Source organism: Lissotriton helveticus, chromosome 6 (genome assembly GCF_964261635.1).
Source record: "Lissotriton helveticus chromosome 6, aLisHel1.1, whole genome shotgun sequence".
Taxonomy (NCBI): Eukaryota; Metazoa; Chordata; class Amphibia; order Caudata; family Salamandridae; genus Lissotriton; species Lissotriton helveticus.
In genome coordinates this window covers 1,086,774,529-1,087,351,244 of record NC_136067.1, presented here as the reverse complement: position 1 = coordinate 1,087,351,244, position 576,716 = coordinate 1,086,774,529, and the positions used below count along the sequence as shown (strand labels likewise).

General features: G+C 46.9%; 2 protein-coding genes and 62 non-coding genes across 64 annotated transcripts; 32 read left to right on the top strand and 32 right to left on the bottom strand.

The window, feature by feature from the left end:
• Positions 1 to 81: 81 nt before the first annotated feature.
• On the bottom strand, positions 82 to 188 carry LOC144764793 (U6 spliceosomal RNA). The gene has a single exon (XR_013596823.1). It is a non-coding gene; the product is annotated as a U6 spliceosomal RNA (small nuclear RNA).
• A 717-nt stretch (positions 189 to 905) lies between these two features.
• Positions 906 to 978, top strand: TRNAR-ACG (transfer RNA arginine (anticodon ACG)). Its single transcript has one exon. It is a non-coding gene; the product is annotated as a tRNA-Arg (tRNA).
• Positions 979 to 1,993: 1,015 nt separating this feature from the next.
• On the bottom strand, positions 1,994 to 2,100 carry LOC144764588 (U6 spliceosomal RNA). Its single transcript, XR_013596640.1, has one exon. It is a non-coding gene; the product is annotated as a U6 spliceosomal RNA (small nuclear RNA).
• A 730-nt stretch (positions 2,101 to 2,830) lies between these two features.
• TRNAR-ACG (transfer RNA arginine (anticodon ACG)) lies at positions 2,831 to 2,903 on the top strand. Its single transcript has one exon. It is a non-coding gene; the product is annotated as a tRNA-Arg (tRNA).
• A 1,013-nt stretch (positions 2,904 to 3,916) lies between these two features.
• Positions 3,917 to 4,023, bottom strand: LOC144765192 (U6 spliceosomal RNA). The gene has a single exon (XR_013597200.1). It is a non-coding gene; the product is annotated as a U6 spliceosomal RNA (small nuclear RNA).
• Positions 4,024 to 4,759: 736 nt separating this feature from the next.
• Positions 4,760 to 4,832, top strand: TRNAH-AUG (transfer RNA histidin (anticodon AUG)). Its single transcript has one exon. It is a non-coding gene; the product is annotated as a tRNA-His (tRNA).
• A 1,023-nt stretch (positions 4,833 to 5,855) lies between these two features.
• Positions 5,856 to 5,962, bottom strand: LOC144764883 (U6 spliceosomal RNA). Its single transcript, XR_013596909.1, has one exon. It is a non-coding gene; the product is annotated as a U6 spliceosomal RNA (small nuclear RNA).
• A 718-nt stretch (positions 5,963 to 6,680) lies between these two features.
• Positions 6,681 to 6,753, top strand: TRNAR-ACG (transfer RNA arginine (anticodon ACG)). Its single transcript has one exon. It is a non-coding gene; the product is annotated as a tRNA-Arg (tRNA).
• Positions 6,754 to 7,765: 1,012 nt separating this feature from the next.
• LOC144764587 (U6 spliceosomal RNA) lies at positions 7,766 to 7,872 on the bottom strand. The gene has a single exon (XR_013596639.1). It is a non-coding gene; the product is annotated as a U6 spliceosomal RNA (small nuclear RNA).
• Positions 7,873 to 8,580: 708 nt separating this feature from the next.
• Positions 8,581 to 8,653, top strand: TRNAR-ACG (transfer RNA arginine (anticodon ACG)). Its single transcript has one exon. It is a non-coding gene; the product is annotated as a tRNA-Arg (tRNA).
• Positions 8,654 to 9,666: 1,013 nt separating this feature from the next.
• On the bottom strand, positions 9,667 to 9,773 carry LOC144765250 (U6 spliceosomal RNA). The gene has a single exon (XR_013597254.1). It is a non-coding gene; the product is annotated as a U6 spliceosomal RNA (small nuclear RNA).
• A 726-nt stretch (positions 9,774 to 10,499) lies between these two features.
• Positions 10,500 to 10,572, top strand: TRNAR-ACG (transfer RNA arginine (anticodon ACG)). The gene has a single exon. It is a non-coding gene; the product is annotated as a tRNA-Arg (tRNA).
• A 1,022-nt stretch (positions 10,573 to 11,594) lies between these two features.
• Positions 11,595 to 11,701, bottom strand: LOC144764882 (U6 spliceosomal RNA). The gene has a single exon (XR_013596908.1). It is a non-coding gene; the product is annotated as a U6 spliceosomal RNA (small nuclear RNA).
• Positions 11,702 to 12,419: 718 nt separating this feature from the next.
• On the top strand, positions 12,420 to 12,492 carry TRNAR-ACG (transfer RNA arginine (anticodon ACG)). The gene has a single exon. It is a non-coding gene; the product is annotated as a tRNA-Arg (tRNA).
• A 1,012-nt stretch (positions 12,493 to 13,504) lies between these two features.
• On the bottom strand, positions 13,505 to 13,611 carry LOC144764586 (U6 spliceosomal RNA). Its single transcript, XR_013596638.1, has one exon. It is a non-coding gene; the product is annotated as a U6 spliceosomal RNA (small nuclear RNA).
• A 708-nt stretch (positions 13,612 to 14,319) lies between these two features.
• TRNAR-ACG (transfer RNA arginine (anticodon ACG)) lies at positions 14,320 to 14,392 on the top strand. Its single transcript has one exon. It is a non-coding gene; the product is annotated as a tRNA-Arg (tRNA).
• Positions 14,393 to 15,405: 1,013 nt separating this feature from the next.
• Positions 15,406 to 15,512, bottom strand: LOC144765248 (U6 spliceosomal RNA). The gene has a single exon (XR_013597253.1). It is a non-coding gene; the product is annotated as a U6 spliceosomal RNA (small nuclear RNA).
• Positions 15,513 to 16,242: 730 nt separating this feature from the next.
• Positions 16,243 to 16,315, top strand: TRNAR-ACG (transfer RNA arginine (anticodon ACG)). Its single transcript has one exon. It is a non-coding gene; the product is annotated as a tRNA-Arg (tRNA).
• Positions 16,316 to 17,337: 1,022 nt separating this feature from the next.
• On the bottom strand, positions 17,338 to 17,444 carry LOC144764892 (U6 spliceosomal RNA). Its single transcript, XR_013596918.1, has one exon. It is a non-coding gene; the product is annotated as a U6 spliceosomal RNA (small nuclear RNA).
• Positions 17,445 to 18,164: 720 nt separating this feature from the next.
• On the top strand, positions 18,165 to 18,237 carry TRNAR-ACG (transfer RNA arginine (anticodon ACG)). The gene has a single exon. It is a non-coding gene; the product is annotated as a tRNA-Arg (tRNA).
• A 1,013-nt stretch (positions 18,238 to 19,250) lies between these two features.
• Positions 19,251 to 19,357, bottom strand: LOC144764585 (U6 spliceosomal RNA). The gene has a single exon (XR_013596637.1). It is a non-coding gene; the product is annotated as a U6 spliceosomal RNA (small nuclear RNA).
• A 708-nt stretch (positions 19,358 to 20,065) lies between these two features.
• Positions 20,066 to 20,138, top strand: TRNAR-ACG (transfer RNA arginine (anticodon ACG)). Its single transcript has one exon. It is a non-coding gene; the product is annotated as a tRNA-Arg (tRNA).
• A 1,013-nt stretch (positions 20,139 to 21,151) lies between these two features.
• On the bottom strand, positions 21,152 to 21,258 carry LOC144765191 (U6 spliceosomal RNA). Its single transcript, XR_013597199.1, has one exon. It is a non-coding gene; the product is annotated as a U6 spliceosomal RNA (small nuclear RNA).
• Positions 21,259 to 21,990: 732 nt separating this feature from the next.
• Positions 21,991 to 22,063, top strand: TRNAR-ACG (transfer RNA arginine (anticodon ACG)). The gene has a single exon. It is a non-coding gene; the product is annotated as a tRNA-Arg (tRNA).
• A 1,023-nt stretch (positions 22,064 to 23,086) lies between these two features.
• Positions 23,087 to 23,193, bottom strand: LOC144764890 (U6 spliceosomal RNA). The gene has a single exon (XR_013596916.1). It is a non-coding gene; the product is annotated as a U6 spliceosomal RNA (small nuclear RNA).
• Positions 23,194 to 23,913: 720 nt separating this feature from the next.
• On the top strand, positions 23,914 to 23,986 carry TRNAR-ACG (transfer RNA arginine (anticodon ACG)). Its single transcript has one exon. It is a non-coding gene; the product is annotated as a tRNA-Arg (tRNA).
• A 1,023-nt stretch (positions 23,987 to 25,009) lies between these two features.
• Positions 25,010 to 25,116, bottom strand: LOC144764787 (U6 spliceosomal RNA). Its single transcript, XR_013596817.1, has one exon. It is a non-coding gene; the product is annotated as a U6 spliceosomal RNA (small nuclear RNA).
• A 731-nt stretch (positions 25,117 to 25,847) lies between these two features.
• TRNAR-ACG (transfer RNA arginine (anticodon ACG)) lies at positions 25,848 to 25,920 on the top strand. Its single transcript has one exon. It is a non-coding gene; the product is annotated as a tRNA-Arg (tRNA).
• Positions 25,921 to 26,943: 1,023 nt separating this feature from the next.
• Positions 26,944 to 27,050, bottom strand: LOC144764881 (U6 spliceosomal RNA). The gene has a single exon (XR_013596907.1). It is a non-coding gene; the product is annotated as a U6 spliceosomal RNA (small nuclear RNA).
• A 720-nt stretch (positions 27,051 to 27,770) lies between these two features.
• TRNAR-ACG (transfer RNA arginine (anticodon ACG)) lies at positions 27,771 to 27,843 on the top strand. The gene has a single exon. It is a non-coding gene; the product is annotated as a tRNA-Arg (tRNA).
• A 1,012-nt stretch (positions 27,844 to 28,855) lies between these two features.
• LOC144764584 (U6 spliceosomal RNA) lies at positions 28,856 to 28,962 on the bottom strand. The gene has a single exon (XR_013596636.1). It is a non-coding gene; the product is annotated as a U6 spliceosomal RNA (small nuclear RNA).
• Positions 28,963 to 29,670: 708 nt separating this feature from the next.
• Positions 29,671 to 29,743, top strand: TRNAR-ACG (transfer RNA arginine (anticodon ACG)). Its single transcript has one exon. It is a non-coding gene; the product is annotated as a tRNA-Arg (tRNA).
• Positions 29,744 to 30,756: 1,013 nt separating this feature from the next.
• Positions 30,757 to 30,863, bottom strand: LOC144765247 (U6 spliceosomal RNA). Its single transcript, XR_013597252.1, has one exon. It is a non-coding gene; the product is annotated as a U6 spliceosomal RNA (small nuclear RNA).
• A 726-nt stretch (positions 30,864 to 31,589) lies between these two features.
• TRNAC-ACA (transfer RNA cysteine (anticodon ACA)) lies at positions 31,590 to 31,662 on the top strand. Its single transcript has one exon. It is a non-coding gene; the product is annotated as a tRNA-Cys (tRNA).
• A 1,022-nt stretch (positions 31,663 to 32,684) lies between these two features.
• Positions 32,685 to 32,791, bottom strand: LOC144764889 (U6 spliceosomal RNA). Its single transcript, XR_013596915.1, has one exon. It is a non-coding gene; the product is annotated as a U6 spliceosomal RNA (small nuclear RNA).
• Positions 32,792 to 33,509: 718 nt separating this feature from the next.
• TRNAR-ACG (transfer RNA arginine (anticodon ACG)) lies at positions 33,510 to 33,582 on the top strand. Its single transcript has one exon. It is a non-coding gene; the product is annotated as a tRNA-Arg (tRNA).
• Positions 33,583 to 34,595: 1,013 nt separating this feature from the next.
• LOC144764583 (U6 spliceosomal RNA) lies at positions 34,596 to 34,702 on the bottom strand. Its single transcript, XR_013596635.1, has one exon. It is a non-coding gene; the product is annotated as a U6 spliceosomal RNA (small nuclear RNA).
• Positions 34,703 to 35,410: 708 nt separating this feature from the next.
• Positions 35,411 to 35,483, top strand: TRNAR-ACG (transfer RNA arginine (anticodon ACG)). The gene has a single exon. It is a non-coding gene; the product is annotated as a tRNA-Arg (tRNA).
• Positions 35,484 to 36,496: 1,013 nt separating this feature from the next.
• Positions 36,497 to 36,603, bottom strand: LOC144765190 (U6 spliceosomal RNA). Its single transcript, XR_013597198.1, has one exon. It is a non-coding gene; the product is annotated as a U6 spliceosomal RNA (small nuclear RNA).
• A 732-nt stretch (positions 36,604 to 37,335) lies between these two features.
• TRNAR-ACG (transfer RNA arginine (anticodon ACG)) lies at positions 37,336 to 37,408 on the top strand. Its single transcript has one exon. It is a non-coding gene; the product is annotated as a tRNA-Arg (tRNA).
• Positions 37,409 to 38,431: 1,023 nt separating this feature from the next.
• Positions 38,432 to 38,538, bottom strand: LOC144764888 (U6 spliceosomal RNA). The gene has a single exon (XR_013596914.1). It is a non-coding gene; the product is annotated as a U6 spliceosomal RNA (small nuclear RNA).
• A 718-nt stretch (positions 38,539 to 39,256) lies between these two features.
• On the top strand, positions 39,257 to 39,329 carry TRNAC-ACA (transfer RNA cysteine (anticodon ACA)). Its single transcript has one exon. It is a non-coding gene; the product is annotated as a tRNA-Cys (tRNA).
• A 1,012-nt stretch (positions 39,330 to 40,341) lies between these two features.
• On the bottom strand, positions 40,342 to 40,448 carry LOC144764582 (U6 spliceosomal RNA). The gene has a single exon (XR_013596634.1). It is a non-coding gene; the product is annotated as a U6 spliceosomal RNA (small nuclear RNA).
• Positions 40,449 to 41,179: 731 nt separating this feature from the next.
• TRNAR-ACG (transfer RNA arginine (anticodon ACG)) lies at positions 41,180 to 41,252 on the top strand. Its single transcript has one exon. It is a non-coding gene; the product is annotated as a tRNA-Arg (tRNA).
• A 1,022-nt stretch (positions 41,253 to 42,274) lies between these two features.
• Positions 42,275 to 42,381, bottom strand: LOC144765189 (U6 spliceosomal RNA). Its single transcript, XR_013597197.1, has one exon. It is a non-coding gene; the product is annotated as a U6 spliceosomal RNA (small nuclear RNA).
• A 718-nt stretch (positions 42,382 to 43,099) lies between these two features.
• Positions 43,100 to 43,172, top strand: TRNAR-ACG (transfer RNA arginine (anticodon ACG)). Its single transcript has one exon. It is a non-coding gene; the product is annotated as a tRNA-Arg (tRNA).
• A 5,347-nt stretch (positions 43,173 to 48,519) lies between these two features.
• On the bottom strand, positions 48,520 to 48,626 carry LOC144764581 (U6 spliceosomal RNA). The gene has a single exon (XR_013596633.1). It is a non-coding gene; the product is annotated as a U6 spliceosomal RNA (small nuclear RNA).
• Positions 48,627 to 49,356: 730 nt separating this feature from the next.
• Positions 49,357 to 49,429, top strand: TRNAH-AUG (transfer RNA histidin (anticodon AUG)). The gene has a single exon. It is a non-coding gene; the product is annotated as a tRNA-His (tRNA).
• A 1,015-nt stretch (positions 49,430 to 50,444) lies between these two features.
• Positions 50,445 to 50,551, bottom strand: LOC144764879 (U6 spliceosomal RNA). Its single transcript, XR_013596905.1, has one exon. It is a non-coding gene; the product is annotated as a U6 spliceosomal RNA (small nuclear RNA).
• Positions 50,552 to 51,275: 724 nt separating this feature from the next.
• Positions 51,276 to 51,348, top strand: TRNAH-AUG (transfer RNA histidin (anticodon AUG)). The gene has a single exon. It is a non-coding gene; the product is annotated as a tRNA-His (tRNA).
• A 1,013-nt stretch (positions 51,349 to 52,361) lies between these two features.
• LOC144764878 (U6 spliceosomal RNA) lies at positions 52,362 to 52,468 on the bottom strand. Its single transcript, XR_013596904.1, has one exon. It is a non-coding gene; the product is annotated as a U6 spliceosomal RNA (small nuclear RNA).
• Positions 52,469 to 53,186: 718 nt separating this feature from the next.
• On the top strand, positions 53,187 to 53,259 carry TRNAR-ACG (transfer RNA arginine (anticodon ACG)). Its single transcript has one exon. It is a non-coding gene; the product is annotated as a tRNA-Arg (tRNA).
• Positions 53,260 to 54,272: 1,013 nt separating this feature from the next.
• LOC144764580 (U6 spliceosomal RNA) lies at positions 54,273 to 54,379 on the bottom strand. Its single transcript, XR_013596632.1, has one exon. It is a non-coding gene; the product is annotated as a U6 spliceosomal RNA (small nuclear RNA).
• Positions 54,380 to 55,113: 734 nt separating this feature from the next.
• On the top strand, positions 55,114 to 55,186 carry TRNAR-ACG (transfer RNA arginine (anticodon ACG)). Its single transcript has one exon. It is a non-coding gene; the product is annotated as a tRNA-Arg (tRNA).
• Positions 55,187 to 56,209: 1,023 nt separating this feature from the next.
• Positions 56,210 to 56,316, bottom strand: LOC144764877 (U6 spliceosomal RNA). The gene has a single exon (XR_013596903.1). It is a non-coding gene; the product is annotated as a U6 spliceosomal RNA (small nuclear RNA).
• A 736-nt stretch (positions 56,317 to 57,052) lies between these two features.
• TRNAR-ACG (transfer RNA arginine (anticodon ACG)) lies at positions 57,053 to 57,125 on the top strand. The gene has a single exon. It is a non-coding gene; the product is annotated as a tRNA-Arg (tRNA).
• Positions 57,126 to 58,148: 1,023 nt separating this feature from the next.
• On the bottom strand, positions 58,149 to 58,255 carry LOC144764876 (U6 spliceosomal RNA). Its single transcript, XR_013596902.1, has one exon. It is a non-coding gene; the product is annotated as a U6 spliceosomal RNA (small nuclear RNA).
• Positions 58,256 to 58,967: 712 nt separating this feature from the next.
• Positions 58,968 to 59,040, top strand: TRNAR-ACG (transfer RNA arginine (anticodon ACG)). Its single transcript has one exon. It is a non-coding gene; the product is annotated as a tRNA-Arg (tRNA).
• Positions 59,041 to 60,053: 1,013 nt separating this feature from the next.
• LOC144764875 (U6 spliceosomal RNA) lies at positions 60,054 to 60,160 on the bottom strand. The gene has a single exon (XR_013596901.1). It is a non-coding gene; the product is annotated as a U6 spliceosomal RNA (small nuclear RNA).
• Positions 60,161 to 60,882: 722 nt separating this feature from the next.
• Positions 60,883 to 60,955, top strand: TRNAR-ACG (transfer RNA arginine (anticodon ACG)). The gene has a single exon. It is a non-coding gene; the product is annotated as a tRNA-Arg (tRNA).
• A 1,013-nt stretch (positions 60,956 to 61,968) lies between these two features.
• LOC144764786 (U6 spliceosomal RNA) lies at positions 61,969 to 62,075 on the bottom strand. Its single transcript, XR_013596816.1, has one exon. It is a non-coding gene; the product is annotated as a U6 spliceosomal RNA (small nuclear RNA).
• A 722-nt stretch (positions 62,076 to 62,797) lies between these two features.
• On the top strand, positions 62,798 to 62,870 carry TRNAH-AUG (transfer RNA histidin (anticodon AUG)). The gene has a single exon. It is a non-coding gene; the product is annotated as a tRNA-His (tRNA).
• A 40,067-nt stretch (positions 62,871 to 102,937) lies between these two features.
• On the bottom strand, positions 102,938 to 108,313 carry EXOC8 (exocyst complex component 8). Its single transcript, XM_078648741.1, has one exon. It carries the CDS (start codon positions 108,114 to 108,116, stop codon positions 106,038 to 106,040), a length of 2,079 nt encoding a protein of 692 aa, XP_078504867.1. The 5' UTR covers positions 108,117 to 108,313; the 3' UTR covers positions 102,938 to 106,037.
• Positions 108,314 to 108,572: 259 nt separating this feature from the next.
• Positions 108,573 to 428,806, top strand: SPRTN (SprT-like N-terminal domain). The gene is made up of 5 exons (XM_078648742.1): positions 108,573 to 108,976; positions 273,085 to 273,184; positions 332,184 to 332,312; positions 405,888 to 406,206; positions 426,134 to 428,806. Exons 1-5 carry the CDS (start codon positions 108,690 to 108,692, stop codon positions 427,108 to 427,110), a joined length of 1,812 nt encoding a protein of 603 aa, XP_078504868.1. The 5' UTR covers positions 108,573 to 108,689; the 3' UTR covers positions 427,111 to 428,806.
• Positions 428,807 to 576,716: the final 147,910 nt, after the last annotated feature.

The window sequence follows — 576,716 nt, the reverse complement described above, 5'->3', positions numbered from 1 at the left end:
TTACATGACACAGGACTGGAACCTGCTTTAATATTTCAATTAGTCTTGAAAACAAAGAAGATTTCTCTCCTAAAAGCTGTTAAAAATATGGAACGCTTCACAAATTTGCGTGTCATCCTTGCGCAGGGGCCATGCTAATCTTCTCTGTATCGTTTCAATTTTAGTATATGTGCTGCCGAAGCGAGCACACTTTATTGATGAACTGACACGTTTATAAACTCTCTAAATCTACAGTCTCTAGACATAGGGTGGCCTGGCAGAGATGCTCAGATGGCCAGTAAGCATTCAAATCTGAGCCAATGGGCAAAAATGTATGAAGAGTAGCATTCCATTATTCTTCACTGCATTCGTGGTCCAAGACTTCACACACCGTAAGTATGTAGATCATGCCAGGGTTGCAAAGGCTCATGGTTTGGGCTACAGACAAGGAGCATTGTGACATCACGCTGCCTGTGGAACTTTGATATTAAAGGCGAAACAGCTGCACAGTAGGTTAGGTGAAGTGCTCTGAGTGTGGAAAGGCAGCATGCTTGGGTCCCTGGACAAGGTGAGCCTACGACAAGGTGTCTGAATTTTAACCCGTATTGTAATATTAAACTCCTTTTTGTTGTACCGGCCTACTTACTAAGGAGTTCACAAGCTCAGCCCCACACAGACCTGGAGCTGATTATGTTAACGCAGACTATTTAAGAAACTGAGCGTGATCTAAAAGATTTTCTTGGATCTAGGACCATTTTGCCTAACTTTTAGGTCCTTCCTTCTCCTAAAGTCCTTTGTACAACTTAGGAAAACCTCACAGAACAGACTTTCAGGAGGTCAGATGGGTTTCCTTGTGCCTTCACACACACACACACACACACACTTTCTAGCCCTCTTAAGGACAAAAAGATGGGTGTGAATACATAGGGCCAGTGGCGCAATGGATAACGCGTCTGACTACGGACCAGAAGATTGTAGGTTCGACTCCTATCTGGCTCGGAAGGGTTGTAAGTCTCTTTTTCATTATGTTCCTGTGGTATTCTTATTTACCTCAGACTTGTTGTAGGTTCAATATTCTCCAGCAGGGCTCATCCAGCAGTTGTTCCACGGTAGAGCTGCAGTATTAGGACCACGGCTAGTTAAACGTTTCCCATTTGCTGCTGGACTCTACGTGACGGCCGTCACGTGGTGTGCTGCTTTTGTATTTCAACTTGGGTCCCTGATTCTCTTAACTACATAAAAAAGCTTGTTGACAAAAGTGTGTGTGCGCGCGAGGGTCTGTGGACGCAGGCAGCTTTGTGCAATTGAATGCTTACCCATTTACATTTGTGAGAGGGACAAACCAACTCCTTGTGGGTTGCAGGCTTACAACTGGTAGCCCCAGTAGCCAGGCAGAACCACAGTTAAGGAGAGAGAGAAAGTTGGTCCATTATTAGAGAAGAACCATGAGCATCTTGCCCTGCTACCTTCTTCCCCTCTCAGCCACGATCGGCCACGATCTCTCTATTAGGGTGGAGGGTGAACATTTCTTGGACCTCAGAAACTGAGGGATGTAGACCCAATATGTCCTCCAAGCGCCTAGACACCTGGTGACCAATCTGGCATGGTGTTTTTCAGCATACCTGACCAATCTGGTTGCAAGGCAGATTTTAACAGTACTGCTGAAAAGGGACTCCCAGGCATCCCTGAGGCCATCATTTGCATAGGCCCTGCCCTTCTCTTTATCCTGCTTCCCACAAAGCAACTCATCACTGGCAGCAGTATAGATTTGGAGGTGGTGAAGAATAATGACAGGGAGGCTGAAAAAGAGAAAGAAAAGTCCCAGAAGTCCTGCAGGCTTCCTTGCTAAATGCTGCTGGACATAGAGCGCACCTTCTTTACTGCAAGGCAAATACATTAAAAATGTTCAGGAGAGACAATTTAAAAATACATATTACATGACACAGGACTGGAACCTGCTTTATTATTTCAATTAGTCTTGAAAACAAAGAAGATTTCTCTCCTAAAAGCTGTTAAAAATATGGAACGCTTCACGAATTTGCGTGTCATCCTTGCGCAGGGGCCATGCTAATCTTCTCTGTATCGTTCCAATTTTAGTATATGTGCTGCCGAAGCGAGCACACTTTATTGATGAACTGACAATGTTTATAAACTCTCTAAATCTACAGTCTCTAGACATAGGGTGGCCTGGCAGAGATGCTCAGGTGGCCAGTAAGCATTCAAATCTGAGCCAATGGGCAAAAATGTATGAAGAGTAGCAATCCATTATTCTTCACTGCATTCGTGGTCCAAGACTTCACACACCGTAAGTATGTAGATTATGCCAGGGTTGCAAAGGCTCATGGTTTGGGCTACAGACAAGGAGCACTGTGACATCACGCTGCCTGTGGAACTTTGATAATAAAGGCGAAACAGCTGCACAGTAGGTTAGGTGAAGTGCTCTGAGTGTGGAAAGGCAGCATGCTTGGGTCCCTGGACAAGGTGAGCCTACGACAAGGTGTCAGAATTTTAACCCGTATTGTAATATTAAACTCCTTTTTGTTGTACCCGCCTACTTACTAAGGAGTTCACAAGCTCAGCCCCACACAGACCTGGAGCTGATTATGTTAACGCAGACTATTTAAGAAACTGAGCCTGATCTAAAAGATTTTCTTGGATCTAGGACCATTTTGCCTAGCTTTTAGGTCCTTCCTTCTCCTAAAGTCCTTTGTACAACTTAGGAAAACCTCACAGAACAGACTTTCAGGAGGTCAGATGGGTTTCCTTGTGCCTTCACACACACACACACACACACACACACACACACGCTTTCTAGCCTTCTTAAGGACAAAAAGATGGGTGTGAACACATAGGGCCAGTGGCGCAATGGATAACGCGTCTGACTACGGATCAGAAGATTGTAGGTTCGACTCCTATCTGGCTCGGAAGGGTTGTGGGTCTCTTTTTCATTATGTTCCTGTGGTATTCTTATTTACCTCAGACTTGTTATAGGTTCAATATTCTCCAGCAGGGCTCATCCAGCAGTTGTTCCACGGTAGAGCTGCAGTATTAGGACCACGGCTAGTTAAACGTTTCCCATTTGCTGCTTGACTCTACGTGACGGCCGTCACGTGGTGTGCTGCTTTTGTATTTCAACATGGGTCCCTGATTCTCTTAACTACATAAAAAAGCTTGTTGACAAAAGTGTGTGTGCGCGAGGGTCTGTGGACGCAGGCAGGTGTGTGCAATTGAATGCTTACCCATTTACATTTGTGAGAGGGACAAACCAACTCCTTGTGGGCTGCAGGCTTACAACTGGTAGCCCCAGTAGCCAGGCAGAACCACAGTTAAGGAGAGAGAGGAAGTTGGTCCATTATTAGAGAAGAACCATGAGCATCTTGCCCTGCTACCTTCTTCCCCTCTCAGCCACGATCGGCCAAGACCTCTCTATTAGGGTGGAGGGTGAACATTTCTTGGACATCAGAAACTGAGGGATGTAGACCCAATATGTCCTCCAAGCGCCTAGAGACCTGGTGACCAATCTGGCATGATGTTTTTCAGCATACCTGACCAATCTGGTTGCAAGGCAGATTTTAACAGTACTGCTGAAAAGGGACTCCCAGGCATCCCTGAGGCCATCATTTGCATAGGCCCTGCCCTTCTCTTTATCCTGCTTCCCACAAAGCAACTCATCACTGGCAGCAGTATAGATTTGGAGGTGGTGAAGAATAATGACAGGGAGGCTGAAAAAGAGAAAGAAAAGTCCCAGAAGTCCTGCAGGCTTCCTTGCTAAATGCTGCTGGACATAGAGCGCACCTTCTTTACTGCAAGGCAAATACATTAAAAATGTTGAGGAGAGACAATTTAAAAATACATATTACATGACACAGGACTGGAACCTGCTTTAATATTTCAATTAGTCTTGAAAACAAAGAAGATTTCTCTCCTAAAAGCTGTTAAAAATATGGAACGCTTCACGAATTTGCGTGTCATCCTTGCGCAGGGGCCATGATAATCTTCTCTGTATCGTTCCAATTTTAGTATATGTGCTGCCGAAGCGAGCACACTTTATTGATGAACTGACAATGTTTATAAACTCTCTAAATCTACAGTCTCTAGACATAGGGTGGCCTGGCAGAGATGCTCAGATGGCCAGTAAGCATTCAAATCTGAGCCAATGGGCAAAAATGTATGAAGAGTAGCAATCCATTATTCTTCACTGCATTCGTGGTCCAAGACTTCACACACCGTAAGTATGTAGATTATGCCAGGGTTGCAAAGGCTCATGGTTTGGGCTACAGACAAGGAGCATTGTGACATCACGCTGCCTGTGGAACTTTGATATTAAAGGCGAAACAGCTGCACAGTAGGTTAGGTGAAGTGCTCTGAGTGTGGAAAGGCAGCATGCTTGGGTCCCTGGACAAGGTGAGCCTACGACAAGGTGTCTGAATTTTAACCCGGATTGTAATATTAAACTCCTTTTTGTTGTACCCGCCTACTTACTAAGGAGTTCACAAGCTCAGCCCCACACAGACCTGGAGCTGATTATGTTAACGCAGACTATTTAAGAAACTGAGCCTGATCTAAAAGATTTTCTTGGATCTAGGACCATTTTGCCTAGCTTTTAGGTCCTTCCTTCTCCTAAAGTCCTTTGTACAACTTAGGAAAACCTCACAGAACAGACTTTCAGGAGGTCAGATGGGTTTCCTTGTGCCTTCACACACACACACACACACACACACACACACACACACACGCTTTCTAGCCTTCTTAAGGACAAAAAGATGGGTGTGAACACATAGGGCCAGTGGCGCAATGGATAACGCGTCTGACTATGGATCAGAAGATTGTAGGTTCGACTCCTATCTGGCTCGGAAGGGTTGTAGGTCTCTTTTTCATTATGTTCCTGTGGTATTCTTATTTACCTCAGACTTGTTGTAGGTTCAATATTCTCCAGCAGGGCTCATCCAGCAGTTGTTCCACGGTAGAGCTGCAGTATTAGGACCACGGCTAGTTAAACGTTTCCCATTTGCTGCTGGACTCTACGTGACGGCCGTCACGTGGTGTGCTGCTTTTGTATTTCAACATGGGTCCCTGATTCTCTTAACTACATAAAAAAGCTTGTTGACAAAAGTGTGTGTGCGCGAGGGTCTGTGGACGCAGGCAGCTTTGTGCAATTGAATGCTTACCCATTTACATTTGTGAGAGGGACAAACCAACTCCTTGTGGGTTGCAGGCTTACAACTGGTAGCCCCAGTAGCCAGGCAGAACCACAGTTAAGGAGAGAGAGGAAGTTGGTCCATTATTAGAGAAGAACCATGAGCATCTTGCCCTGCTACCTTCTTCCCCTCTCAGCCACGATCGGCCACGATCGGCCAAGACCTCTCTATTAGGGTGGAGGGTGAACATTTCTTGGACCTCAGAAACTGAGGGATGTAGACCCAATATGTCCTCCAAGCGCCTAGAGACCTGGTGACCAAGCTGGCATGGTGTTTTTCAGTATACCCGACCAATCTGGTTGCAAGGCAGATTTTAACAGTACTGCTGAAAAGGGACTCCCAGGCATCCCTGAGGCCATCATTTGCATAGGCCCTGCCCTTCTCTTTATCCTGCTTCCTACAAAGCAACTCATCACTGGCAGCAGTATAGATTTGGAGGTGGTGAAGAATAATGACAGGGAGGCTGAAAAAGAGAAAGAAAAGTCCCAGAAGTCCTGCAGGCTTCCTTGCTAAATGCTGCTGGACATAGAGCGCACCTTCTTTACTGCAAGGCAAATACATTAAAAATGTTGAGGAGAGACAATTTAAAAATACATATTACATGACACAGGACTGGAACCTGCTTTATTATTTCAATTAGTCTTGAAAACAAAGAAGATTTCTCTCCTAAAAGCTGTTAAAAATATGGAACGCTTCACGAATTTGCGTGTCATCCTTGCGCAGGGGCCATGCTAATCTTCTCTGTATCGTTCCAATTTTAGTATATGTGCTGCAGAAGCGAGCACACTTTATTGATGAACTGACAATGTTTATAAACTCTCTAAATCTACAGTCTCTAGACATAGGGTGGCCTGGCAGAGATGCTCAGATGGCCAGTAAGCATTCAAATCTGGGCCAATGGGCAAAAATGTATGAAGAGTAGCAATCCATTATTCTTCACTGCATTCGTGGTCCAAGACTTCACACACCGTAAGTATGTAGATTATGCCAGGGTTGCAAAGGCTCATGGTTTGGGCTACAGACAAGGAGCATTGTGACATCACGCTGCCTGTGGAACTTTGATATTAAAGGCGAAACAGCTGCACAGTAGGTTAGGTGAAGTGCTCTGAGTGTGGAAAGGCAGCATGCTTGGGACCCTGGACAAGGTGAGCCTACGACAAGGTGTCTGAATTTTAACCCGTATTGTAATATTAAACTCCTTTTTGTTGTACCCGCCTACTTACTAAGGAGTTCACAAGCTCAGCCCCACACAGACCTGGAGCTTATTATGTTAACGCAGACTATTTAAGAAACTGAGCGTGATCTAAAAGATTTTCTTGGATCTAGGACCATTTTGCCTAACTTTTAGGTCCTTCCTTCTCCTAAAGTCCTTTGTACAACTTAGGAAAACCTCACAGAACAGACTTTCAGGAGGTCAGATGGGTTTCCTTGTGCCTTCACACACACACACACACACACACTTTCTAGCCCTCTTAAGGACAAAAAGATGGGTGTGAATACATAGGGCCAGTGGCGCAATGGATAACGCGTCTGACTACGGATCAGAAGATTGTAGGTTCGACTCCTATCTGGCTCGGAAGGGTTGTAAGTCTCTTTTTCATTATGTTCCTGTGGTATTCTTATTTACCTCAGACTTGTTGTAGGTTCAATATTCTCCAGCAGGGCTCATCCAGCAGTTGTTCCACGGTAGAGCTGCAGTATTAGGACCACGGCTAGTTAAACGTTTCCCATTTGCTGCTGGACTCTACGTGACGGCCGTCACGTGGTGTGCTGCTTTTGTATTTCAACATGGGTCCCTGATTCTCTTAACTACATAAAAAAGCTTGTTGACAAAAGTGTGTGCGCGCGAGGGTCTGTGGACGCAGGCAGCTTTGTGCAATTGAATGCTTACCCATTTACATTTGTGAGAGGGACAAACCAACTCCTTGTGGGTTGCAGGCTTACAACTGGTAGCCCCAGTAGCCAGGCAGAACCACAGTTAAGGAGAGAGAGGAAGTTGGTCCATTATTAGAGAAGAACCATGAGCATCTTGCCCTGCTACCTTCTTCCCCTCTCAGCCACGATCGGCCACGATCTCTCTATTAGGGTGGAGGGTGAACATTTCTTGGACCTCAGAAACTGAGGGATGTAGACCCAATATGTCCTCCAAGCGCCTAGACACCTGGTGACCAATCTGGCATGGTGTTTTCAGCATACCTGACCAATCTGGTTGCAAGGCAGATTTTAACAGTACTGCTGAAAAGGGACTCCCAGGCATCCCTGAGGCCATCATTTGCATAGGCCCTGCCCTTCTCTTTATCCTGCTTCCCACAAAGCAACTCATCACTGGCAGCAGTATAGATTTGGAGGTGGTGAAGAATAATGACAGGGAGGCTGAAAAAGAGAAAGAAAAGTCCCAGAAGTCCTGCAGGCTTCCTTGCTAAATGCTGCTGGACATAGAGCGCACCTTCTTTACTGCAAGGCAAATACATTAAAAATGTTGAGGAGAGACAATTTAAAAATACATATTACATGACACAGGACTAGAACCTGCTTTATTATTTCAATTAGTCTTGAAAACAAAGAAGATTTCTCTCCTAAAAGCTGTTAAAAATATGGAACGCTTCACGAATTTGCGTGTCATCCTTGCGCAGGGGCCATGCTAATCTTCTCTGTATCGTTCCAATTTTAGTATATGTGCTGCCGAAGCGAGCACACTTTATTGATGAACTGACAATGTTTATAAACTCTCTAAATCTACAGTCTCTAGACATAGGGTGGCCTGGCAGAGATGCTCAGGTGGCCAGTAAGCATTCAAATCTGAGCCAATGGGCAAAAATGTATGAAGAGTAGCAATCCATTATTCTTCACTGCATTCGTGGTCCAAGACTTCACACACCGTAAGTATGTAGATTATGCCAGGGTTGCAAAGGCTCATGGTTTGGGCTACAGACAAGGAGCACTGTGACATCACGCTGCCTGTGGAACTTTGATAATAAAGGCGAAACAGCTGCACAGTAGGTTAGGTGAAGTGCTCTGAGTGTGGAAAGGCAGCATGCTTGGGTCCCTGGACAAGGTGAGCCTACGACAAGGTGTCAGAATTTTAACCCGTATTGTAATATTAAACTCCTTTTTGTTGTACCCGCCTACTTACTAAGGAGTTCACAAGCTCAGCCCCACACAGACCTGGAGCTGATTATGTTAACGCAGACTATTTAAGAAACTGAGCCTGATCTAAAAGATTTTCTTGGATCTAGGACCATTTTGCCTAGCTTTTAGGTCCTTCCTTCTCCTAAAGTCCTTTGTACAACTTAGGAAAACCTCACAGAACAGACTTTCAGGAGGTCAGATGGGTTTCCTTGTGCCTTCACACACACACGCTTTCTAGCCTTCTTAAGGACAAAAAGATGGGTGTGAATACATAGGGCCAGTGGCGCAATGGATAACGCGTCTGACTACGGATCAGAAGATTGTAGGTTCGACTCCTATCTGGCTCGGAAGGGTTGTGGGTCTCTTTTTCATTATGTTCCTGTGGTATTCTTATTTACCTCAGACTTGTTATAGGTTCAATATTCTCCAGCAGGGCTCATCCAGCAGTTGTTCCACGGTAGAGCTGCAGTATTAGGACCACGGCTAGTTAAACGTTTCCCATTTGCTGCTTGACTCTACGTGACGGCCGTCACGTGGTGTGCTGCTTTTGTATTTCAACATGGGTCCCTGATTCTCTTAACTACATAAAAAAGCTTGTTGACAAAAGTGTGTGTGCGCGAGGGTCTGTGGACGCAGGCAGGTGTGTGCAATTGAATGCTTACCCATTTACATTTGTGAGAGGGACAAACCAACTCCTTGTGGGCTGCAGGCTTACAACTGGTAGCCCCAGTAGCCAGGCAGAACCACAGTTAAGGAGAGAGAGGAAGTTGGTCCATTATTAGAGAAGAACCATGAGCATCTTGCCCTGCTACCTTTTTCCCCTCTCAGCCACGATCGGCCAAGACCTCTCTATTAGGGTGGAGGGTGAACATTTCTTGGACATCAGAAACTGAGGGATGTAGACCCAATATGTCCTCCAAGCGCCTAGAGACCTGGTGACCAATCTGGCATGATGTTTTTCAGCATACCTGACCAATCTGGTTGCAAGGCAGATTTTAACAGTACTGCTGAAAAGGGACTCCCAGGCATCCCTGAGGCCATCATTTGCATAGGCCCTGCCCTTCTCTTTATCCTGCTTCCCACAAAGCAACTCATCACTGGCAGCAGTATAGATTTGGAGGTGGTGAAGAATAATGACAGGGAGGCTGAAAAAGAGAAAGAAAAGTCCCAGAAGTCCTGCAGGCTTCCTTGCTAAATGCTGCTGGACATAGAGCGCACCTTCTTTACTGCAAGGCAAATACATTAAAAATGTTGAGGAGAGACAATTTAAAAATACATATTACATGACACAGGACTGGAACCTGCTTTAATATTTCAATTAGTCTTGAAAACAAAGAAGATTTCTCTCCTAAAAGCTGTTAAAAATATGGAACGCTTCACGAATTTGCATGTCATCCTTGCGCAGGGGCCATGATAATCTTCTCTGTATCGTTCCAATTTTAGTATATGTGCTGCCGAAGCGAGCACACTTTATTGATGAACTGACAATGTTTATAAACTCTCTAAATCTACAGTCTCTAGACATAGGGTGGCCTGGCAGAGATGCTCAGATGGCCAGTAAGCATTCAAATCTGAGCCAATGGGCAAAAATGTATGAAGAGTAGCAATCCATTATTCTTCACTGCATTCGTGGTCCAAGACTTCACACACCGTAAGTATGTAGATTATGCCAGGGTTGCAAAGGCTCATGGTTTGGGCTACAGACAAGGAGCATTGTGACATCACGCTGCCTGTGGAACTTTGATATTAAAGGCGAAACAGCTGCACAGTAGGTTAGGTGAAGTGCTCTGAGTGTGGAAAGGCAGCATGCTTGGGTCCCTGGACAAGGTGAGCCTACGACAAGGTGTCTGAATTTTAACCCGGATTGTAATATTAAACTCCTTTTTGTTGTACCCGCCTACTTACTAAGGAGTTCACAAGCTCAGCCCCACACAGACCTGGAGCTGATTATGTTAACGCAGACTATTTAAGAAACTGAGCCTGATCTAAAAGATTTTCTTGGATCTAGGACCATTTTGCCTAGCTTTTAGGTCCTTCCTTCTCCTAAAGTCCTTTGTACAACTTAGGAAAACCTCATAGAACAGACTTTCAGGTGGTCAGATGGGTTTCCTTGTGCCTTCACACACACACACACACACACACACACACGCTTTCTAGCCTTCTTAAGGACAAAAAGATGGGTGTGAACACATAGGGCCAGTGGCGCAATGGATAACGTGTCTGACTACGGATCAGAAGATTGTAGGTTCGACTCCTATCTGGCTCGGAAGGGTTGTAGGTCTCTTTTTCATTATGTTCCTGTGGTATTCTTATTTACCTCAGACTTGTTGTAGGTTCAATATTCTCCAGCAGGGCTCATCCAGCAGTTGTTCCACGGTAGAGCTGCAGTATTAGGACCACGGCTAGTTAAACGTTTCCCATTTGCTGCTGGACTCTACGTGACGGCCGTCACGTGGTGTGCTGCTTTTGTATTTCAACATGGGTCCCTGATTCTCTTAACTACATAAAAAAGCTTGTTGACAAAACTGTGTGTGCGCGAGGGTCTGTGGACGCAGGCAGGTGTGTGCAATTGAATGCTTACCCATTTGCATTTGTGAGAGGGACAAACCAACTCCTTGTGGGCTGCAGGCTTACAACTGGTAGCCCCCGTAGCCAGGCAGAACCACAGTTAAGGAGAGAGAGGAAGTTGGTCCATTATTAGAGAAGAACCATGAGCATCTTGCCCTGCTACCTTTTTCCCTCTCAGCCACGATCGGCCACGATCGGCCAAGACCTCTCTATTAGGGTGGAGGGTGAACATTTCTTGGACCTCAGAAACTGAGGGATGTAGACCCAATATGTCCTCCAAGCGCCTAGAGACCTGGTGACCAAGCTGGCATGGTGTTTTTCAGTATACCCGACCAATCTGGTTGCAAGGCAGATTTTAACAGTACTGCTGAAAAGGGACTCCCAGGCATCCCTGAGGCCATCATTTGCATAGGCCCTGCCCTTCTCTTTATCCTGCTTCCTACAAAGCAACTCATCACTGGCAGCAGTATAGATTTGGAGGTGGTGAAGAATAATGACAGGGAGGCTGAAAAAGAGAAAGAAAAGTCCCAGAAGTCCTGCAGGCTTCCTTGCTAAATGCTGCTGGACATAGAGCGCACCTTCTTTACTGCAAGGCAAATACATTAAAAATGTTGAGGAGAGACAATTTAAAAATACATATTACATGACACAGGACTGGAACCTGCTTTATTATTTCAATTAGTCTTGAAAACAAAGAAGATTTCTCTCCTAAAAGCTGTTAAAAATATGGAACGCTTCACGAATTTGCGTGTCATCCTTGCGCAGGGGCCATGCTAATCTTCTCTGTATCGTTCCAATTTTAGTATATGTGCTGCAGAAGCGAGCACACTTTATTGATGAACTGACAATGTTTATAAACTCTCTAAATCTACAGTCTCTAGACATAGGGTGGCCTGGCAGAGATGCTCAGATGGCCAGTAAGCATTCAAATCTGGGCCAATGGGCAAAAATGTATGAAGAGTAGCAATCCATTATTCTTCACTGCATTCGTGGTCCAAGACTTCACACACCGTAAGTATGTAGATTATGCCAGGGTTGCAAAGGCTCATGGTTTGGGCTTCAGACAAGGAGCATTGTGACATCACGCTGCCTGTGGAACTTTGATATTAAAGGCGAAACAGCTGCACAGTAGGTTAGGTGAAGTGCTCTGAGTGTGGAAAGGCAGCATGCTTGGGACCCTGGACAAGGTGAGCCTACGACAAGGTGTCTGAATTTTAACCCGTATTGTAATATTAAACTCCTTTTTGTTGTACCCGCCTACTTACTAAGGAGTTCACAAGCTCAGCCCCACACAGACCTGGAGCTTATTATGTTAACGCAGACTATTTAAGAAACTGAGCGTGATCTAAAAGATTTTCTTGGATCTAGGACCATTTTGCCTAACTTTTAGGTCCTTCCTTCTCCTAAAGTCCTTTGTACAACTTAGGAAAACCTCACAGAACAGACTTTCAGGAGGTCAGATGGGTTTCCTTGTGCCTTCACACACACACACACACACACACTTTCTAGCCCTCTTAAGGACAAAAAGATGGGTGTGAATACATAGGGCCAGTGGCGCAATGGATAACGCGTCTGACTACGGATCAGAAGATTGTAGGTTCGACTCCTATCTGGCTCGGAAGGGTTGTAAGTCTCTTTTTCATTATGTTCCTGTGGTATTCTTATTTACCTCAGACTTGTTGTAGGTTCAATATTCTCCAGCAGGGCTCATCCAGCAGTTGTTCCACGGTAGAGCTGCAGTATTAGGACCACGGCTAGTTAAACGTTTCCCATTTGCTGCTGGACTCTACGTGACGGCCGTCACGTGGTGTGCTGCTTTTGTATTTCAACATGGGTCCCTGATTCTCTTAACTACATAAAAAAGCTTGTTGACAAAAGTGTGTGCGCGCGAGGGTCTGTGGACGCAGGCAGCTTTGTGCAATTGAATGCTTACCCATTTACATTTGTGAGAGGGACAAACCAACTCCTTGTGGGTTGCAGGCTTACAACTGGTAGCCCCAGTAGCCAGGCAGAACCACAGTTAAGGAGAGAGAGGAAGTTGGTCCATTATTAGAGAAGAACCATGAGCATCTTGCCCTGCTACCTTCTTCCCCTCTCAGCCACGATCGGCCACGATCTCTCTATTAGGGTGGAGGGTGAACATTTCTTGGACCTCAGAAACTGAGGGATGTAGACCCAATATGTCCTCCAAGCGCCTAGACACCTGGTGACCAATCTGGCATGGTGTTTTCAGCATACCTGACCAATCTGGTTGCAAGGCAGATTTTAACAGTACTGCTGAAAAGGGACTCCCAGGCATCCCTGAGGCCATCATTTGCATAGGCCCTGCCCTTCTCTTTATCCTGCTTCCCACAAAGCAACTCATCACTGGCAGCAGTATAGATTTGGAGGTGGTGAAGAATAATGACAGGGAGGCTGAAAAAGAGAAAGAAAAGTCCCAGAAGTCCTGCAGGCTTCCTTGCTAAATGCTGCTGGACATAGAGCGCACCTTCTTTACTGCAAGGCAAATACATTAAAAATGTTGAGGAGAGACAATTTAAAAATACATATTACATGACACAGGACTAGAACCTGCTTTATTATTTCAATTAGTCTTGAAAACAAAGAAGATTTCTCTCCTAAAAGCTGTTAAAAATATGGAACGCTTCACGAATTTGCGTGTCATCCTTGCGCAGGGGCCATGCTAATCTTCTCTGTATCGTTCCAATTTTAGTATATGTGCTGCCGAAGCGAGCACACTTTATTGATGAACTGACAATGTTTATAAACTCTCTAAATCTACAGTCTCTAGACATAGGGTGGCCTGGCAGAGATGCTCAGGTGGCCAGTAAGCATTCAAATCTGAGCCAATGGGCAAAAATGTATGAAGAGTAGCAATCCATTATTCTTCACTGCATTCGTGGTCCAAGACTTCACACACCGTAAGTATGTAGATTATGCCAGGGTTGCAAAGGCTCATGGTTTGGGCTACAGACAAGGAGCACTGTGACATCACGCTGCCTGTGGAACTTTGATAATAAAGGCGAAACAGCTGCACAGTAGGTTAGGTGAAGTGCTCTGAGTGTGGAAAGGCAGCATGCTTGGGTCCCTGGACAAGGTGAGCCTACGACAAGGTGTCAGAATTTTAACCCGTATTGTAATATTAAACTCCTTTTTGTTGTACCCGCCTACTTACTAAGGAGTTCACAAGCTCAGCCCCACACAGACCTGGAGCTGATTATGTTAACGCAGACTATTTAAGAAACTGAGCCTGATCTAAAAGATTTTCTTGGATCTAGGACCATTTTGCCTAGCTTTTAGGTCCTTCCTTCTCCTAAAGTCCTTTGTACAACTTAGGAAAACCTCACAGAACAGACTTTCAGGAGGTCAGATGGGTTTCCTTGTGCCTTCACACACACACGCTTTCTAGCCTTCTTAAGGACAAAAAGATGGGTGTGAACACATAGGGCCAGTGGCGCAATGGATAACGCGTCTGACTACGGATCAGAAGATTGTAGGTTCGACTCCTATCTGGCTCGGAAGGGTTGTGGGTCTCTTTTTCATTATGTTCCTGTGGTATTCTTATTTACCTCAGACTTGTTATAGGTTCAATATTCTCCAGCAGGGCTCATCCAGCAGTTGTTCCACGGTAGAGCTGCAGTATTAGGACCACGGCTAGTTAAACGTTTCCCATTTGCTGCTTGACTCTACGTGACGGCCGTCACGTGGTGTGCTGCTTTTGTATTTCAACATGGGTCCCTGATTCTCTTAACTACATAAAAAAGCTTGTTGACAAAAGTGTGTGTGCGCGAGGGTCTGTGGACGCAGGCAGGTGTGTGCAATTGAATGCTTACCCATTTACATTTGTGAGAGGGACAAACCAACTCCTTGTGGGCTGCAGGCTTACAACTGGTAGCCCCAGTAGCCAGGCAGAACCACAGTTAAGGAGAGAGAGGAAGTTGGTCCATTATTAGAGAAGAACCATGAGCATCTTGCCCTGCTACCTTTTTCCCCTCTCAGCCACGATCGGCCAAGACCTCTCTATTAGGGTGGAGGGTGAACATTTCTTGGACATCAGAAACTGAGGGATGTAGACCCAATATGTCCTCCAAGCGCCTAGAGACCTGGTGACCAATCTGGCATGATGTTTTTCAGCATACCTGACCAATCTGGTTGCAAGGCAGATTTTAACAGTACTGCTGAAAAGGGACTCCCAGGCATCCCTGAGGCCATCATTTGCATAGGCCCTGCCCTTCTCTTTATCCTGCTTCCCACAAAGCAACTCATCACTGGCAGCAGTATAGATTTGGAGGTGGTGAAGAATAATGACAGGGAGGCTGAAAAAGAGAAAGAAAAGTCCCAGAAGTCCTGCAGGCTTCCTTGCTAAATGCTGCTGGACATAGAGCGCACCTTCTTTACTGCAAGGCAAATACATTAAAAATGTTGAGGAGAGACAATTTAAAAATACATATTACATGACACAGGACTGGAACCTGCTTTAATATTTCAATTAGTCTTGAAAACAAAGAAGATTTCTCTCCTAAAAGCTGTTAAAAATATGGAACGCTTCACGAATTTGCATGTCATCCTTGCGCAGGGGCCATGATAATCTTCTCTGTATCGTTCCAATTTTAGTATATGTGCTGCCGAAGCGAGCACACTTTATTGATGAACTGACAATGTTTATAAACTCTCTAAATCTACAGTCTCTAGACATAGGGTGGCCTGGCAGAGATGCTCAGATGGCCAGTAAGCATTCAAATCTGAGCCAATGGGCAAAAATGTATGAAGAGTAGCAATCCATTATTCTTCACTGCATTCGTGGTCCAAGACTTCACACACCGTAAGTATGTAGATTATGCCAGGGTTGCAAAGGCTCATGGTTTGGGCTACAGACAAGGAGCATTGTGACATCACGCTGCCTGTGGAACTTTGATATTAAAGGCGAAACAGCTGCACAGTAGGTTAGGTGAAGTGCTCTGAGTGTGGAAAGGCAGCATGCTTGGGTCCCTGGACAAGGTGAGCCTACGACAAGGTGTCTGAATTTTAACCCGGATTGTAATATTAAACTCCTTTTTGTTGTACCCGCCTACTTACTAAGGAGTTCACAAGCTCAGCCCCACACAGACCTGGAGCTGATTATGTTAACGCAGACTATTTAAGAAACTGAGCCTGATCTAAAAGATTTTCTTGGATCTAGGACCATTTTGCCTAGCTTTTAGGTCCTTCCTTCTCCTAAAGTCCTTTGTACAACTTAGGAAAACCTCATAGAACAGACTTTCAGGTGGTCAGATGGGTTTCCTTGTGCCTTCACACACACACACACACACACACACACACACACGCTTTCTAGCCTTCTTAAGGACAAAAAGATGGGTGTGAACACATAGGGCCAGTGGCGCAATGGATAACGTGTCTGACTACGTATCAGAAGATTGTAGGTTCGACTCCTATCTGGCTCGGAAGGGTTGTAGGTCTCTTTTTCATTATGTTCCTGTGGTATTCTTATTTACCTCAGACTTGTTGTAGGTTCAATATTCTCCAGCAGGGCTCATCCAGCAGTTGTTCCACGGTAGAGCTGCAGTATTAGGACCACGGCTAGTTAAACGTTTCCCATTTGCTGCTGGACTCTACGTGACGGCCGTCACGTGGTGTGCTGCTTTTGTATTTCAACATGGGTCCCTGATTCTCTTAACTACATAAAAAAGCTTGTTGACAAAACTGTGTGTGCGCGAGGGTCTGTGGACGCAGGCAGGTGTGTGCAATTGAATGCTTACCCATTTGCATTTGTGAGAGGGACAAACCAACTCCTTGTGGGCTGCAGGCTTACAACTGGTAGCCCCCGTAGCCAGGCAGAACCACAGTTAAGGAGAGAGAGGAAGTTGGTCCATTATTAGAGAAGAACCATGAGCATCTTGCCCTGCTACCTTTTTCCCTCTCAGCCACGATCGGCCACGATCGGCCAAGACCTCTCTATTAGGGTGGAGGGTGAACATTTCTTGGACCTCAGAAACTGAGGGATGTAGACCCAATATGTCCTCCAAGCGCCTAGAGACCTGGTGACCAAGCTGGCATGGTGTTTTTCAGTATACCCGACCAATCTGGTTGCAAGGCAGATTTTAACAGTACTGCTGAAAAGGGACTCCCAGGCATCCCTGAGGCCATCATTTGCATAGGCCCTGCCCTTCTCTTTATCCTGCTTCCTACAAAGCAACTCATCACTGGCAGCAGTATAGATTTGGAGGTGGTGAAGAATAATGACAGGGAGGCTGAAAAAGAGAAAGAAAAGTCCCAGAATTCCTGCAGGCTTCCTTGCTAAATGCTGCTGGACATAGAGCGCACCTTCTTTACTGCAAGGCAAATACATTAAAAATGTTGAGGAGAGACAATTTAAAAATACATATTACATGACACAGGACTGGAACCTGCTTTATTATTTCAATTAGTCTTGAAAACAAAGAAGATTTCTCTCCTAAAAGCTGTTAAAAATATGGAACGCTTCACAAATTTGCGTGTCATCCTTGCGCAGGGGCCATGCTAATCTTCTCTGTATCGTTCCAATTTTAGTATATGTGCTGCAGAAGCGAGCACACTTTATTGATGAACTGACAATGTTTATAAACTCTCTAAATCTACAGTCTCTAGACATAGGGTGGCCTGGCAGAGATGCTCAGATGGCCAGTAAGCATTCAAATCTGGGCCAATGGGCAAAAATGTATGAAGAGTAGCAATCCATTATTCTTCACTGCATTCGTGGTCCAAGACTTCACACACCGTAAGTATGTAGATTATGCCAGGGTTGCAAAGGCTCATGGTTTGGGCTACAGACAAGGAGCATTGTGACATCACGCTGCCTGTGGAACTTTGATATTAAAGGCGAAACAGCTGCACAGTAGGTTAGGTGAAGTGCTCTGAGTGTGGAAAGGCAGCATGCTTGGGACCCTGGACAAGGTGAGCCTACGACAAGGTGTCTGAATTTTAACCCGTATTGTAATATTAAACTCCTTTTTGTTGTACCCGCCTACTTACTAAGGAGTTCACAAGCTCAGCCCCACACAGACCTGGAGCTTATTATGTTAACGCAGACTATTTAAGAAACTGAGCGTGATCTAAAAGATTTTCTTGGATCTAGGACCATTTTGCCTAACTTTTAGGTCCTTCCTTCTCCTAAAGTCCTTTGTACAACTTAGGAAAACCTCACAGAACAGACTTTCAGGAGGTCAGATGGGTTTCCTTGTGCCTTCACACACACACACACACACACACACTTTCTAGCCCTCTTAAGGACAAAAAGATGGGTGTGAATACATAGGGCCAGTGGCGCAATGGATAACGCGTCTGACTACGGATCAGAAGATTGTAGGTTCGACTCCTATCTGGCTCGGAAGGGTTGTAAGTCTCTTTTTCATTATGTTCCTGTGGTATTCTTATTTACCTCAGACTTGTTGTAGGTTCAATATTCTCCAGCAGGGCTCATCCAGCAGTTGTTCCACGGTAGAGCTGCAGTATTAGGACCACGGCTAGTTAAACGTTTCCCATTTGCTGCTGGACTCTACGTGACGGCCGTCACGTGGTGTGCTGCTTTTGTATTTCAACATGGGTCCCTGATTCTCTTAACTACATAAAAAAGCTTGTTGACAAAAGTGTGTGCGCGCGAGGGTCTGTGGACGCAGGCAGCTTTGTGCAATTGAATGCTTACCCATTTACATTTGTGAGAGGGACAAACCAACTCCTTGTGGGTTGCAGGCTTACAACTGGTAGCCCCAGTAGCCAGGCAGAACCACAGTTAAGGAGAGAGAGGAAGTTGGTCCATTATTAGAGAAGAACCATGAGCATCTTGCCCTGCTACCTTCTTCCCCTCTCAGCCACGATCGGCCACGATCTCTCTATTAGGGTGGAGGGTGAACATTTCTTGGACCTCAGAAACTGAGGGATGTAGACCCAATATGTCCTCCAAGCGCCTAGACACCTGGTGACCAATCTGGCATGGTGTTTTTCAGCATACCTGACCAATCTGGTTGCAAGGCAGATTTTAACAGTACTGCTGAAAAGGGACTCCCAGGCATCCCTGAGGCCATCATTTGCATAGGCCCTGCCCTTCTCTTTATCCTGCTTCCCACAAAGCAACTCATCACTGGCAGCAGTATAGATTTGGAGGTGGTGAAGAATAATGACAGGGAGGCTGAAAAAGAGAAAGAAAAGTCCCAGAAGTCCTGCAGGCTTCCTTGCTAAATGCTGCTGGACATAGAGCGCACCTTCTTTACTGCAAGGCAAATACATTAAAAATGTTGAGGAGAGACAATTTAAAAATACATATTACATGACACAGGACTAGAACCTGCTTTATTATTTCAATTAGTCTTGAAAACAAAGAAGATTTCTCTCCTAAAAGCTGTTAAAAATATGGAACGCTTCACGAATTTGCGTGTCATCCTTGCGCAGGGGCCATGCTAATCTTCTCTGTATCGTTCCAATTTTAGTATATGTGCTGCCGAAGCGAGCACACTTTATTGATGAACTGACAATGTTTATAAACTCTCTAAATCTACAGTCTCTAGACATAGGGTGGCCTGGCAGAGATGCTCAGGTGGCCAGTAAGCATTCAAATCTGAGCCAATGGGCAAAAATGTATGAAGAGTAGCAATCCATTATTCTTCACTGCATTCGTGGTCCAAGACTTCACACACCGTAAGTATGTAGATTATGCCAGGGTTGCAAAGGCTCATGGTTTGGGCTACAGACAAGGAGCACTGTGACATCACGCTGCCTGTGGAACTTTGATAATAAAGGCGAAACAGCTGCACAGTAGGTTAGGTGAAGTGCTCTGAGTGTGGAAAGGCAGCATGCTTGGGTCCCTGGACAAGGTGAGCCTACGACAAGGTGTCAGAATTTTAACCCGTATTGTAATATTAAACTCCTTTTTGTTGTACCCGCCTACTTACTAAGGAGTTCACAAGCTCAGCCCCACACAGACCTGGAGCTGATTATGTTAACGCAGACTATTTAAGAAACTGAGCCTGATCTAAAAGATTTTCTTGGATCTAGGACCATTTTGCCTAGCTTTTAGGTCCTTCCTTCTCCTAAAGTCCTTTGTACAACTTAGGAAAACCTCACAGAACAGACTTTCAGGAGGTCAGATGGGTTTCCTTGTGCCTTCACACACACACGCTTTCTAGCCTTCTTAAGGACAAAAAGATGGGTGTGAACACATAGGGCCAGTGGCGCAATGGATAACGCGTCTGACTACGGATCAGAAGATTGTAGGTTCGACTCCTATCTGGCTCGGAAGGGTTGTGGGTCTCTTTTTCATTATGTTCCTGTGGTATTCTTATTTACCTCAGACTTGTTATAGGTTCAATATTCTCCAGCAGGGCTCATCCAGCAGTTGTTCCACGGTAGAGCTGCAGTATTAGGACCACGGCTAGTTAAACGTTTCCCATTTGCTGCTTGACTCTACGTGACGGCCGTCACGTGGTGTGCTGCTTTTGTATTTCAACATGGGTCCCTGATTCTCTTAACTACATAAAAAAGCTTGTTGACAAAAGTGTGTGTGCGCGAGGGTCTGTGGACGCAGGCAGGTGTGTGCAATTGAATGCTTACCCATTTACATTTGTGAGAGGGACAAACCAACTCCTTGTGGGCTGCAGGCTTACAACTGGTAGCCCCAGTATCCAGGCAGAACCACAGTTAAGGAGAGAGAGGAAGTTGGTCCATTATTAGAGAAGAACCATGAGCATCTTGCCCTGCTACCTTCTTCCCCTCTCAGCCACGATCGGCCAAGACCTCTCTATTAGGGTGGAGGGTGAACATTTCTTGGACATCAGAAACTGAGGGATGTAGACCCAATATGTCCTCCAAGCGCCTAGAGACCTGGTGACCAATCTGGCATGATGTTTTTCAGCATACCTGACCAATCTGGTTGCAAGGCAGATTTTAACAGTACTGCTGAAAAGGGACTCCCAGGCATCCCTGAGGCCATCATTTGCATAGGCCCTGCCCTTCTCTTTATCCTGCTTCCCACAAAGCAACTCATCACTGGCAGCAGTATAGATTTGGAGGTGGTGAAGAATAATGACAGGGAGGCTGAAAAAGAGAAAGAAAAGTCCCAGAAGTCCTGCAGGCTTCTTTGCTAAATGCTGCTGGACATAGAGCGCACCTTCTTTACTGCAAGGCAAATACATAAAAAATGTTGAGGAGAGACAATTTAAAAATACATATTACATGACACAGGACTGGAACCTGCTTTAATATTTCAATTAGTCTTGAAAACAAAGAAGATTTCTCTCCTAAAAGCTGTTAAAAATATGGAACGCTTCACGAATTTGCGTGTCATCCTTGCGCAGGGGCCATGATAATCTTCTCTGTATCGTTCCAATTTTAGTATATGTGCTGCCGAAGCGAGCACACTTTATTGATGAACTGACAATGTTTATAAACTCTCTAAATCTACAGTCTCTAGACATAGGGTGGCCTGGCAGAGATGCTCAGATGGCCAGTAAGCATTCAAATCTGAGCCAATGGGCAAAAATGTATGAAGAGTAGCAATCCATTATTCTTCACTGCATTCGTGGTCCAAGACTTCACACACCGTAAGTATGTAGATTATGCCAGGGTTGCAAAGGCTCATGGTTTGGGCTACAGACAAGGAGCATTGTGACATCACGCTGCCTGTGGAACTTTGATATTAAAGGCGAAACAGCTGCACAGTAGGTTAGGTGAAGTGCTCTGAGTGTGGAAAGGCAGCATGCTTGGGTCCCTGGACAAGGTGAGCCTACGACAAGGTGTCTGAATTTTAACCCGTATTGTAATATTAAACTCCTTTTTGTTGTACCCGCCTACTTACTAAGGAGTTCACAAGCTCAGCCCCACACAGACCTGGAGCTGATTATGTTAACGCAGACTATTTAAGAAACTGAGCCTGATCTAAAAGATTTTCTTGGATCTAGGACCATTTTGCCTAGCTTTTAGGTCCTTCCTTCTCCTAAAGTCCTTTGTACAACTTAGGAAAACCTCACAGAACAGACTTTCAGGAGGTCAGATGGGTTTCCTTGTGCCTTCACACACACACACACACACACACACACACACACACGCTTTCTAGCCTTCTTAAGGACAAAAAGATGGGTGTGAACACATAGGGCCAGTGGCGCAATGGATAACGCGTCTGACTACGGATCAGAAGATTGTAGGTTCGACTCCTATCTGGCTCGGAAGGGTTGTAGGTCTCTTTTTCATTATGTTCCTGTGGTATTCTTATTTACCTCAGACTTGTTGTAGGTTCAATATTCTCCAGCAGGGCTCATCCAGCAGTTGTTCCACGGTAGAGCTGCAGTATTAGGACCACGGCTAGTTAAACGTTTCCCATTTGCTGCTGGACTCTACGTGACGGCCGTCACGTGGTGTGCTGCTTTTGTATTTCAACATGGGTCCCTGATTCTCTTAACTACATAAAAAAGCTTGTTGACAAAACTGTGTGTGCGCGAGGGTCTGTGGACGCAGGCAGGTGTGTGCAATTGAATGCTTACCCATTTGCATTTGTGAGAGGGACAAACCAACTCCTTGTGGGCTGCAGGCTTACAACTGGTAGCCCCCGTAGCCAGGCAGAACCACAGTTAAGGAGAGAGAGGAAGTTGGTCCATTATTAGAGAAGAACCATGAGCATCTTGCCCTGCTACCTTCTTCCCCTCTCAGCCACGATCGGCCACGATCGGCCAAGACCTCTCTATTAGGGTGGAGGGTGAACATTTCTTGGACCTCAGAAACTGAGGGATGTAGACCCAATATGTCCTCCAAGCGCCTAGAGACCTGGTGACCAAGCTGGCATGGTGTTTTTCAGTATACCCGACCAATCTGGTTGCAAGGCAGATTTTAACAGTACTGCTGAAAAGGGACTCCCAGGCATCCCTGAGGCCATCATTTGCATAGGCCCTGCCCTTCTCTTTATCCTGCTTCCTACAAAGCAACTCATCACTGGCAGCAGTATAGATTTGGAGGTGGTGAAGAATAATGACAGGGAGGCTGAAAAAGAGAAAGAAAAGTCCCAGAATTCCTGCAGGCTTCCTTGCTAAATGCTGCTGGACATAGAGCGCACCTTCTTTACTGCAAGGCAAATACATTAAAAATGTTGAGGAGAGACAATTTAAAAATACATATTACATGACACAGGACTGGAACCTGCTTTATTATTTCAATTAGTCTTGAAAACAAAGAAGATTTCTCTCCTAAAAGCTGTTAAAAATATGGAACGCTTCACAAATTTGCGTGTCATCCTTGCGCAGGGGCCATGCTAATCTTCTCTGTATCGTTCCAATTTTAGTATATGTGCTGCAGAAGCGAGCACACTTTATTGATGAACTGACAATGTTTATAAACTCTCTAAATCTACAGTCTCTAGACATAGGGTGGCCTGGCAGAGATGCTCAGATGGCCAGTAAGCATTCAAATCTGGGCCAATGGGCAAAAATGTATGAAGAGTAGCAATCCATTATTCTTCACTGCATTCGTGGTCCAAGACTTCACACACCGTAAGTATGTAGATTATGCCAGGGTTGCAAAGGCTCATGGTTTGGGCTACAGACAAGGAGCATTGTGACATCACGCTGCCTGTGGAACTTTGATATTAAAGGCGAAACAGCTGCACAGTAGGTTAGGTGAAGTGCTCTGAGTGTGGAAAGGCAGCATGCTTGGGACCCTGGACAAGGTGAGCCTACGACAAGGTGTCTGAATTTTAACCCGTATTGTAATATTAAACTCCTTTTTGTTGTACCCGCCTACTTACTAAGGAGTTCACAAGCTCAGCCCCACACAGACCTGGAGCTTATTATGTTAACGCAGACTATTTAAGAAACTGAGCGTGATCTAAAAGATTTTCTTGGATCTAGGACCATTTTGCCTAACTTTTAGGTCCTTCCTTCTCCTAAAGTCCTTTGTACAACTTAGGAAAACCTCACAGAACAGACTTTCAGGAGGTCAGATGGGTTTCCTTGTGCCTTCACACACACACACACACACACACACTTTCTAGCCCTCTTAAGGACAAAAAGATGGGTGTGAATACATAGGGCCAGTGGCGCAATGGATAACGCGTCTGACTACGGATCAGAAGATTGTAGGTTCGACTCCTATCTGGCTCGGAAGGGTTGTAAGTCTCTTTTTCATTATGTTCCTGTGGTATTCTTATTTACCTCAGACTTGTTGTAGGTTCAATATTCTCCAGCAGGGCTCATCCAGCAGTTGTTCCACGGTAGAGCTGCAGTATTAGGACCACGGCTAGTTAAACGTTTCCCATTTGCTGCTGGACTCTACGTGACGGCCGTCACGTGGTGTGCTGCTTTTGTATTTCAACATGGGTCCCTGATTCTCTTAACTACATAAAAAAGCTTGTTGACAAAAGTGTGTGTGCGCGAGGGTCTGTGGACGCAGGCAGCTTTGTGCAATTGAATGCTTACCCATTTACATTTGTGAGAGGGACAAACCAACTCCTTGTGGGTTGCAGGCTTACAACTGGTAGCCCCAGTAGCCAGGCAGAACCACAGTTAAGGAGAGAGAGGAAGTTGGTCCATTATTAGAGAAGAACCATGAGCATCTTGCCCTGCTACCTTCTTCCCCTCTCAGCCACGATCGGCCACGATCGGCCAAGACCTCTCTATTAGGGTGGAGGGTGAACATTTCTTGGACATCAGAAACTGAGGGATGTAGACCCAATATGTCCTCCAAGCGCCTAGAGACCTGGTGACCAATCTGGCATGATGTTTTTCAGCATACCTGACCAATCTGGTTGCAAGGCAGATTTTAACAGTACTGCTGAAAAGGGACTCCCAGGCATCCCTGAGGCCATCATTTGCATAGGCCCTGCCCTTCTCTTTATCCTGCTTCCCACAAAGCAACTGATCACTGGCAGCAGTATAGATTTGGAGGTGGTGAAGAATAATGACAGGGAGGCTGAAAAAGAGAAAGAAAAGTCCCAGAAGTCCTGCAGGCTTCCTTGCTAAATGCTGCTGGACATAGAGCGCACCTTCTTTACTGCAAGGCAAATACATTAAAAATGTTGAGGAGAGACAATTTAAAAATACATATTACATGACACAGGACTGGAACCTGCTTTAATATTTCAATTAGTCTTGAAAACAAAGAAGATTTCTCTCCTAAAAGCTGTTAAAAATATGGAACGCTTCACAAATTTGCGTGTCATCCTTGCGCAGGGGCCATGCTAATCTTCTCTGTATCGTTCCAATTTTAGTATATGTGCTGCCGAAGCGAGCACACTTTATTGATGAACTGACACGTTTATAAACTCTCTAAATCTACAGTCTCTAGACATAGGGTGGCCTGGCAGAGATGCTCAGATGGCCAGTAAGCATTCAAATCTGAGCCAATGGGCAAAAATGTATGAAGAGTAGCAATCCATTATTCTTCACTGCATTCGTGGTCCAAGACTTCACACACCGTAAGTATGTAGATCATGCCAGGGTTGCAAAGGCTCATGGTTTGGGCTACAGACAAGGAGCATTGTGACATCACGCTGCCTGTGGAACTTTGATATTAAAGGCGAAACAGCTGCACAGTAGGTTAGGTGAAGTGCTCTGAGTGTGGAAAGGCAGCATGCTTGGGTCCCTGGACAAGGTGAGCCTACGACAAGGTGTCTGAATTTTAACCCGTATTGTAATATTAAACTCCTTTTTGTTGTACCGGCCTACTTACTAAGGAGTTCACAAGCTCAGCCCCACACAGACCTGGAGCTGATTATGTTAACGCAGACTATTTAAGAAACTGAGCCTGATCTAAAAGATTTTCTTGGATCTAGGACCATTTTGCCTAGCTTTTAGGTCCTTCCTTCTCCTAAAGTCCTTTGTACAACTTAGGAAAACCTCACAGAACAGACTTTCAGGAGGTCAGATGGGTTTCCTTGTGCCTTCACACACACACACACACACACACACACACACACACGCTTTCTAGCCTTCTTAAGGACAAAAAGATGGGTGTGAACACATAGGGCCAGTGGCGCAATGGATAACGCGTCTGACTACGGATCAGAAGATTGTAGGTTTGACTCCTATCTGGCTCGGAAGGGTTGTAGGTCTCTTTTTCATTATGTTCCTGTGGTATTCTTATTTACCTCAGACTTGTTGTAGGTTCAATATTCTCCAGCAGGGCTCATCCAGCAGTTGTTCCATGGTAGAGCTGCAGTATTAGGACCACGGCTAGGTAAACGTTTCCCATTTGCTGCTGGACTCTACGTGACGGCCGTCACGTGGTGTGCTGCTTTTGTATTTCAACATGGGTCCCTGATTCTCTTAACTACATAAAAAAGCTTGTTGACAAAACTGTGTGTGCGCGAGGGTCTGTGGACGCAGGCAGGTGTGTGCAATTGAATGCTTACCCATTTGCATTTGTGAGAGGGACAAACCAACTCCTTGTGGGCTGCAGGCTTACAACTGGTAGCCCCCGTAGCCAGGCAGAACCACAGTTAAGGAGAGAGAGGAAGTTGGTCCATTATTAGAGAAGAACCATGAGCATCTTGCCCTGCTACCTTCTTCCCCTCTCAGCCACGATCGGCCACGATCGGCCAAGACCTCTCTATTAGGGTGGAGGGTGAACATTTCTTGGACCTCAGAAACTGAGGGATGTAGACCCAATATGTCCTCCAAGCGCCTAGAGACCTGGTGACCAATCTGGCATGGTGTTTTTCAGTATACCCGACCAATCTGGTTGCAAGGCAGATTTTAACAGTACTGCTGAAAAGGGACTCCCAGGCATCCCTGAGGCCATCATTTGCATAGGCCCTGCCCTTCTCTTTATCCTGCTTCCTACAAAGCAACTCATCACTGGCAGCAGTATAGATTTGGAGGTGGTGAAGAATAATGACAGGGAGGCTGAAAAAGAGAAAGAAAAGTCCCAGAAGTCCTGCAGGCTTCCTTGCTAAATGCTGCTGGACATAGAGCGCACCTTCTTTACTGCAAGGCAAATACATTAAAAATGTTGAGGAGAGACAATTTAAAAATACATATTACATGACACAGGACTGGAACCTGCTTTATTATTTCAATTAGTCTTGAAAACAAAGAAGATTTCTCTCCTAAAAGCTGTTAAAAATATGGAACGCTTCACGAATTTGCGTGTCATCCTTGCGCAGGGGCCATGCTAATCTTCTCTGTATCGTTCCAATTTTAGTATATGTGCTGCAGAAGCGAGCACACTTTATTGATGAACTGACAATGTTTATAAACTCTCTAAATCTACAGTCTCTAGACATAGGGTGGCCTGGCAGAGATGCTCAGATGGCCAGTAAGCATTCAAATCTGGGCCAATGGGCAAAAATGTATGAAGAGTAGCAATCCATTATTCTTCACTGCATTCGTGGTCCAAGACTTCACACACCGTAAGTATGTAGATTATGCCAGGGTTGCAAAGGCTCATGGTTTGGGCTACAGACAAGGAGCATTGTGACATCACGCTGCCTGTGGAACTTTGATATTAAAGGCGAAACAGCTGCACAGTAGGTTAGGTGAAGTGCTCTGAGTGTGGAAAGGCAGCATGCTTGGGACCCTGGACAAGGTGAGCCTACGACAAGGTGTCTGAATTTTAACCCGTATTGTAATATTAAACTCCTTTTTGTTGTACCCGCCTACTTACTAAGGAGTTCACAAGCTCAGCCCCACACAGACCTGGAGCTTATTATGTTAACGCAGACTATTTAAGAAACTGAGCGTGATCTAAAAGATTTTCTTGGATCTAGGACCATTTTGCCTAACTTTTAGGTCCTTCCTTCTCCTAAAGTCCTTTGTACAACTTAGGAAAACCTCACAGAACAGACTTTCAGGAGGTCAGATGGGTTTCCTTGTGCCTTCACACACACACACACACACACACACTTTCTAGCCCTCTTAAGGACAAAAAGATGGGTGTGAATACATAGGGCCAGTGGCGCAATGGATAACGCGTCTGACTACGGATCAGAAGATTGTAGGTTCGACTCCTATCTGGCTCGGAAGGGTTGTAAGTCTCTTTTTCATTATGTTCCTGTGGTATTCTTATTTACCTCAGACTTGTTGTAGGTTCAATATTCTCCAGCAGGGCTCATCCAGCAGTTGTTCCACGGTAGAGCTGCAGTATTAGGACCACGGCTAGTTAAACGTTTCCCATTTGCTGCTGGACTCTACGTGACGGCCGTCACGTGGTGTGCTGCTTTTGTATTTCAACATGGGTCCCTGATTCTCTTAACTACATAAAAAAGCTTGTTGACAAAAGTGTGTGCGCGCGAGGGTCTGTGGACGCAGGCAGCTTTGTGCAATTGAATGCTTACCCATTTACATTTGTGAGAGGGACAAACCAACTCCTTGTGGGTTGCAGGCTTACAACTGGTAGCCCCAGTAGCCAGGCAGAACCACAGTTAAGGAGAGAGAGGAAGTTGGTCCATTATTAGAGAAGAACCATGAGCATCTTGCCCTGCTACCTTCTTCCCCTCTCAGCCACGATCGGCCACGATCTCTCTATTAGGGTGGAGGGTGAACATTTCTTGGACCTCAGAAACTGAGGGATGTAGACCCAATATGTCCTCCAAGCGCCTAGACACCTGGTGACCAATCTGGCATGGTGTTTTCAGCATACCTGACCAATCTGGTTGCAAGGCAGATTTTAACAGTACTGCTGAAAAGGGACTCCCAGGCATCCCTGAGGCCATCATTTGCATAGGCCCTGCCCTTCTCTTTATCCTGCTTCCCACAAAGCAACTCATCACTGGCAGCAGTATAGATTTGGAGGTGGTGAAGAATAATGACAGGGAGGCTGAAAAAGAGAAAGAAAAGTCCCAGAAGTCCTGCAGGCTTCCTTGCTAAATGCTGCTGGACATAGAGCGCACCTTCTTTACTGCAAGGCAAATACATTAAAAATGTTGAGGAGAGACAATTTAAAAATACATATTACATGACACAGGACTAGAACCTGCTTTATTATTTCAATTAGTCTTGAAAACAAAGAAGATTTCTCTCCTAAAAGCTGTTAAAAATATGGAACGCTTCACGAATTTGCGTGTCATCCTTGCGCAGGGGCCATGCTAATCTTCTCTGTATCGTTCCAATTTTAGTATATGTGCTGCCGAAGCGAGCACACTTTATTGATGAACTGACAATGTTTATAAACTCTCTAAATCTACAGTCTCTAGACATAGGGTGGCCTGGCAGAGATGCTCAGGTGGCCAGTAAGCATTCAAATCTGAGCCAATGGGCAAAAATGTATGAAGAGTAGCAATCCATTATTCTTCACTGCATTCGTGGTCCAAGACTTCACACACCGTAAGTATGTAGATTATGCCAGGGTTGCAAAGGCTCATGGTTTGGGCTACAGACAAGGAGCACTGTGACATCACGCTGCCTGTGGAACTTTGATAATAAAGGCGAAACAGCTGCACAGTAGGTTAGGTGAAGTGCTCTGAGTGTGGAAAGGCAGCATGCTTGGGTCCCTGGACAAGGTGAGCCTACGACAAGGTGTCAGAATTTTAACCCGTATTGTAATATTAAACTCCTTTTTGTTGTACCCGCCTACTTACTAAGGAGTTCACAAGCTCAGCCCCACACAGACCTGGAGCTGATTATGTTAACGCAGACTATTTAAGAAACTGAGCCTGATCTAAAAGATTTTCTTGGATCTAGGACCATTTTGCCTAGCTTTTAGGTCCTTCCTTCTCCTAAAGTCCTTTGTACAACTTAGGAAAACCTCACAGAACAGACTTTCAGGAGGTCAGATGGGTTTCCTTGTGCCTTCACACACACACGCTTTCTAGCCTTCTTAAGGACAAAAAGATGGGTGTGAACACATAGGGCCAGTGGCGCAATGGATAACGCGTCTGACTACGGATCAGAAGATTGTAGGTTCGACTCCTATCTGGCTCGGAAGGGTTGTGGGTCTCTTTTTCATTATGTTCCTGTGGTATTCTTATTTACCTCAGACTTGTTATAGGTTCAATATTCTCCAGCAGGGCTCATCCAGCAGTTGTTCCACGGTAGAGCTGCAGTATTAGGACCACGGCTAGTTAAACGTTTCCCATTTGCTGCTTGACTCTACGTGACGGCCGTCACGTGGTGTGCTGCTTTTGTATTTCAACATGGGTCCCTGATTCTCTTAACTACATAAAAAAGCTTGTTGACAAAAGTGTGTGTGCGCGAGGGTCTGTGGACGCAGGCAGGTGTGTGCAATTGAATGCTTACCCATTTACATTTGTGAGAGGGACAAACCAACTCCTTGTGGGCTGCAGGCTTACAACTGGTAGCCCCAGTAGCCAGGCAGAACCACAGTTAAGGAGAGAGAGGAAGTTGGTCCATTATTAGAGAAGAACCATGAGCATCTTGCCCTGCTACCTTCTTCCCCTCTCAGCCACAATCGGCCAAGACCTCTCTATTAGGGTGGAGGGTGAACATTTCTTGGACATCAGAAACTGAGGGATGTAGACCCAATATGTCCTCCAAGCGCCTAGAGACCTGGTGACCAATCTGGCATGATGTTTTTCAGCATACCTGACCAATCTGGTTGCAAGGCAGATTTTAACAGTACTGCTGAAAAGGGACTCCCAGGCATCCCTGAGGCCATCATTTGCATAGGCCCTGCCCTTCTCTTTATCCTGCTTCCCACAAAGCAACTCATCACTGGCAGCAGTATAGATTTGGAGGTGGTGAAGAATAATGACAGGGAGGCTGAAAAAGAGAAAGAAAAGTCCCAGAAGTCCTGCAGGCTTCCTTGCTAAATGCTGCTGGACATAGAGCGCACCTTCTTTACTGCAAGGCAAATACATTAAAAATGTTGAGGAGAGACAATTTAAAAATACATATTACATGACACAGGACTGGAACCTGCTTTAATATTTCAATTAGTCTTGAAAACAAAGAAGATTTCTCTCCTAAAAGCTGTTAAAAATATGGAACGCTTCACGAATTTGCATGTCATCCTTGCGCAGGGGCCATGATAATCTTCTCTGTATCGTTCCAATTTTAGTATATGTGCTGCCGAAGCGAGCACACTTTATTGATGAACTGACAATGTTTATAAACTCTCTAAATCTACAGTCTCTAGACATAGGGTGGCCTGGCAGAGATGCTCAGATGGCCAGTAAGCATTCAAATCTGAGCCAATGGGCAAAAATGTATGAAGAGTAGCAATCCATTATTCTTCACTGCATTCGTGGTCCAAGACTTCACACACCGTAAGTATGTAGATTATGCCAGGGTTGCAAAGGCTCATGGTTTGGGCTACAGACAAGGAGCATTGTGACATCACGCTGCCTGTGGAACTTTGATATTAAAGGCGAAACAGCTGCACAGTAGGTTAGGTGAAGTGCTCTGAGTGTGGAAAGGCAGCATGCTTGGGTCCCTGGACAAGGTGAGCCTACGACAAGGTGTCTGAATTTTAACCCGTATTGTAATATTAAACTCCTTTTTGTTGTACCCGCCTACTTACTAAGGAGTTCACAAGCTCAGCCCCACACAGACCTGGAGCTGATTATGTTAACGCAGACTATTTAAGAAACTGAGCCTGATCTAAAAGATTTTCTTGGATCTAGGACCATTTTGCCTAGCTTTTAGGTCCTTCCTTCTCCTAAAGTCCTTTGTACAACTTAGGAAAACCTCATAGAACAGACTTTCAGGTGGTCAGATGGGTTTCCTTGTGCCTTCACACACACACACACACACACACACACACGCTTTCTAGCCTTCTTAAGGACAAAAAGATGGGTGTGAACACATAGGGCCAGTGGCGCAATGGATAACGCGTCTGACTACAGATCAGAAGATTGTAGGTTCGACTCCTATCTGGCTCGGAAGGGTTGTAGGTCTCTTTTTCATTATGTTCCTGTGGTATTCTTATTTACCTCAGACTTGTTGTAGGTTCAATATTCTCCAGCAGGGCTCATCCAGCAGTTGTTCCACGGTAGAGCTGCAGTATTAGGACCACGGCTAGTTAAACGTTTCCCATTTGCTGCTGGACTCTACGTGACGGCCGTCACGTGGTGTGCTGCTTTTGTATTTCAACATGGGTCCCTGATTCTCTTAACTACATAAAAAAGCTTGTTGACAAAACTGTGTGTGCGCGAGGGTCTGTGGACGCAGGCAGGTGTGTGCAATTGAATGCTTACCCATTTGCATTTGTGAGAGGGACAAACCAACTCCTTGTGGGCTGCAGGCTTACAACTGGTAGCCCCCGTAGCCAGGCAGAACCACAGTTAAGGAGAGAGAGGAAGTTGGTCCATTATTAGAGAAGAACCATGAGCATCTTGCCCTGCTACCTTTTTCCCTCTCAGCCACGATCGGCCACGATCGGCCAAGACCTCTCTATTAGGGTGGAGGGTGAACATTTCTTGGACCTCAGAAACTGAGGGATGTAGACCCAATATGTCCTCCAAGCGCCTAGAGACCTGGTGACCAAGCTGGCATGGTGTTTTTCAGTATACCCGACCAATCTGGTTGCAAGGCAGATTTTAACAGTACTGCTGAAAAGGGACTCCCAGGCATCCCTGAGGCCATCATTTGCATAGGCCCTGCCCTTCTCTTTATCCTGCTTCCTACAAAGCAACTCATCACTGGCAGCAGTATAGATTTGGAGGTGGTGAAGAATAATGACAGGGAGGCTGAAAAAGAGAAAGAAAAGTCCCAGAATTCCTGCAGGCTTCCTTGCTAAATGCTGCTGGACATAGAGCGCACCTTCTTTACTGCAAGGCAAATACATTAAAAATGTTGAGGAGAGACAATTTAAAAATACATATTACATGACACAGGACTGGAACCTGCTTTATTATTTCAATTAGTCTTGAAAACAAAGAAGATTTCTCTCCTAAAAGCTGTTAAAAATATGGAACGCTTCACAAATTTGCGTGTCATCCTTGCGCAGGGGCCATGCTAATCTTCTCTGTATCGTTCCAATTTTAGTATATGTGCTGCAGAAGCGAGCACACTTTATTGATGAACTGACAATGTTTATAAACTCTCTAAATCTACAGTCTCTAGACATAGGGTGGCCTGGCAGAGATGCTCAGATGGCCAGTAAGCATTCAAATCTGGGCCAATGGGCAAAAATGTATGAAGAGTAGCAATCCATTATTCTTCACTGCATTCGTGGTCCAAGACTTCACACACCGTAAGTATGTAGATTATGCCAGGGTTGCAAAGGCTCATGGTTTGGGCTACAGACAAGGAGCATTGTGACATCACGCTGCCTGTGGAACTTTGATATTAAAGGCGAAACAGCTGCACAGTAGGTTAGGTGAAGTGCTCTGAGTGTGGAAAGGCAGCATGCTTGGGACCCTGGACAAGGTGAGCCTACGACAAGGTGTCTGAATTTTAACCCGTATTGTAATATTAAACTCCTTTTTGTTGTACCCGCCTACTTACTAAGGAGTTCACAAGCTCAGCCCCACACAGACCTGGAGCTTATTATGTTAACGCAGACTATTTAAGAAACTGAGCGTGATCTAAAAGATTTTCTTGGATCTAGGACCATTTTGCCTAACTTTTAGGTCCTTCCTTCTCCTAAAGTCCTTTGTACAACTTAGGAAAACCTCACAGAACAGACTTTCAGGAGGTCAGATGGGTTTCCTTGTGCCTTCACACACACACACACACACACACTTTCTAGCCCTCTTAAGGACAAAAAGATGGGTGTGAATACATAGGGCCAGTGGCGCAATGGATAACGCATCTGACTACGGATCAGAAGATTGTAGGTTCGACTCCTATCTGGCTCGGAAGGGTTGTAAGTCTCTTTTTCATTATGTTCCTGTGGTATTCTTATTTACCTCAGACTTGTTGTAGGTTCAATATTCTCCAGCAGGGCTCATCCAGCAGTTGTTCCACGGTAGAGCTGCAGTATTAGGACCACGGCTAGTTAAACGTTTCCCATTTGCTGCTGGACTCTACGTGACGGCCGTCACGTGGTGTGCTGCTTTTGTATTTCAACATGGGTCCCTGATTCTCTTAACTACATAAAAAAGCTTGTTGACAAAAGTGTGTGCGCGCGAGGGTCTGTGGACGCAGGCAGCTTTGTGCAATTGAATGCTTACCCATTTACATTTGTGAGAGGGACAAACCAACTCCTTGTGGGTTGCAGGCTTACAACTGGTAGCCCCAGTAGCCAGGCAGAACCACAGTTAAGGAGAGAGAGGAAGTTGGTCCATTATTAGAGAAGAACCATGAGCATCTTGCCCTGCTACCTTCTTCCCCTCTCAGCCACGATCGGCCACGATCTCTCTATTAGGGTGGAGGGTGAACATTTCTTGGACCTCAGAAACTGAGGGATGTAGACCCAATATGTCCTCCAAGCGCCTAGACACCTGGTGACCAATCTGGCATGGTGTTTTTCAGCATACCTGACCAATCTGGTTGCAAGGCAGATTTTAACAGTACTGCTGAAAAGGGACTCCCAGGCATCCCTGAGGCCATCATTTGCATAGGCCCTGCCCTTCTCTTTATCCTGCTTCCCACAAAGCAACTCATCACTGGCAGCAGTATAGATTTGGAGGTGGTGAAGAATAATGACAGGGAGGCTGAAAAAGAGAAAGAAAAGTCCCAGAAGTCCTGCAGGCTTCCTTGCTAAATGCTGCTGGACATAGAGCGCACCTTCTTTACTGCAAGGCAAATACATTAAAAATGTTGAGGAGAGACAATTTAAAAATACATATTACATGACACAGGACTAGAACCTGCTTTATTATTTCAATTAGTCTTGAAAACAAAGAAGATTTCTCTCCTAAAAGCTGTTAAAAATATGGAACGCTTCACGAATTTGCGTGTCATCCTTGCGCAGGGGCCATGCTAATCTTCTCTGTATCGTTCCAATTTTAGTATATGTGCTGCCGAAGCGAGCACACTTTATTGATGAACTGACAATGTTTATAAACTCTCTAAATCTACAGTCTCTAGACATAGGGTGGCCTGGCAGAGATGCTCAGGTGGCCAGTAAGCATTCAAATCTGAGCCAATGGGCAAAAATGTATGAAGAGTAGCAATCCATTATTCTTCACTGCATTCGTGGTCCAAGACTTCACACACCGTAAGTATGTAGATTATGCCAGGGTTGCAAAGGCTCATGGTTTGGGCTACAGACAAGGAGCACTGTGACATCACGCTGCCTGTGGAACTTTGATAATAAAGGCGAAACAGCTGCACAGTAGGTTAGGTGAAGTGCTCTGAGTGTGGAAAGGCAGCATGCTTGGGTCCCTGGACAAGGTGAGCCTAAGACAAGGTGTCAGAATTTTAACCCGTATTGTAATATTAAACTCCTTTTTGTTGTACCCGCCTACTTACTAAGGAGTTCACAAGCTCAGCCCCACACAGACCTGGAGCTGATTATGTTAACGCAGACTATTTAAGAAACTGAGCCTGATCTAAGAGATTTTCTTGGATCTAGGACCATTTTGCCTAGCTTTTAGGTCCTTCCTTCTCCTAAAGTCCTTTGTACAACTTAGGAAAACCTCACAGAACAGACTTTCAGGAGGTCAGATGGGTTTCCTTGTGCCTTCACACACACACGCTTTCTAGCCTTCTTAAGGACAAAAAGATGGGTGTGAACACATAGGGCCAGTGGTGCAATGGATAACGCGTCTGACTACGGATCAGAAGATTGTAGGTTCGACTCCTATCTGGCTCGGAAGGGTTGTGGGTCTCTTTTTCATTATGTTCCTGTGGTATTCTTATTTACCTCAGACTTGTTATAGGTTCAATATTCTCCAGCAGGGCTCATCCAGCAGTTGTTCCACGGTAGAGCTGCAGTATTAGGACCACGGCTAGTTAAACGTTTCCCATTTGCTGCTTGACTCTACGTGACGGCCGTCACGTGGTGTGCTGCTTTTGTATTTCAACATGGGTCCCTGATTCTCTTAACTACATAAAAAAGCTTGTTGACAAAAGTGTGTGTGCGCGAGGGTCTGTGGACGCAGGCAGGTGTGTGCAATTGAATGCTTACCCATTTACATTTGTGAGAGGGACAAACCAACTCCTTGTGGGCTGCAGGCTTACAACTGGTAGCCCCAGTATCCAGGCAGAACCACAGTTAAGGAGAGAGAGGAAGTTGGTCCATTATTAGAGAAGAACCATGAGCATCTTGCCCTGCTACCTTCTTCCCCTCTCAGCCACGATCGGCCAAGACCTCTCTATTAGGGTGGAGGGTGAACATTTCTTGGACATCAGAAACTGAGGGATGTAGACCCAATATGTCCTCCAAGCGCCTAGAGACCTGGTGACCAATCTGGCATGATGTTTTTCAGCATACCTGACCAATCTGGTTGCAAGGCAGATTTTAACAGTACTGCTGAAAAGGGACTCCCAGGCATCCCTGAGGCCATCATTTGCATAGGCCCTGCCCTTCTCTTTATCCTGCTTCCCACAAAGCAACTCATCACTGGCAGCAGTATAGATTTGGAGGTGGTGAAGAATAATGACAGGGAGGCTGAAAAAGAGAAAGAAAAGTCCCAGAAGTCCTGCAGGCTTCCTTGCTAAATGCTGCTGGACATAGAGCGCACCTTCTTTACTGCAAGGCAAATACATAAAAAATGTTGAGGAGAGACAATTTAAAAATACATATTACATGACACAGGACTGGAACCTGCTTTAATATTTCAATTAGTCTTGAAAACAAAGAAGATTTCTCTCCTAAAAGCTGTTAAAAATATGGAACGCTTCACGAATTTGCGTGTCATCCTTGCGCAGGGGCCATGATAATCTTCTCTGTATCGTTCCAATTTTAGTATATGTGCTGCCGAAGCGAGCACACTTTATTGATGAACTGACAATGTTTATAAACTCTCTAAATCTACAGTCTCTAGACATAGGGTGGCCTGGCAGAGATGCTCAGATGGCCAGTAAGCATTCAAATCTGAGCCAATGGGCAAAAATGTATGAAGAGTAGCAATCCATTATTCTTCACTGCATTCGTGGTCCAAGACTTCACACACCGTAAGTATGTAGATTATGCCAGGGTTGCAAAGGCTCATGGTTTGGGCTACAGACAAGGAGCATTGTGACATCACGCTGCCTGTGGAACTTTGATATTAAAGGCGAAACAGCTGCACAGTAGGTTAGGTGAAGTGCTCTGAGTGTGGAAAGGCAGCATGCTTGGGTCCCTGGACAAGGTGAGCCTACGACAAGGTGTCTGAATTTTAACCCGTATTGTAATATTAAACTCCTTTTTGTTGTACCCGCCTACTTACTAAGGAGTTCACAAGCTCAGCCCCACACAGACCTGGAGCTGATTATGTTAACGCAGACTATTTAAGAAACTGAGCCTGATCTAAAAGATTTTCTTGGATCTAGGACCATTTTGCCTAGCTTTTAGGTCCTTCCTTCTCCTAAAGTCCTTTGTACAACTTAGGAAAACCTCACAGAACAGACTTTCAGGAGGTCAGATGGGTTTCCTTGTGCCTTCACACACACACACACACACACACACACACACACACGCTTTCTAGCCTTCTTAAGGACAAAAAGATGGGTGTGAACACATAGGGCCAGTGGCGCAATGGATAACGCGTCTGACTACGGATCAGAAGATTGTAGGTTCGACTCCTATCTGGCTCGGAAGGGTTGTAGGTCTCTTTTTCATTATGTTCCTGTGGTATTCTTATTTACCTCAGACTTGTTGTAGGTTCAATATTCTCCAGCAGGGCTCATCCAGCAGTTGTTCCACGGTAGAGCTGCAGTATTAGGACCACGGCTAGTTAAACGTTTCCCATTTGCTGCTGGACTCTACGTGACGGCCGTCACGTGGTGTGCTGCTTTTGTATTTCAACATGGGTCCCTGATTCTCTTAACTACATAAAAAAGCTTGTTGACAAAACTGTGTGTGCGCGAGGGTCTGTGGACGCAGGCAGGTGTGTGCAATTGAATGCTTACCCATTTGCATTTGTGAGAGGGACAAACCAACTCCTTGTGGGCTGCAGGCTTACAACTGGTAGCCCCCGTAGCCAGGCAGAACCACAGTTAAGGAGAGAGAGGAAGTTGGTCCATTATTAGAGAAGAACCATGAGCATCTTGCCCTGCTACCTTCTTCCCCTCTCAGCCACGATCGGCCACGATCGGCCAAGACCTCTCTATTAGGGTGGAGGGTGAACATTTCTTGGACCTCAGAAACTGAGGGATGTAGACCCAATATGTCCTCCAAGCGCCTAGAGACCTGGTGACCAAGCTGGCATGGTGTTTTTCAGTATACCCGACCAATCTGGTTGCAAGGCAGATTTTAACAGTACTGCTGAAAAGGGACTCCCAGGCATCCCTGAGGCCATCATTTGCATAGGCCCTGCCCTTCTCTTTATCCTGCTTCCTACAAAGCAACTCATCACTGGCAGCAGTATAGATTTGGAGGTGGTGAAGAATAATGACAGGGAGGCTGAAAAAGAGAAAGAAAAGTCCCAGAATTCCCGCAGGCTTCCTTGCTAAATGCTGCTGGACATAGAGCGCACCTTCTTTACTGCAAGGCAAATACATTCAAAATGTTGAGGAGAGACAATTTAAAAATACATATTACATGACACAGGACTGGAACCTGCTTTATTATTTCAATTAGTCTTGAAAACAAAGAAGATTTCTCTCCTAAAAGCTGTTAAAAATATGGAACGCTTCACAAATTTGCGTGTCATCCTTGCGCAGGGGCCATGCTAATCTTCTCTGTATCGTTCCAATTTTAGTATATGTGCTGCAGAAGCGAGCACACTTTATTGATGAACTGACAATGTTTATAAACTCTCTAAATCTACAGTCTCTAGACATAGGGTGGCCTGGCAGAGATGCTCAGATGGCCAGTAAGCATTCAAATCTGGGCCAATGGGCAAAAATGTATGAAGAGTAGCAATCCATTATTCTTCACTGCATTCGTGGTCCAAGACTTCACACACCGTAAGTATGTAGATTATGCCAGGGTTGCAAAGGCTCATGGTTTGGGCTACAGACAAGGAGCATTGTGACATCACGCTGCCTGTGGAACTTTGATATTAAAGGCGAAACAGCTGCACAGTAGGTTAGGTGAAGTGCTCTGAGTGTGGAAAGGCAGCATGCTTGGGACCCTGGACAAGGTGAGCCTACGACAAGGTGTCTGAATTTTAACCCGTATTGTAATATTAAACTCCTTTTTGTTGTACCCGCCTACTTACTAAGGAGTTCACAAGCTCAGCCCCACACAGACCTGGAGCTTATTATGTTAACGCAGACTATTTAAGAAACTGAGCGTGATCTAAAAGATTTTCTTGGATCTAGGACCATTTTGCCTAACTTTTAGGTCCTTCCTTCTCCTAAAGTCCTTTGTACAACTTAGGAAAACCTCACAGAACAGACTTTCAGGAGGTCAGATGGGTTTCCTTGTGCCTTCACACACACACACACACACACACTTTCTAGCCCTCTTAAGGACAAAAAGATGGGTGTGAATACATAGGGCCAGTGGCGCAATGGATAACGCGTCTGACTACAGATCAGAAGATTGTAGGTTCGACTCCTATCTGGCTCGGAAGGGTTGTAAGTCTCTTTTTCATTATGTTCCTGTGGTATTCTTATTTACCTCAGACTTGTTGTAGGTTCAATATTCTCCAGCAGGGCTCATCCAGCAGTTGTTCCACGGTAGAGCTGCAGTATTAGGACCACGGCTAGTTAAACGTTTCCCATTTGCTGCTGGACTCTACGTGACGGCCGTCACGTGGTGTGCTGCTTTTGTATTTCAACATGGGTCCCTGATTCTCTTAACTACATAAAAAAGCTTGTTGACAAAAGTGTGTGTGCGCGAGGGTCTGTGGACGCAGGCAGCTTTGTGCAATTGAATGCTTACCCATTTACATTTGTGAGAGGGACAAACCAACTCCTTGTGGGTTGCAGGCTTACAACTGGTAGCCCCAGTAGCCAGGCAGAACCACAGTTAAGGAGAGAGAGGAAGTTGGTCCATTATTAGAGAAGAACCATGAGCATCTTGCCCTGCTACCTTCTTCCCCTCTCAGCCACGATCGGCCACGATCTCTCTATTAGGGTGGAGGGTGAACATTTCTTGGATCTCAGAAACTGAGGGATGTAGACCCAATATGTCCTCCAAGCGCCTAGACACCTGGTGACCAATCTGGCATGGTGTTTTTCAGCATACCTGACCAATCTGGTTGCAAGGCAGATTTTAACAGTACTGCTGAAAAGGGACTCCCAGGCATCCCTGAGGCCATCATTTGCATAGGCCCTGCCCTTCTCTTTATCCTGCTTCCCACAAAGCAACTCATCACTGGCAGCAGTATAGATTTGGAGGTGGTGAAGAATAATGACAGGGAGGCTGAAAAAGAGAAAGAAAAGTCCCAGAAGTCCTGCAGGCTTCCTTGCTAAATGCTGCTGGACATAGAGCGCACCTTCTTACTGCAAGGCAAATACATTAAAAATGTTGAGGAGAGACAATTTAAAAATACATATTACATGACACAGGACTGGAACCTGCTTTATTATTTCAATTAGTCTTGAAAACAAAGAAGATTTCTCTCCTAAAAGCTGTTAAAAATATGGAACGCTTCACGAATTTGCGTGTCATCCTTGCGCAGGGGCCATGCTAATCTTCTCTGTATCGTTCCAATTTTAGTATATGTGCTGCCGAAGCGAGCACACTTTATTGATGAACTGACAATGTTTATAAACTCTCTAAATCTACAGTCTCTAGACATAGGGTGGCCTGGCAGAGATGCTCAGATGGCCAGTAAGCATTCAAATCTGAGCCAATGGGCAAAAATGTATGAAGAGTAGCAATCCATTATTCTTCACTGCATTCGTGGTCCAAGACTTCACACACCGTAAGTATGTAGATTATGCCAGGGTTGCAAAGGCTCATGGTTTGGGCTACAGACAAGGAGCATTGTGACATCACGCTGCCTGTGGAACTTTGATATTAAAGGCGAAACAGCTGCACAGTAGGTTAGGTGAAGTGCTCTGAGTGTGGAAAGGCAGCATGTTGGGTCCCTGGACAAGGTGAGCCTACGACAAGGTGTCTGAATTTTAACCCCTATTGTAATATTAAACTCCCTTTTGTTGTACCCGCCTACTTACTAAGGAGTTCACAAGCTCAGCCCCACACAGACCTGGAGCTGATTATGTTAACGCAGACTATTTAAGAAACTGAGCCTGATCTAAAAGATTTTCTTGGATCTAGGACCATTTTGCCTAGCTTTTAGGTCCTTCCTTCTCCTAAAGTCCTTTGTACAACTTAGGAAAACCTCACAGAACAGACTTTCAGGAGGTCAGATGGGTTTCCTTGTGCCTTCACACACACACACACACACACACACACACACACACGCTTTCTAGCCTTCTTAAGGACAAAAAGATGGGTGTGAACACATAGGGCCAGTGGTGCAATGGATAACGCGTCTGACTACGGATCAGAAGATTGTAGGTTCGACTCCTATCTGGCTCGGAAGGGTTGTAGGTCTCTTTTTCATTATGTTCCTGTGGTATTCTTATTTACCTCAGACTTGTTGTAGGTTCAATATTCTCCAGCAGGGCTCATCCAGCAGTTGTTCCACGGTAGAGCTGCAGTATTAGGACCACGGCTAGTTAAACGTTTCCCATTTGCTGCTGGACTCTACGTGACGGCCGTCACGTGGTGTGCTGCTTTTGTATTTCAACATGGGTCCCTGATTCTCTTAACTACATAAAAAAGCTTGTTGACAAAACTGTGTGTGCGCGAGGGTCTGTGGACGCAGGCAGGTGTGTGCAATTGAATGCTTACCCATTTGCATTTGTGAGAGGGACAAACCAACTCCTTGTGGGCTGCAGGCTTACAACTGGTAGCCCCCGTAGCCAGGCAGAACCACAGTTAAGGAGAGAGAGGAAGTTGGTCCATTATTAAAGAAGAACCATGAGCATCTTGCCCTGCTACCTTCTTCCCCTCTCAGCCACGATCGGCCACGATCGGCCAAGACCTCACTATTAGGGTGGAGGGTGAACATTTCTTGGACCTCAGAAACTGAGGGATGTAGACCCAATATGTCCTCCAAGCACCTAGAGACCTGGTGACCAATCTGGCATGGTGTTTTTCAGTATACCCGACCAATCTGGTTGCAAGGCAGATTTTAACAGTACTGCTGAAAAGGGACTCCCAGGCATCCCTGAGGCCATCATTTGCATAGGCCCTGCCCTTCTCTTTATCCTGCTTCCTACAAAGCAACTCATCACTGGCAGCAGTATAGATTTGGAGGTGGTGAAGAATAATGACAGGGAGGCTGAAAAAGAGAAAGAAAAGTCCCAGAAGTCCTGCAGGCTTCCTTGCTAAATGCTGCTGGACATAGAGCGCACCTTCTTTACTGCAAGGCAAATACATTCAAAATGTTGAGGAGAGACAATTTAAAAATACATATTACATGACACAGGACTGGAACCTGCTTTATTATTTCAATTAGTCTTGAAAACAAAGAAGATTTCTCTCCTAAAGCTGTTAAAAATATGGAACGCTTCACGAATTTGCGTGTCATCCTTGCGCAGGGGCCATGCTAATCTTCACTGTATCGTTCCAATTTTAGTATATGTGCTGCAGAAGCGAGCACACTTTATTGATGAACTGACAATGTTTATAAACTCTCTAAATCTACAGTCTCTAGACATAGGGTGGCCTGGCAGAGATGCTCAGATGGCCAGTAAGCATTCAAATCTGGGCCAATGGGCAAAAATGTATGAAGAGTAGCAATCCATTATTCTTCACTGCATTCGTGGTCCAAGACTTCACACACCGTAAGTATGTAGATTATGCCAGGGTTGCAAAGGCTCATGGTTTGGGCTACAGACAAGGAGCATTGTGACATCACGCTGCCTGTGGAACTTTGATATTAAAGGCGAAACAGCTGCACAGTAGGTTAGGTGAAGTGCTCTGAGTGTGGAAAGGCAGCATGCTTGGGACCCTGGACAAGGTGAGCCTACGACAAGGTGTCTGAATTTTAACCCGTATTGTAATATTAAACTCCTTTTTGTTGTACCCGCCTACTTACTAAGGAGTTCACAAGCTCAGCCCCACACAGACCTGGAGCTTATTATGTTAACGCAGACTATTTAAGAAACTGAGCGTGATCTAAAAGATTTTCTTGGATCTAGGACCATTTTGCCTAACTTTTAGGTCCTTCCTTCTCCTAAAGTCCTTTGTACAACTTAGGAAAACCTCACAGAACAGACTTTCAGGAGGTCAGATGGGTTTCCTTGTGCCTTCACACACACACACACACACACACTTTCTAGCCCTCTTAAGGACAAAAAGATGGGTGTGAATACATAGGGCCAGTGGCGCAATGGATAACGCGTCTGACTACGGATCAGAAGATTGTAGGTTCGACTCCTATCTGGCTCGGAAGGGTTGTAAGTCTCTTTTTCATTATGTTCCTGTGGTATTCTTATTTACCAAACAACAAAAGAAGAGAGGTCCGGTCATGCACAAAGCTACCAGATATTGGAGCAAAGAGATAAGTGGGTAATTTTGATCACAGTCACTCTATTTGAGTAGGAAAGCCCTCACACACCGACCTGGTCTGTGTCATGCTTCATCATCGGGCCCCACCGAAGAGACCGAGTGTCTCTTCGGTGTGCTGCAACGCCAGAAAGACTGCGGAGCTGGTCGTGTGGGGAGGATGTGTTGTGAAAATTGTAAAATTAAAAGTGACTAAGGGTATCAAAAAAACTTTTAATGAGTGATCCCTAAGACACGTGTAAGTGGTATATGTGTCTGAATTTAAAGGCCAAGGTTTTTAGGATTTTGATTAAATTCAGCTAAATACCACGAGTTTTAAAATTATCAGTCAACATGTTTCTGCCTTACTTGTGGTATATATTCACCATGGCATTCTTCAGGACTATACCCCGGCGGTATGGACACTCTAATAGTCCACCCTGACCTGGGGACGTGTGGGTGAAAAAGGAAAAGTGAAAAAAGTGCTTAAAAATTAGAAGAGCAAATTGCTCATTCCAAAAAAAAACCAATTTCAGGGGTGTATCAGCACCTGTAAGAGAAAATACACAGACAAACAGATATGGACATACATACGATTAGTATATGCCAGCGTAGACTTATCATAGTGCTCCTAAGATGGTGGCAAACCTTTGTGTGCACACACAATAACTAATATCTTATGCACCATCCAAGTAGCCCTTGGGGATATTGTACATGCTAAGAGGTGGAGTGCTAAGGTGGTTAAAAACTACAGTTGTAGTGATGGGGATAAAAACACAGTGTGAATTCTCCATGAGGAGGGATCAATTTGACCAAATGGTCGGTGTCCCCCTTAGATGGTAAGTATGGAGAGCATCTCACTTTTAAAACAGGGCGCTACTAGCACCATGGGTCTCGGGAGGAGGATTGGAGCGCGCTTGGCACATCCTAGGAAAAGAAGGAGTTAAATGTCAGCAGAACCCATACCGCACACAGGTACTTAGCTTATGATCATCGTAAAAGGCGTTCCGCTGGGAATGCAGACTCACGCCCTGTTGCGTCTGCTGACAGAGATCACATTCCCTGAAAACTCTATCACCCTTGTAACATTAGATGTGGAAAGCCTCTATACAAGCATTCCGCAGGATGACACAATCGAGGTCCTCAAAAAAGTACTTGATTCGACCAACTGGGAATTCCAGACACCGAAAAAGTTCATTATCGATTGTGCCACTATAGCACTGAAAGAGAACTTTTTTTCATTCAAAGACCATCTGTACCTACAATGCTCTGGGACATCCATGGGCAGCACCTTCGCGCCGAGCGTGGCGGGGCTGTATGTGGCAGATTTTGAGGCCAAACATATCCTGCCACCAAATGCCACCTTCTTTTCGTCAATGCTTTTGTGGAAACGCTACATTGACGACATCCTGATCATTTGGAACGGTAGTGATAATGATTTGGAAAATTTCCTTTCATGGATCAACACCCTGGACCCTAATCTAAGATTTACCCACACCACAAGCAGAAGAGAAATTGTGTTCTTAGATGTAGTCATCTCAATCAGTGGAACGACACTGGCCACAAAAACCCACAACAAACCGACTGCAAAGAACAATCTCCTGGAATTTAACAGCTTCCATCCGCGTCCGTTGAAGGAAAATCTTCCTTACGGGCAATACCTCAGGCTACGAAGGAACTGTAGCTCGACCACAGACTTCAAAGACCAATCAGCCAATCTAACGGAAAAATTAAAAAATAGAGGCTATCCAACTTCCACCTTGAATAAAGGATTCAAAAGAGCTAAAAATCAGCCAAGGGAGTCCCTCCTTGAAGAAAGGACTAACAATCCAGAACAGATCCCACTCACCTGTGTCACCACTTACAGTAGTCTCTCAAACATCATGAAAAAGAGCATAAACAAACATTGGAATATTGTGAAAACCTTTAAAAAGGACTGGGAAAAACCCCTTTTCTCATTCAAAAAGGGGCGCAGTCTAAGAGATGCGCTGGTCCACACACGCCCAAAAGAGAAATCACAAAACACGACACCATCAGTGACAACATCATGGGGTCTCCCTAAAATCACCGGGCACTATCCTTGCTCGGACTGTAGTGTCTGTCACTTGACACAAGCTACCAAAACTCTGACACTGGAAGAAGGGAAAGTGTGGACCCAACGGGAACATACCAATTGTAACTCAATCAATGTGATCTATTTGATCACGTGTCCCTGCCACCTCCGGTACGTGGGTATGACCACTAGAAAAGTGAAACAACGGATTTGCGAGCACCGGAGTAACATAAGGTGCAAGAAAGTAACAACGAAGTTGAGTCGCCATTTCCTAGACAAAAATCATACCACCAATGACATGAGTTGGACTGTTATTGAAGCTATAGATGGCACAAGAAACGTACAAAATAGACTGTTCGAAAAAGAACAGCGCTGGGTACACCGCTTGGGGACAAATATCAATGGCCTTAACGACGATATCCCCTGGAACACAGTCCTATCATGAACCCCATAACTTCACGCGTCTGAAACAATAGCTGATAACGTGACACACAAGCGATCTGAATAAAACATATCACCTAAATACTAAATACCAGGTGGTTTCTACACTCTGCGCAATTTTTAATATCATGTCCAAGGATTGTCCCATGTGTGCCCTAAATAAACAATATTGATTTGACAGTGTGTGCACTACTGCTCTGACACTATCTATTTACCCACCCAATGTTAGCAGCGCTTAGATCTCCAGAGTTATGGAACTCACGTTCCTGCTCTGACATTACTTACCCACTTAGTGTTAGCAGTGCATATATCCCTAGAGTGAGGGATTTCGCCCATTTAAAAATCCAATTCCTACAAATTAAAGCGACGAGCACCCTCGGTTGCCTTAACAACCATCAGCGTGCCAAAACCTCCTTCAGGCATAGCGCAGGGATAGGCTCTCTACTCCAAACCTCGTCTTGATTCGAGGCGCGCTCCGCCCGAGTGGGCGTGTGCGCTCCAAGCCTCGATCTGAGCGAGACACGCCCAACCCGGAATCGAGCGCGCAAACGGAAACAAAGCGCTCTTAAACTCATTTACCGGCCCCGCTCTCCATCGTCGGGGTCCGGTTTAGAGGAATCTTGCAGGTTGACAAGCGGGTTGTGAGCGCTGAGGGCGTGAGTCTGCATTCCCAGCGGAACGCCTTTTACGATGATCATAAGCTAAGTACCTGTGTGCGGTATGGGTTCTGCTGACATTTAACTCCTTCTTTTCCTAGGATGTGCCAAGCGCGCTCCAATCCTCCTCCCGAGACCCATGGTGCTAGTAGCGCCCTGTTTTAAAAGTGAGATGCTCTCCATACTTACCATCTAAGGGGGACACCGACCATTTGGTCAAATTGATCCCTCCTCATGGAGAATTCACACTGTGTTTTTATCCCCATCACTACAACTGTAGTTTTTAACCACCTTAGCACTCCACCTCTTAGCATGTACAATATCCCCAAGGGCTACTTGGATGGTGCATAAGATATTAGTTATTGTGTGTGCACACAAAGGTTTGCCACCATCTTAGGAGCACTATGATAAGTCTACGCTGGCATATACTAATCGTATGTATGTCCATATCTGTTTGTCTGTGTATTTTCTCTTACAGGTGCTGATACACCCCTGAAATTGGTTTTTTTTTGGAATGAGCAATTTGCTCTTCTAATTTTTAAGCACTTTTTTCACTTTTCCTTTTTCACCCACACGTCCCCAGGTCAGGGTGGACTATTAGAGTGTCCATACCGCCGGGGTATAGTCCTGAAGAATGCCATGGTGAATATATACCACAAGTAAGGCAGAAACATGTTGACTGATTAATTTTAAAACTCGTGGTATTTAGCTGAATTTAATCAAAATCCTAAAAACCTTGGCCTTTAAATTCAGACACATATACCACTTACACGTGTCTTAGGGATCACTCATTAAAAGTTTTTTTGATACCCTTAGTCACTTTTAATTTTACAATTTTCACAACACGTCCTCCCCACACGACCAGCTCCGCAGTCTTTCTGGCGTTGCAGCACACCGAAGAGACACTCGGTCTCTTCGGTGGGGCCCGATGATGAAGCATGACACTGACCAGGTCGGTGTGTGAGGGCTTTCCTACTCAAATAGAGTGACTGTGATCAAAATTACCCACTTATCTCTTTGCTCCAATATCTGGTAGCTTTGTGCATGACCGGACCTCTCTTCTTTTGTTGTTTAAAACTTAACTGGGGTGTAAGAGAGTGTCTCTGATTCTCCCTACCTCTCTCGTTGTTGATATGTATTCTTATTTACCTCAGACTTGTTGTAGGTTCAATATTCTCCAGCAGGGCTCATCCAGCAGTTGTTCCACGGTAGAGCTGCAGTATTAGGACCACGGCTAGTTAAACGTTTCCCATTTGCTGCTGGACTCTACGTGACGGCCGTCACGTGGTGTGCTGCTTTTGTATTTCAACATGGGTCCCTGATTCTCTTAACTACATAAAAAAGCTTGTTGACAAAAGTGTGTGTGCGCGAGGGTCTGTGGACGCAGGCAGCTGTGTGCAATTGAATGCTTACCCATTTACATTTGTGAGAGGGACAAACCAACTCCTTGTGGGCTGCAGGCTTACAACTGGTAGCCCCAGTAGCCAGGCAGAACCACAGTTAAGGAGAGAGAGGAAGTTGGTCCATTATTAGAGAAGAACCATGAGCATCTTGCCCTGCTACCTTCTTCCCCTCTCAGCCACGATCTCTCTATTAGGGTGGAGGGTGAACATTTCTTGGACCTCAGAAACTGAGGGATGTAGACCCAATATGTCCTCCAAGCGCCTAGACACCTGGTGACCAATCTGGCATGGTGTTTTTCAGCATACCTGACCAATCTGGTTGCAAGGCAGATTTTAACAGTACTGCTGAAAAGGGACTCCCAGGCATCCCTGAGGCCATCATTTGCATAGGCCCTGCCCTTCTCTTTATCCTGCTTCCCACAAAGCAACTCATCACTGGCAGCAGTATAGATTTGGAGGTGGTGAAGAATAATGACAGGGAGGCTGAAAAAGAGAAAGAAAAGTCCCAGAAGTCCTGCAGGCTTCCTTGCTAAATGCTGCTGGACATAGAGCGCACCTTCTTTACTGCAAGGCAAATACATTAAAAATGTTGAGGAGAGACAATTTAAAAATACATATTACATGACACAGGACTGGAACCTGCTTTATTATTTCAATTAGTCTTGAAAACAAAGAAGATTTCTCTCCTAAAAGCTGTTAAAAATATGGAACGCTTCACGAATTTGCGTGTCATCCTTGCGCAGGGGCCATGCTAATCTTCTCTGTATCGTTCCAATTTTAGTATATGTGCTGCCGAAGCGAGCACACTGTATTGATGAACTGACAATGTTTATAAACTCTCTAAATCCACAGTCTCTAGACATAGGGTGGCCTGGCAGAGATGCTCAGATGGCCAGTAAGCATTCAAATCTGAGCCAATGGGCAAAAATGTATGAAGAGTAGCAATCCATTATTCTTCACTGCATTCGTGGTCCAAGACTTCACACACCGTAAGTATGTAGATTATGCCAGGGTTGCAAAGGCTCATGGTTTGGGCTACAGACAAGGAGCATTGTGACATCACGCTGCCTGTGGAACTTTGATATTAAAGGCGAAACAGCTGCACAGTAGGTTAGGTGAAGTGCTCTGAGTGTGGAAAGGCAGCATGCTTGGGTCCCTGGACAACGTGAGCCTACGACAAGGTGTCTGAATTTTAACCCGTATTGTAATATTAAACTCCTTTTTGTTATACCCGCCTACTTACTAAGGAGTTCACAAGCTCAGCCCCACACAGACCTGGAGCTGATTATGTTAACGCAGACTATTTAAGAAACTGAGCCTGATCTAAAAGATTTTCTTGGATCTAGGACCATTTTGCCTAGCTTTTAGGTCCTTCCTTCTCCTAAAGTCCTTTGTACAACTTAGGAAAACCTCACAGAACAGACTTTCAGGAGGTCAGATGGGTTTCCTTGTGCCTTCACACACACACACACACACACACACACACACACGCTTTCTAGCCTTCTTAAGGACAAAAAGATGGGTGTGAACACATAGGGCCAGTGGTGCAATGGATAACGCGTCTGACTATGGATCAGAAGATTGTAGGTTCGACTCCTATCTGGCTCGGAAGGGTTGTAGGTCTCTTTTTCATTATGTTCCTGTGGTATTCTTATTTACCTCAGACTTGTTGTAGGTTCAATATTCTCCAGCAGGGCTCATCCAGCAGTTGTTCCACGGTAGAGCTGCAGTATTAGGACCACGGCTAGTTAAACGTTTCCCATTTGCTGCTGGACTCTACGTGACGGCCGTCACGTGGTGTGCTGCTTTTGTATTTCAACATGGGTCCCTGATTCTCTTAACTACATAAAAAAGCTTGTTGACAAAACTGTGTGTGCGCGCGAGGGTCTGTGGACGCAGGCAGGTGTGTGCAATTGAATGCTTACCCATTTGCATTTCTGAGAGGGACAAACCAACTCCTTGTGGGCTGCAGGCTTACAACTGGTAGCCCCCGTAGCCAGGCAGAACCACAGTTAAGGAGAGAGAGGAAGTTGGTCCATTATTAGAGAAGAACCATGAGCATCTTGCCCTGCTACCTTCTTCCCCTCTCAGCCACGATCGGCCTAGACCTCTCTATTAGGGTGGAGGGTGAACATTTCTTGGACCTCAGAAACTGAGGGATGTAGACCCAATATGTCCTCCAAGCGCCTAGAGACCTGGTGACCAATCTGGCATGGTGTTTTTCAGCATACCCGACCAATCTGGTTGCAAGGCAGATTTTAACAGTACTGCTGAAAAGGGACTCCCAGGCATCCCTGAGGCCATCATTTGCATAGGCCCTGCCCTTCTCTTTATCCTGCTTCCCACAAAGCAACTCATCACTGGCAGCAGTATAGATTTGGAGGTGGTGAAGAATAATGACAGGGAGGCTGAAAAAGAGAAAGAAAAGTCCCAGAAGTCCTGCAGGCTTCCTTGCTAAATGCTGCTGGACATAGAGCGCACCTTCTTTACTGCAAGGCAAATACATTCAAAATGTTGAGGAGAGACAATTTAAAAATACATATTACATGACACAGGACTGGAACCTGCTTTATTATTTCAATTAGTCTTGAAAACAAAGAAGATTTCTCTCCTAAAAGCTGTTAAAAATATGGAACGCTTCACGAATTTGCGTGTCATCCTTGCGCAGGGGCCATGCTAATCTTCTCTGTATCGTTCCAATTTTAGTATATGTGCTGCAGAAGCGAGCACACTTTATTGATGAACTGACAATGTTTATAAACTCTCTAAATCTACAGTCTCTAGACATAGGGTGGCCTGGCAGAGATGCTCAGATGGCCAGTAAGCATTCAAATCTGAGCCAATGGGCAAAAATGTATGAAGAGTAGCAATCCATTATTCTTCACTGCATTCGTGGTCCAAGACTTCACACACCGTAAGTATGTAGATTATGCCAGGGTTGCAAAGGCTCATGGTTTGGGCTACAGACAAGGAGCATTGTGACATCACGCTGCCTGTGGAACTTTGATATTAAAGGCGAAACAGCTGCACAGTAGGTTAGGTGAAGTGCTCTGAGTGTGGAAAGGCAGCATGCTTGGGTCCCTGGACAAGGTGAGCCTACGACAAGGTGTCTGAATTTTAACCCGTATTGTAATATTAAACTCCTTTTTGTTGTACCCGCCTACTTACTAAGGAGTTCACAAGCTCAGCCCCACACAGACCTGGAGCTGATTATGTTAACGCAGACTATTTAAGAAACTGAGCCTGATCTAAAAGATTTTCTTGGATCTAGGACCATTTTGCCTAGCTTTTAGGTCCTTCCTTCTCCTAAAGTCCTTTGTACAACTTAGGAAAACCTCACAGAACAGACTTTCAGGAGGTCAGATGGGTTTCCTTGTGCCTTCACACACACACACACACACACACACACGCTTTCTAACCTTCTTAAGGACAAAAAGATGGGTGTGAACACATAGGGCCAGTGGTGCAATGGATAACGCGTCTGACTATGGATCAGAAGATTGTAGGTTCGACTCCTATCTGGCTCGGAAGGGTTGTAAGTCTCTTTTTCATTTTGTTCCTGTGGTATTCTTATTTACCTCAGACTTGTTGTAGGTTCAATATTCTCCAGCAGGGCTCATCCAGCAGTTGTTCCACGGTAGAGCTGCAGTATTAGGACCACGGCTAGTTAAACGTTTCCCATTTGCTGCTGGACTCTACGTGACGGCCGTCACGTGGTGTGCTGCTTTTGTATTTCAACATGGGTCCCTGATTCTCTTAACTACATAAAAAAGCTTGTTGACAAAAGTGTGTGTGCGCGAGGGTCTGTGGACGCAGGCAGCTGTGTGCAATTGAATGCTTACCCATTTACATTTGTGAGAGGGACAAACCAACTCCTTGTGGGCTGCAGGCTTACAACTGGTAGCCCCAGTAGCCAGGCAGAACCACAGTTAAGGAGAGAGAGGAAGTTGGTCCATTATTAGAGAAGAACCATGAGCATCTTGCCCTGCTACCTTCTTCCCCTCTCAGCCACGATCGGCCACGATCTCTCTATTAGGGTGGAGGGTGAACATTTCTTGGACCTCAGAAACTGAGGGATGTAGACCCAATATGTCCTCCAAGCGCCTAGACACCTGGTGACCAATCTGGCATGGTGTTTTTCAGCATACCTGACCAATCTGGTTGCAAGGCAGATTTTAACAGTACTGCTGAAAAGGGACTCCCAGGCATCCCTGAGGCCATCATTTGCATAGGCCCTGCCCTTCTCTTTATCCTGCTTCCTACAAAGCAACTCATCACTGGCAGCAGTATAGATTTGGAGGTGGTGAAGAATAATGACAGGGAGGCTGAAAAAGAGAAAGAAAAGTCCCAGAAGTCCTGCAGGCTTCCTTGCTAAATGCTGCTGGACATAGAGCGCACCTTCTTTACTGCAAGGCAAATACATTCAAAATGTTGAGGAGAGACAATTTAAAAATACATATTACATGACACAGGACTGGAACCTGCTTTATTATTTCAATTAGTCTTGAAAACAAAGAAGATTTCTCTCCTAAAAGCTGTTAAAAATATGGAACGCTTCACGAATTTGCGTGTCATCCTTGCGCAGGGGCCATGCTAATCTTCTCTGTATCGTTCCAATTTTAGTATATGTGCTGCAGAAGCGAGCACACTTTATTGATGAACTGACAATGTTTATAAACTCTCTAAATCTACAGTCTCTAGACATAGGGTGGCCTGGCAGAGATGCTCAGATGGCCAGTAAGCATTCAAATCTGGGCCAATGGGCAAAAATGTATGAAGAGTAGCAATCCATTATTCTTCACTGCATTCGTGGTCCAAGACTTCACACACCGTAAGTATGTAGATTATGCCAGGGTTGCAAAGGCTCATGGTTTGGGCTACAGACAAGGAGCATTGTGACATCACGCTGCCTGTGGAACTTTGATATTAAAGGCGAAACAGCTGCACAGTAGGTTAGGTGAAGTGCTCTGAGTGTGGAAAGGCAGCATGCTTGGGACCCTGGACAAGGTGAGCCTACGACAAGGTGTCTGAATTTTAACCAGTATTGTAATATTAAACTCCTTTTTGTTGTACCCGCCTACTTACTAAGGAGTTCACAAGCTCAGCCCCACACAGACCTGGAGCTTATTATGTTAACGCAGACTATTTAAGAAACTGAGCGTGATCTAAAAGATTTTCTTGGATCTAGGACCATTTTGCCTAACTTTTAGGTCCTTCCTTCTCCTAAAGTCTTTTGTACAACTTAGGAAAACCTCACAGAACAGACTTTCAGGAGGTCAGATGGGTTTCCTTGTGCCTTCACACACACACACACACACACACTTTCTAGCCCTCTTAAGGACAAAAAGATGGGTGTGAATACATAGGGCCAGTGGCGCAATGGATAACGCGTCTGACTACGGATCAGAAGATTGTAGGTTCGACTCCTATCTGGCTCGGAACGGTTGTAAGTCTCTTTTTCATTATGTTCCTGTGGTATTCTTATTTACCTCAGACTTGTTGTAGGTTCAATATTCTCCAGCAGGGCTCATCCAGCAGTTGTTCCACGGTAGAGCTGCAGTATTAGGACCACGGCTAGTTAAACGTTTCCCATTTGCTGCTGGACTCTACGTGACGGCCGTCACGTGGTGTGCTGCTTTTGTATTTCAACATGGGTCCCTGATTCTCTTAACTACATAAAAAAGCTTGTTGACAAAACTGTGTGTGCGCGAGGGTCTGTGGACGCAGGCAGGTGTGTGCAATTGAATGCTTACCCATTTGCATTTGTGAGAGGGACAAACCAACTCCTTGTGGGCTGCAGGCTTACAACTGGTAGCCCCCGTAGCCAGGCAGAACCACAGTTAAGGAGAGAGAGGAAGTTGGTCCATTATTAGAGAAGAACCATGAGCATCTTGCCCTGCTACCTTCTTCCCCTCTCAGCCACGATCGGCCACGATCTCTCTATTAGGGTGGAGGGTGAACATTTCTTGGACCTCAGAAACTGAGGGATGTAGACCCAATATGTCCTCCAAGCGCCTAGAGACCTGGTGACCAATCTGGCATGGTGTTTTTCAGCATACCCGACCAATCTGGTTGCAAGGCAGATTTTAACAGTACTGCTGAAAAGGGACTCCCAGGCATCCCTGAGGCCATCATTTGCATAGGCCCTGCCCTTCTCTTTATCCTGCTTCCCACAAAGCAACTCATCACTGGCAGCAGTATAGATTTGGAGGTGGTGAAGAATAATGACAGGGAGGCTGAAAAAGAGAAAGAAAAGTCCCAGAAGTCCTGCAGGCTTCCTTGCTAAATGCTGCTGGACATAGAGCGCACCTTCTTTACTGCAAGGCAAATACATTAAAAATGTTGAGGAGAGACAATTTAAAAATACATATTACATGACACAGGACTGGAACCTGCTTTATTATTTCAATTAGTCTTGAAAACAAAGAAGATTTCTCTCCTAAAAGCTGTTAAAAATATGGAACGCTTCACGAATTTGCGTGTCATCCTTGCGCAGGGGCCATGCTAATCTTCTCTGTATCGTTCCAATTTTAGTATATGTGCTGCCGAAGCGAGCACACTTTATTGATGAACTGACAATGTTTATAAACTCTCTAAATCTACAGTCTCTAGACATAGGGTGGCCTGGCAGAGATGCTCAGATGGCCAGTAAGCATTCAAATCTGAGCCAATGGGCAAAAATGTATGAAGAGTAGCAATCCATTATTCTTCACTGCATTCGTGGTCCAAGACTTCACACACCGTAAGTATGTAGATTATGCCAGGGTTGTAAAGGCTCATGGTTTGGGCTACAGACAAGGAGCATTGTGACATCACGCTGCCTGTGGAACTTTGATATTAAAGGCGAAACAGCTGCACAGTAGGTTAGGTGAAGTGCTCTGAGTGTGGAAAGGCAGCATGCTTGGGTCCCTGGACAAGGTGAGCCTACGACAAGGTGTCTGAATTTTAACCCGTATTGTAATATTAAACTCCTTTTTGTTGTACCCGCCTACTTACTAAGGAGTTCACATGCTCAGCCCCACACAGACCTGGAGCTGATTATGTTAACGCAGACTATTTAAGAAACTGAGCCTGATCTAAAAGATTATCTTGGATCTAGGACCATTTTGCCTAGCTTTTAGGTCCTTCCTTCTCCTAAAGTCCTTTGTACAACTTAGGAAAACCTCACAGAACAGACTTTCAGGAGGTCAGATGGGTTTCCTTGTGCCTTCACACACACACACACACACACACACACACACACACACGCTTTCTAGCCTTCTTAAGGACAAAAAGATGGGTGTGAACACATAGGGCCAGTGGCGCAATGGATAACGCGTCTGACTACGGATCAGAAGATTGTAGGTTCGACTCCTATCTGGCTCGGAAGGGTTGTAGGTCTCTTTTTCATTATGTTCCTGTGGTATTCTTATTTACCTCAGACTTGTTGTAGGTTCAATATTCTCCAGCAGGGCTCATCCAGCAGTTGTTCCACGGTAGAGCTGCAGTATTAGGACCACGGCTAGTTAAACGTTTCCCATTTGCTGCTGGACTCTACGTGACGGCCGTCACGTGGTGTGCTGCTTTTGTATTTCAACATGGGTCCCTGATTCTCTTAACTACATAAAAAAGCTTGTTGACAAAAGTGTGTGTGCGCGAGGGTCTGTGGACGCAGGCAGGTGTGTGCAACTGAATGCTTACCCATTTACATTTGTGAGAGGGACAAACCAACTCCTTGTGGGCTGCAGGCTTACAACTGGTAGCCCCCGTAGCCAGGCAGAACCACAGTTAAGGAGAGAGAGGAAGTTGGTCCATTATTAGAGAAGAACCATGAGCATCTTGCCCTGCTACCTTCTTCCCCTCTCAGCCACGATCGGCCACGATCGTCCAAGACCTCTCTATTAGGGTGGAGGGTGAACATTTCTTGGACCTCAGAAACTGAGGGATGTAGACCCAATATGTCCTCCAAGCGCCTAGAGACCTGGTGACCAATCTGGCATGGTGTTTTTCAGCATACCCGACCAATCTGGTTGCAAGGCAGATTTTAACAGTACTGCTGAAAAGGGACTCCCAGGCATCCCTGAGGCCATAATTTGCATAGGCCCTGCCCTTCTCTTTATCCTGCTTCCTACAAAGCAACTCATCACTGGCAGCAGTATAGATTTGGAGGTGGTGAAGAATAATGACAGGGAGGCTGAAAAAGAGAAAGAAAAGTCCCAGAAGTCCTGCAGGCTTCCTTGCTAAATGCTGCTGGACATAGAGCGCACCTTCTTTACTGCAAGGCAAATACATTCAAAATGTTGAGGAGAGACAATTTAAAAATACATATTACATGACACAGGACTGGAACCTGCTTTATTATTTCAATTAGTCTTGAAAACAAAGAAGATTTCTCTCCTAAAAGCTGTTAAAAATATGGAACGCTTCACGAATTTGCGTGTCATCCTTGCGCAGGGGCCATGCTAATCTTCTCTGTATCGTTCCAATTTTAGTATATGTGCTGCAGAAGCGAGCACACTTTATTGATGAACTGACAATGTTTATAAACTCTCTAAATCTACAGTCTCTAGACATAGGGTGGCCTGGCAGAGATGCTCAGATGGCCAGTAAGCATTCAAATCTGGGCCAATGGGCAAAAATGTATGAAGAGTAGCAATCCATTATTCTTCACTGCATTCGTGGTCCAAGACTTCACACACCGTAAGTATGTAGATTATGCCAGGGTTGCAAAGGCTCATGGTTTGGGCTACAGACAAGGAGCATTGTGACATCACGCTGCCTGTGGAACTTTGATATTAAAGGCGAAACAGCTGCACAGTAGGTTAGGTGAAGTGCTCTGAGTGTGGAAAGGCAGCATGCTTGGGACCCTGGACAAGGTGAGCCTACGACAAGGTGTCTGAATTTTAACCCGTATTGTAATATTAAACTCCTTTTTGTTGTACCCGCCTACTTACTAAGGAGTTCACAAGCTCAGCCCCACACAGACCTGGAGCTTATTATGTTAACGCAGACTATTTAAGAAACTGAGCGTGATCTAAAAGATTTTCTTGGATCTAGGACCATTTTGCCTAACTTTTAGGTCCTTCCTTCTCCTAAAGTCTTTTGTACAACTTAGGAAAACCTCACAGAACATACTTTCAGGAGGTCAGATGGGTTTCCTTGTGCCTTCACACACACACACACACACACACACACACACACACACACGCTTTCTAGCCTTCTTAAGGACAAAAAGATGGGTGTGAACACATAGGGCCAGTGGCGCAATGGATAACGCGTCTGACTACGGATCAGAAGATTGTAGGTTCGACTCCTATCTGGCTCGGAAGGGTTGTAGGTCTCTTTTTCATTATGTTCCTGTGGTATTCTTATTTACCTCAGACTTGTTGTAGGTTCAATATTCTCCAGCAGGGCTCATCCAGCAGTTGTTCCACGGTAGAGCTGCAGTATTAGGACCACGGCTAGTTAAACGTTTCCCATTTGCTGCTGGACTCTACGTGACGGCCGTCACGTGGTGTGCTGCTTTTGTATTTCAACATGGGTCCCTGATTCTCTTAACTACATAAAAAAGCTTGTTGACAAAAGTGTGTGTGCGCGAGGGTCTGTGGACGCAGGCAGGTGTGTGCAACTGAATGCTTACCCATTTACATTTGTGAGAGGGACAAACCAACTCCTTGTGGGCTGCAGGCTTACAACTGGTAGCCCCCGTAGCCAGGCAGAACCACAGTTAAGGAGAGAGAGGAAGTTGGTCCATTATTAGAGAAGAACCATGAGCATCTTGCCCTGCTACCTTCTTCCCCTCTCAGCCACGATCGGCCACGATCGTCCAAGACCTCTCTATTAGGGTGGAGGGTGAACATTTCTTGGACCTCAGAAACTGAGGGATGTAGACCCAATATGTCCTCCAAGCGCCTAGAGACCTGGTGACCAATCTGGCATGGTGTTTTTCAGCATACCCGACCAATCTGGTTGCAAGGCAGATTTTAACAGTACTGCTGAAAAGGGACTCCCAGGCATCCCTGAGGCCATCATTTGCATAGGCCCTGCCCTTCTCTTTATCCTGCTTCCTACAAAGCAACTCATCACTGGCAGCAGTATAGATTTGGAGGTGCTGAAGAATAATGACAGGGAGGCTGAAAAAGAGAAAGAAAAGTCCCAGAAGTCCTGCAGGCTTCCTTGCTAAATGCTGCTGGACATAGAGCGCACCTTCTTTACTGCAAGGCAAATACATTCAAAATGTTGAGGAGAGACAATTTAAAAATACATATTACATGACACAGGACTGGAACCTGCTTTATTATTTCAATTAGTCTTGAAAACAAAGAAGATTTCTCTCCTAAAAGCTGTTAAAAATATGGAACGCTTCACGAATTTGCGTGTCATCCTTGCGCAGGGGCCATGCTAATCTTCTCTGTATCGTTCCAATTTTAGTATATGTGCTGCAGAAGCGAGCACACTTTATTGATGAACTGACAATGTTTATAAACTCTCTAAATCTACAGTCTCTAGACATAGGGTGGCCTGGCAGAGATGCTCAGATGGCCAGTAAGCATTCAAATCTGGGCCAATGGGCAAAAATGTATGAAGAGTAGCAATCCATTATTCTTCACTGCATTCGTGGTCCAAGACTTCACACACCGTAAGTATGTAGATTATGCCAGGGTTGCAAAGGCTCATTGTTTGGGCTACAGACAAGGAGCATTGTGACATCACGCTGCCTGTGGAACTTTGATATTAAAGGCGAAACAGCTGCACAGTAGGTTAGGTGAAGTGCTCTGAGTGTGGAAAGGCAGCATGCTTGGGACCCTGGACAAGGTGAGCCTACGACAAGGTGTCTGAATTTTAACCCGTATTGTAATATTAAACTCCTTTTTGTTGTACCCGCCTACTTACTAAGGAGTTCACAAGCTCAGCCCCACACAGACCTGGAGCTTATTATGTTAACGCAGACTATTTAAGAAACTGAGCGTGATCTAAAAGATTTTCTTGGATCTAGGACCATTTTGCCTAACTTTTAGGTCCTTCCTTCTCCTAAAGTCCTTTGTAAAACTTAGGAAAACCTCACAGAACAGACTTTCAGGAGGTCAGATGGGTTTCCTTGTGCCTTCACACACACACACACACTTTCTAGCCCTCTTAAGGACAAAAAGATGGGTGTGAACACATAGGGCCAGTGGCGCAATGGATAACGCGTCTGACTACGGATCAGAAGATTGTAGGTTCGACTCCTATCTGGCTCGGAAGGGTTGTAGGTCTCTTTTTCATTATGTTCCTGTGGTATTCTTATTTACCTCAGACTTGTTGTAGGTTCAATATTCTCCAGCAGGGCTCATCCAGCAGTTGTTCCACGGTAGAGCTGCAGTATTAGGACCACGGCTAGTTAAACGTTTCCCATTTGCTGCTGGACTCTATGTGACGGCCGTCACGTGGTGTGCTGCTTTTGTATTTCAACATGGGTCCCTGATTCTCTTAACTACATAAAAAAGCTTGTTGACAAAAGTGTGTGTGCGCGAGGGTCTGTGGACGCAGGCAGGTGTGTGCAACTGAATGCTTACCCATTTACATTTGTGAGAGGGACAAACCAACTCCTTGTGGGCTGCAGGCTTACAACTGGTAGCCCCAGTAGCCAGGCAGAACCACAGTTAAGGAGAGAGAGGAAGTTGGTCCAATATTAGAGAAGAACCATGAGCATCTTGCCCTGCTACCTTCTTCCCCTCTCAGCCACGATCGGCCACGATCTCTCTAATAGGGTGGAGGGTGAACATTTCCTGGACCTCAGAAACTGAGGGATGTAGACTCAATATGTCCTCCAAGCGCCTAGAGACCTGGTGACCAATCTGGCATGGTGTTTTTCAGCATACCCGACTAATCTGGTTGCAAGGCAGATTTTAACAGTACTACTGAAAAGGGACTCCCAGGCATCCCTGAGGCCATCATTTGCATAGGCCCTGCCCTTCTCTTTATCCTGCTTCCCACAGAGCAACTCATCACTGGCAGCAGTATAGATTTGGAGGTGGTGAAGAATAATGACAGGGAGGCTGAAAAAGAGAAAGAAAAGTCCCAGAAGTCCTGCAGGCTTCCTTGCTAAATGCTGCTGGACATAGAGCGCACCTTCTTTACTGCAAGGCAAATACATTCAAAATGTTGAGGAGAGGCAATTTAAAAATACATATTACATGACACAGGACTGGAACCTGCTTTATTATTTCAATTAGTCTTGAAAACAAAGAAGATTTCTCTCCTAAAAGCTGTTAAAAATATGGAACGCTTCACGAATTTGCGTGTCATCCTTGCGCAGGGGCCATGCTAATCTTCTCTGTATCGTTCCAATTTTAGTATATGTGCTGCAGAAGCGAGCACACTTTATTGATGAACTGACAATGTTTATAAACTCTCTAAATCTACAGTCTCTAGACATAGGGTGGCCTGGCAGAGATGCTCAGATGGCCAGTAAGCATTCAAATCTGGGCCAATGGGCAAAAATGTATGAAGAGTAGCAATCCATTATTCTTCACTGCATTCGTGGTCCAAGACTTCACACACCGTAAGTATGTAGATTATGCCAGGGTTGCAAAGGCTCATGGTTTGGGCTACAGACAAGGAGCATTGTGACATCACGCTGCCTGTGGAACTTTGATATTAAAGGCGAAACAGCTGCACAGTAGGTTAGGTGAAGTGCTCTGAGTGTGGAAAGGCAGCATGCTTGGGACCCTGGACAAGGTGAGCCTACGACAAGGTGTCTGAATTTTAACCCGTATTGTAATATTAAACTCCTTTTTGTTGTACCCGCCTACTTACTCAGGAGTTCACAAGCTCAGCCCCACACAGACCTGGAGCTTATTATGTTAACGCAGACTATTTAAGAAACTGAGCGTGATCTAAAAGATTTTCTTGGATCTAGGACCATTTTGCCTAACTTTTAGGTCCTTCCTTCTCCTAAAGTCCTTTGTACAACTTAGGAAAACCTCACAGAACAGACTTTCAGGAGGTCAGATGGGTTTCCTTGTGCCTTCACACACACACACACACACACACACACTTTCTAGCCCTCTTAAGGACAAAAAGATGGGTGTGAATACATAGGGCCAGTGGCGCAATGGATAACGCGTCTGACTACGGATCAGAAGATTGTAGGTTCGACTCCTATCTGGCTCGGAAGGGTTGTAAGTCTCTTTTTCATTATGTTCCTGTGGTATTCTTATTTACCTCAGACTTGTTGTAGGTTCAATATTCTCCAGCAGGGCTCATCCAGCAGTTGTTCCACGGTAGAGCTACAGTATTAGGACCACGGCTAGTTAAACGTTTCCCATTTGCTGCTGGACTCTACGTGACGGCCGTCACGTGGTGTGCTGCTTTTGTATTTCAACATGGGTCCCTGATTCTCTTAACTACATAAAAAAGCTTGTTGACAAAAGTGTGTGTGCGCGAGGGTCTGTGGACGCAGGCAGCTGTGTGCAATTGAATGCTTACCCATTTACATTTGTGAGAGGGACAAACCAACTCCTTGTGGGTTGCAGGCTTACAACTGGTAGCCCCAGTAGCCAGGCAGAACCACAGTTAAGGAGCGAGAGGAAGTTGGTCCATTATTAGAGAAGAACCATGAGCATCTTGCCCTGCTACCTTCTTCCCCTCTCAGCCACGATCGGCCACGATCTCTCTATTAGGGTGGAGGGTGAACATTTCTTGGACCTCAGAAACTGAGGGATGTAGACCCAATATGTCCTCCAAGCGCCTAGAGACCTGGTGACCAATTTGGCATGGTGTTTTTCAGCATACCCGACCAATCTGGTTGCAAGGCAGATTTTAACAGTACTACTGAAAAGGGACTCCCAGGCATCCCTGAGGCCATCATTTGCATAGGCCCTGCCCTTCTCTTTATCCTGCTTCCCACAAAGCAACTCATCACTGGCAGCAGTATAGATTTGGAGGTGGTGAAGAATAATGACAGGGAGGCTGAAAAAGAGAAAGAAAAGTCCCAGAAGTCCTGCAGGCTTCCTTGCTAAATGCTGCTGGACATAGAGCGCACCTTCTTTACTGCAAGGCAAATACATTCAAAATGTTGAGGAGAGACAATTTAAAAATACATATTACATGACACAGGACTGGAACCTGCTTTATTATTTCAATTAGTCTTGAAAACAAAGAAGATTTCTCTCCTAAAAGCTGTTAAAAATATGGAACGCTTCACAAATTTGCGTGTCATCCTTGCGCAGGGGCCATGCTAATCTTCTCTGTATCGTTCCAATTTTAGTATATGTGCTGCCGAAGCGAGCACACTTTATTGATGAACTGACAATGTTTATAAACTCTCTAAATCTACAGTCTCTAGACATAGGGTGGCCTGGCAGAGATGCTCAGATGGCCAGTAAGCATTCAAATCTGAGCCAATGGGCAAAAATGTATGAAGAGTAGCAATCCATTATTCTTCACTGCATTCGTGGTCCAAGACTTCACACACCGTAAGTATGTAGATTATGCCAGGGTTGCAAAGGCTCATGGTTTGGGCTACAGACAAGGAGCATTGTGACATCACGCTGCCTGTGGAACTTTGATATTAAAGGCGAAACAGCTGTACAGTAGGTTAGGTGAAGTACTCTGAGTGTGGAAAGGCAGCATGCTTGGGTCCCTGGACAAGGTGAGCCTACGACAAGGTGTCTGAATTTTAACCCGTATTGTAATATTAAACTCCTTTTTGTTGTACCCGCCTACTTACTAAGGAGTTCACAAGCTCAGCCCCACACAGACCTGGAGCTGATTATGTTAACGCAGACTATTTAAGAAACTGAGCCTGATCTAAAAGATTTTCTTGGATCTAGGACAATTTTGCCTAGCTTTTAGGTCCTTCTTTCTCCTAAAGTCCTTTGTACAACTTAGGAAAACCTCACGGAACAGACTTTCAGGAGGTCAGATGGGTTTCCTTGTGCCTTCACACACACACACACACACACACACGCTTTCTAGCACTCTTAAGGACAAAAAGATGGGTGTGAATACATAGGGCCAGTGGCGCAATGGATAACGCGTCTGACTATGGATCAGAAGATTGTAGGTTCGACTCCTATCTGGCTCGGAAGGGTTGTAGGTGTCTTTTTCATTATGTTCCTGTGGTATTCTTATTTACCTCAGACTTGTTGTAGGTTCAATATTCTCCAGCAGGACTCATCCAGCAGTTGTTCCACAGTAGAGCTGCAGTATTAGGACCACGGCTAGTTAAACGTTTCCCATTTGCTGCTGGACTCTACGTGACGGCCGTCACGTGGTGTGCTGCTTTTGTATTTCAACATGGGTCCCTGATTCTCTTAACTACATAAAAAAGCTTGTTGACAAAAGTGTGTGTGCGCGAGGGTCTGTGGACGCAGGCAGGTGTGTGCAATTGAATGCTTACCCATTTACATTTGTGAGAGGGACAAACCAACTCCTTGTGGGCTGCAGGCTTACAACTGGTAGCCCCAGTAGCCAGGCAGAACCACAGTTAAGGAGAGAGAGGAAGTTGGTCCATTATTAGAGAAGAACCATGAGCATCTTGCCCTGCTACCTTCTTCCCCTCTCAGCCACGATCGGCCACGATCTCTCTAATAGGGTGGAGGGTGAACATTTCTTGGACCTCAGAAACTGAGGGATGTAGACCCAATATGTCCTCCAAGCGCCTAGAGACCTGGTGACCAATCAGGCATGGTGTTTTTCAGCATACCTGACCAATCTGGTTGCAAGGCAGATTTTAACAGTACTGCTGAAAAGGGACTCCCAGGCATCCCTGAGGCCATCATTTGCATAGGCCCTGCCCTTCTCTTTATCCTGCTTCCCACAAAGCAACTCATCACTGGCAGCAGTATAGATTTGGAGGTGGTGAAGAATAATGACAGGGAGGCTGAAAAAGAGAAAGAAAAGTCCCAGAAGTCCTAGCCCAGAAGGATGACAGCACCCTTATGAATGCATGGAACCAAGTACAGGAAGTCGAGCCGGAGAAGGTAGGACCGTATTTTTTCATAAAAAGAGGACTGTTATACAGGGTGAGTGAGGGGCAGGGTGGCAAGACAGAACAGTTACTAGTACCAGTGGCTTTTAGAGAACAAGCATTACAGTTAGCCCACAACCAAGCGGGAGGGGGTCACTACCGACAGGAACTGACATTGAAGTATCTCTTAGAAATATTTTATTGGCCAGGAGTTTATCGAGAAACTGCCAAATTCTGTGCCGCTTGTCCCAAACGGTACAAAAGGGGGTGGTGATGGACGGAGCATCTGAATCAATCAAACACTCACACCCAGTCAAAAGATCTGGGTTTAATCCATCACCGTTCTTTAGCCCACTCTGCCACCCCAGTTCAGACATGGCTATATGCAAATCAGTCTGACCCTGTGCCTCATGGGAACAGTCCAGCCCGAACTGCCAAGCCATGTCTTCCCTGGACCGGAAACAAGCTTCCGAGGACCGGTTTCTGGCATTCCAGCCGTCTTCAGCCAGGCTTGCTTGAATCCAGTGGCAAAGTGAGCAAGGGACTCACGTCTGAGCATACCCTGCCACACTTATGGCGGCCAAAAGCGGTACAAAAGGGGGTGGTGATGGACGGAGCATCTGAATCAATCAAACACTCACACCCAGTCAAAAGATCTGGGTTTAATCCATCACCGTTCTTTAGCCCACTCTGCCACTCCAGTTCAGACTTGGCAGTTCGGGCTGGACTGTTCCAATGAGGCACAGGGTCAGACTGATTTGCATATAGCAATGTCACGAGATGTCGGTTTTTGCAGAGCACCAGACGCCGTGAGGGCCATATCCTGCCCTACGTTCTACAAAACAAGAATTTTCGCCATACTGTCCGTGAACAACACTCTGGCCCCCGGTCATCATATAGCGACTCTATCTTCAGATTGACTGTCCACATCATCTATCACCCTCATGGTTGCTCATACTACCATCATCATATATATCTTGGGGTCCTCCTTATAACTAAGAAGCATTTTTGGCTCATCGTTATCCGAAATTGAAGGACATTCTTTCCAAATATTTTAATTTATCTGTGATATTCAACTACGTTTGGAATACAAGGCTCTGACGAATTTCGTGTTTTTTAACCAGCATTTCCTCACATCTTGAGCTACCTATTGCCAAAGACGGGTCACCTGATGAAGGCTCCCAAGCAGAAACGCGCGTAGTGTTATCTACCGCTTTGCCTGCATCATGTCGTTTTTTATGCTCAATTATGTGAGTGCTATGTAACTTTTAAATATTTGCATGAGAAATTCCCAAAAATATCAATTTACTATGAAATACACTGGAATGTATTTATAAAATGCATATTTATCCGTCCAAAAAATAACAAAAAAATATATATATTTGAATAATAAAATTGAAAAAACGCACTTATGTTGTTGGTGACAGTCTGTATGTAGTGGGCTAATAGATGTATTTATCCATTTGGTTTCATTCTCTAGTTATAGACCTTTCCAAACTAGTGTACCATAGGTACCCAGGGCATAGGTGCATCCAAGGCCACTAGGGGCTCCAGCATGTAACTTTTAAATATTTGCATGAGAAATACCCAAAAATATCAATTTGCTATGAAATACACTGGAATGTATTTATAAAATGCATATTTATCCGTCCAAAAAATAACAAAAAAATATATATATTTGAATAATAAAATTGAAAAAACGCACTTATGTTGTTGGTGACAGTCTGTATGTAGTGGGCTAATAGATGTATTTATCCATTTGGTTTCATTCTCTAGTTATAGACCTTTCCAAACTAGTGTACCATAGGTACCCGGGGCATAGGTGCATCCAAGGCCTACCAGGGGCTGCAGCATGTATTATGCCACCCCTGGCTGGCCATCCAAACGGACACCACAGGCTGATCACTCAGCTTGGGTAAGGTGGTGTAATCACCCCTTACTTAGATATAGAATATCTATATCTACCTTATATATAAACACATATGCACATATAAGTCACTCCTATGGTAGGCCTCGACAATCCTGGAGGCAGAGTGCTTGGTTTTATGTGAGAGGGTGCCCTAGCATGAGCTGAGCCCCTCTGCAGCTTTCGTAACCATCTCCTTATAGCTGTTCTATGATATAGCCCTACCATATACTCTTAAGTGCATTATAATCCTCGCGGTTAATGCTAACTTTGGTTTGGCTTTATCAAAACATGTCGTATAAGGTGTCAAACACTTTGGAATACTACCCCCCGCCAATTCTGGCGGCAGGGGTAGCATTCCACCCTTCTAGAGGGAAAAGACATGTATGTTACTGCTTTTCCCGTAAAGTTAAACAGAGCCTCGGCATCACAAAATGGATGCTGCTGCCACAGACACGAGTCTGACCTCCTGCTGCTGGGAGAAACTCCAGCAAGGGAGGCCTGTACAATAGGTTTCCTGTCGAGGGAGGTGCTAGCACCTTCCCAGACAGCCTGTAGTGTACTGGGGCAGGGTGGGTTGAATGGAAAGATGGTTTTCCAGATACTGCCTGGGGCACACAAGGTGATCCCTGCACAGCCCGGTTCAAACCAGTTGCACTCCAGCCCCGCTCTGGCGCGAAACTGGACAAAGAGAAAGGGGTGTAACCACCCCGTTCCCAGGTCCACCCATAGGAGGGACCTAGCAGGTAATCCAGCCCATTTTCTTAGTATAAAGATAGGTGCTGTGTCCCCAGGACTTTAGATTATCCTGGAATAAAAACTCTGATACAAAACTCTTGGACCTTCGATGTTCTATTCTTACTAGAATACTGAAGACATCTCCCTTGTGGTCACGGAGTGACCACCCTGTGCAGACAGGCACCACCAGTAACTTGCCGGTCTGCTTTGCCGACGCTTCCGCCGGAACCCGAAGACTCAGAGACACAGGAACTGGACTCTCAGACTTCTCTGACTCCGACCCACATCCACAGCAAAGCTGAGACCCGTGGCGGACATGAGAGACGTGGGACCAGACACCCTGGACATCCTGCATTTTGCTAACAGTGCAACTACCGAGTCACCCTTGCAGTTGTGCATTGGGGTACGAGAAGCCCCAGACCCGAGCGCCATTTGCACCGAAGCTCAGCCCGCCACACTCCACGAGTGTCGCGTGGGGCCCGCTCTTGCATTTCAGCTCAACGCATCTTCCCGGTTGCTAGCCTTCTGGCTAGTGAGCCCCCTGAAGATAAACCTTTGAAACCGAACTGCTTTTCTGGTTGCTCCAGGCTTGCTCCAGCTTCCCTGCAAAGGTGAAGCTCCTCAGACCTTGCTGGTCTGCTCCGTAGCCAATCTTCACTTCCTGCGTGGATTGCGTTTGCCAAGGCTTGTTGGGTCCAGTCCGGATACCGACACAGCAGTCAACTAGATCCTTTGTGGGACAGCTTGAATCCAGCTCCTGGTTGTCGTCGACACCTCCTGGTTCTCGTGGCTGCAGAGACAAGCTTCACCTCTTCACCTGAGATCATCGCGACATCGCCTGGTTCCTTCCTGGTTCCTTCCTGGTCACTGGCTAGTGACCCAGACTCTGTCCCCTCTGCTTTCAGGTTCTTCACTTCTTCGATCCACCCTTGGATCCACCCGGACACTCTTCCACTGGCTGCCTGCAGCACTTCTTTTGCAGATCTCCATTGAAAGCATAGACGAAACCCGACACGAAAAGACACCTATGCACCCGGCTTCCCTGGGTGAGGTAACTCGAGTACTCTGGTGCTCCCGTGGGTATTGACTCTTCAAGTGTCCTAGTCTAAAGGGGTTTTGACATAGGCCATCCGGAAGTGCCCTGAAACAGTAACTTAGTAACTTCTTCGTTCTCCATTATAAGTCAATGGTAATTCGCAACTGTGTTTATACACTGCACGCGTCTCCCGTGGGTCTCCTACTTCCCAAACTTTGGTTGTTTAGTGTAGCCCCAGTGATTCCCTAGGCCTATTCACTGTTTCTGAAGTGGATCTTATACCACTTACTTAATATATGGTTAGTGAGGCCCCTAGGGCATAACTATATTTGTGCAACTTATTGTATGCTAATTGAGTAACTTGTGATGTATCTCGATCTCTGTCCTCATAAAGAGTGCAGAGGGGTTGTGTTAGAAATAAATACATATATATTTGATACATACCTTGTGTGGTGTCCTTTCATTTGGTATTCAAGGGATTATAATTGGTAAAACAGTTGGCTTCACATGCTCTCTGAAGTTTTAGCCTAAGTCTGCTGGTCCATGCTACCACTAGGATAGCTTGTCTATAAGGTTGACTTTACAACCACCATCAATAAGGGTCATTTAGACTAGTGCACGGTGCCCACTAGAATAGTGGACATCATATGCCAGGCTAAGTTCCCACATGGAAGAACTGATAGAGCGATTAGGAGAGGATAGAGTCATGTCCACGATTGACTTAACTAAAGGTTATTGGCAAATTCCTTTGACACCCTCTGCCCAGGAAAAGACAGCATTTTCAACACCCTCTGGTTTGTACCAGTTTAAAGTCATGCCATTTGGGCTTCATGGAGCTCCGGCTACTTTTGAAAGACGTATGGACATCCTCTTACAGGCACATGACAAATATGCGGTTGCATACTTGGATGGCATTGTAGTGTATAGTCCAGACTGGGAGACCCATTTGAAACACCTGAAAAACCTAGTTGAAACTTTTACACAAGCGGGGTTGACCATGAATCCAAAGAAAACCACACTGTGCACCCACAAAATAAACTATTTAGGATATACTATAAGTGAGGGAGCTCTTAAACCCCACATGAACAAGCTAGAGGCGATCCAAAGTATTCCCAGACCGACAACTAGAAAAGAGGTACGAGCCTTTTGGGGTTTGGTGGGATACTACAGAAGATGTATCCCTCAGTTATCAAAAGTGACCAGCCCCCTTACTGATTTGCTAAGAAACAAACCCTCTAGAGCTAAGATAGATTGGGGTCACCCACAAGAAAAGAGTTTTGAGACCTTAAAGACTTTACTGTGTAGTGCCCCAGTACTCACTTGTCCAGACTACAAAAAGTTGTTTGTGCTACAAACCGACGCTTCTGATAGAGGACTTGGAGCAGTGCTATCACAGCCATATTCCCAGGGTTTGCTTAAACCAGTGTTGTTCTTGAGCCGCAAGCTATTTCCTAGAGAAACAAGGTATGCCACTATTTAAAAAGAATGCCTCGCCATAAAGTGGGCTATGGAGTCGCTACAGTACTATTTGTTAGGACGTACCTTCTTTCTGGTCACAGATCATGCTCCATTGACCTGGTTGACCGCCAATAAGGACACCAATACTAAAATCTTACGATGGTTCCTAGCCTTACAGCCCTTTTCCTTTCAGACTCTACACATGCCAGGAAAATTGCAAGGAAACGTTGACTACCTATCCAGATTCCCTATATCAGAATGGTCCGATCGTCCATCCCCAGAAAAGAGGCAATATAATATATGCGAGGATGAGACCGGAGCGGCTGAGAATTCCAAGATGGCGCCCAGCGGCACGCCGTCTGACAGAGACACGAGCGGTCTAGTGGCTGAGGAAGCGGAGGATATGACGCTGAGAAAAAGGAAAGAGAGCGGCGGTTGGGACAGGTGTAGGGGAGTTGCCGGTGATTGCGAGTCGGGAGGAGAGGGTCGGAGAGGAGAGCAGAGCCCAGGGGAAGTGGAAAGCGGGTTGGAGAGTGACCGGAGCTTGGAGGGAGCCAGAGAGGAAGATGCCAGCACCACACAGAAGAGGAAGGATTCCCCAACAAACACTGTGCCAGTATCCGGAGGTCCTCTGAGGGAACAGGACGCCACGATACCAGACACCACGGTCCTGGGGGGCCGTGGCTCAAGGCAATTGTCTTGGGCAGAAGGGTGGGGGAGGAGGTTGGCATGGAAGGGCTTTATGGGGCTCTGGCACAAATAGGGCACTACAGTTGCTGAGTGATAACCCCTGCACAGAAACCTTTTCACTTTCTCCGCCCCATTAAGTTATTTCCTTCCCTACTACTCAATGTCAGTGTCTTGTGAATGATGGTGATGGGGAGCACCTTATAGAGTACTAAGACTTTGGTCCAGACAGTGACGGTAGTGTTGTGTTTCTGTTTCCTTTTGGGGAGTACGGCCCTGGTTGAGGTATTGACATCCTAAGTCAGGAATCTTCACTTACAAGATTATACTCCAGGACTGCGATATCCCTTCCTTGTGTTGACAATTTTTATGGTGCACTTAACTGTTGGACTGATAGTCTCAATAAAAGCCTCATAATGTAATAGCCCCAAGGACCACGTGCCATATCCTTAGGGATGTACCAGCTGACCCAGAGAGGAAAAACCATCACACCACACTTGGAAGGTGGATATTTAATGAACACAGCATGGTGAAAACACAAAAGAATCACGCAGGCAAAGGTGTTGATTGTATGTAGGACATGTGAAACAGGATAGGGAAAGCAATTATTTAGAATGCAAAAGTTAAATTAACAGGCAAATTAGAAATTTCAAGGCAGAAGGCGCATATATATATATATATATATATATATTCACTGAAAAAACCATAGGTTTTACAGACATTATAGTTAGGAATTAGCATTTAAAAAACCTTAGAAATTCACAAAAAAAAATAGGTTTCAGGTACATTATAGTTAGTTGAACATTTGGCTCATATAAAACCAGAGAAATTTGCCTGTTATAGTTAGTTGAGCTAACTCTAACTCGCACGCCGGCAATGCACTGGTGATGATGTCACATATTACATCACTCATGACATGGTCAGTGACATCACTGATGAAATCTCAAATGACATCACTGATGACATCATCCAGTGAATGTGTGTTTCTGGAAAGTTTAAATATTTTTCATATATAGCTATGCCAAGGTGTATTGAAGAATGAGTGGATTTACAAGTGCCTGAATGGATTATTTAGTAGGTGCGTGACTGACTGTATAAGTGAGTGATTGAACGTGTCTTACTGAATGCATGGGTTAGTGACTAAACTGAGTGAAAGTCTGTATTAGTCTCTCAGTTGGTGTGCAAGTGGCTGCATGGGTTGCTGAGTAGCTACATGAGTGTCTACAGGGGTTATTGATTTGTTGTCCGAGTATCTGTATGGGTGCCTGAGTGTCTGTGTGGGTGGGTGGAAGGGTGTGTGACTCTGTGCATAGATGTCTGAGTGGGTGATTTACTGGTTGCATGTATTCAAAAGTGCATCTGGGAAGGGCTGTATGGGTGAGTTAGTGTGTGTATGGGTGTGTTGGTGAGTGAATGAATGTCTCAGTGGTATATGTGTGAGTAACTACTTAGGTTTTAAGGCAGTATATGTGAGTGTTGGAATATATAAATGACTATACGTGAGAGTAAGTTATTGGAAGAGTGTGTGTATAAATGAGTGTGCTTGTATCAGTGATTGCATAAGACAGTAAGTATGTGTTAGTATCTGCATAAATAAGTGAGGTGGTATGTGTATAAATAACGGATATGGTGTGTATCACTGTATACAAGGGTAAATTGGTATGTGATTGATTCTTTGCCTGACTGACTAGGTGTGTGAGTAACTCTATGGATGAGTGGTGGAGTGTTACTGTATGTATAGGTGTATGAGTGCATATTATGGGACTGTATTGATGAGTAACTGCATGTATAAATGACTGGATGTGTGTATAGACCTAGGAAATAGTGGGTGGTATATAGTATCTGGCATTGTTGTGTGTATGGTTTCAAAAATAGTAGTCTGTATTTTAGAGTGCGGGTATCAAAGTTTATATTAGGGCATCAGTATATGCATCAGATTTTCATGTGGATGATGTCATCAGTGATGTCATTTGAGATGTCATCAGTGATGTCAATGACCATGTCATGAGTGATGAAATATGTGACGTCATCACCAGTGCATTGCGGGCGCACAAGTTATAGTTAGCTCTACTAACTAAAACAGGCGAATTTCTCTGGTTTTATATTAGTTAAATGTTCAACTAACTATAATATCCCCTGAAACCTATGTTTTTTTCAGTGAATTTCAAGGGTTTTTTAAATGCTCAACACTACTCCATCGATACCTTCTGCCAACAAAATCGCCACAAACCAGAGCCACAACTAACGCTAATGATATACAAACTAGGCGTTCACGTGCAAAAACAACACGAAAACACCACTTCCCTATATTTTCAACAACCAGCCAAATCTGCAATGCTACCTAAAAACAGACGATAGCCACACTTACCAGTAACAAATTAACATCAACCTTTAACTGATGTAAGGACTTCAACTATCTACTGAGTGAATTACACCCAACTCACACTCACATCTAAAGACCAACACGTGATAGAGGTACTAACCATGCAGCTCTGACACCCAACAAGGCCACAACACCCAGCGCCACCACCACCAGAACCTCCCCCCACGACCACTCCCCCGCTACTACCACCGAGGCAGCGCAAAATAGGACAATGGACCTTCCCAAAATACCATATCCTCTCAACCGCACAATAGCTGAATGTTCGGACATGTAGCAACCAACTATGTGTGAAGGTGGCAAGTCGCCCATCAACAATAATTCGCACAATTTCAAGTGTACCGGTGATGTGATTCACAGACCTCACTATGCAAAGCACAAACCTCTCCATGTGGAGATATAGTATTGATACGTGTAGTGCACAGTAGACGCAACCATATTACCTCAGACAGTGGGTAAGATCTCGATCATGTAGCTGTGTTATCCCCCCTTTGAAGCAGAAGCGGAGTGGGCTGGTCCAACGTACGCAACTCCAGCGTAAGTGTATAAATAAATAGACCACGCCCTGGGCGTGGGTCACTTGCACGAAGACAAACGAGTCTGCCAGAGCAGTGGCCCTCACCCTGGCACGTGGCTGCTGCCATGACCGCAGGCCTCCTCCTTTTCCTTTCAGACTCTACACATGCCAGGAAAATTGCAAGGAAACGTTGACTACCTATCCAGATTCCCTATATCAGAATGGTCCAATCGTCCATCCCCAGAAAAGAGGCGATGTAATATATGCGAGGATGAGACCGGAGCGGCTGAGAATTCCAAGATGGCGCCCAGCGGGACGCCGTCTGACAGAGACACGAGCGGTCTAGTGCATGAGGAAGCGGAGGATATGACGCTGAGAAAAAGGAAAGAGAGCCGCGGTTGGGACAGGTGTAGGGGAGTTGCCGGTGATTGCGAGTCGGGAGGAGAGGGTCGGAGAGGAGAGCAGAGCCCAGGGGAAGTGGAAAGCGGGTTGGAGAATGACCGGAGCTTCGAGGGAGCCAGAGAGGAAGATGCCAGCACCACACAGAAGAGGGAGGATTCCCCAACAAACACTGTGCCAGTATCCGGAGGTCCTCCGAGGGAACAGGACGCCACGATACCAGACACCACGGTCCTGGGGGGCCGTGGCTCAAGGCAATTGTCTTGGGCAGAAGGGTGGAGGAGGAGGTTGGCATGGAAGGGCTTTATGGGGCTCTGGCACAAATAGGGCACTACAGTTGCTGAGTGATAACCCCTGCACAGAAACCTTTTCACTTTCTCCGCCCCCTTTAGTTATTTCCTTCCCTACTACTCAATGTCGGTGTCCTGTGAATGATGGTGATGGGGAGCACCTTATAGAGTACTAAGACTTTGGTCCAGACAGTGACGGTAGTGTTGTGTTTCTGTTTCCTTTTGGGGAGTACGGCCCTGGTTGAGGTATTGACATCCTATGGCAGGAATCTTCACTTACAAGATTATACTCCAGGACTGCGATATCCCTTCCTTGTGTTGACAATTTTTATGGTGCACTTAACTGTTGGACTGATAGTCTCAATAAAAGACTCATATTGTAATAGCCTCAAGGACCACGTGCCATATCCTTAGGGATGTACCAGCTGACCCAGAGAGGAAAAACCATCACACCACACATGGAAGGTGGATATTTAAACCCTTCCGTGCGGCCGCGATTCCCCCCGTGTGCGGCAGCCGCACGAACAGGGCGGGGCCGCGACGAACCCCAGCCGTCATCAGCACACGAGCACCGTGGAGCGTGACGGCTGGGGTTCATCACCAGCATGGAAGGGGTTAATGAATACAGCATGGTGAAAACACAAAAGAATCACACAGGCAAAGGTGTTGATTGTATGTAGGACATGTGAAACAGGATAGGGAAAGCAACTATTTAGAATGCAAAAGTGAAATTAACAGGCAAATTAGAAACTTCAAGGAGAAGGCGCATATATATATATATATTCACTGAAAAAACCATAGGTTTTACAGACGTTATAGTTAGGAATTAGCATTTAAAAAACCTTAGAAATTCACTAAAAAAAACATAGGTTTCAGGTACATTATAGTTAGTTGAACATTTGACTCATATAAAACCAGAGAAATTTGCCTGTTGTAGTTAGTTGAGCTAACTCTAACTCGCGCGCCCGCAATGCACTGGTGATGATGTCACATATTACATCACTCATGACATGGTCAGTGACATCACTGATGACATCACTGAAGAAATCTCATGTGAGAAGTTGGCCTGATATATGATGTTTCCAATTCTGGAACCACCTTGTATCAGTCCAAGCTATCCCTTATGGTGTCTGGTTGTAAGTCAACCTTGTAGACAAGCTATCTTAATGGTAGCATAGACTAAGCAGCCTTGAAGGCTTAACTCAAGAGGTCGTGTTAAGCGAGCTGTTTTACCAATCACAGTCCTGTAATATCAAATGAAAGGACACCACACAAGTATATATTATACAAATATATGTATTTATTTCTACAAATAATCCCCAGTACTCTTTATGAACAAAGGGGCAAAAGCGTTAAATCAAAAGCACAGTATAACATACAAAGTTGCACAATTATGGATGAGGGCGGGGGGCCACTCAGACCATATACTAAGAAAGTTGTATAAGAGATACCAATCGAACAGTGGTTAGGCCTAGGGCCTAGGGAATCGCTGGGAGCAGTCGGGACAAGCAATGCTGAAGTCGGGAAAAGCCCGCGGGATTCGGGTGCAGTGCTTAAAGCACACGCATGCACCAATGCAAGTCAATGGTGCGTAAAAGTTACACAAATAGAGTTTTAGGATACTTCCGCTGAACCTAGAAGGACAAAACTTTAGACACAGACCCTAGAGGTGTGTACCAGTGTGGGAACACCGGCGTTGCAATGTTACCTCACCCACAGGAAGCGGATGCATAGGGTCGAAGTGGCGTCGGGTTTCGTCGTGCAGGTTCTGTGCGATGGAGCTGAAGATGCTGCAGGCGATGGGAAAGAGAAGTGTCCGGTGGGATCCAAGGGTGGATCCGGATAGAAAAGTACCTGAAAGCAGAGGGGACAGAGTCTGGGTCACTCAGCAGTGACCAGGGTGGAACCAGGACGGAACCAGGCAATGTCGGGCGCAATCAGGTCGTTGTCGAGGAGCTTCTCTCCGCTGCCACGTGGGCTCTGGGGCATCTGCGATGTCCAGGAGCGGGTCACGAGCTGTCCCACATAGGCTCTCACTGTCGGCGCGGTCGGCTTCAAGATTGGAGCAAACAACACTTGGCAAAAGCAATCCACGCGGAACTGGAAGATTGCTTCTCACTCTGACCAGGAGGGTCAGAGTGGGTACTCCTTTTCAGGGGGGTGGGTGCAAATCTGGAGCAACCAGAATCACAAGTCGTATTTCGGTTTTCGTCGGCACAGGGGCCACAAGCCAGCTGGCAAGTGACCGGGCCAACGCGTTGAGCCAAAAGAAGCAGAAGGGCCCCACGCAGCACTCGTCGAGTGTGGAGGGCTGAACTTCGGTGCAAGAGTGGCTCAGGGTTGGGGCTTCTCAAACCCCGGTGTACAGCTTCGAGGGTCACTCGTGGGCTGCACGGTCAGCGTCTCATGGTCTTTTCAAGATGGCGTGCCCCACGCTTCCAGTCGCCTCCACGGGTCTCAGCTCTGCAGGGACTGTGGATCAGGCTGTTATAAGGCAGGCAAGCTTGATCTCGTCGATCTCTGTCGCTCGAGTTCCGGCGGGAACTGCAACAAAGCAGACGTCGAGGTGCTGGATGGTGCCTGTTTGCACAGGGTGGTCACTCCTTGACCACAAGGGAGATTCTTCAGTCTTCTACGTTGAGTAGGATGTCGAAGGGTCCAGAGTTTCGTTTCTTATGTTTCATCAGGATAATCTGAAGTGCATTGGCACTGCTCCCATTCTTATACCAATCTAGGGGGCTGGATTACCTGCTAGGTCCCCTCCTATGGGTGGGACCCAGGAAGGGGGTGGGTACACCCCTTTCCTTTGATCCAGGCCGCGCTGGGACTGGGGCTGGTGTGCCCCAGGACCGGTTTGGCCAGATTATGCAAGGGGCAGCCTTGTGCTCCCCATGCAGTGTCTGGTTTCTTTCAAACCTCCCTGCTACAATCCACTATCTCCTGTCTGGGGTGGTGTGACACCTCCCTGCGACAGGAAACCCTTTGTCCAAGCCCCCATGGCTGAGTTTCGGTCAGCTGCAGGGGCTCAGACTCGTGTCTGTGGCAGAAGCATCCATTTTGTGGATCTGAGGCTCTTTTAAAAATCAACCGCATTTCAGTAAAGTAACATGTCTTCTCCCTCTAGATGGGTGGAATGCTATCCCCGTCGCCAGAACTGGCGAGGGGATAGTATTCCAAATCGTATGACACCTTACACGACATGTTTTGATAAAGCCAAACCAAAGTTGCTATATAACAGCGAGGATTATAATGCACTTAATAGTATATGGTATGGCATTATCCTGGAACAGCTTAGGGATTTGTTCTCGACAGCTGCAGACAGGCTCAGCTCATGCTAGAGCTCCATCTCACATTAAACCACGCACTCTGCCTCCAGAATTGATAAGGCCTTCCATAGGAGTGGCTCACAGGTTTATATGTGTCCAGATATAGGTTTAGATATAGGTATACTATATCTAAGCAAGGGGTGATTACACCATCTTGCCCCAGCTGAGTGATCAGCCAGTTGTGTCAATTTAACCCCTTCAGCGCTAATGACAAGGGTAACTCGTCATGGACTTTCCATTGATTTCAATGGAAAGTCAATGGAAGCTCATCAGGTGCCTTAGCAGCCAAGTGGTTAAGAACCAGCCAGGGGTGGCAAAAGATATGCTGCAGCCCCTGGTAGGCCTTGGTGGCACCTATGCCCTGAGCACCTATAGTGCATGGTACAGGGGCTGACAAGGAGTCCATTTCCAATTGTGGTATGTACCTATAGCACATGTATTACTAATTTAGAGAGAGAACAGCAGGCTGGGGGTCTGATCAGCAGGCCCACAGCCTCAGTAAGTCGAAAACCAGTGAAGCAAAAATTAAAAATTTGGGGTGACCATAGGATAGCAGACCCTACTCTCCTACATGACATCACTGATGACATCATCCAGTGAATGTGTGTTTCTGGAAAGTTTAAATATTTTTCATATATAGCTATGCCAAGGTGTATTGAAGAATGAGTGGATTTACAAGTGCCTGAATGGATTATTTAGTAGCTGCGTGACTGACTGTATAAGTGAGTGATTGAACGTGTCTTACTGAATGCATGGGTTAGTGACTAAACTGAGTGAAAGTCTGTATTAGTCTCTCAGTTGAACCCCCCTGCGAACCCAGCGCCACAACACCGCAGACTTATGTCTGTACTGACTACTGCGTTCGATCTACACTGCGGACAGCAGGGTTCACAACTTGAATTCAGCCTTGATTTATTAATTACACAGAGAACTGTACTCTATGTCCTCAGATTTTGTCAAGAAGAAGTCGCAAAAAGCATTCCTCAGTGTCCATGCTAACTACTGCCTTCGATCTCCACTTGCGGACAGCAGGGTTCACAACTTCAATTCAGCCTTGATTTATTAATTGCACAGAGAACTGTACTCTATGTCCTCTGATTTTCTCAATAAGTGACAAAAAGCATTCCTCAATGTCTATGCTACCTACTGCCTTCGATCTATACTGCAGACAGCAGAGCTCACAACTTGAATTCAGCCTCGAATTATTAATTGCACAGAGAACTGTACTCTATGTCCTCGGATTTTATCACGAAATGACAAGAAGCATTCCTAAATGTCTATGCTAACTATTGCTTTCGATCTACACTGCGGACAGCAGCGCTCACAATTCAGATGCAGTGGTGATTGCAGATGACGCAGTCCAGTTTGCAACACACGTTGCTCCCACTGCGGCCCACAGAGACCACCACTCATCGTAGGATGCGCACACGCTGTGTGCTTCAGGTGCTACTAACTTACTGCACCATAAGTCATTCCCACTCCGGACCTCCGAGAACACGTATCATCGCAGTGTGCACACACGCCCAGTACTTTAGGTGCCACGAACTGTGCAGCTCAAGTCAACGCCACGTGGCTGTGTGCCCATCCTGACCACTGCCTGCGCCCTAACACAGGGGATACACGGTTCACAATTCAAGATTAGTACCGACGAAAACTGTGTAAGAGACTATAATGGGTTAAGAACAAATGCTCCCAATCTGTGCAGCTCAAGTCAGCGTCACCTGCCTGTGGACCTTTGCTTACCGCTGCCTCTGGCCTGCACTGTGGAAGACCGGTGACACGTGGTGCCAACTAACCCTGTTCAACGCATCCCACATGTGTAACTGGTTCCTGAGTCCTGAATGGCAGCGACCCCCAACTTCGTGGCAGCGACCACAGCACCAGACTCCCTTTAATCAGTGAAGGATATTTGCATATGGAAGGCCAGCGACACGTGCTGCCACTGAAACTGTACTACGCAGGGTGGTGGGGCCACCAACGTATGCACATGGCTATGGGCCCTTGCTCACCGCTACCTCTGACCTACACTGTGAAAGACGGTCAACACATGATGCCACTAACAGTCTTCAACACATGCCGATCCCACATGTGTAACTGTGTCCTGAGTCCTGAATAACAGTGACCCCCAACTCTGAGACAACTACAACAGCAGACTCCCTTTAATCAGTGAGGCATATTACCATATGGAAAGCTGCCGACACGTGCTGCCACTAACTATGTTCAACACAAGCCGATCCCACATGTGTAACTGTGTCCTCAGTCCTGAACGGCAGTGACCCCAAGTACATGGCAGCGACCACAGCACCAGACTCCCTTCAATCAGGCCGGCGATACGTAGTCCCACTAACCCTCTGTAACACCAGCCGATCCCACATGTGTAACTGAGTCCTAAATGGCAGCGACCACAGCACCTCACTCCCTTCGATTAGTAAGTAGTATTAACAGATTGAAGTCTGCCGACAAGTGGTGCCACTGAACCTGCACTACACAGGCCGGTGACCCCACTAACGTATGCACAAGGCTGTAGGCCCTTCCTCATCGCTACCTCTAACCTACACTACGGTCAGTAGTCCTCACAATTCAGATACAGTCCTGAGTCCATATGAGACAGACTAGTTCGCAAGACACTTTGCTCCCAGTGCGACCCGTCCACATCAAACATCATCACTGGCTCTTACACTTTCAATGCTTCTGGTACCACTAACCCTATTTAACACAAACAAATCTCACATGTCTGTGTCCTGAGTCCTGAACAGCAGTGACCCCAACTTTGTGTCAGCAACCACAGCACCTCACTCCCTATGATTAGTGAGGAGTATTTACAGATTGAAGTCTGCCGATAAGTGGTGCCACTGAACCTGCACTATGCAGGCCGGTGGGATCACCAACGAATGCACAAGGCTGTAGGCCCTTCCTCATCGCTACCTCTGACCTACACTACGGTCAGCAGTCCTCACAATTCAGATACAGTCCCGATTCCACATGACGCAGTCCAGTAGGCAAGACACATTGCTCCCAGTGCAACCCGTCCACATGAAACATCATCACAAGCTCCTACACTCTCAATGCTTCTGTACCACTAACCCTATTTAACACAAACAAATCCCACATATCTAACTGTGTCCTGAACAGCAGTGACCCCAACTTCGTGGCAGAGACCACAGCACCAGACTCCCTTCAGTCTTATTTGTTGTTCTTTTCTTTAAATACATTTTTTATATGTAAATGTATACATGACTAAGATTCTTCTTTCTTCAACCACACAGGGATACTTCTGGGCCCAAGGAGGTTGTAGCGGGTTTGTTGGTAATTTGGAAAAAGGGTATGTTACCTCCTAATGTGGGAAGAGGGACCGTCCACGGGGGTATCACTCACAGAAAGAACGCTGATATGTTTTCACAAATGCCTCGGACAGATACCAGCTGACGGTCTGACTCACAAAATAGTTTTTGAATACTTCTGTAGTGTGAACTATGAACAGTTCGGACCCAGGCTCGCACAGCGACAGCTGCGCCAGTCCGCTCGACTCACAGACGCAGTAACTACGAGCCGTCCGCGTCATTGTGTTTTTCCCTGCCCTGTTCCGTGGTACGCCACGCCACTCTGGTTATGTTCCAACGTTGGACCCACATAGCTACCTGTCGCAGGCGTACTCGCTGTTGGTGTGCAGGTCAGTGGTCTAGTTCTCAACATCTCACGGCCACTCCCTGAGGGCAAGTTTGCACACACACCACACTCATCCGGCACATGTGGCACAGGCCATGTGACCACGCAAATATAATAGATCGACAACTTCACATCCTTTATTGCTGGTGCGGACTAGCTGGCGAACGGTCCATGGGTCTCAACCATAAAGACTCCACAAAAACTTGCACATAAGGTTAGTCGCACCCTCAACTATATGGCCGTCAGCAGCCTACCATCCCCTTGGTGCGGACTTCATATGCATAGAGTTACTGCCACCGCAAACTCATGTGGCCATCAAGAGCCAACCACCATGTGTCACAAGCTTAGCGGCACCAAGCCCTAAGGTGCTCTCCGCCATTGACGACTCAGCAACATGTGTGAGAGATGCCAGGCCACATAGAAGTTCAAGTGGTCTCCACCATATACTACTCAACAACATCTATCTGATCCGCGAAGAAGCTGATGTGGTCTCCGCCCTTCAAGACTCAACCACATCTGCAAGATGCACACACAATCTGATGTGGTGTCCGCCATTCAGGACTCAGCAACACTTCTGAGATCGGCGGGGTTTTGACAGGCACGTGCAGTCCGCCCACTGCTGCACACTCCAATAGCGCCAAGAAATTATTTGCTAATCGATGCGCAGAGGCGACAGTCTCTCTCTCTCTCTCTCTCACTTCCCTCTCTCTCTTCATTGCTTTCCTCTATCTCTCTCTCCCTTATCCCTTTCTCACTCCCTTTCTTTCCTTCCCTCTCTTTTTCTCTCTGGCTTGTTTTTCCTTTTTTTTTCTTTTATCTCTCAGTCCTTTCATATGCACATTACACAAGTCCCGATTTTGTGCTTTATTTTCCAAGCTCTGTCGTTGACATCCATGGTCCCCACAGGAATCTTCCACCTTGTTGTTTTCTATTATATTTGTTGAATTTTATCTGTTGCTTTATTTTTTATATATATATATATTAATAAAAAAATAAAATTTGAGAATAGTTTATGGTTTATGTAACTTAATAAAAAAAGAAAGTTTGACAAAAAAAAATTATAAACCTTTTCGATTTTTTTCTTAACTGCTGTGTGACTCTTTGTTCTTATTACTGTTATTTGCTGGTATCCACCATGGTGTTAAATTTTAGAGCACTTATCGCGGGAATACTATTAATCTCTCCAGTTTGCACCAACTTCTAAATACTGTATTAGATTTATCTCAACTTTAGTTGCATTAAGGTGCTAATAATGAAATGCAGAGTAGCCGTTCCTGTGCAAAAAGACAAGAGGGGCACCTTTGCGATTTATTCTAAATACTAAAATCGTGTATTGAATTGCATGGAGGCAGTCCCTGCACTTACAGTGTACACACAAAATCAATGAAGAAATCTTATTGTATTTATATTGATTAGGAATAGTGCGTCAGATGATGGATCTTGACGGGATACACTACACAGTCCATATATTGTTCTACACACAAACAAATGACATCACAACTTTCACAACTACAATACAAAAATAATTCCGGCGATAACCCACGTTACCACCAAGAATTGTACACGTGCTTTCTACTGGTGTTAAGCAGGACGACTACCTGCAGCATGAAAGGAAACACAACGAAGAGACACACCAGAACACCCACAGGTGCCATAGAGTCAATGACCAAGATACAGGGATACCCATGAGGGCCACAAGACTCACCGCAACAACCCCAGGACCACCCACGCCCCCCAAACCCAAATCTGAGCAAGTGTGTCTATGTGGTCATTGTGTTAGCATGATAAGCAAATGCCCTCAACATCACAATGTGCGGTCTTCAGCAGATGTTATCATGTCACCTCAGCGTTAGCAGTGACCCTGGACATGTAGCTACGCACGCATCCTCCTGCAAGCACAACACACGTGTGCTGGTCCGGCCTACACAAGTCAGCGCAGGGGTGTGCCTATCCGGCAAGGGAAACAGGGTGTCTCCCACATGTTCGTGTGCAGGAAGTGCGGTAAGTGTGTCTCTTTGTTATGATGTAGCCTGCCACAAGGGCTGCAGCAGACAATGTTGTAAAGTGGCATCCACTACCACCAAACGGCACTCTCATGGTGTAGTTCGAATGCCGCACGACATGCCGAAATACGCATTACAATGCTGTGCCGTACGAGTGCACGGGATACAACAGCGCACCGTACAAAAGTATGGAAGCTCGAGGGAAGGAGGAGCAGCTATTTCGCAACGTAAAACACAATGAACCCGCCCAAGTGCCACGTGCTGGACATCTCATCCATGATGACCACAGTCGCATACATCCAACAACACCCATGACCGGCCTTTGTACACATCCTATATGAATGCAGCGTGGTTTTCACTTGTATGCTCGTTCAGGGCTGCGAAGTTGCCCGGTTGTGTAACTTAAGCTCCTTGTTGGTGTGTTTCATTTTGGCCATTGTTTATCTATACCTGTGCTGTACTTCACTGTACATGTATGTCATTGTACGCATCTCCCCCATACCCCCACTCCCTGCTTCTTCCTCTTCCTGCTGCTCTTCTTTCTATAATTTTGCTCCTCCACACATAAATACCTCTAAAGAACAAATTAGAATAGTTCCTTGATTCTTTTAGGTTGCAAAACTTCTATCCATTACTGTTTTTCTAATTTTCCATACATATAAACAGTTTTTTTAATGTTCAAGTACACAAGTCATAATGCAACGTATTCTATCAACACACTTTCTAGAACATTCTACAACACGTGGAGGTTAACAGTTCATCAATTTTTTTAAACCTAACGATATTTTTTGACACATTATCTCGAACATTTAACGGCACCTGCAGGTTAAAAGTTTGCAATTGTTTTAAGTTCGAACACTGCATTCCAAATGGAAGTGTAGCAGGTGTGGTTGAGTTGAGCAAATTTGATCCTATAATATATACTCCGCGTTCAAACTGCTTTTTCTTAACCAATCACAAAGATGCTTTTCCACAAAAAGAATGTGCACCTTACTTTTTAAAAAACAATCCTTTTCATCTCCCAATCAAGTACCGTTTTGTATGTGAAAAAAAAACGAGTTCCCCATCTTTAAACATATCTCTTAATCTACGAAGGAACTGCATGAGCTACAGACATCTTTCCATACCTTCCAGCCATACCTTCAAAATGCTAGTGAGGATCGTAGGACATAGCTATGTATTCTGGTGCAAGAGGTGTGCAGAACAGAGATGCATTGACTTAGACCTAGGTTTACAAAATGTGGACATTAAATGGTTTCCACAGAGAGGATTGAAGTGGCACCAATTGTTCCCTTTGGTTAAAACCTGTTTGCATCTCCAACACCCTGACCTCATGATTGTACACTGTGGTGGAAACGACCTAGGCACATTGACTGGGGTAGGTTTGGAAATGCTTATGAAAGACACCTTTGGACAATTGATTACTTTTGCCTCAAACTGTCTTTGTATATTCCATTATTTCCCAAAAGACAAAAGTGGAAATGGTCCAAACAATTTTGTCCTCAGATTGAAAAATATTGGAAGAAAGTCAACAAAGCTGTGTTGGCATACCTCAGACACCACAAAATGGGGTCCATCTACAACAACATACGTTTTGATATGGCAGATATCTACAGAAGTAATGGAAACTGAAACCGAGTTTTCCTGAATAACTTGAAACTGTGCATCCGCACTTATATGTAGCTCCAACTAATGAACACAAGGTCTCTTTTTAGAGCCACCCTATAACTTACAACTTAGTCCCGCTATTTTAGGGCCACATAACGGCAACTCCCGGACCCTCGCCAACATTTTTTCTCCACACAGCTGTGTTGCAGCAGCCAGACCATCTCAATTTGATCCCCAGCTATACTCACCCATAGGGGTGAGTAGTTTGCGCTTTACAAATACCGTATTGATTTACCTTCGCACTCCCTATACAACACCACCTAAGCACCATATACAAGTTGGACAGGTGTGACACAGCGCCCAGAGCACATGACTTCACAGCATAGCACACACAGTTTAGGCTCACGGTTTAACCACTCTGACTCCAGCAGTAGCTCAATTTAGCAGCATGACACTCTAGGCAATACCTCACTTAATATCCGTACCCAGCACTTTCAGACCGATAGGGGTCAGTCGTTCAACAGCTTTACCCAGAGTCCGTCAGCAACTCAGTTTACTCCCCCAGCGCCATCAGACCCATAGGAATAAGAACTTAGCACTTCACAAATACCAAATTGATTTTATACGCGCACATTTACCTTCGCACTCCCTCTATAACACCCCCTAAACACCATACACAAACTACAATGTTCAAAACAAAAGTTCCTCCGAGTAGCTATAACTACATGCTGATACTACTTGGACAAATGTGGCACAGCAGCCAGAGCACATGACTTCACAGCATATGACACACAGTTTGGGCTCGCGCTTTCATCCCCGAGTCCGGCAGCAGCTCAGCTCACCACCAAGAGACCCTAGACAATACCTCACATATTTTCCGTATCCCAAGATTTTCAGACCAGTACGGGTCAGTACTTCATCCTAGTAGGTATAAACACATGCTGACACTACCTCCACAGGTGTAGTGCAGCAGACAAGGCTCATGACTTCACACCATAAGGCACATAATTTAAGCTCACACTTTGATCCCCGAGTCCCGCCCCAGGTCACCTTAGCAGCATCACACTCTACATAATACCTCATTTAATTTCCATAGCCCAGCACTTTCAGACCAGCAGATATGAGTTGTTCGCTTCGTACCCCCTGTATACCACACCCTAAACACCCCCCAGAGGTTACAGTGCTCCTACCCTCCTCTTTCCTATGTTTTTCGCCCTTTTTCCCCTCACTCGCTTCAACGAAATAACAAAATGGCGGCCAACACTTCCTAGTTCCATGAGACATAACCTCAAATATTTTCCGTACCACAGGACTTTCACACCAGTACGGGTCAGTAGTTCATCCTAGTAGGTATAAACACATGCTAACACTACTTCCACAACTGTACTGGAGCGGCCAGGACACATGACTTCACAGCATAAGACACAGTTTGGGCTCACGCTTTAATCCCCGAGTCGCGCACCAGCTCACCTTAGCAACATCACACACTAGGCAATACCTCACGTAATTTCCGTGGCCCAGCACTTTCACACCGGTAAGGGTAAATACTTCGCTTTGCACCCCTCTATAGCAGACCTTAAACACCCTACAAAGGTTACAGTACTCCTACCCTCCTCTTTCCAACTTTTTTCCCCTTACTCGCTACAACGGAATCACAAAATGGCAGCCAACACTTTCTAGTTGCAACCGCTCGCAGTCAAGCAGCAGCAAGCTGTGGCCCGTAACGCCTCAACCAATCAGATGGCAGAATTCCCAAATATCGATATCTGTAAATTTCGATATTTCTCAAAAACTACTGAACGGATTTACACCAAATAAACAAAATCGTGCTTTCTAGACCAAGAACCTTCTCCCTGCCAAATTTGGGGTAATTCCATTCACCCGTTCGACCTGTAGCCTTGTCTAAAGTTTCCTATGGAAATGAACATGGAGAAAACACGTTTTGGGACCCCCCCTTTTTTCTTTGCCCCCCCTTTAACGAATCACCCCCAAACTTTCAACATAGGAGCTGATCTCAACAAAGAATTTGTTTTGAAAATGTTAAGATTCGTCAATCAGCGCCAAAGTTATTGGGAATAGAATGTTGCCATTTCCCTATGGTAACTAGGTCCTAACTATTACTACCTACTGGCGACCGCCAGTAGGTAATACACACACACACACACACACACACACACACACACACACACACACACACACACACACACGCACAAACACACACGCACAAACACACACACGCACAAACACACACAAATAATTAACAAAAAGATGAATACGAGAAAGAAACACAAAAGTGTGTATTGGATGGTATAGAGTAGGAAACACGGGGAATTGCAAAAGGAAAGTTATGATTTACAATTTAAAAAGTTCAATGAAATAAGAGAACAGAAGTGTCAATAACGTAAAGGTTAAATAAAAAGGAGGACGCAAGGGAAGAAAAAACAGAATGTGGAAAACATGCAGCAGAAGTTGTGCTAAGGTATGGAGGAGGAAACCTCAATAGGCACCGGAAAGACTGATTAATACTGTAAATTTGCCATAGTGTTTTTACATTTAGAAACGATGTATACGGGTAATTTGTTCCTGATGAAAAGTAAGTTGTGGACACAAATGGAAAAAATGTAGAAGGAGCACAATGAAAACGAGAATGAAAGATGAATTAAAGGATGCAGGCTTGTATGGGTGAGGAAACAGTAAAAAGACACAGGTAAGGCGTATATTTACAGATGTACACAAGGGAACACTAAAGTGATGGCACTGTGTTAACACAACGTAACGGTTCAAAATATCTCAAATTGTATAGAAAGTGTATAGATAAAATGGTATAAAGGAGGACACCTGTGAAACTGAACGAGGAAGACTCTGGTTAGTAACATAGAAGGTCGATTTAACAGGAGGATACAAGCGGGGAAAAACACACACAAAGCGCGGGAAAAGAGACCTAAAACAGGCAGCTACATTTTTTGAATGGTCTGGAGGAGGAAACTAAGAGGACTGATATTTACAGCTGCAAAAAAAAAAAGAAAAAACTAAAGGGATTGCACCATGACAACGATACAGTAACACGGTGCAAAGGATTTAGAATTGTATGGAGGAGAAAGCTTGTGCAACTGCAACGTAAAAGGTTGATTTAACAGTAGGAAAAAAGCAAAATAAAGTGATGAAAATGAGGTTGACGGAGGCACCTAAACTTTTGAATGTTATGGAGAAGGAAACATTTGAGACAGGACAAGAAATGCTGCGATGTTTACCAAAAATGTTATTGCACAAAGAACCATGGCAGAGCTGCCAAATTGCGAATGCACATCCACCCACTCCGTCCGTTGTAATGTAATTTTCAGTTGCTTAGTATATTTTGGTGCTCTCCAAGCATTAAGCCTCCCTCCGCCTTAAGAAGACCAAACTGGCTCTCCAAGGAGATACAATCCCCTTTGTGGTCCACAAATGCAGAGGCACATCCAAAGTCAGTCCAAGTCTGTAGAGTAGGCATTAGCCATCGTCATGTAAAAAGAGGAAGTCCACAAGATGTTCTTTATTTCCTTTTATGTGTCTTTTATTTTCTTGACAAAATCTGTAACATAAGCAACAGGCAGCCGACACGCATTTCGTCCCTAAGGACTTTCTCAAGGCTAGCAATAAAAAAAGATTTTGTAAGGCAAGTCGTAGCTCCATGGTAGAAGAGTTTCAAGATACGATCATAAAAATGCAAGTGATAAGGAACCTGTAGTAATGGGAATCCGTTTGTGCCCGCTCCAGCTACGGTAGTTCATCAATGGCAAGCCTTGATAAGCCTGCAGTTTTGGCGACTCGGAACTCGTCAAGGTATGATACGCAGAGGCATCGTCAAACGACCCGCATTGCGAAAATGTTAATGTTTTGTTGTGGCAGTAAATAGCGATCATATGGCTTTCGGACTGTATGGAGGAGGACGTGTGAAACAAGGTGCAAAAAAAGTGCAGAGGGAGCACTGAAAAACACATGCACTCAATGGAATGCTTAAGCTACAAGAAAAAAATAATTCGGGAAAAGTCAGCAGTGGGAGGAATCCACAGAGATCGTAAACAGGCTGTGCTCCATGGGAGTGACAAAAAGATGGACAAGCCAAAAAATGGAAAGCAATTAAATAAAAAGCAAGCAAACGAGAGTGACATTAAAGCCAACCTATGCTAAGCAATGGGTGGGCTTTAAGGCCAGGTAAGCTCTTGGGAACTAGTCATCACCGTGGCTTTGTTCTAGGCTCGACCTTAAAATGAACATGCCAAATAAGATGCATTTGTGCTATCACAACTAGGCCGGACTCAAGCTCATAAGCACCTGAAACTCTCAACTTTTATTCAAAATAAGCAGCCAGGAGAATGATGACCAACTTGATTGGCTACTGAAATGGTAAAGCCTGGTTTACAGTGATTATTCAGTCAGAATGTCAAAACAAGTGTGCTAATGAGTTTGGCTATGGGCTGGGCAAGCAATATTAGCAAAGGGAAAGTGTCTTGTCACTTTTTGAGCCGACAGTCCCTCAATGGTGGGTCATAATTGCTTAGAAACGGATGCGCACCATGCCATTTTATTTTAAGTCTCAAAAAGTATAAAGTCACACAGATGTTTGTGAGTGTAACTATGTAGCATGTGATACTACTGAAAGAGAAGTCTTTTCAATTAACGGTTCTGTAGGAGAGGCGTACTCCAACTAGGAGTTGAGAGGTGCTCAAACCCTTGCAGGCATAGAGGCTGCCTTCACTGTACCATCTATTATAAACAAGCATTGGAAATACAATAGGTCTCGCATTAGGAAAGTTTGAGCTATTGGTCTTAGAAATGACATTTTTTTTATTTATGTGTTGTTTTTTAAAATAGCTAAATTAATAGCTTTGTCATTTACAATGCCAATAGTTATAACTTTCACAAATGTGACACCTATAGCATTTGTAATGCAACATGTTTTGTATTTACGTGACTAAGATGTATTGATATTACAAATAACAATGGCTTGATTTTTTTTAATAATTAATACTTAAATAATTTATTTATGTCAATAGCTTAAACTTTTGTAAATAACTTTTGTGAAGATTATGTTCAGTGTTTTTTATTGTGACGAAAATCCAAGAACAGAAGTGAAATATTAACATCTTTTTGTGATTTGTAATAAAGCTTGAAAGCTTGAAAACAGCTTGAAACATTGAAAGAACATATTTGAACCAGTGATGCTGTGGTGGTGCTGAGTGATGCTGTGGTGGTGCTGAGTGATGCTGTGGTGGTGCTGAGTGATGCTGTGGTGGTGCTGAGTGATGCTGCGGTTGCGCTGAGTGATGCTGCGGTTGCGCTGAGTGATGCTGCGGTTGCGCTGAGTGATGCTGCGGTTGCGCTGAGTGATGCTGGGTTGCGCTGAGTGATGCTGTGGTTGCGCTGAGTGATGCTGTGGTGGTGCTTAGTGATGCTGGGGTGGCGCCGAGTGATAATGTGGTGGTGCTGAGTGATAATGTGGTGGTGCTGAGTGATAATGTGGTGGTGCTGAGTGATGCTGGGGTGATGCTGGGGTGGCGCTGAGTGGTGCTGTGGTGGTGCTGTGTGATGCTTGGGTGATGCGGAGTGATGATTTGGTGATGGTGAGTGGTGCTGAGTGATGCTGGGGTGGTGCTGAGTGATGCTGGGGTGGTGCCGAGTGATGCTGTGGTGGTGCTGAGTGGTGCTGTGGTGGTGCTGAGGTGGTGCTGAGTGATGCTGTGGTGGTGCTGAGTGGGAGATGGGGAGAAGGAGAAAAAGGAGAGCAGGGAGAGGGAGAGGGTAAAGAGAGGAAGAGAGGAGGGAGAGGGTTTAGAGAGAGAGGGGGAGAGAGGAGAGACGGGGAGAGAGGAGAGGGAAAGGGAGAGAGGGAGAGGGATGTGAGGGAAAGGGAGAGAGGGTAGAGGGAGAGTAAGAAGAGAGGGGGAGGACGAGAGCGAAGGACGGAGGGGAGAGAGAGGGGAGAGAGCGAGGAGAGCAGGCAGAGGGGGAGATGGGGAGAGGGAGAAAAAGGAGAGCAGGGGGAAGGTAAAGAGAGGGAGAGAGGAGAGAGGGGAGAGAGAGAGAGAGGGAGGGGGTGAGAGAGGAGAGAAGAAAGTGAGGGAAAGGGAGAGAAGTAGACGGAGAGGGGGAGAGTGAGAGAGTGAGGGGAGGGAGAGAGAGGGAGGACGAGAGGGAAGGAGGGAGAGGAGAGGGATTGGAGTGAGAGGGGGAGAGGGGGAGAGGGAGAGAGTGAGAGAGAGAGCAGGGAGAGGGATAGAGGAGGAGAGAGTGAGAACCATGTTATCGACTCCAGCACCATGAAATACCAGGAAGGCACGTTTGGTTTAGGAGCTTGATGCATAATAAAAAAAATTACAGACGCATTACTCCACTTTAAGGAAGCAACACTTCCAACATTATGTAATTGCCCCTCTTTCAAACAGCGGACTGGAGTGAAGATGTCCCTGAAATAGGCCATACACCAAGTGAAAAAAGTGGCCTAGATAGTGAAAAAGTGGGATTCCTGGTCACTGTAGCATGTAATCGACCTCAGCAGCATGAAATCTTGAAGTGCACGTTTGTGAATGTTCGGCCAAATGGCTCCTATGTTTTTTTACAATTATGTACACCCACCACGGTTCGCTTTAAAAGTACACTCGATATCGGAAGGAAGAAAGGCTGCTTGGACTCATTATGAAAAGAAGTGTCCAAATGCTGCGGAAGCTGTAGCGAAAACAAAACTAGTTTAAAAGATCACGAGAGAAAGTTATCTGCGGACGGGGAGGCCGTGGGCAGCAACAGCAGGGGTGGGAGGGGGAGGAGAAATGCGAGTACGGCTGTGGGCGGGGAGAGAGAGGGGAGGGCGAGAGAGAGCAGGCAGAGGGGGAGATGGGGAGAGGGAGAAACAACACCTCCTTGGTGTTACAGACAGCCTTACAGGTCATATCACACGCCATAAGGACCTACGGTGCAGGCGGACCGGGGTGAAGTGAAGCTCACATTAAATGCACAGCCCATACATTCCATGAGTCACGCGACGTCAATGCCTCGAGCTGACGACGACAAGCAGAGTGGCAAACTATGTTATACGTAAGTCACAACGCATGACTATTAAAATTTAGTTGAATTGTGGTCTTACCACTCCCTTTGGAGGCCGTGGGCAGCAACAACAGGGATGGGAGGGGGAGGAGAAATGCGAGTAAGGCTGTGGGCCGGGAGGGCGAGAGGGTGAGAGAGAGGAGAGAGAGCAGGCAGAGGGGGAGATGGGGAGAGGGAGAAACAATACCTCCTTGGTGTTACAGACAGCCTTACAGGTCACATCACACGCCATAAGGACCTACGGTGCAGGCGGACCGGGGTGAAGTGAAGCTCACATTAAATGCACAGCCTATACATTCCATGAGTTACGCGACGTCAATGTTGAATTGTGTTCTTACCACTCCCTTTGTGATCACCAAAACTAGGGGAACAAGTTAAAAAAAAAAAAAGTTAAAATAAAACGCGAAACACAGCCTGCCGGCCATGAAAGTGAAAGTACGGCCGGCCGGAACGTGAATAATTAGGGGAGGAGGGAGGAGCTGGGGAACAGATGGCTGGCTTTGATGTGCCCGCGCTTTATGTCAATGCGCTTGCGCATTGAGCTTGCTTTTCACGGGCACTGGATGAAATCGCCAGTTTGGTTAACCCCTGGATAAGCCCCTATATTCTTGCAAGCGCATTGACAGGCGAGACCTAAAAAAAGCATTGGAAAAGCCAACAGTTCATCTCTTGCAGCGCCACAGTCCAAACCCACTTACATTACCAACGCTTTTTTTTTGGGTATTGATTATAGCAAATAACAATACAAAGCGGCCACCGTGCATGGACGTCTTGGGGTGGTATTTTATAAAGCATAAGTGCTTTAATGCTTCATCAAGGGAGGGAAGTGCTTTTACAAATGCAATTTCAATACAATATATAACCCTCCTGCCCACACTAATACTATAACACTCAGTGGTTGCATACATCTATCTGGAAAGAAGGTGGTGTAAGGCAGTTGCAACGAGCGCATCTGAAGTTTACGTGTCTTGACGAGCTGACGTAATCACAAGGAAGACAGTTTTCAAGGTGAAGAAATGTAGTGAGCAATTACACACAGACGTGAAAGGGCGTACATATAAGAAATGTCAAGACCAAGTTAAAATACCACTTAGCATCGCAACCAGTTTGAGAGGGTACATGTGTCACACCATTAGTGACATGCATCACAACTGGTGACTTAAAGAGAACAGATGGTCTGGCAAACACAGAAAGGCCGAACGACTTACATATAACCTATCACAGTGCCCAATGCAAAGTCTTGCTGGGTTATAGAACAAACAGACAGTTTAGCAGGTAAGTTACTAGTGTTTTAGTTTATCACAACAGGCAACAAATTTGTCACAGCGCGCAGCTTAAATGGATTTCGTGCAAGGACAACTGGCAGCGAGGATGACGTCTGCCACTTTGGTAGGCTACTCAAATGCTGTCAACTATCGCTGTTAACTCTCAACACATCGTGGTGTAAGTTGGAGAAGCTTGTATGGAAACCTCCAGCACCCGTGGCTGAGACAAGAGGTCTACACTTAGCAGTAGTGTGAACAAAGGTGTTCCAGATACCACACTCTTCTGGACCAATCCACGGCAATCAGAATGACCTGGGCTTTTTCATTCTTGATCTTTTTCTGAAATTGGGAAGAAGTGGCTGGAAGGCTGTCATTCCATTCCAGCCAGAACGAGTATCCTAACAAGAGCTCCACGGAAATGCCAACATGTAAAATTGATGACAGTGTTCCTCCTCTGTGGTGATGAACCAGCTTTGATCACTTGTCAAATATGTTCTGTGGTAGCCTGTGATGTAGGCTCTGCTAAAAAAAAGTCTCCAGATCTAGTCTGGCACATTGGAGATATTTATAAGGTGAGGAATCTATAGTAGTATCCATCAGAGCTAAATCTGTTATCTTTTTTCCCCACTCTGCTTCTTACAGACAGGCTATATAAACTGATACATACTTCCTTTGGAAACAGCAAGTATCAGCCCAATAACAATCTGTGAACGAGGATTTAGCAGTACAAATAGACAAAAAAATAGGCTGCTTACTTTCTGAACTCGTAAAACTGTTGGAGCTATGTACCTGCTTAAAAGATTCATGTTAATAAGGCTACAAGCAGACGGGCTGCAGCTTAAACTTTTATCCAAAGCCAGCAATCTGTCACTATTTAATATTAACCACAATACAAAATAAATATGGGCCATAAACTTCCAGGTCCAAGAAGCTATACAGTGACTGTATCAGAAGCCAGCAACTAGTTGAGAATGTTTTTCACTAGATAAACTGAGATGGTTTTTGATGTCTGAATAAAGATTTGTTAAGTAAAACAAGGGGTTTTCCCACTGGGAAGTATTATAACCTGTTACTAGATCAGGATTCAAACTCACAACCATCAATCACAACATTCATTTTGTGGAACTAGAACACTTACCAAGAAGGAACATATACAAACAAAAATATAAAAAAGTTGCAATTTATTAAAAAGATGTTGGTTACACAATTTATCAACAAAGATATCAGTTAAAAACATATAAAAGACAAAAATACCTCAAATCTATCCCCGCTCACAAAGAGATAATGTCCCATTTGGACAATTTCTTCGCCTTAGAAGAAATTGTTCCACTCTTGAAGATTATGCAAAACATGCCAACAATCTAAGTGAAAAACTTCAAGAGAGGGGTTACCCTAAAAAACTAATCAGGAATTCGTGTAAAAGGGCACGATTTTATGATCGCGACACAATAAGCTGAAAAATGTGATCCACTCGAGTTGGCACATTTTAAATGATGGTAAGGAAGTCAAATTGGCCAAACCCATATTTGCTTTTAGACGAAATGAGAATATCCGTCAAAATTTGGTCCATACCTACAGGGAACAGAACCTAAACAACCAACTGACATTGAATGGTAACAAAGCTGTGGGAAACCACAAATGCAGTAAGTGTTCTGTATGTGAAAACTGCATCGTAGGTAAGTCCTTGACCTACAACAACTACACCATGAATTCAAAAACCTTAAATAATTGCAGAAGCAGTAACCTGGTCTACATAATTTTGTGCCCCTGCAAACTAGCCTATGTAGGAGAAACAGGTAGGGAAATAAGACTGCGTCTGTTAGAACATAGATCTGCCCTGAAAACCAATAAAGAGAATGCTCCCTTGGTGGAGCATTTCAAACAACTGCAACATAAACACACTGAGTTCTCTTGGTTTGTCATTGAAAAAATAACTGGCTCAAAAAGAGGAGGCAATCTGGAGACAAAACGCAAAAACAGAGAGCAGTGGTATATTTCAACCCTAGATACAGTCAACCATGGACTCAATTCAAAAGAAGATTGGATGAGAATTGTAACATAGATCAATCAATAAAAGAACTTCCCCAGTCAATTCCTTAAATATCAGTATTGTCAGCCAAATCTAACATCTTAACAGTATTAGGGACGTAATCCAAAAGCTGAACAACCGGTTTATGTGACATAGTAACATAAGATTCAAACCAACCAAATTAAAATAGATAAAAAAATTGCTGATCTTTGCATTACTCAGGGAATATAAACAATAATAAAAAGACATTTCAGTCAAGTTTGACCAAAATATAGAAAGCGAAGACTTCGTGGTAAAATAATATATACATATAATCAACAAAGTTTTGTAATCCCGAACTAAAATAAAGTTTTTTTAATAAAAAACTGAGAAATTGGTGCTCGCCGGAGAATGCCCTCTCGAGTCACACGGGGCGTCATCTTAACCATGTGACCCGATGACGTAAATAACGCTAGCCCCATCGGTATAGGTACACAACAAGAACAATACAGCCTAAAGTTTTGGAAAAGAAACTTTTTTGAAAAAAACTGAGAAATTGGCGCTTTCCATACAACGCCCTCACGAGTCACATGGGGCTGTATCTCCACCATGTGACCCGATGATGCATTTTAAAAGCGACCATCCCACAGAGAGCAGTCGATACTCTCAAAACAAAAGCGGTGATCTATCAGACGCCTTTGAAGAGCAGGTCCGGGGAAACTCGCCGTGTGCGTTCAACAGGTAAGAAAGGAACCCGGGGCAACATAGGGACAGCAACAGTTTAGACTGCTCGTTAAAATCGTTCTCCTTATATTAGGATTAAAAACAGCTGACGCTAGCATATGCACCTTTTGCATTTGTTTGCAGCCACGTGTTAAAATACCCGACTGCCAAACAGAATCCCCCCTCACGGAGAGGAAACCCGTTCGTTAGGTAAGGAATCTATGAATTTAAAACTGTGTTCGTTTCAAATCAGCCCTTATGGTGTAGTCGATAAAGCCAGCAAATCGAGGATCGCCAAATAGCACTATATCTAATCATAGGCACATTTTGTATATTGTTTCAATACAGCCTCGAGTAAAACTTACCCGGCTGTAAAACAGAAACCCCACCCACGGAGACAAGACCTGTCCTTTGGGTAAGAACGAACAATGATTCTTAGACATAGGAGGTTTGATCTGGTTAGAAACATACATTTGATTTTACAATATATAAAAAATATATGTCTTGCAGTATAAAACGATTTCAAACGGAGGGGAACTGCCAAGTCAAGTACGCTGGTTGGCACAGATGAAAAGAGGTAAATGCAAATCTCGATATGAATGCATAGGAGCCTTTCCATGCAAGTGATCCCTAACGTAATAATACTAGAGGGGATAATACACTAATCTTCTTTCTGCAATTTATGCAGGTTTGTGCCGGTTCTGTCTTTGAATTATTCTCCGAACAGAGAAGTTGCTAATTAAAAAGCATTTGAAAATAAATTTAAGGTAACAAAAAAAAGAATGTGCACCAAGAAGCTAATTTAATACCATTGACATCTGGGCATGCCTCACTAAACGTTATATTCCTCCACATTCTAGATCGGAGTAAAAAAAGTTTGATGACTTCACAAGCTATAAGGAGCTACACCTTGGGTAGCCTTCTACGAGCAACAGAACCACTCTGGTCAGTGCTCAATACAAATTTATTGGTATGAATGATATTTGTGTGTGGCTATGTATGGGACAAAAACAGGTGGACAACACAACCAGAAGGTTACATTTTGAGTATTGTTGCAATAGTAAAGGTAATAGACCACTATGTTATATATAGGGCCATGTAGACATTTTTAATGTGTTGTATTGATAAACAAGTGCACTGCCAGTTTTTTTATATATATAGAAAAAAGAGAGAAACAAATGTCCAGAACATGGTTGGGCCAGGATTTATGGTTCTATTAAAAACCTCTCGCTAAGATCTAATGGCAGAGTTTGAATAAATCTTGTGGAATAGGAAACAAAACGGAAAATAAAAAAATGTAATCCATGATATACCACATGTTAGTATAACAGTTGCATTGTATTGTATATTTTTGTGCATTAGGAGTAACTCGTTCACGTTGTGGAGAATAAAAATATAAATTGGTCCTGAGGAAGGAAGCCGTTATCAAGTTGAAGCTTCCGAAACGCGTCGACGCTATAATTTAAATTCATATTCGGCGTTGCCAACAACAATCCTGGTTCAAAGGAACAACATTCCTTCCATTGTTGACAAACTAGGTGTCCGAAATGAAATGAATAAGACAGATAGTATTGTCTTTCTGATATTTCTCCACGTCCACGTTAGGTGGCTCTGATTGTATTTTTATAAATTGTATAGATTTGAGGTATTTTTGTCTTTTATATGTTTTTAACTGATATCTTTGTTGATAAATTGTGTAACCAACATCTTTTTAATAAATTGCAACTTTTTTATATTTTTGTTTGTATATGTTCCTTCTTGGTAAGTGTTCTAGTTCCACAAAATGAATGTTGTGATTGATGGTTGTGAGTTTGAATCCTGATCTAGTAACAGGTTATAATACTTCCCAGTGGGAAAACCCCTTGTTTTACTTAACAGTATATTGGCGCTCCATTTCCCTCTGGGTAACTAAGAGCCCCTCTCTTCTTGTTTATACCGTTTCGGTACAGCCCAGTGCTGGAGAGATATTTTTGATCGCTTTTTAGTGACTAAACCTATATTTACCTTGTAAAAACTTAGGATGGACCCATTTAAAACCTTTGCATTTACAGAAGACCAATTTTCCAAAATAGTTGGTTCTTCAACTAACAACACTAATAAAATCGTAGTTGTTACGGGCAATAATGATAAATGGGGTAACGTACTAAACCTCAAGAAAAAGGCAATAAGAACTGAACTCCATGCTGAGTTTTTAATACAATATGCCAGAACAGGAGTAATACCTATGGGACTGCAAGTCCGCAATGAACCAGGTCTCTTTACAGACAACATCAAGTTTCTAGAGACCTGGACCCACATTGCGAACAGATGCAGTAGAGACTGGATCCTTTTAATTATTGAGACCGCGCAAGATAGGGTAATACTGGAACGTAAGGAGATAGAAAAACTGGAACAGGCTCTGCAAGAAATGTCGGCAGTAGATGATGCAAAAAAGAGGTTGGAGGAAATAAACTTAGAGATGGATGGATACAAAGACTATTTGTTAAACAAAAAGAACATCAAACTTAAGAAAGACGTCAATAAATATAGTATAGAACTGGTATACCCATACATCAACAAAGATTACTTCCAACAACCTAGAGAGGAAAGAAACGCTGATAACCGACCAATATACAATAGAGGAGTTAAGAAAGGAGTCACGTTCTCTGAAACCTCTGGCTCAGGCAGCGAAGATGAGGGATCAATGCAGGAAACCGGTGGCTATAACAATGAACAAAATGGAGGCAACCGTTTTTTAGAGAACCGCCAGAGAAGAGGAGGGGGGAAAACATACTCATACAGGGGCCAGTTTCAAAGGAAACCGTACCAAACCACGAGAGGTGGCTACAGAACGAATTATCAGCACAACCAGGCCCCTCAGGAATATCCCAACACAAGAAGCCAACGATACCGCCAATAGGAACAAATAACTCCAACAAATTTCCAATAATTAACCTTTCAGATTATTCCCTTAATAAAGTTGAGATAGAAGTTTTAGAAAAAGGCTTTACCTTTGCTCCAACAGCAAATGTAAACAAATTCAACTTAGAAAAAGATCTTAGAGCATTTTTTCGCAAAATCCGACTAAGAGAATTCTTTGAGGAAAGAGACTATAACCCCCCTAACAATGTGTCAGGACTTAAACAGAAATCGACCTTCACACCCGCCATCACACAGGTGGGCAAAAATGTGGAAGTGTTCGAAAGAGCAGTAGAATCTAAAATAAAAAAGATCTTAGAAAATACATTTCCGGACAAGAATAACATGTCCAAGGAACACAGAATAGCAATGACAGGCTTAAAAAATAACCTACAGCTAACCATCAAACCTGCCGATAAAGGCGGGGGTGTAGTTGTGTTCAATACAGAGGACTATAATAGAAAAATGTTAGCTCTCTTAGAAGTCACAGAACACTATCAAAGAGTTCCTCTAGCCACCCTAGAATCATTGAACAAAAAAGTTTATGAAACGGTCAAAAATGCTTACGATAACAACTGGATTTGTAAATCAGAGTTTGAATTCCTATATAGCAAGGAGGCCAGAATACCAGCTATATATGGCCTCCCTAAAATTCACAAAAGTGAGGAAAATCCCCCCATGAGACCCATCGTGAGCTGTATAGGCTCACGCCTTGAACCCTTGAGCCAATACGCGGATGTTTTTTTAAAACCATTTGTACTAAGTCAGGATTCTTATGTACGAGACTCAGCACATATGATTTCAATAGTGGAAGGCCAAGTGTACAATCCTAAAACCCAAATCATGGTGACCCTCGATATAGAGGCATTGTACACAAATATCCCGCAAAATGACACCATTAATGTGGTGGAGGATATACTAAACAGTGTAGACCTCAGAGGGGCCAATATGGAGTTTATACTTCAATGCATAACTCTGGTCCTGAAAAGTAATATTTTTTTATTCCAAGATGAGCTGTTCTTACAACGCAAGGGCACCAGCATGGGAGCCACCTGTGCGCCGAGCGTGGAATGTTTATACGTTGCCAAGTTCGAAGAGAAACATGTGTTCAATGAAGCGTCGCCTTTTTTTGAAAACATCTTACTATGGCGGCGCTTCATTGATGACATCTTCTTCATTTGGGAAGGAGAGGTGGACACCCTAGAACAATTCCTTGAGTGGTTAAACCTAGGAGATCAAAACCTCCGCTTCACAGCTATGTATGATCGAGAGGCCGTAAACTTTTTAGATATCACCATAAAACATAAGGAGGACAGACTAGAAGTAGAACTTTACTCTAAGCCTACAGACAAAAACACCCTTTTACATTACAACAGTTATCATCCCCGCTCACAAAGAGATAATGTCCCATTTGGACAATTTCTTCGCCTTAGAAGAAATTGTTCCACTCTTGAAGATTATGCAAAACATGCCAACAATCTAAGTGAAAAACTTCAAGAGAGGGGTTACCCTAAAAAACTAATCAGGAATTCGTGTAAAAGGGCACGATTTTATGATCGCGACACAATGATACATCCAGATCCCGCACGAGCAAAAAAGCCACTTAATGACCAAAAATTAGTCTTTGTTAGCCAATTTTCCAACATTAGTAATAAGCTGAAAAATGTGATCCACTCGAGTTGGCACATTTTAAATGATGGTAAGGAAGTCAAATTGGCCAAACCCATATTTGCTTTTAGACGAAATGAGAATATCCGTCAAAATTTGGTCCATACCTACAGGGAACAGAACCTAAACAACCAACTGACATTGAATGGTAACAAAGCTGTGGGAAACCACAAATGCAGTAAGTGTTCTGTATGTGAAAACTGCATCGTAGGTAAGTCCTTGACCTACAACAACTACACCATGAATTCAAAAACCTTAAATAATTGCAGAAGCAGTAACCTGGTCTACATAATTTTGTGCCCCTGCAAACTAGCCTATGTAGGAGAAACAGGTAGGGAAATAAGACTGCGTCTGTTAGAACATAGATCTGCCCTGAAAACCAATAAAGAGAATGCTCCCTTGGTGGAGCATTTCAAACAACTGCAACATAAACACACTGAGTTCTCTTGGTTTGTCATTGAAAAAATAACTGGCTCAAAAAGAGGAGGCAATCTGGAGACAAAACGCAAAAACAGAGAGCAGTGGTATATTTCAACCCTAGATACAGTCAACCATGGACTCAATTCAAAAGAAGATTGGATGAGAATTGTAACATAGATCAATCAATAAAAGAACTTCCCCAGTCAATTCCTTAAATATCAGTATTGTCAGCCAAATCTAACATCTTAACAGTATTAGGGACGTAATCCAAAAGCTGAACAACCGGTTTATGTGACATAGTAACATAAGATTCAAACCAACCAAATTAAAATAGATAAAAAAATTGCTGATCTTTGCATTACTCAGGGAATATAAACAATAATAAAAAGACATTTCAGTCAAGTTTGACCAAAATATAGAAAGCGAAGACTTCGTGGTAAAATAATATATACATATAATCAACAAAGTTTTGTAATCCCGAACTAAAATAAAGTTTTTTTAATAAAAAACTGAGAAATTGGTGCTCGCCGGAGAATGCCCTCTCGAGTCACACGGGGCGTCATCTTAACCATGTGACCCGATGACGTAAATAACGCTAGCCCCATCGGTATAGGTACACAACAAGAACAATACAGCCTAAAGTTTTGGAAAAGAAACTTTTTTGAAAAAAACTGAGAAATTGGCGCTTTCCATACAACGCCCTCACGAGTCACATGGGGCTGTATCTCCACCATGTGACCCGATGATGCATTTTAAAAGCGACCATCCCACAGAGAGCAGTCGATACTCTCAAAACAAAAGCGGTGATCTATCAGACGCCTTTGAAGAGCAGGTCCGGGGAAACTCGCCGTGTGCGTTCAACAGGTAAGAAAGGAACCCGGGGCAACATAGGGACAGCAACAGTTTAGACTGCTCGTTAAAATCGTTCTCCTTATATTAGGATTAAAAACAGCTAACTGACGCTAGCATATGCACCTTTTGCATTTGTTTGCAGCCACGTGTTAAAATACCCGACTGCCAAACAGAATCCCCCCTCACGGAGAGGAAACCCGTTCGTTAGGTAAGGAATCTATGAATTTAAAACTGTGTTCGTTTCAAATCAGCCCTTATGGTGTAGTCGATAAAGCCAGCAAATCGAGGATCGCCAAATAGCACTATATCTAATCATAGGCACATTTTGTATATTGTTTCAATACAGCCTCGAGTAAAACTTACCCGGCTGTAAAACAGAAACCCCACCCACGGAGACAAGACCTGTCCTTTGGGTAAGAACGAACAATGATTCTTAGACATAGGAGGTTTGATCTGGTTAGAAACATACATTTGATTTTACAATATATAAAAAATATATGTCTTGCAGTATAAAACGATTTCAAACGGAGGGGAACTGCCAAGTCAAGTACGCTGGTTGGCACAGATGAAAAGAGGTAAATGCAAATCTCGATATGAATGCATAGGAGCCTTTCCATGCAAGTGATCCCTAACGTAATAATACTAGAGGGGATAATACACTAATCTTCTTTCTGCAATTTATGCAGGTTTGTGCCGGTTCTGTCTTTGAATTATTCTCCGAACAGAGAAGTTGCTAATTAAAAAGCATTTGAAAATAAATTTAAGGTAACAAAAAAAAGAATGTGCACCAAGAAGCTAATTTAATACCATTGACATCTGGGCATGCCTCACTAAACGTTATATTCCTCCACATTCTAGATCGGAGTAAAAAAAGTTTGATGACTTCACAAGCTATAAGGAGCTACACCTTGGGTAGCCTTCTACGAGCAACAGAACCACTCTGGTCAGTGCTCAATACAAATTTATTGGTATGAATGATATTTGTGTGTGGCTATGTATGGGACAAAAACAGGTGGACAACACAACCAGAAGGTTACATTTTGAGTATTGTTGCAATAGTAAAGGTAATAGACCACTATGTTATATATAGGGCCATGTAGACATTTTTAATGTGTTGTATTGATAAACAAGTGCACTGCCAGTTTTTTTATATATATAGAAAAAAGAGAGAAACAAATGTCCAGAACATGGTTGGGCCAGGATTTATGGTTCTATTAAAAACCTCTCGCTAAGATCTAATGGCAGAGTTTGAATAAATCTTGTAGAATAGGAAACAAAACGGAAAATAAAAAAATGTAATCCATGATATACCACATGTTAGTATAACAGTTGCATTGTATTGTATATTTTTGTGCATTAGGAGTAACTCGTTCACGTTGTGGAGAATAAAAATATAAATTGGTCCTGAGGAAGGAAGCCGTTATCAAGTTGAAGCTTCCGAAACGCGTCGACGCTATAATTTAAATTCATATTCGGCGTTGCCAACAACAATCCTGGTTCAAAGGAACAACATTCCTTCCATTGTTGACAAACTAGGTGTCCGAAATGAAATGAATAAGACAGATAGTATTGTCTTTCTGATATTTCTCCACGTCCACGTTAGGTGGCTCTGATTGTATTTTTATAAATTGTATAGATTTGAGGTATTTTTGTCTTTTATATGTTTTTAACTGATATCTTTGTTGATAAATTGTGTAACCAACATCTTTTTAATAAATTGCAACTTTTTTATATTTTTGTTTGTATATGTTCCTTCTTGGTAAGTGTTCTAGTTCCACAAAATGAATGTTGTGATTGATGGTTGTGAGTTTGAATCCTGATCTAGTAACAGGTTATAATACTTCCCAGTGGGAAAACCCCTTGTTTTACTTAACAGTATATTGGCGCTCCATTTCCCTCTGGGTAACTAAGAGCCCCTCTCTTCTTGTTTATACTGAATAAAGATTTGAACAGTCTTGTTTAAGAAGTTTTGAGCATTGTGTTGGGTGACCCGATTCTTGCAGTTTGGATTTTTTTGGCAACTAAAATCTTACCCAACATGAGGAATAGCAGTTTTATAAAGCCATAGTCGTATGATGGAGCCATGACAGTGTAAGCATACTGAACCAAACATCAGAGGTGCGTTACATTTTCTTGAAACACCATTATGTTGTACCACATGCAACTACATCAACAGTGATTTGACACACGATACTCCAAGTCTTAATAACCATGCACAAAACAACTTAATTCCAAGAGAAAGCATAAAAAAAGGTATAAGGAAATTATTTTAATCTGATTAAGCCTAAAATAATGCCCCTTCTCTTGTTTTTACTTTCCACTGATGCAGAGTATTGCAATATCAATGCATGCTGGAATAATTAATTTGATAACAAGCAAGAAATAAGGAGAACATTTCTGCACCAGAGATTTATATATATACCTTTTTGCACATATCAATTATTACACAGTACGTTTAGTTCATATTGTTACTGAAAATAAGCTAATAACCCTAAAAGGTTAGTTTTACTTTCAAACTGAAGAAAATCATGTGCTGCCTTTTATTTGCACAAAAAAAAGGGAACACAGCCAAGCAATTCAAGTAATAAAGATGTTGGTTCGGCAATATACATCTGACTAAGCAATACAGAGCATGTCAGAAAATCCAGATTAGAAGGCGGACCATTTAGTTTATTAAATGCACAGTCACTTTTGAATTAAAGTAATAGGAAAGAGTGATCACTTAAAAGTAACATAATTGATGACGTTTTTAATCAGAACAATTTAAACTGCATATTTTTAGATGCCATATTTGTACAAGGAATGTACAATAAACATTGTACAAGAGAAATAAAACATTCTCGCCAACAATAAATATTTTGATACTTTTGAGCTTATGCATACTAAACACTGCAACTTCCCATATGATGATAATGTTTTTCCAAAGAGTTTAACTGAAACACTATGAAGTGATCTTTGATATTACGTTGTATCAAATTATGTATTGGGGTTGAGCAGTGATCTATACTGCAAATGCTCCAGTATGGGAGAGACTAATTTGATTGTTCTAGACGTCCAATGTGAGGACGACCCAGGTGCTATGTAGTATATAGAAGGTAATGACAGAATAACTGAAAAAACAGCAAGTCCAAGGAATATCTTACTATTTTGAGAGCAAAGTGAACAAATTCCTGAGAGCTATGAAAAGCAATGATAAAATAAAAATGCGTACACATTTTATGTTGGGACAGGGAGTACTGCGGCCAACTTAAAAGTGCCTCTGGAGCATTTCTTAATGAAACAAGCAACTTTTCAAAAGACTTAAAGGAGTGCAAATAAGTGTACAGGGCTTAAATATTGTCGTTATATTTCAGCACAACTTGAATGTTGTTGCTAACAGTCAATAGAACAATTATAAGAACTGATAAGCCTATATAATGCATAGCCAAAAACCGACGGCAGCCTATCTGAAACAGGATTCTGAACAGATCCCATTTGGCAAGTGATCCGTACTGGCAACAAAGAGAACAGCAAATAAAAGATTCTTTTAGAACGCATTTAAAGAGAAATATTGGCCTACTATCCCATTATTTTTTGACCTGTGAACATTCTGCAAATGAGAAAGTCCTCACCATAAAGCCAGCGAAAAACAGAAAACGGCTTTAAAAGAACAGCATTATTGTTGCTTTAGTATTGAAGATCTTGTACATAGCTCCACCAGTGACCAGAAATCTAATCCCAGAAAAGACTACTTGCCTCACTGACTGAAGTAGCAAAGGCACTGACGAGGCCAGGGAACACCCTGGTCTGTGAGATGCTCAACTGAGTCCCTCAGGTTTCAAATTTTTTTTAGCATATGTTTGAGTGTATGTTTACAAAAAAATCATCAATTCATGGAACATTTCTCACTTAATCAACACCAATACTCCTTTGACTCATGCACAAAAGGAATTTATATGCAATTTTATCCGTCTGTCATATATGTTGCACATTCTGAGCAATTAAATAAACTGTACAAATCTTCAAAATTAGCAAAATCATGCTGGATACAAATCAAGAAAATATAGGAAATATTGCTTAATTAACAAAAAAGCCCAATGCATTTCGGGTCTACATAAAACCCTTCTTCAGGAGCAAAACAGAAGTTTTTGATATATAATATGTAGCATTCTCTTCACTCGACATGTTTAGGAATAATATTTTGGTTCGTCTTGCTGGCACTGTGATGTTCAAAACTCCAAGTCACTCCGATAATAGATCTCCGAGCTGTTAATTCCTGGTGCCTCCAGCCCCTAGACACGCTCACATGCAAGCACCAAATCTGCCGCTTTAAGTGTTCATGTGTCAGCGTTGATTCTCCGAATCACCAACAAAATCTTCAAATCACAAGCGTCTAGGGGCTGGAAGCACCAGGAATTAACGGCTGGGAGATCTATTATCGGAGTGACTTGGAGTTTTGAACATCTCAGTGCCAGCAAGACGAACCAAAATATTATTCCTGAACACGTCAAGTGAAGAGAACGCTACATATTATATATCAAAAACTTCTGTTTTGCTCCTGAAGAAGGGTCGTATGTAGACCCGAAATGCATTGGGCTTTTTTGTTAATTAAGCAATATTTCCCATATTTTCTTGATTTGTATGTAGCATGATTTTGCAAATTTTTAGGATTTGTAGTTTATTTAATTGCTCGGAATGTGCAACATATATGACAGACGGATAAAATTGCATATAAATTCCTTTGGTGCATGAGTCAAAGGAGTATTGGTGTTGATTAAGTGAGAAATGTTCCATGAATTATTGATGATTTTTTTGTAAACATACACTCAAACATATGCTAAAAAAAATGTTGAAACCTGAGGGACTCAGTTGAGCATCTCACAGACCAGGGTGTTCCCTGGCCTCCTTAGTGCATTTAGGTTAGGGGGTTGGGGCATTCCCCCAGTGAGTTTGCTCACTAATTTGTCACAAAAAAATCAAAGATTCGTTTTAATTGTGGTCATGGTCAGGAGTGCAGTTCTACACATACAGAGCATTTTCACATTGAAGTAGCAAAGGGACACACACTAGTAACTTGGAAGTGCTTATGTGGCAACTGGTGGCATAAACCACCCTGTCAATTTTACACTAATAAGAACTGCAGAGCTGGCCTTATGCTGCCTCGCTTCATGAAGGTCATATGGCATTGCAAGGGCTAATCCACTACGAAGCAATGCACTTTGAATGTTGCATGTTATTTGATCCTTTGCTCCATTGCCCTGTACTTTTTTTCACCAAAATAGTTTCTCTCTCTGTAAAACCACTTTTGCATTGATCCATCACTTAAAACTAAAAAATGACAATATGGTGATGTTAACATTGTTCCCAAGGTACATTCAAACCACAGACATTGTACTTTCCGGATTCACCCTTATCAACCTAGAAGCATTGCGCAGTTCATGAAGTTGCTTAGCAGGCTTGCCAACACCTTCCTCAAATCTTTTTTCCACCACTACAAGAACAGTTTCATACAAGAATAAGGCATTCTGACGTATAAAGTTTTTCTTTTCCGACTCCTGTTCACACCGCAAACTGTAATCAACATGCTGAACAGCAACAAGAATTATCTCCACCAGGCTGTCTAGAAGAACCATATGTAACTCAGGAAAATACAATTTCAGTGCTTCTTCCAAAAAGGCCATTGTTTGCTTTGTGAAGGCCACCACTGTATAGCTGAGATTCACCCAGCAATCTTCAGCAATGTACTGTTCGAAGTTGGTTATTCCACAACTTCGCAGCTCCTCCCTAAGTTTTCCAAGCGCCTCAGGCGTCATCAGATTCATTCTCCTCCACATCTCCTCAGAATTCCTATGCTTCGTGGCTTCGATAATAATATCTTTGTAACTATGGAGTGCTGCTTTAATGTCCTTGACCAAGAGGACGTGAAGGATGAACGTCAAATCCAGGCCGATCTCACTCAGCTGCTTGCAGTGCTCCTTGGCCACCTTCACACACTCAGCTGCGGTGGAGAGGCTCTCTTTGCTGTCAAACACCTGTTTGCTGAAGGCATCGACAAACATCTTCATCGCAGAACGTGACCACACTATGAAGGCTGAGTAACAACCGCTGTTGCCAGCAAAGTCCATCTCAAACTCCTTGGCCGTCTCAAGCAGACCTGTGAAGAAAACATTGCAGAGCTTGTGAATGTAGAGCAAAGTGGCACCCTCAATGCGCAGCTGGCGGATGGCCGTATGCACAGCAGTTGCCCGGTTCTTTAGGAAGAGCTCACATGCCTTGGTAGACTGGCCCAGACGAATGAGCTGGGACACAGCACGGCGAGTAGCCTTCGGACCACCACGCAATGAACGGTCTGGTGACAGCTCAAACACCAACACCTCTGTCAACTGGCGCACACGCTCCTCTACTTTGGCTTTTAGCTCCTTTACCGGCTGAGTGAGGGGTGCGCCCGCCAAGTAGCTATTAAGTTTGTCAAGAAGGTCTACAGCACCCTCGAAGTCCCTCTGGGCAATGCAGACATCCAAGTCCTCGGGCAGCTCCAAGATCCAGTCCAAGTCTAAATCCACTCTTTCTTCCTCGTTCTCGTCATCACCTTCCTCGAAGGGGTTTCCCGATACTTGTTTGCCACTGGCCTCTGGCGAACGAGGTGCTGGTGGGGCCATCGCTGCCATCTCCTCTTCCTTCCTGCGCTTCTCACTGCGGGCTCGACTCTTCTTGGCCTCGTCAAGCATCTCCAGCCACTCCTTCTTTACTTTGGCGTTCTCCGCCTGAAAGATGCGGCTCTCGGGGCGAGTTAGAATCTTGAACATGTCCTTGGCAGGCGGGTGATCTTTCACATTGACCACAGCCAGATCGTCCAGGCAGTAGCGAGCGTCAAGGCGGTAGCCTCCACGTTTGCCAGGCACAGCCACCAGCAGGCAGTCGCTCAGCAAAAAGACGTGCACCTTCTGCAGATGCGCGGTCTGGTCGGTATCGTACTCCTGCAGGTCACCGTTATACAGCAGCTGACGGCTGGGGGAATCTCGCAGTAGGTGCTCGGCACCCTCCACTTTTTCCAGTAATGTGGTGAGGCTACGCTGGGGCTGCGTCCCAGCTGCGTCCTCAGCCTCACGGAGAGGGAAGGCAGCCGCTCCGCCGGGAAGCAAATCCTCCCGGTCTGGGCGGAGGGCGGCAGGCAATGCCTCCAGGATGCCCTTCTGTTCGGTGAGAATGTGACTAAGCTGGTACATCTCACTCTCCAGGTAGGAGATCTCTCGCGCGGTACGGATAAACTGCCGGTAGTTCTGATAGACATTACGCTTCAGGCTCTGCGCCGTCTCGTCGGCCAGGGTCTGCACGCGCTGCCGGTGTTCCTGCAAGTCGCGGTCACCGTCCGACTGCTGCGACAGGCGCTGCACATAGGCCCGGGGCTCAAAGCCACCGGATTCCAGCTGTCGCCTTAATCGCGCGTCCGCCATGGCAACGGGTAAAGAACGCTAGTGCAAATTGAATCACCAGGCCCTGGGACAGTGATAGCTGGTCCTGCCGCTTACATGGGGCTGTGGCTCCAGCTCTTTCCTGTTGACGTTGACCGAAGGCACCAGGCAAGACGTCACTCTGGCAATGGGGTGATGACGTTGACTGTGAATCTCTGTTGTGTCTGGAAATACCTCCATTACATAATCAGGCAAAACTGTTATTGCTTTATGAACGTTCACCGACCAGAAAGGCTTTACGCCAGTCCTTCTGTATTATCCTCCAGCAAAAATTCCTCGTGTTATGAATAAGGTGGTGTAGTCGCTGTCATCTTTTGTGCGTTGTTGTTGCTAAACCATCTTCCATTCAAATAGCACATTCACAAGTCATGTGAGTTAGCCTGACCCTAACATGGCCGACGGATTGCGGAAGTAGTATGTAGTCTAAATACATACGTAATACTATGCGCGTGCGCACACTCGCCTTGTACATTTGTTAAGTTATTTGAATTAGAGGTATTCCAGTTTGTCGTTTGGATGTGGACTCTTGTTAAAGCTCAGTGAATTCCGGACAACATGGACCAGGATTTGTTATTGGCACTATACCTGCAGGAGGAGGAGGAGAAGGTGGTGGCGGTTGAGGTTGCGGCGGCAGAACGGAGTGCGATAGGTTCGCATTCTCCGGCGCTACACACATCCGGCATTGCTGCTACCTCTGATAAAGTGCTGTCCGTAGTGGACCCATCTTGGGAGCTGTTGGATCCCAGTCCAGACATCCGTGGCCTTTTCTTGCAGTACAACCAGCTCTTCTTCTGGGGGAAACTGGCGGGTGTCGAGGTGAAGTGGAGTCCCCGCATGACACTGTGAGTACCGCCTCCCATTGTGCTCTTGCCTCTGTTAAGTGTCTATATTATGCGCAAGTCATCGTTTTTTAAAGATGATTCAATACCTTTAACATATGGGTACGATTTGACGTTAGTGCCTACAGAGATTTATTGGACTAGTAGTAATTCATTGGGGTTCAACGCAACAAAGCCACGGTCATTTCACAGAAAAGGTGCATATGTTTTGGTTTGATAGTGGCTGCATACCACCTACTTAGTGGTTCCTCCCCAGAAGGTAGCACATTAAGGAAGGTATAGAAATCCTCCTAACTACCTGTTGGCATGGCTCTGGTTCATTCATCCTCCTATAGCTGCCCTAGTTACTTGTTTGAGATGTTTCAATAACACGGTCGTGGTCCAGGGATATCAGAGCGCTGTACAAAAAGAAATGACACATTTCCATCCGTTGTAGTTGTTATGACGAGTGCTGGTTAGTTACGCATATGCTGCAAACATAAAAGATAAAGATGTTGTGGTTTTCTGTTACTGTGCAATGAGATAATGCCTTGTAAGGCAGCGTTGGTTACTAGTCAAGTCAAAAGGCTTTATTTCGATAAAAACATATCATAAAAGCATCACATTATAAAAAAGCACATTTTACAATTAAAAACAAGAAGTAATCTATTTACACCAGGGTTTTTTTCCCCTCTTTTACATCTAACATTTGCAGATAAAAAGCACAATATAAATCAAAGATTTAAGAATCAGATTAAACAAATCATTTAAGCTTTTTGTTTCTAAGGTGCCATGCCCATGATAGAAATTTTGAGAGACTACAAGCATAGAATGGGCGTGAGTCTGACGTTAAGATGCGGAGCGCTACAATATGAGACCATGCCTAATGACCGACACAAAGGTTTGAGCCACCTAGTTCTTGGGTACATATACGCTGGACATTCGAACATAAAATGCGCTATAGTTTCTGGTCTAGTAGGGCAGGAAGGGCAAAATACTGTAGTCTGGGCCGGGGGCTTCCAGCAAGCTGTTAGGGCGCGTACTGGGAGAGCACCGACCCTAAACCTAAAGTAAAGAGCCCTGTCGAATGGCTTCAATATGATGTCCAAATAGAGTTCTCGGATCGGCAGATCCTTGAACAGCAGGAAGTCATTCGTAAACCTGCCCAAAGCATGGTCAGCGCTAGTTCTAGTCGCGACCCAGTTCCAATAGAGGCTCTTTAGAGTGGCCTTAGGGGGAGAGGACCTACCAACCCATGCCTCGCTAAGGCCCAAGTCCCCAAGCAGAGTTTTTACATTTTTTAGCCACCTTACTTTATACCAACCAGGTAAAGCCATGACTTCAGTTAGCCCTTTAGCATATTTGGCCAATTCGGGAGTTCGCCATATCCGGGCCCATAGGAGCTACGGTCGAAACTTACCCAAATCGCTAATAGGGCGGCAGCCTAAGTCGAGCAATAAAGGTGCCATTGGAGTGCTCTGGGGAAGCGACATGAGATCCCTGAAAAATTTATTTTCGGACCTTGTTAACTCAACTGTGCTAGTGGTGCCCCATAGCTCCGCCCCGTATAGAGCAGAGCTGACTCCCTTTGCTTTGTGGATGTCAATAACAGGGGCTATTGGTCTTATCGAACAGGATCCCTGTTCCCTAAGCAAAGCCCCAGCTACCCTCTTATGGGTTAAAAGCATTTTACAAAGGTGGGCGGTCCACTGCATGGTATGCGATATACGTATACCTAGGTAGTCAAACACAATGACCCTTTCCAGATGCACGGAGTTCAATATAGGTGGGCTAGCGAGTTTTTTCGGGGGGTTCATCACCAGGTACTTTGTTTTCTCGGTGTTAATTATTAAACCCCGCTGCAAGCAAAAAGCCTGAAAGTTGTTGAGAAGCTTTTGGAGGCCCATAGGGGACTTAGATATTACAAGCGTGTCATCCGCAAATAGGAGGGTAGGAATTTGCTCGCCCGCCAGAGATGGTTCGTCTGAAGGATCTTTTAACAGGTGCTCAACCACGGCATTCACGTATAATGAAAAAAGGGTGGGGGCGAGAACACATCCCTGGCGGACCCCTCTCTCTATCGGGATTCTGTTGGTTTTCTCGCCCTCTGTGCCCCATCTTATTTGGGCAAAATTCCCTTTGTGGAGCCTCACCAATATTGACAATGTATAGCGCGGGATCCCCAAATCCAAAAGCACGCTCCAAAGAGTGTCCCTGGGCACAAGGTCAAAGGCAGTCTTTAGGTCGATAAACGCGAGATAAAGACTGCCTTTGCCTATAACCACCACCTTCCAATATATTAGCATTAATCTAAACGCCTGCTCAATTGTGCCTGTGCCAACCCTGAACCCTGCTTGGTAGTCAGAGAGAATATTGTTTTCATTAATCCATTGCAATATTCTCTCCAACAACACCTTCCCTACCACCTTCTGGGTTGAATCTAACAGGCTTATGGGCCGATAGTTCGAAGGATTGTCTCTCGGGCCCTTTTTAGGTTTTGCCTAGCGAAAGCTGCGCTCTGCGCAGCTTTTCGCGCAGGCGAAATCCTGTTGAGAACTGTAGGGTGCTTTGGGTCGGCCCTCGTCATTGATTGGCTGGCTCCGTAAACGGAGCCTTGCCATTGGACGAGGGGCCTGTCCGTCAATGCCGGACCAGACACGGGGGCGTTCCTGACATTCTTTCCCTTTTGCCGACGTCACGCAACGCAGGGAACGCCCCCGAGTCTGGTCCGGCATTGCCGGCACTTCTGCGTCTCTCCACCCCCCTTTCCCGCCCCCTCCCGCTTGTTGCCTGATGCTGGCCTCGCGGCCGCGGAGAAGCCGAGGGAACAACCGCCGACGTCACCCGGGAGCCGCGCTGCCATTGCTTCAGGCTGCGGGAGGCTCGCCGGGCGACCTGCGCGGTGATTGGCTGCCTTTTTCCCCTCGGTTTGCGGTTTGTTGTAAGCTGGGCCAGGACGAGGCCGCCAAGAAGCTGCTGGGCAAAAGGTGTGCGGCCGCAGCGCTGGGAGAGGAGCCCACGGAGGAGGAGGAGGAGGCAGCTTCCCGGGACCCCCAGGAGGGAACGGAAAGAGGCAGACCTAGGGGACTGTGTGCACCGAGGTATGCCTAGGGGAGTGTGAGCGCCAAGGAGGAGGGGACGGGGGAGACAAACAAGCACGTGAGAAGCACAGGAGCGTGAACAGGTGCTTAGCAGCTAGGCTTAGCCGTCCGGGTGTGTCGCCTCGCGCTCCCCTCACTGCCTGTGGGATGTGCAAGCAGCTGGGCTGGAACTGGGACCCCTCCTTGGTGTTGGGGATTCAGCTGGAGGAGACGAGGGGTGCTGAGCAAAGGGGCGCTGCCGAACAGCCGTCTTCGTGCGCCTCTTCGAGGGTGAGACGACTTCCTCATTGTGTGTGCAGTTGCCACATAGCACCGAACCGTTAAGGTTCTCATCTCTATGTTTTCTCTCAGGGCTTCTCTTCTGTGATCTTCGGTGTCTTATGTGATATGGAACTAAAGGTGAAGTTCATAGGGACAGGCATCCCTCCCGTGATATTTTGTGACCTCCCGTTGAGTGGTCTCTTTGAGTTCTGTCTGAGCCGCCTCGTATGTGACTAAGAGGACTCCTATATGACGGCCATGGTGTGCTTTTTTTCCTTCATTACCGATGAGCTGTTTCTCGGCTCTCGCTGCTATCGATAATTCAGGTGTTTAAGTCCCGCTGTGGGACGGAGTGCAGGGAGCTTGGCCAAGTGATTCTTCTATGGTGGTGAAATCCCTCGGGCTGACTGGCCTGTTTTTTTCTCTCTCCGGTACAGAGAGATCTGAAGTTATGATCAGGAACTGAATCTCTGGCAACAGCCTTTTAACTTGGAGGGTGCTTTTCGATTTCTGCCCATGGGCTGCTTTTCTCGAGTGAGAACTTTCTTCTGAGAAGTTTATTCTCCGGATAAATATTTTGCTCATAGGCTGCTGCTCCAGCTTTAGGGACAGTCACGCAGGTGCTACATGGCTGGAGAGTAGTGCTTGCTGACGGAGGTCGCGTCTTTCGGTGGTGCGATCATATTACTAGATTCATCTCGATACAAGGAGAGGGCACACATTCCTTACCATATTTCTGTCTAGGTAAACATTCAGGTCAGTTTTAAGACTCGTTACATTTCATACTCGCCATATTTAGCAAAAGAGAAAAATATGCTGTCAAGTTGAAGGGTCCTTTCTCTTTGCACATTTAAGTTTTTTAATGCTGCTATGATGCTTCTTCATCGAAGATAACCTTCCAAATACAGGATCTGAAATCCAGAATGATCTGGAGCTCATTATTCCAATGCTTTTTCGTTAGTCTGCACAACTCAAACTGCAAATGGTCTCTATGCAAAAGACACTTTGCAGGAAACACTGATTTTGAGCCAACTTTAATTTTTTTAATGTGAAATGTTTATCCACTATTGCAGTTAAGCTTCGGACACTCTTCTGGCTCAGTTCTGTTGGGGATTATAATACCAAAGTAGGTGTCAACTAACACATGGCCTAATGTTGTTCAGTGGACTAGCAGTAGTCAATCAATCAAATCCTTTATTCGATCTTACACAGATCATAAAAGTATCATAAAAATATTTACAGTCACATTTTAGAAAAAAGACGTTATAAAAGATAGCTTAAATCCTGAGTCTTAAGAGTGCTACCATATAGATTAAGTTAAAAATCATTTAATCTATATACATAATACAGTAAAAATGTAAGTCAATTTTAAGTCGTCTTATGTGCCAACCTGCTTCCTCTTTTTAATACATGCCCATAGAAATTATGCTATCGAAAAGCACACAAACAAATTTTGCAAGGATTCCTGTTGCCTGCTTGTGCCTCCGTGTGCCCCTGTCGCCTGCTTGTGCCTCCGTGTGCCCCTGTCGCCTGCTTGTGCCTCCGTGTGCCCCTGTCGCCTGCTTGTGCCTCCGTTTTCGTGCCCCTGTCGCCTGCTTGTGCCTCCGTGTGCCCCTGTTGCCTGCTTCTGCCTCCGTGTGCCCCTGTTGCCTGCTTGTGCCTCCGTGTGCCACTGTTGCCTGCTTGTGCCTCCGTGTGCCCCTGTTGCCTGCTTGTGCCTCCGTGTGCCCCTGTTGTCTGCTTGTGCCTCCGTGTGCCCCTGTTGTCTGCTTGTGCCTCCGTGTGCCCCTGTTGCTTGCTTGTGCCTCCGTGTGCCCCTGTTGCTTGCTTGTGCCTCCGTGTGCCCCTGTTGCCTGCTTGTGCCTCCGTGTGCCCCTGTTGCCTGCTTGTGCCTCCGTTTTCGTGCCCCTATTGCTTGCTTGTGCCTCTGTGTGCCCCTGTTGCCTGCTTGTGCCTCTGTGTGCCCCTGTTGCCTGCTTGTGCCTCTGTGTGCCCCTGTTGCCTGCTTGTGCCTCTGTGTGCCCCTGTTGCCTGCTTGTGCCTCCGTGTGCCCCTGTTGCCTGCTTGTGCCTCCGTGTGCCCCTGTTGCCTGCTTGTGCTGTGTAAATGTGTGTAGAGTGCTCTGTGGGTGTGTGTGGGGTGCTTTGTGTGGCTGTGTGTGTGGGGGGCTTTGTGTGGCTGTGTGTGTGGGGGGCTCTGTGTGGCTGTGTGTGTGGGGGGCTCTGTGTGGCTGTGTGTGTGGGGGGGCTCTGTGTGGCTGTGTGTGTGGGGCGCTCTGTGTGGGTGTGTGTGTGGAAGGGCTCTGTGTGTGTGTTTGTGGGTGTCATTTGCGAGAGATAAAGCTAGTGGCATTGTAAATGACAATGCCATTTATTTATGTTAAAAAAACATAAATAAAAATAATGTCAAGAGCAATGCCAATAGCTCTAACTTTAACAAAGGCAAAACCATTGCATTGTAAATGCTTGTTGAAGATGGGCACGACTTCAGCCCCTTTCCAGGACTCAGGGATGGCAGCGCCTCTATCAATCGCAGTGAGCAAGGAGTGGATCAACTTTCCCCATTTTAATCTATCCGAGCGAAGAAGGTCCCCAGGGATGCCATCCGGGCCAGCTGCTTTTTGGGCACGATTGTACTAATGGCATACTCCACTTCCTTAGTTGTAAAGGGAAAATCATTAGGGTCACATTGCAGAAAACAAAAGCTAGATGTGGCCGAAGAGCTAATCTCGTGTTGGCAGGTGTACAATTTTGAGAAGTGGTCAAGCCATGCTTGGCTGGTGATGTTACATGTGATGAGGTCGCTATCTGGTCTATTTCTAGCTCTTATTGTATCCCAGAAGCGTCTAGCATCCTTGCTGGAACTAGCCTCTTTTAAAGTTTGCCAGTATTGATCTTCCCACTCCTTTTTTGCGTGTGTTATGGCCTGCTTATACTCTTTTCTGGCACTCTGTATCATGGGTTGTAGCTTCCCTTTTATAGCCTTAATCAAAGCTAGCTTTTTGTGTCTGCAAGTGGGAGTGAACCAATCGTGGGCGCCCTTCGGCTTCTGTAGGCCTAACATCTTACCCCCCCGTGTTTGTTTCAGAAATAGTTTCCCTACGGTTTCAATGGTGTCCTGAAAAACAATTGTGGCCCTGCCAGGGAGCGGGTAAGCTAGGATGGTATCTATCTCCCCTTGTAGAGTTGTTAATGCTGTATCTATGGCCTGTAACTTTGCTTGGTCCAGGGCTACCTTACACCACTTGAGGCGTCTCCCACAGTTTGATGGATAGAGTATGGGGGCAAATTCCGAATTACTTGGTATAGCCTCCTTTGTTTTACCTGGCCATAAGCTCTTAAGAGTCAAGGAGAGTGGGTTATGGTCACTGTCTACAGTGGGCAAGACAGCCATATCCCGAACAAACTTCCAGAGGATAAGATCAAGGAGGATGTAACCAATCCTTGACGTGTTGTTCACCCTATTGAATGTATCAGCGCCCATGGAGTCCGAATCAGTTCGGCCATTGGTAGCTCTTAACCCAAACTCCATGGTCAGTGCATTAAACTGGATCGCCCTTTGGGACCATTTTTTTATTGGTCGGATAGTTAACAGGGGTATGCCCCTCCTTAAATCATCCTTGTCTAGGCCCAGAATGTCCTCCGTCGCAAGAGGCTCATACGTACAGTTGAGGTCTCCAGCGACCAGGACTTGCATGCTATCATTACAGTGTCTAAGCTCATTTTCAAGGATGGCTACAGTTGGGGATAGTGAGCCATTTTTTGAACCTCTGGCATAAATGTTGAATAGCTCGATAGTTCGTCCCCTGTTAGGTCCCCTCAGTGAGATTCTAAGAATGTCCAAGGAGTTAGATTGTTTTTGCGTAATGTAGCAGCCCAAGGAGATGCTTACCCAGATAAGGAGCCCCCCAAAGGGCGGCCCTTCCCGGAAACTGGAGATACTGCAGGTACAAAGTAGGTGACATAGCCAGGTCTGTGGGTGGGTTCCAGACTCCAGGTCCCTGGAAGATGCAGATCTTGTGTGCCTCCACCAAGATGTTCCAGTCTGGTAAACCTAATATCCTACGAATACCTGCAATGTTCCAGCTAATAATCTTGAATCTTTCAACGGGATCTGATACTTGTGATCTGGGGGAGCTAATGCCCGTTCCAACTGGCTGAGTGGCTGGCGAGGACCTAGGGGGTGAGCCCAAATCCAAGGCATCTTCCAGATCACTTGAGTGTGCTGCTTGGGTCAGAGAAACTGTCATAAGATTCTCTACTAGGTTGGAAGGAGACGGATCGATGTGTCAATATCCTGAACCCAGGCCATAATATTCACGCCTGTTACCAAAATTTAAGGTGGGATGAATAAGATAATCATCAGAGAGCCTTCCCCAGGGGTGATACCCACGTTTCTGGTGTGGGGTCTGGGGTACTTGTTGCGGATAGAAATACCCCAAGCCAAATGTTCTTATTCCACTGATACCAGGCTCGTTGTATTGGTTACAGATAAAGTTAACGGCGCACGTATCCCGAAAATTAACTAGGATACAATCGCCTGGGACATTCTTGGCTCCTATCCCCACCCAACCAACTCTTCTAGCAAACAGGATCTTACCATCCAATTGACTCGGTAGAGGCCTGTTGTTATTAGGCAGTATGTAGTTTTGTTTTTGAGTTCAGAATATGACTCTGTTTTTCCAGGCAATAACCGAGGAACTCCTACCAAAACAACTACATAGGGCATACTTGCAGGGGGCAAGTCAATACTTGGTTGTTTACTAACTGTTTCGCCCAATTTATGTACCGAGTTTGTTCTCTCGTTTGCTACTTTGTTAGGGATGTTTATAACTTTATGGGTCTTCACGGATGCAGTGGGGCTACCACCCTCTCCTTCTGTAACTGCTGCATTGCTAGGGGTGTTTTTATCTGGTTGAGGTTGGGAGCATTCCCTGTCTCCATGTCCCTTATCCCTTTTTGTTGTCGGATGCTTGCTTGTTTTGCTCCCCTTTTTAGAGGCTGATACTGGGAGATTTTTAATACCCATTAGCCCTAGGTGACTTTTTTGTTTTGGGGAAACAGTATTGTGTGCCTGCGGTGGGTCTTGTGGCTTCTGCTCGGTAAGGCTATTTTTTGAGTGCAACTTAATAAGTGCCTTTACCGAAAAGAATTTGTCAAGAGTCCTTTGTTCAAAGCTATCTAGCCTTTTTGAAAGTACATTTACCCTCTCAAGGACTGGCAAGATTAAAGACTTCATGATCTGTTCAATGTGCACAATAAGAGGAGTGTCTATAGGAGGATTTGGTGGACTTTCTGGATTTGAGCGTTCACCGAGTGGCGGGGCTATGTTAGAATTAGAAGTTCCGCTGTTAGTTTGTACAGAGGATTTCCCCAGTAGGGCCTCCAATCTTTGCAGGAAGAGTTCGGCAGGTATTGGGCTTCCCGTTTCATCTAATGTAGTTACAGGGTCAGATACATGGCTACTATTAATTGTATCCTGTTGAGTATTGTTTTTTCCAACCCGTGTCAATTTCTTTGACCTATTGACACCTGGACTCCCCTTGGGTTTTTGGGTAAGAGACTTCTCTCTAGAAGCAAGATCAGACCTAAGCCTAGCTAGCTGGCCTCTAGCGGTTACACGCAGGCTGTTTACGTTTTGGTCTTCCTCAGAAAATGAAATCGGAATTATTGACCCATCACTGGTCTCACTGTTTTTAGAATCGTCTAGCTGGGACAAAGGAGTGGTCGGAGTCTGAGACAACCTAACATGTGGGGATAGAGGTGATGTTACACAGAGTGCATTGCTTATCGTAGGAGATAAGACTAATGCTGGCGTAACCTGGCCGATACCTGGAAGAGAAAATAAAGAGGGTGCTAGGATTGAATCTTGGGAAATGGTAGTAAACATTGATACATTAGGGGGAGGCAAAGGAGGAAGAGAACCCGCAGGCAATGACATACGACGTTCTGTACTTTCTATTACATTAGCTACTACGCCAATTGTCCTTTGTAGCATGCGATCTATCGCCGTCAAGCTAGGAAGCTGAGGATTAGCAGCTACTTTTTGCTTCAATGCGGGGACAGATCTTTGGGTGTTACGCCTTCCCATCCTCGGGCACTCAGATTACAAGTTGGAATCTAACTACTGAGTATAGATATAGCACCTGCCAAAGCCCAAAATATAGAAGGTGAAAAATAATTTGACAAACCAATATAAGACTCTACAAGCATAAGCTTCTTCCAGCTGATAATGTTTGTACACCTTCGAGCCTTAGTCAATTGTCACTCACAATTTTACAGGAAAAAACTTGCAGAAACATAAGGCTACCTGTAAAGGTCCTTTGGCATTGGGCAAGGAGACCAAGAAGGGTGGCCCAGCCCAGCCTCTTCCGGCCACAAACGGTCCCGCCCTTGTCCCGGGCTTCTCCCGGGACGCTCCCGATCGCTCCCGTGCCGCGGGGAAAGTTGGTTGATTATATCTCGCCTGAGGCAAATGGCGTGTCAGGTCTCCAGCACAGGTGTGCGAAGCGTCCTGGGACTTGCAGTCCCTCCAATCTCCCAGCACAAAGCTCCAAACGAGGAGCAAGCAGCGCCTCACTGGGTCAGGGCACAAGAGATTTCCAGGGCACAAGAGGTTTCAACAGCCTCCCACAAGTTCCTTCACCGGCGGGAAAAAGGCAAAGCAATTAGGAGCGATGATCGCACACAATCACCTCGTGCGCTGCGGCACCCGCGATAGCAGGTGCGGCGAGGTCTTTTGAGAAGCGCCTGAGGCAAAGGGCGTGTCAGGTCTCCAGCACAGGTGTGCGCAGCGAAGCGTCCTGGGACTTGCAGTCCCTCCAATCTCCCAGCACAAAGCTCCAAACAAGAGGAGTGAGCAGCGCCTCACTGGGTCAGGGCACAAGAGATTTCCAGGGCACAAGAGGTTTCAACAGCCTCCCACAAGTTCCTTCATCGGCGGGAAAAAGGCAAAGCTATTAGGAGCGATGATCGCACACAATCACCTCGTGCGCTGCGGCGAGGTCTTTTGAGAAGCGCCTGAGGCAAAGGGCGTGTCAGGTCTCCAGCAGAGGTGTGCGCAGCGAAGCGTCCTGGGACTTGCAGTCCCTCCAATCTCCCAGCACAAAGCTCCAAACAAGAGGAGCGAGCAGCGCCTCACTGGGTCAGGGCACAAGAGATTTCCAGGGCACAAGAGGTTTCAACAGCCTCCCACAAGTTCTTTCACCGGCGGGAAAAAGGCAAAGCAATTAGGAGCGATGATCGCACACAATCACCTCGTGCGCTGCGGTTGGTTACTAATTTGTGATGTAGTATTAGGCAGTGCTTTAAACGGGCCGGTACTCACCGGTACTGAGTACCGGCACTTCTTAAATTTATCGCTCTGAGTACCGGCACTTCTCTACTGCCCGAGGAGAGTACCGGTACTCCCGAAAAGGTAGGCTTAGTGGCTGTGAGTGCCGGCGCAGTGGCGAGCAGGAGTGGGACGTGTCTCTGGGAGCAAAGGCGCCGCTTTTGTCTCCGGATCTGAGCCCCTGCTGAGCTATTTAGCAGGGCTTATCTGAATAATGTCCGGGGCTCGCCGTCACGCTGTGCTGGACAGAGCAGGGTCGAGATTAGTTTTACAGTGTGCGCGTGTGATTTTCAAAGCGCAGCATGTATTGTGATGCTCGCTTCCAGTCTTCCTCATTGTTTCTCCCACTCACTACTTTATCTTGTCATCTCCTTTTATAATAAAAAAAAAGAGAGATGATGTAATGTGATGCTCAACCTGTCATCTCAGTTTCTCCTTTTCATTATTAAAAAAAAGAGAGATGATGTAATGTGATGCTCAGCCTGGTTACGTGTGTGTTGGAACGTTGGGAATTGGAATGTGAGTAAGCTTTGAGTCAGTTGGGTTAAGGGCTGAGCGACATTCAGACTACTCCTGGTGGGGTTCCTTATTTATGTACTTAATTTCCTCTAACTTCTATCTTCAATAAATCTACATGAAGTTACCAACAACGAATGAACACTTTTATTCATAATTTTACACAGCACTTCAAGTAGGGAAAGGTTCGTGCAGGGTAACACTTTATACATAGATAGACATATTATCATGAGCGGATTCTCACACTTCCGTACTGTCTCTGGATCAGAGGGTTAATGCCCAGACGATGCGATCGAAGTGGCCCCTGGAGCGCTAATGTAACTGCTTTCTGCACTGATGCACCTACCTTCCTAACGCAACATGCCTCAGTTACCCGGTCTGTGCATAGAAGGCTTTCTTATATGCCAAACAAGCTCAAAACTAGCGGCGCTAGCGCATTGTTTCCCCACATTCCTAACACTCTCCTTTAGATTTGCCTGGCTCTCATCTTGCTCTGTCACACTGTGGTTCCCGCCCATGCTGTGGCAGGGTGTTTCATTTTCTGCCTGCCAGCCGGGCCCCAGAGCACCCAGGAATTCCCCTGCTACATGGAGTTGAAGGAGGAAGCCGGTGTTCGAGAATCGATCACCTGCTCACCACCTCCGGACCTCGACATGATGGGCTATTGCTGTGCCCAGCCCAACTTCTGTCCCACACTCACCACGCCAGCCCAGTGCTACCTTTTCTCTAAACTAGCACCTTTGCTGATTTATTAGTAGTGCCAAGTGTTTAACATCCCTGCTTGACAGTGACACTACGAAGTAGCACCCTTTATTTCTCAGCATAGTTAGACTTGATAATGTGGTGATTATTGTTCCTGCTGGAGAGAGGTCAGAGTTTTCTCCACTGGCACTTTTCACTCTGACCATTAAGTAGCGTAGAGGGTTAATATGCCTCCTTCAAAAAAAGCATATTGTATTGTACTTGATTGTATGTGGATAGCTCAGTGGGTTGCTGCTTTTGTCACAGAGATCCCTTTGTTACATGTGGTTTGGCCACACCTGAAGCTGAGGTTGGGGTGGAGGGTGCTGATTTTTTAAAGAATTTGAACAGCTCCAAAAGCACCTACTGCAGAGTTTGACTTCCTTGTTGCTTAAATGAGTGTGGTTTCTGAAATTTGTCTATTTCTATTGACTTCATACCATGATTATGCTCGCAAGAAAGTGCCACTCTAAATGTTGCACATCTAGTTGTTGCCTGACTCTCGTAAATCCACTGAATCCATGAAAATGTCACACATAAGCAATCTGAAACATTAGCAGCTATACTCAAATGGATGTTTTTTCTGATATTTATATGATTCCTTCGTCTTCCTTGCTTAATTTTGCTAGCGAGAAAGAAAGTGTCACTCATAGTCGTTGAAATGGCACTCACAATTACAATGAAAATATGAAAATGTCACACATAGCAATCTGAAACCTTGGCAGCTACGGGGTCCATTCAGGCCCTGTGCTGTCAACCACATTCACACTATCCTCTGCATTTGCACAAACATAGGAATCATGGCAGTCCCCTGGTAGTGGCAATTAAAAAAGCCATGATGAAGAGTATGACATGGCTTTTAACATTCCGGTGTCTTTTGTGTGTCTGCTTATGTTTGTGTGTTTGCCTGCATTTGAATGTTTGTTTTTTGTAAGAAAAATGGGTGGCACTTTGTGTGTACATGTCAGCTTGGTGACAAAGGTTCATAAATAACATAGTAGGGAGGGTTGGTGGGTGGGTGAGTGGGTGGGTGGGTGGATAGATGAGTAAGCAAGGGTGGATGTATGAATGGATGGATGAGTGGATGGATGGGCGAAAGAGGGTGGATGATTGGATAAAAGGGTGGATTTGGGTGGATAAGTGAAAGATTGGATGGATGAATGAAAGGGAGGGGGGATGGATGAAAGGGTGGATGATGGATGAATGAAAGGAGGGATTGAGTGAAAGGGTGGATGGAATGAAAGGGTGGATGGTATAATGGAGTGAAAGGGTTGATGGATAGATGAGAGAAGGGATTGATGGATGAGTGAAAGGGTGGATAAAGAGATGGATGAGTGAAAGGATGAATGGATAGGTTTAAAGATGAATGGACAGGTTTGTATGTGAAGAGTGGACAGACGGAATGGTGAAAAACTGAATGATGGATAAAAAACTGAATAAACAACAGAATGTAAAGGGTAAATGGTGGACATCAGCAGGTAAATGGTAGGATGGTAGGATGAATGGATAGATCGATGGAAGAGACAAGAAATATCTTCTGGGGAGGGTCATGATGATTTGCTTGGAGCCATAAGAGCTTTGGTTCATAGTGGAGGTATTTTCAGTTTATTCCTACTCGTGTGCTCAAAAATATATAGTATTGTGCCAAACAACAGCAATTAACAGTATGGCATTAAGAAGGTGTAACTATTGCAAAAAAAGGAAATGTTAACATATTATCGCATTTCTCTTTCATTTTGTGTAATGTTTTTTTTAAAAAACATTTTTATTTGCATTTTGAGTAAAGCTCAACAGTACAGTCATACATTTTGCAACGTTCACCCCTCTATCCCCTGACCCTCCTCCCCACAATGATAAGCAGTTGGCATGAAGTAGCTTACATGGTTGAATAAGAAGGTTGATCGAAGAGTAAATTGTTCTCAAGTGCATTTCCCCGCCCCAACAGCAGTACCCTCTGATCCAATGAGGTAGAAAGAGATTCAGCCATCCCCCAACCCTCCATCCAGCCCATGTTATTGTCTCCATTTGGACCAAATCCTTCGGAACTTCTTAGGGCATCCCCTAGACTTGTAGGTCACCCTTTCAGCTGCCATGTACATATCTAGCCCGGTCCTCCAGTCTTGCAAGTCCGGGGGAACCGGAGACCCCCAGCGTCTCGCTATGTCTCTTTTGGCCACTACCAAGGCTAGAACCAAAAAGATCGTGAGGGGGCGCGGTAGATCCACGTCGTTAGACATTCCCAGTAAAGCTAGCTTGGGCTCCTGTGCAATTGGTACCTCCAGTATCTCTTGCAATTCTGAGAAAATGCGTGTCCAATAAGTTTGAATCACCTCACATGACCAAAAGACATGATAGAAATCACCACCCACCCTGCGACATCTAAGACATCTGTCATCCTCTATTTTCCCCATTTTATAGAGACGAACCCTGTCATAATATGTTCTGTGCAGTACATTGTATTGTATGAGGCGGATTCTGGATTTTATCGCCACATCTCTGGGGTGCATTAACACCATTTCCCAATCCAAGTCCTCAAAGACCCCTACCTCACTCTCCCATGTACTTCTAAGTTTCGCTAGGTCTCCCAGCATGTTGTTTGTTAGTGTTTTGTAGGTGAGTGAGACAGCTTTTCCCTGGATTTGTTCCTGTAAGAGTCTCCCCTCTAATGGTGCATATTCTGATATTTCTAACAGGCGTACATTTTGTGCCTTCCAGGCATGGCGGAACTGGGTATATTTAAAAAACTGTGTGTGTTGGAGTCCAAAATCAGCTCTCAGGGCCTGGAAGGATTTCAGGTCTCCATTGGCTATCACGTCGCCGACAGTAGAGATGCCGATGTCGTCCCACCTCTTGAAACCCCTCAGTTTGTGTAGTTCATGTAGCCACACACAATGCCACAGTGGTGTCTGTCGGGTGGGAGTCCTAGCCCATCCCGTTCGTTTCATGGCAGCATTCCAGGCGTGTAGCGTTATCAGGGTTGCCGGAAGAAGTGAACGATTTGCAGGACCCCCGTATAGATAGTGGTAGATATTGTGAGAGGACAGTTTATGTCGTTCCAACATGTACGTGGGATGATCCGCAGGCGAGTGTAGCCATTCATTTATTGGGGTCAAGTGTTCTGCCCAATAGTATGCCTCAAGATTCGGTAGGGAGATTCCGCCACTATACTGGTGTCTTTGCAGTGTAGTCAACGCTATCCTAGGGTGTTTTCCCAACCAGAGAAAGGACCGAAGGTCAGAATGGAGTTTACGCAGTAGTGTCACCGGGAGGGGATAATACTCGTTTTGTAGGGTGTATAAGTACTTGGGAAGGACAATCATTTTATACATGGCCGCGCGACCTAAGAGTGTGAGCGGCAAGCTTTTCCATCTTGCCATGTCTGCAGCAGTGTTTAACGAGACCCTTTCTATGTTTTTCTGTAGTGAAAGTGTCGTATCCAGGGTGATATAAATTCCTAAGTATTGAAAGCCTTCAGAAGTAGTAATTAATTGTCGTGGCAATGGTGTCCTGTGGCAGCCGCCCCTTGGGTCATAAAGAATGGATTTATTCCAGTTTATAGTGTATCCAGAGTGCTGGCCATACGTTTCCAGTTCCAGAAAGAGTTCTGGGATGGTTGTGACAGGGTTAGTGATGTACAGAAGTACGTCATCCGCATAAAGGGACAGCTTCTCCTGGGCCAAATCCGAGTCCGAAAGTTTAAATCCACTAATTACGGGGTTTTGTCGGATCCGGAACGCCAGGATTTCGATGATAAGTGTAAATAAGAGAGGCGACAGGGGGCAACCCTGGCGGGTTCCTCTCTGGATCCGGAATTCCCGAGACAGGCTACCATTCGCCCGTACTCTGACCCGTGGTGCGGTGTAGAGAAGTCAAACCCAATTTCTAAATTTAGGCCCAAATCCAAATTTTTCCAGGACCCCTTCCAAAAATGGCCAATGGACCACATCAAAGGCCTTCTTCGCGTCGAGGGAGAGAAACCAATGTGGGGATTCTCTGTCTTTTACCTCTTGCAGCCAATTCTGTGTGCGTCTAAGGTTGAATTTAGTGGCCCTGTCAGGTAGGAAGCCGGTCTGATCTAAATGTATCAGGTCTGGTATCACCGACCGTAGTCGCATTGCCAGAACTGTCGCGAGGAGTTTCAGCTCGGTGTTCAGGAGGGAAATAGGTCTGTATGACGCACAATCTTCTCGTGGCTTACCCTCCTTATAAATTGGGACGATGGTGGTCGTGGACAGATCAGTGGGGAGCTTGCCATCCTGAAATGCACGTAAGAAAAGATTTCTCAGGTGTGGAGCGAGGATATCCACTGTGCACTTGAAGAATTCTGCCGGGAAACCATTGGGTCCCGGGGTCTTTCCCGATCGCAGTCTAGAAACGGCCAAAGAGATATCTTCAACCGTGATGTCGGCCTCCAATGTCTTTATGGCCTCCGGGTCTAGCATGGGCATCTCAGTCTGGGCCATATAGAGAAGAGCAACGTCGCATGACCCCAGGTCTCTGGCGGTGTAGAAGCTCTCATAGTGGGTAGCAAAGGCGTCAGCAATGAGGGTATCGGTGTCGACGAGTTTGCCGTCTGCTGCCCTAACTTGTTCTATCCAGCGTGCCGCCCGTTCCTTTCTACTGAGCCATGCCAATAGTCTACCTGATTTATCCCCCACGTCATATAGACGATGGAGGGTGGCCAGGTTCTGAGTCTTGGCCTCGTCCGTCACTAAGTCCCTATAATGTCGCTGCGCGTCTATGAGTTTCCGCAATACAGTGGGGGATTTCGCAACTAGGTGTTCCCTTTCCAGGCCCAGTATAGTCTCTTCCACCTTTGCCACCGTGCCCTGGAGCTTCGTCCGTTCCGCGCTTAGTCTGCTCATTTTCCTGTCTCTCATGACCGGTTTCAAGGCTTCCCAGAGGGTGACTCCCGAGTCTACTGACCCATCGTTGTCGGCCAAATAGACTCGTACGTCAGCCCGGATTCCCTTCAAAACGGCGGGGGTTTTTAGGTTCCAGGCGTCGAACCGCCAAGCGGTCCCAGCCTGCGGTCGTTTTGGTCCCACTTGTACCAATAACGGCGAGTGATCCGAGATTCCTCTCGCCTTGTAGTCTGCAGTAGCGTCTGGGGTTAAGTCCTGTCTGGACATGAAGATGTAATCTAGCCGGGAGAATACCTTGTGTGAGGCTGAGTAGAAGGAGTATGCCTGTTGGTCCGGGTGTAACCACCTCCAAATATCAGTAAGGCCGATTGTGTGAATCAACTGGGCCAATGGGGTCTGAGTAGCTGTGGGAGGTGGCAACCCAGAACGGTCTTTCGCCCTATCCATGACATCGTTGAAGTCACCGCCCACCAATTGGATGGTGTCTGCCGATTCGAGGAGTATGTTGGCTAGTATTTTAAGTGCGTTAGCCTGGAGTTTGGGGGGTGCATATACTGATATGAGCGTGTACTGGCGTCTGCTCCATGTTCCCTGAACCCCTATACAGGTCCCCTGTGGATCGTCCCACGTGCGAGTAATGCAGAATGGTGAGGAGTTCTTTAAGATTATGGTCACCCCCCTGGAATCCGTAGTGTATCCCGCGTGGGCCAGTACTCTATAGCTCCCTCTGGCTAAGAAGAAGCAATGAGATCCCTTCAGGTGTGTTTCCTGTAAAAAAAATTACATCTGGTCCTATTCGTTTGAAATAAGCGTTGACCAACCCTCTTTTAATCTTGCTGCCTAGGCCGTTCACATTCCAAGACATGATGCTAAGGTTACGGTGGTCGGTAGAGTGTGTCCCTAGTGTACTTGCCATTCTGAGGTATCAGTGCAGTAGCGTGAGTGATTCCCGAGGCATGAGCGTAGAGCGGTGTGATCAAATGCATGACTGTATACAAGCAACCGTTCCCCCTCCCCCTTCCCCAACAACTTCCCCATCCAACAGTTTGAACGACCCAAAACCCCCCCACCCCCACCCCACCTTCTCCTCCCGTCCATCCCATACTCATAACCAGCAAAGCACAGGACGTCCAGGCTCACACCCTCCCAGTCAACCTAACACCAGGGCTCCAGCCGCAGTTGTCCCCGGCTTGACTGTCAACTTAACGACAGTACGGGGGAACCCGAGCCCTAAGGGCCCCTAGGGGCGATAATCAAGCAAACAAGTAACAATAACTTCAGTGTATAAGTAGAGGGTAGTGGGTGCAACTTGCGTGTCCTCAGCAACGGTGCACTGCCACCCCGGATATCCGTGCCACAGTTCGTTATGAATGGGAATCTTGCGTGTCCATGCCATGGTCATCAACACCTCCCGTCGCTCCTTGTTCCATCTCACGGATCGCGGCCACCAGTGGATGTAGCGATCCGTCCGTTGAATCTTCTAAGTCTGATAAATGCTCATTTTCAGTGTCCTCCTTCCCTCCAATAACAGGATGTGCCAGACTGTTGACTCTGGGTCCCGATGCCGTATTCCCAGATAACAGGATGTGCCAGACTGTTGACTCTGGGTCCCGATGCCGTATTCCCAGTCGAGGTCGCATGCTGGTCACTGTCGCCCCTGCGGGCCGCAGGTGGCCTCGGGTTTGTCGACGAAAGTGAGTGATGTTGCATTCTCGGAATGTGAGATCTCTGTGTTGACGGCGGGCTGTTCCGGAAGTTCGCTGCCGCCATTTCAGAACGGATCCTGCGACCCTCCTCCTCAGCTTCTCGGAGCAGCGGACGTTCCTCCAGCCACTGCCAGGCCTCCTCAGGGCGATTGAAGAAGAGTGATCTGCCTTTATACAACACCTTTAGTTTAGCTGGAAAGAGCAGCATATAGGATATATGGAGTTCACGTAGTTTCGCCTTGACTGAGTCATAGGAGCGTCTTTGTTTCTGCACATCCTGGCTATAGTCCGGAAATATCATAATAGTGGTATTGTCCAGCCTGAGCTCCCCCTTTTTTCTCGCTTCTCTCAGAATGAGATCTCTGTCCTCAAAGTTAAGGAAGCGGGCGATGATCGGTCGTGGCCGAGCCCCCTCCGGCGGTTTCATGAGCAGAGCCCTGTGTGCCCTCTCTATTATAAAACAGTTCGAAAAATGGGCCTGTGGAAATGTCGAAGTTAGCCATTCACGGAGGAAAGCTGCTACGTCAGAGTGTTCAATTCCTTCCCTAAAGCCCACGAAGCGGAGGTTGTTGCGCCTCGCCCTATTTTCGGAATCATCTACTCTCCATAGTAGTTGTCTGTGGGATGCTTGCAACTCCGCCAAATCCTTCCGGAGAACTGTGAGTGAATCTTCCGCCTCGCCAATCCTGTTCTCAGTGGTCGTCACCCTCTCCGTCAAATTCCGTAAGTCTTGACGTAGTAGAAGGACCTCCGAGCCCACCTCACCTATTTTCGTCTTAAGTGCCGTCCTGGAGCTCTGAATATCCGCCCTGGAGGCCTGGATCGCTTCCATGATGATGGCCTGTTAGACGGGGACCCTGAGGGTCGGCCGGATACCGAGGGAGAGATCCCCGAGGGGGACCGCCTCCGGCGATCGTACAGACAAGTACCCTCCCTCCCCACAAACAGGCACCACACCAAGTCGAGTTCAAGGCTTTATATAGGGTTCTTAAGGCAAGGATATCAGCGATACAGGATAGCTTGGACCCGGGGGTCCTCTCACTTCTAGTCTCTGTAGGGAAAGGGGGTAGCGGGACAGTCTTAGTACCGGATCGGTACAGGTGGTGGTAAAAGGCGAGCTCACAATCCTCGAGCTGGATGGTCTGGGGATCGGGCCGCGGCAGCGCCAGCAGGCCAAGGTGATAGTCTCATAAAGCAGAGGGCCGCGGCAGCGCCAGCAGGCCAAGTCGATGGTTTCACGAGGCAGAGGGCCGCGGCAGCGCCAGCAGGCCAAGATGGTTTCACGAGGCAGAGGGCCGCGGCAGCGCCAGCAGGCCAAGACGATGGTTTCACGAGGCAGGGGCCGCGGCAGCGCCAGCAGGCCAAGACGATGGTTTCACGAGGCAGAGGGCCGCGGCAGCGCCAGCAGGCCAAGACGATGGTTTCACGAGGCAGAGGGCCGCGGCAGCGCCAGCAGGCCAAGACGATGGTTTCACGAGGCAGAGGGCCGCGGCAGCGCCAGCAGGCCAAGTCACGGATGAGTTCTTCTCGGGTCTCTCGACTCCAGGATACAACTGCCTTCCTGGTCTGGTCCTGCCCCAGTTATAGGTCTGGTCCCCTTTGATGTCCGGACCCTCGCGCCTGGGGGCCGGGAGGTCCGGGATGAGGGAGTCCAGACACCCAGCAGGGGGGTGGAGCCAGCGCCCAGGCGGCCTGGGGTGATCGACACCTGGCGGAGGAGAGCCGTTGACGATTCCTTCTCCCATTGACTCGCCAAGTGGTCACTCTGCCTCCTGGGGGGAGGTTGGTGCCTCGATGTCGGGCCCGGCCGGGCCCAGGGTGAGGGTCGAGTTGAGGCCACGCGGCCTCGTGCTGCAGTGCCCCAAGATGGCGGCCGGGTCGATGTCGTGGGGTAGATGGTGACCCAGGCCAGCTGGGTCCGGAGCTGGTGTCTTGTAGTGGAGGGATTGCAGGGTACTTCGGGTGGTCGTTGGTGGACTCTGGCTGGGGATGCAGGGAGAGCCAGGGTCCTGGTCCCATTGCGGGGAGGGGGTACAGCTCGAACATGCGGCCTGTCCAACATGCGTCCCCCCCCAGCTGAAGGCGGGGAGAGTCAGCCATCTTCCTGGGGACTCTCCTCGCTGAGGCGGAAAAAGCGTGACAGGCCGTCGGCGTTGGCGTGGTCCTGGCCTGGACGATGTTCCACCGTGAAGTCCATCCCCTGCAGGGAGATGGACCAGCGCAACAGCTTCGGGTTCTCCCCCCGCATTTGCATCAGCCATTGCAGGGGTCGGTGGTCTGTTTGCACCCGGAAGTGGGTGCCGAAGAGGTATGGCCGGAGCTTCTTGAGTGCCCAGACCACGGCGAAGGCCTCCCTCTCAATGGTGCTCCAGCGCTGTTCTCGGGGCAAGAGGCGTCTGCTGATGAAGACCACCGGATGGTCGACCCCTTCGGCGTTGAGTTGGGAGAGGACGGCCCCCACACCATGATCGGAGGCGTCCGTCTGCACAATGAATTCCCGGCTGTAGTCGGGAGCCTGGAGCACGGGGGCCGTGCACATGGCGGTCTTTAGCCTCTCGAAGGCTGATTGGCAGCCCGGGGTCCAGTTGACGGTTTTGGGGCTCTTTTTGGAGGTGAGCTCTGTGAGGGGCCCCACGATGCTGCCATAGTCCTTCACGAACCGCCAGTAGTATCCGGTGAGCCCCAGGAAGGCCCGGACCTCCGTTTGGCTCGTAGGGGGTTGCCAGGCCTGGATGGCAGCAATCTTGAGTTGGAGAGGGGCCACCAGCCCGCTTCCCACTTGGTGTCCCAGGTAGGTCACGGACCCTTGGCCAACTTGGCACTTGCTGGCCTTGATGGTGAGCCCGGCTTGCTGGAGGGCGAGTAGAACCTCCCGCAGGTGGCGGAGGTGGTCGGTCCACTGGTGGCTGTACACAGCAATGTCGTCCAGGTAGGCGGCGCTGAAGTCTTCCAGGCCCGCCAGTACCTGGTTTACCAGCCGTTGGAACGTTGCCGGGGCGTTTTTCATGCCGAAGGGCATGACTTTAAAGTGGTAGTGCCCGTCTGGGGTAGAGAAGGCGGATCGTTCTTGGGCCCTAGGGGTGAGGCCGATCTGCCAGTAGCCCGCTGTTAAGTCGAAGATGCTCAGGTAGCGGGCGGCCCCCATCCGGTCAATTAGCTCGTCTGCCCGGGGGATGGGATGAGCGTCGGTCCGGGTAACTGCATTCAGCCCTCGATAGTCCACGCAGAACCGGAGCTCAGGGGCAACGCCCGGGGCAGCTGCCTTGGGAACCAGGACGACTGGGCTCGCCCAGGGACTGTCTGAGGGTTCGATCACTCCTAGGGTCAGCATCTTGGACACCTCGGTCTGGATGCAGGCTCGTACCCGGTCTGGTACGCGGTATGCTCGGTGTCGAATAGGAGGGCTGTCCCCGGTGTCCACATCGTGGAGGCACCAGGGGGTGACTCCGGGGGTGAGGGAGAACAGGGAGGCGAACTGCCTCAGGAGCGTTTGGCAGTCTTGGCGTTGCTCCGGGGACAGGGCCTCGGAGAGCTGGACCCCTTCCACTGAGCCATCCTGTTCGAAGGCCCTCAGTAAGTCCGGAAGGGGTTCGGAGTCTTCTTCTGTCCCAGTATCGGTAGCCATTAGGAGGCTGAGTTCGGATCGCACAAAATGGGGTTTGAGCCTGTTGGCATGGAGGACCCGTAGGGGGTTCCGGGCAGTCTCCATGTCGATTAAATAGGTGACGGGCCCCTTGCGTTCGATTACCTTGAAGGGCCCGGACCATCTGTCTTGGAGGGCACAGGGCTCAACCGGGGACATCACCCAGACCTGTTGTCCAGGTTCGAACTCAATGGAGGACGTGTGCTGATCGTACCACCTCTTCATGTCCTCCTGACTGGCCTCGAGGTTGGCTTTGGCGGTGTCTCGGAACCGCCGGGTCTGGTTGCGGAGAGCCAGGAGATACCGGTAGACGTCCGGGGGAGTTTTCTGGGGAGGCTGCTCCCAACCTTCCTTGACTAGGCTGAGGGGGCCCCGGACGGGGTGTCCGTACAGTAGTTCAAAGGGGCTGAAGCCGAGGGACTTCTGCGGGACCTCCCGATAGGCAAACAGGAGGCATGGCAGCAGTACGTCCCACTGGCGTCGAAGGGGTTCTTCTAGACCCATAATCATTCCCTTGAGGGTGCGGTTGAATCTCTCGACCAGTCCGTTTCCTTGCGGGTGATAGGGGGTCGTGAATTTGTAGGTGACCCCGCATTGCTGCCAGAGGGACTTCATATATCTGGAGATAAAGTTTGTGCCCCTGTCACTGACGACCTCCCGGGGGAACCCCACCCGGGAGAAGATCCCCATCAGGGCCCGGCCCACCACGGGGGCCGTCACAGTCCGAAGAGGGATGGCCTCGGGATAGCGGGTGGCGTGGTCTACCAGGACCAGGATGAACCGGTGTCCTTGGGCTGTTCGAGGGTCGAGGGGCCCCACAATGTCTATTCCCACTCGTTCAAACGGGGTGGTGACGACAGGAAAGGGTTGTAATGGTGCTTTGATTTTTCGGCCACTTTTTCCGCTGGCCTGGCAGGTGGGGCAGGCCTTGCAGTGGTTGGCGACATCCTTCCGCATGTGGGGCCAGAAAAAATGGGTCACCAGGCGGTCGTAGGTTTTATCCTGCCCCAGGTGTCCGGCAAGGGGGACATCGTGGGCTAAGTTCAGGAGGAAGTCTCGGAAGCGAAGGGGCACCACCAGTACCCGACTGGCCCCTAGTTCTGCAATTTTCTGCTCGCTGTAGAGCAGGTCTCGGTCCCAGTAGATCCAGTGGGCCCCCGAGGTATCTCCGGTGCTCTGGGCCAGGGCTTGCTGCCGGAGTCCTTCGAGAGAAGGACAGGTTTGTTGCTCGGCCCGGAATTGTTCCTGCGTGGGGCCTCCCTCCTGCCGCCATTGTGCCAGGTCAGGGACGTCCCGAAGCTGGTCGGGTCCTTCTTCGGTTTGGGTCAAGGGAATGGCTTCTGGGGCGGCCTCCTCTGGGATGAGCGCGGGAGGAGGTTCTGGCCACTCGGGCTCTTCTGGGCTGGGGACCGCGCGGGCGGTCATGGACCGGGTCGTGACGCAGACCCATTCGGGGAGGCCAAGCATCCCCAGGTGCTCCCTCCGTTCGACAGCTGCCCAGGGAGAGCTTTCAAGGTCGTTTCCTAGGAGGCAGTCCACGGGGGCATCATCGCGGACAGTTACTTTTAACATCCCTGTTACTCCTCCCCACTCGAAGGGGACGCAGGCCATGTGGCATAGGCTTTCGGAGTTGTCGGCTGATCGAACAGGGCAAAGAATGTTCGGCAAGATTTGGTCTGGAGTGACGAGGTGGCGTCGGACCGCCGTTACACTGGCCCCGGTGTCGCGGAGGGCTTCCGCCCGGCGGCCATTGATGTTGACCCATTGACCGTACTTCCGTGTGTTGGCGGGAAGGGGGGCCCGCGGAATCATGTCTCTCTCCCCTAAGCAGACCAGTGCCATGGCGGCGGGTGCCCATTCAGAGGGATCGGTCTCGTACTCCTCTTGGTCTTCCGGGATTATTTCTTCCCCTAGGGCCGCCGCTGCAACTTGGCGGGGAGTAGTGTTCGGGTTCTTTGGGCAGTTGGGATCACTGGCGTAGTGGCCGGGTCGCTGGCACCTGTGGCACGTAATGTTGGCCCGGAAACCGGCCCGGACGGCAGGGCTTCCCTGGCCAACCGGGGTCGAGGGGTTTCTGGGGGGTGACGAGGGGCCGGGGTCTCTCCCCCGACCCTGACTTCCTCCTCCCCCTCGGGGGCGATACGATCTGGATACTTCGCTGGGTGCGCTCCGGCCAACTCGGGTGCTTTCCCACCGGTCGGCTTCGGCGGCGAGTTGTCGAGGGTCGGTTAGCTTGCTGTCCAGGAGGTGTTGCCGGAGCTCCACGAAGCAGTTGTTCGACAGGTGTTCCCATACGATAAGGTCAAAGAGTTGGTCGTAGGTGGTTACTTTGTTGCCCTTGATCCACCCCTCGAAGGCTCGGCTAAAAAAGTTCACGTACTCCACCCAAGTTGTACCCGGAATCCGTTTGCAGTCGCGGAACCGTTGGCGGTACATCTCAGGTGTGAGCCCGTATCGAGTGAGGAGGGCGGCCTTCATGTGGTCGTAGGAGGTCATCAGCTGGTCCGGGAGTTGCAGCAGGGCGTCCCGCCCTTCGTTGACAAACCTCCCCCATAATCCGGCTCCCCAATCGCTTCGGGGAATCCGGTGGGAGGTCATTGCCACCTCATAGGCTTTAAACCACTGCTGGATATCATCGTTCTTGTGGTATTCCCGGATGACATCTTTGGGGATGTGAACCTTGGGTTCGGTCGAGGCAGACGGGGTCGGTCGTTCGGGGAGCCCGAGGTCTTTATTCTGTTTCTGAATCTCCAGTGCTTTGAGATTGCGCTCATGTTCGTATTCTAGTCTCTTTTCCTCTAGCTCCCTCTGTCTTTGCTTGTCTTCCCGCTCTTCCCTGAGTCGTAAGTGTTCCAGGGTTATTTTTTGTTCTGCCAGCTTGAGTTCCCCATCCAAGCGAAGTCGGGCAAGTTCTAATTCGTGGAGTCTGGTTTTTTCTCTTTCTCGGATCTCTTCCAGGGAGAGATCCGTTCTTTCTTTAGTTGGTGCGGGGCTCGTTTCGGTTGTTTGTGTTCGGGGTACGGCCGTACCCGTTTCTGCCCAAGCTTCTAGGGCTCGTTTGAAGTCTTCCTTTGTGCTAAGACCTGTGGTTGGAAGTCCAAGTTCTATGCAATATTGCTTCAGTTCCCGGTGGTTGTAGTCTTCCAATTTTTCCATCTGAAATTTTTCCGTTGTTCCGCTCTCTATTGACATGGTTGTTGTGTGTGGTGGGGCGAGTGACTTTCTGTATGATTATGCGTAGGTTCGGATCCCGTCGCTGGCCACCAATGTTAGACGGGGACCCTGAGGGTCGGCCGGATACCGAGGGAGAGATCCCCGAGGGGGACCGCCTCCGGCGATCGTACAGACAAGTACCCTCCCTCCCCACAAACAGGCACCACACCAAGTCGAGTTCAAGGCTTTATATAGGGTTCTTAAGGCAAGGATATCAGCGATACAGGATAGCTTGGACCCGGGGGTCCTCTCACTTCTAGTCTCTGTAGGGAAAGGGGGTAGCGGGACAGTCTTAGTACCGGATCGGTACAGGTGGTGGTAAAAGGCGAGCTCACAATCCTCGAGCTGGATGGTCTGGGGATCGGGCCGCGGCAGCGCCAGCAGGCCAAGTCGATGGTTTCACGAGGCAGAGGGCCGCGGCAGCGCCAGCAGGCCAAGATGGTTTCACGAGGCAGAGGGCCGCGGCAGCGCCAGCAGGCCAAGACGATGGTTTCACGAGGCAGGGGCCGCGGCAGCGCCAGCAGGCCAAGACGATGGTTTCACGAGGCAGAGGGCCGCGGCAGCGCCAGCAGGCCAAGACGATGGTTTCACGAGGCAGAGGGCCGCGGCAGCGCCAGCAGGCCAAGACGATGGTTTCACGAGGCAGAGGGCCGCGGCAGCGCCAGCAGGCCAAGTCACGGATGAGTTCTTCTCGGGTCTCTCGACTCCAGGATACAACTGCCTTCCTGGTCTGGTCCTGCCCCAGTTATAGGTCTGGTCCCCTTTGATGTCCGGACCCTCGCGCCTGGGGGCCGGGAGGTCCGGGATGAGGGAGTCCAGACACCCAGCAGGGGGGTGGAGCCAGCGCCCAGGCGGCCTGGGGTGATTGACACCTGGCGGAGGAGAGCCGTTGACGATTCCTTCTCCCATTGACTCGCCAAGTGGTCACTCTGCCTCCTGGGGGGAGGTTGGTGCCTCGATGTCGGGCCCGGCCGGGCCCAGGGTGAGGGTCGAGTTGAGGCCACGCGGCCTCGTGCTGCAGTGCCCCAAGATGGCGGCCGGGTCGATGTCGTGGGGTAGATGGTGACCCAGGCCAGCTGGGTCCGGAGCTGGTGTCTTGTAGTGGAGGGATTGCAGGGTACTTCGGGTGGTCGTTGGTGGACTCTGGCTGGGGATGCAGGGAGAGCCAGGGTCCTGGTCCCATTGCGGGGAGGGGGTACAGCTCGAACATGCGGCCTGTCCAACATGCGTCCCCCCCCAGCTGAAGGCGGGGAGAGTCAGCCATCTTCCTGGGGACTCTCCTCGCTGAGGCGGAAAAAGCGTGACAGGCCGTCGGCGTTGGCGTGGTCCTGGCCTGGACGATGTTCCACCGTGAAGTCCATCCCCTGCAGGGAGATGGACCAGCGCAACAGCTTCGGGTTCTCCCCCCGCATTTGCATCAGCCATTGCAGGGGTCGGTGGTCTGTTTGCACCCGGAAGTGGGTGCCGAAGAGGTATGGCCGGAGCTTCTTGAGTGCCCAGACCACGGCGAAGGCCTCCCTCTCAATGGTGCTCCAGCGCTGTTCTCGGGGCAAGAGGCGTCTGCTGATGAAGACCACCGGATGGTCGACCCCTTCGGCGTTGAGTTGGGAGAGGACGGCCCCCACACCATGATCGGAGGCGTCCGTCTGCACAATGAATTCCCGGCTGTAGTCGGGAGCCTGGAGCACGGGGGCCGTTTACATGGCGGTCTTTAGCCTCTCGAAGGCTGATTGGCAGCCCGGGGTCCAGTTGACGGTTTTGGGGCTCTTTTTGGAGGTGAGCTCTGTGAGGGGCCCCACGATGCTGCCATAGTCCTTCACGAACCGCCGGTAGTATCCGGTGAGCCCCAGGAAGGCCCGGACCTCCGTTTGGCTCGTAGGGGGTTGCCAGGCCTGGATGGCAGCAATCTTGAGTTGGAGAGGGGCCACCAGCCCGCTTCCCACTTGGTGTCCCAGGTAGGTCACGGACCCTTGGCCAACTTGGCACTTGCTGGCCTTGATGGTGAGCCCGGCTTGCTGGAGGGCGAGTAGAACCTCCCGCAGGTGGCGGAGGTGGTCGGTCCACTGGTGGCTGTACACAGCAATGTCGTCCAGGTAGGCGGCGCTGAAGTCTTCCAGGCCCGCCAGTACCTGGTTTACCAGCCGTTGGAACGTTGCCGGGGCGTTTTTCATGCCGAAGGGCATGACTTTAAAGTGGTAGTGCCCGTCTGGGGTAGAGAAGGCGGATCGTTCTTGGGCCCTAGGGGTGAGGCCGATCTGCCAGTAGCCCGCTGTTAAGTCGAAGATGCTCAGGTAGCGGGCGGCCCCCATCCGGTCAATTAGCTCGTCTGCCCGGGGGATGGGATGAGCGTCGGTCCGGGTAACTGCATTCAGCCCTCGATAGTCCACGCAGAACCGGAGCTCAGGGGCAACGCCCGGGGCAGCTGCCTTGGGAACCAGGACGACTGGGCTCGCCCAGGGACTGTCTGAGGGTTCGATCACTCCTAGGGTCAGCATCTTGGACACCTCGGTCTGGATGCAGGCTCGTACCCGGTCTGGTACGCGGTATGCTCGGTGTCGAATAGGAGGGCTGTCCCCGGTGTCCACATCGTGGAGGCACCAGGGGGTGACTCCGGGGGTGAGGGAGAACAGGGAGGCGAACTGCCTCAGGAGCGTTTGGCAGTCTTGGCGTTGCTCCGGGGACAGGGCCTCGGAGAGCTGGACCCCTTCCACTGAGCCATCCTGTTCGAAGGCCCTCAGTAAGTCCGGAAGGGGTTCGGAGTCTTCTTCTGTCCCAGTATCGGTAGCCATTAGGAGGCTGAGTTCGGATCGCACAAAATGGGGTTTGAGCCTGTTGGCATGGAGGACCCGTAGGGGGTTCCGGGCAGTCTCCATGTCGATTAAATAGGTGACGGGCCCCTTGCGTTCGATTACCTTGAAGGGCCCGGACCATCTGTCTTGGAGGGCACAGGGCTCAACCGGGGACATCACCCAGACCTGTTGTCCAGGTTCGAACTCAATGGAGGATGTGTGCTGATCGTACCACCTCTTCATGTCCTCCTGACTGGCCTCGAGGTTGGCTTTGGCGGTGTCTCGGAACCGCCGGGTCTGGTTGCGGAGAGCCAGGAGATACCGGTAGACGTCCGGGGGAGTTTTCTGGGGAGGCTGCTCCCAACCTTCCTTGACTAGGCTGAGGGGGCCCCGGACGGGGTGTCCGTACAGTAGTTCAAAGGGGCTGAAGCCGAGGGACTTCTGCGGGACCTCCCGATAGGCAAACAGGAGGCATGGCAGCAGTACGTCCCACTGGCGTCGAAGGGGTTCTTCTAGACCCATAATCATTCCCTTGAGGGTGCGGTTGAATCTCTCGACCAGTCCGTTTCCTTGCGGGTGATAGGGGGTCGTGAATTTGTAGGTGACCCCGCATTGCTGCCAGAGGGACTTCATATATCTGGAGATAAAGTTCGTGCCCCTGTCACTGACGACCTCCCGGGGGAACCCCACCCGGGAGAAGATCCCCATCAGGGCCCGGCCCACCACGGGGGCCGTCACAGTCCGAAGAGGGATGGCCTCGGGATAGCGGGTGGCGTGGTCTACCAGGACCAGGATGAACCGGTGTCCTTGGGCTGTTCGAGGGTCGAGGGGCCCCACAATGTCTATTCCCACTCGTTCAAACGGGGTGGTGACGACAGGAAAGGGTTGTAATGGTGCTTTGATTTTTCGGCCACTTTTTCCGCTGGCCTGGCAGGTGGGGCAGGCCTTGCAGTGGTTGGCGACATCCTTCCGCATGTGGGGCCAGAAAAAATGGGTCACCAGGCGGTCGTAGGTTTTATCCTGCCCCAGGTGTCCGGCAAGGGGGACATCGTGGGCTAAGTTCAGGAGGAAGTCTCGGAAGCGAAGGGGCACCACCAGTACCCGACTGGCCCCTAGTTCTGCAATTTTCTGCTCGCTGTAGAGCAGGTCTCGGTCCCAGTAGATCCAGTGGGCCCCCGAGGTATCTCCGGTGCTCTGGGCCAGGGCTTGCTGCCGGAGTCCTTCGAGAGAAGGACAGGTTTGTTGCTCGGCCCGGAATTGTTCCTGCGTGGGGCCTCCCTCCTGCCGCCATTGTGCCAGGTCAGGGACGTCCCGAAGCTGGTCGGGTCCTTCTTCGGTTTGGGTCAAGGGAATGGCTTCTGGGGCGGCCTCCTCTGGGATGAGCGCGGGAGGAGGTTCTGGCCACTCGGGCTCTTCTGGGCTGGGGACCGCGCGGGCGGTCATGGACCGGGTCGTGACGCAGACCCATTCGGGGAGGCCAAGCATCCCCAGGTGCTCCCTCCGTTCGACAGCTGCCCAGGGAGAGCTTTCAAGGTCGTTTCCTAGGAGGCAGTCCACGGGGGCATCATCGCGGACAGTTACTTTTAACATCCCTGTTACTCCTCCCCACTCGAAGGGGACGCAGGCCATGTGGCATAGGCTTTCGGAGTTGTCGGCTGATCGAACAGGGCAAAGAATGTTCGGCAAGATTTGGTCTGGAGTGACGAGGTGGCGTCGGACCGCCGTTACACTGGCCCCGGTGTCGCGGAGGGCTTCCGCCCGGCGGCCATTGATGTTGACCCATTGACCGTACTTCCGTGTGTTGGCGGGAAGGGGGGCCCGCGGAATCATGTCTCTCTCCCCTAAGCAGACCAGTGCCATGGCGGCGGGTGCCCATTCAGAGGGATCGGTCTCGTACTCCTCTTGGTCTTCCGGGATTATTTCTTCCCCTAGGGCCGCCGCTGCAACTTGGCGGGGAGTAGTGTTCGGGTTCTTTGGGCAGTTGGGATCACTGGCGTAGTGGCCGGGTCGCTGGCACCTGTGGCACGTAATGTTGGCCCGGAAACCGGCCCGGACGGCAGGGCTTCCCCGGCCAACCGGGGTCGAGGGGTTTCTGGGGGGTGACGAGGGGCCGGGGTCTCTCCCCCGACCCTGACTTCCTCCTCCCCCTCGGGGGCGATACGATCTGGATACTTCGCTGGGTGCGCTCCGGCCAACTCGGGTGCTTTCCCACCGGTCGGCTTCGGCGGCGAGTTGTCGAGGGTCGGTTAGCTTGCTGTCCAGGAGGTGTTGCCGGAGCTCCACGAAGCAGTTGTTCGACAGGTGTTCCCATACGATAAGGTCAAAGAGTTGGTCGTAGGTGGTTACTTTGTTGCCCTTGATCCACCCCTCGAAGGCTCGGCTAAAAAAGTTCACGTACTCCACCCAAGTTGTACCCGGAATCCGTTTGCAGTCGCGGAACCGTTGGCGGTACATCTCAGGTGTGAGCCCGTATCGAGTGAGGAGGGCGGCCTTCATGTGGTCGTAGGAGGTCATCAGCTGGTCCGGGAGTTGCAGCAGGGCGTCCCGCCCTTCGTTGACAAACCTCCCCCATAATCCGGCTCCCCAATCGCTTCGGGGAATCCGGTGGGAGGTCATTGCCACCTCATAGGCTTTAAACCACTGCTGGATATCATCGTTCTTGTGGTATTCCCGGATGACATCTTTGGGGATGTGAACCTTGGGTTCGGTCGAGGCAGACGGGGTCGGTCGTTCGGGGAGCCCGAGGTCTTTATTCTGTTTCTGAATCTCCAGTGCTTTGAGATTGCGCTCATGTTCGTATTCTAGTCTCTTTTCCTCTAGCTCCCTCTGTCTTTGCTTGTCTTCCCGCTCTTCCCTGAGTCGTAAGTGTTCCAGGGTTATTTTTTGTTCTGCCAGCTTGAGTTCCCCATCCAAGCGAAGTCGGGCAAGTTCTAATTCGTGGAGTCTGGTTTTTTCTCTTTCTCGGATCTCTTCCAGGGAGAGATCCGTTCTTTCTTTAGTTGGTGCGGGGCTCGTTTCGGTTGTTTGTGTTCGGGGTACGGCCGTACCCGTTTCTGCCCAAGCTTCTAGGGCTCGTTTGAAGTCTTCCTTTGTGCTAAGACCTGTGGTTGGAAGTCCAAGTTCTATGCAATATTGCTTCAGTTCCCGGTGGTTGTAGTCTTCCAATTTTTCCATCTGAAATTTTTCCGTTGTTCCGCTCTCTATTGACATGGTTGTTGTGTGTGGTGGGGCGAGTGACTTTCTGTACGATTATGCGTAGGTTCGGATCCCGTCGCTGGCCACCAATGTTAGACGGGGACCCTGAGGGTCGGCCGGATACCGAGGGAGAGATCCCCGAGGGGGACCGCCTCCGGCGATCGTACAGACAAGTACCCTCCCTCCCCACAAACAGGCACCACACCAAGTCGAGTTCAAGGCTTTATATAGGGTTCTTAAGGCAAGGATATCAGCGATACAGGATAGCTTGGACCCGGGGGTCCTCTCACTTCTAGTCTCTGTAGGGAAAGGGGGTAGCGGGACAGTCTTAGTACCGGATCGGTACAGGTGGTGGTAAAAGGCGAGCTCACAATCCTCGAGCTGGATGGTCTGGGGATCGGGCCGCGGCAGCGCCAGCAGGCCAAGGTGATAGTCTCATAAAGCAGAGGGCCGCGGCAGCGCCAGCAGGCCAAGTCGATGGTTTCACAAGGCAGAGGGCCGCGGCAGCGCCAGCAGGCCAAGATGGTTTCACGAGGCAGAGGGCCGCGGCAGCGCCAGCAGGCCAAGACGATGGTTTCACGAGGCAGGGGCCGCGGCAGCGCCAGCAGGCCAAGACGATGGTTTCACGAGGCAGAGGGCCGCGGCAGCGCCAGCAGGCCAAGACGATGGTTTCACGAGGCAGAGGGCCGCGGCAGCGCCAGCAGGCCAAGACGATGGTTTCACGAGGCAGAGGGCCGCGGCAGCGCCAGCAGGCCAAGTCACGGATGAGTTCTTCTCGGGTCTCTCGACTCCAGGATACAACTGCCTTCCTGGTCTGGTCCTGCCCCAGTTATAGGTCTGGTCCCCTTTGATGTCCGGACCCTCGCGCCTGGGGGCCGGGAGGTCCGGGATGAGGGAGTCCAGACACCCAGCAGGGGGGTGGAGCCAGCGCCCAGGCGGCCTGGGGTGATCGACACCTGGCGGAGGAGAGCCGTTGACGATTCCTTCTCCCATTGACTCGCCAAGTGGTCACTCTGCCTCCTGGGGGGAGGTTGGTGCCTCGATGTCGGGCCCGGCCGGGCCCAGGGTGAGGGTCGAGTTGAGGCCACGCGGCCTCGTGCTGCAGTGCCCCAAGATGGCGGCCGGGTCGATGTCGTGGGGTAGATGGTGACCCAGGCCAGCTGGGTCCGGAGCTGGTGTCTTGTAGTGGAGGGATTGCAGGGTACTTCGGGTGGTCGTTGGTGGACTCTGGCTGGGGATGCAGGGAGAGCCAGGGTCCTGGTCCCATTGCGGGGAGGGGGTACAGCTCGAACATGCGGCCTGTCCAACATGGCCGTGTCCATGCGTGTGTCGAGTGTCGCAGGAGGGGGCCTCTCTCTGCGACCGCGTCGTGGCATAGCTATCCATAGTTTCTTGTCTGGCCGGTCTCGGCGGGGGGTCTCTTTTTCCCATATCAAGGCTTGGTCACGGACAGGGGTCTCCGGTAGCGGTCCAAGAAGTCTTGTGGGGACCAATCCCGACTGCAGGCAGCCGGTCGTCGGCGCAATCCAGAGAGACTGACTCCACTCTCACAATGACTGCCAGGGCCCGTCCCACCCGCTCAGGCAGCCCGGGAGCCTGGGATCAGATGGTCTCCTCCGGGGTGAAAAGCAGTGGGCAATCCCCTAGATGACGGAGGTCTGGGGTTCGGGTCCTCCGGTAATGGGGCGGAAGTTATGGCGGCAGTCCGAGTGGATCGGAGCACTGTGTGCAGTATGGGCGCTCTTCCTCGCCGCGCCTCACTCAAATTTCAGGGTCACAGTATGTTCTCGGCATGGACCCACGTCCGGGTTGTATTTGCGGGTGGCGGGGGGGGGCGCAGTCACACTCACTCGCCTGCAGTGTTTCCCCCGGTGCAGTTCTCAACACCGGCCGGCCTCCTGTCTTGGTGCCGGTGCTGTCTCCCCAGGCCTGGCACGATAGAGCAAAGACTCTCGGCACCCGATGTGGGAGGAGCTTTCCCCCCCTTGTCTCCTTGGCTGTACCGGCTCTCGGCAGCCTCCCAATCCGGCAGTACCGAAGCCCTGCCCCACAGTGAGTCCCCCGGAGCTCCTCGGATTTATGCGGCGGTCTCCTCCCCTGACGGCCAGCCCCGCCGGGCGCCTCTCACCTCCGCTGCCGGGCACTGCCTGTCGTACCCCCCTCCGGAGGCCTCGCACCGAGGATGTAGCGGAGGGGGAGGGAGAGGGTGTAGGGCGTCGGAGCTCCTCGTCGTCAGGCAGGGGCGCCTCCCGATTCCGCCGGTGGAGACGCTCCGTCCGCAGCACTCCCCTGAGCCGCAGGAAGGTCAGACTCGGCCCGTCAGTGCGAGCCCGGCCACCATCTTGGGGAAGCAACCCCGCTCCGGAGCGCGATCTTCTCCCCGACAAATACTGTCCGTGGGCGCCCGAGTAGCGCAGATCCTCGGCAGCAGGGATGTCGGAGGACTTTCCCAGTATGTTTCCTGGTGGTGGGTAGGATAATTCGGCTAGGATTTATCGGCGGATCACTGCAATGCACCAGGAGCCGAGCCGATGCCCGTCTTACTCCTCCATGCTGCTGGCCACGCCCCCCCATTTTGTGTAATGTTAACCTCCTTTGTTTATATACACACATTTATCATGTGTTTTGTTGTGCGGTGCAACTGTTATAGAAGTCGTTAAGTATCATCATGTCTTACCCTTAGCCCCGCCCCTAGCCCCGCCCACTCACTACCCAGCTAGATCATGTTAATGAGTACCTGCACTTATTTTTTCCCATTTAAAGCACTGGTATTAGGGGATTCTGTGTCAGTTGCTCCAGGATCTCGGTTTGATGGGGTCTATGAAGATGATCACCTGTTAAATAAGATTGCTTTCATGGGGGCGTGGCCAAGCCGGCGACCAAGATGGCTGCACGGCATTGAAGTTCCGGCGCCCGATGCCCACCATCCAACGAAAACCACATGATCCTGCTACCCACTGAGGAATTAACGCCTCTCTCACTCCTAATAGCTTACCAGGATGGCGCACATCTGGTCACTAAGCTATATTGAGCATGCATGGCTCTGAAACAAGTGAAAGACAGGGGGGTGCAGCACCATTGGGAGGAGGACCTAGGTCATCCTCTATCTGACAAAGAGTGGACCTCCTGCCAAGAGCGAATTAAGAGGGTATGCCCTAACCACAGGCATAAGTTACTTCATTTCAAATTCATTCACCGAATATACGTCACACTGGTAGAGCTGGCAAAATACGGCCCGCCAAATCATCCCAATGCCCCAAATGCCAATTGCCCAATGCTGACTTTCTACATATGACTTGGACCTGCCCACTCATATCTACATACTGGGCCACAATATTTCAGGTGATTTCTGATGTAATCTCTACGCCGCTTGCCCCCTCCTCCAAACAGGCTTTATTGGGAATAGCAATATCCTGCTCGGCTACAGCTGATTCACCGCTATAGCAACAAGCATTTGCAATGCAATAGGTCTCGCATTAGGAAAGTTTGAGCTATTGGTCATGTAAATGACAATTTTTTTATTTATGTGTTGGTTTTGAAAATAGCTAAATTAATAGCTTTTTCATTTACAATGCCAATAGTTATAACTTTCGCAAATGTGACATCTATAACCTGGGGTTGCGCTGAGGGATGTGGTGGTGATGTGGTGGTGATGTGGTGGTGATGTGGTGGTGATGTGGTGGTGATGTGGTGGTGGTGCTGTGGTGGTGCTGTGGTGGTGCTGTGGTGGTGCTGTGGTGGTGCTGAGTGATAATGTGGTGGTGCTGAGTGATAATGTGGTGGTGCTGAGTGATAATGTGGTGGTGCTGAGTGATAATGTGGTGGTGCTGAGTGATAATGTGGTGGTGCTGAGTGATAATGTGGTGGTGCTGAGTGATAATGTGGTGGCGCTGAGTGATAATGTGGTGGTGCTGAGTGATAATGTGGTGGTGCTGAGTGATAATGTGGTGGTGCTGAGTGATAATGTGGTGGTGCTGAGTGATAATGTGGTGGTGCTGAGTGATAATGTGGTGGTGCTGAGTGATGCTGGGGTAGCGCTGAGTGGTGCTGTGGTGGTGCCGAGTGATGCTGGGGTGGCGCTGAGTGGTGCTGTGGTGGTGCTGAGTGATGCTGGGGTGGTGCTGGGGTGGTGCTGTGGTGGTGCTGTGGTGGTGCTGTGGTGGTGCTGAGTGATAATGTGGTGGTGCTGAGTGATAATGTGGTGGTGCTGGGGTGGCGCTGAGTGATGCTGGGGTGGCGCTGAGTGATGCTGGGGTGGCGCTGAGTGATGCCGGGGTGGCGCTGAGTGATGCCGGGGTGGCGCTGAGTGATGCCGGGGTGGCGCTGAGTGATGCCGGGGTGGCGCTGAGTGATGCCGGGGTGGCGCTGAGTGATGCCGGGGTGGCGCTGAGTGGTCCTGTGGTGGTGGTGCTGAGTGATGCTGGGGTAGCGCTGAGTGGTGCTGTGGTGGTGTGGAGTGATGCTGGGCTGGCGCTGAGTGATGCTGTGGTGGTGCTGAGTGATGCTGGGGTGCTGAGTGATGTATATCATTTTGTGAAATAAATAATTAACTGTGTGGAGATAGTGGTCTGTCCTTTTAACTGGGTAAGTATTTCGGATAACGTTGAAAACGTGTTCTCATTTTAGAAATGTTTTTTTACTGTTTTTTTTTGCCGCTAAAGGCTATACAAACAAATATAATAAACTTGAAACATGGAACCAACTTTAATTCGGTCTCCTCGTTTCCACCGAAGCAAGTGACTAGGAGGTGTTTATTGACCTTTTTAAGCCAGGTGAAGGATGAGAAACCTCAGAGAAGATGCACTGGCAGTAACTTAAACGACATTAAACGTCACTGTTAGTCAACACCTGGAATAGACCGCGCACTGCGATTGACCAATAAGCACATAGTAAAGGAATGTGGGATTCGGCCGCCTCCCACAGCCAGTAGGATGCCAGAGGGGGGCACAGTACGGAGATGAATCTCACTCCCCCCAGACTTTGAGGCGAAGCTGCTAGCTGGCAGAGGGGCCCTTTGTTTCGCTCCCGCACGCTGTACATGAAACGCAGCGCTCATGAAATATGGTTTCACAAATGTTTTGACAGGCTTGCCTCGCGTTCTCCGTTATATGCCGAATGGCATGTTTCCCATCACTGGCAAGGTACGCTTCACGCGCATCTTTATGGATATGCACTTGCGCTGTCACAACAACTTTAAATACAAGAAAAACGTTTTGGATTTGAAAATCTGGGCGGTTTCACTTGCGGGCTTGTAAAAAAGAAAACGCTGAAGGAAGCACGGAGAGGAATTCTATTGTTAATGTTTGTAGGCAACCAGCCTGGAGGCAGCTGGGAGATGTAGTGCCTTTAAAATGTATCGTATAAAGATTTCAATTATTTCGTATGTGGAGAAATGCAATTAACGGAGTACAATGAGCGCAGTGCTCCGAAGCTCAGGTTTTATGTTTCAAGGCACCCAGTTATGCTTTTTGTTTCTGCTCAAGTTTAGAAGCAGCAAAGGTGTCAGGTTACCTGGCATGCAAAAAGCTTCGATCAGCCTCTTATTCTAATGCGAGAGCGACCACTTCGAGAGCTGATCGCCATGGGTGAGATGCGTGAATAAAACATGAGGACAACTCTGCGGTAACTGTAAGAAAGGTGACAAAGGACAAATGTGCCCTACCTAAGCCTTCGCTAGTACCGTCAAGAAAGCAGGCAGGGCTGGGATTGCACGGCAATACAAACAAGCTCTTGGCATTGCGGTGGGGAGGGGGGGGGGGAGAAATGTGAGACACAGCCTGGCGGCCGTGAAAAGTGTGAAGCAGGGAGCGGGGGACTGGATGCCTTTGAAGTGAAGCTCTCGGAGGCAGGCGGCTTGGGAGCAAATGGTAAAAAGCGCGTATATGAGCACATGCACTCAACGTAATCCGCGATGGTTTCAGAGCTTGGATGAGCCTCTATACTCTCGTCCTATTATCGCTTGCGCGATTAATAGGACGAGACCTAAAAAGGGAAATCACATTACACTGGGGCACCAGAAAATTCCCCGCGAAGGAGGCAATGCTCGGCAGTATAACATACTGCAATTTGCAGACTGAGATATACTCCTCACTCCAACCCCCAGCCTTACGACCCAAGGATATCTGATATATATATCGCCAGTTGCAACAAGTCTCTAACGCCCCAACCGCCTTCAACAGATCAGGACAGAATATCACCCATGAACTCGCCATATTCACACTAGGAACTACCCCAATAGAGATACGTGCCTGCCTCACACTTGCCATATTTCTGTCTACACAACCTTCTCCCCTCCAGCACCACCTCAAAAGAGCTTCAGCCTTTCTGGCCCCTATAGCTGTCTATCTAGAGTGCCCATGCGGGTAGACCCCCCTCCCCGCCCTTTTTTTCCCTGCACCCTCTTTTCTCTTATTTTAACTCCTATTTGAAAACACTAAGTTCTCATTACGTAAATTGTCTTCTTTGCGGGGACCACCTATTGCCGAAACGGGCTAATATCCTCCTGTGCTTTTTGCATCCTGAACATCAATGCTTAACCCATTATTGGAAACACTTTTTCTTTGTTTTTATAAGCACCATAATTGTTCCCCTCTGCATTGATGACCCCTCTTTCCTCCCCCCCCGAAGACCATCTCATCGTAACTTCTCCCTTTTTTCACCGCTCTTTTACAGTTGATCTATGTACATTAAACAATAAAATAAAAAAGATTACTTTCCCCTTATGCCGCAGTAGGGTTCTGTTTTTGAATCTTGCGTTTGCCAACAAGTGCTGTGCCCTTTAGCAACTTCGTTGAAGATTTACTTCAAATTCAACCGCAGACACCTCAACACCACACTTGTCTTCCACAAGCATATTTATTGTGTGGACACAGGGAACAGCAGAGGAGTGCAACCTCCTTAATTGGATTTACAGCTGAGGAGTGTGACCTCTTTAATTGGATTTCACCTGGTTTTTAATTAGTTCTAGTGTGGCGTTGATATTTTTATATTTATCTAAGCAGGGACTCGAGGATATGAATGAGGGTCTTTTATTGGAATGTGTAGGACTTGGCCATTTTGGCTAAAGTTCCCCAAAACTGTTTTGCTTTCCTCCTAGACCGTTTTCATGACATAAAGTTGCCAATTTAGATGCTTTGGGTACTTTGCCACTGCTGATCAGAGACAAAGTACAAGTGATAGAGTGCGGGCTCACCTGCTCGTTTTACCATACTCACCTGGGCCCATAAAAAACATACATACTTTGAACAAGTAAACCTACGCTCAACCAGAATATTAATGAACCATTTAGGACCTATACCCTTGACTTACCAATTTCATCGGTACTTAGAGCCCTTAGGGATCAAGGGAGTTAGCATAATAGGCAGTAAATAACCACAGACTCCGGTAAGATTTAAACACTTTATCTCTGTAAATTCTTAAATGTCAGAGTCCATACCAATTCAATTCAAGCTCGTTCAATTAGGAAGAATATGATCAAAGCAAGCTGAGGTGAAAATATTACGAGACTTTCTTTAAGCATTGAAACATAGGAAGGGTAAGAAAAAGGAAACGGCACAATGACATACCCACACAAATTTATAATTATCTAGAATGGTGTGAAGACCAACCCTGGCCACAGGCTGGGATAAAGGACAGGACCCCCGATAGTTCACATGCCAACAGGACAGGACAGTTGCAGACCAGAATCAGGACAAGTACGGACCAAATTGGATCAGAACAGGACCACCGCAGGTCAGGACCGGCACCCACACACAGCTAAAGTGCAACACCAGTGTCGCACCCTCTCTGCAACTAACAGTCGGACCCCGATTGGGTTATCAAACTCCTTCTCAGAACCCAGATTGGGTTATCGATTCTTCTGACTGAGTGCTCCGCCAGCACCTCTGCTCTCGATCGCCTATTGAGTGCGTTGGGTCAGTGACAGTTCAGCTATTCGGACAATCTAACTAGCTAAGTCTACCTTATATATACCATTTTCCAGGGCAGTGTACCACCCCTCAATGTTGCAAGTTCGTGTATTCCCTCAATTTGATTGGTCAAAAGACGAGGAGAGGCCATCACACCATTCCAGTTGGTTACTTCATTCATATATTCAAATTAATGTTCCCTCCCGTGATTTTATTTTCCCATGCACTTTTATTTCACCCAACAATGGATGTTTCAATAACAAACACAATGTATAACTTTAGGTACATCCGAGCTTCCTTTGAGAGGTCGAAGGGTGAGATTCTCACTAGTTTCTCAGGCAAGTCTGTTGCTGGCACTGATTCAATGCCATAGCTTGTGGGCTCGGGAATTTCAGCACATGCGCAGTTGCGGGACCCAAGATGGAGCAACATTGTACTTGATTGGTCCAAACACCAGCTAATAGCAAAGCCAAAGAACAGTTTTAGAACACAGAATAAATGCATGCACTGTATACCACTTATCTCTACTCTATTCCCATTACTTTATTTTAACTACAGCATTAGGAATTAAGCAGAACGAACAATTTAGTGAACGTAGCAATGCAAGCGTTAGCATGTGAAAACATAGAGCAGCCATCTTTAGTTCTAGTGCGCAGAAGCAAAGATTTCCCACCGAAGCAGAGAATATGTCACCTGAGTGTGACAGACGCATGCACAGAAAAATTCCCACATTGCGACGGCCATTTTAGGACACTCGAGTTACAGTTAATAAAGGCACATAGTAAAGCTTCCCCTAGATACTAGAAATGTCGTGTGGTGCATTATTAGTAAGACAAAACATGTTTATTAGTGCATTACGTTTTATTTCGAGAGGGTTGAGTCCGAGCAAGTCTCTTTACGTGCGAAACCTTGCTCCATCAATCCCCCTCGTTGATGATATTTTATATCGTCACAAATTACAGAAACAGATGCCAACTTTTCAACATTTACTCATTTCTATTTCTTCAAACCCTCCTTTAGGTTTTTCCCCATTATTCATATGGAAAAGTTTCATCTTCTTATACAAATCCCCATTTAATTCTTCAAGCTCAATTTCACTGAAGTTTCTTTTCTTCCCTTTCTTATTTACTGTATATGTCTTTTTATGTTTGCGACATTTGCAACAAATTATTATCCCTAAAATCAGTAGAGCTACTCCCACCATTGGCATCAGTATTCTACCTACAAAACTTTTTCTTACGTTAGAGAACCAACAACCTATTGAAGAGAGACCACTAATTAGTCTCTTCCATGCACTGTCAACCTCCAGTGGTTTCAATTCTTCTCTCAAATGTGTAATGCTTCTTGCATATTTCAACACTTTTGTCCGGAATGTAAGTGCAACAATGTTGCGTTTTCAGCATTCTACAGTCTCCGCCCATTTTGCTAATAATATCTCAAGAGCAAGTCGATTTTGTAAAACCATTGATTTTACCGCAACTAGTTCCGTATTAATCATTAGAAATCCACTAGCAATGTCAGTCGATAAGCAATCCACCACTGTTGACAATTTGCAAATTCTTTGAGTGTTCAGAACCACTCCCACTGAAGATATTATTGCACTAAATAAGTCACCTACAATTTCGGCAAATGATGCTCTTTTACTACGAGTTAATCCATTAGTTTCTTCATTGCTTCCAGTGATTTTTCTCTACGTGGTACACCTTTGGGAATACTATTCCAAAATAGCAACTCCCGTACCAATGATCAGGCAATTTAAAATAGGCCTTGTTCCCACAAATGTGATACATTGCAGGGAATACTGGTTCAGTTCCATCATTGAAACCCCAACCCCCAATAACTTTAAAATTATTTTCACATTCACTGGAACCAATGAATATATTATAATAATCTGTTTTCTCTCTATGGAGTCAGAGTTTCCCTATCTTTTCGAAATCCAGCAACATAGCAGCTGGAGTCTTGCCATTAGGGTTAAACTCTTTATTTTCAGCCCATTTAGGAATCTTTCGTTTATGATCAGATGCTTTCTTATGGCAATCCTGTCTTCTTTTCTCGACAAAATCTAAAAAAAAAAATTCTTTCTCGTGTAATATGAATGTTAGATTATCTTTGTGAGCCTTCGCTATATCTATTGATCCTACTGTTAGGAAATAATCACCCATAAAGTGTGTAGAATCTCTAGTGCTAGAAATACGATTCAAATTTCTACGTAAAGGAACTTCAGAAAAGATTACATCAAAATTAGAATAATAATACTGTAATTTTCCAGTCCTATAAAACAAACTAGCTAAAATGCTACATGAAGGGGCGTGGCTTGACGGGCGAAGATGGCGGTCGCAGCGTTGTAGAGCTCCCGCCAGCCCAGACATAATCTGCTCATTTATCCTGGCCCCCGAGCCCGCTAACTGTCCTACCTGTGTGGCGATTGTTCCTGGCGGCGCTTCGATCTCTCCGGTGTGCCGCACCATCCCTCCGGCCGCTCTGGTGAGCCGAAATCGTCTGTGCCGAGGTGCGGCCTGGTGCCTGCTGACGGAGCCGGGACCTCGATTTTCAGGGTCATCGGACGGCGGCCGATGGTCGGACCGGCCGGGCGACTCCCGGATCAGTGCTTGCAGCGCCGGAGGTGGAGGAAGCCGCTGCGGTGCCCTGTGGAGTAGCCTCACACGCCGGGGTGGCCCCTGGATGACGCAGAATCGCTGCGGCCTGTGCAGACCCCGAGCAGCCGGGGCCTCGAGTTTCGCGACCCCGGGCTGGCCCGAGCCCGGACTGTGGTGAGTCGGCGCTGGGCGTCCCTGGTGTTGATGGGGCCGTGGCCGTGCCCAGAGACAATATCCGACGAGTGGAGGAGGTGCCTGGGGAGGTGATTCGCGACTGAGGCCCGTCTACACTGTGGGCTGGACTTCTCTGGTGGCGTGGGGTCCGGCGGCGCATTCCCTTTGCCGGAGTCCGGGGCTGCCTGCTACCGGGGACGAGACGACGGAGCCCCCAGACTGACTCTGCTGTGGTGGAGGAGCGACCTAGTGCCCTGAAGACGCCGGAGGGGGGCTGCGGCCTACCGGGCCTTTGAGACGCCGGGGCCTCGAGTTTGGCGATTCCCCCGCCCAGCGCAACCATCATTGGCTCTCCGACAGGGGAGCGAACGCTGTGATGCCTGGGGCGCGGGGGGGGGTCGAGTTCCCCATCAGGATTGGATCGCTGGGACTCCTACAGCTGTGCTTGTTGGGGCTTTGGATCGGTGGCGTATAGAGCGGTCCAGTGGATCCCATACCCGAGCCTAGAGGGTCGCGCCTGCTGCCCTGGTGTGGACCGGGGACTGACCCAACGGCGGTGCTCGACGGACTGTGAGTGCCTTTTCCCCCTCCCTGCTCTGGTGTGACTGCTTGTGAAGTGGAGCTCGGCCCCCCGAGTGGACTCTATTTTTGAATTACTGTGAGTGAAGGGCCTGCCGTGGGCGCGGAGTGGTCCGCCCAACTTCTCCTAACCATGACAAGAGGTGGGGGCGGCGCTGGCTCCGCCGAGCAAGGCCCGATTGACAAATTTACTGGACCCAGCGGGGGGGCCAGGGCGCGGGACCTGACAACGCGGCCCTGATGGCCGCCATCACGCAATCCAGAGACATGCTGGACGCCAAGATTGGAGCGGTGGGCGCCGACGTCATGCTGCTGCGCCAGGACCTTCGCAACGCTGTTGCTCGCATCACGGAGACCGAGACCAGGATCACAGGGGTGGAGGATGATGTGGGTGCCCTGAAAAAGAAAGTGGCAGAGATGGACAAGATCCAAAAGGGACTGGCACTCCGCGTCGAGGACGCAGAAGGGCGAGCGCGCAGGAATAATCTACGTTTCGTGGGTTTTCCGGAGGATTGCGAGAATGGGCCCATGGATGCGTTCTTGACGCAATGGCTGGAGAGCTGGCTTCCCTCAGACGTCCTGTCGCGCTGCTTTGTGGTGGAACGCGCCCATAGAGCCCTGATGCAGAAGCCGCCAGTGGGAGAACGACCGCGTCCGGTCATTGCTAAAAATCCTCAATTTCCACGATAGAGACACTATACTTCGCGAAGCAAGGGCCAAGGACACCTTGCTGTTTGACAATCACAAGATTATGATTTTCCCAGACTATACCAAGCAGGTGCAGCAGCAGCGTCGTTCCTTCCAAGATGCGAAAGCCAAACTACGAGGTCTGAAAATCCTATATTCGCTGCTATACCCGGCTCGTCTTCGAGTCGTCTTTCAGTCCAAGACTCATTTTTTTGATACCCCGGAGGCAGTGTTTGGCTGGACCGACGAGACGACCAGGCTCCGGCCGAACGCCCAGCCGGGCCTGAATCCCGGACCTTCGCGTGGATCGTCGCAGGAGAGGGGCGACTCCTCCATCAGGGGTAAAAGACACAGGAAATCTCGGTCGCGGAGAAGCTCCCGATCCGGGGGCGTCCCCCTGGATGGCGCGCAGTCCGACACCGATCAGTCCGGGAAAGGGATTTGAAGGCCGTGGGAACTCTATCTTCCCTACTTGACCTCTCTTGGTCATTGGACTATGCGAGAGGCCCGGAGCTGCTGCCGCATTGGTCGAGAGACTAACATCTGGGGTTGCGAGACCTGGACCCTGGCCTGCCTCAGGGGGGGCGATATTGGTGGGGCCTGATTGCCTCGCCCTACTCGAGCTACAGGTCAATTGTGGTTCATTGGGGCTCGGGGTACTGACCCGTGGGCGGCCTAGTCCTCTCACATTAGGGGGGCCGCCCCTAAGGGAAGGTCCCGTTAGTTGGGGGGTGTAGGGGGATCCATTGTATGGGTGGCTTTGGGCACTATATTTTGGGCCCGAAGCTCCCCATGCCGCGACAGATACTTCAGTGTTCCATGAGGTATAGGGGTGGGGGGGAGGGGTGATGGGAGTTGGGCAGTTTTTGGGGCAGTGTTAGCGGGAAGGGATGGGGGGGTAGGGGGTGTTTTGAATAGGATGCACGTGATTTTTGCTACAGTGACATACATGCTACTGGGTGCCTGGGCTGGGTCCTTGGGTTTTCAGAGACTTTCCCATCGAGACTATGGTTGATTCCACGCAGAAGGCTCTCGCTAGTGGCTCTATGCGAATCTTGAGTTGGAACGTGAGGGGGATGTTGGACAAAATTAAGCGTGGGGCAGTGTTGCGCTGGGGCAAGAGGGACTCTGCTGATGTCATGCTATTGCAGGAGACGCATATGTTGGGAACGAAGGTACTGAGCTTACAGCGCTTTGGCTATACCCAGGTGTTTCATGCAGGGTTTTCCAGGGGCTCGAGGGGGGTGGCCATCCTTATTCATCGACGACTGTCATATACCCACGAGCGTCACTGGCTCGATCCCCAAGGTCGGTATGTCTTTGTTAAAGGTATGATTGGTACGGAGCCGGTGGTATTTGGCAGTGTGTATGCCCCCCCTCCTTTACAATGGTCCCTGGCAGAGCGCCTATTTGCATTGTGGGCCGAGATCCCGGACTCCTTGGCTGTGATAGGTGGCGACTGGAACGATGTGGTGGATGTGTGCCTGGACCGAAAGAGGATGCAGGGGACCGCGGTGTCTACCTCCCCTACACGTTTGAAAGCGATGATTGATGGGCTGGGCTGGGTGGATGTCTGGAGACATTTGCATGCCAGGACGCGCGAGTACACGTATGTGTCTGCTGTGCATGGCTCCTTCTCCCGGCTGGACTGTGTGTTTGTACCAGGGGCCTTTCTCGACAGGGTGAAGCAGGCCGAGATTCAGCCTCGTGGGCTGTCTGACCACTCCCCGGTCGTAGTACGGATTGAACTGCACAAGTCGCGCTAGCCATTTCGGTGGCGGATGTCCTCGTGGCATCTCCAGCGGGCAGATTATATGAACCACATGCGTGGAGCGATTGCCCACTACTGGCAGGAGAACCTGACAGAGGGGGTTGATGGAGTAACGGTCTGGGAGGCCATGAAGCCCACGTTGCGGGGCGTCGACATAGCTTGGTGTGCTGCTGCCCGTCGAAGTCGTCGAGAGGCTGCGGTAGCGGCTTCGGCTAGAGTGGGGGTATTGGAGACTCGGTGTCGGGAGGACGGTGATGATGTAGCACTGAGACTGCTCCTACAGGCGCAGCAATCCTACGCCTCAGTCTTCCTGGACGAGGCTCGACAAGCCTGGCTGGCCACACGGAGCCGGGTTTACCAGTGGGGCGACAAGTCCTGCACCATGCTCCATAGACTGTGTCAACAAACTCTGCAGCCGATTACCCTACCGGGCCTCGTAGACGGAGAGGGGACTGCCATGACGGATCCTGCTGCCATTGCGGCGAGCTTTGCTGGTTATTATGCAGTACAATACGCCCCTCGGGACAGTCTCCCGCCGGAGGCTATTGACAAGTTCATTGCTGACCTCCCCCCCCCGTGCGATATCAGACGAAGCCAGGACAGCCCTCGACCTTCCCTTGACGGCGGAGGAACTAGGTGATGCGTTGGGACAGCTCAACACTGGTAAGGCGCCCGGACCGAGCGGATTTCCCAGTGAATTCTATAAGAAATTCCACCTACAGCTGGGGCCGCACTATAGGCGGGCGCTGGAGGCGGCACGGGAACATGGTAGCTTACCGGCGGACTGGCGTCAGGCTGAAATCGTAGTCTTCCAGAAGCCAGGCAGGCCTCCCGACAGACACGAATCGTATCGCCCCATATCCCTAATCAACTTTGAAGCCAAATTGTTGGCCAAGGCATTGGCGAACCGCCTCCTCCCGTATGTAGCGGACTTGGTCCACCCGGATCAGGCGGGCTTTATGCCGGGTAGAGCGACAAGACACAATATCAGACGTGCACAGGTGGCGGTAGATGCAATAGGAGCGACTGGAGAACAGGCGGCGCTACTACTGGCAGACATAGATAGGGCGTTCGACTCGGTCAGCTAGACTTACCTCTTCGCCCTTTTGCCGCGTCTCAACCTAGGTCCGGTCTTTGTCTCATACGTCAGGCTTTTATACACGGACATCACCGCCTCGGTGCGTATTTCGGGAGCTATATCGGAGAAGTTCCCGGTCGCTAGGGGGACCCGACAGGGATGCCCCCTCTCCCCTTATCTCTTTGCATTGGTCATGGAACCGCTGGCCGCATGGGTGCGCATTGATGCGCAGCTTCGTGGCTTTGTGTGGGGAGCGGGACTCTCGGACATGATTGCGTTGTACGCAGACGATGTCCTCTTCTTTATGACCGACCTTAACCGTTCTGGCCCTCGAATCTTGGAAATAATGCGTATTTTTGGAGAAGTGTCGGGACTCTTCCTCAACCCGCGCAAATCGACTCTATGGATAATAGGTGGACGGTCGGAGGCATTCTCTTGGGCCTCGGCCCTACAGGTGGCGGTCGGTGGTCTAAAATATCTGGGAGTCTTCCTGTCTGAGTCTGCTGTAATTGCATGGGAGCGCAACGTGCAGCCGGTTTGGGACAAGGTCCAATCGGACGTCAAAACCTGGTCTCGCATGCCTCTTAATATCTATGGCAGGTCCGCAATCTTCAAAATGGTCGCCCTCCCTAGACTCCTATACCAGCTGCAGAGCTATCCATACAAGGTCGACCCGCAATGGTTCCGTCGAGTAAATTCTGTACTAGGACATTTTCTATGGGCGGGGGGTGCCTCCAGAGTAGCGCTACGGACTTGTTTCTTGTCCACGTACTGTGGAGGTCTCGCTACCTCGGACATTCTATCCTACTATCAAGCCTCCCATTTGTTGGTTCTGAATGAGTGGTGGTACGGTGGACGCAGTGACCCGGCATACGCCCTGGAACATCTTCTGATGGGGGATGCCACGCTTCATACATTATTGTACTCGGCCGGCCAGCGGAAGAAACTGCCGCAGGCTACTCAGGTGGTCTTCATGATTTGGAGACAGGTGCTGCGCCGTATGGGCTGGTGGGGTCGACTAACGGCGGAAACTCCACTTTGGAACAATGGACAGCTCCCTGCACTCGCCTCGCTGCCGGGGTTTGGTGGCTGGGACTCCATCGGGATCTTGTCGCTTGGCCATGTTCTTACTGGGACTACCCTCAAATCCTTTCAAGCCCTCAGCGCCGAATTTGACATGCCCAAGACTCAATTTTTTAAATATCTACAACTTCGTCATGCTCTTGCACCGAGTTTGGTGGGGCTGGACCGACTTCCTGAATTTAGCCCCGTTGAGGCTAAGCTTTTCATGGGAGACCTGGGGGATAAAAAAGTCTCCAAGATTTACCAAACATTAGTCACTCACTGCTCCTCTTCCCTTCTGTCGTTGAAGGCCTCGTGGGAGATGGATGTTGGTCCCTTGGATGATGATGACTGGAGGGAGGCCCTGGAGTCCCCCCGTGGGGCAGCAATAGCTGTGAGACTCCGGTTTATACAGTTCAAATACCTGCATAGGGCCTATTACACCAGAGAGAGACTGTGGAAGGCTGGCCTCATCGCTACCCCTGAATGCCTGCGTTGTGGGACTGAGAGAGGTACACTGCTGCATACTGTGTGGTCGTGTGTGGGTTTGACCCGGTTCTGGAATGGTGTATGGCATAGCTTGTCAGAAGTGCTGGGGTGGGACCTTCCTCGCACGCCCAGACTGGGTCTCCTGCATATCCTGGATCAAGTGGGGGGTAACATTTATAAGCGTCACCTCCTTCTGCTAGGTCTAGTTGTGGCCAAACGGGATTTGGCGAGGGCGTGGAAGAGCGACCGCGCCCCCCCACTCAGCGCCTGGAGGGCGGGCTTGGATTTTCTTATGGGATTGGAATTGCCGGTGTTTGAGGCCAGGGGCTGCCCCCGCAAACATTATAAGATCTGGAAGCGGTGGGCGGATTACAGGGAGTTGACCTTGGAGCCTCCCATCGACCTGGAAGATGGACTGCCTACCAGCAGTGACCTCGGGGCCTAGGTGGCTCCAGGACGCCTATTTTGCTTTATACTGTATACTGCAGCTGATAGTGATCACGTGCACCGGGTTAGGGTGGGATGTGGGGATTTTTGGGGTTGTTGTCCGGGGGCAGGGGTGTGGGAGGGGGGATAGTTGAACGTCTAGGCTATTTATGCATTCTGTTGTATGTTTACCACTGACAGTGTCCTCCTGACTATGGAGAACTGTACGTATGATCTGCCTAAACATCTAATAAACACAGTTGTGAAAAAAAAAAAATGCTACATAAAATACCATATGTAAGGGGTTAAGTGATGATAGGTGACCCCTTCAGCTACTGATGTGGGCAACTTCATGCACACATAGAAATCCCTGATTTTCATAGCTTCTACATAATGTACTAACACATTAGCAAATACATATAAATTCGTTCTATTTCTAGCTCTTTTATAATGTAAATCTCCCTCATCTGGTGCTTCTAAACCTACTCCAGGTTGCTTAAGACTAACTGCTTTCTCATGTGTATGTGTATCTATTTTCTTACGTGAATCTACTTGCTCAGGTATATTAGTATTATTCTGCATTTATTTGCTCATTAGGTAAGGTATAGCTAATGCCAATCCTAACCATTCTATAACTACTATTAATATACTACATGTGCATATTATACAACATGTCTTTAGACATTTTCTTTTTGGTCTTTCGTTAACATTATAATCAGTCATTTCTGACTAAGGAGATTTTTATCCCCTCTTTGTAACTTTTCCACAGAATTTAACCTGCGAATTTTTCCACAAGTTGGTCTCACTTCTTCGTCAATCTGATCAACAATCAGTTCGTCATCACTCAGTTCTAGATTTTCAAAATCTTTAAGTATGGCTTACGTCCACTCAGGTCCTCTGAACTTGTTATTCAGTCTTTTCAAACGTGGACTTTTTGGTTGCTCTGTGGACGGTCCAGCTTGGCTTGATATTTCATTTACTTGCTCTGGTTTTTCATTTATTGTTTTAAGGTGAAATTTCAGTCTTTTGACAAAACCAGGCCACTTATCTCCCTTTCTGAGTCTTTTAGCTGGCACTGTGCTTCGACTTTCTTCAGATGCTCTTTTATTTTCGTTCAGTTGTGGCACTACTTGTTCTTTGTCAACTTCTGAATTCCTCTCTATCGACTTGGTCCAAGGCTTAATTTCGCTTCTTCTGCCTGGATACTAATCTGGCCTTGTTCAGGAGTTTGCTGAGTTTGATTTTGACTTTGAGTTTTATTTTGTTCGCCTTCTTCCTGAACACGTTTTTCTACACCTATCTGGTCCTGCTAAGGTCTTGGAGTTTCTTGATTGTTTTCTGCCTGAGCTTTCGCCCTAATACCTATTGTTCCCTCCTCAGACTCTGGAGTTCTGGCTGTAGTTTCAAATGTCTGAGTACATCAATCTTTCCTTATCTGGTCCTCCTCAGAATTACTATTGACTTGGATTTCTGTAATCTGAGTACATTCTTCTATTCCTGACTCATCCTCACTATCACTCTGTCTATCTAGATAGGTTTGACTTCTGGTTCTCACAAATTCTGCAGGTATGTCGACTACTGGAATCCATTCATCCTGACTGATGCTTGGTTGCTCTTCATCAACTACTTCGGGATAAACTTCTTGAGACCCCCTCAGCTGCACAACCTTCAGCTTCTACTTCATCAGGTTCTGTCACCCTCTTGGTATGCCTCACTTGGATCCAGTTAGGAATTTCCCTGCACTTTACAGCTTTGATGGTAACCAATATCACTTGATGTGGCTCTCCCCACCTTGGTGCTAGGCAAGATTCTCGAGTATGTTCTTTAATTACTACCCAGTCACATGGATTCAGGTCATGTGCTGGAGTTGATTGTCTGGCGACAGCGTCTTGCCCAACCTGGTGAGAGAGAGAACGCACTTGGTCAGCCAGTTCTTTGCAGTACTCGAGTACTAAATCATCAGATATATTTATCAGCTTGTGTCCTGGTACCCATGCCTGCCTCATTGCTCTTCCCATGAGTATCTCATGGGCACTCAAGCCTGTATTTCTATCTGGGATGCTTCTGAGTACCACCAGAACAAGAGGTAAAGCATCAGGCCACTCTAATCGGGTAAATTCATACATCTTTCCCAATCTTGACTTGATTGTGCCATTCAGTTGTTCTACCACTCCAGAATTCTCTGGGCGGTATGCACAGTGCAACCTTTGCTCAATTTGGAATGCTTCACAGATCGGATGAATTATCTCATTATTAAAATGAGACCCTCGGTCTGATTCAATTATTACTGGAAAACCGAAATGCGGTATGAGTTCCCTCAATAGTAATTTAGCTACAGTGATGCTATCATTCCTGCGGGTAGGATAGGCTTCCACCCATTTTGAAAACGGGCAGACAATGACAAGGACATACTCCAGTCCTCGGCATAGGGGTAACTGGATGAAATCAATCTTTAGTCGTATGAAGGGACCTTCTGCCTTTCCAATCTTTCCTGGCAACACTACAGTTCTCTTACCAGGATTCATTCGTTGGCATATTATGCACTTCTGGAAAAGACTCTCTGCTACATTCCTGAATCTCGCATTGAACCAACTCTGTCTAAACAATCGAATCATCGCATCCCTACCTATGTGTGAACTTCCATGATACATCCTAGCCATAAGAGCAAGCATACAATCTGGTAACACAGGTCTCCCATCAAGGTAAACAATAACACCATCCTCAGCCCTTCTCCGACATCCTATTTTCTCCCACTCTTCCCTTTCCTTTATTTCTGCCTCATTTTGCAAAACTCACTTCTTCCCATGTTTTCACTCTTTCATCAACATAAGTTGGCAGCTGTTTCCACATGCATCGATTTTCTTATTAATTGCCATATTATGTTTGGCACAGTGCTGGGCTAGTTGGTCAGCATATCGGTTACCTGCTGTCACTTTGTCATTTCCAGATTGGTGAGTAGCACACTTGGCCACAGCCACTTCTTTTGGCAATTGAATTGCTTCCAGCAAGTCTTTTACATAATGTCCATTTTTAATAGGAGTACCCGAAGAAGTCAAACTCCTTTTGCATCCAAAGTTGGCCAAAGTCATGCACAACTCCGTAACCATACTGACTATCTGTGTATATGGTCACTTTCCAATATTTCCCAAATTTGCAGGCTCTTGTCAATGCAAATAATTCAGCTACTTGTGCAGACTTGACTCCAGGTAAATAGGATGCTTCAACTGGACCCCACAAAGTACACACAGCACATGCAGCACTTAATCCTCCTTCCTCATGTCTCATGCATGAGCCATCCACAAATAGCTCATATTCTGAATTTAATAATGGCTCTTCTTTTATGTCTCGACGGGGCTTAGTACTGTATTCTGTGAGGTCAATGCAATCATGCTCGACTTCCCCTTTTACCTCCTCAAAGTGTGAATCAGGTAACAGTGTGGCTGGATCTAAGACGGTGCATCTGGCAATGGTCACATTCCCTGCACCTAGAAGGATTCGCTCATACTTAGTCTGCCGACTAGGAGTCAAATACTGAGTACGTGTTCTGGTTAACAGAATCACCACTGAATGTGGGACATACACTGTTACAGGGTATCCCATAATGATGGATTCACTTTGCTCAAGACTCATGCAGGTTGCAGGTACTGCTTTCAGACATCCTGGCAATGCAGATGCCACTGGATCTAGTGTTAATGAAAAATATGCCACAGGACGTCTCATTCATCCTTGAGTTTGGGTCAGAACAGACAATGTACAATTGTCGCGTGCATCACAGAACAATGCAAATTCTTTCGAATAATCGGGCATTCCTAAGGCTGGAGCTGAGCACAAACAGTCTCGCAGCTACAAGAAGGCAGTCATGCTTTCGTCATCCCACTCTACTGGGTCCTTTGCTCTCTTTGTTGTCATCTGTATCAGGGGTTTAGCTAGGACTGCAAATCCCACAATCCACTGCCTGCAGTAACCTACAACTCCAAGAAACATTCTGATTTCTTTCTGTGTTCGAGGTAGATTCATGTTTTTGATTCTTTTTATTCTTTTAGAGGTAACTCTTCTGACACCTCTCTCTATCTGGTGCCCCAGATATTTCACTGATGTGGTGCAGAATTGTAACTTCTCAGGTGACACTTTATGCCCTCCTTCAGCCAAATGATTTAACAATGCAATGGTATCAACAACACAGTCATTTCGAGTCTTAGACGCCACCAACAAGTCGTCTATATATTGCACCAGGACAGACTGTCCGGGCAAGACCAGAGATTCAAGAAATTTTTTCAATATCTGATTGAAGATCAATGGACTTTCTGTGTACCCCTGAGGGACACAGTTCCAAACGTAAACATGGTCGTCGAATTTGAACGAGAAAATAAATTTGCTATCTGGATGTAATGGTATGGGGGAAAATGCATGGTACAAATCGATTACCGTGAACCGTCCGGCTCCCCACGGTATCTGATACAGAATCACCGCAGGACTTGGCACAACTGGACAACATGGGACGACAATTTTATTAACCATGTGGAGGTCTTGTACGACCCTATATTTTCCGCTCGGTTTCTTTATACTAATTATAGGTGAATTACAGGGACTGCTCATGATTTCTTGTAAGATGCCTTGCTCAACCAAACGCTTTATTTCTGTTGCAACAACTGCTTTTATTTCTGGGCTCATCTTGTATTGTCGAATATTTGCGTAAACTGCACCTTCCTATACTGACACTTTTACTGGGTCAACATTTGCCATTAATCCTACATCTTTCCCACTGAAATCCCACACTTCTGGATTCACCGTATGCTGCAATTCTTTTGGGAGGTTTTCCACTAGCATCTTTTTGTTTTCAGTTTCTTGTTTATAAATTAATGTTCGCCAAACTCCATCTTCTTCTGGGGCTTGAATTTCAACACCACTTGGGGTACAAAAGATTGTGAAATTCATTTTATACAGTAAGTCCCTAACTAGGTTCACTGTACTGGAGTCGCACACCACATATTTGTGCATTTCTTTAAAATTCCCTATTCTGATTTCCATAGGTTCTGTAACAGGGGTACTCATTTGTTTATTGGAAACGCCCACTACTTGTATCGCTTCTCCCGAGAGGGGTAGGTTTGGAACATCTGCTGTTCTCACAGTAGTTTGGGTAGCGCCAGTATCCAACAAAAAGGTAACATAATTTCCCTCAATGTATGGACCTGACTGATCTTCCGGCAAGGATGCGCCAAGCACGCACTCCTCGTCCTCCCCTCTCGGGCACCGTCAGTTACTATCTTCCTTGAAAAATGCGTCTCTCAAAAGAAATTGTGATGTCACTGTCTCTCTCCTTCCACTTCCCTCCCAATTTGTGGTATCCACACTGTATTTTGCTTGGCTCCCAGAATCTGGCATAGGTGCAAGTGGTAACTTGTTCTGTATTACCTGCTGCTGTGGTTTCCTTGACACCCCATTCTGCGTCTGTGGATTCAAATTGTCATTTTGCACATTATTACTCAGTACAGCCTTACACTCGTTCCTCCAATGCCCCATTTTTCCGCACCCATGACAAGGAAACTTTTTCTTTGCCTCCTCCCTGTTCATTCTTCCTCTGGGTTTACCCCCATTTCCATCTCCTTAATTCTGATTATTTTTCAATTGATTTAACTGGAGTTCCTGTTGCTCTGCTAATTTTACCTGTGCCCACATTACCTTTTCTTCTAAATTCTTTCGTTTATTGTCAATTTCATCCCCACAATATTTTGCATATTTTAGTATCTCATCAACAGGTTTGTCCTGCCAGCAAATTTTATGATCTTTAATCATTTGAGAAATTTCTGGCTTTAACCCTGACACAAAACGATGAATAAAATGAGTCATGTCTTTGGTATCCATGCTTTCCAAACCACTGTATTGCTTGAATACCTGTAAAAGGCGTTCATAATATGCATGTACTGATTCATCCTTATTTTGGGTAGTTCTGTCTATTCTGGTCCAATCCGTTTCTTTTGGGGGTACTTTCCCTTTCAGGAAGGTTATTACTTGATGGTACTTTTTCATCACGTCATCTGCTCCTGTCTTTGGGTCTCTTGGGTACTCGTCACTAGGCCAATCAATAGTAATTTTATATTCGGTCCATAAATCTGAGGGTACTACAATATCAAACAATCCATCTAAATCTTTCAACAACACCTTTGATACTTTTACAAATCTTTCGACCTGTCTGTACCACTCTACAGGTTTCTCTCTGAGTTTTGGGAAGTCATTCGTAAATGATAAAATATCCTGTCGAGACCATGGGACATGCACATAACCTCCTCCTGGCACTTCTCTCGTTGGACACAACCGTTCTACCTTTTCTGGTTCTTTTAATAAATATTCATTTGCAGTACTTTTCGCTTAGCTTCCTCCTTTTTCTTTGCCCATCTAGCTTTCCACTTATCTACATCACCCCACTTTTGCAACAGTGACAGTAGCTCCTTTATTTGCACTTTACGTCCTGACACATTCATGTTTTCTAAATCGTTATCCGAAAATTCAGCTCGATAAGGTTTCTGCAACACTTTAGATTTTCCAATATCAATTCCCATTTCCAAAGCCAAATGTATTAATTTTTCATGGAAAATTTTTGTATTTTGAGTAATACTTCGACATATAAACAACAATTCATCTTCACTGAATGTATTTAATCGACCTAACCCCACATTTCCAGCAAGCAATTCTTCTAATTCAAATCTTAATTTAAAAATATCCAATGCTTTCGGTTGAGATTTTGGCTTTTCTATTTCTCGAGACCACCTTTTTATTTCTTCTGGGGTTACTACAGTACCACTTCTTGTACCTGAGGATGTTTCCATCCTTACCTCTCTGTGGCTTCCGGGAGTGTTTTTCCTGTTCGAACTACCTCTGGGTTCTCTTATAGGTAAATCCATTAGAGATACTACTGACTCACACTCACTTGCTTGGTCATCAATAATCACATTTTCTTTTCTAGGCTTTACTACAGGTGTGGTCAGAACAGGAGTTTTAGGACAGATTTGTTTATCTCTGTACAAGGGAACAACAGGACCTTTGGTTACCGGTATAGTCAAGGCTTCAGGACTTGTATTTAACTGGGAAATTTTCTGGATTAATTCATTTCTCTGTTTATTTATTGTCTCTTTTCTTTTTCCTGTAAGACTTTTTCTAGTGAAGGTTCATGTGCAACTTGTGGAACTAAAGGTGGTGTTAAGAACGGGGCACTAGGGTTAACTCTACTTGCTTCCCCATGGTAAGGTAGCGGATTTTTCATTCATAAATCCTCCAAATAGTCATCATCTGAACCACCACTAGTCATTACCATTTTTCCTTTTCTCTGTGCACTTGCTTCCTGAAGATTCTTCTAGAGTCAGTACAGGATATAATCCTTCCACTAACATAGACTGTCTCCATTTCTTCATTTGCTTATCTCTTGTCTCTTTTGGAAATCTGGGATAAAATTTACTCCATTTTCTGGGTCTATCTCGCTCAAAAGCCTTGGTTTCCCATTCTTCTAATGCTTCGTACTGCGTTAATCTAGGTCTGGGATCTAGTTCATTCATGTGTGTTCTTAAATTGTACAGAATTCTACCATTAAAAGTACCATGTTCTGGAAATGCCAAAACACCATCATCTTTAGTGTACTCCATCCAATTCTCGAACCACACACAAGTGTGATAGCCCCTTTCTACCATCACGTATGATGCAGGCGTATTTGGTGGTGGAATAATAATACCTTCTCTTGTTTTAATCGTTTTATCTTTCTTAAAGAAATTCTTAATTTTCTTAAAAAGCGTCATTTTTCTCTCCCCTCGTACATAATGAGGTCTTCCTCTTATGTATTGCTCTTGCGCAAAACCTAAGTACCTCCTATCGGGTCTATTTCCTATAACTGTTGGATCCAAATGCCACATATACTGAAGATTTTAATATGCAGCTACACTCAATTGTTTACTAAATACTTCACCATTACCAGCGCGTTTTTTTATTTTCAAGAACCAATCGGTGTTTAAAATTCAAATAAATTTCGACCAATAATTGCGCGGCTTTTCCTGAGAGACAAGTTCCCACGCTCCTACACTCACCCCTCCTTTACAATTATTACCTCAGCTATACACCCGCTGTCTCAACCAATACCAGCGCGGCTCTAGGTGACGTCAGCGCATCGACGCAACTGACTCCCTCTTTTGCAAGGTAATACGAGAGCTTATTTTCTTAACTTTTAAATGCAATATTCATTAATTAACAACGTAAAAACATTTGCCACTGTGCCTAAGTGTCTAATTCAAAGGATAGATGATTTGCACCTACTGCGAGTAAATCCTTTCTGCTTACTCTTCATACACTGCGAGTAGATCCCTTCCGCCTACTCTTCATACAAACATTAGAGAACCTGTTACTCCCTCTGGCTTACCCTTTCTAGGTGATATAAGGCCAAAGTTTCACCAGCGAACTCTTTTGCTGTCATTTATTCACACATTTATACAGAAAAATCCCTTATCAGTGCTTCCAGTTTTACCTAACCATGCACTTTCTTCCTTAGGCAAGTGACCTCACTTGCAGTGGCTTCCGTTTACCACCCGCTATTCTGCCCCCGGGGATTCCAAAACCAACATTGAACAATACAAACGGGTTTTGGTTAACACATAAAATCAATACAAATTCAAAATAATCAATATGCAACTAACTACCTATCTTAACTAAACCCCAACCATCCTGCTTCTACCAAAAGAATACTGATAGAGTGCGGGCTCACCTGCTCATTTTACCATACTCACCTGGGCCCATATAAAACATACACACTTTGAACAGGTAAACCTACGCTTAACCAGAATTTTAATTAACCATTTAGGACCTATACCCTTGACTTACCAATTTCAGTCATCGGTACCTAGAGTCCAAAGGGATCAAGGGAGTTACCATAATAGGCAGTAAATAACATTTACACTCCTAACTAACCACAGACTCGGGTAAGATTTAAACACTTTATCTATGTAAATTCTTAAATGTCAGAGTCCATACCAATTCAATTAAAGCTCGTTCAATTAGGAAGAATATAATCAAAGCAAGCTGAGGTGAAAATATTACGAGACTTTCTTTAAGCATTGAAACATAGTAAGGGTAAGAAAAAGGAAACAGCACAATGACATACCCACACACATTTATATTTACCTAGAATGGTGTGAAGACCAACCCTGGCCACAGGCTGGGATAAAGGACAGGACCCTCGATAGTACAGGTGCCAACAGGACAGTACAGTTGCAGACCAGAATCAGGACAAGTATGGACCAAATTGGATCAGGACAGGACCACCGCAGGTCAGGACCGGCACCCACAGCTAAAGGGCAACGCCAGCGTCACACCCTCTCTGCAACTAACAGTCGGATCCCGATTGGGTTATCGAACTCCTTCCCAGAACCCCGATTTGGGTTATCAAATCTTCTTCCCAGAACCCCGATTGGGTTATCGATTCTTCTGACTGAGTGCTCCGCCAGCACCTCTGCTCTCGATCGCCTATTGAATACGTTGGGTCAGTGACAGGTCAGCTAGTCGGACAATCTAACTAGCTAAGCCTACCTTAGATATACTATTTTGCAGGGCAGTGTACCACCCCCCAATGTTGCAAGTTTGGGTATTCCCGCAATTTGATTGGTCAAAAGACGAGGAGAGGTCATCACACCATACCAGTTATGAGGTTACTTTATTCATATATTCAAACTAATGTTCCCTCCCATGATTTTATTTTCCCAGTCGGCTATCAAAAAAGCTAAGAAAATGTACTATTTAGACAATTCAAAACGCTAAATGTGCAACGAAAGAATTCTATAAAATACTCCATGAATTTCAAAAACCAAATTGCCTAGAAGGAACTCATCCTGTTACTCAAGATTTCACAGACAAACTGGCAAATCATTACACGGACAAAGCAGACACGTTGGAATCGTACTTAAAACAGAAACAAAGCTCCAGCACTAACCCTTGTACAAAACAACAATCCAAGAATGCTCTAATCAAGCCTCTCCGTTCCTTCCAACACCTCTCACACGATGAATTTATGGACCTGGTCAAAGCAAGCAGGCCTGCTGGCAGCCCTTCTGACCCCTTTCCGCCACAAATTTTCAAGACAATTCTTTTAACAACCTTTACTGCCACTCCAGTAAGAAGAATCATCAACGATTCCTTAAGTACTGAAATATTTCCAGAAGAACTCAAAAAGTCATACATACGCCCTTTACTGAAGAAAACAAACTTGGACCCGCTGAACCCTGACAACTACAGACACGCTACAAATGGACCGTTCCTGGGCAAACTGATAGAAAGAGCAGCGTTCGCCCAGATGTCACAATTCATTGAAGAGACAGGGTTTGACAAATGTACTCGACCGCTCGCAAATGCGAGTGAATTTCTTCAAGGCGAGACAGTTTTCAGGCCTACTTGACCGGCCTGGCGAGTAAAATTTGCAGTTGCAGTGCCAGGTGCCAATTTGTGAGTCGAGTGCAAATGATGTTAGGTCGAGTAGAAAAGTCTACTTACTCGACCTACAGGTCAAGTAAGATTTTTTAGATTTGTCGAGCCCTGAGAGAATGACATACTTTCAAACAGGATTCCGTCCGGGAAGAGGCACTGAATCTGTCCTCCTTGCCATCTGGGATGACCTCAAGAATACAGTTGACCGCAACTGGGTTGCTGCGCTACTCCTCTTGGACTTCTCAGCTGCCTTTGACACGGTTGACCATGACACTCTGAAACAAAGACTCTATGAAGCCGGCATAGAGGGAACTGCTCTAGACTGAATCGCGTCCTACCTTTGAAACAGAACTAATGTCATCCATACCCCACCTTTCTCGTCCAAACCGTACTCCACAAAAGCAGTGGTCCCTTAAGGTTCTATCATCTCGCCCCTACTTTCCGTGAAATTTAGGTTTTCAAAGAAATGTTTTTTTGTGTTACTAAAGACATTGATTTTGCAGAATATTGAGGTCCTATGTACTTTATGTTTTTTAGTAAAGCATTGATTATTATGTATGTTATTTGATTTTGGTTACACAAGAGATACAAGAAGTAGATCAACTTAAATTTGTGTTTAACGATTCATAAAAGCTCAATCATGAAATTTAGAGTTAAGAATGTGAAATGTTAATACATTAATACTGCTGTGCACCCAGCAAACTAGTGGTTTTCCACCAGATGGAGATATATAAAACAATTGACCCATCTCCTGGTGCATGATTAAGGACCCAGACCCCCAGTATCAAAGGGAGAAAGGTGACACTGGGAGAGAGACACCCAGAACTGATTTAGGCAGGGGTTAGGGACTCCTGAGCACAACTAACTTCAAAGACATTTAGGGGTATTACTATGAGAGCTGAGACCCCTGAACGTTGGAATAGAAATGGATTGAGACTGAAAAGGCTTAGACCCATTTCTTGGTCAAGAGGAACCTCTGCTAAGGAAGGAACAACTGAAGAGATTGCTGGGAAGACCAACCCTTGCTTCGTGATCTGGGGCTGATCTACAGTTTGCTGTTTTAACCAAGGAAGAGGCTGTTAGGAATGTGCTTTGTGTGCTGGGTCCCCCTGCTTGAAGAAGACTGTGCTTTGTGCTGTGTCTTGTTACCCCAAGGGTCTGAGGTGAGCTGGCTCCCTGTTTGGAAACCCAGGAACATAAAAGTTTCCGGAGAAGTTTCAAGTGACGTGGTGGCACATGTTGTGGCAGCTTGAGACTCTCGGAAGGTGTGCCCTATGATCTTGGACGCACGGAGGAGAAGCGAGACTTGGACGCGCTGGGTGCATGTCGTGGTGCACAGGAGACGTGGGTGAAGAGCGCCTGGTCAACGTGTACATCGATGGTGGAGGGATTCTCGTACGCGCTGGGTGCGTCCCGTGGTGCATAGGAGGTGTTGGTGAAGAGCTGCTGATCAACGTTTGCATCGAAGGTGAAGTGAGTCTCTGACACGCTCTGTGCAGGTCGTGGTGCACCGCAAGCGTTGGTGAAGAGCGCCTGGTCAGCGTGTTCATCGGAGGTGGATTGAGTCTCGGACGCGCTGGGTGCGTGTTGGGGTGCACCAGAGGTGCTGGTGAAGAGCGCCTGTTCATCGAGTGCACTGGAGAAGAAGTGAGGCTCGGACACGGTGTGCGTGTCGGGTGTGGCCGAGGGCGTTGGTGAAGAGCCTGGAGATCAGGGCACCGAAATTGGAGTTAGTCTCAGTGAAGCAGTGTGCGTGCTTTGGTGCAACCTGGGACTGTGGAGGTGATCTGCTGACCGTGTGCACCAGAAGAAAGTGAGTCTCTTTAGCGCGCTGTGTGTGTCTTGGTGCCAACTGAGACCGCTGGAAGGAGTGCCTGGTGAACGTGCACTTGGAGTCGACGTGAAGTCCCATCAGCGTTGTGTGTGTGTGGTTTCGTGCCAGAGGAGACCCGGAGGGTGCTCTGGTGAATGTGTACGCGGAGTAACATAATCTCAGAGGCATGGGGTACGGGTGCCCTGCGGCCGCCTGAGACCTTTCATAACAGTCGCGGCCCAGACCGGCAGCCCCGGAGTTGCTGAGCTGCCAGGACGAGCCGCTGAGGCCCATTGAGAAAGTTCTGCACGGAAGGCCCAGTTCGCTGAAGGACGAGAGGAGAGTGGGGTTACACCCCCAGGTAATGTGGATCACTACCTGGGCGGGGTGCGGGCTCGGAGGGACTCTCTCTCGGCCTCTCAGTCCTTCTGGTGACATGAGCCTTTGCTTCGGCTCAGATTGGTGCCCATACTGACCAAAGGAGCGGCAGTACTGGGGTCAGAGCGAGAAGCTGTACTTTGTCATTGTTAATGTCTGTGGGGGGGCAACTGTTTTTGAAGAAGCTGACTGTCATAATACACATTGCCAATATTGCTGCTAACGAACTGCCGGACTGTCTTATGACATCTGACATTATTTCTGCATAACAAAGTACACGATTGTAGTACTACGCATTGCCTTATTTCTCCATTGCAAATAACAGGATGGTAGCGGTGCGCATTGCATTATTTCTTCATTGCAAAGTACGTGATTGGGGTGTGACGCATTGCATTATTCCTTCATTGCGCAGTATATGATTGTAGGGGTACACATTGCATTAGTTCTCCTATGGCAAGGTACCAGGGTGTATCGTTACACATTGTATTATTTCTCCAGCACAGGATTGTATTGTTATGCCTCGCACTATTGTTTGCTCATTGCAACATGAGTGATTTTATCATTACGACCAGCATAGCATTTTGAAAGCGGTGGTTGGGATTTGAATCTACCAGCCAACCTGAATGAATATTACCCTTTATTATATGTTGGCTTTTGTATCGTTGTTGTCTGATCGAATATATTTTAATATAAAGTTTATACTTGTTTTATCAAACTCGTGTGGAGTCCATTTGTGGTATCACCAGTGGGTTGCTGGGAGTGTGGTTGCACATACTGTACACTCGTGCCTTGGAGATCGGCCTGGTTGCCCATGGCAAGCTACTAAGGCGGTGAGCAGGGCTAATTCAAACGGTGTCCTTACTTGGCCTAACGTTGAGTGGGAGCTCCGGGTCTCGCATTTGGTAACAGTGGTTGCTGACCGGGACTCTGGCTTCCAACAGAATGTATATATATTCTAGAGAACGGTGTCTGCGTTCTCTTGTGCCAGTTGTTATTTCTTTTCTGTCGGCTCGACGCGTTTGCCCCTGCCTCCCTTCTTACTCAGTTGAGTCGTACTTCTCAACATACCTGGTGTGGACTCAATAATTTTGGCGACAATGGGGTAGGACGACCTAGAATCAGCGACAATGAGAATTTCTACACTCCCAACTTAACATTACACACAAGCTTATTGCGAGAAGCTATGGATAGAAGGCTCACATTTCCATTGCCTTGCGTATCCATCACTCCTAGGACATACAGTCTCTGTTGAAAAGGTCCTTCAGACACAGAATTGTCTGACTGCACGCCTGAATCGTTATGGGTCCCATAAGTCAAGAGAATGGTCGTCTTCGGTATGTAATTGTGGCCATGGACTATTTTTCTAAATGACCTGAGTTTGAGTTTGTTCATAATGCCAATACTGAAGCAGTGGTTTTGTTTTTGGATAGTGTCTTTCAGAGAGAGGGCCTTCCAAAGACAGTGATTTCAGACAAAGGATGCAGTTCAGGAGTGAGATTTTAGAGGTACTCTTAAAACGTAATGGAATAGAACCTATTAACTTCTCTTCATCATCCCATTGGAAATGGTGAAGTAGAAAGATTTAATAGCGATATAAAGGATTCCTTACGAGTTACCAGAAGTAAAAACTTAGATTGAAAAGTGAGCATTAAGAAGATGGTAAGGATGTATCGTACAACGCCTACCATTACTGGGTTAAGCCCTTGCACCGTTTTGCCTGGTAGGGTGCCTTTTATGAAAGACAGTCATGGTTGGTTAGTGGAATCGAGATCATTAAATTGGTCCCCTGAGGAGAAAAACATTGAGGCTCAATGTAAATAAAAATTGTATCAGGACTCGAAGATAGACTCTAAACATAGTTAGCTGAAAAAGGGAGATTTGGTGACAATCAAATTGCCCTTTGGGGTTTGGAAAGTACAAAGCAAATTTTCTAAACCAGTTAGTGTGGAAGAGATTTTCACAAGTACTGCAAGACTGAGTGATGGCAAGGTGTGGCATACAAGTAGGCTTTCTAAATGTTTAAAGAACAGTTTAGATGGTGGTGAAGAAAATAATTTGTGTTTGGGGTTTGTTGAGTCTGTGTTTGACATTGAGGACATCTTGTGTGAAGATGCTGTTGGTAGTAGGTAAATTGATACTGCATGTTAGAATAGAGGAGACATTTTACAACCAAAGTGGAATTTGCATTATAAAACTCATGAAGTACAGCTTAATAGCAGGTCAGGTAGAGAAATAAAACACCCTATGTACTTGCAAGACTATGTACCGTAATTCCACTTTTTATATTTTTGTTCTCTTATTTTGTTTTTCTTTTTGCTCCTTAACCCCTTCGCTGCTAGGCCCCCACCCCCCCTGTGCGAAGCCTTTTTTTGGCTATTTGGGTTAGTGCGCGCTTAAGCCCCTGTAACTTTTTGACCCCATAAGGTATCCACGCAAAATTTGCGTCCTTTTCTTCCAATATCATGGGGATTCTAAAGATACCCAGGGTTTGTGGATTCCCTTGGAGGGGTCCCAGAAATTAAGCAAAATACAGTAACATTTTTGTTTTTTTCAGAAAAATGGGAAAGACGGGCTGCAAATGAAAGCCTCTGGGTTTTCCCCTGCAAATGTTGTCAAAAAAGGGTTTGTGGGGCTGAAATCACCATTTTCCCAGCTTTTAAGGAATGACAGTCTTTTGTCAGAGAACCAACATTTTTCACAGTTTTGGCATTTTTCTGGGACATAGCCTATTTTTGCTATTTTTAGTACTTTCGACCTCCTTCCAGTTAATGGTAAAAATGAGTATGAAAGCAATAATGGATCCTGGAAAGCTATACATTTTAGAAAAGTAGAAAAAAATTCTGAATTCAGAAAGGGGTTATTTGTCTAAATCCATGAAGGTTTCTTTATAGAAACTAACAGTTAAATATTGGAAAAATTGAAAATTAGTGGAAAAAAACAGCCTTTTGTGTCAACGTTTTCACCTGTAACTTCTTGTAATTATGATAGCTCTTTGAAAGCAATATACCGTTACATCCGCTGGACCTTCCTGGTTGTGGGGATATATAGGACTTGTAGGTTCACCAAGAACCCGACGAACCCAGAGACAAAAATTGAGCAGCAACTTGCAATGGTATTTTATATTGTACCGGGTATAGAGCAAATATTCTGGGAAAATGTATACATGGAAAAATCGGTACGAAAGACACCTATGTATTTCTGAAATGGTTACAAATTATAGAGTTTAGAAACAGTACATATTTGCACATTTTCAAAATTCGGAATACTCATACTAGCATGAGAATTATTGGTCATTTTTCAAAATGACTTCTTTTTTACACAATGTCTTTTATTTGGAAGGGAGAAATGCATGAACACTCAATAGGTAATAACAGTTGATTTACAAATCTGAATTACCCTAAGTCTCCCGATAAAAACGGTACCTCACTTGTGTGGGTCGGCCTTGCGCCCACGACAGGAAACGGTGCAAAACGCAACGTGGTCACGCCTCAATCTCGCAGTGAAAAATGACCCTTTTTTGGCAAAGTGCCTAGCTGTATTTTTTTAACCCTAGCTCTGCCGGCACATAGTGAAACCTAGCTAACCTATACATTTTTGAAAACTAGACACCCAGGGGAATCCAGAATGGGGTGACTTGACTGCCTCCCACCAGGTTCTGTTACCCAGAATCCCTTGCAAATCTAAAAAATTGACAAAAATAACAAATTTTCCCCACATTTCTATGGTGCAAAGTTCTGGAATCTGCGTGTATCCACAAATTTCCTTCCACCCTGCGTTCCCCAAAGTCTTCTGAGAAAAATGGTACCCCACTTGTGTGGGTCGGCCTAGTGCCTGCGACAGGAAACAGCGCAAAACGCAACGTGGTCATACCTCAATTTCAGAGTGAACACGCATTTACAATGCAATGGTCTCGGCATTATTAAAGGTAGAGCTATTGGCATTGCTCATGACTTTTTTTTTTTTTAGGTCTCGCCTATTAATCCTGCAAGGGATAATAGGCGAGAGTATAGTGAGCAAACCAAGGTTCAAACCATCGCGGATTTCGTCCAGTTCATGTGGTGCACTGGTGCGGAACGCGCGTCCACATCAAAGCCATCAGCCTCTCTCTCACAGGCAACTGAAGCTTCCCCAGCGTGCGCTCGGCCTCAGGCATTCACCCCAGCCCACGCTCGGCCTCACTTCTCCTCCCCCCTAATTCACCCCTGCTGTTTCGCTTTCACGGCCGCGAGGCCGTGCTCTAGCTCATTCACACTTCAAAGGAATGTGCCCCCTTTTTATTTTACTGGTGGCGCACAATGACTTCATTCGGCCATCTCTCCCTCCTTTTCAATAATGCAAGGTTCAACCTTTTTTACAAAAAACGATGTGATTCATTTACTATCAATCTGCGGCACTAAACATAAACCTTGTTTTGATAGTTGATGACCTGACTATCCCACATTGTCCTGCTTCTCTGACTTAAAAAACTTGTCCCGATATTTGTCAATCTATTACATGATTCTATCGCTATTTCTCCGATGTATTTAATTTCCAATCATGAATCGCTTTACCTTTATTTGAACTAAACACGGATTGCCCTATCACCTGACATATAATCTCACTTTATCAAATAAAATCCCTACGACCTCCTTCCTATCCCACTCGCTGGCGAACTAAACACGGATTGCCCTTTCACCTGACATATAATCTCACTTTGTCATAAGAATCCCTACGACCTCCTTCCTATCCCACTCGCTGGCTCCCCCGCCCCCCCATCAGACTCTTGAAGCGCGACGCTTCGCCAGCGCTTCCCTCCCACTCGCTCACTCCCCTGCCCCCCACCTCCATCCAACTTGTTTTCCTACTGCACGTTGTGCTTTTCCTGACTGGTCCCTTGTTTCCGTCCTTGTCTCATCCTTTATCGCTTCCCTTTTACTCCTTCACTTCCTCTCTTTTTTTCCTTCTCTCTTTTTCTTAAACTCGTGCTGTCTTGGCGCCTGACACAAATCCCCATTGCGGCACTTGCAGCCCTGTCTGCTTCTAGTGTTTGAGCTTGCAGGTTTCCTACAAATCTCTGCAGCAGTGCCCGCTTCCTGTGACCGCTCTGTTAGGAAACCTCTCGTGCAGCTTCAGTGCAACCAGGCGGTTTATTTCCTGCGACCCCTTGTACCTCAGTGTTTGGAATGTGCCGGTGGGAATTAGAATGCCTGCCACTTTTGTACCCAAGAACTTGGAGCAGGTTTTAAGAAATGCGTTTTCCTTGCCACCATTCCTTCTTCTTCACCTGGTATTTACCCCATGCTTACATGACTATATTTGATAAGACACAAGAACATTTTGCTATACAAACATCAGCATTGTAGTCTTCCTCCCGGGTGAGGATCTTATACGTCAGCAGCATAGATGTCTAATCCTTAATGAGGTTTTCTAACAGAAGTGGTGAGAGTTCCTGCGGACAGCACTTGTTTATAAAAGCACCCTCTATGTATGTTGTAACATCATACTTTGTCAATTAGCTGTTCTCCTCTCTCAGCCTCACTCGCCCCTTTTCTCGCCTCTGCATTGCTTTTCTCTGCTTTTTTATTCTTCTGTCATTCTATCACTTTCTGTTTCGGTCGTCCTTCTCGCTGTGTTTTCTTTTACTCCCTCCCCCTTCTCCCCACTCCCTCATGTCTCCTCTGATAGTTTCCTTTGAATGAACCCATTTGCAGAACGTTCACCGCCCATTAAACTGCCTAGGGGTTCCTATTTCCTCTCTGTTTACATTTCCCTCCCCCTCGCGCTTTCTTTTCTCTCCCTCTCTCGGCCCTTTGATGCTTGTTATCTTATTCTTGCGGAGTGGCTCCCATTGTACTGAGGCCGATTTCAGCCACTACAGCAGACTCGTGGCGGCGGGGGCGACGTAAAGTGCCTTCATTCAAGACTTATGTATTCGCACAGCTGCTCCCGCTGCACAAAGGGGAGGGACAGGGAGAGCCGGGGCGGGTGAGCCACGCAGATAGCATAATGGCAGAACCCAGATCCTGCATAATCGCAGGTGTGCGTGAGGCTTGCATAGACGCAGGCACTGATTGCGTACTTTGTGCTCTGAGTTGTCTCGGTGACTACCATTCATCTATACATCCATCCGTGTATCCACTCACTCATCCATGCATCCATTCTTCCTACCACCCATCCATCCACTCACTGAGCCTACCATCCATCCATTCCTCCACCCACCCATCCATCTGACCGTCCATCCATCCATTTGTCCATGCATCCATCCACTCACTGATAGATCCATTCATCCAGTCAACCTTCCATCCACTGACTGATCCATCTATCCCCTTACTGATCCATCCACTCACTGATCCATCCATCCACTCACTGATCCATCCATTCATCCATCCACTCACGGATCCATCCATCCACTCACGGATCCATCCATCCACTCACGGATCCATCCATCCACTCACGGATCCATCCATCCACTCACGGATCCATCCATCCACTCACGGATCCATCCATCCACTCACGGATCCATCCATCCACTCACGGATCCATCCATCCACTCACGGATCCATCCATCCACTCACGGATCCATCCATCCACTCACGGATCCATCCATCCACTCACGGATCCATCCATCCACTCACGGATCCATCCATCCACTCACGGATCCATCCATCCACTCACGGATCCATCCATCCACTCACGGATCCATCCATCCACTCACGGATCCATCCATCCACTCACGGATCCATCCATCATCTCACGGATCCCTCCCTTGAACACCACAGAACCACTGAATGCCACAGCACCACTCGACGCCACAGCACCACTCGACGCCACAGCACCACTCGACGCCACAGCACCACTCGACGCCACAGCACCACTCGACGCCACAGCACCACTCGACGCCACTGCACCACTCGACGCCACTGCACCACTCGACGCCACTGCACCACTCGACGCCACTGCACCACTCGGCGCCACTGCACCACTCGGCGCCACTGCACCACTCGGCGCCACTGCACCACTCGGCGCCACTGCACCACTCGGCGCCACTGCACCACTCGGCGCCACTGCACCACTCGGCGCCACTGCACCACTCGGCGCCACTGCACCACTCGGCGCCACTGCACCACTCGGCGCAACTGCACCACTCGGCGCAACTGCACCACTCGGCGCAACTGCACCACTCGGCGCAACTGCACCACTCGGCGCAACTGCACCACTCGGCGCCCCAGCACCACTCGGCGCCCCAGCACCACTCGGCGCCCCAGCACCACTCGGCGCCCCAGCACCACTCGGCGCCCCAGCACCACTCGGCGCCCCAGCACCACTCACACACACAGAGTCATTCACATAGAGCCACCTACACATGGATATTAAACATTTGAAAGCCATATTCCTTCTGGAAACACCCTCATAACTGCTGGTGACGTCACACGACGAAGGGTGTAGTTAGACGGTAAGGAGTCTCAGTTGAAGACCACAAAGGCATCATTGGACACCACACAAGCAACTTTCATTTATGTTTCCTAAACCAGTGGACAGTCTTAAAATCACTGCCGAGTTTGTTTCACTGTTCGTAAGAGGAGCCAAGAGAAGCAAAATAATATTTAATTTTTAATAGTGTAAAGCGTCCCTCTATTAAATAAAGGGTTGCTGTAGAGAAAGAGGTAGCAACAGAGGAGGAAGGTAATGAGAGGAGAGTTAGGAGGAACCAACGAGGAGAAAGAAGGGAGGAGGAGAGGTGAGGCTGCGAATAAAGGTTAGACAAATTGAGAGATTACCTTGTGAGAGAGGTGGGGTACACAGATAAGAGTGAGTGACGTGAGGAAGAGAGGAATGAGATGGAGATGAAGGGGGTGGGGTGGGGAGTGAAAGAGTGGGACTAGATGGACTGGGAGAGGTGAGGTAAAGTGAGATGAAAAGAGGCGAGTTAAAGGAAAAGATGAGGTTGAGAGAGAGGTGAGGCAGTGAGATGGGAATAGTGCGGTGAGGTGCAAAGAGAACACTGACACAGTAAGGTCATGATAGTGAGTGACAGAGATCAGGTGCATAGAAGTGTACCTGCGAGAGGTGAAGGGTGCTGAAGAGATGTGAGAAAGCCAGAGGCGAGATGGGAGTGGGTACATGAAGATATAGTGGGCATGAGTTAGAAGACCTGAGGCAACCTAAGGACAGAGGTGTGAGACACAGGTCGGTGAGGCAGAGATGGGGGCTAGAGGGTGGTACAGAGAGGGGACACTCAAAGGTAGATAGAGAAGAGCTGCAATTTATTTATTGTGAGATAGAGAGATAAGGTAATACAATATCGAGAGGTAGAAAGATTCGCGAGCCAAGGTAGAGGGAGATGATGTGAAGAGTAAGTTAGTGGAGGTAGACAGAGGTAAGTAAACATTAGTGAGGGTAGGTAGAGGAAGATGGCGGAGAAAGAGGTGTGGAAAGGGGGAGATACATACGTAGGGGGTTTGGAAGAAAATGATAGAGGCGCAGAGGCAAAGGAGAGAGAGAGTGGTGAGGTAAAATAAGGATAGGTAGAAAGAGCGAGAGTCAGGGGTAGAGGTACGCAGAAAGAGGTTGAGCTAAAGTGGAAGAACCAGAGATCACTATCGGTGGTGGGAGGTTGGAAGTGGGCTCTTGGAAAATGGGAGGCCTGTGCCCAGGCTTAAAAAGCCTGTGCTTACTTCTTCCGTCTACGTGGAAAGCTGAAAAATAAACGCAAAAGATCTAGGAATGTACAAAGCTGAAGCCGACGCTGAAACAAGGCCCTGTCATAAAAGGGCAAGAGAGAGGCCTGCAGACGTCCAGTGTGGCGGAAAGGGCGCCACAATGTTGGACGTTGAAAGGCGGGGCCCCAATACTTTTGCAATAATAGTGTTCCTTTTGGAATGCCCGAAGTGCAGGTTTCCAACACGTCCTTAAGTCCCAAAAACACTTGATGCAGCGTGTCAGCAACTTCTTTAGTGTCAACAACACGGGATGCAGGGTTTTAGCTACTTTTGGCCAGGTTGGAGCAGGCTGTGCGCTTCGTAGCGCTCTGGTGCGCTTCGAACGGGAAAAACAAAGTCCCTACCGATGCTCACGCATCTCGCGGTACGGGGCGTACTGCTTGCAACGCAGGGACTCAGGAGTACGCGGCGGACAGTACAGGCGGTTCGCAGCGCACATATTCGTTCAGTCGATGCGATGCGTACAGTTCTCTGCTTTAAAATCACAGCGTACAGTTCAATGCTTTTGGTCTTAGCATACAGTTCCAATGTGCCCAGCCAGAGGGTACGTCGCGTACGTTCGCCTGGTTCTCAGGGCACAGTTCAATATTAACCTGGTGTACACAGCGTACAGAGCTAACGGGGAAATCAGTGCAGGGAGCCTACGCAGCGCACAGCTCCCAGCGTACGGTTCTTCCTGAATTAAAGAGGACAAAGCGTACCCTTCTCTTCGCGGAGCAGCAGGGGTACGATGCAGCCAGATGAAAGTACGCTGCGTGTGGGTCAGTTCGAAACTTTAGCAGTGGCACACACTCTGAGAAGCGTACCAGACGCAGGGAAGTACGGCAGGGGTACGCGGCGCACACTTGGATCCAGGCGGGGAAAACAAACGTTGCGGACCCAGAGTCCGTGGGGCAGGCTGCTGAGCCAGCAGCGCGCGGAGAGCACTACTGTCCACAAATCACTGCTCCACTGCACCACGCCATGAACACAACCACGTTTCTCACACACGGCCATTTTGGGATTCGGGTCGTGTTTTTAGGTTTGAGTGACGGATGACGTCACATATAGAAAGAACCTAAAAAAACACGCCCCCGAATCTCCAAAAGACGGGGCTTAAAGGGAGTGACGCCCCTCTCCTCCAATGGCTGGCCAGCATTTACTAGGCCAGCCAATGGAGAAGAGGGGCGGGTTCAAGCCCCCTACACTAAAACATAAAATATTCGGAGCTCCGCCCACTGCTTACGCAGTGCGACGGAGTCCTCGACCTAAAAATGACTCTTTTCTGGCAAAGTACCTAGCTGTAGTTTGTGAACCCGAGCTCTGCTGGCACCTGGGGAAACCTACCAAACCCACACATTTCTGGAAAGTAGACACCCGGGGGCTTCCAAGGAGGTATGGCTTGCGTGGATCCCCCAACGTTTCCTTACCCAGAATCCTTTGCAAACCTCAATTTTAGCTGAAAAAAATCGTTTTTTTCACACATTTTTGTGTGGGAAAGCATGGCATCACTGGGCTCACACAAATTTCCTACCACCCAGCGTTCCCCCAGGTCTCCTGATAAAAATGGTGCCTCACTTGTGTGGGAGGCCCAAGTACTCGCGACAGGCAAGGGCCCAAAACATTTTGAGGCAACATCGACATTGCCTAGGGGGTGCAGATCGGGTGCTACTGCCCCATCTGCCTCCCATGGGGGCAGAAAGGCTGTAATGGTGGCAGGGGAGTGGGGGCATTGGTGTGCCAGTTTCGGGCAGCCCCCACCCTAAATAAAAAATGGTGTAAATCCCTGGCGTTTAGTGGGCTTTCTGCCCCTCCCCTCCCCCGGGGCAGAAATACTGTAGTTTTGTGGCCAGGGGGTGGGGGCATCGGCATGCCCGTTTCGGGTAGCCCCAACCCTAAATAAAAAATGGTGCAAATCCCTGGCGTTTAGATTGGGAGCTACTGCCCCATCTGCCCCCCAGGGGGGCAGGAAGACTGTAGTTTTGTGGCCATGGGTATCGGCATGCCCGTTTGAGGCAGCCCCCACCCCTAATAAACATACTAAAAAAAATCCCTGGTGTCTAGTGTGCTTTCTACCTCCCCGGGGGGGGGCAGAAAGACTAAATTTGCCAATATTTTCATGGGGGGAGCAAATGCCTTGCCCAAGGGGCCGCTCCCCCCTCCCTGGTGCCTAGTGTGTGGATCCCTGAGGGCGATCCCCAAGCAGAAATCCCCTTTCCAACGATACCTCTCCTGAATTTCTGCGTGCTCAGGGGGCTGAGAGAGCCCCCTGAGCACGGAGAAACAGAAACTGAAATGGGCCTTTTGGCTCATTTCAGTTTCGGTTTCACTGAAATGACGTCAGCGCTATGTGCGCGCTGATCGTCATTTCAGGGAAACCGGGGGTGGGGGGGCCTCTGGAGCTGGGGAAGGTCTTCCCCTGCTCCCGAGGCTTAGGGGGAAAAAAAGGGAATCCATATGGTGCCCGCACCATTGGGATTTCCGGGGGTGGGTGTGATGACGAGCTGAGCTAGTCATCAGCACACAAGCACTGTGTGCCATGACGCGCTCAGCTCGTCAACAGCACGGAAGGGGTTAATTTTATAGGGGAAGATGTGTTATGTTTATAATCATCTAAGCTGGGGCTCGAGGGTCTGCGTTCCCTTGTGTCAGTTGGTACTGTTGTTCTGCTGACTAGACGCGTTGGCCCCTGCCTCCTTTCTTACTCAATAAAGATGTACTTAACAATCTACCTGGTGTGGACTCAAAAGGCGTTTGGATCTCGAGAGCGCAGCGCATCTCGCGAGGGCTTTAGGAATCTCCTCAACCGATACAGTTGCCAGGTGAGCACGCCCACTTTGCAGAGCGGCAGCAGGAAGACGCGTGGTGAGGGCCTCAGCACCCTCTTATGTTGATTGGTCACGTCAGGCACTCGAATCTCTCATGGAGTTGTCCGCTTGATACATGCCTGTTTCCTACTTTTCATAGCAACCCGCTTTCTTCTCCACACTGGTTGCCGGCTTGATGCAAGGAAGTGGACTACATTACTCAGCAACCCTCATTGCGCTCAACACTTAGGGTATTGAGAGGATGTGTCCGCTGCTTGGAATTTGGTGGTGTTATGCAAAGCGTTTCAGTGGTGATAAGTTCACCCTTCAGCTACTGAAGGTGCGCTGGGCACACGAGCAGGAGTTAATACGCTCGCCTTACATTTAGCAAATCGTGTCAGCAGTGATACCCTCACCCCTACGCTCTTTAGGTACTCGATCGCAGGTAGCTTGCCAGCACACCGTGATGCACACATCTGCAGGTGTTATGCAGTAATATGCTCACCTTCCAGTTTGCAAAGTGTGTCATCGGTGTATGGTCACGCCTCAGCCCTTCAGCTACTGGGTTGCATATGGTTTATCAGTGCATGGTGATGCGCACATCAGCCTTGTGTTTTTATTTTAGGGTGATTTGGCTCTGAGAGTTTGTTAAAACACCACTGAGGAGGCAATCAACGGGGGGTAGTAAAAAGGAATAAAGAGTAGCTGTTTAACGGTGACTCCTTAAAAGACGACTCCAATCTCTGCATAAGTGGTACTTCTTTATTTGAAGTGGTCATAAACAACACACCACAGAGAGGACAGCGCAGAAACCACAACATTCCGGGTCACAATTAAATCCTCTCCAATAGTCATCCTCCGATCAGCTGGCATTCTAGAATGCCAGCTGATTGCATCACAATGGAAGCGATAACCAGAAGGTACGGTCCTGTGGGCCACATACTAAAGCTGTGGTAATGGAAAAAATACCTACCAACATAACACATCTCCTTCCTATATAAAAATGATGGCGGATAAAAAAAAACACACTAAAGATAAATATTTTTTTCTTATACGTAGTGAACACCCATGTGTGGAGTCTTTCAGAGGGAATGCACCACACAAGAGAGTGTGCCATTAATACCAGCAGGGTAGAGGGGATGAACTGGGGACATGCATAAACAAAATGATAGACTCCTAATATGTAAGAGTGCTGTAACAATACAAATAAGATGCACCCTAATAATAAGGTGAGAATAAAGGATAAACCTAAATATACACATAGCTATACACACAGTTCTAACAAGCATTGGAAATGCAATAGGTCTCGCAGCATTAGAGTTAGTGCATTTAGAATTGTTTATGGGTTTTTTGTTGTAAATCTTTTGCATTTTTATTTTTTGTAGCCAATGCTAAAGAATTACAAATCAAAAAAGCAATAAACATTTGTAAAAGCTTTAACTAAAAATCCTGTGAGACCTATTGCACTGTGTGAGGGTGAGGTGTTGAGGGTGAGTGAGGGTGGGGGTGAGTGAGGAGTTGAGTGTGAGTGAGGTGTTGAGGGTGAGTGAGGTGTTGAGGGTGAGTGAGAGTGAGAGTGAGTGAGGGTGAGGGTGAGGGAGGGTTATTGTGAGTTAGGGTGAGGGGTTGAGGGTGGGTGAGGGTGAGGTGTTGAGGGTGAGTGAGGATGAGTGAGGGTGAGTGAGGGGTTGAGGGTGAGTGAGGGTGAGTGAGGGTGACTGAGTGTGAGTGAGAGTGACTGAGTGTGAGTGAGTGTGAGTGAGGGTGAGTGAGTTATGAGACGCCTCACGCCTGTATCATAGTGAGGTGCAAAAGGAGACGCACGGTGCGAGAACCTTACAAATATGAAAAGCTTGCAGCATGCCAGATGCTAGGATGCGCGGGCGTGTGTGAGATACAGGTACACGCGCGAGAAGCCCTGATGTGGAGCGGGAAATGCACAATGATGAGCATAGTTCGATATACAGAACGAGGTGGCTGTGTGTGGGTGGTACTCAGAAGTGTGGTGTTTGCGATGAACACAGCACGAGAGCCCGAGGGAGATACTTGAAAACTGTGAGAAACATTTCCAAGCGAGTACACCGCACGAGGTCACAAAAGAGCAGTGCATGAGATGCTCACAACACAAGCACAACAAACTCAAGTATGTGGGAGACAAACACATGAAGCATTTTGTATGTAATGCGTGGGGCTCCTCACACACGGGAAGGTGGAGAAGGAATAGAAACACAGAAGTGTGAGGTGGGAAAAGATCGTTTAACATGGGAAACTGGTGTGAGGTGCCAACAAACGAGCCCTGTGTGTGATTTTACCACACAGGGTAACCCTGGTGTGAGAATACGAGCGTGTACAGTGCGTGTGAACCGCTCAGAGCGCGAGAGGCTCACACACACGGGTGTGAGATAGACGCCGAGTATGGGCGAGTCTGACGCTCTCGAGACGCCTGGTGTGTGCCTGTGATGCCCCTGTAAAGCGCTCTGACACCTTGGATAATATTCGCGCTATATAAAATCGCATTAAATAAAATAAATGAAAAAAATAACATGGAAGATGCTCACAGACGCAGGAATAGTGTGAGATACTCGGAAACATAAGCGTGTTGTGTGTGACTCTCAAAAACAAAGTGTGTGAGGTGAACACCGGTACCATGCCTGTACGAGATTCAGGGTGCGTGAGATATACTCAAACACGTGGCGCCCGGTGCGTGAAATGTGTAGAGCTGCGACAAGCATTGTGTAGAGCTGCGACAAGCATAGTGCGTGCGACGCTCACAGGCAGGAGAACCGAGCTGCCCAGCCCACCCCCTCCCCCAGGTAGAGACTGAGGCCGGAGTCGTACACAGAAGCCGAATGCACGTGCGACACAACTGCAAAGACCACGAACAGTACTAGGGTCTTATGGAGAAATAACCCCCTGGGGACTGTAACTGGTAGTCAGACCGTGGGAGTTGCACCGATTTTATGGTATACGCCAAAATAATGCAGTTTAATAGGGCATTCTCGAAATCATGTACTCCTCCTGCCTAGACGTGTAGCCATATGCGATAGTTCTTGTATTGAAGGTGCAAAATGCGTTGTACGAGGCAAATAGAAAAGAATAAAAACAATAAGGTTCGGAGGTGGTAATACACGTTTAATCTCATTTCCATACAACACAAGGGCTTCTGTATAAATATGCTCAGATTCAAAAAAACATTTGTGTACGCGAAATGAGTGTCATTTCTCCCACCGAAGCCTAACAAATACTGCAGGAATAAAATATATCAAGCGTGTACAAACAGAGGAATCCGGGGTGAGGCGTTCAGGCTGGCTACTTGCATATCTCGTTCGAAGCAACAAAAGACTTGCGCTTCGTGTTGCCGCCACCCGTGGTGACTGGAAAGCCATTTTAAGTGAGCGAGAAGGAAGGCGAAAGATAATGGCCGATGCACAGGCTTCAAAGCGTGAGGCGGCTTTCTCTGCAGTGCTGACTCAGGGGAGGGGGCGGAGCGGGGCAGAGCGGCATGTGGGTGTGAAGAAGCCGGGCCTTTGAAGTGAAGCTAAGCTTCACTTCAAAGGTGTCGGAGGAATGCGGGCGGCTGTGCACGCGCTTTTAAGCTCAATGCACATGCGCATTGAGCTTAAAAGTCACGGGCACTGCAAGGAATCGCCACGATTCCTTGCAAGTTAGATAAAGAGTCGATGAGCCCCTATAGTCTCGCTTGCTCGATGCGCATGCGCATCGACAGGCGAGACCTAAAAATGGTAAATGGAACAAACATTTAAGGATTAAGGTTACATATAAAATCCATAATACAGTGAAATGAATATACACAGTTAAATGAATATAAACAATTAATCACAAACTTAGTCCTTAAACCTACATGGTTTAACAATAGCCCATCCAATCCTGCTCATACTGCTACCCTCTGACGTATCAGCTCCAGCTGTGGTATTGTCACATTTTGTGAACCATCCATTCCACAATGCAGACTACTGATACTGTGGTACTGAACCTCATCAGTCAGCTATATTCTGAGCATCATCTTCATCATCCCTTTCTCCCCAGCACTGGTCATTAACAAGGTCACTTTCACCAGGCGACCAATCAACCCTCTTTGCAGTTTTCAGCCATACAATATTATCTTTGGGCATGGGAGTTTTCCCCCCTCATCAACTGAAAAGGACTGAATACAGTAGTCTTGAAGGGGGTAATCCTGTATGACCACACCATTTTGTGTAATTCACTTCTCCAAACTAACACAGTTAAACAGTTCCACTGCTCCATTCCCAGCTGGATGGTACACAGAAGTAGTCGTGTGCACTATGCTATCTCTTTCCACATACTTTTTAAAGTTTTCCAACATGAACTGGGGTCCATTATCACTCAAAATGTATTTAGGTAACCCTTCTCTAGTTAATACCCTATCCAGGAATTTGATTTAACTGCCTGACACATAAAACCAAGCACTCTGCCTCCAGAATTGTTAAGGCCTGCCATAGGAGTGACTTATAGGTACATATGTGTCTATATATAAGGGTAGATATAGGTATACTATACCTAAGCAAGGGGTGATTACACCACCTTGCCCAGGCTGAGTGATCAGTTTGGATGGCCAACCAGTGGTGGCATAATACATGCTGCAGCCCCCTGGTAGGCCTTGGATGCACCTATGCCCTGGGTACCTATGGTACACTATACAGGGGCCACAAAGGGGACCCAATACCCAATCAGGTATGTACCTAAAGTACATGGTATCCATTTAGAGAGAAAACAGCTGGGCTGTGGGTCTGATTAGCAGGCCCACAGCCACACTAAAGTCGAAAAACCAGAAAATCACAGTAAAAAGTGGGGGTGACCATAGGAAGCAGACCATACTCTGAAACATCTTCGAGCTGTTGGGGCTCCAGGTTGCCATTAATAGTAAGTGAATGTTATTTGTATAGAATATTCCTATCTAGCTGTTTCGCCCTTTCCGCCTGCCAAGTGTTTCAGCAGAGGTAGCACGTTAGCCCGGAAGAGCCTGAGACATGCCATGTTTTCAGTTAAACCACATACATACAATAAACATAAATCAGAATAATGCACATAATTTCGGGTTTCCACTAACATTTAAAGTGTCTGGCATAAGTCAGCCCACGTGGCTTTTTCTAAACCTTCTGGCCCATTTAAGCAGCACTGACGATAATCCCGGTTACCCCTAAATCTGGCATCTTCTAGAATGCAGGGAAGCAACTGAGAGGGAGGTAGAACAGAGGTGCGTACAGTACAGCACACACAACTGAATTATTACTACTACAGCTCTACTTGCATCACGTTGTAATATCACATAGACTGCACACACCTACAAGAGGGCCAGATGCAAACCATCAGAAACAGAATGTCACCCTTAGAAGACTTACACTGAGGTAACATTAATTATTTCGAAAACATTTGATATAACATCAACTGCTTGTGAGTAGTTGAACATGCCATCTGGTTACTGCTTCTCATTTTATCTTTCCACTTTGCTTTCTTTGCACTAGCTCAACAATGGTATATAATGTAGAAAAATGTGACCCACAGATGGCCAAAGGTTACTTGGTCTTGAAGCATAGAGCTTGTAAAAGGAAAAAAAAACCTGTGTGGGTTTGTGGAGTTTTTTTTTTTTTTTAAGATGAGTGACTCACAAGACGAAATGGATTCTCAAAATCCAGCTGAAACTTCCCTAAATATATTCTGGAGCTTGAATTTATCATCAGAAAATCCACAAATATTCCAAAGAAAAATGTATGTTTGTTATACAGAGGGGAGGGGCAAGGTTGAAAATGTGGTTAATGGGAGGAATTGCAGGTGATCACTATTGCAAACTGCCCGTACCCGTGGAAGATCCAAAACAAGGAACCATTCAATAACCTAGAAAATAAAAAATATCACAATTGGCGCCCACAGCGACAGCACTGACGTAATAGTCTGCCATTCCCCCACTATGAAGAGTTGTCTTGCAATACCTGGTGTTCTCCTTGGGTGTCAGACAGTCAAGCAAATGTTTATTTAGACCATTTAGTCCTGAAACACAACCATATCAACATTTATAATTACATCAATTAATACCACTATTAAAAATATTGGTGAATTCATTTGTTACATACAAACGTATAAAAATCAGAATACTTTAAAATGTACCCTAACTTCAATTCTGCCCTGTACCATCATACTCTATAAATACATTCATCACAATTTACCTAAATCGTAAAAATCTATGTGCCCATTAAAACCTTTTCGATAGCAGCCCTAAACCTCCCTATAGCGCATGCTATATCCAAAAATCTCATTTGAGTTAAAAGTTCAATAGCTATTGCACAGTTTCTGATCCCATATTTTAAAAACATTGGGCGTAAAAACATTTTCAGTGCGGTTACTACCTTAAAAATCCAATGAAATGTACAATGTATCACATTTACAGGGCTCGAAAATGTACTCAACCGCTCGCAAATGCGAGTATATTTCTTCAAGGGCGAGCCAGTTTTCAGGCCTACTTGACCGGCCTGGCGAGTAATATCTGCCGCTTCAGTGCCAGGTGCCAATTTGTGGGTTGAGTGCAATTGAGGTCTGGTCAAGAAGAAAAGTGTACTTATTAGACCTGCAGGTCAAGTAAGATTTTTTAGATTTGTCGAGCCCTGATTTAGTACTTAAATCACATGTACAATTCGCTTTCAACACCCTCTGTTCCTATTTCATTTTTGCCTGGCCATTTTTTTTAAAAAACTGTCCGCCTCTTCTCTTCCCCTCTACGTAATGCGCCCCTTTCTCTGCCCTCTTCTTTCCTTCACATGCACCACCTGTCTCCACGCCGTGTTCGTTTAAAAAACAGTCCGCTTCTTCTATCCCCTCTACGTAATGGGCCCCTTTCTCTGCCCTCTTCTTTCCTTCGCATGCACCCCCTTGTCTCCACGCTGTGACACACCCTCTTTTCCTATTTTCTTTTAGCCTGTCCGTTTTTTTTTTTATTACTGGTATTAATGCATAATATTGGATGCTAAGTACTAGCAGGAACAAACTTACTTAATAGGTCTTCAACTACACTACTGTAAAACAGTAAACATATTTCATTTACAGGACAATTTGCAATTTATTACTTATGGACTCCTGATATACAGCAAAACTACTTTCACCTCCCAAAGAAGAGACCTATTGGTTATGCCAATGCTTGTTCTTCTTTTGCCCGCAAGGAGTCTTGAATATTTGGATTGGCATTACAACCTGGTCCTTTGTAAGTTCGTCATACAGATTTCCGAAACAGCATGTGAGAGACACAAAATTCAGCACGTACACATCATCTTCTAGAGACTTTTCTTTCCCTGGTTTCCGGTGGAAGAATTTATAGCCATCCACAGCAACACATACAGGGGGTTTGTAGTAATTGTCCAAGTCTTCTAGGGCATTAGCTTACACATCACCTTGTCCTTCCACACAAACTTTCTTATTAATTCAATTGTACATTTTTAGACCACCAGCTCCTAAACCATGCAATAATATTTTTTTCTTCTTCTCAGGCGATAACTCCTCATCTTTGTCATCAACCGTAGAAATGTAGTTTGCAAAATATTCACGTCATTCCTCCAACTTTAACTTTGGTTCACCTGCTGCAAGCAAAAACGCTTGTTGAGGAGACAGATCGTACACATTCCCTGATGCCATGAGGAAAATCAATGTACATAGGTAAATAACGGGCACATCCTATAGTACTGGAGCCTGAAGATGGTTAGAATAAAATAAGAGTATCTCACTGTTCAAAGTTGGAATCCCTTATTATTTTCCTTTTGTGTAACAGATTGCAGGTACAATGGCAGCAAGGAGTAAATGGAATGCTTCAGAGACCCCCCTCCCAACTAAACGTGCAAAACCCAAGCGCAAGATTTAAACAGAGACTACAAGTAGCACTTAGCCGGATAGCACAAAGCAGAAGATGAACAGCTGCCAGCAAGTCAAGCATACATGAAATTGAACTTGCAGCACAAAGCGCAACAGCTCCTGATTGCATAGAGAACAGTCGTCAACCGGTTTGCACACCCAAAAATACTCACAAAAACCACCAAATGTCAAAAAGATTTCGCCAATATACAATGAAGAAATTGCCGCCTCGCCGGCACTTGCACGTGAGCGGCGCACACAACCGATGAGGAGAAAAATGTTGCAAAGGATTGGAACGAGGAAAAATGAACTGCTTGGTGTGTGGAGTGTTGCACTTAGGTTCCCACTTGCTGAAAATGTGTCTGAATCCTCTCCTAGATGGCAGCGTGTACGTTGAGAAACCTTGTGTAGGGACGTGTAGACAGGCCGTAGGACAGCGCAAGAACATTCCTAAGACGGCAGTACGTTACGGCAGAGCAACACCTGTGCAGAAAGTATGCATTTCAATGATATCACTAGTTCCTCAGAGAGATCGTTGAGACGGTTGCACGTTGGTAGGTACTACATGATAACTTCACCTTTCAATGATGACATGATATCCCCCATGGCAACACAAATCTCTACTTGCCAGAAAATCGTAGAAACGAGGAAGCGTCGATGACGATACGATCATTAGAGCACGTCTTACCAGCCAGAGACATCGTTGACGATTAACACCAGAGTAGCATGTGTAGGTTCACTGGTGTGTTGGTAGCATCACCAAAATTGTAAAGACGACTCCAATCGCTGCATAAGTGGAACTACTTTATTTGAAGTCGTACATAACCAACACACAACTATGCAAGGTCTGATCAGGCCTCTATGATCAGCTGGAATCTTGCCATCTTAAACAGCCGATGGGGCCTATCTCTATGACACCTGTATCTCCGTAATCTGGGAACCATATGCAATACTTTCAGTGAAGTGCCATATCCCTGCCCATAAGATTTGGCAACAGCAACAATAGTCGCTGTGATCCGTACCCCTCAATAAGCGCTCACCGGTCTAATGTTTCTTCCTCTGTACCTCTTCTGAGGATCGCAGCCCGCGAGTAGGCATGAAGTGCTGAACACATCATGCACCCATCTATGTCCGCCCTTCTGTATATGGTCATCACTCCTGTGCAACCCTGCTTTCGCCGTACTCAATAAAGTGCAGGCGGCCATAGACCTAGCAGTTCATCAAAGGCGTAAAGAGCGATGTAGGGTGGGGTCTGATCCAATGCCGGCCCTGGTAACGCCGGCTCCCCCAACGCAACCTGCCCTGCTCGCTTAAACCATAGGCTCCCCTGCATTCAATAGCTACCGGCCTGCCATCGCTTCCCTTGACCTGCACTCACCTGATTCTCCAACCCCCAGAGGGCATGAGACCGCTATCCCATCACAAGGGGTGCGTAGGTCGGAACAAGTCTAGGCCTTCAAGGCCACATCAGAGACAAGACAGCATCTGCACATTGGCGCCGATATTGGGATCTGTGGACTGCCGGTGCAACCTGCCCAGCTCCCCTTGGGACATTTGTGACAAAACCCAGTTATTTGAATATCACCGAGAACTATTGAGCCTAGTGAAAGGAACTTATTATTATTATAGATAAAGATAAATAAGTGAGGCAACAGCTACAGAAGACTTAACAGCTTACTAATCCATTAGTCTATTGAAATCAGTCTAGTAGTCTATTAACTATTGAGTCCATTAACTATTGGGACAACACCAACAATAATAAACTTGCCTCAAGCAACCTTAACTCAGACGGTCACAGACCGCAGAGCACAAGTTCAAGTCTTAGAGCCGGCTGTACAGCGCAAAGAAAAGCACCAGTTCAAGTACAGACACCAGCACGACACAAGTATGAGTTTGAGCTGCAGGTACAATTCCATCTGCAAGATGCAGAGTTCGAACGTGTTGATTTCTGCAAAGTTGAAGTCCCAGACGGGCAAACCCAACTCTAGTAGGGCAAGATTTCACCAATGGCAGCGCACAATCCTGTTAACAACCTGCTACTTGGAATAGCCAGCCACTGAAATTAGCCTACTGCTCATCATATTATACCCAACCACCAACAAAGAGGCGTGCATTATTATCTGACCTGATACAGACTTAGCTGAACTTAAGGGCTAACACTCTGAGCACTAAGCTAACTGTGGGATAGTCACATTGGGTTACTGATACCTGTCCCGCGTGCCACAAATCGGTAAGAAAGCTGATTCGCTACCCACTCTCATCACCGCAAAAAAATCTGTGTCGATGTAACCTCCAAAAGGTTCTAAGATCTCAATAGAATGGCAGACAAAAAAGGAAACCAGAGATACGAAAGTGCACAAAGATTCTAAAGACCAGAAAGCTTCTCTAAGAAGAGCAAAGCAAGATCCTCCGGTCGTTGAGTCAGCTATCAAACGGAAACAAACCCTTGACGTCGGCCCAAAAATTAAATTGCTTCTCTGCGACCTTTCTTCCCTCTAAAAACTTGATCACGGTACCAAAGCGAACACTGAGTCCTTACAAACTGCGATCTCCGCCATGCGTGATTACCTCAACTCTATGCAAATACATACTGCAGAGAGCGAATCACAAATAAGCACACTGGAGAATGAAAACTGTAATAAGAAATCTGCCCAGGCCAGAAATAAATTAATCTACACCCTCTCCAGAACAATCACTGACCTCAATTACAGTAATAGAAGAGGGAACCAGAGAATCTTCGATTACTTGTTGGGACAGAAGACCTAGTTCCCTCCTGCATCTCTTTACTAGAACAATGGATTCCACAAATACTTGGCATCACATTCAACAGAGCATTTAAAATTGAAAGAGTGCCCACCAGACCGATCCTAGGTGCAAAAAATCCAAGACCACTTAGATGTCAGCAATCCGAATCTATATTATCACTCAATAGGAAAGCTAAAATGCTAGTATGAAACGATAACTAGTTCAGAATAGCCTAAGCCTATGCCAAAGAGATGGTCAAACTGCTTATGAACTTGAACATCAACTTATCCTTCATCGACCCAGACTGATTCAATTTTACCAACAGGGGAAAGTCCTTCATCTTAGACTATCCATCTGAACTAGAATCCTACGTCCAGAATCGGCAACAAAGAGATGTCCTCTTAAACCTTCTCCACCTAAGAACTTTGCATTGACTCTTCAAATGACCTCGTTATCTCTTTCTCCCCTGCACAGATAAAACTCAGCCTTTATTCTGTTTGTATTCATGCCTAAAATACCACAAGAATGTTGTTGCTTATCTTGAATAACACAAAAGAATGACAGAATGATATTTATTGTTGTACACCTATTCTCTCGGTATTTGAGAATGTTAGGATCTCAGCCAGGTCCAGTTTATTGCTGATGATCCTCTTACTGATACACTACTGTTGACTTTTGTTGCACATTTATTGGTCAATATTGACACTTTTGTAACTCGAAGCACCAAGTAAGTATGCATACATTCACCTCGTGCTCATCCAACACCAAACTTCTCTGAATACAGCCCAGCTAAACACATCTACTCAAAAGCTAACTACCCTGTCTCGTACCACTCCAACACCTAAACTACTTCAGTCATTTAGACATCAGTCATCCAAACCACATTCGAAAACATCTGCCTCCAACAAAACATACGGGCAACTCTACAATTTGAATTGTCTGCTCTTGGTGCTGTGCAGATTGTTAGTCTCATGCCTACACAACTTTAATGATTCCATCAACCGCTCTCACATAAACCACTTCAGCACCGGTCCTTAAAGTCGCCCAGCACTAACTCAAACTCTCCATAGTGATTGATATCTGATTGTTATCTGAACAAAACCATTGCATGTCACTTCAACACCTAAAGTGCATCATTCAATACAACACCAGTCATTCCAACCACATCTGACCACAACTCCTTCCAATCGCTCATAGGCCAATTCTACACAAAGGCAAGTCTGCTCTAGATGCTTTGTGGATTGTTGTATATGATAATAACAATTCCTTCCACAGCTCTCTGTTTTGCAATTGAAATTTTTTACTACACAATGTTGCATAATGTCAAGCACAAGACCAAAATGTCACTTGTTTTTCATGACCTGGTCACGTCTTCCAATACTGGGAATACCGCCTGCCAATGATCACATCTAGGGCAGTTAAATCGAGTCCAATATCCCGATATGATATGAAATGATATGCAAATATTCAATCGTATCTCATGGAATTCAGATAATACATGCCTTGATATATGAAGTAGGATATGTGATGCATGTAATGTAATATGTGGTAACATGGTTAATACATATGTGATGCATGGAATGAAATGTTATATATGGTTACATAGTTGATACGTGCATATAATGCATAACATACTTTTGTACTACATACAAAACTTATCATAATGAGATCTTTGTTGCATACCAGGAAATGTATTGAATCACATGCTCCTCAAGTGGGCATAACTCATTGTTCCGCCACCAAAATAAATACCACTAAAAAGTTCAAACCCCTCCTAATGTTGGTTTGCTTACCCACGATCAACTGCTGGACTGTACCTTCTCCTCTGGCTGCCACTCCGACCCACCAGCCCGTTTTGCTTACTTGCTCAGAGTTAAAATCCCATCTTGCAGCTCTGTGGCAATCACTGTCGCCACAATTTCTGTTGTTATGCCCTCAATGACATTGTTACTTTCCTTAGTTTCTATACGGTCTCCTATCTCACTCTCTAGACTCTCCTACTTTCCCTCTCAACTGCTTCCCTCCACTCCCCGCCCTAGGGGATATCCCAAACAGACAAGACCTGATCCCGTAATCAAAAACATCAAAATACGCCTCTACACTAACCCCCCACGCCCGCTCATCAAGGGACTGAAACGTAGACTGCAGTCCTCACAGTAAATGCCATGGTTAGCAACACTAAATATTATCACTTAACGTTAAAGGCCTCAATCATCCAGGTAAATGAAAAATACTAGTATGCTGTCACAAGCTAAGAGGAGATATCCTTCTGCCTCAAGAGACCAGAATAGATTAAGACATTACCCGAAATCTCCTTAACAAATGGTATTTAGAAATGGCCTGCTCATCTGACTCAGCCAAAAAGAATGATGTCATCAACGTCTTTGCCAGATCTGCTGGCATTAAAGTAACAAGCATTGACATAGCCAATAGGTCTCGGCTTCGGGACCTTATAAGTGATATGGAGTATGTGTAAGAGCGGCAGTGGAACAAATGACTGTATTAAATTGTGAAGAAGCACCATAGAAAATAAGGACAGGCGGGGGTATCTAAGGACATTTTACGAAATTAGAGATAGTAGATTGAAGGAGCAGTTCAGAGTTTTAGATTGCAGGGTTAGACAGGATCAACCAAAGAGTGGAAAGATTGCAATAGGTTGGAGGACTGGAGTATCTGTAAGAGAATGTTAGAGAACGCAGTTGAGGCCTTCGCCGTTTGTAATGAGACAACTGTTAGTGCAGTAAAATACAGCATTTATCTGGCACAGTGGGCACGTCAGGGCTCTGAACACTGCACCTTCTGCACCAATGGTAGCCATGCCCCTGGTACTTATGGGGATACAGGGCAGAGGCTGTGGTTTCGGATAGGCTGTCGGTGGGGTGTGTGGTTGGTGGACATGGGGTGTCGGGTGGGTTGCTCGGAGTCGTGGTGCTTGATTGGTAGGCTGGGTTAGTCTGAGGGATGCGTGGAGTCAGCAAGGGTCAGGGTGCATTGCAAGGGAAGTCTGATGGATTTAAAGATGGGGGAAGGAAGGTCCGTACCTGGCTGACACAATGGCCGCGTCCGGCTTTTCCCACCGTAGCCCTGGCAGCTCCCGGAGCCCCCGCCGGGAGAGAAGGAATAGCCCTGGTAAGAAGAATCCCTCCACCGCAAACACCAGCACCATGGTTGCCGCACCAGCCGGAAGGAGGCGGGGGGGCAAAGGTGAGTACTGGAGGAGGGAGTAACTGAGAGGGTGACTTGGGAGATGTAGAAGAATGGGAGCAGAGGGCTATAGGAACACAGGAGGGGAAGGAGAGAGAGGGGATAAAAAAGATTAGAGCAGAGATAGGAAGTGAGAGGGGGAAGGGAAAGGGGTGAAGGGTTTAGGGGAAAGGAAGAATGGAAATGTGCGATGAAGAGGGTTGAAAGGAAAGATAGGAATGGAGTGAGGTGAAGAGGAGAGCGGGGGGATGAGATAGAACCGAGGAGAGGGAGTCAGGAAGAATCAGATGGTGTTGCAGTCCCAGACACGGAGTGCTAGCTCTGCTGTCATGCACCCCTCGGCCCCCTGCACCTCTGCCTCCTCCTCCACCCCTCCGGATCTCGGGCACCCTCGGTCAGGAGCAGGGGGCAGGAGGAGATGTGACTTTCTTTACAGCGCCCCCGGGCCGGCGACCGCAGCAGAGAGCTGGGAAGGCATGCAAGGGTGCTGGAGACTGGGAGAAGCACCAGGCGAGGAGACGGATGCGGGAGCCGAGGAGTTGGCACTGCACGGGACCCTGGCACTGCACTGCTGTGTGCACTGCTGTCAGGCCAATGAATCCGCATGTGCACGCCGTGGTCAACCCCTCCCCTTCCGAAAAGGGTCCGTGTAATTTGTAATTTCTTTGTTAGTGAAATGAAATAAAAAGACTTGCGCATTGACAGACTGGCCATTACTACAAACAAAGGCAAATAAGACACCAGAAAGAATAGTATACTAGACTGGATACAGAACGCTAAAATTATATGCATGTGTTTCGTAACAAAGTGCAGTTATAACAGTAAATCATTTGAATCCAGGAGCCTTTCAAGCGCGGCCGATCAAACGGCGAGCGATGGATCCCCCGCCCGGTGCCGGGACACGCGGAGGCCGGTTGTGCTCGCTGGAAATTTCAGTTAACGACACTCTCCTGTTTTAGGGAACGAGGGCGCCATTAACAGGGCAAACATTCCGGCAGTGAACATACATAGCAACCGCCCAGCCTGCCGAGCATAACAATGAGATGGAAAAGTAAACGAGGCGAGTGGTGCGCGCACTGCTAAGAATGTAAAGAATGCAGCTGCCACACTGCCTGCTGTTGCTCAACGCTGCTCGCTCCCGAAAACCCTAGGCCAATGGAGTGAAAACTTAGAGGGAAGGCGGGACATGCACGCGTCTTTGGCCATTTGCGTGCTTTCATTATTGAAATCCACACGCAAAGGCCAATGGAATGTGTGGTAGGAGGCCGACCCACATGGAGAAGTCTCTTGGAAGTCTGAAGTGATTCCAAGAGGCCCTCTCCTTGAGGAGCGCATGCGTACTGCGCTAGGCGAGACCTAATAAAAATGCCAAAGACACAGAAGGTAGATGGGTCATCTCACAAATTATGAAAGACAGCCAGAAACTTTTCTTTGTTAACTTATAAGCGCCCACAGCAGATTCCCCATATTCTGGGTCAACCTGATTTAAGGGTTGCATGAAATCCCAAATGGTTCTAAAATCGTAGTGGGAGGGGACTTCAACCTTCCATTGGACTTGATACTAGACAGGCTGTCATCCTGTAAACTTAGAGCGGGTAAATCGCATAAACAAATGAAAAATATAGCCACCTCACACAACTTCCCGGACATCTAGAGGCTTTTCAACCTGACAGGCAGTGAATTCACTTTCTACCCAAATCCCCTAACTCTCACTCGAGAATAGACTATATTGTCACCAATCAAACCCTAACTCCCTTTGGCTCAAACCTGAAAATTAAGCCTATCATTATCTCTGACCATGCCTGCGTCTGTCGCTATCCTGATTTCTAAACTTTCAAAAGCTGGACAGACTCTGGCTCCTCAATGACACACTTAAAAGTGATCCCTCCTGCAGGGAAGAAATGCAATCCACAATCAGAAACTACTTAATAAAATATATATACACAACTCCAGATATATCCTCAGAAACCCTCTGTGAAGCGATGAAGGCCACTCTCAGGGGCAAACTGTTAAGTTTCATGACCAACATAAATAAAACTGCCAACAATACTCTGAAAGAACTTGAACTCAAGATTAAACTGCTTGAGCACTTCGTTATTAGAAAATACTCCATAGAAACATTAAGTAAACTCAAAAACCTAAAATACCAGTACAGTAAGCTAGATAGCATCCACACCTGGGTGAACACATACAAAGCAAAAAAGTTGTGCGAGTTTAATAAGGGCGGAAACTTTCTTGCAATCTACCGGAGAGTGAACAGCCAGACCGACTTAATTAATGCAATCAAAAACAAAGTAGTTCAGGGCTCGAAATTCCACTCGACCGCTCGCATAGTCGAGCTAAGTTTAACATGGTCGAGCTGTTTTTACGTCCTACTCGCCCTTTCTGGCGAGTAGGAAAACAAACCAACTTTTGTCCTCTGTCTGTGAAAACGGAGCAAATATGACAAGATAACAAGATTTAAAGGCATTTTTATTGCTCACAAAGTTAATGAGCAATAAAGATGCCTTTAAATCTTGTTATCTTGTCACTTTTGCTCCGCTTTCAGAGACGGAGGTCAAGTAGGTTGCAGTTAGGTCGAGGACATTTTTAAGGTACTAGTCCTGCAGGACTAGTACCAATTTTTTGATTTTTCGAGCCCTGTAGTTGAAATCCACATTGATTCCAAAAATATTGCAAGTTCCTTTGCCCATTACTACAAAGATCTATAGAGCCGGGAACAACACCCAACCCCTGCGGACTGCGAAAACTACCTTTGGAATATAAACTTCCCCAGACTAACGGGAAGTGATCAAACCTCACTAACAAACCATTAGAGACAGAAGAAATAGAAAACGTGATCAAAACACTAAATATAGCCCAAGTGGCATTTGGCTACACAAGCCAATTCTACAAAACCTCTAGGCACCTACTCACATCGCATCAAAAATCATTTTTTTAACTTCTGCACCTTAAACTGCAAAACAGGCCAAACTTCAGTGAAGCTATAATCTCTGTATTCCTCAAAGATATTAAGGATTAATTGCACCAAAAACTATTGACCAATTTCTCTACTCATCGTAGATTGTAAATTCTATGCAAAGATCCTTGTCACCAGATTGGAAAAAAATGTTCTCATCTCAAATTCGCACCACTAAAGCTGGCTTGATTAAAGGGAATTTGGCCTGTGATAACATAAAATTATTTGCACATGTTTTTAAAAAATCGCCTCTCCTAAGCTCCCCAGCCATGGCGATAGCCTTAGACGCTGAAAGGGCCTAAGATAAAATCTCCTGCCCTTTTGTAAGATCAATAATCTGGAAATTCAACATTGGAGCCACCTTTAAACAAATGGTGTTCGTACTATATGATCACCCCTCAGCCGAGGTTTGGGTCAGTGGCTGTCTTTCAGAAATGTTTTAACTCACCCAATGGATCAGGCAAGGATTTCACCACACTCTTCCTACTAGCCATATAACCTCTCCTCTTAGAAATCTGCCATAACCCTGTAATCCCAGGCATCCCCCTCTGCTCTACAAATCACAAAGTAGCAGCCTATGCGGATGACGTCCTCATTTTCTTGGAGGATGCAGAAGCAGCTATCCTGGAAATCCTCAAACAAATCAATGCCTATTCCCACGCTTCCAGAAACACACTAAACAAAGAAAAAAACAAGTCTTTTTCACTCATCCCCATATGCCCACCTTCAAATATCAATGGTGCTGACCTCCAATGTCAAAACCTCCACCAGAAATACATAGGCCTACATCTAGGCTAATCCCTCCACAAATCTCACACAAATAATAAAAACATGCTTTTGAAAAAGATCCAGGGCCTGATTGACACTTGGTCCCCAAAACACATGACTTAGTGGGGCAGACTAGAGTGCACCAAAATGCTTATCGCTCCACAAGTGAACTTTATCATTAGTATGTCCCCCTCCTACAATCAGACTCTTTCCTCAAAAGTCTAAATAAGCTCACTACTAATTCATCTGGCATATTAAAAAGCTAGAACTGCTCCCAAAATCCTATTACTTAGCCAAAAGAAGGGAGGAGTGGACCTACACAACTTCAATAAGAGGCAAATTGCTTTCCTACTTAAGCAATCCATACCCTGGTTCTGTCCAAACTCCCTACTTCAACCTCTGCGAACAGAAATTGAGGTACACCTCTTCCGTCCGTTCACCTTGCTGGCAAATATCTTGATGGACCACTTTAAATCGCAATACTCCTTGAAATATTTTTGCTATATAACATCTGGACAAGAACTACCCTATTCGAATCAAACACTCCTCAAACGCATCTATCTGGCACATGCCACTTATACAAAATTGATTATAAAGCCCTCCACTGATGTGGTGTTATCCCGCAATTAAGGCGACCAGACTTTTAAAGCCAAAAACCGAGACATTTCACCAAAATAGAAGGACTACAATTTTACTTCAAGGAAATGCAAATAATGACAGCGCTCCTCAGCGGAGAATTACAGAACGCATTAGCTTGCCTGTTAATTAAATTGCTTTCTTGAAACAACTGCCAACTATCCCTGCTTTGTAATACATAAAAAAGCACCTCTTGCCATTTTCAGACGATCCCCTTTAAAAAAAAAACAGGACATGAGCTACATTTCTTGAAATTTGCTGAGACAGCTGGGGGAAAACCAGGGCCGTCCGGGCAAATCTCGGACACCTGGTCACCCTACCCACAATATCCTATAGATCAAAAATGTGATGAACAGAGACAACCCCATCCTGTTTTTCCTTCTTCAAGCCTCCACAGGCATTCCCAGTAAGGAAATCTATAATTTCCTAAAACTCCGTGCCGATAAACAGCCACCAACACTTCAAAACCATCAGCCCCCAATTATCCTAAAGAAACCTGCCTCACTATCTGCCCATACTCACCAAGACTCAAAACTCTATAATATTCTCAAAGAATCTGCTTCTAACCCCATTCAGGAATACCAGTAGAAATGATCCGACTCCTGCTGTGTTGGTTAGTCCCACTTAACTGGAAAAAAAACTAGTCACTGATTTGGAAACATGCTACCAAGCTCAAGATATCTTTGATTGTACTTTAATCAAATATTACTTGCTATTTAGAACTTTTTGGACCCCAGCTAAGCTCTGAACATTTTGCTTTCTTAACTCACCTAAATGTTGGAACTGCTCCTCAGAAATGGGCGAGCTAGATCATATGGTCTATCACTGTCCCCTGCTTCAGTCATACTGTGAAGGCATCAGTAAAATCATTAATGACATCTTCCACTGCAGTGTTTTGCTGGATCCTGTGTTAATTTCCTTAGGTCTCTGGGCCCTCCCTAACCTCCCACCATCACTCAACACAACAAAACTACTACTATTTGACCTGTGGCAAACACTTGGTGTCAAAATGATTATTTGCGACTGCAAGGATTTCAAATCCATTTCTTACCATACTTGGTGGACCTGGGTTTGCTTCCTGAGAAGCGCAGATAACATTGTCCTCAACCAAAACGTTGATCAGGATAATTGAAGACTACTCTGGGCCAGATTAGTCTCTTGCATCCAAGAGTCCACATTATGAACCACCTTGTCAGAGTTCTGGTATACCCCACCATCCTTCTTTTAGTTCTGACCCCCTACCTCGTTCTTCTCTTTCTTTGCCCTGCTCTCTCCCCTTATTTCCCCCGCTCAAAAAGAAATAAATCTCCTCCTATCCCCAGGAAAACTAAAATCAATAGCCCAAATTGGCCAATCAGACAATTATACGGATCTCTGAACTATGCTTTACTATGGCGGGCGTGGCCAAGCAGCCAATATGGCAGACACAACTTAGAGAAGCTCTGCGACCTGACCCTTTTATCCTGACTCTTCTCCATCATGAGAAGCCTTCGATAAGTAGCGAAACTATCCGAGAATGTCGGCGTTCCTGGCAGTGAAGAGACAACGCGCCGGCGGAATTGTGAATCGGCGTAAACCGAGGGAGAACTGATGGCCTACAGCGAGCAGGAAGCTCCCCCACCGCGACGGCTAAACACTCACCAGAAACTGCTTATGGGAAGGTCGAGGGCCGAAAAACATCCGGAAATGAGCCTGCGACCATAATTGGTGAGATCCAGCCCGCAACACACCCCACGGGCAAAAATACATTACCAGGTCAAGAGTGCGACCGCTGGCAGTACGGACGGGACAGGGCCTGGTCTGCGGCCTTGGCCCTCAGCTGCCCTACCGCAGTGAGAACCCCTTGTAGCCCCGGAGGTCAGATTGTGCCTGGGCGTCAAGACATCCTGAGCTGGGCTGCTGCGGTGTGCTGCGGCTCATCCCACATCTGCACTGCGGCAGAACAGAGAATCAGTGGGTGCTGCAACTGCCCACACGTACCTGAAGGTGAGCGAAACACCTGGCCACAGAGGCAGTGAATCAGACATATAAAAACATGCGAAGTGAGGAATTGGGAAAGGACCTGCTGACCTCACAAGAACCAGAACCTGAAGCGGCTGGGGGAGATTCGGGGGCCGGTTCGGGACCAGGACTGAAGACTTTTGAGAGGTGCAGAACTCCTTGCATCGAGATACCTTGCGCTTAGAGTGCGTAATGAACCCAGCAGAGGGAAGAAGAATGTCCTGACTGGAACCCAACGCATTGCTCCAGACGCAAGCTGGGATAAATAAGCAAGAAGAGAGGCTGAGCCACCCTGCATAGCCACTGTAATAAGACAGCCCCAAGTAGTTCCTACTAAAAGCAGAGGCCGAACTTCCTTGAGGTTACTGGATAGAATTGCGGCAGTGGAGATGAGTTACCCGCGGGATGCCCAGGGCTGACATCTACGCTGAATGACCATTCCAACCCTGTCCCCATGCACTGAAGGAAGCACCCCTGTCAGTACAAGAACCCTTAGGGCACCAAGAGGAGGCTCTCACTCCGGGCCTAGAGACCCTGGCTATTACCAAACTGTTGCAGGACACTGGGCATTTGAACTAGAGGTGGGAACTGGACGCTTTGGGGGCATGGAGAGGCCCCTCCAAGAATACATAATGATATGATAGCGGCGCCAATCCTGCTACAGTGACCAAAAGAGTGGCTGCGAGAATACTGGCCGCACAATTCAGTAGTGCAAAAATTACCAGGCCGCACCCAGTGCACGCTGGAAATCTGAGGAGCTGCTCCCACATGCCTATGACCCAACAGTTAGCTATGGGTCGCCTACGGTTGATCACATTACAGACGGTATACCGCCCAGGTGCGGACAGGCTGTCCCAAACTGAAGTCGCCACAGTTCTTGAGTCCCTGCTCCCAACACTAGCCGCCAAAATGGACACATATGAAGCGCAGTTAAAAAACTTGACATAACCCTCGACCAAACGCGCACATTCTAGGAAGCCAAAATCGACAGTCACAACAGACTTCACACTTTTGCACAGACATCACTGCAAGTTAGCTGAGAAGGTGTTAACTAATGAACTTACGCTGACATAGTTGCGCCCAGCCACATTCTCGAACACCGATACGCTACAAAGACTATTAGACAAAATGAGCACCCTAGAAGAAAGGCTGGAAGATGCAGAGGGTCGATCGCTCTTTAACAATGTACTGATGTTGGGTCTGCCAGAAGGTGCAGAAGCCAGAATGCGGTGTCCTGTCACCCCCCCCCACCCACCCCCCTGTTTGTAGTAAAACATGCACATAGAGTACCGGCCTGCAAGCCACCTCCAGGTGCAAATCACAGGCAGTTCCTGATCTGTCTGTTGAACTATAGGAACGAGACACTGTCCTAAGAGAAACCCACAAGCTGTCAGACATAAAAGTACAAAAGGTGCACATCATGCTGTTTCTTGACCACACAACGCAGGTGCAGAGGCGTAGGAGCTCCTTCCAATCTGTTAAATGACTCTTACGTGATTCAGATATGCCCTACTCTCTGCTGTTCCCGGCCTGTCTCGGAGTACCGACAAAAGGCACCACCTACTTCTTTGACTCCCCGTCGGATGCTTGGGACTGGTTGAACGGTCTAGGACTGGTAGCCGGAAGCACACCACCAGATACTCCAGTGAGACCACGCTGAGACAGGCAGTCGTAGAAGGACCAAAAACTGGGGGCCGACTTAACCAACCACACCAACAGTTGTCACCGACCTGGAGCAAAAATTACACGAAACTCTACAAGTGGCGGCTACAATCCGAGACAGGATGCGCAGTTCGGACCAGGAAACAGTCAACCAAATCAATGAGCGAAGAGAACTCCGCTCGCTCATAGCACGAGTGACCTGACTCACTGACCCTGCTGGTAGTGATGCCGCAGACCTCCAATAACTTAATACAAGCAACTGCAGAACAATGATCAGGTGAAAATCTACGGACTTGGATAAAGGCCTGACTCTTGTTGGACTAGGTGCTCATACCTAACAGGCAAGGACCAGTTCATGTGACTGAGACACAATCAGGAGGGGCACCGAAGTGGGGCTGCCACCCCTACATTAGATCTAGGGGTGCCATCCATCAAACACTTGAACATGTAGGGCTCTCTCACTAAGGCACTTGGGAACTGGCACCTCCATACACACGACCCCCAACAGGCACTGACACATTCGATACTCCCCATGACACAATGTTATAGTTTGGTAGGCCCTGGTTTTAGGTCCACTCTAATGAAGTTGCACATGTTATAGTGCTGAACCCCATTAGAAGGAGGAAACCATGACCAAGCCCCATGTAAGCAATCCTCCTCGCTAGTCACGGTAGAACCAGGCCACGCATCGCCCATAAATAACACACAGATCCATGAATCTACATCATAATACATACTAGCATTATTACTTGGAACGTAAGGGGCATACACTTGCCAGCAAGATGATACTCCATATACTCCCACCTGCATCATAGGGCCACCAACATAGCACTACTGCACGAAACTCTCCTAAGTCAAGCGGAAGAAATTCACCTCCAACGGCACTGGTGAGGACAGATGTTTAGCACTAACTTCTCGTCCCAGGCAAGGGGGGCGGGGCACTGATATGGGTCAGAGCAGGGACTCCCTTTGAGTTAGAGGAGGTGACAACAGATGAGAGAGGCAGATATGTACTTGCAAAGTGTCAGCTAAATGACCAAACAATCTTGATAGTGTTCATATATGCCCCCAAAACTGAGCAGACAGCATTACTTCATCAGCTCACAGGTGTCCTAACCTCCTGGAGCAGGATCCCCTGGCTATTGGTGTGGAAAAGTATGTCTGTTATTTTGCCATTCACTCCGCCATTTTGTGCTTTACCCTTCAACCACTGACCTTCTCTCTGTATCGCGAACGCTCTGGGGCTTAACTCTTGACGCCTCATTCCTGCATGGACATACACACCCTGTTTGTGCCCTAGCATGACCACAAACTAACCAACACATGCTCAACCAGTCGGACAGGGAGTTTTTCCAGATGCTTATCGTCTTCACCTTGTGCACTATGCACTGCACCTATGCACTATTCACTACCATCTGCGGACTTATCGGATTGACCTCTATTTGTTGTATAAACATGCTTTTCGCCTACGCCCTGCAGGGACCTCACAGCTACCATCTGCGTACTTATCAGATTGACCTCTGCTTACTGTATTTTTATGGTTTTCACATATGCCCTGCAGGGGCCCAACAGCTAAACCTCCTGATTGTATCAGGCTGACCACTGCTTGTCGTGTAAATTTTTGTTTTTTGTTATTGTTCTCCTTGCACGCACAGGGTGGGGATGAAGGGTATATTGGGTGCGGAACCAAAATACTCAGCAGATTGCCTCCTCAGACATTTGGGGGTGTCTGTTGTCGATGCTCGCTCTCTCTCTCTCTCATGAGATTGCAATAAATGTCTTTTCTCTCCGTGCTCCAGTGTTGGTCTCAATTTGTATTCCGGACCCGTGGACGATAGGGTGACCCTGCACCTGTGGGTGGTCTTCCAGGAGACCCCCAAATCCACATTGGGCAGACTTTAATTCTGTACTTGACGTCAACTTGGACCGCTCATTCCCCCTTCTGACATGCACTACTGCCTCATCGAACGCTCACACACAATATACCTGGCTCATCCACTGGTCCCTAATAGATGTCTGACATGCTTGCAACTCTGATACGCACATATATTCCTTCTATTCCCACACACATGACCTGAATGTAAGATTGGATCACATTATAAGTTCACCTTCACTATTACCCCTTGTCAGGCAGATAGATTACCTGGGGCGCACGCCCTCCGATTATAACCCCCAAAACATGACTCAGCTCGGCCGTACACCCACCACCTGTCCCCATCTGGTGCCTTCAGCCAGCAGGACTAAAAGATCCAGCATTCCGTGCCTCCTTGAGAACTACCATGACGGAATATTTTGATTTTCGCACACTTCTTGAGTGGGAGGCATTTAAGGTAATCATTAGGGGACACAGCATGAGACTCGCGTAGAACATACGCAAACAACTGACTGCAGACAAAGGTAAGGTAGAGCGCAAGCTAGTAAATGAAATCAAGCTGATGTCTAGTATGGGTGATATGCGAAGATTGGACGCGGTGCGTAGCGAACATATGGAACTTCTAGAACAGTTGAGATGCCTAAACTACACCTCGCGTTCAGCATGCACACACGCGCTGTCAGATAGACCGGGGAGGCTGTTGGCGTGGCTACTGCGCCAGAAACAGCCTGACAACCCATACTTGCAGTACCCATGACAGCGGGGCACACAGTACATACGCAACATGAGATATGATGGAACACTATACCACACTCTACGAATCTACTGTCCAACGCAACCAAGCGTGCAAGGACACCTTTCTGAATGAACTCAGTGCACCTACCCGTGATCACACCGGAGCAGCGCGGATCGCTAGAAGCCCCGATTGACCCTGACGAGATCCGAGAAGCCATAGCGGCATTGGCGACAGGTAAAACTCCTGGCCTCTATGGCCTACCTGCAGAATACTACAAAGCATGTAGTGTTTCTGACCCCACGCCTACACACCCTATATACCACTGCCTTGGAGGGATCAGCTCTCCCTATGTTATTAAATGAGGCAGGTCTGGTCTCGCTCCTCAAACCCGACGGGGATCCTGCAGAGCTGGGTTCATACTAACCCTATTAAATACAGATTACAGAATATTAGCAAAACTACTAGCTGACCGGTTGACATCTCTGGTTCCATCACTAGTTCATGCTGATCAAAACAGGTTTGTACCAGTCCACAGTACCTCATTGAACTTGCTACGCTTCTTCAGTGTAGCCAAGTACTCTGTGTACCAGTTGCCCTACTCCAGCTGCCTAATACTAGACCTAGAGAAGGCATTTGACACCTTAGAGTGGAGATACCGGTTTGCTGTGTTACCATGATATGGAATTGGTGGCTCCTTTCTTAGTATGATCAAACTGTTATATAACGAGCAGATGGCTAGAGTCCAGACAGGGCCTCACATCTCGGCCTCAACTAGAGTGAAGCAAGGGACTAGACAAGGCTATTGAGCCCTTGCTGGCTATTGAGCCCTTGACGGCGCCCATTCAAATACAAGGGATGGACTGGGGAATTGCGGGTATATCGTCTCCCAACAGAATTTCACTGTACGCAGATGACCTCCTTGTATCCATCAAGGACGTACAGTCAATCCCTCTATCGCTGGCACACACTCTGGGAGAGTTTGCCGCTCTGTGAGTGTTGAAAGTGAATGCGTCAGAATTGCGTTTATGCCAGTTTGATTAAACATGCCCCAACCCATAATACACGTTTAATAATGTTTATGTAAAAAGCCAAACCGACACATTTCAATACCTTTGGGGTCAGAATCTTCCATCTGCAAGAGGACCTATTTGACGGCAACCTGGGTAAAGCACTGACATCTATTCACTCCCAGATGTCGTTCTGGGTTACGCTCCCTCTGACCGTTACAGGCTGTGTGGCCTTGATTAAAATGGTAGTTTTGCTGCAGCTTCTATGATACTTCACTAACCTGCCCTTATATATACACCACCACCATTCTTCCGAACCCTTGAGGGAGTAATGCAGGGTTTTATCTGGGGAAACTCCTGTAACAGAGTGGCTCTTCTGAAACTCTACCTACCAACAAATCAAGGAAGACTGGCACCTTCCAACCCAGAGTAGTATAATTTTGCTGCGTAACTGCAATGGGTGGCCAGGTGGCTCTTCGGGCGTCAACTACCGGTCACGGCGGCCATCTTACTGCCCTGGTCTCTTCGCGCCCTCCTCACTTTGTTTCATCCATGTAATGAGGTGAAGGCGCCACCCCCACTGCTGCTCAACATAGCATATCGCTGCTACCGCAGGTGCTCATACATCACATGGGGCAAAAAACCATGTGCGGCTACTGGGCACCCCCAGAGGTTCCACAACCATCACGTCATTGGAGCTACGTCACTGGGAAAAAGGGGAGATTCATCATATCGAAGACTTGTATCGGGACTGTGCTCTGATACCGTTTGCTTCGCTGGTTGAAGGGGCTGGACGTCAACCCGGTCAGTTCCTATTGCATCGTGCAGTCATTGCAACACTTCGCAAACACTGGGGTGACATGGCCCAGGAACCCCCAATGCACTTAATGATACAATACCTACATGTCATGGGGCAAGGCCGGCACCTCACAAAATATTTCGCCACATCCCTCAGGCATCACACAGCAACAGCACTGTCAAACTTGCAGCAGAGTTGGGAGGGGGATCTTCAGCATCCTTTTACAGATTCTGAGTGGGCCACTGTATTAGAAGTTCCTATATATGTACCGCGGAAGATGTGCTTCCATTTAATACAAGATTACATAACACAAAAGGCATCTCACCCCGGCTAAAATTATTCAATATTTCACCCCTCTGGACGCTGGGTGCCCACGATGCCATGCCATGCCATACCACACCACAGGTGCGGACCTACTACACATGCCGGGGGGCTGTCCCAGACTTGGGGAGTACTGGAGAGTAGTAACCGATGCCCTAACCCACTGCACAGAATGTACAGTACCCCTGGACTAGGAAACTTGTATCCTACACATTTATCACAGGAGCAAAGGTCAAAAGGGGACCTCTCGCTTTATCGCTCTGGGATTAGTAGTGGCGAAACAACCCCCTGAACCCCCTAAGGCGCCGGATTGTAAACGCTCCTTGCAGGTATGGGCTAAAGCAGAAAGTGTTGCACTACACCGAGAAGAGACACTAAGCCTTCATAAAATCCCAATGGCAACATACTGGAACATGATTTTGTGTGATTTGCAGAGGCAAGACGCTGACATTGATGACCTATTGGCACACATAAGCACTACACAGTGAGAATTAGACGACCGGAGTTAATATCCCATGTACGGAGTAAAGGAAACACCAGTAAAACCGCACCTAGATAGCATCAGATGTACTTACAGACTGCAACGAGGTGACGAATATGCACCTACTGAAATGGGAAACTGGAAAGGTTGCTCCAGTTAGAGTTAAAAAACAAGCATTTACAATGCAAAGGTTTCGCCTTTGGAAAAGTTAGAGCTATTGGTATTGTAAATGACAAAATGTGTATTTATGTGTTGGTTTTGAAAACAGATAAATAAATGGCATTGTCATTTACATTGCCAATAGCTTAATCTCTCGCAAATGTGAGACCTATTGTACCCTACGGACAAGCTCAGCACACAGCAATTACTACCACACACACACACACACACACACACACACACACACACCCAGAGACACACACACACCCCCAGAGCCAGCCACACACCCCCAGAGCCAGCCACACACCCCCAGAGCCAGCCACACCCCCCCAGAGCCAGCCACACCCCCCCAGAGCCAGCCACACACCCCCAGAGCCAGCCACACACCCCCAGAGCCAGCCGCACACCCCCAGAGCCAGCCACACACCCCCAGAGCCAGCCACACACCCCCAGAGCCAGCCACACACCCCCAGAGCCAGCCACACACCTCCAGAGCCAGCCACACACCTCCAGAGCCAGCCACACACCTCCAGAGCCAGCCACACACCTCCAGAGCCAGCCACACACCCCCAGAGCCAGCCACACACCCCCAGAGCCAGCCACACACCCCCAGAGCCAGCCACACACCCAGAGCCACACACACCCAGAGCCACACACACACACACACACAGAGCCCCACACACATACACACAGAGCCCCACACACATAAACACCCAGAGCAGTCACATACACACACACACACTGGAGCAGTCACACACGTGCACACACTCTGGAGCAGTCACACACGCACACACTCTGGAGCAGTCACACACGCACACACTCTGGAGCAGTCACACACGCACACACTCTGGAGCAGTCACACACACACACACACACACACACTCTGGAGCAGTCACACACACACACACTCTGGAGCAGTCACATACACACACACTCTGGAGCAGTCACATACACACACACACACTCTGGAGCAGTCACATACACACACACCCTGGAGCAGTCACATACACACACCCTGGAGCAGTCACTCGCACACAAACTCTGGAGCAGTCACTCGCACACACACACTGGAGCAGTCACACGCGCACACACACTGGAGCAGTCACACACGCACACACTCTGGAGCAGTCGCATACACACACACACTTGAGCAGTCACACACACACACACTCTGGATCAGTCACATACACACACACACTGGAGCAGTCACACACAACCAAGCAGCTAGCGTCAAATTCCACAGAGCGCCTTTTTGTTTCTTTCCTAAGATTTTGTTTTGCTTAATTAACTTCTCAACCATACTCCTTGTAAGAAGCCTCAAGGAGTGCTTACCCATACTTTTACTAAAATAACAGTTTCATCGTGCTGCTGTGCCCACTAAGAGCCAGCCCTAGTGATAATGTTGGAAAGGTCATTAGAAGGCCTGGGGTACATTTACCTCCATGAAGGTTGGTCTGAGACAGAGTTCACTACAGTACTCAGCGCAGAGAAGAACCACCGAGAATTACTTTCAGAAGAAAACAAGGGTGTTCCCGGGCCACTCTAAATATTTAAGTGCATATTAAATTTAATCCAATTTTGATTGTGTTCGAGGATCATACTATCAGCCTTCGAGGATCATACTATCAGCCTACCATCAATAAAAACATTCTAACTTTAAAGGGCATTGTAGCCAGCATGTGAATTTACTGAAAAGCTGTTCACACCTATTTTCAGACTTCTCAATTTTCCCAGGTCCAAGAATGGGCAACTCAAGGCCAGGTTTTCACTTGGTATTTTGGGACATGTAGTCCGGATTTAATAATGACATAAACTGGACTAAGATTCCTACTCTTACTACCCAAACGTCCCTGTTACAACCCTCAGCGTAGATCATACTTATGCAAAGTAGCCTCTGCATCGCAAACGAGATCAAATGTTGCTGAACCAGGTACTCCAAGGAGAACTTGAGGAGGAAGAGGCTTAAAAAGAATACTTAAACAGCATGCCGCTATCACTACAGGCGTTTAAGGAGGGGAGATGCAACTTAGAACACACGTGCGGTACAATAAATGCTGCTAAGCATGACGCTCAAATTAATATGTATACAATCAGGTCCCGGGCCGGCAGCCAATCACAACGTGGCCCGGGGAATTACGTCACAGGGGTTTCCCGGGCCGGCAGCCAATCACTGCGCGGCCCGGGGAATGACGTCACGGGGGTGTCCCGGGCCGGCAGCCAATCACAGCGCGGCCCGGGGAAGGACGTCAGGGGGTTGTCCTGGGCCGACCGGCGGTGATTTTTACACTGCAACAGATGAGGGGTGGGCTCCCTCAAAATTAATAAATAAAATGGGACTAAGCAAATTAAAAGAAGCGCTCCTCAGCGCGGACCTCGGCGAGAGAGAGGGTGTGGGGGGCGGGACTTAAAAAAAAAGAGACCGAAACGCCCACGGATCGCATCAAGCCGCGGACCTCGGCGAGAGGGAGGGTGTGGGGGCGGGACTTAAAAAAAGAGACAAACGCCCCCGAATCGCGTCGTGACGGGGGAAAGAGTAATTGACAACCATCTCTTCCAATGGCTAGCCTCCCTTTATGGAGCTAGCCAATGGAAGAGAAGGCGGGACAAAGCCCCACATTGTAGGATCATAAGATTTCCCATGCGCGCGAGCACTGCTGCGCAGTGCTACGGCCAGGCGAAACCTAAAAAGTATAATTGCCCTTGTTTTGTTTTAGTTTGCCTCCCAAACTGGCAGATTTACCCGAAGTTCACACGCTAGTACAATACTGATAAAACGCCACAATAACTGATTCCCAATTGACAGTATGGATGGGGACTAAATGAGCTACACACAGCGAGTTATAATGACAGTGTGTTTACCATGTACAATGTAATTATTATGCGCAAATTAACTCCATGTAAGAGCCGAACCTACATACAGCAAAAGAGTGGCTATAGCCTAAACAAGCGGAGAACTGTGATATAAATATCTGCTTTTATTAAAACTAATGCAACATTTTTTTTAAAACTATGCAATACTATGGCTCTCACCACCTGAACTGTAGTTGCCTCTCTATCTCATGATGGATATAAACATAACTGTACTTATTGTGATGTCCATTACTTCTTGCCTTTTCGTTATTTACTGTATGTGTTATTTTGCTGAAATAGCTCATAAAATGCATATTGATGAATTTAAGTCCGACTTAAGTATCATGCTCTGGCCTTTGCAGAATCTTAAAATATAAACAAATGCCTGGTACTTTTCTCTTGGAAAGGTGGTAGCTCTACTTGTTCGTAGGTTGTAACCAATTTTGCTCTACAATGGCAACAGTGAGGTGTGGCTTCAAAATTTGTGAAAACGCCTACCAGAGTTCCACTAAACTTGGTAATAGTGACATCTGTTGGCTTTAGTGCTTTGAACGAGAATTAGTTCAGTGTGAAGCACTCTAAAACAAAAAAATAAGTTATTATACTATGTGGGTAATTCTCAACTTTTCAAGGTACCTTCGGGGAGTAATGGTTGTACATGAGAAATCTGATCCCAAGAAGTACCATTTGTTGATACAATATTATCTAGTTATACGATTATATGTATGAATCCTGTTTCTCTGCCCATGTTCATTAGAAACCCAACAGAAATGGCATACAGCTCGGTAGCAGTGTCTTGCAAAAGATCCTGTACCTTACAGAGTGGACACCAGGTGTTCCAGGCTCTGTGGGAAGAAGAATATCTTTTTGTGGAATGTCTAAAAGAGAAAGCTACTTGTCTCCTTTGAAAAGAGAAGGTACATGTCCTCAAAAGGTACAGCCTGGTGTGGCACTATAAAACCCGACATGATTACACAGAAAACGAATACGAAAGTGATATGACTGAAGCAATCCCTGTCGGATAAAATAATCTAGGGTTGTAACTGAGGCATCTTTCAAGTGCCACTTGCTTGCATAAAAATAAGAAAGCACAGACGCAGAGCAATTTCAGATTTCCTCTCAGCAGCAGACATTTTATTTTTAAGCTATTTAAATAAATCTAACTAATGAAGGAAATCGGTGCATTACAATTTTGAGTCCACATGCACATGCATAATTGAGTCTATGGGTGACAATGTTCAAGAACCGGTTATCAGTGTTGTCAAAGCTTCCCCGTTCTTTAGGATTGCTGTTGACAAGTCAAGAGATGTAGGTGATAGGGCTGAATAGGTTAATGCATTTGGTACAAGCAATCATTCCAAAGAAAGAGCTCTGCATTTTACCATTTCACAGTCGCACAAGAGGAGAGGGTGTATTGAACAGTGTGTGAAATTTCTTCTGATCCCATCACTTGACATTCAACAATCTTGTAAGTATCACTGCAGATGTGGCACTCTCCATGGTAGTACATGTGAAGGCTTTGTAGCTCTGTTAAGAAACAAGCTTCCTTTATACACTTTCGTAGATTATCATTGCATCACACATCAAGAATCACTATGTTCAAAATGAGAACATGGCCACCTAAATGATGTTTATGAAGCAAGTGATAAAAATTGTTAGTTTTAGTCAAGCAAAAGCCCTTGACAGCATACTTTTTAGGTCGAAGCACGACCTGCATTCAATGCGTAAGCATTGATTGCAGTGCTTCGACAACTATTGCTACCCGTTTTTGGGAATGTGGACAGGAGAGGGTGCACGAGCGCAGATCTGCTCAGTTTTTACCTCGTGAGCGCGCACGGCGCCGTGCCCCTCTCCTGCCTCATTCCCTTGCGCAAACACTCTACACTCACGCATGCGCACATACACACACTGCATACACACACGCACCCTCCCTTAAACAGACACACGCGCACACAGACAGACAGACGCACGCACAGACACACTCAAACATACACACACGCGTACACCCCACCCCCACTCACCCCTCCTCTCCCTCAACACACTCACCTGTTCTGGCGGTGCTCGGCGGCGGTTCTGCCTCTTGGGCGGCGATAGCGCTTTGCGGGGCTCTCTCACCACATGAGAGCCCCGCCTTCCCCATGCGCCCGGCCGCTCTTCACCCGGTCCCCCATCTCGGGACCGGGACTGAATCCGGAGACTTCGTGGCTCTCTCTCGCTCTCTCCGCGATGGGGCGGGACTTCCGGTTGGGGCCGCGATGGGATTCGCCGGCTGCCCAACCGCTTCCGGGTCGTCGCAGGCAGCGCGGCGGCCCGGCGGGGACTTGTTCACATATTTTTCTTTTTTGTGTCTTCTCCTCGTCGTTGGCCATACAGATGGACGCAAAGCTCAGAGAAAAGGTAAGAAGGCGCCATGATGTGAAACTTACGACTTTTTGCTTCAAAGCTCGTGCTATTCAGACCAAGAGACAGAGAGTCACGTGCAGAGCTGAATGTGTCCATGTTTGCCTATCCTGGAAGTTCGTGTCTGATTTGAGCAGCTGCGCGGTACTGCTCTGGGTAACTAGAAGTGGTTTGATATTTTACTAGAGTTGGCAGTCATTCTACATGAACAGTGTATTGTCTTTCTTATCTATACCGTGAATAAACACCATACTTTCTACTGAACCTTAATTAATCAATTAATTAATTAATTTGCCACGCTCATGTAGGGTGCATTTGGTCCAGGGACCCCTTCAGGACAGCACATTTGGTGCATAATATCAATAACATCATATTGCTGGGAAATGGGTGCATTTGGAAGCAGTTTAAATGTGGGAACTGTAATGGGCAAAGGCAGAGGATATTGGGTTTTGTGCGAACAACCATGCCATTAGCCCCTTTTTACTTTTTACTGACTTCCCTGCTTGCTTTTCCTTCGGTGTACTTCAGTCTGTGAGTCCACTGTATGTTCCATCTGTTTTCTTTGACTGTCCACTGCAGAACATTATGATTTGCTGAGCAGGGGGCACTTAAAATGTACCCCTATCTATTACAGAGTGAGGCAGCTGTCACTCAAACCCAGCTATGAGGAGATTACCAGATGGTGACAGCTCGATCAATAGTTTGAGAACACAGTCTGTTTTAAGGGTAAACCTGTGAGGAGAAGGCCTACTAACGCAGGTAAAATCCACTCAGATCCCTCAAGTGGAGTCCTTCATTCCGCCTGTGAGTCTGTGGTGGGCTTTATAGTGTAACACCCTTATGTGCCTTGTGTTTGGACGCGTGTGGTGTCATGGAGTGGGGGTGTGGGTATCCACTCCCATGGTGTATTGCATGCTGAAAAAAATGGTAGTTATTTGTAATATCAATACATCTAAGTCACGTAAATACAACATATGTTGCATTACAAATGCTATAGGTGTCACATTTGCGAAAGTTATAACTATAGGCATTGTAAATGACAAAGTTATTAATTTAGCTATTTTCAAAACCAACACATAAATAAAAAAATTGTCATTTACAAGACCAATAGCTCAAACTTTCCTAATGCGAGACCTATTGCATTGCAAATGCTTGTTAAAGTATTGCTGCAGGATGCCAAAACTGAATATGCAGACCAATTGCTGCATACCAAAGTAAGGTGGGTGAGTAAAGGTAGAGCTTTGGAAAGGTTTATTATTATTTTGCTTCCAGAAATTGAGTAGTTTTGAATTACCAGAGGACAGTCCTTCCTGAATTTTATGATTTACAACTTCTCACAAGGCTCCATTTTGTGCGTGACATTGACTCACATTTCACTGCTCTCAATCTGGCAGATCAAAGCAGACAGGAATTTGTGTCCACAGTGGTGAGTACTATCCACTCTTTCTAAAAGCAAACTTTACCTGTTTAGAGAGCAGCTAAAAGATCTCACAAACTTTCCCAGGTTGCAGGCTTTAACCCAGAGGATAGAAAAAGCTCATGAAATGTTTTTGAGCTTTCACCTGTATGTGTATCTAGAGGATATTTCTCAGGATATTTAGAGGTGATTTTCTCATTTTTAGAATTATCCCCTTCGCCACCCCTCCACTTCCCCACCCCCACACACTATTGAGGCTTATAGAAAATCTTTGGATGATTAGTGCAAGGAATCTTTAAGTTGTTGAAGTTATTGGCTTGAAAAGGGAATACGCTTAGCTAGTACTAATTGATGTGCAACACAGCTCTGTTTTGGAGTCCTCTTTCTTGGGTGTGGAATTAGAAGATTTCTCTTAAGTTTGCCCTCTGAAAAATTCCTACTTTTTACCTTGGCCCAGAAAATACTAAGTGTATGTAGGTAACTGTTCCTTTCCCACAATGAATGTAAAAATAAACTTAAAAACAAACTGACTGATTACATCTGGATTACTTATTGAAACTTGCGATCTCTGAAAAGTTTCTAGAGTACAAGAAATTAATTGCGAACATGAAGTGTAAATTTAGCTACTAAACTCTGTCTTGAAAAAGGCCTTTCCTGCGTCCCTAGTACTTTTGTACTTCAGTGATCCACATTCACTAAAGAGCCTTCAAGTTCGAGTATTAGATTGCTTGTACTGCATCATGATTGAAAGACTTGCACTGCAATTCTTGCACACTAGAAAACACTCAGTTTCACTCCTTTTCCGAATCTATTCCTGTTATATGAACTTGTTATACGTCTGCTACTTTCCACGTAAATAGAAATGTTTTCAACATTGCCAGTGGTACCTAATAATCCGAAAACATTGAGTGCCTAATCTGAATCCTACTCTTATCAAAGTATAAGCCTTTTTAAAGCCTTTTTAAAGCGTTAACGTACTTTCAATTGACAGAGCTTATCATACTTACATCAATGTATCTGATTTCTGCCACGAAATGCACTATTTTGTATGAATGCATTGAACATTTTCTTTGAAAAGGTTAAATCCCAAAAGTACCCACTTGTTTTTTGCTTTTTTTAAATGCAGAATTTTCTCAATCTTTGGCAAATGTTATTTAAAGAAGTAAGCACCCAACCCCTACTTTTTAGTCTGTGAATGCCATGATTGATTTTGCGCCCTGTGGTAGAATTCTACCATCAATCCCCTCTGTGCCATGTCCCAGCCACCTTAGCTCGAAACACCCTAACCCCCCAACCCCCCAGCCAGTTGTCATCTATGTGGTACCCAGTGATACACCAGGCTGTGCATTTCTGCCCCAGAGTAAATGTTTGTGAGTACCCATGCTATATACTTTCAAATGCATACCCTTCATATGGGATGTTAAGAGGCGCAGAGACGGTGTGATTAGTAACTGGTATTAGTCAGATATGCTCTTCTTTAGTAAATTGTATTGGGAAATGTTGAGAAACATTGGGGCCACTTGTAAGAAAGACATCTAAGCTTATTGCAGATGCAGTGCTTTTGGTACTATAAAGTATTCCCTCTCTCTCGGGTGTAACTGTCTCCACATGTCTAGCATAGCATGGATTAATAACATATCCTTTAGGAGGCTTCTATCATGGCCAGACTCTCCTGACCTGTCGAGTATGGAATCTCTCGTCCTCCTTTAATCCCTACCTAATTCTATTTTGGATTTATCTCATTCAGTCAGTAACATGAAGCTATCAAGGAGGAAGTCATCCGTGGTATTATTCTAAGCTTTGACTAAACCTATTACTAATGTTCTGTCTGTATGTGAACCCTTTGGGTTGGCAAGGCAAGTCGTGCGTGTGGCTTTAGTTTTGCCACTCATTCTATTAGCCTTTGCATGTGGCTTTCAGAAAATGAAATCACGCAATTAGCTAAAGGCAGGTGCATGTCCTGCCTTCTCTCTAAACATTGACTCCCATGGCCTAGGGGTCTCGGGAGCGAGCAGCAGCGCGGGCCGGGTGCCAGCTGCATTCCTTACATTCCTGGTAGTGCGCACGTGTACCACTCATTATTATTTATGTGCTACGGGGCAGAATTTGTTAGCAGCCGCTCAAATGGGTTGTCACTGGATGTAAAAGATGCAATGAATCCACCATAGTGCCTCGTTGTCTGTGTTTTATATGTTGGCGAGCGCTGCCAATCAAGTTGTGTGCTCCTTGGGGGAATTAACCCAGCGCAGTCGCTTTCACTTTCACGACCGCTTTGGTTTCCTGTTTGTTTCCTACTAAACTGAACACGTCTTCGAACACCATGGTTTTCTCCAGACAGAGCCACATAGGTGCACTCTAGTTTCCTCTTGCTCGAATGTGTTACGAGTTTGACTCTCTTTCTATGCCTCCGAGGTTTGGGTTAATTCATTAATATTCAGTCTGTTTGATAAACCTTTGTCACTTCCGCTGCCCAGACCCAACACCTAATCTGCTTTCCCTGTGACAGGTTTGCAGCTGAACTTCCTGAATTCAAATGGCTGCCTCATGGCTTGCCTCTTTGCGCAATTAGCCATGCAGGAGAATCTCACCACATCACCCTCCCTGCCAAGTAGGTGAGAAGAAAAGCGTTGTCAATCGGAATTGTTAAATCCATTCCTCGGAAGCCACCGGCTTTAACCTTTGTTTTGTGGCGGCGTTAAGCTGATCTTGAGAGCCGCTTGCAGAATATCTATCTTCCTGCCCTCCCTCTCTGGGTGAAGGGTTTGGTGACTGCCGCTGCTCTGGTGTCCAGCAAGCCACAGACTGACAAACTGACTCATGTTTGGCCTCCGCTGAAGCGTGTTTCCAATTGTGCTTAGTCATGCCACCCTGCATACAGATGAGCACGGCACACTGATCTGTTATGCAAATGAATGTTTAACTGTGATTAAATGAATTGGGGAAGGGCTCAAATGGGCAGTGTAGCAGGGTTACAAGAATGGCCTGTCCTTTATAATACCGGTGCATTTAGTTAAATGTGTCTCATGTATTTGTTCAGCTGTCACGGTGCTTCATGCTGACATCCCCTCCTCTGTATCTGCATTCCCCATGGCCCCAGTTCACTCTCCACCCAGAGACATCTTGGCAACGAGCATGCGTGGGCCCGCCTTGGGAAAGGCGGCTTTCGATAGCCAGCGTTTTTATAACTTACAAATGCTAGTAGTGTGGAGTGATTAGAGCCCGTTTGTTTGAGTGGAAGTCTCTATGGATTGTTTAATGTGCTTTTTGGAAAGGGTTAGTGCCACAAATCGCTATCGAAAGTTTGACCTATAGAAATTTCAAATCTAGACTGTCACTGTACGTTAATGGTAGTTACCTTGACAATATAGTGTTCGATGTTGTAGATGCAATGTTTTTTTGCAAGTCTGTTGCGTTATTCTGACCCCGACCCCCCTCCCGCTGTAGAAAGACCTCAACATTTAAAAATTAATACGTTTCCCTTCCTCTCTCCCCCCGTCTTCCCCTGCTCCTTCCCCTGACCTCTCACTTGCACCCCCGCCACCCCTTCTCGTTCCCACACCCCTCTCCTACCTGCTCGCGCCTAGCAATACGCAGAGTAATTTAAAGCTGTTTGTGGCCTGTAATGCGCGCTCTCTTTTTATTAACTGCTTTTGTCTCCATGTCACTGTTTAGCATTAATCTCTGCACTAATCTCCCTTCTCCCCTTCATCTCGCCGCCCTGCTCTCTCCACTCTCACTTGTATTGCTCCATCTTTCTACATATCACTTCATCAGATCTCTTTGCTTCCCCTTCTCCACCTATTCCTCATTTACCTCCACTTCTTCCTCTCTCTCTCTGCGTTTTTCCGTCCTCCTCCTCTTTTTTTAGTATTAAATCTTTTTATTGAAAAAGCAGCTCGCACATAAACAAAAATACTCTGCAGATCAAGAATATGCAATACAACGGTAGAGGCATGAGAATGCTATGAGAGCTGCGGTTAAACAGCCCCAGAGACCTGCAAGGCCCTCCCCCTCCCGGAAGGACTATAGAGCCGAGTCTGCAACAAGAAGAAAAAACAATACCCTGACCCAGCCCCCCACCCCCATCCCCCGCCCACCCCCAACCTACCCACCCACCTCCCCCGTTCCAGGTCCAAAATCCACATACTTGCCAACATCCATGCACACCAGAGCATCCCAAGGAGTAACCTGCGACAAGCGTGGCAAACGCAGATACCGGGGACATGTCACCTCCCTGAAATCTGTAGCCAACAGGGACAGGAACGGCTGCCACAATTCTGCGTACTTAGACCCTTCCCCAGCTTTAATTAAGGACAATTTTTCCATGCCGAGCACTGACCATAGGCGAAACAACCAGCCCTGGAATGTGGGAATGTGCGTGGTGCGCCAGAAAGAAAGAACGTTTTGAACTGCAGAGCCCAGGGTGATAGCAATCAGTCTACACCTATGTGATTTCAACGGGTAGGTCAGTGCATTCGGTAGACCCAGCAGGACATAGGCAGGGAACCTTAGGATTTCTGTCTCAAAGTGTGCATCTACCTCGTCCAGAACCAGTTTCCAATATTCCTGGATCTGGGCGCATTCCCACAACAGGTGAACTAACGTACCCTTTTCGCCACAGCCCCGCCAACAGGTGGCATCCTTCATGGGGTCCATTTTGTGCAACCTCTCCGGTGTGTAATACAAGTATGTCACTAGTTTGGTAAAGGTGTCCGTTAGTCCCATGTGATAAGCTGAGTGTCTCGCTCGATAGTAGATGCCCTCCCATTCTTTGTTACTGAGCGCCCGACCTAAATCCCTCTCCCAGCAGGCCCTGCTTGGATTATACACAGGAGCGAACCGCTCCATCAACATGCAGTATAGGTCTGAGATGAGCCGTTTGTCCGTCGTCCGCATGATTAGCCAATATTTATAAGGGCTAAGCTTCCGATCCGCCTCTGTCCGTACCTGAGCATTGAGTGCCAAATGTCGCACTTGCAGATAACGGAGCCGCTCCGTCTCCGGCAGACCATACTCCCGCCGTATATGTGCTCAAAGGGAGCTACCCCTTCTCTTGTGTACAAATGGAAGAGGTATCTACACCCTGCCTGACGCCACCTGGCGATGGCCTGAGTGTCTCGTCCCGAAATCTGGGTTTTCTACCAGCGGTGTAAGTGGGGAAGGAAATGTGGTCAACTCGTGCTTCATATTAGTCTGGTCCCAGACTTCCATGGGCACCCGCGTGATAAACAAAGCGTACAAATTAGCCGGACGATGCGCCTTGCATAGGAAGGGGACTTCCTGCAGTAGTCGACCCGCCACTGCCTGGTCTTGGAAGAGCCAATGTTTTTCTGACTCCCACATGCTCCATTCCACCAAGGTCCGGAGTTGGACCACCTGATAGTAGAGCCGCAGATCTGAGAGACCCAGGCCCCCCTTTTCCGGTGGCAGCATGGCCAGTCTGAGCTTCATTCTCGGGCGTTTGCCATTCCAGATGAATTGGGGGAGCTCTGACTGTGTCTGTCTGATCCATCCCTCCGGGGGACGGAGCGGAATAGCCCGAAAGACATACAGGATCTGCGGCAAAATGGTCATTTTAACGGCGGCAACCCTGCCGAGCCAGGACAGAGGAAGATGCCTCCATCTGCTGAGCTCCGTGCGAAGCGTCAGACGCAACCTGGCATAGTTGATACGCACCGTGCCTGGCAGAGTGTCCGCCAACTCGATTCCCAAGTATGGGATAGCCTCCGACGCCCACCAGAAGGGGAAATGAGCCTGCAAGTAGGCTCGCGTCTGCCCATCGAGCGAGAGATCTAGAGCCTCCGTTTTCGACATATTAACTCGGAAGCCTGCCGCTCCAGCAAAAGCCTCCAGGATCTCCACACATGCCGGCAGTGAGGCCCTGGGGGAGCCTAGTGATAGAAGGACATCGTCCGCATATAAACTTATCGTGTGTACGAACGCGCCAAACTTAATCCCCTGTACCCTCGGGTCCGGTCTCAATGCCTGCGCCAACGGCTCCATATAGAGCGCGAACAACAGAGGCGACAGTGGACACCCCTGCCGCGTCCCCCGTTCAATGGGAAAACGCGGTGAGGAGCATCCGTTGACCCTCACCGTCGCCGTGGGGAAGGTGTAACAGTTCAGCACCCAAGTTCTGAATTTCACCCCCATTCCTGCTTTTATCAGGACTCGTTCCAAATATGGTTAGTGGACCCGGTCAAATGCTTTTTCTGCATCGATCCCGAGCATCATGTATTCCCCGTTGGTGAGTGTGGCCTTCTCTATCAGATGTAGGGCCCTCTTGGTGTTATCAACTGTTTGGCGCTCTGGGATGAATCCCGCTTTATCTGGCTCTATCAGCCCCTGCATAAGTGGAGCCAACCGTGCAGCCAGGATGCCAGTGTAAATTTTGAGATTGACATTAAGGAGAGATATAGGGCGATATGCCCCACATTGTGTGCGGTCTTTCCCCGGTTTGGGGGTGACCGAGATAGTGGCATCTAGTAGGTCCCGTGGGATCGCTCCAGGCTCCTCAAAGGAATTAAATAAAGCTGTCAGTAATGGTGCTACCTGGGGGCAGAAAGTTTTGTAGAAAATAGCCGTGAACCCGTCCGGGCCCGGGGCCTTGGCCAGCTTAAGGTGTGAGATCGCAGAAATTACCTCTTCGAGTCGAATTTTACCATCCAACTGTTCCGCTTGGTCCTTCGACGGGGCCGGGAGGGAGACCGACTCCAGAAAGGCTTCGCCATCTGCGGGATCGAGCCCTGCCCCCGCATAGAGGGAAGTATAAAAGTCGCTGAAAGCCTTCGCTATATCACCGTCATCGGTGGCACGCACCCCGTCCCTTGTGGCGATCTCCGGTACCATATGCTGTTGCTGGATTTCCCGGAGCGCTCGACCCAACAGGCGCACGCACCTGTGTCGTCCCCCCCCCCCCGGTGTAGTACATGTGCCGTGTCCGCAGCGCCGCAAATTCTGCCCTGTCCTGATCCAAGGCCACCAATTGTTGTCGTACTTGGCGGAGTTGTCTCCACACCCGAGGCGCTCCTGTCCTCTGGTGCATCTGCTCTAGCTCCCTCGTCCATGACGTCAACTCCTCGCGTTTGCACGCCCTCTGAGTTTTCCGCTGCTGAGAACGCTATAAATTCCCCGTGAAGAACCGCTTTGAGCGCCGCCCAATGTGTAGCCAGAGATGTGTCTGCAGTGTGATTATGTGATAGGTAGTCTTTGATAGCCCCACTGATTTTCTCCACATTGTCCTTACGGTGCAGCAATGTATCGCGCAGTCTACAGCAACGCGCAGCTCTAGTCACAGGTGGGAAGGAGAACACCACCGATAACGGTGCGTGGTCTGAGAGCGCCGCAGCCCCGAACTCTACCTCTGTCGCCAGTGCTCTGAGTGATGTGAAGGATAGAAAATCTAATTTCGCATAGGTTTTATGGGCATTAGAATAATAGGAATAATCCCGAGCTACCGGGTGAAAGCTGCGCCAGAGGTCAATCAAACCCACCTCCTCCAATCTAGCCAGCCCCTCTCGGGATAAGGTACCCGCCTGCGTGGTGCGCTGCCCTGACCTATCCAATAGGTTGTCAAACACTAGATTCAGGTCCCCCCTGATCAAAACATGCCTGTCTGGTGCCGCCGCTGCCTCAGTAAGTGCCTGATGAAAGAACTTCTCCTGGCCTTCTTTGGGTGCATAGACTGAACTAACAGTGAAGGAGGAGTCCCCCAGGGAAAATCTATAGGAGAGAAATCTGCCTTGTGTTTCCGCCACCTTCCTCCCAACCCTCCCCCTAAAGTGTTGGGCCACCAAACTCGCCACCCCTGCAGTCTTTTTGGGCCCCGAGGAGAAGAACTGGAGCGGGAAGCAGCGCGACTTCAACCTGAAGCAGTCCTTGGCCAGGAGGTGTGTTTCCTGAAGTAGACAAATATCGGCCTTTGAATTCTCCAGGAAAGAGAGGACTGCCCGCCGCTTCACGGGGTTGTTTAGGCCCCGGACATTCAAGATAAGCAGACGCAGTTCAGTCGCAGGCATAATCAATCAGCAACCCCGGACTCTCTGTGTCTCTGTATCGGAAAGTATGTACACTCCAGCAATCGTTCGCCACTTGCCACAGCCCGTCACGCACACTTACACTCATTCGTGGACCTGGAACCACCCATCCCCCGCCCCCAAATAACCCACCCCCAAGCACCCGCATTTTGGCAATAAGAAAATCCCTCCCAACAAAAAGGATAGAGTCAACAACATTGTCCATCATCCAGAGATGAGTGGTAGAAGGCAACATTGGGGTAGTCCGGCAGATCGAAGAGTACCCTCCACCCCGCCGACAGCATACTACATGAAACATAGAAGACCCCTCCAGAATTAACTATCCTCAAAGTCAACTGGGATGAGATGCCTCAGCACCCGATGATACTGCCTCCACCGCAGCCCCCTGGCCATCTTTGATCTCTGCTGCTGGCGGCTTCTGGATCCAACGTCTTTTGGACTGTTGTCGCCACCGCGGTCTACCATCTTCCGTCTCTGTTGTAGGCCCCTCTGCCGAAAGCATGCCGATTACCGGGTCTCGAGCTGCCAGTTGAAACAGCAGAGACCAGAGTTGATGCAGTTTGTTATCCTTTTTGAAAATCAAACGGAAGGGATGGCCCCAGCTGTAGGAGATGCTCTGCTGCTGAAGGTATATCGTGACAGGTTTAAAGCAGTGTCGTTTCTGCAGGGTAGGGGGGGACAAATCTTGGAATAGGACGGGGGACTGCCCCTGAAAAGACAGAGGGTGCTTCTGTCGTGCCTTCAACAATATCTCCTCTTTAGTGCGAAAGTCCTGCACACAAGCGAGAATGTCCGGTGGTTGCGCCGAGTTGGCGCGGTGGTTGGGCCGAGTTGGCGCGCTGGGGACCCACCCTATGTACGTGGTCAATCCTTATTTCTGTTTCTGCTGGGCATCCCAGGATATGGCGAAACAGCGCTCCTGTGAAGCCAAAGAGGTCCCTGGTGTCCTCGGTCATCGTTACACCCCGGATAAGGACATTATGGCGACGAGAGCGATTCTCCAAATCTTCCACATGTGACTGGAGATCCACTTGCTGATCATGAATCCGGACTATCTCCTGCCGGAGCGCCTCCATTTCTGTGTCCCTGGAATCGCTCTTCGTCTCCAGGTCCGCCACCCGTTCGCCTATGCCGTCTACATCTCTGCGGACGTCCTTGATTTCCTCTGCAAACTCTTTTTGCAGGGCATGTATGTCCCCCCGCAGAGTGGTAAAGAGTGACTTCAGGAACGCTTTAGTGATCGGTTCCGAGCCCTCCGTCTGTTCTGACCTTGTCGGAGCCGCAGTGGCCGCCATGTCCTTGGCCTGTTGCACTGTCTGTGCCTTAGCGAAAAGATCTTTGACTGTTTTTCCTTCCTCACCCTCGTGGTGGACATCCGCTAGGGCCGTGTTCGCCGCTCGGACCCACCAGACGCTGCGGCCCTCCTCCTGCACTCTCCCAATCGCCGTCTCTCCGAGAGATCTACAGCCACCCACCCGCAGGGGGAACTCTTCGGGTCACGCCACCGGCTGCAGAGGGGGCCAGTCCTGCTTCGCTGTAGGGGCACAAGGCCCAGGCGTTGGCTCACGCGGTGTACTGGCTAGGCCGCCCCAGAGAATCCTCTCCGTTGCCCAGCTCCTCCGGGCCTCTGCACGTGCCCTTGTAACTCCGGGCGTCAGCGCTCACTGCCGCTCTCTAATCTGCCCTTGATGCCCACCGGTGGCCTTGAACCCACTCGGCCCAGTCCAGGCGTCTGTCCCTCCCCACGAGGGTCGGGGGGATCAACCACTGCTCCCTGCCATACCGCCGGGGTATTTCCTGCGGGTCCGCGCTGCCGGTAACCCCCCAGCGGGGGAATCCAGGTATCTCTGGCTCCCCGGCCGCCGAGTCGCGTCCAGCTCCTTCCCGTGGCCCTCAGGGCTCCCCCCGCTCCTGCCGCCTGTTAGGCACTCTCCGCCACCAAGGGGCCGCGATAGGTGTCAGTCCGGGCCACCCCGCGTCTCTGCCACCCCTTCCGATGCCGAGGCCTAGCTTCGTGGAGACCTCTGCCCTGCTTCGTCGCAAAATGGCAGCTCACCTCCGTCCCACCGCTGGAGTGCCCGCTCTGCCTCGGTGTCCCCCAGCATGCTGGGCAGCTGCCGCGATCCCAGCAGGCAGGCCGCTGGATGGAGCTGTCGCCGCTGTCCCGGAGCATTCCCCGGGCCCTCTCAATTAGTGGCCTCCCGCACTCACAAGATGGCGGGCAGCCGGAGTGACGTTTCCTCCGCGGCCAAAATCTGGTGGCTGACCGCGAGCCGCCCCGCCGATCTCCACCTCGCGGTACACCGCTCTCGTCATTGCCTACGGCCCGTCACTCGGGCAGGCACCAGGTCAGGCGGCCACCGCAGCGCAGTGTCATACGTGGCTCGTGCCGGCCTCTGTCGCCATCTCACCAGCCGCCGGCCGCGTCGTTCCTCCCCCGCTCGCCAGCCACCTGTTTCCTGCTGCTCCCCGTTGCCTCGGGGGTGCACCCACTAAAACCGAGCACTGACTATCACTATTTGGGGCCCAGGGCCAGTGCTAAAGCAGGTTGTTGGTGGGAGCTCCGGCAAGGCGCGTCCGATCACGTCGCCATCTTGGCCACGCCCCCCCTTCTCTTTTTAGGTAAAGCCCCTTTATAAGCGCAAACCTTCAAGCACACATGGTTAAAATTGTCCAGCGCAACTACCACTGTTAAACAAAATGTGACTGGTTGCTGTGTGTTCTTTGTAATATTTGTAAACTCACAGCGTCTATGCTGCATGGCTAACCACTTATATGGTCCCAAAGGCGAGACCTATTGCTATGCCAATGCTTGTTTATATATGTCACAGACCATGGGTTAATGTCCCACACTTTCAAAGTGTTACACAAATGCTCTAAACTTTCCCTTTCATACTATCTTTTTAGGTCTCGCAGAGAGACCTATTGCCACCCATCCACAAAGCTGACTTTTACGATCCGGATTTGTAGAAGTGCCCGTGCTCGTGACCGCGCTTCTATCCCCCTGCCTTGCTCTTCAAAGGCTCCCCTTACCATTTGCTTGATGGCCGGGACTCTCTTCAGGCAGCTGATTGGCTGTCCTCAAGGAGGATTCCCAACCGTTCACAAGCCCGTGGACGAGCTTACCCGATCCTTCCCCCTGCCAGCAGCATTTGGCACATCAAAGGCTTCGCTGCCCCGCCCCCCGCCGTCACTTATTCACGGCCGCAGGCCGTGCCTCCCTGTGCATCACTTATTCACGGCCGCAGGCCGTGCCTCCCTTCTACTTCCCCTGCTCTCTTCCCCCCGTGTTTGTTTGGTAAATGTTCCTCTTGCTCTGGTCCTGAGTTGCGTTTATGCTGTTGTTGTTGTTGTATAGCTTTATTTCGAAATATTTCATTTCATAAAAGCGTTACAGTAAAAAATCAATATAAAAATGAGAACAATTATACAATTTAGCCATCAAGACTGGCAGATCTCAAAAAGACAATGTAAAATATACAACAAGTAAATAGCATCCATCTAAAAACATTTATACAAACACAAAATTATCATCTTTGGAAAAATAAAGAAGCGGGGACACAACAATAAGCAACGGGGCCGATAGAGTGTGAATTGGCACCCTTACTGGAGGATCATTCTCCTCGCGGCTCTTATCCTCCAAGCCCACCCCAAGAATTTTGCCAGGCCACAAGCAAGCAATGGGTGAGGGTCTGATCTTAACAGCTGTAAGGCCTCCAAGTGTGACCGAGTGCCCAGCCTCGAGCAGAGCGGTTTCAACCATCTGCGACGAGGGGCAGCATATGCTGGACATTCGAACATCAGATGGGGAATGGATTCATCCCTGTTCGTACAAAAAGGGCAAGTTTCTATGGTTTGCCAAGGTGGTTTCCACTTAGCTGTCCTTGTGCCTAATGGCAGGACCCCAACCCTGAATTTAAAATACAACGCCCTATCTGCTGGGTTCAAGATCACATCAAGGTAGGGTTCTCTAAAAGGACGGCATTTGATAACCAAAAACTCCACAGCCGATCTACACAGATTGGATTGGTTCGCTCTCTCATTGTCCACCCACATCCAGAATATTTTCTTTAACAGCTGTTTGGGTGGTGAAGATCTATTGGCCCAAGCGACATCCAGGCCTAGATCGCAAAGAAGGCGCTTTACTCCCAGGAGCCAACCGATCTTACACCAACCCGGGGTTAAGAGGAGTTCGCTTAGTGCATCCGCATAACTTGAAAGTTCAGGGACATTCCATATGCGGGCCCACAAAAGAAGGGGACGTAACTTGGCCTGGTCGGCTATGGATCGTGTTCCTGTATCAAGTAGAAGAGGTAGAGTGGGAGAGCTATGGGGGAGCCTCATTAGATCTTTGTGAAACTTGTTCTCGAGATGGAATAGAGTATCAAATTTCTGGGTACCCCATAACTCAGCCCCATACAGTGCTGCACTCACAGTTTTTGCCTTGTAGATATCAAGTATCACCCCGATAGGTTTAAGGGATGAGGCGCGATGTTCTTTTAGAAGGGCACCCGTGACCCTCCTATGTGTCAAGATGATTTTTTGATGGTGCGCCTTCCAACTCATGGAATCACAGAGTCGGATTCCTAAGTAATCAAATTCCCTAACCCTTTCTAGTGGTACTGAGTCCAGAAATGGCGGGTGAACTGTCTTCCTGGGGGGATTCAACACCAGGAACTTGGTTTTACTGATGTTGATAGCCAAGCCCCTTGCGTCACAAAAGCCTTGAAACCCCGTTAACAAGGTTTGGAGGCCCATCGGGGATTTCGAAATCAGCAGGGTATCGTCTGCGAACAGGAGTGTTGGTATCTTCCTGCCCGCCAGGGAGGGAGCGTCTGCTGGTAGTTGGAGAAGGTGCTCTACCACTCCGTTTAGATATAATGAAAACAGAGTGGGAGCAAGCACGCACCCCTGGCGGACACCCCTGTCTACAGGAATACGGGAGGTTTTTTGGCCCTGCATACCCCATCTGATTTGGGCGAAATTGCTTTCATGGAATTTGATGGTTAAGGCCAACAAATACGCGGGCATACCCATACCCTCAAGTACAGCCCACAATTGGTTACGTGGAACTAGGTCGAAGGCAGTCCGCAAATCGATAAAGGCGAGATACAGACTGCCTTTGCCCAGCTTGACCACTTTCCAATAAAGCATTAGGAAACGGAATGTCTGCTCAATCGTGCCAGTTCCGGATCTGAAACCGGCCTGAAAGTCAGACAAAACCTGCATTTCCTCGGCCCACTGCAGAATCCTCCCCAAAACTACCTTCCCCGCTACCTTCTGGGTGGAATCAAGCAGACTTATAGGTCGGTAGTTAGCAGGGTCGTCCCTGCAGCCTTTTTTAAAGATGGGGACAACTTCCGCACCCCTCCAGGAATCCGGGAAACCGCCACCCTCCAGTGCCTCGTTCAGGAGTTTAGCAATATATGAGCTCCACACCTCTACATTGCTTCGAATCAAGTCACCGGGGACTCCATCTGGGCCTGCCGCCTTATTGGGGACAATACACCTAATTGCCATTTCAACCTCCCTAGCTGAAAAAGTGGGGACAAGGTGAGGGCTATTGTCTGACACTATATAGCTCGGACCCCTACTTGGGCCCAAGGCCCCCAAAGAGTTGGAGTAGAGTTTTGAAAAATGGGCCAGCCAGACTTCCCCTGTGATGTTACATGTAAGCAGAGAATCGACAGGCCTATCCCTGCCTCTAATCAGAGCCCAGAAAGCCCTTGAATCCTTTCTGGAGCCAGCCTCCATTAAGTCGCTCCAGAAATTGGTTTCGTGCGTGTCCTTTGCCACAGCTTGGGTCTTTTTGTATTTTTTCCTAGCCAATGAAATCAAAGCCGGGTCTTTCGTGCTAACCGCCAGGATAAGCTCACCTTTTGCCAGGCGGCAAGCGGGGGAGTACCATTGGTCTCTGCCCCTAGTCTCGGTTCTCCACTTGGGCCCGCCCCTCCCCTGAGGAACCAAGAACAGATTGCTAAGCGATGCAATGGTCTCCACAAATGGCACAAGAATGGGAGTGTCGGGATCCAGCATACCAACGACACACTTTGCTTCCGTCATTATGGTCTTTACTTGAGCCATTCTTGTATCGTCAGAAGCTACCTTAGCCCATCTCAAACGCCTCCCGCAGTTAGATGGAACAACTTCATGGGATGATTTCCAAGTGGGCCGGGGTAATGCTGAAGCCCCTGTCTCCCACGGGAGAGCAAGCGAAAGGACCAAGGGATTGTGGTCACTATCTGTGGTTTGATGGACAACCATGTCGAGGGCATATTCCCACAGGTTGTAGTTTAACAATATGTAATCAATTCTGGAGGTGTGACCAACCCTGTTGAATGTGTGCACACCCTCAGTATCTGACTTGGAACGGCCGTTAGTGGCTCTAAGGGCATATTCCAAGCAGAGTGCGTTAATATCAATAGCACTCTGTGTCCATTTCTTGATGGGGTCAAGAGCAAGCAAGGGGATGCCTCTCTTAACATCATCCTCCCATGTGTCCAAAATGTCATCACTGGCCAGTGGCTCAAAACAACAATTAAAATCCCCGGCCAAGACAATGAAGGAGTCATTATTACAGCCAGTGAGCTCCTCTTCAACTCCAGTTGAGGACAAGGGGGAGGGGTTCCCCGCCCTGGCCCCCCTAAGGTACAGATTGAAAAGTTCTAGCGTCTTGCCCCCCGGACATTGAATAGTGAGTCTCAAAAGATCTGGGGATGGGGTATTTATATGTTTTACAGTGAGCCCCAAGGATATACTGACCCAGATAAGAAGGCCACCTGAAGGACGGCCTTTACTGCCTTTGGATCTGGAGGCTGGCACAGAGTAGGTCGTGAAACCGACCCTGTGCACAGGTTCCAAGCACCAGGTTTCTTGTAGGAGGCAGATCCCAAAAGGCTCCACGAAAGAATTCCAGTCTGGTTTGTCGAAATTCCGGGCAAGCCCTGCCACATTCCAGCTTAGAATCTTAAGCTGGGAAATGTCTGCCGAAATCTCACCAGACTGGAGCGCAGAAACTGGGGAAGCAACGTGGATATCACCAACCCGGAAAGACTGGAGAGAAACTACAGGTGACGAGAAATCAGGGGCTATCATACTTAAAGCTGGGGGGATATTGGTGGTGCAGTCAGTTGTAGAAAGGTGCACCAGGTCCTGTAAAAAGGAGACCTGGGTTAAAGGCTGGGTCGGAGGGGCAGTACTAGTCACGCCCAAGGTAGTTGACAGAGAAGAACTCCCAGCCTCCAGTGTGAGGCTATTAGGTTTAATTAGTGGTGCTGGTGCTGGAGGCGTTAGGAGTCAGTCGACATCCTCAAGGCTGCCAAACCTGTTTGAAGTTGTGATACCAGGCCAACCTCTATTTGGATTATGCACCATGGGAGGGTACCCCCAGCTAGACTGTTGGGGGACCGTAGACCAATTACCCCCCTGTGGGCATACAGCGCGGGGAGGATAGAAGAATGACAAGGGCCTCGGGGCAATGGAGGAGCCCCAATCTTGATTCCCCCGAGAACAGATGTAATTGGCCGTAAAGACATCATCAAAGGTTACGACTATACAGTCGCCGGGGGTTGATTTCCTTGTGGTTCCCACCCACGGAACTCTACGTACCATTGTGACTCCGCTCCTCCTACCATTGGGGATAGGTCTATAAGTATTGAGCCAATGCATAACTTTGTTATGTAGGGAATGCTGGTGTTCGCGGTGGCCATTCTCTAATTCCGGGACACCCGTCAAAACCACCACATAATCATTGGCTTCAGGAGGAAGATCAATGTATCCTCCTCGGAAATTACTCCTAATACGATGACCCCCAAAAGAACGAGTAGGAAATTTATTCTGAAAGGCCTGGGCAGGTCGGGAGCTAGAGCTATCAGAATTCTGTGCTCTCGGGGCAGGTGGCTTGGTGCGAGTGTGTGATTGTATTGTTGGAGCATTTGAGGTATTAGCCCTAGGCTGAGGGGGCGGGTTTGCAGTAATAACTCTCCTAGTGCGGGGTTTAGGAATAGGCTGGGTAGGACAAGGCACAATAGGATTAGGTGGCAAACCAGGGATGACTGTGGGAGGTGGGGTAGGAACCTGGGGGGCCATGTTACTATCTATCAAACCCTGGCGTTCAAGGCCTCTCAGGCCAAGTGTGGCCAAGGCAATAATGCTTTTCTCCATCTCGAGAAGGTTGTTCTCTATTCGAGAAAGCCTTAAATCCAGGGGAGATAGAAGATTTTTTAGAGAATCCCAAACCACTCCTATGAATTCCCTCTCCCTCCCTTCTTGGTTATTCCAACCCGGATCTATTCTCTCAGTTAGTGAGGTACTTCCAAAAACCACAGGGGCTTTCCCCTCATTATTTTCGCCACAAGCAGCCAGTGGGGAAGAATAAGACATATCAGGACTACCATCAGCTAATGGATTGTCAACAATGGACAAATTACCCCCCTGAGTTGTCATTTTTTTCCGTGGGGAGGTTAGACTGGGGGAACGCTTTCTCTTGTTTGAATTCACCGGGATATTATCAAGACCACCGTATGAAGTGGAGGCCAAGGAGGTGTCAAAGGATTGTGAAGTAGAGATGGGGGGAGCAGGAGGGCTACCCACAACAATGGGTAGACCCTCAGGCAAAGCGGGTAGGCCTAAAGGTGTGGGGGGGATGAATGAAGCTGGGATATCATGAACATCAACCAACGTTACAACTCCCTCAGGATTACGAATGCGATTAGGGGAGATAGCAGAAGCTATATGTCCAAGGGAGGATTTCTTACGGCAAGCAAATTCGAGTGACAGCTTCCTAGCCGCTTCCAAGTCCAGGGACACTCTAGTTTGTAATTTATTGATTTCATGGTCTATCGCAATGTTTGTCCGTGTGATGAAATCGTCCATAGGCCCATTTTGGGCCAACCCTCCCTTGGCCGCCCTATTACGAGTTATGCGGGTACACATGTGAGCTGCCTATAGCTAGAACCAGGGCAACAGGTATGGGCAGACACAAATCCCAAGTTACGGGAAGAGGGCGCAAGAGGGGGGGCCCAGACCAGACCGCTCAGACCTCGAACGGCCTCAAACGGCCCGCTCTTTGCCCGCTCTTTGCCCGCTCTTTGCCCGGTCTTCGCCCCGGGCTGCGTCCCGCGCTGCGGGAGTGCTTGGTCAATAAGTAGGCGACCGAGTATAATAGGGGGGGCGTGGCAGCAGGGAGAGCGGACCGGAAGTTGGAAAATGGTCTTGCAGGGACTCCTGGGCAATGGAGTCCCCTGCACGCTCGCAGCCCCGCTGACCGCACTCACCCGGTAGCCTGTTACAGTCCTTCACCCAAATGTCCCGGTGTCCAGAGGGGCGAAGCGGCACCCGCGGAGCGGGTGCGGCGAGTGATGTTTAAAAATCCTGGAAATGCCGCTGCAGTTAAAAGATGCCACCAAAGTGCCTCCGTGCTCGAAAGTGCGTCCCACAGGAGAAGTAATGGGAAGGGTTTTTAAGGCTGTGAGGGGGCGGGGGGCGGCAGCAGGGAGAGCGGACCGGAAGTTGGAAAATGGTCTTGCAGGGACTCCTGGGCAATGGAGTCCCCTGCACGCTCGCAGCCCCGCTGACCGCACTCACCCGGTAGCCTGTTACAGTCCTTCACCCAAATGTCCCGGTGTCCAGAGGGGCGAAGCGGCACCCGCGGAGCGGGTGCGGCGAGTGATGTTTAAAAATCCTGGAAATGCCGCTGCAGTTAAAAGATGCCACCAAAGTGCCTCCGTGCTCGAAAGTGCGTCCCACAGGAGAAGTAATGGGAAGGGTTTTTAAGGCTGTGAGGGGGCGGGGGGCGGCAGCAGGGAGAGCGGACCGGAAGTTGGAAAATGGTCTTGCAGGGACTCCTGGGCAATGGAGTCCCCTGCACGCTCGCAGCCCCGCTGACCGCACTCACCCGGTAGCCTGTTACAGTCCTTCACCCAAATGTCCCGGTGTCCAGAGGGGCGAAGCGGCACCCGCAGAGCGGGTGCGGCGAGTGATGTTTAAAAATCCTGGAAATGCCGCTGCAGTTAAAAGATGCCACCAAAGTGCCTCCGTGCTCGAAAGTGCGTCCCACAGGAGAAGTAATGGGAAGGGTTTTTAAGGCTGTGAGGGGGCGGGGGGCGGCAGCAGGGAGAGCGGACCGGAAGTTGGAAAATGGTCTTGCAGGGACTCCTGGGCAATGGAGTCCCCTGCACGCTCGCAGCCCCGCTGACCGCACTCACCCGGTAGCCTGTTACAGTCCTTCACCCAAATGTCCCGGTGTCCAGAGGGGCGAAGCGGCACCCGCGGAGCGGGTGCGGCGAGTGGTGTTTAAAAATCCTGGAAATGCCGCTGCAGTTAAAAGATGCCACCAAAGTGCCTCCGTGCTCGAAAGTGCGTTTATGCTCCGTCTGCTTTAAAGAATGCATGCACTCTGCGCTGCCTGTCATTAGAGATACTTGGAAACATGTCACCGCTCATTTCGGTAGATTGCCCTCGATTGAGCCAGCCAGTCCTGCTAAAATAGAGCTATGCGCTCTTTCTATTTGTTCTGGATCTTCCCAAACTCAGACTAGTGACCTTTGCTCTCCAACTAAAACGGATGTGCGTATATTGATCCCTTTACTCTTCAGCGATTACCCTGAATCGCCTTGCAGCCCGTTCTGCTCATAGCTTCTTTTGTGTGCAGATTTTATATAACGCGAACTCGACCCGCAGGTATTGGAGCACTTCACATGAGCACCAGTTATGTTACACAAGGACACTTTCATTGTGTGGTAGGCGCAGGGAGATAAAGTGATTTGATCAGAATCACAGGATGCTGAGCCCACGCCGAGGCTGCAACTCGGTTCCCCAGCAGCATTCGGCACATCAAAGGCTTCGCTGCCCCGCCCCCCGCCGTCACTTATTCACGGCCGCAGGCCTGCCCTCCTCTTGCTGTCTGTAGTTCCTTTCACCCCGCCGTCGTCCTGCTGTCCGTGGTAACTCACTCATTGCTTTTGTTGCATATGTTTAAACTTGCTGTTATATCGGCCCTTGTGTAGCACAAGCAACGGACTCAAACCTCTCATCGTGAAAATTAGTACAGAAGGAAAGATAGCTCAGAAGAGGAAGGTTGACAACAGAGAAGTGTCACAGACTCAACTCAGCCGTTCACCCTCATGAGGATGATGAAAGGAGTACCCATAGTTATTTTCATAGCTTTCAAGATGTCATGTTTTGATGCTATGCCACATACCACTCACTTGAAATCATTTGCAATTTCTGCCAGGTATTGGAGCGCTTCACATGAGCACCAGTTATGTTACACAAGGACACTTTCATTGTGTGGTAGGTGCAGGGAGATAAAGTGATTTGATCAGAATCACAGGATGCCCGCCCCCCGCCGTCACTTATTCACGGCCGCAGGCCGTGCCTCCCTTCTACTTCCCCTGCTCTCTCCCCCCAGTGCTTGTTTGGTAAATGTTCCTCTTGCTCTGGTCCTGGGTTGCGTTTATGCTTCGTCTGCTATAAAGAATGCATGCACTCTGCGATGCCTGTGATTAGAAATACTTGGAAACATGTCACCGCTCATTTTGGTAGATTGCCCTCGATTGAGCCAGCCAGCCAGTCCTGCTAAAATAGAGCTATGCGCTCTTTCTATCTGTTCTGGATCTTCCCAAACTCAGACTAGTGACCTTTGCTCTCCAACTAAAACGGATGTGCGTATATTGATCCCTTTACTCTTCAGCGATTACCCTGAATCGCCTTGCAGCCCGTTCTGCTCATAGCTTTTTTTGTGTGCAGATTTTATATAACGCGAACTCGACCCGCAGGTATTGGAGCTCTTCACATGAGCACCAGCCATCTGTTCCACAGCCTTACTCGGATTTCTCCTCCCCCTCCCCAGCCAGCTTCCCCCAGGCCGTGTTCCCTCCCACCTTTCCTCCTCTGTCCCTCTCTTGCATGTAATATATATGAGACAGGTTTGATGCTTTTGTTAATTTCAATTATTTTTTAGCTTTACTGCACGCAAACACGCTGACTACAACTTCTCTGTCAGTCAGCTGCACGTTTCTTATTCCACCCCCCCCCTCACTCTCATGGTCCGTGACTCTCATCTGTATCCGTTATTGCATGTAATATATAGGATTTATATATATTTGATGCTTTTGTTAATTTTAATTATTTAGCTTTACTGCGCGCAAACACGCCGACTACAGCTTCTCTGTCAGTCAGCTGCACGTTTTTTATTCCTTCCCCCACTCACATGGGCCGTGACTCGCATTTCTTTGTACATTCTCCCTTCTTGGTGGTCGCCTCAGTTTTTACCAGACACTCTCGCGTCACCCCCTGTCCCCCTGTTTTCCTACGGCCTCTTTCATTCCCTCTTATCCACGATTTTCTTCTCGACCACCACCAGAGCATCACTCAGCACCACTACAGCATCACTCAGCACCACCACAGCATCACTCAGCACCACCGCAGCATCACTCAGCACCACCGCAGCATCACTCAGCACCACTGCAGCATCACTCAGGGTCTCCACGGCATCACTCAGGGCCTCCACAGCATCACTCAGGGCCTCCACAGCATCACTCAGGGCCTCCACAGCATCACTCAGGGCCTCCACAGCATCACTCAGGGCCTCCACAGCATCACTCAGGGCCTCCACAGCATCACTCAGGGCCTCCACATCATCACTCAGGGCCTCCACAGCATCACTCAGGGCCTCCACAGCATCACTCAGGGCCTCCACAGCATCACTCAGGGCCTCCACAGCATCACTCAGGGCCTCCACAGCATCACTCAGGGCCTCCACAGCATCACTCAGGGCCTCCACAGCATCACTCAGGGCCTTCACAGCATCACTCGGGACCACCACTATTGGCCTCCCTCTATCTATCACCCTCCCTCTATCTATCTATCGCACTCACTCTGTCTATCGCATCACTCAGCACCACCACAGCATCAATCTGTGCAACCATTCAACAACAACTGGTTCAAATATGTTCTCTCAATGTTTCAAGCTTTATTACAAATGTCACAAAAAGATGTTAATATTTCACTTCTGTTCTTGGATTTTTGTCACAATAAAATACACTGAACATAATCTTCACAAAATTCATTTACAAACGTTTAAGCTATTGCCATTATAAATTACAATAATTTTCATTTAAGTATTAATTATTTAAAAAAATAAAATTAAAAGCCATTGTTATTTGTAATATCAATACATCTAAGTCACGTCAATACAACACATATTGCAGTACAAATGCTATAGGTGTCACATTTGCGAAAGTTAAAACAATTGGCATTGTCAATGACAAAGCTATTAATTTAGCTATTTTCAAAACAACACAATAATTAAAAAATTGTCATTAACAATACCAATAGCTCAAAGTTTCCTAATGCGAGACCTATTGCATTGCAAATGCTTGTTTGTTTGTGCGATTCACAATGTGACAAGTGCGTCTCCTGCAGTATTGCTACATCCGCTGCCTTGGAGGCCAAGAAAGGCAGAGTTTTTTCTTCCTAATATATAGTATTTGAGGCTGTTTATATTAAGATAGGTAGGATAGTGAGAACCCTGGACAAGGCACACCCTTTTCTTTTGTGAACAGGATAAGGTGTCTACCACAGCAATATGTACATATCAGGAAAGACCCTCCACCATACCAAACTGTTACTGCACCTTGTCCTTCATGCAGATGTCTGGGATTGAGAATGTGCCAAAGAGATGATACCTAATTGTCTGCCTAAGCTTAAAGTAGCAGTTTGTTAAAAGGGAGTGAGACACCCTCAGTCATTAGCCCCAGCAGTGTACAAGGAAAAATCTAGTCCTGTGCTGTCCATTTATTTATTTATTTTTACAATTTATACAGCGCGAACAAATGCCCGTAGGCGTCTCGGCGCTAAAACAATGCGTAGAGTTCCCACAGAGGCTAAGTCGGCAGCTATTCTTGACAAAACAGCCAGGTCTTTATTTTTCTGCGAAATCGCATCAGGGACGGGCTTTCCTTGATGGCTACTGGCAATGAATTCCATAATCTGGGAGCAGCCACCAAGAAACGCCTGTCGCCCCAGGTGACTGTTTTGGTTCGCGGTACCAACAGAAAATTGAGGTTGTTAGATCTGAGCGATCTTGTGGGTAAGTGGAACCTAAGATGGGCTTTCAGGAAGTGAGGATCTTGGTTATGCAGAGCCTTGTATACTATACAAAGGGTTTTGAACTTAATGCTGTTCTTGAGCCAATGAAGATTTTTTATGGTCTCCGTAATTGGCATGAACTTCGGGGTTCCAGTCAGGAGACGGGCTGCAGCGTTCTGGATTGTCTGCAGTTTATTAGTCAATCTAGCCTAAGCATTGATGAATAAGCCATTGCAGTAATCAAGGGAGGACAACACTAAAGAGCTTATCAGTGTCTTTCCTGCTGCGACTGGAAGCAACGGTAGAATTTTCTTAATCAACCTGAGTTTATGATGGGCGGTGGCTGCTGTTTTGTTTGCGTGGGCCATGAAATTCAGGTTCCCGTCAAAAGTCACTTCAAGATTTCTGACAGTGGGTACCGGTTTGGGGGGGGGTCCCGTACGTAGGTGGCCACCAAGTATTAGACCAACTGGGTGAGAGGTGTCCGAAGATGACCACCTCCGTTTTTTCGGAGTTTAATTTTAGGCAATTGGATGCCATCCACTCTCCGATCGCCCGCATGCCCCCTTGAAACTTTTCTGCTACCCTCTCTCCATCACCATTGATGGCCAGCACAAGTTGCGTGTCATCTGCGTAGGAGGTGAGGCTCATCCCATGGGCCTTGATGACAGATGCCAGGTCCGACACATAGATATTGAATAGTGTCGGACTTGGGGATGAGCCTTGGGGTACCCCACACGGCAGTGACAGCTTGTCTGATTGAAAATGCCCCAATGTGACCACCTGCGTTCTCCCAGCCAAAAAGGAAGAAAGCAGGTTCTTTGCCAGGTGGCGAATGCCCATCTTTCCGACACGGTCCACCAGAATCTTGTGGTCGACCGTGTCGAAAGCTGCGGATAGATCGAGCAGTACCAGTATCGCTGTTTTTCCCTGGTCCCGGATCACTCGTATATCCTCCGTCGCTTTAATTAGGGCAGTCTCAGTACCATGGTACTTGCGAAAGCCAAATTGGGTGTTGTCCAGTAGTTGGTGCTTCTCTACAAACTCTGAGAGTTGTGTATTCATGGCTTTCTCAGCTACCTTGGCTAAAAAAGGTAGGCTAGCTATGGGGCGATAGTTTTTTAGTTGCTCCTTGTCTAGGTTGGCTTTCTTCAATAAAGGCTTCACCAGTGTGTTCTTAAGTGAGTCCGGGTATATCCCAGTTCTGAACATTGTGTTACAGATTGCAGCGATGTCAGGGGCCAAGCAATCCATGACTGGACGAATGACCCTCAGAGGACAGGGATCTAATGCTGATCCGGATTTGATGGTGACAATCAAATCCTTAATTTGTGTCTCTGCTAGGTCTGTGAACTGGAGCAGTTCGGTGTCCTGAGTCTTGCTATCTGGGGTGGGTAGGTGGGTTACCGTTTTAACGGAAAATGCTTGATATATATATCATTTACCTTGGTAAAAAAGAAGTTGGCCAATGCATCACAGAAACCTTGGGAAAGTGGCGGAGCTAGGTCCGGACTGTTTCCCGCTAAGATCTTGGTGATGTCGTATAGTTTTTAGGTCGAGCCTGTCCCATTCCGCAGGAATGGATAGGATCGAATTCATGTCGGCAAAATCCTCTTCAAACTAAGGGGTTTCAGCCCGGCGTTTTCTTGCAGTTCACGTGAACATGCACGAGCATTCACGGCCAGGGCTTCTCCTCCCCTAGCAGCACTCCTCCCGCACCAGCAACTCCCCCCTCCCACACCAGCACCTGCCCTCTCTCTCCCCGCAAACACAGCCTTGCCGTAGCAGCACTCCTCCCACACCAGCACCTCCCCCCTCCCACACCAGCACCTCCCTTCTCTCTCCCCGCAAACACAGCCTTTCCTTTCATTTCTCCTCCCCCTCCCCAGCCCGTAGCAGCACTCCTCCTGGACATTGAGATCAGAGTATACACCAGGCATTCCGCAGATGGACCTACATCTCACGCCACTGCTGGTCTTACACCCTGCATATTGTCCCACATTTCACCCTACATATCAGCCTCTCTCATACTACCTCACCCCGCTGCTGCCCCAGTGACTGTGGGATCTTACACCAGCACATCAAGCCAGTCTCACCTCACAGATCCAATACCCCACCTCACCGCACAGCACAGCACACCCGTCAAACCTGCAGCTCACCCGTCAAACCTGCAGCTCACCCGTCAAACCTGCAGCTCACCCGTCAAACCTGCAGCTCACCCGTCAAACCTGCAGCTCACCCGTCAAACCTGCAGCTCACCCGTCAAACCTGCAGCTCACCCGTCAAACCTGCAGCTCACCCGTCAAACCTGCAGCTCACCCGTCAAACCTGTAGCTCACCCGTCAAACCTGTAGCTCACCCGTCAAACCTGTAGCTCACCCGTCAAACCTGTAGCTCACCCGTCAAACCTGCAGCTCACCCGTCAAACCTGCAGCTCACCCGTCAAACCTGCAGCTCACCCGTCAAACCTGCAGCTCACCCGTCAAACCTGCAGCTCACCCGTCAAACCTGCAGCTCACCCGTCAAACCTGCAGCTCACCCGTCAAACCTGCAGCTCACCCGTCAAACCTGCAGCTCACCCGTCAAACCTACAGCTCACCCGTCAAACCTACAGCTCACACATCAAACCTGTAGCTCACCTTACACTTCGAAATCCAGAGACCAATCTGTGCTCTCTCACCTATGAGCTGCCGAACTCGCCGATCACATCTAACCCACAGCTCACTCACCCGTAGCCCACCACACACATCATCTCGAAACACAACTCACCCACCCGACCTAGACACAGCTCATTCCGCACCACGTCTCTCTCACTTAACCCACAGGCCTCATACACTACGCAAGTCACCTTAAAAGCCACATATAATCCCTCTCTCCGCGTAGGGGCGTAGCTATTATCCGTGCAGAAGGTGCAGTGGCACCATGGCCTTAGGACGGGGAAAGGCCGATGCATGGCCGCACACCTCAAGTCACGCACTGCGCTCTCCGCATTTCCCGCCAGAGCCCGGCGTCACGCACGCGGTGCCTGGATGCTCTGTCACTTCCCGCAGTAACATTAAAGCACAGATGCTGGTAAGCATCAGTAGGGGAGAACCCGGCCTGCGAGGACCCAGGAGCAAAGGCGCGTTAATATCAGGCGCCGTTTGTTTATCTTGAGCAGACCACTGGCGGTGTTTCATTTCTGGAGGTCCCTTTCTAATAAAGATAAGCAGCAGATGGGGCATACATCAGCCCCGTCACTGGGATGCACAGTTTACAGCCTCTACCGGGCACTATAATTACCGCCGCTCCTTTCCCACCAGGAGCAGACGTGCACATTATGTATGCCAGGGTTTAAACTGAGTCCCCTGTGTCCTTCCATGCCCTTCAGTGCTCTGTGGGGGTGGGGTGGCCATACAAACGGCCCTAATATGTTCAGCCCATTGCCAGTGTTGTCCAATGGTTGTTGCAAATGCTGGCATCTCTTCATATTGTTTCATTTGCCATTCATTCTTAATTCAGTTCACAAACTACCGCTCCAATGATAGGGGCTTATTTATAAGTTGCTTGCGCCGCCGGTATGTCACACGGGGCTTGTGAATAAGCCCCATAGTACGGAGAGCGAGCCGAAGAGAGGTTATGGCCTTCCAGCCAGAGATGCCGACTTTGGATCGGCGGAACCATGTTCGAGCCTGTCCTTGGTCAGCTTTCAGTCAGTGATTCTGGGCATATCGCTTAATATCCCCGTGCCTACTTAGAAATGAATGTGTCCTTGTGTAAGGTAACTTAGTGCGTATGTAAAGCGCTCCAATACGTTCGCCCTATATAAATCTGCAGAAAAAAATCAATAAAAAAAAAATTGTGACATCTGCTATTTACTGTGCCTAGGTCTCGCTTGTGGGACCTTATAAGTATTTAGTTACAAGGATATTGTGCTGCAAAACAAAATACTTATAAGGTCCCACAAGCAAGACCTATTGGCTATGGCTACCACGTGTTCAAACATGAACGCGCATCAGCCTCCCTCCATTTGCCGCACAGCACATCAAAGGGCTTCGCCCAGCGTGCGCTCTGCGGCTTCTCGGCTTCTCCTCCCCTAACTTCCTTGCATTTCTCCTCCCCCTCCCCAGCCAGCTTCCCCCAGGCCGTGTTCCCTCATCCCTTGCACCCCCTCCTCCTTCAGCTTATCACATTCTTCAAACTAAAAATGCGTCCCCGCTTTTAGCATGCAGGGGCCTAAAGTGATTGCATTAACCAAACTAGTTTTCCTACCCAATTTTTTTTCCCGACAGATAAAGGTAAGTTGCATTTATATTTTCCATTTAAGGTATGTGCGTTGTATTGTGTATGCCTGTACGTAAACATCTACCAAAATCCCCCAGGATCAGAGTTCACTTACTTTTATTTATGCACTTTGACTGCTGCCCAGATCAGTGATGAGTGCTTGGCAAAGAATAAATAGTAATAATAAACATTTTCATGCAGATTTTAATAATGCTAATCAGTAAGTGGCCACATCAAAGGCTCTGTGCCACTTTCACCCACACAGCAACACTTACAGACACGCAACGCCACTCACACCCACGCAAGCCCGCTATCATCCACGCAGCACCACACTCACCCACGCAACGCCACTCACCCAAACAACACCACTCACACACGCAACGCAACTCATCCACGCAACCCCACTCATCCACGCAACCCCACTCATCCACGCAACCCCACTCATCGACGCACCGCCACTCACACACGCAACGCCACTCACACACGCAACGCCACTCACACACGCAACGCCACTCACACACGCAACGCCACTCACACACGCAACGCCACTCACACACGCAACGCCACTCACACACGCAACGCCACTCACACACGCAACGCCACTCACACACGCAACGCCACTCACACACGCAACGCCACTCACACACGCAACGCCACTCACACACGCAACGCCACTCACACACGCAACGCCACTCACACACGCAACGCCACTCACACACGCAACGCCACTCACACACGCAACGCCACTCACACACGCAACGCCACTCACACACGCAACGCCACTCACACACGCAACGCCACTCACACACGCAACGCCACTCACACACGCAACGCCACTCACACACGCAACGCCACTCACACACGCAACGCCACTCACACACGCAACGCCACTCACACACGCAACCCCACTCACACACGCAACCCCACTCACACACGCAACCCCACTCACACACGCAACCCCACTCACACACGCAACCCCACTCACACACGCAACCCCACTCACACACGCAACGCCACTCACACACGCAACGCCACTCACACACGCAACGCCACTCACACACGCAACGCCACTCACCATATTGTGCTGCAAAACTAAATACTTATAAGGTCCCACAAGCGAGACCTATTGGCAATGCCAATGCTTGTTTACTGGAGTTTTTGGCGTTTTCTATCTGTTCTGTAAAAAACTTTTTCTTAGTTTCGACAATAAGGGTTTTGTACAGCCCTAGTGCTTCCTTGTAGCTAGCCTTACTTTCTGAACTGTAGGATCTACGCCAATGCCTTTCCCTATTTCTGCATAGTTGTTTCTGTTTGCGCAGTTCCTCTGTGAACCACGGGGCAGATGGCGTTGTTCTATTTCTCGAGGGCTGTTTAATTGGGGCTAAGGTGTCTGTAGCCGTGCCCAGCCATTCCTGAAATTGGCGTGTGGCAGTATTGGGATCAGTGGACAGACAAGGCCGAGTCCTATCCAGTAGAGCAGTTAACTCTGTCTGACCGATATCTTTCCAGACCTTAAAGGCTTCTGGTTTCCTTACGGGTTCTCTTCTGGTCCTATTCGACTTGACTGATATTCTCATTAAGATGGCATAGTGGTCGGTCCACGGCATGGGCATCGTTTCTATTATTTTTAGGCCTTCCATATTGGTAAAGATGCCATCAAGGGTATGGCCGGCCTTGTGGGTGGGAGTGGTAACCAGTTGCCGTAGACTCAAGATATCCATGTCTGATATCAGAGTACGAGTGTCATTATCAGAGGACTTCTCCAAATGGAAATTCATATCACCCATAACTGTGAATGAGTCTTCCATCGCCACTGCTTCGAGTATCGAGCCTAGGTTGGCGAGGAAGCCAGTGCGGGTTTCTGGGGGTCGATATAAAAGGATTCCTTTGAAGTGAGACGACGGGGTTAGCTTAAGGTCAAATTGGAGGGCTTCACACGAGGTGGAGGGGATATGAGACATTCTCACAGTTACATGATCGCGGGCTATAATGGCTAGCCCCCCTCCGCGCTTCACCGTTCTGTCTAAACGATAGGCTTTATAGGCTGGGGGGGTCGCGACTACCATATCTGGATCGGAGGTTTCATCCGTCCATGTTTCTGTTATAAAGAGACAGTCTAGGTTGTTGTCCAAGATGAGATCGGATACCTCCTGCCGGTGCTTTACCAAGGAGCGAGCATTGATGAGTGCTACCAAAAAATCTTTGGTGTTAGCAGCTCTCGTCGTGTTCGTCTTAACCTTTTCATTAGATATATGTAGCCTGATGTTACAATGGGGACATGTGAGTACAGTGGAATCCAGGAGACTATACGGGCTATGATGGACAAATTGAGTGTTAGCGGTAGTGTCCAGTTCCAACAAAGCATTTTTAGTGTAAGTTAATGGACCCTTTCGAGGAATATGGCCAGGGGTTCTGGCCCTGGGCCCGGTCCCGGCACGGATGGGCACAGACGGGCTTGCCTTTGGTGCGCCGCCGGCGCGCCCGCTGCGCGGACGGAATGGCCTGCTATTTTTATCCATGATTAGGGGGAGATGGAGGAGGGTGGGAGGGACGAACAACTAGACCGCCAGCCTTACCCAAAGCAAGATGGCGGCTAAGGTGGCTCTAGTGACGTGGACAGCGCCTAGCAACAGCAGCGCTGTGTCGTGCGAGTCAGTGAGCAGCCTCAGAGCGACGCAGTCTCGCACGAGGTAGGGAGGAGTGATTAAAAATTGCTGGCTAAAATATTTACAGTTTTTTAATAAAAAAGACCGTTATTCGTAGTCAATAACGAGCATACAACAGTTTATGAAAATGTTGCAAAGAACAGAGCAAAGATCCCCCGGCTTCCGCATCAGGGGAGAAATATGCAAATGCCACTGGAATCAAGCTATCCTGGCTGATGAGGGCTGAACGCCCGAAACCGGTCCTAGAATGCTTGGTTCCAGTCCAGGGAGGACCTGGCTTGGCAGTTCGGGCTGGACTGTTCCCATGGGGCACAGGGTCAAGACTGATTTGCATATGGCTGGATTCAAACTGGAATGGCATGGTGGGCAAAAAACTATGGATTTAGGCCCAGATCTCTGTACTGGGGTGAATGTATGACTTTGTTCTGCATTCTGTCCATCGACTGTTGTTTTTGCAACTGGAGGCCAAGAAAGGCAGAGTTTTTTTCTTCCTAATATATAGTATTTGAGGCTGTTTTATATTATGATAGGGAGGATGGTGAGAACCTTGGACAAGGCACTACCCTTTTCTTGTGTGAACAAGATGTTATAAGGTGTCTACCACACCAAATAAGTACACAACGGGAAAAACCCTCAACCATACCAAACTGTTACTGTGCCTTGCCGTTCATGCAGATGTCCGGGATTGAGAATGTGCCAAAGAGATGATACCTAATTGTCTGCCTAGGCTTAAAGTAGCAGGTTGTTAAAAGGGAGTGAGACACCCTCGGGCATCAGCCCAGCAGTGTACAGGGAAAAATCTAGCTGCAAGGTAAGGTGCTTTTGGACACCATGTGTGACCAGCTCTGCGGTCAGGGGTAACATAAAGCCATCTAAGGGAGAAGACATGTTTGCCATTGAGTAAACCCGCAGCTGATCCGCAGAGGACCAAGAAGAAAGGATTTCTGTGCTGTCAAACCCTAAAACAAGGCTCCAAACATTAACCTCAGATTCTAAACTTTAGATAAATTGGATGCCTTGGAGGCTCTGCCATCCAATGGACCACGTTTGCTGCAGGACGTAAACGTTTGGCTGCTCACTCAGGAATTAGCTTCCAGATAGCATTTTTGTTGATGCTTCAGCCCATCAGGATTAATATTTTATCTGTCTAGTCCCCTTTCTACCCTCCTGCAATATGCTAGTTTCTCATTGGACCACCTGAGGATTACAGTAACATAATTGTGGATGCCATAGATAACAGCTTTATGGGCACATCAATGAGTCTGGTAGGTCAGTCATATCGGTTTGTAAAGAACTAGAAGGAGCGAACGCCTTTCAGACAGGATGTCTGGGCCATTGGAGTATGCATGTCATGGGGAAGCCCCAAAGGCCTACCAGTAGGCCAGTTCAGGTGTGCCTAAATCTTCACAGGTAACCCTATCCTTGTTGTGTTTCTAGTCAGTTTGTCTGTTTCAGTCACTTGCGGCTACTGACAGATTGTAGCCTGTCTTTCTGAGTGGTAGGATAACGCGCCTGAGCTCTTTGCCGCTGCTGAGGTCATGTTTGTAGAGTATTTCTAGGGCCAGGGCATTAGATGTGCATTGCAGACATTTCTTTTGATTCCTGGGACCCTTGACGGAGTTGCAGACGTCCATCTGTGGATCCGGAAGCCTTGGGAAAGGACCGTGCACCCCTGCACTTTGCACTTTGAGCCTGTTGTAGCGCCTCGCCGGACCCGCTCCGCGGGTCCCGCAGCGCTTGCCTACTGACTCTGGGAGCTGCCCGAGGGAGACGAGAGGAACGCGGGGCAGGTGAGCGAGCTAGCGGGGCTGCGAGCTTTGAGGCAGGGACTCCAGCGTCCAGGAGTCCCTGTGCGCCCAAACAGTCACACCTGGGCTGCTCTCCCCGCTGGCCACGCCCCCCGCCAACGGAGCCAAAAGAGGACCACTCACTCGCCTTCCTGGGACCCTTGACGGAGTTGCAGACGTCCATCTGTGGATCCGGAAGCCTTGGGAAAGGACCGTGCACCCCTGCACTTTGCACTTTGAGCCTGTTGTAGCGCCTCGCCGGACCCGCTCCGCGGGTCCCGCAGCGCTTGCCTACTGACTCTGGGAGCTGCCCGAGGGAGACGAGAGGAACGCGGGGCAGGTGAGCGAGCTAGCGGGGCTGCGAGCTTTGAGGCAGGGACTCCAGCGTCCAGGAGTCCCTGCGCGCCCAAACAGTCACACCTGGGCTGCTCTCCCCGCTGGCCACGCCCCCCGCCAACGGAGCCAAAAGAGGACCACTCACTCGCCTTCCTGGGACCCTTGACGGAGTTGCAGACGTCCATCTGTGGATCCGGAAGCCTTGGGAAAGGACCGTGCACCCCTGCACTTTGCACTTTGAGCCTGTTGTAGCGCCTCGCCGGACCCGCTCCGCGGGTCCCGCAGCGCTTGCCTACTTACTCTGGGAGCTGCCCGAGGGAGACGAGAGGAACGCGGGGCAGGTGAGCGAGCTAGCGGGGCTGCGAGCTTTGAGGCAGGGACTCCAGCGTCCAGGAGTCCCTGCGCGCCCAAACAGTCACACCTGGGCTGCTCTCCCCGCTGGCCACACCCCCCTGTTCTCCAGCCAATCCCTAGTAGTATCGGGGTATAAGGCAGCTTACTGGTACCGCTCAGCGGGAGCGAGCGGGAGCGCGCCGGGAGAAGCCCGGGACAAGGGCGGGACTGTCTGTGGCCGTCAGGGGCCAAAGGAGGCCGGGCTGGGCCCATTCTCTGTGCCCCGCCGCCCACCCCCAGGTATAGAAGTCGATCAACAATCTCCCAGCTTGGACTACATCCCAAAAGACTATGCCGTCCCCGGCAAAGGAATGTACCCCCTCAAGACAGGCAGGAACAAGAAACATGACCTTAGAAAATTATTTCCCGCGGGCGGGGGTAGAAGGGGACAAGGAAAATACGCTAAGTCGTCTCAGGGCTGAGCGGAGACGCTCTATTGACAATTTGAAAGGCCGACCCCTAGGAGACCATCCCCCTACACCCACCACAGATCTAACACTATTGGAAGACGTCCCTTTCCTGCTCAGGGACGTCACAAAAACGCCCCCAGAAATACCTAGGTCCTCAACCCCAGTGAGGAGCGAAAGCCCAACCAGGGAGACGATAGATCTAATCTCCCAACCCCTCCCACAAACCAAGCCTAGAAATGCTAAATCCAAACAAATTGCTGCGCAGGGTGTATTTGGACCCCCTCCAAATAAACGTAGGAGGAAGTCGAAGGGGGCCCAGGCTAAAAATAAACCCAAGATCTCTCACTCCGAATTTGGGAAGCCACCTAAACATACCACACCAACTGTGACTGTGGCGGGTGGTTCACACCCTGTACCCACGGCGCAGGAGGGTGGGGTCCCCATTGTGCCTAACGAGATGGCTAGTAACACCACCAATGCCCCTCTCTCTGTTGCCCCCATTGTGCCTAACGAGATGGCTAGTAACACCACCAATGTCCCTCTCTCTGTTGCCCCGCTGGGCAATCTGGAATTCCTGCTTAGGTCACTTTTGCTACCTATTAGTGAAAGTATTAAAAAAGTGGAAATAAGATTAACAATCCTTGAGGCCACACTAAGTTCCATTAAAAACCCGCCCAAATCCCACGAAAAGGCCCTTAAATCTACTGTTAGCCCAAAAGCCTCGAACAGCGTACTACAACTGGTTCCCCCACAGGCGCCCATTACGACCATCCCACCACAAACTCAGAGGAACATTCCCGCCTTAAATAAACCATCTCATAGTACAGGATCTAGCACCCCTGTAAAGGTAAACAGTGTTCCTATAGTACAGCGGAAAGAAAGTGTTGCCCCAAACCCATTAATGAAGCCCCCCCCTAGGCCACGCAGACCCAACTTACCACCAGAGGCGAATGACTTCACAGTAGTTATGGCGGGCGTCCCACCATTAAAGGAGGGTGAAGCTGAGGATTTCTGCACTTTAAAAACTAGGGTGATTAAGTGGCTAAATCAGAATAGACCCTTACCTGTACACCTAAATAACGAGATAATAATGGTAAGAAGGGTACCCTGGATAGGGAGAACTCGAAAATCCATCACAGGGGACTGCATATTGGTGAGCTGCAGGGATACTGGAACAGTTGCTCACATATGCAAGGGAAGGAATAGATCACTAGTGACAACAATCCAAACACTTCAGGTGTCCTTTTTCTTTCCTCCCGCCCCGGTTCGCACACATGGGACCCGTTCTGATGACAACTGGGAAAGGGTGGGTCGAAGGGGCGCCCAGCATCATGAGTTCAACCCAAGGCCATCATTTAACAGGCCACTACCACCTTTCCAAACTTTTAATCGGTTCCATTGCTTGGAGGGACTCGAGGGGGTGGACTGACAAACAGATCACTGTAGGGGGGATAGCGGGGGCAGAGGTGCCCAAAACTTAGAACAGGAGATTCCCAGCCTCCTAGCAACAGGTAGTGCCCGGAGTCAGGTGTTGGATGAACCGAGGGTCGTAGAAAATGCTCACATGTGGGATACGCAAGGACCAGTCTCGGGGGAGGTAGGGCGAGAACCTCTAGATGGGATGCAACGAAATGGGGACCAGGTGGGGGATGCACTAAAAATTATTTCATGGAATATAGCCGGTTTGGCTGGGAAAGCCAACAACAAGGAGTGGCTTGAATATATCAGGAAATTCCACATAATATGCCTGCAGGAGACCTGGGCCTTGGAGAATAATTTTCACCTAGAAGGGTATAAGTCCTTTGTTGTACCTGCGCAAAAATCAAGATCAGGGAGAGCCATGGGAGGTTTGGCTATTTATACTGACCTGAGCCTACCGGGAAAATATGCTAGCCTTGAGTGCAACTCTCACAGAATTCAGGCTGTTAGGTTCACGGGGAAAGGACTTAGATTTGTCGCTGTAAACCTATATAACAATGAGATCGCGGGATCTAACTCTCCTCTTACCCCCGAACTGGATAACAAGTTGAGTCAGGTACTTACAGGTCAAAAAAACGGGCTCTCTTATGGGCTAGTGGTTATGGGAGATTTTAACTGCCATTTGTGCCCTGCACTGGTCCAAACAAATATAGATTGGTCCCGATGTCCATTGGAGAATGGACCGCATTTCTCACATACGCCGTTGGGCCTTGCCCTGAGGATGTTACGGCTTAAATATGATCTGGGACATACCATTAACAAGGTAGAGATGCAGGAGGGTGGCACACTCCCCCCCACATTTAAGGGTAGAGGATGCTCCTCCTTTATAGATTATATCTTGGTTTCGAGGGCTCTAATGAATAAGACAATCAGTGCTGAGATTGAGTGGAGTGGTTTTAGCGACCACAACCCTCTTACCCTGGAACTGTTGTATTTGGCAGGCCCAAGAACTAGAGCCCACCCCACTATCACTGAGAGGGCAACAGACCAGGGCAGGAGACTAAAATGGGCTAAAATTGATGGGGATAAGTTTTATAAGGGCTTGGTGGATGCAGGGAGACTAGCTATTAATGACTGCCTGGACACCGAAGTCCATGGACCGAGGGTAATGGCAGCCTTCGACCAGATTGCCAAGCTGGTCGACGGTTTATTAAAAACCAGTGTGCCTCTCAAGACTGACGGGAATCCACGTTGGTTTGATCAAGCCTGCTCTAAAGCCCTGAGGGAGCTGAAAAGTAGCCTTAAAGCCAAACCAAGGATCCCCCATAAAGTTAAAGAGTGTAGAGACGTTTACAAAAGAGAAATTAAGAGGAGGAAGTTTGCCTTGCAGGCGGAAGCATGGGCAGATCTACGAGAAGCGGGGGGAAAAAAGGACCTAGTGGGTTTCTGGAAAATAATTAACAACCCAACTTTCCAGGAAAAAGACTCCCCGGATGTAGGGGCTAATATTCTCCCTGAGCAGTGGATTAACCACTTTAGGGGCCTCTATAATCATGAGCCAGGTTCCATTGCAGACTCCCCGGTCAGTTCTATTGAGGCTACACCGGTGGAATTTTCCATCAAGGAAATAATTGCAGGGATTGAGGGCTTGACCAAAAACAAAGCACCGGGGCCTGACGGAATCCCACCTGACCTTTTTCTGAGTAACATCGAACTGTGGGCCCCCCTCATGACAAGGGTAATAAACACCGCTATCATTTATGGCCTGCCCCGATCCTGGTCCACGGCAGTAATTGTGCCAATTTTCAAAAAGGGCAATAGGGATGACCCAAAGTGCTACCGCCCGATCTCCCTGATTGATGTGTCAGCAAAGCTTTTGGGGAGGGCAATCCTTAATAGATTGTCCGAGTGGACCGAGGAAAGGAACATCTTCTCGGACACCCAATACGGCTTTAGGGCAGGGAGGTCCACTAGCGATCAGTGTTTGAATCTATATATGTTGACTGCCAAGTATACCATAGCTAGTGATGAACCCATTTACATGGGTTTTATGGACTTGGCAGCAGCATTTGACCACGTGAACAGGGAAAAACTGTGGGGCATGATGCTCAGCTTGGGGATAGAGAGCGGCTTAATTAAGATCTTGAAAGAACTGCATAGTGATACTACTGCCAAGGTCCGCTTTAATAGGGAGGGGGGGCTGACTAGTTCCTTTCCTTGCAAGAGTGGAGTTCGTCAAGGCTGCATTCTTGCTCCCTTTTTGTTTTCCCTTTATGTCAACAACTTAGAGCAGTTTCTGCTAGGATTGAAGGCAGATTGCCCAAGGGTGGGGTCGCGGCATATCCCCGTTCTGCTTTATGCAGATGACGCGGTTTTGATCGCACGCACACCGAGGAGCCTTCAAACCCTGATTGACGGATTTGTTAGCTTTATGGGCGCCCTGGATCTTTCTGCAAATCTCAGTAAATGTTATGTGCTCCTGGCAGGGAAAAAAAATGCCTCTAAATTTACCTACAAAATAGGGAGCCACACATTGGAGGAGGTCAAAACATTTCCATACCTTGGTGTTACATTTGATGGTGCCTTGCGGTTTGATACCTTGGTGGAGGAACGCTGCGGTAAAATGATATCATCGAACGGGGCAATTGCTAGTTATGGCAGGAGGCTAGGGAGATGGTCCCCGGAACAGGTGTTAAACCTGTATAGCTCTGTATCATGCTCCAAGGTAATTTATGGGGCAGAGGTATGGGGCTTTGTTAACACCACTAGCATACAGAGAGAAGAAAACAAATACCTGAAATCAGTTCTGAGGGCCCCACAATGTACCGCTGGTTCGATTGCCCACAGTGAGTTAGGGAGACCACACATAGAAGATCTGATAAAGTTGAGGCCAATTATAGCCTGGCTAAAAATTTGGGTGAACCCGGAGGCGTCACTAAGTAGGGAAATTTTATCAGATTGTCTAAAGAGGGATAAATGTATGCGTATTCCTTGGCTCCTTTATGTAAAGAATAACTTAGAGGAGCTAGGCCTGGGGAACCTCTTCCTTCACCCTACATTGATTGTAGCCCAGGACAAACAACATGTGGGGAGAATATTCCTGGAACAGAAAACCATGTGCAGAGAGGTGGCTGAAGGCTGTAAAAAAACTGTGAGGGCCCATCGCCAAGTAAAAAGTGTTCAAGGCATGGAGCCGTACTTGTTTCTCATGCATAATGCCCAGGATAGGTTCCTGATGTGCCGATTTAGACTTAACTTACTCCCATTCATGTTGGCATCACCAGCTGGGTTTGTTACAACAATAGACCAGAAGGGGCCCTGCGGCTGCGACAACAGGTCTCCGCAGGATTCCCTTCATCTGGTCTTACTTTGTCCTCTCTACTCTATGCCCCGGCGTAAATATCTTGTAAACATCTTGAAAAATGCTAATTTGGTCCACGCTAGGGAGGCATTAGTTTTCTTACAGAAAGCCGAGGACCCTTTGACACTGTGTAGCATTTTGAATTTCATTAAAGTTGCCCTAAGACTAAGGCTCACTAGAGGTGTAGATTGAAACCTTTTATTCTGTTTTTTTAAATGTTAAATATGGTCATACTACTGCAACTATGTCTGTAAATTTATTGTACAAAGAATTCTGAATTGTTTAATGCTTTTTTATTGTGTAAATATGAATGTGCTTTTATGGTGTTTTTTAATCACCGAATAAAGATTCTTTGAAATTGAAATTGATTCCTGGAACGTTTCTAGTAGCCAAGCTTGTAAAATCTTATGCTTTGTCTATAGTGAGAGACATGGTGGGCTGGCTTCAGTTGGCCGCACCTTTCTGCCCCTGTATTAAGTTAAGGCCTCCCCAATAATTTCTTCAGCTTTCTCACAAGTGTCTTGTGATGTTGCATAAACTAAGACTCTGGTTTAGCTCTTCAAGGTTTGTTTTCATGCCCTTGGGTGACACATGTGAACAAAGTTCAGTGCACCAATGGTTGAATGTGAAAGACAGGTTATGTAGCCGGCATGACTCCACACAATACTTAGTTGAAGTAGCGCCAAATGCTTTTAGGTTACTAACAGTCCATGAAAAGGGACCCAGGGATGCAGTGGTAATTTCACAAGTCAATTTCATTCTTTATAATACGCGCAAACTGCACTAAGAAAAATACACTAACTAAAAAGCGCTTATTTCAACCGCCTCATCTTTTGCCTAGTACATCCAAAATAACCACAAAGAACATTACTTTAACAGCACAAATATATGTTGCGATCAACAAGAATAAAATGGACATTTCTACCATAGTTAATATGTAATCGAACAACTTTACAAGCTTCTATGTGCTGCAATTGGAGAACAAAGAGCAGCATAACTTGGATCTAAAGTTTCTTAGGGAGCATCAATGCACTGCATACCTGTTTACAGCATATGTTGTAGTTATCAGAAATCTGGGAGGCAGTGTTCACTGCAAAAGGAAATTATGCATTGCATCAGCTCCTCTCCTGGACGTGGCTCTATCTGCTTTCAGCATAAAGCACAATGCAACTGCCTCTCTGTAATCTGGCAGTCAAGATCTTCTCTAGCAGTATCTTGCACAATAATCTGGGGACCAAGGCCTCTCCTCACAAGTGGTTAAGTGGCAGCCCTTTTATACAGCATCTTATTAAAAATAGGAATTTCTGGCATAGCTTCACGAAAGTCTAACATAACCTGTGTGCATAAAGATGCGAGTCTTAGTCGCATTCTAAAAAACAAATAAGGTAAAAACATGTAAACTCTGTTTACTATTGCTCTTGTCTGGCCTTGAGAAAGATAACCAGGGATTTGTTACAGACTGATGCGTCACAGGCTCATATCGATGTCATTGTCTGAGTGACTTCTCGCTTTCACAGGTTCTTGGAAAGGTAAGGAAAATCGTCTGCTTTAAAGGCAGATGTGTTGATGAGTCTGCAAACATAGAAAAAATTGAGTCTCGGCCTACTCAAGATGGAGTCTGGCCTAATGGACTGTACATCAGCAAGAAATCTGCTGAGATGTGTATTTTGCAACCAATATACTGGAACAAGCCACTGACCCTTTTCGCTACAGTGATTGTAGCGTGATGGTGTCTGAGGAACTGTATGATTATTTGTCTGTGTGAGTCTTGTGGAGTGTCTGGACCTTACAGCTAGCTTTTTTGTTCTTAAACGGGCAAGTTACTCATGTAGTCCAGTTGATTTTCTGCCTGTTGCACTCTTCAAGGACCAGAAGGAAGTGATAAAAGATTGTATCGATTCCATTTTAGCACCGTTGCTGATGTACTGTCTTTATTCTGGTCCATGGTCGATCTGATGGTTATTAGTTCATTTATCAGTTAGTCGTATGTAACTTTGGACACCATGCCAATCGTAGTAGATGCATGGCTGTACTGTTTCTCTTGGTCTACCACTTAGTCGAACAGGAGTTATCTCTGTGGCTTAGATTTAGACATAGGGAAATGCACATATGTTCAGTGAGCCCAGTGGGGATCTATGATGTTTGCATTAGCTGACTTTTTCAATGCAGTATGTTGTGTGGTCAAAGTGACACCATTAGTCAAGAGTACTGTTTCCCAGTACCTGAGCAAGGTTCAATACAGAGAAAGACAGAATGAGCAGAATAGTCCATACCTCCGTGCCGGTGTGCCTTCTGAGGAATCACTGATTGTGTGTAGGAGCTGAATGATACTGGTAAAGCAAAAAACCATTAATTTGTCACTTGTACATTATCAGGTACACCCACCTGTATATGCACTAATAATGTTTTTGGCTTCAGTGTACAGGGTTTTATAAGTCTTCCTAACCAGTCACGTTCCACTATGTGCTAAGGGCTCCAAGCTTATGGTCTTTCGCAGGCATGTGCGCTCAAACTAAATACAGTGCCCACCACCCAAACAAAAATGGTTCTCACATCGAATAAACTCTGCCTCTTGTCTACTTCGGTCAAGCTGTCGCACCCAGGTCTGTGTGTTGTGGCAGATGAGGCAGAGTTCTGAATTTAATTAGGGAGTGCCTGATAGAGTATGTCCTACCTATTCAAGTGTTTATGAACACACCACTTCATCCATACCGGGTGCCTAGCCAAATGACTCTAGGTCTGCTCAGACTCTCCAATTCATGTGAAGGTTGAAACATTGACAGCCCATTCTTGGTTGTATTGTGATTATCTCAATGGGAATACTGCATGGAACTGTTCGCAGGATTCTTGATGTCAATAAATAATATACCAACCTTAGGTGCTAGTGATGTTTTTATGAGATATTGTATAGAATTTGCACACTTCTTGGAGCACTGCGCCTTCTGCACTATTATCACTTTATGTATTGCACCACTGTGTTTGATGTGAGAAATAGATTTCTGTAAAGAAGAAAGTAGAAGCTCATCACACTTTTGTGTTTACCCGTTGAATGGTCATCACATTTGTGACGGAATGTGATGTTGATTAACTGTATTATCATAGATTATTTTCACATGGTAATGAGATATGTGTCCCACGGGACCATATATTAGATTACTCTGGTCCAAGTGGGCTAATTGGGTCTGTCCATGTTTACATATAACGGAGCTGTAAAGGAGGGCAGCCACCATGGGCAGAACTTGGCCCCACTTCTCGACCATTTGCTTTCTTCAACCAGCTTCATTCAGCCAACTGCTTGAGACTTTGGTAATCACTTCTTGACTCCGCCTATTGAAGTTATCCTCTCTCACCGATTGCTGTAGGCTGTTTGATTGTGTCCTTTCCCTTCCACTCAATTGCTTACTTTGAACTGCAAGAGCGGCTACTTTACCATTATAGCTTACGTATTACAACCATAGCTCGCCCTTTTGTTTCAAGTCCTGGAAGGAAATAATATGACCATCATCCTTAGCTCCTCTATAAATTTCACCCTGGCATGTGACCACATCTGCACCTCAACTCTACCAGTCAAAAGACAGAATCACTGTAGCATCTGGGGTGCATATGGGCCTTCACAGCTGTACAGTCGTAGGCCTGCTTCCAGTAGTATTTTGCCACTGCTACCAAATGTGGCAGGACTTTATACCTAGTGCCAGGTTCCTGGAGATGTCTCATGATTTTGTGCCAATAAAATGCTTCCCCCCAAATATTTTAATTCGGTATTCTCCTCATCTGCTGCCCATTACGCCCACCACTGTTGCTGTGACGTAATACAGTTCATAATGAGGAACTCCTAGCCCACCATAATTAGGTCTCGCGCCTACGTCGCAGTGCCTAGCATTGCTCGTGCAGCGCGAGACCTTTAGTTCTTGAAAAACAGGGTTTTAGCACTGACCTAGGAATCGCAAAATCGCCTACGCTCGTGCGTGTGCTTTCCCTTTTGTTCTACCCCATTGGCCTTTGCGTGCTTCTTTTTTATAAAAGACCGTACACAATTGGCCAAAGGTGGGCGCATTGCTCCGCCCATGGCCTATTGAGTGTAATAGACACCAATAGGCCATGTGGTTTCAATTATCGTGCCCAGACACGGGCGCAATAATTAAAAGCACATGGCTCGCAGTGGCGCGCAACTCGCGGGCTTCTTTGTTTTTTTTAAGCGGAAGTGAAAGCGAATGCTTTTCCTGCCGCTTGTTTAAATAATAAGAGACCCCTTTGCTAAACTCCCCCTGCAAGGAGATAATTGGCGGAACATGCATGTGCCTATAATTTAGTTGCTTGTTTTAATTCATGCAGTCCGGGACCTGGAGTTTTTGGCTGGTATAGGACAGGTTCTCATTTAGGTAAGGTCTCATTTATTACTGGACTTACGTTGTTGTATGGGGAGTAATATTATTTACAGCGCTTAATGTTGCACTTTTTGCCACTTCTAGGCGCTGTACATAAGAGGTGTGACTATCACCCGGTTGCATGGTGGTTGGGGTATCGACCTCGGAAGGATGAAACAGCAAGTTTGCCTTTCCTTGATTCTAACTGCTACAGGGTTATCAGAGAGCGTTTAAAGCGATAATATATTGTACACAATATACACACGTGAAGGAAAGAGGTCTAACACAGCCCCTAGTAAATATATACCTGCTAGTGGTATGGGAAAAATCAACTGAAAACCAAAGTAGAGAGATAAAATGTTGACGGGAGTTTTAGAACACGTTTCTAAAACAGACTGTTCTGTGTATGAATGCAGGAGAGAGATGCGTTAATGTAATTTACCACATTGAACCCGCACAGACCTTATTATGGTAATGCAGGTGTTTTTTGGCAGACATTGGTGTAGGGAGGGTTAGGGGGGGGGTTGGAGGGGATGTTTTGTGTTCCTTGGGTTACCCCTTGGTGATCCGGATTCAGAGACTGCGGCCTGGATTTGTGCGTGCTGGTAGGGGTGTTGCGTGAATGGCGGCAGGTGCCGGCGGGCTGACCTCCTGAGTCACTGCCAGCCCATTTACCCCACGGAGTGCAATTTATTTCCTCACAAGTGACAGATGTGCTCGGTGCACGCCGGGCCTGTCAGTTGTGACGTGCCCCCCGCGTGAGTGCGCAGGGGGCATGGAGGGGGGGATGCCTCTCTTTGTTGAGTTCTTGTCCCGCTGGTGAAACCATCCCTCTGCATGACAGATATCTCCACGCTGTGCCCCTGTGCCACCCTCCAAAGTAACCTGGATGGCAGGTGCCATTTATGGAGCATAACAGGGGACCACCCGGGCAAAGGACGCAGCTGCTATCAGCAAGTGGTCTTTAAAAAACATTACATTTATTTTTTTGTAATTTAATTTAGTGGCAGGATTAGCAAACTGTTTCGATGAGGGAGTCGTTAAAGCTTTAGACAAACCATGCAAAACCATGCCCTTATTTACTAAGGAACAAACAGGTCTCCTACATAAAACGTCTCTACAAAAATACAGTAAATGCTAAACCAGCTTCGGCTTAAGTGCACTTTGTAAAACAACTACTATGCCCAAGTTCTGCCACACAGTGTGACCTTTAGCACATAACATTCTTTTTTAACCCAAAGCTATTCTTTTTGTATCTGAAGGAGGGATTTAATTAAGCTATTTTTAGTCAAATAAAACACATTTTAATATTTGTATAGTACAGATCCTATAAAAAAGGTAGCATTCTTCATTTATTTGATTAGGCAGTAACACACCCAAAAAGTTCACACTAGTAGTTTAAACTCACTATTTCCAATCATGCACCTTTACTGCTGTTCATCTGTAAAGCTGTAATCACATATATTTTTTGTATTTTGCTGCTTTCACGCCGAGACTATATTATACATATGGGCCTATACATGCTCTTGAACACACATGGCGCCTCCTGGCAGGTCTGCGACACGAGCTCAGATGATACTGCCACTACAGTAGCTCGGATTGTAGTCTGTAAAGTGAGAGATGGGAATAAAGCAAGTGTCAAGTGCAGAACAATAGTAAAATTTAGTGATGGTGTTCACCTGCTGGGCCATCCAAGTGTCCCTCACACAATGGAATATGAGCAATGCCCATAAGGTCTTAGGCTTCAGCCGATCACATGGCATCTGAAGACCCCACACTCTTATCTCTAACCAAATGCTTTCAGATACCAAGATTGAGGAGGCCCAGCCCTCTCACGTGGCCATGACATCTTCAAGAATATGAAGATGATAAAGTCAACCTGGAAGTGGCTCCTTTCACTAAGCTCACTCTGGCACTATGGGTATGTCTAGGTAGGTTGTACATACCTTTGAGCTTTTAATGTTGGGGGCTAAGGTCAGCGCTTGGGTGAATGAGCAGGGTGGATTGGAAAGAGAAGCTCGCCGCCGGCTGTGAAACTAGGATCGCTCCACCTCAGGCTCCATGCCCAACGTTGTGTGCAAGGTTAGGTGGGTTTGAACTTCAAGTAGCCGGTCTAGGCTGTGCCTCTCTTTGGAGCAAGCCTCGACCCCTGACCTCCATACAAGGCTTCAGCAGAGGAGCATCATGCTCTAGGATGGATCTTGTACGGGCGATACAGATCCTTCGACCTGCCACAGGGATTTGTGGACTCAGTAAAGGAACACTCCTAAAGGTGAAGCTCTCTTCACCTCTCACAAAGACATGCCTGCACAGTTCTTCACTTTGATACCCTCTTCAGCAAGCTGGACCTCAATTCATTCATTCTTCACTAGATGTGTGAATGAACAGGGTCAATAATTTCAATTTGACTCCACGTGTATGTAGGAGGGTGTGGTACTGCTAAACTGACACTAACAATACAAACCAAGGCATAATTCCTGTTATTTGCCAAGAACTATGAATAAGCTACCGTACAAACCTGGCTGAGTGATATGAACCTTGATGGTTTCCAGCCTCCTCTTTCACTGAATGTCAAGTGACTTGGATTCCGCTGGACACCAGCCGCATCCTCAGGGAACACATTGCCCAAAAACAAATAAGGCAGGTACCAGCTCCCTGTTCAAAAGAAAGTAAAACCCTTTCTTCCAGAATGAGACTTCAGAACCACTGTACACACCGTTGTACTCTTGCATATGAATGGTGGTAATGCCCTACTCCATGGCATCCTAGAAGCTACACTGGCACCCCTTAGGGCATCCTACTTGCCACAGCGTTTGTCATCCAGGGCCTAAAAAATATATGGTCACACGACCCCTCTCCTCCTGGAACTCTGTTTGCTCCCCTTGGTGCTCCACATCATCTTCAAAATCAGCAGCATCATTTACAAAGCCATCATGATCAGCACTGCCGCTTTTCTTTCAGACAAGCTCACCATCTCTGTTGGCTGTCGACACACCCACAGGCAGGACATTATCAGACTGCAGGCTAAGAAGTGTGAAAAAGAATAAAAAGAAGGCAGACGGCCATTTCCACCTAAGTACCCAGGATCTGGAACAATATCCCTGTATCCATCAGGACTGCTCCAACGATGTGCCAATTTAATAAAGAGTTGAAGACACACCTGTTTAAAGAACACTGTATCACAATGCATTAGCCATTGTCTGTTCAACCCCGTCTCCTCTTAGTCGTTTACTTTAAACTTGTCTTTGACGATGTACAGCGTTCCATTGCCTTTTGAATAGGCTCACGCCACAGAAATACCTTCTGCATACATACATACATACATACATACATACTCACTCTGTTATTTACTCGAGAGCCTAGGCTGTACAGTGCTGCTGCTTAGAAGCACGTTCTTAAAATATACATATATTAGCGGTCTGTCTCATATCTTTTCAGAGAGCATAATGCCACTGGGTAGGATGTAAAAATTGAGATTTCAAGTTTTCACAGAAAACCAGTCTAAATAATTGAAATGGTATCATGAGATTGTGGAATTTGTAGAGTGATGTTAAGGTATTTAATCCGAGACTGCAAAGTGAAGCTTAAATCTTTGCATCTGGGAACAGATCAAAGCTACCATTTTAGGAGTAGTGACAAGATCATTTTTCAGAGTGGCAGGAATTGTCTCGGTCCTGAGGAGGGTAAGCGGGGCCCCAGATCTAAGCGCCCAATTCATTTATCCCCAGAAATGTCCCCCTATACCATCATTCTCACAGGGGTTCCTGAGCTATCCACAAATAAAGAGGAGCCACCTTGGTCCCTTTGGAACAAGGTTCTACAGTGGTTCACAATGAACAGGTCCCTCCACCCTCCCTATAATAGCCGTATTTCAGCAGTACGACGAGTCCCGTGGATTGGGGATGAACCAAAAAATATTCAGGGAGACTGTATTATAGTGACTTGTGATGACCCAGACATGGTAGATTATATTTGTTCCTGGCCCGCACTGGCCAAGAAGGGGGGGATTGACGCCTATCGCCTCTCCTCTTTTTACCCGTATGAACGTAGCCAGCCAAATACGTCAGCTCCGAATTGGGTTCCCCCTGAGCGTCAGCAATCGACCATACCAAACTGGGCACAACCTCCTGAACGTCCGCCCCCGACAGTTCCAATCTGGGTCCAACCATTTGAGCGCCAGCACCCGACAGTTCCAAACTGGGTGCAACCACTTGAGCGTCAGCCCCCTCTAGCCCCTAACTGGGTGCAATTTCCCGTGCGCCAAAACCTGCCAGTATCCAACTGGACGCTACCATCTGAGCGCATGTGGAGCAACATAGGTTCTTGGTACCCACAGAAGAACAGGAGTAGAGAGAGGGCTCAGCAGCCATGGCAATCTAATAGTGACCATCCTTCTGCGGGGGGGTGGCGGGGTATCCCTGTTAGTAACAGATTTGATTGTTTGGAAATGGTCGATTGACCTTTGGCCACTTCTGATAGGGATAATCCAGCCCAGGACACGATTTCTGTCCCCAATCAAATAACTTGTATTTCCCCAGTTTTACATACTGACACAAATTTTACTACAAATCTAGCAGGTACCCATATTTTGAGCAGAACCCCAGATGTAGAAGTAGTTCCTATAACACACCAGCAGGAGCTATCTGAAGAGCATATGGGTGATAAGCCGCTTGTCTCTGATATACCGTCTGCCCCACCCCGAGATAGGGCTGCTTATACAGTAGCCGTACCGACGGGGATACATTTTGTCACCTGGAATATAGCAGGTATTACAGGTAAATTGAACACCCCATTCTGGGAGGAATTTATTGGGGCCGGGTATGACATAATCTGTCTTCAAGAGACGTGGTGTCAAGATCCTATCCACGTTGAGGGCTATACTTCCTATTGCCTCACTGCATCAAATTCTCCATCAGGTCGAGCCAAGGGCGGCCTTCTGATGCTAATTTCTAACAAGCTGACTAACTTTAATTTTAAAAGTTACTCTTTAATTGAACCACATAGTCAGGTGCTACGGATAGAGGCCGGTAAATTCAGGGATCTAATCATCATTAACTTTTTTAATAACATCTTTGATGCTTCCAGGGGAAATATTTTATTTCCCCTGGAAGCGGTTCTCGAAGATGTATTGGCATCTTCGCGTAGAGTGGCGACCATTTTGTGGGCAGGCGATTTTTAACATCCAGCCATGCCCTCTAGCACCAGGTAATCCATGTGGTTTTAGGAGAGAGTTGGGCGCTGATGGGGCAGCAGACAGTGTAGAATCTCTTCATTTCCCACATTGCAACTATGGTAATCTTTTAAATAATATGCTGGCCAAATTTGACTTAGATTTGCTTAGTTGCAATAAAAATAAGTCTAACCATACTTGCCCTACATTTACAGGCAGGCATGCTAATTCTAACATTGATCACATCTTATTGTCAAATACCAGCGAATTTAACAACCTGAGGGTTAGGGAAGAATCCCTTAGTGACCATAATAGCATCCTTTTAACGTTATTGGGTTGGGGATTTAAACCATCTATTATAGAATTCTGTTCTACTGATATTGCCCCTACGCGACCGAACGGACCAAGAATTAAATGGGCCGGAATTGACCCTGTGACAAAACTCAAGGAGGTCGTAGTAAAATGTAGGAACGAGATCTCCTATTGCCTGGAAGAACCTACTAACCCAGCTACTTTGTTGACAAGCTGCACTATGATAAACCTAGCTATAGAAGCAGTCTTCACTAAGAAACAGTCTAAAACCAGAGTAGCTAGGTTGGGATGGTTTGATAAATCTTGCACACTGTCCTCACGTGAACTCAAAAAGGCTCTGTGTCTCAAACCACGCGACCATAATAATATTAAAATTCTGCGTGTCAAATATAAGGAGGCCCTCTCCAAAAGGAAAAAGGCTCTGCAAGAAGAAGCCTGGGCCAATCTTCACCGAGCAGCGGAAACCCAAAACAGTAAACTTTATTGGGAGACCATTAATAGTCCTTTTTAGGTTTTGCCTGGCGAAAAGATGCGCTCTGCGCATCTTTTTCGCGCAGGCGAAAACCTAATGAGAACTGTAGTGTGGGTTTGGGTCGGCCCTCGTCATTCATTGGCTGGCTCCATAAATGGAGCCTAGCCATTGGACGAGGGGCCTGTCCGTCAATGCCGGACCAGATTCGGGGGCGTTCCCGAGATTCTTTGGCTTTTGCCGACGTCACGCGCCGTCAGCCGAAAGCCGGGAACACCTCCGAATCTGGTCCGGCATTAGAAACACCGGAAGAAGATGTCCGGCCCGCCGCCTGGTTGTGGGCGGGGCCGGGAGGACGTGGTTTCGCTTCCCCCTTCCTTGGGGAAGCCATTTCCTGGTTTGCCGGTCTCCCGTGTTGTGAGGGAGACCGGAGATGCTGCCCGCAGCAAGATCCGGCCCGAAGGAAGCAGCCGTGTGCCTCCAGCCAGGGCCGCTCTGGGATTGGCCCAGCCGGCCGAGCCTCCGCCACGTCATCCGGTTAGGATTAGGTCGGCCGTTGTTTTCTTTCCCTGCCGTGGTCTTTTTCCCGCCCCCCTCCCACTGTCCGTGTTTGTTCCCGCCCTCCTCCCGCTGATTAGGTCGGCCGTTGTTTACTCCCCCACCCCCCCCCCACCCCCAAGCGACACCACGCTCAGAATAGCTAATATCCAAGCGGAAGTAATAAATGTGGATCTACTTTGTGAATATCAGCACACCAATAAGCGCCCTTTAATTTCTTGCTAACACTCTATTAAGCAGTCTTATTTAAAGTCTGTGTCATAGATTCATGGTCTCTGAGGTTGAAGCTGATTAGGGCAATAACGAAAGAAATGGTCGCCTAGTCAGCCAATGCATGTGTTTTCAGGTTAGAAAATTGAGAAGGGCTCGAGCTGGACAGCTGGGTGTCCCTTTAACTGTTTGAGGTACCGTAAAGTTTCTGGTTAGGGGGGTTGCCTTTATCGGTGTCAGTTGACCCTGGCAGAGGCATAACTCATTTGTAATAAACTATTCACCGGCACGCTTGTTTTTCAGTTTAGGAAAGACAAAAGGCTATGCGGACCTAGTGGCAGCAGGTGCTTTAACCCACGGAGCTATCTCCTGGCCTTAATCTCATCGAGGTCTAACCCTGAGACGAGCACGGGTCTCGGTACTGCGCCGCATCGCTATCAGAGGTGTCACCTGGGCAGGGCGCAGTGTGAGGCTGACACCTCGCACCACAGGCCTCTATCAGCCCGATAAGGACCTGAAAGGGATCAAAGGCAGACCCGCTTATCCCACACAGCTCCTTATCTGGCCGTCAGGGGCCGTGGTATCTAGGCGCAGATGAGCATTTTAAAACCGCATAATTTGTTGAATGATTTGATAAAGCGCTTAGCCTAGGTATACACAAACCCTGTCTGGCCAGTTGGCATACTCGGGCGTTGTCGCTTTTACACCATGGTCCACCATTTGGCTGCTTTCAGCGGAGTAACCCAAATCCAGACAGGCTGGTGTTTCTCAACAGCTGGGATGGCTGGGAAAGAGTCAGTCACACGCCATCTGCTCATCAGGCGCCCCCTAGCAGTCTGCTAGAAGCAACCCGACCTAGTCACAGCCCTGCCAGGCGTTTTCAAGGATGCGACCCTGATATGTGACTAACGAGTTCCCAGCCCCACTGGCCTTTTAGTGGCCGCCGGCGATCATGGCATGTAAAGGGCGGCTCTGGCCCAGCTCTACTCTCCGAAGCAGAGTGGATCAGTGTTTACAGCGCATCAATCGAATGAACACTAAGTAAGGCATCCTCAGACACCACACCATACAGCAGCATGGAAACATATGGCGCCTACAATTTCCCCTTCTTTCCCGTTTTTCTGTAGTGCTGCACACCTACGTTTCTTACTACTATTAGCTCTGGTGAATGTTGGCTCCGGGCTCTGTAGATTGCTTCGTGGTGACAGTTGTTAAATGCCAACGTGTGCCATTAAATGACAAATACCATACGTTTTAAATTGGCATTTTTTCATTATAATTGTGGGTATAGAGATGCCTAGATTTGGTTTATAGTGTGTGTGTGGGCGCGCGCTCGTGTGAGAGAGCAGGGTTCCGAGGGAATGGGGAAGTGTGAAAGGCTATATATTACATAATATAGTATATATTACATAAAAAGATGTGAAAGGGTATATATTACATACAAAGATGCGCTCAGGTGGAAGGGTGTGTGAGTGAGCTTGAATAAAATGAAAAAAAAGTGAGTTTGTGAGAAAGTGTGTAAGCGGGACAGAGGAAAGCGTGACAGTGAATGTAAACGATGAAATGTGCGCGAGAGGAAGAAAGATTAAACCGTGAGAGAAAACGCCCTGACAGCAAGAGAATCGGCAGCATCAGCGTGTATATGTGTGGGTCACCCTGGAGAAGAATAACATGCTAACCTAACTCTGAAGATGTTTTATATTATGTTCCGAAAATGTAATTTTTCTTTCTAATTCTGCCATTGGTTGAAATCGCAAATGCATTAAAATGAGGCTACCCCTGAAGATGATGCCAATAATTTTAATTGAGGACACTATTTATGCGGATTAAGAGGTTGGAAACCATTGTTTGTACGATAATAAAACAGTGTAATTCACATATAAATATATTTTACATGGTTGTCTGGCTGTAGAACAGAGTTCGAGTCTCGGCAGGGACGCTCAACAGCCTGTGATTCTGAGCAAATCACTTAATCTGCCTGTGCATAACAAAATTAGTGTGTACGTGTGTAAAGCAACTGGTGATTATTTTTTTATTTATTTATGCAATTTTATATAGCGCGGACTTTCGTAGGCAATGTTCTTCACTTAAGCTATAGTTCGTGTCACGCTTGCTACGTGACTGGGAACCTGGGCGGACAAACTGGGTTCTGGAGGAGTGGGTAGGAGGGTGGTCAGAGGGGCTGGTCACGTGAGAGTGGGTGGGAGGGTGGGCTGAGGGCTTGCCACAATCCGAAGGGCCAGGGACAACAAACATGTAGGCAAGGGAGTGGCATTGAGGAACATCTGGCAGCGCGGAGGGTTGAGGCCCAGCGACTCCCAAAACAGATAAGGTTCTTGCGGGTACGATCCGGTGAGGTAAAAAGAGGAAGAGCAGGAGGAGGCAAGGCGGAGGGGCTGGCACGGTGTCATGTCAGCAGTCGTCTCAGTCTCCTAATCTTGGAATTCCCTGGAAATGGCACGACTTTGTTGCCCGAAGAAGTGTGTGGGGGGGGGGGGGGGGCGGGGTGGGAGGTTCTTGTTTCTAAATAGAGGCCAAGGATTGAATGGTCTGGATATACTCATATTTGCCCCTCGTGCTCATAACTTGGAGGCAACTAGGGCAAACCCAGCGCGCAGGAAGAGTGCGTGTACCAAGACTGAATAAAAAAAAAAAAGGGTGGGGGTGGGGGTGGGGGTGTTCGTCTCTTTCCCCATCCCATAAACACCTCCAAAGCAGGATCCGCAGGACACTGGAAATGTCCGCCCCCATAGACCGTAAAGACTACGAACGTCTGTCGGGGACCTATGGGTGGTTCTTCTCGAGGCCCTGTGACTGTCTGCAAGAAGCCCCCTGTCTAATACTATTGTTAAATGATGTCCAGACGAGTTGTCAAACTTCAATGCTACTGGTGACACCGCCGGTTTGTGTGCGCCTACACGTCTGTGTGAGCTCCTGCCCGGTGACTGCTCGTGTATGACCATGTCCATGTGTGTTTGTTGTGACTGCTCTGACTATCTTCGTTGATGGGAACAGGAAGCGTAAGGGATTTATCCCCTCCCCCCCTAGATTTTGGAGTGGAGGGGACACACGGTAGAAGTTTAGGTCGACAGAAAAACTGCGCACTTCCACTGTTGACATCCGCATGGGATGACGGCCCTGCTGCTTTCCACCTGCTGACCGGCCTAAGGCTTCAGACAGGGTCGGATTTATTCTCTGGGGCTCGAGGACAAATTCCCGAGGTCAGATGTAGGTGTTGTTTGTCAGGTCTGGGGCAGGGTCCCCATTTAGCACATTGTCATTCTCCATAGAATGCGTCTCCTTCTATCCTGGGCCAAGGGCCCAGCATGGAGGACTCTGCCCTGCTTCTGTGTAGGAGTTCACATCCTCCTGGCAAAGGGAGGTGCTGGGGGCTATTGGAGTTCCTCTTTGATAAGGTGATGCATCTTTTTCATGCAACTCACCTCAAATACAGACATACATGGGAAAGCAAACCTGCTCCATACCTGTTTGACACTTAATGGAACTGCTTTGCTTTGTCAACAAATGCCCCGAGCAACGTGTTTGTGACAGTGAGTGCAGAGTGACAGTGAGTGCAGAGTGACAGTGAGTGCAGAGTGACAGTGAGTGCAGAGTGACAGTGAGTGCAGAGTGACAGTGAGTGCAGAGTGACAGTGAGTGCAGAGTGACAGTGAGTGCGAGAGCGACAGTGAGTGCGAGAGCGACAGTGTGTGCAGAGTGCGTGCAAGAGTGACAGTGTGTGCAAGAGTGAGTGAGTGCAATGACAGTGAGTGCAGAGTGAGTGCAGAGTGAGTGTGAGTGCCTGTGAGTGCGAGAGCGACAGTGAGTGCAGAGTGAGTGCGAGAGCGACAGAGAGTGCAGAGTGAGAGCGAGTGCAGAGTGAGTGCGAGAGCGACAGTGAGTGCAGAGTGAGTGCGAGAGTGAGAGTGCGAGAGTGAGAGTGCAGAGTGACAGTGAGTGCAGAGTGACAGTGAGTGCAGAGTGACAGTGAGTGCAGAGTGACAGTGAGTGCAGAGTGACAGTGAGTGCAGAGTGACAGTGAGTGCAGAGTGACAGTGAGTGCAGAGTGACAGTGAGTGCAGAGTGACAGTGAGTGCAGAGTGACAGTGAGTGCAGAGTGACAGTGAGTGCAGAGTGACAGTGAGTGCAGAGTGACAGTGAGTGCAGAGTGACAGTGAGTGCAGAGTGACAGTGAGTGCAGAGTGACAGTGAGTGCAGAGTGACAGTGAGTGCAGAGTGACAGTGAGTGCAGACTGACTGCAGAGTGACAGTGACTGCAGAGTGACAGTGACTGCAGAGTGACAGTGACTGCAGAGTGACAGTGACTGCAGAGTGACTGCAGAGTGACAGTGACTGCAGAGTGACTGCAGAGTGACAGTGACTGCAGAGTGACAGTGACTGCAGTGTGTGAGTGTGCAGGGTGCACATTGTGTGAGTTTGCAGGGTGAGCAGTGTGTGAATGTGTAGGGGAAGTGTGTGAGTGTGCAGGAAACAAACACTCAAACTAAGTCCACCACACACTACTGCATATACTAGTGAATACAGTCATCTCTTTATACAGAAAAAATGAGTTATATTTAGAGAGGTCGGAGTGGGACACAGTGGGTGGATGGATGCATGATGGATGGATGTATGCATGATGCATGGATGTATGGGTGGATGCATGGATGGGTTGTTGGTTGGATGGGTTGGTGGATTGCATAAATTGTTGAGGGATTGGCTGTATATATGCATCTATCCATCCACCTATCCATACACCCATCCATACACCCATCCATGCATGCACCCATCCATGCATCCACCAACTCATCCATGCAAGCATTACAACAACAGCCCGCACCTCTCCTTCGTCTCTCCTCGCCCCCCTTCCCTGAGCCCGCAGCTCTCCTTCGTCTCTCCTCTCCCCCCTTCCCTGAGCCCGCAGCTCTCCTTCGTCTCTCCTCGCCCCCCCTTCCCTGAGCCCGCAGCTCTCCTTCGTCTCTCCTCTCCCCCCTTCCCTGAGCCCGCAGCTCTCCTTCGTCTCTCCTCGCCCCCCCTTCCCTGAGCCCGCAGCTCTCCTTCGTCTCTCCTCTCCCCCCTTCCCTGAGCCCGCAGCTCTCCTTCGTCTCTCCTCGCCCCCCTTCCCTGAGCCCGCATCTCTCCTTCGTCTCTCCTCTCCCCCCTTCCCTGTGCCCTGCCCTGCTATTGTAAATGACAATGCCATTTATTTATGTTAAAAAAAACATAAATAAAAAAAAATGTCAAGAGCAATGCCAATAGCTCTAACTTTAACAAAGGCAAAACCATTGCATTGTAAATGCTTGTTTAAATTCTGATGGGATTCCGGAATTGACATCGTATGTAGCATGCAATGCCTGGATTGCCCATTTTTCTAATATCTTTAACCCGAATGGAAAGCCCCTAGAAACCTCGGTACTGGAGGTCTCAGTCTGGTTGCCTCTACCACTGGGAATTACCCTGGAGGAGGTTTATGAAGGCCTGTCTAATAGTAAAGGAGGCAAAGCCCCTGGCCCTGATGGAGTCCCTATAGATCTTCTCAAATCTGAGATGCATCTGTGGGCACCCATTCTGGTCAGGGTCTTTAATGCTGCAGCTGAGGGATGCCCACCACTATCTTGGGGCCAGTCGGTCATCATTCCCATATTTAAGAAAGGCAGTAAATCGGAGGCAGGTAATTATCGCCCCATCTCCTTACTTGATGCCTCAGTAAAGGTGATGAGCCGAATTATGCTGCAGAGGCTAGAAACCTGGGCAACTGAAAGGGAAATTCTAACTAGGGTCCAATATGGTTTCAGGAAAGGCATGGGGACACTAGAACAATGTGTAAACTTAGATCTTTTAATTAATAAATACACTAAAGTAAAAGAAGGGAACCTGTTTTTATGTTTTGCGGACTTGAGTAGTGCGTTCGACCTAGTTGATCATTGTATACTATGGCAGGTCCTGATAGATGCGGGAGCTCCAAAGGAGATTGTACATTTTTTGGCTAGGCTATACGAGAGACTGTCATGCAAGGTGCGCTATGGCTCCTTAGGTGAATGTACCCCTTTCTTTAAAGTTTCAAGAGGCATCCGACAGGGTTGTGTTCTGGCACCCCTTTTGTTTTCTCTTTTTATCAATCAAATTGATTTTATTTTGTGTCAGACCCCTGCAGATGCTCCATTGATTGGAGGCAAACCGGTGCCAATTTTATTGTATGCGGATGACGCTGTATTATTATCCCGCACACAGATTGGCCTACAGCGCCTCATTGATAGATTTATGACATTTATAGAGAGTAGGAAGCTACTTGTAAATAAATCTAAAACCTTTGCAATGCCTGCGGGATGAAAGTCAAGAAATCTAACTCCACCTTTTTTATTGATAAGGACAAAATGTCAATAGTAAAAACGTTTTGCTATTTAGGAATCACCTTTGCCAATAACGGGTCATGGCAACCTGAGTTTGATAATATCAGTTTAAAAACGAAGAGATCCACTAACAGCATCTTCAGATTCTCACGCAAACTTGGGGTGAGGAGCATTAAAGATATGATGACCATTTATAATGTAAAATGTGTGTCCTCAGCCCTATATGGAGCAGGGGTTTGGGGACATTGTGTTGGACCTAATGTACAGAAAGATGAAAATAAGTTCCTTAGGAAACTGTTATGTGTTCCACCCTCAGCATCAGTGGATTTGATCCATGAAGAAGTGGGCATAGAATTTATTTCAGATCTGGCAGCATTACGCCCTTTGCTACTCTGGCGTTCTATTTGGGCCAAGCCGGAAACCGGATTCACCCAGGAGATAATTCTTGACTGTCTCAGATTGGATCATTTTACACAAATATCCTGGCTTAAGTATATATATCATTGGTTTCTCCTCCTCTTTCAGTTCGACACTTTTCTTGACCCCAAATTCGTGGTTAAATTTCAAAAAAAGTCATCAAACAAAGGTTTTTAAGCTATAAAAAAGAAGGTCGTGCAAAGGTGTCTGGAAAGCTGCAAACTGTGATGTTTTACTGGGACCTTAATTTACCTATTGGTTTCCAACCTTATCTTTCTGATGTTACCCGTAATTCTCACCGGTTTGTTTTAACTCGCCTAAGATTGGGTATCGTTCACCACCTTGTTGCATTCCCTACAATGAATTCTAGATCCGCTTTAGCATGCCCTTGTGACAATGTCTCTCGCCAGAGCTGTTGTCATTTCTTATTGTTTTGTAAATGTTATTACTTTCTTAGGATTACATATTTAAAACCCATCTTTTTAAGATTCAAAGTTCGCTCTACTAAGAATGCTTTACATTTGCTTAGCTCCTTAGAGAACCTGGATATTTGCTTCTTTGTAGCAACATATATATTAAAATGTACAGCTGCCAGGAAAGCCATAATTTTATGAGTTTTTTATGATATCCCGGACTTAGTCCCGTTCCATTATGGCTCCCTGTCTGTACATTTTACTAGATATACAGCTGCCAGGATAACCATAGTTCTACGATATCTCGGATTGTGTTTTGTCCTATCTGGTTTCCTGTCTGTATATCTATTCACTTACTCACTTATTTATTTATTTATGCATAACTTATTGTATGTACAATGTATTTTACATATTCTTTTAAATCTGGTCAATCAGCTTCTTGTACTGTATATATTCATGGTTGGCCTTATCGTGCTCTAGAATTTTCCGCTTATTTTGAATTTGATGGTTCTCTTCTGATTGTTTTAATTGACATGTCCCTGATGCCTTACTTTTTAGCAATGATTGTTATATTTGTATGTGTTTTGCTTGTATGATTTGTGTCACAAATCGAATAAAGCTTATGGACTTGGACTTGGTCTCGGACTGCAAGGAATGCAGACCTGTTGAATGCAGGAGGCGAAAAGAAAGGATGGAACTGATCAGAGCTGTGTGTGGAAAGACATTTATTACTAAACAGTTCTTGAAAGGGTTAGATGACAGTACAGATTATGGAAGGGCTGGGAACAGCATTCACGCTCTGTGTTTGTGCACAAGATAATGACAATTCATGCAGTGACCCCAAACATGTCCGCCACTGTATGTCTTTGGACCTTTGCTTCACATCAGAGAGGGGAATGTCTCATTTCGTAAAAAGTGGGTCCGAGAGCTACCTCGTGCTGCCAAGTGATTGTACGGTGCATATGGAGTTTCTTATCCAATTACAGACCTGACTGACCAAAATCCAAATATTTGAATTAAATACTTAAATATCATTTATATGTTTAGCTATTGTCGTCATGATAGAACCGTCTTCTAAGATATAGACTTATTTATTCACATTCGTTTGTTAAATAAGAAAAGTTCAGAAGCCCAAAGACTCTCTGAGGAATGTGCCACCACCTCATGCCAGGATTGCCGAGTTTCAACGTTGCCTACCCTACATTCCACCTCATGCCTTTCTTCCACCACCCAGTAATTCCCGTCTCTTTACCTCACTTTGGCAGATTCTATGTCATCCCTGCTTTGTCCCTTTATCACTGTCTTCCTTTTTCTTTCTCCTTCTTTCTTTCCCCTTTTCTGCCTTTCTATCTCCTGGTCTGGGTCAAAGTCTAATGAGGAAAAGTAAGTCGTGGTCGCCAAAAATGAGCGCTGGTGCCCACCAACTGCACAAGTTAAATAGTGGCTCAATGGGCTACGAACCACTTCTAAGTGCTACCTCACATGATGCATCCCCCATGTATAATATATGCAACAGATATCAGTTCTCTGTGTCTCGATAGACTGAGCAGGCTTGAAGGGCCCTTTCTTAAACTACAGGGAGTGATGATAGATAGGCGGTCCGAAGGGGCTGCATTCCACAGGGGCGAGGAGGCAGTGTGCTCAGTCAAAGGCCTTGAGGGGTGCTGGGTTTAGTTCGGACCTAGAAATATGAACATGCAGAGTCAGAATGGAGGAATCTGAGAAACCACAAGCCACTGTCTATCTTTGGGCAGCACGTACATTTTTACTTTTATTGGTAGAAAAAGCCATATTTCACTTTTCTTGAGTGTGGACTGACTGGCACTGTCAGATGCTAATTTGAATAATCTTTTCCCAGGCCACTTACTCTGGGGGCAAAAGAAAATAGGCACAACAGGTTTCTCATTTAGGGTGACGTAGTCCGAGTACATAAATATGTCACTGGCGAGAAGCTGACCAATCAGAAGGCAGCACTAAGCATCACTATTGGCAGCAAACTCCGACCCATCCGCTATATGCCCAATCATATTGTATGACCTTCTGTTATTGGGCATTGGATGTTTTTTTTTTTAGGCCAAAGCTGCCACCTTTGGAGCTGGAGAATAAGGTTTGAGTCCCGATGTCGGCTCAACATCCTGCGATTCTGGGTAAATCGCAATCTTCCTGTGCCTACAAAAAATGAATTTGACCATTGAGTAATGTGACTGATACTAATTTAAAGTGCTCCAATGCCTTTGGGCTGAGTCTGTGCTACATACAACTTAAAAAAGACAAGCATTTGCAATGCAACAGGCCTCGCATTATTAAAGTTTGAGCTATTGGCATTGCTAAATAATGCAACACCAATAGCTCAAACTTTAATAATGCGAGACCTATTGCATTGCAAATGCTTGTTGGCAATTGTAGCTTCTTTAACGAGCATCTATGCCGCCCTCCTCTCCAGATTAGATCAACTAGGGTCCCATTCAAGAAAAAAGAATTTCTGTGGCAGACACATTGGCATTGTTGCTAATATATACCATAACCTCAGTAATACCTTGGTTTTAGAAAATGCAATTCTGCCTTTCACTGACAGAGGGAGTTTCTTCAAAAATTTAGCCGATTCTTTAGATTTTCATGATGTAATCGTCTATCAGAATAGCTTCATTATAAGGCATCTAGACACCTAGGTACCTGAATGTAGCAAGCTCCTATCTCAGGCAGCGTAGGGAGACCATCTTTTTGTCTCTTGAGTAAGGGCCCACTCGGGGATACATCTACTGAATACTTATGTGTTTTTTTTGGTCTGTAGTAAAACTTGCATTGATGACATTTTATTATTTGAAAAATGTTCTTTATGGACCTCTCAAAACTCTCAGCTTCATGTTTAAATACATATAGTTGGAAGGTGCTGTTGCAAACCTAGTGGGTTTGACTTTGGCCACAAAACTTAATATGATGGAATTATTCTTTTATAGGTGTGCTGGAGTATGCAGCTATGAAGGAAGAGGGGGCCTGTGTTCTATACGTCTTAGTGAGCCGCTACTCAAGCTAAGACCACGGAAAGATCTTGTGGAGGTAACTTCGTTTGCACCTGAATTTGTTAAAAATAAAATAAGGCCATATATTTTGTTGGGTACGTGAACCGTGCACGATCTGAATGTTTCTATGAAATGAAATCACTTGTTTTGCAAGCTACCTCTTATGCCCTTTTATAGCACAACATGCATGCCGGATGATGACCACAAAAGGCGCGCATAACCGTCAAGATTGTTGGTCTTTCCTACTTCGCACTATTGGAAAACAGCAGTTGCGGCTGTGTTTTTTTTAGGGGGACATTGGAGATCTGATTTGTGGAATCTTATCAGATTAGTTAGATAATAAAAGGAATACTTTGTTAAATGGATCATTGCACAAGAAATTGAACAGCCGGACTACTTTTGAATTAAACATCTATCAATCTAGAGCTTTCCTTTTCCGTGTCTTTGAGTCTGAATCTGCAGAAATGTGTAGTAAAGTTTGTTTAAAAGTAAATAATTTCTTTGAGTTTATAATGTAAGGGCACTCCTTCACTGAACTGCAAAAAACGTTTCTGCTTACAATTCTCGTTTGGGATAATTTGCATCAATCGAATACATATTGTGCTGTTGAAACCATTTTTTAGGTTTCGCCTCGCCGAAAGGCTGCGCAGCAGACTTTCTGCGCAAGGCGAAAGCTTATGTCTAGAGATGTGTACTCATGTCCCGCCCCTCTGTTCCATTGGCTAGCTCCATAAATGGAGGCTAGCCATTGGAACAGAGATCTGTCCGTCAATTGCGGAGCAGATTCGGGGGCGTTCCGGCCATTTTTACTCATCCTGCCCCTTTGACAACGTCATTGCGGTGGTGGGCGGTTCCTATTTTTTTTTTGAGGGGGGGGGGAGGTTTGTTTTGGTCATTGCAGGCCGACCGCCGCCGGAAGAAGTCCAGGTGAGTGCTTTTTCTTGCCGTTTCCGCCCCCCCTCCCGCTGTCCGTGCCTTTCCTGCCCCCCCTCCCGCTGTCCGTGCCTTTCCTGCCCCCTCCCGCTGTCCGTGCCTTTCCCGTCCCCCCTCCCGCTGTCCGTGCCTTTCCCTGTCCCCCCTCCCGCTGTCCGTGCCTTTCCCGTCCCCCCTCCCGCTCTCCGTGGCTTTCCCGTCCCCCCTCCCGCTCTCCGTGGCTTTCCCGTCCCCCCTCCTTGCCTATATGTAAAACGACCAGCTTCCAGCAGTAACGTTAATTATTTCAAGGTGAAAGACTGGTATTTTTGCTTTTCTCCAGCGAGTTGTGTAAGGAATTACGACTATGCCGCCTGCATTTCATTCAATGAATGCATTCACCTCCCCACCCATTGATTCATTTATTCATCGCAGACATCAGCGAGATGTCGGTGTCTACGAGGGGTAATGAACACATTTGCCGTCCATGTGAAATCTTTTTCAGGGAAGTAGGGAATTGAACACTTGCCAGTTGATCGCGCTTATTTTCAGCCGTGGTCTCACAAGATTCTGGATTTTACTCTTTTCACAAGATTCTGGAGTTTATTATTTTTAAGTACATTTTTTACAGCGCTTGAAACTCCCAGGCGGAAGCTTCGAAGCGATGCTGCGGTCACGGGAACGTGAACGGAGGGGACCGCAGAGAGGTACAAACGGTACCACAGGTCCGGGATCACCAGTGAAGCTGCAGATAAAATACATTTTGGCTACTACGAGATGCCAAGTGGCAATCAGAGCGAATTGTTTGATTTGTTGCACCTGGCAGGAGCGGCACACACCATTGTGATGTCAAAGTCTGTTCGTGCAGATAGAGCCCTGGTAACAGAAATGTACGGACCCTTGTAGCTGTGGGGACAGAGGCGGCTTAACACTGCAGGAATGCGTTTTATGTCCACCCTGCAACAATTAAAACCGGTGGCCGGCTCCTGCGGTCTAAAATATACAGTAAGCCTGAGGAACAGTGGGGGATTCAGATCGGCAGAAATCGGGTGTTTGGGATCGACATGACATCGGAATATTAAATGCATTAAACAAATAATAGAAACACAGAAAGGTGCTGTCCATTGAAAACATGCCACACAAAAAATCAATAAACAAAGTTGTTGTGAGACTTTGGGGAGCGTTGATGAATTGTTAAAAAGGAAAATGATAGTTCGAAAAATATAATAAAAGGGAAGCCAACTGTGTAGATAAGGTGCTGTCTGGGGGAAGTGGGCATGCCCTGAGCTGTTATTTCGCTAGCAATGTGTTAGTTGGCCTTCTGTTTTAGTGGTTGGATGTCCTACAGTTACGCTAGGAAACATGAAAGACCCAGCTCTGAAGAGAAAAAATACTGTCACCCTGAACATAAGTGATTAAAACGTGATTTTCCCATGCGCCTATCTTCTCTGGGTGTGAGGGTGTTTGCTGTGGGAGGAGGGGGATAACCGTTCCCTTGTAGTGGGATCAGTAAATTAGCGAGGGGGAGGGGGGTACTGAACGGATTTCTTTAGCCATAAAGGGAGTCCCTGAGATGGGGAAGGGGGGAGCCTTGTATGAGCCCCACTCCCAGCAGTAAACGCCCCCCTCTGTGAGGAGTATGGGTGCCCTCGCATTAAGATGTATACATGCTCTCAATGTTAGATATACTTGTGCCCTCTAGTGACTAGGTTTAGGTGTGGTGCACAAGAGACGTGTGCTCTCATTATGACGAGCATAAGCATGCTCACTGTCTCATGCCTGGACTGGTACATGTTCTCTCGCCGTAAGGTGTCTAGGGGGTATCCTTATAAGATGCACGTGCAAATGCTATAGGTCTCGCATTTGCGAGAGATTAAGCTATTGGCATTGTAAATGACAATGCCATTTATTTATTTTCAAAACCAACACATTAATAAAAAAGGCAATCACACAAGAAATATCAGGACAGGGAACAATTAAAGGGAACAAAAAAAAGGGCTTAGGCAAGAGCTTAACGTTCTGTAAACTTGTTAATCGCACAGTTTTGAATATAAAACAGAATATTGACACCTTCACACTTTTAAAGGGCAAATAAATCATTCCATGTGTGTAAGGTGCTCATAGTTTTCAATGGCGTTTCGATCCGTTTAACACATTCTACGGATCTCATCAGGACATTTAATGTATGCCTAATAGTAAAGCAGCCTCATTTGCCAAGAGGGAAGCCAAGGGGTTCAAGGCTTATTGTGTACCCGATCACAGGAATTTCCGGGCGGGCTGTTGCTGTGACCTGTTGGGATCAGCTTGGATTCGATTCCGGTTAGCGATGTGCTTGTGTAAGACTGAGGAAGGGCCAAGGTTTAGTCAGTCAAAGAAAGTCAGGCGGACCACAACCAGGAATATAGGGACGTTCAAGATAGTCAGGTACGATAACCGATAGTAAGGATGCAGTACTGCTCAGTCATGTTAAGCTCTTGCCTAAGCCCTTTTGTTTGTTCCCTTTAATTGTTCCCTGTCCTGATATTTCTTGTGTGATTGACTGGGTACAGGCTTGTGCCCTGTCTTGTATGTTGTGTGTTATTCATCTTTTACATTGACTGAAAAGTAAATTCCAAGACCTCTGCCCGGCTGGGCATGTCGCTTTCAAATATAGCAACGACTTTGTCTATATTTATTGATTGAGCATTATTATTTGTAAGGGACCACTGTTGCCTTAATAATATTGACTCCCAAGGTCCCTTGCCGACTTCTTTGTGTTCCCTTGTTGTTTTAAAAAAACAAACCAAGTTAGACAAGCCACAGGGAACACCCAACAGGCGCTTCAAAAAAGTATTCTCAACCACCTGTAAAACGTCAGAGGAGACAGGCCCCCATATTTCTCTCCCATAGGAGGCTAAAGCTACACTCTTGGCTTGGTAGATTTTCAACAAGGCGGCGCTAGGTCTATTTCCTTTAAAGGCAAAGTTAACAAGCGTTTGCAATGCAATGGGTCTCGCATTAGGAAAGTTTGAGCTATTGGTATTGTAAATGACATTTTTTATTTGTTTTGTTTTTGAAAATAGCGAAATTAATAACTTTGTCATTTACAATGGCAATAGTTATAACTTTCGCAAATGTGACACCTATCACATTTGTAATGCAATATGTGTTGTATTTACGTGACTTACATGTATTGATATTACAAATAACAATGGCTTTTAATTTTTTTAAATAATTAATACTTAAATAAAAGTTACTGTAATTTATAGTGGTAATAGCTTAAACTTTTGTAAATAACTTTTGTGAAGATTATGTTCAGTGTATTTTATTTTGACGAAAATCCAAGAACAGAAGTGAAATATTAACATCTTTTTGTCACATTTGTAATAAAGCTTGAAACATTAAGAGAACATATTTTAACCAGTTGTTGTTGAATGGTAGTACAGACTGATGTTGTGGTGGCGGTGAGTGATTTTGTGATGGCGAACGAGTAATGCTGTGGCATTCAGTGATGCTGTGGTAGCCTTGTGCAAGAGAGTACTGTCCTTTCAAAGCTTAGTACCAAAATATATAGATATAGATGGAGAAAGAGGGGGACAGAGACAGAGAGACAGAGAGACAGAGACAGAGAGACAGAGACAGAGAGACAGAGACAGAGAGACAGAGACAGAGAGACAGAGACAGAGAGACAGAGAGACAGAGACAGAGAGACAGAGACAGAGAGACAGAGACAGAGAGACAGAGACAGAGAGACAGAGACAGAGAGACAGAGACAGAGAGACAGAGACAGAGAGACAGAGACAGAGAGACAGAGAGACAGAGAGACAGAGACAGAGACAGAGACAGAGAGACAGAGACAGAGAGACAGAGACAGAGAGACAGAGACAGAGAGACAGAGACAGAGAGACAGAGAGACAGAGAGACAGAGAGACAGAGAGACAGAGAGACAGAGACAGAGACAGAGAGACAGAGAGACAGAGACAGAGAGACAGAGACAGAGAGACAGAGAGACAGAGACAGAGAGACAGAGACAGAGAGACAGAGACAGAGACAGAGACAGAGAGACAGAGACAGAGACAGAGACAGAGAGACAGAGACAGAGACAGAGAGACAGAGACAGAGACAGAGACAGAGAGACACAGAGACAGAGAGACACAGAGACACAGAGACAGAGAGACACAGAGACAGAGAGACAGAGAGACAGAGAGACAGAGAGACAGAGAGACAGAGAGACAGAGAGACACAGACAGACACAGACAGAGACAGACAGAGAGACAGACAGAGAGACAGAGACAGACAGAGACAGACAGAGACAGACAGAGACAGACAGACAGAGACAGACAGAGACAGAGACAGACAGAGACAGACAGAGAGACAGACAGAGAGAGAGAGAGAGAGAGAGAGAGAGAGAGAGAGAGAGAGAGAGAGAGAGAGAGAGCGCACGAAAGAAGAAGAGGGAGAAAAAAGAGAGAGAGGGAGAGAAAATACTTTTCATGTCCCATTAGAGGGCAAAAACGCTATACCCAGAAAGCCCATAGCCGCCATACTTATTTCCGGATATTTTGAAAGCTGCAAGTCAGAGACATTTCATTCCTCTCCCAAGATCGGCATAAAGGGTGTTTTGTAGACTTGCTGCAGATCCTTCTAAAGAGGCCGCACACCTAGTGCCTCAGATGTTTAGGAACACCCTTTGCAGAGGCTTATCACAGTCCTCAGAGTGACTGGTGAGCACATGACAGCACTTCCAAGTGTTTAAAAGATGGATGTGGGGGCGACGTGCACAGAGCACTTTCTCTGAACACTGCACCAACAAGGGAAGGGCGCATTTGACCAACAAGCATTTTTGCTGCCATTTTTTGGGGGTGGGGAGAATTGGCCGTGTATAATCTAATCGGATTCACCTCGATGGTTGAGGATATGTAGAACATCAAAATATAGGTTATCTTCGTACTGTCACAAGGCTCGCATGGTGAGGAAAAGGAACAAGTAAATAAAAATCGCAGAGAGTTGAATAAACGGATAAAGTGTTGCACTGGATGCATTCCCATACAAAACCAATGGGAAATTGGAACTGAATGAGATTGGTAAAAAGTTCTCACTGAAGAGCTGGTCAATCAGAGGGGCGTGGCAGCATAAAACAATGCCTTCAAAAATCCATAAAGAGTCTGTGTGATGGTTTCTGGGTGCAATCGTGCCTTTTCCGTGCAGGTGTTAAATGTCAGTACCCGCCTCCTGCTATTTTTCATCATCAGACTAGGACTCCGAGAAAGAGAGAGAAAGCCAGAAAGTGAAGAAAGATAGGAAGTCACTGACAAAAAGAAAACAAGATGACAAACCTCCTGCTCGTCAGCTTTCTGGTGGGTTGTCTAGGCAGTCCTGCTGGCTCCCTTGCATGTGTTTGAAGTTTCACAAGCTCGTCTTTGTTGCTAGCTTGGCCCATTATCAGTAATCACATAATATAGATCGCATTCATAGATATCGAATTGCTTCCTTTTATGAACTCCAGCCAGCTGGAGACCAGGCTTACTTTACCTCAAAAGTAGGTAATTGCTCAAACTTGCGTTTAGGAGGTGCAATATAAATGTTAGAAGATGTTGGGGTGGATGTGAACAAAACGTGAAGCGCGGTGTTTGACTATACCACACTTCAAGTTTTAGACAGCATAGCAATGGAGAACAATTCAGACCCTTTTTTTTTTTAATTCATATGAAGCAAAATGTTTGGAGTTAAACTTTAACTGATTGTCCTCTGGGGGAAACATTAATTAAGAAGCATGTCTCTGTGTGTTTTGTGCTCTCCTGGCGCCTCGGTCTGTTTACTGTTCACACGTGCAATTTACAAGGCATTCATCAAGGAGGATGGCTCTGTCTGCCTTGTGGCCCAGTGGCGCCAGTTTCCAGCTAACACTTGCTAATTAAGCATTATAGCTGTGTAAAGCAAAGACCAAACAACCCCGCCTTGTTGTTTCAAAATATATAGAGCTCGTGCAATTTGCAACTTACATTGCACTTTCTAGCCACAATTCCAAAATGCACGCGCTGTATATATTTTAAAACAATAACAGAGTAATGTTTAACTAATAACGAAAAATGTGTAAGCTGGAGAGCAGGCTGACTTTCCTGAAACAGTACGTCATGCTACAGAATTCTGTTTAGGAGGTATTCCCGGCTTGTTGTTTCAAAATATAGAAAGCGCGTGTTTTTTTGCAATTTACATTGCACCTCTTGACTCGATTTTAAAAAAAGCACGCGCCGTATATATTTCGAAACAACAAGCCGGTAATGTTTGACTAGCAACTAAACAATGTGTAAGCTGGAGACCAGGCTTACTTTACCTCAAAAGTAGGTCATTGCTCAAACTTGCGTTTAGGAGGTGCAATATAAATGTTGGGGTGGAAGTGAACAAAACGTGAAGCGCGGTGTTGGACTATACCGCACTTCAAGTTTTAGACAGCATAGCGCTACCAACGCTTGCCTATTTTAACAATTCCTAAAACCAGCGACGCTCAGGAGCAAGCAGCAAGGGAATGGTTGAGAATGGAGGAGGTGTGGGGCGATGAGAGGCACGGACAGGACAGCAAGTATTTAACAGCGGGAGGGGGTTGATTGGGGGACGGGGGAGAAACCAGCTGCTGAGCGTGTTCTGCAAGGCAGAGGGAGACTTTTGTTTGCTTTTTGACTAGCTTGTATCTTTGAGGGACAAATAGTTTATAAAGTGCCAACAGGAGTAACTTTGCATGAGGCACATAAAGTGAAATGACTGTGCACAGTACAGACACACGCAATACACAAAAAAAAAATTTCCCTATGAGAAAAAAAAAAGTGCGGGAGGGACGCAGAAAGGAAAGGCACAAGATGACCCCTGTAAAAAAAAAAAAAAGCTGTAATAGAAAACGGCGCGATGCGTGGGCAAAGAGGAGGCAGGCGCTGGAGAGGGAGGGGGTGGGCTGCCTGCAACTCGAGCGACCATAGGGAGAGGGGGGGGGAGGGCTGCCTACTAATGCGTGTGGCAACAGAGAGTGGCACGCGCTGGGAAAGCTCTTGGCATTGCTGTGGACAGCAAGCATTTAACAGCGGGAGGGGGGTTGATTAGGGGACCGGGGAGAAACCAGCTGCTGAGCGTGTTCGGGAAGGCAGAGGGAGACTTTTGTTTGCTTTTTGACTAGCTTGTATCTTTGAGGGAGAAATAGTTTATAAAGCGCCAACAGGAGTAACTTCGCATGAGGCGCATAAAGTGAAATGACTGTGCACAGTACAGACAAACGCAATACAAGAAAATAATTTTTCCCTTTGAAAAAATAAACAGTGCGGGAGGGACAGCAGAAAGGAAAGGCATGCCAGATTCTGGAGAGGGGTGTGGGGCTGTCTTTCTGAGGTCCTGGGGTGGGAACTCCCACGCACAGCACGATTGGGTTTGCTGCATGTGATGGAAGGGGTTGGGGGAACAGGTATAAGAGGAATCGGTTCTGGTGTGGAAGAAGGGATTAGATCTCTGCATGGGACTAGAGCAGCCGATCTTTGTGGCCCGGGGCTGCCCGCGAAAGCACTATCAGATCTGAAAGAGGTGGGCTAATTACAGGGGCCTGTGGCTGGAATCTCCGATAGAGCGGGAGGCTACTGTGGGGTTTATATGATGAGCCACGATAGAGTATGTATGTAAATTTTGGACTGAGACCTAATTTGCAGATCAGGGGAGACAGTGTTGTGTGGGGGGGGGGAGTTGGGGGTAGAGGGAGGGGGGGGGGGGAATTAACATTGTTCAGTTTGATATTGTTGCCTGACAAAATAATGTAAAGATTGCTATGACATTGATGCCTTGTAATGATTGGCAGCTTCCTCCGGAATGCGGGGTGCTGCACCATGTGTGCAATCTATCAAATAAAATCTGTTACAAAAAAAAAAAGAAAGGACCGGTACAAGATGACCCCTGTAAAAAAAAGTTGTAATAGAAAAGGCGCGATGCGTTGGCAGAGAGGAGGCAGGCGCTGGAGAGGGAGGGGGCGGGCTGCCTGCAACTCGAGCGACCATATGGAGAGGGAGGGGGGTGGGCTGCCTACTAATGCATGTGGCAACAGAGAGTGAGTGGCACGCACTGGGAAAGCTCTTGGCATTGCTGTGGAGGGGGGTGGGGCGGGAGCGCATTGCTTTGAAGTCTGATGCGGGGAGTGGCAGCTTTGAAGTGTGACGGGAGGCACAGACAAATGGTTGTTTGTGACGTGGCTGGTTTGTGCACGCGTATAGGTCACATGAACTGTGCCAAATCCGCCGTATAATCTCAACCAGCAATGCGCAAGCGCATTGGCAGGCCGAGACCTAAAAATGGCCGCGTTCACCCGCACCAAATCTCCCTTTTTTTTCTTTAAGGGGCCCCCATTTTATTTGATCATCCAGTATGACCCCCAAATATGAGAAGACATCTGTGCGGGGTACCTTGGCAGGATCTAGCCTAAATTGGAAACATTTTGTGGGCGTGTCCCCACTTGCATGACATAGGATTTTGAGTTGCTAATGGATAAATCTCGTTCTAACATAGTCGGAAAAGGTGTCAAGCAGGGTTTGAAGCGCCCTAGCAGTCCTAGATATGATAACTGCATCATCCGCATAGAGTAAAACAGGGAGACCTCGTCGCCTTGCATACGGATAATCTACCCCAGTTGATAACAGGGCTTTATCTAAGTCGTTAATATAGAGGTTAAACAAGAAAGGGTCCAGGATACATCCTTTCAGCACAGTAAGTAAATGGTCGTGGTAGCAGCACTTGTATACGAACAACGTTTGACCCCTAGGAAGGAGGGTTAATTCAGTCCTTACGGTTGGGTCTTCTTCAGGACAAAGCTGAGAAGAGCACTCTGGAAAACAGCACATATGCTCCGCTGTGTAGTCGGAGGACGTGCTGCGAGTAAGAAAGTTGGATTTGACTGCGAGTGATTGATTGACCCACAGCCAACATTACAGAAATAGTTTCTTTATTCTTTTTGAATTAGAGCACCTACGAGCCCACGTCCTCTGACTACACAGCGGAGCATACCTGCTGTTTTCCAGAGTGCTCTTCTCAGCTTTGTCCTGATGAAGACCCCATCGTGAGGACTGAATTAACCCTCCTCCTAGCGGTCGAAACATTAATGACACATACCTACAGCACAAGCTCTGACTGCAGAATCCTAATTAGTTGATGCCCTTCAGGGTTATGTGTATACCTGGGAACAATTGACCTGTTTTAGGCCAGAAAGGTTATATCATGTATAATTGATATATATACGTCGCGCTATCACTTCCCTGTCCTCCACCCACACGTACTCACTTGATCCCCAACCCACATACCTCCCTTTTCCCACACTGTAAATATTTATTTCACCATTATGTTTGAGCAACTGCATTGCCGAAGATAATCAATGCTTTGAATTTAAATCGCATTAGATGCTAATAACCCATACTATTGTGGGCCCGACTGTGGAGGGTTCCGGAACTAAAATCCTATGCAGACGGGCTGGCAGAGGTAATGCATTCGGCTGGCTGGCAAAGGATCAAGAGGCTCAGGGACATTAAACTCCTGCTCGGGGAACTAGGTCTGGGCTCCTGCTGGTTTACTCATTCAGCACCCCCAAAGGAGATCCTGAAAAAAATATACTGGGGTTGGGTGTCCTCAAAACTCACGAGCAATCAACATCACTGCAACTCCACCGCAGCATATTTGAGGATCAAAGATGTTACTGCCTTCGAACCCTTCTTGGATATTATCTCCATTCCAATGGACCGGGCTTTGTACATCAAGTTCAGACTAGGAACTCTACCCCTAGCCGACCTCCTTTCCAGATGGAATTCAAGCAAGCAGGTATCGCGCTTCTGTGCCCTTTGTTCTGATTGCTGCGAAACAGTGGCGCATTTTCTTCTTGACTGTCCAGACTACGCACGCCCAAGATCTTTTTGGCTCAAACCGCTTTGTAATGAGATGGGTATCCGCCAACATTCTGTGGCTCTTCGCATCTTATTGACCAATACTGCCCCCCTTATTGTTTGTGCTGTGTCTAAATTTTTTAAATGGGCATGGTTGATACGTCTCAAAAGACTGTCCTTATCGATTTAATGCTTCTTTTAAAAAAATAACTTATTTATTCTGCTTTTAACATTTGATGTATTAAGTACAGTCTTGAGTTTCCGATATGTTGTTTTTATATTATTGTGTAATGCTTTTATGATATACGCATATCGAAATAAAGCTATCAATCAATCAATCAATAACCCATACAATAAATTGCATTTGTGCATTTCATGCAAACAAGGCTGTGTGAATGCTAATATATTTGTTGTTTGTATACAAGTGTTGATACTGCAACCATTTACTTACTGTACTGCAATACTGACGCAGGTCAGGTAGTTTTTTGTGAGTTACCCCATTAATACTTAATACAGGATACATCCTTGGCGTACACCCCTTTTTATATCAAAATTCCGTGACACGTGTAGGAGAGTAGGATCTGCTTACTATGGTTACCCCAACGTTTTGCTGGTGTTTCACTGTTTTTCGACTTTAGTCTGACTGGGGCCCTGCTATCCAGGACCCCAGCCTAGCTGCTTCCTCTCTAAAATTATTGCATGTACATTAGGTACACTCCAGTTTGGTTACTGGGGTACCCTTGTGAGTCCCCAGTATATGGTACACTATGTACTAAGGCCATAGGTACCCCAGAGGCCTACCAGGGGCTGCAGCATGTATTATGTCACCCCTGGGAAGCCTTCCAATATGACACCACAGGACTGCTACTGTAGCCTGGGTAAGGCGGTGCACCCCTTACTAAGATATAGGTTACCTATATCTACCTTTTTTTTTTTTTTTTTTGGTTAAAAACTTTTATTGAGCAATCAAAGAAAAATCACAGAGATGGGCCTACAACCACACGGGCTGGCCGCTAATAGCAACGCACAACATAAGAAGCAAACGATTACTTCCGAGGCCAGGCACAAATCAGATACCAAGTATTGCTCAAAACATAGGACAGGACATAACAATTTTCTGTAATAAACATAAAAAACTACAAACTCTAAACAAGGCGAATGCACATTAATCAAGGTCAGCCCAGAAGGCGGAGGGGAAAGCCACTAATCAGGAAGACGAAAGCACAATCAGTGGGACTCGGCAAAGCTGGGGGGGGGGGGGACAGCGGGGAGGACAGGAAAATCCTAGAACAGCATGAAAAATTTCGGGAACGCCAGCCTAGGGAGATAGGGTAACATCGGGAGTGTCAACCAAGGGAGGGGTACAAATGTCTCCACGATATTCGTTCCACTGACCCCAAATCTTCGTCCACGCCCTGGGTCTGCCCCTAGCTACATAGACGGTCTTCTCTCGGAACATGGACCAGTCCATGTTATCCTCCCACACCGAGACGTCGGGAGGTCTGGACGCACCCCAGAGCTGCGCAATGTCTCGCTTCGCGACCATGTATCCCAAGGTCGCCCATCTGGTCTGGGCCACAGAATAGTCGGTGGGTTCCCACACATTCAACAGGCATCGTCGGGCCTCAGGCCGGAGGGTAATGCCAGTCACAACAGTCATCACCGCAAGCACATCAATCCAGTAGGCCGCTACCACCGGGCACTCCCAAAGAATATGCAGAAATGTAGCACTCATCCCACAACCACGTTTGCATAAGCCATCCGGGGAAAAACCCATTACTACTAGACGCGGACCAGTTACATACACCCGGTGGAGGATCTTAAGTTGAACCAAACGAAGACGGGCGGGGATGGCGACCTCTTTCGGAGAAGAGAGTGCCGACTGCCAATCCTCGTCATCCAAGTCCAACCCGTCACCGACCCAAACCTCCCGAAGTCGGAGCAGTAAATCAGCGCGATTATTAATCAGTTTCTTATAAATCAGGGAGATAGTGCTATCGGGCAGGTGTCCATCCAGTATGCGATCCTCAGGGGAGGAGGACTCGGGTAGGGTCACATCAGGAGTCAGTACTGAGGCCAGAGCATGCCGGACCTGCAGATATCGAAAAAACTCTCTATCACTCAAGTCATATTCGGCCTTAAGGGCCTGGAAAGACTTCACTCTACCCTTCACACAGACATCACCCACTTTACATATCCCAATCATATCCCAGCGGTCAAAGCCCTTAGTAGACCAGAGACATCCCAAACGTTCGGAAGCATAAAGCGGAGTCGCCATTGTCAGTCGGTTCTCCCATCCCAAACTCACATTCGCGGCGCGCCACACATTGACTGCTATCCTGGACGGGCCCGTAAGATGGCGCCCAGCCGATCTGGAATAAAGCGCTCTATTAAAATCCCCTCCCGGCAGCTGGAGTCTATCCATCTCAAAGGCCGGATCTCGACCCGGGGAATACATTGCGTGGTTAATGGCAGACAGCTGGGTAGCCCAATAATATCTCTTGATATCGGGGAGCGCCATGCCCCCGTCGTACCAAGGGATAGTAAGTTTCGCGAGGGCGATACGTGGACGCCCGTCCCAGATCAGTTGCCTTTGAAGACTCTCGATCTCTCGGAAATAGGTAGCGGGAACGTCGTCAAAAGAATTTTGAAGTGCGTATAGGAATCGTGGCAAAGACATCATTTTAAAAAGGGCAGCCCTGCCCAGGGGAGACAGGGGTAGTTTACGCCAGCGGGCCACATCCAGTCGCAGTCTAAGAAGCGGGGGGAGGAGATTACGCTTGAACCGAAGTGAAGAGTCCAGCGTAATAAAGATCCCCAAATACTTGAAGCCAGACTGGACAACCTGGATAGGAAATCTGTCCGGTAATGGGGGCAAAACACCCGAGAGAACATACACACAGGACTTAGCCCAATTAATCACCAGACCTGAGTTAGCACCAAACGAAGTAAGAACGTCAAATAAGACATTTAAAGATTTACGCGGGGAAGTAAGATACAGAAGAAGGTAATCCGCGTAAAGCGAGACGCGGTCTTCAAAATCCGGGGACCAACGGATCACTTTGAGTGAAGGTTCCCATCGAAGCCACGCAGCTAACGGTTCCAGGGCAAGCGCGAAAAGCAACAGAGACAAGGGGCATCCCTGACGGGTCCCTCTACCCAGGCAGAAGGGGACAGAAATCCGACCGTTCACCACCACCTGTGCCAAGGGTTCGGCGTATAACAATTTCACCCAACCAATAAACTCAGGTCCGAAACCAAATTTCTCAAGAGCTGCCCAAAGATAGGGCCACTCTACCGTATCAAAGGCCATCGAGGCGTCTAGCGAAGCCAAAATGGCCGGCTCCGTCAGAAGCCCCGCCCTCGCAACAGCTCCGTGGAGACGACGTAGGTTAAGAGCCGTGTTGCGATGCGGGATAAATCCGGATTGATCCGGATGAACCAAGCCACCAATGACCGTCAAGAGGCGGGTAGCCAGAAGCTTAGCCAGAACCTTGGGTTCAACATTCAACAGGGAAATGGGCCTATAAGACGAACAAAGGTCCCGAGGTTTACCTTCTTTGGGAATAACAACAATCGTAGCCAGACGCTGATCATATGGGAGAATACCCCGCTCCCGGGATTCCAAAAACATGGTGCGAAGATAGGGCGCCACCTTATCAGGGCGTAGCTTGTACAATTCAATTGGCAATCCATTCGGGCCCAAAGCTTTGCCCGAACGGAGTGAGCGAATGGCCGTCGCTATCGCGTCCGTAGTGAAAGGGGACTCCAAAGAGACTCGGTCTAAATCGGAAACACTGGGCAGAGCTATATCACGCAACAAAAGGCGAGAGTCATCAACATCCCGTTCAGACACAGGGGAATAAACCACACGAAAATAGTCCGCAAAACATTCAACTATTCCAACCGGGTCGGTCACTCCCACACCATTCGAAGTCTGAATCACAGGCACCACACGACTCGCCCTCTCCTTCTTATCCAACCATGCCAGCAATTTACACGCTTTGTCCCCCACATCATACAAACGACCCTGTTGCTCCCGAAACATCAGTTTAGCCGCATCTGTAACCAAAGACCTATAAGCAAATTGTTTCAGACCCAGGGCGTGGAGTTTACCAGGTGTAACATCCGACTCCAGGTCAGCCTCTATCTCAGCGATCTCCCTCTCAAGGTCCACCACCTCTCGATTCCTCGCCCTTTTAGATTCAGCAAGAAGGGAAAGAGCCTGCCCGCGAATCACTGTCTTAAAGGCCTCCCACAGGGATATCGCAGAGGAGACGGACCCCACATTGTCTAGAAAATAGTCGTCCAAAGACTTAATCAAGAGATCACGGGTCTCGGGGGAGGTGAGGTACCATGGGTTAATAGGAGCCACCCGGCCCGCCGCCCCCACCCCCACCTCAAAACAAAGCCAGAGCGGTGAATGATCAGAGATGCCCCGGGGGAGGTGTCTAATCTCGCGAACCGCCGGCGACTGCGCCGCAGGCATCAGGAAATAATCCAGTCTAGACAAACTCCCATGGGCCCCAGAATGGAAAGTGTATTGAAGCTGAGTAGGATGCATAAGCCTCCAGCAATCCACCAAGCCAAACGTATCCAGAAACCCACCCAGCCACTGTTGGGCCGAAGGAGTGTCCCTAGGGGGGTGACGATCGCGTAGACCGGAGAACACAGAATTAAAGTCCCCAGCTATGAAAAGAATACTATCAGGGAGGTTCAACAACACCCGGCCCAAATCGGAAAAGGTAGAGGTCTGTAGACCGGGGGGCACATAAACGGCAAACAAGGAAAGGGTCCGACCCTCATAGCGTCCCACGAGGACGGCGTAACGCCCCCGATCATCAAGGATCACATCAATAGCCAGGGGGAGGGAAGCCCGAACAAGGATACCCACCCCCCTGGAACCCGTGGTAAACCCCGAATGTGCGGCGAGGCGATAGCCCCACTGTAGGAGAGTAGGGTCTGCTATCCTATGGTCACCCCAAATTTTTGCTTTTTGCTTCACTGGTTTTCGACTACTGAGGCTGTGGGCCTGCTGATCAGACCCCCAGCCTGCTGTTCTCTCACTAAATTAATGACACATGTGCTATAGGCACATACCAATTGGAAATGGACTCCTTGTCAGCCCCTGTATAATGCACTATAGGTGCCCAGGGCATAGGGGCCACCAAGGCCTACCAGGGGCTGCAGCATATCTTTTGCCACCCCTGGCTGGTTCTTAAATTGACACAACTGGCTGATCACTCAGCTGGGGCAAGGTGGTGTAATCACCCCTTGCTTAGGTATAGTATACCTATATCTAAACCTATATCTGGACACATGTAAACCTGTAAGCCACTCCTATGGAAGGCCTCATCAATCCTGGAGGCAGGGTGCGTGGTTTTATGTGAGATGGAGCTCTAGCATGAGCTGAGCCTGTCTGCAGCTGTCGGGAACAACTCCCTAAGCTGTTTCAGGATAATGCCATACCATATACTCTTAAGCGCCTTATAATCCTCGCGGTTATATAGCAACTTTGGTTTGGCTTTATCAAAACATGTCGTGTAAGGTGTCATACGATTTGGAATACCATCCCCTCGCCAGTTCTGGCGACGGGGATGGCATTCCACCCCTCTAGAGGGGTAAGACATGTTCCTTTACTAAATGCGGTTAATTTCTCCAAAGACCTTAAGATCCACAAAATGGATGCCTCTGCCACAGACAAATGTCTGGACCCCTGCAGTTGACCGAAACTCAGCAGATGGGGCCTGGACAAAGGGGTTTCCTGTCACAGGAGGGTGTCACCACCCTCCAGACAGGAGATAGTGGATTGTAGCAGGGAGGTTTGAAAGAAACCAGACACTGCCTGGGGCGCACAAGGCTGCCCCTTGCATAATCCGGCCAAACCGGTTCTGGGGCACTCCAGCCCTCGTGCCAGGGCGGCCTGGATCAAAGGAAGGGGGTGTATCCACCCACTTCCTGGGTCCCACCCATAGGAGGGGACCTAGCAGGTAATCACGCCCCCCAGATTGGAATAAGGGTGGGAGCAGTGCCAATGCACATCAGATTTCCTGGAAGAAACATTAGAAACGAAACTCTGGACCCTTGGACCTCCATCTCAACGTGGAAGCCCGAAGAATCTCCCTTGTGGTCAAGGAGTGACCACCCTGCAGCAGCAGGCACCATCCAGCCCTCGACGTCTACTTAGTTGCAGTTCCCGCCGGAACTCGAGCGACTGAGATCGACGAGATCAAGCTTGCCTGCCTTCCAACAGCCCGATCCACAGTCCCTGCAGAGCTGAGACCCGTGGAGGCGACCGGAAGCGTGGGGCACGCCATCTTGAATTGACCACGAGACGCTGACCGTGCAGCCCACGAGTGACCCTCGAAGCTGTGCACCGGGGTTTGAGAAGCCCCCACCCTGAGCTGCTCCTGAGCCGAAGTTCAGCCCTCCACACTCGACGAGTGCTGCGTGGGGCCCTTTGGCTCTATTTGGCTCAACGCGTTGGCCCGGTCACTTGCCAGCTGGCTAGTGGTCCCTGTGCCGACGAACTAACTAAGAAGACTCGTGAATCTGGTTGCTCCAGATCCACACCAGCTCCCCTGAAAAGGAGCCCCGACTCTGACCTTCCTGGTCCGAGTGAGAAGCAATCTTCCAATCCCGCGTGGATTGCTCTTGCCAAGGCTTGTTTGCTCCAAACTTGAAGCCGACTGCACCGACGGTGAGAGCCTGCGTGGGACAGATCGTGACCTGCTCCTGGACGTCGCAGATGCCCCAGAGCCCACGTGACAGTGGAGAGAAGCTCCTCGACGACCACCTGATTGCGCCCGACATTGCCTGGTTCCGTCCTGGTTCCACCCTGGTCACTGCTGAGTGACCCAGACTCTGTCCCCTCTGCTTTCAGGTACTCTACAACTTGAGTCCACCCTTGGACTCCACCGGACACTTCACCTTCAACCCGCCTGCAGCCCTTTCAGCTTCAAGCACCAAGAGCCTGCGTGTCAAAACCCGACGCCACTTCGACCCTGTGCACCCACTTCCTGTGGGTGAGGTAACTTTGCTCCGCCGGTGTTCCCACACTGGTGCACACCTCTAGGGTCTGTGTGTTAAGTTTTGTTCCTCTAGGTTCAGCGGAAGTGTCCTTAAACTTTAACTCTATGACTTTTACGCACCATTGGTTAACATTGGTGCATGCGTGCGCTTCCCGCACATCTCCCGAATCCCGAGGGCCATTCCCGACTTCAGCATTGCTTGTCCCGACTGCTCCCAGCGATTCCCTAGGCCCTAGGCCTAACCACTGTTCGAGTGGCCTCTCTTATACCACTTGTTTAGTATATGGTTTGAGTGGCCACCCGCCCTCATCCATAATTGTGCAACTTGTATGTTTAAACAGTGCTTTTGATTTAACGCTTGTGCCCCTTTATTCATAAAGAATACTGGGGATTGTTTTTAGTAATAAACACATATATTTTTATAATATATACTTGTGTGGTGTCCTTTCATTTGGTATTACAGGATTGTATGTGGTAAAACAGCTCGCTTAACACGACCTCTTAAGTTAAGCCTTTAGGCTGCTTAGTCCATGCTACCCCTAGGATAGCTTGTCTAATAAGGTTGACTTACAACCAGACACCATAAGGGATTGTTTGGTCAGGTAGTAGGTGGTTCCAGAATTGGAAACATCCCCTACCAGGCCAACTTCTCACATTGGTGAGCAGCGGTGCGGATTTGAGCTTGCTGTTGTTTTACCATTGCAATCTTTATATCAAATTGAAAGATCACATCAAGTACCTCTAGGTACATATAAATCAAAAGCTTAGCATATTAAGTTCTACTGAACTTAGTAGTTGTAGATAAAAGGGATTAGCACACCCTGACTACAACTCACTAGCAAGGTACAGTAGGAAAACACTTAGTGTAGGTAAGTGCACCACTTACACCTCACTAGTAACCATGTCTGACACAGGAAAAGCCTCAGGGTCTAATCCTGTGACAGTTGACCCTACCCAGGCAACTTTTGGATATGACAAGTTAACCCGTAGAGACTTGATTGCCTTGTGCAAAGCAAGAGGGTTAAAAAGGGGCAGAAGCCCCACCTGCCAAATCCTGGTAGAAATCCTAGAACAGGATGACTTAGAGAAGGCAAAGGAAGCTTCCCTAGAAACAGGAAATGGAGAGAACCCCCCTGTAACTGATCCCCCTGAAGAGGAGGATGATGATGACTTAGATGAGGACTCAGATGTTGAGGACTTAGAAGTTCAGGAACAGGGTAGCCAGGTTCCAGTTGCCAGGCTTAGCCAGGCCAACTTGGACCTACTGGGGAATGGAGAGGGCCAGCACCTCCCCAGAACCCACCATGGAATTATCCCAGGCAACAGAAGAGTGAGATCTCCCTCAGGGGACTCTCATATTTCTAGTGCCTCCAGAGAATCAGAGAGAGGCATGACTGCTTCTCAGAAAGCTGAGCATAGGGCTAGGATGAGGGCTGTCAGACTCCAGATAGAGAGAGAGGAGGTAGCCCTGAGTCAAGCTAAACTTACCTTAGCTCAAGCTAAACTTGCCTTGGCAAGAGAGCAGAAATTAAGTGGCTTAGATGTCACTGGTGGCAGCAATTTTCCAAGAGAAAAAGACAGGGCCTATGACAATAGAAACCTGACCAAAATTGTGCCCCCCTTTAAAGAAGGGGATGACATCCACAAATGGATGACTGCTCTTGAGAGAGCCTGCATGGTACAGCAGGTTCCTGAGAATCAGTGGGCTGCAATTTTGTGGTACTCCTTTTCTGAGAAAGGGAGAGACAGGCTCCTCACAGTTAGACCTGAGGATGCCAAAAACTACTCTGTTTTGAAGAGTGCTCTTATTGAAGGGTTTGGCCTAACCACTGAGCAATACAGGTTGTTGTTCAGAGACACCCAAAAAGCACAGACTCAAGACTGGACTGATTTCGTTGAGTGTGCCACTAAGGCTTTGGAGGGTTGGTTGCAGGGAAGTAAAGTTTCAGACTATACAGGATTGTACAATCTTATAATGAGAGAACAGATCCTTAATAACTGTACAAACCAGCTGTTGCATCAATACCTTATTGACTCTGATCTGACCTCTCCCCAAGAATTGGGAAAGAAGGCAGACAAATGGGTCAGAACAAGGATTAAGCAGAAACCCCAGAACCAAGGTGGTGACCAGAAGAAAACAGACCAGAAGGGTGGTAATCAGAATCAGAAAGATAAAGAAAAAGACCAGAAGTCTTCAGGCCCCCAAACTAATAGTAAGGAGGGTGGTTCCCAAAATGGTAACAAGAAGAAGAAGAACAAAGGTCCAAAGACACCTTGGTGTAATACCTGCAAATCAGTTTCACACTGGGGCAGTGAGTGCACCAAGGCAAATCCAGTTCCCACCACTACAGCTCCTAAAGCAACTGCAACCCCAAGTACAGTAAGCAGTGGTGGAACACAGTCCAAGGGTGTAGCTGGGTTGACCCTGGGTATTGAAGTAGGATCTGGCCTAGTCAGAATCCCTACACAGGCAGTTCTCCTGTATGATGTGGACATTGAGTTGCCCACTGCAGTAAGCCCCACTAACCTGGGCAAATACAGGCAGACTCCCTTAATTAATGAGAAACTGGCTCAAGCATACAGGGACACATGTGCCAGTGTCACAATGGTGACACCTGACTTTGTGGACCCTGGACAGATTGTACTAGGTGAGAGCTACCTAGTGACCAACGCCAGCAACTCCACTACCTCCCATAGTGTGGCAGTTGTGAACTTCTCCTGGGGAGGGGTTGGTGGCCTAAAGAAGGTTGTGGTGAGTGCAGACCTACCAGTAGACTGTCTGTTAGGCAATGACCTTGAAAGCTCAGCATGGTCAGAAGTGGAGTACAGGACTCATGCAGAAATGCTAGGGATTTCAGAGCATGTCCTTGCCATGACAAGGGCTCAGGCTAAGAAGTGCCTTCCTGAACCAGTGGTGGATCTTGAAACAATAGACCAGCCACAACCCAAGAGAAGGAGCAAGAGAGGAAAGGCCCAGCCTTCCACCTTGCCCCAGGTTGAGGATCAAGTTTCAGAGGAAACTGATTCTGCAGTCCAAGAGGAGACTGTCTCTGAGGAGCTTGAACCTGACCAGGTTGAGTTTCTGGGGACAGGGGGACCCTCCAGGGCAGACCTGAGGCAGGCTCAATTAGATTGCCCTTCCCTTGAACCCCTCAGACAGCAGGCTGCTGCTGAGGCTGCTGGGGATGCCCAAGGTACCCATACTGTGTATTGGGATGATGGACTCCTTTACTCAGAGGCTAGAGACCCCAAGCCTGGCATGACCAGGAGGTTGGTCATACCTCTGCAGTTTAGGGGGTTCCTTCTTACCTTGGCCCATGATATTCCCCTTGCAGGACACTTAGGCCAGAACAAGACGTGGGACAGGCTTGTTTCACACTTTCACTGGCCTCACATGTCAGAGGATGTCAAGGAGTTTTGTCGCTCCTGTGTCACTTGCCAAGCCAGTGGTAAGTCAGGTGGCACAACAAAGGCCCCCCTAATACCACTACCTGTGGTGGGGGTCCCCTTTGAAAGAGTTGGAATTGATATTGTGGGTCCAATGGACCCCCAAACAGCATCTGGGAACAGGTTTATACTGGTGGTAGTGGATCATGCCACCAGGTATCCAGAGGCTATTCCCCTGAGGACCACCACAGCACCTGTGGTGGCAAAAGCCCTCATTGCAGTTTTATCAAGAGTGGGCTTCCCAAAGGAGGTGTTATCAGATAGGGGCACCAATTTTATGTCCAGCTATCTGAAAGCAATGTGGAAGGAATGTGGAGTAAACTATAAGTTTACCACCCCATATCATCCACAATGCAATGGGCTTGTGGAGAGATTTAACAAGACCCTTAAAGGCATGATAAAAGGATTACCAGAGAAGCTCAGGCGGAAATGGGACATTCTTTTACCCTGCCTGCTCTTTGCTTACAGAGAGGTCCCACAGAAGGGGGTTGGCTACAGCCCTTTTGAACTTTTGTTTGGCCACCCTGTGAGAGGTCCATTGTGTTTGGTGAAGGAAGGATGGGAGTTACCTCTCAAAAAGCCCAAACTAGACATAGTGGACTATGTACTTGGTCTCCGCTCCAGGATGGCTGAGTACATGGAAAGAGCATCCAAAAACCTGGAGGCCAGCCAAGAATTACAGAAAGCTTGGCATGACCAAAAGGCTGTGCTGGTAGAGTTCCAACCAGGACAGAAGGTATGGGTACTGGAGCCAGTGGCTCCAGCAGCACTCCAAGACAAATGGAGTGGACCCTATCCTATTATTGAGAAGAAGGGGGAAGTCACCTACTTGGTAGACTTTGGAACACCCAGGAGCCCTCACAGGGTAATCCATGTGAATCGCTTGAAAGCATTTGTGGACAGGGAGGACATGAGCTTGCTCATGGCCACAGATGGGGAACAGGAGGAAGAGAGTGACCCTCTCCCAGACCTGCTTTCTCAGAACCCTGATGATGGTTCAGTTGATGGAGTAGCCTTGGCAGGCAGCCTCACTGACCAGCAACAGATGGACTGCAGATAAGTTTTGCAGGCCCACAGGCATTTGTTTTCACTCACACCCAGCCAGACTGACTGGTGTACCCATGTTGTGGACACTGGTGACAGCCTGCCTGTCAAGAATAAGATCTACAGGCAACCTGATCATGTCAGGGATTGCATCAAGGCTGAGGTGCAAAAGATGTTGGAGCTTGGAGTGATTGAGCCATCAGAGAGCCCATGGGCCAGCCCAGTAGTCCTGGTGCCAAAACCTCATACCCAAGATGGAAAGAGAGAAATGAGGTTTTGCGTGGATTACAGGGGTCTCAATGCTGTCACTAGGACAGATGCTCACCCCATTCCAAGAGCAGATGAGCTCATTGACAGATTGGCTTCTGCCAAGTTTCTGAGCACATTCGATCTGACAGCTGGCTACTGGCAAATCAGACTAGCTGAGGAGTCAAAGGCCAAGACAGCATTCTCTACCCCTAGTGGACATTATCAGTTTGTGGTAATGCCCTTTGGTTTGAAGAATGCACCTGCCACTTTCCAAAGGTTGGTGAACCAAGTCCTTACTGGGTTGGATGACTTTTGTGCAGCTTATCTGGATGATATTGCTGTCTTTAGCTCCACCTGGGAGGATCACCTGATCCACCTGAAGAGAGTTTTGGAGGCCCTGCAAAAGGCAGGCCTAACTATCAAGGCCACAAAGTGCCAGATAGGGCAGAGTAAGGTTGTATACCTGGGCCACCTAGTAGGTGGAGGCCAGGTTCAGCCACTGGAAAGCAAAATCCAGGCCATACAGGACTGGGCTCCTCCAGTTACCCAGACACAAGTCAGAGCCTTCTTGGGCCTGACTGGGTATTACAGAAAGTTTGTGAAAAACTATGGGTCTATAGTGACACCATTAAATGACTTGACATCCAAGAAGATGCCAAAAAAGGTTCAGTGGACAGTTAGCTGTCAGAAGGCATTTGATGACCTGAAGAAGGCCATGTGCTCTGCACCTATCCTGAAGAGTCCTGACTACTCCAAACAGTTCATTGTTCAGACAGATGCTTCTGAGTTGGGGGTGGGAGCTGTGCTCTCACAACTTAATCAAGATGGTCAAGACCAGCCTATTGCTTTCATTAGCAGGAGGCTGACTCCCAGAGAGAAACGTTGGTCAGCCATTGAGAGGGAGGCCTTTGCTGTGGTTTGGGCATTAAAGAAGTTGAGGTCCTACTTGTTTGGAACTCACTTCCTGGTGCAGACAGACCATAAGCCCCTCTTATGGCTTAATCAGATGAAGGGTGAAAATCCCAAACTGCTCAGGTGGTCCATTTCCCTACAGGGGATGGACTTTACAGTGGAGCACCGCCCAGGGACTGACCATGGTAATGCAGATGGTCTCTCCAGGTACTTCCACTTAGAACATGAAGACTTATCTGGTCAAGGTTAGTTTAATGTCCCTGCGTTTGGGGGGGTTGTGTAGGAGAGTAGGGTCTGCTATCCTATGGTCAACCCAAATCTTTGCTTTTTGCTTCACTGGTTTTCGACTACTGAGGCTGTGGGCCTGCTGATCAGACCCCCAGCCTGCTGTTCTCTCACTAAATTAATGACACATGTGCTATAGGCACATACCAATTGGAAATGGACTCCTTGTCAGCCCCTGTATAATGCACTATAGGTGCCCAGGGCATAGGGGCCACCAAGGCCTACCAGGGGCTGCAGCATATCTTTTGCCACCCCTGGCTGGTTCTTAAATTGACACAACTGGCTGATCACTCAGCTGGGGCAAGGTGGTGTAATCACCCCTTGCTTAGGTATAGTATACCTATATCTAAACCTATATCTGGACACATGTAAACCTGTAAGCCACTCCTATGGAAGGCCTCATCAATCCTGGAGGCAGGGTGCGTGGTTTTATGTGAGATGGAGCTCTAGCATGAGCTGAGCCTGTCTGCAGCTGTCGGGAACAACTCCCTAAGCTGTTTCAGGATAATGCCATACCATATACTCTTAAGCGCCTTATAATCCTCGCGGTTATATAGCAACTTTGGTTTGGCTTTATCAAAACATGTCGTGTAAGGTGTCATACGATTTGGAATACCATCCCCTCGCCAGTTCTGGCGACGGGGATGGCATTCCACCCCTCTAGAGGGGTAAGACATGTTCCTTTACTAAATGCGGTCAATTTCTCCAAAGACCTTAAGATCCACAAAATGGATGCCTCTGCCACAGACAAATGTCTGGACCCCTGCAGTTGACCGAAACTCAGCAGATGGGGCCTGGACAAAGGGGTTTCCTGTCACAGGAGGGTGTCACCACCCTCCAGACAGGAGATAGTGGATTGTAGCAGGGAGGTTTGAAAGAAACCAGACACTGCCTGGGGCGCACAAGGCTGCCCCTTGCATAATCCGGCCAAACCGGTTCTGGGGCACTCCAGCCCTCGTGCCAGGGCGGCCTGGATCAAAGGAAGGGGGTGTATCCACCCACTTCCTGGGTCCCACCCATAGGAGGGGACCTAGCAGGTAATCACGCCCCCCAGATTGGAATAAGAGTGGGAGCAGTGCCAATGCACATCAGATTTCCTGGAAGAAACATTAGAAACGAAACTCTGGACCCTTGGACCTCCATCTCAACGTGGAAGCCCGAAGAATCTCCCTTGTGGTCAAGGAGTGACCACCCTGCAGCAGCAGGCACCATCCAGCCCTCGACGTCCACTTAGTTGCAGTTCCCGCCGGAACTCGAGCGACTGAGATAGACGAGATCAAGCTTGCCTGCCTTCCAACAGCCCGATCCACAGTCCCTGCAGAGCTGAGACCCGTGGAGGCGACCGGAAGCGTGGGGCACGCCATCTTGAATTGACCACGAGACGCTGACCGTGCAGCCCACGAGTGACCCTCGAAGCTGTGCACCGGGGTTTGAGAAGCCCCCACCCTGAGCTGCTCCTAAGCCGAAGTTCAGCCCTCCACACTCGACGAGTGCTGCGTGGGGCCCTTTGGCTCTATTTGGCTCAACGCGTTGGCCCGGTCACTTGCCAGCTGGCTAGTGGTCCCTGTGCCGACGAACTAACTAAGAAGACTCGTGAATCTGGTTGCTCCAGATCCACACCAGCTCCCCTGAAAAGGAGCCCCGACTCTGACCTTCCTGGTCAGAGTGAGAAGCAATCTTCCAATCCCGCGTGGATTGCTCTTGCCAAGGCTTGTTTGCTCCAAACTTGAAGCCGACTGCACCGACGGTGAGAGCCTGCGTGGGACAGATCGTGACCTGCTCCTGGACGTCGCAGATGCCCCAGAGCCCACGTGACAGCGGAGAGAAGCTCCTCGACGACCACCTGATTGCGCCCGACATTGCCTGGTTCCGTCCTGGTTCCACCCTGGTCACTGCTGAGTGACCCAGACTATGTCCCCTCTGCTTTCAGGTACTCTACAACTTGAGTCCACCCTTGGACTCCACCGGACACTTCACCTTCAACCCGCCTGCAGCCCTTTCAGCTTCAAGCACCAAGAGCCTGCGTGTCAAAACCCGACGCCACTTCGACCCTGTGCACCCACTTCCTGTGGGTGAGGTAACTTTGCTCCGCCGGTGTTCCCACACTGGTGCACACCTCTAGGGTCTGTGTGTTAAGTTTTGTTCCTCTAGGTTCAGCGGAAGTGTCCTTAAACTTTAACTCTATGACTTTTACGCACCATTGGTTAACATTGGTGCATGCGTGCGCTTCCCGCACATCTCCCGAATCCCGAGGGCCATTCCCGACTTCAGCATTGCTTGTCCCGACTGCTCCCAGCGATTCCCTAGGCCCTAGGCCTAACCACTGTTCGAGTGGCCTCTCTTATACCACTTGTTTAGTATATGGTTTGAGTGGCCACCCGCCCTCATCCATAATTGTGCAACTTGTATGTTTAAACAGTGCTTTTGATTTAACGCTTGTGCCCCTTTATTCATAAAGAATACTGGGGATTGTTTTTAGTAATAAACACATATATTTTTATAATATATACTTGTGTGGTGTCCTTTCATTTGGTATTACAGGATTGTATGTGGTAAAACAGCTCGCTTAACACGACCTCTTAAGTTAAGCCTTTAGGCTGCTTAGTCCATGCTACCCCTAGGATAGCTTGTCTAATAAGGTTGACTTACAACCAGACACCATAAGGGATTGTTTGGTCAGGTAGTAGGTGGTTCCAGAATTGGAAACATCCCCTACCAGGCCAACTTCTCACACCCACCTATTCATTGCACGACATGTATTGCCCACCAAATGAGTCTCTTGTAGAAAAACAATATCCGGAGACAAACGTCGTAGACATCGCAACACCACACCCCGCTTAATGCGATCCCCCAGACCATTGACATTCCACGAAATAAACCTCAACCCGCTACCCCCCATCCCACACAGCGACGCCGAAACCCCCCCCCAATGAGCATGACATCAAAAACATCATTAGCAGGATAGAATCGCCTTGATAAAACAAAACACAAACATCAAACTTCCCATCCACCCACCCCCCAACAATCAAGAAAACACCCCCCACCCTGCACCCCTGCAAGAAGCTAAAAAGCCACCCCAACATGCAGTGTGCCTGTCGCCCAAGAACCCCCATTCTACAAAGACCCCGGAGGAGGAAAGGCCCTGGCCCACCCGCCACCCCGATCAAGACAAATAACGAAGAGAACACACAGACAGTAGAGGTACTTAGGCATAAAATCCCAGAAGAAGTTACTCTACACGAAGACCCGGGCATAGACAAGTAGTTCAGCTCTCTACACCACCCTCAGCACCACCCGGGTGGTCGGCGGGCTCAGTCGCAGGAGGCCGGTCCGGCAGAGAGTCCAGCCAGTCATTCACAGAATCAGGCCGATCAAAGAAAAAGGTTCGGTCATTGTACTCAACTCGCAGCCTGGTCGGAAAAAGCATAGCATAGCGCAATCCCATGTCCCGGAGGCGCTTCTTGACTCCACGGAAGCCCATACGCTGTTTCTGCACCTGTTGAGAAAAGTCCGGGTAAAAGTTCACCGTGGCATTCTCAAAGGCCACCGGGCCCTTCACGCGCGATGCCTGCAGGATAGCGTCCCGATCCCTATAGTGGAAGAGTTTCGCAACAATAGGCCTCGGCGGGGCGCCCGGCTTACCCTGGCCTCCCGGAACACGATGGGCACGTTCCACTGCGAAGAATTTACTCAACCCAGACGGAGAGAGGTAGTTCTGGATCAGGTCCTCGACCAGGAGATCAACAGAGTGCGGGTCTGGATTCTCCGGAACGCCAACCACACGCACATTACAGCGACGTGCCCTGTTCTCAAAGTCCTCCAAGCGCCGGGTCATGAAATCGTTCACCCTATGGAGATTGCCAATCTCCGTCTGTATCTCCGAGACGTCTGCCGTGAGGCTGGATGATTTGAGATCCAATGACTTCACCTTCTCATTGGTTTTAGATAGGTCGGCCCGAATCAAGTTCACATCAATGGCCACGGTGTCGATTTTGTGGGCCAAAGCTTCATACTGTTGGCCTATTGTTTCCTTCATGCCAGAAATGGCGCCCATGATGTCCTGCAGGTACGGCTCCGTTGACGCGTCCACAGTGTGGTCAACCACACTCGGGCCAGGCAGGGCGGCTCCAGGGGACCCCCTCGAATGGGTGTAACGGTCCATAACATTAGACTGGACCGGGCCCCCACGCAGGGGCGTCTTGGTCTTTCGTGTCTCTCGGTCCCCTCTGCCCGCCATGTCGGAAACCGCGTCACCAGGAGACCCACTCGACCCGATGGAAATGGCCACAGGAAAGTAGGGCGTCGGGACCAAAAAGCAGCGGCGAGGGTACCACTAGGAGTGAACTAGCCTGGAAGGAGAATAAGCTGGCCAAAGGCCCGACAGCCGTCTCGTGCGTCGGACCCAGCAAAGGCCAGACTCCCCTGCCAGATGTCTCAGTCTGAGGCAGAATCGAAACCGAAACTTAAGAGGGGGACCCACAAGTCCAATCCCCCTGCCGCTGTTGTTCAACTCCAAGACGGCCACAGTGCCGCACCCAGTCCCGGGCGCACCTCAAGGGCGGACCCCGAAAGTACGAGTCGTCGTATCTTCGGCGCCCCGGGTCCAAATCAAATTCCAAAAATCCCAGGAAGATCAGCCCAGCGTCCTCTACACAAATCCTCGTGAAGAATCAGGATATGTTAAGGATATCACGCCGGGAATGGCGGGGGTCCGGAGAGCGCTGTGCTCACGCGGCCATCACGGATGCCCGCCAAGCTCCTCCTCCTCTATATCTACCTTTAATCACTGACACATATAAACCTATCAGTCAATCCTTTGGCAAGCCTTATCAATCCTGAAGGCAGAGTGCTTGGTTTTGTGTGAGAAGGTGCCCATGCATGAGCAGGACCCCTCTGCAGCTTTCGGAATCTATTCACTGAAGCTGTTCTGTGATGCAGCCAAACCATATACTCTTAAGTGCATTATAACCTCGCGATATATGCTAACTTTGGAATGGCTGCATGGAAACATGTCGTGTTTGGTGTCAAACACTTTGGAATCCACCTTCTAGAGGGAGAGACATGTACACACTGGAGTAACCGGTAATAGTTTAAAAGAACCCTAGCATCACCGGATGGATGCTGCAGCCACAGAAACGGGTCTGATCTCCTGCTGATGGACGAAACTCCGGCAGGGGAGGCCTGGACAACAGGTTTCCTGTCACAGGGAGGTGTAACCAACTCCCAGACAGGCTTTAGTGTATTGGGGCTTGGTAGGGGCACTCAGAGAGTGCTTTTCAGACAGCAGTGGGGGCACATTTGGTGTCCCTTTGCATAGCCCAGTTCAAACCAGTTGCAGGGGCTACCAGCCCCTGCTCTGGCACGAAACTGGACAAAGGAAATGGGTGTAGCCACCCCTCTTTCCAGACCCTCCCTTAGGTGGGTCCCCAGAGTATGTCCAACCCCTTTTCTTAGTATAAGTAAGGGACCCCTGGCAACAGGAATTTAGATTATACCTGGATGAAACTGACGCTGAATCCTGGAACTTTGAAACACTACTAATGACTAGAGGACAGAAGAATCTCCCTTGGGGTCAAGGAGTGACTCCCCTGCTCAAGCAGGCACCAACGAATCATCTTGCCGGTCTGCATTTCCTAAGCTCCCGCCGGACTCCGAAGTATTTGCGACACAGGACACAGACTTCCAGACTTCTCAGAGGCTGAAACGAGATTCCAGCAAAGCTGAGACCCGCAGCCATCACAATTGATGTGGGACCGGAACTCCTGGACACCGTGCACATTTGCTAGTGCATTGACTTCCAAGCTTTCCCGAAGTTGTGCATTGGGTTACTTGTAGCCCAAGCCCGAGCACCATCTGCATGAAGATTGTGGGCCTACACTCCACAAGTGTTCCGTGAGCCCGCTTCTTGCATTTCAGCTCAAGGCCCCTTCGCGATCCCTGCTCCGTCTATTGGTGGGTCCCCTCGAAGGTAACTCTACTATTCCTTGGGCTTCCCTGGTTGCTCCAGATGTGCCCTGACTCCCCACCGCGTGGTGAGTCTCTCAGACCTTGCTTGTCTGCTCCGAAGCCAATCTCTGCTTTCTGCGTGGGTTGCTGTTGCCAAGGCTTGTGTGGTCCAAACCGGAAACCGACACCGCAGCACTCTATATCCTTCGTGGGACAGCTCAAATCCAGAATCTGGTCGTCGTCAACGCCTCCTGGTCCTCGTGGCTGAAGAGTCAAGCTTCACCTTCTTCACCTGCAAGCACCCGACATTGGTGGGCATCTGCTCATCGCCTTCCTGGTCACTGGCAAGTGACCTAGACTCTGCCCCCTCTGCTTTCAGGTTCTTCTCATCTTTGATCCAGTCTTGGATCACACTGGACACTTTCCACTTGGACGCCAGCAGCACTTTGCAGTAGATCGCCATTGAAAAAGACGACGAAACCCGACACGAAAAGACACCTATGCAACCGGCTTCCCAGGGTGAGGTAACTCTAGTACTCCGGTGCTCCCGTGGGTGTTGACTCTAGAACCTCCTATTTCTAAAGGGGTTTGCTCCAAGTCCTCTTCTAGGTGTCCTTAATCTTTAAAATTCCAACCGCGACTTTCCCCATAGAAGTCAGTAGTGATTTGCGGCTGTGTTTAGACACTGCACACGTTCCTCCGTGGGTCCCTTGTGTCACTACTTTGGGTGGTTCCTGGTGGCCCCAGCGGTTCTACAGGCTCTAGGCCTGGTCTCTGTCAGTCGTGGTTCTTGTACTACTTTCTTAATATAAATGGTTTGGTACGCCCCTAGGGCTCAACGTATATTGTGCATAATTTACTGTGTGCTATTAAGTTTGCTGAATGTACTTTTGCCTCTAGCCTCATGAAGAGACTAGAAAGATGTGTTTATAATAAATACATATATTTTATATATATACCTGGTGTGGTTCTCCTTTCATTTGGTCATTCACCAGATTATAGACTGGTAAAACAAGCTGCTTTACATTCCTTCAAGACTTCGCCTAAAGGCTGCTCTCCACAGCTACCACTAGGATAGCTTTCTATAAAGGTTGTCTTTAACCTACCATCAATAAGGATTGTTTGGACTGGTGCAAGGTGCCCACTAGAATAGTGGACTGCATATGCCGGGCCAACTTTTCACATTGGTGTGCAGCGTGTGGGATTCCAGCTTGCCATTGTTTTACCAGATAATCTCAAGTTATTGACTATTTGAAAACCACTAAAGGTACCAGAGGTACATATAATACAAACTTAAATACAGTAAGTTCTACTGAACTTCGGGTTGTGTGTCAAGGGCTTAACACACCCTTTCTACAACTCAAGAGAGTTTAGTAGGTAACAACTAGAGTAGGTAGTGCATACACCACACCTCACTCGTAATGTCTTCAAAACCAGGAACCAGTGGGTCCCTGCCAGATGTTAGTATAGTATAGGCATCCAAGTATGACACATTTCGTTTTCAAGAGTTAGGGGCTCTGTGTACTATGAGGAAATTGAATACAGGCTAAGGTGCCAACACCAAAAGCCTCATAGAGGTGCTACTGCTAGATGACCTTAGAAAGGCTTCAGAGCCTGAAAGGGTAGGCAGACGGGTGGGAACAGCAGAGGAAGAAGAGCCCAGTGGTCCAAACCACCAGGACTCCGACTCTGATGCTGACCAGGCAGGTGACAATGACCTAGACCTGGACAATCCAGCTCCTACTGGAGATGAAGAAGGCGGCCAAGGTCGCCCTCTCTTTGTCCTACCAGGAAGAGTTGGGTGTGTGCCTAGAAGGCCAAGATCTCCTTCCCAGGAATCTAACCATTCTGACACATCTGTAGGGACTTTTGTCTATTCTCGTAGGAGGGACACCTCCCAGGAAAAGAGAGAGAGACAGGTAAGGCTTCAGGAAGCCCAACTGAGAATAAGGAGACAGCAAGTAGCCTTAGAAAGGGAGTCCCTAGAGCTTTAAAAAGCTAGAAAAAATATGGGACTAGAATCCCATGGTGGCAGCAACTTCCCTGGTGGTATAGAGAGATCTCATTACCATAGGAACTTGAACAAGATTGTCTCTCCCTACCAGAGTGGGGATGACATCCACACATGGATAACTGCACTGGAAAGGGCCTGGAAAGTTCAGAAGGTCCCCCAGGAGCAGTGGGTAGCTATCTTGTGGCTCTCCTTTGCAGAAAAAGGTAGATACAAGCTCCTCACTATAAGAGAAGAGGATGCCGATGATTATACAGTCCTGAAGAGTGCTCTGATTGAAGGGTTTGGCCTAACCACTGAGCAATATAAAATACAGTTCAGAGATACCCAAAAGGTTCCGACTCAGGACCGGGTTGACTTTGTTGATTGTGCTACTACGGCTCTGGAGGGCTGCTTACTGGGCAGTAAAGTGTGTAATTATACAGGATTATACAACTTGATTATGAGGGAGCAGATCCTTAATAACTGTCAGAATCTGCTGTTGCATCAGCACCTGGTAGACTCCAATCTGACCTCTCCCCAAGAATTGGGAAAGAAGGCAGACAAATGAGTCAGAACCAGGGTGAAGCAGAAGGTATAGAACCAAGGTGGTGACCAGAAGAAGCAAGATCCTAATAAGGGTGGGGAGAAGGGTAAAGACCAGAAGTCTTCACAAGGCCCCCAAAAATCTTCTAATGGTGGGGATTCCCAATCTTCCAAAAAGAAAGGCCAAAAGAAACCATGGTGTAAGGTTTGTAAAAAGAACAGCCATTGGACTAGTGACTGTAATAGGTCCAAAGACTCCACTCCAGCCACCATTGCCCCATAGGCAACTGTCCCCCCTAGTTCAGCTCAAAATGGTGGTACTCAGCAGAAGGGTGTAGTAGGGTTAACCCTGGGTTCTGAGATGGACTCTGCCTAGTCAGAGTTCCAACTCAGGCTGTACTTATCTGTGATGGAGGCATGGAAATGTCCTCCTTTGCGAGTCCCAGTAACTTGGGCAAATACAGACAACAGCCTTTGATAAATGGAAAAGAGGCTATGGCCTACAGGGATACAGGGGAAGTGTCACAATCATGACACAAGACCTTGTGGACCCTGGACAGATCATACTTGGTGAACTTTACCAAGTGACCAATGCTAGCAATGTCAGGACCAACCATGCCCTGGCCGTTGTTAATTTCTCCTGGGGAGGGGTAATTGGCCTCAAGAAAGTTGTGGCAAGTGCAGACCTCCCTGTTGAATGCTTGCTTGGCAATGATTTAGAGACTTCAGCCTGGTCTGAAGTGGAGTTAAGGACCCATGCAGAAATGTTAGGGATTTCGGCACATGTGTTTGCTGTGACTAGGTCACAGGCCAACATGTCTAAAACTGAACAGGCCCTGGATTCTGGAATAATGGACCAGGTGCCTTCCAAGAAAAGGAGCAGTAGGGTTAAGGCAGTGTCTTCCTCCCTGACTCAGAGTGAAGATCAGTCTCTTGAGGGAGATGGTTGTTCTCCTGAAGAAGGAACTGTCCCAGATGAGCTTGAGCCTGATCAGGTTGAGTTCTAGGAGACAGGGGGCCCTTTCAGGGCAGATCTGAGCTGCCCTTCTCTTGAACCCCTCAGACGGCAAGCTCTTGCCGAGGCTGCTGGGAATGCTAGTGGCACCCATAAGATTTATTGGGATGATGGACACCTGTATTCAGAGAAAAGAGACCCCAAGCCTGGTGCAACCAGGAAGTTGGTTATACCTTTGAAATTCAGGGGCTTCCTATTGACACTAGCCCATGATATTCCTTTAGTACGACACCTGGGCCAAAACAAGACTTGGGACAGAATTGTCCCTTACTTTCATTGGCCCCACATGTCTGAAGACACAAAGGACTTTTGTCGCTCCTTTTTCACCTGTCAAGCCAGTGGCAAGGCAGGTGGTACAACAAAGGCCCCCCTGATACCACTACCTGTGGGGTGGGTTCCCTTTGAGAAGGTAGGGATTGACATTGTTGGTCCCATGGATCCTCAAACAGCATCTGAACACAGGTGTATCCTAGTGATGGTGGACCATGCAATTTCATTAGGACCAATACAGCACCTGTGGTGGCAAGAGCCCTCTTGGGAGTGTTCTCAAGAGTGGGTTTCCCTAAGGAGGTAGTATCTGACTGAGGTGCAAACTTTATGTCTAGCTACTTGATTGCAATGTGGAGGAGTGTGGAGTGAATTACAAATTCACCACACCCCATCACCCACAATGCAATGGTTTAGTTAAAAGGTTCAACAAAACCTTAAAGGGTATGATCTAGGGTCTCCCAGAAAAGCTTAGGCGTAAATGGGACATCCTACTACCCTGCCTTTTATTTGTAAGAGGACCATTGTGTCTGGTGAAGGAGGGATGGGAGTTATCTCTCAAACCCCCTAAACAGGACATAGTGGACTATGTACTTGGTCTCCGCTCCAGGATGGCTGAGTACATGAAAAAGGCAACTAAAACCTTGAAGCTAGCAAGGAATTACAGAAAGCCTGGCATGACCAAAAGGCTGTACTGACTGTTTACCAGCCAGGACAGAAAGTGTGGGTGTTGGAGCCTGTGGCCCCAGCAGCCCTCCAAGACTAGTGGAGTGGCCCCCATACAATTGTTGAACAGAAGGGAGAGGTTACCTATTTGGTAGACCTTGGAACTCCTAGGAGCCCTTATCTGGTGCTTCATGTCAACAGACTGAAACCATATTTTGACAGGGCAGACATGGGCTTGCTCATGGCTACTGATGAGGGACAGGAGGAAGAGTGTGATCGTTCCAACAGAACGAGCTACAACCAGCACAGCTCGATTACTGTGAGGGACTGACCCGTCCTTCATTTTCTACTCACCAAGAAACGTCTGTGATGTTTACCCATACATCACCCGACATATATTCAGACCGCCACTATTCTTGCATTGATAAGGTCTCCACCGAAGATTTAGCCCTTTACTACACACAGCCATGAAGAGTCACAATTGTAACACGTTGTGACGAAACACGTAACGGCTGGTAGAATATACTCTGTACTGATCTGGATTGATTTATAAATCCATTTACTGAAATTTCTCAACCTTCATTATTTGAAATATTTCATTGTTTGTATCGTGGACAGGCTCATGCCCCCCTCCCACTGGAGGGTAGCATAATAGGGGGTGTACCCACCCTCGGGAAGGGACCCATTGGTCTCTGCCTTTTACCTACCTGTAACACCCCTAAATCTAGTATTTAGGAGCTCCCCTGAACCTTGCTTCCTCAGACAAGAACCTGCAACAAGAAAAGATGGACCGAACAGTTGTGCCAAAGCTTACAAGAGGAAGACGCCCACTGACTTGGCCCCAACCCTACCGGCCTGTCTCCACCTGCAACCTACTCCTGCAAAATTCCGGTGTGTCCTGCAGCCAGCAACCTCGAAAACCCCAGAGGACCTGCCTGCCTTCAAGCACTAAGACATTGTCTCCAGTGAAAACCGGATTTGTTCACCTGCATTTTCTGGCTCTGGTCGGATACCGCGAATCCGCCCCACTCTGCACCCGCCGTCCATGGCCCGAGCTAGAGCGGGCAAACACCACGAGGAGATCACCCTGGCGATCCTGATCCGAGATTCGGCGACCCCTGACCTGCCTTAAGCCTCCAGCCGACGCCTGCAGCCTAAATCCAGAAGGCCCCCCCTAACCGCGACCAGGAGCTGTTAAGAAGATCCGACCCCAAAAGGCACCCCTGCACCTGACACCCCACGGCCTTGTTTGCCCAAACCGACGGTGCCTAACCAACCCCTAACTTCCCAACTTATCTCTGAAAGTGGCGGTCGTGCCCAGAACACCTTCGTCCCCGAGCCTGCAGTGTCTTTTCAAACGGAGGCTCTCCATTGAAACTGAGGGTGCACCTTTGTTGGTAATTTGGTACCCCATTTGCCCTGAGCCAAAGTCCAGGAGCTTTGCTCTGACAACCCAGTAGCCTGCTTGCCAGCAGCCACAAACCGGAGGTCCCCTAGCCATCTTTGGAAAACATTGGGCCTCAGCACTCTGCACTCGGCCGCCCTAGTGCCGCTGAGGGTGTAACAAGTGCATCCTTGACCCTGGGAGAACCCTTGTTCTAACCCTGGAAGCTCAACTCCAAAACCGATTACTTACCTGGTAACCGTTAACTTCATTTCTCTCCATGTGAATCTGTTGACTGTTCTAAGTGTGGAGTTGATTTGTATGGAAACCAGAAAAATAACAATTGTTCAAATTGATTTAATTACCTTTTTTCTAGGAAATGTCCCACTGTTATATCTACTGCAAAAAACAACAAGTGATGGACTGAATGTGGATCAATGTCACACACTCCCCCAGTCAAAAGATCTGGGCCCAAATCCATCGTTTTTTTGCACTCCACACCACCCTGGGTCAGATAATGGCTTTATGCAAATCAGCTCTGACCCTGTTGCCCCATGGGAACAGTCCAGTCCGAACTACAACAGCCATATCTTTCCCAGACCGGAATCAAGCATCCGAGGACCGGACCGGTTTCGAGGTAACACCTCTCTTCAGCCCGGCTAGCTTGACTCCAAGTGGTGTGGAGTGCCTGGGACCCACGTCTGGGCATCCCCAGCGCACTTAGGGCGGCAATTGCAAAAAACAACAAGTGATGGACTGAATGTGGATCAATGTCACACACTCCCCCAGTCAAAAGATCTGGGCCCAAATCCATCGTTTTTTTGCACTCCACACCACCCTGGGTCAGATAATGGCTTTATGCAAATCAGCTCTGACCCTGTTGCCCCATGGGAACAGTCCAGTCCGAACTACAACAGCCATATCTTTCCCAGACCGGAATCAAGCATCCGAGGACCGGACCGGTTTCGAGGTAACACCTCTCTTCAGCCCGGCTAGCTTGACTCCAAGTGGTGTGGAGTGCCTGGGACCCACGTCTGGGCATCCCCAGCGCACTTAGGGCGGCAATTGCAAAAAACAACAAGTGATGGACTGAATGTGGATCAATGTCACACACTCCCCCAGTCAAAAGATCTGGGCCCAAATCCATCGTTTTTTTGCACTCCACACCACCCTGGGTCAGATAATGGCTTTATGCAAATCAGCTCTGACCCTGTTGCCCCATGGGAACAGTCCAGTCCGAACTACAACAGCCATATCTTTCCCAGACCGGAATCAAGCATCCGAGGACCGGACTCGAGGTAACACCTCTCTTCAGCCCGGCTAGCTTGACTCCAAGTGGTGTGGAGTGCCTGGGACCCACGTCTGGGCATCCCCAGCGCACTTAGGGCGGCAATTGCAAAAAACAACAAGTGATGGACTGAATGTGGATCAATGTCACACACTCCCCCAGTCAAAAGATCTGGGCCCAAATCCATCGTTTTTTTGCACTCCACACCACCCTGGGTCAGATAATGGCTTTATGCAAATCAGCTCTGACCCTGTTGCCCCATGGGAACAGTCCAGTCCGAACTACAACAGCCATATCTTTCCCAGACCGGAATCAAGCATCCGAGGACCGGACCGGTTTCGAGGTAACACCTCTCTTCAGCCCGGCTAGCTTGACTCCAAGTGGTGTGGAGTGCCTGGGACCCACGTCTGGGCATCCCCAGCGCACTTAGGGCGGCAATTGCAAAAAACAACAAGTGATGGACTGAATGTGGATCAATGTCACACACTCCCCCAGTCAAAAGATCTGGGCCCAAATCCATCGTTTTTTTGCACTCCACACCACCCTGGGTCAGATAATGGCTTTATGCAAATCAGCTCTGACCCTGTTGCCCCATGGGAACAGTCCAGTCCGAACTACAACAGCCATATCTTTCCCAGACCGGAATCAAGCATCCGAGGACCGGACCGGTTTCGAGGTAACACCTCTCTTCAGCCCGGCTAGCTTGACTCCAAGTGGTGTGGAGTGCCTGGGACCCACGTCTGGGCATCCCCAGCGCACTTAGGGCGGCAATTGCAAAAAACAACAAGTGATGGACTGAATGTGGATCAATGTCACACACTCCCCCAGTCAAAAGATCTGGGCCCAAATCCATCGTTTTTTTGCACTCCACACCACCCTGGGTCAGATAATGGCTTTATGCAAATCAGCTCTGACCCTGTTGCCCCATGGGAACAGTCCAGTCGGAACTACAACAGCCATATCTTTCCCAGACCGGAATCAGGCATCCGAGGACCGGACCGGTTTCGAGGTAACACCTCTCTTCAGCCCGGCTAGCTTGACTCCAAGTGGTGTGGAGTGCCTGGGACCCACGTCTGGGCATCCCCAGCGCACTTAGGGCGGCAATTGCAAAAAACAACAAGTGATGGACTGAATGTGGATCAATGTCACACACTCCCCCAGTCAAAAGATCTGGGCCCAAATCCATCGTTTTTTTGCACTCCACACCACCCTGGGTCAGATAATGGCTTTATGCAAATCAGCTCTGACCCTGTTGCCCCATGGGAACAGTCCAGTCCGAACTACAACAGCCATATCTTTCCCAGACCGGAATCAAGCATCCGAGGACCGGACCGGTTTCGAGGTAACACCTCTCTTCAGCCCGGCTAGCTTGACTCCAAGTGGTGTGGAGTGCCTGGGACCCACGTCTGGGCATCCCCAGCGCACTTAGGGCGGCAATTGCAAAAAACAACAAGTGATGGACTGAATGTGGATCAATGTCACACACTCCCCCAGTCAAAAGATCTGGGCCCAAATCCATCGTTTTTTTGCACTCCACACCACCCTGGGTCAGATAATGGCTTTATGCAAATCAGCTCTGACCCTGTTGCCCCATGGGAACAGTCCAGTCCGAACTACAACAGCCATATCTTTCCCAGACCGGAATCAAGCATCCGAGGACCGGACCGGTTTCGAGGTAACACCTCTCTTCAGCCCGGCTAGCTTGACTCCAAGTGGTGTGGAGTGCCTGGGACCCACGTCTGGGCATCCCCAGCGCACTTAGGGCGGCAATTGCAAAAAACAACAAGTGATGGACTGAATGTGGATCAATGTCACACACTCCCCCAGTCAAAAGATCTGGGCCCAAATCCATCGTTTTTTTGCACTCCACACCACCCTGGGTCAGATAATGGCTTTATGCAAATCAGCTCTGACCCTGTTGCCCCATGGGAACAGTCCAGTCCGAACTACAACAGCCATATCTTTCCCAGACCGGAATCAAGCATCCGAGGACCGGACCGGTTTCGAGGTAACACCTCTCTTCAGCCCGGCTAGCTTGACTCCAAGTGGCGTGGAGTGCAAAAAAACGATGGATTTGGGCCCAGATCTTTTGACTGGGGGAGTGTGTGACATTGATCCACATTCAGTCCATCACTTGTTGTTTTTGCAATTGCCGCCCTAAGTGCGCTGGGGATGCCCAGACGTGGGTCCCAGGCACTCCACACCACTGGAATCAAGCTAGCCGGGCTGAAGAGAGGTGTTACCTCGAAACCGGTCCGGTCCTCGGATGCTTGGTTCCGTTCTGGGAAGGACATGGCTTTTGTAGTTCGGACTGGACTGTTCCCATGGGGCAACAGGGTCAGAGCTGATTTGCATATCGCCATTGTCTAACCCAGGGTGGTGTGGAGTGCAAAAAAACGATGGATTTGGGCCCAGATCTTTTGACTGGGGGAGTGTGTGACATTGATCCACATTCAGTCCATCACTTGTTGTTTTTGCAATTGCCGCCCTAAGTGCGCTGGGGATGCCCAGACGTGGGTCCCAGGCACTCCACACCACTGGAATCAAGCTAGCCGGGCTGAAGAGAGGTGTTACCTCGAAACCGGTCCGGTCCTCGGATGCTTGGTTCCGTTCTGGGAAGGACATGGCTTTTGTAGTTCGGACTGGACTGTTCCCATGGGGCAACAGGGTCAGAGCTGATTTGCATATCGCCATTGTCTAACCCAGGGTGGTGTGGAGTGCAAAAAAACGATGGATTTGGGCCCAGATCTTTTGACTGGGGGAGTGTGTGACATTGATCCACATTCAGTCCATCACTTGTTGTTTTTGCCACTGTTATATCTAAGCATATCACACTGAGTAGAAAAAGTAATCTCAAAAGTAACGTAAAAGTAACTTTCCTTTAATTTTCATTGCAAAGTCGATACAAAGTATATGTACAGCATTTCATAGTATTGCGTTACCAGTAATTCAAACTGTAACCATTTCAAAGTACATTTACAATTGCATTTCAAACTGTATATTTACTGCAAAGTATTTATCAACTTACCAGTGCCAGGCTTGCTTAGGTCTAGAAAATAAAATAACGAAAATAATATTTGTATACAAAACCAATTGGTCAGAAGTTCAGTCTTTGAGTGTGTGAAATCACTTGCTGATTGAGTGGGTACAACGAATGCTTAACACTGTCCTCTGATACTGCCTTACTGCTCAACCACACTACCACAAATAGAGAGTAAGCATCTATCTAACTTTCCCTCTGCCTACCTTTGGGGTTCCACTGGACTCTGTGCACACTATACCTCACTTTGGTATATTATATACAGAGACCGCTTCCTACAACGCAGCATAAAGGAAATCTCTCCAACATGGTCCAAATCTTGGAGCATACTGCAAAAGATCGTTAGTGGTGGTTAACGAACCGCAATTGTGTCAGCGGCAGACCCCTCTTTCTTCCCCAACCAGAGCTGACAATGGTGACAGATGCGTCATTCCTGGGATGGGGCAGCCATCTGGAAGATGTTTTTTTATTTTATTTAATACAAAGAAGACCGTGTACACAGCTGAGTGCCTACAACCCTGGGGCCGGCAGCGCTCATAACATTATGTGGTTACTTAACACAGCTTTTGAGCCGACATCCCATGGGCCCGCAGCATTCTGAAAGCGTGATTTTGTAGACCATTGCACTGCTAGTCAGTCTGTCTGAATGGTTACAATACATTTTCTTATATTTTACATAAACCTAATACATCCCAATGATCCCCCTCCTCCCTCCCCTTCCTGCATGCACAATGTCTTGTCCTGTATACCTGTTATGACAACATGTACAGTTGTTGTTCTTCGTAAATGTAGGTAAGGCGACCCACTGCCCAAAAACCAACCCAGGTATGTATTTTAGTTATCTTCTCGTAAGTCCACGCCTCCTGAGCTCAGCCATCCCACCAATGGTCCCCAGATATCTAGAGGCCTAGACCTGGTAGGCATTAGTTCCCAATAATTTGTCAATTGATCCTTGCAGAAGGTGGCTGCCTTTAACCATCCGGCTATAGTTGGAGGTTGTTTCTTTTTCCAATATATGGCGACTTGCCGTTTCGCTAACAATAGCAGCATAGCCTTGAGTTTACGGGAGCTCTTCGGGGTCTCAAGCACGAAACCCATGAGTGCTACTAGTGGAGTGAGGTGTAGTTGAGTGTCTGTGATGTCACTAATGTGCCTCTCTATCTCGATCCAGTAATTTATTATTGGCCTGCAGTACCAGGCTAGGTGTATAAATGTCGCATCCTGCGTTCCACATCTCCAACAGCACGTGTTGGGCTGGAGGCCCATACGATGTAATTGGTGCGCCATGCGATACACTCTGTGCAGGAAGTTGAAATGTATGAGCCTCAGTCTATAGTTCGGTGATAGGCATTCTAGCTGCGAGCAGCAGAACTGCCATTGTTAATCAGTTATCATTGTGCCAGTTTCGCCTTCCCATTGTGATTTCAACGAACTTATGACGATGGGGGACGTATCCTGTGTTATTCTGTAAATGCGTGTTATCAGTTTGCAAGGAGATGACTTAGACAGTACGCCTTCAAAAGCTGCTAATGTGGGAGGAACTTGTGTGAAGTTATCATACCTTACCCTACTGGCCGCTCTGAGTTGGTAATATAGCGACATGGCTGATGCAGAGGGTGGCTGGTGCTTGCCTATCTGTTGAAGTGAAAGAAATGTGTCATCTGGGTACAGATCACTGCCCTTCGTCAGCTCATGTGCCTTTGCCCGCAGTGTGGCAGCCCTGTCTGTTAGTGGAGCCAGTAGGGGATTACCCCCCAGTGGCATGGATGGGGCATATAATTCGTTCAGACCCGCCCTTTTTGCTATATTTCTCCATGCCCATCTTGTTGTTTCTACTGTGTCAATTTCTCCCTGTGGCCTCTTGTAGGGTTGGTATACTGCAGTGTTTAGTGGGATAGGTGCTACTTTATCCATCTCTATAGCCACATGGGGCTGGTATGGTGTGGGGTGGTGCCTAAAGTGCAGGTATTGTGCCTGTGCGCTGTATGCATATAGTTCAAAATCCGGGCCCCTAGTCCGCCTTGAGCAAAAGGCATCGTTAACAGGTTCTAGGAAACTCAAGGTTGTCTGCCCACCCACACCAGCCCCAGGATACTAGTGCGGAGACGTCTAAAAAAAAAAAATTAGTTAAGTGGCATTGGTATATTTACAAACAGATACAAGAGTTTCGGCAGTATCACCATTTTTGTCATCGCTATATGGCCAGTCAGGGATAGCGGTAGATATTTCCGCTCTGAACTTTACTATCAATCCAGTCCATCACCTTCCCGTAATTGGCCATCCATATTTCTTGTATATTCCTACTAATCCTAATTCCCAGGTATCGGATTTCGCCCTCCACCCACTGAATAGGAAATTCCGTATCGCATACGACTGTGTCGTCGGTTAGTGGTAGCATTGTGGATTTTGCCCAATTTATTTGTATCCCTGTCAGCCCTCCATACCGCACCAGTTCTCTCATAATCACGTCAAAATTGTCCTTGGGGTTCACCAGGTAAATAGTTGTCATCCGCGTACATTGAAATCAGTAAGCCCCTGGACGTGAAGCCAATACTCCGCTGTGTGTGGTGTTGACGGAGTCTAGCTGCTAATGGTTCCATGGCGATAGCAAATAACAATGCCGAGAGTTGACAACCTTGTCTTGTTCCTCTTATGATAACAAACGGTTCCGACAGTCGCCCATTCACCCTCACTCTCACCCTTGGATCGTTATATATTATTTGCATCTGTTTCACAAATAAAGGACTCAGTCCCATTTGGGGTAGGAGGGTGAAGAGGAATTTCCACTCCAAAGAGTCGAACACTTTCGTGGCGTCTAATAATGCAGCAACAGCCTGAACGTGTGGGGCTAGATAATGCAGCAATCTGAATAGGGTTTGTAAGTTGTGAGCTGTCGACCGGCCCTGGATAAACCCCAATTGGTACAGCAAAGCTATTTGTGGCAGCATTGGCTGCAATCTGTTTGTGAGAAATTTGGCGTACATTTTATCGTCTAGGTTAATTAATGATAGTGGGCAGTACAAGTCTAGCTTGAGGGGGGTTTTATCAGGCTTCAATAGTGTGATAATCGTGGCCTCCCTAAGTGTGGGGGGCAATACGCCAGCTTCCATTGCCTCCAGATATACCTGTAACAAACTGGGAGCAAGTATATCAGCATATTCCTTGTAAAAGGCCGCTGTCAGCCCGTCTGCACCCGGGACTTTGTCAGTTGGCATACCGCTTATTACTTGCCTCACATCCTCTACCGTGATAGGGAGGTCCATATATTCTCGAGCACCCCTATTAAACCAAGCTAACGCTACTGTTTCTAAGTATTCTTCAATGGCGGACTGGGCTGGATTTGTTTGCGAGGTGTAAAGTTGTCTGTAAAAATCAGTTATCGTTTGGAGTATATCACACAGTGTTCTGACTAACTTGCCGCTCTCTGTTTGTAATTCTTTCATATAATTAGCCCCCCTTGGGGACCTAAGCAGGCCAGCCAGTGTTTTCCCCGCTCTATCCCCTTCCCCATCCCTTCGCTTGCGTGTATTTGTACATATACGCCGTTTCCCGCTCTGCCTCGGACTGGTATTCTGTTAATTTGGTTCTAATCTGAGCTGTAACCGCAGGTGATGGAGTTATTTGAATTGATCGCTCTAGCTCCCCAATCTCTCGTTCCAACCTAATCAGCGTATTTCGTATATATTCCTGAGGACCCCCACTTTAAGTGCCAGACAATTCCCCCTTGTAACCACTTTAAATGCTTCCCATAGCGTACCTGGCGATTCCACAGACCCCTTGTTTAATGTGAAGTATTCAGTAATCTTTTCTCTCAGTTCCTCTTGGAAAACCTGATCCCCTAATGCACCCGTTGGGAAACGCCAGCTAAATGGTTGGCGATATGGTGATGGGATTTGCAATGATCAGAAAGGGTGTGAGAGTAGTGAGTGGTGTCAGTTACCCAGGAGTGTAGGTCCTTTGATACTAACCAATAGTCCAATCTGGACCATGCGTTACGGTGGTGAGTCCACCAGGCCGAGATCTTCCGCCACCCCTCGCAACATTTCGGATGCTTTTGGATAATGATCTCAGGACACTCCCTGTCTGTCTGTCTTCCACAGGTGACAGAACAACATTAAAGTCGCCCCCCCCAGTATAGCCGTAACAATTTTGTGCCTTATGGTCTGAAAGAAGTTGGGGTCATCTATATTCTGTCCGGACGTGTTTATAATCGTTACTGAGGTGTTGTAAAGTGTGCCTTGTGATAGAATGTATCTCCCCTCTCTATCAACGAGTCTGTGGTGCGTCTGCAATTGGAGTCTCCTGCGGATGAGGATCGCGGCGACTCTGGAATAGTCGAAAACCCTGCTTCCACTATCTCGCCCCACCTTGTGTGTTTGTGCATGGAGGCATTTGCAGCTGTCAAATGGGTCTCCTGCAGCAAGCAGATGTCTATCTCGTCTCATGAGGTAGGAATGGACCAACCTTGTCTTTCTCCGGTCATTTAGGCCTCGCACATTCCAGGATATGCACTTAAGAGCCGTCATTTGGGACACGTGTATGTGTATGGTCAACGGATGCTGTACATTGGGCAGCATCATGCAATACAGGGACAGCTATCTGCAATGCAACTCCCCTATCAAAGCCCTCTTCAAGTAGAACACAGGTATTCATCGCATAGTTTTGTTTTGTACATAGTGGCACCAAGCATGGCAGGACTAGTGTAGAAATCACGTCTCCATCCTTCCCTCTACCCACACCAACCTCCCAATCGGGTTGTGAATTACCCTCCTCCTTCCCCCAAAACTGTAACAAACAGTCCACAGTAGTGAACACATGGGAATCATTCCACAGGGGTACGTGATTCTTCCGGCAAGCCTCCCCTGTGCTCATGACAGGGTGGCCGAGTGTTGAAACACACACCCCCGATGCAATAAACTTAGATGCTTACATAAAAATTAGTGGCCATCTAAATATGTCAATTAACTTACAGCTCAAAACATCCTTTAGTGATAACCAGGCCCATCCCACTATCGCCCGCCCCGAGGCGGCAAGGTAGAGCAACACAATATGCAGCATATGACACTTATCTGTGTATCCAGCGTGCGGGCACCTGTCCGTCAATCATTATCATTCCAGTTCCGTTCAGTCTGTGGTTCGCTGGTCGCTGCTCTCTGTTTGTGATCCTTGGCCATTTGTTTAGCGTACGACAGCGCTGCCTTTGCATCCGTGAAAAAAGTAGGCTTTCCCAGTCCTCGCACCCTCAATTTGGCTGGATATATCAAGGAGTATTTGGTGCGGATTTGTTGAAAAATCTTCTTCGCGGGAATAAATTCCCTCTTGGCCGCCTGAACTTGGAGCGTGAAGTCAGGGTATAACGCTATGTTATTGCCTTTGTATTGTAGATCTCCCCTCTCCCTGGCCAACAGTAATATTGTGTCCCGGTCTCTGTTGTTCAGGACTCGTGCCAATATGGGCCTTGCCAGTGCTCCAGGTCTTAGTCGTGGTCCCAGCGTGCGATGTGCCCGTTCAATAAGGAACATTGCTGACAAGTCTTGTCCGAATAGGTCTGTAATCATCGTCTCAATGTATTTCTCCATATTCTGGAAATCTGTTTCCGCAATTCCAGTAATTTGTACATTGTTCCACCGAGATCTGGCTTCCAAATCCTCATTTTTCTGTTGTATGGCCTGCAATACTCCATCCATGTTGCGTAGTTTCTTGTCCATTTCTGTTTGCCCCTCTTCCGTTTCTGTTACTCTCGTTTCATGTACACTCACTCGTCCCTCTTGCTTATCCATCCTTTGTGTTATTCTGTCCATCCTGTCAGCCAGGGAGTCCATCTTGGCATCAATGCCTTGCAGGCTCGATTTTAGCTCTTTGAACATTTCCCGGATGTCATCAGCTGGCGGCTGTAGGGTAGCGCGCTCTTCAGTCTGCTCCTGATGACCTGTATCTCCATCCGCCCCTTCCCTGTTTTTTGTCGAAAGTCAGTCCTGGTTGTCTAGTATCGTTTTTTCCCATTTTGAGTCTTTTCCCCACCCCGTGGTGGTAACCCAATATGTGAGTCTCCGCACGGTGTCCCTGCTTTTGCGCCTGCCTGTCCGGACGCCCACAGGGTGTGGGGCACCCCTTCTCTCTCTAAGTCTGGGCGATCTATGCAGGTTCCTGCACCCAGTGCCGCAAGGCCACCCAGTCTCGACTGCACACTCCGCCGACCAGGCCCGCCGAGCAAGGACCCTTCTTTGCAACGTGTATGAACTGTTCCCTGGCATAGTGCCCTGCGGTATCTCAACCACAGCGGAGGGCTGTGCGCGAGGTGGCACCCACCCTGCCCTGGGCACACCGTCTATTCCCGCCTTCAGAGTGTTCTTGCCACCGCCTGTATCGTAGTCCTTGCGAAATTAGACCCATTGGCTGTAGAGGCGATGGCTTTGTACCCAGTTAGGGGTACACTTCCAGTGCCAGCGTGTACTACTACCTGGGGTCACCTCCTTGTCCTCCGTTATCAATTTGGGTGTTGCATGCATGTGAGGCAGAGTATAGCCACCCTCTCCGCGTGTGCTGCCTACCTTGCGGTGATTCCAGTATCTTTTCTGCTGCACTCCGGCTCTCAGCACCAACTCTCTCATGCAGTGGGGGGGCGCCTCTGACCGCTGCTTTGGCTCTCCCTTGTGTTGTGCCCGCATTCAGAGCGCCATCCAGGGCCCAGCCCGCGCCCTCACGCCTTGCACCTACAGTCCAGTGGGCCTGTGTCACAGGTATCAACTCTCCCCAGTTGGTCCTCTGGTGTGTATAAAATGTCAGCCTCTTGTTTGTTCTGTAAGTTAGTGGTATAGCCATTCAGCCAGGGCGCAGCCAGTTGCTCACCTCAATTAGTGCCTCCGCGATCCCCGCTGTTTTTCACCTCGCCACAATGTCCACCTACCCTCCTCCAGGGCCGATGCCGCCACCGATGTCTTCAATCAATCAATCAATCAATCATGACATTTGTATAGCGCGCTACTCACCCGGAAGGGTCTCAAGGCGCGGGGGAGGGGATATGTTACTGCATGAACAGCCAGGTCTTGAGCTGCTTCCTGAAGGAGAGATGGTCCTGGGTCAGCCGAAGGTGGATGGGGAAGGAGTTCCAAGTCTTGGCTGCCAGGTAGGAGAAGGATCTTCCTCCGGCGGTGGCTCTGCGGATGCGTGATACGGCGGCGAGGGCGAGGCTGGTAGATCGTAGCTGGCGGGTGGGCGTGTAGAGGGTCAGGCGGTCGTTGAGGTACCTGGGGCCCAGGTCATGGAGAGCCTTGTGTGCCTGGGTGAGGAGCCTGAACGTGATCCTCTTGCTGACAGGGAGCCAGTGCAGGTCTCTCAGGTGGCCGGAGATGTGGCTGTGACGGGGAATGTCCAGGATGAGTCGTGCGGAGGTGTTCTGGATGCGTTGGAGTATTTTCTGCAGTTTGGCTGTGGTTCCGGCGTAGAGGGTGTACCCGTATTACAGTCGGCTTGTGACGAGTGCCTGGGTGACCGTCTTCCTGGTCTCGGTGGGGATCCAACGGAAGATCTTACGGAGCATACGCAGGGTGTTGAAGCACGATGAGGAGATGGCGTTCGTTGACTTGTCTGGTCATCGAGAGGGAGGAGTCCAAGATGAAGCCCAGGTTGCGTGCGTGGTCCGTCGGCTTGGGAGTGGAGCCCAGGGCAGGGGGCCACCAGGAATCGTCCCAGGCGGAGGGCGATGATCCCAGGATGAGGACTTCCGTCTTGTCTGAGTTCAGTTTTAGGCAGCTGTTCTTCATCCACTCGGCGACATCTTTCATCCCTTCGTGTAGGCTGGTTCTGGCGGTGGCGGGGTCGTTGGTGAGGGAGAGGATCAGCTGGGTGTCGTCGGCGTAGGAGATGATCTTAAGGTTGTGTTGTCTTGCGATGGCTGCGAGGGGGCTCATGTAGAGGTTGAAGAGGGTTGGGCTGAGTGATGATTCTTGTGGTACGCCGCAGATGACTTCGGTGGCCTCGGATCTGAACGGGGGGAGGCGGACTCTCTGGGTTCTTCCGGCGAGGAACGAGATGATCCACTCCAGTGCCTTCTCTTGGATTCCGATGTTGCTGAGGCGCTGTTCTAGGGTGCGGTGGCAGACAGTATCGAACGTTGCGGAGAGGTCTAGGAGGATGAGGGCTGCTGTTTCCCCGTTGTCGAGCAGGGATCTGATGTCATTGGTGTCTGCGATCAGGGCGGTCTCGGTGCTGTGGTTGGCTCGGAAACCAGACTGCGAGGGGTCGAGGGATCCATTCGTCTCGAGGAAGGCGGCGAGCTGTCTGTTGACGGTCTTCTCGATGACTTTGGCAGGAAAAGGGAGGAGCGAGATGGGGCGGAAGTTCTTGAGGTCGGTGGGGTCTGCTGTTGGTTTCTTCAGGAGGGCGCTGAGTTTGGCGTGCTTCCAGCTCTCCGGGAAGGTGGCGGTGTGAAAGGAGATGTTGATGTCCCGCAGATGGGGTGCGATGATGGAGTCGGCCTTGTTGAAGACGTGGTGGGGGCAGGAGTCGGTAGGTGATCCGGAGTGGATGGTGTTCATCGTGCGGGTGGTGTCTTCGGTGCTGACCGGGGTCCAGTTGCAGAGGGTGGTGGTAGGCGGCGTTGGTTCGGCAGGTGGGTGCGTGGTTGGTGCTCCGAAGCTGTTGTGTATATCGGTGATCTTGCGGTGGAAGAACGAGGCGAGTGAGTCGCAGAGGTCTTGCGAGGGGGTGATGTCGTTTCCGGCGCTGGGGTTGGAGAGCTCTTTGACGATGCTAAAGAGTTCCTTGCTGTCATGGACGTTGTTGTCCAGTCGTTCTTTGAATGCTGCCTTCTTGGTGGTGCGGATCAGCTGGTGGTGCTTGCGGGTGGCGTGCTTGAGGGTGGTCATGTTGTCTGTGGTCTGGTCGTGGCGCCAGGCTTTCTCGAGGGTGCGGCAGTTCTTCTTGGAGTCCTTGAGTTCGTCGGTGAACCAGGGCGCTTTCTTGCTGCCGGGCCTGTTGGGAGGGTTCTTTAGTGGTGCGAGGTCGTCGGCGCAGGCGGTCAGCCACTGAGTGAGGTTGCTGGCTGCTTCGCTGGGGTCCGTTGTGCTGGCGGGAGGGTTCTGGCTGAGGGAGGTGGTGAGCTGGTCGGAGGTGATCTTGCTCCAGCTTCGGCGGGGAGCCTGTTGTGGGTGGTGGTCGGTAGTGTTTCTCCTGAAGCTGAAGTGGACGCAACTGTGATCGGTCCAGTGAAGTCCGGTGGAGTGGCTGAAGAAGACGTGCTTGCTTGCGGAGAAGACGGGGTCTAGCGTGTGGCCGGCGTAGTGGGTGGGGGTGTTTACCAGTTGCTTGAGTCCGAGGTTGGCGTGGTTGTCCAGCAGGGTGGTGGTGTTTCTGTCATTGTTGTTCTCCAGGTGGAAGTTGAGGTCCCTTAGGAGGATGTAGTCAGGGGAGGCGAGGGCGTGCGGGCTGATGAAGTCTGCGATGTCCTCGCTGAATTGTGTGTGTGGTCCCGGGGGTCTGTAGATGAGGGTGCCTCTGTGGGTCGTCTTGGGGTCGGTGTGTATCTGGAAGTGGATCCCAGCCATGTTTGCTTCACTGGGCACTTTCCTTTGTCTACAAGCCCATCTTCGAGCATATGAGGACCCTCCCTGTGTGCCCCGATGGTTTACTTACTTCCCTGAAGCAATGGCCCAATTCAGTGTCTCCACAAGGGCCATCACATTAGCGGGTCCGCCTCCCCTGGTCTGTGCGTGATCTAGGCCCACCAGTTGGAGCTCCCAATATCCTTCTGGGGCTCTGATCCTTGGTACGCCCGGGCCGCCGCGCTTCCCCGCCCCCACCAGGCTCAAAACTTCTTCTCGGTTCTGCCTGCGGCTGCCCCGGGGGGAGAGGGGGTCTCTCAGCAGCGCGGTCCCCCGAAGCGTCGTTTGCTCCCTCGAGCCCTGCGATTTTTTTCCCCGTGTCTCAGGGCTCAACTTACACAGCGTGCACGTAATCCAGCCGCGGCAGGGCCCCAGCAGAGTTATCCGCCCTCTGATTCCTCCTCGAGCCCCCTGGGACAGCGTTGAACTTTAGGTCCCGGCTTCCACCAGCACCTGCGCAGTTAGGCCCAGCTTTCCCTCGGTCACTTGTCCCATCCTGCAGGCTGTCGTATCCATCTGGAAAGGTCCCTTCAAGCTGCTGGTATGTTTCTGTGACGGCCATCCATGGATGAATCGTGGTTTTACGTGTTTGTTGGCGGATTTATTATGGATTTTTTCATCCGGCCGGCGGAGCCGCTCAACTAGGCGGCCATTCCGCTGCTCGGTCAAGCCACGCCCCCTCATCTGGAAGATGTTTTGATCAGAAGCCCCTGGTCTCCAGCAGAATCTGGACTCCACGTGAACATTCTGAAGCTCCAGACTAACAATCTGGCATTAAAAGCCTTTCTACCCTCCATCAGGGAATGCTAGTGCAGTTGTTCAGTCAACACCACCGCCTCGTGGGATTGCATCAAACAGGGTGGGGTAAGTCATGGACCCTTTGTCAAGAGGCCCTGTGTCTCTGGAAAGGGCTGGAACGTGTGGGCCTATCCATGGTGGTTCAATACCTGGCAGCTTCTCTGAACGCCAGGGCAGACAAACTCAGCCACAGATACCTAGCAGATAACAAATGGCATATCCATCCGAAGGTGGTGCCAAGATCTCTTTCAGGAATGGGGAGATCCTTGGTTAGATCTGTACGTCACCGCCAAGAACACACACTGTCAGGAGATCTGTTCACTGGAGTTTTAAAGGTGCCTCTCGCTCTGAGACGCTTTTTGTCTTGGGTGTAGCTCAGGCCTCCTGTACGCCTTTCCACCCATACCACTCCTGCCCAGAGTTCTCAAGAAGATCGGGAATGACTAACATCAAGTCATCACTGTGGCTCCTGACTGGGCTCGGAGAGTTTGGTATCCCGAGCTGTTGAGCCATTAGTCCTCTTTGGGAGGACCCTCTGTCGCCGTAGCAGGGGAGGATTCTCCACCTGAATATGTCAACGCTCTGCTTTCTACCATGGAAATTGAGCTTCTGGTTTGGAGCCTGTCGCGGTCAGGGCGGGCCTTTGTGTTGAGGCTGCAGGCGACTTTGTGGGCTGCAGGAGAGGGCAGCCACTAATGGTGACAAGGTCAGGATCGCCAGGGAAACTTCATTGGACAGGTGAGCTACTCGGGCTGTGAAGATCGGGTGCAAAGTGGATAAGGAGCGCTGATCCGTCTGATTCCGGAATCCATGGCATTGGAGTTTTCTGGACAGAACCGCCGACCTCTAGAGATTTGGTATTTATTGAAGAGTGGCAGTCTTCCTTGGGTTCTTGGAAGTCGCTGGCTACATAACATGCTTCTTCTCCGCAGGCTCGAGAAGCAGGAGATAGGCCGGTATGGCTGGGGCCAAGGCAGTATATGTCAGGGTCAGAAACATATCTGTGTCTCAAGCTGGTGCAGACCAGTCAGCTGGGCACGAGGGACTTGGTCGTTTTTAATGGGGCATCTCTGATATGCCCTCTGAGTGCATTTTGTAATAGATCCAACACTGGCAAAAGTGTGGGTTTATTATGCTGAGGAGTTTGATACCAAACTCCTTCGCATTCAGCGAAGCCATCATGGAGCTATGAATGACAACCTTGCAGCCCATGTACTCGATATGGCTCCACTGCACTTAAAATATCTGTGAATGGCACAGACACTGTAGGGGCACATTGTTCATGCAGCTATGCCCTCACCTGAGGTATAGTGCACACTGCCTTAGGGCAGTGAACCCTGCTAGCGGGGTGGCCTTCCTATGCCACTGGCAGTGGCTGATGGGCATGGCACACTGGAATGAGTACCATGTCGACTCTGAAGTTTTGTCTGCACCAAAGCACACAGTCTGCAATGGCAGTGTGTATTCGTTTGATGAGGGGCCTCTGAGGGTGGCACAGTAAATGCTGCAGCCCTTAGAGACCCTCTCTGGTCAAAAGGCCCTTGGTACCACTGGTACCTCTTACAAGGGACAGGCATGTGAGCCAGAGGTGTCCAATTGTGGAAACAAAGGTACTATTTGGGGAAAGAAAACAGGCCATGGTAACCTTAATAGCAGGGACCCAGGTCACACTTTGTGTAAGTGTATCAGATATCAGGCAAAAAGTGGGGGGTAACCATGCAAAAAGGGGCACTTTCCTACAATAGGTTTCCTCCTTCTCCCTTTATCATGCCTCCGTGGGACCTTAATCTAGTCATGACGTTCCTGATGTGCGCTCCCTTTGAGCCCTTGCACAACTGTCCCCCTCAGTCTCCTTACCATCAAGATGGCCTTCCTAGTGGCAATAACATCTGCCAGGAGGGTCAGTCAGCTTCAGGCTTTGTCATCCAAGCCTCCATTTCTGAGCATCTACCAAGATAAACTGGTTCTTCCCACTAAAGCTTCCTTTCTGCCGAAAGTGATTCCTCCCTTTCATTTAGGCCAGTTCATCACACTGCCTACTTTTTATGCTCTGCCACATCCCTCTAAGGAAGAGGAGCTACTTTACCGACTGGACTCAACAAGACTGCACAAAAGTCTGGGTAGTCAAACAATTCTTGAGGTACGTCGGAGCGAAGAACAGAAAGGCCGTGCAGAAGCAAACCATCTCCAGAAAGATTGTCCTCTGCATTAAGATCTGCTACATATTGGCCAAGAAGTAACCCCCTGAGGGTTTGCATGCTCATTCTACAGGAGCCAAGGGTGTGACTATTGTGTTAGCATACGTAGTTCTGGTCTTGGACATCTGCCAGGCATTGTAGTGGGCATCTCTATACACGTTTACCAAGCACTACTGCCTTGACAGTCCGGTTTGTCGGGACTGGCACATTGCCCGTTCGGTCCTGCAGGACATTTTAGCCTGAGATTGTTTTGCAGACCCACCTCTGAAGAGGTATTGCTTGGGTATCTTTTGTAAGGTAAGGAATCTGCAGCTAGAAGTCTGTCAGATGAACCAGTTACTTACCTTCGGTAACGACTTATCCAGTAGACACTCTAGCTAAAGTTTCTTACCCACCCACCTACCGACCCATCCTTCCTGCTCTGCTATCCAATTTCTAGTGACAGGGCTTTCCCATTTCAGACCTTAGTTCACACCAGTGGTCAGTGTTCTTCGTGGCTCCGTGCTCCTGGCGGGGAAAGCCACGAAAAGAAACTTAATGTCACATGAGTTGAAATCAAGTAATAACGGTCCTTGCGAGAGAACAAAGATGGAGGAACTTGCTTGTGAAGACCGATGTAACTAAGTACTATGTTATGTTAATTAAATTTGGTATAGCGCGTGCGACTCAACCCGACTCAACCTGAAGGGTATCTCAGCGCTGCAGACAGTCACAGTAGGAGAAATCATTAGAATAGAAATGATTTGAGCATTTTCCATAATTCATGGCATTCAGTGCACAGACTGAAATGAGGAGGTAAGCTGTTCCAGGAAACCGGAGAAAAGTAAGAAAAGGCCCTGCTACCACATCTATTCAGTTGAATAAGGGGTATGCTCAACAATGCTTTGTCCCTGGACCTTAAATTTCTGGTAAGGGAGTAGTGTTTGAGGTGCTGCAGAAATCAGCCAGCAGAAGATAACTGGCACCCTGACCTCATAAGGAGTTTTAAGTAATGCAACAGATTTTAAAAGTGCTTCTCTACTTGACTGGTAGCCAGTTTAGAGATTTCAGCAGTGGTGTAGAGGCGGCACTCTACTGAAGGTTATAAACCAGTCTGGCTGCTGTATTTTGCACTACTTGTAATTGGGTCATAAGGATCTCATTAACTGCAGCCAGTAGTGCATTGCCATAGTCCAGTCTACTAATTGTTAGACCCTGGACTAGCGCTCTTCTGATTGATATGGTGAAATAAGGAAAGGCTCTTCGTTCTAGGCGCATGGTTGGCAACAGATACCTGTGGGAGCCAGGATCTGCTCTTTCATTGACAGTGCTTGGTCTAGTTTTACACCAAGATTTGTCACTGTCTGTGTGGGGGTTGCAACCAAGCCATGTGCAGGTTGCTACCACTCATCAGACCAGAGTATATTCGCTTTGCCAAACTGCATGATCTCAGTCTTATCGACATTCAATTGAAGGCTGTTTGCTGTCATCCATCTTGAAATAGCTCACATTTCCTTGGCAAAGCGATCTTTTGTTTTAGCATGGTCTTTGTCAAAAGAGCAAATCAGCTGTGTCATCGGTGGATGATATTCTTTCAAAGCCCTTTGTCTCTGTGATCTTAGCAATGGGAGCCACGTATATGTTGAACAACGTGGGGCTCAAACAGGATCACTGTGGTACACCCTCGTCAGTCTGCATGTTGTGGGATTTAAAAGGATCAAAAGCAATGGTTTGAGTTCCATTTTCCAAAACGTTTTGGAGACGTTTAAAGGTTGTCCATGGATCCCTATCTCTTGTATTCTCTGCATGAGCCTTGAGTACAATACAGTGTCAAAAGCTGCGGACAAGTCCAGTAGCACCTACGTAGATAGAACCCCAGCATCAAGTTAGAGTCTTAGTGAGTCAGTGACAGCCAATAGTGACGACTCTGCACTATGGTAGGGTCAAAACCCTGATTACAAAGGGTCCAGGAATTGATTCACCTCAAAATAGGCTGTCACTTGTTTATTAATTAGATCTTTTAAAAGTTTTCCTAGAAGGGCCAGTAGTGAGAATGGATGGTAATTAGATAGGTAATTGGGATCAGAATTGGATTTTATTTCAATGATTAATACTTGCGCAGATTTCCATTCTAAAGGATTAGTGCCAGATTTAACTGTTAAATTAAACAGTGTCTGGATTGCAGGAGCAAGCTGTTTGGAAAGTAAGACCGTAATTCTAGAAGGGCAAGGGTCCAAGTACTACTCCCCTCTATTCTCTGCTAGTGATGAGTTTATTAGTTTCCTGACTTCTGAGATGAGAGAGCTGGTTGAACAGGGCAAGTAGTTAAAAGGTGACCGTCCTGGCCACAATTGATGCTTAAGTTCAACTTCCTTTGTCTTAACCTTTCTTCTCTGTAAGAGGACCTTTAGAGGACTTGCACGCGGTCTTAAATGGCAGAGGTATATAGGTGGCCTTTGACAAAGATTGTTTTCTATGTTGCACATGTCGTTCCTGAAGACGACTATCAATCTGGAGGGCTAACTGGATGAGGTCTTGAAGAGTAGGTGGTACGGCAACCCTTGCAAGTTAATCTTTAATTTCATCCTTTAAACCTTTCCAGAGAAGTGGGTCATCTAAAAAAAAATTAAAAAGAAAATGGGTTTGACCATCTTGGATTGGAAAAGGAGGCATAACTATTAGTATTATTGTAGACCTTAGAAAATAATCTGTGAAACAACATAAGTAAAAATACTGCAAAATGTGCATACAATAATGCACTATTATCTTTGTCCTGAATGTGGCGTATGCCAGAAGCCGACATGCAAGAAGTCGCCGCATAATCCTGTGTGTGGTCGGGAAACCTGACATGCCCAAGAAAAACGCAAGATAGCGCTGCGCGAGGACACAGTTGTGTCTTCACTGAAAAGGAATAATTTCCGTAGGCTAGCACTCATAAACACCACCTGCGCCATAGTCCACGATCAGGAGAAAGGTGAGGAGAAACTTTTTTCAGAATGGGGCTGGGAAAAATCATTGAGAGTGAGGGAGGACACAGAATATGACTATCAGTAGACTGGAAATGTCTGTCAAGTAGTCTAGAAGGGGAGGGAAGGAGGGATTATGTTTCCCACTCAACTACCCCAACCTCTACAACGCCCTTGTACCTCTTTTCAGTGCAAATCAATTGACCAGAAATCCCAAATGGTTCTACCCTACAGAATCTCCCACTCCGCTAATCTGCCAGTCATGTAATCTTAACCAAGAGTTGGTTTTGTCATTATGTACTGGAAAATTGAATATGAAAATAAATACTTATTTTAGAAGTGGTTTGAAGTTAAGGATCCTAAAATCCTTATACAGAACAATGATGAGCTTAAAGTGCAAAAATACTCTATTTGGTGTAAGAATAATTTAGATATTCTCTCTCTAAGTGAAGTTCTTTTTTGAAATATTCCATGCTCCTGGCCAGACCAGGCAGTACAATATTCTTCTATAAATTGTTAGTTGTGTGCTGTACTTATAAGTAATTAGGTCACATTATGCATTTATTTACCGGGGTGGGAGATTTCATGATTTGTTTGAAAATGCTTTCAAACATTTACTTCCTCACTTATTTGTTGCTGGATATATACTCAAGAACGATGAAACCTGCCATGGAAGTGGGTGAGGATATTGAGCACCAAATTATGGAATCCTTCAGAAGGTAGTTGATTATATGTACAAACGTTGATCAATCTCTGTGTGATATATTATAATTGGGAGACCTATTGATGAATCATTCCCATATTCCTCGAGAAGCATCCTTTCATAATTGTTTTTAATAGCCTCATTTAATGTACTTGCCATCCTTTCTAAACTAAAGCATGCCAAAATTGATATGAGTAACTTTAAAGTTTTTAGGTATACCTTTTTAGGTCTCGCCTGAGCCAGCGCATGCCCTGCCCTGGCGAGACATTAAGTGAGTGGGCTTTAGAAATCCCGACCACAAGCTTTTGCTTGTGGCCTAAAGCTTGCGGTTACGCACGCAGGCATGCGCACAGCCGCTATCTGGCTTTCCTCGCGGATCCCTTACAGCCCACGATCAAGCGCCATCTGGATTTCCTCTTGCTTGCTCTCCCAAGCGCCTCGCTCCGCCCCTCCGCCAGCACAGAGCGCGTCCCGCAGCCGCGCTTCTTGTTTCCTTTCCTTTCCTGCCCATGCGTGCCTCCTAGTTGTCTGCATCGCTCGCCAGACATGCCTCCTTTTTTTTTTTTTTTACATTTAGCTCGAGGCGCGCGCACGTCCGCACCACTCGCATGCTTGTTTGGACTGTGCCTCTCTCTTCTGCTTTTTTATAGCGCCATGTGAAGAATGCCCGGCCGCGGAGGCTGCCTGGCTCTCTAGTCCTGGTGCTCTTCTGTGTACAGACACCGGTCTCTGAACTGTTGGATCACCGAAGAGACAGAACAGAAGAGAAAATGCACTTGTCTGCATCAGACATGCACATCAAGTATTTATACTCTGCTCAGCAGTCGCAATACATTTATTTTGTACAGCTTCTGTAATACCTGTTTAAATACTGCAATCAAAATAAAATAAAGGGGGAACAGGACCGTAGATGACGTGTGATGTACACTGCACACAGGCTGAAGATTCACGCGTCTATACACTCCGGCACTCGCGCACACATACAGTGGTACGCACACAGCAGAGCACGCACACAAACACACATATAGATAGATACACAGCACAGAGTGGCACACAAACACAGTGGCACACAAACACAGTGGCACACAAACACAGTGGCACACAAACACAGTGGCACACAAACACAGTGGCACACAAACACAGTGGCACACAAACACACACACACACACACACACACACCCACCCACACCCACACACACACACACACACCACACACCACACACCACACACCACACACCACACACCACACCCCACACACACACCACCCCACACACACACCACCCCACACACACACACCACCCCACACACACACCACCCCACACACACACCACACACACACCACACACACACCACACACACACCACACACACACCACCCCACAAACTTGCTATGCACACACAGTACATCGCGCTCATCATGCATACACACAGTACATCGTGCTCCACATACACACGCACTCATGGTTAAACGCATACAGTGGCACAGGCAGAGTGGGTCACATACAACAGCAAGGTCAGTAACTGTCAGGTACAAACCCACTCGCAAACAGTGTGACTCACAAGCGCAGTAGTGTATACCCGCAACCCTGTTACATGCTTTAAGTAGCACACAGTATACGATGGAGTGACACATAGACTATTACTATGAAGCACGCACACTTGGACAGACACGCGCACACGAGCACGCCTGATTTCAGATTTGGACGTAGCATTCTCTGCGTTCTGTAGTCTTAGAGGCATTTGACACACACAACCACCCACCTTTAGCTCATACACACAGAAGGTGCCAGCGCGAGTCTCCCTCCTATATCTTCCTTAATGTGCTCTTGTTCTGCCAATTACCCTCCGAGGGTGGGGCCGGTGGCACTTGTAATCCCCCCTGCCTGCCTGGAGGCTCGGGCACATTACAGACGGAACTGCAAAGGTCCCCAGGCCTCCAGCTGCCTAATAACAGAGCTGCCTGTAGCCCGGCGGGGCACAACTGGGATCTGCCCCGCCGAGCTCGGCACCAACAGCTCCCTTAATCAGCGAGCCGCTCTTTAGTGGGCAGAAGGTGTGACTTTGAACACTTTTACCCGTGTTGAAGTATTGCATGCTGCCCTCAACCCCGTAAACTATACACCCCTGTTTTCAAGTGGAGGCTGGAGGGCATCTTACTCATCCTAGAGACTAATTACTACTCTGATCTCTAGCGGTGAGCCACCAGTGTACTCCTCTCTCTCTGGTTAAACCATTCATTCTTTCTCTACCCACTGGCGAAGCTTGAGGCAGGGGCCCCTCAACCCTTAAAGGGTGCTCCCATTAAGCCCAAGGAATATCCGTAAGATATGGGAGAGACGGGGGGGGCTCATCACATTTTTGCAGAGGGAGGCATCATTTTATTTTACACTACTGGCTTGGGGGCTACCTGGCGTATCCCACGCTTGGCAATTGGCTTCACGCCCAGTAGTACCATTACGATACAAGATTCACAGAAGAAGGAAATGAAGTGGGCATTCTTTAAGTTGCATTTGCAACAGTTTAACCTATTGGCATTGTAAATGTCAATGCCTTTTATGTTTTTAAAAACCAAAACATAAATAAAAGGCATTGTCATTTACAATGTCAATAGCTCAAACTCGCATAAATGCGAGACCTATTGCATTGCAAATGCTTGTTAGTAATTCTGCTTAGAGCAAGGAAGAGCAGAGAAATGCTGTATTTCTATCCATGAAATGGTAGGTAGTGGAATAATCATGCCTTCCTGAAAAACGTGAAGTAGTTTACATTTGTCCTACTTCAAAAGAATAGGCAAAAATTAAGTATGGCAGCCTACAGTATCATCTACTGCAGTAAAATGCATTTTTTCTCATATAATATTTTAATAGTCATTAAGTTGTTTTTTCTTTATACCACAGACCCTTCTGCATGAAATGATCCATGCCCTGCTGTTTGTCACACACAACAATAGAGACCACGACGCCCATGGAGACGAGTTTTGTAAACACATGCGTCGAATCAACGGTATAACGGGAGCTAAGATTTCAGTAAGTATTCTGAATTGAATAAATCCGCTGTTTTTGAGAGAGAACCTCTGCCTTTATTAGCATGTTATGTATTATTGTCCTTCTTCAGTGAGTCTTGGTTCCAATTAAAGCATGTTTTTTTGGCCTACCATTAAATTTTATGTTGCAGCATTAATAAATTACAGATATTAATGGCAGATGACTGCAGTTCGGCCTGTTTAGTCTAAGTTCTTCCCTCTCTCCTACAAAATCTTGTATTTGAGTCATTGAGTTTTTCTTTCTAGGATTTCTGGTGCATACTTTGGACCATATCAATGCTCTTAAATTGCATTTAATCTCTTTGCCCTTCTGGAACTTCTGGCTCCAGAGGCAGAAACAGCAGTCCGTCCATGTAAGCTCGTGTCAGTTATTTAGGTGTAACACTACTTTTCTCAGGAACTTAAATGTCCCTCATGCACATCAATATTTCCTCTGCATATCATCTTCCTTAGCACACTGTTTCGATACATTGAGTTCATAGTACAATATAATGAAACAAAAACCTCAGATGCTCAAATACAATAGAATAATTAACCTTTCAGTTGCCACTGCCTGGAGTCATTCATTGTCTGCTCTCTTTTCAAATCTGCAAATGTATGCATTTGCCCATTCAGATGTAATATTTACCCTCTAATCAGTGACTAGAAATGTGATAAGGTTCGAAACTCATTTGAACCATTATATTATGTTGCTTGTAATTGAGATGTGTCCATGGAAGCTTCGCCAAAGGTAAAGCTTAGTGAAGGATGCACACTAGCCCCCCTCTGCACACTGTGCACAATGCAGGACTTGCTTTCTCTTAAATTGAGACTCGCGCTATAGGGCCCCTTCTGCCTACCCTCTCTTCCTTTTGTGCAAGATTAGTACCACCTGCATGCCACATGCCTAAGGCTCCTCCAAGCCTTCTGTCCAGAGAGAGCTTTCCCCTTTCCACCTAGGGTTTCCCTTCACTATTTTGCTCAACTCCAGCATACACACAAAGTTTGATCTCCTTCCTTGACTGGTGTTATTTTTTCTTATTGGGCTTTTATTCCTTTAATTGCCTTCTTTACACACCTTTGCTTTTAATCATACACTTTTCTGTTCTGCGCTTCATGCTTTGTGTAGGGAGGTGAAGTATTAAGTAGTGAAGCGGGTTAGGCTTTACTATGCAATACTCAAACAATACCCCCAAAGATGGATCTAGGATTCACAAGTATAAATTATAAGCTCAGTCCTGGTAGAGAAGCAAATAGCAGTCAGGCTTTACTAAAGCAGTATGTCTTAAGCATTTCAGAGTACCAACATGGGCAATAAGTTATTGACACGACTCGAAAAAAAATCCAACTCCAATTTATAAAAAATAAAGCAGTTTTGTATATAAATTTAGGCACCAAAACAAAGTCAATCAGACCTGTTAACCGGACTTACAGATGTTTTAAACAAAATGAAATCAGTGCAAAACAATACTGCTAATCATTAGCATTGCGGTCAATGTGAAAAAGCACTAGTGACTTGCAGGCAGAGTTACTTGCAGTCCACTGGGGGTTAAGGTGATGCAGGTCCCAGGACCAAGCCAAGGCTGTCAGTTGGATTTTACCTAGCTCTAGAAGTCTTAGTGCAGAGGTATCCTAGCTGTCCTTGGTGCTGAAGCGAGAGCCACAGTCGAGCTGGTTTTACCACTTGCACGATGGTGGTGAGGAAAAGGGGGCAAAAAGTAATCAACTAGGCCTCTGCTGGCGTCGAATAAAGATGTTCTTGGGTTCCCTTGAGTTGCAGCATTGAGTAAAGGTGGCGGTTGCCCGACTGGCCACCAAAAAGCCTTGGCCTTAGCAGCAGTAAGCTCTGCAGACATTTATTTCGACATCTGGCGGTCCAGGGCAAAATTTAGCCGCCTGAAACTTGCAGGAGGTCAGGACTAAGTTTCCCGTTATGCAATGGACTATCTACTTTTGGGCTATCCCACAGAGGGCCCGATGACCAGGGATTCTTTGGTTCAGATATGTTGCTTTTACCTGCGACTGCAGGGACAAGTTCTTCTAGTCTAAGGGAGTCTGGAGTTGCCTTAGTCTCTCAAAGTGATCCCTCAGTCAGGCTGGGGTTAAACGGTCTTTGTGCCACCTTTTCTTCCCAGAACCTTCTATTCTGCCATTTTTTAAAATGGCAGAAACCTTTCTTAGCTGTACAGACCAGGTAGCCACCCCTAGAGGTGCGGTTAGCATTCTGGGGGTATACACCTCCTGACTACATAATTTCCCCTATTTCGGCAGCACCATAATGAAGCAGACAGTCCCCTAATCTTTCTACAGCATTTGACGCTGCTTTGTATTGCCAATTGATCAATAAACTCCACAAGGTAGGGTTCTACTTGTCTGCTTTACATTGGTTTGCCAGTTTCTTTGATAAACGGACTAACCGTTCACCTGAATACAGTCATATCTTCACTCCATAGCTCTAACTGTGGGGTGCCACAGGGCTCCTCATTCAGCCCCACCCTGTTTAATGTTTACATTACTTCCCTTGCAAAGTTGGTTCACAAGTGGGGATTTCAGATTTGCTCTTTTGCCGGTGACACTCTGTCATCTCCATAGGGGAGAAGAACGACCCGACAGAATATTTCAGACTGCCTCGCAGAGATGGCCAACTGGATGAGAACACATTGTTTAAAGTTGAATGTAGAGAAATCTGAGATTCTGCTATTTGGAGGTGCTCAGCAGATTTGGGATATTTCATGGTGGCCGTTCTCTTTACGCCCTACTACTAAGCCAAAGAAAGTTGCCAAAAACGAGGGTCTTCTGATTGACAAGTCCTTGTCTATGCAGAAGCAGGTCATTGTCACTAATGGCAATTTTTTTTTTTTTTTAAACAGATTTTATTGTTGAAACACACATATTATGCAAAGCTCTGTCTTCCAGAGTCTACTGCCATCATCAATTAATCTGCATCATCTTCATCAATGTGTAATACGAACATAAGAACTCCCCCATTCAGAATATCAGAAACAATAGGATTAGGCGCCACTCCCCTTCCCCCAAGAGTTCCGCCCCCCCCCCTTTGCGTAGCTCCACTTAACCATATTACCATAACAGAACGCTAGCCATATATACCATACACCAACAGTGTCATTTCATAGTCCAACGTATCAGAGGGTTGGGAGGGTGGCCACTTCGTGCGGCGGGTCCAGGTCCAGCCCCCCGTATTCTGCCCCCTCTTCCAGATTTTTGTAGTGCTTTCCAGGGCATCCCCTAGCTACAAACACAGGCTGCTCGAGACCCTTACAATAGTCCAATCCATTCCTCCAGGCGGCAAGTGACGGGGCCCGAGGTGCCTTCCATTCTCTAGCGATATTGCGCTTCGCCAGCGTGAGACCCAGTAACAATAAGTGGCGCTTGTAGCGATTGCCCCCAACCCCAGCCATGACATGTAATAGAGCTAACTTGGGATCCCTCTGAACCTCCCAGGCCAGAACCTCCGCCAAGCAACGATGTACCCCATACCAGAATCTTCGCAGCGCTGTGCATTCCCAGACCGTGTGCAGCAGGGTACCCGCCTCTAAACCACAGCGGAGACACTCGGGGGACGCAACCATGCCCGCCCTCCACAGAAGCTGCCGGCTATAGTATGTGCGGTGTAAATAGCGGAACTGAATCAGGCGCAGGCGCGTGGATATAGCCGCCCCCATGTGACTTTTTAGGACCTCAACCCAGTCCTCCTCGTCTAACTCACCAATGTTCCGTTCCCATGCAGTCCTAAGGCCAAGCAGGTCCGACGAGCAGTGGCGCACCAGCGTCTGGTATATACACAACAATTTCTTGTCCGGCAGCTCACCCATAAAAATGTTTGCTTCCAGAGGGCTAAACTCAGGAAGCCGCTCCAGGCCTACCAGATGGGGCGCCAAAGCGTGACGAAACTGAAGACAGCGGAAGAACTGGGTGCGGGGCATCCCAAATTCCTCCTGCAGGTCCGTAAATGATTTAAGATCGCACCTTGACATAACATCACCGAGGGCAGAAATACCTATGGCATCCCATCCCTGAAAGCCTACAGATTGTAGGCCATGGTCTGCGCAGTGGCAACATTTCTAGGAAAAATGCGAATCATCAGGCGTCATGCACTAAAGAAGAGATAAAGCACTGCTCCAAAGAACTAAGTGACTATTTTTAACCTGTTTTTAACAACTCTTATTCTTTACATCCTTTTTTAAAAAGAGTTTTTAGCTGTCTAGCTACTCAAAGCAAGTTATTGGTTTATCTGCAGTTAAACTATTAATGAATTGTTGCTATATTTGCTACATTGTACATTTGCACTATTTAGCATTTGCACTTTTTGTGTAACCCCGAAATTGTTTTAAATACTCATATTAAGATGCTGTTTTTAATTCAAATTTGATATCCAATCTTTTTCAAAATTGTACTCTTGCTACATCGGAAATAAGTGAACCTTTTGTATTCTTTACACTTGCACTTTTATGGTCTGAATGACTGAATAATGTATTTCTAAGCAGTCGTCTGAGCTTTCACTTATTTATCCTCACCTTTAAAACAATGCACCCTGCCTCCTTGGCTCAGGAGGGCTACCTTAGGGGTGACTGGCTTATATTAAAAGTAGTGCATTGGAACTCTTTATTACTCGAAGCATGTCCTCGCCCGGTGGAAACGCTTTGACATTGTCCCTAATAGACTGCAGCACTTCAGTCTCAATACCAAAAGAGTTCCGCCCTAGTTTGCAAATCCTCCACTGCAACGATCCACTGTCAATTAGTTTCAGGTTCCGATGGCAACCTTTTGGCGCCACCAGTCGTCTTCCTATACCCCAATTTATTTAGGGGCTTGACGTTGACTAAAGTCACGTTGAGCTACAGTTTGGTCCATTGATTGACAACTTGATAGGCTGTCTGGTTATTCTCCTGTCCTGAGGAAGACCCACCATGACGCTTTGTTAGTCGCGCTTACGTCCGGGTTGAAACGTCGACGATCTATGGTGGTCCAGTTTCACCGGGGTCTCTGGGTCCAAACTGTAAAATATACTTGCACCTCAACAGAGACAATTGATAAACCAACATACTGGCCGCATCAGAGAATTGCTTATTCTCTATATCTTGTACATAGAATTTCTGTTTTGTCTTCACCAATGTGTCTAACACTCAGTCATCCATGTCACTTGAGCACTTTTGCCACTTGAACGTACCGTCGCCCTGTTTTTATTGAATTGTAGACAGCCACATGAAAAAAAATGTGATTCAGAAAAAGAGCAAATTCTTATGACTCTGCATATACCCTTGTCCTTTTTTGTTCCAGCTTACTCTTTTGTGCAAATGTTGCATTTAAATTATTTGGATGATTCATGCTGTAATATGTAAGCAATTTCCCATACCCTACGGAACCATTGTAGCTTTCTTGTACACACACCCAGGTTCTGAGGGACACAGGGTTACCCCATTGTTATTATACAATATTTTCACAGTTGGACAGATGCTTTAGAATATGAATTGGAATGTGGCCTGTGAAATATCGTGACTTCCAGTCCTAATGTCATATATTTGTAGGCTAATAAATGAAGGATGTACATATAGTCTGTTTGGCACACACCATTATCAATTGGATGAGAGTCAGATACCAGAGCCAATACGAGTCTTTTCACATCTGAAAGATTGAATTGGCTCGGAATGAGTATTTATTTCCAAACCATTATCTTACAAAAATATAAATCATTTACGCATTTGAACATGTAAAACAATATAATATAAAACCTGACAATATAAATTACAACCTAGCACCACAATCGCGTAGATCAAAGGATCCAAACAATACTTTCAGATTAAATTAAGCATTCTCCTAACGTTTTACAATTAATCAACAACCCTTAGGGGACTTTTTCTAAAAATGTGAAATGTCATCTTCTGTCTAACATTGATATATCTTGCAATACCAATCACTGATATCATATATTCAAAGCAGTGCAACAGTTTTCAAAACCATGAATATTCCACATAGGGAATTTTACTGGTGTGAGATGTCCATTGACCTACGAGCAATCGCTCATACATCCTGAACCCCCTCCGACTACAAATGGGTCTTTGATTTGGCCAATGTGAAAGAAAAGGCTTTAAGGTATTTCTGAACAAGACAGCGTGGACTGATATTGTTATAATTTGGTTTCAAACACAATGAGAGAGCGAGAGAAAGAAAGACCCTATTTGCTTTCTTTCAACTACAATCAACATCACAAAAGGACAACTAGAATAGGGTTGCCAGAAAGGTCATGTTGCAGGGAAATCCAAAGATTTTGGAGTAGACGCCTCACACACTTGGTAGTGTCTTTCTTCATCATTGGTGCTTATCCACACCCAGGTATGATACTACAACCCGGGCGGACTCAACCAGAATATAGTGGGAGTTCTTATACATATCATGATTGGATATGTGTCAGGGATCCAAAGGTAAAATATAAAAATGTCTTGGAGTAAACCCAGGAACATTTCTTTTCATAAGCTGATGTCCTACACATACCTAAAATCAAAGAACTGGTCTTATGGTTGAGTGACAGTGTCGCGAAAGATCTTGATTTAGCCAACATGTTTTGGCCCATTTTAAAGCCCACATGGGTCTAGGGTCTTCATCAGGGCTGGGGGTGTCCCTGCCTATTTAAGCAGTCAAACCATGGAACAATGAGACCTAGGACTCTCACTTTTGTTAGGAGATTCCCCATTAGTAACCTAAAAAATGATAAAAAAGAATACACTGTTAAATTGGACTCCCACTGGCATGTATTTTTTAACGTACTTTATTGGTTTTCCATTAACTTCCAATGCAAAGGATTATCACATTTCTATGATTACATTGTTACATATCTTATTTGTTGATAAACATCATCTGTCTGCAGTGTATAGGAGACTGTTATACAATCTGTAAATCACACCAGGTAAACATACTTGGGAACACCCAGTACGTCTGGATGTTTATATTATGGATAAACTCCTAACTGATGTAAACTAACTAAAACCCTGATCTCCCTCCCACCAACGTTCTAAAATTCTGTTCCAAATTGAATAGTTTTTACCGTCCTATGTCGTCAGTATGAGACTACAGGCTATTGTGGTCATGTCACCTAGCCCGAACAGCTACACAGTGTGTTCTTGTGCGCCGTGGCGCCGGAATAATCTACTGTGTGTTTGGGGTGCAAGATGTGTGATCAGGGATTAAAACTTTAAAGGTTTCCAACATTACATACCATTCCATAGATATCTGCTTCTTTCGCAAACCCTACCTTTCAAGGAGGTAGCTGCACTTTCAGCCCCCGCGCAACATTTCAATGTGCCAGGTGTATATTGCATGATGTTTTGCTGACTTCTATCTCCTAGTTATGGACCTTTTTACCAGAATAACTGCAAGGTCAAGGAAACAGAGTTGGACTTTATGGGAGGCCGACTGCCTCCGTAGACCCAGCAGGCACTCGGGCAGTGAGTCCTCGATACTCAAGTGTGTAGTTTTTTCTACGTAATGGCAGACTTCTCACCAGAGCCCACTCAGCGTGGATATGCCCATAACACATGAGCCAAATCTGCTTATGCCAACTGGCATCTAGGGCAGTGGTGCGTACTTGGGTACATCTGCTGAAGACGGCGTGGTGTAAGGCAAGCTCTATGTAATACCATGCATTGTATAAATTTAAACTTTGCATTCCTGGTCACTTTTTTAGGGTGTTCAAGTATGTCTACTCATTACCTGTCTGTTAGCTCCCACCCTGCATCCTCCACCCATTTGATTAGTAGGGCATTAAGAGATACCGCAGTGTGTGCCTGTATTCCCACATATAACCATTTGATGAGATGACTTCCCCGTCCCACGTAGTACGGTGATTTGACTAATTCATGATGCTGGGGTTCCTCTCCCGGGGGGGGGGGGGGGGGGGCAATGTTTTTTCACATAGTGCAGGATAGCCGCGTGTAGCATGTATAGATGATTTGGTACCCCGCTCTCCCGTACAACATTTTCATGATCTATTAAAATATTGGTGTTAAGAAGCGCCTCAAATGTGTCCACAACCTCCTCCGACCATGCCCTAATTCTGTCCCTCGTAAGCCTTCCTGTGGGTAGTGGTACCCCAAGTAGGTGGTATGTTATTCACGTAGTGGGGGCAGCGGGATGTGTTTTGCAACGCTTTCCTCCAGCATAGCGGAGCCGTCCGCAGTAGGGGTGGTACATCCAGGGCAATTTTAGACCGTGGCAATAGTAGAGTGTGTAGTTCCTTGATCAATATTTTTCTGTATGTATATCCGATCTCCTGTAGATTGCGGCCTGCAGTCCAGTAGGATAGCCACTGCAATTGACATGCATAATAATTCACTCGGAGATCTGCTACCGCCAATCCACCTGTGCGCGTTTCCAGCTGTAATTTTTAAAGACTCACCTTTTTCCTGCCTGCGCCCCACATTAGGTCAGAAAGTGCAGTATCTAGTGTGTAAAAAAATGGCCGGAGGTACTATGATCAGCAGGTTGGTAAAATAATATAGGAGTCGAGAGAGGACTACCATCTTTGACACTGCCACACGACCCATTGTCGAGAGTGGGAGCGAGGTCCAGAAAGCGATGTTCGAGCGTAATTACCGTATTGCCCTGTTGAGATTACCCTCCAACATATCCACATAGGATCGTTATATATAATAAATAAAATAAATCCACATTTGTAAAGCGCACAATCACCTGCAAGGGTCTCTAGGCGCTGGTGGCCGTTGGGAAGATTAAACAAGCTATTGCCCAGAGTCATATGGTGCTGGGCTAATCTGCTGCTGGTGCCGGGGATCGAACCGTGATCCCCAGATTCCGGAGTCAGTCGCCCTAGCCGCGGCACCACACCTGGATGCCTAAGTATTTGAAAGTAGTTTGCGCCACTGGCAGTCGATGCAGACCAAAGTTGATCATTTCAGGGCGTGAGTGATTTTGAAAAAAGGAGGCATTTGATTTTGAGACGTTTATAGCAAGGCCATATATGTATTCAAATGATGCTAAATTTCTAGGTAAAGGGTCTAATTTGCCCAGGAGGTCTTGCACGTAGACAATTATATTCCCACTCGCATATTAAAAGGATGCAAACAGTAACAACTCAAAGAAAGCCATTACACAGTGGGAAAAATCAGTGAGAATCTCCAGACGGTATTCGTGTACCCCAGTACTATATCGCACTCGGGTACATATATATTTTTGTTTTGGAAGAGAAATAAACTAAATACAGAATTAAATTAAATTATTTGCATATAAAGTCACAGCACTGAATCAAGTCATAGGTGAGGCATGTCAGACCACCGCAAAACCCTAACACGTGTGCATGCACATCATGGTTAGGGGTAAAACATGCAATATAATTTGGAAATTACAGACACAAACAGACATTTTTTTAGTTTACATGCCATAAGACACCACACTTTCATACATCTTACCCTATATTCAGGTAAATCGGATATCCTGCTCATCTGGCAGGAGGTTCACTCCTGTATGCACTCTTTTTTTAAAATTTATTTATAAATCTTTTTATTTTGCATATGCCAAGTGCCTACGGATGTCAAAACAAAATTCAGTTGCATTAATCAAACCTCCACTGAAGGAATCCCAACATCCTCGGTGTACCCTGTTGAAGTTAATAAATACTGTAGACATTCCGTGAAACCTGCTGTCTCCTCTGTCCAGACACAAGGGCAACATGGTATATTCTCTACTGAGGAAGATCCCTGCACCTGACAGTGTGGACGTCTCCGACGGACAGTGGTGTGAGGTCATATGCAGCGTCCCAGAGATCTAACCCATAGTATTGTCTGCCCCAGCTCTGGTATGTAGGACATGCAGCTGCCATGTCGAGGTCTCCCCTCCTTGTCCATTCCTGTCCAGTTGGATTCTCCACCACACTCCATCGTCTGGCCACATCTCTCTTGGCTACCACTAGGCCCAGAGAGGTAAAGAGTAATTGGGCCCTTTTAATGTCAACCTCACCGGGATCCTCAGGAGGACAAATCCAGAGTCGACCGGCAGCGACACCCCGAGTATCGCCTACAACACACTAATTACAGCCTCCCAAAAGGCATGTATAGCGGGGCAAACCCATATTGTGTTACAGAAATCACTCTTAACATCTCTACAAGTGAGACCGTCTGGTGTCTCCGACCTACCTATCTTATGTAGTTTCTCCCTAACATTGTATGTTCTGTTTAGTATTTTATATTGGACAGTGCGCAGCCTTGCTTTGATGGCTATCTCTCTGGGGTGCATTAGGGCCGCTTCCGTGTCTATATCCTCTAAATGGTTATGGTTTTGTACGTGAGGTAGACTGCCTTCTCTCCAAGTTCCTCCTGTAGTAGTCTCCCCTCTAGTGGAGCATTATCCGGTAGGTCCTTGCACTGTATGTCTTATGACTACCACGCATGACACAACTGTGCATACTTAATAAATTGGTCTGTGTAAAACATATTCACAACTAATTATGGGCCATGGATTAAGAGCACACCTTTCCAGGATATCGCCTGTCGTAGAGATGCCCAAAAGATCCCAGGCTTTGAACCACTTTAATTTGCACGGTTCCTTGAATCACTGCCCTTCCCAGAGCTGGATGGCCTTTGTAACCCGGTTTGTCCATCCTATTGCTTTTGTTGTTCTTGCCCATACCTCCAGGGAAACTTGTGTTGCTAGTAATAATTAGGCATTTCCCTTTCCTCTATAGAGGTAGTGTAGATGCATATGGGGTGTCATTGATTCTCTTTCCAGTCGATATGCAGGGTGATCCCATGCCCGGTGTAACCATACATTTATGGGAACAAGATGAGTGGCCCAGTAATAGGCCTCCACATCTGGTAATGCAATCCCACTATTGTAGGGGTTTCGCTGTAACGTTTTTAGCGCAATTCTGGGATGACCTCCCTGCCACAATAGGGATCAGAGCTCTCTCTCCAACCCGGTGAATACTGTCCGGGGTTTTGGTTGGTTTGTGTTTTGGAGAGCGCATAGCAGTTGGGGCAGGGTAATCATTTTAAAAGATGGTTCCTCTCCCGAGCAAAGACAGGGAGAGGTCTCTCCACCTCTCTGTATCTTGTTTAAAATTCTGTCTTCCCTTCCCGAGATTATGGAGCCTACACCTCGCTGTGTGGGGTAACAAAGATTCCCAAGTATTGAACGCCTTCAGGAACAACCATTAGTTCCCCACGGAGTATATCCTTGTTGGGGTTCCACTGGGGCAATAGAGCGTACACTTATTCCAATTTATCATGTACCCAGAGCCATACTCCTCTGTGGTATCGAATAGGACAGGTATCGTGGTGTTTGGGTTGGTGATGTATAGGAGGATGTCATTGGCCTAAAGGGATATATTTTCTTCCTTTTCGCAAGTAGGACCCCAGATTCTGGGTGATGCCGGACACTGCCGGCAAGGGACTCGAGGCTGAGCGAGAAGAGAGATGGTGAAAAGGGACATCCTTGTCTCGTCCCCCGGCCGGTGGGGAAGGCTGCCAATCTCACTCCATTTATTCTCACCGTGGCAGTGGGCATGTTGTAGAGAAGTGCTACCCAACTGTGGAATTTGGGGCCTATACCAAATTTGGTCAGTGTACATTCCAAAAATGGCCAATATACAGTGTCAAATGCTTTTTCCGTGCCTATCGATAGAAATATGTGACATGCTTCACCTTCATCAATCAATTGTGTGTCCTATGCAGGTTTAATCTGGTGGTGCATCTGGCATAAAGCCAGGCTGGTCTTCATGAACAAGGGATGTGATATATTTGAGGAGACGGGCCACCAAAATTGTTGCTAGTATCTTTACTTCTGTGTTCAATAGGGAGATAGGATGGTATGAGTCACAGCGATTGTGCTGTTTTCTGTCTTTACGTATTACTACTATTGTTGCTGACCTTAAGTCGGGGGTAGGATACCTTCTTTATGTGCATCTTTGAAGAGACTCAGCAGGTGGGGGCCTAGGAGGTTATACAGCGTATGTGCAATCCAGCTGGTAGCCCATTGGGGCTAGGGGTCTTCCAATGTTGAAATTTCGTCACTGCCTCTAGTATTTCTGTTGGGGTCAGGTTGGCCTGTAGCTCTCGTGCCTTTTCTTCCCCCACACTGGGGTCTGAACAGTCGCCAGGTAGTCCTCTATTTCAGTGTGTGAACTGTATAGAAGTCCTGATAATAGACAAATGCCCTGGCGATATGGGTATCCTGACTATCTATAATTTCCTGCACCCATCTAGCCTGCTGTTCTTTCGTACTTATTCAGGCCATTAGTTTCCTGGCCTTATCTCCAACCTTGTAAAGGCGGTGGAGCGTAGCCAATCTCTACTTCCTGGCATTATCCACGGCCACGTCTCTATATTCCTGTCCTAGGGTGTCGAGTTGTCAGGCTGACTTAGGATCTTTATCCTGAATCTCCTGTCCTTCGAGACCTAGTCTCTGTTGTTCCATGTCCTCTAGGAATTTGATCCTTTTTCCTTTTCCCATGCAATACAACTTTGGGCCCTATCATGCAACAGTCTTCTAGGCCTCCCACACCGTCACCCCGGAAGGGACCGAATTCTCATTCTTGCAAAAGTATATTTCAGTGTCCGCCCGTATTCCTCTCAGGAACCATTACTCACTTCCCAGGCATTGAGATGCCACCTTGCGATGCAGCCAGGACCCCCTGTTCCTATTCGTACTATGAGTGGTCAGAAAGACCCCTCGCCAAATAAGCAGCCTGTCCTATCTTATTTAGCTCTTCCCCAGGAACAAAGGCCTAGTCTAATCTGGAGTACAAGTTGTGCGCACAAGAGTAGTAGGAGAATTGCTTATTTTTGAGGGTGTTGTCTAATCTGGAGTACAAGTTGTGCGCACAAGAGTAGTAGGAGAATTGCTTATTTTTGAGGGTGTTCATTTTGCCATGTATCGACCAGCTCGAGGGTACTAGCAAATCTTGACAAGGGAGTGGTGGCCAGTAAATCAACCCCCGGTCTTTTATTGGGTTCATTACGTCATTGAAATCACCCCCTATCTATCACGTTGAAGGGTGGAAGACTTCTTAAGCAGGGTATCTACAGTCTTACTCATAGTGGGTGCCTCGACAACTGTTGGCCAGACTACAGGTTGTTATGAACTACACGGCCAGACTAATTTTTAGAATGGCGAATCGAGTACACCCCACTTCTCTGCTAGGCGAGCTACATTGGCTCCCGGTTAGGCAGAGAATCAAGTTTAAAGGTCTCTGCATTGCACATAAAACCATGTATGGCCAAGCCCCAAGATATATCAAATACCGCCTAGCCAACTACGTCCCTAGTAGGGCGCTCTGGTCAGCAGAGGCCAGCCTACTGGTCTGTCCCTGTTGCAACCTGTCTTCCGTGGGAGGAAGAGCATTCTCAACATCAATCCCTCATTTTTAGGTTTTGCCTAGCGAAAGCTGCGCTCTGCGCAGCTTTTCGCGCAGGCGAAATCCTGTTGAGAACTGTAGGGTGCTTTGGGTCGGCCCTCGTCATTGATTGGCTGGCTCCGTAAACGGAGCCTTGCCATTGGACGAGGGGCCTGTCCGTCAATGCCGGACCAGACACGGGGGCGTTCCTGACATTCTTTGCCTTTTGCCGACGTCACGCGACGCCGGGAACGCCCCCGAGTCTGGTCCGGCATTGCCGGCACCTCCCTTGCTCTACTGTCATCACCACAACACTGCGCCCATTTTATCCCAAGCTAAACACTCGGAGAGGCGCAGTGACCGGGTCTTTGAAGGCCGCTCTCCCAATGAAAACAAGTTTTCTCTCCGAGTCAGCACGAGCAGGAAGACGAGCAGCGCGCCTCCCAGCTGGCCTCTCGCATCAGCATCCAGAGCTGCCCTGCGCGGTGTGTAGCTTCAGTGGAGCTTCAGAGTGCAGAGTGGAGCTTCAGAGTGGAGCTTCAGAGTGGAGCTTCAGAGTGGAGCTTCAGAGTGGAGCTTCAGAGTGGAGCTTCAGAGTGGAGCTTCAGAGTGGAGCTTCAGAGTGGAGCTTCAGAGTGGAGCTTCAGAGTGGAGCTTCAGAGTGGAGCTTCAGAGTGGAGCTTCAGAGTGCAGCTTCAGAGTGGAGCTTCAGAGTGCAGATTCAGAGTGGAGCTTCAGAGTGCAGATTCAGAGTGGAGCTTCAGAGTGCAGAGTGGAGCTTCAGAGTGCAGATTCAGAGTGGAGCTTCAGAGTGCAGAGTGGAGCTTCAGAGTGGAGCTTCAGAGTGCAGAGTGGAGCTTCAGAGTGCAGAGTGGAGCTTCAGAGTGGAGCTTCAGAGTGGAGCTTCAGAGTGGAGCTTCAGAGTGGAGCTTCAGAGTGGAGCTTCAGAGTGGAGCTTCAGAGTGGAGCTTCAGAGTGGAGCTTCAGAGTGGAGAGTGGAGCTTCAGAGTGGAGCTTCAGAGTGGAGCTTCAGAGTGGAGCTTCAGAGTGGAGCTTCAGAGTGGAGCTTCAGAGTGGAGAGTGGAGCTTCAGAGTGGAGAGTGGAGCTTCAGAGTGGAGAGTGGAGCTTCAGAGTGCAGAGTGGAGCTTCAGAGTGCAGATTCAGAGTGGAGCTTCAGAGTGCAGATTCAGAGTGGAGCTTCAGAGTGCAGAGTGGAGCTTCAGAGTGCAGATTCAGAGTGGAGCTTCAGAGTGCAGAGTGGAGCTTCAGAGTGCAGAGTGGAGCTTCAGAGTGCAGATTCAGAGTGGAGCTTCAGAGTGCAGAGTGGAGCTTCAGAGTGGAGCTTCAGAGTGCAGAGTGGAGCTTCAGAGTGGAGCTTCAGAGTGCAGAGTGGAGCTTCAGAGTGGAGCTTCAGAGTGCAGAGTGGAGCTTCAGAGTGCAGAGTGGAGCTTCAGAGTGCAGAGTGGAGCTTCAGAGTGCAGAGTGGAGCTTCAGAGTGCAGAGTGGAGCTTCAGAGTGCAGAGTGGAGCTTCAGAGTGGAGCTTCAGAGTGGAGCTTCAGAGTGGAGCTTCAGAGTGGAGCTTCAGAGTGGAGCTTCAGAGTGGAGAGTGGAGCTTCAGAGTGGAGAGTGGAGCTTCAGAGTGGAGCTTCAGAGTGGATCTTCAGAGTGGAGCTTCAGAGTGGAGCTTCAGAGTGGAGCTTCAGAGTGGAGCTTCAGAGTGGAGAGTGGAGCTTCAGAGTGGAGAGTGGAGCTTCAGAGTGGAGAGTGGAGCTTCAGAGTGGAGAGTGGAGCTTCAGAGTGGAGAGTGGAGCTTCAGAGTGGAGAGTGGAGCTTCAGAGTGCAGAGTGGAGCTTCAGAGTGCAGATTCAGAGTGGAGCTTCAGAGTGCAGATTCAGAGTGGAGCTTCAGAGTGCAGAGTGGAGCTTCAGAGTGGAGCTTCAGAGTGGAGCTTCAGAGTGGAGCTTCAGAGTGGAGCTTCAGAGTGGAGCTTCAGAGTGGAGCTTCAGAGTGGAGCTTCAGAGTGGAGCTTCAGAGTGGAGCTTCAGAGTGGAGCTTCAGAGTGGAGCTTCAGAGTGGAGCTTCAGAGTGGAGCTTCAGAGTGGAGCTTCAGAGTGGAGCTTCAGAGTGGAGCTTCAGAGTGCAGAGTGGAGCTTCAGAGTGCAGATTCAGAGTGCAGAGTGGAGCTTCAGAGTGCAGATTCAGAGTGGAGCTTCAGAGTGCAGAGTGGAGCTTCAGAGTGCAGAGTGGAGCTTCAGAGTGCAGAGTGGAGCTTCAGAGTGCAGAGTGGAGCTTCAGAGTGCAGAGTGGAGCTTCAGAGTGGAGCTTCAGAGTGGAGCTTCAGAGTGGAGCTTCAGAGTGGAGCTTCAGAGTGGAGCTTCAGAGTGGAGCTTCAGAGTGGAGCTTCAGAGTGGAGCTTCAGAGTGGGGCTTCAGAGTGCAGAGTGGAGCTTCAGAGTGGAGCTTCAGAGTGCAGAGTGGAGCTTCAGAGTGCAGATTCAGAGTGGAGCTTCAGAGTGCAGCTTCAGAGTGGAGCTTCAGAGTGCAGAGTGGAGCTTCAGAGTGCAGATTCAGAGTGGAGCTTCAGAGTGCAGATTCAGAGTGGAGCTTCAGAGTGCAGAGTGGAGCTTCAGAGTGCAGAGTGGAGCTTCAGAGTGCAGAGTGGAGCTTCAGAGTGCAGAGTGGAGCTTCAGAGTGCAGAGTGGAGCTTCAGAGTGGAGCTTCAGAGTGGAGCTTCAGAGTGGAGCTTCAGAGTGGAGCTTCAGAGTGGAGCTTCAGAGTGGAGCTTCAGAGTGGAGCTTCAGAGTGGGGCTTCAGAGTGCAGAGTGGAGCTTCAGAGTGGAGCTTCAGAGTGCAGAGTGGAGCTTCAGAGTGCAGATTCAGAGTGGAGCTTCAGAGTGCAGCTTCAGAGTGGAGCTTCAGAGTGCAGAGTGGAGCTTCAGAGTGCAGATTCAGAGTGGAGCTTCAGAGTGCAGATTCAGAGTGGAGCTTCAGAGTGCAGATTCAGAGTGGAGCTTCAGAGTGCAGAGTGGAGCTTCAGAGTGGAGCTTCAGAGTGCAGAGTGGAGCTTCAGAGTGGAGCTTCAGAGTGCAGAGTGGAGCTTCAGAGTGGAGCTTCAGAGTGGAGCTTCAGAGTGGAGCTTCAGAGTGGAGCTTCAGAGTGGAGCTTCAGAGTGGAGCTTCAGAGTGGAGCTTCAGAGTGGAGCTTCAGAGTGGAGATTCAGAGTGGAGCTTCAGAGTGGAGATTCAGAGTGGAGCTTCAGAGTGCAGAGTGGAGCTTCAGAGTGCAGAGTGGAGCTTCAGAGTGCAGAGTGGAGCTTCAGAGTGCAGAGTGGAGCTTCAGAGTGGAGCTTCAGAGTGGAGCTTCAGAGTGGAGCTTCAGAGTGGAGCTTCAGAGTGGAGCTTCAGAGTGGAGCTTCAGAGTGGAGCTTCAGAGTGGAGCTTCAGAGTGGAGCTTCAGAGTGGAGCTTCAGAGTGGAGCTTCAGAGTGGAGCTTCAGAGTGGAGCTTCAGAGTGGAGCTTCAGAGTGCAGAGTGGAGCTTCAGAGTGCAGATTCAGAGTGGAGCTTCAGAGTGCAGAGTGGAGCTTCAGAGTGCAGAGTGGAGCTTCAGAGTGCAGAGTGGAGCTTCAGAGTGCAGAGTGGAGCTTCAGAGTGCAGATTCAGAGTGGAGCTTCAGAGTGCAGATTCAGAGTGGAGCTTCAGAGTGCAGATTCAGAGTGGAGCTTCAGAGTGGAGCTTCAGAGTGCAGAGTGGAGCTTCAGAGTGCAGAGTGGAGCTTCAGAGTGGAGCTTCAGAGTGCAGAGTGGAGCTTCAGAGTGCAGAGTGGAGCTTCAGAGTGCAGAGTGGAGCTTCAGAGTGGAGCTTCAGAGTGGAGCTTCAGAGTGGAGCTTCAGAGTGGAGCTTCAGAGTGGAGCTTCAGAGTGGAGCTTCAGAGTGGAGCTTCAGAGTGGAGCTTCAGAGTGGAGCTTCAGAGTGGAGCTTCAGAGTGGAGCATCAGAGTGGAGCTTCAGAGTGGAGCTTCAGAGTGGAGCAGCAGAGTGGAGCTTCAGAGTGCAGAGTGGAGCTTCAGAGTGCAGATTCAGAGTGGAGCTTCAGAGTGCAGAGTGGAGCTTCAGAGTGCAGAGTGGAGCTTCAGAGTGCAGATTCAGAGTGGAGCTTCAGAGTGCAGAGTGGAGCTTCAGAGTGCAGATTCAGAGTGGAGCTTCAGAGTGCAGAGTGGAGCTTCAGAGTGCAGATTCAGAGTGCAGAGTGGAGCTTCAGAGTGCAGAGTGGAGCTTCAGAGTGCAGATTCAGAGTGGAGCTTCAGAGTGCAGAGTGGAGCTTCAGAGTGCAGATTCAGAGTGCAGAGTGGAGCTTCAGAGTGGAGCTTCAGAGTGGAGCTTCAGAGTGGAGCTTCAGAGTGGAGCTTCAGAGTGGAGCTTCAGAGTGGAGCTTCAGAGTGGAGCTTCAGAGTGGAGCTTCAGAGTGGAGCTTCAGAGTGGAGCTTCAGAGTGCAGAGTGGAGCTTCAGAGTGCAGATTCAGAGTGCAGAGTGGAGCTTCAGAGTGCAGATTCAGAGTGGAGCTTCAGAGTGCAGAGTGGAGCTTCAGAGTGCAGATTCAGAGTGGAGCTTCAGAGTGCAGAGTGGAGCTTCAGAGTGCAGATTCAGAGTGGAGCTTCAGAGTGCAGAGTGGAGCTTCAGAGTGCAGATTCAGAGTGGAGCTTCAGAGTGCAGAGTGGAGCTTCAGAGTGGAGCTTCAGAGTGGAGCTTCAGAGTGCAGAGTGGAGCTTCAGAGTGGAGCTTCAGAGTGCAGCTTCAGAGTGGAGCTTCAGAGTGCAGCTTCAGAGTGGAGCTTCAGAGTGGAGCTTCAGAGTGGAGCTTCAGAGTGGAGCTTCAGAGTGGAGCTTCAGAGTGGAGCTTCAGAGTGGAGCTTCAGAGTGGAGCTTCAGAGTGGAGCTTCAGAGTGGAGCTTCAGAGTGGAGCTTCAGAGTGGAGCTTCAGAGTGGAGCTTCAGAGTGGAGCTTCAGAGTGGAGCTTCAGAGTGCAGATTCAGAGTGCAGATTCAGAGTGCAGATTCAGAGTGCAGATTCAGAGTGGAGATTCAGAGTGGAGCTTCAGAGTGCAGAGTGGAGCTTCAGAGTGGAGCTTCAGAGTGGAGCTTCAGAGTGGAGCTTCAGAGTGGAGCTTCAGAGTGGAGCTTCAGAGTGGAGCTTCAGAGTGGAGCTTCAGAGTGGAGCTTCAGAGTGGAGCTTCAGAGTGGAGCTTCAGAGTGGAGCTTCAGAGTGGAGCTTCAGAGTGGAGCTTCAGAGTGGAGCTTCAGAGTGCAGAGTGGAGCTTCAGAGTGCAGAGTGGAGCTTCAGAGTGCAGAGTGGAGCTTCAGAGTGCAGAGTGGAGCTTCAGAGTGCAGAGTGGAGCTTCAGAGTGCAGAGTGCAGCTTCAGAGTGCAGAGTGCAGCTTCAGAGTGCAGAGTGGAGCTTCAGAGTGCAGAGTGGAGCTTCAGAGTGCAGAGTGGAGCTTCAGAGTGGAGCTTCAGAGTGGAGCTTCAGAGTGGAGCTTCAGAGTGGAGCTTCAGAGTGGAGCTTCAGAGTGGAGCTTCAGAGTGGAGCTTCAGAGTGGAGCTTCAGAGTGGAGCTTCAGAGTGGAGCTTCAGAGTGGAGCTTCAGAGTGCAGCTTCAGAGTGGAGCTTCAGAGTGCAGAGTGGAGCTTCAGAGTGCAGAGTGGAGCTTCAGAGTGCAGAGTGCAGCTTCAGAGTGCAGAGTGCAGCTTCAGAGTGCAGAGTGGAGCTTCAGAGTGCAGAGTGGAGCTTCAGAGTGCAGAGTGGAGCTTCAGAGTGCAGAGTGGAGCTTCAGAGTGGAGCTTCAGAGTGTCAAGAGCAATGCCAATAGCTCTAACTTTAACAAAGGCAAAACCATTGCATTGTAAATGCTTGTTGGAATAGCCTTCCGGTAAATCTACGCAAGGAAGCGAACCTCCTCCCCTTTTAGACTCAACAGTCAAAGTGTTTGGGAGAGTGCTTTTTAACCGGATTAGATCTTGGATTAACAATCATAATATTTTAAGTATCTGTCAGTTTGGGTTTAGGTAGCTATTTGGTACAGTGGAGCAGTGCCTGAATCTCCAACTCATTAGCAACAATACACTGTTGCTAGACACTGACCACTGTACCTGGCTTTCATTGACTTGTCCGGCGCATTTGATCATGTCAACAAGTCAAAGCTTTGGCCAGTGTTAATTGATAAAGGGCTGGATCCTGCCCTGGTTAATTTCTTGTTCTTCTTTCATCCGAATTTACATGCCAGGGTTGGATTCGGACTGAACGGTTAGTGTTCCGAGTTTTTTGGTCTCAACTGTCCGGGTTACATCTTAGTGCCGATCTTATTTATTCTTTACATAAATGATTTGAGCCGTCATTTGACTATCTGTGGACAGGTTTTTACCACAGATCAATTATTTCCATGTTACAGCATTACTGCATTATGCTGATGATGCTAGGTATTTAGCAAGTACGCCAAAAAGTCGGTTGCATTTATTACAAGGTTATAAACCCAAGGAGATGATGGACGGAGTGCTGAAACTTTTCAAACACTCAGTCCCAGTCACAAATCTGGGTTAAAACCATCATCTTTCTTTAGCTCACTTTGCCACCCCAGTTCAGACACAGCTATATGCAAATCAGTCTTGACCCTGTGCCTCATGGGAACAGTCCAGCCCGAACTGCCAAGCCATGTCTTCCCTGGACCGGAAAAAAGCATCCTGTGACCGGTTTCGGGGTAACACCCCATATCAGCCAGGCTGGCTTGAATCCAGTGGCAAAGTGAGCAAGGGACCCACGTCTGGGCATACCCAGCCAACTTAGGGCGAACAAAGCAAACGCAAGGAGATGATGGATGGAGTGCTGAAACTTTTCAAACACAGACCTCCAGTCACAGATCTGAGTTGAATCCATCCCGTTCTTTAGCTCACGCCACCCAAGTTCAGACCCAACTGTATGCAAATTAGCCATGGGATACTTAAGATGAAATGTGCGACTTTTGGTCAGGTTGGCTTAGACCTCGGTCATTCTACCTACACTTTTTGCCTTACTTATTTACAGAATTGTGAGTGGCCAAATGTGTATGTTACTATGTAAAGTAACAGGAGCCCCCTGGTGCGAATAGCAATCCTGGGTCAGGGTAGAGAATATATGTAAACAACAATTCCCAGGCAAGCACAAACGTGACTAGCAAGTACACATGTAGATAAGGTTATCTACAACAACATTCGACAACTGCTTTCTCCAATAAAATTGGTTTTAATTTCTTTCAAATATTCATAGAAAAATAATATGATAAAACTGCATTACAATATTCAAAATCAGTGCAGACTTCATTGTGAATATACATGATATGTCAAGAATAAAATTTCAATAAACATTTTTAAAAAATGATGGTTTCCTGTCGACGCGTTTCGACACGTGAGTTGTGTCTTCTTCAGGACTGTACCATCGATGTTCTGTAAAAATAATAATTATGAACATTTTTTTACTATGTGATTCTTTTTCCGGTTGAAGCAGTTTCTAATTGTTTATAACATGTTCATTGTACCGCTAGTCATTCTTTCTTCTATATATGATGATAAACCGCATTATTGCTCTAAGCATCTATGTTGAACCCATTAGAATGTGTCCATTATCTATATACATAAGCATCTTCAAGATAAAACAAACACATTTTAGAGGCCAATGACAATGTCTGCATTTGTTGTGTAACATCAAGGAATAGAGCAAAAACATGCCTTATAGGTCTTTCACATTCTTGACATTTGGCATATACAGTTCGAATTGTCTGGTTGCCCTGGTCAATCGTAGATAGCTTCAAGACAAACCTAGGTCAGGACAGGCTGACATAGGTATATACCGTGCTGTATATATATTTCCCATTCACAATTCAGTTAATTAAGTTACCCTAGGGTTACGTTTATAATTTAAAGGCAAGGTTGATATTAGGTCAAGATGGTATCAGTATATACTGTGCTGTATGTATATTTTCTCAAACACTACAAAGAGTGCCCACTACTCTATGACAGAATTTATGATTTAAGAAATATTAAACAAATTACTCAAGCATTTGTACCTGCATGTGTCTATGCATGTATCAATAGATACACGCATATTGCACCTAGCCTATTCCTATTTAGGGGACGGATGTTTCAGATACTCCAAGCATATATCACGGCAGGCTGTCACATCCCTATTTTCTAAAGCAATATTTCTACTCACACATGCAATTGTCTCACCTTTTAATATGTCACAAAAAGTAGCGTAGATATATATTGGGTTTAGTTTTCTACGGGTGGATTTCCCAACAAAGTACTCCGATTGCAGAAATATCCAGGCACTTAATATCTGAAATGGTGTGAACACAAAACGTATCATATGAGGTGTTTTAGTTGAAATAAGATAGCACAGTTCGTTTTAAAAGCGGTGCATGTTACCTTAAGTATGGTGACTCGTGACTGGTAGCTTGTGTTGATCTGATAATGTTTAAAATATCTTCTTTCTACTCTATGGTGTATCAGAACGCTGGGGACGCTGCGGGACGCTCGTATTACCAACCCTAAAGTTTAAAACATTTTCTGTTATACACTATCTTTACTTTTCCTAGTTGTTTGAGTAAGAAAGCCAGCGTTTCTTACCGACTTAAGTTCCAAAACGCCCCACCTGCTCAGAGGGTTCAGTATCCCGTGTGGATAAGCAGGAGGCCAGTCAGGCTTTGACGGAAATGTATTGCAGCCGTTTGGTGTCGGGTCAGATAAGGGACCACTCTCTGTAAACACCGGCAGCTGTAAAAATAGTAATAATAAAGTCCGGATTCAGGAGGAATTAGTACCTATAGCCTACCCCCCTTAACATTGGAGGACATGTACACCGTATAGCTGATTCTTACCGGTGCACTCGTAAACATCTAGCTGATAGGCTGGAGCGGTACAGCGTGTAGGTTGTTCACGTTGCCGTATGTCTATATTTGTTAGGCAAAGGAAAAAGGGTGTCAACCGAACGTCGTTCTTAAATGATTTGCACACGGAGCAAATCTTTACTAGCACCTATCTATTCTTACCGTTCTCCAAATGTGTATGTTACCCCATGCAATCTGTGAAGAAAACACAGCTTTTGTTTTTCTCGTATGCCAATGTGACCCTGCTTGTCATACGTATTTAGCCATCATGCTGTATTCTTCAGCCCCAATCTGATTTACAGGCTTGTTCAATGTATCTTTCTGATTGGCTGCCTGGCAAACCACTTTAACTGAATTCAGAAGAAAAAAAAAATCAATGTGTTGGTAGCTCTGAACTCAGGATGGCCTTAGTCCCTAGGCAGTCTGCCAGGACCTAATGACCATGCTCATATTTAGATATTACCTTTGACCATAAACTCTCCTTTAAAGCTTAGATAACTAAACTGACTGCATTACTTTATCTTGCTGGAAGGGCATTCATAAAAACTTACCATTGTTACATCCAGGCTTCTGGAAAACTATCCCTCAGGCCTTATATTCTTTTGAACTTCAATATGGATATTCAGTCTTTGGGCGTTCCAAGAATACATGATCCAGTGGTGCCATTGAAGGAAGTGACCCTTTTATGGCCACCCGGGTCACTCGCGACCACCTCTCAGCCTTACATACAAATGAAGAGTCGGTCAGACAGTAGAAAATACAAACCAAAGTTTTTCATTAGTATGAGCTTGAGCGGAGTCCGATATGACCAGCCTCCTTAGATTACTGCAGTTGGACTGACTCTAGACAACATGGTTGAGCATAAAGTACATTTCCAATACCCCTGAAGACCCGCCCAGACAGGAATTTTCCAATCTGAGAGCTGATGAACAAAGGAGTTACAGAATAATGAGCTACGATCCGGAGACAGGGTACATGTTATCTTAGTTTCAAGGTTACTCTGCCCGTGCCAGTCTCTCTGAGAGTGAGAGCAAGCCTATCTACTGGGAAAGGTATGTATTGACAGAACAATCTATTCATTAGTGCAGCGAAGCTCAACCGTGGGGAAATAAAGAGAAACAATCGAGGCTGCTTTCTGCTAAGGCAGGCAGTATGAGACAGAAGCTTAGTTTCGACCATGGCACAAAATGGCGGCTGAATATAAAATAGTACCGCAAACGCTAACTTAAATAGCACAATGCTAGAAGGAGTCTAACAGACCCTCCTTTTAGCATTTGCTAACAATTTTGTCTAGTGTTAGGAAAGAACTTCTTGCAAATTAGGAAGACCACTATTACATGTTAATACGCACATTATCAATATTCAAAAATACCTTTATCTATTGACATTAGGTCTTGGACCCCCTGCATCATCATAGCCATAGGCTTAGTATCATGTACTGGGGTCTTCGGTGCGGGTGTCAATTTCCTAACACAGTAAGCACAGCAAGCAGGAAGGCAATGTACGCATAGGCAACATTTGAAAATGATACCCGAAATTGCTACCATGAAAGACAAGGATCTTCCACCCCCAGGATGTTAGTAGACCCCAGACCCAACCAGAAAGAGTCCAAGTACCATTCTCTTGGTGGATGTCGGATGCGAACCTATGCAACTTCTGTATAGCAGTGTATACAATAGGGGCATGGTCTGGTATGTACACGCAGCAACTGCTGCCAATAATGCGACAGGCCCCTCCCCGGTCAGGCAGGATGACGTCTAACACCATCCGGTTCTGTAGAGCAACAAGACTCGTTGCCTGGAGCTCAGCTGTGATATTGATCAAAGTTCCTGCTGTGGTATTAATGACCCCTTATACAACTCTGGTGAGCCGACGAATATTAAGGCTATTGGACGTTGGGCCCCAAAAGGATATGATACCCTTCATTGCATCTGTGAACTTTTGCTGAGTAGTGTCTGTCTGATCTATATCGTCTGTAGTAATGACCCTTCTAATCCGTAACAGATGGACACACCTACGCTGTAATCGATGATCCTTATGATAATTGGTTGGTGCTATGTACACTGGAGGAAGGAGGAAGGAGAGGTAATATACACCTGATCATCCCCTAGGAAGCCAAACATAAGCTTGAGATCCACAAACAAAGTAAATATTATGCGGGGGGAGCAGAGGCAGGCTCCTACTCATGCTCAACGTATATGTATAGTTGAAATTACTCACCCACTTTTACCTTCCCAAACCCTTGAACCCAAAAAACAGCTGTTGTGTTGACTACTGACACTGGCATGGCCTCGTCCTGAGTAATATTGCGCGTTTGAAAAGGGGGAAAGTATTCAGTGACATTAAACCCCTGGAAATTCAACATTTCATTTGAAGGCATGTTACATTTTTCTCTCATATACTTTCATGCAAGCTGTTGGAGACTGTGTATCAGGGGTCCCTTGTTCTCCTGGGGTAAACCCTTTGTGAACACATATATATTCTAACACTGTGTGATAATCAGCAGATGTCACATTCATAGTACAAGAATGATAATGAATGTATACCATAGTAAACAATTCAAATCCGGCCTCGCAGCTCCCAAGAGAAGAGAATAGCTTAGATAGCAAGGTATCGTTCTTATGCGTAACGGAGGGGATCAGTCCACAGATCCAACAATCCGTAACATTTGACGTATCATGCGCCTGTTGAAGCATTTGTAAAAATACATTCTCTTCCGGGGGATACTCATTAATAGTCATAAGCACTGAATAATCTCCGCCCATGAGCGGGAACCCGGAACATACAATAAAATATATATATATATATATATGTGTAAATATATAACAATAGTACCTAGTACTAAACACATTATACACATATATATGTATAAACCAATAATATGCAGCCCAACATAACCCATAGGCTAATAAAGCCATCATTACATATTTTCTGCAGTACGAAAATAAACTATATAAACAATGCAATAAACAGGCATGAGCCTAAAAAGCGTTCCATAATCAGCAAAAAACCTTTTATTTTCATAAAATAATTTGTTATAAAAGGCAATTAGCCTAAGAAGGCTGCATACAGAAAAACTATCCCTGTACAGAAAATCAGACTGACACCTCGCCTTTAAGGCCTCAGAGAATCTGAACACTTTGCCTTTAAGGCCTCCAGGGGAACTCTGTTCCCATCATTCACCACAGGTGACAGTTAGGTCAGTTCTTTTTTCCGGCTTGTTCTGTGAGGAACCTGGAACTTGAGCTTGCCTGAATTTGATTGTTTTCAGTCAGAATTTGGTTGTTTCCTGTCTTTTTTTACTGTATTGGTTATTGGTGGTGTTTTTCTACCGTTTCTGACTAAATCTTCAAAAAAAAATGAGTCAGTTATGCCACCTTTATTCTATAAGTGTCCTTCCTGTGGGAAGATGTCCAAAACAGATCCTCATTCTGTTTGTGTGGTTTGTCTGCCATCCACACATGATATGCAAACATTTTTATCATTGCCTCAAGCTTTCCAGCAGAACTTTGAAGGAAAGAGAAAAGGTTCGGCTTTTGGGGCTTATGGAGAGAGAAGGACGTTGTGAAAAGGGGGCAAGGAGTGTATTGTCATCTGGAAGGCCCTCTTCTCAGTCAAAACGTCGAAGATCTGCTTCTCCTGAAGGTAAAAGCAAGAAAAAACGACATCAGGAGGCGTCGAAGAAAGTAAGTGCGGCGGCGAAACCTAGATCGACGTCGAGACCAGAGAAAACTGCATCGACGTTGAGAACATCGCCGGTGAGGCATAAGTCGGCTTCGAAGCGGAGATCGAGGTCGCCGTCGAGAAGCTTGTTGACGTCGAGACATCTGGTGTCGGTTGCTGTGAGGACGACGTCGAGAGCAAGGCGTTCGACGTCGAGAGAGAGAGTGCGGTCGACGTCGAGAGGAAGAGTGAGGTCGACGTCGAGAGAAAAATTCAGATCGACGTCGAGAGATGAAGGTACGACGTTGAGACCTGAGAAGAGAAGACGATCCAGGTCGCCATCGAGACATGGTTCGACGTCGAGGTATGCCTCGGGCTCGAGGCTTGAGAAGGTCCGGTCGGCTTCGAGAAAATCTTCGACGTCGAGGAAGTCGACGTCGAGGTCTCCGCCACCTGTCTCACGGTCGGCGTTGAGGCATTCTAGATCAGCCTCTCGGACCTCTCATAGGTCTTTGTCGAGGTCTGAGTCGGTGTTGAGGGTATTGGATGACCCTCCAAGGCCTGCGTCACATGGCCTGCAGTCAAGGGCATCTGTGGACCGATCTCCAGTGGTCGGAGCCTCTCCACACCAAGATTCTTCAGTGGTGGCGCATTCTGACTCGACGTCAAGGAAGTCAGCGTCAAGAGAAAGGCAGTTGGTTCCCAGAGAGGTACAGACTCCAGCTTCTGGATCTCCGCATTCTGTTCGGAGTTCTTCCTCATCTGCTTCTTCCTCTTCAATGGGAATACAGATTGTGCAGGTTTCCCCGGAGGGCTCTCCGGTGCGTAAAACACCACCTGTACGCATGTCTCCAAGATGTCTAGAGAGTATCCCTCATTGGAAGATGCAACCAAGGCCTGATCAAAGACCACTTGCTATGGAGGCTTCGAGACCACCGGCTGGTGGGTCCCCAAGGAGATCCAGATCTCCAGTGCGAAGGCGTTCACGCTCTAAGGAGCGCAGTAGGCATTGGTCTACTACCCCTGAGAGAAGACCTAGATCTCCTGCTTCTTCCTCTCCAACAAGGTCTTCTTACAGAGACTATTCGCCCACGATCTCATCAACGCCACCCTCTAGGGTTTCGCCTGTGTATGATTTAGGAACCTTCAATGAGGTATTGTGTCGTGGGGCTAGCAAATTCAACATTACTATGACAGTACCTCAGGTGAAGTCGTCTATCATATTTGAGACTTTACATCATAAGTCCTCTGCTAGGCCTCTTCTTCCACTGGTGCCCGGTATGTTGGAGCCGGCAATGAAGACATTCTTGACCCCAGAGACAGTGGGATCAGGGCCCTCAAGAATTGCGAAAAAATATAAGGCACCTGATCAAGACCCCCTTTTCCTGCGCACAGATCCACCACCAGATTCTCTCATAGTGGTGGCAGCCAGGAAGGCCCATTCGCCTACGTCTGTCTCATCTGTTCCACCGGAGAAAGACAGTAAAAATATGGATTCTTTGGGCCGAAGGATGTGTAACAGAGCTGGTTCTGTCATGAGAGTGGCCAGTGCTGCGGCTTGGCTGGGTCGCTATGATCGCCTGTTATGGGAGTCTATGGCGAGGTTTGCGGAGAAACTTCCAAAGGAAGATCAGAAAGATTTCTTGGAGATTGTTAAAGGTGGATTGGTGGCAAATCAAAGTATAAGTGCGGCTGCGGATTCGGCGGATCTTGCAGCGCACGGTTATGCCCACGGCATATGCTCCAGAAGGTCGGCTTGGCTGCGTCTCACGGGTCTTAAGCCAGATGCCCAAAGAAAAATAGTTAACCTACCTTTCAACGGGTCGACATTATTTGGATCTCATGCTGATGATGAGATGGCCAAGATGAAGTCGGAGTTGGACGCTCTGAAGGGAGTGGGCCTGGAGAAGAAGAAAGACTTCCGCCGTCGTAATTTTCGTCCTTACGACAAGAGGTTGTTTCGGCAACGTGGGCAAACGTCGAACTGGTCTTCGCAAAATCAAGGCCAGAACCAACAGAGGTCTCAGTTTCAGCAGCGCAGACCTGGGTGAGGCAGTGGAGGAAACAGACAACAGTCCTCTGCTGCAAAACAGCCTCAGAAACTTCCTCCGCAGCCGTGGTCCACTCTGGTAGGAGGAAGCATTGCGTCATACTTGGACGAGTGGAGAAGATTAACAAAGGACAGGTGGGTCATCGGCATTATCCAAAATGGCTACCTCCTCAAATTCAAGAAACCTCCTCCCGTTATCAGTCCGAAGACAATGTTTCATCACAATCTAAAGCTTTTGCAAAAAGAAGCAAACATCCTTCTGTGCAAGAAAGCCATAGAGAAAGTTCCTCGTCCACAGCGAAACCAAGGTCTGTACTCCCGTTTCTTCCTGGTGAAAAAGAAAGGTCCCAAAGCAAAATTCAGAGGAGAGGTGGTTATCAATCAAATCAAAGTGTCCGCTTCTTCGTCAATCCACTTATCCGACAGTTCGGCAGGTATCTTCTCTTCTGGGATTCATGGCATCGTGCATCTTCATAGTTCCAAACGCAAGATTGCACATGCGTCCTCTGCAACAGTGTCTAGAGGATCAGTGGAGACAGAGGACGGGATGCTGGGAGGATCGAATTCTTCTTCATCAGTCCGCCAAGGGCTCTATCAGATGGTGGATGAAGAGATCTCACTTGATGAGAGGAGTTCAGTTTCATCAAGATCCTCCTGTTCAAGCTCTGATCACAGACGCTTTACTCCAGGGTTGCGGTGCTCATATGGGCCCTCTGCAAGTACATGGGCTATAGTCCGACTCCGAGAAGGGCTATCACATCAACCTGCTGGAGATACGGGCGGTTCATCTAGCCCTCAAGTCCCTGTTTCCATCATTCCAGTCTCGGTCCCTCCTGGTGCAAACAGACAATACAACTACAATGTATTATTTAAACAAGCAGGGGGGGTACCTGGTCCAGGACTTTGTCCATAGAAGCCCAGACCATCTGGAATTGGTTACTAGCGAGAGACTTGTTGATAACAGCTGTGCATCTGCCGGGAACCCTCAACTCGCAGGCGGATTTCCTAAGCAGAGACTTCGTCGAGGCTCACGATTGGGTTCTCAACGAGGAAGTCACAAACAGTATTTTCCAGGCATCGGGAACACCAGATATCGATCTGTTCGCAGAGGCGGAAAACGCAAAATGCCCCGTTTTTGCGTCCAGGTTTCCCCAGACCGGGTCTCGAGGGAATGCCCTTTTGATAGACTGGTGTCAGAACTTACTGTACGCTTTTCCACCGACCCCGCTGATACCAACAGTAATCAACAGGATGTACAAAACCAACTCCAGGATGATTCTGATTGCCCCCGAGTGGCCACGCCAATGGTGGTTTCCAGATCTCCTTCAATTGTCGGAAGTGCCACACAGGAGATTGCTGGGTCGCCCGGATCTTCTGTCCAAGCAGAAGGGGAGAGTGTTCCACCCCAATCTGTCCTCCCTACGCCTGGCAGCATGGCTCCTGTAGTCATCCAGTATGGGCACTTGCAGTTGAATCCTGACTGTATGCACATCCTTAAGGAGGCGAAGCGGCCTTCTACAAGGAAATCCTATGGATTTAAATGGAAACGATTCTATCTGTGGTGTGAGAGTAATGGTTTTGATCCTATCCATGGTCAGGAACAGGAGATTTTGCCTGATCTCTTACATTTAGCAAGATCTGGTCTTCAATTTAATTCTATTAAAGTACACCTTGCTGCGATCACAGCCTACAGGAAATCACCTACTCGGACCTCCTTTTTTAGGAATCCTGTAGTGAAGGATTTTCTGGAAGGTTTGAGAAAGGTGTATCCGCCAGTCAGGTCACCTTCTCCACCTTGGGAGCTTAATGTGGTGTTAACTAAGTTAATGAGTGCTCCTTTTGAACCTATACATAAGACTTCCTTGCAACACTTAACTTGGAAGGTAGCGTTCCTGGTAGCTATTACTAGGCTCTGTGTTGCAAAGAACCGTTCACTGTGTTTCATTCTAATAGAGTGGTACTCAGGACGCATCCTGCTTTTCTGCCCAAGGTAGTGTCAGATTTTCATATTAATCAGGCCATAACCTTGTCTACTTTTTTACCAAATCCTACCAGTCCTGCTGAAAGGGCTCTTCACTCTTTAGATCTGAAGAGGGTCCTTAAGTTTTACTTGGACAGAACAAAGACTTTGAGACAGTCAGACCGTTTGTTCATTAACTATGGTCCTATTAATACAGGCTCTGCAGCCTCTAAGAGGTCTATTTCTAGATTGATTGTTTCCTGTATTCTTCTAGCTTATCAGTTGTCAAATAGGTCTTTGTCAGGAAGACCAAAGGCGCATTCTATAAGAGGGAAAGCTTCCATCACAGCTCACCTTAGAAATGTTTCTATGGCAGAAATCTGTAAGGCAGCTACTTGGCGTTCAGTGCATACTTTTACTCGCCATTATTGTCTTGACTCAGACACACAGGCAGATGCACAAGTTGGGCAAGCATCTCTCAGAAATTTATTTGCTAATTCTAGCTGAGATCTGTGTGTTAAAGATGTTATTATTTTTTCTGTTCACCCGCGTCTTGTGGGTATGTGCTTATGACTATTAATGAGTATCCCCTGGAAGAGAAGGATTAGTTACTTACCTGTAATTCTAGTTCTCTTCCAGGGGTATACTCATTAGTCATAAGCACCCTCCCGCCACCCCGGGCGAGCAGTAGCTTTATTGTTTTTTGAATATAGTAATGGTGTATTTCTGGATGCAGATACCTGCTAAGTTTACTGTACCGTACAAAAGAACTGACTTAACTGTTACCTGTGATGCATGATGGGAACAGAGTTCCCCTGGAGGCCTTAAAGGCAAAGTGTTCAGATTCTCTGAGGCCTTAACGGCGAGGTGTCAGTCTTATTTTCTGTACAGGGTTAGTTTTTCTGTATGCAGCCTTCTTAGGCTAATAGCCTTTTATTACAAATTCTTTGATGAAAATAAAAGGTTTTTTGCTGATTATGGAATGCTTTTTAGGCTCATGCCTCTTTATTGCATTGTTTATATAGTTTATTTTCATACTGCAGAAAATATGTAATGATGGCTTTATTAGCCTATGGGTTATGTTGGGCTGCATATTATTGGTTTATACATATATATATATATATGTATAATTTGTTTAGTACTAGGTACTATTGTTATATATTTACATATTTTTTGTTCTATGTGCCGGGTTCCCGCTCATGGGCGGAGATTATTCAGTGCTTATGACTTTAATGAGTATACCCCTGGAAGAGAACTAGGATTACAGGTAAGTAACTAATCCTTATCTACCTATGTCTTTCTGTGTACACCTTTATGAGGGGCCAAAGTAACAAACGTGTTTAGGGGGAACAGGCGTTATACCAATCAGAGACTGTGCAGGATATTTCTCCGCAAGGGACCATACTATTCTAAGTACTGCTATCAGGAAAATCAGAACAATCACCATTAAAACTATTTTATATTTTGTGGACCAGCTGGACCAGCCAGACTCATTCTGCCCAAAACGTGGTGCTGCAAATGGCTGTTCCTCCTCAATATTAGGGCGACCCAATGGCTACATTATAAGCAGAGGAAAGGAAATGCAATGGAACTGATGACAAAAAAACAAGAAGGGACAAATGTTCCCAGTGTCCTTCTGAGCCTCGCTGGTAGACTCATATTGTTTATCAACGTTGGTGCTATTGAGCACCGGTGGTGGAGCCAAGCGGTCCCAGCTCTTATGAAGAAATCCCACATTGCTCAGGATAAGGTACCCCCTTCCAGGGGAGCACGCTCTATTTATCCTGTCCTGTGTTTGAACAATGCACCAATCTCGCCTCTCCCTATTCTTCTGCAGCCTAACTTATCGAGTCCGTCCCTGCTAACCTGGCTTTTTCTTTGGTGCAGTGTTCCTCCATCGGGGCGCAGATTGTACCTAGCTACGCCAGGCATAGAAGGTCAAGGGGCTCGGACAAAGAGGGGCCAATGGGCTGAGACTCAAGCACAGATGGGCCAGTCGAGCGATGCTCCTGAATGGCTCGGACCTCAGGGGGCACTGCTGCATTCAACACTGCATCATTCTTGTCCTCCGTGTGGGTCCACATTAGCTGTCCATCCGAGAAGGGGACAAAATGGGGCACCTGTTCCCCATCCGATTCCCCGACGCCATCAAGAACCCATTGATCGTAAGGCAGGGGTAAAGACACTCGGCAGCAGTGATTGGTATGAATCCAGTGCTTTTGGCTGCCGACCTTCACAGAGGTGCGGGTGGCAAGGAGCACTTGTGATAGCCCCTTCTACCTCGACTCCAAACTTCCTTTCCTCTGGAAATGCCTCACCAAGGTGTAGTTGCTGGGCCATATATCGTGTCCTGGCCCCTCAGGTGCTGGTGGAAGGGTGTCTTGGATCTGTTGGTGAATAGAACACAGACTTTATGTTAACTCATATAGGTAATCTACCAACAGAGGGTATTCAATTTCCGAAAACTTTCGAGGTCGCTGGATGCCCCAAACGTTTGCTGGGCACCCAAACACAACCTCATAGGATTACAGTCCTGTCCTAGAGTGAGTCATGACTCTCGTAGACAAAAGGGCTAATGGTAAAACGTCTGGCCACTACAACCCTGTGCTCTCCTGAATCTTTGACAATTTCAGTTTGAGAGTACCGTTGTACTTCTCAACTAAGCCTGCCGACTGGTTGTGGTGTGCAGCATGCGATTTCTGTTTGGCATGCAGGCCTTCACACACTAACGTAAAGACCTTTGAATTAAAATGGCTGCCATTATCACTCCAAATCAGACTGGGCAAACCGAAACGAGGTAAGAACTCCTTTCGAAGTGCCTTCGCAGTTGCCACAGCTGTGTTCTCTTTAGTGGGATAAGCCTCAGACCATTTACTGAAGGCACAAAGAACCACTAACACATATTTTAGATTGTTGGCACGCTCCATTTCAGTAAGATCCATCTGAAGGACCTCAAAAGGGAAAGAGGGTGGTGCAAAATTACCAGGGTGTGTAGCGGTGACTTTTCCAGGATTATACATCATGCATACCATACAGTGTTTAAACAAATGAGCAGCGGTCTTGGGAATGTTGTCATTCTGCCATACAGGGTCAAGTAATTTACAAATGCTCTTTGCGCTAATGTGGGCTGGCCTATGCACCATAGGGACTACAGTGAGGACATATGCATTTGGTAACATCCATTTCTTTTTCTCTGACTTACCGTCCAACACCCACCCTCATCCAAACTTGCGGTGCTTTCCTGCCATACTGCTAGCTCTTCAATCGTTGCCTCGCTCTGAATCTCCTTCACATTATCCAGCGTATTCTCAAACATAGTAACCTCGGGCACCCACCTAGCGGGACCTGCTACAAACATCCTTTTCATCTTGGTTCGAGCTGTCTCCTTAGCTTTCTGCTCTGCAAATGCATTCTCCCTACCCACGTCATCTGTAATTGCCTTGTGGGCACTGCACTTTATTATGGCCAATTTCTTAGGAAGCGTCAAAGCGGACAGAAGCCTATGTATAGCAGGGCCATGCTGGATTTGTGTCCCCTGGGAAGTAAGGAACCCTCTCTCTGCCCAGAGCCGCCAAAAATTATGGGCAACCCTAAGGGCCGTCAGTATAAATATTAACAACCAGTCCCTTGCTTAAGTAACAAGCTTGAATAAGGGCGACTAGTTCAGCTGCCTGAGCGGACTGATTGGGAACTTGTGCTGTCTCAACTACCGTATGCAATTTAGTAAGTGCATACGCTGCAGTGGTGGTGCCATCCGGTAATTTGAAACAAGAGCCATCAACATATAGTTCCCCTTGGGGGTTAGATAAGGGAACATCAGTTCGGTCTACCCGTCCCTTCGTCTCCTCCGAAAAATGTAATCATGTATATCAAGGGATGGGTAGCAATGTGGCTGGATTTAAAGTGGCACACCTTTTAATCGTAACGTGTGGTGCAAAAATTGCCTATTCGTAACCGTTCAGACGTTCACTGGTAAGGTGCTGTGTCTTAGTTTTATTCAAAAGTGTATCCACAGCATGGGGCACCATGACTGTGAGATCAATCTCAAGTGCGAGCCAGCCGATTGCCTTATAGAGATGGCCAATACCGCGACCGCTCTTATACAGCTCGGGAGGGCTCTTGCGACAGGGTCATGAAGAGCAGAAAATAGACACCCCGCCGTTGCTTACCTCCAAAGGCCTGTATAGAGACAGAAAGCGCACAGACGGCCGTCTCGTGTACGTACAGCATGACCGGCTTCAGGGAGTCAGGCGTACCAAACATAAGTGCAGAGCAAAGCACAACTTTTAATTGCTCAAAAGTCTGCCGACATTCAGACGTCCAGGGCAAGGGTTCATGCACATCTTTAGTGGTTGGCGCGAGCAAGGGCTTTGTTAGTAATGAATAATGAGGCATCCAATGGTGACAGTAGGAAGTGATGCCAATGAAAGTGCTCACATCCCTCTGAGTCTTAGGGATAGGCATTTTCACAAAGGCGCTAATACGCTCAGGGGTCAATCTTCTACCCTCCTTGACAGTACATGACCTAAATTGGTGACCTCCTCTCGACAATATTGACATTTTTAAAGGATCACTTTATGTCCATGGTGAGCCAAATGTAGCATCAACTTAACTGTACTGTCTTTGCATCCCAGTTCAGTATCAGAAGCAATTAGTATGTCATCCACATATTGAAGCAATACATTACCTCAGGGAAGTGTGAGGAAATCCAATTGGGCTTTCAAGCCTTGTCTATATATACTAGGGCTCTCAGTATAGCCCTGAGGAGCTCGAGAGAATCTAAAACTTCTGCCAGCTAGGGTAAATCCAAACAATTGTCTGCTAGCGGGATGGCTCGGGTTACTAAAGAATGCATTTTTCAATTTAGCAGAGGAAGGAGTCATTGTCGGTAGGGCTGTAATGTCATAGTCCACAGGGAACTGAGGTACCACTATTTTAATAACTGCACCCAGATTAATCACAAAACTATAAACATCGGGGTGATCATCAGAGCAACCCGAGGGGGCTCTTTTAAGGATGGGACGATTGGGCTATTACACACATTCGCAGTAGTTTCCTCAACAACTCAGTTCCTGTATAATCTGCAACAGCGCTCGCTCCCCTGCTTGCGGTATTTTATATTGCGGAATACGAGGCAAGATAGCATTGTCCTTAACTTTGATGGAAACTGGGAGTATCTGCAATAGTCCTACGTCTGTATCACGAGTGGCCCACAACGTGGACTGCACATTTTTAAATTCAGCAGGGAGGGTTGCATCTTTTGACAGACATTGTTTGGTACTGACTACGTTTGGGCCCATTGTCATGTAAACACCTTCTGGGGAACAAAAAATTGTAGCATGCAACTTCTTTAATTAATCCAAGCCCATAAAATTTTCTCCACAATTAGACGTCAACAAAAATGGTGAATCTACAGTAATAGGACCGATAGTCCAGGCAAGAGGTTTGGAAATGGGGCTCACAACCGCCACACCAGAAAAGCCTACTGAAACATTATTATGGCCAGACAGAGCTGCCCCGGGGACCAGCGAGCGAGAAACTGAGCTATTCATTGCACCTGTATCCACCAAGAATTTCTTAACTGAGCCTTGCAAATCTGCGGTGACATAAGGACCGCGCTGATCTACAGGTATCTGAACTGGTCCCTCACCCTGTCCCGGCTGTCCTAGCTGTGAGACATCACTGTCACCTCATCTCGATCATAATCATCGTGATAATACTGTCTCCCTCGAGGGTCACTAAAATAGTTCTGGTCAGAGCAAGCCTGTGACGTCGCATCTTCCTGAACCCTGTCTTGATCACTTGCTCCATGACCCCGTCCACGAGTACCCCGTCCTCTAGGGGCTGCGACTTTCTGTAATAACACTGGACACTCGCTACGCCAGTGCCCCTCCTCCTTGCAATACGCGCACTGATTCGGCCCTACAAGCGCAGTATTCCTGCTAGTACGGAGAAGCTGCCTGGCTGGACCAGAACCATATCCCCTCCCATTTCCCCATGACGCCTGCTGTAACAACACCTTCGTCTTCAACTCCTTGTGCTTCTTCTCCACCTTCTCCTTCTCTTCGTTCTCCCTATGCACATAATACTGTGCCATACTCAATATGACAGAAGGGGAGGAGATGGTCCAAGTGCTCTCCGAAGCCTGCAACCGAGTCGCGATCTCAGGAAGCAGGTTCGTAACGAATATGTTAACAAACAATCGGACACCCCCCCCCCCCTCCACCCACAAGTCCTGTCTGCTGAAATCCAAGAATACAGCTTCAAACCGAGTAAAAAAAAAATCAGTCACACTTTCGTTCTTCTTCTGACGACATGCTGTTAACTTGTCCGAATCTACCCTCCTTGGTGGAATAAGAGAGTGCATATAAGTAATAATTCGGCCTGGTAAAGCAAGTATCTCGGCCTTGGGCTTCTCACCCGGCTCACTCACCGTGTCCCATTCTCTAATCTCGTCCCAAGTACCACCCAATTCTACAACGTGGTCCTGCGTATGCACTTGCCACCAAATATCAATGGGTACCAACAGACCAAAGAACATCTCATCTGCTAGCGTCATCACTGTTGATGAAGCGGCCTCTGTCAATTCCTTATAATATGCAGTAGGGTTTTTCCTAGGGTCGAGTAACAGTCTTAAGGGACAACACCTCACTTCTTTTCCAAGGAGTATAAACCCATTGTTCTTGGAAACGGGCCTCTACCCACGCTCTAATAACAGCGTCATGCGCTTTCCTTAGCTCCGGTGTTTCAGGATGATATAAGGGATGGACTTCTTGCATCGGAAACTGGGATGCCAAGGTGGGGCTCTTCTCAAGGAGCCTCCTTTGATAAGCAATCAATGTTGCAACATTACCATAAACTTGAGCCGGAGCCATATCAGCTATGTACACATGATCCTTAATTTCATACTGAATTCGAGGGGCCGCATCCTTAAAACACTGCTCCCAAAGACCAATTAATGTAGCCGACATATGCTTAAGAGAATGCTGTTGCATAAACTGCTCATAATCTTTCATCACAGTCCATACATCATCCAAATCATAAATGGGACTCCAGGCCCGTTGAGAAGCCTGATTAGCCACCATTCTTTTCTCTTCCTCCCCCCACATCTGATCGGACCAACGTACGTCCTAGTCGCTCCCTAAAGTTCATCCAGTCTCCGTCTGTAGGTCTATGCACTAGTGTCTCACTAATCCCTAACGCCGGGGAATGTAAGAATACAGTGGAGGAGGTGATGGGGCACCAGACACTAGCGTCGTTAATGGCTGCGTCGGAAGTGTAAGGGCTAGCGAAACAGATACTGAAGCGATAGGTTTAGCAGAAGTACTAACAGTCATAGTCGCCGGAGGCAGCGTGGGCAGAGAAAAGACAGGAGGTCCTGAAGCCAAGGCAGTCTGATCAACAGGAGCAGTAGAGACAGAAGGAACATGTGGCTGAGACTGCGGGATAGCAGGGTATATTTTCTGCAGGCATATGGAGGTAGAGGTCGAGTCTCTAATAATTCCTCCACAGAGGGATCACCACCTTCTCAGGCAACATAAGATTTGTCAAATTGCAATCAAAACTTTCTATCAGCACACACTCTTCCTTTTTAGGTCTCGTCTAAGGCATTGCTTTAGCAATGCTTTGGCCGAGATATTAAGTAGGGGCTCTCAAAAATGCACCCAAAGGCGGATTGCCTACAGTGCATGTGTGTGGGCTCGTGCACATCGCACACCATTTGCAGCCTCTGACCTCTCTCCGCACTCATGCTGGTTTGCTTGCAGCCAGCATCAGACTTCAAACACTCAAAGGAATCCGCTCGGGCGCTCCTACTAACATAAATTAACAAGTCGTTGTCACAAAGCTTCACAGGAAAGACCAGCGACGCCATATGGACAGCAGGCAGCCACAACACATCTTCCCCACCACTCTTTTCCTACCATTTTTTTTCCGCTTTCCAGCCGCTTGACTGGCTTCCAAGAAAATCAAGATTCCCAAGTGAACTGCAGTCTTATTTATTATTCTAAAAAAAAAAGATAGATCGAAACATATCTTGGAAATCGCAATGGGAATAATTTGAGTTATAGTAACCTTTGAGCTCGTACTACCAAACGATAATTTTACTCTCAATAGTGCTAGAAGTAACACATCCTTTCTCTCCCATTCGGTTACACTTCCTGTCCTCTTCCGTTTCATTGTTGCCTTCTCCCCTAACTCTGCCCTCTTTGTTCTCCCGGGTTTTCTATTGAATCTCCTCCACCCATCCTATCTCTTTCTCTTATTCTTCCCCTCTACCTATTCAGATTACTTCTCTCCTTCTTTTTCCCCTCCTTATTCTGTTCTCTATCTGCATCTCAATCCATTCTCTTTGCCCTCCCTTCACTTTCACCCCGTCCATTTTGTCCTGCCTCTTCATTCTGCCCCAACGTCCCTATTCTGTACACTGTTCTCCTACAACTACATCCCAGAACTAGGTGCAACCAAACACCAACAAAACCTCACACACAGGGGCATGTCAAGGACTGCCTCGGGGAAGTTTCACCTGATGTGCATGTCTGAGAGCATGTACATATTGTTTCTGTGTGTCTGCGAGCCTTCACCAGTGTATGTGTATTTGAATGTGTGTATGCGTGACACTACTTTAGTCCACAAACACTGCGCCTTCACTCTAATTTAGGCCACACACACTGCACCCTCACACTAATTTAGGCCTCACACACTGCGCCCTCACACTAATTTAGGCCACACACACTGCGCTCTCACACTACTTTAGGCCACACACACTTTCCCTCACACACTTTCCCTCACACACTTTTCCCTCACACACTTTTCCCTCACACACTTTTCCCTCACACACTTTTCCCTCACACACTCTGCACCCTCACACACTCTGCACCCTCACACACACTGCACCCTCACACTCTGCACCCTCACACACTCTGCACCCTCACACACTGCACCCTCACATACACTCCGAGCACCAGCCACCTCGTTACGACGCAAACCTCATCAGAACCACTACCTCTTTCAATATTACCAGCAATGGATAGCTATAACATCGGACAAATGGGTGTTCGACATCATCCATCAGGGGCACACCCTAGAGTTCATTCAAAAACCTCCTACCCATCCTCCCAAACCAAGAAACCTCGTCATCTGACCTTGCTAAAGAAGGATGATTCAGATCTTCTTCTGAAGGCGGCAATAGAGGAGTTTCCTCAGCAACATGGAAGAAAATGATTCTACTCCCATTTTTTCCTAATAAAGTAAAAACAAAGTACCAATTGGAGGCAGGTAATGGATCTAAGGGGTTTGAATAAATAGGTCTACGCCTATTTGCAAGACAAGAAAACAAGAAATGCAAAAAGTTTGTGAGCAGATTTCCTCAGAAGGGCTTGTGGGGGAACGCTCTTCAACTACGATGGACGGGAATGTTTACCTACGCATTTCCGCCGTTCCCTCTAATTCCAAAACTACTACACAAGATGAAATCAGAACAGTGTCATCTGATCCTCATAGCACCAGTATGGCCGAAATCTTTCTGGTTCATGGAATTTCTGCTAATGTCTGTCCCCTCATATTCGATTTCCACCTGTACACAATCCGATATATCCATGAGCAAAGGGACAAGTGGTGCAGCCACAGATAGGCTCTCTGAATTTGTCAGCTTGGAACCTCATGACCAGGAATTTCAATCCCTGAATATTCCTCAAGACTGCCGAAATATTCTCAGTCCCTCAAGAGCAATTACCACCAATAAAACGTATGCTGCAAAATGGAAGAGGTTCTGCCAGTGGTGTTTGGATCACTCTTTACACCCTCTACCGTAAGCGCCCAATCAAATACTGCCGTATTTGCTGCATTTAGCCAAAACAGTCTTAGCCCTCTCAACTCTTAAGGTGCATCTAGCTGAAATCTGGAGGTACCGGAGAAAACTGGGACAGGTTTCCCTTTGGTCTGCCAGAGTAATGAAGGAGTTTATGAAAGGACTCTTCAGAGTACTTCCACCAATAAAGCGTCCAGCGATTCCCTGGCAACTCAACGCTGTTCTCTTACAGCTGATGAAGGCACTTTTCAAGCCTATTCATAAGGCTGACATAAAGTTTGTGTCCTGGAAAACGGCACTATTACTAGCCCTAACATCGGCCAGGAGAGTCAGTGAAATACAAGTCTTTTCAATTTCTGAACCCTTTATGCAATTCAAGAGGGATAAGGTGCTGCGGAGAACAAACCCATCGTTCATTCCAAAGGTCCGGAGTTCATTCCATCTGAATGAACCTGTTGTTCTACCTACATACTTTCAGGAGCCAACATCTCTAGTGGAAAGATCCTTCACAAGCTGGAAATCAGACGTTGCTTGAGATTTTACATTGACAGAACAAAGACATTTCGAAAATCAAATCAATTACTTATTGCTTTTGCTCCTCCCAGGAAGGGGTATGCTTTGTCTAGAAACAGTATATCCCGGTGGATCACTTCAACATTGCCTCTTGTCATGAGAAAGCAGGACGACCACTGACTTCGAAGGTGTCGGCCCATTCGACAAGGAAGATGGCTACTTCTGCTGCATTGTTCGTGGGAGTGTCGCTCCCGGAAATCTGTAGGGCGGCAACATGGTCTAATGTCCATACCTTTACCAGACACTACTGTTTGGATACAGCATGGAAAGGCCATTCGTCAGTGGAACAGGCTGTGCTCCGTCGACTGTTTTATTAAGGTACTTTTTTCAGGATTGTATGACTGTGTATACATAAATATGTGTTATGATTCCTTACGTATGTAGTTAAATATACATTTAGTCTTTGACGTTTTGACTTTTGAGTCAGACAAACTGCTGTCTTTTTCTTCCACTGGTAGGTTGTAAAAGTGGTTATTTGGTTCATAAGGAGAAAAGGGGTCTTGCCCTTAAAACACTTTTTTGGGGAATTATGTACTGCTTACTATTCTGATTCAAGCATGTGAATCTATGAAAGATTCAATGCTGGCGAAAAAACAAGTTACCTGTACACTGTGGTTCTCCAGTATTGATATCTTTCATTGATTCACATGCGGCCCGCCCACCTCTCCGTTTTAAGGCAAACCACTCTTACCTCATGATGGGAAGCTTGCATACACTTGTGCTGGAAATCTGAGGTATGGTGGCTCTGCAGGGGATTGTGGTCTCAGGGCTGGCGTCTCATTGGCTGATAGTTGGACCTTATAAGGAGGACAATAGGCTAACAAAATTTGGTTCCCTTTGCATTGGTGTCACATGAAATCTTTCTTTTATACTGTTATATTTTAAATATCGTGAGACTCCCACCATGACGACGGAGAAGATTCAAGCATTTGAATCTATGAAAGATATCAATACTGGAGAACCACAGTGTACAGGTAAGTAACTTGTTTTTTCTCCCAATTACAGATGAAGTTTAATTCACTTTAAATTTCTAAAACGTATCTATTGTACTCCCTTACAATTATTCAAAGGTAAATTCCACTTTACCCGATTTAAAAATCTTAAATCCTAAAACCACAATACAATAAAAATAAAATTACGACTGCAGTAAATATTAATTCAACAATCCAATAAAAAAACATGTTAATTACAATTTGAAAGAACTTATAACAAGATACAAGGACAATCAGAATGTACGATACATTCATATGCAATTAAGATAATGCATTACCCTGCATGCTCATTCTGGATCTGACCGCCCCTTTCAAAAATTTGGCTATATGATCAATAAACATCTCTTCATCGAGAAATTGTAACTTAATAAAAGTGGTTCGACGTTATCTCACGTCTTGCCATTTTAAAATGGGCAGGATCCATCTTTTCCTGATAAGGGTATAAAACTTACAAAAAAGATAATGTGGATTATAGACTGAGCCGATGCATCATCACATGGTCATTTATCTTGGGGAACGTAACCCTGTTATGAAAGTTGCCTAAACATAGTTGCGTCAACAGCATCCTATTATAATTACCTGGTGTTATGAATAAATAAGGTTGTGGCCCCGGTTGTGTCAGGAGCAGTTGGTATTTTGACAGACGATTTCATAACATTGGTGGACAATCTCATCGTCTCCAGATGGTCTAGGCATAATAATTTCAGTTTCTTCCTGGTAACACAGGACAGACTATCGGGGTTGGCATAATACTCCGGATAGCCTAGGTCGTTCATAAAGTTTTTAACTAATGCAAGCCCAGCTCCAACACCAACGACGTCTCACCCTCGCAACACCTGTGAGACTCGCTGGCCACCTTCTTCCACGGCAAAAGATCACAGACATCCACGACAGCTTCAACGCCACGACCGCCCCGACAACAACTGAGTCCTCCGCCCCCACGACCACCATCCGCACCAACCGCCTGCTCTCCTGGACTAACCTCAAGAGCGACAACCCCATCAAGATCATGAACACCATCCACTCCGGATCTCCGTCAGACCCATGCCCACACCACATCTTCAACAAAGCCAGCACAGCCATCGCACCCCATCTCCGGAAAGTCATCAACACCTCCTTCAAGACAGCAACCTTACCTGAGAGCTGGAAGCACGCCGAGATCAACGCCTTACTCAAGAAACCCAAGGCGGACCCCAAGAACTTCCGTCCCATTTCCCTGCTCCCATTCCCGGCAAAGGTCATCAAGAAGACTGTCCACGAACAACAGACACGCTACCTCGAGGAGAACAACATCCTGGACCCTTCCCAGTCAGCAACCACAGCACCGAGACTGCACTCATCGCCGCCACCGATGACATCAAGTCCCTGCTGGACAATGGAGAAACGACGGCCCTCATCCTCCTGGACCTGTCAGCCGCCTTCGACACGGTCTGCCACCACACACTACGAACACGCCTCCACAACGCCGGGATTAAAGAGAAGGCCCTGGACTGGACCACCTCCTTCCTCTCCGGCAGAACACAGAGCGCCCGCCTTCCCCCCTTCCGCTCCAAAGCCACCGAGATCATCTGCAGCGTACCCCAGGGCTCATCCCTCAGCCCAACTCTGTTTAACATCTACATGGCACCGCTCGCCCATGTCGCCCTTCGGCATGACCTCAACATCATCTCCTACACCGATGACACCCAGCTGATCCTCTCCCTCACCAAGGACCCCCACACCGCCAAAACCAACCTTCACGAAGGAATGAAGGCTATCGCTGAATGGATGAGGAACAGCCGACTGAAGCTGAACTTGGGCAAGACAGAGGTCCTCATCCTCCGATCCACCCCTTCAGCCTGGGACGGCTCCTGGTGACCGACCGCACTGGGAACCGCCCCAACACCCATCGACCACGCACGTAACCTAGGGGTCATCTTCAACTGCACCCTCTCCATGACTAAACAGGTCAATGTCGTCTCCTCCTCCTGCTTCAACACTCTCCGCATGCTCCGCAGGATCTACAAGTAGATGCCCACTGAAACGAGAAGAACGGTCACCCAGGCCCTCGTCAGCAACAGGTTGGACTATGGTAACGCCCTCTATGCAGGAGCCTCGGCCAAACTCCTGAGATGGCTCCAATGCATCCAGAACACCTCTGCACGCCTGATCCTCGACATCCCTCGCCGCAACCACATCACACCCACCTGAGAGACTTGCACTGGCTCCCAGTCAACAAGAGGATAACCTTCAAGCTCCTCACCCACGCACACAAGGCACTCCACAACACAAGACCAACGTATCTCAACAGACGACTCCGCTTCTACACCCTCACCCGCAAGCTCCGCTCCGCCGACCTTCACCACAGCCCCCGCTTCCGAAGAGCGACCTCCGGCGGCAGATCGTTCTCCCACCTCGCCTCCAAGACCTGGAACAACCTCCTCATCCCCTCATACGGCAGACCCAAGACCTGCTGACCTTCAGAAAACTCCTCAAGACCTGGCTTTTTGAGCAGTAGCAGCATTCCCCACCCCAGCGCCTTGAGACCCTCACAGGTGAGTAGTGCGCTATACAAATGATATGATTGATTCATTCATTCATTCATTGATGCAAAGTGCCCGCTGCAGGTTATGGCGATCATTAATCATGTCCCGGTTAAGCCTAGTGCCAGAGTAAGACTGGCTGGATCTTAATTAGGTTTAATAAATATGGTAGACCCAACTCAGCATGGCAAACAGTTGTATCTTGCCAATCTTCGATTGTCATTAGTCTCTCTTGGTAGTGGGGGACAGTGGTCTATGTAGCTCTCCGTCTTCTAAACTAAAGATCTATAATTATTCCAGTACTGGTTACAACTTGACTATCAACAGTGTATGTGCGGTCTTTTCCTTTTGGATACACCACTACCGATATTGTTTTGTAGCTTGCTAGGTGTGTACCTGCACTCACTCGCTCTGGATTCTTGCCTAAACTGTTAGATCAGTTTTTGCTTTATCTGCAATATTAACATGGCCTCATTTGACGATGATCGTGACAAATTGTTCAATGATATATTCACTGGACAGAACAAACAACAAACTCAAGCTCTACCTGTTGGTAGTACTCCCCAGGGCCTAAAACAACTATTTATCAAACTAGAGAGACTCCGCAAGGCGGAACTCTCCAGATGGTGGGATCTAACTACTTTAAAAAAATACATAGAACTCAAACAGATTCCTAGAGGTCTAAGGGTTATCATATTTCCCACTTTCGAGGATCTAGACACAGACCTTCTTCAAGAACGGGAATGTCTAATTTCATCTTCCTCTTATGGGATGATGGATCTGCTTATAAGACACGCAGAGAGAAAGAGAATCAAACTCTTGGAGGAAATTGAAATCATTGAAAATTAAATTAAAAAATTGAACTTACCTGAAAACACTGATAAGAATTTCAAAATCTTAAAGGAGGTTCTCAATGCTCATCAAACTCACTTACGGGAGAAGAAAATCCGCAAACTTAAGAGGGACGACAATGACTACAAAAGTGGTCGTATCTTCACTTTTGCGAAAAAATACGATGATATAAAACCAAGATCAGGAGTGAAGGACCTTCAAGGCCAAGGCCAAAAACTATCAGAACAGAAATCGGTTAGTGACTCAGACCTCTCGAGTCTAGCCAGTGAGATCAGTGAAACTGGAAGCATAACTCCGTCGACTTCAATTCAGGAGAACACCATTTCCAACAATACCTCTGCTTTTTTTATCAGAACCAGAGAGGTTCAGAAAGGGCACGAGATTAGGCTTCAATCAAAGAACACTCCCAAGAAAAGAACTAGTGGGGTGGGGGGGGGAGAATCGCATATCTCGCAGGCGACAAAAGAGTAACCAGATCGGTTTCGAAGAACCAGAGCAAGTGAGTGAAGATACCAGTGTATCCAATGTTGACATAAACATTGACAATGTACATGATGATGTGGCAATTATCAATTTATCCAAACAAGTGTTAAATGATGATGAAATTAATGTTCTCAAAAAAGGATTACGTTTTTGCCCTCTTTCTAAACCTGACTATGTGCAAATTCATGTAGACCTGTTTAGGTGTGTGCGTGGCTTGAAATTAAAAAAGTTTTTTGCAAACAAATCTGCTGAGTGTCAAATACCTATATATACTGCTGCTAAATGTGGTCAAACTATTGAAGACATAGAAACCACTAGACTCCTTATGTCACTGGACAATAGTTTAGAGACAACCCCTAACATTGAGGATATTCTGGATGATTTGAACATCGTTACTGACTCACAAATCAATAGTGGACTTAAGAAAAAATCCTCATTTACTCCTGTATTAGCCCCTGACAACATGGTTGATTGTTTTTATAAAGCAGTGACATCAGATTTATACAAACTTGAGGACAGACTCCAGAGTAAACCTTATAGATTTAAGGACAATTTATCGACAGTGAAAAGAAAGGCGTTGGAGCGACTCAAAAATTACACACATCTCACCATCAGGGAGGCAGATAAAGGAGGAAATATTGTCCTGATGGACAATGACCTTTATCTAGATGAAATTGTAAGACAACTATCTGACACGCAGTCCTATACACTCATGCCACATGACCCCACACCCTCGACCATCATTCTGATTGAGAAAACCCTTCGATATTGGCACAGTTTGGGATTTTTGTCTGACTCTGAATTCAAATATCTATTTAACCCAACTCCTAGGTCAGCATATATCTATGCACTCCCTAAGGTCCACAAAAATATGACCAGACCCCCGGGAAGGCCAATCATTTCCGGGATTGGCGGACTTACAGAACACGTTTCTGAATACATTGATTTGTTTCTTAAACCGTTGGTCCTACAATTACCTGCCTTCATTGAGGACACTAAAGACCTCCTCAATGAACTTGAACAATTTTCCTGGTCTGATGAATACATCTTGGTTAGTCTAGATGTCAATGCGCTATACACCTGCATACCTCTGGACAAGGGCATGGAGGCACTTAGATTTTTTCTATCCAAAAGAGATGCCTGCCTCTATGACCACACCAAAATGTTATTAGAGCTCACCAAATTGACACTAGAAAATAACTATTTCCAACATCAATCTATCTGGTATAAACAGCACTCAGGAGTAGCAATGGGGGTGAAATTTTCGCCCTCTTTTGCTAATCTCTACATGGGTTTTTTTTAATTACACCACATCTGGAGAGACTGTCCCCATCACTTGACCAACAATGTAATCTATTGGGGACGTTACATTGATGACGTGCTATTAATTTGGAATGGAGACACTGCCTCACTATCTGAGTTTTTTGAATATCTTATGTGCAACACGTACAATCTATCGTTCACATACAGCTTTGATAGGAAACAAATTGATTTCCTTGATGTCACTTTATATGTCAGGGATGGCATTCTTGAGACCAAACTTTTTCGTAAAACCACAGCGTGCAACTCTGTTTTGCACGCTACCAGTGCACATCCAGTTAGTCAAATTCGGGCTATTCCGTTTGGGGAGATGACCCGAATAAGAAGAAATTGCAGCAGTGACAATGACTTCAATATTGAGCTTGACCAACTTACCAGACGTTTTGCACAAAGGGGTTACGATCCTGAAACTCTCAAAAAAGCCACCACGAGAATCAAAAAATGCAAACGCAGTGACTTACTCAGAAATAACAGAAAAAAGAACATGACAACTACCAAACGCACAGCATTCATCACACAATTCCATTTCAAGAGCAATGAGGTCTTTTGTATATTACGGAGGCATTGGCATCTTCTTAAATTAGATCGAGACCTTGACCCTTTTATCACAAAGGCCCCCCAAATCACATACAGAAGAGGCCAAACCCTGAGTAATCTTCTGGCTCCTACTGGTCCCAGTACTAGGTCTCTGAGTACTAAGATCTGGTTCCCCCCCAAACCTAAGGGTTTTTTCAGGTGCACTATGTGCAGTGTTTGTCAGTTTGCATGCAACAAAACAACCTCATTCTGCTACAACACTGGCAAGACTCACCAAATTCATGATTTCATTAACTGCAATACCAAATTTGTGGTTTATTGTTTGGTATGTCCATGCAATAAAATCTATATAGGAAGTACCATCCGCCCGCTTAAAGAACGTATACAGGAGCACATCAGGGCCATACGCACAAACAACCCTAATTATCCACTAGCGGTACACTATAACAATGACCATAAATCATCTGATCTGATTAACATTAAGTTCCATGGAATTGCTACCATTAAAAATGATCCGCGCGGTGGCAACACGACGACGGCTCTTAGAAAACTTGAAACACAATGGCTGATTAAATTGAGAGCGGTTGATCAGGGACTAAACACGGACAGGGAAATGCATGTCTTTGTATGAACATTACATCAATTCTGCATTATGAGGTGTTGTCTTTAGAATGTGCTCAGAATGTCTATTATTTTCTGAATCTGTTATAGTGTTAGACATCCTGATTTTATATTATCTCTATTCAATAACTCTGAACTGTATTCCCATTTCTAATCATGTTACAATGTTATAGGGATCGTTTAATTTCCCATTTGCTCTATCTGTCTTAACATTGTTAATTGTGTCTGTATATTGGAATTGTCCATATTTGCTTGAACCTCATGATTGGTTCTGCATAGCAGTTTGCATTTTTTTTAAATTGTGTTACAGTGAGACACAACTGTTGATCAGCATTATCTGAACACATTACATATTGGTGCCTCTGCATTGTCTTCCTTCACTTCTGTTGGATTTTCTGGTTATGTTGCACTAATATCTTCACTAATAAGTCTGTACATGCATGATTTGTTTGTATGTACGATTAGGTCAGGTAGCACCCGACATTGATCCAGTAATGTTCTTATCTACATTATACTGTCCCTCTAGATGGTTTACACCAACATGACTGTTTTTTATACATTTTCGTACTACTTTGTCATGCCCTTTTTTTCGCATGACCTGCTTTTAACATTCAATTTTCGCTACGTTTTATCTATGCAGTGGAATTCTTGATTTCACTTTTACTTTTGACTCAGAGAGTTTCTGTTCGTTTGGTGCTAGTAGTTGTTGCACTGCTTATACACGTTATAAAGATCGTTCTAACTTAATATTTTGCGGTCTTTTATATCTTTCCCCGAAACGCTAGTATATGTGTGCCCCTTTCCAACATGGCGCACTTTACCCTGACGGTCGTAGCTTGCACACACTGTTTTGTACTGGTCCTCTTTCTATCTTTGGGACTGGTGCATGGTGGGAGATATTAGGCGCACCACCACTAGACTTCCGCTTATAACGCGGCGCCTTTGATGAGCGACTCCGTTTCCCTGATTCCATTATCACATGGATTCCACTTCACATGCTACTGGTAAGCGGAGAACTTTCTACTCGTTTTCTTTGTTGGTCTCTCTGTTTCTCACAACACTTATGATGTTAATCTGGGTTTGTATGCACTTTTCGTTTCAGCTCCTTATTTGCTGTGGGGCTGGGCCATAGGTAAGCTGGGTGCATTTTGGATCGACAACTCTCTTTAATGTCGCCCAACATTTGATTATTGAATATATAACACTATTCTCTTTTTGACAGCACATTGTACCTATCACGAGGGGCCTCTGTTGTTCGAGTCTATACATTCAAGGATGGTTTTACTAAACTGAACCTATACAATGTTGTCTTTTCGATACTTGGTATGAATTTATTAGCATGTTTCCTTTGTTATCCTTTATTAATTTTATGTTTACCAGCATTAGGTTTCTTATTTATACATATATTATGTTTTTCCCAACTTTTAGGGCTCTTTATTCAGACAATTTGTATGACTTACAACACATATACTGAGGTCATTTTTCCACGTGACTCTAGTGGGTGAGTCCTTTGGTTGGTGTATATAGGTGCTTCTATTTAATGTTCTACTGTTTTCCACTTCATGATATGCACTAGTATGTAGTGCTCAGTTGAATATTCACTGAGCTTTGCCTTTTTTTCTTTGTATTTCACCTTAGAGGTTCCTATCTTCCCCAATGTCATATCGTGTATCAACACCATTATCATAATTATGTGAAATATTTTATGTGGCCTTTATATATTCTCTGGTGTTTATCCAATCGATAAGTTTTGCTCCATGCGCTCCTTGCAGTGGGTTCGGATCAACTTTAATACATTGTCATTAGCCATTATAAACCACTACTCCTATAGATCTGATTGCATTATTTAATGGCTGTGGACATAGGTCTCATCCTGTGGGTCATGCACATCTTGACATTTGTCTCTTTTCTATCTATTCAGAATGCCTTTGGTGCATTGACCCGAAAGCTATTACCTTGAACGATCTGACTTCGAACATTTGGACTTCAGTTCCTTGAAGTTACATGATCGTCTTGAATCCTTTTTGCTATGGTGAGCGCAGTGTGTTTTTCTGGGGCAATTTTTGCTATTTTCACCTCTGCACTTATGAGGAGGGTTTTGTTCAATTCTCTTTTTTTGACAGGCTTTCTCTTCAGTATGCATTACCAGTCTTACTGTTTACTTCTACCTGCCATGCAAAACATTGAGCCTGTATTTTCTATGCAGTCTTTGCTACTGTAGGTTTTTACATGGGTTTATTTTTTCATTACTAGGTTCCTGACTTTTAACTCTTGCAACGTGGACATGCTCTAATTTGGGATACGCCGTGACTAGTTCGCTTCGCTTAGGTTAGCTATCATCTGTATACTCTACTTATTGATTGGGTATCTGGTGCAGGTCAACTTTACCACTATTGTCTGTATTCTGTTTCACTCAGGTTTTTTCTAGTTCACTATTTCATCGGTGTTGGTACTCTTCTAAATTTTCTGATCTCGTTTTTCACTTCTTATTGCTTACCCTCTTATTTTTTCGTTTGACTATTTTCTATACTTATTCCTCTTATTTCTTCCAAATCTCCCGTTTATTGATATTTCACTTGTTCTGTTTTAGGCCTGACAACTTTGTTGTCTCGTGTGTTATGTATTAACATGTATATAATTTTGGATGTTAGACATACACTATTTGCTATTTTTTGTTTTATCTCACAGCCTTGATAAAGTCATAGTACTGATCTGCAGTACTGACGAAACACGTGTCGGCTGTTTCTTGTCAAGTCTACTCCTATGGATTTCCTAATAAAGAATATGACAATTTGAACTTTTCTGCTTGTTTGTCATGTCCAAATGTTGATATTATTGGATAATCTTCATATACTGTGAAACAACTAGGAGACCTATCAGTCTGTTAATGTACATATGTCCGTTAGGAATGTGCTCTTTTTGACCCCTTCTTTTCAGTCCCACCCCAGCGCCTTGAGACCCTCACGGGTGAGTAGTGCGCTATACAAATGATATGATTGATTGATTCATTCATTGATACAAAGTGCCCGCTGCAGGTCATGGCGATCATTAATCATGTCCCGGTTAAGCCTAGTGCCAGAGTAAGACTGGCTGGATCTTAATTAGGTCTAATAAATATGGTAGACCCAACTCAGCATGGCAAATATACGTAACTGTGCTGTTAAGGACTGCTGAAAGATATTTTAAGAACCTATTCTCAACCAGCTGTAGGGACGCTGTGCTTGCAAAACCCCAGATGCCTGCTCCCTACATAGCAACAGGAATGCATTTGACTTTGTAGTTGGTCAACAGATTATCAATAGGGCGCTTGCCTAATTTCCTGGAGAAATTTATTAGGCCTCCTATAGCTTTTGTAAACAATAGTTTTCTGGTGTTGATCGCAATGCTCTATGAGCCCCTCTTTTCAAAATCAATGACCAGATAGGTGAAATAATTAATAAATTGAGTTTTCTATCATTTATGAAGATATCTTGACACTTAACGTTTGGTTTACTACATTTCATAACAAAGGTTTTGGTGATGTTTCCCTTAAGGTCCAGCCTAGACATGAAAGACACAAAACTCCAGTCAGTTTTCTGCAAACCTATTGGGGTACGAGACAGGAGAACAGCATCATCTGGTTATAACAAGGCTCCAATTAGCCGACTACCGATGCTGGGTAATTCCTGACTTTCCCTCGAAATTGTGGCACCCAGACTATTTATGTATAAGGTGAAGAGGAGGAAGGCTAACGCACAGCCCTGCCTTACCCCCTTCCTAACAGGGAAATTGTGGCTGCGTTCACCTGCTATCCCGTAACGGAGGCTTGCCTGGGCATCTGAGTAGGGCTGTTTAAAAAAAGTTAATCAGCGGCACTTCCACCCCCATGGACTCTAAAATACTCCAATGTTTCCAATGATGGTTAACACAGTGAAAGGGCGAACTTAAGACAACGAAGCACAGGAAGAGACTCCCCTGTTTGGCATTTGTATATTTACCCCATAAGAGGCTTAAATGTAAGCCCTGCTCTATGGTACCGAGCCCTTGACAGAATCCATACTGTAGCTCTGAAAGAACACCCCTGTCCTCTGCCCACATCTGTAGTCTATTCAGAGCCATCTGCCCGGCCACTTTCACGACGGAATCCTGAAGTGAAATGGGTCTGTAACAGGCTGGATCATTGCGGTCGCCTTTTTTAAAAATAGGGAGAAATATGGACTCTGTCCAGGTTGGGGTGAAACCCTGTGTGCAACATGCTTTTAAGACCATGGTACTTAATGGGCCCCATAGCTGAGGACAACATTTATATCCGGTCATGGGGCTTTTCCCCCCACGCTCTCGTTTATGGCCAAAATCACCGCGTCCACATTAAAATCAATTTCATTACTCGTGTGCCGGTACTAGGATCCTCACAGATGCGTCGTCACAATAAAACCTGAAAAAATGAGTTACCCATCTGTCCTCCCCGATCGTAATTTCAATGCTGGGGATATTTTTTGAGGCCAGGAACGGGGCATTCACAGCCTGCCAGAAGCTTTTTGTATCTTTTAACTCTGAAGCTTTCCTGAGTGACTGCCACAGTTCGGTTCTTATCCCCTCTTTGCGTTCTTTAAGTGACCTTTTATACGCTGCTCTCGCCCTTCTTATGGCTTCGTGGTCTCTCTAGGACTTACATAGGGCAGCTTTTAGGGCAATGTGAGCTTTACTACCAATTGGAATCAAACCAACCTGTCTTAGCAATATAGTGTTTTTGAGTCTGATAACAAGTTATTTTGTATGGCCTATATGATATTTCGAACAGAATTAAGAATATCAGGGTCCACAGCAGTCTCATCAGGGCAGACAGCAAAATCTTTTTTACAACAACTTAATATTGACTTGGTTAGCTTCAGTGAGTCTATCCCCCTTCCATTTAATGGTATAGCCGTCTGTTCTATTTATGGCTTTATCTTGTTCAGGCATGGCCATGTGCCCCCTGATAACACATTAGCCAGTAGATCCATGGTAACACTAATGGGATAGTGATCACTGAATGCAACAGTATGAATTTTGAAGTTCTGTATTCTGTCTGCTTATCTGTTGGAAATTAAAATGTGAGCTATAATTGAAGACAACCCAAGACCATTAAAAGTACTATTAAACGGTTATGGTGGTGAGCATAGATTGTTCGCAAAACCCAGGTCCGTAGTGTATTTAATCTGGTCTAAATAATCCCCAAGGGAGAAGTACGGAAAATGAGAGATGTCTACTTCATCATTGAATATTAAGCCACAAATACCACCTTCAGCATGGACACTAGGGCCGATATTGAAGTCACCTCCCCAAATTAAACACAAGTCCGTATTAAGTGACTTTTGTATTTTATCCAGGTGCTTCTGTAATTGCATCAGGACTACCTCTCTTTGCGGTGTAGAAATGTTATGATAAAAGTTTATTAGGATGGTGCTATGTGAGGCATCAATGTTCATTTTTATAACCTGGTAATCCGTGTTGGATACCAAAAGGTCTAACTTTTTTACATTTAACCGATGAGAAATATAGGTGCACAAAGCACCCTTTTTTCTCTCCCACGCCTGGACGATACAGCTGTTGTAAGAAAAAATTTAAACCTGTTAATGTGCTGTGGGCTATCAATCCAGACGTCTTGAATGCATAGAATGTCATAGCCAGCTATGAAGTCAAGCCAGGCAGGGTTGGTAAGTTTGGTAATTAGCCCGCCACATTCCAAGATAGAATTTTGGTTGAACTAGACCCGTTTTCAGCCGGTTTAATACTCTTTTTATGGAATGGTTTGCTGTTAAGAACCAACAGGGTGGTGAACAAGGTTTTTGGGAAGGATTGAATGGGGGGTCTTTAAGTTTATAGGATCTGCTCCCATCTCGTTAAGACGGTGCACAGTGATACCAGGTGCTACAGCACCTTGGAGCTGATCATCAGCCTGGGCCCCGTGCTACCATTACAGGGACCAACATACGAGTCATCACTTGCTCTTACGACGCAATGTTTGAATTCATTGGGATCACTAATTGTCGGTTCCAGGCCAGATTGATGATTAACAGTAACCGGGCTACAATCTACATAACTGTGTGTGTAGATCAGTTAATCTATATCTTCCTGGGTTGTAAGTGTTTCAAATCTGTTTTGGGTGGGTAGGGTAAATCGTGCTGGTGGTTGGGGTTAGTAAGTCTAGGCTGTGAGGTATAAGGAAATTGATTTGTTGGAGGATAATAAATATCCAATTGGCAGTACATTTATTCCTCGGTTGGTCACAAAGTCACTCCTGAGTCTACGTAAGACTTCGCTTACCAGTCTTGGCGTTCTAAATGTGAGGACTATGCAGTCACCGGGGTACAATTTTTCCCTTATCCCAACCCAGCTTACTCTTCTTACCATCTTGAACTCACAAAACAGTGCTTTGGCTAAGCCAGTTTTAGAGCTAATCCAGCAGAGAGATTTATTTCTCAATGCCTCCCAAGTTTCATTTGCCTGGTTGGAGAGATGTGGTACATTCGACAATATTATTGAATAAGGGGTAACCTCCAGCAGTAGATTGAGTGTCACATCCTCCATATCCCTAGGTGTGGTACTTGATAGAAGGAACAAGTGATTTACTCTAGGCCAATTTAAGGCAACTCTATTGTTTACAGCACTACCATTTGTATCTGCGGATACATTTTCTGTAATTTGGATATAATCCGCCTGAGTGGGGGCATCTACCTTTTCAGTATCTGCTACGGGGATTGAGGATTTACTAGGGAAGGTAATAAGACGAGCACCATGGCTGCTTCTAACTAGCTCCTCAATGGCTGTTACCCTACCAGAAGTTTCTCTATGGGCTCTGCAGCTGTTTTGTGGAGAGCGTCTAATCTGAGACACAATTGTTCATGAGCCACCTTATAACTAAAATTATCAGTGGGCGGATTTGGGGGTTCTAAAGGGCCCATCCCATCATTGTTTAGTGCCGTACAAAAACTGAATATAAAGCAGACTCCCCAGCAGTGTCCAGAGCAACATCCTTGAAAGCGCTACTTAGAGTTGCCGCCTCAGGGTTAAGATGCTGAGTTAATTTCTGTTGATTGGGTTTGGGTTTTTGAGAGCCCGTACCCTTCCTTCGCTTCACGGGTGGTTCTTTCCACTTTGCCTCACTATGGGATTTGATAATCTGTGTCCGTGTCCTTGTGACTACACTTGGGCAGACTTTAGTGTCCATTGGAGATACTTCCGTGTAGGGTACGGGATAGGACTGTCCTTGTGTGATGGGGACAAACAAATTTGGAGGGCATCACTCTAAATAGTAGAACCCAGGGAAGAGTGCCTCTGCAGGGATAAGGGTCCTAAAGACCGTCGCCTCTCAGTCAGTTCAATCTCGTGGCTGAGCATTGATTCAACCCTAATAATAAAAGCTTCCAGGATTCCCACCACTCCCTTACGTGTACTCATTATAAGATCAAAAGTAAACAACACCGCTAATACGATTGGTAGAAAGAAAAATGAAATAAAAAAGACGGGCCGACACAGTTACCTGGAGGTGGTAGAAACCAAGATCAAATGTCCCGTGCCTTCATTGTTAGAGGGGAGGCCCAGCCCAGCCTCCTGCGGGCTACGACGGGCGTGGACTGACCTGCCCTTGGCCCGGGCGCGTCCCACGTGCGTCCCGCGCAGTGGTCGTCCCGTGGATGTTTTATGCGCCTCCTGGCGCTTGTTGATGGCGACACTTATTCAATATGGGATTGGTTTCAGAGCCACGCTGTTAGAGATGTAAAGCCCTGCAGGCCTCCCTTTCTTCTTCGGGCAACCTCTAGCTTTGATTGTATGTAACCCTTTTGGCTGCCATGTATATATCTATTCCCCTCCTCCATTCGTCTAGTCTTGGGGGGGGTTGGGGTTGGAGTTGGAGCTCCCCAGGCCCGAGTCACATCCCTCTTAGCTACCACTAAGGCCAATGTTAGAAAAATTAAGTGGGGTCGGGTCAAATCCACATCATTTGTTATCCCCAATAGAACCAATTTAGGCTCCATCGGTCCATCTTTTAATTTTGAGGCAGAAAGCGCAAGCCTTTTTGGCCAAAGGGGCTGTTGAGATGGGTGCTGGTGCCAGAAGTAGGAAGAAGAAATTCAGGATGCTCACCCCAGTCCCCTGTCTGCCCTCGACCTTGGAGACTGGGTTGTGGCATTGGACTTACAGAAAGCCTTTTTTCATATATTCGTCCTGCTGGCCATCGGCTTTACCCGAAGTTCATGGTGGAAGAATATTCCCAGTTTTTTTTTTATTTTTTTTTTAATTGTTTTTATTGTTGCTGGCAAAGAATAAGCATATATCGAAAAACATGTGTCAGCGCAGCCTCAACATTCAGCTGCATCCAACCATCAAAGCAACATTTCCAATTTTTCATTTAACTGAGTTGAACATTACAAACCAAGGGTCAAGACGTGGTGCCATTGTCAGAATCAAATTATACCAAGCGCGTGAGTAGTAGCAGTAAAAGTCCATATGCATGTTTCATCACAATCATAGACTTAATATCACTTCCCGTCACAAGGCTCGCACCTTTTCGTCACACTTAAGTACACACCCCCTCCCGCCCGCCCTCCCGCTCATTCCATCTCCTCACCCTCCTCCGCGCTATCAACATCATCATCCTCAGGCAGTGGTTCACAGATCTCCCCCCTATACACATTCCAAGGTGACCATGTCTTATTCCATTTGCGTGGGTTGCGCCTCTGTTGGTAAACTGCTCTCTCTGTCATCATTAACATATCCATATTTCTGCACCATTGGGCCAGGGTCGGAGTGTTGTGCGCTCCCCAGTTCATTGCAATGTCTCGCTTTGCCAACATCATGCCAATGATTACCCACCTCTTCCCATGTTGTGTCAGGTCTGTCTGGTCCCACACATTCAGCAGCCATACCCTAGGGTTAGGTGTAAATGATGTGTGTAGAGTCTGGCCCACCGTGCGCGCCACACGCCCCCAATAGTGTTGTATACTGGGGCAGGCCCACAAGGTATGGAACAGTGTGCCCTCCTCCCCACAGTTCCTCAGACAATATGGGTGATCAGCCCTGTGGATTCTGTGCAGTGTTGTACGGGTGTAGTAGACCCTGTGCAATATCTTAAATTGAACCAGCCTAAAACGTGAGGATATACCCGCCTCCTTGGGCGATGCTAATGCTGCGTTCCAGTGTGTCTCGTCCAGGTCCCCAATCTCATCCTCCCAGTGTTCCTTCAGTTTCACCAGCGGATCCGGTAGGTTGTTCAGCAGTTTACGGTAGGTGAGTGAGGTAGCACTGGCCTCCATGTAATCAGTAAGCAATCTGTCCTCTAACGGGGCCGAGTCCGGGACCGCCGTACCCGGCTCCAGCACCGCCAGAAGGGCATGCCTAATTTGGACATACCGGTACGTTTCGTTTACTCCCATGTCGTACTGTTCCCTCAGGGCCGCAAATGAGACCACTCCCTCTCTTGTCCACATATCTCCTACAGTGGAGATCCCAATGTTGTCCCACTGGTCAAACCCTTTACTGTGTCGCAGAGTACCTAGGGCCTTAGCGTCCCACAGCGGTGTGAGTTTGGTAATCACCCCCTCCCAAGCTAGTCGTCTTTGAGCTTTATGCCATATAGATACCGTGTGTTTTGTAGGGCCTCTCAACTTAGGCAACAGTCTCTTATTATAAAGCGGGGCCAGTAGAGTGTTCAGGCCTAATTGACTCCTATCAGCCAGGAACGCTGGATCGTCCTGTGCAACATGGATCCACTGGTTGATCACCTTAAGGTGCGATGTCCAGTAGTATAATTCAAGGTTTGGGAGCGCTATCCCCCCGCTGTACCAGTCTCTAACCGGTTTCGACTGTGCAACCCTGGCCGGCTTACCTCCCCACAGCAGGCCCGACAACTGTGCAGACACCTGGCGGAAGAATGACGGTGGGACCAACGCCGGTGTGTTTTCTAGGACATACAAGAAGCGCGGCAGCGCCATCATTTTGAAAAGCGCCGCCCTACCTAACAGAGTTAAGGGGAGGGCTTTCCAGTGGCGCACATCTGCCTTCAACCTAACTAGCAGTGGCTGAAGGTTAAGGTCACGAAAGGTCGTATGTTCTCGTGTGATATGAATCCCTAGATATTTAAAGGAGAAGGGTTCCACCTGCAATGGGCAGTCCGGAGTAAGGGACGGTGGAGTGCCACTGATCAAGTAGAGTACCGACTTTGCCCAGTTGATTTTATAACCCGACGCCATGCCATGTCTCTCGCATAGGGCCAGCAGGACCGGGATACCGTCTGCGAGGTCTGTGAGGTAGATTAACATGTCGTCGGCGTACAGGGAAACTCTATCCTCCCAGTCACCTTCCCAGCGTATGCCCTTCAGCAGCTGAGTGGTCCTGATGACCGTTGCAAGGGGTTCCAACACTAAGGCGAATAGCAGCGGCGAGAGCGGGCATCCCTGCCTCGTGCCTCTCGCCAGCGGGAACTCTCTCGAGATGTGACCATTGGCTGTCACCCGTGCTACTGGGTCTGTGTACAGTAGCCTTACCCATGATACGAATTTCGCGCCTATACCCAAATGCTCCAGGACCGCAAAGAGATATTGCCATTCTACCATGTCGAATGCCATTTTGGCATCCAATGACAGCACCGCCGCCTGTTCCTTCAGTAGTGGAGCGCGTGCCAGCACGCCATGCAGCCGTCGAAGGTTGAGCGCCGTGCTACGGTGTGGCATGAAGCCCGACTGGTCCGGATAAATTAGGTGCGTCAGATGAGGCAGCAGCCTAGTGGCCAACAGTTTCGCCAAAATTTTACTCTCGGCGTTAAGGAGGGAGATTGGGCGGTACGATCCGCATTCCTCAGGGGGTTTCCCGGGCTTCGGTATTGCGATTATAGTGGCCGTACGCTGGTCGGGCGGCAACCGCCCCCGTTCCAGACAATCCTCGTACATGTGGAGTAAAGGCGTCGACAGCGTGTCCGTCATGGTCTTGTACCATTCTATCGGCACACCGTTAGGGCCAAGCGCCTTCCCTGGGTTCAACGCCGCGATAGCTGCCTGTATCTCCTCAGTCGCCAGGTCTGAATCCAATTCGTCCCGGCTAGTCTGCGGTAGAGTACGAGTAGGCACGCCATCGAGAGACCCCACTGCCACCTCCCTGGAAACCTCGACATCAGGGGAATACACTAAGTGGAAATGGTCCGCTAGTAAGTCCACTATTTGAGACGGCCCAGTCTGCACCACGCCCTCGGGGTTCTTCAATTGTACTACGGCCCTTTGCCCTCCCCGTTTCTTTTCTAACCAGGCCAACAATTTACCCGCCTTTTCACCGACGTCGTACACCCTGTGAGTTGTCGCTGCCATAGTGTCCATCACCCTACGGCGCACATGTGCTGTGTGACGTTGCTGGCAAAGTCGGAGCGCATGTAGTGTGTCCTCGGTCGGGTCCCTTTCGTGATCCCGTGTAGCCCTTTCGAGTAGTCCCTCCAGATCTAACAGCTCCTGACGCTGCGTGAGCTTATGGTGGGCTATAGCTGAGATGGCTTGCCCGCGCAGAACCGTCTTGTAGGCTTCCCACACGGTGGTAGGGGAATCCACTGACCCTATGTTTTCAGTGAAATAAGACCTCGTGCCCCTCTTTAATGCCTTGGCTACAGTCGGTACTCTCAGGTAGCCTGGGTAGATCGGGTAGATACGTTTGTGTGTCTGTGCATGGCTGGAAAGAGTCAGCGTCAACGGGGAATGATCAGAAACCCCTCTAGGCCGGATGTGGGCGTCGGCAACAGTGAGGAGGCCCCCCCCCCAGTGTGAAAAGGTAGTCAATTCTCGAGAGGCTGTCATGGACCGCCGAGTAATATGTGTATTGTCGGTCATCTGGGTGGGACCGCCTCCATACGTCTATCAACCCCTGTGCTTCCATGAAGCCGTGCAGTCGGGAGGGCCCCGGTGTTAGTGTTCGCACAGGGTAGCGATCCATAGAGTTATGTGCCACCGCATTGAAGTCGCCCCCTACAATAAGATCCCCTTCCGGTAGGTCCAGCAGGAATTTTCCCAGCTCAGGGAGGGCTGTGGCGTGTAGTGCCGGTGGAATATACACCGAGACTATGTTAAGTGGCTTTCCCTCCCACTGCCCATGTGTCGCCGCGAAGCGCCCCTGTGTGTCGATCCTAGTGGACTTGGTTATGAACCTAGATGAGCGGTGCATTAGTATCCCCGTGCCACGGGACCCCTTCGTAAATTCAGAGTGTACAATCATGCTATAACCCTTTCGATCTAGGGCCCGTGTCGCTGCGCCCACTAGATGCGTTTCTTGCAGCAGGACCAGGGCAGGATTCAGTCTCTTTATGCCTTGCAACACTAGCCCCCTTTTTATCTTGTCTCCCAGGCCCCGCACATTCCAGGACATGAGGTGCAACGGGGTTGCCGGCCCTACACTATCGTCCCCTCCCCCCATGCTGGAAATAGTGGAGTGTTCGGCCAGGATCGTGAGGCAGCAAGCCTCCTAAGTAGAGTGAATAAAAGCCATGCCATGGTTCCGCTACTCTACGCGCGTGCATCCTAAGGTTCCTGTCCAGACCCTGATAACCAACTACAAACCCAAAAACTACAGTCCCCCCAACTCCCCCCCTCCCTGCCCCCCTGCTCAACGGACATAGAACTGCCCGCCCCCCCACTCAGCAGAGTGCCTGAACCCAACCCAAAACATAGTACTTGCACGCTGGGGTGAAGGACTCTCCGGAGTTGGCGGCCCCCTCCTTCGGCCGCGGAGGCCCTCAGCCCAGTGTCCAAGGCGGCACCGTCGGACAGCGTTGCATTCAGTTCAAAGTACCAGTCTCTGGGGGTCACTGTTCTCCATCATCATCCCCCTCTCGAATAGTGGGCAGAGTCGAAGGTGGCTCCGCGTCCTCGCCGGTCGATTGCATCTCCTGTTGAGAATCGGCATGGCGGTTTTTGGTCTGTCTGTTGGAGCGACGAGGGCGGCCTGCCGCCCGCCAGCCCTCTAGCCAGTCCTGTGCTGCCTCCGGGTTGTCGAAAAACCAAGTCTTATTGTCGCCACAATCCGGAGTTTGGCCGGAAAAAGCATTGCATAGGGGATTTCCCTGGCTCTTAGTTCTTTCTTGACCTCGAAGAAAGTTCTCCTCCTCCGCGCGACCTCCGCCGTGTAGTCCGGAAAAAAGGCTAGCGTGGAGTTTTGAATCTTAACGGGGGGCGACGTCCTCGCCGCTTGTAGAATGACATCTCGATCCCTGAAATTAAAGAGCCGTGCTGTGATCGGTCTGGGGTTCGCCCCCGTTTGTCGGCGCCCTCCCGGGACTCTGTGTGCCCTCTCCACAGTGAAAAAATTTGAAAGTCCCTTAGGCTGCAGGTGCTGTTTGATTAGATTCTCCACATACAGGTCCATCGATCTCGTGTCTTCCGACTCCGGCACACCTATTATACGGACGTTATTCCGTCTCGAGCGTCCTTCTTGGTCATCGAGCTTGTCCCGCAGTTCCTTATTTTCTTTCGTGATACGTTCCACACTAATCTGCAGCTCCGACACATCCTCCACCAGGGCCTTGGTAACAAGTTCCATTGTGTTTACCTTCTCCGTCATCTTGTGGAAGTCCGCACGGATCAGAGTAATCTCTGCTGAGATCGACCCCACAGTGGCCTGGACCTGTGTGAGGGCCCGCATGACATCGTCCAGGGTTGCCTTCTTGCCCCCTGCCGCCTCCACCGCCTTGCCCGTCTGCGATCTCGCGTCTGGCGGGGGGGTAGCGGGCTTTTCATATGCGAATCTGTCCAGGCGGGATTGAGCCGCGGTGTTTTTCGGCCCCTTGCCGGCCATCGTGAACGGTGAGTCGAGAACTCAGACCCCCCCTCGGTTCCATCCGGGCTCCCGCACTCCCTTGGGGCAGTCGTCCGCCCCGCAAGGCTCTTCGATTTAGTTGGGGCACAGTCCACCCGCAGTTGTGGCCCTCCGTGGTCTGGCTAGGGCCCTCCGACCCTCCTCCGGTCAAGTAAAGTGGCGGCGCTCCCGCAGCCACGCGTGGGTGTGATTGCTTTCACGGACGGCTAGCCCCAGCCACTGGGTATCGACGAGTCTCTGGCGCTGGGGACGGGCTGGTTGCGCCCCACCCGCGTTGTTCGGGCCGGTCTGTGCCGATTTGCCGGTGTCTTCCACCCCTCCCCCCTGCGTCTGTTGCAGGGCAATGATGTTACCTGGCACGTCGGCCCGGAGGATACAACCGCCAATGAGGGTCCGTGGCGCACAAGAGGCCCTTGCGCACACTCGCGCCTTCTTTATTCACAGTGGGGGGGGGGGAGCGGCCGGCGGTAATTGACCGCCGGAGGACAGCACCGCAGTCCCGTCGGTTTGTCCGACCCGCCTCTGTTTGCACAGGACTTCTCCCGGGCCCCCAAGATGGCGGCTCCTCTCCGGATTCGGCAGCGCCAAGCGCCGCCACTCAGCCCCTCAGGATGTCCGGGCCAGACCCCTCCCGTCAGCGATAAGGTCCCCGGGGTCTGTGCAGGGCTCACCGGGTCCAACGGTAGTCGCGGGAGGCGGGGGGGGGGTCACTCTCTCCGTGGTCGCTGCGGGCGGGCGCTTCCGGCTGCACTTCGCCCGGGATGGCTCACTTCCTGCCAGCCTGCCCGTCCAAGCCGTTCCCTGGCTCAACTTCTCCGCAGGGGCCCTCTCGGAGTCCGCCACAACTTGACTCCCCGACGTCGGCTTTTCACCCCGCTTGTCCGAACCTGCGCCGCCCGGTCCTGGGCATCAGTACCTGCCCGCCTGGGTCATAGACGGGTCGGATCAATGTACGGATAGTATAGGAGGCCGCTTCAGCCGCGGAGCTCTCCTTCTAGGCTGCCGCCATCATCGGCTGCTGGCCACGCCCCTCATCGAATATTCCCAGTTTGTTGTGTTCCTCTTTGGTCTCACCAGCACCCTTTGGGCGTTGACAAATGTGATTGCGGTGGTGGCATTGCACCTTTGGAGGCCGGCAGTGCCAGTCTCCCCTACTTCGATGACTGGCTGTTGAAGGCGGGCTCCCCAAACCACTTCCAAGCTATGAAAAACCTCTTGTCATCTTTGGGGTTCACTATCAACATGATCAATTCACACTCTCCTCCTTCAATGTGCCCCTTTATGGGCGCCATTCTGGGCACAGTTTATTTTCCTATCTCTGGGTCTTGGATTCTGGTGATCTTGTAAGATGTTTCTTCTAGTGGGAGGGTATTGTAAGACCATTATCTCACTAGTGTTTTGGTTTCCTGTGCTGCTTGGTTCCATTTCAGCTCCCTCTTATCATAGAAATGATACAATTGTTTGGGTTTTTCCATGCTATGTACATTTTAGAAGAACCAATCTGCTTCCTGAGGTACTGACCTTTGTGATGTGTTCAAGAATGTTACTGTTCTGAGGTAGATAACTCCATTACCTTTCTAGAAAACATTTGCAACATTTTTAGCCAGTGACAAATTCTAATGTAGGTCCATTTCATATGCCACCTCCTCAATGGCCACAATTTGCATTGGAGAAACTGATAACACAGAATCAAGATAATCAGAATTTTACACTCCACCCACCATTAAAATCTCGCTGACCACCTTCAAGGTACGAGTTTTCTTATTAGTGGCAGAAAATTGACCGAGATGTTAATGCAGAAAGTTTGAGGATGTTCTACCTGTAAAATTGCTGACAAGAATCTTGGCACAAAGACACCACCTATGGTTACAGTGAAGGTACCAAAACGAGATTAGAATAGATTCCTTTGGGTCATCCCACGGGTTGCAGTCAGGTGTGCCTTTGTTCTGATAGGCTAAAGGCCCAAATTAATCAGTTACATTTGTTAGACAACCAGATGCTAAAATAGTCATAGTAACTGGAATTTTCAGGAACTTCTTTGTGCATGAAGGTCTCCCCTGTGCAATTTTCATACCATGAGATAAAGCAGAGTTTGAAAGAGACCGGAGTTGAGTATTATAAAGCTATCTTATAATAGTCTCAAGCTAACTGTTTAGTTAAAGTAGCAAACAGAATAGTCGGTGGATGTGTCAGGTTAGCTGTAGCTGAAAGATCATCAGTTGGTGAAGTGGTGCAAGAAACGTTGTGATCTTGTCATTCCAGTGCTGACTACCACAGGTATCACACTTTAGAAATACTGAAAGGACACAAGGCTACAACCATGATGTGACCTCAGGGGCTCAATCATTGTTCTAAGAGTTGTGGAAGTTTTGTTTGTAAAGGTCTGACTGTTGATGCTGGAGTGGGAAATAGGCAATCACACATGAACCTGTGGCTTGGCTTCTTGTATTGTGTCAAAAGGAGAAATTTGAGACAGGGAACAATGTTCAGTTTATGCGTGATGTTAATAAGGGTGACTTGAAGTTTGTGCCTAAAGAATTCCTCTAACGTATTTCTCGTCACGAGGTCCTGCCCAATTCAAGGTCTTGACCCCTTCTCACCCAGTCAGATTTTTGTTCAGGTTGACTGGTATGGTATAGCCTGGATTGGACCCAAAGGTTATTTGGGAGAAGAAATTGAGAATGGTAATGTACGGAGTTCCAAATATTTTCTGACAGTTGTGTTCGTCATGAGTGCGAGTGTTCATGCGATCATAAAGCAGCAATCTGTGCTGTTACAGCAATTTGCTTGAACACTGTTTAGTTCGCGCGACCTTTCGGGTTTTATAGCAGTACAAAAGGGGGTGGTGATGGTAAGTGTGGCTGGGTATGCTCAGACGTGAGTCCCTTGCTCACTTTGCCACTGGATTCAAGCAAGCTGGGCTGAAGACGGCTGGAATGCCAGAAACCAGTCCTCGGAAGCTTGTTTCCGGTCCAGGGAAGGCATGGCTTGGCAGTTTGGGCTGGACTGTTCCCATGAGGCACAGGGTCAGACTGATTTGCATATAGCCATGTCTGAAATGGGGTGGCAGAGTGGGCTAAAGAACGGTGATGGATCATACACAGATATTTTGACTGGGTGTGAGTGTTTGATTGGTTCTGATGCTCCGTCCATCACCACCCCCTTTTGTACCGCTTTGGCCGCCATAAGTGTGGCAGGGTATGCTCAGATGTGAGTCCCTTGCTCACTTTGCCACTGGATTCAAGCAAGCTGGGCTGAAGACGGCTGGAATGCCAGAAACCGGTCCTCGGAATTTTGTTTCCGGACCAGGGAAGGCATGGCTTGGCAGTTCGGGCTGGACTGTTCCCATGAGGCACAGGGTCAGACTGATTTACATATAGCCATGTCTGAACTGGGGTGGCAGAGTGGGCTAAAGAACGGTGATGGATCAAACCCAGATCTTTTGACTGGGTGTGAGTGTATGATTGGTTCTGATGCTCCGTCCCTCACCACCCCCTTTTGTACCGCTTTGGCCGCCATAAGTGTGGCCGGGTATGCTCAGACGTGAGTCCCTTGCTCACTTTGCCACTGGATTCAAGCAAGCTGGGCTGAAGACGGCTGGAATGCCAGAAACCGGTCCTCGGAAGCTTGTTTCCGGCCCAGGGAAGGCATGGCTTGGCAGTTCGGGCTGGACTGTTCCCATGAGGCACAGGGTCAGACTGATTTGCATATAGCCATGTCTGAACTGGGGTGGCAGAGTGGGCTAAAGAACGGTGATGGAGCAAACCCAGATCTTTTGACTGGGTGTGAGTGTTTGATTGGTTCTGATGCTCCGTCCATCACAACCCCCTTTTGTACCGCTTTGGCCGCCATAAGTGTGGCAGGTTTTGCAGCGTGAATCTTTCTGGATTCGCTATGCTGTGCATATTCCGCAATCTGGTGGTTGGGTCCGGAATCGTAGTCTTTTTTTCTCTCTTTTTTTTTTTTTTTTTTGTAGCCCAGGTGGGCGTCGACGTCCCACCATTTGGTGTACCTTCGGTGACGTCGGCGTGCTTCCGGCGGAAGCTCCCACCCTCGGGCGCCATCTTCAGATTCTTTTTTTCCGCCGTTGGGTCTGGATCGTCGCGTGAAGCTCCAGAAGTTTTGGAGGAGAAAAGGAGGAAATACAGCAACTCTTCGACGGTAAAGACCTGAGAAGATCAGGAGAAGAGGACCATCAGAGAAGAGACGACGAAGAAAGGAAAGGACTTCGAGATCTTCGTCCTTGGAGGAATGCGCACACAGGGGGCCCCCTGAGCTCAGGGATGTACAAGACACCCTTTAAATTCTGCAAAAACTGCCACCACAAGTTCGCGCAGAAGGACCAGCACCCGGTCTGCAACCTCTGCCTGCCAATCGACCACGAGAGCAGAGACTGCAACGCCTGCTCCGTCTTCAAGCCGAAGACACTCCGAGTTCGAGAGAGACAAAGGACAGCTCACCACACGATGCAGGGCAAGGGCCAGGCCCCGATGCCTTACGAACTGGGCCTCTCCACCGACGACGAGGACAACATCGCCGAAGGTCCAGATGACTTCACGGTTGCAGAGACCGATAAGAAAACGCCTGACAAGGTAGGAGAGTCTACGACCCCGAAAACACCCACAGGGTCTCGAAAGCCAGAGGCAGACTCTCGAAAGTCAGAGCCCAGAGCCTCGAAAGGAGCACCGGCGCCGAAAACTTCGACGTCCGAAGCTGCATCCTCCGAAAAAGAACCCAGCGGATCCTTCGAGAAGGACTCCCGTAGGCCGAAGACCAGCGAAAAGCAAAGGTCATCGAAGCAAGCCCCCGAAAAAGGGACTTCGACTTCGAAGGAAAAGGAGCCGAAGAAAGTTTCGCCGCCGCCGAAAAGAGCAGCCGAAACGCTCGACTACGAGCATTCCGCAGAGATGCAGAGAAAGAAAAGAAGGCTCGAGGCCGAAATGGAGAACATCCTTCAGAGAAAGAAGGACTTCGATGAAAAGATGAGAAGTTACAGGATCCCCTCGAAGCCGGCACCGGCCGTCGCTGAGGTACAGGAGCACGAGGAGTTCGACGTCGATGAGACGCCGAAAACTCCAGACCCCTCGGAGCACGAAGAGGAAGAAGACCTCTACTACACAGAAGGGGATTACGGGGAGCAGCAGTCAAGCTACGGCTCAGGTTTCTCGACGGCCCAAGACCTGGAATGGCAGGACATCGAGGCCGAAAACCCGGAGGAGGCTGTGGAGACATACCCCTCGAGGCCTTCGCAACCGGATGACATTGGGGCATACAATGAGGTGGTCAGGAAGGCGGCAGCAGCCTATGGAGTTAAGCTGGAAGAGGAGAAGCCAAAAGCAGATTTCCTGCTGGAGACATTGCTCCCCACGCAGACAAGAAGCCAATTCTTGCCCATGCTAAAGAGTATCACAGACCAGGGGAAGGAAGCCTTCAAGGACCCGGCTACATGCAGATCAGTAACGCCGAGGACTGAGAAGAAATACAAATTCTCCTCCCAGGACCCAGCTTACATCAAGCGATCCGTCACAGCAGACTCAATAATCGCTGCAACGGCCAGAAAAAGGGCAAACGTCCCAACAACATATGGACCTCCACCTGACAAGGAAAGCAGGAGGATGGATCTAACTGGCAGGAAAATAGAGAGGAACGCCGCAACGCACTGGCGGATGGTGAACTCCAACGCCCTCCTGAATAGACATCAATACAAGCATTGGGATGAGATGGGCCAATTGCTCAAGCACCTTCCGGAACAATACCGTGAGAGGGCATCACACCTTGTGGAAGAGGGGAAAAGCATTGCTAACTCGTGCCTGAAGACAGCCTTGGATGGGGCAGAAACATCCAGCAGACTGATGGCTATAGGCATCACAGAGAGGAGGCAAGCCTGGCTCAGGATCTCAGGCTTCAAGGCTGAGGTTCAGAACAACATCTTGAACACACCCTTCAACGGTGAAACACTGTTCGGAGCTCCAGTTGATGAGAAGCTCTCCCAACTGAAGAAGGACAACGAGACAGCAAGGTCCATGGGGGCCCTGCAATTCAGGGGGATGAGAAGGGGCACTCCTACACGGAGGCCGAACGGCAGGGGTGGAAACCAGCAAGGGCAATCACACCAGGCATTCCACCAGGGACAACAGAGTGACAACCAAAGTCACCAGGGCCAGCAGAGGCAAAACTGGAACTACCAGAGCAGGGGCCAGTCCTTTCGATCAAGAGGAAATGGACGGGCCAGAGAAGGAGAGGCGGTGAACAACCCCCCTCTAAGTGACGTCACACGGAAAAAGGTGCTCTCCCACTCGAACCCTCCGGGGGAGGAGCACGGGAAAACAAAGAGGAGAGGGCTACACGGACAAGACACAAAGGAACTTGTGACGCCAGTAGGAGGAAGATTGAGATTTTTTCTCCAGGAGTGGAGAAAAATAACAGACAAGTGGATACTCAACATTATGCAGTTCGGATACTGCATAGAGTTGGAAAAGAGACCACCAAACAGAAAGCCAAAGAAAAGAGAGCACTCTGGAAGAGAGCTGCGATTTACTCCAAGAGGAAGCTCAAGAACTCCTCCTCAAAGCGGCCATCGAACGGGTCCCATTCAAAGAACGGAACAAGGGAGTGTACTCAAACTACTTCCTGGTGCCAAAAGTGGACAAAAGTCTAAGACCCATCCTGGACCTACGGTTCCTAAACAAATACGTAAAGACTCAAAAATTCAAGATGACGTCCCTACAAGAGGTCATCCCGCAGATAAAGGCCGGGGACTTCTTGTCCACCATAGACCTCAAAGATGCGTACCTGCACATCCCCATGAACAGGCAGCACAAGCTAAGATTCACAGTGAACAAGGATCACTACCAATTCACGACCCTGGCATTCGGCCTAAAGTCCGCACCAAGGGTGTTCACCAAATGCCTCGCGGCAGTGGCCGCACATCTAAGAAGAAAGGGGATACACGTGTACCCCTACTTCGACGACTGGCTCGTAAAGGCAAGCTCTTACAGGACATGCAAAGATCATGCAGAACAGGTCACAAGAACGCTAGCAAGCCTGGGATTCTCCATACACTGGGAAAAATGCTCGATGGAACCAGAGCAAGTGAAAATCTTCCTGGGAGCTCAAATCGACACCGTCCAATGCAGGGTGTTACCCAGCGAAAAGAGAACACTCAGCCTATTGAGGGAGAAACGTCACTACCAGAAGGGGCGAGCTCTGACAGTGAGGACTGTGAGCAAGATATTGGGGATGGTGGCGTCATGCATACACCTGGTCCCCAATGTACGCCTACAAATGAGACCACTCCAAGAGTGGCTGCAACAGCAATGGTCACAAGCTAAAGGAAGTTGGGAGGATCTAGTGGTTGTAACGCACAGGGTGCAGAAAGAAATAAGGTGGTGGACCAAGGAAAGAATAACAGTAGGGAAACCTCTAACACCACCGGACCCAACAGTGACCATCACCACAGACGCATCCCAGAAGGGATGGGGCGCACACATGAACAGGCTCAAAGTGAGGAGTCTGTGGAGCCCTACAGATGCAGTCAGACACATCAATTACCTGGAATTGAAAACAGTGTTGCTAGCCCTCAAGGCCTTTCAGAAACACCTATACAACCAGAAGGTGCTAATACAAACAGACAACACCACAACAATGTTTTACATAAACAAACAGGGGGGAACTCAATCTTTCCCTCTGTCAAGCTTGGCACAGGAAATCTGGAGATGGGCTATACCACTAAAAATAGACCTGCTAGCCATACACCTGCCAGGGAAGGACAATGTGGAAGCGGATTGGCTCAGCAGGCAGACTTCAGCGTCCCACGAGTGGGAACTCAATATTCAGGAAACAAAGAGACTATTCAGGAGATGGGGCACACCAACAATAGACCTGTTTGCAACACGCCGGAATGCAAAATGCCAATACTTTGCATCCAGGCAACCAGAGGCACTATCACAGGGGAATGCCCTATGGATAAGTTGGTCAAAAACATTTGCCTACGCTTTTCCCCCGATACCACTGATCCCCAGGGTTCTCAACAAATGCATGACGAGCAGCATGACGCTCATCCTGGTGGTACCACAATGGGCCAGACAGACCTGGTACTCTCAGATAATGGAGATGGCGCAGGCCCCCCCCCCCCCCCCCCCCCCACAAGTTCTCAAAAAGAAGAGACCTACTCTCCATGGAAAACGGAGATGTTCTACACCCAGAGCCGGAGAGCCTCAACCTCTCAGCCTGGCTCCTGAGGACTTAGAGTTCGCACATCTAAAACTACCAGAGAGCACCCTGCGGGTGCTGCGAGAAGCAAGAAGGCCCAGCACACGCAAGTGCTATGGGGAAAATGGAAAAGATTCACTCAATGGTGTTGCAAGAAAAAACTCCATAGAAAACTGACCAGGGAATCTACGGTGCTATGGTACCTCACGCACCTAATTAAAGCTAAGCTCATCCTCGCTGAGGGTGCACCTGGCAGCGGTTGTGGCATACACAAGAGGAGAAACAGGGAGAAGCTTCTTTACATCCCAAGTCGTAAAAAGATTCCTGGAAGGGGCTAAAAGAATAGCACCACCAAAGAGAATGCCGCCACCGGCCTGGAACCTAAATGTGGTACTGACGGAGCTCATGAAAGCACCTTTCGAACCCATCCACAAAGCATCACTGCAAACGCTAACAATGAAAACGGCCTTTCTGGTAGCAATCACCTCGCTACGAAGGGTGAGCGAACTGCAGGCACTCACTCTGCAGGAACCCTACATCCAGATACACAGTGACAGGGTTGTGATGAGAACAGACCCACACTTCATGCCAAAGGTGGTGTCAAGGTTCCACATGAATCAGAGTATTCAGATCCCTAGCTACTTCCAAAACCCCACTACAAGCGCTGAGAGGTCGCTCCACACTCTAGACGCAAGCAGGGCTGTGATGCACTACATTGAAAGGACGAAGGGACACAGGAAAACAAAACAGTTCTTTGTATCCTTCGCAAACAGTTACATGGGCAAACCAGTGACTAAAAACACCATAGCTCGATGGATCGCACAGACAATACAATTCTGCCACAAACAAGCGGGCCAGGAGCTAACAGGAGGGGCACAGGCCCACTCCACCAGGAAGAAAGGAGCAACAATTGCCTTTCTGGCCAACACACCAATTCAGGACATATGCCTGGCGGCAACATGGGCTTCAGTGCACACGTTCACGAAGCACTATTGCGTGGATGTACCAATGAAAAAAGAAGCACAAGTAGGACAAAAGGTGCTTCAACATATATCCAACAACCAACGCTCATCTTCCACCCAACCGCCACAAAAGTAACGAAAACCGCTACAAAATCTATGCAAAGCATAGTGAATCCAGAAAGATTCACGCTGCCAAACGAATAGTTTCTTACCTGTCGGTGTAGTTTTGCAGCTTGAAGATCTTTCTGGATTCACTAGCGAACCCACCCGCCTCCGCCAGAAAGATGAGGCTGGAGAAGAAGGTGGAAACACATAGAAAAGAAAGCAAGTTGAAGCTTACAAGATACGTTAAAAGAATTACGTTGAAAAAACGATTAACAAACATAGCCATGGATTCACTACAAACACAGAAAAGAAAAGAGACAGAAAAAAGAATCTGAAGATGGCGCCCGAGGGTGGGAGCTTCCGCCGGAAGCACGCCGACGTCACCGAAGGTACACCAAATGGTGGGACGCGATGCCCACCTGGGCTACGACAAAATAAAAAAAATAAAAAGAGAAAAAAGACTACGATTCCAGACCCAACCACCAGATTGTGGAATATGCACAGCATAGTGAATCCAGAAAGATCTTCAAGCTGCACAACTACACCGAGAGGTAAGAAACTATTCGGTATGCTCAGACGTGAGTCCCTTGCCACTGGATTCAAGCAAGCTGGGCTGAAGACTGCTGGAATGCCAGAAACCGGTCCTCGGAAGCTTGTTTCCGGTCCAGGGAAGGCATGGCTTGGCAGTTCGGGCTGGACTGTTCCCATGAGGCACAGGGTCAGACTGATTTGCATATAGCCATGTCTGAACTGGGGTGGCAGAGTGGGCTAAAGAACGGTGATGGATCAAACCCAGATCTTTCGACTGGGTGTGAGTGTTAAATTGGTTCTGATGCTCCGTCCATCACCACCCCCTTTTGTACCGTTTTGGCCGCCATAAGTGTGGCAGGGTATGCTCAGACGTGAGTCGTTTGCTCACTTTGCCACTGGATTCAAGCAAGCTGGGCTGAAGACGGCTGGAATGCCAGAAACCGGTCCTTGGAAGCTTGTTTCCGGTCCAGGGAAGGCATGGCTTGGCAGTTCGGGCTGGACTGTTCCCATGAGGGTCAGGGTCAGACTGATTTGCATATGGCCATGTCTGAACTGGGGTGGCAGAGTGGGCTAAAGAACGGTGATGGATCAAACCCAGATCTTTTGACTGGGTGTGAGTGTTTGATTGGTTCTGATGCTCCTTCCATCACCACCCTCTTTTGTACCGCTTTCGGGTTATAGAGCAGCTATTGGTTAAAGCATTCGCTTTCATGTTACTACTTAAATCTATGTACATAGAATTTAGAGCGTTTAGAGCATTTTTAGCAGTTGTTATGCTGTGGCTCAATTTCGTCTGTTTGGAGTCAGTATGTTGTTCCTTTTAGTTTGATTATTTCTATTTGAGTTTTCCTGTCTCTATTCTCTTCTCTCTTTGTCTCAGTTTGTCTAGAGCTGTGTACCTTTGTAGATTGAAAGAAAGAACTGTCAGCCCATTAGAACCTTACAAGTTTTCTAACTAAAGCCATACAGTTTAGTACAGGAGTTTTAATCTTCGGAGTGGTGTAGTTAGTCCCTGATGCTCGTACTTTGCTGCGCCCCGATTGGAACTGTCACTTTAGTCAAAACGGGCCAATAGGTGACTTCTGAAACATTCTCATAAGAATGATAGACAATAGATCTTTTTTAAATGCTTCATGCAAGTATTGAAGTCAAAATACAAAATATGCCATTAGTTAATTTCAGCAAAGCATATAAATCGTAAGTAAAATAACTAATTACAGTTCAGTATGAAATCCGGCATATATATTTGCCTTCTAAGAATGGGAGGGAGTAGGGGTCTCTGTTGTGAGAGAAATGCACACTCCTATATTGGGCTTTGGACAATAGCGTTAATACATATGTTGGGAACACGTGATTCATTAAGTTCAAACAAATAGGAAATAGTCTAAAAGAAACATTTCTACAAGAAATACATTGTGATTTTCCCACAACCAATCCATGATGGTTCAATCATTCTCCTAGTTTTGACTATGCAGTTTAACTGATGCAATCTTAACAGAACTAGGATGAGCAAGATGTGTCCTTGGCTTAGTACATCCAGGAAACCTTTTCTGATGGAGCTTTTCTTCTGACCTGTGAAACGATTGAAGTTTATTTTAGAATCGGAAACGACAATAATATCACATGACGGATTATGACAGTTAAGCAAGGTGGAAGATGATGTAAACACAGTTCAGTATAACTAGTAGTTCAAATATAGCACATTGTGTTTATTAACTGAAAATGAGTGCTCACAGAACAGCGGCAGTTGCAGTCTCCCTTGGGTGAAGTGGCTGTGTTCTCTTCCCTGTGCCAGTCTCTGTGGTCTCCACAGAAACCCTACCAATGTGAGGCATTTTAGAAAACTAAACACCAACAATAATCAAGAGTGATATGGTTTGTGTGGGCCCCAGCATGTTTTCTAACTCCGAATGTTCCACAAATGTCAAAGTATGGTTCTTAAAAATGCAATGTTGGCCACATCAGTGTGACTGAAATCTCGGGAGATTCCAGCCAGTGGCAAAACTCTTATGATCCTGCAGTCTCGCATGTCTCGTGAGAATAAAATGGTTAAAAGAACGATACACGTTTGGCCTGAATATGTTGTAGAAGAGAGGTTCTGAAGGCTTAAGCTCAACCTACTCGAGTATTAAAAACAAAGAAAAAACTGCACAGTGGGGAAAACCCTTAGCAGTCACATGGTTAAATTATTCTTGAGGTAATGTTTTCTTACTTTGCTCAGTTTTTTGTTCTTTTCACATCAGATTAACACCATTTGTAGGTGACATTGGAGTCTAGAAATGAATACAATTATGCTTACTTTTGTTATTTTCACAGGTCTACCACAATTTCCATGACGAAGTAGATGAGTATCGCAAGCACTGGTGGTTATGCAATGGACCTTGCCAGAAAAAACGACCTTTTTTTGGATATGTCAAACGAGCCATGAACAGGCCACCATCTGCCAATGATCCTTGGTGGGCAGAGCACAAGCAGACCTGTGGAGGCACATTTACCAAAATCAAGGAGCCAGAAAACTATTCTAAAAAAGGAAATGGAAAAAGAAGCCTATCATCATCTAAGAATGTTAAGCTACCCGCAACTCATAGCCCAGTGGTACCTACATCTCAAAAAACGAAGCTGTCCGATGACAAAGGTATGAACAGAGTGTGAAACAATGTTGTGCAAAGCCTGATATGACTTGATTATGTGACAAAAGATTGAAGAAATTATTACTTTTTCATATGTTTATATTACCTACTGGCAGTTGCCAGTAAGTAGTTCTAGTTAGGACCATGTTTCCATACGAAAACCGTTTTTTGACTTGCCTGTAACTTTGGTTCCGTTTGACAAAGCTTCAAGAAATTTTCCCAAAAAGTGCTCTGGTGATTCTTCTTGCACATGGAAAGTTTCGGGGGAATTCGTAAAGCAGGGGCTGAGAAAAATGGGGTTGAAAAAGGGTGCTTTTGAAATGTTAATATCCATAGGAACCGGTCAACACTACTACAGGCTGTACCACTGAACGGAATCACACCAAATTTGGCAGAAAGGTAGGTGGTGTTACGCAGATTGTTCTTTTTGTTATTTGGTGCAAATATGTTGAGTAGTTTTTGAGAAATTTAAGTTGAAAATTATAGTGATATCTCTGCCTGATGATATTTCATGGCGATTCCGCTATTAATTGTGAATGCATGCGCCAACAGGGATGCTGTGATTGGTGGGGCGTAACATGAACAGAAAGTTGCACCAGCCATTGTATCGATCTGGAAAGGTTCCCAGAGCTGAAGATTCCTGTGAAAGTTAACATAAGGGATCAGGGTGGTGGTACCCTGACCCCATATTTGAGAAATGGAGGTGTTAGTGAGACGAGTTATGTGTTAAAAATAGTTTCTTAAATTCATGCGTGATATGCGTGATGACGATGCAACCGCCAGCACGGCCCCCATGTACTGTCACATGGACGTCACAAATATTGCGATGTATCAGGACAGCCTTGCGAACATTGGTGGAGATGTAAAACAAAAAGTATCTATAAGAGGCACCCTTGCTGGTCACAGTCACATGTACCTACTCACATATACACTCAGTCATACACCCACTCAGACACTAATGCACCTACTCAGACTCACTCAGAGACCCATGTGTGTACTCGCATAAGCATTCAGAGGCTCATGCATCCACTCACAGATGTAGTAAGAGACTCATGCGCCCACTTGCATACATGGTCACAGACTTGTATACCAAGTCACAGACCCACTCAGAGACTCATATACCTACTCAAAGACCCACTAACACACACACTCACAGACCCACTGAGTCTAATGTTTCCACTCACACATGCACTGAAAGATTGATACACCCACTCACAGACCTACTCAAAAACTCATGTGCCCACCCACATACCACTTAAAGACTTCTACATTCACTCACATACCAACCCAGACACTTATACACCCACTCAAACACTGTTGCACTCACTCATAAACTTAGTATGAGACTCATATGCTACTCATATACCCACTCAAAGACCCAGTGAGAGACTCACTCAGAGACTCATGCGCCCACTCACATACTCTGTCGGAGGCTCATGCACCAACTCGCATATCCATACAGAGACTCATGCACTCACTTTTATACCAGGGGTTTGGAATTTAATGAAATATCTACTTGTCCGGCGAGGTTGCTTCATAAATCTACTTGTCCTGTAATAAAATCAACTTGTCCCTTTGGTGCCATGTAGTACCGCGACAAATTATGGCAGCAATCTCGTTATATAAGAGCTCTGATATAGCCTCTCTGATTATGCCAGGGCTCATACCATAGTAGTGTTTGAATACTTGCAATCCCTTTATGTTGCCACATTTACGCAGATCTACATAATGGGGCTGAATGTAGTGGTAAGTAATAGTTCCAGGGTTAAAATGCCTTTTTGAGTTTGTGCAAATCTATTAACTTGCGTGTTTTAACAACTCTTCTCTAATCTTTTCCCATGTTGAGAAATGTTGGAAATTTACTCCTGACAATGGCAGATATAAACCTTCTTCCAGAGTTGAAGGGGAAAAAAGTGGTTGAAGGGAAAGTTAACTTGCCCCAGTATTGGAACTTTCATAGATTCCCATGCTTTGTATCATTCCCCGTCGTCGGAATGGGAGCCTCGGTAGTATAAAAACCATAGAAACAAAAGAGAAACCTAGGCCTCATCTCATTTTGTATCCTATCACCCTCTTTTTGTAAAAAGAGACCAAACTTTTGCCAGGACCAATCAGAGCAGCCTCATCCTCTAGAACCTTCCTGAGAGAGCTCAGAGCCTCAGATTTTTCTACTGCACGCTGTGCTAGGGAGTCTCCACTGAGCTCTGCTCAGTTTTCTCAACCTTTCTGGTTATTTCTTCAAGTTTTCAACTGCTATTCAAGACCTGTCTGACAAGGAGAAGAAGGCCTTATTCAGGTCCTGTGCCTCTTGTGGGGAAAAAACAACTGTTTGTGGAAGATAAGCATGACAACTGTATTTATTGCTTATACCCTGACCACAAGGCCACAGACTGCAAGATTTGTAGGACCTTCTCTACCAAGACTCTTCGTGACAGAGAGGTTCGGCTTTTGACCTGGCTTCAAAAGATGAAGACTCGGAAGGAGGTGCTCTCATCGGACGAAGAGGATTCCACATCTTTTGCGTCCTCTCACAGATCCAGGAAGAGGGGTGGGTCTCCCCCTGGTTCTTCTGCAGCTGAGCCCCCTCTTAAGGCCCCTCATAAGATTTCTGACAGGTCTGAGAGGGCTGGTCCCCTTCAATCTCCTCACGGAAGTGAAAAGGAGAGGCAGGGACAGGCTGCTGGTTTCATTACAGCCTCAAAGGACAAAAAGGAGGTTAATATCACTTCTCCTCCGTCCAAAAAGGAGAAATCCAGTGACAAATACTCTGCTGTCACTCCAGGAACCGGGCCGGACAAAAAACAGCGTCCGTCGACGACGAAAACACCAGGTACGTCGACGACTGTTACCTCTGTGAAAATTCCCGCTGTTTCCTTGGCTCCGTCGACGGGCTCGTCGGCGGTAGCAATCTCCTCGTCAGCGACTTCGTCGTCCTTCAAGGTTCCAGGTTCGTCGACGATAGCATCTTCCACGTCGACGACGATAAGCTCCGGTAAGGTGCTGTCAACGGCCTCGTCGACGACAAAAACGACGTCGACGACGACTTCGACGCTGATGGTGATGACGACGAGTTCATCTACGAAGCCGTCGACTATCATTCTGTCGACGACGAAGATTACGTCGACGAAGGCAACTTTACCGTCGACGATTCCATCGACAATACCGTCGGCGGCTCCATCGACGAGACCGAAGCGGTCAGAAAATGCATTTTCCTACGCAAAAAATGAAAATTACACCGGAAATGACGTCCCCTCGACGAGTTCCTTCACATCCACCGACGATGCTTTTGGATGATGAGTCGGAGGAGGATGAGGATGTGAGTGGTTAGTACGGGCTGCCTATAGTCCCTCAGACTTCAATGTAAAATTACAGGAGACGGACACGGAGGACTATTACGAACATTCAGGTGGCCAGCAGTTTCATCACTATGTTCCAGAAGAGCGACGTCTGTCTGGTGTAGGGCAGGACATGGTGGCCATGCCCGCCTCTCTCATATCTGATCTACAGATGATGCTGCAGGACTATCGCAGCAGGTTTCCTTCGGAACCTTCAATGCAGTCTGCGCAACCTCCACCCCAGGTTTTGTCGCAAGCACAGCCGGTTATCGGTCTTCCTCCGTTGCCAGTGTCCACGCCTCCACCGGTGATACCTTTGATCCGTTCACGGACACCGGATCCCGAACCATCCAATGCTATCCAGCAGGATACCTCTTCGGACGAAGAGGCGATACAGGTGGATCCCTTGACTAATCCATTGCAAGACCCGGACTTGGATCAAGGTGACAGTGGGCTACAAGATCCAGACGCCACTGGTGGTGATACTTCTATCTCCCCTCAGGTTGATATCGGGGGGGTTCCATAACCTGATGGAGAGGGCGTCAAAGAGGTTTGGACTGCCGATTACAAGGGAAGAGTCTGAATGTTTCCTTTATGACTTCAAGGAACAATACAGAAGATCTGTCAAGTCCATTCCCATAATTGAACATATGTGGGAGGAAGGTATGAAAATCATGCAAAATCCAGCTACAGTTATTCCAGTTCTCCCAAGACTGGAAATGAAGTATAAGGCCCCAGAGGGCAGTCCAGCTTGTCTCCTTGGACAGCCGAAGCCTGATTCAGTGATCTCGCAGGCCGCCCAAAGCAAGTCCAAGAACCCGTCAACACCTTTGACTACGCCTCCAGACAAGGACGGTAGACGTCTGGACAACGTGGGGAAGAGGTTCTCTTCCATGGCCAGCTTGCTTGTTAGGGCGGCAAATGCTCTCGCCATTCTAGGCAGATACGACCGCCAGATGTGGTGCAACATGGAACCGTTTGTGGAACAACTACCTGACCCCACAAAGGATGAGGCGAAGCGAGTGCTGATGGAGGGAGAGAAATCCTCCTCTGAAGTTATCGACTGTGCTATGGATATTGCGTCCACAGCGTTTCGGGCCTTAGCAGGGTCAGCAGTGCTACGTCGCCAGGGCTGGTTGAGAGCCACCTGGTTTCGTCAGGAGGTCCAAAATAAGATCCTGGATCTCCCATTTGATGGTGAGATGCTTTTCGGTAAGCATGTTGATGATGCCCTGCAAAATATAAAAACGGATACAGACACGGCGAAGTCCTTGGGATCACTCAACTACCGTAAGGTCCCCTTTAAAGGCGCTCGTGGCAGAGGTTTCTCTTCGTATAGAGGCAACACCCAACAGCGATATTCCTCGCAGTCTTACAAGAACCAATACTCACATCAACGGCAGGGACAATCGGCGTCTTACTCTCGCCAAGCTCCGCGAGGCCGTCAGAACCGTCAGGGACGTGACAACGCCAAGCGGCAATAGCGGCCTCCTGGCTCTACCTACTGTTCCTTCCCTCCCAGTCACATCGGTGGGGGGCAGGATATAGTTTTGTCTGACCAGCTGGAAGTCTATAACATCGGACCAGTGGGTCCTGAATATTGTAGAGAGTGGCCATACGTTGGAATTCCAAGATCTTCCTCCAACACGAGCTCCGGGCGCCATCCGCACAAAACATCTGGGACTACTCCATCTCGAAGCCCATCAATTGTTCCTCAAGGGGGCAATAGAACCGGTACCTCTCTCTCAGAGGGGCAGAGGTTTTTATTCCTGGTTCTTCCTCGTGCGTAAGACGGCAGAGACATAGCGCCCCACCCTAGACCTACGAGAGCTCAACACCTATCTCATCAAGCTCTCTTTCAGGATGGTCACTCTCCAGGAAATTCTTCCTCTTTTGAACCCAGGCGACTATTTGGCGTCCCTGGATTTAGAAGATGCGTATTTCCATATTCCGATACACCCAGCTCACAGACAATATCTGCGCTTCACAGTGGGCAAGAGCCACTTCCAGTTCAAGGTGCTTCCGTTTGGCCTTCGGTCTGCACCAAGAGTGTTCACCAAAGTGTTAGCACCAGTAGCGGCTTTTCTACGAAAACAATCCCTGGAAGTTTTCCCTTACTTGGACGACTGGCTCGTCAAGGCACCATCTTTCGAGGAAACTTCTCAAGCCGTTTCAACTTGCATCCAGTTGTTCCGTCACCTGGGCCTTCAGCTAAACAAACACAAATCAGTTCTGCATCCCTCCAGATCCACGAGATTCCTGGGGGCCATTTTGGACACCACGCGATGTACAGCTCGTCCTTCGGAAGAGCGTCAACAGAAGTTGATGGTGTCAGCTCGCCAACTGTGCCACAAGAAATGCCTTTCAGTCCGTCGCTACAAGTCCCTTCTCGGGTCGATGTCATCCTGCATACCATTGATACCGCATTGCAGGCTGCGAATGCGTCCTCTGCAGGAAGAGCTAGACAAGCAATGGCGCCAAGCAGAGGGCTCATTCGACGACAAGGTGGTGGTGACAGCAGCAATGAGAAGGGCGTGCGAATGGTGGCTAGTACAAGACAATATCGCACAAGGTCTGACGTTCAGGATTTCACCATCCCCCCTGATCATGACCATGGATGCCTCTTTGGAAGGCTGGGGAGCAGTGCTCTGAGAGCTTCAAGTCAGCGGGTACTGGAGTCCAGAACAGCGCCAGTGCCATATCAATTTTCTGGAACTGACGGCCATTCAGTTGGCTTTGCAGGCTTTCCTTCCCAGAGTTCGCAACCATACAGTGCTGGTCCGGACAGACAACACGACGGCCATGCACTACGTCAACAAACAAGGGGGTACGAGATCGCAAACTCTGTCCACAGAAGCTCAGAGGATCTGGGATTTTGCGATTCTTCACAGCATCACTCTGAGAGCCGAACACCTGGCAGGCTCGCTCAATGTCAAGGCGGATGCCCTGAGTCGACAGACGGAGGTGACTCACGAGTGGGAATTGAATCAATCCATTCTGGAGAGTGTGTTCTCGGTTTGGGGGACACCAACCATCGACCTGTTTGCCTCTCCGGTGAACTCCAAATGCCGGTTTTACGCAATCAAGGTTCACCATCAGGGATCCCTGGGGAACGCCCTTTCGATGGCCTGGTACAGCGCATTCTTTTACGCTTTTCCTCCAATTCCCCGAGTTCTCAGGAAACAGAAGGCGGAACCATGCAGGATGATTCTCATCGCTCCAGCATGGCCCCGGCAATTCTGGTACACGGAACTCCTGCGGCTCTCCCAGGCTCCTCCAATTCGCTTACGACCAATTCCGTCCCTATTGTCAAGGAATCAGGGACAAGTTTACCATCCGGATCCAAAATCACTTCACTTGACAGCGTGGCTCCTGAACACAGAGAGTTCCGTCATCTGACTCTCTCTCAGGAATGTAGAGAAGTTTTGTCACAGGCTCGAGCACCGAGCACCAATAAAACTTACAAGGCTAAATGGAAGCGGTTCTGCCTATGGTGTCAAAGACAAGGTCTCCATCCTTACAAATCTCTGCCTCATCAATTGTTGCCATATATACTATCATTGGCTAAGTCTGGGTTGGCGCATTCGTCTGTGAAGGTACATCTTGCAGCCATATCAAGGTTTCGGCGCAGTTCTTCAGGCCCTTCCTTATGGTCCTCTAGAATTGTTAGACAATTCTTAAAGGGCCTGTTCCGGATGTATCCTCCAGTGCGGCCTCCTCCACCAGTTTGGCAGCTCAATCTTGTCCTGGCTCAACTCATGAAAGCTCAGTTTGAGCCTGTGCACAAGGCGGATTTGAAATTCCTGTCTTGGAAACTTGCCCTCCTTCTAGCCCTAACATCGGCGAGAAGAGTTGGTGAGCTTCAGGCCCTCTCCATAGTGCATCCATTCCTTCAGTTCAAACCGGATGTTCTTATTCTCCGCACCAATCCAAAATTTATTCCTAAGGTGCCGTCTGAGTTCCACTTGAATGAACCTTTGATTTTAAAGTCTTTCTTTCCGCGCCCTTCTACGCCTGCGGAACGCACATTACATTCTTTGGATGTTCAGAGATACTTGAAATTCTACTTAGAGCGGACACAACCCTTTCGGAAATCATCCCAGTTGTTTGTGTCCTACAGCGCACCACGGAAGGGGTTTCCTTTGGCAAAGAGTGGCATTTCCCGCTGGATCTCCAGTGCGATTCAATTCTGCCATCAGGAGGCGGGCAAGCCACTGGACAGAAAAGTCCGTGCACATTCCACAAGGTCGGTGGCATCGTCGGTGGCTCTCTTCTCGGGAGTCGCCATTAAGGACATGTGCAGGGCAGCAACGTGGAGCAGTACTCATACCTTCACGAAACACTACTGCCTAGAGTCTGCAGGACGAGACGACGCAGATGTTGGTCAAGCAGTTCTGCAGATTCTTTTTCATTAAGAGGTGAGCTTTCCCTATGATCCCTCCATCCTGGTGAGCACATTTTGTTTAGTGTTTTGCTATGCTGTAAGTATTGCTGATATGCTTATGTGATGCCATGCATCTGCAAAATGTGTCTCTGTGATTTACTGCTAGCTACTCTGATACAAAGCATGGGAATCTATGAAAGTTCCAATACTGGGGCAAGAAAACAAGTTACTTACCTGTAACTTTGGTTCCCCAGTATTGGTAACTTTCATAGATTCCCATGCGCCCACCCTCCTCCCCTGGGAAAGCTCAGTTTTTTACAGAGATAGTGGCGGTTTGCACAACGGCTACGAAAATCTGAGGCTCTGAGCTCTCTCAGGAAGGTTCTAGAGGGTGAGGCTGCTCTGATTGGTCCTGGCAAAAGTTTGGTCTCTTTTTACAAAAAGAGGGTGATAGGATACAAAATGAGATGAGGCCTAGGCCTAGGTTTCTCTTTTGTTTCTATGGTTTTTATACTACCGAGGCTCCCATTCCGACGACGGGAAATGATACAAAGCGTGGGAATCTTATGAAAGTTACCAATACTGGGGAACCAAAGTTACAGGTAAGTAACTTGTTTTCTTGCAAACACTCAATTTTTCACATGAGCAATTCTATATTTGCAAATTGCTAACATGCAGTTGACAAATATTTTCTAGGAGTACTATTTCTTGTCCTACTTCTGTAAATTCTTGAAATTCACGAAAGCCGTACAGCTGCAATCTGAAAAAGACACGTTTGTGATAGATTCCTTACCTTAGAATTACCCCCAGGTACCGGAAAGTTTTCATCAGCAGTACCCCTGCGCGTCAGAAGGTAGCGTCGTGCGGCTCCACGTCTGTCGTAGGCATCGTGATCGCCGGAATGACGTTGCAGGAGCTACTTAGACAGCGCCCTCGCACGCTGACGTCAGTGCTTTCTTTTTTCCCCGCTAGCAAGTGCAGATTCGGAGAGAGCGGTACCCCCTCTCAAGTTTTGACTGGGTTTTTTGGGTCTTTTGTCTCTGTCTTTTTTGAGTCTTTGACTCTTGGTGTTGTAGGGATGCCCGATTTCAAGTCTTGCAAGGTTTGTCCCAGCATGATGTCGGTTACGGACCCGCACTGCGAGTGTCTCTACTGCTTGGGGCGTGACCACGAGCCCACGTCGTGTCCCGACTGCCGGGCCATGGCTCCGAAAACTTTGAGGGAGTGGAAAAAGTTGCTTGAGGCCTGGGAGTCTGCTCCGCGCCATTCAAGGTTCCGGTCCTGTGGGAGGTCAGGGGACCAGTTGCGGAGTCGCCCCCATCGTTCGCCGAAGTCTGCACACTCTGGGTCAGGTAAGACAAAGCAAAAGGAGTTGAAAAAGCGCCGTCATGCGACACGGCTGAGGGTGCAAGTGGTGCAACCCCTGCGGCTCCAGCGGAGCCTACGCAGTGCCGACGGCCTACCCACCTTTCCCGGGTCTATCGGTGACTCCGGCCCAGCTGCAGGAATTTCTGTCAGCCATGGCCCGTCGGGTCCAGTCAGTGTGCCTTCGGGCCCCGCGGGTCCGACTGGGGGATTCTCGCCTTTCGTCGATGGCTCCGGCCCAGACATCGTCGACGGCTCCGGCCTCGGCACCGCAAGACCCCCATAGATCCCAGCCAGTGTCGGTTGACCTCATAAGACCTCCTCCGACATTTACATCAACGGCGTCGGCAGGCTCACCGGCCAATGTTGTCCCCAGCTTCCACTCCGACATGGAGACGGTGCCGAACCGGTGTCGATCGAGGCCGATGGGGAATTTGCATCCCTTTCTCCATCCTCCTCCTTCTTTCCCACCTGCCCCGCAGGTTACAGAGGACGGGGAGGACTGGGAGGGGTCTGAAGACCCTCTTGCAGTCCAATGCGAGTTAGACCCGGACTGGGCAGAGGATTTGGAGGACAATTGTGATCTGGATTTTTCTCCTGAACCTGGCGCATTCTCTCCTTCTACCGTGGCTACGGAGGAGGGTGATACTTATTTAGTGGTGTTGCGTAGGGCAGCAGAGGTTCTCCACCTCGAGCTACCTACAGTAGCCGTCAGGACTAGCCTCCTGACAGAAGTGCTTTGGCCGGCTGCTTCCTCTGCGGAGCCGCTGCTGTCCTTTAATGATGCACTTTCAGATGATCTTTTGGGCACCAGGTCCAGGCCCAACACAGGGGCTCCTTTGGATCGGAACGTGCCCGACGCCATCACCCGGCCCCGGGCAACACCATTTTCTTGCAGCCAAGTTCATGATTCGTTGTGGCCTTGACACCGCCGACTCGCTGGGCAGAGCAATGTCCACGACAGTGGCGCTACGCTGTCACGCTTGGCTGTGAATTACTGGCTTTTCCGGGCATGTCCAGAACACTCTGATGGACATGCCTTTTTATGGCTCTCGCCTTTTTGGCAACAAGGCAGATAGTGCGCTGGAACGTTTTATGGACTCGGCCAAGTCCTTGGGCCATTCGGCCACGTGCTCTCCTTCGGCTTCTGATTTTCTCTCCTTTCGTGGCCAAGGAAGGTGCGCCCAAACATGTTTGTTTCAGAGCCACAGGCCAGTGCAGAAACAGTCTCAGTGCAGCCGTGGACGTGGGACACACCGAGGTGGGTCACGGGGCCAGTGGGCGGGTCAGTCCACCACCTCCCCTGCCACCACTGCCTCCAAAACTTCCTAGTCCGGTGTTTCAGGCCCATCAGATGTCAGTGGGTGGCAGGATTCGCCATCACCTCCCCCACTGGCGCACCATCACTTCAGACAGGTGGGTTTTACAGATAGTCCGAAGGGGCTACTCCCTTTCCTTCGAGACTACCCTCCAGCCATGCCACCTCGGTACCACTGCATGTCGAGGGATCACTTGGCACTTCTCCAGCTGAAAGTTGCGGCCCTCTTGGCCAAGGGGGCCATAGAGCGCGTTCCGATGCCTGATGTAGGTCATGGTTGTTACTCCCACTACTTCCTGGTTCCAAAGAAGGACAAGGGCCTGCACAGACCCTTGCAGTGCTCTCTATTATGGAGAGGGTCGGGCTGGCAAGATGTTTTCCTTGCAGCCAGCAGTGCTGAGGGCCTGCAAAGCCCCAAGATCAGCCAAGAATGATGAAAGAATGGACTCCTCATCTGCGCACATATTTGGCTTATTCCGACCCCGGGGTCCTGGCCGCTGTGGAGTCCAGCACCAGCAGGCATGCCTCTGAGCACTTGCAGTGAGTGCTACTAAAGAGTTGCCCAAACAACAGAATAGAAATGCCAATACTGATAATCTATTTAAGACAATACTTCTCAACCAAAAAAGACTCTTGTTCAAGATTGGGAAATGCTTATCAATAGCTTTTTTAATTTCCAAACAATTTTTTGAAAAGTATACTTGTTTTATCTTTCAGATGACTATTGTCAATACAAAAACATTTATATACAAAAGAACATTAGAGAAAATTAGGACACAAAAATATGGCTTTAAAATAACCAAAACATTCATAAATCAATCATATCACAGTCAAACCGGACGCATTCATACATTCATAGTACAGTACTTGGCCTAACTTGCGTAATTGATAAACCAATAGGCTAAGTAATCAGTCTGCTCAGTTGCTCAATTAGGTTTTACAAAAGTCATCAAATGTATTTATAAGGTTTTCAATTAGATTTACTCGATTGTAAAGCCTTAATGGACTCAGGTTGTACAGTTGATGGTGAATATTTTAAGGAATATCTACACTGGGACAACATTTGAGAGAGCAGACGCTGAGAGGAAAAAGGGGCCTACGCGTTTCGAATCCCACTTATTCGTACAGGGATTCTCCTCAGGGCCAAAAGCACTCTGCAAGAGAGAAGAAGAACACATATGTACAGTTTTTTTTTTTTAAAAAGGGGAGCCAGAACACTTAAGCGCGCTACAACACTCAATATCAACTCTGCTTACCCTAAGATGAAAAATGTCAGGTAGTGCAAGTAGAAGGAAATCAAATAACCTGTTGACATGAATCAGACAAGACACAACAACAAAAAAAACGAAATAGTGTGAAAAAACTTCTATTATTGTGGCACTCAGACTGAACAAAAAGAATCAATTTCTTGGAAAGGTACCTCTGTATTCTGTAATGATGTGTCCTGGAGCCAGGATTGAAAAAATGGACTTGACTGGCTGAAAGGAATGATATATACCGTTAGTCTCCTGCGGGAGTGAGGTTGAGATTTGGATTTGAAAGTGTTCAGGCAGAATTCTTACCAAGCGGCTGAGAAGCCACGTTCGAGACCGGGAGCCTTTGTGGATGCAATCACACTAGAGCCTTTGTTATGATAAGAACCTTAAGGCAAAGGAGAATTAGAAAAAGACTTGTAAAAAACGTGTCTAGCGTTCTGATGCATGTCTATTCTCGCTATATTGAACTAAAACGTGCTTACCGAAGCAGCTGGTCAATTGCTTTCATTATAAATCTTGACGAATTCGCGTGAGTTGTCCGAGCCGGCACTAAATTCGACTGCCCTATGAAAGGTTACACTTCATTAGTCTCCAATTTATGCCATATTTCAGTTTCTGTTAAGGAAGGCGGTTTTTTTTTTTTTTTACCAAGGGGCTTGAGAGCCACGTCTTGGGCCGTAAATCTTATTCCTACGTAGATTCGGACACTCGGTGTGCAGCGTCTTTGTCACACAGCCTTTGCAAAAAAGGAAAAATAGGAAGATCGTAAATTCAAGTATGGAGGAATGTGGCAAGTCCGTTCCCACTTTGCAAAGTGGAGCTTACCGGGACGGCGAGTGAATTTCTTCTTGTATGTCTCCCAGGGCGTTCAGGTCGGCACTGATCCTTCGCGCATGCGCAGAGCTTGTCTGTTGTGAGCCATGGTTCCTATATTTAAGGAAGATCACTGCTTACTTGCACATGCGCTGAGTGCTCATCAAAAATTTAAAGTAGCAGAACAGTAAAATCGGGTTTATAGTGCTGTCGCGAAGAGGTATCGATGAAGAAAACTGATGTCTAGATGTATGCGAAATTACTGAGTTATTTTAGCAGTTGTCTACAGCTTACGGAATGAATTCCAGGGGGCCACATTTAGAGTTTATAAATTTCTGAAAGTTCATTAAGTCCCTTAACTGCCGTATCGAACTTCACAATTAGATATGCTTCCCTTTTGGAAAGTTTTTGGTCCCAATCACCTCCTCGTGGATCTTTTTCTACACGGGAGATGATGGTCATTTGAGGTCATTTATTTGATGATTGTGCCGGATCCAATGATTTACTAGTGGTGCAGTTTCGACTTTGTTTTTTATTCTTGATTTGTGTTGGGAGATTCTATTGCGAACTTCTTGATTAGTCTTCCCAATATATAGGAGTCCACATGGGCATAGCACGCCATATACAACATATTTTGACTTGCAGTTGCTGAATGTTTCATGTTTCCATGAAATACCATGGTGTTGGAAGAGGGATCCTTCTATAGTCAGGTCGCAACATAGACATGTGCCGCATTTGTGGTGTCCTTGTATCGGGGCTAATCCCATCATTCATCTAAGTGACGGTTGTTCTTCTTTTTTAAATCCTGCTCTTACTACGTGATTCGCAATACTGTTCTCTTTCTTGAAAGCGAACAGCGGTGGTGCACGTAAACTTTCGTCCAAGTTTTTTATTAAATGCCAATTTTGTCCAATGATTTTTTAAAGATTATTGGCATTTGGACAATAGGTAGTGACACAGACCTGTCTTTGAAGTTTAGATTTCTTCTTTCTCTCAAGGAGACTTTCTCTAGGTATCCATCTGGCTCGCTTCATGGAATTGCGGACTAATTTTTTTGGATAGCCGCGATCACATAATTTGGACACTAGATTTTCAGCATGGAATTTGTAATCTTCATTCGATGAACAATTCCTACCAATTCGCAGAAATTGTCTGAATGGCAAATTTTCTTTAAGACTCCTTGGGTGGTTACTGGAAAAAAGTAAGGCCTTGTTGCGATCTGTAGGCTTGATGAATAATGTTGTTGCTAATTTTCCTTCAGATGGGATAACTTCGACATCAAGGAACAAAATTTTACTTGCAGATTGAGCCATGCTGAATTGTATGTCTAATGTTCTGGTGTTCAACCAATCAAAGAAAGATATCAAATTTTCTTGTCCGCCAGTCCAAATCATAAAAACATCATCTATGAACCGCCACCATATGGCCACATATTTACTGAAGGGGTTGTTGTTGTGGACATATGTGTCTTCATAGAGGGACATGAACAAAACCGCCAGCTCTACTCCTTTGACCTGGAGGTAGTATTCATTTCCAAAACAAAAATAATTCTTTTTCAAGGCGAAAGATGCTAGATCCACTAGAAATTTGGTTGGCACTTGGAATGGTCTAGGTCTTGAATCCAAAAAATGTTGCAGGACTGCCACAGCCTCGTCTTGAGGTATTTGGGTGTAAAGTTGTGTGACATCTAAGGTGACTAATAAGTCATTATCTTTATTGAATTCAACAGTTTCCATCTTATTAATGAAATCTGTCGTATCTTTTAGATACGAGGCAACGTCATCCATGAATTGCTTCAAAAAATAATCGACTTATTTGGCTATTGGCTCGAGCAATGAATCGCACCCTGCCACAATTGGTCTACCCGGTGGCTTAGTTAGATGTTTATGGACCTTGGGTAGGACGTAGAACATGGGTGTCTTAGGATGTTTATTTTGTAAATAATCCATTTCTTTAGGGCCTAAAAAGCCTTCGTCTAAACCTTCTTTTAGTATGGGAAATAAGAGATTTTGAAACACCACTGTGGGGTCCTTTCCAATTTTGTGATAGCAGATCTGATCGTCCAATTGTCTCATGACTTCGGCGGTATAATCGAAGGTGTCCCATACAACGATTGAACCGCCTTTATCTGCTTGCTTAATTGTGACCGTATTGTAATTTCTTAAAGTTGCTAAGGCATTTGTTTCTTCTTTTGAGATGTTGAATTTGATGAACTTTTTTTGTTTTTCCATTTCAGAAATAGCGGAAAGAACTGTCCTTTCAAATGTCACAATTTCTTTCGGTACTTTGTTTCCAGGGGGGCAGAAAGTATATTTTTTTCGCAGTCCGGTGACTTCAGATGGTATTGTAGTAGGGTTGGTGGAGAAAAACATGGTCAAACGCAGTTTACGGCAAAACTCGAATTCAATCTTCTCGGTTCTTTTGGACGGGACGAAAGAGAGTCCTTTAGATAAGACACTTTCCTCAGCAGGTGTTAGAGTTCTATTCGATAGATTAAAGATTGGGGATACCGCTAGTTTTTGTAATGTTGGCGGCGAGTGGTCATCTCCCAAGTTTGGTTGTATCTCTGTTTTCCTCTTGAACTCGTTTGGCCTCTCCCTAAAAAAGAATTTGATGATGGTCCCTGGGGCTGTTGTGGTTGGTTCCATTTTCGGTTTCTATTTTGTCTGTTGTTACTATTGTCACTGTCTTCACCTGAAGATGATGTGTCCGAAAATGTAATGAATTTATTACGAGATCGGCCTCGGTTATCTGGGAGGTATCGTCTAGTCCGTTTTAGTATAAAAGTCTGCTTGTAAAAAAGGATAGACGTTTTCAATAGAGAAGTTTTTTTGTCCTTATCAAATTGATTTGTCTTTTGTATGATGGTATAATCTTTGAATTCCTGGATTTCTTTCTCTACTTTTTCCAAAAGAGTCTTTGAATCCGTGATGGTTTGATTATTGCCTATTTCTGCTTCTAATTTGGCAATTTCCTCGAGTTCGGCTTTAGAGATTCTTGCTGCTGTTTCAATCGTGAGGACCATGAGGTCCCTACTACACTTTGTTTCAATGAAACTAAATCCCTTTTTAAATAAAGGGTCCTCAGTGAATATCACAGGGATATTTTTTATCTGTAATCCTCCTAGGATAGTACCCTCACGGAGATGCTGTAGAAGGAAATGTCCATGCAAATCAGTTCTTATTTGTTTCTTTTTTAATCTCAATAATCTATCAGATTCATTTTGTGAAGTTGCTAATACACTGAGGGAAACAGAGGAAAATACAGGTGGAGCGCTCAGAACGTTCTTTATATGATCTTCACTATAGGCAAAGGTGTCCTTCTCTGCCATAACCTTAATATACTATAGAGTGATATGCAAAAAATAAGAACTAAAGAGTTGCAGCAGGAGAAATGCATAGTAGAGAGCAGTGAGCGCTGCTGCAGCAGTGCATCCTGACACACTCCGTGGCGCAAGAACACAGTACGGTCAGCCTCTGCTTATTAAAGAAGAGCTCAACCAAGAATAGCAACACGTGGAGGCTGACTCAGGTTGGACAAATCTTTCCCTCACCTTACCACAGGTCAGTCAATCACTGGGTGGGCCATTTATTTTGCTCACCCCACTACAGCTTTTTATTATCTAGCAAAAACATATGCCGGCTGTAAGAGCGACTGTGAGGCTTTTGCGTTGTTTGAGCGACTAAGAGGCTTTTGCATTATTTGAGGAGGACTGGTAACTGAATGATTAATATTGGTCTTTTAATATTCCTATTTTTTTTTTACTTGGCCAGCCTGTTTTGAAAGGGAGAGATTTTTGTATTGCGCTTGAAAGTCAGGTCTCTTAACAGGCAACTTTTTCTCCTCTTCGTGCCCTTGCATTCAAGAGGTTTTGCAGCAGTGTTTGGAGTATTGCATTGCTTTAAAGGGGGTCATAATTGATATTAGTCACTTAAGTGACCTCAGAAAAAAAAAAAAAGAAGAAAAAAAAGAAGTGACCTCAGAACTTGATTTTTCTCGTAAGAATGTGTCACTCAAAGTAGTAGAATGTCACTCATATTTAGACTGAAGACACGGAAATGTCACACATGAGCAATCTGAAAACTTGGCAGCTATGGGTCAGTGTTCGTTTATTAAGTAACCAAAGGCGGTTATATAATTTTTCATCTCCCGAGCAGTGCCCCATTTAGGAGTCCGGCGCGGTTGCTGGGGAAAGTTGGTGCGGTTAGTGAAATGACGATGTGTTTCTCTACAAGCTCCGAGCTCACCAGAGGTGCAGGGGAACGCACAGTGGAAAATGTTCATTTCACAGTGGCCATGTAATCTCATTTTACCAGGATACGAACTAAAACGTTCGTTTTGTGGTCCCTGTATATGTTCAGTCAAGGAACTAGCTATGCCTTTCAAAAACCTAGGACGTAGCACCTTTTAAAAATACCTACGATTTTGCGATCATGTTTGTTTTCTTTGTATCAACTCTCATTCAAGCTACGAAGTGTTTAATTGAAATATTTAGGCAAAATGTATTACTGGTTAAAACAAAACGTGCGGCAGAGATCCGAATACCACCTTCCGCCGAAAGGTAAAATATGTTCTGAGATCCAGGTAGATTATTCAACATGATTTTGTGTAAAATCCTCTGTAATTTTTGCATATTTTTTTTTAACTGTTCTGCCTTTTTGTTTTAAGGTCTGTCGCCTCTGTAATACTATTGAAGTTATTTCTTGTATTTCATGTTTTATATTTACATTGCAAAAAAAAATACCCGCTTTTGGTAACTTCCCCTTTCCAGTCCTGACTTACACATTCAATTCATACCTGAAAAAATAATGGCTAGGTGGCATACTCAGAAAGAGGTAGATGCTTGGGTTGACCAACCTCCCCAGCCTCACCCACTGTCAACCACTAGCTGTTTTCATTCTGCATTGTTGCATAATCATAGTACGGGGCAATAAGCCTACGGGGTGTAGTGACACTTTGATGGAAAATTGCAGAAAGTGGACTCCTATGTATTCTAAACATACAGGCTTGCAAACAATATTAGGTAAATCATGTAACTGGGACATAACATAAAAACTGCTAACATAATGAATCGGATATGTACCTGCCACTTGGCATAATTCCATTTGTGAGGTGTCATTAACTTGAAAATTGGCTCTCTGTTGTGCAGCGCGGGTGGTGTCCTTCCTGTAATTCCAGCCCACATGTACACATTTGCAGTTCACTTTTCCCAAAATTGGCATATTAGATGGATGTGGGGTTAGCCAGCCTTTGTTGTAGCCCAAGCCCCATCACAACAGAATCCCCCCATCACTCCTTTCCTGTGTAGTGGCCATTTCCTAGGGCATGGCCCTCTAGACTTGATGCACAGCCCCACTTGAATCAGTAGCCACTTGTCCCCAGTACGTACAAGAGTGCAGTATAAAGCCTGTAAGGTTTAGCGTAGAACAGAGAAAAAAATGTTTCCCAGGATTGGAGAGCATCTGAGCTTCAGAGATGCCTTAATGGCTGAACTTGATTCCTAGAAGAGGTTCTGGTACTCTCACCCAGTGCTGGGCTCTTAACTGTTGACCGAATACAGAAGAGGCTTGTTTGACAGTACAACTAGTAAAGACAAGTTTAATCGTTTCGTTGTTTGCCATATTAACTCCACATTGGGTCAAAAGAAAACCTTTAGAGGTGCTTTACTGCTTGTAGGAGATGAAAGAAATGCCAGGCTACTCCTTCCAAGAGGAGAGATTTGAGCCACTGAATTAAAGCATATGGTATAGCCGAGAGCAAGGACCTGCATGATGACGGCTTGATGGACAGAAACAGCCCAAGAGCCATGAGGCCACAAATCAGATTGAAAAGGTTGATCAAGGAGCTGATCCATCATCTTCACACATTAAAAACAGTGAGCCAACCTCATCCTGACCTTTATTGTACATGTACAATGGTTGTTCTTCCCTCATCTGAAACACAGGTACACCCCAGAAATGGGTGGCCTTCAACCCCGGGCATGGTGTCACATCCCAATAGATGTAGGATACTGCCCTAAATATTGAGCATTGTAATCCATTATGTTTTTGGAATTCTTGATGGAAAAAACAGCAGTCGTGTCTCTAGTTCAGTTGATTATTGAACCTCCTGGTACTCATTGTATGTGTATGTGCCCCAAACTATTAAGTCTGTACAGCAATTTAAGGTCCCTCCCTTTTTCATCAACATCTAGTGAAACATGACCCACAATCTAGGCACTGTCCCTAATATAGAGTTAAGGTGGGCAACTAAACTCTAAACTACAGTTAACTGGACTGTGTCCTATCTGACACTGGTGATTGGACACCAGGTCTTCGAGAGTCGCTACCAAAAGAATCCATGGGATCAACCAGAAACATTTTAATCAATGTGTGATTCTGCTTTTTTTGAGTGGTTGGTTTTGGGCTAAGGGTAATTAAATCCTTGTGATAATCCTTTTAAATAATCAAATCACTGACATAAATTCAGAGGGTAGGACATACCGAAGCAAGAGTATAACCGCATTGTATCTTATTCTCCGCTGTGCCTAAAATATGAATGCTTACGAACATACCCAAGTCAGCTGAAGTATTCCCTTTGTTGAACTTTGGCCACGGTGCTCGTGTTGACCATAAATCTAACACCAAGCGTGCTAGAGTTATAAGAACTTGTATGATGATAACATAGGCTCGAGAAGTGCTTGTACCTTCTGGTTTTCTTTTTAGACATATTTTTAGTTGTACTATTGTTATTTATTTTTATTAAAGAGCTTTCCTTGTTAACGTATAGCGCTGGCTGGACATTCAAGTTATTTACTGTTATTTGTTATTTCCCCCTGTACCCGAAGTCTCTAATCCCGCCACTTCTTAAAGTAATCTTTGACTGCTCTGAGAAAGCCAAGTGATAAATGTGACTACTTGGGCCTCAATTGAAGTGCAACAGTATGGAGGCCATGGGACTCCAATGGAAAATGGCCATGCCCACACAGGATAAGGCCCAATAACACCACACTGCCCAGGACCCCATGACGTGGTTACACACTTCCCTAAAGTGCTATCTTTATACCCTGTAATATTTTTAGAAATGCATTCTGAGTAATATCTTATGATCTGGGTTCTTCAGTCTTATTTTCAGAAAAATTGTTGGTAGAAAATTCATCTAACCTACCTGACAAGACTTACATATTTTAATGTGTTCACATTTTCACTGACACCCTCTTTGGTAACTCCTATGATAATTTGAGGTCCTCCCAGAGGCCAACCCCCCCTCTAACAATTCTCCCAGCACCACTGATTGGATAATTGGTTCATTAATTGGATTGAAACCAAACTTGCAGGTTCAGTGAGAATGTTCACCTTGCATTATTTCTCTGGTGCTGTGTATTACATGTCCATAGCATGTCGTGAAACATAATGAAAAAAGTGACTGTTTCTTTTAAAACTGAGTTAACCAATTTATATACAGTTTTCCATTTTTTTTTAGTTAAGCAACATGGCGTTGATATACGAACCATAATTCCTTTTACTGGAAAGGGATATAAACTTGGAGAACAAAGCATGGTATCGCCTTGGGCCAACGTGAGAAGCACTGGCAACATTTTGAAACCTACAATTGAATCTACAAACACTAACGCTGAAAATCCTATGAAATTGTTGCAGAATTCTTCCAACATCCCGAATCATAGACTTTACAACTGTGTTAAAGTGGATGATCAGGAGCTCACTGTTGTCAAAAAGAAAAAAATATCAGTGGCCAACACCAAGGCGTTCAAAAATATAAATGGTTCCCCTGTAAGAATTCTTCCAGTTTTTGGCAGTGTAAAAACATCAAACCATCTATCTACAAACAATACGCAATGTGCCTCATCACCCAGAAAGGACACACAAAGTGCTTCGGCAAATATAAAAGATATGCAAAGTCCATCTAATACAGCTAAGAGATGTATTTCATTTGAAGTGTCTGAGACCTTTTCAAGTTCTCCTTCAGCTTCAAAAGGCTCCAGTAGCAACCATGTCTTCCCAGTCTTTGGCCGCGTAAAAGGCTCTGGATCATCAAAAGATAGACCGAGTTTTCCATCATCAAGTAGTACTCGGAAACGGATTTCAAATCATGACACCTCATCCATACTTCCCTCTGAGTCTCAAGGTTCACGTAACAGTGACATTGGAGGCAAACCACACAAACGACCTAAGATAGATAACACAGCTGCCATTGTAGACTTTTTTGCAGTGCCATCAAATGCTGGTTCCAGTGGATGTGGAAGTACATGTGCAACAAGCAGTCATGGGAATAGCAGTACAGACATAACTATTTCTCATGTTCAGGCCAGTGCTACAAGTAGTCTGAGTGCAAAGGTTAGCTGTCCTATCTGCCATACTCCGGTTTTGGAATCTAAAATTAATGAACATTTAGACTGCTGCCTAACAACGTCTTTCTTACGTGAAGAACCTGTTTTATGATGGTTTTTAATAGTATTTTTATTTTTGATTGTAGTTTTACGAAATATACATATAAATGTAATTTAATTGGTAATGACAGATGTTACCTCGCGCTTCATCACCCAGTCCCAAAAATATATGTTTCCTGCATTTTATTATTGCTGCACTAACCCTCCTACTGTTTGGAGTCAGCACATCTTTTGCTATCAGAAGAATCTAAACGGTGTTTGCTGACTGCTCACCGTGGTTGCTGGCAGGATTTCATATGCCAATTAGTGCTATCGGCTGGGGAGCAACAGTCTTCTGATTTCAGGTAGTAGATTCATATTTATGTAGTACACCCCCCCCCCCCTGCTTGGCTATCTGCCTTGGTGCTGTAATCCAATGGACAAGTCCACCAATGCTGCTGCACTGCCCTGTTTTGAAAATATAGAAGCCTTATTTCTTCCCCATTGCCAAAGATACTCTGGCAGTTCTTGACTCTCATACAAACTGTTTGTCATTTTGCCTGAAAAAGGAAATGGCCATAGAACGTGGACGTTCTTGTTTTGGGACTAGGTGTGTATTTGCAGCACACGCCTCTCACTCTATTTAGTATTGTGCATCATTGTTGGAAATTTAAGGAGCTGCCAAGAAATTATCTTTTTCGGCTGGTTCTGATTCATCTGGTGACTTCATGTTACTTAATTGCTCAGGGCAATATTTTAATAATTATGCTTAAAATTAAAGAAACTCTTACTGTAATCAGAAGATGTGTCCTTAAACTGTCAATTCTGGTTTTATTGTATACTTTAACTTGCTTTGCTGTGGTGTATTAGGCTTTACTGGCCTGCTATTTGAGCTGTTAAATAATTTTTAAATACCCTCATAATCTTTTTTTCCCCTGAGAACTCTCACCCATTTGTGGCTTTACATTGGCTCTGCGTAGCTTGTAGGAGTTCTCATTAAAAGCTCGAAGCCTTTACCTGCATATTGTATTCTGCAATTAAGGGTGTGTCTCTGTCTTATGGTGCCTTCGGTCTTCAGGTCATTGAGGTTGCCTGTGTGCCAAGTTAACACACTTTCTTGAATGGCGAATGTAGAGTCATGTTGTGGACTGCAAAATTGCACGTCTTTGATCATGAAAGTAGTACATTTTCCCTCCACCTCCTACTTTTGGTTGGACCTACAGATCTAAAATGTACAAGAAGCACTCATGAAAGACCATATCTTAAGCCGCACTTCTAGTGCCTGGCTCTTGATATTCGTGCCTTGATGGTAACCATTTAAACTTTAGAAAGTGGAGCAAAAAACATTTATTTCAGTCAGCGTCACATGAAACGATCTTCATTTAAGTAATAAGAATCACAAAAAGAAAGATAGTGTATTCTTATCAACAATTTCCTATCATATCAAAATGTGAAAGAATGAAAATTATGAAGATTTGTTTTATGGAAGTCTGATATTTTTAGGACTTTTGTTTCTTTAAAATCCCTCTTGTTTAGTGCTCATTATATTTGTATGCTATTAGGCCAATAGGAGGCCTTTTATTAATAAAATCAAAAGACAACTTTGGTAGGCTTGCGCAGTTCAAGTTTAACCTGCTTCATTTTAGAAAATGTGGCTTTTGTTATTCTAGGTATGTACAACTAGTTTGTGCTTTTTCCATTGCTGTAGTATGAGAACAGTGGTTCTGCTACCATAGCAGTATACTCATCCATATGACCCCTGTATTTGGGACCTCTATCCAATGTCTAGAAGGACACTGAGACACAAAAATTTTCCTTTGGAAAAATGCTGTATTCATATATTAAGAATTTATTTTTCTTTTATATATAAGTGCTTTACTGCGGTAAACACGTAACTTACATACACTACAAACGAAGGTAATATTTTACAAAGGTGACATACATAAGTGATAGGATTGTGACTGTACACACCACAGAATTACAAACCCTCATACAAACAAAACCATTAATGTCAGTAATGGTCTATCAAACTTTCCCAACAAGACCCATTAAAGCAACGGAGGTTTTGATAGGGAGTTTTTTGTTGCTATAATCAGAAACTCATTGTAGATAGGAAATTATGCGTTTTTTGATGGTATGATGGTTTGTAATTCTGTGGTGTGTACAGTCACAACCCTATTACTTATTTATGTCACCTATGTAAAGTATTACCTTTGTTTGTTGTGTATGTACGTTATGTGTTTACCGCAGTAAAGCCCTTGTATATCAAAGTGAAAACTTCATTCATAATATATGAATACAGCATTTTTCCAAAAGAAAATGTTTTGTGTTTCAGTGTTCTTCTAGACATTAGATAGAGGTCCCACATACAGGGGTCATATGAATGAGTATCCTGCTATGGTAGCAGAACCACTGTTCTCATACTGCATCAATCCCCAGGTTCTGTGCATTACTGGGGTACCCTATTGAGTTTAATGGTTTTCCATTTCTGTAGCACAAAGTTTAGGCAACAAGTAATCAATAAGATTGCAAAGTAACACATTTGAAAATATTTCTAAATATTTCAAAATAAAATTATTTAGTAAGTGTTCAGTTTCATCTTAATAAGTTACTGATGTTATGTCTTCATAGTGATGAGGAGCCAGCAGCAATACTTTTTCGAAGGAACATAAATGAATATTAAAGAAACCCTTGTTTACATTAATTCTGTTTGAATATTGTCAGACTTGCATCACTAACATAGCCATTTTGTTTGTGCTGTTGCAGTTAACCAGAGGTCTGCCAAGACCTCAAAGGATCATATCATTGTAGTGTTTGGTCAGTGAAAGGGTGGTGTTGCATCTTGTTAAATTAGCCATGTGGTTTAAAATGGTGCATCAGTCTACCTAGGCCTCAATTTTATGTATCACCCAAAGGAATAATTTCATACAACTTGCAAAATGTAGAATATATAATATTATCAAAATAATATATGCAATTATTTGTATTGTAGAATTAATTCTATCCCTTTCTTCCATTTGCAGTCTGCAATTGTATTTTTCTATGTGGATTTTTATGGGGACTATGGTATGACTTTCCAGATCTCATTTCTATTTATCCCTTTGCTCTTGTTTCTTATGTGCCAGGAGCTTGCTATCCATATCCCGAATTTACATCTGAATCTGGCTAGCCATAGCATTTCGATCTTTACCACAGGGTTCCGAATTTGGTTTCATTAAAAAGAGGCAACTCAAATTATTCAAATTTAAACATAGTTTATTGCAAAATAAATGAAAGGGTAATTTTGTGATTGTCTTTTTTACCCAACATTGTGAATTTCCAATCCTGTTTTGTTCTTATATGCATTTTGGGGGAATATTGATGCTGAAATGTGAAGGAAACGTGCTTCAGCTTTATGCTAGTTCTTCAGAAGTTGGTCTAGTAACTTGTCATAACACTTTTTCAACTTAGGGTGCCTTTCACAGCTCTAACTTACCCTCTGTTTTGTGTAGCAAATATTTTATTACAGATTCTGCTGATGTTTAAGTTTAATCTGCTTTATTTATTAAATTGTTTCATGTTTATCAGTGTTCAAGTTTGGTTAAGAGTTTGAATTTTTCAACAATTTTCTTCAAATCTGACTTACCAAACCATCACAGTATTGGTTACCTTGCTGCATATGGTTGATATATTGGCACAAATGCTAGCACATACGATCAGCAAAGTCATCAGTCTTTAATATTGTCAATACATCCATTCAGAAATGTGCTACTGGTAGTGAAACACCTTAGGTTTTCTTAGATAAACCCTGGTATTTTACTGGTCTTATAAAAATGTACAGTTATTTTTAAATTGATTTTGTTTTTAATATTAAAACAGTACTTTAAAGTGATGCATTTATTGATTAAACCAATAATTATTTTGTCATACCTAAATAATCTTGCGTCCATTAAGTGAATAGCTTGGTTGAATTGGCAAGCAGTTAACGTTAGAAAATTATAGTGATGACTATCATTGCTGATAGAGTGGTCCAAAGTGACTCTTTACTGTGAGTAAGTATTGAAGTTAGAGAAAGCAAGCTTTACTTATATTGGCTACTTACCGTGAAATATTTAAAGGTTAAGGTTTTCAGTTACACTTCTTAGTTCTTCTCGTTAAACCTTTCAGTAACACTTGATTCAATGTTACATGTACCTGATTGAATGTTGCATGTTTTCCCTTGTAATGCACATCTTTAATGGAATCTAAATGTTACACCTTCTAAGCTGGCAAATGACTTGAAGGTACTGAACTGGAAGACCACCTTCCTGGGGGCCATTGTTTGACTCCTAGAATTTGTGATCCCCTTCACCTTCAGAACCATACACATATTTGCAAAGATTTGCTGTAATTCACCCAACCTTCTTTTATTACTAATGCCGTAAATTTAGATACTTGGTATGAAGGAGATTTTTTCAAAGCATAGACAGTTGAAGACTTGTAGACTGGCAAGAACTTTTAAAAATGTGGCGTTAGGTAAGTACTTTACTCTCACTCTTGTGAGCAGGATTTGAGCCGTAGAAGAGGGCAGAACTGCCCAACTGAATGCAATCACAAATCTGAATCTGGTTACCACTTCTTTTTTTGGGCATATACCTAAACATATTTGATTTTTGTCTGAATTGTAACAGTGAAGGGGGCTGAACAAACATCCAAAATCTTAGTTGCCGTGCTACACACAGAATATAACATTAGTAACACATGGAGATACAATCAACCTTTAGTGTATGGCTAGGTCATAATATTTTCCAGAACTCGAATATCCCGATGTATCCCAAATCTCGCAAGTATAACGCAGTGGCAGTTTATCTGCTTCAACTTTAAATGCTACCATCTTAAGTAGCTTAGACACTGCTTAATGTGCTTTTCCAGTGAGGTGGGAGCTGTAAGATATTGCCTGAAATAGAACAGAACCAGAAGTAGGCCAGAGAGGAAGCGATCACGTCCTTCTCATTGCGATAGTGTCTGTAATTATTAGTAGAATATATCAACAGACCCAGCTGTCCCTCAAAACAAGTTAATAACAGTGCCGTCAAGTAGTGGGATCAAAGAAACAGTTGTTAATTTATAAGAGAGAAAGGTCAATAAAAAAAGTAACAAGTACAGGTTATCCTGCAAAGGAAAGTCATTTCTTTTTAGGTCTCGCCTGCGTAGGCTGCGCATGCTCAGTCTCGCTAGCGAGATTTTATGATTTAGAGGTGCTTTGAGTATCGGGCTTTAAGTCCCGCCCCTCTTTCCCATTGGTCGGCGTCACAGTTTATGCTAAACGGTGGCCAGCCATTGGGAAAGACGTTTTGATGAGGTATACTTTTCTCTTTGTCAGACTGTCCACTTGGACAGGCTTGTCTGACTTCCTTCTGATGCAAAAGCTTTCTTATCTTTATGGGTTCAAACACATGGCCTCATAAAGACAAGAAATCGTCAGACTGTGCTTGTTTAACTATGTGACGATACGAAGCTTGTAAACGATTTGTATCATATGTATTTACCACTGTAACAACCTGCAAAATGGCTATTGCTGCCTCGCTTAGTCCTCTTTTCATAGCCAAGTATTTAAGTTCCGTGGCCACAATGGAACGAAAGAAAACGGTGTTTTTTTCAGAATAACATGAGTATAACATTTAAGGCTGGGATTATGCTTGATAGCAGATTACACTCATTCCCTCTATCACCATTTTCCTGCACACTTCCGCTTTCACTTTTCGTCGCTCGCACCAGCCGACAGCTGCTTTCAAGAGCCGGAGCCCAAGCAACCCCTAGGACTCGAGCGCTGCTCTCTAAGGGTGCTGCCGGAGCCGGAGTTTCTGCGTCCAGCCTGCAAATCTTCAAGCTCCTGGGTCTCAAGCGCTGTTCACCTCCTGCTGCCGCCGCCGTTACCAGACCGGTCGCCGCACTCCCGATACGCCCCCCTCCCTCTGCCCTGCCACGGTAAAACCACAAACAGCGTCCTGCTGGCTGCCGGTTGCAGTACTGCTCATGGGTTGGGGCGAGCGGCCGTGGCTGAAGGGGTGGGGGAGTCCAGACGAAGTACGGTGAGGCTGGTTTGGTGCAGCAGGCGCGACCAGCGGACGACCTGCGGCAGGTGAAGCTCAGTGGCTGACTGCGGGACACAGTGGCGTTAGTCATTTCTCAACTGCCTGCCTGCTTTGCTCACCCACTGCTCACCCACTGCCCACTCGCCCAACTTGCTTCCTGCTTGCTCCCTGCTTGCTTGCTCTCTTCTCCTCACTTTCTCCCTGTTTTCCCCTCACTTAGAGTCTCCTTGCCTGCTTTTTTTTCACAGTCTACTGCGGTGCTTAGGAGCCTGGGAGAGAGAACTCGGGGTTTGTGGAGTCAGAGGAGGCACAGGAGTGGTTGCTAGCGCTTGCAGTGTTGGGGCAATGTTAGTGCAGGTGCAGGGTCCCGAACCACAGGCTTTACGACCAGAGAGGCACATTGGTCTAACTATTGCTTTTGGCCCTCAGAGGAGCACCCAGAGAGGCTCACAGAGAGCGGGGAGCTAGATATCAACCTTTGAAAAACGCGATATCAGGAAAAGCAGCGGTCACAGCAGTCAGTCAAGGCAGCTACTTCAATCAAATCAGCCGATAGCATCTTGCACGCAATAATGCGGTCTGGGAAGATGAGGCAGTAGGCACCAGTAAACCCTGCCAAAAGAACAAGGAGGGCAACCAAGAAGACACTAAACAAGGGAAGTGCCGAGGCACACGCGAGGACAAAAGATGAAGCGTTCAATCTGATCTCTCCTCTTTTTACCAGCCCTGAACCCTCAACAAGCGGGATGGCAAGTAGTTCAAGCAGTGCCCCTAACTTGCCCAAGTCAAGTTACCATCCTAAAATTTACACAAAATTTTCATTTATAAAGGATGCCGGGCCGGTACTGTGTTTAAATAGCGGTAAAGTAACTAACCTCCCGACCCACTCCAACCTTTCAAGGTACACCAAATGGAACACCAGTTGATACAACAGCAGCAATGGCAGCAGCAGGCACCAGAATGCAGAGGCTTATCAGTTGCCGGCAAAAGCCATGGTAGTGGCGATACAAGCCCTAAAGAGGGAACAGACGTACCAGCCATAATCAAGGAGACAGACCCAAGGAATCGAGGCAAACGATCACCTAGGATACGACGACCTGAATCAATTGGAGATAGTCCTGCCTATAAACATCGCAATAAATAATGAGCGCAGGTACAACACGCCTGGACAGCCGGCGAGCCGTAGAGCAATAACCGCAGAGGGAGGACCAGAAGGTATGAAGGAAAAAAAAGGGGAAAGCACCAACAACTGCATCCCCTATAAGCACGTCAAGGATGGATCCTTGGATAAAATGCTACCACAGCAATTGGGAGGAGAGGTGGAAACTACAGAAGAACAAAAGCACAGCTCTTCACGGATCCTTACAGCGACCAGATACGCTGCCAAAGGCCAAAACGGAAGATCGTCCCAATGATAACCCTTTCTCCTCGGGTACTCTTGGTCAGGACTCACCGGAGAGGCTTGGGACACGTTAGCACAAGGAGGCGTGCACGGCTAACATGAGCATGGCTAATATGAGCAAAGTAGATGGCGAAGACTCCTATAATATAACAAAAAACATCAAAGCTAGAAAAGCACCATCAGCACAAGATGAGCACGCTCAACTAACCCGGGGAAAGCCTAAAACTCAACATGGTCTCGGCATTGTCGCAGCTCAATCCAACTGTAATACACAACGGGCGCCTACATGATTACTGATGTCTCAAGAAATTGAACCAGAGTCATCATATCTTACACCTGAAGAATGGGAGGAATTAGTTGCATCATATTCCACTGCCACCGGAGGTGAGACAGAAAGAAGAAATAACAGCTCTCTGAAACTCAACATCGAAAAGGACAAATCACAAGACAAAGATGATATCTGGTCCACTGTGCACACAATGCAAATGTCTGTGAACGCATTGCAGTATCAATCAGATAAGATGGACCTCCAGTTGTCAGTCCTCAACTCACTCTCCATTTTTGTTGCTAGCATAGACGATAAGCTGACAGACCTTAACAATCTGATCAAGAGGGCACAGTCAGAGACACAACTTGCCCAGGCTAGCTGCACCTGCATAACAATTGTGGACAAGCTAGCAACATTACCATCAGCACTGGATAACCTCCTTGCCGACATAAGGAAAGCAGTGCCAGCCCAACCAGCGCCGGGCTTGGCCCACACCAGCATCAGCGGGCAACCAACAACAAACCCAAGTAAAGTCCAAAGACCCAAGGCACAGGCTAAGCAAACTGCAATTGCGGCCCAGATATCAGATGGCAGGCAGCTTTGCGAGGGTGGGGACTTACCCATATCAGGGCTAAACAACAGCGCACTAACCCAAGGAGCAACTGCACCCCTGACTAGCAATACCTCGCAATCCAGCATATCCCTGGAAAAACGGGTACCGACTGAAGGTGCGCAATTATCCTCCAAACAGCGCAGAAAACAAAGGAGGAAGGGGCGAAACCAAAAACTCTCGCAGGCATTGTCGCATAGCACGGATGAAATTTATAATCCCCGGGATGCACCAATGGATGACCAACAAGTCTCTTCTAGTAGGGAGGAAGAAGACACAGTCCCGGGTCGGGAAGAGAAAAAGAGTCCAATCCAGGAAAAAGCACTAGAAAATATTGAGCGAACAACTGCCAATGAATTAACTATTGAAGGACTGGAGCAGAAATCGGGGAACAAAAGTAGGAGCTCGACAGGGGAACCACCAATAACAACAATAAAGGACTGGGTACTCAGTAAGGCAATACAAGGCCTAGCAACATCATTAACAAAAGGGCTGACGGAGCAAGCAGGTAAAAAAAACAGCCCCACAGAGTAGCATTTGCACGGAGGGGGAGATAATTATAATGTTATAAATTATAAAGCTTCAGCAAGCAACAGCCAGCTACTCAGCCTGACTATACCATCACGGGGGCCATCACCGTTAACCGAGGTCTCAAGAGTGACAGAGAACATCCTGGACCAACAAACAGGGCACTCGGGTGCAACAACAACAATCATGTTTTACCCAGAGTATATATCAAAGGGACGGTTTGATACACTAAACAGGGGCAACATCTTGCGTTTACTAAGTTCCATCAACACCTTAAAGAACATAAAAACCACCGACCTGGAGTCAGTTGAGTTTAAAGAATCACCTGATCGTCCAGGAACAGAGTTAACGAAACAGTCTAGGCTACACCAGAACTAGCCGAGAGAGTCCTAAAGGAACAAACTAGATTCAAATAATGGGGCATTAAACTTCGGCCACTTGAAAAGCTAAGGTATCCTGATCCCTTACTGGCCGAATTAAAGTGCCAAGAAGAAAACCCTAGCTCTGGACAACCGAGCCCGCGATTTTTCTCAGTACTGCGAGGGGCACGCAGCAATAGCACCGAGTACAGGGGAAACAGAGAACATAATGCACTAAGGGCACACTCGATAGAAGCAAACCCACACCGGAGTGGAGCAGGGTAACCAGGACAATAAACATCAACATTGAAAGACCGTGACACTCTAAGCATAATGCAACCCCATATAAGAACTCTCTGAAAATCTGCTCCTGGAACATTAATGGGCTGGGAGACAAGACCTCGGACCCGGAACTGCTATCTTATCTGCAGAAATTTGATATAATTTCGCTCCAAGAAACATGGAGTGAAGTACCAACGGCACTGCACGACTTTAACATGCTCTATCTACCGGCAACAAGAAGCGCTAAATTCGGCCAGAATAAGGAGGCCTAGCTGCATACAGCTCCATAAGCAGCATTTACGCAGCACAACCTTTACCATACAACTTAGCGCCACGAAATGAAATGCAAGTACCTCTAATTACCCTACAGGGGATGACAAGTAAAGAACATATAATACTTGTAAACCTCTATCTGCACCCATGTGATAAAAACAAAGGGAGTCAACAACTAAAGGAGGAACTGGTGAAAATAATAACAGAAGAGAAAACAAATAACTGGATAATTACAGGGGACTTCATCCTAAACACGCTCAGGAAAAGAGCTGATGACATTATTTGGAAAAGGATTTTGCACCGGGTTCAGTGCACATATAAGACACGTCACGCACTCATATATTTGGACCACAATGAAGAACAGAAAACTGTATAACATGTATATCTTGAAAAATATTTTATCTTTTTATTTTTTTACTTCATTTGTTATACGATCAAAAATATTTTTGGGCAAAAGTCAGAAAGGTACATACATAAATAGACATCATAAAAATAAATTCATTTGATAAGAATAATTCATTAATACATAAGAATCAATGAGAACATATTTCAACCACCAGACAATATATAGTGTATCTCCACCCCGAAAGATAAGAAGGGTTGGGAGACAAAACCTTGCACAAAATACCCCTAAAGAAAATAGTTGACCCGTCACAATTGTATCTAAACATATGTGTTTAATCTTGAAAGCACTGGTTGCAGATGTAAAAGACCAACGCGTTTCGGCAAAAGCCTTCCTCAGGGCATATACTTCATACCAGTGGTTTACTATTCCTAATGTGTTCCTGGTTGTGATTAAAGTCAGTTCCCATCACCATGAGAGAGCAGGTAGCACTACGGTGATTAACCGGATTTCAGCTGTTACCTTCTTCCTGTTGGTTATTTTTGCCATGCTTTAGCCATGTGGACGATGAAACAAGATTATGACATAACAGATAATTTCCCGTATATCTATTCAATACGAGGGCCAGGTACACACTATCCGTTCGAAAGTAAAATCCCTCTATATATGCAAGGAACGGTTGATAGCCAAGAGGATCCAGGGAAGCCACATTCACTAATTTCTTACAGATTTCGCAAGGCCGCAGTCCGATACTGATCTCTATCAATCTGGCTTATAGAAAAGGGATGTATGACGTTACAACGCATACCTTTACAACGCATTTTTTACAACGCAACATCCATTACAACGCATTCCATTACAACGCATGCCATTACAACGAAATTTTAAAAACTACATTTACAACGCATTCCATTATAACGCATAATACCTTTACAACGCATACCATTACAATGCATAACATTACATTGCATGTTTGGTAAGTGTTGGATAGTGTAGGGGTAAAAATTACTATTCTAACTCCAGGTGGTGCAACAGTAGGGTAAGTGTTGGATAGTGTAGGGGTAAAATTACTATTCTAACTCCAGTGGGTGCAACAGTAGGGTAAGTGTTGGATGGTAATGTTATGCGTTGTAATGACATGCGTTGTAGTGTCGTGCGTTGTAGTGTCATGCGTTGTAGTGGTGTGCGTTGTAATGGATGTTGCGTTGTAAAAGTTTTGTTGTAATGGTAGTGCGTTGTAAAAGTTGCGTTGTAAAGGTTGTTTCCCATAGAAAAGACTCGACAGAGATTCTCAAATATAGTAATCTTGCATCTTTTCAGGATCACCAAAAATTAGCGATCTATGATAGTCTGACTTCTAGATTAATTCAGCAGTACGCCGTTCCGATGCGGTACCTTCCTCAAGAGCTGATGACATCCACTCAGAGGAGGATCCATTTGCTTGGGAGGAAGTGCCTCAAGACCTCAACACAGACGGAAGACTCACAAACATCTCGAAAAATCTATTGTCGTTCTTAAAGCAACTGGGCTCACGTGCATTAAACGGCAGATTTCCTGGAGATCACCCACAAACAGCAACATTTAATAACGCAGTAATAATGTCCACAATTGACTATACATTCTGCTCTTGCTGCATGTTCACAAAAGTAAAAAACTATCGCATTGGGAGCGTAGATTTCAGCGATCACTTATCCCAGGAAATCACGTTAGAAGAGCCATCAACGTACAAATTGCCCCCAGCAATTACACTCTTCTCAGAATATACCAACAACGAGAGAAGAGTAAAATGTAGCACCAACGATCCCGAAGGCTTCCTCTTTTCTGCGAAACAACTCTGGGAAGAAGGGGAAGCAGCCAACCCCGACATAATTGGAGGCTGGGAGGCATTCATAAAAGCCATACGAAAAAGCTACGGAGATATAAAGGGACACTCTCGAAACAGGAGAATTAGGTGCCATCATAACCTACGGCCAGGCTCCAACCCATGGAACAACGCCAAATTAAAACAGCTAAAAGCACGGATAAACTTCACACTTCGGAGTTTGAAGAAAGACCCATCGGCATTACAAGAACTGAGGCAGTTAAAAGCTACCCGCAAACAACTTATTTGGCAAAATAAAAAGGAAGCCGAAGAATCTCTTTGGGCCAAACTCCTGTACGGCATCAAAAACAATAGCGCACAATTTTGGAAGAAGATTAATGCCCTATCTAACCCGCAAGGTCAGAGCATCAGGTCCAACGTCACAGAAAAAGCATGGATAACTTACCTCGACGCACTTTAACAAAGAACAGAGTCCCCAAATTGGCTTAAATAACCCTGCGCCTAGTATGAAAATTCAACCATTCCAACCAAACTATAATGCAGAACATGGACAGAACTTTACAATCACAAACACCCAAGTTCGCAAAAGAATCTTGAAAGGCAGACGTGAGGGAGCTCCGGGCCCAAACGGTATTTCACCCATATTATTAAAACAAGACCCTGAATTTTGGGCTACAGTGCTAAAACCGATCTTTGACAGAATCCTGCAGACATCAACAGTACCATCATCGTGGAGGGGCTCGATAATCTCTCCCATCTACAAAAAAGGCAACAGGAGTGATCCAAAGAGCTATAGGTTGGTAGCTCTTCTGGACATTGAAGCCAAATATTAAGCCGGGGTACTCCACCAAGAATTACCAACATGGGCCACAGAAATTAAAGCAATACCCTACAATCAAACCGGTTTCTGCAGAGACCTGGGCACTGCCACTAACATCTCCGCCCTCTCACTAATGATAAACGCTACACTTGTAATTAAACAGCCCCTGTACATCTGCTTCATTGACTACAGTTCAGCGTTTGAGCATATAAACAGAAATATTCTGTGGCAAAACCTAAAATTGTTAGGTATCCCATCATTGCTTCTAAAACAACTAATCCTTCTGCATAGTATCACCTGGGTACAAGTAAAGTTGGGGGCAGGAGACCATCTAACAAAAAAGATGAACACAACTTCAGGATTAAAACAAGGGTGTGTACTTGCCCCGACACTTTTTAATCTATTTATGGCCGAGCTTTCAGTCCAACTTAATGGAAGCAATGCGCATGCCCCGTAGCTAGGAGGCCGTCGGCTATCCAACCTCTTATACGCAGACAACTTAGCACTCATCAGTCGGACACCCATAAGATTACAACGCCTGCTGGACATTACATCTCAATACTCAGACTAACAAACTAAGCATTAATCAAGACAAAACAAAAGTCATGTGTGTAAATCACCTAAAAATAAAATACAACTGGCACCTGGCAAAAGTCAAGCTTGAAGTCGTACAAGACTACAAATATCTGGGGTTCATGATCGACAACAAAGGCAATTATAAAACACAATGCGATCCAATAAAAAAGAGGGGATTAACAACAGAGGTAGCATTAAGAAACCTGAAAAATATGACTGCTGGACCAAGCTTTCTCCCTCTGACCTAGGTGATACAGGCTAAACTAATTCCATCAATCACCTATGGAAGTGAAGTCATGAGAGGGAGGGATGCGGAAATATTGATTGGCACCATTGCAAGAGCATTGAGAATAATATATGGGCTGCCTGGATACACATCTCCGGTTCAAATGAGGCTTGAATTCGGGATACAAAGACAAGAGCTGGCCCGAAAAGGAGCTTTTATTAAAACCTGGTTCAAGATCAAAAAAGGGCAGCCAGAAACGTGTGGGGAGAAGTAGAAACTTAAGAAACCTGCCGAGCTAGGCACTACTTGGACACTGCACTGGACCAGCTGGGGTTACGGCAACTCTGGGCAACTTCGGGGACCATGGCAAGCTTAAAAAAAATTGTAAATAATACTGTAAAAAAAGAATATATCTTACAAGACAAAGCGGCCTTGATGGAAAGCTCACATGGCTGGCTCACCATAAATTCCTACAGTTAAGCGACTCCTCAAGCTTACCTCCTTTCTAACTTCTCCAAAACCACCAAAGAGAAGTTTCTGAAATTCCGGTTAGGTTTATTACCATCTGCATACCATCTGCCACCTTGGTTGCGCTCTCTGAAGCCAGCAATGTGCCGTCTTTGCGGGGAAGGAGAGGAGGACATAGTCCACATTATAACCATTTGCCGTGAGCTGATGCGGGAGCGCCGGTTACTACTCAGACCTATCTTTAACAAAAACCAAATACGGTTGTGCAGACAAGTGGTGCTTGCAAGCTTTTCCGGCGAAGACACTCAACTAAGCTACTGCCTGGTAAAATGTTTAACTGTAGCTGACCTCAGATTAAAACAGAAACCACCGGATCATCACAGAAGTTGCACTGGAATTGAGTTGGAGACGTCCTGTTAACCCTTTGCACAACATCCGTACAGCATTTTAAGCACATAATTTTAAGCATTTTTGCACATGTAAACCTCAAGGAAAAGCATCAATAGGCAAACCATAGGATATTTTTGCACAAATCAATGGATGTTGATGCGGCACTATGCACTTAAAACTTGCACCTATTTACCTGCCCTGCAGCCAAGACTCTTACAAGGGGGGTAATTCAATCTCATGAACTGCTGCTAATCTCTGCAAACAAAAATGAAGAAACAGGACTATGGGTCACCAAGGCTGGGGTAGTGGATCTTTTCCGCAATCTTAATGTGTGGTTTTAACTGTGGCTATCAACCTTTTAAATTGATGTTTTATTGTTTATATGAGATGGGCAACTTTTGTAATGGTTTTAATTAACTGTACAATAAACATATATTACTACTAACATTTAATTTAGAAATGGGTCTGGCGATCCTCCTTTCTTTATGTCTGTGTTCATTACAAACATTTGAGCTAAATTTCCCTTAAAATATATGAAAACACTTTACCTTTCCAAAATGGCCGCTGCCTTACCCATCCTTGGACACTGGCGTATCCAACCTTCTATTCCTAAGTATAGGAGCCCAATAAATCCTGGTGAGGGGAGGTATATCCTTTGTCCCCGGAAGTGAGTCTTTTTGGATGAAAAGTTTTCTTATCTTCGTACTCTTTCGAAGGTAAAAATGCTTCAGTTTTTGGTAAGTGGGAGCGTTTTTGGATTTGTGCACGGCACATGCTCTTGGGGACAAAATGGGGAGAGTGTTGCGTAAGGGCCAGAGCTGCCGACATTGGATGGGGAAACAGGTTCGAGTTCCGCCGTCAGCTCAACATCCTGTTGTTTCTCGGCAAATCATGTAAAGCGCTCCAGTACCTTTGGGTCGAGTTCGCGCTATATAACACTTAAAAAAAAATGTGACCGTAACAACAAAAGGTCAAAATGGAATACATTACGGGGAATGTTAGGAAAACCTGGAGCAGAAGAAGACCACTGGCCGTACTTGGTTAGGGGTGTAGAAAACAGGGAAACGGGAAAGTGTCTTTGGAAGCTGGGGGAGTCATGGGTGTCTGAAAACCTAAATATTCAGCTGTTAGTATTTTTGTAAACGCCCCTGTGCTCCAGTTTGAATTTACCATTGAAAAAACAGCCAGGATAGGTAATTTGAAACGTTGGATTATTATATGCAAAAGCCTCATGTGAGAAAGTGCCATCTTTCTTGCCTTGGTATGCCCCCACTTTGTAATGAACTGCTGATGTGCTGTGACTGAGTGTGCCCTGGGTTCCTGCCAACCAGGTAACCTGGGCCTGTGTTCCTTCCCTAAAACTGTGTTGAAACTAAAACCCAATTGGCATCTCTGGCCACCTATCAGCCCCTAGTAAATGGTACCCTAGGTACCCAGGGCATGATGACCAGAGAAGACCCCTGAGGACTTCAGCACTATTATGCCACCCTCAGGGGCCCTGTACCCAGACACCCACACACTGCCTTTTGCAGGCTGATAGGTGGGTGGATAAGTACAGAACTAAACAAAGAGTCGACATGGCACACATCCCTGTGTGCCATGCCCACAGAACCCACTGCCCTGGCATACTTCAGTCACCCCTCTAGCTGGGTGCCCTATGCCAGAGGTGTGGGTACAGGTGCATGAGCCCTGTACCCCTACAGTAACCAGGGCCATTCCTGGGCACTGTAAGTGCAGTGATTCCATTAAGAGTATATGGTGCTGGGAGGTTGTCATTACGAACTCCACAGCACCATAATGGCTACACTGAAGACTGAATAGCTTGGTACCAAACTTCTCAGCACATTAAACCCGCACTGATGCCGGTGTGGGATTTAATGTAAAATGCCCCAGAGGGCATCTTCGAGATGCCCCCTGAAAACCTAACCTACAATCCACGTCTGGGCTGAGAGGCTGCCACACAGCAGACATGTTGCTGGACCCATGGGTGGAGAGCCCCCCGCTCTCCTGGGCCTGCAACAATGCACATCCTGGGCGAGGTGCTAGGTCTCCTCCCCCTGGACGGGCAGGGGGAAGCTTCAAGGGCATGCCGCCTCTGTGAGCTTCTCCAGACCATTTACTGTCCCCAGCAACTGGCCCCCACCAGTTCTGACCCCCCCACTTTGGCGGGAAGGGGGGTGTGCCAGCCTATGCCAACGCCACCCCTCACGTGGGAAAGACTAGGTGAAGCATGACCCCGTGCTCCGGCCATCTTGAAGATGGGGAGCCCTGCCCAATCACAGCCAGGCTCCTGTCCCCCTCCCACAGGAGAGGAGCAGGCTAGGTGGTGTACACACCCCAGGACAACCTATTGGTCCCTGCCCTTGCCCTACCTATAACGCCCCTAAATTTGGTATTTAGGGGCTCCCTGAACCTTCCTTCCTCAGATCCAGATTACGAAACAAGAAAGAAGATCAAGGAACACGAAGACCTGCCGTGCAGCTGCTAAAAAGAGGAAGATGCCAACTGATTTGGCCCCAGCCCTACCGGCCTGTCGACCCTCGAACCTGCTCCTGTTATACTCCGGCATCTCCAGTGGTCAGCAACCTCAAAAACCCCGGAGGACCTGCCTGCCCTGTGACTCTGACTACCTGGGTCTCCCACGAGCAGTGGTACTGCTCAAAGCAAGTAACAAGCCCTGGCATCAGCCCGGAACCGCGAACCCTGCACACTCTGCACCGCCAAGCCTGGCCTGTGCCGGAGTGAATCAAGACCCTGAGGACGTCCCCCCGGCGATTCTGACCTGGAATCCAGTGCCCAAGGACCCTCCTCAACGACCCAGACAACGCCTGCAACCTCAGGGCAATGGACCTCTCTGACCGCGACCAGCAGGGGTAAGATTTCCCAACCTCAAAAGGCACCCGGCGCCCCACGGCCCCCTGTGCCCAGCTCCTGGGTGCCTACCTATCCTCCAAGATCCCAACTTACCCCTCGAAGTGTTGGTTGCTCCAGAAGATCCTCCGTCCCCGAGCCTGCAGCCTTTGTTCCCTTTTCAAGATCTCTATTGAATAACATTGAGTACCCGACCGCTCAAAAGCACCCTGCACCCAGCCGCCCGAGTGCCCCTGGCAGTACGACCTGTTCCCTATTCTACTTCCCCATTTGCCCTGAGCAAGTGACCAGGAGCCCAGCTCCCACAGCCGCATGGCCTGCTAGCCAGCAGCCACCCACCGAAGGCCCCCTGCCTCTCATTGAATAACATTGGGCCTAACTACCTCTGCACCCGGCCGCCCCTGTGCCGCTGAGGGTGTACCCAACTTTATCTACCTGACCCTGGGGGACCCCTGAGTCTATGCCCAGAACCTTAACTTCACCAGTCGAGTACTCACCTGAAAACCGATGACTCACTTTCCTGCCATAGGATAATATTGAGTGGTTTGACTCGAAAAATCTTATAAGTGTGAAGTTTTGGAACTTTAAAATATTCATCTGAAATCAGCCGAATAACGAATTTCGAATTACTCACCTGTGATCAGGAGAAAAGCCAGTACTGTACCTGTAGCCCAGTACTGAACCGCAAAAGTAATCACAACCGTGTTTGCTAGTAATCTACATTCCTGCCATAGGAAACCATTGACTGTTTTTCTGTGAAATTTGAAATGTTAAAATATTCATCTAAAATCAGGCGAATATCGAAGTCCGAAGTACTCACCTGTAATCAGGAGAGAAGCCAGTGCTGTATATTTTAGCCCAGTATTGAACCACAAAAGACATCACAACCGTGGTTACTAGTAATCTAAATTTCGTCCATAGGAAACCAATGACTGTTTTTCTGTGAAATTTCTTCTGTCTACTTTTGAAAATTACAAATATTCCTTAAAAATCGTACCAACTACTAAAACGTAATTACTTACCTGTCTTAGGTGGAGACCCCAGTGCTGAACCTAGGAGCCCAGTACTGGATTACAAAAATAACGAGAACCTACTTTACCTGTGCTTTGAATTTCCTTCCATTGGATAACATTGCTGGTTTTTTACTGAAAAGTTTCTAAGTGTCAACTTTTAACATACCTTTATATTATTTAAAAATCGTTGCAATAACTAAAACGTTTTTACTAAACTGTTTTCAGCTGAGACCCCAGGACTGAATCTAGGATCCAGTCCTGAAGTTACAAAAATAATCTACAGAGTAATCAGCTGTGTTTATATAAGGAAATCCATTGAGCTTAATGCTAAATGTGTGTGTAGAATTGTGTTGCCTACTGCAACCCCTGTACCTATTGTATTTACAAAGTTAATTGCCTTTCTGCAAAGTACTCATCTGAGACCTCTCATATGGAGAACAGTACATTTTGATACCTGTTGGTTCTAGAAATAAAACCACTATATCTCTTGATATAAAAACAATTGGCCTGGAGTTCAGTCTTTAAGTGTGTGAAACCTTTTGCTGATTGAGTGTGTGCAACAAATGCTTTACACTGTCCTCTGGTACTGCCTTACTGCTCGACCAAGCTACCACTTTAGAGAGTAAGGTCACACCTGGCTTTAAACGCTGTTAGACCTCTGGGGTTTGTGGACTCTATACACACTGTACCTTATTCTGATCCAGTATATATAGAGCCACTTTCTCTCACGACATATTTTACTTGTTTTAAACAATGATTTACAGATAAATATTGTCAAAGCTAACAGATCGACTCTCGTGTTTGCCAGAGCTTGTTTATTTTGCACACCGCCAGTATCTGCTCCCACACAGTTTGGCTTGATAACAGTGTAACGGAGGTGCGGATGGATGTAAAACTTTGCTGAGGGTGTGTAGGAGAGTAGGGTCTGCTATCCTATGGTCACCCCAAATTTTTGCTTTTTGCTTCACTGGTTTATGACTTAATGTGGCTGTGGGCCTGCTAATCAGACCCACAGCCTGCTGTTCTCTCTCTAAATTAATGCCAATGCACATTAGGTGCATTACGAAATTGGAACTGGTTCACCTTATTGGCCCCTGTAACAGTGTACCCCAGGTACCCAGGGCATAGGTGCTTCCAAGGCCTACCAGGGGCTGCAGCACGTATTGTGCCACCCCTGGCCTGGCCTCCATATTTGACACAACTGGCTGATTACTCAGCTGGGGTAAGTCGGTGTAACCACCCCTTACTTAGGTGTAGTATGCCCAAGCCTAACCTAAAATGGACACATATGTTCCTATCAGCCACTCCTATGGAAGGCCTCATCAATCCTGGAGGCAGAGTGCTTGGAAATATGTGAGATGGTGCTCTGGCACGAGCTGAGCCGGTCTGCAGCTTTCGGAACCATGTCCTTTAGCTGTTTCATGATACTGCCATACCATATACTCTTAAGTGCATTATGAACCTCGCGGTTAAATGCTATCTTTGGTTTGGCTTTATCAAAACATGTCAAGTAAGGTGTCATACGAATTGGAATACTACCCCCTCGCCAGTTCTGGCGACGGGGGTAGCATTCCACCCTTCTAGAGGGATACGACATGTACCTAACCTGAACCCAGGTTAAAGTTAAACAGAGCCTCAGCATCACAAAATGGATGCTGCCACCACAGACACAAGTCTGACCTCCTGCTGCTGGGAGTCCTTCCAGCGAGGGCAGCTTGGACAAGGGGTTTCCTGCCTTGGGAGGTGCTAGCACCACCCCAGACAGGATTTTGTGTATTGGGTAGTACAGGGCTGAATAGAATCAGACATGCCTGGGGCACACAAGGTGTCCCTGTGCATATGCCAGTTCAAACCGGTGCTGGGGCTCTCCAGCCCCAGTCTTGGCGCGAAGCTGGACAAAGGAAAGTGGGTGTAACCACCCCCCTTCCTGGTCCCACCCAGAGGAGGGACCTAGCAGGTAATCCGGCCCCTAGATTTGGAATAAGAGTAGGAGCTGTGTCCCAAGACTTCAGATCATCCTGAACTCGACTTGAAACTAAGAAGAAGACTGGACTTCGACATTCTGCTGCACAGAAGACTGAAGAGAATCTCCCTTGTGGCCAAGGAGTAACCACCCTGTGAATACAGGCACCAACCAGCAACTCGACGTCTGCTTTGCCGCCGCCTCCCGCCGGAGCCCGAGCCCAGAGCCTGACAAGACCCAGACTCCCAGACATCTCAGAGCCCGATCCACAGTCCCTGAAAAGAAGAGACCCGTGGAGGCACCGAGAGACGTGGGACCGGACATCTTGGAAGACCCCCGAAGAGCTGACTGCGCAGCACCCGAGGCACCCTCGACGCTGTGCTTTGGGGTTTGAGAAGCCCCGACATCGAGCAGCATTTGCACCGAAGATCAGCCCCCAGCATCTCCACGATCTTCGTGGGGCCCTTTTGCACTTTGCCACTCGACGCGCCATCCCGGTCACTTGCCACGTGGCTAGTGGCCATCTTGGCGACGAAAACTACGATTTGCACCGCTGGTCTGGTTGCTCCAGACTGGCCCTTGCTCCCCTGAAAAGGAGCCCTCGCTCTGACCTTGCTGGTCCGAGTGTTAAGCTTTTTCCACTTCCTGCGTGGCTTGCATTAGCCAAGGCCTGTTTGCTCCAATCAAGTTGCCGACACCGCCATCAGCTAGAGCCTTCGTGGGACAGCTCGTGATCGACTCCTGGACGTCCTTGACCTCTTCGTGTCCACGTGGCTGCAGAGACAAGCTGCACCTCTTCACCTGTTTGCACCCGACATTGCCTGGTTCCATCCTGGTTCCACGGTAGTCACTGGCTAGTGACTTTGAACATTGTCCCCTCTGCTTTCAGGTCTTCACCTCTTCAGATCCACCCTTGGATCCACCGGAACTCTCCTTGACGACCCGCCTGCAGCATCTTCAGCTCCAAGCACCATCGAGCTGCGTGACGAAACCCGACACTACTTCGCACCTGTGCACCCGCTTCCTGTGGGTGAGGTAACTCCGCAACGCCGGTGTTCCCACACTGGTGTACACCTCTAGTGCCTGTGTCTAAAGTTTTATCCTTGTAGGTCCATCGGAAGGTTCCTTAAACACTAACTTTGTAACGTTTACGCACCATTGACTTAACATTGGTGCATGCGTGCACTTTGAGCACTGCACCCGAGTCCCGCGGGCCTTTCCCGACTTCATCACTGCTAGTCCCGAACAGCTCCAGCGATTCCCCAGGCCTCTTTCCTTTCCCCATAGTGGTTCTTATACCACTATTTTAGTATATGGTTTAGGTGGCCCCTAGGGCTCATCCATATTGTGCAACTTTTGTATATTTAAACTGTGTTTTGTTTTAACGCATTTGCTTCTGTGCTCATAAAGAGTATAGGGGATATTTGTAGAAATAAATCTATATATATTTTCAATATATATCTGTGTGGTGTCCTTTCATTTGGTATTCAAGGGGATTGTGTATGGTAAAACAGCTTGCTTCACATGCCTATACAGAGTTTAGCCTAAGACTGCTTTGTCCACGCTACTAGGATAGCTGGTCTATTAAGGTTGACTTACAACCAATCATCATAAGGGTTGCTTGGCATGGTACAAGGTGATCACTAGAACTAGTGAGCATCATATACCAGGCCAACTTCTCACAGGGTGTTGCTGACGATGGGAAGGGGAGCAAGGGACCTTTTGGGAAGTGGCAAAAGCAGGTGTTGGTACAAGAAGAGGGGGAGACATGAGGTAAAAGACTTTTGGGGCACCATTTCACATTATTCTTAAATATTGTTTTCAAATGACGTGAAATTCTAAAGCCTGTAATGCACTTTTAAGTTTGCATGTGTTAAGCACTTCATAGGACTTTCCCGCTAAGTGTACTTCTGTGTGTGAAGGTCATCAGCCAGTTTTGTCTAATGTTTGTTTCAAGTTATTTGTAGTGTGTATGTCCAATGTTTAGTTTATAACTTTTGTGTAGGTTAGAATGAGGGTGTATTGAGATAGATGTAGGACACCAGTGTGACGCAGTGAGTCCTTAGCGCTCTAGGTTTATTCTGGGTCCTGGCAACCTTTATAAAAGACGCTCCAGTATGTCTGCACAGTGGGTTCGCAGAAGGAATTCCTCTCTGCGCCGACTGTACCAACCGCAAGGACCCCTGGAATCAACTTCATAACGTACCTCTATTGTTCAGCGGAGTCACTTTGTTTGTTAAAACCAAATGGTTGTTATTTAAAACATCATTCTTCACTACCAGAAAGTCCCTCTGCCTGTATTTGCTGTAAACAAAACGTTACCACTGTGCCTGCTTCTGTCCCCACTGACACACTATCCTGCTATCTCATAAATGTTTGATCACCCCTTAAGCATCACACAGAACTGCTGACTTCGTTTTTGATTACAGAAACACGGCATAGAGAAAGGTCTCCTCTTTTAATTTCTCAGGCCTTTCCTAACAACTTAATCATTTTCTGCTGCAATTGCTGTGTATGTCACAGAGGTGGCATAGCCATGGTTTCATACCCAACTCATCTGCACCTTTTGTCAGAACTGGGTGTTGTGAGGTATCAAGCGCTCATATAGTAATTACATGTATGTGTTCTAGAACAGGGTTTTCGCTTGCGATGCATTCAATGACTGGAAGATACACCCTACTCCCCTGGTACAATCCTGAGATTGATAAACCATGATTAATTGTATGAAGCACATGCCATTCAAATCAATTACAATTTTGTTGAAAAACAGTTAAAAATGGTAATGAGCGAAAGAGATTTCTCTTCTTGTCTTCAATAGTTGTAGTTATTTTCTTCAGGTGACCTTCCTTCAGCCAACACGTGTTTTGTCGTTTCTGGGAGATATCCCTACGACTTCGTCAGGGCTGGTCTGTTGAAACGCTTCCATGGGCAAACCTCCTACCTAGAGTAAAGCAGTATAACCGGTCAGTAAGTCCGGTTCTCCTGGGTATATCTTAATCTGATATGTAGAATGGCCACAGATGTAAGTGGATTGTATCGAGGGACAGTATTCCCTCCCAATCTTGCGGCAAATCAAGTCGCTGTGTTTACAGTAGGTAAGTGTTGGCAGGAAAAATTTGCTGCCAATGATAATCAGGGCTCAAAATAACAAGGTGATCCCCGTTCAGTTGCGAGTGCGCTGCAACTCCTTTAACAACCTTTAACAATTTCTGGAGATTGAAGGGATATTTTTCTTCATCCAAACCTCTCCATCTTGCAATTTATCAGTGACTCTAATATGTTGACCATAGGATCTTCAGGAAAATGTTGTCCAAAACCTTGCAGAAGCCCTTCCCAGTCTGCTAAACATGCACATCTTTGTATAATGTGGAAATGTAATGTGTATATGGTTAACTCCTCGGGCCAGCTCACTTCCCATTTTGCTGACCCTATATCTGCTTTGAATCTCACCCAATTGATTTATCTTCCTACATATCTGTCGCTGGTCACACTTTACACGTACTGTTCTCTAATTCACCATCCAATGCTGGTGCCACTTCCTTTTACCTGGATGGAGTACTCGGCTACTCTGTTGTTCTTTGGTATCCCATCCCCAGCGCCCTTCATTTCACGCCTCCCCGAACTGTCTTAAGTAAAATTACAGTTGATGATCTTTTTTGTTTTTATTATTTTATAAAACATAAGTCACAAAAATATCCGCATTTAGTAAATCATATCACAGTTAACGCATTGCACAGTTGATAATCCTAGTGCCCTGATTGGCACGCAACTCCTGTCAACGGGAAACCTATCCACTAACTCACTTTAATATCTCTATTTCCCCAGCTCTTGCTAACATATCTCTGTGAGAAGTTGGCCTGGTATATGATGTCCACTAGTTCTAGTGGGCACCTTGCACCAGTCCAATCGACCCTTATTGATGGTAGGTTATAAAATCAACCTTATAGAAAGCTATCCTAGGGGTAGCTGTGGAGAGCAGCCTTCAGGCTAAGACTTGGAGACGAGTTAAGCAAGTTGTTTTACCATTTATAATCTCTTGAATACCAAATGAAAGCACACCACCCAAGGTATATATCAAATATATATGTATTTATTCTAAACACAACCCCTCTGGACTCTTTGAGGTCAGAGGTAAAAGTACAATACAAGGAACTTAATTAGCATACGATAAGTTGCACAAGTATACGTTTTGTCCAAGGGGCCTCAAAAACCATTTACTAAAATAGTGGTATAAGAACCACATGAGGAATAGAAAGCAGGCCTGGGGCCTGTGGAATTGCTGGGGCTACTCAGGACAACCAACGGTTAGGACGTAGGAGGCCCACGGGAGACGCCTGCCGGGTCTAAACACAGCCACAGGTTACCATTGACTTTCTATGGGGAACGAACAAGTTACAATTTTAAAGAAAAAGGGTACAAGGAGGTGAACTGCCATGGAACCCTTTTATACTAGGACACTTGGAGAGTCAATACCCACGGGAGCACCGGAGTACTCGTGTTACCTCACCCATGGAAGCCGGGTGCATAGGTGTCTTTTCGTGTCTGGTTTCGTCGTCGATTCCAATGGAGAGCTGCGAAGAAGTGCTGCAGGCGACCAGAGGAAAAGTGTCCAGGTGGATCCAAGGGTGAATCGGAGATGTGAAGAACCTGAAAGCAGAGCTGACAGAGTCTGGGCCACTGGCCACTGACCAGGGCGGCGATGGAAAGATGCCACCAGATGTCGGGTGATTTCAGGTGAAAAGGTGAAGTTTGTCTCTTCAGCCATGAGGTCCAAGAGGCGGCGTCGACGACGACCAGGAGCTGGATTCGAGCTGTCCCACAAAGGATCTAGTTGACTGCGGTGTCGGTATCCGGATTGGACCCAACAAGCCTTGGCAAACTACCCAGACGCAGGATGTCTAGATTGGCTTCGGTGCAGACCAGCAAGGTCTGTGGAACTTCTCCTTTGCAGGGAAGTTGGAGCAAGGCTGGAGCAACCAGGAAAGCAACTTGAAACAAAGTTTGGTCTTCTTGGGGGCTCACTAGCCAACGGACTAGGAACCGCGAAGACGCGTCAAGCTGAAATGCACAAAGTGGGCCCACGGTACACTCGTGGAGTGTGTGCCTCTGAGCTTTGGTGCAAAGGGTGCTCGGGCTGGGGCTTCAAGCACCCCAATGCAAACTTTGGGATACCTCGGGAAGTCGGTGCAGGTAGCAAAATGCAGGATGTCCAGGAGTTCCGGTCCCACGTCTCTCGTGTCCACCACGGGTCTCTGCTTTGCTGTGAGCAAAGGTCGGGGTCAGAGATGTCTGGCGCCGATCCTGTGTCGCAGATTCTACGGGATCCGGCAGGAGCTTCGAAAAGGCAGACCCGCACAGATGCTGTTGGTGCCTGTTTGAACAGGGTAGTCACTCCTTGACCACAAGGGAGATTTCTTCCGTCTTCCAGTCGAAATGGAATGTCGAAGGTCCAGGATATATGTTGCAGAGGTGCGTCCAGGGTAGTCTAAAGTCCTAGGGACTGGGGTTCTGTACTTATAGTAAGTTTAGGGGTTGGACTAACTCTAAGGTCCCTCCTATGGGTGGACCTGGGGTGGGGGTAGTTACACCCCTTCCCCTTTGTCCAGTTTCGTGCCAGAGCTGGGGCGGAGTGCCCCAGTAACCGGTATGAACTGGGAAATGCATGGAGCACCTTGTGTGCCCCAGGCAGTGTCTGGAAAGCATTCACTGAATGCAGCCCTCCCTGCCCCAATACACTAGAAGCCTGTCTGGGGAGGTGCCAGCACCTCCCTGGTCAGGAAACCTATTGTCCAGGCTTCCCCTGTCGGAGTTTCGTCCAGCAGCAGGAGGGCAGACTCGTGTCTGTGGCAGCAGCATCCATTTTGTGATGCTGAGGCTCTGTTTAACTTTAATCGGGTAAACCAGTAACTACGTGTCTTCTCCCTCTAGAAGGGTGGAATGCTACCCCCGCCGCCAGGACTGGCCACAGGGTAGTATTCCAAAGTGTTTGACACCTTACACTACATGTTTTTATAAAGCCAAACCAAAGTTGGCATTAACGGCGAGTATTATAATGCACTTAAGAGTATATGGTATGGCTATATCATAGAACAGCTATAAGGAGATGATTCCGAGAGCTGCAGAGGGGCTCAGCTCATGCTAGGACACCCTCTCACATAAAACCAAGCGCTCTACCTCCAGGATTGTCGAGGTCTGCCTTAGGAGTGGCTTATAGGTGTATATGTGTCTATATACGTATATACAATGCTTGGGACAAATCGAGTAGGGGGAATACGGAGGAGGAGGGCCACCCTAATTCCAGGGACTATCATGGAAATCATAAACAGTAAAAACTGACTGAGACCCTGAGACGACCGAAGTTGCCCGGGACGAAGGTTTTTAAACATTGTATTTTATACCATTTCTTAGACGCTGAGTAGAACAAGTCCTGAAAAATGTATTAACTTTTGTACTGTTATTTTATCATCTGTAACTTGTAATAATTTTAATTAATTATGCAATAAACATTTTTGACTTTTTTTGTATATGTATATAGATATAGGTATAAGTAAGGGGTGATTACACCACCTTACCCAGGCTGTGTGAACAGACCTGTGGTGTCAGTTTGGAAGGCAAACCAGGGGTGGCACAATACATGCTGCAGCCCCTGGTAGGCTTTGGGTGCACCTATGCCCTGGGTACCTAAGGTACACTATACAGGGGCTCACAAGGGTGACCCAGTAACCAATCTGGTATGTACCTAAAGTACATGGTATCAATTTAGAGAGAGAACAGCTGGGCTGTGGGTCTGATTAGCCGGTCCACAGCCACACTTAAGTCGAAAAACCAGTGAATCACAGCAAAAAGTGAGGGTAACCATAGGAAGCAGACCCTACTCTCCTACAGTCAGTTGTGCTGAAGACCTTGAAACCAAGGAGAGGGGCTCATAGAGTCTGAAAGGGACAGAGAACCAGTAACAATATTGTTAAAAAGATTTTACCCTTTGGACTACAAGACAAAATTATCAATCTGATCCATACACACCCCACTCATACACTTGGAACAACTCCAAAGGCGGTGCACTATTTGAAATACAAAAATGTATTTAGTACAGAACTAGTAATTTAAAACGATTTTTTCAATCTCAAATCAAAGCATTTTGATATTAAAAATGAGCATCAGAATTCATCAGAACAAAGATAAAAACAGTTAAAAATTCATAATCCTCAAGACATAGAACATGAAATAGCAGCAATATCACAACAATAGAGAGTACATCATATGGAAGGAAAACATAAATAAGGCAGCATAAGTTGGCCCTTGGGTGTGACCTTACGGTACTCCTTCCCCTACTATCCCAAGGGAAATTCGGTCTTTGAGAGGAAGAACCGGGACTTAAAGCAATCCTTAACAGCTAGGGTACTAGGCTTGATGGCAGTTGGGTCAATCACCTATACAGGGTCCAGAGGGCACTTCAAATGCCAAGAAAATCCTGGGGAGTTGTACAGTCTATGAGCTCCTGTTTGGGGTGATAATGTGGATACTAGATCTCGATAGTGTCAGCACAGTGGCAGCTGAAACCCCATTTGACCTCAATGATCGTTGAAATGTTTTACAGGACCTAAAAGAATTTGCAGCTTTACAGAGCAAAGTCCAAGTGAAACACACTGCTACAGGGGAAGTGAAAGTAGTATTGGCAAGACCTGCCTGGGTCCCAAAGATTGGGGACCTTGTCAGATTAACCATAGGGGACAAGAAATAATTTGGGCCATTTTACAGAGTGCCTGTACCTATCCTGGCAGTTGAAGGTACCAGAACTGTACTTCTTCCGCCTCTTGCCTGCCACCAAGACAAAAGGTTTTCTCCCTTGGTCTGATCAAACCACACTATGTGGCCGATTCTCAACAGTAGGCTGCATGGTCTGCTGGGTAGCTGCCGATTTCCTGGGTAGCTGCAGATCTCGTGCTACCGTACAGGAAGTTCAGATGAAATCTTTAAAATCAAATGAAGACTCCACTCTCCAACGAGAAACAGTAAACAACAATGAAATGATACATCGCCCTATTGAAACAATTACAACTGTACTATCAGCTAGTACAGAAATTTCAATTAGACAAATCAACGACATCTATGTGAACACAGCACAGATCGAGTCATCTCATGGTTCTACAAAACCTGAAGAGCTGCCAAAAATAGACCGGACGGCATCTAGCTACTTTGTGCATTATAACGACTTTTCATCGGATCCAAATGAACCTGAATTGCCAACACCACCACTTCCTTTCAAGTTACGAGTTTATTCTCTCTATCTTTGGCTAAAAAAGACATAACTTGTTGCTCCCTGGATACATCACTGGGTTGTAATTGAATTACTTCTCCTGGTACTATGGATTGGTTTGGTAACTGTCTTTTTTCTACTTCTGAATGGATACTATCTCCCAGAATGCTCTGCAGTCCAACACGTGAACTTGGTTCTTAAACTACATGCATCGTCACACCGTGAACTAAGAGACTTGTCCCTAGTGAACAATACATCCGTTCCAGTTTTGAGGAGAAACACATCTATAATAAGGCGGCGCCCTTCTATGAGAACATCTTCATGTGGCGCCGCTACATAGATGACGTCTTCTTCATATGGGAAGGTGAAGAAGATAAGTTGATGGAGTTTCTGGAATGGTTAAACCTTGAAGACACTAACCTGAGATTCACGGCGCAACATGATAACACTGCAGTAAACTTCCTTGATATTACTATCAAAAATACATTAGGATTTTTGTCTGTCGAGTTGTACACAAAACCCACGGACAAAAATACCCTTCGGCACTATGGGACCTATCACCCCCGAGCACAGAGGGACAATCTACGCTTTGGTCAGTTTCTCCGCTTGCGGAGAAACTGCACCACACTTGATGATTTTTATAAACATTCTGAAATATTAAAAAGCAAGCTTTTAGATCGAGGATAACCTAAAAGATTAATCAAACATGCGTTCAAACGCGCTAGATTTTATAATCGTAATTGTATGCTTAATCAAAACCAGGACAGCAATCAAAATAAAAAGGCGATAACTGACAAACGTCTTGTCTTTGTTACACAGTAATCAAATGTCAGCAACAAACTCAAGAACGTGGTCAACTCCAATTGGAATATTTTAAATGAAGGCCAGGACATTAAACTCCCAAAACCACTGTTCGCTTTTAAAAAGAATGATAATATTAGAAAAGGTCTCGTAAACACTTACAGAACAAACAAGCCCCAAATACAGGCTGATCTACAGATGAACAAAATAATGGGCAATTTTAAGTGTGGAACGTGCAGTGACTGTGAACACTGTTTGGTCACAAAACAGGTTACTCACAATGACTTTACCCTGTCGTCAAAAAGCTTAAATAATTGTAGGAGCAGCAACGTAGTTTACTTTTTACACTGCCCCTGTGGGTTGGCATACGTAGGAGAGGCCGGGAGAGAACTGAGACTACGCATGCTAGAACATAGATCTGCTATTAAAACCAAAAAGTTCAACGCCCCTTTAGTGGAGCATTATATGACAGCTGGACACAAACACACTGAAATTGAGTGGTTTATAATTGAAAAAAATCACTTGTAGCTTTAGGGGTGGCAACACTGAAATTAAAAGGAAGAACATGGAGCAATGGTATATTTCCACTCTTAATACCATAGAACGGGGACTCAATTCAAAGGAAGATTGGATGAAACTGATAGCTTGAATCCTTTCCCAATAAGTATGTCCAGCTCCCATATTGGGCCGTCTGTAGTAATTGACCTACTTTATACTGTAATTCAATTATGCCTAGAAAAAGGCGGACTACATGCTGTAATTCAACTTTGTCTAGAAGTAAGCGTATTGTGGTCTTGGAAAATTAGGTTTATTTTTAAATACTCTCTGATTATTGTAAAAATTATGTTGAGGTCCCAGTTTTAATTTTACTTGAGAGATTAAAAAAATAGGGATACTGCAATCTGATGTACGTTTGGGGTTATATCTCTTCTACAGACTGAACCTTGACCGTCTATTGAACCCTTTTTTTGTTATGCCATTATGTACTCGCGTAGCATTGCGAGCTGTAAAAACTATGTTTGCTTTCCAATTGAGGACTAGATAGGAGTTATAGCAAGAGTAATATAGATCTGTCACTGTCAGTTTAATTACTTCATTCATAAATTTTGCACAAAAACGCTGAGCGCACAACCATGTGAGCGCGAATAATAAGACTTCAAAGTAGATCGGAAGTGTGCAATTATTATCCATAGCAATCGCGGCATAAGATGATGTGCCCTGTCCCTTTAATAATCTCTGTGAGAGACGCGATACGTCATACTGTTCCGACGTATATAAAACACGCGGAAACAGTGGAGGAAATGTTTACATGGCGGCAAACTGAAACATAGACGCTGCACGCTATCTGTGCGAGGAGATACAGGAGCAATAGAGGTAAGGGCTGACACTTATAGCGGCATGTCCTTTTTATAGCTCGCAGGCAAAATAGTGGTGTTTAGGGAGGTATTTTTACCATCTCCGCATTTTCTGAGTCTGCCGAGGTTGTATTCGGTTTCCGGCAACTTAGTTTGAACTAGTGATGGGGCAAGCATTGCAATGAAACGATAACGGGCCATTCTGCTCTTTAATCTGCATGGGTTATGCTTGTTTTGCCCAGTGCAATCCGAAATATATGTGTAGAGGGTGAATCGCATTAAACGTTTGAAAAGAGGCCGGTGCACTTTTAGTGAACAAACCGAGGCTGTCGTATTCTACCTTTCCGTACTGAGTGTATATAGAGAAACACAAACACAGATGTGGCAAAGGCTGATTCTTTGAGCCACACGTTTATTTAGTGATAGTGGAAAACATGGGGAGGCTCCAAATGAGAGGGACGTATCCTGCTAAGGGGAGAGTTACATAGGGCAATTTTTGGGACCCGCAATTTAACACAGATCACTCCTCATGATGGTAAAGATTAAGTAGTCTTTTTGTGTTTATTCTACTCTCTTTATAGCCCTGTCATCTGGAGGATAATCGGGCGCATTTAGGCCAACACGGAGGCTATTCCCATGAAAGGGTGGTTATTTTCAGGAAAACTCCTTTCAAATTGGTATATCTAATCCACAAAGCGTGAGGGAAGCATTTAGTAATATAGTTTTAATTAAATCATGGAGGGAAGATGTGAAATGTTACCACAACATTATTCATAGAGATATGTTTGTATATATATATATTTTTAGGTAGATCGCCCACTGAGAAATTTCTTTTAATTGTTTGAGATCAAGACCATAGAAGAGGCCAACTTTATATTAAGCCGTACTTTGAGTCTGAAAAAGGTGAGATTTATTGTAGTTCTATTTGAACACTGGTAATAATACCACCAGCGGTGGGCCATTAGTATAGCTTGATTATATATCAATATATCATTACCTGAAATATAAAGTTTCTTTTCTTATCATTATATAGGCTGTGTACTGAGTAGGCAGAAAGTTGGACACTGCTTACATGAAGCTGTAGAAGGGCTGATTAAAGAGATTAGGGTAAAAGTTTATTAGATATAAAGATATACTCCATAATTGAGGGAGATGAAAAGGAGTAGGATACCCTATATTAGATAGGGTTTCCGACTAGGTCTAATTAGACAAGCTTAACCAATTATTCTAGTATGATAGCGGAGTGTGGCTGCTTACTGGCATTGAGTGGTTTGGAACATCCCCAAATGTATTCGAGCTACAATTGTGACTTTTGACCAACTGTTAGTTGTTATGTCCTTTTATAATATATTGTTGCACATGGGTAGTAGAGGTGATTATGTGGGTATCATTTTGTTTAGATATAAAACTGATTGATATCCACAGTATTAATGATGTGTGTTTTTTATGAATTTGAAAGATATAAGCATGTGTTGTAATGCATCTATTGTATTATGTTTTTGTTAGATAATGATAAAGGAAGTAAAGGAGGAAGGATTTCTATATTACTTGTCCTGAAGATGGTGGAAGGAACAATACAGCTCCACCGAAACGCGTCCATGCTAATTCTATTGTTAAATCTGAAACGGGACGATTCGCAGAATTTTGGCATTTGCGAATGCGAATTTGCCAAATGGTATGTATAAAGGAAAATCTGGTGCAAAACAAGGAATCGCAAAATTTGCGATTCCTTATTTTGCAATTGCATTTAAGGAATCGCAAATTTTGCGATTCCTTAAATGCAATGTATGAAGCAAAAAAAAATGCAAATTGTCCTTAAGGAATCGCAAATTACCACCAACTTCAAGTTGGTGGTAATTTGCGAATTCCTTGAAAAAGGCACATTTTAGCATTTTTCAAGGTGCCATGTGACGCACATACATGCCCTTAGGGCATGTATGTGCGCCACATGTGCACCCATGCTTATTTCAGGGGTGCAACAGGGTGTCCTTTGGACACCCCTGCACCCTTGAAATTATTCTCAATTTGCGATTCTCAAATTGCGAATCGCAAATTAAGAATAACTTCCCATTCATTCCTATGGGCCTCCTGGCCCATAGAAATGAATGGGAAAGTATTCCTTAATTGCGATTCGCAATTTGAGAATCGCAATTAAGGAATACTAAGAGTTCGCCAAAAAATGCGAATTTGTACATACATCCCAATTTGTGATTCTGAAATAGCGATTTCTAAAAAATCGCTATTTCAGAATCGCAAATCAGGTTGTTTTTTTTTGTAAACTTGTTTTTATTGGCATTTTGTCATTGAACAGTACTGATCATATCGTCAGATACATAGGCCATAAAATGTACCATCATTCATGTAAGTCTAAAAGAGAATAGCAGCGGCACGTGGAACGGGTCTGTATGGTTCATGTACCAGTAGTATTGAGAAAGGTTTGGGGTGCAAACTAGGGAAGGGAGCGTGTAGGCGCATAGTGTGGGCAGTGGAAGGACGATACGGGTTGGGTGATATAGGATTCGGTGGATTGTGCAGTAGCATACTGGTGTCGTTAGAGAGGGGGCTGCGGAGGGCCAGCGGCGGGGTGTAATGGACTAAAAAGACAGGATGTAGGATGCAATTGCTGACAGCACAATCGTGCCGTCGGCGGGGGTGCAGGGTCTGTAATCATGTCTGCGTTGGGGAGTGAGAAGTAGTGAGATTGGATGGGTGAGCGTCCGGGTCCTTCTCGCGTGTCGTCTGTTTAAAGCGGTGTAATAGCATGGCCCACTCCATGGAAATGGGGTGTTTTTGGATTCCTTTAACCTCTTCTTCCCGCAGCGCATCTTCCTCTGCCGCTGCCCACTTACATACCGCTCCCACCCATGACGCCAGAGAGGGGCCTGTGGGGGACCTCCAGTGCATGGCTATACTCCTTTTTGTTAGTAGTAACGCTAGGGAGATGAAACGCTTATGCGCTTTAAGATGTTTCTGTATTCTGAATATGCCAAGCGCGCTAGCTTCCCATCTGGCCAGGGTCGTGATTCCCGTGAGGTCTCTTAGAGTATCATGGACAGCCTGCCATAAGGATCGGAGAGTAGGGCAGCTCCAGAACATGGGGTGAAAGTCTGCGTCCGGGGAGTGGCATCTGGGGCAGAGAAATTGAGTATCGGGATAGAATTTGTGCAGGCGTGCTGGCGTCAGATACGCCCTATGGAGTATGTTGAATTGTATGTTTTTAAAGCGGGCATTCCTAGATGTCTTTTTTGGGGCCTCGAGGGCTGTGACCCATTCCGACTCGTGCAGTGGACGTCCGATTTCGTCTTCCCATGCGGCACGCAGGGCCGTGTCTGTCAGTTCACGTAGTGCCTTGTACAGCCAAGTGACCAAGTGTCGTCCCACCCCCATACGCAGGATAGCGTGTATGACCGGGTGTGTGTTTGGTTCTCCAAATTGGAGATTGTGATGGGGGCGGAAGCCTTCGAGGAGTTGGTGATACCGCAGGAACTGACCCGGGGGGAGATCGTACTCGTTCACAAGGCGTTGGAATGATTTAAGCTGCCCTTCTTCGAAGAGGGACTCCATGTCCGTGATCTCGCATGCCGTCCATGCCGTTAGCATGTTGGTTGGAAAGAATGTCTCGAGCCTAGATCGCAAATCTGGTTGATGATACATATGGCCCATAGTGACTGATTTTTTGTCCCATGCAGTGTCTTTAGTTTGCTACAGATTAACACCGCAATGGCCAACTTTTGCTGCCTTATTTATGTTTTACTTCCGTATGATGTATTCTCTATTGTTGCGATATTGCTGCTATTTCATGTTCTATGTCTTGAGCATTATTAATTTTTAACTGTTTTTTTTTTGTTGTGATGATTTCTGATGCTCAGTTTTAATATCAAAATGCTTTGATTTGAGATTGAAAAAATCTCTTTTTAAATTACTTCTGTACTAAATACATTTTTGTAATACGAATAGTGCACCGCCTTTGGAGTTGTTCCAAGTGTATGAGTGGGGTGTGTATGGATCAGATTGATAATTTTGTCTTGTAGTCCAAAGGGTCAAATCTTTTTAACAGTATTGTTACTGGTGCTCTGTCCCTTTCGGACTCGATGAAGCCCCTCTCCTTGGTTTCAAGGCCCAACTGCCATCAAGCCTAGTACCCTAGCTGTTAAGGAATGCTTTAAGTCCCGGTTCTTCCTCTCAACGACCAAATTTCCCTTGGGATGGTAGGGGAAGGAGTACCGCAAGGCCACATCCAAACTTCTCATGGCTTCTTTGTAAGCCCGAGAGCTAAGCGCCGGACTGGTGTTGGAATGTAGTGTGCCAATTGCGTATGTACTGATAAAGACTCGCAAATCCTTTATAACAGTTCGGACGTCACCCGAGCACTGGTGCCAAACCCATTGGAATCTAGAGCATGAATCCACTGCCGCCAAGATGTACTTGCCCCCCAAGTTGCCCCGTCCGAGTCTAAGGGGCCGCAGTGATCCAAATAGACTCCTACAAGAGGTTTATCTGAGATCAATAAAGGTGTTTACAATGGACATGCTACAGTGGAGCCTTTCATCTGCTAGCAGATGTCACATTTGAGGACAAAGTCCTTGGTCTGTTTAATGAGACCTGGCCACCAGTAGTGCTGCTAGAATAATGAAACTGATGCAGTAATCCCTGCATGAGCTGAACCCAGACCCTCGTGCAGCTAGTATCAATTCCAGTCTGCAAGCAATGTTTGGTATTACTCTATCCCCCACTCCTGGAATCTGAGCATATGGAATGTTTTGTGCATCTAACTTGTAGGAGTACTTGAGTGGAAAGCCTTTTGCGGTGCTGAGCTGTTGCGCATGGCATTGACAGCTATCATAGTTGTTCCATCTATCCTCGTACTAGAACGAGTGATTGCAGCAATTGCAGCAGTACAAACTGTTGCCTTGGCGGCTTCATCCGCCATTGTATTCCCTTCAACGTGAATGCCAACACGCTGATGACTCAATGTATCAATAACATGAGCCTGTGGCAGACCTTCTTTCAGCTTAACCACTTATTCCCAAAGCATCTTGTGCTTGATTGTACAACCGTTGGAATCTCTAAACCCATTTTGGCCCCAGTAGTGAAGGTATTCATTATAAGACTGGACAGAGTAAAATGAATCACAAATAAATGTGGGGAGTTCGCGATCTGTATTTTGTAGTGACCATTTCAGGGCTTTTAGTTCTGACAGCTGCGCTGTACAGTCCCCTAGGGACTGTGTGTTTTTTTAGGAAAAACTCTCCGTCTTGCATGAGCTTTTTTACTATTGTGCATGTTGGAGAGTTTTTTGCTGTTTTGATCCTAAAGCAGGTTTAGAAGATCCATTGGTACAAATGATACATTCATATCGATCTGGTGGTATTCTTTCATTGGGCAGGGGATATTCTTGTTCGTACTGCAGGAATGCTTGTGTTTGTAATGTAGCAAACACAATAAGATGTTGGACGGAGTGCTATAAATTTTCAGACATTCACCCCCAGTCACATATCTGGGTTTAATCCATCATTCTTCTGCTCACTAAGCCTCCCCAGTTTGGACCCAGCCATATGTAAATCAGTCTTGACCCTGTGCCTCATGGGAACAGTCCAGCCCAAACTGCCAGGCCAGGTCCTCCATGGACCGGAAACAAGAGTCCTGGGACCGGTTTTGGAGTTTCATTCCTCATCAGCCAGGCTAGCTTGAATCCATTGGCAAAGTGAGCAAGGGACCCACGCCTGGGCATACCTTAGCCATTTGGGGTGAACATCGCAAACACAATAAGATGATGGACTGAGTGCTGAAACTTTTCCAAGACACCCCCCCAGCCACAGATCTGGGTTTGATCCATCATCATCCTTCTGCTCACTAAGCCACCCCAGTTTGCACCCAGTCATATGCAAATCAGTCTTGACCAGAACAGTCCAGCCCGAACTGCCAGGCCAGCTCCTCCTTTGGACCGGAAAAAGGCATCCTGGTACCGGTTTCGGAGTTTCATTCCTCATCAGCCAGGCTAGCTTGAATCCATTGGCAAGTGAGCAAGGGACCCACGCCTGGGCATACCCTAGCCACTGAGGGTGAACATCGCAAACACAAAAAGATGATGGACGGAGTGCTGAAACTTTTCAGTCACTCACCCCCAATCACAGATCTGGGTTTAATCCATCATCATTCTTCAGCTCACTAAGCCACCCCAGCATGGACCCAGCTTTATGCAAATCAGGCATGACCATGTGCCTCATGGGAACAGTCCAGCCTGAACTGACTGGCCAGGTTCTACCTGGACTGGAAACAAGCATCCTGGGACCGGACAGTTGGGAGGTTTCTCCAATATCCTTCTCCAGTTTTGCGCCAGAGCAGGAGCCCAACGGCTCCCAAGACTGGTTTGAACTGGACTATGCACAGGGATACCAAATGTGCCCCTCATGCAGCGCACCCACCCAGCCCTAATACACTAAATCCTGTCTGGGAGGTGGTCCCTGTGATAGGATGCCTATTGTTCTGCCTTCCCCTGCTCGAGCTTGGCTCAGCGGCAGGAGGGCATAAATGTGTCTCTGGCTGGAAGCAACAATTTTGTGCTACCTGACACTAGAAGGCTGGTATCGGGACCACCAGGGACCCCATGAAGCTTGTTTCTGAGAGGTGGAATCGGTATGATTCCACAATGTTTGACGCCAAACACGACAGGGTTACTTTTCATCCGTTTTAGAGTTGGTCATCACGCGGTCGCATAATGCCACTCTTTATGTTGTAAATGGCTGATGCACTGACAGTACGGGAGAATGGACTCTGTAGGCTGCAGGGGTGTCCTGCTCATGCAGTTGCACCCTCTCACTTAAAACCTACAAGTCACCCCTATAGCAGGCCTTAACAATCCTGAAGGCCGGGTGCATGGTTCTAAGTGCCGTGACCCTTAGATATAGTAAACCTATATCTTACGTTAGTGGTACATGTACCAGCTTACACAGGCTGCAATGGCAGGCCTGTAGGTTCTATTTTGCATGGCCTCTCATGGGTGGTATAATACATGCTTCAGCCCATGGGAGGCCTCTGGGGTACCTATGCCCTGGGTACATGGGTACCATATACTAGGGACTGACAAGGGTACCCCAGTATCCAATCTGGAGTGTACCAAACTACATACAATTACAGCTTAGGGAGGAAGCAGATAGACTGGGGTCTTGATTAGCAGGATCTGTCAGACTAGTCAAAAACAGAATCCCATTTAGCAAAAAGTGGGGGTAACCATAAAAAACAGAACCTACTTCAAGTTGGACACCCCTAACGGTATGTCAGACAAGTGTGGGGTGGATTCTCATCATGCACGGACCTTCGGTGTCAGCAGAAGTGCCTCCTCTACCAATCTATCATGATGCCTATTGTTTATACTAAAAGCAGCCTCAGCGATGTGCGGGTTAGATTAGTAGTGATATGGATATGTAGCTAGTACTGTCGCCTCATGGATGAAGATAGGACTACTTTTGTACCTAGTGTGTAGATTCGTCAAAGGAGATTGGGTAACCCAGTAAACCCTTGTAGGCTTGGGCAATATAATGTATCAATAGAAAGTTGTCTACAAGGGATTTATTTGGAAGAATAGTGAAAAAAATTAAAAGCATTAGTCAGGCAGGTTAGTTGTGGAGACAATCTAACTCTATTGTATCCGCGGGATAACAATGATTAAATCTCAAATAGATCAAAAAATTAGAGAAAGCACACGGAAAACCTATTCTTTAGAAACTGAATTTGATCAGATTTTAAATGTGGGGAAACATACAGAGAATTATCTCACAATATACAGTTATGAACAGATAAAGCAAATCAATGGCACATCAGTTCATAATCTAGACATCAACTCCTATTAGATCAGCCAAGAGTAACTCACGTCAAACATGAACCAAGGAGACTCTTTGGATCGATAAATTGTTATTGGAGATGATGTGTTGGTCGACGTTTCGGTCTTGGTTGCAGACGTCAAAAGACCATCTTCAGGACAATTAATATGGTATCAGAAAAGCCCCCTGTGTGAATATAACGTAAATAAATTACCACTCTATACAGGATTATATATTAAAACATAACCAATAGCTACAATTTATAATAGGATGACCGTGTGCATTGCACCAAAGTGCTATATTTACTGAGAGATACTAATTACTCAGCAACTAGTTAGACATATTAACATGACCAAATCATATACAATTAGAATAAATTCAAAGCAGAAGTTAAAATTCAACAATTTATTGTCAATCTAGATTTATAGTCTCACTTAGAAATGCACTGAAAATAGTGCATTGTTCAGTGCTGCATTTTAATTTAATTATTAAAAATGCATTGTAGGTATGCCTATAAAGTGGAAGGATAACACCAGTTCACATTTCAAACAGCAAGTATGGTCACTGACTTACTTCAAAACATGATGACGTGTTGATTAATAGGTGACTCGCTGCACAAGACAAGCAACCCACAGTATTCTGTTAAGTCAACCAATGGGACAAAACAAAATAAATTAAGAATCACCTCATTGGTCTGTCTATGCTGTAAGATGAGTACAGTCAAAAATCAGTAGAGGCAATACCTATCTGTGTTCCAAGGATGCAAAGAGCTATCCTGGTGTGTTAGTTCATTGACAGTTTCAGATAATACTTGAAATTATATTTGATCAACGTTTCTTAAACAAAAGAACTCATGTCTCAATATTATCAAATAATTATACATCGAGCTAGCACGATATTTTAAGAGAATATTGGTGCCAACTGAAGCAATAAAAACAGCAAAAACCGGGAAGTCTGTATCTGCATTATACAGAAGGTTAACACAATTGTTTACTAAATCATACAGCGAGAGCAAACTGAAATGTTCTCGTTGTTTGAAAACGTAGTTTTTATAATTCACGGCAGAAAAAGGAACATCTACGGTGGTTGACCACTTAATTGTAGATGTGCAAAATGCTAGCAATGTTTAGGCTTCAGACGGATGACATATCTAGTCGAGTAAAATAATGATCTTTAGGATTCTATCTGCGTACTTCCCAAACATTAAACACTATTTGGAACAGAATTATATCTGGCTAAAGCATACAATTATGGCGACAGCAACAACAATACCGAAGACATAATAACAAATCCAAGACACAATTGACTGGCATGGATGAAGTTGTGCCGGAAACTGAAACCAACAGAGCAGGAGCTAGGCAATGGGTCAAAGTTGCTGGTTATAATACTTACAGACCAATAATGGTTCACGGGATAAGACTTATGTTACACGCACTTCCAACGGCAAAGGCACAAGGATGAGACAAGGGCATGGAATGTCGGTGTATTTAAGCACCGAAACCCGGATGTTTTACAGACTCCTCGGGACACACTATGTGCGTGGTACCAGAATGCCGTGGTGTATCCAGCAAGTTTAATGCTAAATGTCGCGGCCATATTGGAATGTAGTTATTCACAGTGATATGTTATAGGCTAGAATTGACAATATTCGTGTGCTCGTATAACATAAACAGGGTAATTGTGATGAAGCAAAGCTTCGCATATTTTGCGACCTTGCCGAAGTCATGAACCTCGTCTATGTGTAACAAGGTAATAAGTGTACGTCTTACTAACGTTTATATTTAGTTTGAATAAGGATTAAGAAGCTTGCCTATGTGTATTCCTAATGATTTTAATCCGTGTCCGTAAAATATGGCCGCCGCTTGTATTTAGTTACTGCGCATGCGTCAGCCACACTCACGTGTCCTGGCGGGTCTGCAGAAGTGGAGGGAAATTTATGCGCATGCGTAATTCATAGCTTTGCCTACAACGTGGTACTGCTCGTGCCACTGCTCTTGTGTATGTTATATGTAGCTAACATTTAGACTGCATAAGTATATTTTGTAGTGATAAGTTGAAAGTTCAAAACCAAATGATGTGTTTTCATAACGTTATTTCTATGTATTAATTTGTTCTCGCTTACTTTTCATGTACCGCGGGGAATGGGGATCTGTCTGTACCGATGAGCCATCTTGGAGGTCCCTTCTGCGCATGATCGCCTTTCCAGGGACCTGACAACTTTGGCTGATGGAACTTAGCCAGCTGGCAGTGATGGGCAAGATGCTCCTGAGAACTGACCTGAAAAACCCAGGAAAACGGAGCCAATTGTCCTAGCTCGGCAACAATGTTAATTGTCACTCGTATTTCTGCACAATTTCTCATGGGAACCCCAATCTCGCTAGGCGGTACCCAAATATGTAAATGTAGCATCTAAATAGACGGTTATGATTGGTGTGTTACCCAAAGCCTACCTTAGGACCAATCGAAATTGGGGATTCTGACACTTTGCAACATTTGGGGGTGGTACACTGACCCAAAAGAGTATATCTACCCTGGGTTCACCTAGGGAATTGTCCGACTTGTCTGGTTTAGCTGACCTGTCACTGACCCATCGTACTCAATAGGTGACTGAAGATACAGAGCGCTGCGGAGCACTCTGTCCGAAATTGACCATAGACTAAGGTTTTACTGAACCTTAAAGTGCTGGCGAAGCACTTTGCTGGGAGTTCGCTGACCCAATCGGGGTCTTGATCGATAGCTGCAGAGAGGGTGGAACGCAGGCGTTGCTTCCAAACTGCGGGTGTGGTCCTGTCCTGAGCGGTCCTGTCCTGAGGGTTTGCTGTCCTGTCCTGAGGTCCTGTCCTGATTCCTAATCTGAGGGTATCCTGTCCTGTCCGGGGTGTCCATTCTGCACCTGCTGTCCTTTGAAGGGTATCCTTCCTTGAGGGTTTCCTGTCCTTAACTGACCCGTGGCCAGGGTTTGGTTTCCACACCAGTCTAGGTAAATACTGCTCTAAGTTCTTTAAACTTGCATCTTTCTATATTTCTGTCTTTGCTCAAATAAAGAGACATCTTGCATACGTTGATTTTTCCATGCTTTTGCCGCAAACTATTGAAACGTAAAGTCATTTGCATAATTTTTCTTGATATGTTCCCATGTTACCCTACCTTTTAGAAATCATATTTTGCATTGCAGTTTGTCATTTTCTGATATGGTCTAGAACGACCTTACTTAGATTTTCTAAAGAATTCCTGCCTTGAATGCATAGCATATTTCCTTTGCATCTCATTATTGCATTTAAATGATTACCCTGACTTTATTTCTCTATAGTTATGTACTTTTCATTATCTTGATTATCGATTGCCTTATTCTTGTAAATCTCATGCTTTCCGAAAACGAACTTTAGATAAACATTTTAAAACTTCCAGTTGTCCGTGGTCATTTACAACAGTATTGAATGTCATTTTGAAATTGCATTTGCTGCCTTTCCTTTTACAGCTAGGCCCCTGATCCATTGAAGTCATAGGTACCCGTGTCGGTGGATGGTAAGTCGGGTACACTAAGTAATAACAGTAGGGAACACACACACAATTGGTAGCAGCCCGTGAAGTCGCCTGGTCAATGAATAGTGTGAATTGAAAATATATGGGCCCTGAAGCCGTAAACGGCGAAATCATTGGCTGGGTGACCTCGCGCGCTCTATCAGTTTTCTGGTAGATCAGAGGATGGTTAGGGACTAGCTAAAGGTTAGACTAGTTAAGTCGGAAGCTGCTAGTACATTAATGCTGCTATGAGAGCGGCTGTTGCGAGGGAACCGATCACTCTCTTGTGAATACGCTGCTGAAATTCATGAATTGTTGTATTGTTATTATTCTTGTTCTTATATTGTTATATGTATTAATCCATGCATTTGTAAACCGTATTGTTTCTTGTTGTCCGAACTCCCCGGGGAATTGAAAGGGCAAGTGGTGAATAGAATCCATTGTCCTGAGGTCACAGGCTTAAGGAAAGTTAGGTGCAGGTTAGGATAACCGGGAAGCACTAACTAGGGTTTTTCTGAATATATGTGTGAATAAATGTCAGTAACGAGGTTCATTGGCAAAATTCCCATAGTGGCGTAACCTAGTAAGGGTCACATCGGAAGAGTAGCAGGTTCATCGGAGCTTGGGTGAAAGCAAAGGGGTCCGCTGGGAAACCTTAGACTCGGATATATCCCGGAAAGAAGTGGATGAGTTTAGGGGAATAACAGGTTCACCGATGCTAGAGTGAAGGGTAGGCGGAAGAGATCTGCCCGCAGCGCGTGAAAAGTAAATGGAAGTAGTTTACTTGCAGTAAAAGAAATCTTTTCTGTCTAGACACTTGAGCACTGTGGCGAATGTGTATTTGTTGTAAAATAACCAAGCACTGAGCACTTTAAAAGGAAAGAAAGTTTCCGTTACCTTGTGAAGGGAGGAAGTCAGCCGCGAAGCGCCTCTGACGTCACTCCGTGCCGCGATTGGTAGAAACAGCGGGCGGGTAGCGGGGCTGAAATTGTAAAGGAGGGGTGAAGCGCTGAGGAGTGAGAACTGTCTCACGAAGGGGCCGCGCACCCATTGGCCAAAATTATTTGAACGCGTGCACCTCATTGGTCGCACGGAATTGCAAGACGCGTTCTGATTGGAGGTGACTTTGTAAACCGAGTTAAGCGTAGAAATTGTATGTGGCACTCGTATTGTCCAGAGACTAGACCCGATCCAAGAAACCAAGGGTTTGAGAGGGATCAGTGGAAAGCTAATAGATACGATATTATGTACGGAGCTAAGAGAAAGATGTCCCTTGTAAGCAGGGTAAAGTATTTCTTCAAAACGGACAACCCGATTAAGTCTAGAGAGGGCGTTACTATCCCGCCACCGAATACTCCTGCCTCATTCATGATGTTTGACCGAGGGTACAACACCTGTGTGTGGTTGGAGAATTGGGTAAAGTACACAAAAGATGACGGAGTATTGGCTTTTCCGTTAGACGGTACCTTCAATGGTAGGATTTTATTCAATTTGAGAACCCGCATGAATGAATTACATCCCAGACCGAGACTAACGCAGTATGAGGCATTAGAGGAATGGGAAATTGAGGCTTTCGAAAGGGAGAAACCCCGGATGGACAAAGGTCTGACCAAGTGGTACCCAAGGCTGAAACAGGAGACTAGGGACAAGAGGATGAAACAGTGGAGGCAGAGCATGATTGTTGAGGGTCTGTTTCCTATGATGCCAGCATGTACCCCGTCGGGGGGAGAAAAAAGGACAGAAAAGTGTAAGCATTGGGGAGCCATTGGAGAGTCAGATGATGAATTGTTAGATGACATCTTTACGAGAAGTCCGCCCCCTTATAATGAAGGAGCCCGACCTTCCAGTGCAGGAGAGAATCTCCAGCGTCTATCTATTAAGGAGGAGGACAGATCCCTATGTAGGGGGGGAGGGGGCCAGGTATTGCCCTATTTCGAGAAGCCCGAGCCCCCGGAAGTACGAAATATATATCCCAGTATGCCCGTGAACCCGGAGGAAAAATATTCCCGTGAAAAGCTCTTTTACCCCAGACCTCTTTATGAGAACGAAGAAAAGCCAGTAGGTTCAGGGGTACCCTTTTTGCAGCCTCCATATGGGGAAGAGCGTAGGTCATTTGGCACAGGAACTTTGTTCCCAAAACCAAATTATGGTGGGGGACCAAGTGAAACGCATCCTACCGCCCCGAGTCTTACCCCTCACCTGACCCCACAGATGATACCTGACCGGACATTAGGAAGAGTACTAGATGAAAGGGAGCAAGAGGCCCTAGCTAGACAGAGGACAGAAATAATTCAGAAGATCTCCCAGTTAAATACCAGTCCTGAAGCTTTGACTATTCCGGTAACAATCGGACCAGTGGTTCCGTTGTACGGGAATAATCAAGGAGGTCTGAACCCTCCAGTTATGAACCCGATAATGGCCCCGCCGAGGCAAGAGCCCCTACTGATAGACGATCAGTCCAGTGAGTGTGAGTCCGAAGTGGTGTTCTTGGATCTACCCAACAAACAGACCGGAAAGGGAGTGCAGAAGAGGCATAATCCTTTTGATGCGAAAGAAATTAAATTAGAATCAGCAACCGGGACTAGGAGTGTTTCCTTGGTAACGCCAGAAGAGATTGAAAATTGGAGTCGTGATTTAGAAAAACAGGCTCCGCAAACGAAACCTTTAGACCTCTATAAGCTGAGGGTAGAAATAGAGGAATTGATGGCAGGAAATGTGGGGTTAGACAGATTAAACACCTATTCTGAAGAAGAATTGCTGTTCATGTGTAAAAGCCTTACCAGAAGTACCAGGGTGCTCCACGAAAAACTGACCGACACTGCAGCTAGTATGGGGATAGATATATCGAGATCGAAGCCCTTGCAGAAACCATACCGAGCTGAGTTCTCAGATAAGGATTTAGAGAACTTGAATGTGTCAGGGAGGAAGTTGCAGATTTAAGAGTTGCTCGCAGTTTTGCAAAAATGGGGAGACGTGGAAAGGTGGAAAACGAGGTGGGAACGTAAGAAAGATGAGGCCCGATCAAGACAAGCTACCCCTGAGTTCCCTCTGAGAGAAGTAGACAAACCCGAAACATTATGCCCCATGCGTGAAGTACCAGGTGGGAGGTATGTGCACGTTCCATGGTCCAGACAGGATATTGTGTCCTTTACTAACGATTTTCCGAAACTGCGCGAGAAGCCGGTTGAATGGTACCGGCAAGTGGAAAGGTTCGTAAAGGTGCAGAAATGCCTGTGGAAAGACCTGGATGGGTTTTTCGATATTGTGGTCCCGGTCGATCTATGGACCGAGTGTAAAATAGCCATAGCCTGGCCTAGTGAGGAGTATACAAGAGATAAAGAAACAGGGGAACCATCGAAAGAAGTGATGAGAAAATATGAACAAGTAATTCAGCATCTGAAACTAAAGGTGCCAGCTAAGGAAACGGATTGGACCAGGATAGATAGAACAACGCAGGAAAGAGAGGAGACAGTGCACTCCTATTATGAAAGGCTGTTGCAGGTGTTTAAAACATACAGTGGTATAGATAACATCGAGATGAAGGACATGACGCACTTCATTTACAGGTTTGTAAACGGTTTAAGACCTGAAATTTGTCAGTGGATAAAAGATAACAAAATCTGTTGGCACTCCAAAAAGGTAGACGAGGTCCTGCGGTACGCAAAGTACTGCGAGGACGAGATGGCAGAAGAGAAAAAGGCTCTCAAGGAAAAAGTGATGTGGGCTCAGGTGAAGCTCGCAGAACAGCAGGAAAAGCAGTTGAGTAACATGGTCAAAAATGCAAAGAACGAAGGCCCTGGGGGAGGGGGAGGAGGCAAGCCCCGGCCCAAAATGAGCAGGGAGGAGGCTATGAAGAAATTTCCCTGCCATCAGTGTGGCGAAATTGGACACTGGCGTAACGAGTGTCCTTACTTGCCCGAAGATAACCCCAAAACTCCTGATTTAACTCCACAGACGCAGAAAGAGAGACCAAGAAAGACTCAACCACAGGTAAAAACAGTTCAGGTGCCCCGAGCACCAAAGCAAGTATACAGGGGAAAACAGGCAGAGGGAGATGAGATAGAAGTCTGGGAAAGCAATGAGAACAGAAATGCAGCAACTTCGCAGTATCTTCTAAATGATACCTTCCTTTGTGATGACCAGTACTGACGGGGCCTGAGAGGGGAGGACGAGGAGTGCGTACCTGGCGCCTCCTTGCCGGTAGACCAGTCCGGACCATACATTGAAGGAAAGGTTGACGGAAACGATGTCACCTTTCTGTTGGACACTGGCGCTACCCGTTCTACTGTGAGAACAGTGGACGTTCCAAACCTACCCCTCTCGGGAGAAGCCATCCAAGTAGTGGGTGTATCTAATCAATTGATTAGTACTCCTGTTACCAAGCCCATGGAGATCTCAATTGGAAACTTTAAGGAAATGCATAGATTTGTCGTTTGCGACACCAGTCCAGTGAACTTGCTGGGACGTGATTTGCTGTGCAAAATGAACTGTACCATCTTTTGCACACCAAAGGGTGTGGAAATTCAGGCCCCAGATGAAGACGGCATTTATAAATTAATGTTAGTCAGACCTGACTCGGAAATTAAACGAATGACCATGCAGGATTTGCCCAAAGAACTCCAAGAAGCAGTAAAGCCAGAGGTGTGGGACTTTACCGGGAAAGATGTAGGGTTAATGAAAAATGTGGACCCCATACAGATAGCAATAAAGGACAATGCAGTATACCCCAATACTAAACCCTACAGGATGAATGCAGAAGTGAAAGCTGGTGTTGCTGTGGAAATACAGAAATTGTTAGAAGGAAACATCATACAGGAGGTAATGAGTAGTCCATGTAACTCCCCGATTATGGGTATCAAGAAGCCTAGTGGCAAGTACAGAGTAGTACAGGATCTACGAAAAGTCAACAAAATAGTAGTTCCCTGTTGCCCTATTGTCCCGAATCCAGCAGTGATTCTGTATCAGATTCCCTGGGATGCTGAGTGGTTCACCGTGATAGACTTGTGTCATGCATTCTTTTCCATTCCCTTGCATCCAGATAGCAAATTTCTTTTCTCATTTGCCTTCGAGGGTCACGTGTATTGCTGGAACCAGGTCTCTCAAGGGTATACAGAGAGCCCCTCTATCTTTAATCAGATCTTGAAAAAATGTTTGGAAACTTTAGTCCTACCTGGGAACTCTGTCTTAGTGCAATATATAGACGACCTCTTGGTGGCGTCTAAAAGTCATAAGGATTGTGTGATTGACACCATTGCCCTACTGAATCACCTGTGTGAAAAGGGACATAAAGTGTCCCCTGACAAGTTACAGTTTTGTGCAAAATCGGTGAAATATCTGGGGCACCAGATAGAAAAAGGTGTCAGAAAAGTGACATCGGAAAGAGTGAGAATAATTCAAAAGATGCAGTTGCCCCGTACTCAGAAAGAAATAAGAATGTTCCTGGGTGTGATAGGATACTGCAGGCAGTGGATTCTGGGATTTGCAGTCCTAGCCAGGCCCTTGATAAAAATGACTAAGAGAGGAACACCCGAGATTGTAGAATGGGATGATGAAAGCTTAACAGCCTTCACCAAACTACGAGATTGTCTGTGTACTGCTCCTGCATTGGGGATGCCAGACTATTCCAAAGAGTTTGCCCTATTCTGTGACACTCGCGATAATTGCGCATTGTCAGTCCTAACTCAAGAACATGGCACAACGAGAAGGCCTGTGGCATATTTCTCTGCCACCTTAGATCCAGTGGCTGCTGGATTACCAGGTTGTCTGAAAGCAGTAGCTGCTACCTGTGCCAGTTTAGAACAGAGTGAGTCAATTGTCATGGGACATCCGGTAACCGTGTATGTTCCGCATGGCGTGGTAATTTTGTTGACCAGAACAAAAACTCAGTATCTCACCCCTAGTCGGCTGACTAAATATGAGAGGATTCTTGTGGGTGCTGCAAATGTAAACATTGTTAGGTGCAGTATTCTGAACCCAGCCACCTTACTCCCCGACCCAAAGGATATGGAAGGGGGGGTGGATGATGAACATGATTGTATTGATCTAACAGAATTCAATACCAAGCCACGCCCAGACATAAAGGAAACGCCATTGCCTGTGCATGATAAAGAACTATTTGTAGATGGTTCATGTCTAAGGCATGAACAAGGAGGCCTGAGTGCTGCCTATGCAGTAGTGTCCCTAGAGAAAATTGAGGAAGCAGGTTATCTATATCACATCAAGTCTGCACAAGTAGCCGAATTGATTGCTATGATAAAAGCTTGCCAAATTGGGAAGAACATACGCATAGCAGTGTATACTGACAGTCAGTACTGTTATGGGGTTGTGCATGACTTTGGCCAGTTGTGGCTACAGAGGGAGTTCCTGACTTCATCAGGTACCCCTATTCGAAATGGAAAAGTTGTTCAGGACCTTTTAGAGGCAATCCAGTTACCAAAGGAACTGGCAGTGGTAAAATGTGCTGCTCATAAGAAGAGCATGGACAAGGTATCACTGGGAAACGATTATGCTGATCGAGTGGCCCAATGGTGCGCAAGAGATCGGTATATTGTAAATCCAAAACGAGGGGGGCCAGGAACCAGCTGCCAACTTCAAGTGTTTGAGGAAGTGCCTACATGGGATGAAGTGAAAGAGTGGCAGCAGGCGGCACCTTGGCAAGAAAGAGAGAAGTGGAAGGACGATGGGTGTAGACCAAGACGTGTGGATGGTGTCATTTTAGGTCCAACTGGTATGCCTGTGTTGCCTAGACACCTACTTAGCACAATGGCGAGGTTGATACATGAAGGATCACACATTGGTAGGGACGCCATGATTCTAGTGTTCCAACAGACTTGGTACAGTAAAAAGTTCAGGAAAGTAGCAGAGTCCCTCTGCCAGAGGTGCCTGTCATGTCAAAAGATGAACCCAGGGAAGAGGACTGTGGTGGAACTGGGGAAAATTGGGAGGTCTGGGGGTCCCTTTGTAAGGATACAGGTTGATTTCATCACCATGCCCCGTTGTGAAGGGAAACGATATGTCCTTGTCATGATCTGTTTATTTTCAAAGTGGGTGGAAGCTTTCCCTACTCCCCAAAATGACGCAAAAACAGTAGCTAAGTGTTTATTAAAAGAACTGATACCTAGGTTCGGGGTTCCAGTCACTATTGAATCAGATCAAGGCTCACATTTTCACAATGCAGTGATCGACGAACTCTGTAAGGCCTTTGGAATTTCCCAAAAGCTTCACTGTGCCTACCGTCCAGAGGCTTCTGGAGTAGTGGAACAAATAAATGGAACTATCAAAAACAGACTAGCAAAACTGTGTGATGCAACTAAACTGACCTGGGTGAAGGCCCTACCCTTGGTCCTGATGGGACTCAGAAGTATTCCTGATCGCAAGACAGGCCTAAGTCCCCATGAAATCATTATGGGAAGAGTGATGAGACAAGCATGGGTGCCTGGAAGCAAACTGTTGAGTATTACTGATGATTTGGTGCTTGAATACTGCAAGAGATTGGGTGACCAAGTGCGTTCTATCTCTCGCCAGATCGGAGAAGACGCCATCCTCAATCCAACGACTCCTCTCCACAAACTGGTCCCGGGGGACTGGGTGAAGATAAAGAAGCATACTCGGAAGAGCTGCCTGGAGCCAAGGTGGGGAGAAAAACGTCAGGTGATTCTGGTTACTACCACAGCAGTCAAGTGTGCAGGGGTTCCGCGTTGGATACACGCCAGCCACACCCAGAAGGTACCACCAGACGAAGTGCCTGAAGCGGAAGGGCGTCCAGCAGAGGACTCTGCAGGAGCCAGACCAGAAGTAGCTGACGACGTACAGCCCAGTACCAGTCGAGCTACAGAATCAGCAGACGTTGGCCCAAGAATAGTTGACAACGAACTACCAGGAGCCCAGCCTGCTGAAGGGGTAAAGGAAGCTGAGCCAGAAGTAGCTGAAGACGAGCTGCCTAGCATATGGCCAGAAGAGTGGATTCCCTTGATTGATCTCACCGAAGACCCCATCCGAACGAGTGAACGACTTTGATAAGGTAGAGAGTGGACTAGAGAGGAAAAGCAAGGCACAGGCGAAGAACCTCAGACTCTTGAGATTCACATCAAAACTGAGGAAGGAGAAGGTCAGACAGGGACAGAGCACGTGATTGATACAGAACAAGTGAATAAGACTGAACAAGTGCCCGATACTGAACAAGTGAAGGATCCTGAACAAGAGAGGAATACAGAACAAGTGATTGATACTCCTCCACTGACACTTGATATCGGGAAGGGACAGACTAGACATAGTGTAATAGTTCGAGCAGAAGAAAGTCCAGAGATCGAAGTGCTTGAACAGGATCAGATAGAATTAGAAGAACGTGTTCAGGAAACAGAGTCAGAGACACTTGAAGAGCAAACACACAATTTACCTGAACAAGGCCAGATTAGTACCCAGGCAGAAGAAACAGATGCTAGCCCTGGAATTAGTCAGATAGAAGAAGAAGAAACTGAAGCAGAATTGCCACAAGCTAATGAAAATAAGAGGGCAAGGGAAGAAAACGAAGTCCAAGTACCAACCAAAAGACTTAAGAAAAGAAAGCATCTTGAGCCTAGATACATAAAGAGATTGAGAATAAAAACAGTAGAAGAAAAACGTGCAGAAGAAAGGAGAAGTGCTCGTATAGCAGAACAACCAGAAGACACTTCCAAAAGAAGGAGTGATCGGATAAAGAGACAAAACAAAAAGTACAAGTCACCTGAATGGACACTTGTGTTAGAAGAACTTGAAGATCTCGATATCACTGACGTAAGCGACGGAGAGCCCGTCCCTGAGTACTCTGACGAAGAGGAAGAAGAGCCACCGTGAATTTGCACAAAGTAAGATACTTGTGTAGAGACACAAAGAGGGGTTGAGAAACTTCTTCTGAAGCCAAAATGTCTGATTCAAACGTGAATGGTAGACCTAGTCGCAGCTGTTGCAAAACATGCTGCAAGGTATGTGTCTGTAGTATAGTTGTCCTGATATTACTCTGGATAGGACTAACCATTTTCATTCCCTTTGCTGTAAGCAAAGATACTAATATTGTCCCTACTGAAATTGTAAATACTGACAGTGAAGAGCTGACAACACAGAGTGTAGCTAGACATGAGAGAGCACTGAGACAAACAAAACAAGACTTAGAAGCATCAGATGAGGAAGAACTACATTATCATAGAATCAAAAACAGGACACGCTTAAATGTTTTCGCAAACTTGTTAATACACTATGTAGAGACTATGGAAATTGAAGATTGCTATGTCTGCATGAAGCTACCTACTTCTGTAGCTGAAGGCGTGACATACCATCACTTGCCACTGACATACGGAATTTCCTGTAGCATTTTAGCTAGTTTATTTTACAAAAGAGGACCGTTACAGTACTCTTACTCCAATAATGACGTGATCTTTTCTGAGCTTCCTATACGTGGGAACTTGAATCCTGTACATACCAAAAGTGACGCAATACGATACATGGGAGATTACTTCCTAACAATAGGTAATATCGACATAGCTGACGCACACAGAGATAACTTGACTTGTTCTTTGCATGAGCAGGAAAAGATGTTCCTAAACATGGCAGAGAAAAGGAGAATTAAAATACAAAAGAAGGCTAATGACGAAAGTCAGAAAAAGCCAAAGTGGGCAGAGAACATGGAAGGCACCTCAACTGGTGGGGCGGGTCCTGCTCTGTTGCTGGATTTTGAAAAGAAAGGCAAGCTATGTCTTCACCGCGAGAAGACTAGCTATTATAATAACATTTTCATTGGTTCCAGTGAATGCGAACATAATTACAAGGTAATTGGAGGTTGGGGTTTCAAAAATGGGTCAGAGCCTGTGTTTCCTGGAATTTATTATATTTGTGGGGACAAAGCTTATTTCAAATTGCCGGATCACTGGTATGGAAGTTGCTATTTTGGCATTGTCTTCCCGAAAATATACCATGTGAATGGAGTTGCTGGAAGCAGTGAAAATACTAATGGCTTAGTGCGTAGTAAAAGAGAAAGTATAGGTGAAATTATGGGTAGTATTTTCAGTGCACTAATACCTGGAGTGGGAGTGGTTCTGAACACTCACAGAATTTGCAAATTGTCCACTATAGTGGATGTGTTGTCGACTGAGACAGCTCATGGATTTCTGCTGGTTAATACCGAAATGGTTGCGATCAGATCAATGGTTTTGCAGAATCGACTTGCTCTTGATACCTTATTGGCGAAAGAGGGCGGAGTCTGCCGGATGTTGAAGGCGCAACATTGTTGCACTTATATTCCGGACAAAAGTGTGCAGCTCAAAAGATATGTGAGAAACATTACTAATTTGGCAAAGGAACTCAGACCACTCGAGGTTGATAGTGCCTGGAAGAGACTGGTAGATGGTCTCTCAAATGTAGGTCATTGGTTCGCTAGTATAGGTAAAGGCTTATTGCTCAAAGTACTGATGCCAATTGGAATTATAGGTCTCATCCTATTTTTCATATTTGTCTGTTGCAAATGCCGCAAGCACACAAAGAAGTATGAAGTGAATGCAAGAGAAGTAAATACAAGAGGAGTGAAACCGAGTGTGGATGAGCTCGAATTAGAAGAGATGAATAATCAGATCTATAAAAAGGTGAAGAATTCTCACCCTACCAAAACTGAACGAGAAAAGCTGGAGCGATTGCTAGAAGAGATAGAACTGTATAAAGTGTGAAAGAAAAGTTGGCATCTGGTTCCATTTATTTTGTGATGATAGTAAATATCATCAAAGAGGGGATTGATGAAGCAAAGCTTCGCATATTTTGCGACCTTGCCGAAGTCATGAACCTCGTCTATGTGTAACAAGGTAATAAGTGTACGTCTTACTAACGTTTATATTTAGTTTGAATAAGGATTAAGAAGCTTGCCTATGTGTATTCCTAATGATTTTAATCCGTGTCCGTAAAATATGGCCGCCGCTTGTATTTAGTTACTGCGCATGCGTCAGCCACACTCACGTGTCCTGGCGGGTCTGCAGAAGTGGAGGGAAATTTATGCGCATGCGTAATTCATAGCTTTGCCTACAACGTGGTACTGCTCGTGCCACTGCTCTTGTGTATGTTATATGTAGCTAACATTTAGACTGCATAAGTATATTTTGTAGTGATAAGTTGAAAGTTCAAAACCAAATGATGTGTTTTCATAACGTTATTTCTATGTATTAATTTGTTCTCGCTTACTTTTCATGTACCGCGGGGAATGGGGGTCTGTCTGTACCGATGAGCCATCTTGGAGGTCCCTTCTGCGCATGATCGCCTTTCCAGGGACCTGACAACTTTGGCTGATGGAACTTAGCCAGCTGGCAGTGATGGGCAAGATGCTCCTGAGAACTGACCTGAAAAACCCAGGAAAACGGAGCCAATTGTCCTAGCTCGGTAACAATGTTAATTGTCACTCGTATTTCTGCACAATTTCTCATGGGAACCCCAATCTCGCTAGGCGGTACCCAAATATGTAAATGTAGCATCTAAATAGACGGTTATGATTGGTGTGTTACCCAAAGCCTACCTTAGGACCAATCGAAATTGGGGATTCTGACACTTTGCAACATTTGGGGGGTGGTACACTGACCCAAAAGAGTATATCTACCCTGGGTTCACCTAGGGAATTGTCCGACTTGTCTGGTTTAGCTGACCTGTCACTGACCCATCGTACTCAATAGGTGACTGAAGATACAGAGCGCTGCGGAGCACTCTGTCCGAAATTGACCATAGACTAAGGTTTTACTGAACCTTAAAGTGCTGGCGAAGCACTTTGCTGGGAGTTCGCTGACCCAATCGGGGTCTTGATCGATAGCTGCAGAGAGGGTGGAACGCAGGCGTTGCTTCCAAACTGCGGGTGTGGTCCTGTCCTGAGCGGTCCTGTCCTGAGGGTTTGCTGTCCTGTCCTGAGGTCCTGTCCTGATTCCTAATCTGAGGGTATCCTGTCCTGTCCGGGGTGTCCATTCTGCACCTGCTGTCCTTTGAAGGGTATCCTTCCTTGAGGGTTTCCTGTCCTTAACTGACCCGTGGCCAGGGTTTGGTTTCCACACCAGTCTAGGTAAATACTGCTCTAAGTTCTTTAAACTTGCATCTTTCTATATTTCTGTCTTTGCTCAAATAAAGAGACATCTTGCATACGTTGATTTTTCCATGCTTTTGCCGCAAACTATTGAAACGCAAAGTCATTTGCATAATTTTTCTTGATATGTTCCCATGTTACCCTACCTTTTAGAAATCATATTTTGCATTGCAGTTTGTCATTTTCTGATATGGTCTAGAACGACCTTACTTAGATTTTCTAAAGAATTCCTGCCTTGAATGCATAGCATATTTCCTTTGCATCTCATTATTGCATTTAAATGATTACCCTGACTTTATTTCTCTATAGTTATGTACTTTTCATTATCTTGATTATCGATTGCCTTATTCTTGTAAATCTCATGCTTTCCGAAAACGAACTTTAGATAAACATTTTAAAACTTCCAGTTGTCCGTGGTCATTTACAACAGTATTGAATGTCATTTTGAAATTGCATTTGCTGCCTTTCCTTTTACAGCTAGGCCCCTGATCCATTGAAGTCATAGGTACCCGTGTCGGTGGATGGTAAGTCGGGTACACTAAGTAATAACAGTAGGGAACACACACACAATTGGTAGCAGCCCGTGAAGTCGCCTGGTCAATGAATAGTGTGAATTGAAAATATATGGGCCCTGAAGCCGTAAACGGCGAAATCATTGGCTGGGTGACCTCGCGCGCTCTATCAGTTTTCTGGTAGATCAGAGGATGGTTAGGGACTAGCTAAAGGTTAGACTAGTTAAGTCGGAAGCTGCTAGTACATTAATGCTGCTATGAGAGCGGCTGTTGCGAGGGAACCGATCACTCTCTTGTGAATACGCTGCTGAAATTCATGAATTGTTGTATTGTTATTATTCTTGTTCTTATATTGTTATATGTATTAATCCATGCATTTGTAAACCGTATTGTTTCTTGTTGTCCGAACTCCCCGGGGAATTGAAAGGGCAAGTGGTGAATAGAATCCATTGTCCTGAGGTCACAGGCTTAAGGAAAGTTAGGTGCAGGTTAGGATAACCGGGAAGCACTAACTAGGGTTTTTCTGAATATATGTGTGAATAAATGTCAGTAACGAGGTTCATTGGCAAAATTCCCATAGTGGCGTAACCTAGTAAGGGTCACATCGGAAGAGTAGCAGGTTCATCGGAGCTTGGGTGAAAGCAAAGGGGTCCGCTGGGAAACCTTAGACTCGGATATATCCCGGAAAGAAGTGGATGAGTTTAGGGGAATAACAGGTTCACCGATGCTAGAGTGAAGGGTAGGCGGAAGAGATCTGCCCGCAGCGCGTGAAAAGTAAATGGAAGTAGTTTACTTGCAGTAAAAGAAATCTTTTCTGTCTAGACACTTGAGCACTGTGGCGAATGTGTATTTGTTGTAAAATAACCAAGCACTGAGCACTTTAAAAGGAAAGAAAGTTTCCGTTACCTTGTGAAGGGAGGGAGTCAGCCGCGAAGCGCCTCTGACGTCACTCCGTGCCGCGATTGGTAGAAACAGCGGGCGGGTAGCGGGGCTGAAATTGTAAAGGAGGGGTGAAGCGCTGAGGAGTGAGAACTGTCTCACGAAGGGGCCGCGCACCCATTGGCCAAAATTATTTGAACGCGTGCACCTCATTGGTCGCACGGAATTGCAAGACGCGTTCTGATTGGAGGTGACTTTGTAAACCGAGTTAAGCGTAGAAATTGTATGTGGCACTCGTATTGTCCAGAGACTAGACCCGATCCAAGAAACCAAGGGTTTGAGAGGGATCAGTGGAAAGCTAATAGATACGATATTATGTACGGAGCTAAGAGAAAGATGTCCCTTGTAAGCAGGGTAAAGTATTTCTTCAAAACGGACAACCCGATTAAGTCTAGAGAGGGCGTTACTATCCCGCCACCGAATACTCCTGCCTCATTCATGATGTTTGACCGAGGGTACAACACCTGTGTGTGGTTGGAGAATTGGGTAAAGTACACAAAAGATGACGGAGTATTGGCTTTTCCGTTAGACGGTACCTTCAATGGTAGGATTTTATTCAATTTGAGAACCCGCATGAATGAATTACATCCCAGACCGAGACTAACGCAGTATGAGGCATTAGAGGAATGGGAAATTGAGGCTTTCGAAAGGGAGAAACCCCGGATGGACAAAGGTCTGACCAAGTGGTACCCAAGGCTGAAACAGGAGACTAGGGACAAGAGGATGAAACAGTGGAGGCAGAGCATGATTGTTGAGGGTCTGTTTCCTATGATGCCAGCATGTACCCCGTCGGGGGGAGAAAAAAGGACAGAAAAGTGTAAGCATTGGGGAGCCATTGGAGAGTCAGATGATGAATTGTTAGATGACATCTTTACGAGAAGTCCGCCCCCTTATAATGAAGGAGCCCGACCTTCCAGTGCAGGAGAGAATCTCCAGCGTCTATCTATTAAGGAGGAGGACAGATCCCTATGTAGGGGGGGAGGGGGCCAGGTATTGCCCTATTTCGAGAAGCCCGAGCCCCCGGAAGTACGAAATATATATCCCAGTATGCCCGTGAACCCGGAGGAAAAATATTCCCGTGAAAAGCTCTTTTACCCCAGACCTCTTTATGAGAACGAAGAAAAGCCAGTAGGTTCAGGGGTACCCTTTTTGCAGCCTCCATATGGGGAAGAGCGTAGGTCATTTGGCACAGGAACTTTGTTCCCAAAACCAAATTATGGTGGGGGACCAAGTGAAACGCATCCTACCGCCCCGAGTCTTACCCCTCACCTGACCCCACAGATGATACCTGACCGGACATTAGGAAGAGTACTAGATGAAAGGGAGCAAGAGGCCCTAGCTAGACAGAGGACAGAAATAATTCAGAAGATCTCCCAGTTAAATACCAGTCCTGAAGCTTTGACTATTCCGGTAACAATCGGACCAGTGGTTCCGTTGTACGGGAATAATCAAGGAGGTCTGAACCCTCCAGTTATGAACCCGATAATGGCCCCGCCGAGGCAAGAGCCCCTACTGATAGACGATCAGTCCAGTGAGTGTGAGTCCGAAGTGGTGTTCTTGGATCTACCCAACAAACAGACCGGAAAGGGAGTGCAGAAGAGGCATAATCCTTTTGATGCGAAAGAAATTAAATTAGAATCAGCAACCGGGACTAGGAGTGTTTCCTTGGTAACGCCAGAAGAGATTGAAAATTGGAGTCGTGATTTAGAAAAACAGGCTCCGCAAACGAAACCTTTAGACCTCTATAAGCTGAGGGTAGAAATAGAGGAATTGATGGCAGGAAATGTGGGGTTAGACAGATTAAACACCTATTCTGAAGAAGAATTGCTGTTCATGTGTAAAAGCCTTACCAGAAGTACCAGGGTGCTCCACGAAAAACTGACCGACACTGCAGCTAGTATGGGGATAGATATATCGAGATCGAAGCCCTTGCAGAAACCATACCGAGCTGAGTTCTCAGATAAGGATTTAGAGAACTTGAATGTGTCAGGGAGGAAGTTGCAGATTTAAGAGTTGCTCGCAGTTTTGCAAAAATGGGGAGACGTGGAAAGGTGGAAAACGAGGTGGGAACGTAAGAAAGATGAGGCCCGATCAAGACAAGCTACCCCTGAGTTCCCTCTGAGAGAAGTAGACAAACCCGAAACATTATGCCCCATGCGTGAAGTACCAGGTGGGAGGTATGTGCACGTTCCATGGTCCAGACAGGATATTGTGTCCTTTACTAACGATTTTCCGAAACTGCGCGAGAAGCCGGTTGAATGGTACCGGCAAGTGGAAAGGTTCGTAAAGGTGCAGAAATGCCTGTGGAAAGACCTGGATGGGTTTTTCGATATTGTGGTCCCGGTCGATCTATGGACCGAGTGTAAAATAGCCATAGCCTGGCCTAGTGAGGAGTATACAAGAGATAAAGAAACAGGGGAACCATCGAAAGAAGTGATGAGAAAATATGAACAAGTAATTCAGCATCTGAAACTAAAGGTGCCAGCTAAGGAAACGGATTGGACCAGGATAGATAGAACAACGCAGGAAAGAGAGGAGACAGTGCACTCCTATTATGAAAGGCTGTTGCAGGTGTTTAAAACATACAGTGGTATAGATAACATCGAGATGAAGGACATGACGCACTTCATTTACAGGTTTGTAAACGGTTTAAGACCTGAAATTTGTCAGTGGATAAAAGATAACAAAATCTGTTGGCACTCCAAAAAGGTAGACGAGGTCCTGCGGTACGCAAAGTACTGCGAGGACGAGATGGCAGAAGAGAAAAAGGCTCTCAAGGAAAAAGTGATGTGGGCTCAGGTGAAGCTCGCAGAACAGCAGGAAAAGCAGTTGAGTAACATGGTCAAAAATGCAAAGAACGAAGGCCCTGGGGGAGGGGGAGGAGGCAAGCCCCGGCCCAAAATGAGCAGGGAGGAGGCTATGAAGAAATTTCCCTGCCATCAGTGTGGCGAAATTGGACACTGGCGTAACGAGTGTCCTTACTTGCCCGAAGATAACCCCAAAACTCCTGATTTAACTCCACAGACGCAGAAAGAGAGACCAAGAAAGACTCAACCACAGGTAAAAACAGTTCAGGTGCCCCGAGCACCAAAGCAAGTATACAGGGGAAAACAGGCAGAGGGAGATGAGATAGAAGTCTGGGAAAGCAATGAGAACAGAAATGCAGCAACTTCGCAGTATCTTCTAAATGATACCTTCCTTTGTGATGACCAGTACTGACGGGGCCTGAGAGGGGAGGACGAGGAGTGCGTACCTGGCGCCTCCTTGCCGGTAGACCAGTCCGGACCATACATTGAAGGAAAGGTTGACGGAAACGATGTCACCTTTCTGTTGGACACTGGCGCTACCCGTTCTACTGTGAGAACAGTGGACGTTCCAAACCTACCCCTCTCGGGAGAAGCCATCCAAGTAGTGGGTGTATCTAATCAATTGATTAGTACTCCTGTTACCAAGCCCATGGAGATCTCAATTGGAAACTTTAAGGAAATGCATAGATTTGTCGTTTGCGACACCAGTCCAGTGAACTTGCTGGGACGTGATTTGCTGTGCAAAATGAACTGTACCATCTTTTGCACACCAAAGGGTGTGGAAATTCAGGCCCCAGATGAAGACGGCATTTATAAATTAATGTTAGTCAGACCTGACTCGGAAATTAAACGAATGACCATGCAGGATTTGCCCAAAGAACTCCAAGAAGCAGTAAAGCCAGAGGTGTGGGACTTTACCGGGAAAGATGTAGGGTTAATGAAAAATGTGGACCCCATACAGATAGCAATAAAGGACAATGCAGTATACCCCAATACTAAACCCTACAGGATGAATGCAGAAGTGAAAGCTGGTGTTGCTGTGGAAATACAGAAATTGTTAGAAGGAAACATCATACAGGAGGTAATGAGTAGTCCATGTAACTCCCCGATTATGGGTATCAAGAAGCCTAGTGGCAAGTACAGAGTAGTACAGGATCTACGAAAAGTCAACAAAATAGTAGTTCCCTGTTGCCCTATTGTCCCGAATCCAGCAGTGATTCTGTATCAGATTCCCTGGGATGCTGAGTGGTTCACCGTGATAGACTTGTGTCATGCATTCTTTTCCATTCCCTTGCATCCAGATAGCAAATTTCTTTTCTCATTTGCCTTCGAGGGTCACGTGTATTGCTGGAACCAGGTCTCTCAAGGGTATACAGAGAGCCCCTCTATCTTTAATCAGATCTTGAAAAAATGTTTGGAAACTTTAGTCCTACCTGGGAACTCTGTCTTAGTGCAATATATAGACGACCTCTTGGTGGCGTCTAAAAGTCATAAGGATTGTGTGATTGACACCATTGCCCTACTGAATCACCTGTGTGAAAAGGGACATAAAGTGTCCCCTGACAAGTTACAGTTTTGTGCAAAATCGGTGAAATATCTGGGGCACCAGATAGAAAAAGGTGTCAGAAAAGTGACATCGGAAAGAGTGAGAATAATTCAAAAGATGCAGTTGCCCCGTACTCAGAAAGAAATAAGAATGTTCCTGGGTGTGATAGGATACTGCAGGCAGTGGATTCTGGGATTTGCAGTCCTAGCCAGGCCCTTGATAAAAATGACTAAGAGAGGAACACCCGAGATTGTAGAATGGGATGATGAAAGCTTAACAGCCTTCACCAAACTACGAGATTGTCTGTGTACTGCTCCTGCATTGGGGATGCCAGACTATTCCAAAGAGTTTGCCCTATTCTGTGACACTCGCGATAATTGCGCATTGTCAGTCCTAACTCAAGAACATGGCACAACGAGAAGGCCTGTGGCATATTTCTCTGCCACCTTAGATCCAGTGGCTGCTGGATTACCAGGTTGTCTGAAAGCAGTAGCTGCTACCTGTGCCAGTTTAGAACAGAGTGAGTCAATTGTCATGGGACATCCGGTAACCGTGTATGTTCCGCATGGCGTGGTAATTTTGTTGACCAGAACAAAAACTCAGTATCTCACCCCTAGTCGGCTGACTAAATATGAGAGGATTCTTGTGGGTGCTGCAAATGTAAACATTGTTAGGTGCAGTATTCTGAACCCAGCCACCTTACTCCCCGACCCAAAGGATATGGAAGGGGGGGTGGATGATGAACATGATTGTATTGATCTAACAGAATTCAATACCAAGCCACGCCCAGACATAAAGGAAACGCCATTGCCTGTGCATGATAAAGAACTATTTGTAGATGGTTCATGTCTAAGGCATGAACAAGGAGGCCTGAGTGCTGCCTATGCAGTAGTGTCCCTAGAGAAAATTGAGGAAGCAGGTTATCTATATCACATCAAGTCTGCACAAGTAGCCGAATTGATTGCTATGATAAAAGCTTGCCAAATTGGGAAGAACATACGCATAGCAGTGTATACTGACAGTCAGTACTGTTATGGGGTTGTGCATGACTTTGGCCAGTTGTGGCTACAGAGGGAGTTCCTGACTTCATCAGGTACCCCTATTCGAAATGGAAAAGTTGTTCAGGACCTTTTAGAGGCAATCCAGTTACCAAAGGAACTGGCAGTGGTAAAATGTGCTGCTCATAAGAAGAGCATGGACAAGGTATCACTGGGAAACGATTATGCTGATCGAGTGGCCCAATGGTGCGCAAGAGATCGGTATATTGTAAATCCAAAACGAGGGGGGCCAGGAACCAGCTGCCAACTTCAAGTGTTTGAGGAAGTGCCTACATGGGATGAAGTGAAAGAGTGGCAGCAGGCGGCACCTTGGCAAGAAAGAGAGAAGTGGAAGGACGATGGGTGTAGACCAAGACGTGTGGATGGTGTCATTTTAGGTCCAACTGGTATGCCTGTGTTGCCTAGACACCTACTTAGCACAATGGCGAGGTTGATACATGAAGGATCACACATTGGTAGGGACGCCATGATTCTAGTGTTCCAACAGACTTGGTACAGTAAAAAGTTCAGGAAAGTAGCAGAGTCCCTCTGCCAGAGGTGCCTGTCATGTCAAAAGATGAACCCAGGGAAGAGGACTGTGGTGGAACTGGGGAAAATTGGGAGGTCTGGGGGTCCCTTTGTAAGGATACAGGTTGATTTCATCACCATGCCCCGTTGTGAAGGGAAACGATATGTCCTTGTCATGATCTGTTTATTTTCAAAGTGGGTGGAAGCTTTCCCTACTCCCCAAAATGACGCAAAAACAGTAGCTAAGTGTTTATTAAAAGAACTGATACCTAGGTTCGGGGTTCCAGTCACTATTGAATCAGATCAAGGCTCACATTTTCACAATGCAGTGATCGACGAACTCTGTAAGGCCTTTGGAATTTCCCAAAAGCTTCACTGTGCCTACCGTCCAGAGGCTTCTGGAGTAGTGGAACAAATAAATGGAACTATCAAAAACAGACTAGCAAAACTGTGTGATGCAACTAAACTGACCTGGGTGAAGGCCCTACCCTTGGTCCTGATGGGACTCAGAAGTATTCCTGATCGCAAGACAGGCCTAAGTCCCCATGAAATCATTATGGGAAGAGTGATGAGACAAGCATGGGTGCCTGGAAGCAAACTGTTGAGTATTACTGATGATTTGGTGCTTGAATACTGCAAGAGATTGGGTGACCAAGTGCGTTCTATCTCTCGCCAGATCGGAGAAGACGCCATCCTCAATCCAACGACTCCTCTCCACAAACTGGTCCCGGGGGACTGGGTGAAGATAAAGAAGCATACTCGGAAGAGCTGCCTGGAGCCAAGGTGGGGAGAAAAACGTCAGGTGATTCTGGTTACTACCACAGCAGTCAAGTGTGCAGGGGTTCCGCGTTGGATACACGCCAGCCACACCCAGAAGGTACCACCAGACGAAGTGCCTGAAGCGGAAGGGCGTCCAGCAGAGGACTCTGCAGGAGCCAGACCAGAAGTAGCTGACGACGTACAGCCCAGTACCAGTCGAGCTACAGAATCAGCAGACGTTGGCCCAAGAATAGTTGACAACGAACTACCAGGAGCCCAGCCTGCTGAAGGGGTAAAGGAAGCTGAGCCAGAAGTAGCTGAAGACGAGCTGCCTAGCATATGGCCAGAAGAGTGGATTCCCTTGATTGATCTCACCGAAGACCCCATCCGAACGAGTGAACGACTTTGATAAGGTAGAGAGTGGACTAGAGAGGAAAAGCAAGGCACAGGCGAAGAACCTCAGACTCTTGAGATTCACATCAAAACTGAGGAAGGAGAAGGTCAGACAGGGACAGAGCACGTGATTGATACAGAACAAGTGAATAAGACTGAACAAGTGCCCGATACTGAACAAGTGAAGGATCCTGAACAAGAGAGGAATACAGAACAAGTGATTGATACTCCTCCACTGACACTTGATATCGGGAAGGGACAGACTAGACATAGTGTAATAGTTCGAGCAGAAGAAAGTCCAGAGATCGAAGTGCTTGAACAGGATCAGATAGAATTAGAAGAACGTGTTCAGGAAACAGAGTCAGAGACACTTGAAGAGCAAACACACAATTTACCTGAACAAGGCCAGATTAGTACCCAGGCAGAAGAAACAGATGCTAGCCCTGGAATTAGTCAGATAGAAGAAGAAGAAACTGAAGCAGAATTGCCACAAGCTAATGAAAATAAGAGGGCAAGGGAAGAAAACGAAGTCCAAGTACCAACCAAAAGACTTAAGAAAAGAAAGCATCTTGAGCCTAGATACATAAAGAGATTGAGAATAAAAACAGTAGAAGAAAAACGTGCAGAAGAAAGGAGAAGTGCTCGTATAGCAGAACAACCAGAAGACACTTCCAAAAGAAGGAGTGATCGGATAAAGAGACAAAACAAAAAGTACAAGTCACCTGAATGGACACTTGTGTTAGAAGAACTTGAAGATCTCGATATCACTGACGTAAGCGACGGAGAGCCCGTCCCTGAGTACTCTGACGAAGAGGAAGAAGAGCCACCGTGAATTTGCACAAAGTAAGATACTTGTGTAGAGACACAAAGAGGGGTTGAGAAACTTCTTCTGAAGCCAAAATGTCTGATTCAAACGTGAATGGTAGACCTAGTCGCAGCTGTTGCAAAACATGCTGCAAGGTATGTGTCTGTAGTATAGTTGTCCTGATATTACTCTGGATAGGACTAACCATTTTCATTCCCTTTGCTGTAAGCAAAGATACTAATATTGTCCCTACTGAAATTGTAAATACTGACAGTGAAGAGCTGACAACACAGAGTGTAGCTAGACATGAGAGAGCACTGAGACAAACAAAACAAGACTTAGAAGCATCAGATGAGGAAGAACTACATTATCATAGAATCAAAAACAGGACACGCTTAAATGTTTTCGCAAACTTGTTAATACACTATGTAGAGACTATGGAAATTGAAGATTGCTATGTCTGCATGAAGCTACCTACTTCTGTAGCTGAAGGCGTGACATACCATCACTTGCCACTGACATACGGAATTTCCTGTAGCATTTTAGCTAGTTTATTTTACAAAAGAGGACCGTTACAGTACTCTTACTCCAATAATGACGTGATCTTTTCTGAGCTTCCTATACGTGGGAACTTGAATCCTGTACATACCAAAAGTGACGCAATACGATACATGGGAGATTACTTCCTAACAATAGGTAATATCGACATAGCTGACGCACACAGAGATAACTTGACTTGTTCTTTGCATGAGCAGGAAAAGATGTTCCTAAACATGGCAGAGAAAAGGAGAATTAAAATACAAAAGAAGGCTAATGACGAAAGTCAGAAAAAGCCAAAGTGGGCAGAGAACATGGAAGGCACCTCAACTGGTGGGGCGGGTCCTGCTCTGTTGCTGGATTTTGAAAAGAAAGGCAAGCTATGTCTTCACCGCGAGAAGACTAGCTATTATAATAACATTTTCATTGGTTCCAGTGAATGCGAACATAATTACAAGGTAATTGGAGGTTGGGGTTTCAAAAATGGGTCAGAGCCTGTGTTTCCTGGAATTTATTATATTTGTGGGGACAAAGCTTATTTCAAATTGCCGGATCACTGGTATGGAAGTTGCTATTTTGGCATTGTCTTCCCGAAAATATACCATGTGAATGGAGTTGCTGGAAGCAGTGAAAATACTAATGGCTTAGTGCGTAGTAAAAGAGAAAGTATAGGTGAAATTATGGGTAGTATTTTCAGTGCACTAATACCTGGAGTGGGAGTGGTTCTGAACACTCACAGAATTTGCAAATTGTCCACTATAGTGGATGTGTTGTCGACTGAGACAGCTCATGGATTTCTGCTGGTTAATACCGAAATGGTTGCGATCAGATCAATGGTTTTGCAGAATCGACTTGCTCTTGATACCTTATTGGCGAAAGAGGGCGGAGTCTGCCGGATGTTGAAGGCGCAACATTGTTGCACTTATATTCCGGACAAAAGTGTGCAGCTCAAAAGATATGTGAGAAACATTACTAATTTGGCAAAGGAACTCAGACCACTCGAGGTTGATAGTGCCTGGAAGAGACTGGTAGATGGTCTCTCAAATGTAGGTCATTGGTTCGCTAGTATAGGTAAAGGCTTATTGCTCAAAGTACTGATGCCAATTGGAATTATAGGTCTCATCCTATTTTTCATATTTGTCTGTTGCAAATGCCGCAAGCACACAAAGAAGTATGAAGTGAATGCAAGAGAAGTAAATACAAGAGGAGTGAAACCGAGTGTGGATGAGCTCGAATTAGAAGAGATGAATAATCAGATCTATAAAAAGGTGAAGAATTCTCACCCTACCAAAACTGAACGAGAAAAGCTGGAGCGATTGCTAGAAGAGATAGAACTGTATAAAGTGTGAAAGAAAAGTTGGCATCTGGTTCCATTTATTTTGTGATGATAGTAAATATCATCAAAGAGGGGATTGATGAAGCAAAGCTTCGCATATTTTGCGACCTTGCCGAAGTCATGAACCTCGTCTATGTGTAACAAGGTAATAAGTGTACGTCTTACTAACGTTTATATTTAGTTTGAATAAGGATTAAGAAGCTTGCCTATGTGTATTCCTAATGATTTTAATCCGTGTCCGTAAAATATGGCCGCCGCTTGTATTTAGTTACTGCGCATGCGTCAGCCACACTCACGTGTCCTGGCGGGTCTGCAGAAGTGGAGGGAAATTTATGCGCATGCGTAATTCATAGCTTTGCCTACAACGTGGTACTGCTCGTGCCACTGCTCTTGTGTATGTTATATGTAGCTAACATTTAGACTGCATAAGTATATTTTGTAGTGATAAGTTGAAAGTTCAAAACCAAATGATGTGTTTTCATAACGTTATTTCTATGTATTAATTTGTTCTCGCTTACTTTTCATGTACCGCGGGGAATGGGGGTCTGTCTGTACCGATGAGCCATCTTGGAGGTCCCTTCTGCGCATGATCGCCTTTCCAGGGACCTGACAACTTTGGCTGATGGAACTTAGCCAGCTGGCAGTGATGGGCAAGATGCTCCTGAGAACTGACCTGAAAAACCCAGGAAAACGGAGCCAATTGTCCTAGCTCGGTAACAATGTTAATTGTCACTCGTATTTCTGCACAATTTCTCATGGGAACCCCAATCTCGCTAGGCGGTACCCAAATATGTAAATGTAGCATCTAAATAGACGGTTATGATTGGTGTGTTACCCAAAGCCTACCTTAGGACCAATCGAAATTGGGGATTCTGACACTTTGCAACATTTGGGGGGTGGTACACTGACCCAAAAGAGTATATCTACCCTGGGTTCACCTAGGGAATTGTCCGACTTGTCTGGTTTAGCTGACCTGTCCCTGACCCATCGTACTCAATAGGTGACTGAAGATACAGAGCGCTGCGGAGCACTCTGTCCGAAATTGACCATAGACTAAGGTTTTACTGAACCTTAAAGTGCTGGCGAAGCACTTTGCTGGGAGTTCGCTGACCCAATCGGGGTCTTGATCGATAGCTGCAGAGAGGGTGGAACGCAGGCGTTGCTTCCAAACTGCGGGTGTGGTCCTGTCCTGAGCGGTCCTGTCCTGAGGGTTTGCTGTCCTGTCCTGAGGTCCTGTCCTGATTCCTAATCTGAGGGTATCCTGTCCTGTCCGGGGTGTCCATTCTGCACCTGCTGTCCTTTGAAGGGTATCCTTCCTTGAGGGTTTCCTGTCCTTAACTGACCCGTGGCCAGGGTTTGGTTTCCACACCAGTCTAGGTAAATACTGCTCTAAGTTCTTTAAACTTGCATCTTTCTATATTTCTGTCTTTTGCTCAAATAAAGAGACATCTTGCATACGTTGATTTTTCCATGCTTTTGCCGCAAACTATTGAAACGTAAAGTCATTTGCATAATTTTTCTTGATATGTTCCCATGTTACCCTACCTTTTAGAAATCATATTTTGCATTGCAGTTTGTCATTTTCTGATATGGTCTAGAACGACCTTACTTAGATTTTCTAAAGAATTCCTGCCTTGAATGCATAGCATATTTCCTTTGCATCTCATTATTGCATTTAAATGATTACTCTGACTTTATTTCTCTATAGTTATGTACTTTTCATTATCTTGATTATCGATTGCCTTATTCTTGTAAATCTCATGCTTTCCGAAAACGAACTTTAGATAAACATTTTAAAACTTCCAGTTGTCCGTGGTCATTTACAACAGTATTGAATGTCATTTTGAAATTGCATTTGCTGCCTTTCCTTTTACAGCTAGGCCCCTGATCCATTGAAGTCATAGGTACCCGTGTCGGTGGATGGTAAGTCGGGTACACTAAGTAATAACAGTAGGGAACACACACAATTGGTAGCAGCCCGTGAAGTCGCCTGGTCAATGAATAGTGTGAATTGAAAGTATATGGGCCCTGAAGCCGGAAACGGCGAAATCATTGGCTGGGTGACCTCGCGCGCTCTATCAATTGTACACATTAGTATTACAAACTCATCGTGCGTCATACCAAAATATCAAGATGTATACAGCAAGTTTATTGCTAAATGTCACGGCCATATTGGAATATAGTTATTCACAACAAAACACGCTGAGATTGATAATATTGGCGTGCTCGCATAACATAAGCAGAGTAAATGGACACATCGTCACCAAAAGGAATCCAACTGACGGGCAATGAATAAAACGTTGCGGGCCGGAGGGAATCTAGCTAGATCTGCTAACCGACTCTGATGATCATATTGGCCCATTGCCTAGCTCCTGTTCTGTTGGTTTCAGTTTCCGACACGACTTTATCCATGCCAGTCAATTGTGTCTTGGATTTGTTATTATGTCTTCGGTATTGTTGTTGCTGTCGCCATAATTGTATGCTTTAGCCAGATATAATAATGTTCCAAATAGTGTTTCATGTTTGGGAAGTACGCAGATAGAATCCTAAAGATCATTGTTTTACTCGACTAGATATGTCATCCGTCTGAAGCCTAAACATTGCTAGCATTTTGCACATCTACAATTAAGTGGTCAACCACCGTAGATGTTCCTTTTTCTGCAGTGAATTATAAAAACTACGTTTTCAAACAACGAGAACATTTCAGTTTGCTCTCGCTGTATGATTTAGTAAACAATTGTGTTAACCTTCTGTATAATGCAGATACAGACTTCCCGGTTTTTGCTGTTTTTAATTGCTTCAGTTGGCACTACATGATGTTCAAGGCATCGTGATAATGCTGTGCGAAGCTAGATGTGTAAACAGTAGTTTCAGAGAAACTAATCCAACATTGTCATGCATGCAAAATGTGTGCAAACGTTTACAGCTGAAATGTTATTTTGTAGGGGAATATACGTAATTGGCTGCTTCGCTACATGGGCCTAACTTGGGAGTGTAAGAAGAGGAAGAGGGTTCTTTCATCTGCTCCAACGTTCATGCAATAATTGGATGTAGCTCCTACTGTGTGGCTCTGTATAATCTTTCTTAAGAACCATATTCTTTTTCTTTGTAGTCTCCAATACCTATTTCTACTATCCACATGTGCTTTTACTGTCATTATATGTACCCAAATTCTGTGTCTTGTAAACTCGTGTTCGTGTCTGTGAGGTATGTTAGCCATAATCCTGACAATCCTGAACAGGCTCTCTATCTTGCAGGCAAAAACACCAAAGTATGTAATTTAAACTACTTTTTTAATTTAAAGGTTCCCCAATCCATTAAGTGAAAGAAAGAAGCGAGACAACTGTTACCAACCGGTGGAGGTAGGTAACATCCTCATCCGTCCAGACTGGGAGGGGGGGGGGGGTCGTCCAGAACCAGGCATGTGTGGGTCCCATGCATGTGTGGATGGGTCCTGCAAGGTACCACCAGAGGATAAGGGTGTAAATTCTACCTGAATATGTGGCCCTGTAGAAGACTAGCAAGGGACTTCAGGGCCTTGTAGATATAACTGTCAGGGCTATCTGGCGTCCAGGGGCTGAGAAGGGGAAGGTAGTGAATAAGCAACAATGCCTGCAATTGAGATATGGTGAAGAAGCAAAAGTATGCGGGTTACGCAGAATCGCTGTTAATAAGTGCTCATGGGTCTCAATGGTGAGAAGTACAAAGATGCAATGGCAGTCACTAGTTCAAAATGCCTGCGTATGGTAATGCACGGCATTGGGACTGGGGGAAAAAGAGATGGTACTGGTTACAGTATAACTTGTCTGGCCATGCGGGGTGTCGCAAAAGTGAACAGCAGTAACAGTCGTAACCAAAAATAAACCTTTTAGCGAATGGAAGGGACTAGGAATGACGCTACTAAAAAGCTACAGAAAGGGGAAGAGAATACCAGCTTTACCATTATCGGGAAGGAAAACCTGGCGCCAAATCTCCTGAGTACCCGCATTTATAAGGTAAGCTCGCTGCCCACTCAGTCTGTTCAGCGCCAGGTTCCCTTCCTGATAATGATAACACTGATATACTCTCCCCCTCTCTGTAGCTTTTCACCCCTTCACAGCCTGATACATGTTCTATTACAACCAGTGCCATCTCTTTTTTAATGACATTTTTGCCTTTATTCCACTGAAGCTTCTTACAGCGATAACTCGTCATGCTTTTTGTAAAGAAACGGAAAATGGTAGAGCACCAGTAATTGCCTCTCTCCTGTCGCAGAGCTCAATTGTTGATACTAGAAGCCCATACATTACCTCTGGTCTTGCTGTCAGAAGTAAGGCAAAGACCCATTGATTAATACTAGATATGAGAGCTGTCAATTCCATTGCCCCCCTGCAGACAAAAGTGAAAAACCGACATGGCACACATCCTGTGTGCCATTCCTGCAGACACTGCATGCAATATATGGAAGTCACCCTCTACAGGAGGCCTTACAGCCCTAAGGCAGGATGTATTATATTATATGTGTGGACATATCTGCATGAGCCGATATGCACCTGTGATTCTAAGTTGATTCTTGGATGTTACAAGTGAACAGGGAAGCCATCTTAAGTATATGTAGTGGGCACTGGATACTATGAGATCCCAGCTACATGATGGCTTTAATGAAGCCATCGGTGTTTGCTATCAAACAATTTGTATTAATAAACCCTACATTGATTCCAGTGATGATTTAATAATACATTGCCCCAGAGGGTACCCTAGAGGTGCTTCCTGAACCCTTCTAGTCCTCTAGTGTGCTGGCGGACTGGTACAGTCCTACCTGCTACCACAGAAGTGATTCTGACCCACTAGGAGGTGAGAGACTCTCTCTCTGAGGTCAGGAACAATGTCTGCTCTAGCAGGAGGTGTTTACACCTCCTCTCGCAGGATGGATGGTAAATCAGCATATCCAGGCCATAGGCTTCAAAGCCTCTTCTGCCTTTGATATGTGACTCCTGGAATCCCCCCCGACCTAGGGGATGCCACCCCCTGCCCTGAACCCCATTTGGCACCAGGACAGGCAGGAAATTAGTTATACGAGGAGGCGTGGAGCACACCCAGGTCAGACGCACTCCTAAGGTGAGCTGCCTGATGTGCCTTACTCTAGAAAAATGGTGCCATCTATGTGATGGCAGAATTAGGGACAGGGTTATGCCCACTTCCCACAGGAAGTGGTCACATAGGCGCGTGTAGTGACCCCAAGGGTAAGTATCCCATCGGCTACCACTCTACTCTAATAACGTTCCTAAATTGAGTATTTAGATGACTCTATGACACCAGAAATTTAGATCCACCTGACTAAAAAAAGAAGAGGACACTGAAGAGCCTATTAACACGAGAACTGGAGACAGCAGTGGACTTTTGGCACCACACCCTGCCTGCCTGCTCCAGACTATAATTGTCAAGACTGGACTCGTCTTATAGCTGTGCATCCTCCAAAAGCCTTGGAGGGTTGCCAGTATTTTGAAAACTAGCTAGCATCTCCCTTGGAGTGGAAGAGCCACTCTCCTGCAGGCATTAACCACGACGTCTGGTTCCAAGAAGCTGCTGACCACCGGGTCCACCAATTCAGTAGCTGCCCAGAAGGAGGTCAGCATACTCATAGTGGTCAGATCCATCCCATTGCAAGTTTGGAGATGCCACAACCCCTATGAGCCTCCCTGCATCAATACCCGGGGTACCAGACCTGTTGCAGCGACCAACGGTTGTTTAGAGTTTAATCCAGACTCCAACAATTCATAGACCGATGAAACAACAAGGGACAGTAGCACTGCAGAGGCCAGGGAGAGGTGTGGTGCAGCTGCCAGAGTAGCTGACTCTGGAGCGCGGGGCTCATGGTTCCATCCTGGTTCGGTGGGAGCTCAGCATCATGGCTCTGGGCATTACCTCGATTAATCTCCCTGACAGCACCCCAAAGCGCCTAGATACCCTTATGGGTGATAAGTTTGCACTTTCCAAAAGTGAAGTATTATTTATTATTATAGTACAGAGTGGCCCAGCTTTCCTGTTTTGTTCCCCCTTGCAGCTCCTGACCAAGAACTGTGACCACCTACGACGCACAAGGGCCAGTCGACCAGAACCCTCTACACCTGAGCTGCCCAGCCCGGGACCACGAACAACTGCTCCTCCTTGCTCCCAAGACCCTCACAAACTCGGCCCTCCATTGGTATCTCCCAGACTTGTCTCCAAGTCCCCCTTTGCAGCCTAATTCTAGGTTGCTCCCCCCCCTTTTGCCTACGGTGTAGTGCGCAAGGCTACCAACCTGTCCAGCACCTTGGCACCCAGACACACCAGGGCAGGTAAAACAAAACTGCTGGTGGAGCATGAGACCTTAACCCCCCTAACACCCTACAACCTAATCAAATTACAAATACATGTATACAGTAAATGTTCTTCTCTCCATAGGAAAGCATTACAGCGTAGAAACGCGCTGTTTGCTGACATTACTAAAAAACAATTGATAACCTGAAAGGTACTTACTTAATGACGAAGTTCTTGGTGGTGTAATATATAGAAACGTGTTATTTTTCTAAATAAGTGTGGATCTCCTTCTTGAGTGTGTGTATCAAATGCCTAACACACTCCCCTCTGATAAGCATTAGGCTGCTCAACCACACTACCGCAAATAGAGCACCTTAGGATTGTTAGAGCAAGCCCCTGTACACTTATAATGGATACCTGGACTCTTTACACAGCATACCTCTTTTTGTTATACTATATAAAGAGCCAGCTTCCTACAGACCTCTTGTATGTCCCACTCCTGCTACAAATCAAAGACCTGGACCTGTTCCCACTCTCAAGACTGATCCCACAACAGGTCTTCTTCGCAGTTGAAGTCATCGAGTGGGACAAAGTCCAAATCAAAGCGGAAACACAAGAAGGCAAAGTGGGAATGGACCCCATTGCACCATTCCCTAGCTAAAGAGATGTTGCAAGGGCATCAAGGTCCAATTCGATCTCACTCCTGATCCAAGAGCCATTTCCATAGTTGGTCTATATGAACTTGAGTTCCCCTGAGCTGTCGGTGATGCTGCAACAGGTTGTGACCTTTGAAGAGACTATGTTGCACATTGTTGGCACTCTTCTTACACTATCTGGTGCGCCTTTGGGTCCCAAGGACCCACAGCAACTTTCAGTTGTTACCGTTGGCAGATCCATCCTCTGTACCATCTGAGCCCTTAGAACGCATCTCTGGTTCCTCCCTGACTCCAGTACCAACTTCGATTTATGCTTTAAGATCTGCGCTGGTCCCTCTTTCTTCAAATTTGGTCCTGACCGTGAGCCGATTCAGTCTCATCTCCAACAGAGGTCACACTCAAATTCCACTCTGGTGTACCAGGTCCCCATCCAGCCTGATTCAGATAATCCACTCCCTATACCACTAAGCTGTCCTCTGAGGTTCCATCAGCTTTTCGGTTCAAATTCTGACCACTTCAAGATGACAATGGTGATGATGGGGGTGATTAAACTCCACATTACGACAATGACCGATTATGCATGGATTTGATGGCAGTCAGTGGGCTTCATACTTCCCATAACACTGGGATGATTTTTTCCCTCGGGCCACCAACAGAAGAGTATTTCCTTTTATTTGTTCAGATGAGTTTCTGCAGCCTAGGCCTGCTACCTCAAAGCCATACCTGGACTAAACCTTGCTCTTGCTCACCAGTGAACAGGCAGGCTGCCAGACTCTAGAGACCAGTGCTTTGTGGCCTGCTTGTCTTATACATTTTCCTACTCCTGAGAGTTTGATAGTCCAAGCTTCCACCTGCAAGGTCAACCTCAATTTGCTTCACACAACCACTGGTGATAAGGAGTCAAAAAGGAAAGAGGCATTTGGGAATGTTTTCTTCGGCCAGCCTAGTCCTGAGGTCAGTCAATGCACTGTGTCTACTAGGCCCCTCATGCCTGCCCTCTGGGACATAGCCAGAGAGAACTTTTCCGGCAGGCAAAGAAGGGTTTATGGTCTTCTTGCTCAAACCATTCACGATGGTCAGAATGCATGCATATGTGATTCGCGATAGTCTTGATTACTGTTGGCAAAGGGCAAGCAGTCGGCACTAACATGGTGCTTCTCTGCCATAAATGGATGAGATCCACTGTTTTTTTTGGATCGGTGCAAGCATCCCTAATGAATATTCTGTTTAGATCCTTGATCCTAGATGCTTTTTTTTGGGCAATGAAGCCGATTCTGCCCTTTAAGGAAAGCTGGGTCATAGTGTGCTCTTTTGGCCCCTGCCAGACAGTTTCCTCATTAATGGTGCCCCCTTCGCAGCCACTTCAGAGATTTGATAGAAACTTCTAGCCGCAGACTTCTTACCTTTGAATTATCCCCAGGTGTAAGACCGGATCCGGAAATTTTTCATGAACATTACCCCTGCGCTTGAGTAGATGGCGTTCTTCTCTGCATGGCGCCATCTAAGCAGAAAGTGACATGTGCAGTGCCTATATAGGCGCCACCCCAGCCTGCTGATGTCAGTTATTTTCTTTACACGCCAGTCAGCGCAGATCTGGAGAGAGCTACCCTCAGTCATTTTTTGCTTGTCTTTTTTTTACTTTTGTAAAAGCTTTTTTGAGACTTGTCACTTAGTGTGGCAGGGAAGTCTGGATTTAAGTCCTGCGGTGCCTGTCACTGACAAATGTCTGTGACAGACCTGCACCTACTTCATCTCTGGTACTTTGAGCGCAACCACGATGCCAAGACGTTATCAATTGTCACACTATACATCCCAAGGCCTTGAGGGAGCAACCCCTCAAGCTCCTTGCCGCTCGACATGCAACGATGAGACGGTCTTGATCTCTATGCCTATGTACTGTTTCTTGTAGAGCGCGCATATATCACCCAAGGGTCACATAGCGCTTTGCCACGACTCAGGAACAGACAGGAAGATGGCTAGAGAAGAAAAGGATTAAAATAGCCAGGTCTTTAGGACTTATGGAACTTCATGTGCTCAACCTCTGTTCGTAGGTGTATGGGCAATGAGTTCCAGAGGGTGGGGGCAAGGTTCGAGAAAGATTTGTTTCCATACTTAACTGTTCGGACCATCGCAATTATTAGTAAGGATTTATTTGCAGAACGAAGTGTCCTAGAGGGCTGATAACTCTTTAGTTTTGTTGACAGATAATGAGGACCCTTTCCATTGAGGGTTTTATGGACGAGACAACAGATTTTAAAGTCTATTTGCTTCTTAATGGGCAGCCAGTGGAGCAACCTCAGACTCGGAGCAGAGGGAGAACGAGCTGGAAAATTTAAAACCCGTCTAGCTACTGTATTTTGCAGAACCTGGAGCTTATGAAGGAGTTCAGAGTTAATGAAAGCCATCAGAGCATTTGCATAGTCCAGGCGACTGACAATCAGACCCTGAATCAACGGGAAGGCAAAGGAACCCATTTAAAAATTTTAAGGAGAGCATGCATTATCCTGTAACATGTACGTGTTGTGTAGTTGACATGATCACGCATAGAGAGTGAGTTGTCTAGCATTACCCGGAGATTGCGGGCTGTTTCTTTTGGAATAGGACAGGTACCTAAAGTAGGGGGCCACCAGTCAGTTGTCCAAAGCATCTGTGCATTGACAAACAGTACAACTTCTGTTTTATTGGCATTTAGCTGGAGGTTGTTAGTTGACATCCAGTTGTTTATGTCCAGCATGCATTGACCGGACCTATGTTTGGTACTGGCGACATCCGGACCAAGGGTAATTAGTATCTGTGTATCATCGGCATACAACAATGTGTCGAAGCCGTGATTCTTAATGATCCTGGCCAGGGGAGATACATATAAATTAAAGAGTGTTGGACTCAGGATAGATCCCTGAGGGACACCTTTATTTATAGGTTGACTCTTAGAGGTGAAAGCTCCAATTTGGACACTGGAGGTGTGGTCATTCAGATAACTCCTGAACCAGGCCAATGCGGGGCCCTCGACACCAGCCTCTCTCAGACGATCCAAGAGAATGGAATGGGAAATGGTGTTGAAGGCCGTCGACCGGTCTAACCAGACCAGGATGGCCGACCTCCTATTGTCCAGAGAGAGTCTGATGCTGTCTACCACTTCAAGTAAGGCTGTTTCGGTACTATGGAACGCTCGAAATCCTGACTGAGATGGATCCAGCAGTTAATTTTTCTCCCAGCGTTTAATTAATTGAGCATTTATCAAAGTCTCTTGAATTTTACCAAACAAAGGAAGAAGAGATATGGGTCGGTAGTTTTTTAATTGTTCAGGATCCGATTTTGGTTTCTTTAAAATAGGTCTAACTATGGCCTCCTTCCATCTTAATGGTACCTCTGAATGTAATAAGGAAAGGTTGAAAAGCCTCGTTAGACAAGGAGTGATGACTGGACTGATTTTTTTGTAAAATCCGGGAGGATACTATATCAGAGGCGGAACCTGATTTTACCTTTTTAAGTGCCAGGGTAACTTCTTCTAGCGACGGTTCTGAATTTATTTTTTTTAAAGTAGGAGCCACTGCAGAGCATCTTGTTTCCATGCTCTGGCTTTGCAGTTGAACAGGTTCTTGAGGAAATTGACTATATATTCTGTCTATTTTTTCTACAAAAAACTTAGACAGCGAACCCACCCACTCTTGAGAAGCAACCAAAGGGGGCTGCATAGAGGCAGGATGTGTGAACTCATTTAGAATCTTAAATAATTCTTTCTGAGAATTCGAGGCCTCATTTATTCTTTCCCCTAGGTATTGTTTTTTTCTGATATTATATGGGCTAGATACTGTCTATGTAATAATTTGTAATCATTGCGGTCATTAAGACTTTTTGAGTGTCTCCATTTACCTTCGGCCCTTCTGCCAGTTTGTCAATTTTTAGAGCTGGGGTAAGCCACAGTGAGGATTTATGAAGACCTCTTAATTTTTTCTTAGGAGCAATTTTATCCAAGGCCTGGCAGATTGCTGCATCTAATTGAGTAGTTGCATCATTCGGAGAGTTAGTGTTTGGCATCAATGGAGAGATGAAATAAGCCAAGAAAGATGTCGGGTCAACGTTTTTCCACGGTCTATACCATGTTCTTTCTGCTGCCGAATTTGTATGGCAAGAGGTTGTGGTTAAAATATTAAATTCAAGAAGGTAATGGTCGGTCCACTAAGCAGGCACGAGAAGATCAATTGTTATGTTGTGGGAGTTTGTAAATAAGAGGTCTAGTGTATGACCGGCTATATGTGTAGGACCTTTCACCAATTGTGAGAGTCCAAGGGTGCTAAGACTGGAAATGAGATCATTTGAATGTGAATCGGCGGAGAGGTCAATATGATGATTGAAATCACCCAGCAAAAGAAAGTTGTTGCTGGTTAGCACATGGGGAGCAATTATCTCCATGAGGGGACTGGAAAATGGCGCTTTACTGTTAGGGGGGGGCGATAAAGTATGGCACCTATCCAGGATTCCTTGATTAAAGTATTTAATTTTAAAAATACAAATTTCTACCCAGTCCGTACTGAGGGAATTAATAATAGTGATTTTACTATGTGCTCTAAAAGCAATGGCTAGTCCACGGCCTCTCTTGTCCTTTCTATCCACCCTAATCAGTTGATAATCCGATGGAAAAGCTAAAGAAATGTCTACCATTGAGGCCTCTTGAAACCAGGTTTCTGTTATAAAGAAAACATCTGGCTTCTCAAAAATCAAGCAGGGACCATACTTCTAAGGCATGTTTGGAGATAGATCGGGCTTTACAATATAACCCGGTTAAGTTATTAGATTTAAGTTTAGGGTCAAGAGTAGCTAGGTTTTTTGATTGATCAAAACAGAGGGTGTATTAACGTGGGGAAGGTTAGTGTTATATTCAGAGGGAGAAAGATTGTTCAAAGAATGGAGTTGCTTACTTGTATATCTAATGGTGTCCATTGATATGATGCTTTCCAAAATTAGGCAGATACCAGGAATAAGCTGTAGAATGTGACGGACAGCGCGGCAGGCGGCGTCCAGGCGCAGACGGGCTTGCCTTTGGTGCGCCCAGACTGCACGCCTGTTTTTGAGCTGGTGGAAGTGGGCGGGAGAGATCGGCGGCAACTAGACTGCCGACCTCCAGTGAAACCGGAAGAGTATCTGGCTGTACCTTGTCCCTCCACTCAATCGGCACATGCCGTGGCGGAACGGGGACAGTACAGTACGTGAAGACACAATTCCTCAATCAGCGATATTAAAATATAACAACTCAACAAATAGGGACTAAGCACAAAAGAATGTATATACAGTTTTTAAAAGCGGTGCAAGAGAGGTCTCGTTTGAGAGGAAGGTCTCCTGGTATCGGTCATGGAGCCATCGATCTATGTCAAAGTTGTCCCATTCAGGTAAGTCCCACAAGTAAAAGAAAAGCAGAGTCGAAGAGCTCTTCAAATTTGCCCCATCCATCATTCATCTGACAAGATGAGGGAGCATCGACACTGGCCTGGGCCATCTCCATGTCTCCCAGAATTTCCGGGAGCTGTAGTGAAACCCTGCCCAACTTTGTGAATTTTATGAGGCCATGCACCTCATGTTTGGTGGCCTGTCCCCGCTGGAGCACCTTCAGCCCCGCAGATTCGGAAGGGGTTCCACTGGAGAGTTCGCCCTCGGCACCAGTCGGGCCCGTAGATCCAGACTGGCGTTGGCTGAGCCACCTTGACCTTCCATTGCCCTGCTGCCCTCGTTACTGCGCCACCGTTCCCATTCTTATCTCTGACTCAAACATGCAGCTGGATGGGCATTGTCCAACACTGACTAGAGGTGTGCCATCTAGGGTGGAGCCTGAGCCCTATTCCTATGGGCTTGGACTCTGGGAGGGGCCACTGGACCTTTAAGAATACCAACCCCTATACCCCAATGAGGACACCAGGTGAGAGGATTTGGCAGACGCAAGTGGACTGGACACCTCCCCAGATGCTGGCTTGGGCTCTCCTCTTACCATGGCTACGGAGGAGGGAGCCTCATTTTCCATGGTGCTGAGAGTGGCTGAGGTCGTGGACCTTCAGCTGCCCTCCGTGGCTGTCAAGATCAGTGTCATGAAGGAGGTGCTGCAACTGGGAGTCACCCAACCAAACCGCTTCTGTTTCAACAAAGCCCTCATAGATGTCCTGCTTGGGTCCTGGTCCAAGTCCTTTACAGGGGCTCCTTTGAATAGGACAATTGCACGCAATGATCACCCCGCACCAGGGTACCCGATTTCCTCACACAGCACCCCACCCCGGAGAGCTTGGTGGTCCAAGCCACCACTTCCAGAGTAAATTCTGGTTCATTCCCTACCACTCCACCATATAGGAATCCAAAAGGCTGGACACTTTGGACAAGAAAAGGTCTTCTTTGCCAGCTTAGCACTGTGGTCAGCGAACACCCTATGCCTTTTGGGCGGTTACTCTCATTCACACTGGGATTTGGTTGCACAGGTGCTGCCTATGGTCCCGGAGGAGGCCAGAGCCATACTCTCCCAAGCTATTGCGGATGGGATAGACGCAGCTAAGTTCACAATCCTATGTGAGCTCGATGCGTCTGACTCGCTAGGCAGATGGGTTTCTTCACTGGTGGCCTTACAGCACCACAACTGGCTGAGGACGCCTGACTTTTCAAGGGATGTCCAGGCTGCGCTTGTGGACATGCTCATTGATGGCTAAAATCCCTTTAGAGACCAGGCAGACTACGCTCTAGAGCGCTTCATGGATAGCAGAGCACAACCAGGTACTTTGGCCTTTCCCTGGTCCCTTGCCAACCCCAATCAGCCTTTGGCAAGTCGCATCTTTGCTTGCCCAGCCACCCCGACACACAAGCTTTCCAGCCCCCGTGTGGCCAAAGACTCAGTACCCACAGACCCAATGGGTGAGTCAGACAGAGGTCTGGCCAGTCCACCACTCCCCAGGCAGCTGCAGTCTCCAAACCTCTAGTTTGCCCTCCAACCATTGGTCACTCAGTGGGAGGCAGGATATTGCATCATCTGCACCACTGGAGGTCGATAACATCCGACCGCTGGGTTTTCTAGATTGTCCAAAGGGGCTACTCCCTCCCCTTTGTGATCCCCCCCCCCACCAATGCTACCCACGTGAGACGGGCTGACGGAGGACCATCTTTCCTTACTATGCCAGGAAGTGGTGGCTCTCTTGGCCAAGGGAGATAGAGAGGGTGCCGGCAGCAGAAGTAGGTTGTGGTTGCTATTCCCGCTAGTTTCTGGTGCCCAAGGACAGAGGCCTTTGTCCTACCCCAAACCTGGGCGCTCTCAATTGCTTCCTGAAAAAGGAGAAATTAGAAGTGCTCACGCTTGCTCAAGTCCTGTCTGCCCTGCACCCAGGCGACCGGATGGTAGCATTGGACATGTAGGATGCATACCTCTACATACCCATCTTGCCTGCCCACTGATGTTACCTGTGGTTCATAGTAGGCACAAGCACTTTCAATTCACTGTGCTTTACCCCAGAGTGTTCACCAAGGTGATAGTAGTGGTTGCAGCTTATCTACGGAGATCAGGGGTGCCAGTCTTCCCCTATCTCGATGACTGGCTGTTGAAGACAGGATCTTTCCAGGCAGCTGTTTCCCACCTCTAGACTACAGCAAATCCTCTTGCATTCGCTGGGGTTCTCTATAAACATGCCTAAGTCACACCTGACCCTTTCTCAGGCGCTTCCTTTCATCAGAGCCATCGTGCACAGTGCAATTTTGGGTTTCTCCTCCCGAATAGCAAGGCCAGGATTTCAGTCTGATATCTGATTTTAGTCTGATGACCGATGTTTCAGCTTCTATCTTGGGTTTTGGTGAGACTGACTCAGACTACTGGGCCTCCTGCATACTGCTTGTGATGCATGCCCACTGGCATATGTGGGTTCTGCAGTCAGACATCAAGTAAGTTCCAGTGGGTGCAGCATCAGGGGAATCTCTTCGACATGGCCCAGATCTCAGAGGGCACTGCAAAATATCTGCAGTGGTGGTTGACAAACTCTGATTGGGTCAGAGGCAGACCACTCTCTTCCCCAACCAGATCTAACAGTGGTGAGAGATGTGTCACTCGGTCAGAGGCAGCCGTCTGGAAGAAGTGGAGATCAAAGGACCCCACATCAACCTGCCTTTCTCCCCTCCATCAAGGGAAGGCTAGTGCAGGTGCTCAGGGACACCACCATCGCCATGTGGTACTTTAAAGAGCAGGTTGGGGTGATAGACCCTTTGTTAAGAGGCCCTGTGCATTTTTTGTATTTTTATTTTAAAGGTTTTATATAGCGCTATTCATCAGAGCGCTTTACATGAGCATCAGATCATAGTTACAGGTTACATCGTTACAAAGGTTACACAGTTATTAGAGCATGGCAACATAGTTACTTGTAAGGTTGAGATAAACAATAAGCATAAATACGTAAGGGGAAAAGCAGGCAAGAGGAAAGATTCAGGGGAGGAAGAAGGAGCTGGGGAAGTAGGCAGGTAATGAAGGTGGGAAAGAGGAGGGGAGGGTGAAGAACACCGCATGGAAAGAGGAGGAGAAGGGCGACGGGGACACAAACCGGTAGACGAGTCAAAGCAAAGTCCAGTAAGCTATGAACCCAGGAGAAGTGGTATCACTTTCCTATCTCTGTTGCAGGGGGCTCCCTTTACGCAGTGGACTCTCTGAGGGGTCTCTGAGACTCCAAGGCCTACATACTGGATCCTTCCCCAAAAAGGGGAGAGGGAGTGCTTTGGCAAGGGTTGCCATACCATACCTCAGCTGTGAGTGGCTCCCTTGGCACAGTGGACTCTCTCAGCGGGTTCGCTGAGACTCCAGAGTATAAATATTGGATCTTTCCCCGACAAGGGGAGAAGGAGTGCTTAGTCAAAGGGCACAAAGGACAGGTGGCTAGGCAGACTAGCCGGCAGGGTGAGAGATTCAGGGGAGAGGGGATAGGAGCTAGGGCGGTAGACAAAGAGAGAAAGAGTACTATTTGGGAACAAGTATAAATAATGAGTTATTATATAGCGCTGGCTAGAACCCAAGGAATCAAAGCGCTTTACATGAGGAACAATAATGTTGCAATTTACATCAGTTAAAAGTTACATAAGTATCAAGAAAGGCATTTAAAGAACATAGGGGACAAGGTGAATGGAGCAATGAAGGGTAAGGGGATAGGGTAAAGGGGTAGGCGGAAGATAGGACGTACAGACGAGGGGAAAATCTGCCCTAAGTCCGGCTGGGTAGGTGACGGCGGGGGGTGGGGTGGGGGGGGTCCACAACCCATCTCCTCTTTAGTTATATGGTAGCTCCACCGGGCATCAGCCAAATCGCTAGGTCTCCACAGTCTGGGGTAAGTTCCGCAGGTTCCAAGTCCTGATGTGTAGGCAGGTTAGGGGATAGGATTAAGGTCTGGTCAATGTCCAATTGTTGTCCCAGGGAAGTAAAACAACATGTAGGGGCCCACTATGGAAGCCATCAATGGGGTCAGGCAGGGGACTGGTGGCCATCCTAAGGTCAGGCATCTGGCAGTTAGTCAATATCCAGGACAGCGGCCGCCAGAGAATAACAAATCCAGTGTGCACACACCATCACACATACACAAGCACAACATGTGAGCACACGCTCTCATATGCTCACAGAATCATACACACAAGCACATATAAATTCCCATGCTCTAATACAAAAAACACACAAATACATGCACACGCAAACACCATCACATGCACAGACATGCACAAGAACACACACATGCACTCTCACACTCACACTCTCATACACGCACGCACACACACAAGCACACATACAATCACATGCTCCTGAACATGTCTGAAATGTCAGGGCATATCCCTGGTGGTTCAACACCTGGTGGACTCTCTGAATGCCAGGGTGGACAAATTCAGCCGAAGATGCCTAGTGGATCACAAATGGCATCTCCATCCGGAGGTGGTGCAAAGTCTCTTTCAGCAGTGGGAAGAGCCTGGCTAGGTCTGTTCACCACCGTCAAGAACGCACAATGTCAGCAGGTTTGTGCATAAAAGTTTCCAAGGCGGCTCTTGCTCTGTCTCATGTGGAGATCAAGCCTCTGTACACCTGTCCTCCAATACCACTCCTGCCCAGAGTTCTCAAGCAGATCCGGAGAGTTTAGTATCACAAGCTGTTGAGCATGGTCCTCCAATCATACCACCTCTTAGGGAGAATCTTCTGTCACAGCAGCAGGGGAGGTTTCTACACCTAAACCTGTCAACCCTCCACCTTCATGCGCTGAGATTGAGCAGTGACAGTTGACAACTTTCAACCTTATGCCCGAAGTCTGTGATGTTATATTGGCAGCTCGGTGTCCATTCACCAAGATGATATACGCCGGCTGTTGGAATACATTTGGGGCATTGTCTGCTGAGAAAAAGGTTGATCCCTTATCTGCTCCTCTTTCCCAGGTTCTTTATTGTATCCTTACCCTGGCCCAGCAAGGCTCTGCATTGGGCACTTTAAAGGGTTATTTATGGGGGCGTGGCCAAGCAGCATGGCCGACAGGACGTGAGCTCCACCAGCTCCCGTCCCGTGGACCCACTTATCCTTTAATTAGATCCTGTCTGGGCTCTTCTTATCCAACTTTAATCGCATGAAGATTCCCTCATGGTGGGGGGCCCCCCGCGCCAAGGTGGTGACTTGAGAAACCCCTGTACACTGACCAGGTGAGGTTGTAGGGCACTGAGGGCTCCGGAGCAATCTACGCGAGGCCGTGGTCTGGGCCTTCCCCGGAGCGCTGCAGAGGAGGCGGCCGCTCGTACGCGGCTTCTACCCGGCCCAGAGTCGGGCCCAGGATCGGCGGAGACTTCACGGATTGAACCGGCATCTGTCGGGCTCTGGTGTGCAGCCGGGTGACACCGGGCGGCCTCGGTGGACTGGCGGCCTTGAGCCCGGCAGAGAGGAGTCACGGCACTCACCCCTCCCTCTGGCGCTGAAGTGGAGCGGGGCCTCGCAACAGGTGAGCGCCCCTGTGGTGGGCTTCTGTCTGCTCTCTGTGGGCCCGGGGGCTGTGACACGACCTGAGGCGGATTGAGCTGCTGGACATCGGGCAGCGGACGCGGCCGGATCACCGCCCCTCCCCCACTGGCCGCCATCGTGCCCTTCACCCGAGGCGCTTGTTTCTCTGCGCCCCAGGATTACACTGACTGCAGGCCTGCCGACCGGAGCTGAGCTGCCGCTGGGCGCACGCTGCGAGGGGGTGCCCCTGGTGCCTGGGAGATCGCGCTGCTGCTTTGTGGGGTGACTGCCTGTAATGATGTGAAAGGCTTCTAAAATGAAGATAGACAATTCCAGGAGTGAAAGGAAATGAAGTTTATTCCTTGTAAAACGGTATCTCTGCGGGAGCACCACTGCCTCTGAGACTGGCCAACAGCTTAATGTCTAAAACCACCACTGTAGTACACTGACGCTGCCCCGGGCGTCCGGCTCGGCGTGAGGGAGCTGCCATTGGCCGGAACCGGATTGCTTCAGATCCCGCCGCCTGTCCCGGCGGGTGGATTGCACGCCACTGGACGCTCCGTCAAGGGGGGATCTCCGGGGTGCTGGACTGTGGTGCATGGGGTGGGCTGCCTCTCTGCCCCTGCTTGGCCCGGCTGCACGTTGGCTCTGTGTGATTACCTCCTGAGTTGCACCTGCTGGGGCTACCTGGTGGAGAGCTGGAACCACCTGGCATTCCTGTCTTCGGGACGTCCCTGCACTGAGTGCCTGGCCGGGGGTGGCTGGGGGGAACCCCCTGTGGCGCATCGCAAAAGGTGTGCGGCTTTCTCCTCCAGATGGCGACACGCAAGGATAGGTCCTCGAGGTCTTCCCAACCTAACACCATTATGCAGTATACGACGCCGTTCCTGCCATCGCAGAGGATTACGCGGCAGACTGGCCCGGAGGACGGTGGAGATGGTCCAGCAGAGCCGACCCGTGCGGAGATATTGCAGGCCATACAGGGATCCCATTCCGCCCTCGAGAGACAGATAGAGACTGTCTCGATAGATGTTAATCTGCTGCGAACAGATCTCCGAAAAGTCGCGGACAAGGTCACAGACGCTGAAGGTAATATCACTCAGCTGCAGGGGGAGGTGGCCTCCTTGCAGAAGACGGTCGCACACCTTACAGCCTCTACACGAGCTCTGGAGAGAAGGGCAGAGGACGCGGAAGGAAGAGCCCGTCGCAGCAACATCCGGGTCCTGGAGTGCCGGAGCGACTGGAGGCGGGCAATGCGGAGCGCTTCCTAGAGACCTGGATCCGCACCCATCTGTGCCCGCAAGGCCTGTCCAGTGTTTTTGTCATTGAGCGGGCGCATAGGGCACTGGTGCCCGCGCCCAGGTGATCCTCCCAGGGCACTAATTGCAAAGATCCTCAACTACAAAGACCGGGACTGTATATTGAAGGCGGCAAGGGAAGCGGAGTCCCTCACAATCGAAAATAGTCAAGTGTCCATATATCCTGATTACACACAAGTGCAGGAGCAGCGGAAGTCCTACCTGGGAGTCAAACAAAAACTCCGGGAGATGAAGATCCAATACATGCTGTTGTACCCAGCCAAGCTCAAGGTACTATCGCAGGGCCGGGCGCACTTCTTTGAATCCCTGGCGGAGGTGTGGGAGTGGCTGGAGATACGAGGGGACGATCTACCACCCGGTGAACGCGGCAGTCCCCGTGAGTCGTGGGGGACCCGTCCCCAGTGACGGCGTCGGGGCAGAGGGAGGCGCCGATCTGGATCGCGGAGTTCTCTGGAGCCCCGGGTTACGGTGGGAGCTGATGGTGCTCTCCGCCTGGGATTGTCGTCGGCGGGAGCCGCCCCGGAGTCTCCTGAAGCATCCGCCCCTGGAGAGACCTTGGTTCCGGACACTCTGCAAGACACTATGCCCGATACGGACTCTATGGCCCCGGTGATCCCTGAAACTGGCCTTCCCGAACCACGGCTGGAGGAGGTTCCAGCTTGAGGTACTGTCTTGGTCATGTTTTAATGTCATTGGTGGGACTTCTGATCGTACATTGCTGGCTCACTGATGCTTCTACCTTGTACTGGGAGTCCTTGGATGGCTGGATGGAATGGAGGACTTGCATCCCACTGGACAGAGGTATGAGGGGTGGGATCCACATCTCCTGAGGGGAGGACCGAACCGTCCTGAGGCTGATGACAGCAGACATGCCTAGAAATTGCCTTGCAATGCTGGGTCCCTTGGGGAGCTGGGTGGGTGGAATTGGTTGGGTTGTGTGTGAGTGGGGGTTGTATGGAACGGATGGGGTGGCTTTGCACGTCCTGGCACCAGCAGAGGGAGGGCAAGGTAGCATGTTTTGTTTTCGCTGTCTGCTTGCTCGTGGGTGGGGGTGGTGGGGTGTGTTCTGGGGGAGTTGTGGGGTTTGGGGCTCTTAGGGGTTGGGTGGGGTGTAGTGGGATGATTGTTGTTGGCATCGAGGCACCGTTCAGGGTAACGGGTGGGGGAACTTATTGGAATGCAACTGGTGGCCCGAAAGGGCAGCAACACAGGTCATGGGATATAAGTTGATGACATGGAACGTGCGGGGGCTAGGCACTTGCGCCAAGAGACATAGGGTCCTCTCCTTCCTCCGCCGCCACGGAGTTGCCATCGCATGTCTGCAGGAAACACATCTAACAGACGAGGGTGCTCAAAAATTGGCCAAAAATTGGAGAGGTCAGGTGTTCCACTCCTCCTTCTCCACAAATGCTAGGGGAGTATTGATCTGGGTAGCTCCAGGGGTACCCTTCGCCATACAGTACGTGGAGGCTGACATAGAGGGTAGGTACCTGCTACTGCGGGTGAAGATTGATGGAAGGGATTTCTCGATATTAAATTCCTATGCGCCTAATGTCGATGATCCTGACTTCTTCTCCCGACTCCAGGATGTCCTGATTTCGGAGCTTGATGCCCCCCTCCTCTGGTTTGGAGATTTTAATTGCGTGTTAGACTCGGATCTAGACAGGCATCCCCCCCGTACTGGCACAAAACCGCGCATGACGGCGAAACTCAGGGAAGTGATGTCTAACCTAGGGGTTGTAGACGTGTGGCGACAGCGCCATCCCTTACAAAAATTGTATACCTGTTATACTCCGACACATAATACTCATAGCAGGTTGGACAGGGTCCTCGCCGCGAATATTGATGTATCCCTCTCCCTAACGGTCACCCATCAGGCCCGCTTCTTGTCGGACCACTCCCCAGTGGCATGCGTGGCCCAGTGGCTCGCCCAGCCCTCCCGTCCTCGGACCTGGAGGATGCCGGTGGACCTATTGCAGGACCAAGTGGGGAAAGCCCATGTGGAGACAGCTCTTACTGAATATTTGGATTTGAACTGGGGTGAAGATGACTTGTCCTATGCGGTCAAATGGGATGCCATGAAAGCGGTGGCGCGTATATGGGCCTGTCCTATGGGGTGCGGAAGCAGTTGCTCCGAGACCTGTCTAGAGCGGAGGATCGCCTGCGAAGCTGCCAGACTGTTTCGGACCCCGAAGACTCAGATTTAGAGTTGGAGAGGTCGGCCAGGGAGGAGGTCCAGGACATACTGACCAGGCTAGATAAGTACACTCTGGGTCAGTATCGTCAGCGCCTCCATCGCGAAGGGGACAAAGCCGGGAGACTGCTGGCCTGGATCCTTAGGAGGGAATTCGCTCCAGAACGGATAGCTGCTTTGCGCAACCCTGCAGGGGACCTGGTACACTCGGAGGCGGGTATTCTGGGGGTCCTACAGGCCCACCTGCAAGTGGTTTATGCCGCGGACCCCTCGGTGAAGGAGTCTGCTTCTCAGGCTTACCTTCGGGGATTACCCCTCCAGACTTTATCGGAGGAGACGGCAGAAGAGTTGGAGGTGTCACTGTCGCTCCATGAGATCAAGGTCGCGCTGGCCAGTCTACCCCTGGAGGGGATGGGTTTCCGCCGGAATTTTATCAGGTGTTTGGGGAGGCCCTGGCCCCCCCGGCTCCTGCAGGTCTATGGTGAGGCGCTGGAGTGTGCCGCCCTCCCGCCTACTATGAATCAGTGTGAGGTGTGCATGATTCTAAAGCCTGGAGGCGACAGCTGCGACCCTGCTGCGTATCGGCCCATTACTCTCATCAATACTGACGCTAAATTCCTCACGAAAGTGTTGGCCAATCACCTGGCGCCGCACATGGCGCATCTGGTGCATCAGGATCAGTGTGGATTCATTCTGGGCCGCAACACTGCGATGAACCTCAGACGCCTGAACCATATTCTCCATGAGGTACGGGATAGACAGGACCCCCAGGTCCTGGTGTCCATTGATCTGGCCAAGGCATTCGACACGGTAAATTGGGGGTATCTACTGGAGGTGCTCCATCTGGTGGGTCTGGGCCCCATCTTCTGTAACTGGATCCGGATCTTTTATGGGAAACCTCAAGCTAGGGTTAGGCTCGGCGCGGCACAATCGGAGGACTGGCCACTGGGCAGGGGCACGCGGCAGGGGTGCCCCCTCTCGCCACTGCTCTCTGCCTTGGTAATTGAGCCTTTGGCGGTCCTCGTGAGGATGGAAATTGCGCAGTGGGGTATCAGAGTGGGGACACCGTCAATGTGGTCTCCCTGTACGCAGATGATGCTTTGTTTTATTTAACGTCCCTGAGCGAGTCGCTGCCACTTTTATTACGGCTATTGGATCGTTTCGGCGCCTGGCCTCGGGTCTGCGGATTAATCCTGACAAGTCCCTCATTTTCCCCTTGACGGGTTATGGCCCCGACCAGCGGGCGAACCTCCCACACCTGGGATTGCGATGGGAACTAGATGCCTTCCGGTATTTGGGAATCCAGGTGGCATCGCCAGATGACCAGTTGCTGGCCCGCAATGCTGGGCGCGTGGTGCGCTCCCTTCAGCAGTCGGTGTCGTTCTGGAACACACTTCCGCTCTCCCTCATGGGACGATTGGCGGTGGCGAAAATGGTGATGCTCCCCCGACTGTTATACGTCCTACAGAATTCACTGTGCCCGATCCCGCCACGTCTGTTCCGCACGCTTGATTCATTACTTACGTCGCTGCTCTGGGCAGGCAAGCGCAGTAGAGTTGCTTTGCGCACTGTTGTCCGGAGTCGGGAGGAGGGAGGTCTGGAGGCTCCGAGATTCGACCTGTACTATTACGCGGCACAGCTTCAACCAGCTGCACGTTGGTTCGCCGGCACGGCGAATTGGGAGCTGAGCCTTTTGGCGGGTAGAGCGGATGAGGAGACTCTCCAGGTAGCACTGATGCAGGGGAGAGGAGCGGATATGTCTTTACCTTATGTGGTAAGGCACACTGCAGGGATTTGGCAGAGATTCGTAGAGAGAATCCTGAGGCGGGCCCCTTTCCATAGAGAATTACCGGTGTGGATTCTAGCGCCTGTGGTGTTGATGGAAGACCACATGTCCTTCCGGACCTGGAGGGGGGGTGGCTGCGAAACCCTGGCGGACCTGTACCCGGATGACTCCTTTGTAACCTTTGAGGGGGCTACGGAGGCCTTTGGCTTGACAGAGGGGCATTACCTGCATTATAGGGGACTGCAGGACATGGCGTGGGTGACCTGGCCGCAGTTCCCAGAGGCGCCCCCGGTGTCACACACCCTTACCATCCTCCTTTCCTGTGGCAGAGGCCGACGGCTGATCATGTTGTTGTATTCAGCCATGCGCAGAGACTCTGTTCCACCGGTCTCCCCGGCTTGGGCTGCATGGGAGGCGGATCTCGGTGTCGCCCTGGAGCCTGACCAGCGTAAACGAATCGGGGCATTGACCCGTACGGTTTCATGTAATGCACGGTTCAAGCTCCTCCATTTCAATTTTATGCACCGCACCTATATGACCCCGATGTCCTTACATCGCATCTCAAATGACAGACGGGACGACTGCCCTAGATGTGGACTGGGTAGAGCGGGATTTCTCCATCGGGCCTGGGAGTGCCCGCCGGTGGCGACCTTCTGGGGGCAGGTGGTGGGGCGCATCTGGAGGATCACGGGTCTCCGGATCGCCTTGGATCCACTACATTGTCTGTTGGCCCTGGTACCCAAGCCTAAAAAGAGAAAGTTGTTCTATAAGCTGTTGCAGCTACTATTGGTGCTGGCAAGGCGCAGGGTGGCTATCACCTGGATGGGAAGTCGGGCCCCGGAGCTTTCATTCTGGCTTAGAGATTTCAAGGAATGGTCCCTGGCGGAGGAAACACATATGCAACACACACGTAGGGATGAGAAGCTGCAGGAGGATCTGTTGGCATGGCGCATGATGTGTGCTGTGGGATCTGCAGATAGTGACTCGGATGCCACCAGTGCTGAGCTGTTCACCCTGCAGGGGTCGGACTCCGGGGAAGAGGTGGCTGGGAGTGGGGATGACGGGGCTGCTATGTGCTAATGTCTTGCAAGTACCGCGCGCATAACCTCTGTAAATAGGTGATTTGCTCTGAGTCTCAAATGGATCTGTGTTTGTTTTTGATTTGATAATTGTGCCCGGATGGGCCCTGACGACCTGAACGGAATGTATATGCCTATGTTCTCACTGTGCTGAGTTTGTAGGGGAGGGAACGTTTTTGTTATTCCTGAACTTTATTGAAGTTTTTGCTTTGTCCGATGTTCCCAAACAGCGAACAAGACATACAGAAAAAAAAAAGTGATGATGTACTTTCACCTGGCCGTATTAGCGGCATGTTTATTGTTTTATCATGACTACGGAGTTCATGTTTCTGGTATCATACTGCCGCCCGGCCCCCGGGATGTGGGCTGAATGGCTGTGTCCTGTTGGTGAATGTCTGGGTCCTCGACTCAAGGAGGAGCCATGTATTGATATACTCCGATGTATGTTGTTGCATCACACTCAAAATAAAGTATTTATAAAAAAATGGGGTTATTTATCTGCCATCTATGCAGCTGCCAGATCAGCCATCTCTCTTCAAGTCCCCTATTGTTAATAGGTTCCTGAACACCTTCGGTGCTCATGACGGCTCCCGGCCATCATGAGTCACGATAGGCGTGTGCTCATGACGGCAGGGAGCCGTCAGAACGTTGCTGCTCCTCCCATGCGCAATTAATTCCCCGTCTGTGCGGGCAAATTAATCAGTGGGCGGAGTTCTGACGGCTCCCGGCCGTCATGAGTACACGCCTGCCGTGATTTAGGATGGCTGGGAGCAGTCATGAGCAACGCAGCGCCAGGCCCCGCCGCAGCAAAGGGGTTAAAGGTCTGCAGCACATGTTTCCCCCAGCTCCCTTTGTTATGCCTTAATGGGACCTTAACTTAGTTCTTACCTTCTTAATGCGCTCTCTCTTTGAGCCGCTTCATTCTTGTCCTTTTAGGTTCCTCACAATCAAGACGGCCTTTCTGGTGACAGTTACATCTACATGGAAGGTCAGTGAGCTACAGGCACTGTCTTCTCAGCCTCCTTGTATCTCGAAATTCCCAAACAAATTGGTCCTTTGGATTCGAGCATTCTTCTTTCCGATGGTAGTCACCCTGTTCCACGTAGGCAAGCCCATCACTTTGTCTGCCTTTTAGGCTCCACCCCATCCTTCTAAAGAAGAGGGACTTCACCGAATGGACCCAAAAAGAGCGTTGCTGTTCTAACTTGACTGCACAAAACCGTTCCAGGTTGACGATCAACTCTTTGTGGGGTATGTCGGGCCAAGAAAGGGAAGGCTGTGCAGAAACTAACCATTTCCCAATAGATGATTCGCAGCATTAAAATATGCTATGTACTCGCCAAGAAGCAACCCCCAGAGGTTTTGCGCTTCATTCCACCAGAGCGAAGGCTTGCGACCACTGCATTAGCATGCAGAGTCCCGGACATCTGCCAGGCAGCAACGCGAGTCTCTTTGCGCATGTTCACTAAGCATTACTGTCTGGACAGTCCGGTCCATTGGGGGTGCACTTGGCCCGTTCGGTCTTGCAGGACTTTTTGGTGTGAAATGTTTTTGCAGACCAACCTCCAGGGAGGGACTGCTTGGGTATCTGTTCTTAGATAAGAAATATGCGGCTAGAATGGATTTCTAGGGCTAGGGCTGCTCTCTTTTCAGAGCCCTAGTTTTACACACCAGTGGTCTTCAACACGCAGCGCTTCTGACGTGAAAAATCGGGAACAGAAACTGACATAAGCGCACTGGGGTGGTGCCTACATAGGCAGTGTGCACATCACTTCCGACATGGACAATGCCACACGGAGCTGAACGATGCCACCAACTGGAGCGCAGGGGTACTGCTCAGGAAAATTTTCCAGATCCAGCCTGACAACTGGACATAATTCTAAGGTAAGCAGCTAGGTATAGTTTCTACCAGACAAGGTGTTACCTACGGTAACTAACTAGTTAATTTGGCATAAAGGCAATATCAGAGCCCTCCACACGCACAGGAATAGCCCAAGTCATTTTGTGGTAAGGCATAGTGATCAAGTAGGCCCTCAAAGGCACCAATCTTCCCAGCCTCCACCCCTTCAGTGCAGCATCAGCCTCCCAGTTGCTTTAGTTTGCTCTTGGTGGCACACACCCACCTCGTTGGAGGCAGGATCTAATGCTTTCTTTCAAGGTGGCAATCCATCACATCCAACTAATTGCTCATCCATATAGCCCAACAAGGCTATGCCTTTCCAATTCTTTCCGACCCACCCCAGCTTCCTCCCCCATTAGTGTGGCTCTAAGATGAGCACCTTTCCATCTTGCTGCAAGCGGTGAGAGCTCTTCTTTCCAAAGGAGCCTCCGACAAAGGACAGGGCTTACACTCCCCCTATTTCCTCATGTCAAAGAAGTATCTCTTTACCATGTGAATGCCTAACTGCAGGACAGATTCAAAATGTTCATGCTGGCCCGCGCTCAGTTTGCCCTGGATCCAGGTGACTGCATGGCAGCCTTGTTACAGCATATTGCATATTTTTAATTAACCACACTTCAGTCCCACAGACATGACCTGTGGTTTAAGGTAGGCCCAGAGCTTTCTCAGTTTGCCATACTCTCCTTCAGCCTCCCAGTGCCCGTCAGGTGTTAATGGAAGTGATGGTGGTGGACACCGCCCATCTTCACGGGTTAGGAGTGCCAGTTTCCCACTAGTTTGACAACTGGTGTTGAAGGCTGGCTCACCCCTATAAGCCAGGAACCACCTTCAGATGACAGCAAATCTCCTAACATCGTTGGGGTTTCTAGTCAACATGCTGTGGGGCCCTGTGCCAGAGGCTCTTCATCTCTAGAGTTTTTTAGTTGCTGCCACTGATGTAGATGGTCCTCCAGCTTCCTTCCGCTTCATCAGCAGTTGGAGACAGTTTCTATACGTTTTAAAATGATAGAACATCAATGTCGTCCCACAGAAATCCCCCCCCCCCCCCAAAAAAAGTATCCAGACAAAATCTACCACTTACTCAAAATAAAGTTCTGGAAAAGAAGATTCAAGAAGGAGGAGTGGGTGTATACCTCCTATTCATTTTCTGATCAGTATATTATCCAATGATATTCTTTACTTTCCCGGTCATGCAATGTTTTCAGATTGGGCACTGCACTAGTTTGGCAAGTTTTTAAACCACCCCTCCCCCCCCCAAAACCATGGGCAGTTTGATGGGTAGTTATGCTGTATTTGTGAGTCTGAGATGTTGAGTTATTTTTTTTAAATATGTCTGATTTTCACTTTGTCATTAGTATTCATGACTACTGATGTCATTGTGATCTCTGGGTTGCTGTGAAGAAGGTAATACATTTTTTCAGTTATTTTGATAAATGGATACAAAGAGTTAAATTAGTATCTTAGTAAATAGCTACGCCAAGACTTTATTTTAAATATGTCTATGTTTTACACTTCGTTAAAAACACCCGGTATTCGTAGTCCTTGGCTATGGCACTCATAGAATCATACCTATGCATCACTCTGCAAATGTGCCTCCTTCTATAGTAGTAGTTGGGGGATAAAGTCCCCTTGGCTATTGAGGGTATTTGGGGGCCAAGTATCCCTCTTGTCACCTCTAGCAAGTTCCACACAGTCAGTTTCCTAAGAAGTGTTCTGAGGCCACACACCCCTTTCCACACCACTCTACAAACACATCTCCTGGCACACTAGTGGTTGGGGAATAAAGTTGTATTGGATGCTAAAGGACCTTGGGGACCAAGGTACGTTCTATAAGTCCTACTCAGCTAGATTCTTGAGAGCTGGTCAGGGGCCTGTCCCTTTCCAAACCATTCTGCAAAGACAATTGCTACTTACAAAACCATGGAAATTCACTGGAAACAAATCAAACGTTACAGGTAAGTTATAGTTGGGAACTAGCATAAAATAAATGTAGAAATTCACTGACAAAAAAATCACAAAGTTTACAGGGATGTTATAGTTAGGAATTAGAATTTAAAAACCCTTGGAAATTCACTGAAAAATCAAAGGTTACAGGGATGTGATAGTGAGGCTCAGATTTCACATACACAAAACCAGAGTAATTCAGCAGTTCTAGTTCGCTGAGCTAATTATAACTCACACCCCGCAAGGCACTGCTTATGATCTCACTTATTACATCAGTCATGACATGGTCAGTGACATCACTGATTACATCAACCACAGAATCTCTGATGCAGGCACTCACACCCCCAAGTAATCTTTCATACAGCCGCTCCAACTTTCACACTACCATTCTCAAAACCACTGACACACCTATACCAGTACTTACATACCCACTCACTGATTCATAGGTCTACACACATAGCCACTCGTACACCCACTCACTAATAAAGCCACTGATATGTACTCATACAGCTCCTCACAGCCAGCCATAGAGCTACTCACACACCTAGTCACACACCCACTTACTCATCTATAGTTACACACACCAGATACTAACTCCCCTATACAGTCACTGACATAGCAGACACGCACCAATACAGCCATACTTCAACACTCACCTATACTGCCTTTCACATACACAGTTACTCATCCATATACCACGGACACATCCATTGACTTACTGACACAGCCATACGCTCACTCTCATCTATACAGCCCCTATCAGACACACTCACAAACCCATGCAGCCACATACACGGCAACTGACAGACTGATACAGACATTCACACAAATTAGTCACTCACCCATACATTCGCTGAGACACATATATTCACTCACTTATACAGTCATACACCCACTGATTCCTCAATACTCCTTGGTGTATATATATTTAACACAAACGTTTTAGAAACAGCCACCAGATGATGTCATCAGTGATGTCACTGACCATGTCATGAGTGATATAATATGTGCGGTCATAAATAGTGCATTGCGAGGGAGCAAGTTATAGTTAACTATATCTGCTGAATTTCTCTAGTTTTGTGCCTGTGAAATCTGACCCTAACTATAACTTACCAGTAACCTGTTTTCTTCAGTGAATATATATGTATGTATATATATATATATATATTTTTTTTTTTAAACCATTAGTAGTAGATCTCAGCTCCTACGTAAAGGACACGAAGGACTTTTTGAGAATCATTGCCAATATTGAATGGGAACCGGATATGCTTCTGTTGTCTCTGGACATAACCAGTCTCTATACAAGCATAGAATACCAAAGAGGACTGTAAGCAGTGGAATTCTTCTTGAAAAAGAGACAGTTGAAATATTTTGAGCGTAATATTATGCTAATGGAATTAACCTCTTCGACGCTGATGACGGAACCGCTCCGTCATCAGCCGCGGTGGCGCTGTGCTGATGACGGAGCGGTTCCGTCATGGCCCGCCCGACGCACTTGCGCGGCTCTGATTTCGCGCCTGCGCGGCGCGTTCTATTGAGCGGGCCCATGACGGAACCGCTCCGTCATCAGCACAGCTCACCCGAGGCTGGTGACGGAGTGGTTCCGTCACCAGCGTGTGAGCGCGCACGGCCCCCCCGCCCCCTTAGCGCTGCAGCAGAATAGCCGCCGCAGCGAAGGTGCTAATCACCTACTGTCTTAAAAATAAAAAAATTCTATTTGCAGGGGAACTATTCCATCAACAGCAGGGGACTGCGATGGGCACGTGCTTCGCCCCCAGCTACGCAAACTTGTTCGTGGGCTGGTGGGAGAAGCACGTGGCCTGAGCAGGAAAAAAATGAAATCTGGTTGGAAAATGTGGTCCTATGGTCTCGGTACGTTGCTGACCTCTGCATTGTATGGAGAGGGTCAATGGAGGAGGCCAAAGAATATGTAGCTGAGCTCAATAACAATTAGGTCATTCTTAGATTTACCGAATGTATGAGACCAACATTCCCTACTTAGATCTGATGGTATTTGTAAAAAAAAACAATAAAATTGAAACTACACTTCATAGAGAGCCGACAGCGGGAAATAGAGTATCGCACGTGAATAGTTTCCATCCGAAAAGTGTTATCAATGGAGTCCCTTATGGGGAATTGATAAGGCTGAGACATAACTGCTCCTTGGATGATGACTTTCAGGAAGAAAGCAGAAAAGCTCTAAATAAATTTTCTAATAGAGGATACAGAAAAGGAAATTTGATCAACGCCAGCCAAAAGATAAAACAGGTAGAGAGGAAACATCTCGTATCAGGCACTAAAGGCAAAGAAGTCTCTATGCTTGAGCTCTCAGGCCCAGTGAGAATGATAACAGAATACACCACAGGATCCACTGAAATTGTTCAAATTTTCCGACGTAACTGGAAGATTTTAAAATCAGACCATGTTATAGGATCCCTCATCTCACACTCTCCTTTGATCACCTATAGGAGAGGTCCAGCACTTAAAGATCAGTTAGTAAGGAGCCACTTCTCAAAAATCGCAAAAAAAAAGATCTGATTACAGGTTTCTATTCCTGCATGAGTTTCAAGGCAAGCAGGAATAGTAACAAGGTCAAGGAATTCACTATACCAGGGAGAAAGAAGATGCGCAAGATAAGTAAACTGATGAACTGTAATTCCGACCATACAGTTTACTGTCTAGTGTGCCCATGCAACAGGAAATATGTGGGAAGTACGATCCATCCCACACAAAAAAAGAGTTCTCAAGCTCATGCGTGCAATCAAGAATCATGATGCACCATATCCTGTTGCAAGACATTTTGAAGAGAAACATAATTCAAATGCCACCTTGTTGAAATTCTTCTGTTTAGACCAAATCTCCAAAAAAGAAAGACATGGGGATAGAATCAAAGAATTAAGAAAACCTGAATCCTGCTATATCATCGAGTTGCAAACAAAGGCCACATGGGGACTGAATGATGAGGAAGAACTCTCGGTCTACATATAATAAAGAAAAGGAAGCAGAGTAGTTATGTATGAACTCCTTTTGAACGAATGACAATTATGTGTTAAAGCCTATTCAGGGCATAATTATATAGAAACATTTTTTGGCATATAAGTGAGAGGATAATCAATGCTGGTATCTGACTGGATAGAAAAGCCCATTCAGGGCAGAATTGATGGACTGTCATGTGTCTTTTTAATTAATTTATAGTGATGGACATGCCTGGTAAGAAAGTGTATAGATATACATACAAATGCTTGCTCAACCGCATATTTTGCACAATGTGGTACTAAATGAGTGATTGATGATAATTCTCTTTTGGACACAATGCTATAGCCATAAATGTGAATGAATTTAGACATTTCATCATGGCTGACAAAATGAACATATGATTTATTATAATTGTTCCTTCTTTATGTTGATGACTAATGAACTGCTAGTCCTCTCTCGTGCTTTATGATTTAGTTCAGATGTTTTTTTTATAAATTACGATACTGTTGGAAATGATAATGTGACATTGAGGAAGGCGCGCAGCCGAAAAGCGTCTGTCCATTGAATTCGTGTGACAAATAAATTTGCAAACTTACATTGTAGTGTGCACCTCGTTTCGTGACTTGGAGGAAGGGAAGGTCACATGCTGGAATATTTATATATATACACACATATATAGTGAACAGAGCGTGAGGGCCCCACCCCCCCAAACCAGATGGATAGGTGAGTCTCAAGCAATCCTTAGTAAAAATGAAATGTATTGTGAGCCTTCCAGTTCACAACATATACATAAATATATATAATCAAAGAAGTGGCCCCCAGACGCGTTTCGGAATCTAGTTCCTTTTGCAAATGTAGCACACATTACACACCGCAAAAGTCAAACATTAGGCACTGCAGCTGCTGATATTCAATCATATCATGCAGCCTTGCACCTCCAGGTGCTCAATGACTGGTGGTACAGATCTAGAAACGATCCAGCATATGCCGTAGAGCGCTGGTTAATGATTGACCCCACCATTTACTCATATAGTAGGCTGGATGTCCAGGCCCTGCCCCCTGCCACAAGAGTTGTGATACGTGGTGACAATCTCTCTGCAGGATGGGGTGGTGTGGCTGTATCACCTGTGAGACGCTGCTATGGCACAATCAGCTGCTGCCCCGCTTGGTGGATCTTCAAAGCTTTCGCGGCTGGGACAGATAGAGATTTCCTATATTGGAGAGGTTATGCATCGCACACGCGGTGCCCTTATTAGGTTCCCAAACGTTGGAGCGCGCTGGCTCTGTAGGTTCACGGACCCCCACGGGCCCCTCTAAACATATATAGCCCCCTCTGAGCCACACAGGCTCTCTAAACAATTATCCCCTACGTTGGAGCCTTACAGGGCTCAAAACAAACAATGCCCCCGGAGCCTCTCAGGGCTCACAAGAAAATGCTGCCTTCGTTGGAGTCCCGCTCGGGGGACTCGAAATATACCAATATGCCCCCAACGGAGCCTCTCGGGCTCAAGAACTGCCTTCAATGCCCTGAAGCCCTCGTGGGCTTAGCCACACAGTGGAAGGAGGGGGGCGGGCACCGGCAATGTGCCCCGACGCCCCCCCTCTCTCTAGTACAGCCACGGGGCCCCAACTCACCGGGTGCAGTCCGCGGCGTCCTTCTTCTTCCTCCCTGGCCGCAGCCGGGACTTGGCAGCAGGCGGGGCTCTAACGTAGCACGGGAGCCCCGCGGACTTCACCTGCTTGCTCCTCACTTCTCCCTCGGCGCAGCATCTCCGGTCTCCCTCTCCTCACGGGAGACCGGACGGGCACACCATGGCTTCCCCCAGGCAGGGGGAAGCGGAAACAACGTCCTCCCGGCCCCGCCCACAACCAGGCGGCGGGCCGGACATCTCCTTCCGGCGTTTTCCCTCGGGCTGCGGCAGTGTCTTTAACGGAGGCAATAACGAGGGGTGGGCACCCTCGAAGTTCAAAATAAACATAGAAGCGAGGTGGGCACTCGCTAAATAATTAAATAAAATGCGGGCAAAGTCGCAGGGTAGGCACCTGCCAATCCTCACGCAAAATGCGTGACGGCGACACGCTCGCACCACAGCAAAAAGCGCTCTCAAGCGCTATGGGACCGAATAAAGCGCTCTCCCAGCGCTATGAGCAATAAAGCAGCCCCCATGAGTGAAGGGGGCAGGAGAGCCAGGCAAAGGGGTCCCCAAAAGTCCTGGAGGAGTAAAAGTGGAGCAAAACAGCTCCCTGCAAAGAAGAGTCCTCCAGCATCCATCAGGAATCCAGGGGCTGGGCAGGGCTCATGGAGGCAAGCCTTCCCCTGAGCCCAAGCAGCAGCACGCCCCTGGCAGGATTCAAGTCCAAAAACAAGAACAATTTTAGAGTGTCACAGCACCCTTTTTATACCCAAAATCCTTTGTCTAAAGGGTGCAGGCAGTGTGAGAACCAGCTAGAACTGGTTATAGGGGATTCCTTTCACTGACCAGGCTAGGGACATCAGACGCACCCAGGGGGTGGAGCCAGCATTGTGTGGGGAAAACCCAGCCTCACTCAGGACCCTCAGACCAGACAGTCAATCCACAAGCAGGCCCAGGCTCACTCCTCCCCTCACATCAGCATGCTAAACACTGCTTTCACCACCGGGGCAGACCCTCTCAGACTCTTGGAGCCAGGCTCACCAGCCAGCCTCAGCCAATCACACGCCAGACACAAATTACACAAATATGCCAACTTCTAAAAGTGGCACTTCTACACTAGACACAATCATGCCGCATATACCATTACGCAGCATTCAATCTCACGAGTTTGCACATACCAAACTCGACCCTGCACTCCCCACACATCAGGAACTACCATGGTCACAGAGATTCCCCATGCATTCCTATGGGAGGGCAGGTCACTCACCACACATACACAGAGAGCTCACGCACTTTACACTGTACTGTGGAAAAGTAAATTTTGCCATGTTCTGTGTCCCTACGTGTCCCCCATCTTATGTTATATGTGTATGATTAATATGCATATGTATTCCCCATGATCGATTAAAGACGCAATTACAGTTGTGTCCATCCCTAGTATGCCAGTTTCCAGTTCTCGTGAATACTACGAATATTAGGCCTATGTAAAGCTACGTTGCCATGTTTCTCAGTGTGTACGTTATTTCATTGTAAAGTCCCCGTTTCTAGGCCTCAAAAGGGCCCGGACACCAGATTCAGCTCCTGTCTCCTGAGCCCTCGCTGAGGAGCGATACAGCCCCCACCTGTATCCTCGACCCTTCACTTACTTCCTGCCTCACAGTGCCCGGCTCGGCCTGGCTCTGCCTACGAGTCTGCCAAGAATATGTTATGATTCTAGTTATCAGTCCAGCCCTCCTTCTCTGCATTCCTAAGCTACTGAATCGCATCAATAGTTTCCGTCATTGTCTAGCCTTTACGTCTCCATGTAAGAGAAATACTGTATTAATGGTCATTTAATATTCTTCATCACGCACTACATGTAGAATAATGCATGCACCAGTCTTAGAGTCTGTTAGCCTTTACCCCGATAGCTTTTAGTTTATATCAACATGTTCTCTAAACATTAGATACTAGATAGGGTTTAGGTACATGTCGCCCTGACTCTCCAGACTTCAGTCTCTGCTCCTAGCGCAGAAGTCATAGCCCCCAGCTTCTCCTAGTAACACGTCATTGTCAGTTTGCGCGCACCATTAGGTTAGAGGTCCCGGCTCCTTAGGTAGCCCCCTCCATGTTTCCGCCCCATTTATGACATATTCTGTTACGTTTACATCACATGTCTATGTATACGCCTCCTGTTACACCTACTTTCACCCTTATCTTTCGCGACTGCTATTGACCACACCCACTGCTCCGCCTACTGTATTCATTGTAATGCAACTGTTTTAGTATATATGCTTGTGTACTGTTATTAAATGTTAGCGCGCTCATCCCAGATCCAGCCCCGGCAGCTGCCGGGCCACGCCAGCTCATTCCCTGTCCCCCCTGCCGGGCCCTGTCATCCTATTCTTGTGCAGGTTGTCCTGTTCCTGTCCTTATGCTGTATTAAACCTGCAAACTCCTACTACCTCGAATCTTGACTCTTATTTATTGAGCTATCTGTTATTGCTATGTCCAGTAAAACCTAGATCCGGTATTATTTATTTATATACCACATAACCACAGTGAAAAAGTGCGCAAAGGCCTAAAATCACCAACACCAGGTCACAGAAACAGGCTAGGAAAAAGCAAAAAGTTTCGGGGTGAACCTGCCAAAAGGGCCGGGTCCAACACAACCCCCTTCCAGCCAAAACGCAGGGTAGACCAATCACTCCACTGATGGGCTTCCTTGCTTTGGGCGACAAAACACGGACACGGGCCCGCACGGCAGGGACACCCTCCGGTTTTTCGCCACTCTGACCCCACATGTATCTCTTTCAACAAGAGCTCTCTGGCCACTTCACAGAGTGGGGGGCAGTAACCCCCGGCACACAATAGCCATTCTCCACTCTCCCTCTCAGTGTAGCTACAACTACCACTGATCCTTCAACCTAGGGACCATACCCTCAGGCTGACCAGAGGTCACGGGCAAGAATGCCCCACCCTACCTCTATGTCTGGGTTTTCCGCACCCTCACAGGGAAGCACTCACCAGAACACAATTCTCCTACCAGATCAGGACCTCACTCCATCACTGGTCTACCACCTGGAAACGATTTCACTTCTGAGGTACAAAGCACACAGCACAGTCCCTCTTCAAGCAGGTGGGGGGACACAGCACACAGCAAAGCCCCCTTTCCTCTACCTTAGTGGAAACAACAAACTGCAGGTGGGCCCAAGAACCCACAGCAAGGGCAGCCCCCTCAATCTCTTCAGCTGATCTACTTTGGCAGAGATTCCTTCTTGACCTGGAAGTTTCCTAATCTCCCAACATAGGATCTAAACCCTCAGGTTGCACCGGGGTCAGAAGTACACCGTCCCTCTGCACCCCCTTCCAGAGTTCTGCACCCTCCACTTAGGAGCGGTACCCCTCAACACCAGGACCGCCGGAGTTCTGGTTACAGACACTCCCCGTCCTTTACACACAGGAAGATCCTCCTCAAATGACCTGTATGTACAGCCTAGGCCCCTGACCTGGCGCTCCCTTATGGAACCCTCCAGGCCCTGAGATAGGGTTTCAGGCCAACGTGGGACACACCGTCCCACACTCGCTCCGCCTCCACTGAGACAGGGCGTGAGCCCCTACACCCCTACCATCTTACTGGGACCTAGCTGGGTTACACATGAACCTCTTCCCCTACACAGGATCATCAGATACACAAGCCACTACTTTTAGAATCACTCCCTAATGCCTCTGCAAGATATCTAGCACACCGCCAGACATCCATCTTCTTGTCCAGTGCCTCTGCAGGACCTCCTGCACACCACCAGAGGTACACCTCCTGTGCAAGCTCCTTTTATCACAAAAAAAAAAACTCACACCAACTCTTCCAGTTCAACACACCACTCATCCACACACTCCCCCTCCAGACTGGTAAGACAGTTCCTCACTGCCCCTGACTCTCAACCTGTACCCCTCTTACAGAGCACCAGGCACCATACTCTGGGAACTGGGAATGGGACTTCACGCACTGGACACATTTAAGCTGCCACCACTGGATCCTACCATACTGGGGAATCCAGACACACACACACTACACTCAGGCGATAACCACCCTCCTGAGCTAGTCATTTCTCCTCCACACTCCCTCTCTTCCATCTACCCACACAGGGACAGGAACAGGGATTGGGCACTGGACCCAGCAAGGGATCCTAATCTATGGGAACCTCCCCCTCTACTGGCGTCCCGCCCTGTCATTTTCTCTCATCTGCCACTAAACAAAGCGCAGATACACCATCTGAAAATGACACTCTTGAGGAAAAACAAAATCAATAACAATAATCCTAAACATGTGACTATCTAAAAAATGCAGAGTTTTGTAATGTAGCCAGCTGTCGCTGTGGCACTGCGCAAACACAAGTCCTAATCCGCACCGCTGACCAACAATGTTAGAACTGGCTATTTCTGGTAGGCTAAGGCTGACGCCAAAGCCAGGCAGAAACTAGCATTCTAGTCAGGGCAAGGGAGTCACACGCCAAGATAACCCCTGCTCACCCCCTTGATAGCTTGGCACGAGCAGTAAGGCTAAACACGGAGGCAATGTGTAAAGCATTTGTGCCAGCACACAACAGCAACAACATCCTAGGCACACCACAAAAGGAACTCCACACAAGGTTATATGAAAATAACTTCTGTATTGTCAAAATCACATCAGATAGAAATCACACATGTACATTGTGCCAACTGGCACGGGCAATATTCACAAGGGATTATGTACAGGACAGGGCCAGATGGGCCACTGTCAGAATCAACACTTTTAGAAATAGAAATACTGTCAGAAATTAGAATAAAAGGATATAAAATCACTGTAGCACAAATTAGCAAGAATAGCACACAACCAGTAACTACTGGTAACAGGTAGGTACCACCTACGCAACACTAACCACCTTAGGAGAATGTCACCCAGCGGACCAGGACCTCACTAGGACCACCTGTACTGGAAAGAACAACCACCTAAGAATAAAATACATTTAGGGGTATCAGCAAGAACACATTACACATGATGCATCACAACATTCAGAGGTGTAGGGAAAAGATAAACACATGATGCATAAAAACACATTCACAAGTGTAAGGGAAGAAAACACATGATGCATAAAAACATTCAGAGGTGTAGGAACAAGGAAGACACATGATGCATAAAAACACATTCAGAGGTGTAAAGAGAGAAAACACATGATGCATAGAACATTCAGAAGTGTAAGAACAAGGAGACACATGATGCATAAAAACATTCTGAGGTGCCAGAACACAATCTCATTAGCGCAAAAACACATGATGCCTAAAAACATTCAGAGGTGTAAGATCAAGGTGCGTAATCATATTAAATGCATTACATTTCCTAGCACCACATCACATTGCGCAAAACTCACATTAGGCAATTACCATCACATAGATAATCACATTGCGCCTAAATAAAGTCACATACCAGCCCCCATCTAATAGAGGGACTAAAGAGCCCTGTGTCCAGAATGTCAGGGCGCGCTGCCAATCAGCGCCAGTCAGGGGTGCGCCACCGGCGCAAAACCTAAACGTTGCAGGGGCCCACTACTTGCTGGGCACCTGAGGACAATCCCACGCGCCTAAACGGTGCAGCTGCCCACTAATTGCTGGGCAGCTGGGAATCAAAACTGCGACAGGGTCCTCACTGACCCTACAACAGAAATGCACCAACTGTTGGAGCCTCACAGGCTCTGAAACTCTGCGCAGAACGTTGGAGCCACACAGGCTCTGACACAACACATGCCCAAACGTTGGAGCGCGCTGGCTCTGTGTAGGTTCACGGACCCCCACGGGCCCCTCTAAACATATATAGCCCCCTCTGAGCCACACAGGCTCTCTAAACAATTATGCCCCTACGTTGGAGCCTTACAGGGCTCAAAACAAACAATGCCCCCGGAGCCTCTCAGGGCTCACAAGAAAATGCTGCCTTCATTGGAGTCCCGCTCGGGGGACTCGAAATATACCAATATACCCCCAACGGAGCCTCTCAGGCTCAAGAACTGCCTTCAATGCCCTGAAGCTCTCGTGGGCTTAGCCACACGGTGGAAGGAGGGGGGGGCGGGCACCGGCAATGTGCCCCGATGCCCCCCTCTCTCTCTAGTACAGCCCCGGGGCCCCCACTCACCGGGTGCAGTCCGCGGCGTCCTTCTTCTTCCTCCCTGGCCGCAGGCGGGACTTGGCAGCAGGCGGGGCTCTACCGTAGCACGGGAGCCCCGCGGACTTCACCTGCTTGCTCCTCACTTCTCCCTCGGCGCAGCATCTCCGGTCTCTCTCTCCTCACGGGAGACCGGACGACCACACCATGGCTTCCCCCAGGCAGGGGGAAGCGGAAACAACGTCCTTCCGGCCCCGCCCACAACCAGGCGGCGGGCCGGACATCTCCTTCCGGCGTTTTTCCCGGGCTGCGGCGGTGTCTTTAACGGAGGCAATAACGAGGGGTGGGCACCCTCGAAGTTCAAAATAAACATAGAAGCGAGGTGGGCACTCGCTAAATAATTAAATAAAATGCGGGCAAAGTCGCAGGGTAGGCGCCTGCCAATCCTCACGCAAAATGCGTGACGGCGACACGCTCGCACCACAGCAAAAAGCGCTCTCAAGCGCTATGGGACCAAATAAAGCGCTCTCCCAGCGCTATGAGCAATAAAGCAGCCCCCATGAGTGAAGGCGGCAGGAGAGCCAGGCAAAGGGGTCCCCAAAAGTCCTGGAGGAGTAAAAGTGGAGCAAAACAGCTCGCTGCAAAGAAGAGTCCTCCAGCATCCATCAGGAATCCAGGGACTGGGCAGGGCTCAGGGAGGCAAGCCTTCCCCTGAGCCCAAGCAGCAGCACGCCCCTGGCAGGATTCAAGTCCAAAAACAAGAACATTTTTAGAGTGTCACAGCACCCTTTTTATACCCAAAATCCTTTGTCTAAAGGGTGCAGGCAGTGTGAGAACCAGCTAGAACTGGTTATAGGGGATTCCTTTCACTGACCAGGCTAGGGACATCAGACGCACCCCAGGGGGTGGAGCCAGCATTGTGTGGGGAAAAGCCAGCCTCACTCAGGACCCTCAGACCAGACAGTCAATCCACAAGCAGGCCCAGGCTCACTCCTCCCCTCACATCAGCATGCTAAACACTCCATTCACCACCGGGGCAGACCCTCCCAGACTCTTGGAGCCAGGCTCACCAGCCAGCCTCAGCCAATCACACGCCAGACACAAATTACACAAATATGCCAACTTCTAAAAGTGGCACTTCTACACTAGACACAATCATGCCGCATATACCATTACGCAGCATTCAATCTCACGAGTTCGCACATACCAAACTCGACCCTGCACTCCCCACACATCAGGAACTACCATGGTCACAGAGATTCCCCATGCATTCCTATGGGAGGGCAGGTCACTCATCACACATACACAGAGAGCTCACGCACTTTACACTGTACCACAGTGAAAAAGTGCGCAAAGGCCTAAAATCACCAACACCAGGTCACAGAAACAGGCTAGGAAAAAGCAAAAAGTTTCGGGGTGAACCTGCCAAAAGGGCCGGGTCCAACAGGTATGCCGACTGTGAGGGTCGCGTACAGAGTACGGACCTCACTGACTGGGTGGTGGCTGGTATAACTACCCTAAGGGACCTCTACGGAGAGGGTGTGTTGCAACATCGTGCAGGAATTTCCAACGCATCTTCTAATGCAATATGTGCATCTGATGGGTACGGGACACCATCAAGTGAAGTCACAACTGGGATCAGTGTTTCCTCCCCCACTCCTATGTGGCTCTAGATCCCCTTCCCTATAGCTTGTACCACGTTGGGTGGTTTTCATAAAAACTGTTCGACTTTGCAATGGCAGAGCGAAGCCATAAGAAACGTGCTTTCGGACTTGACAAGTATTGCATAGTTGAAGCTATAATGTACCATATTGTGATAGCACTGCATTTTTGGACAGAGGGAGGTGATTCTATGATTGACGGTACCTGCCACTTGTCATTACCAGGCATGCTTAAGTTTGCTGATGTAACTAGGAAGTTGGGCTGCTGATGTACGACCTGGACTTATTACTACCTACTGGCTCTATTTGACGTCTCTTATGATGGATATTGTATTCATGTTCACAACAAAATCTCCAATAAACAGATCAAACAAAATAAATTGGAGATGTTATGCATGGCCATACTCTCAAATTATTTCAAGAACTTGGAGAATAGTGCATGCCCCATAGCCAGTTTTACAAACATCTTCAATTTCACCACGCCATACATAACCAATATTACAACCCTCCCAGATGTTCACCCATTAGAAGACAACCCTTTGTTGGGGAAGTTGGGCAATCGTAACATAAAAATATACTAATCTCTCATCACACACAGTAGCACCACTCTGGAGATCCTAAGGTCAGCATGGCAGGCGGACCTGGGCCTCCTTGAAAATTATTATTGGGCGGAGGAGCTTGAGACATTCCCTCCCCCCCCTGGGGTGCGGCAATTTCATCACGCTTCAAATTAATCTAATACAAACATCTGCAGAGGGCCGAAGACACAGGCTTTGGAGTGCTGGGCTTGTAGAACTCCCTGTGTCTGCGCGGACAAAATAATGAAGGCACTTTCCTACATACGATCTGGGCCTGCACAAATTTTTCGAAAAGCGTGATTGCATTCCTTGCTGAAGTCCTGGGTGGAACTCCCAAGAATGACCCTACTCCATATTACAGACGCGATTGGCAGTAATCGATAAAAGTGATCTCTTTTATTTTTGGGTGTCACACTAGCTAAATGAGACATAGCTAGATTATGGAAGTCTGATATGCCATATGTGAGTGCTTGGAGGAGGGAGAATGGACTTTTGTATGGGGTTGGAGGAGTCTGGTTGTGGAACACGGGGATGTCCCCAGAAACATACAAAGATTTGGCAGCGGTGGGCTGAATACTGAGGCATCACTCTAGCTTCCCCCGTTGTCGATTGCCAACACCAATAATGAGGAAGTACAATCCCATGGGCGAGATATGCTATGTACTGTATAGAATGTTTTGGGGTTTATTGGGCTTCAGCAGGGACAGACTCGGGCAACACATCCTAGTTCTGTTTCGTTATCCAACACCAATAGGCAATGCTTTGCCAATGTATGTAATTATATATATATATGTATGTATTGAAATGCATTTATATAGCACTTACTACCCCTGACAAGGCGTCAAAGCGCTTTTTCTGCAAATTTGAATGGTAGATATTAGTCAGTTATTTGAATTGAGAAGGATAGTGGAGGGAGAGGGGAAGGGAATAGGTTTGCATTTATTATAGTGGTTGGTACCCCTGATGGGGGGGGTTTAAAGCGTTTTTTTGGCAAGCACCACCCTACTCTGGAACCCATAAAGAATTAGTGGTGAGTTAATATAGTAAAAAATGAAAGTAATTTGAGTGGTGGATATGTTATTTGTATGTATATGTGGCCTCCTGGCCGTACGACAGCAAGACTCACAATACATTTTGTAGTGGGGGGGGGGGGGGAAGTAGTGCAATTGAAGCTGCTTCTGGTGAATACATTTGCCTGTTTGAAAAGTGCACTTTGGCTGGGGACAACTACTTTGGCTTCATTAATACGGCCAGCTCAGCCATGAAGTGCCCCACCGCGGGATCATAGCGGGCTGCATTTGAGAAATATGTGGATAGGACAGACAGGACACCAGGGATAGGGGGGCAACTTTGGTGATAGTTGTGCTGGCAGGAGGAAGTATTTCGGGCATGTACAATCATGGCAACCCACATGGGTAATACTGGAACTACCAGTACCGTGAAACATAGTACTGGCCTTCGCTCACCTGAGAGCAATTATGCTTTAAAAAGAGGGGAAGAATTGATGGGCAAAGCTTGCTCGTCAGGCATTGCACTGCTTTGATTGTGCAACATACCCAAGCTGCTCACTGTGAATACATTTGCCTGTTTGAAAAGTGCGCTTCGCCAGGGGGCAACTTCTTTGACTTATATATATATATATCCAAAATCTGCCCTGAAGCAAGGACGCCCACGCTGCTGAGTGCTTCCAAACAAAAGCTTTTATTTAACAGAATCTGTATTTTTCAGTTCTATGCAAAGTCCTTACGCGTTTCAGAGCCGGGAGGCTCCTTCATCAGAGGATTACACTGCACAAACTGACAAGCTCGCTCGGGTGCCTTTTCACTGCATGCTGAATTACTTCCCACGTGGGCCTCACAGGTGAGTCAACATACAGGCATGCTGGGACCCGTAGTTCAGTATTAGCGAGAAAAATTTTCCCTCGTAGGTGCAGTTCGAAATACAGTGTCTTTTTCTTTATCAAAGTACATGCCCAAGTGGGCTGAACTGAAAACACCAGATGCCGCTTACTCTCCACAGCTGCGCCTCGAGATCTGAAGATTCCAAACCCCTTTGGCCCCATAACAAGGTTGATGGTGGGGCATCCTTCTCGGCCAGGCTGCCGAGTTAAATACATCCAAAATCTGCCCTGAAGCAAGGACGCCCACGCTGCTGAGTGCTTCCAAACAAAAGCTTTTATTTAACAGAATCGGTATTTTTCAGTTCTATGCAAAGTCCTTACGCGTTTCAGAGCCGGGAGGCTCCTTCATCAGAGGATTACACTGCACAAACTGACAAGCTCGCTCGGGTGCCTTTTCACTGCATGCTGAATTACTTCCCACGTGGGCCTCACAGGTGAGTCAACATACAGGCATGCTGGGACCCGTAGTTCAGTATTAGCGAGAAAATTTTTCCCTCGTAGGTGCAGTTCGAAATACAGTGTCTTTTTCTTTATCAAAGTACATGCCCAAGTGGGCTGAACTGAAAACACCAGATGCCGCTTACTGTCCACAGCTGCGCCTCGAGATCTGAAGATTCCAAACCCCTTTGGCCCCATAACAAGGTTGATGGTGGGGCATCCTTCTCGGCCAGGCTGCCGAGTTAAATACATCCAAAATCTGCCCTGAATCTTTTCAAATTTCTCAAAGAAGATGGCCCGTTCCGCTCTGCTCCTTCCCTGAAAGTTTGGGGGGGATTCGTCAAGCGGGGGCCGAGATATTTGGGGGGTCCCAAAACGTGTTTTCCCCATGTTAATTTCCATAGGGCGGTTGGACTCACTTTTAGTCCGAACGGCTGAATGGATTTCCACCAAACTTGGCAAAATTGTAGGGACTGGTAGCCCGATGTGCCTTTGCTATGTCTCAAGATATGTGCTCCAGTGGATTTTGAGTAATTTAGGTTCAAAAAAATATATATCTATAAGCGAGCCCCGGTACGCGCACCGGGGAGCGCACCCGGCGCGTAACGCGAGTTCACGAGCGGAAAGCTGATTGGCTCTCGGGTGTCTGTCAACATTCCAAACAGTCCGGAGCGGCCGCCATCTTGTGTCTCGGTAGGATCGAGACACAAGAGGTGGCAAAAACAAAGGGGGAAATGACTAAAAGGGGGTAGAGTAGACCCCCCCTGATCCCCTAGGTTTGATGTGGGGGCCATAAAAAGGCCCCACGGGGCAAAAAAAAATAAAAAATTCGATTTTCGCGGGGGGAGCGCCCGGTACGTGCACCGGGGAGCGTACCGGGGAGCATACCATGGGGAAAACCAAGTGAAACAGTAAAATAATAATTTAAAGTGCTTAGAGGTAGGGTAGCTCGGAATAGAGTTGTTGTGTTGTGTGGGTGATTTAAGTACCAACATGTAGGTACCAATGCAGAGTCTTAAATTCAATGTACACCTTCTTTTCTGTAGATATCTTGCATGTTGTTACAGAAGTTATTGTGGTATATGGAATCCATACCGCAGAAACAGATCCTTTAAGGACTCCCTGAGAAGGCCTAGGGGATCATGGGTAGTCTACCCTGCTCCCTTATGATCTTTTAAAATTGCACAGTATACTGTAAGTCTCACTTTATCATATAATCATTTTGGTACTACTTCATGAATTACATATAAAAATGAATAATGTCTCAAACAATATTTAATTATTAAATAAAAATGTATTGGTTAGAATTTTCATAGTTTAATAAAACTTCCAGCATCAGATGATCTGGAATCTCCTCAAAATTGCATGATTCAATATCTTGTAAACAGTCAATAAATTGTTGGTCCAGAGACTCATCCATAAAGTCCTCGTCAACAAAATCTTCTTGAATAATCTCCTCATCGGTAATTTCGAAAGAAATATTGATGATTTTTTTGTTCTCCTTCTATTTTCTTGCTGTAAATTGCATAAAAAATAACTATATCAGTAGAGTTAGGGCACTGTTGGGTTTAAGTTCAGAGAGGTACTTCTGAGTTTTTAATAGTGAAGTTATCTTTGGGCAGTGTATGGTATCAGGCAGGAAGTAGAAATATACAAAAGTGTATGTGAGGAAGCCTAAGTAAATTCATAATTATACCAGAGAAGCCTAACTTAATCTATAAATATAAAAGAGAAGCCTATCTTAATCTATAACTATAACAGAGGGACAGTAAATAGTTATCAGAAAACGTTTTTACAAATTAACTTAAAGTGCCCCTTACAAATTAACAACTTACCTTATATAAAGGTGATGAAGATAAATGAGAAAATCCTTTAAAGATGTACCTCAGGTAGTTGTAGTCAAAATGGCAGTGTTTCCCTCTCATTTTTCATTTTTATTCATGTACATAACCAATCAAATGTCAGGAAATAAAAGTAGAAAATTAAAGTAACATTTTAATTGGTTGTAAATTCTAACACTTCATATGTGTTTTTGTCATGTAATTTACCTCAGGATATTTAGACAGGGCTACAGCCCAAATGGCTCAATGGAATTCCACCCAATTTGTGAAAATGGTAGGGACTGGTATGTAGTAGGGCCTATTCTATATTTGGTGAAAGTCTCTCCAGTGGTTTTTATGTGAATTAACTTTCAAAAATTTTTGGGAGCGCTTACCGGTGCGCGCCCTGGTACGCGTACCGGCAGCGCTACGGGAGTCCTCCATCTTGTGTTTCGGTAGATGTGAGACACAAGATGGAGGACAAACAACGTTGGGAATGGGTAAAAGGGGGCACGGTAGAGACCCCCTAGGTTTTCTGAGGGGGGCTTAGGAGGCCCATATAGGCCAAAAAAAAAAATATATTTTTTAATTTTTCGCGGGGGGAGCGCCCGGTACGCGTACCGGGGAGCGTACTTTGGTGAAAAACAGTGAAAAAAGTTAGAGTAAAGTAATCATTTTGAGTGATGAGAGGTAGGGTAGCCCTGAAAAGAGCTTTTGGGTTCTGTGGCTGATTTAGGTACCTACAAGTAGGTTCCAATGCACAGTCTTAAATTGAGGAGTGCACACCATCTCCTCTGTAGATATCTTGCATGTTGTAACGCAAGTTATTGTTGTATATTGAACCCATTCCATAGTCTCGCATGTAAGCAGAAACAGATTTATTCACATGTTTCCGTGCTTTCTCAAATTGTGGACAAAATTGGTTGGACCACTTCCATTTCTGTCTTTGGCATATATTGGAATATACCAAGGCAGTTTGTAGAAAAAGTGTCATCAATTGCCCAAAGGTGTCCTTTAAAACCATTTCCAGACCTACCCCAGTCAAAGTGCCTAGGTCATTTCCACCACAGTGCAAAATTATGAGGTCAGGGTGTGGCAGATGGTAAAAGGTTTTCACCAATGGTATCAATTGATGACATCTCAATCCTCTTTGGCCAATCCACTTGATGTCTACATTTGGTAAATCAAGGTTGTGAAAATTTCAGATAGCTGCATACCTTTGAGCCCAGTGGATGTAGCTATGTCCAATAATCCAGACAGAATACATGGTGAGAGGAGGTTCTGGTGCAGTCAGATGAAGTGTGCGAATGAAATGGCAGTCGGAACAGTAGGAGTTTGCAAAAAGAAAACTGTGGAGTTTCAGTGCTCTTGAATCACAAGCAATGATTGGTGGATTCAGATAGTTGAAAACTGAAAGTTAGGGTGCATGGTTCTGTTCTGTGAAAGAAGTAATTTGAATGGTTAAGAAAAAGTCATTTAAAGAAACATTGCACCGGATAAGCTGCTGTATTGAGAGGTCAAACATCCTTGCTGAGTTCATTTGCAACATTGTAGAATAAACTTTTAAACCTGAGAGGTCAGTGAGGAGGGAGTTGCTATGGTAACAGGTAGAAAGGGTTGAGGGGGGAATGGGGTTGGTTTGAAAATAGAGAGGGAAGAGTTTTGATTGGTTAACATGAGGGATATGTGTGTAGAATTAGAGATTTTCTGTGCCATTCATGGTTGCAGTGCCTGGAGTACATACCTTTTGCTCTGCTAAAGAAATATTGGTGTGTGTGTCTGACACTGTTCTTAATCTCCCAAAGCATTTGTAAAGGTGAGTAATGATTCATTTAATATAGATAGAGACTAGTATACTCGATGGAGAAGATTTGGAAGCAAAATGTGTTTTTTTAATGTGACTTTTTTTCATGTTTTTTGAACATGCTTGATAAAAAGTTGTTGCTGGAAAGAGGAATTGTATTTTGTAAAAATGTGAAGTTTCAGTAGTGACCTGGAATGCTTGTACATATGACCTGCGCTTTGTTTCTAAAATGTTATTTAAAAAACGATTTTGGGGCAAATGAATGGCTTTTACATTTTTGAGAAGGAATAAATAGTCTCTGCATGATTAAATAAATATATTTGAACATTTCACAATGATGTCACCTGTGTTACCTCAGATTAGGAAGCACATTGAGCTTCTTTGCTGTTGGTTTGTGTCATGTTTTTTGATAATGCTTGGTATCAACATTTGCAAGATAGAGGAATTGTATTTTGTGAAATAGTGAGATTTCAGTAGTGAAATTGAATGCTTGTACATAGGACCTGCGCTCTGTTTCTAAAATGTTATTGGAAACACGATTTTGGGGCAAATCAATGGCTTTTACATTTTTGAGAAGGAATACATAGTGTCTGGGTGATTAAATAAATATATTTGAACCTTTCACAATGATGTCACTTGTGTTACCTCAGATTAGGAAGCACATTGAGCTTCTTTGCTGTTGGTTTGTGTCATGTTTTTTGATAATGCTTGGTATCAACATTTGCAAGATAGAGGCTTTGTATTTTGTGAAATAGTGAGGTTTCAGTAGTGAAATTGAATGCTTGTACATAGGACCTGCGCTCTGTTTCTAAAATGTTATTCAAAAAACGATTTTGGGGCAAATCAATGGCTTTTACATTTTTGAGAAGGAATACATAGTGTCTGGATGATTAAATAAATATATTTGAACCTTTCACAATGATGTCACTTGTGTTACCTCAGATTAGGTAGCACATTGAGCTTCTTTGCTGTTGGTTTGTGTCATGTTTTTTGATAATGCTTGGTATCAAGATTTGCAAGATAGAGGATTTGTATTTTGTGAAATAGTGAGAATTCAGTAGTGAAATTGAATGCTTGTATATAGGACCTGCGCTCTGTTTCTAAAATGTTATTCAAAAAACGATTTTGGGGCAAATGAATGGCTTTCACATTTTTGAGAAGGAATAAATAGTGTCTGCAAGATTAAATACATATATTTGAACATTTCACAATCATGTCACCTGTGTTACCTCAGATTAGGAAGCACATTGAGCTTCTTTGCTGTTGTTTTGTGTCATGTTTTTTGATAATGCTTGGTAACAACATAAGATAGAGGATTTGTATTTTGTGAAATAGTGAGGTTTCAGTAGTGAAATTGAATGCTTGTACATAGGACCTACGCTCTGTTTCTAAAATGTTATTTAAAAAACGATTTTGGGGCAAATAAATGTCTTTTACATTTTTGAGAAGGAATAAATAGTGTCTGTATGATTAAATAAATATATTTGAATCTTTCACAATGATGTCACCTGTGTTACCTCAGATTAGGAAGCACATTGAGCTTCTTTGGTGTTGGTTTCTGTCAAGTTTTTTGATAATTCTTGGTAAGATCATTTGCAAGATAGAGGATTTGTATTTTGTAAAATAGTGAGGTTTCAGTAGTGAAATTGAATGCTTGTACATAGGACCTGCGCTCTGTTTTTAAAATGTTATTTAAAAAACGATTTTGGGGCAAATCAATGGTTTTTACATTTTTGAAAAGGAACAAATAGTGTCTGCATGATTAAAGAAATATACTTGAACCTTTCACAATGATGTCACCTATGTTATCCCAAATTAGGAAGCAGATTGAGCATTTTTCTGGGTGAATTGTGTCATGGTTTTCGATGATGCTTGGTAGCAATGTTTGCAAGAGAGGAAATGTATTTTGTAAAATAGTGAGGTTTCAGTAGTGAAATGGAATGCTTGTACATAGGACATGCGCTCTGTTTCTAAAATCTTATTTGAAAAACGATTTTTGGGCAAATGAATAGCTTTTATATTTTTGACGAGGAATAAATAGTGTGTGCATGATTAAATAAATATATTTGCAGATTTCACAATCATGTCAATTGTGTTACTCTAGATTAGGGAGCAGATTGAGCTTTTTTCTTGCTGCATTTTGTTAAGTTTAATGATAATGTTTGGTATCAACATTTCCTAGATAGAAGAATTGTATTTTGAAAATAGTGAGGTTTCAGTAGTGAAATGGAATGCTTGTACATAGGACCTGCGCTCTGTTTCGTAAATGTTATTTAAAAAAAGATTCTGCAGCTAATGAATGGCTTCTATATTTTTGAGAAGGAATAAATAGTGTCTGCAAGATTAAATAAATACATTTGAACCTTTTACAATTATGTCACCTGTGTTTCCTCAGATTAGGAAGTAGAGTGTGCAGATAAGGTGAGGCATGTCCAGGGGTGCAAAGGATTTGAGGCCTGTGTCCATGAGTGCAGTGGAGAGGACTCACCTCCTCTGACCCTTGGACAAGCCTTACCTCATCTGTGCCCCTTAGACAGGCCTCAATATATTGGGTATAATTGATGGTAACAGGGTGCAGATGAGATGAGGCGTGTCCAGGGGTGTAGATGAGCTGAGGCCTGTCTAGGGGTGGAGATGAGTTGAGGTCTATTCAGGGTTGCAGAAGAGGTGAGGATTGTCCAGGGGTGCAGAGGAGGTGATGCCTGTGTTGAAGAGTGTAGTGCAAGAGAGGTCTGTCCAGGGGTGCAAAGGAGGTGAGGGTTGTGTCTAAGAGTGCAGTGGGGGATAGGCTTCATGAAGTCCAGTACAGTGCACTCTTAGACACAGGCCTCACCACCTATGCTCCCCAGGAGAGGCCTCTCTCCCACTACAGTCTTGAACACAGGTGTCACCTCCTCTGTACCTCTGGACAATCCTTAACTCATCTGCAACCCTAAATCGTTTTTTAAAGAGGCCTAAAGGTGACATCATTGTGAAAGGTTCAAAAATATTTATTTAATCATGCAGACACTATTTATTCCTTCTAAAAAATGTAAAAGCTATTCATTTGCCTTTTAATCGTTTTTATATTAACATTAAGAAAACTGAGTACAGGTTATATGTACAAGCATTCCATTTCACTACTGAAACTTCAGTTTTTTACAAAATACAATTCCTGTATGCAGCAGAAAATGTTAACGAAGCATTAAGAAAAATAAAACCAGAAAGCAACAATAAAAAAACACAATGTGATTCCTAATATGAGGAAACACACCTGACATGATTGCAAAAGGTGCAGAGGAGGTGAGGAAAGTCGAAATGGCGTTCATGATTGTGAAATTTGCGGAGGAGATGAGGCCTGTGTGTAAGAGTGCAGTGGGGAAGAGGCTTTATGAAGTCCTGTCCACTGCACTCTTGGACACAGGCCTCACCTCCTGTGCTCCCCTGGACAGGCCTCACCTCATCTGCACTCCTGGTTAGGCCTCACCTTATGTGCATCCTGTTACCATCAATTATATCCAATACATTGAGGCCTGTCCAGGGCGCACGGAGGAGGTGAGGCTTGTCCAAGGGTCAGAGGAGGTGAGTCCTGTCCATTGCACTCTTGGACACAGGCCTCACCTCCTCTGCACCCCTGGACATGCCTCACCTCATGTGCAAAATCTGCTTTCTAATCTGAGGAAACACAGGTGACATAATTGTGAAATGTGCTAATATATTTTTTAAATCATGCAGATACTATCTAATCCTTGTCAATAATGTAAAACAAATTCATGTGCCCGAATTCTTTTTTTAAAATAACATTTAAAAAACAGAGAAACGGTCATATGTATAAGCATTTCATTACAGTACTGAAACCTTGCTCATTTACAAAATACAATTCCTTTATGCACCAACATTTCTTTACTAAGTATTATCAAGAATGTATAAGTCTTTCTTATATTCTCTTCCTGACTTACTGTATTTTTCCACCTGTCCCCTTCTAAAACCCTCTTTCTGACTTATTCCTTTTTACATCCTGACTCTGTGTTACACTCTCTTACACTCTCTCTTTGACTTATTTTCTCTTACACCCTGTCTTTGATTTATTACCTCTCTCTCATTACTCCTCGTTACATCCTCTCTCTGATTTAGTTCTTCTTACACCCTCTCTCAAACTTAGTCTCTCTCTCTACCTTTTACAGCCTCTCTCTGTTTTAGTCTCTTTTACATCCTCTCCCCTTCTAACACACTCTCTCTGTCTTACATCCTCTTGCACCCTATCTCTGTCTTACACCCTGTTATATCCTTTTTCTGACTTATTCCCTTTGTCCCTTTCTTTGACTGACTCCCTCTCCTTATTACATCCTTTTTCTGTCTTACAACATATTATACACTCTTTCTGTCTTACTCCTTTATGTTTTACTCCCTCTACCTGTTTCTTTGTCTGACTCTCTCTGTCTTTTTGTGTTAGTTCCTCTAGCTCTTTTTCTCTGTCTTACTCCTAGTTACATAGTTGCTGTGATATAAACTTAGATATGTTGTAAAGTAGCGTTTATATCGTTTGCTTATTGTCATTGCTTTGTTGTTTGGTAATAGTGGTCTAAAATGTGTTATCTTTTTTCTTTAACACAGATTGAAATCAAGATTTGAATAGTAAGGAAATATGCCCTCAAGGCAGAGGAGAAGAAAAGATGCCAAGCGGAAAAAATCAAAAACAGCAACGGAATTAAAGTACTCCTCTACAACAAATACTTCAAAAGACAGGAAAAAAGCTCCTGGTAAGACAACTAAGTCTTTCTTTCGGAACATATGTAGATTAAAAAAAAATGTTGATGAGAATGTGAATAAACAGAAGGAGAGAACACATTTGAAGAGGAAGGAGAGGCTCCCCAAAAATGTTACTACTGCAGCAGGAGAGAATAATATGTATAGGAATAGAAGGCAAAACCAATTTAGGGACATTCGTAAATGAATGTTTCGCAATAGGGTAGTTTTAAATTTGTTAAAAAATAATAAGAAAGGTAAACAGAGAGCTGCTTTTTACAAGAACATTTTTTTTAGAGAAAATTGTTGATCAGGCTTTTGAAGTTAAGAAAAAAATATTTATTTTAGTAATCAATAGAATTAAGACACTTAACAAGACAATTGATGTTTTCAAATCAAACAGTAGATGCAAAAGAGTAATTAATCGGACTAATGTTTGTAAAGTTTTTTCTGGAGAATGGATGCATAGTTCAAGTTGTGAGCCATTTTTTAATGAGGAGAGTTACTTCCAGGAAAATGTTTTGGTGCATGCAGTTGACACCAGTGGTCGAGCATGTGAGGTGAAAGACGGTTGTCCGATTGAAAAAGAGAAACTTGTGTCTAGAGATGCAGAGGAGGTGTTAGCTGATGAAGTTTTAGGGAGACGTACTAAGGGTCCTGTGTACACTTGGAAGTGTAGTAGTATTTGTAGTGTGCAACAGGATTCAATCGATTTGCTTCGTAATTTCTTACGTACATATAGTAAGAAAAGTCTAAAACAGAAAATGAAGATGTTGCAAGACTTAGATCCTTGCAGAGTGAGAGAAAACACAGGTTTGCATGGGCATTCACTGGCTTGTCTTTCTAGAAAAGTATGTCAGACTGTTTTTCATCATTTTAGGATGTTAGCAGTGCATCATAACAAAATGAGGAAATTAGTAAGAATGTTGTATTATGCAAAAAGTCCAGCACTTAAGCTTAAACAATGAAACAGTGCTCTTTTGCATGGAACTGAATTAGATGTGAAGAAAATTTGTGAAGAAATTGAGTTAAGTTACTTTGGTGAAAAAGAGGACAGTGTAGAAATTGACATAGTAATAGAAGGTAATGTGGAAGACAATGTACAGATTTCAAGTACAGAAAAGTTTGACCAGGAAATTACAAAGTTTAAGGTGAAATCAAGTGAAAGGCCTAATTTTACTTGTGTGTGTTGTCGACGGACTCATTATAAGATTCAGACTAGGTTAGTTGATATGCAGAAAGTGAAATGGAAAATAATAGTGAATGGAAGAATTTTGCAACTTTTTTGTTGGTGGAGAATTCTTTTGATTTGAGTTCTGATCAGCGTATTTGTAAATATTGTTATAATAAATTAAATGAAAACAGAATGCCTGCTAGAGCTGTTCATAATAATCTTGAGTTGGTAGACATTCCTCCTGAATTGATGGATTTAAATACATATGAATCTATTTTGATTCAATGTGTCCATCCTTTTCAGGCTATTGTTCGCATGGAGCCTAAGATAGGGAAATTGCCTCCTTCGGATTTACAGAGAGGATTAAAGGGAAGAGTTGTTTATTTGCCTCTAGATTTCAAGAAAAATATTGATACAATTGGTGTAGAGAAAGTGGAAGAGGAACCTCTGGTTATTCTATTTAATGGGGTTCCGACAAAGAGTAAGAAAATCTGGCAAGATTTAGTGGATGTTAGGAAAGTCAAAAAGGCAACGTTGTATTTGGTCAAAAACAATGAGTACTACAAAGATGTATGTGTTGGAGCAGAGGAAACAGCTGCAGAAGAAGACAGTGATTGTTCAGCCGGCCAAATTGAAAAAGTGGATGTGTCTAAAAGTGAAGAAATATATGAACATTATACTGTTCATCCTTTGCATTCCAAAGAAGTAATGGGGAATGCAATTGACTTGTTTCAAATGAAATCAGCAAAAGGAAGTCCCATTAGTGTATGGGAAGAAAGTTTGGAAGCTCGTTGTTTTCCACAGCTATTTCCAACAGGTCGAGGTGGACGATATGACGATCGACCACTTCAAATTCCAGCATCTGAATACCGGACTTTAAGATTATATGCTGAAGATCCAAGGTTTCGTCAATGCATCCCATATTTGTTTCATCTACTGTATGAAAGTGACTTGTCTGGGCTTTCTTATGCAGTAAACCATATACTGAAAAGTGGAGCACATCTACAAAATGTTTCGGCGAGGGAGTTTATGGAGAAAGTCAATCTGCAAGACAATATTTTGGAATCTCATCTAATCAATCTCATGGCATGTCAGCGTGGTACAAACGAGTATTGGTACAGTCATCATGGGGAATTGAAATGTATGCTAAGAAACTTAGGAACTCCTACATGGTTCCTCACTCTTAGCTGTGCTGAGTATGCATGGGACGACTTACTTCAATTTCTACGAGAGGCAAATGCAAACATACAAAATATAGAATTCAAAACACCTGGAGAACTGTGTTCTTTGGATCCAGTGAATGTATGCAGATGTTTCAATCATAGATTTGAAGCTATGATGTCTTTCATTACCAACAAAAAAATCCTTCCCTTGGAGAGGTTTTGGATTTCTTTTGGAGAAAGGAGTATCAAGTGAGAGGTGCTCCTCACATACATATGTTGTTATGGATTAAAGATGCACCCAAATTTGGAACAGATTCGGATGACACAGTGATGAGTTTCATTGAAGAGTATTCAACATGTGCTGTTCCGAAAACTACCGAAGAAAACAGTTTAAGGCAACAAGTTTTACGCTTTCAATCCCATCGTTGTGCAAAGTACTGTCGTCGAAAATTCAGAAACAAGGACGAGTTCTACACAAAATGTCGTTTCGGGTTTCCACGACCAGTGATTTCTAAAGGAAGAGTAAATAATTTGATGTCTTCTCTGCGACATACTGTGACGAGGAAATCACCAAAAAATACATACAATTTAAAAAGAAACGAAGAGTCCAAGTACATCAACGACTACAACCCAGTGATTTTGTCCATGTGAAATGCTAATATGGATATTCAGTTTGTTGCTGACAACTCTATTGCTGTGGCTCGATATGTGACGTCTTACATCACAAAAAAAGAAAAGACAGAACTGAAGGAAATGTGGGAGGATACTTCACATGAAAAGAGTTTAAGCAAGAAATTATACAGTTACAGTCTGAAGATGTTGTCGCATCGAGAAATTGGAGCATATGAATGTTCTGATCGGTTATCATCAGCAAGTCTCTATGCCAAATCTAGAACCATCATTTGGGTGAGTCTAGGTCTTGCTGCAACACGAAACCGAGTTTTAAAATCTGTACAAGAAATTGAGTATTTGGCGGAGAAAGAACCAAACAGTACAGATATTTTGAAGACAAACATGTTGGATACATACTATCCAAATAGAAGTAGTCATCTTGAGAACAGTTGTTTGTATGAAGTTCTGCAAAACTATATTTATAAGAGGACCATCAGAGAAGATATCAATAATGGAATATATGCTATCATTGGGTGTGAAGGATGTCTAGTGAAGCAGAGAAAAGGACATTTGATTAATCATCGAAAATTGAGTTGCGAAAATCCAGAGAAAAGGGAATTTGACTATTTACCTCTTTTGCAACTCTTTAAGCCATGGCGTACAGAAGAGGAACTACTTGGAGATTTTCTCTGTTAAGAAGATTCTTTTAATGCAACCAAGGATACCATAAAACGTCCTGATTTTCCAAATTATCTGCAAATGTTGAACGAAGAAATAGAGCAAGAAGCCACAATTGCTGTAGAGATTGCTAGAGACAGTTCTCAAGACAGTCAGAGTTCTGCTTCATTAAATCAGGATCCACTAGGAGGACCAATTATCCAAAATGAAGCTGCCACTGCCATGGGTGAGGTGGAAAGAGCTATGGAACAAGCTCAAGATGATGTAGTTAACTTAGAAGATTTGGTGAAACAACTAAACCTTGAGCAGAAACAGATATATGACGAAGTCACAGAACATGTTGAACATGGATTCAGTCATGAGAAAAAAGAGTGCTCATGTACATCATTTAAGCCTGTCCGACTGTACGTGAGTGGAGAAGCGGGAACTGAAAAAAGTTTTCTGATTAAAGCAATTGCAACTTATCTGCAGAAAAGGACTGAATCACCGCTGTCTTGTGTTGTTACTGCTCCAACTGGGCTTGCAGCACATAACATTAAAGGGATTACTTTACATCGTTTACTGATGTTACCAGTGGAGCATGATAACAAATTACAATACCACAAGCTATCTGGAGATGCTTGTTCTGAAGTTTCCAGAGTCCTGAAGAAAATTAAACTTCTTATCATTGATGAAGTAAGCATGGTCTCAAATCTAATGCTTGATTTTGTGAATTTGAGAATGTAAGAAATTCTTAGAACAGACTATGATGTCTTATTCGGAGAAAAACACATTATTGTTTTTGGAGATCTACTGCAGTTGACTCCAGTGAAGGGACAGCCAGTGTTTAAAATGCTCACACATGAAGATACCAGGAAATGTCTAGGAAGCATTGGAAACGTTAATATATGGTTAAATTTCAAATATGCAGAACTGCTTCAAAATATGCGACAGGCAAAGGATGAAGATTATAAAAATATTCTACAAGATGTAAGAATCGGAAAAGTAACTGAGCATGGGAAAGAAGCATTACATGCACGATTAATTTCAAATTTGTATCCAAATGAAAACATTCTTCCAGAGAATATTTTTAAGAAAATTACTGAGAACAAATCTGGGATATGTTTGATGCCAACTCTGCAAGAATGTTCCATCTTCAACAAAAAAAAATTTAACGTTCGAAAATGAAGAGATTGTGAAACTGGAAGCTATAGATAAAATAGAGCATATGGGAGCAACAATTATTTTGTCAGAAAATTTGAAATCAAAATTGGATTCATTAGAGAAGAGTATATCTAAAACTGCTGGTTTTGAAAAGACTCTGAATGTGTGTTTAAATTGTCGTATCATTTTGAGAAGGAATTTAAATGTTGAAAGAGGTCTGGTAAATGGAGCAATGGGTCATGTTGTTGATTTTGTGAATTACAAAAATAGAGATGGAATTGAAATTTTAAAAATTAAATTTGATGGCATTGATGAAATAGAAAAAATTTGTCGTTGTTCAGCTAGATTTTTGCTTGTGAAAGACTTATATGTTTGCCGAAAACAGTTTCCTGTTTGTTTGGCATATGCGGTGACAATTCATAAATCTCAAGGTTTAAGTGTAGATAGTGCTTTGGTGAACATTGGAAGTTCTGTGTTTAAAGAGGGTATGGCATATGTGGCATTATCACGAGTCAGAACTTTATCAGGATTGTATTTGATTGAGTGTGATGAAACAAAGATTTGTGCAGATGTAGATTGTTGTAAAGAATACAATAGGTTAAGAAGAGAGTATGCTCCACATTTGCCTCAATATCCTCTGTTTGAAAAACGTGTGGTAGGCCGAAAAAGAAGAAATGAGAATAATTGCAGTGAGGTAGTAGCAAAAAGACAAAAAGTAGATGAAAATATCATTGTAAGCAGAAAGAAAAAGGATTCTGTTGAAGATGTTGTTGGATTTCAGTTTGAAAACAGTTCTGGTGTCAACTGCTATGCTAATGTAGTGGTTAATGTTGTTTTTTTTCTTCAAAATTTACAAGAACAGATTGTTGAAAATCGGGATCAAACATTCTGCTGTTTATTGAATTCTGTGTTTGAGAAATGTAGCAGTGATAGAGCAAAAATAGAAAGTGTTTCAGAAATTCGAAATCTTCTAGACATATGTTCTGGTCAAAATCAATTTTCACAGAATATTCAGCAGGATTGTCAGGAATTTTTAATGTATTTGTTTGATGTATTGGAAGATGAAGGTGTAGATATAAAAAATCTTTTTAGCCTTTCTAATCAATGGCAGCATGACTGTGACAATTGTAGTTTATCAAGTAGTACTACAATAGACACCGAAAGATTTATATATTTGACTTTACCAGACTGCAAATCAGTGCCTTTTAATAATCTAGTTAAAGCAGCGGATCACAATATGGTGTGTACCCAATGTAAGTCTGCAATGCTGTCCACATTATTTATACAAAATTATGGTCAGTATGTCATTTTAATGTTCCAACGATGTAGACCTGATGGAACTAAATTGACAACTTCTATTAAAAATGTTGTGGCTTCTCAGTTATCAATTTCAGGAAGAACTTTTGCAACTGTAGCTATTATTTATCATGACGGTCCTTCAACAACATCAGGGCATTACACATGCTATTTAAAATGTCGAAAAGGTTGGACTAACTGTAATGATACTCATTTGACTTTCAAACAACGTTTGCCTTTTGACTTAAAAAATTCATACCTAGTGTTTTTACAACCAAAATGTAAGTAAAGGTAATTGGCTTATGAAGACGGGATCAGTTAATAAAAGTTTATTTATTTATTTATTTATTTTTGAGATTTGTACAGCGCATACAATTGCCGGTAGGCGTCTCGGCGCTAGAAAGTTAGTCTGCTGTTTAAAATTATATTGTGAGTAAAAGTGATGAAGATAATATACAAATTATAGTTCTCATATAGGTATGGTAAGTGGATCGCATAGTAAGTGATATCAGTATTATAGGAAATGTTCAACATGAGAGAGCCAGATATGGAATTATGAATATTTAAATATTGTGAAAATGTTGTTTGAGCCTTTCTTTCACAACGTCGGGAAAACGGTAATTTTAGAGTTTGTTTTAAGTAATTTGAAAATATACTGCTACATCTGACACTATTTGGCCTTAAGGAAGGTGAAGGAATGAGCAAAGAGTTATGACTGAACACATGGAGTATATGAAAACATTGAAACATATTTCAGATGTTCTTGGAGCTTTTCTTCTAGAGAGTCGATGAAATGGAATTTTTAGAGAACAGCAGATTACCTTACAACGAAAAGGACCTTGCGTATAGGGGGTCACTACAACCTAGTGAAGTTGGCCTGCATGAAAAAGGGGGGCCTGTGCTGGAGGGTATGTGGGGAAGATGGAACGCTGTTGATGAAAGTCGCACGCACTTAAGTTTATTCAATGTTAAAAATTGGAAGATGAGGTAGGTGGTGCGGATGGGTTAATCCTCCTTAGAGCGAGGATGTTAAATATCAAAGTAGCGCTATCCTCTAAAATAGAGGGGTGTCCCCCAATCCGCACTCGAAAACAATGTATTTTAGTATGATAATCGTTGAACAAAAGTCAATCTTTTGGTTGTAGTCGATCGATCTTTGATTTGTTTAGTTAAATTTCATATATGCATGATCGTTTTCTCATTACACATCATTAACACATAATTCTTGTGCAATATTCATGGTGTATCCTGTTACCCAATGCATTTCGGGCTACTGCCCTGCATTCGGGGAATTACTGCAAGATTAAAAAAAAAAACATTCCAACAGTCAGTTATGGCACAGAGTTTCATATCAGGCAAATCACTGATTTCATAAGTGCAGTGTGTTCATGCAAGAGGTGAATAAAAATTCATGCCACATGCTAATGAAGTGAAAACAAATGTGGTAAATAAAGTGAAAAGAAAAGTACATCGTTTAACGCTCATAATCGAGGTGAATATAGGTGCCTGCACTGTGCAGTGGTAAAGACTCTAGTGTGATTAAACGCAAAATCGATCGTGAAATGAGTGACGCGCATAGATGAGCATAAGCGAAAGTGTGCTTACCCGCGCATAGATAAGGATAAGCGAAAGTGTGCTTACCCGGTATACATCGTAATTCTCATTAATTATTTCTTGTGTTGCAAATAATATCTGCAAATGAAATAAGACGGGGTGCAATGTTAGCAAACAGCGTATTCAATGTGAGACGCTGTTGAAACTGACAAAGTACTTGAAACGCTTACTTGGAGATGTAAACATGTATATGCTTGACCGCAAGTAAACTCCAAATCATGATCTGCACAAAAATGAGCGATAGTTAATAAATACTCCAATGCCGGCCTGTTGGGTACTCAATGGCAAGGTTCTAAAAGCAGCTTACCAGGTAAACGCTTTGTAGGAGAGTAGGGTCTGCTTCCTATGGTTACCCCCACTTTTTGCTGTGTTTCACTGGTTTTTCGACTTTAGGATGGCTGTGGCCCTGCTAATCAGGACCACAGCCTAGCTGTTCTCTCTCTAAATTGATACCATGTACTTTAGGTACATACCAGATTGGTTACTGGGTCACCCAGTGGTACCTTAGGTACCCTGGGCATAGGGACCCCAGAAGCCTACCAGGGGCTGAAGCATGTATTGTGCCACCCCTGGTTAGCCTTCCAAAATGACACCACAGGTCTGCACTTGCAGCCTGGGTAAGGTGGTGTAAGCACCCCTTACTTAGATATAGTATACCTATATCTACCCTTATATATGGACACATATTAACCTATAAGTCACTCCTATGGCAGGCCTTGACAATCCTGAAAGCAGAGTGCTTAGTTTTGTATGAGAGGGTGCCCTAGCATGAGCTGAGCCCCTCTGCAGCTTTCGGAAATAACTCCTTATAGCTGTTCTATGATATAGCTATATCATATACTCCTAAGTGCATTATAATTCTTGCGGGTAATGCTAACTTTGGTTTGGCTTTATCAAAACATGTTGTGTTTGGTGTCAAACACTTTGGAATACTACCCCCCCTACCACGAGTTCTGGTGGTAGGGGGTAGCATTCCACCCTTCTAGAGGGAGAAGGCATGTACACACTGGTATACCCGGGTAAAGTTAAACAGCCCCAGCATCACAGAATGGATGCTGCTGCCACATACACGGGTCTGACCACCTGCTGCTGGACGAAACTCCGGCAGGGGAGGCCTGGACAATAGGTTTCTTGTCCAGGGAGGTGCTGGCACCTCCCCAGGCAGGCTTTAGTGTATTGGGGCAAGGTGGGTTGCATTGAGGGAATGCTTTTCAGACACTGCCTGGGGCACAAAAGATGCTCCATGCATTTCCCAGTTCAAACCAGTTGCTGGGGCACTCAGCCCCAGCGCGAAACTAGACAAAGGGGAAGGGGTGTAACCACCCCCTCCCCAGGTCCACTCATAGGTGGGACCTTAGAGTTAGCCCAACCCCTAAACTTAGTGTACGTATAGGAACCCAGTCCCTAGGACTTTAGATTACCCCGCACAAAACTCTGAAGAAGAAATCTTGGACCATCGACATTTAATTTCGACAAAGACTGAAGAATCTCCCTTTAGGTGAAGGAGTGACCTCCCTGTTGAAACAGGCACCAAAGAAGCATCTTTGCCGGTCTGCATTTTTGAGGCTCCCACCGGATCCCGAACAATCTGCGACACAGGACATGGGCTCCAGACATCTCTGAAGCTGACACGAGTTCCCAGCAGAGCTGACACCTGTAACTGACACGAGAGACGTGGGACCGGAACTCCTGGACATCCTGCATTTTTGCGACTACACCTACTGTCTGAAGTTTCCCGAAGTTGTGCATTGAGGTATTTGAAGCCCCTGCCCCGAGCACCCTTTGCACCGAAGTACAGAGGCCAGCACTCCACAAGTGACCCATGAGTCCGGTTTCTTCACCGCAGCTTGAGGCTCCTTCGCGGTTCCTAGTCCGGTGGCTAGTGTGCCCAACAAAGGACAATCCTTTGTTTCTTGAGCTTTCCTGCTTGCTCAAGACGTGCTCTGACTCCCCTCCAAAGGAGGAGTCTCTCAGACCTTGCTGGTCTAAACCGAAGCCAATCTTGTCATCTTGCGTGAGTTGCTGTTGCTAAGGTTTGCTGGGTCCATTCCAGATTCTGACACTGCAACACTCAACATCCTTTGTGGGACAGCTCGAATCCAGCTCCTGGTCGTCGTCGACGCCTCCTGGTCCTCGTGGCTGAAGAGTCAAGCTTTACCTCTTTCACCTGAAAACACCCGACATCGGCTGGCATCTTCCTGTCGCCATACTGGTCACTGGCTAGTGACCCAGACTCTGTCCCTTCTGCTTTCAGGTTCTTCACATCTCCAATCCACCCTTGGATCCACCCGGACACTTTTCCTCTGGTCGCCTGCAGCATTTCTTTGCAGCTCTCCATTGGAATCGACGACGAAACCCGACACCAAAAGACACCTATGCACCTGGCTTCCCTGGGTGAGGTAACACAAGTACTCCGGTGCTTCCGTGGGTCTCGACTCTCGAAGTGTCTTAGTCTAAAAGGGTTCCATCGTAGTTCCCCTCTAAGTGCCCTGAATCTTTAAAATTGTAACTTGTTCGCTCCGTAGGAAGTCAATGGTGATTCGCAGCTGTGTTTAGACACTGCACGCGTCCCCCGTGGGTCTCCTGTGTCCCTACCTTGGGTGGTTCTTGGTTGCCCCAGTGGTTCTACAGGCCCTAGGCCTTCTTTCTAACCCTCACGTGGTTCTTATACCACTATTTTACTATATGGTTTGTGAGGCCCCTAGGGCATACCGTATACTGTGCAACTTATCGTATGCTAATTAAGTTCCTTGTATTGTACTTTTACCTCTGACCTCATAAAGAGTCCAGAGGGGTTGTGTTTAGAATAAATACATATATATTTGATATATACCTTGTGTGGTGTACTTTCATTTGATCATTCAAGAGATTATACACTGGTAAAACAACTTGCTTAACTCGCCTCTAAGTCTTAGCCTGAAGGCTACTCTCCACAGCTACCACTAGGATAGCTTTCTATAAGGTTGACTTTAAACCTACCATCAATAAGGGTCGTTTGGACTGGTGCAAGGTGCCCACTAGAATAGTGGACATCATTTGCCTGGCCAACTTCTCACATTGATGTGCAGCATGTGGGATTACAGCTTGCATTGTTTTACCAGATAATCTTGAGAATATCATTTGAAAAATCACTGAAGGTACCAGTACGTACATATAAATCAAGCTTAAAATACATAAGTTCTACTGAACTCAAAAGTTGTAGGTGTTAAGGGCTTAGCACACCCTGACTACAACTACTAGGGAGGTTCAGGGAACCAAGTAGTGTAGGTAGGTGCGCACACCACACCTCACTAGTCATGGCTTTAAAGGCAGGACCTAGTGGGTCTATGCCAGATGTCAGCCAAGGGCAGACATCTAAATATGACACATTCTCCTTCCAAGAGTTGAAGGGTCTGTGTGCCATAATAAAATTAAAGCAAGAACAAACTCCCAACACCTGATAGATATGTTAGTGTTAGATGACGTGGAAAAAGCATCAGATTCTGATAAGATAGGTAATGGGGATGGGGTGCATACATCAGAAGGGGAGAACCCTGGTGGGATGCCCCACCAGGACTCTGATGATGATGATGCAGACCAAGTTGATGTCAGTGGATTCAACATGGGGAATACAAGTCTGCCTGGGAATGGGGAAGATCAGAATGGGCCTACTCCCATCCCCCTCAAGTAGGCCTGGTGGTGTGCCTAGAAGGGAAAGATCACCTTCACTGGAATACAACCATTCAGCACATAAGACACCATCCACGTCATGAACACCATCCACTCCGGATCTCCCTCTGACCCATGCCCCCACCACATCTACAACAAAGCAGACGCCATCATCGCACCCCACCTCCGGAACGTCATAAACAACTCCTTCGCATCAGCCACCTTCCGAGAGAGCTGGAAACACGCAGCGATCAACGCCCTTTGGAAAAAACCCACAGCTGACCCTAAAGACCTCAAGAACTTCCGCCCCATCTCTCTTATTCCCTTCCCGGCTAAAGTCATCGAGAAGATCGTCAATAAACAGCTGACTGCATTCCTCGAGACAAACAACTCGCTCGACCCATCCCAATCCGGATTTCGAGCCAACCACAATACCGAGACAGCCCTCATCGCAGCCACCGACGACATCAGGACCCTGATGGACAACGGGGAAACAACCGCCCTCATCCTTCTAGACATCTCTGCCGCCCGCCTTTGATACCGTCTGCCACGGCACCCTAATAACCCGCCTCTACAACACTGGGATCCAAGGAAAAGCGCTGGACTGGATCACCTCGTTCCTCTCCAACAGAACCCAGAGAGTCCCCCTCCCGCCGTTCCACTCCACGGCCACCAAGATCATCTGCGGCGTACCCCAAGGCTCCTCGCTCAGCCCAACCCTCTTCAATATCTACATGAGCTCCCTCGCCGCCATCGCACGCAAACAACCTCAACACCATCTCCTACGCCAACGACACCCAACTGATACTCTCCCTCACCAAAGACCCAACCACCGCCAAAACCAACCTCCAGGAAGGAATGAAGAACGTCGCGGAACGGATGAAGCTCAGTCGGCTGAAACCAGGGGCGGTGGGTGAGATTTTAAAGTGGTGGGGCGCAAACTAATTAGCATACAGCACCGTAGCGAGCGAGCGCAGCGAGCGAGCCCGAACCCCAAATGGGGGGTTTGGGGGGATTACCCCCCCCAAGAAAATTTTGAAGAAAAATCGTGCATTTTCAAGCAAATTTGAGAAAGCAGGAAGGTTAATAAAGCAATTGTGAAAGTGCAGTTATTACATTAATAGATGGCATAATAACATAGGTAGCTGCTTATTCAGTATTACCACAGAGCTTCATACATTCTGTCCTATTATGCTCAGGTGCTGAATTCAGACTATAAGACTTTCATGGAAATCTTAGCTCTAAGAGTAGAAGAAGTTACACAACAGTATAATGGTTGCCAGGTTCGTTCCGCAGGAGCGTCAGGAACTTGAAGAAAAGTCCACAGTCTTCCCCTACGGCCTTCCGACTCTATTAGACTCTAGAGTAACGAATGGCACGCAAGGGGAAAACAGGGAAACAAAACAAGGAAAGGCGGGGGAAGAAAAACAGTCTTACAATATACTGAACATTAGACTCTAGAGTAACGAATGGCAAGCAAGGGGAAAACAGGGAAACAAAACAAGGAAAGGCGGGGGAAGAAAAACAGTCTTACAATATACTGAATATAAAAGAGGCAGCGCAATGCGCTGTTACCGTGATTCTGGTTGAGCTGAGCTTTGTACACACTTCACATAGGTCCACGCAAGTACCCCAAACATAAATGGTATAAAGGTTTTCGCAATTTTCCAAGGGGAAAGTTTTGATAGGCAACACAAGCAACGAATCGTTCACCCTGCGGGAGACAGGTCCGGCCAGTGAACAAAGGTGAGCAAATCTGTGTAGTCTCCAAATAGAACAAACACTACAAAACTTTTAAAAACAGAGATACAATGCATTTCTTACCTCAATCAGAATTTTTTGTATTCAAACCAACAAGTAGCAGCATTCACTTTTTGTAAAGGAAATCCGCACGTCTGTCTTTCAGTGTAGCAAACTTGTCAATTACTTGCATATTGAAGTCCGGTATCTTTTGGACTAGCTTGCTCTCTACAGACAGCATCGCCAAAGCATTTAGTCTTTCCTCTAGCATAGTGTTTCTGAGGAATGTCTTTATACGCTTTAAGGCTGAAAAACATCGTTCAGCTTCTACTGTTGTCATTGGAGTCGTAATCACAATTTTGAGTAAAGTCACTGTCTCTGTAAGTGAGTTTTCCATATGCAGTTTATGAATTAACCTCAGCAAACTCAAGGCGCTTGTGGCCTTCCGGTACACAGGCATTCCGTAGAGTACAGTTAACTCAGTTCTCAACTGCTCTTTTTTGAGCATGGGATATGCTTCCGCAGCCTGATTCAGAGCACGCTCAGGGAAGGATTCATCATATTGTGCAAACTCTTTACTTTGCAATAAAGTGGCAGTCACCAAATGTTTTGTGAATGAAAAACGTTCTTTTGCCTGCACAATTACAATGTCACATATCTCCTTTCCAATTCGTACCAGAGAGGTGATGTTTTGTCTGCGGTTTGCAAAAATAGAATGCTCTGGCAGTTTGCTCTCCAAATCGTCAACCCCATCTCTCACTTTCATTATCTTTTGTACAAATGCAGATGTAACGGCTTTCACAGAGACAGTATCTATGTCTTTTAGTTGTAACCGATCGTATAATACATCAACATGGGTCATTATGTCATGGAATAAAAACAGCAAGAACTGAAACTCTTTGTCTTGTAGTGTTCTAAGAAAGCCATGGGCTTCATTCTGACTTGTGCGATCAAAGTCTTCTCTGGATGATATGGCGTAAAAACATTTCTCAAGGCCCTCCCTGTCTTCAAAGATTAAGTTGACTGTACGAATGTGAAAGTTCCAACGAGTTGAGGATCCCCTTGGTACGCTTTTGTCCACAATCTCATGAAGGGCTTCTGTTCTTTTGGGGGAACGTGTGAAGAATGCTGCTATGCCTCCGATATCCTGAAAGAAAACTCGTGTCTCTCTGATCTTTGATACCGCCTGTTGCATAATAAGATTGAGTTGGTGGGCATAACAGTGCACAAAATGAGCATTAGGGTACACATCTCGAATTCGTTTCTGTACTCCACCAAGGTTTCCACTCATTACGGATGCACCATCATAGCTTTGTGCGATAAGTTTTTGTTTTTGAGGCAAGTCCGGGAAAATTAGGTCCAGTTGACACAGTATAGCTTCAGTGATGGTTGCTGCACTAGAGTCTTTTAAATGTGTGAACCCAAAAAACCTCTCCACAATGTTTCTGTCACTGTCAAGGTACCGAAACACTAACACGGACTGTGTTTTAGTGGCCACATCAGTGGTGTCATCAGCCTGAATAGCCACAAAGTCTGTGTTTCGCAACTCTTGCACAATATGGCTTTTTATAATTTCCAGCATACAGTCAAGGAGTTCATTTTGTATTGTATTAGAGGTGCCCTTAAAGACTGTAGCACGTGCTAAATGTGTTTCCAAATCCTTGTCTATGGTTGACATTAAATCCACTAGGCCTCGGAAGATACCAGGTTTTGAGGAAGTTTCTGATTCGTCATGGCCTCGCAATGCCAGTTCGAAAGCCCCACAGAAACGAATGCAATCAATGATCCTGGATAGATTTTGTCTGTTCCTATCAACAGCTTCATTGTGTTTTTGAATGGATTTGCGATATGCATCATTTATCTGCTGCTCAATTGGTGCGTCTTCCCCCAACATTCCCAGTCTTGTCAGGTTTTCCAGATGATTTCTTGTGAGCGCATGCTTCTTTATTTTTTCAGCGATGTGCTTCAGGTCAACCATTCCTTGCCGTGTCCAAGAAAAGTCACCACCAAACAGCAAGCAGGGGAAGCAGAACAGAGAATTTTTTATAGGGCACCCTGTAAGCCAATCAGCTTTTTTGTACCAGGCATTTGAGAATGTTCGTTTTGACATTTTTCCTCTGTCCTGTGTAGTTTGCTGTAGATTTATTTCAGGCTGATGAGGTCCTAATTGCTTTATCTGTAGTTTTTGTTCAAGTGGCCGTGACTGGAATGACCTTGCAATCAGCTCTTGTACTGTATTCATGATGGTGTGTTGCTGGCCTTACCAATATATATATTAAAGAAACCTGTCAATAATCAAAATACAACGTATAAGGTGCAGTGCAATAATATGAAATTTCAGTACAAATACAAAATACAGCCATACTGCCTCCTGCCTCTCTGTGCCATAGTGGTTGCTGGAGGCACTGAAAGAGACACTGGAGAGTGACCACATACTACATAGCCCTAACTCCCATGTAAAAAATATATAGCATCAGTTTCCTTACCTTTAACACTGGTCACTGGTGTTTGCTGGGTTGTAGCCGGGGTCGGGTGAGAGAGCAGCAAAGGAGGAGGTTGGGGTCCTCTGGTTGTTTGCTGATAAACCTGTCAATAATCAAAAGTACAACGTATAAGGTGGAGTGCAATAATATGACATTTCAGTACAAATACAAATACATCTCCCCTTCCCACAAAAGGACTGCTAAAATACAGCGGTACTGCCTCCTGCCTCTCCATGCCATAGTGGATGCTGGAGGCACTGAAAGAGACAATGGAGAGTGACCACATACTACATAGCCCTAACTCCCATATAAAAAATATATAGCATCAGTTTCCTTACCTTTAACACTGGTCACTGGTGTTTGCTGGGTTGTAGCCGGGGTCGGGTGAGAGAGCAGCAAAGGAGGAGGTTGGGGTCCTCTGGTTGTTTGCTGATAAACCTGTCAATAATCAAAAGTACAACATATAAGGTGCAGTGCAATAATATGACATTTCAGTACAAATACAAAATACAGCCATACTGCCTCCTGCCTCTCTGTGCCATAGTGGTCGCTGGAGGCACTGAAAGAGACACTGCTTGAGGGCCTGGAGAGTGACCAGATACATAGCCCTAACTCCCATGTAAAAAAATATATAGCATCAGTTTGCTTACCTTTAACACTGGTCACTGGTGTTTGCTGGGTTGTAGCCGGGGTGAAAGAGCAGCAAAGGAGGTTGGGGTCCTCTTGTTTGCTGAGAAATGGCACCAAAATGCAATAATGTTTCAGGTTGTCAGGTGCTGAAAATGAAAAGATAACAATTTATTTTGGAAACAGTAGGGTAATCAAACAGACTGTGGGGGAAAAACATAATGCTCCAATTTTTTCGTTGCAGTTTGCATCCAGCTCTTAGATGACAGTTAATAGCGCGCTGTTGTATGTTAGGATTGTAACTTAGAAACTGCAAGTAACAAAAGGATCTCTCTGACAAAAGCAGTCACTCACCGACCTATTTACATTACGTGTGCTTTGTGATCTGCATGGTAAATGTTCTTTGCAGCATGCACATTAACCCTCTGTGCTACCTTTCCGTGAATAAAAATATCCACTAGGCAAAACTCCAATCTCTCTCTAGGAAGAACATTAATCAGTGGAGTTATCACATTTTAATTGTTGCTGAAAATTGCTGGAGGCCGGGAAGGAGGCAGCAAGCGCATTTAAAACCATAATATACTTGCAAACACAATGCTCCCACCCAAAGTCAGCGCCTGGTGCGGTCACACCAGTCACACCGCCCTAGAGCTAGCCCTGCTCAAGGGTCCTGTCTCCTAATTGGCAGAGTCACTGTTGCTCTAGGGTGTGCTGCTTCATAAACCTGCCCACAAGACCTGGGATTAAACTTCAAAATGGATTGTGGTGGACTGGCCTTCAAGGTTAAGCCACACTTGCCCCCACTAGGGTCCACCTGCCGGTGCTAAAACACCAGGGCTTATAAGGTCCAGCGGGGCCTTCTAAGGTCTAGCATAGGAATGTGATCCCTCAGGAGAGTGGTCTGGTGGACTGGTAATGAAGGTTGAACCTGGTTCCCCAGTTCCAAATTCGGCAGCTCTGACCACAGTGCCACATCCTCTCCCCCACTGAACACGATACTGCCCACTGAGAGAAAATCGCACTGCCTTTAACTACAACCCAATTGTGCCCCGCTATAAACACCTCAATGCAGCTCAATTTATATTTGCACTAGACAAGAGCATTATGCAGAGATGTCAGTCGGAGGCAACTCTGATCGACGACGACATAATGAGGCCCTATGTGTTCTTGTTGAATGCCTGAAGTATCACCACCCAGCCTCCATCACTAAACACAGCATATGTTTGGCATGCTGAAAGTCCCTCTTGCTGCTTTGCTACCCGCAGTTACCCTGCAGCCAGCTTGTCTGACACCTGGCAGCATTCATCCTGTTATGTTACTCTACACAAATGCATAGACTCACTTTCTTTCTCCATCTGGCACTCCGTAGCCAAACCATGCAGTCTCCACCCTTTCACAGGCCACTTACCTGACTACCTCCCTTTGTCTCATACATCACTATCTTGCGTGCAGCACATTTTTGGTTCCTGAAGCATCCCACCTTTATCTGACTGAGGCCTCTCCCATCAAGAATCCACCTTGCCACACAGCTCAAGGGGAATCTCATTCATGCTCATCCTGTAGTTGCCTTCACCATATGCATTTTACTCTCTCTCTGTGTGGAATTTGCCAGGCTGTGGCCACAACCCGCCATGATCTTACTGAGGCCCTGCCACCATTTGCCTCGAATTGCCCACATCTACATTCAGTGTCTACAGTATCTCATTTCTCTTCCTCTTTTTGGAGAACTGTCCTCACCTGAATAAATAACTCCATCCAATTCCCTTTGCAGCACCCTCTACCCAGCTCTAGATAAACCCCTTCCGCTTCTCTTTGCAAACAACTCCTCCTAATTGCCCACCAATTTAGAACAAACCAAATGCCCTGCAGCACTTCCGGTCTTGCCAGGTTCCTCATCCTCTATCCCGCAGTGCTCTCCACTCTGTTTTCCTCCTTATACCACAACCTGTCCTCAAGCAACACTTTCCGCTTCTTCCCCTTATAGTGTGTCTTCCCACTAGTGCTCACGTGCCCAATCCTCTACTGTACACCCACCCCCTGATAATTTTTCAATCAAAAATAGGATTTGATTTCAACATAACAATGATTACTTTTCGAGCATTGCCTACATGTATGCATGTATTGAAAAATGTTAGTAGAAATACCCCCCAAAAAAGATTACTTTTTACCAGGGAGATGATGTGATGGCCTCGACCTGAACTAACAATTGAATCCAACATGTTGCAACACTACCGGATCACATGTCTCCACGCTTAGAGGCTGTGGCATTATTTTGACTGCAAAGATTCATAAGCGCATTAGTTTTGGGAGGTCACTGTTCATAATGGGATTTCAAAGGTAATACACATCACTGTAAATAAACAACTCCCCGGTTCACAGTAATGGGCTCCCATTCATCTAAACACAGACAAAATGAACACTTCAGAGATGAAAGGGGTGCTTGAAAGAGAATCATCAACTAGCCTGTCACAGCCCCCCCCCCCCCAGAAGCTCTTAATGACCTCCTAGAGAGAGGAGCAGGGCATTTGAGGGAATAATTTAAATGGATCTATTTCATTACTTTCTTCCAAGCCCTTTCACAATAAGAGCCCAGGCAGGCAGAAGAGCTGTGATTTTTTTTTTTTTTTAAAGCACAGTGGGTGCCGTGTTTATTAAATAAAACACACCGCACTCCTACTGTTGTGGGCTGAGAGACGAGATGGACTAGGGATGGGAGGCCCTGCAGGAGCGCTGTTAAGAGTTGTGATTTTTTTTTTTTTTAAAGAGTGGAGTTCGCCCTGTTTATTAAAGAAAACATGCTGCGTGCCTCCTGCAGTGAGCTGAGAGACGAGATGGGATAGTAAAGGGAGGCTAAGCAGAAGCACTGTGCTTATTAGAAAAAAGTGCACCGGACGCCGTGTTCATTAAAGAAATGATGCAGCACACCTCCTGAAGTGGCGGGCATGTAGGTCTTCGAGACAGCGCATACACGCTTCAATACACACTGGGCTTCAGTGGCGAGAGCCTGGGGGGACATTTGGAAGGCAAGGTGTGCGAGGGGGCAATCCACAAACACTTCCTCTCGGCATTACCCCAGACCGCCTTCCCTACCCCGAACACACACTTGCAAATACCTGAGCTGCGGTCTGGGCTCAGAGCAGCTCAAGCAGAACACGAAATACTTAGTCCGAGTTAAATATTTGCCAGAGAGGAAAAGTTAACTTTCCCTGCAAGTCTGTCGCAGCCGTCTATCAGCAGTCACTACATCCTTGGCCTATCAGAATTACCACCATTCTTGCCCTCCCCCGGGGACCCCGCTTCCCCACCTTCCATGGAATGGCATCAATCAATTTTAGTGCACCATTTACGGATAGGGCGCCGCGCTGCCTGTGTGACCCGTACTAATGTATCAGATGCGTAATGCCACATACCTTTTTATAAGATTGTCTATCAGGTGACATTTATTACTGAACAACAGTAGGAGGCAGAGTGGGCATTATTTGTCCGTTATGCATTGGTGACGCTGCCGATGCCACTCTACTACCCACAGGCTGGATAGGCAATGGTTCTCGATGGCCTGTCGGCCTGGTGGGCATTATTTCCCTGGTGCGCAGAGGCAGTGGAGGGGCTGTCTCCCTCGTGCGCATTGGCAGGGTGGGAACTGTCTCCCCAGAGTGTATTGTCAGACTGGGCACAGTCTCCTGGTTCGCACTGGCAGCGCGGGAGCTGTTTCATTGGAGTGCGTGGGTAGTGTGGGCATACCCTCGCCAGCCAGGCCTGGCAGACTGGGAGCTGTCTCCGCTGCTTTGGGAGAGGGCATTCTATCCCCAGGTCCTGCTGGCAGGCTGGGCACTGCTTCGCTTCCCCGGTAGTGTATTAGTCCAAAACCTATTTTCCCACTTTCAACCCAATATATTGAATTTCCACCCACCTTCATACTTACCTTTCCACTCCACTCACACACACTTTGGCATGTAAAATCTGTTCAAACTTCCCAGGCACACCCCCGCCTCATCCAGTCACCACCGGGCAGGGGGTTAGTGAGAAATACGGCTCTGTCCTAAGGAATGAGACTTCACCATTGTCCTATTCTGTCTTATATTTTTAAGGGGGAAATACATTAAAATGTGAACTCCTGACAAAAGAACGCAGGAATTTACGGCAGGCTTTTAATTTCTCACTTCTCAAGTCATATCTCTTGCCTAAGCACTTTTCATAATAAAAATTGCCGCATATTGTTTTCAAATTTAAAGGTCATTTCCACTGAGTGAGTAGCGTCTCGTGTTAAGTAGGTTTACTGCTGCAGTGCACGACCATACCTAACCCCGGTCCCCGGCCCTACATTACAACAGGCACGTGAGTCGTGACGTCTGCATGATTCGTGCTGAACTGAACACAAATGTGAATCACATATTCCTGCATTTTAATTTTACACGATGTTCTCTTACTCACTGATCGATGTCCATAATCAGCAGACGAGTCCAGTGAAGAAGAGCGGTCGGACACTGAGTGACGACGGTCTGTGACTGCTGGCCCTGCGCGCACGAGGAGACAGAGAGAGGGAGCCCCCGCCCTAAAGAAACTTATACAGCCTGTCAGCCGCGCGTTTAGTGGAAACGTCACAACGCGCACCGGCGCACGTCCACCAAATCCAGGGCCAATCAGTCCACCCACCCACGCGCCGGCATCCAATTAATGATTGCCTTTATTTCGGCGCGGTGGCCCAGCCAATCCTGGCATTGCATAAGCGCCAGGATTGGCTAGGGGGTCACACAGTCTACTCGCCCTGGCGCATTTCTTAAACAACGGGGCCCAGCCAAAGACACACCCCCCCCCCTGGCCCCTTCGAACGGTCGCTAACCTGGAAAGCGCATGCGCTGGCAAGTTTCCTCCATAATTCATCATGCGCAGCCGAGTTAGACAGACTGTGACATCACGTTCACGTTGTAAACCAGCCCCACCCCCTGCGCACTCCCTATTGTATCGGGTCTGTCCCGGTCGGAGCTGTCGAACACTCGAGTCGATTTAAAGCGCCGCTGTGTATTTTATTTATAGATGTTTAGCTCTCTGCTGCAGCAGCCGCAGGTGCGTCCAGGCTTAGAGGGGCTACGCCCCTACGCCCCAATGGACGCACCGCCAAAACGGAGGTCCTCATCCTTGGACAATCCCCATCTGCCTGGGACTCCTCCTGGTGGCCCACAGCGCTGGGCACCGCACCGACACCCACGGACCACACACGCAATCTGGGATTTATCCTGGACTCCTCGCTCACAATGACCAGACAAGCCACGCCATCTCATCCTATTGCTTAAACACCCTGCGCATGCTCCGAAAGATCTTCCGGTGGATCCCCACAGAAACCAGGAAGACGGTCACGCAGGCCCTCGTCACCAGCCGACTGGACTACGGGAACGCCCTCTACGCAGGAACCACAGCCAAACTTCAGAAACAACTTCAACGCATACAGAACGCCTCCGCACAACACATCCTCAACATCCCTCGCCACAGACACATATCGGCCCACCTGAAAAACCTACACTGGCCCCCCTGTCAGCAAGAGGATCACGTTCAGGCTCCTCATCCACGCACACAAAGCACTCCACGACATGGGCCCCTAATACCTCAACAACCGCCTCTCGTTCTACTCTCCCACCTGCCAGCTCCCCTCCACCAGCCTTTCCCTCGCAACCGTCCCACGGATCCGCAGAGCCACTACCGGAAGGTCGTTCTCCTACCTGGCTGCCAAGACATGGAACTCCCTCCCTGCACACCTACGACTGACCCAGGACCATCTCACCTTTAGGAAACATCTCAAGACCTGGCTATTCGAGCAGTAGCCCCCCCACCCCCCTCTCCCTTCAGCGCCTTGAGACCCTCGCGGGTGAGTAGCACACTCTATAAATGTATTGATTGATTCTGGCTCATCTGTGGGGTCCTCTGCCTCTGCTCATAGGAGAACTTCTCCTGATAAGATGGAGCATGAAGCTAGGATGAGAGAAGCCTAGCTTAGGCTAAGGAGACAAGTAGCCTTAGAAAAGGAGACCCTAGCTCTTGAGAGAGGGAGAAAAAAGATGGGGCTACAGTCGGATGGTGGCAGCAATATCGCTAGTGGCAGGGATAGGTCTTATGACCATAGAAACCTGAACAAGATTGTGCCCCCCCCCCCCCCCCCCATCAGTTAGGGGATGGATTACTGCACTGGAAAGGGCCTGCAAAGTACAGCAGGTACCCCCAGGGCAGTAGGCAGCAATCTTGTGGCTCTCCTTTGCAGACAAAGGTAGAGATAAGCTCCTCACTTTAAGAGAAGAGGATGCTGACAATTACACTGTCCTGAAGAGTGCTCCGATAGATGGGGTTTGGCCTAACCACTGAACAGTACAGGTTGTAATTTTTGAGATAAGGAAAAACCAAAGGTGGTGATGGACGGAGCGTTGACAATACAAACACTCACCCCCAGTCAACTGATCTGTGTTTAATCCATCACCGTTCTTTAGCTCACTCCTCCACCCCAGTTCAGACATGGCCATATGCAAATCAGTCTGACCCTGTGCCTCATGGGAACAGTCCAGCCCGAACTGCCAAGCCATGTCTTTCCTGGACCGGAATCAGGCTTCCCAGGACCGGTTTCTGGCATTACAGCCGTCTTCAGCCGGGCTTGGGTGGCGGAGTGAGCTAAAGAACGGTGATGGATCAAACCCAGATCAGTTGACTGGGGGTGAGTGTTTGTATTGTCAACGCTCCGTCCATCATCACCTTTGGTTTTTCTTTGTTCGCCCTAAGTTGGCAGGGTATGCTCAGACGTGAGTCCCTTGCTCACTTTGCCACTGGAGTCAAGCAAGCCCGACTGAAGACGGCTGTAATGCCAGAAACCAGTCCTGGGAAGCTTGATTCCGGTCCAGGGAAGACATGGCTTGGCAGTTCGCGCTGTACATATGACGGGAACAATATTTAAAAAATGTGATAGATTCGTGTCACGTGATAATGAAAACAAAAGTATGTAGTTCTTCGTGCTCAACCAGAGTCACGTGATAATAGAAATAAAGAAAATTAGTAGTTTTATCAAACAAGAGCTACAGAGTCTGTAGAATCCTAAACGGAATGTAAGTGTGAAATGTAGGCAAGTAATACACAAAATGTATGTACCTGTAGGAAATGTTGAAACATAATTAGCACAATTAAATCCCAAAATTGAGCAAAGAACTGAATTCATGGTAATCGATACATAGATCATTCAAACAAAGCAGCTTAATTCTAAATTTTCATTGAGTCCATTGGGGCTGGTTGTGTTCAAATGGTATATCCAATATGTCTTGCGTTGTAATAGATATTTCGTATTCTCAGAACCTTTTTCTGCCGTGATTTGTTCTAATACGCAAACGCGGAGTTGACTTATGTTGTGATTCAATTTATTGAAATGAACCGCTACTGGTGATTTCTCGTTCGGATGTTACTTTTATGTTCATTTATACGAATTCTGACTTTGCTTTCAGTTTTTCCAACGTAAGCCAATCCACACGGTCAGTTCAATAAATAGATGACGTTTTCGCTATTGCAAGTGGCGTTGACTTTCACTTTGATCGGAATCCCCATTTGGGGGTGTCAGATGGTATTACCTTTTATGATGGCATTACAATTGCCACAGTTCAGACATGGTGAAGTGCCTTTGAACTTCTTTCACTCACTTCTGGGTGTTTTGAGTAGTTGCTGTAAATTACGGGTACGTTGATAAGCAAATCGTGGCATTGATTCAAAAATACAGTTGAAATCTGTTTCAGACTTGAGCATTGGCTAGTATTTGAGAAGGATTCTCTTGATCTGGTAACTCTCTGTAGAGTATTTAGACACAAATACTACCCCGTTAGTGTCGTCTTATTTTGGATTTGAGTAAATCGTCTCTGGCTTTCACCTCAAACTCGAAAAAGTTGTCCTTGAGTGCTAGTGTAGCACATGCCAAGATAAATCTTTTGGGAGTTTGGTAGTCCCAGGTCGTATCATCAAATGCAGATTTCAGTGAACATCACAGAACCATCATATGTAAGAAAAATACCACACAAATGACTAACCACTTCTTAGAGGTAGGCCACACGACCAATGACATGCGTTGGGTCATCATTGAAACACTGGACCCTAATCTACCTAACATACAGAGCCCCCTCAGAGAAAGAGCAGAGATGGATTTATCACGTGTCCAGCCATATGTCAGGCCTTAATGATAACATTCCGTGGATCAGCCTCAGGAAACCTCCATGAAATCCCCAAATGGCTTACAAACAGCAGGTCCAGTAATAAGCACCAATAGTGCGGCGTCAAGATGGCGGTCGCACTCTAAGAGTGCTCCGGACCCCCTCCATCATCTGCCTCGTATCCGCCCGCTTTCAGCTGCCATCGGATCCCTCCATCTACCCGCTGAGGCTCCCCATCCCACCAGCATTGCCCCGGTTCCATTTGAGGGCTAATCAGTACCTCTACTGCCTCCGTTGGACCCCCTCCCTACCGAGGCCTTGAACTCTTAAGATGGCGGCCTCCTTGCCGTCCAGTCTCTGGGCCTGATGTCTCTGCCCCGACGGCCCAGTGCTCAGCCTTCCTCCACTGCCTGTGACTTACCCTGCGGCAGTGGACTGTACCGGGTTGTCGGCCGCGACGCCTTGGAGCCCGGAGCTGTGGTGAGGAAATCGTTTCCCGTGTGGACGGGACTGGAGGGGGGCGAGGGGCGGACGCAGGCCGGCTGCGCTGACGACATCACCCGGTGTCCAGTGCCTGTCCTTGGCCTCCAGATAGGGGTGCGGCCAGAGACCCCTTCGGCGACGAACGCCCGGTGAGTGAGGGCTGCCGAACTTGGATGCCACGGCCGGGCAGGGGCATGAGGTGTCGGGCCTCCCTCCAGCCCTCGCAGGGCAGACTCCCCGATCCCAGGGTGGAGGGGTGAAGACTGTCTGGTGCTGTGCTTAGCCTTACGGTGCCACGGCTGCCCCCCCACCCCCCGGCCTTCTACGATCTGGCTGCCCTCCTGCTACTCTTACATCGCAGAGCTTGGGGGAGACGCGAGTTCGCCCTGCTGGGGGTCCCTGCCTCCTTGGGCATCCCGGACGTCGGGCCCCCCTCCACTGCCTGACCTGCCTCTGAGGCCTCACGGACCGGCTGCCCTCCGGACAATGATGTGCTCCTCAATGGGAATGGTCTGTACGGGCTAAGGACGCCTGTTGCCCTTTTGGAGCCCGACCCACGGCGTGACTCCAAGGTGAGGTGGGATTTCCTGAAGGAGTGGAGAAGGGCCGTACTGACTCTTTTATAGAGACCTGGGTCCGCTCCTGGATGCCCAAAGAGAAACTTTCCCGCTTGTTTGCTGTGGAACGGGCCCACCGCTCTCTCGCTCCCAAGCCTCCGCCTGGAGCTCCCGCTCGTCCCATTTTCCTTAGAATCTTCAACTTCCGGGACAGGGACGCTATTCTGGGGGCGGCCAGGGCGCATGGGCCGCTGCTGCAGTTCCAGAACTCCAGAATTATTGTCTTTCCGGACTATTCCAGGGAGGTGCAGACTCCGCGCCGATCCTACGACGAAGTTAAACAAAAACTCAGGGCTATGGGCCTTCGCTATGGTCTCCTCTTCCCAGCTCGGCTCAAGGTGATCTTCCAAGAAAAGACATTCTTCTTTGACACCCCCCCCAGGCGGCATGGACCTGGCTCACAGATGAGCGGCCCCTCCTGCCTGGAGCGACCCTTTCTCCTGCCCGGGGGGTTCAGACGCAGCCTAACCGGGACGCGCCCAAGTCCCAGCGGCACCGGACCGGGTCTCGGAGGAGAGGCGGCAATCGGGGAGGGGAATCCCACTCGCCGGCTGCACAGTCTCAACGCTCTCCGGTCCGGACTCCAAATCGGGGATCCACCTCCCCCAACCTGGCTACTTCTCTGATTGATATGGGCAGTGTCCCCGGAGCCGGTGATACTCTGCGGAGGGCCATGTCTGACTCGGACCTATCCGGGAGCACTGTGATCCGTGGCTCTGGAGGGGAGAATGGAGTATGACCAGCGCCACATGATGCGCAACTCACAGTTCACCCTTTGGGAGTCTATGCAACGTGACTGTTCTTGACCCCAAGGGCTGGGGCAGACCCGGCTCTACCGAGTGGCCCGGTAGAGATCTGGGCCTTCATCGCAGTCCCGGGACTGATGCGTTCTGCTGGTTGCACGTTTACCATCTCATATTTTAAGCTGTTAGCTGAGCTGGACCCCCCCTCCATGCATTCGGATGAAATGCTATGTCCTTGCTTGCTTGTTTGGTAACAGTTTTAGGTTAGCGGTTCACCTCATTGTGGGTTAGTTGATGGTTGGGAATTCTTTAGGGCGACAGATGCTTCCACTTCAGAAGTGTAGGGTGGGGGGGGGGGGCAAGGGAGGGAGATCGTTGTCTCCCAACAGTTTGTTGTTTTTAGCCGCCTGCGGGCCGCTGTGTTCCGTTCTCATTGGTAGAGCGTTCATAGATGTTCCCGCTGACAACAAGCAGATCACTACTCCCCATACCTTCATCTGAAGGCCCCGGGTGGGTGTTTCTCTTAGGTTGAGAACAGCCCCGTGCGTGCATCCGCCCTTTCACATATCACTCCTCTAGATGTCCTACACCCTCAATAGGACTCTCCACATCCTCTCCTGGAATGTCAATGGCCTCCTCGACCGAATCAAGCGCACGGCCGTCTACGCACTGCCCACCACCACACGTCTGACATTCTGTTTCTCTAGGAAACGCACCTCTTGGGCTCACAATGCAATTTCCTAGCCCGCTATGGGTTTGACAGGGTCTGACATTCTGGTTTTGTGCGGGTTTCCAGAGAGGTGGCCATTTTACTCAGGTAGGGGCTTCCCTTTACCCTGGCTAGCACCGAGACTGATGCAGAGGTCCTCTATGTGGCCATGTCGGGAACGATTGAGGGACACCCTCTGAACCTCCTGTGTACTTACATTCTCCCCGCACTCATGACCTCCACCCTTCGTCGCCTCACGCTGGTGATTTCCTCCTTTCCACAGGGCCTGACTGTTGTGGGGGGACTTTAATGCCGTCCTGCAGCCTTCATGTGACACGACGGGCACCCCGTCGGCACATCGTCTTGCCTATGCGAGGAGCCGGTCTGGTTGGTCATCGGCCTTGGGCCTTTGCGACGTTTGGAGGGTGTGGAACCCCCGCAAAGAACAATAAACCCACACTTCAGCAGCTCATCATACCCACTCCCGTATAGACCTACTCCTGATGCCCGCAACAGACTGCCAATTGACGTCGGGGACTATATTGCCCAAGGGGATCTCGGACCACTCCCCCCCGTCTCCCTCCGCATCAGAACTTTCCCTGTTGGCCCGCAGGCGACTTGGCGGCTGAACGCCTGGTTCCTGCAGGATTCTGCACTGGTGGAATCCCTCGGGCAGGAACTGCGACATTACTTCTCAACTAATATGGGCTCTGTTCCCTTACCGGGGACGCTGTGGGAGGCCGGCAAAGCTGTAGTTCGGGGTGTGGCCAGAGGGCTGGTCCACGCGAAACGTGTAGAGCAGGTCGCCCAGCTCGTGCAGCTGGAGGCCCAGGCAGCGTGGTTAGAAAGAATCCAATTGACCGTTGGCAGCGATGACGCCTCTCGGCAGCTTGCAATGGTCCGTGACGAGATTAGTCGGATCTCGCAGGAGTCCGCTAAAATGCTCTGGCGCTCTTCGGTGGCACGTATATATGGATGGGGCGATAAAAATGGCAAGCTTCTCCACAACCTAGTGTCCTATCCCAAAGTCAACCGCATTATTCCCGAGATTCGGACGGACACTGGGATCCACCATGTTATGTCCACAGCCATTGCGCAAACTTTCGCTGGCTACAACGCGATCCTATATGACGCTCGCCCTCTTTGTACTCCCCTGGCAGACTTTCTGGAGGAGACCGGTACTCAACTGCCATGCCTCCCCCAGGAGATCGCTGATACCCTGGACCACCCCTTTACCCAGGAAGAAATACACAGGGCAATCTCAATGTTACACCCAGGCAAGACGCCTGGGCCTGATGGCCACCCCCTTGAGTACTATGCAGCCTTCCGCGATGATTTGGTTCCCCATTTAGTGGAGCTATTTAATCATGTGTTGGAAGAGGGGTCCTTCCTGCCTGAAACCGATGTGGCCACTATCGTAGTCATCCCAAACACGCAACCGCCCTCCCTAGACTCTGCAGACTACCGCCCGATCTCTTTGATTAATACAGAGGTTAAGATTTTTGCCACCGCGATAGCCCAGCGGCCCGTCCACTCCTGCAAGACTTGGTCCATCTCGACCAGTGTGGGTTATAGCCTGCCAGGGGTACCCGTCATTGCATTTGTCACCTCCACCTGGCTATGGCCCACCGTCATCACCTGACCCCCGTATCTGGCGCTGCTTTTCATCGATTTCGATCCCCCACCTCTCTCCCGGAATTCAGTCCCTTGGAGGCCCAGGTGATGATGGGGAACTTAGGGAGGGAGTGTCCCGGATATATCGGTCGCTGGTGAACAACGGTCCTGCATCCCTGGACCGGATCCGGGCTCGCTGGGAAGGGTGGTTGGGTCCCCTGGAGGAGGCAGATTGGAGGGATGCCCTTATGGCCCACAACCTTGACATCCTCCAAGTTACGCCTGGTCCAATTTTACTATCGCCATGCAGCATACCTCACTCCGGCACGCCTTTTCCGGGCTCGTTTGCGATCCTCCCCGGCCTACAAGTCTGCTCCATCAGATTTCTATCACATGGTATGGCAATGTCCGGCTCTGTCGCCGTTCTGGAGAGGGGTGGAACTCGAGCTCACACTGGTCCTGGGGTGGGAGGTTCCCCATGAACCGAAGCGCTTGCTGTTGGGGGTGCTTGACGACCTTGATGGCTCTAGGGCGGACAAGCGTTTCCTGGGGACTGCGGTGGCGAAAAGAGACATAGCTGCGCTCTGGTCTCAGGCTGAGGCGCAGACTGTGCTGAAATGGAAGAGGGGTGGATTGGTGTGGAGCACAGGAGGAGCCCCTCTTCGAGGCCAGGGGTTGCCCCGAACTATTTGGTAAAGTGTGGGGTAAATGGTTCAATTTGTTACCCGCGTGAGGGTCCGACTAAAACTTGTACATCTACAGTATTTTGGGATTGCCACACCCAGTCCAGCTGGGCCGCCTATACCTTTTGTCGGCGGTTTGTGATGGTGTTTCTTTTACTATGATGCTTGATTTGCAACCAATACATTTATTTGTTATCAAAAAACCAATAAGGTTGATTATAAATTTTAAAAAAAGCACCAATAGCGCATTACCGACAAGCCCCTGAGGTTAATGCACCACATTCTCCATCCTACTGACCAACTTTAACCAGGACAGGACAGGACTACACCAATCAGCATCACTTAGCCATAAGTACATTGCCTCCTCCTCTTGATAAAAGACTCGCAGTTTTGACATCCCAATCTGCTTTTAAAATTTTTTATTTATCACTGCATCACCCGTTACCAGAGGGCACACGCTGCCTTTAACCTTAGAAACCTTACCGTCCCAAGTTGGCCGCTACAAAATGCACTCGCTTCTATTGAGCTCCTTGCCTTCCGTCTACCAGATTGCGGCGCATGCACACCGCATGTTCCGGTAGCACTAATAATTTTACAGGTCGTGCAATCCCGCACGTAACTGACCGCGTCTCACTGCATAAAAGCCTCTAGCATACAAGCGGCCATTACCAGCCTGGAATATGGGAGACCACAGCAGGTTACTAACGGGATACTCATCTAAACCAAGTAAGTTTGTGCATCCGCTTTTCTAAATTGAGACATTGGAGCACCCACAGATATCCATGCTCACTATGTCTTCCCTCTTTTCATTTTCTTAGAGTGGGACTACAGATGATACCCCTCCCGAGCCTCAAATCGCTGCCTAACACTTAAATCTAGTGTAATTATGAGATAAAAGTAATAGTTTGCATGTTGGCAATCAAAATGTTTTTTAAAAAACTTTACACCACCTTAAGTGACCGCATGTCAGTTATCACGAGTGGTCACCCCTTGCTAAGCATATTGCGCTTCTAGCAACCAAGGGCCTCACAGGGTTAACACATTGGCCCTGTTTTTTTATCCTCATTCGCACCAAATCCTCCATGACGGGAGGAGGAGCTTAGCGTGCACCCAAGATGGTCGCGTGAGCTCAGGGCTCCCGGACCTTCGCCACCTCCACCGACTATCCTGACTTAGAGGACCGGTTATTATTGGCACAGCCCTGCTGATCGTTTATCCGTTTTCGGACTTCGGGAGCCGAAGATATGGACTCTCGAATTTTTCCGGCCTACTCCGTGGTGCTGCCCCGGGCTCGGTTTCTCTGCCAGCCGGACTGTAACTGAATAACAACGGATCATGCGAGCCTCCCTTGCCCGGTCGTCTACTTTCAGTTTCGTTTCTTGGGCTTGGACCTATCTGACTTTGTCTCGCTAGCCCTGACTTGCTACTTTCGACCTACCCACGCCTCACCAACTGGCGTTTCGGCCTCCTTTACTCTTCACCTGGTGATAGGTCCCCATCTTATTTTCCACATTGCAGCGGGCGCATCGAGTCTAGCCATTTTTACTAGGTCTCAAACTACCCTTCGGGGCGCACGACCTAAGATGGCCGCCAAGCCTGAGGGCGAGAAACGCAAGACCAGACCGGCGATGCGAGGGGGCTCCGTGCAATCAAATGTCATGGACAGGTACACCCTCGCTAAGGGCTCTCCGGGCGGATCGACTAAATCCCCGGCCAACGTTGGAGAAGAATCCCCGATGGATGAAGATCTGTCGTTGAGGGACTTCATGGGCGCCATTGCCGGGATGAAGGCCACACTGGGTCAACAGTATGATGCCCTGGCCCACAAGTTGGATACGGTCGCTATCGACGTTACCCTGATCAGGGCTGATCTTGCGAAAACCAACGAAAGGGTCAAATCCCTCGATCTAAAGACGTCTAGCCTTGTTACTGACGTCGCCGATTTACAGGCAGAGGTCGGTAATCTGCGCGCCGCCCGTGACTATCTCACTCGACGCTTGGACGATTTTGAGGGCCGAGCGAGACGGAACAACGTCCGTTTGGTTGGTGTCCCGGAGACATCGGAAGCATCCTCGGTGGACCTGCTGGTGGAAGATCTGGTCCTGAATCACCTAGCACCCAAGGGCCTCAGCAAGTTTTTTGCTGTGGAACGTGCACACAGGATCCCGGGTGGCCCGCCTAAGCAGGGAGCCACTCCGCGTCCCATCATTGCTCGTATCTTTAACTTTCGGGACAGGGATGCGATCCTGCAAGCGTCACGCCTATCTGGTCCTACGGCTTATGAGAACACTACAGTCAGCTTCTACCCGGACTTTACCCAGCAGGTTCAGAAACAGCGACTTGGGTTCCAGGGGGTGAAAAAGAGGCTGAGGACTAGAGACATGAAATATGCTATGCTTTTCCCGGCCCGGCTACGTGTGGTGTACAATGAACGAACATTTTTCTTTGATCATCCAGGGGCGGCAAGTGACTGGCTGGACACGCTGCCTCCGGGACCAGATCATTCTGCACACTCTAGACACTCCGGTGGAGCCGGGGGCGGCCCGGTGGAGCAGGAATAGGGGGCGGAATCGGCTCCCGGTCCGTCGTATTGACTTTCGGCTGTGGTCTGGTGTTGTACCACTATTGCTTGCTAATGTGCTATCTTATTGGGGTGTGAGCGGGGGGGGTGGGTGAGTCTTCCTCCTCTGGGGTTCTTCTCGTAGACTAGTTGTATGTTAGGGCGACAGGCACACTGCAAGTTGGGGTGGCTTTTGAGTCTTACGCAGGGGTGCGCGGTGTGTTGTACGGGGTCTCTCGGGGGGTTGTGGTTTACGTTTCACTGTTTTCTTCAAGGCATAGTATCGATGATCTCCTGCTGTATAGTGTCGCATCGGGTGTGGGATGGGGATGGGGTTGATCGTTGGGATGGGGGGTAGGGGACTTAAGCTACTGTGTTGGAACGTTAATGGGTTGGGGGATAGGATCAAGCAGGGCGTGGTGTTGCAGTTGTTGCGACGTTTGTCCCCTGATGTGGTTTTGCTTCAGGAGACGCACTTGCTTGGCAATACGTGCCATGCCATGACTAGGCGTGGCTATCGTCTCATGGCGCACTCAGGTTTCACTTCTGGCTCCAGGGGGGTGGGCATTTTGGTTCGGAGCTCCCTCCCTCTTGCTGTTGACAACATCATCCTTGATGATAGGGGACAGTACGCCGCCATTGTGGGGCGCTGGGAGGGGAGGGTTATTACCCTGCTCTCCGTATATGTCCTGCCGGGTCTCCAGACTACTACTTATGCGGATCTGGGAAGAGTGATCTTGGGAGTCCCCGAGGGTCTGCTTGTAGTGGGCGGAGATTTCAAGTCTGTGGTGTCGGGGATGTGTGATCGCTAACCAACCCCCCCCCCGTGAAATTGCGAAGTCACAATCCTGGTTGGGGGACTTCCTGGAGG

What these genes read in the sequence shown, in the direction of transcription:
- EXOC8 (XM_078648741.1), bottom strand. Translation starts at nt 108,116, where the DNA reads ATGGCGGACGCGCGATTAAGGCGACAGCTGGAATCCGGTGGCTTTGAG.
- SPRTN (XM_078648742.1), top strand. Translation starts at nt 108,690, where the DNA reads ATGGACCAGGATTTGTTATTGGCACTATACCTGCAGGAGGAGGAGGAG. An exon ending in TAACGGGAGCTAAGATTTCA is followed by an intron (nt 332,313 to 405,887) that starts GTAAGTATTCTG and finishes TTATTTTCACAG; the next exon opens with GTCTACCACAATTTCCATGA. An exon ending in GAAGCTGTCCGATGACAAAG is followed by an intron (nt 406,207 to 426,133) that starts GTATGAACAGAG and finishes ATTTTTTTTTAG; the next exon opens with TTAAGCAACATGGCGTTGAT.